Source organism: Hippocampus zosterae, chromosome 16 (genome assembly GCF_025434085.1).
Source record: "Hippocampus zosterae strain Florida chromosome 16, ASM2543408v3, whole genome shotgun sequence".
Taxonomy (NCBI): Eukaryota; Metazoa; Chordata; class Actinopteri; order Syngnathiformes; family Syngnathidae; genus Hippocampus; species Hippocampus zosterae.
The window spans coordinates 11,359,283-11,879,956 of record NC_067466.1 but is presented as its reverse complement, the minus strand read 5'-3'; the positions used below and the strand labels follow the sequence as shown (position 1 = coordinate 11,879,956).

Here is a 520,674-nt window from a genome sequence, read left to right as displayed (position 1 = left end):
CCAGAGCGAACAATGGGCCGTTGCTCCACGACCACATTCAAAGTTCCTCATCGGTCTTTTATTGTTGACATAGAGAATCTAAAATACCCCCCCCCCCCAAAAAAAAAACACTGACCCCAACATTTGCATACCGCGCCCCCAGTCCGGCCCCTCAACGGTGATTCGATTAACTTTTGTCAAGCTTTGAACCGCCGATACTTTCACACCGTCATGTCTGGTCTCCCATGAATAAACAAGTCGCAGACTTCGCAGATGACGAATGTTCACCTAGGCATGACCAGTACCAGACCATCTTTTAATGTTCTAAAACACTTCGTTCCTAAACATTTTGCTCCTATGCTGTAAGGCGACTCCCTGTGGTCTTCAAAGAGCGCTCGGGCCGACACCCTTGCACAGACATTTAGGGACACTAAATATACACTGTTCGTAGATTCCACTAATAACCGGCCGGTGATGGGTAAAGATTTTTGCACATCACAAATCAGAGAAAATATGAATGAAACAGTTTTATTCATCATCTATATATATATTGCGTCCCTCACGCGGTCTGTCCTTCCGTCTGTCCCTTTTCAAAACGTACCTACTTCACCGCGCCGCTGCGCGCCGCCCAGGCAGTGGCTCACTACGATCGCGCGGGCATCTTGGCGAAAAAATGTTATCTACCCACAAGCATTGCAATGAAGTTGTTAGTTATTTAGTAGAGCTAAACATCTCTTTATTTTCGCGATAAGCAATGAAGATGAACAAAAAGTTGAACCAAGCAACAACACTTTTGTGGGCCGAAGGCCCACCTTACCAGCCTTCCGCAGGAACTAGCTGATGAGCCGCCCGGAGGGCGGCGAACCACCACTTTACCAGCCTTCCGCAGGAACTAGCTGATGAGCCGCCCGAAGGGCGGCGAACCAGCTAGTTACCTATATAATATTCATCCTTCTCCTCTCAAAGAAAATCTCAACACACTTGTGCACAAAACTGAACGATTTTGGAAATATTATCTACGGTAATTGCTATCCCCCAGCCCCACCTCAATTGCTATTGCGATTCAGTATGCGATCTTTCAAGGTCATCTCCCTCCTTGACTTTGTTGAAAATGTTGATTTACTTCCAAATCGTTGCCCTTTTTCTGCATTCAACTTCAGAGCTTGCGCTTCATTTTTTTTTCCATCATGTGCTTTGGCACATTCAATAAAAACGTCTTGCCTTGAAAGTCCCCAGTACTCATACTGGGCCGACCTTCCCGGTCAATTAGCACCACAACCGGCAACACAAAACAGCTTTGATGTGCTGGCCTTGTCCTGAGAAATGAAAGTGGACACGTATGATGGGTACAGCTGTCCAAGGCAGAGATTAGGTCGTGTTTGGTTAGCGGTTCCAGCACTCTGCAATGACATTCGTGTTTGTAGAGACACCGATTGGGGGTTTAGCTTGATAAAGTGGAAATAAATCGAAAGAGCAGCGAGGGCGAGCAAAGACAAAAGGGGTGGTGCTCAACCAATGGCAGGGGGCGGGGGGGAATTTTTTTTTCATTTTGGAATCCGTTGGATGTCAAGTTAGCTCGTCCTGAAAGTCAATTGAATTAGTCTCATAAATGCCGCAAAACGAAACAAAAACAGTGTGAATGATCGGAGGTTGGCAAGGTCTACACCAAAAAATTACTCGCTATTCCTAACATCTGGGTGTGTACACGGTTGACTCATGCAATGAGACAGCGAGTGTCTCTTTCTATTGCACCATCACGCCATGTTTTGAAATATTTCAGAGCATCTTGAGACGGGTTTATGGCCCTGCTTACAAGACAATGAGAGTTTGCTCTCACTTTCAAAGGAGATTCATTATCTTATTTCAAAACACAAAAAAAAAACGACATGATTTTTGTTCACACAAGACCTCAAAACGTGCTTACTACTAATCTTATGTTGTCGATATCAATTCAATACATGCATTTGGACACAATCTTGCAAAATAAAATGGACGAAAGGAAGGTGAAGTCTAGATTTGCAAAAGAGGTATATATGCACTATAATACACTGCTCTTTAATTTTTTTAAATTTGCTTATTCATTCTTATTTTTCTCAAGTTGTCCCAATCCGATCATGTGATCGGAAATCAGGGCCGTCATCGGCTGTAAAAGATCAGATTTTTATTTTAATAAAATATTTTGTTTACTTGATTTGAACCACTGCTGACTTACACTCGTATAAAAAGTTATCATGTTGGTATATCTTTATTCGAAAAACATTTGAAAACATTTTTATAGATAATTAAGACCATTTAGTTGTGCTTCTTTGCAATGCATTCCCAAGATATAGGATTGAGACTCGGACTCAGACTTGGGTGCAAAAATATGTGATTGGGATATATCTATAGTTTTCGTTTTATCTTGTTTTAGCAGCAGTGGTTGTACTACCTCAGTGGCTGCAGGCTCCACCAAAGATAGCTTTCAAAGGCGGGCGGAGCCTATCGCTCATTTCCTAATATGGGCATATTACTACATTAAAGCGCGCGCACATTTCAAAGTGACTCATATCTGTCCTAAATCATACCGCTAACTTTTATCATGTTTGAAAACTTAGGCCCCAGTATATGGATGGGAAGGTGTACTTTGTGACGTCACTACGTTTACTAACACCCACTCACGCACACACATACAAACCCACACTCTCTCACACACACCTACACTGACATACTCTCCGCCTACGCCCTCCTTCCAAACAGATCAAAAGCACATGCACGGAGCTCGAGAGTGAGATATTTCATCAAGCACAACGCTCTGCTTTATCCTGATTTTGTACTCTCTTGGTTCAACCAGCGTTCAAGGTAAGAAACGTTTTCTTTGCGAAAACGTGGCTTCGACATTTTAAAAACACTACTGTACTTATTTTGGCGGTCACCCGAGTCGACTGACGCAATCATCCTCGTCGCTTTCCCACAACAACCGGCGCGCTTAATTGTTTGGAATAGGGCAACGTCACTATTATGATTATTAAAATACAACAATTTGTGTTTAGGTTTACTTTTTTCCAATTTTAGTACCCGTTATTGCGTTATGGTTCGCTGCTTTATTTACCATTTTTAGCGGGCGAACATCTGACGTCACAGCCCTGGGGCCGGGGGGCGTTTTTTTTTAGATATATTTATTGGAATAATTTTGTGGATGCGTGTTTTGTCTTTAAACGTACGGTTCATCTTTCAAACGATATTTTAGTCCCGTGATTTCATTCATTGTTTTGGTACGACAAGCACGGTTACTACTAAGGCGTGGAATTACGATGATGTACTTCAATGCCGCTCCGGGACTATAGGATTTCACACAGCTTCCACAAGTTTAACCAACTAAATCGCTCTGTTTTGTGGGAAAACAGCATCGTAGCAGCCCGTTAATTCTAGTAAAACTCAATATTGATGACAGTATAATAAATTTAAACTCAAACGATTGTTTTGTCACTAATTTTGAGACATATTCTGTATGATAAATTAGTGAATTACGACGCTTCGTGTAAACAGTGAAAGCATCAGCAGCAACCGGAGTCGGGGAGCCACGTAGCTAGCTGGTATTTGTGTGTCAGTGACAGTTGCTTCAAACAAGCCTAGTGTAGTGTTCAATAGCGTAAGTAAACCTTTTTTTCTTTTTAAACGCTCGAACAATTTAGTTTGATATCTCAACGTTTATTTGAATGATTTTCTTGCCGTAAAGGTGACTCATCTTTTCAGTTAATGTTGCCATGATGTCCGAGGAAGACACCATGCGTGTGTTGCATCAGCCTGTGTACAGTCACGATATTTGTACTCATGTGAACTACTTGTTGGGAAATATGAGTAAAATAGATCAAAATGGATTTTTATCGTCATTAACAATTGCCACTACTCGGTCAGGTGTCTTGATGTGGTGCAGTTATTTGGGATTTGCTCTCGTCGATGTTGTCGGCAATTGAGAATATACTTTGATGATTCACAGCCAAGAAGGAGCCAATAAATCGACCACAGTCAGTGAAGGTTTGACTGCGTAAGTTTCAAGATTTGAATTGAGACACTTACAACGTATAGTTTTTGGGAAATTAAGGTTATGTCTGAATGAGAATGATTCATTGTGTTGAAATGCGGGGTGTGGGCTTGGAGGAGGTGTGTTCTGTCCACCTAGTTCAAAGCTTTTTGACATGGCAACTACAAGTAATCGTAACCCGTTTTAAATTGGGAATAGTTTGTTGATTTAAGCATTTTAAAAATGTAAACTTTGTAATTGTGATCATTGATAAGCGGAACGCGTTTATACTTGCATGGAATGTTTGATGTAATGAAAGGTGAAGTTGTACAAACAACTGTTGTGTACAAACAACAACAGGTTTTGAAACGGGAAGAATGCGCACCACACCTCCTGGACTGTCAGGGAAATAATTTTGGATGATCAGCCGGCTGCCATTTTACGTTCTAACTGCGGGATATGTTTATATCCGTGTAATAGGTTGACTCTCAAGTGTCGATGACTCACCCACTTTCAACTTGAGTTGATGGTTAGTCAGTAAAGTTAAGATGTTATAATAGTATAGTATTTTGTGGCAGATTATTTTTTTTTGCTGCTTGATTTTGAACTACAAGTTTGTAACTTTTTGTTTCCTGCAAGAAAGGGCCAATTCAAGCATGCAAAAGCAGCAATGTGCTATTCCATCCAATTTCCTGCTCAACGTCCAGTCACACCCCCTGACATCATTCTGAAACGACTCAAAGCCATCACATTCATCTTCATTTCCGCATACGGTAAATGATGAGATGACGTCAAAGCATGTTACAATACTCTTGAACCTACAAACCACATTGCTCCCCTATAAGGTACAAGGTACCTTTGTGGCTCAACAGTGTTTCCTACATTTTAGCACAATGTTAACGTTCAAACTGCATCATGTTACATACAGTTGCTCAAATAGATTAAGGAATAATTTACGTTTTTTTTTCTTCAACTGTAAGGTCGGTTTTGTCGGTGTAAACAAGAATGTACGTGGAAATTAGACAATGGCTGTAGATTAAACAGTGAGAAAATGTAATAATGCAATTAATATGACCAAAATCACACTTTACATTTATATTTCTATGATGTTGCGTAAAGAAATTATCGATATGTGCCCCTATATTAGTGAACAAACGTCTTATTTTCAATGGCAAAAAATATCAAACAAACAATTCTTTGTACCCTTTAGAAATGATCAACAGCAGTGACCAAAATTCCGGTAGTTATCATCCATGATCCCAAAATGTGTCTCCAAAAATCCCAAAGAGAGAAGTTTGACAGAAAGGACTAACCAGTCTAAAAGTAGTGAATTTCGTTCCGCTTGCCAATTCTTTCTTTCTTGGTCATCGCTAGTGGGGCAAATGAACAGATTCTCGCTTTTGTCGCATTCCACCTCCCGGCGAGTGCACTATTTTCCTTTTTGGCAGCGGGGTTTACATCCAGCCAGGTGACTTTAAGGGTCGCTCGGTTCGGGCTCGGCGGTCAAGCAGTCCACACGCACATATGCAAGTTCAAAAGGCGAGTGCGCCCTTGTGCACATGCAGAGCCTTTATGATAAGTCATAGCGTTCCTTACATATATAAACATACATTGTGGCTCAAAGGGTGGGCTGGGGTAGTGTGCGTGTGCGTACACACACGCACACAGCCATGGTCTAATCCACCTTCCAGGGTTATGCAAGGTCACATTAGCGCTTTTCATTGGTTGTTTGGTCTTGTGGGCTACTGAACATGGTGTTCTTTTTGTGCCTGTGTTGAGATTAGACCAATGCCGTAGGAACAAAAAAGGCGTCATCCAATCATCGACTAGACGATTCTCCCAAATCTTTGAGCCAAGCCATTCATTTTACCATCGGGGGGAAAAAAATTCATAATGGAGCAAACTGAAATAATAAGATTGGTCTCAATGGACTGATAAATTTATTTCATGAGTGAAAATTGATGTCAGAATAATTGTGGCGATTTATTGTCGATGTTTTGTTCCGTCGTATCATTGTTATTTAAAAAATATTCTGTAAAGCGCGTTGTTAGAGCTGCTGTAACAGCGCAATGTAAATAAAAATGCATTGGTTTGCTAATATTGTAACGCGTGCATGTGTTGTGGTTGACGAGCGAGACATTGGCTATTTACAACGCAAATTGTTTGCGGAACTGTGTGCAGGTTGTAATCAGGTTAAGTTGTTTGTTGCTTTTCCAGCTTAATCCTCTTAGAGCCAACGGCGGCTATTGCGATATTGCATTGTTGAAGAGGTGTCGTTTATGAGGAAGAAAGTTTTGCTCACTCAAGGCCTTGATCTTAGTATGAGGAAAATGGCATTAAATTAATCGCAGGTCGTGCGTTTTGCCCTTTTCACCGCCGAAAGGCATGAGGCGTCGCTTCGCAGATGTTGCCAAATGATGCATTCCTAAAGCCACACCTCGGTACAACCTGCTCCACTCTACGCGAGGCCCACGCCAATTTACAAAAGCACAAGGAAAAGATTAGCAGCTCAGGTGGGGCCCAACCTTGCACAGCGAGGTTGTTGTAGGCAAATACTCACGTTTTTCTTTTTTCTTTGGACAGCCTGTTGTGTGGGAGAGTGTCTCTTGTTTATTATGTTGTAACTCTTTTGTGCTTTTATTTCATTGTTGGACAGCAAGAGCCTGTCCGCTCTTTGAATAGTCAGGTGTATTGTTTTAATACTTAAAATAGAACGTTGCCTTATGCACTGAAACATTTGTGATGAGTAGTGTCCAGTATGCTGCGGGGGCTAGACCAAAATTAGACTTCATATTATTTGTGGTGTGAATGTTGTTTATCCACTGTCAATTTTTGGACCAATATTTTGTCGCCTCTTTGTGGCTTTGTCCAAGTGCATTCATCTTGACATGAAATATAGCCACAAGTGAATGTGTTGCATAAGCCTTGAAAAGACAGAGTGTGATGATCAAATCGGTCATCCGAGTAACTAGCAGGTTGTCGGATAAGATTTTTTTAGAATTTCCTTACTTCACGTGCCCTCCGTTTTGCAGCGAGAGTTATCTGCAAAATACTACACTACTTTTACGACAGCGTCTCAAACGGTTTTGACTAACCATTAACTTTGTGGGTCAAAGTGATCCTTGAGTCTGTGTCATCTTCATTGAAGACACAGACCATCTTCATTCGACGGTGCGACTTATTTATTTTAAGGTCGACAAAGCTCTGCAAACGCGATACAAATATTTTGAACAAATGGGAAGAGATGACAATTTGTTCATTTCGGTCAGAGCTCTACTGAGCATACGTTATTGTGCCTCGTAGTGACATTTTCAAGCCATTGTGCAAACTACGGTTAGTTAATTGAGACAAAATGTAGTTCACTCGCTACAAGCAACACCAATCAAACAAAGGTAATGTCATTATTTATACCTTTTTTTGTTGATCTCTCCTATTTAATCAGCGTCGCCAGGAGTGACATGCAGGTGTTGATCGGCAGTTGTTGGGCATCTTGCCATGTCGTTTTTTTATTCAAAGTGCACGACTCTGAGGCAGTTTGGAATTTTATTTCATCCGTCACCTTCTTTTGAATGAGTAACTGTTGACACGCGTATCTGACAAACCTGTTTTAGAGCAGGGCTCCTAATTGTGAACTAAAATCGAAATCCTGAGCAAATACAGTGAAGGATCGAGGCGAGTGGCGGCCGGCTGACACTTTTATCTAGCATATCTTGGAAATTGTAACAACAAAACATCAGATTGACGACCATATAATGCAACATGTTTTCTTAAGTAGTGAGCAGATAATTTTCCGGTTCGTCAGCTCGTTAAGAAAAATACACACTTCCTCAAATAAAATCTTTTTTCTGGGGAGAGGGTGGCGGATTGCCATTAGGGGGAAAATGTGTAGTAATTAATTATCTCAGCTCATAAACTCTCATTGTTTGAATCGGGAACATTAGATCGTTGACTGAGGAGCCCTTCTGAACTCTGCTGTTAACTTCAAGATGGTGCCATAGTTGGCAGCCACTTGCAAGAGCTCTCTGCTTATTTTTGTTGTCTTTTGTTTTGTCACATGGTGTTTGTTGTCCTTCACGTGGACCCGTTGTAGACTGTTTTCAGCGTTTTGGCCACGACATTGATCACAGAAGGAAAATCTGTGTTAGCTGCTGTTGCGCTTTTTCGGCAGCACGTGTGGACCCACACTAATTTTGAAGTGTTTTACAAAACACTATTTTATTAACCAATTGTTGATGTTCACTTGGGGGCGTTTAATTGGTTAAGCAATATCACACGAGAGGAGTTGATGTGCTCAGCAACATTTTTGTAACGGATTCAGTTTGTGTTTCGGTAGTTGTTTTCCAAAGTAAAAGATGTTTACACAAATAATAATCCGTCTGCTTTCATGAAGGACAATATAAATCAGAATAATTATGGTTGACAGGCTGAAATCAGAGGATTTGGACACTTTTAAGTTAAAAAAATGGCCCATTAAAATAGCTGTCAATTTGTTAATTTATTAATTGTCAATTAATCGATTAATTCTGACATCTATGGCACTTTAAAAAATACATACTGTATATCAGGAATGTTTTGGAGGACTCTCCAAACCTGCTCTGAAAACGAAACATGCAGAAGTCAAAAGCCTAGATTTACAAACCGCTGCGAGCTTTTGGTTTTGCGCCGGTTGCCGGAACATAGCACAACCGTCATTAACTTGCCCTCTGCTCATTGGACGCATAAGTGGGCCGCATCCCCACGTCAGCCCACGTCAATAATGTGTTGGCACATCAGGTGACGGGCGAGCCCCCGTATTGTAAGCAGGGAGTGGGGGCGGGGGGGGGTTGTTATGAATTGCTCTGTTGGCCCTGCCTGTGTTTGGTTTATTTTTATGCAGGCGTCCTTTTGGTGTCCGTCACGCTGCCCTGACACATGATTATGGGGACACAATCCACTTTTTTTTTTTAAGTTTGACCTGGTTAGCCAAACTTGATACCCATCTGCAATACGATCACCTGTTCTAGGGGTTCATGCTAGGAGAACTGTTGTGTTTTAATGTACGGTTTATTTGTGTATTCATCCAAGTTCTCCCCGGGCTGCTACTTGGCCTCATCCTGTTGATGTTATTTTGTCCTCTGATGATGTTAGCTTGCAGATATTAAACCAAGTGCTCCTGCCTGTCTGCGGTTTTCCCAGACCTTGTCTTACGCGTCTCTATCAACTGAGACAACAAAAGTCCCACTAGAGGGCCTTTTCCTGCCCCCCCACACCCCACGCAATTCCTACGCAAAGTTTTTCTCATGTTGGAATTTAATTGAAAGACAAATGTGGGGTTGTCCCGAGCTCTTGCCATGTCATGTGCTGACAGAAGCAGCAGTGTAAATACCTGTAAGTTGTGCAGGTTTGTCCTGTAGGGAAACACATTCTGAATCCGCTCCGACATTCCCGAGCAGCCGAAGCACGAGATAATTTCCCCACAAAAAGTGCTTTGAGCACATATTTACTTTCTTTATTAACTTTGTTAAACTCCCTCGTCTATTTACTATTTATTTCAGTATTTTTTCATTTCTCTTATTTATTCATTTATTTCGTCTCTATTCATTTTATGCAGGCTGACTCTCCTCTTAATTTATCCACTATTTTTTTTAATCCTGTAGGATTTTTTATACCCTATTCTTTAGTTTTATTTTGTCTTACTGATTTTCAGTTATTTGATCCAGGCATTTTTCTTGTCCCATCTGTAATTGTGGCTTTCCTTGCCCACTCGTTAAGGGCATTAACACACTTAACATACAGACTCAAAGCAAACAATCGATCAAGTGACATTTCGTAACTAAAGAATAAGCTTGGGCGCACATGAATCAAAGTACCAGTGTAATTTGTGTGTGAAACTAGGCAAGTAGCTGGTGAGAGTGAATGCATTTGTGGGATGGAATGCCGTTAATAAAGTGCAAGTAGCTGACTATGTTACCGTGGCAACAGCTTTCAGCACGAATGGAACGGTTGCAATAATCTGTGCTGCCTGCTGCCAAGCACGGAGAAACTTTGGCAGTTCCTGAATAGTGAACTTTTTTCTTCTTGCCTCCTCACAGGCTGCCAAATCTGCCCGACCGAACACGCCCACAGGCCAATCATCGACAGCCTCACCGTCGCCATCTGTGCAAAGTTTCTTTGGTTCCACGCCTTGTGTCAATCACACCCACCTGTAACACTCGAGAAGGATCAAGTCGGATCGCGCTCCACACATCTTCACAGCAGACATGGCCGGGAAGCTGGCTCAGTTCGGCAACAAGTTGCTGCGTCGCCGTACGTTGGATTTCTCCAACGAGGAGACGCGCTTTGCCCGCTGTCTGTCCACCCTGGACCTCATCGCCTTGGGGGTGGGCTCCACGCTGGGCGCTGGCGTCTACGTGCTCGCCGGCGAGGTGGCCCGAGAGAAGGCCGGGCCCGCCATCGTCCTCTGCTTCCTCATAGCAGCGCTGTCCTCCATGTTGGCAGGCTTGTGCTATGCCGAGTTCGGAGCCCGCGTCCCCAAGACGGGCTCGGCGTACCTCTACAGCTATGTGACAGTGGGGGAGATCTGGGCCTTCATCACAGGCTGGACTCTCATCCTTTCCTATGTGATCGGTGAGTCTGCAACACAATTCCCTTTTATTAGTCAAACACAAATACTAAATGAGAACACTCAGAAGGACCCGCTGTAAGCCACAACTCTTGCCCAGACACTCACGTGTACCAACCGACTCAGCTGCTGACTTCATCCACTAGGCCCCGCCTCTTAAAGGCACACATCCTCCACACAAAGACTTAAAGACCAGTTTCTTTACATTAGCTTGTATTTTTACAATGCTGTGCTTCTGTTAATGACACACAACACTGTTGCACATTTCAGCTGCACTCAGGCAGAAAATGAGACTGACAGGATAATTAGGGTGCAGTGTACAACACAAAAAATATATATTACCAACACGGACAAAGACACCCAAAGACTGTTTTATTCTCCTCTACACCCCTCGCGATCGACTTGGGACCAGTCCGCGATTTACTGGTCGATCGCGATCGGCGTAATGGGTACCCTCGATTTCGTGTGTCTATATCAGATTTTCACCCATAACAAGTGTGCCTGCAACGTATCCCCAGCAACGAATGGGGTTCACGGTCAGAGCATTTTTTTTCCGCACCGACTCATTTTTTTTTTCCTCCATCCCAATTTGTAACAGGTACTGCAAGTGTGGCCCGTGCATGGAGCTCCACCTTTGACAACCTCGTGGAGCAGAAGATATCGGTCTTCTTCAAAGCTTCTATGACAATGAAGGTGCCCGGCAATGTGTTGGCGGAGTACCCAGACCTGTTTGCGCTCATTCTGGTACTTCTGCTCACCGGTGAGTCATCTCTGCCTTTAAGACCAAATTATCTGGGCCACCGATTACACTGGGAATGCCCTGCTTTGGTGGCCATTCGTCATAGACGATTCAAACTACACCTTTAGCAGCTCTTTGTAGGTACAGTGGTAGTAACCATAGGCTGACATCAGATGTTAAAATGATTCCCCAGTTTTAATTCTTCTTAGTAAGTCTTCTTAGTGTCCCATCACTAGTTACATTTTTTTAGAACAGACCTATGGGCTGTCCATGTAAAGTTGTCCTTGAGGCTAGCTAGTACCTGCTGGCACCATATTTGCGTTTTTTTTTTTAGGACAATGCACATTAACAGCAAAATAGCATCTGTTTACCATGTCTCTTTAGTGTCGCCGCCTCCTCCGTGTGAAACTTCATCGCGCTCCCCTCTGTTTGAAAAAGGGAAAAAAAAGGCAATTGAAAGGCTGTTAACTTCAAAGAATTGGCTTCTTTACTCAACTCTGGAAGCCGTCAATTGTAATGGGCCCTGCTTCAAAGTCCAGTCTAAAAAAGAAAAGAGCTCATTCCCGGAGACAAGCAAGTATTACCGGTTTTTGAAAGCTTTACTTTTTAACACCACGGTAAACGGTAATGGGGCCCATGTGGAAGTGAAAGGAAGAAGTATGCAAATGCATAAAATGTGGTCTGATCAGCGAAAACACAAGAATAAACTTGTCTCCTCAAAACTGAGACCACACAGTCAAGTTTGGGTGTTGAATTCATCGAACAAACGGTACACTTGTCACTGTACTCTTGCACTTTGTGTGGGATGTCATGCAGGAGCAAAGTAGTGAGAACATGGCTAAATGTTATCGCTTCCTGATGGTTTGATGTCATTCCCACACTTCGGCCCACACGTCACAAATGATCTATCGGAGGTGAGGCATGACCGGTTTCATCTGCTCTTGTGCCCTTAGGCCTGCTTGCATTTGGCGTAAGCGAGTCGGCGCTGGTCAACAAGATTTTCACCGGCATCAATCTGGTGGTGCTGGGCTTTGTCATTATCTCGGGATTCGTAAAGGGAGACACAACCAACTGGAACCTCACGCTGGAGAACTACACCAGTTTCCTGAACGAAAGCAATAGCAGCAAGTCAGTAGTTTACACACTCAAATTGTGCGTCTCGTTTTTCGTGTTTGATTGTGAATTCATTTGTGATTTTCTCTGAATGTCATCTAGTGTTGAGACAGAATTTGGGACCGGTGGTTTTGCTCCGTTTGGTCTTGCCGGCGTGCTGTCTGGTGCCGCAACCTGCTTCTACGCCTTTGTTGGCTTTGACTGCATTGCCACCACAAGTATGTCTGACTTCCTCAAATAGTGGCGAGCCATCTCGAAAGGGACGCCGCGTACCAGTTGTTGCCACATGTGTCATCCTGCCAAATGCCACCCTTTTCCACCTACTATAAGAAACGGGTAGTAACTGCTGAGCCCATTTGATCTCTGTTACTAACCAAAAACAGCAGCACCTAAGGGCTGAAATAAATCTCGTCATTGAGCAAAGACTTTTGCAAAAAAAGTCATTTTAACATGCTTGTGATAAATTAGTCAAGTTGTGAAATGGAGGTACCGTTTAGATGAATTAAAATAATAAATGGGAAAAAATGGTTGCATCATCAAAATTTACTAGTATTAAATACTAACGTGTAATAATACATTGCAAAGTAAAAACATTGTAAAATGAAAAAAAAATCCCTCAAGTAAATAAATGGAACAAAAAAAACAAAAGAGACGAAAAAGAAATAAATGTTTGGCACTTTTGTGAACACAATCGAGGCTTGAGCGTGAACCAAATGAAAGCTGAGCTTCATGTTAGCAGACAGTAAAATGTAGGTTTGATTTATTTATTTAGCCTGTCCGTAGTTCTGCTCATCGAGTGTCAGTCAAAAATGGGCGTTTTAAGTACTGCTCTTCTCATTGGATTATACTATGGGTGTACCAAGTGAGTTTACGTGCGTTTTGCTCCCGTCAACTGATCACATGTTTGACACGAGAGGCGAGTACAAGTAGGAATCAGCGGTACGGGCACCTGTTTCTGGAATTTCTTACGTAACCCCAGCTGGGTCCATGTGCATGCAACACATAGCATGGCAAAACTTGTTGTATGACAGAACACCACGGTGGGAATTCCAGACCTTGTGTTTTATTTACATTTTGTCAAGGACAATACTGTATAGCAGTTGTTGGAGTATATCAAGTAATAGAATAAAAAGAATTGCACAACATGATTCGTATGCTGTCAAAATAATAGATTCGTTTATTGTTGATAAATCAAAAGTTGCACCTCTAGAATCTGCCAAACAGCGTTAATCGCTGGGATCATTTTTAACTTTTTGTCACAGAAGCAGTAAAAATACCAAGATGCTTGCTAAAAAAAGGGTTGTTTTTTTTGTCGTTGCGTCACGGTGCAGCAATACTAAAAGGTTGATTTGAGGGGAACTGGGCTGCTCTGTTGAATGTTTTTTTCCCAAAATAACTCAGGCAATTATGCTATTAGGCTTGACATTATGCCGTTTAGTCACGCCTAATTCTCACCATTTTTATTTTGTCTTCCACAGGCGAGGAGGCCAAGAATCCCATGCGGTCCATCCCCATCGGCATTGTGGCCTCACTCCTCATCTGCTTCTTTGCCTACTTCGGCGTGTCCGCCGCGCTCACCCTGATGATGCCCTACTACCAGTTGAACATCCAGAGCCCTCTGCCCGAGGCCTTCACTTACGTGGGCTGGGCCCCGGCCCGCTACATTGTGGCTGTGGGCTCGCTCTGCGCCCTGTCCACCAGCCTGCTCGGATCCATGTTCCCCATGCCCCGCGTTATCTACGCCATGGCGGAAGATGGGCTGCTGTTCCGTGTGCTTTCCCGAATGAACGCTCGCACCAAGACACCTCTGCTGGCCACCATTGTTTCTGGCATTGTTGCAGGTAAAATGTTGTAATAGTTGTTGTTTTTTAATTGTCAAATAATTGGCCAATTTTTACAGATTTTAAATGAGCTGATTGTTGGCTGGGCTAACGAGTCTGTTGTCTCTCTCCGTAGCTCTCATGGCCTTCCTGTTCGACCTCGGTGCTCTGGTTGACCTTATGTCCATCGGAACATTGTTGGCCTATTCACTGGTAGCCATCTGTGTTCTCATCCTCAGGTAGGAAACACGGCTACAATTGTTAGAACCCCCGCAAAACACAACTATCTTGTGCAGTCTTTCCCAAAAGTGTGACGCTAATAACAGTCTTTTAACAGGCTCCCTCTAGTTAAAAAGCTAAACGTCTGCCTCAACAATGCAATTCAGTTATATTTGTCTACTGTACAATATATTTCAATGGAATCATTCCTTAAGTAGTAATTATGAAATTGTTGAATGAGGTCTCTCGATATAGTTTTTAGTTAGCTAGTTGTAAAGAATTAAAGAACCGAATCGGCTTTATGTGGCCTAGGGAACATACATTGCCACCCACCCGAAATAAATCCTCTTCCTTCATGTTAAAGGTACCAGCCAGGCACGTTGCCATCATCCAGCCAAACGGAGAAGCTGATGGAGCTGGTAGAAGGCGAGAAAGTGGCCGTGAGCGACGGGGACAGCGGCGACGAGTACACTGAGAGTGAGGAGAAGCCCCCAAGGGAGGCTTTCAGCTGCAAACTGCTCTTCTACCCCAGCTCAAATATCCCCACCCACGCCTCCGGCCAAATCGTCTATGTGACCACCGCCATCATCTGTGAGTACAGCGCAGTGCAATACGCAAGAACACCACAGTCCTTTATTTTCTTAACCGCGCCGTTGTGTGTGTGGGCGTGCAGCCGCCCTGATCACCATCCTGTGCATCATCCTGGCCAACTGTCTGCCTGCGCTGCTGGCCGGCCACAAAGCCGTGGTCGCGTCTTGCGTTATTTTGGCTCTGCTGTGCGCCGCCTGCCTTATCGTCATCTGCAGGCAGCCCGAGAGCAAAGAGGCTCTGACCTTCAAGGTAAAGTCAGCTGCTCTTCTCACAAAACACCCTCCACCCCCCTCTTGTTTTGTTGCACACCTCATTGAGCAAAACGTACAATTGTGTCACTGCAATGTGTCACATGACTTGTGGACACATCCACATCATGTGCTTGTATTTTCCAAAAACAGTTTTTCCAGGTCATGAAACTTTCCGTCCATAACAGCGGACTTAAAAACAATCTCCTTTGGGGGGGGGGGGGGGGGGGGGTAGTGTGTTTGAGTAGAATTCCACATTGTACCACTTCTACATAATGTTAAATGTATTATTGTGGTCACCTTTTTTTAGGTTCCTCTGCTTCCTTGGTTGCCCCTGTTCAGCGTCTTTGTCAACATCTACCTCATGATGCAGCTGGACAAGGGCACGTGGTGTCGCTTCACCGTCTGGATGGTCATTGGTACGTGTGAAGACATCTCTTCCTTGCTGCCGTCCTTGCTAGAGGTGGAAAAAGTATTAAGTGGAATTTATAGATACTTGTGTGGGAAAAGACGAGAGAAAATTGGGGGAGGAGGGGACAGAAAAACTCATCAGTTGCATCATTCGTATCTCATGGCACCACATTACCCGTCCAGTTCCTTCTTTCCTGACACCTTCTCTCCTCGCATTCCACCCCGCAGGTTTTGTCATCTACTTTTTCTACGGCATTAAGAACAGCAGCGCCAACCGCTCCTCCCAGCGCAAATACGAGCCGGCGCTGCAGTCCAAGAGCCCCATTTACAAGGGCGCCCCCAACGACAGTGACGTGGAAGGGGCCAACAGCCCCTGATAGCCGCTCACGCAGTCCCGAGAACGGAGGGAGATGTGGTGAGGCGGTTTGGTGGTGGGGATGCGGACTTTAGAAAGTAGCCCGAAAGGGAGGAGAGGCAACACATCTTTTGCCTCTTTTTATACAGAGGCCAATAATAACTGGATGCTACGGACAGTGTGACGCGTGCTCTTTATTTTATTTTATGTCGTCTGTGTATATAGTTAGCCAAGTCGCCTGCTCTCGCCACGTGAACGGTTGTCACATCGCTCTTTTGTCATCATGCGAGATCCTCCTCCTTCCTCATCTCCATTAGTGGAGATGACAACTAGCGCCTGTGACGCTACGCAGGGAAACGTCAACTTCCTGTCCGCGTCCACTTGATTGATTGCACCAGCCTGTTGCTTTGTGTCTGCTGTGTGTGTATAAACAGGGTAGTGCCGTAGCTAAACGGGCTTGATGTCCTGTTTTGGACTGAAATGCTCTAAGGTCAATAATGGCACACTATTCGTATTGATGTAATCTACATGACACCGCACAAGTTTTTCCTATTACTTTTGAATCGGCGACCTCCGCAATGGACGTTTTCCGTCGCACACTTGTCAAGTCCAAACTTGAGACGGCACCAGATGAATTTGATGCAAACTTGAACTTGTCGTTGACCTTCAGTGTACAGTGGACCATCCCAAAAAAGTTGCGATTCCAATTGAATTTCAAGTTCCAGCGTCAAAATACTGTAGATTTGTTACAGACAAAAGGAACCGCTCGTCAAATTTCAGTGGACAGTGGAACTGCTGAAGTTGTCAGGCCGGTTGACTTTTTGTGTTGTTTCAGTTTGTCAAACGAACCGAGGACAACATTGGAAGCTGACTTTTAGTATTTATACGCTGGTTGACTTTGAAATTGTTCTCATGTCAAATCAATCGTTACCCACATAAACTTGAACTTTTCATTGACATTCAGTGTACATTAGAGCCTCAAGTTCTCACTTCTGTCAACAAAACTTGAACTTCTAGTTGCCGTTCGGTGTACAGCGGAACCAATGAAATTGTGAAACCGGGTGGCTTTTTAACTGTTCTCACATCAAAACCAATAACTGTCAAATGAATCTGCGAGTCCAGTTGTAACTTCTTGTTGACTTTCAATGAAGAGAGGAACTTACGAAGTTATGACACTGGCTGATGTTACAAGTTTTTCAAACATGATGAAAAATTCAAGTCATACTAACCGTGTCAGTGACAACACTTGAGCTTCTTGTTGACTTTCAGTGTACTGTACAGTGGAACCTCCTAAGTGGTGATGCTGGTCAGCTTTCAATTTGTTCTAAAATCGAATAGAAGTCATGACAAATTAGCCTGTGGCACAGCAATACTTTTCATTGTTTTTCAGCGTACAGCATAACATAGAAAAGTTGTGATGACTGTTCATGCCTACTGCAATTAATTTATATATAACGACAGTCCACAGTTAACATTTCTGTCATGGAAGTGTAGAAATTAATTGTAAACTCAAGTATGACTCAGCCCAAGATGCCCAACTAGGCACGCAACGTGAGGACATGGGCATTTTATTGGTATCGTTTGAGCTACATATTGAATTGTAAATAGTTGATAATTTTATGAATTGTGATCATTCCCCTTTCCCCCTCTTTGCTATCATCAGTAGCCTTCTGTGGTGGCTTTTCAAAGCCAAAGAAAAAGCAAAGCCGCACTTGAAGCTGAAGTCTTGGTTGTTGGACTTTGGAGGTTCCACTCCAGTTTTTACCCCCCCCCCCCTTTTTTTTTTAAACAGTCTTTGGTCACACTAAATGAAGTAAGATATGAGGGGCACTCGATGAGCTCATTGACTAATCAATCATGTGTATCTGTGTGTGTAAGGAAAGATAGCGCTTCATGACTTCTTAATCATAGAAGACATTTTGATGTTCGCATTTTAGTTTCAGTTGAAACTTAGCAGCTTTGTTAAGATGTAGTATTCTTTCTGTTCTGCAGCTGTTTTTACTTAAATGTGTACATGGTCGTGTTTAGGATGACATGATTGAAATTCTTTGTCAATCAGTTGATAGTGATAAGGTTTTTACACTAGGGTGGGCAACCTGTAGATGTACATATAATTTGCCGGCCGCCATGCGTTTGTAAATCAAATAAAATTCTCGAAATTAAATGGACATAGGTATTTAACGGCACATGCATAGTTGTAATATTATATACCACTTTTTTCCCCCTAAAAAATATAATTTTATTTTCTTAAATTGAAGTTTTTTTGTGATGTTTGCATCATTTTTTTTGAATGTATATATAGAATGTAAAACTAAAAAAGCCCAATAGTGAAGGGTTTGCCCATCCCTGCTGTTAAAGGCAGTTGTGTATGTTAGCATGTAAAGAGTTTAGTGACTTCTTTATTTTGTCTTGCAATTGAGGTAATCGGCAGTTCTGACCAAAATGAACTACTTCTGCTCACCTTCTGAAACAAATGACCTCTTAAGAGTTGGTCTATAATGTTATGTGATTTTTTAAAAAGTGTCCCCGTGTGTAATATATGTGCTTTACTGTATATTGTACAGTACTTGTGTAAGTGTATTTGTAAAATTCTGTAAATTAGACCCCACAACCCTCCACAAATATACTTGATGCTGCTGAATTAATGTGGAGGGATTTTTTTGTTTGTTTTTGTTCATGTGAATTCGATGAGGAATGCCTCAAAAGAATCATCTCTTGGGTGGCGGAAAGTAAATCTAAGTTTGGGAATTTTTACGAAAAAAATCAGAAGGTGTAGGAGTCTGCTTATCATACCATTACATCCAACCCTTGTGCCTTTCAAAACAATCCCTCTTTAAATGATGCTTTGATATCAATAGCGATTTGTTCGGTCTTATTTTCTAAAGTGTACATATAGCTGTCATGTATAAATAAACCAGGCTGTACCTTTTTTAAATTAAAAAAAAAAAAGAATTAACTCACGTGAGGATTGTCTTTTTTGTCGTGTTTTCTAAAGTGTATTTATAGCGTCAGTATGTATAAAGAAACCAGGCTGTACTTTTATTTAATTAAAAAGAAATATATAAATTAGCTCACTTGAGGATTGTGTCATTGGTGTGTAGCGGGGTGTTAATATCCCAATAATCGGGCCTAATTTGAACAAGGCCGCTATCTTAATGCTAACACACAATGGGAAACATGATGGGGTCATTCCCTGCCAAATTTCGTTAGTCACGTGAAACCATATGGTAATTCCATGCCAAATTTTGTTAAGACCACGGTATCCACATGACAACAAGCTAATAGCTGTGTCTGTGGGTAGATATATAAGGCACAGGAAGTCATTTCTTAACGGTCTTAACATTAACAATTTTAGGTGATTTCTTCGACTACTTGCTGCGTCAGAATTGTCTACTGCGGTAGTGAACCGCACCACATTCCGTGAAAACTAAAATAAAGATATCCCATCTCTTTGAAACATTCAATAAATAAAGTAGAAATAACATACCATGTACGGCCAGAAAAAACGGTAGTAGAAAAATCCAAGACAAATAATGTTCTTCGCACGACCGAACGCTGCCGACTCGAATGCACCTTCCAGCACAGGTGTCTCAATCAGTAAGTAATTGTGTGACGCACGTCATAGTAATTGTTCACCAAGAGTTAATAGAAACCCACAACCTTGTTCTGTGCAAATAAATACACATACATAACATATTTGACTCGATTAAAAAGTGCCGATTACTGCTGTTATGCCAAATTAAAGTGGTGGGACGTCATCTTGGCTAAAACGGAGGGCCACTTCCCACTGCGCTGGTTCCGCCTTCTTAGCCAATCACAGCAGGTCTACGCAGATTCTCCAAATTCTCCTTCTGTTTTCCAAATCTTCAAGGACTTAAAAATTGTGTAACTATTCAAAGTTCCCCCGCCTACTGCCCGGAGACGGCTGGGATGGGCTCTGGCACCCCCCGCGACCCTAGTGAGGATCAAGCGGTACGGAAGATGAATGAATGAATGTATGGAACTTGACTGAGTTCGCCCCCTTTTGGCCACCCACGCTTAAGACAACTCCAGAGCATTTTTGATATGTCCACAGTCCACTTATTAATAATTGATGACGAACACGAAGCCAGCGTTCGAATTAATTAAAAAACACATTAAGCGTTTCAATCAAGGCCTGGATCAAACCTGGTTGCAAACAAACTCACCAACCTTGTCTTGACAATTTGTGACTTTCCATCCGTGCAAGTACCAGTTATGCCAGATCTCTTTCGCTCACTTGTCCTTGTAGCTTTTGCCAAGTGAGGTTTCATCAGTCATGGAGTTTTCATGCACCGATTTCAGGCCATGTCTGCCTTTCACCACAATATTTCTCTCTGTCATAAAGTCAAATATTAAAGAATAAAGTATTGTCAAACAGTGAAATGTTCTACCTGTGTTTCACATCTTTATTGTTGCAAGCGTTAATGAACAACGCGAAATGTTTTTCTATTCATGATACATTTTATAAATTAATCACCCTCAGCCATCGGAATTTTACTTTGTGGTATACCAGAATTGGCGTTGGCCTAAAGAAAAACAATAAAATAAACATTTTTAAATGGTCTGGCTCGAGTAACGATTGTTGGGTTGTGCAGTGAGTAAAAGTGTTGCGTCTTTCTGACTATATAGTATATGTATGCATCTGTATATCTACAGTATATGTGAAGAGTCTGTCTGATTTCTATTGAGTTGTGTATATTCACATTAGTGTCAATGGTCATCACTGTGTCGGTGTGCATGTCAAAAAAGCAGCACAGCTAACATGTTGAATGACACGAAGGGGGCATCTTGTGCTTTTAATTGAGAGAAAAGAAGTGTATTTTGCACCGAGCAAGTAGTCGACACAGGACAAGTAAAGCGTGTTACTGCAACATGGAAATTGTTTAGGAAAGAGCCGGGACCCGCTGTGAAGTCATAGATGAAGAGAAGGCCCATCTCCCAAAGATGGAGTCCAAAAGAAATTAGCTCAGCAGAGGCACTGGCGCCCCGCCTTGGTGACCTCCTCCGAGGAGTGCACCGTATTGGGGACCAGTCCGCTCTTGACTCCTTCCCAGCCGTCTTGGATCTTGATGTCACCACCGCGCACCAGCTCAAAGATTTGCCTCGTCAGGTCCATGAATGCCTTCAGGAGACCAAAAAAAACAACAACATATGTACAGTACATGCAATTGAGCCACTGAGAACGGGCTTACTCTATGGAGTTAAAGTGCAATGAATATTGGTCGACACTAGGGCTGACCAATTTATTGTTCATGTGTGTTTAAAAAAAATACACGTGAAGAGGACTTTGAAAAATAATCCCACCACATACTCCAGGGTTCAATACAAAACTCAGAAATGAAGCGTTTTTGCTTGCGTAAGAAATCATATTTCAAAACCAAATTCTCTCAAAAGACTTTTTCCTGGAAGTGTTGTCGGAGGTGAACAAACCGTCTCCACGTTTATGGCGTCTCGTGCCGACGTCTCCACGTAGTTCATCCCGAAGGCCGCCGCCAGTTTCTCGGCCTCCTGCCGGCTCACCTGCCGCTGGGCCTCCAGGTCGCACTTGTGGCCCACCAGCAGGAAAACGATGCTGTGCGGATGAACGTGACTCTGCGCCTCCTCCAGCCAGCTGTGCACATTCTGAAACGAGCGGCGGTTGGTGATGTCGAAGAGCAGGAGCCCGCCCACTGAGTTACGGTAGTAGGCTCTGGTGATGGACCTGAGGGGGGTGATAATCAGTATGAAGACTTATTCCAATAAGATGAATGCTACAACTGACTAAATGAAAAGTAAGCGAAAATTGACTTAGAATTTAAACATTTGGGACTACCATTTATTTACAGTCAATTGCTGTGGTGTAATTACAAGTTTAATTAATTGATTTAAATGTTGGGTTAATGAAAGGCTATTAAATTACATTATTATTGTATATTATTATGAAGTACTTCTAAGGGTACCTGAACCTCTCCTGGCCCGCAGTGTCCCAGATCTGGAGCTTGACCCGCTTGCCCGGCTCGATCTCCAACAGGCGTGAGAAGAAGTCAACGCCCACGGTGGGGTCCGACACGTGGGCGAAGTGGCCTTCGGTGAACCTACGGATCAAACACGACTTGCCCACCGTGGAGTCGCCGATCACGATCAGACGGAATTGATAAAGCCAGATTGTGTCCATGTCAAATCTGTCGGGAAAACACAACCTTTCAGTCACGAATGAGCCACTGAGAACTACAGTGGGCTAACTCCATTGTTATCCTTTTTAATAAAGTGTAGAAAACAGTCAATCAAGATTTTGGTTTGTTTGGGTTTTTCTTCCAAATTCTGTCATAATAAATAAAAAAAATCAGATTCAATATTTGTTATTGTAATTTATCAATTAATCTGTAACGTAAAATATATTTATTGCTTTGTTCATTTACCTCATGAAATAACTGGATTTAACAATATTTTACAAAAGCAAACTATTTACTTTATTCCACTTATTTTATTTTATTTCAATTAAATTTAAAATAAACATGAGAATTGTTTACCAATGTTATTTTATATCTATCTATATATATATATATATATATATATATATATATATATATATATATATATATATATAATGTATAGCATACACACACACGCACACATAATTATCAAGGTCCTCCAGTGCTGTCGATGGCCATATGTGGCCCGCGAGCCTCAAATTCCACACCACAAGCAGCATCGGGCCTTACCATCACAATCCCCGCGAGCATCCAGCTATTGCACTAACATCCATCATCAATCCAATCAATGCGAGTATCTGCTGATTTACCTGGAAGCTGAGGGCTCAATATGTGTCAAACCCGAGCCCCATTTCGACGGTAATGCCTTCAAAAACAAGCCTACGGGGAGGGGAGGAGGAAAGACCAAAAATAAAAAAGACACTGTTATTGTTTACCAGCCGTACATCGCGATGATTCACGCCTTAAAACAAGGTAATAAAATGGATCTTCCAATAGATTGGTAAGGACACAGACGGTCCAGCGCGTATTTGCGTTGCTATTTGGGAAGAAACGACAGTGAGGAGGAAGACAAACACGACGGCATCACGCACACATCCGCACACTCACACACCAGCATCCGCTCGCCCTCATCAGCACCGTTTGCGTTTGCATTTACCGTAAACGCGAGCACTGAGACGCAGCCAAAATCGGGGGAAGTGACGTTAGCTGTCGTCACAGATTTATAATGTCTCACCCCCCCCCTAAAAAAAAACATTCACACCGTTGGCGTTTTATTCACATTTGATGCCATTTAGACAATTTGCTAAACCACCATTTTGTGTTACTATAGAAAGTGCTTTTCAATTAAATACGTACCGTTACCATGACGAGCATTTACGACGCAGCATTATTTTTTGGATAAAAATTATTTTACGTTTCTCAAAAAATAATGACGTTGTAAATTCATGTTTGGTGGCAAAATTATGAATAATAAAATAGACGTACTCGTTGTTTGTTAATGTAAGTATTGTAAACAATGAAATAGTACAAGTTATTTTTTTTAAAGAAAGAATGAATTAAATTAGATTCAGGATGATTAAGGAAGTAATTAATCCGTGATTCATGATTAAAATAACATTTTGCAAGTGAAAATTTCATTAACTTCATTTATCGCACAACCCTACAATGCATGGTGAATCCATAGTGTGCAAAATTTTACAGGTTAAAAAAGAGAATATAATAGAAATATTTCAAAACTTTGATGTGGGGCGGCCCGGTAGTCCAGTGGTTAGCACGTCGGCTTCACAGTGCAGAGGTACGGGGTTCGATTCCAGCTCCGGCCTCCCTGTGTGGAGTTTGCATGTTCTCCCCGGGCCTGCGTGGGTTTTCTCCGGGTGCTCCGGTTTCCTCCCACATTCCAAAAATATGCATGGCAGGCTGATTGAACACTCTAAATTGTCCCTGGGTGTGAGTGTGAGCGTGGATGGTTGTTCGTCTATGTGTGCCCTGCGATTGGCTGGCAACCGATTCAGGGTGTCCCCCGCCTACTGCCCGGAGACGGCTGGGATGGGCTCCAGCACCCCCCGCGACCCTAGTGAGGATCAAGCGGTACGGAAGACGAACGAACGAACGAACTTTGATGTGATAGAAAAAAATACATTTTAAAAAAATCAGTCAATGATACGTTTAGGGACACTTAGAGCTGTCTGTGATTTTTTGCAATTAAAATAAAAGAGTTTCCATATATTGCAGTAACTAAATGGTGACTTCACTATAATACAACGACAAATAATAAGATTGTTTTTAAAGCAAAAATTGGATAGATGGATTCTTTTGTTATTAAAATTAAAAAGTACCAACTACAGTTCCTTTTCCATACAATTTGAACTTTTAAAAATCAAACACTGGATTTACTTTTGAATGAAACTGTTTTGGAAATATGTCACATAGCTCTATTGTTGTTTTGTTTCTAACCATCATTTAAATTGATCTCTCGTCATTTCAAGAAAGGTTTGACTGAATGAATCTGAGATTCGCTGTGATTTGGTGATGTTTTCGGATTTTCAAAATCCCACACCTCAGTCGAGCACTTGAACGCAGCGGGAATAGCTCCCAGCCAAGAGTCGCGTGGGAGTGGGAGGTCCACAGAGGTCAAAACTTCTCATGCTCCTCTCCAACAAGCGGTGGGAATCCACACATTTGGCTTAAATGATCCTCTTTTAAGCTGGAGTTTTTGGGCGACAGAGTTTCCTCTGGGTTAGAGCAATGCAGCGTGAGCTCCTGTTTAAAGTGTTGGTGATTGGCGACCTGGGCGTGGGCAAGACGTCCATCATCAAGCGCTACGTGCACCACATCTTCTCACAGCACTATCGTGCCACTATCGGTGTCGACTTCGCTCTCAAGGTGCTCCAGTGGGACCGGGACACTGTCATCCGACTGCAGCTCTGGGACATTGCCGGTGAGGACCCACTACAAATAAGTACATTAGCAAATTTAAGTCCATTTTCAGGGACCTGTACTCTCCTGGAGTATTTTCATTCCCTCGCTGACTTGACTTCTTGGGTTAAAGGATTTTGAGAAATAATCTAATTGTAACAATATTTTCCCCCATAATATTGGAATTTGCTATCTTATATTAGATTATTTTTTAACATCCTCTTTTCATGTGCTTTTTAACAAACAAATGCAATAAATGTATCTGTATTACATTGTATGTCTTGAGATGTGAGTTTAATGTGTGAACACACTGAAATGCATGGAAATGCCATTAATTCCCTTTGCGCGCGAGCTCTCCCCCCAAAAATCGAGATGCTTGTAATGTGCACTCTACTATTTAGTACTGCACCTTATTTTAAAAAAGCATGCAATACTGACATGAGTAGACACAATGCAAAGAAAGTCGTTTTTGTTTCAATACAATATGTTGGGCTACTCCTTCTGGTGTGTGCACCTTGGCCACCAGGGGGCACTATAATACAGGCATACGGATATATGGAGACAGACTCAGTTCCTATATAAGCCACAGTAATTGTGATTGTTCTTTGCAGAAGATAAAGAATAGTTGCCTGTTAGTATTGAAAGGCTTACTAATATAATTACATGAATTATAAAGATACATGTTTAAATGAGCATAAAAAATTACTTAAAGGGACTTTAAATTGAACATCTTAAACTATTTTAAGTTTGTCAAATATATTTGACCTGAAATTGCAAAAAGGACATGAAAAATTATTCAAATGTGTTATTTTGAAAACAACTCATTTACAAGTTAAATACTATTTGATAGCCCACAAATTTTAAAACCCTCTAAAAATATATTTTGAATGAATTTGGCAGAACAACACTGTCTTTTTTCTTTGTCAGATCAAGCAATTATATTCTCTCTCTTTTTTTCTTTTATAATTAACTATGTCCAACTGTATGCTTAGCATATGTTGACCTTTAAATAAAGTTGAGTGCAGAGTAACGAATTGTTCTTAGCATGTCTCCTAAACACAAGGACAACCCTTGGTGCACTGCAAGCACATTATTACCCATAAAAACAATGTTTATGTATTTTCTACAAATGTTATGACAACCTTATGGCAATGGAAATGTCCAGGTAACTTTCGAAAAGACCCTATGTGAGTTTGAGTGTGTGTGTTAGTGTCACGGCCCCTCCCAATGCCAGTCATTTGTTGCCTGCTTGTGGAATGTGGCCAGTGACTCCCATGCGGAAAGCGTCCATCACATGACAGAATCAAAACATGCAAAAGCTAACGAGCGCTTTTTCTCCCCCTCCCACTTGATATAATGCAAATTGGTCTGTTCCTGGGTTACACTGTTGCCATCCAAGAGGCTTTACCCGGCCACAATTTCAGTAAACATCCAAACAGTCATAGTCTAGATGGGATTGTTGAAAAACAAACCATTCCAAAAGATTAAATGTATTGTAGTAAAAAGATGAATACAACTGAACTTTACTTGGAGAGGGATTTGTATCTGCCACCATTTTAAGTGACTCTAATGAAGCCCAAATTAAGTTCAGATGTTCTAGTTGTCTTTTCCTGACACTTTAGCATTGCATAGCGACTAATCTAAACATGTCTGTGTCATAGGACAGGAGCGCTATGGCAACATGACGCGGGTCTACTACCGGGAGGCGGTGGGAGCGCTGGTGGTCTTTGACAGCACGCGGGCGTCCACATTTGACGCCGTGCTCAAGTGGAAGGACGACCTGGATTCCAAGGTCATAACTTTTCTCTTCAACTGACTTCTGTTCCTCAAGTCATGATCATTCTCAATGCTGGTTCACTATTTCACTGTTTCGAGATTTCCCCCGTCACCCAACAAACAGACATGAGGATATATTTGATACCTTTCAATCTTGTTTATGTCCAAAGGTGACACTGAACCACGGGAGACCCGTTCCCGCCGTCCTATTAGCCAACAAGGCTGACCAAGTAGCGTGCCCGCAGACCAGGCTGGATGCCTTCTGCAGAGACAACGGCTTCGTCGGCTGGTTCCAGACCTCTGCCAAGGTTTTCTGCATTGCGTGTTGTTTACCATCAAGTACCTCAGCTGGGCTAGGAAGGCCATAATCAAGCAGGAGGCACCACCTCCAAGACATACTATGGTTAATCCAAAGTAACTAAATGTCATCGTCTCTATGCCTTTCCATTAATGTGATACTAAGTTTATACCTCATATTGAAATTGTACATGGTTGCGGACCAACATCACAATGCACCACTCCAAAATCACATTCAATCGCTGAGTTGTTTTTTTTTATTAAGCTTTCACTGATTAAAATGGTAAGAACATGTCAAAATCTGTGCTCAGGCCAACCCACTAAACCACACAAATTCCCTCACACTTTTCAAAAGCAAATGAGTGTAAGTAAAACAATGAGCATTGTCATAGGCCAAAAAAACATATTCATATGAAATTGACCATATTTGGACAAATAGGGTTTCCACCCAACAGTGCTGAATACTCCCTAATAATAAAATGGCTGAGGAGTGTAATTTTTTGGAGCGCATGTTTTCCCCCTTAGACATAATCAATGGATGATGGCTTGCTATGTTTAAAGTCTACTTTACTTTTGCACTACATTCCATTTTATATTGTTATTTTCCAGTAGTGCAATTAGCTAGTGGTTAGCACGTCTGTCTAGCTGACAGTCAAGAGATCCGGGTTTGCACCTTAGTTGGTTATTCCGGCTTCCTCCCACATTCCAAAAACATGCACGGGAAAGATTATTGAATTGTTTGTCGGTGTGAATTATTTGTCTGTATGCGCCCCGGGATTGGCTGATGACAAGATGCACCACAATTCTCCCCCAAAGTCAACTCAGAGAGGCTCCAACTCACCTAATGAGGAAAAGCGCCTCAGGAAATGGACAGATGGCTTGATGATTTCCCCTCCCTTAGGAAAACAGCAACATCGAGGAGGCTGCTCACTGTCTGGTGGAGCACATCCTGAGCAACGAGGAGAGTCACCCAAACGAGCGAGAGCCCGCCACCCTGGTCCTCTCGGGGTATGCCAATGCCACCAAGGAGCACCTCGGCTGCTTGTCATGTCCCAAATGATGAGTCCTGGCCTGGCCAATCACAGATAAGCAGGAAGTGGACACAGAATGTGAACGATAACAGTTCGACAAATATTCAACTATAAATGATCATTCAAGTGAATGCTTTTGAATATGGAACATGTCTGCCTTTGTCTTAAGTTATATAAAAGACCTCTTTCATAATGAGAGGAATTGACTCTATTAAACTTGTATTAATGGCACGCTGACTCTATTCACTCACATTTAAGTCTTGTGATGCAACACACTGGTAACCGTTCACTCTATGTGCCACACTGCACATGCAACCCAGTCGACTTAATACTGCTCTACTTATGTTGCCACCATTCTTCTTTTTTCCACTCATGATGACTGTGAAAGCACACCCACTGCGTAGTTCATTCAGTACACTTGCCTCAATCTATTGAAATGGTGTCTCTCTTTTAGTCGCATAGCTGAGTGCATTTGGATCCTGTTGCTAACAAAAACAGCAGTGACGTAAACAGCCTATCATAAGGACACATGCACTGTTGTGTCTGATTTCAAACCACTCCTTTTTATAGGTGCTTTTATAAGACATCTGTGACATGCGTTCATGCAAAAAATACCCCAAGGTTAAGTATTATTTTAAAATTAATTTTACAAAGTATTTTTTAATTCAAAGAATATATGTTTGAATTCATTTTTAGGCTGCTTGGGTTCATGGGTGTATCTAATGAATGATCCAGTCAGTGTTGCTGTTACAATTAGAGCCTTTATGTTTTGATCTACATACATACATAAAAATGGGGATGCTTGTTGACTACAACCATACATTTTTGTGTCGTTGCATTTTTTTTATTGCAGAAATAAATAATAGAATAAATTATAAAGAAATGTTACACCATCGCGCGACCAAAAATGGTCATGAGACGCATCATGCACGATAAAGGCAAATTTGCTGCCCCTTGTGTCCCTATTTCATTGGTCTGATGCATCGAAATAATGACATAGCTGAAACCTTAAAAATAAATGATACTTTTTAAAATGCCTTCTGCTTTAAGATTAGCTCCCGTCTAGAGAAGTGGCCCAATCTCAGACTCCTTCTTTAGTCACCTGATTCATCGCACTGCCATTTTGCACATAAGTTTGACTGACACGTGCACGCACGCACGCACGCGCACCACCAGCCTATGGGGCGACCTCTACAGAGGAATTCAGGCTTTTGTAAGAAGACCGGCTGCAGAAAGCGAACGTTGTGCATTCGGGGAGACGTTGAGGGGACACGCGAAGAAGAAGGGGAAGTCTAAAAATTTCATCTCGTCGTCTTTGGACGGAGGACAGTTGAATCATGGACGATTTTGTGTTGATTTGGTGATTTTTTTTTCCCCGTGAGCCTTATTCGCACTCTCATCAGCATCGGCCGGGTTGCGTTCAGGGACACTCGGGACATTCCGGCGTATAGCTTTGTTTAATTTCCGCATCCGAATGCCTTACTATTACGGCAAATGTAGTTTTTTCCCTCTTGTTCATTTCTTTTTTTAACCGAACGTATGACTCGTCGCTGCTCACTGCCCTCTTCCTCCTCCTTCTCATCATCCTCCCGGAGCAGAGACGGCCGATCCTCGCAGAGGGCATTACCCACCTCCTCCCCTCCACTAAAGACATTTTGATCGTCCTCTACTACTACTCACCCCCCACCCCCCAATCCCCGTCACCTCCTCCAGGCTCCAGCCGAAGCCGCTCCTCCTCCACCATGTCCGGGCCGACTCTGACGGACCGGATCGTCGCCGCGCAGCACAGCATGAGCGGCTCGGCCATCAGCAAAGCCGTCTGCAAGGCCACGACGCACGAAGTGAGCGGACCCAAGAAGAAGCACCTTGACTGTAGGTGAAAACATACACACACGCGCGCGCACACACACAAAATGCCATCAGTGCACGCACGCTTCACACACAAAAAAAGACGCCTTTGGCCTTTCGTATTTCCCCTTTAATTAAGCACAATCCATCCACTAAATGTGATCTATGAAGCCTAAACGCAATATCATGAAGTCCCGCAACATTTCCCCTCCTTCACATTCAAGTTCACTGGCCACTGGTGCATTACTATCATTTATGCATGTGTGCGTGGTGTCCTTATCTGCACACTACTAATTGCCTATGCATGCATCTGTGCGTGTGTGTGTGTGTATTCCTGCTATATATTGGGATTATTAGGTATAAGGCGTTTTGGAAGGCGGGGGGCGCTACATGTGCTGGATGGAGTGCACAGGTATAATGGATCACACTCGAAAAAAAGAGGGCAAGGCATTGACATGAATTGAAATTTCATGAATTCTTTCCAAAAGACAAAAAAAAGATGGTACGTGAAATCAACACTGTATCATAAAAAACACAGGAGAATGTAAATGTAAAAAATGGTTTTAAACCATGAAATTAAAGCGCATGCAGTATTACTGTCTATGTGCCTTTAAGAGGCGTGGCTTGGTGCAGGTGATCAAATGGGCTTGAAGGTTCTCCTTGCTAGTACCGTATTATCATTTTGTATTTGTGCCTTTGAATGTTTGTCACGTTCAATAAACGGCTGGCAGCATGCATGGGCGACTGTGGCTCTCCTTGCCGACATGCGAGGGCATCTCACTTCCGCAATTGCTCCCCCCTACCCCCAAGAGGTGTCGTATTTGAAGCTAGCTAGCAACACAAAGCAAGAAGATGTAGATAAGCAACAGATATTTGAACATAAATTGTCAAGCTACACATAGACAGACAATATATTCTTTATCCTCTGCAAAATATTGACGAATAATATTGCAGCCGATTGAAACGTTACAGTAGCAGTGATTCTTATTTGTTTGGATACGTATGACTGCATTATACTGCTTCGCGCTGGCCAAGGCAGTTAGCAGTTAGTATAAATGGGCTCAAGAGTTAACTATTTTGTCTTACCAAAATGACAGTTACATGTCCCCCCTCCCCTTTATTTGTCAAAAAGACATGATTTGGTTTTGATTAATGATGGCGTTCAACCGGAACAAGTGCTTTGTGTATGAATTATAGCATCTATGAACAGAAATTGTTATGCCGAACTCATGTTTTTCATGAATTAATAAGGGAGGTGTTTATTTGTCTTAGAGATGCGCATTTGTGCTTCTGTTTTGCTCACTGAGGGAGTGGCAATAAGCTTAGCAGTTCACTGTTTTGAGTGTGAACAATAAAGTCGACTAAATGATATAGTACCTCAGATTTTTTTTCTCTCCTGGACTGGAGAAGTGAGGCTTCTGATGGAGGCATTGTGTTTGGATTAGTGCTGCTGTTTTGGTAAGCAACAATGGGGTCAGCAGTTACCTACATTGGATGCCAAAATACTGAGACACTGTCATTTAAGTTAGTTATTCCGCCTGAGGCGGGGAGGGGTCTATTTAAGGGAGGTGTTTATTTGTCTTTCGTGGATGGAATACCTGGCCACTAATTGAGACGCGGCGTCTATTTGAAGTACACTGTGCAATAATGATTAAAAATAGGGCAGCTAGACCTAAAGGTGGTGTCCAGTGGCCAGATAGAAAAATGGAGTAGGTCACAAATATTCCCAGTCCATCTGTAACGAGCTGAATTGCTAATGTGCTGCATGCTCATTGGATTCAGTCCTTTATTGTTGTTACCTCCGCTAGCTTAGTGGCCATGCAGTTACTAAACAACACAAGGCCATCCACCTTCAAACCAGTAAATGTCACCGCAGCAACAAGGAGCTTTTCAGAGGACGTTTCATCACCGGGGCGGCGTCCAAATGTTTGGAAACACAGCAATTTTCTGATTGAACGAGCAGGCAAGAGGCTACATGAGGTTTTGGCTTGTGATCTGACTAATTCGGACCTTTAGTGGGTTGAGAAGCTTTAAGTAGGGACTGCACACATGGCTCAAAACACTCTCTTGTTTTCTCGTTTACATTTGAGCCATTTAGATGGGCTTTTAAGGTCGGGCAAGGACACAGAGAAGAGGTGTGTTTGCGAAGAGCCGGCTGCGTGGGTTTGGGCTGCCGTAGATCACAGAGAATGTAAAGGAAGCACCCCCCCCGCCCCGGAATAGGCAGCCTTTGTGTCTTTGAGCAACAATTCACGAGACGAGTCTGCTCCGGCTCAGCTCGCCTCGTTAAATGGGATCATAAAGAGGAGACGCGTACTTGCTTCTGCTAAAGAATCGCTCTCGCCCGCAAATGGAACAGAATCAATGGGGATGAAAATAATGAGACGCTGGCTTCTTGTCGAGGGGGATTAAAAAACACATCCCTTTGCTGCAGACAAGTGCAAACAATGCAGCAGAACGTTTTAGTTTTTCATTAACTGTACAAGCAATGTTCTGAGTAACATTTTTATGTTCTTAATGGACGTACAAAGGTGTCCACTGTTATATTGAAAGAATAAAACACTATCCTAGGCAGGACGGTGGACTAGGTGTTAGCGACTCTGAATCTCAACTGTGACTTTGGGGGGATTCAAGTTTGATTTTAAGGAGAGACCCTCTGCTGAACATGGAGTGGAGAATCAAGGACGAAAGATTGCGATATTTGCAATGTAGAAAAAAAATTGCCGTGAGAACGTATTAAAAAATACATTCTTGAAACAAACTAGCAAACAAACTAGCACTTGAAGAGTTAGAAAATAAATTGACATTTTATCTTCATGAAAAGAATAAGAACTGTACAATAAATGTCCACAAATAAGCCAAACGGCGAGTAAAATGAACATGAACCGAGAGTTACGTCTCAATAATAGCCAAAGAAAAAGCAAGACACATTCAGAGTTAATCGTTTGCGACTTGAACTGTTTCCAAATCAAACAAATTGTGTTGTATTCAGATGTTAATTTAAAATTCAACTGTAATGTCCAAGGCCTTTTTTTTTTAACAATCCTTATGGACTTTCGATTCCACCCTCGCCAGCCTGGGTGACACATTGCACTAAAGCCATGATTCATTGTTGTCTCTCCATGCTTTACTCCTCATTAACCCGGTCGAAGCGAGCTCTCATCAGCACCGTCTTGGTGTCGTGACCTTGACAAAGAGAGATAGGGGCCGGCTGGGGCAGCATGAGCGACTATTTAAACGCTGACAACTATTTACAAAGCGTGGCAAATGATGAGCACGTCACGCCGCATAAATGGTATTTCATTAAGCCGCGTCCGCTTAAATGGGCGGCAGAAGCGGGATCCGATGCAACTTGTCATCAGGCCCGGAGTGACCGCTCACTGCACAGCGTGATATCGTACATACAGCTTGATGTTGCTTTTTGAATAGATAAATCTAACATAAATGCCTCCATTTTCATGTAAATGAAAAATTGACTTTTTATGGCTTTTACAGAAAGCGGAATACAGCGGTGAAAGTCTATCTTTAGGCAGTTGCTGGGTAGTTTTAAACACATGTAATTCTCTTAGTTTTATGTTTAGTTTGACAGTAAATAGATGAGCACTGCTTTTGGGTAGAAGTTCAAGATTTGGGTGTGAATCTCGGGTTGTCACGTATATATTATGAAGGAGAGGAATGCCAAATTTAGGCAAGTCACAGTTGAATGCAGTATGTGAATATTGGGCCTTTGTTGACTTTGTTCACAAAAGGGAGAAATGCTCAGATTTGCCAGTATGCACGTGCCCCATTTAAGTGTATTCACGAGTGTTTTTATGAGAGCTAGCATCAAAATAAGCATGATTAAGACACACATTCTGACATTTTGCTTTTTCGTACACACGCTGGATGGACATCTTGGGAGGGTGAGACGTGGGTAGTCAACTGCAGTTTTGATTCTTTTCATCTCCATGGGTGGAGGACGGGGGGAATGATGTCAATTATTCATAAGAGGCCGATTCATTTCCTCACATTATGAGTGGAGAGATTTCGATTGAGTGCCACCGCTGGATTGACTTTATAATGTAACTCTCCGTCTTCTGCCGGGATTTTCGATTGACGCGCTTAGTGGAAGAGAGCCTTGGAGTCGTCAGGGCCAATGAATTTGTCCATGCAGCGCCGATTCCTACGCCTGTACCTGGGCTATTGTTAAACAATAATTTGCTCATTGACCTGACCTCCTGTAGTGGACCCATATGGACGTATACATCACGACACTCCTCTCATAAATGTTGACTTTGGCTCGCGACCCATTTATTTCCTCCACAGCTGCTCACAGTAAGTAAAGAGGTGGCGCTTAAAGACTCATAAATGTCAGCTGTGCTCATTAATCGCTGCATGTCCATTTTTTTGTCCCTCTCACAATGTTTCTTTGTTGTTGTTGTTGTTGTTGTTGCAGACAACAACAACTTGATTATACTTGCTGCCATTCACATTCACATTTTTCTGTTGTACGCATCTACTGTATAGATAAGCGGGTACCTAGAAATAAACTAGTAATTGACACATGTATTTTCATGAGACATGCAATCCTGCTGACTAGTATTGCTGCTGTTCACACTCACATCACTATTTTTTTTTAGGTTACATACAGTAGAATGCTACTCATTTTACCATTCCAATATGAATATATAGTACTTGTGATTCCAGTACGGCACTACAGATATGTTTGCAGTTTCATTTTCCTTGTGTGCTTTTACTGCCCACGTTGCTGTTGCAAAATCGTAAATTCCCCATTGCGAGACTAATTAAGGCTTATTCTGTTGTTTGGAATTCTATACCGCAGACCTGATCCACTGCACCAACGAGCTGAACGTCAGCATCCCTCACCTGGCAGACACGCTGCTCGAGCGCACAGCCAGCAACAGCTGGATCGTGGTCTTCAAGGCGCTGATCGCCACGCATCACCTGATGATGTACGGCAACGAGGTGAGGACGCTGAAAGACACATGCATACACACCCATTAAAAGTTAATAAAATGGTTTTGTTTACTCTTTATTGAGTATGATGATTTTTTTTAATGTGAATGCTGAGACATACAATCACTGAATTATTTCTTCTTTGAACATTCACATGCAACTTTGCTGTAAGTTGAGCGACACATTTATCATTAATTACGTGGGGTCTTGGTTTATGACCCTTCGATATTATTTATATGACAGCTACGTCATTCCAAATAATGACAGTGTGGGGTTAATGAATACAGATATTGCATTTGCTGGTGCAATACTTTAGTGCAGTGGGGCTAGTTTTACATAGAGTCTTTTATTAGCCCCACATCCTTAAAAGTCATTCGGAAGAGTTGAGGTCTTTATGTGGACAAATGATACCTCTTGCTCATAAACTCCTGTCTGCGACAGAAGTAACGACGCGGAACACGAGCACATTGTCGACACTTCCCTCTCCTCTCTTTTCCCTCTCTTCTCCCAGAGACTGATGCAATACGTCGCCTCCAGAAACACGCTCTTCAACCTCAACAACTTTCTAGATAAGGCTGCGCTACAAGGTGATTTATGAGCCCTTTTGACTCAGCAGCGTCTTTTCCTGGCACTGTAACGCTGTCGACAAATCTGCAGAGCATAGGCAAAGTATTTGGGCACACCTCATTGATCAGTGGTATTTGGTAAAACTTAAGCGAGCTACGCTACACAGTAAACTGAGTGCTGTGCTTGGATGAGTTTGGCGTTAAATTGTAAAACTAACGCAACCTACTCCCCTCCGCTTTCGTCAGGATACAACATGTCCACCTTCATCAGACGATACAGTCGCTACCTGAACGAAAAAGCCATGTCGTTCCGATTAGCAGCTGTGGACTTCACCAAGATGAAACGAGGGTAATACACTTTCATACAACCACAATAAGCAACACATGCATTACCTCCACCAAGGACGCTATGTTCACAGCAGTGGAGATCAGTTTGTGTGCTATTTCCTGTCAAATATTTTTGATTAGTCGTCCCGTTTGTTATCATGAGCACAAATTGTCAATGTCATTCGGCGGCTTGATGATGAAGCACTGCCTCCACCAGTGAAAATACAATAATGAACATGTTATTCGGGGCGGCCCGGTAGTCCAGTGGTTAGCACGTCAGCTTCACAGTGCAGAGGTACCGGGTTCGATTCCAGCTCCGGCCTCCCTGTGTGGAGTTTGCATGTTCTCCCCGGGCCTGCGTGGGTTTTCTCCGGGTGCTCCGGTTTCCTCCCACATTCCAAAAAACATGCATGGCAGGCTCATTGAACACTCTAAATTGTCCCTAGGTGTGAGTGTGACCGTGGATGGTTGTTCATCTCTGTGTGCCCTGTGATTGGCTGGCGACCAATTCAGGGTGTCCCCCGCCTGCTGCCCGAAGGCAGCTGGGATAGGCTCCAGCACCCCCCGCGACCCTAGTGAGGATCAAGCGGCTCGGAAGATGAATGAATGAACATGTTATTCAACTTCCTTATTGGGTTTTTGTGATCCTATATTTTGTGATAATGGATAAGGTGTTCTTCTGCTGTATGTGCCACAGCACTGACTCTATAATACGGATTGACAAGACTAATTCATCGGCTTAGAGATGAAGTGCTGCCTCCATCAGTGAAAATACAATCCCTGATTTGACTCTTTATGGGAGTTGGCTTCCCCCCACCCCCCGCTCCTGCCCCCATTCTTGGCAAGTAGTTGGCTGGCTCGCCTAGTTGCAGCCTCGAGTTCCGCCCAACGGCTGCCGCGGTAACAAAAGCTTATACCTGGAATTGGCTGTGCAATACGGGAGGCAGAAGCTCATTTCCATAAGACCGCCCCGTCAAAATCTGTTATGTCACCTTAAGAACAAAATTACATCGAGTGCGTATTAAGCATGTAAACAGGATACAAGATAATAATGTGTGTTTGTGTGTGTTACCAGGGCCGACGGCGTGATGCGCACCATGAACACAGACAAGCTGATTAAGACGCTTCCGATCATTCAGAACCAGCTGGATGCGCTGCTGGATTTCCAGGTAAGCACTTGATACAAAACAGCGGCGTCACCGGGTGCAATGACGGCATCTGGTCTGAGTCCGTGTGCGTACACTACAACCCACAGCCCAACTCCAACGAGCTGAGCAACGGCGTCATCAACACCGCCTTCATGCTGCTCTTCAAAGATTCCATACGGTTGTTTGCTGCGTATAACGAGGGTGTCATCAATATGCTGGGTAAAAACTACTCGCAATGAACATGTAGTCATTGGCCACTTCATTAGATATCACCTGCACACCTGCTTGTGGCTGAGCCAAGGTGGAACCATCTTAAATGTCAGTATTATGTACTTGTACTTGATGATTGCCACGTCAATCCTTTTCCACGCCAGTCCGGAACATTACAACTTGGAGAGCTTACTGCCTCCATATCTTGGATCTGGTGGGTCACAGTGCCCATTCACGCCAAATGCAAGTGAACTGTAACAGCAGAAAATGGAAAATAAATTCTTCAAGCTACATTTTCCAAAGTTAGTTCAACCTGTGTTCTCTACCTGCTGCTTGTTGCAAAACTTGTAAGATGTTGAGCCTTGGTATTCCAAGGCTCAACATCTTATAAGTTTTTGATGAAAGTGTGTCATAATTGTGGAACTAAACAAACAATATGTCTAATTTCATGGCGACAACGTGACCGTGCGCGTATTGTGACTCTCTCTACGCAGAGAAGTACTTTGACATGAAGAAGAACCAGTGCAAAGAGGCACTGGAGCTCTACAAGACCTTCCTCAACAGGATGACGAAACTCTCGGAGTTTCTCAAAGTGGCCGAGGTAACGTTTGGGACGGGGAGGGATCCTCAGGGGTAGGAGATACGGAAGAAAGGGTGGGAATGTAGGCTGAAAGCCAGTCCAGAAAAAAGGGGAATGATTACATTAACAAGTGAATTGTAAGAACTTAAAGTTTAATACTGGTTACCATTTTACCGGCTTTGAACCTTTTTTTTTGGGGGGGGGCATCTGCTACCATTAATGTGATTCCTAGGAAGTGTTTGTTAGCTTGCCTGATGATTCTGCTCATTGGTTTCTTTAGGGAAAAAATGAAAATGAGAAAAAAAAAACTGAGTGGGTCTCAGTCGCTGGTGAGGCCGCTTAAAGCGCCTTGCACTCGGTTGTGGAAATCTCAGGGAGAGGATGCACTGGGTCAGCTATGTACAGCTGAGTCAGAGGGACACTGGCACAAAGCGTCCACTGGAGGAAGGCACCGAGTGCTCCCTATCTAAAAAGCCTGCACTGCATGCCCGAGCGAGCCTCTGTGCCCTTTCTATTCTTCTGTCTTCTTTCTCTTTCCTAACTTCCCGCTGAGTTAGTTCTCACACTTAAGAAGGCATCCTCACCGCTTGCTTTTTGCGCCCATTTCAGAAGACGGTTTGGGAAGTAGACTAACGTTGACTTGAAGGAGCCATTTCCATATTAACTTCAACGTGTATGCGTGTGTGTGTGTGTGTTCTATCCCTCCTCTTTTTGCGTTCAAAGTCAACACTAGTTGATGTCACGTGACCTGTTGTCTCGCCTTGCAGCATTCATTTGAAGTAGTGTGTATGTGTGCACATGTATTATTGTGTATGTGTGTGTATATCGATTTTTGTAGGCGTCTGCATGCGCCCCCTCCTTCCTCCCATGTCGTCTTTTATTTGTTTCAGCCTCTGCATGGAGTAATGAATGCTCGGGTTTGATACTTCTTTCTCCCCCCTCCTCCTCCTCTTCCTCCGCACACCTTTTTCCCTCCCCACCCTTCTTGAAAAAAAATGCAGTCTGTTTGTTTTACTCATTTTGTTACGACGTTTGGTTCATTTTTATTTTGCCTCCCTCCTTCCTCCCATTCCTCTCCCCCCTCCCCCTCCTTTTTTGTGACACAGCAAGTTGGGATAGATCAGGGCGACAGCCCCGATCTCACACAGGTCAGTCCACATCTCATCTCAAGCCGCCAATCGAGCAGCGTTGAAAAAGCCATCTAGTCAATCGCATAATGCTTCATTCTAAAAGCGCTCCCGTTCCCTACTCACCCTACAGACCTGCCCACTCTGCAGCTGGCCCTCTCTCTTCTTCACTTCTCCTACCACGTCTCCACTCCTCCCCCCTCTCCCGCTTTACATCTCAACTCACTTCTAAAGAGAAAGCACAAAAAAAGACAATTCACACAACAAGGGACAAATCATTTCCGAAAAATTACATTCACTTTGTGGTCTCGAGCAACATTTTTGAAGGTGATTTTTTTTTTTGGTCCCCAATCTGCCAGAGGGTCACCATATGGACAAAAGTATTTACAATTCCTGGTCATATAGGTGGTCAAAAAATAACCAAATAGAAGAACTAAAGAAAGAAAGAACAGAAAAAAGAACAGAAAAAAAGAAATTCTATTGTATACTGTGCTCAGTAAAGTTGTTGCCATTTGGGTTGAGTCAGATTTTTTTTCCCCGATGTACAGGCTCACGCTAATTCACAAGTGTAATTTCGGTGACTTCGACATGAAGCGATTCGGCCACGAGTGAAACTACAGAAAGTAGTTGTAGCTCGGCTGCTGGTCATCATGGAAATGAAAAGTGTACTCGGCATTAATTGTGCAGTAAAGGAGGCATGGTGAGCAGTGGCTCAATTGCATGAGACAGGACCTCAAAACAGAAATAGAATTAGCTGATTTTGCTGAATATAAAAAAGAAAAGAATAAACCCATCTTGCCTTGCCATGCGATGATGTTTCTGATTCATTCTTCTACAACGTCTATGATGAATTGTTGGAACAGGATTAAATGTACAATTTTGCAAGTATTTTCTAAAAGGAAAAACCAAAACCTCAATTGCAGTCATATCCAGGCTTCAATAAGTGTATATTTCAGTAGGTGTGTCAATACTTTTGGCCATATGGTTTATTTCTCCATAGGCAGAGTTGGTGATATGCCAGGATTTAAGACAACATGTTTATCGCTAAACAACACGCAACCAAAGGTCACAACTCAGTACATTAGAGAACAGGTCACTTTGCATTAGCTGTGGGGAGAGCAGCGAATGGTTTAATGACATAGGATTCTGCAAACATGCCTTGGACAGGCGCACATAATGTCCTCATCAGCACTACATATCGCAGCTCGAGCCTATTTGGATTTCTTTGTCAACAAATTGGGATGCAATCAGGTTTTGAAGCACACTGCTGTGTTTGTAGTGCTTATGAAGACCTTATACGCGCCTATTCAACGACACGCCTCGACTGAGCACAGGATACTGTATGTGTCTGTTTTTACTTTGAAACTTCCATAGCTGTATTCTCTGGAGAAGGACATCCAGAATTCACGTTACTGTCTTTTTTTCCCCCCTTCCCTTATAAAAATAAGTATCCAAGATATTTTTCTTTGTCTGTTGTGTGCGTATGTGTGTGCACTGTTTGAAAAAAAATTGTGATGAAATGAAAAAAAGTCTGGGGGTAAAGATCACAGGTATCACATATAGTCCAAACAAGCAGCCATCCTTGTTGTTTCGTGCAGGCCAGTTGCTCAGGGTGAATACCTATTTTCTCACCAGACATTTTCATTTCAGAGTTTATTTCCTTGGTTTCCGGTGCTCTCAAATTGTTGCACTTTCCCAAAGAAAGAGCAAACTATCTGTTGATTTGATTTGACAGTGGAATCCAAGGGGTAACTCAATGTTCTGGACTGTGATTTGTGTGGTTCTTGTGCCGATGATAGAGAAACTTGGTGCTATCAGTCTGCATGGATCAGAGGTATGATAGTTGTGGATCTGCATGCATGACGGTGCTGATCTGTGCATGCCAGACAACCCAATGAAACCAACAACAAAAATCAGCTTCCTGAGAGTAGATCCGTTTTCCGTTTGAGGGTGATCTGCTGCTTTGTGTGTGTGCGCGCGTGTGTGTGTGTGACGAGTAGAATAAAAATAAAAAGGAGTTCAAATGTTCCATTTTAAAACCGCTTTGCTCAGAAGTCTAATATGTCTGCTTCCCCACATTCAATCTCCCTCTTCCTCAGGCTCCCAACTCGCTTCTGGAGGCTCTGGAGCAACATTTAGCCTCCTTAGAGGGCCGGAAGCTCAAAGACCTCTCCATTGCCAGCAGGTACAGTCAAGAGTAAGAATGCAGAGCGTCAAGCGTGTGCACTGTGGTGGGGACTTGCGGTTAAAAGCCTGCGTGACAGTCGAGAAGTTCTGGATTCAAATACTATGCTTAATTTTCCAAAAAACATCCATGTTAGCACGTTAGCTTCATTGAGGCAGAGCAAATGGAAATCACCTTCAGATAAGTTATCGATATACCCTATCGCTCGCCTAAAATCTACTTAATCTAGTATCCTGTATTTACGGGTTCCCAACAATAACATTCGAGGTCTCGCTGACAATTTAAGATCGAAGTTAACTGAGTTAGAGTCATTGGACAAATTCAACTTGTAAGTCAAGGTCCCATTGTAAATCATACAAATATATGTGTGCGTGTCACCATACTGTAAGATCCAGCACTCTGTCCAGCACGGTGTCATCCCTCTCCAGCACCGGGATTTCCCTCAGTCAAATGGACGACAAGGCAGAGGACAACAGACTGCAGCAACACAAGGTGAGACATGTTAAACATTTGAAGTCTCTCTTTCTCTCAATTAGCATGCATACGATAGCCACCTGATCCCCAATTTCATACGTGCAGGATGACGGCCATAAGATGATCGATATCCAGACGCCCAACGTGTCGCCCAGCACGCAATCGGTGGGCAGTGCCAACAGCAGTGGAGGAGCCACGGACCTGTTCTCCAGCTCACCCCTTGTAGCCGTCAACAACCAGTGAGTCCCTAATAGAATATTTATGGTTCACGTGTGCTATGTTACACAATACGCTCCAAGACATAGGCCAACCTATCAGTTATTTGGGTTAAGAATTCACGCCTGGAACATGTCACAGGATAGGCTTACAGAAGGGATCTTACCCAGATGCCCGAGCCACTTCATAAGGTTCCTCTCGATGCAGAAGGGCAGCAGTTCTACTCTTAATCTATGCCGGAGGACCAAACTTGTCAAAGGGAGAACGCGGACATCCAATGTGACCACTTTTTCTCTGTTCCTTCCTGCAGTGTGCCAAACCTGACCAGTGAGCTGTTCACCCTGCAGCCCCACTTCACCCCCCTTCAGACCACACACACTGTGCCCAACAACAACGCCTGGGGAGGTACAGTACAGCACAGCTGTAGAGTATGACAACAATAACAACAGAATCCTCTTTTTTTTTTGGACAACCATGATGACTCCTTAGGCGACTTGCTCAAGCCGGTCCCACCTACTCAGATTCACAACTCGGGAGCCCCGCTGCACTCTGGAAAGATGCTCCCCAGCGATTTGGACTCGTCTTTAGCTAACCTCGTCGGGAGTGAGTATTAGCTTATAACTTTACACGGTAGTTATTCACTTGAAGCTAATTTGCTCGACTCTTAGATTTGCAGTTTGGGGCGACGCAAGCCAAAAGGTGAGTAGGGCATGAAAAACGGGGCCAACTGGCTGTTTTTAATCATTCGGAGGATTTTTAAGTGCATGCTTGTGTGCATCAGGCCTGAGCTGCAGTGGAGTCAGCTGGTAGAAAAGAAGCCGACGGCGGGGAGCGGCTGGCAGACAAAATCCGTGTGCACCAGCACAAACTGGACTCATTCGTCTCATCCCATGGCCCCAGCTCCCATGCCCGTCCCTCAGATGGTAACCCAGAAAGGACACATTAAGGCTTTACATGTGGTAGTTAGCCTACTGTGAGAGTCACTTTCATAGATCTTTTTTAATCTTCTCATCTCAAAAAAAAGGTCTTTCCTAATTGATACTTGTGGCTCAGCCCAACTTAACCCACACAGGGATTTACGATTGGAAATAGTGAATAGGTTTTTAGTTTTGATCGGGGCTACTTTTAACAAACTCCACAACACAGGATAATCGTTCGGGATGATCAGAGTACCACTGGGCTAAATGGTTGGTTTACAATAACTCTTGTCAATTAGAAGGGTTGACGAGGACTTAATATTGTAGTCCCAATAAAATTGTATTTTGTTTTCTCTCCAAAGAACGGGGTGATCTACACCGGCTATGTAAGTACCCAATGCACTTTACCATTCCATCCAGCTTTATTTTAAGCGAGGATTATTGTCTTTCCTAACAGGCTCCAGCTCCAGTAGCTTTTCCTATGACGACCCCCCAAGTGCCTGTCTATGGAATGGTAAAGGAAAGAATCAACTATTATCAGATGTGATTTACTTTTAAACTTCTCCCCCACCCCCCTTCTCACCCTGCACTTGCTATAAGCAGCTCCCCCCTCAGATGAGCCATCAGATGGGGGGTGTTCCCATGATGCCCCCGCAGCCTGTTATGTACAACCAGCCTGTCCTGAGACCCACCAATCCTTTCGGACCCATCCCGGGGACACAGGTAATGTGAACAGTGATACATCCAGTTGTGGTTATCAAATGTACCTCATAATTATGAAATTCTCGGCTCAAGACTCTTCATTGCACTTGCTGGGGTCTTTTGTCACTTTTTTTCTAAATTGCCTCGAAACAAAATTTCATGCTGGTAGGTTTAGTAGTTTTTGCTCATCATGCTGACAGCAGTGTAACCAGCATATTGATAAATAAGCTAAAGGCTGCTTTGTTCAGTCATTTAAAAAAAAAAATCATGGATGTCAACAAATTCCTCAACATTTGATGAGGTGTTGATGAACTGGCTCACCCTCAATCTGTCTCTCTCCTTTGTCTGTAGATGCACTTCATGTAGAGACAATACTGTAACCATGGCAGCAGAGCTAAGAGCGCCACAGAGGAAGAGTGAAAACAACAGAAGGATGGCAGAGGAAGAAAGAAGGGGACACAGAAGGAGGAGAAAGATTCAACACTCAGTCATCTTCGTTTTCCCAACCCTGTGCCAACCGGTCCCCTCCCCACCCCCTAAAAACTCCCATGAGGCGCCTGAAGCTCAGCGCCGATATTCCACTCACAGCTCACACCGTTTGATTTGGCGAAAACGACCTTTGATGATGTTACGACCACCGAAGCTGCTCCATTGCCACCTCCTGACCCTCGACCTCCAATTCAACCCTCCCTGTCCTGGAGTTCAAGAAACTGGATCGTTTGTTGGCACTTTACTCCATGTGAACTTTGCCAAGGGTGTGCGTGTGTACGCGTGTGTCCCATGCGGGAGATTTTTATCGTCTTGTATCCATTGGTCCAACCATCAACTTGATGTCGGATATCATCAGATTTTTGTAAGCGTTTTTACATGTCGATGTTCCGCATCATTAATGTTTTGTAGCCGAATTTGTTCTAGTTTGCCAACTACACATTAGACTAACTTGGTGTGGGGTTTTGGGGGGCGTAGTGCAGGGGGCATGCTTTTGTGTGTGTGTGCGTGTGTGTGTGCGCGTGTGTGTGTCTCTTTTGGTACCTAATGTCAGGACCGTGTTTGCAAACTGCACTGGAACTACTGACAAAACGCACTGAGCCACAAGCAGGAATTGCAAAATATGGATGTAATCAAAGCTCTTTTACAACTTGCGTTTCGTTTCCCCCTCGGCTGCAGTGCAATATTGTGCAAAAAAAAAAGTCTTTTAGGAGTTAGGTGGTGTCACAACAGTCATGTCGGCATCAGAATTATGTACAGTAACCCCGTTTGTATGTCGACAAAATGCACCAAGCGCCGGTTTAATGCTCTCCCATTACAAATGGTCACCGACCCCATAGGGTCCTTTCTGGTGCCGAGGAAGAAAAAGGATAACATTTATGCATAGGATGTCTAAAGGTCAGTGAGACATGTCTAATGATTGTCGATCGGGGCACTCACCAAAACAATGTCAGAAAAGTTCGAAGACTGGTGTCACAAGAATATTTAAACCGAATGAAGGTGATTCCCCGAATTTGGATGCTGTTGCCCTTGACGCAAATGAACCCCTGACTCTGGATCCTAATAAGTTTCTCGTCAATGTTGCGCCATGCGCCTGTGCAACGGCATCTTTGTCTCTACAAAAGTGAGACCACGGCACAGCACAAACAACATTGCTGAGTTTGTTCTTCAGGAAAGCCGGTTGATAACAAGGACAAAATCCTTGGAGTGGACCGTCTTTTGTCTGAGAGCGTTAGCGGGTTTGAAATATATTTGGAGAAAATCCTTCTAACATATATGACTCCTGTGACACCAGTCCTGGAACTTTCCAGACACGCGTCGTCTGTTTCTTGTTTGATACGTGATGTCAGGACCGCGTTTGCCAACTGTCCAGAAACTACTGACAAAACAAAAAGCACTGAGCCACAACCAGGAATTGCAAAATTTGGTTGTAATCTCAACTCTCTTACCATTTTTGTTTGTTTGTTTCATTTCTGCTCTGCGGCTGTGCAATATCATGCAAAAAAAGTCTTTCTTGTCATACCCATGTCCGCATCAGGATTATGTACAGTAATGCTCTTTTTATATAAATGAATGCCAGACCAATCCAAAAAGGTCAAAGCCGCCCCCCTCCCTCCAAGAGTATAAAATGATGTCCCTTCCGATACTGAGAAAGAAGAAATGTGTTTTAACACAAGAAGAAAAACTAGACAAGGGTAATTACCGCAGTGTCGAAGCATAGTGTGAACATTTATGCGCTGGACGTCTAAAGGTCAGTGAGATACGTCAAATGTCTGTTGATCAGGGCCATCGCTGATAGATGAGTTCGGACAGCCCGTGATGAGATGCTTTAATGAGACGACAAATGTGAATTGGGTCATGAGCGATCATCTTTATAGCACAAAAACCTTTTGACTGCACAAAAAACAAAACAAACAAAAAAACTCATTGCTGGGATGTACAGTACAGTCGAACTGGGCAATAATCGATCAGCGGTTGGTTTTCTACTCACGTACTTGGAACGCACCTTGGTGAGAGGCACCGAGGTCTAAAACGTGTGTGAAACACAGCAGTTTGAAGTGGCTCCAGGAGCTCTGCAACAAAAATAACAAAAAAAAAACGTAAGAGTCAACATCCTTTGTTGGCACAATTACGTTCTGGTGTCGAGTCTGTAACAGAGACTCCGGCCTGAAATTTGGACAAATCTTTATTTTCTCTCCATTTCAAAACTGCGTTCCAGGGGCCAATATTTCTTTCTCAGTCAAGCACCAACTGATTGTTACTGTGTCCTCTGTATATAGGCGATGCTATTCATGTGTGTTTTTAGACGTGTTTGGATGACGTACTGTATGTGAGACCAATTTTTTGCCGTGTCCGTGTTTGAGTGGTGGTGTTTTTTTCAAGGTGTCATAGTCCAGGGAGCTGGTGGGATTTAGGGGTCGATGTTAAGCCACGTTTGTTTGTGTCCGGAGGAAAGGGAATGAGGCGGGGGGGGGGGGGGGGGGGTGTCTATGTTCAACTATCACAACTGGTCTATACACCAAGAGTGTCTTCATCGAGGAAGAGGGCAGGACAGGGTCTGTCCTCTTCGAAACGGGAACATTTTTTTTTGCACCAAAGTCATCATCAAAAGCGCAGCTTCTACTAAGTCAACGGACGATCGGAACTCTTAACGTTTGTGTTATTTTTTGATTTGGAGGTGGAAGTTTTTGGGGTTGTTTTGCATGATTCAGTGTTGTCTTTTTATTGGCTCGTGTGCCCGGTGAAAGCATGACCATGGGTGTGAGCTTACACTTCCGTGTGTTTGAACCAGATTTTTTTTTTGAGGGGGGTGGGGGGGGCTTTCCATTCATCGACATTCATAAATCAACAGTTTTACAACATAAGGGGGGGTGTAACGGTTTGAAGGCCGCCTTCTATGTTGGAATGCAAACTGTGCTTTAAAAAAAACAACAAAAAACCCCACAAAGAACTTCAAACTCAGTTACCGTCTTTGTAAAACTCCATGAATGTCAATTTAACCCCCCGCCCCCCTCCTCACCCCTATTGTAGCTAGCCGGACATTGCAATCTTTATTAAAGCCTTGCTATTTTCCAATGTTTGTGTGTTTGAACGCTCGCTCCTTTTTCATACCAATGCCAGCAGCAGCACGTGGTGGTTTTGCGGATGAAAGTCAAAGTACTGTAATACGTGTCTTGAGTCTGGTCCACATTGTGCGGTGTATCTAACGTGTTTTTGCCCAGTCTCGTCCTGTCTGTTTGCCCATGAGCAGATATTAAAATGTTCCCTGTCTTTCTCGGCCCTGATTACATCAAACCAGGGCAATGTGCACGAGAAGCCTCAACTGTTACTTTCAGTTTAAAGCATAGGTCATACGAGCGTACAGGACCTTTGCACACAGGTCGATCACAGCAGGTCAGACAAGTGAACAGATCCTTTGCACACAGTTCAAAGACAGCAGGTCATGCAAGTGTACAGCTCTTAACGGGCCTCTATAAACTTTATTTTTGTAACACACAGATTACCTTGTCAGGTCACGCTCTTGTTCCTTTTCTCCGCCATTTCCTAAAAGAGACACAAGAGCTACAGTACATGTTTGTTAGTTGGAGCACAGTGCAAGTATTTGGAGTTTTAGTCCTTCGAAATCCCTCAAAAATGGGGAGCGAATGCAAAGATAGCGAGTACATGACTCCACATAACCCCAAAAACAAAGACACAGTGGCAATTTTCTCACCAGAGGTTTTCCAAAGCGTGATAAATGGAACGACACACTTTATACAAAGTACCAGCAACTTTGATCTTCACACACGAAATAGACAAAATTATGGCACTTGAAAAATGGTTAATAAAATTGGCACAGCATTCTCACGAGTCAAAGGATAAATGTAGCTAGTTTGAGCTCTAGAAAGGAGTTCTTTCAGGTTGAAACTTTTCATAATTTCTCAGTTGGTAATTGTTCGTTTTTGCATAATGGAAGTCTACCAAAACCAGCATGAAAGCAAGAAATGTCATGCCACACTGTACGCGCAGTATCATGCTGCTTTGTCTACTGAAGAACATTGATGTCTTAGAATTATTACCTCAGTATATATAACCATCTGTGTAGACTGCTTTGACTGTCACAATTGACATCTCCATCTGTTTGTGAGGGCATGAAACTCAATTTTACTCCTTTTTCATTTGCATAAAAAGTAATGGACATGGCAGGTTTGAAGCAAGAGCTGATGTATTTGGAAGGTAATGGAATAAAACGTCATCTAATGCTTTCGTTGTCAAGTTTTTTTTTTTTAATGACTGCGTGCGCACTAAAGAAAGCAGCATCCAGACAGTAAAGATAGACCATTGGTTGGATGTTTTTTTTTATTAATTTTTAAACATTTCAAAAGAACATTGGACAAAATATCATTTAAAACAAAATGAAAATTTGTCATACAGGTTGAGAGTGGCATTGAAAACTGTCACGGTGGGAGATTGAAAAGGGAACGTGGGGATGAGTTGAGCTTTGACCGAGCAACCGATCCTGCGCCAGCTTCGTGTCGGCCTCTGAATAGGAGCGCCTAGCGGTGTTACCGTCAAAGCAAGGCACTTGACCCTCAAGTGACCAGTGTAAGAAGGGCGGAAAAAAAAAAGAGACCATTCTAACGACGTGACCTACCCCTCAGCTCTGGATGTGCCTGCTTCGACGCCATCTTCAAAGATCACACATGTATGGTCTTCGGGGGCAGGAATGTATGAGAATGATTTTGGTGGATTTGGACAGGGGGGTTAAAAAAACAAAATAAAACATCCAAAAGGGTGAAAACTTAAATCAGGAGTTTCCTGAAAAGACCTTTGGACAATGATGTGTGTGCGTCAGCATCTGCAAACTGTGATATTGGAGGTGGGGTGGGTTTCGGGGCCGCCGGGGCAGGAGTGTGTGGTCTGAGTGTTTACCTTAGTGGGGAGGGCACCCCCCATCGTCCACAGCGGTTTTCGGGGGAGCCTAACGCTGCTGTTTTCCCCCATCCCGCGCTACAGCGGCGCACGTCCAGGGCAAGGGCTCAGAGTTTGGCTCCCTCCCACTCTAGCTGCAATAATCAGCAAGAGGAAGAAGGTGGCTGGAGCAGCAGCAACAACATGGCATGCAACTAACAAGTTTACATGGAGAAGCTGGAATAGTGTGGCGTGTGTACGCGTGAATGAGGCTATCGCTCAAGTAGTGAGCAACGACTGAAGCTGAAGATGTGTATTGTAATTACTGTACTCACATGTAAAGGGTCGAAAAGCCAAATATGAAAACACATCCAGGCGTTAGTGTGCTTTTCCAAGGGGCAAAAGTGACCAAAAAGCCATAGATTCTCACATGGTTCTGCTCAAATTTGAAAAGAAACAATTTAAAGGATCCTCAGCTTTCTTCACCACCGTTCTACAACTAAACATCGCATCCAAGCACAACCGTTCCAATTTCAAACTTTGGGAAACCTTGCACTAGTTTAATTGGTGTACCATCAATTTCCAGCTACAACCCTTCACCTGCTTCTAAACAAACTTGTTCAACTCAACATCTATCCCCCTCCAATCTCCAATTATTATTTCTGAACTGACAATATTGCAGTGAAACCGAATATTGGCTGACAATATGTTCAATTTATAAAAGGAAGGCTAGAAGTATTTACATAAGTCTCAAACAAAAAAAAGATCAGGTACGAAATGCAGCCGAGACGTCACACTTGGAAGAGTGATTTTAGATTGTTGGAACCCAAGTGAGCTTACTGGCTTTAAAAATTGTGTATACATACAATGAAGAAGAAGGGAAAAAACATATGTACTGCCTGAGAAAATATCCAAATGTCCAATATGTGGTGACTGAGAATAAACAAAGAATTTTGATGGGACTCATGCTGGGACTATGCAACAAAAGTGAGAATGGAAAGAAAGGTATGCCTGAGTAGCCTGAGCATGAGAGATCTCAAACTGACTTAGCCACATCAACATTTTGGTTAACGTCACAATGCTGGAGTTACTCCCGACAACAACTATAATAATGTCCTCCTCCTAGAACATCACCAAATCACAGCAGCAAAGTGCTTATTCGTAAATGCTGCTGTGATGATGCCAATTATACATTCTGAACAGAAGAGCAATATGGGGACTCACTTGGGTGGGGAAAAACAAAAACTGGGGGTTCAGTATGTCCTTTCAAAATGGACATTGAGCCAACATACTCACAAACTGGTTGGTTTGCTGTCAACATGGGTTCAAGCACGTAAAGAGTCCGTGCTTCACATGTCCACCCCCGAGATTACATAACAGCCAAGTCAAAACCCTGATTCAAGCAAACACACTTTCATCCGCATCAAACCAACTGTGACTCTTCAACGATTGTTTTTTCTAAAAAAAATTTGGATAACATTCATCGTTCAGTGGAATTGATTCCAGCCAGATGGAGACACAATTAGCCAAAATGCTTCATTCAAATTAGATCCTTGCTGCCTGCCTGCCTTCTCTCTTCAACTGCCCCTTAGCCAAGTACTCATGTACGTACGCACGCACACACACGGATCTATTGTGTGAAGGTCGTGTGTGTGTGTGTTTGTGTGTGTTGGGGTGAGTGTGGGGGAGCTGGTTTTATCGGTAAGGGGGTTCTGGCGTGTTGTAAGGGTAATCATTGCGCTGGGGCATGGGGTGCCCGTGTGCAGGTGTCTGCTCATACGGTGTGGATGCGGAGTAGCTTCCCGCCGGCACGTAAGCTCCGGATGTATCATACGCTCCCGCCGCCCCGTAGCCTCCCGATGCATCATAGGCGGCCGAGGCATCGTAGTTGCCGGAGTAGCTCTGCGATGATGCATTGTAACTGGCAGGGGGGTCGTAGGTGCCCGGGGGTCCGTAGTCTTGGGTGGCTGAGTAAGCTGGTGACGCTGTGTACGTCCCAGGGGGCGGCGGGACTGAGCTGGAGGAATCTGTGGTGGCCGGTGGAGGAGGGGGCGGAGGAGGGTTGGTGTAGGCATATTGGAGGTACTGATACTGCTGCTGGTACTGCTGCTGGTACTGTTGGTACTGATGCATCTGCTGGTAATATTCTGTGTAGGACCTGCAGATACAATTCCAAAAGGACGCATCAGTTTGAAGCAAGAAAACCAGCTAAATTTAACACTGGCTATAAAAACTAATTTTTTTCCCCTTATTTTTTTTTTGTTCTATCCAAAAAGACAGACGCAAATCAGTAAATACAGCTCAGGAAATGTTCCACCTTCTAAGGTAGTATGTGTGTATGAAAAAAGTGCTGCGTTGTTGTGTGAGAGCGCATGTGAGTGAAAGGCGGACAGATGTTTAGTCCTGTAGGTCTGATCTAACAATTTTATGGGAATCAACACATGAATGGTTCACTGGTTATTCACCTAGCAACAGGATCGGTCCCTTCAGCAGTTGCAGGGTCTTCAACTACCCCGGGCGGTGTTGGCAGAAGAGCTCGGCGTTTGGTGCGATTCTGAGTGAAGGAACCGGGAGATGGGTCCGGGAGCAAGGGCATCCGGTTCCCTCTGATCGGGCTGCGGTCTCGCTCAGTTTCTGATGTTCCCGAGGTTGTCGTCGTGTTTGTTGTTGTATTTGTTGCTGCGGTCGTTTTTCTCCCTGCCTGCTGCTCGGCCAGAACCTGACCCAAAGAAAAGAAAAAGTCACATACTAAAAACATCAAAATGGATGTGCTGTTCTGTAGTTACTAAATCTAAAGACCTTTTGTCCTTCCTGGAAGAACTTAGCTCTTGCAGCCTCGAAAAGCGTTGTTGGATCTGGTGTGCTATGAGTCTCATACTCCTCAGCCGCAGTGGGCGGAACGGTGTGATTGGCTATGTCCTGGTACACCTGGTCGGCGACGGATCCGTAAACTTGGCTCGCGAGAGCGCCGTATATGACGCCATCAGCGCCTTTTGAACTTGTAATTCCTTTCAGGGCAGCATAGGTAGGATCAAAGGAGGTGGTGTTGTAGAACGAGTTATGGACGCTTTGTTGAACCTGGAAAACCAGACGGGGAAAATGTAAAATCACTGGTACTTTCCCTCACACAATTATTCAGTTCTCTTGTTTTCTTAACTGTAAATTACATAAAATTGGCTCCCTGGAAAGTGAAAATACCAAGTTATTTAAGAAGCACTACTCTTGCTGTTGAGAAACCTTGGAAGATGAATGCAGTGTTAGCCTAGCCCGCCGTGCCTGTACTGCTCGAGCTGCTGGGAGTGTGAGAGAACACACAAGGAGAGCTAAAGCACACATTAGGCCACACCATTTTAAGCCACAACACACCAATGTACAAGGACGTGAGTGTGCATACAAGCAGATTCTATTTTATGCTCCTCTAAATTGACAGTATAGTACTAATTTCTTTATTTAAAAACCTATGACAAAAAATTCAATGCAAATATTTGACACAATAGCCAGTGTATTACAAGACAGATTTTGTTCAACAAACTGCTGAACATTTTCCATCAAGCCAGACCACACAAACAGATAGGGGTCAATTTTAACAAAATAAAATTATCTTAGCATTCATCAAAAGGCACTACATCCAAGATAGCTATATTAAAGCTGTCAAAAGATTTTTGTCATGTGTTGTTTGCCGATCCTGCTCATGGTTCCAAGACCGTAGCAGCAGCAGAAGCAGCGGTACTCAGTCTACTACTTCAGGGATGGAGTCAGGGAGACCAGTTGCACTTCAGGGCTAACATCCTGTTTCCCTACACTGCAGCAATGAGTGGACTCTCTGGTTGTGGTTTTCGTGGCTCTACCTTCTTTAAGCAGCCACAAAGCACATTACACTCATTCAGATGGTAACAGCAAAATTAAAATTTAAAATGCTAATAGTGAGTGTTTGAAATGTTATAATTTCTCAATAAATCATTTAATCTTTACTTGTATTGGAAGTCCAGCAGCAGCTGCTGCAGCCGCCGCCAGCACAGCAGCATGACTCTGGTGATGCTCCATGGAGCCAGCTGGCCGAGGAAGCAGACCCTCTCTACCACCTGCAAGGAAAAGAACCAGTCGTTTTTATTTTCAAAACCTACAACAACAACAACAACAACAAAAAAGAATAACACACCGACTGAATTTCCAGACGTCATAAGCTGGTTGACCAAAGGTTGAGCTTTGGAGAGCTCTACAGCCAGCTGCCGGCCCTTAAAAATGGTCCCGTTGAGTGCGTCGATTGCTGCCATGGCCTCCTCTTTCCTTTCCATGTGCACAAATGCATAGCCAACATTTGAACATAATCGGGCTGTAGGAGACAAAGAATGCTGTTCGTGATCAGAAGAAAACAAATCAAGCATTACACTGCAGGTCCAACTGCCCAATTCCAATATAAGCATATTCCGGCTTTTTAAAAAATATATAATTTCCTTCTTTTCCTTCAATCGTAATTGTGTCACTTGAACCATGCAGGTTCAAACCCAGACTAATATTTCCTTAAACATAAAAAGGTATATACTAATGGATACGCAACGTATTTACACAAGTATTCTTTGCAATTGGGTGAGTGTGGATGTCACCTTTGACTTTGTCACAATCTAAAACTCTTCCGAATGTCGAGAAGAGGCCGTGCAGGTCATCAGCAGAGCATGTCGCACTCAGATTCCCCACAAACACTTTGGTGGAGTTGGGGGGACGTGCGCGTGACTCCTCCACCACAAGGGGTCTGCCTCGGTACTCCTTGCCATCAAGATGCCGGATGGCCCTGTGGGGAAAAGGACAAATTTGAAAAAATGCATTCTAATACATTTCGATGTTGTTTAGAATTCTATTAAGTGTTCAAATGTACATGCAAGGTGCATGATTCTGCGTGTGGCCTGCGATTGACTGGAGACCAACTGACACGTAACCCTCATGACTGTCCTTGAAATATACAATGTTTGAGGGAAAACTTCACTGTGATAATACCTATCAGCAGCTCCTTCTCCCTTCAGGGTAACAAAGGCATACTGTCTGAGCAATGAGCAGGTGTTGATCTCCCCATAGGGCGCAAAGAGTTTGTTGATCTCGTCTTGGGTTGCATCTAGAGGAAGGTTTCCCACAAACAACTTGACGTTGTCGCCACTCATCTCTGGAACAACCAGGCATCTGCAAGTAAAACACACCATTGGGGGAATTGTGAATCAATAAATTCGATGAATAAAGATGACAATGACAACATTCAACTGTGACTCCATTCAGGGGAATTAAAGGAGTTATGTAATGACAAAATTATTAGATGTATTGTGCGACAAGGTATACAAACCTATGCTGTACATAGTACAAGTAAATATATTCATAAATGTATCTTTTGCTTTCGGGACTTCTGAGGAATACAAGCATGAAACCATCACAAATCAATGCCATATTACAAACAAACGGCACTAGAGGACAATTTAAGTGAATTCCCCCTCCCCCAATATATAATCCCAATGAGCAATGTCAGTGATCAAGGTGTTCATAAATTACTGTGCTTTACGATCATATTAAATATACTTAATAAGAGTACGCTACCAAAGTTTACGTTGGTCATGATGGCGTGAGTTTTGTTTATTTTTTTTAGCTAGTACTTCATTAGACTACAGGTAATGACTGCCGGGTTCATTCGGCGACTACGCCTATGCATCTCTGCGACGGAGGATTATTATCAAAAAGATTGCCAAAGTTGAATCGGAGCCAGTTGACGTGGGCTAATAGGTACATTAGCTAAGCAAATAAACCTGTTAGCTTCACGTCATAGACCTAAACGTGGGCCAAATATACAGTTTAATGTATGCGGATAAGGACAATCTTTACTTGTATAAAACTGGGGAACTATATAATAAAAGCAATAGCGTAAAGCAAGTAAGGCCGGCGACGCGACGGCTGCAAACGACATCTTGTAGAAGCTGGCTAACGTTAGCTAAAGTAGCTTATATCTGCCAGCGATATCACAACAACACCAAACTATTTCGTGCGTTTTCACCAAATTTGAAGCACAGAAGTAAAATACAACTCAGGTTTGCGCGAGCAAGCTTCGCTGTGCTACTTTCACGCGAACAAAATGGGAACAGCCACGATTTTCGTTTAGCATTTAGCTGACAGAGTCCTTACCCAACGCGGTCCTCGAAGCTGTATTTCAAATTGCACATCCGGCTCGGTTTTCTTTAGGGCAACAGGGGGCGCACTTTCGACACAAAACTGAACCGTCGTTACGTATTTCTCAATGCAAAGAAGGGGTTTAAAAATAAACATAAATAAAATAGATCATATTAATAATGTATCTTTAGTTTAATTTCCCGTGCGTACTCTTGACAAGTACTTTTTTTAAAGCAACGCTAAATTATGAGCTACCTAACTCAGAAACTGAATGCTGTGACGTCATAACCAAAGTACGACATGTTTTTAAGAAGCATTCCTTTAAATATCGTTTAAATCGTACTTAGTGCGATCGCTGTGCACTTTATTGTCGCAATTAGCTATTTAATACTAAATATGTTAATCCAGTTCACAAATGTTTACAGGTGATATCAGGTGAGAGGGGAGGAGCTCCCGAAGAAGAAAAAGGAAATGAAATGAAGAGGAAAAGGAAGACAAGAGTAGAGGAGGGAAAAGGAGAGAAAAGAAGACACCTCTGGACGTGGGAGCGCATGTTATGAGAGGCCTCAGTGTTACTTTCCATAGAAGTTTATATTAATAATTTATATTAATAATAATAGAAGCATGTTGTGTTATCCAAAGAAACTCAAAAGTGTGAAAGGGGCAACCAGGTAAAAGCATTCCTGTTGTAAGTTTGGGTAGCTTTCCTTAGATGATGATGAAATATAAACCGTATACATGTTTCACTCATGTTACATAATGCATTGTACTGTAATGCTGTTGTCAATTCTGTGTGTACACTGTATTTTCCGCATTTATTTCCACAGCTACCCATAAGCTGCGTCTGCCCGTGAACCAAGTCTGAACTTGCTGACACAGTCCAGGATTTATCACGCAGGTGTGTGCAGTACTTCCTGTTGTAAAAGCTTGGGTTGCAGCTTGTTGAGTTTGTATGAACCACACCTGCTGCAATGGATTGAATTTATTAAAATATTTGAACAGTTGGAGATACTTAAACTGCTCCAGTTTAAGTATCTCGAATGAGGGCAGGATGGAGTGGGAGATCGACAGGCCGATCGGTGCAGTGTCTGCTGTGATGCGGACTTTGTGTCAGTCTGTTGTGGTCAAAAAGGAGCTAGCCAAAAGGCGAAGCGTTCAATGTACTGAGCAATCGACATTCTCACCCTCACCTATGGTCACGAGCTGTGGGTCGTGACCAAAAGAACGAGATCCTGGATACAAGTGGCCCAAATGAGTTTCCTCTGCAGGGTGTCCGGGCTCTCCCTTAGAGATAAGGTGAGAAGCTCTGTCATCCCAGAGCAGCTCAGAGTTAAGCCGCTTCTCTTTCACGTTGAGAGGAGTCCGATGAGGTGGCTCGGGCATCTGATTAGGATGCCTCCTGGACACCTCCCCAGTGGAGTGTTAAGGGCACGTCCCACTGGCAGGAGGCCCGAGGGACGACCCAGGAGGCGCAGGAAAGATTATGTCTTCCGGCTGGCCTGGCAACACATTGGGATCCCTTGGGAAGAGCTGGAAGAAGTGGGTGGGGAGAGGGAAGTCTGGGCTTCCCTGCAAAAGCTGTTGCCCCCGCGACCTGACCCCGGATCAGTGGTAGAAAATGGATGGATGAATTTCACCTGACAGTCCAATACATGTTTGTGATTTCTTGATTTTATAGATGGCACAGCAAAATGAGCCTCTGTATGATTTTCCGGAGCCCAACCAGGGGTCAGAGCGCAAGTTCATTGGCCACCAACGTGGAGGCGGGTCTCTGAAGAACATCAGCATCCTGGACCGGCTCTTGTTGACAGTGCCCGTCTGGATGCAGTTGTCAATCAACCCTGCCACCGCCCTGCACATTCTGCAGAGGGAGCCTCCAGGGGTCAGACACGCTAAACAAGAAAAACCCCACTCGCCCATTTGGCTTTTTTAGCCTTTCTGAACTTGACAATCCAGTCATGTGTTGCCTTGCAGGCATTCCTGGTGCGAAGGTCTCGCACGTCCCAGAGAAATGTGTTGTGCGTGCGGCTGGTGGATGACAGTGTGCCGTCCTTTGTCCAACAGTTTGGCATCAGGGAGGAACATTCTAGTAAGTCTTGATCATTAAGAATTCATTCATTTGTCACAATACACCCCATGGCGCCAGTTGACTTTCAAGTTCTAATAAACATTTTTAAAAATATTGCAAATGATCAGCAGAATCAGTAAACTGCAGTATTTGTCACAACGCTTCACTTGTCAATCTCAGCACTGTCTCTGGATACGTCAGCCATCAGTTTTCCAGACCTTCCAAGACTCGTTTCATTCTATTGTGTCAGCAGGTAAAAATCATATTATACTAATTCTGCCATGCAATGCGCCCTGTTGTTATATGGTCAGAATAATATACTATGTACTGTATATTATATTAACGCATGATACTTTTGTACCAGAGATGTACTACCATTTCCCCTGGAGCTTCCTGAGGCCATTGCAAAAGCAACCTCCCACAAAGAGCTAGAGTCCATCTCTCACATGGGAATAGGTTGGTTTCTCCCAAAATCGGATAAATATATTTCTGAATTACATATTTAGGGTTTTTTTGGGAGCCCTCTGTGCATCAGTTTATTTTTGTTTCTTTGAAACCATTGCCTTCTAATTTATGTATTTTGGGGGTCTCCAACAGAACCCCGGAAAACCCATTCAGTAGCATCCCCTGTAAAGTTAGAGAAAAAGCCTACCATTTCAATGATTAGCATGATATTGGGTGGATATATCTATCATAACAGTATGCTTGGAAATATCAAGGACCCATACCCCATTACAAAGAGGAAATCAGCCATTTTGTTGTTAAGTTGTCATTTTTGTAGAAAAGTCTTTTTTTTTTTATTCCCTACTCATCCCCAGTTTTATGGATCAACATTCAAGTTAGTGGACATGATTTCAGTTAGGACGTTCTGTAATTACTGTTCACAAACACCCATCATTTTCTTCACTAGAATTCTGGAGTTCACACCTCAATGTCCGGGGGCCACGGGAGCCTCCGAAGACCCAGACGAACGAGGACAAGACACCAAACTCTTTAGTCTCACCCCCACAGGATACGACCCCACAACCACCCTCCTCAGCTCCGCCTGATTCCGGTACACAACCCGACGCGGTCAACCAGATGACTATTGACGATTGTCCCCAAAAATCGTGCCCAAACTCTGTCCTGTTCCGTGAATTTTGTCCCATCGAGACACGCAGCCCCAAGGAGCTGGACTGCGGCTCGGGCCTGGGCGCCCTCTGCTTCATCAACCCTCTTTTCCTGCAATCCGACAGTATCCCGTCCAAGCGGCGCCTGATGAAACGAAGCTTCAAGGTGCGGGTGTCCACAGAGACATCATCCCTTATGTTGCCTCCGCTCGCTCCACCGCCCCCACCCCCTCTTATGCCCAAAACTAGAGGAAAACGCAAAGTCCAAAACCTGACTACACCCGCCTCCCAGGATTGTCAATCATCACAAGCCGTTCACCCCTCATCTGCAGAGGACGAAATAATGGAAGTCAGACTCCCTACTTTAGTGGAGCATCCTCCTGTCAACACCGACTACATGCAACCATCCTCAGCCATCACATCCTCAGTTTCCCCCTCACTCTGTTCGTATCCCGCTGAATCAGTTCCGCCACTTCCTCCCAAAATGTCTCACACCCCTCGCGACCCTCCTGCCGCTCCTCAACCCAACCCCTCGAATTATCAATTCCCATCTCTTTCGCCCAGGGCTCCGCTGTCCCTCTCTGGTTCCCCCTATCAGTCTCCATCTTCTTCCCCCAATGTACCCTTCTCTCTGTCGCCCTTCTTTTCACCTTCCTTGGCTCAGCTGGTAGAGGCCGGGCAAACACCGGAGTCCCGAGCCAGGGTGGAAGACGGACATGAGGATAACCGAGTGGAGGAATTACACAAAGAAATGGTATTGGCCTCTCTGGCTGACACAGACAGCTGCAGTTCCTTCAGTAGTCTTGAGGGCGAGGTAGTGATACCAGAAGGTAACGATAATGTCCAGCAAACAGTATCTGAGTAAATTGGTTATTTGCGACACAAATTATAAATGGTGACAGTATTCAACATTCCACCTTTTGTTTTGTATTCATTCAAGTGTTTAAGGATGGACCACATTTTTTGCAGTATGTTGAACTGGTGTCTGCCTCGTGGTTGTGAGTTCCTGAATTTAATTACAGAATGTATATACCGGTATTAAAAAATATTGCCATCCAATTTTATTGTGTACAGTCTATCATGAGTTGTTTTGAAAATATGAAAATACAATGCTCTGTGAATGTTAGATGACAATAAATGCAACAATTGTTGAATCGTTTAAAAAAAGTTTTATCAAACACATTATTTATGCATGTCATATTTTCTGTCTCAGAAGCTTAGGACTGTAAATAGCATCACATGATAAGGACAAAATATGCATTTCATTCTTTTAACATCTGTCCAAGATTAGGAAGCTATGGCAGTGTTTTCATAGTCTTAGCATGTAAAAGCGAGACCAATGCATGTTCTTCACCTATTTCATGTTTTGCCGTATGACAGCAGATAAATACAGTATTTGTCAGCAATTTGAAATACAGGTTTCGTGTATAATGCAAATTAATTTGAAATTCAGGTTTTGTGGATAATGCCAACTCTGGACCAATGCTGAGGTTCTGGCTACAGTAGATCTGTTCTGTTTTTTTGACTCTACGACTTAGTCTTCATGACTGACTTAACCATTCACTATCGAAGGAGCCTCAAAACCAAAACTGAGGAGGAAACCCATCCACGCCATCAACACCAACAGGAAGAATCAATTCTGCTCATCTCCAACAGGTCGGCCTCGAGTTTGTCGTTGTCTTCGAAGCGCTCAACAAAGGACTGAATCAAGCCTGAAGCGCTGCTTTCGTACTCGACCAGCTCAACACTCTCCTCTGGAAAAATATGAAAATTAAGTTGGTGAGTGATTTATTATTATTATTTTTTTGTAAAAACAAATCACAACTCTTTCAACTAAACAGCTGAGGTTTACGGTTTTCACACAAAATCCAAGTGTGATACTTAAATATGGTCCTCTGCTGCGGGGTGAGAATATACCATTGATTCTGGTGTTGGCTTGGACAAATATCTTGCGATCTTCCTTCCGCAGCAGCACCGTCTGACGAAGGCGCATGAAGTTGTGGTCGCCGTTCTCGCTCACGGTGGAGTAGCCCTCATAGAAGGCCCGGCCTTTGTCCACATCCGCTGTTGACTTGAAGACCTGCAAGATGGAGGATGTGGGTTAAACAGTTTACAAGAACCAGACTTAAAAAAACAAAAAAACATTATGTCTACAGGCGTCACTGCAAATATCCCTTCTTAAATCACACTATTCAATACAAGTGAGGATGGACTTTGCTAAATGCCAAGATTCTCCAGTCATAGGCTGTGAAAAAATACCTGCAGTTTACACAGGAACTTGTGGATGGCGTCTTTGCCGACCGTGTTTATCTTGCTTCTGTCTAGTGTGATGAGAGCGTCGGGCTTGCCGTCGGCTCCCGTGACCTCCTTCAGGCCCACCAGACCTTCGCCGGCTTCCAGCAACACACGCAGGATCACGAAACGTGCCTGCATGTGAGCCTGAAACACGACAGCCACGTTTCAAGTGAATATACACAACACAGATAATCAGTCTTGATTGACAGAAACTTTTCTACTATACTGTAATTTGAGATGCCCCTACAGTATATGTTCAGTGTTATGACTGAAATTTGCAGCACTCTACAACTACACAGCAATGAAAGCGGTTTCCACAATGCAGCTGAACAGGGACACCAAAAGCTCTCATTAACGACAGTCAGTTTATAGGACAAGCTGTATGGACTGTTCACCTGTCTCCAGTTTTTGCTCTCGGGCGTGTAAAACTCCAGGCCCAGCAGTCCACCTCGCAGCATGCTTAACCAGTTCACATAGACCAGATCCTCAGCGTCCTGGCCCTCATGACCGAAAATACTGCGACAAAAAAAAAATTAATATTTTTTTTTTTAAATGGCAGTGGCTAATATAGCATGGCTTCTCTTTGTCTTAAAGAACATTGACAATCACAACACCCACCTAAGTACATCCTTGTTGAGTGACAGGTAAAGTCCCACACACTCGGCCCTGCATTCTTCATAAGAGGAGGCGAGGGTGGAGAATTTACTGTCCCAAGTCTCACTGTCCTGGTACCAACTGGAAACCTAGAAATACGTACACACGCACCATAAAGGAACTGAAGTGCTGCACCTAAAGTAAAGAGTTAATTTGTGTACAAATTGCAGAATGCATGTCACATAAAAGGCTGCATTTACATAGCAAGTCCAAGAGCCCAATTTCGAGTTACCGGTAATCCTTTTTTTGGAATGAGGGTAGGGGGATTTCCGTGGACACTTCAAATGGAACAGATCTCTAAACCATATTGGATTTTTAAACCACATTTAGAAGAGGCCCTTTTGCTGAAACTCACCAGCTCACCAGTTTCTGGGTTGATCACTGTACTCTGGTCAAAGTTGAACTTGCCCTTGTTGTCCTGGACAGGAAGCCACACATTCACACAGTCAAATGAACAATTGCCTAATTTACATACAGGTACATAAATACGCACACATAAAAAAATGGCATTATTAGTCAGTCCAACATGGTCTTATTTTTTTATGTATTATGAAAACAATTGTGTGTTGAAAAGAGCTTGAGAGCAAATCTCAACTCTACAACTGTGAGATGTCTTGTCACTCCACGTTATCCTCACTTTGAGAGAGCCTGCAGCATCATAGCTCAACAAGATTGAAAGCTGCAATGGAGTAAGAAATCATCAATCATGATTCGTTTTGCGATCTGACATGATTTTGGGGACGTGTTGTGCTGGTGGTGCAAAGCAGTATATGACCTCAGTACAAGAAAGATGCTGTTGTTTGATTTCCTGAACAGCATTGATTTTGGAGAGTGAGGATTCCACCCGAAAGCGACTATTTACAGGAATACAGATGAACATTTGGCTGACAGACCTGAACAAACAACTTTCCGCTTCCATGGCCCAACAGTTCATGGAGTCCGACTTGCACCTCAAATGACGGACTCTTCCACTTGACAAACAAATCCTGGCACAAACGGACATGTCAATGAAATTTGGAGGAACGGGTTGAGTGTGTGTGTGTCACACAGATGGTAGTGGATTGAGACCCAATGGCCATCTTGATGCGTCACCTTGTCATCTTCCTCTAAGAATGTCAGTTTTTCTTTGTCCGTAGAGTAAGCCACGGCCAGCACATTTCCGAGGGAGACATTTTTAAATCCCTCCGACTGCCTGATGTCATCATCTGTTTGAAGAAGCACACAGATGGCTTTGAATGGAATGATGTCAAAAAAACAATCAACCTTTATTTATATGTTAACGCACGCACAGTTGGGAATGTTGATTCCAGCTGGAATGCCGCTGCCAGCGAAGGTGAGGACGTCAAGGGAAGTGAAGTCCGGTTTAAGGAAAGTGTCTTTCTCAAATTCCCTTGGCCAGGGAAGCTCGGGGAGCAGCACTTCGGCCGAGCTTACAAGTTTGGCAAAGCGCTCACTCATTGCCTTGTTCACAACTGCCACGAAACCTAAAACAGATACCACAAGAAGGTTGCTAAGGAGAAGAATGGCAGCAAAAACACAGACAACACATCGGCAAGCTACCTTCAAACTCTCCTCTGGAGCCAAAGGGGTCCCTGTAGCTTTCAATAAAGCCGATGTAGCTGAGGGGGGGGAGACAGTTACACATATTATTACCAGAACATGAAGCAGTGACTGAGTCATTAAGTCCTACAGTGTATTAGAATAAGGCAAGGTTGGGGAATAAAGTATACAACCAGTCAGAACATTTTATCAGACCATCCATCGATTCATTCATTCATCCTCAAAACCACAACCACAAAAAGTACTTGGGGCATATTTGATCCTTGCATCATATATTTCTTCTTAAGTATGGCCCTTGGAGGACTAATAAAAATTGAAATGCCCTGATATACGGTAGCATGTTGTCTATCTGGTAGTCTTCGATCAACACACAAACAGCATTATGGTTCAGTAAAAATTGACTCAAGATAACAATGTTCATGAATTTTAGAGGAAAATGAGAATTGGTCTGAAGCTCCACAGTTTTATGTCATAAGATGATACCCCTCGACTCGTTGCCTACAAACTCACATTCACGCCTATGAACAAGTTTAACGTCCTTAGTGACGCTAAAATGTATATTTTGGAACCTCAGAGAAAGCCGTACTAAATGTAAGCCAATTTAAAGACCAAAATATATGCATCAACTTTTCCTGTTCACTTTGATGAATGTTCCCATGATTGTTTGCTCACCTCTCCACAATTGGGCCCTTGTCTTTGATCCAGTAGCGCGAGCCCTCCTTGTGGGCTTCTACCGAGCCCAAGGTGAAGCTCTGAATGTACTCCTCGAGCATCTTCTTCTGGTTATCGTTGGCAGCGTGGGCCTGTGTTTCGTTTGAAACGGCAACCAATTTCAAATCGGGATGAACAGGGGCAAAATGCCTGAAAAATGATCAATTCTCTCACTCACTTGAGCCTTCTGAAGATAAAAGCAGACCCTCTCCATGAGTGGAGCATAGTCCCCCCTTTTCACGGAGAACTCTTTTCCCTCAAAGTCAAAGCACCCGCAGCAGGATTCACACTCGCCATCCACCGTGCAGTCTGTTTACCAGTTGAATGTGTTAATACAATGTCCTGCATGCACCTTGTTAACATTACGGTGACCCGCACCGATGCTATCTGGGTTATTTCATTTGACAACTGACCTTTCTTCACAGCGGAGGCCAAGCGCACCTCGTAGCAGGTTTTCCCGCCATTTTCCTTTTTAAACAGTCGGGTGTTGTAAGCGGACAGTTTCTGAAGAACAGAAGTGAGAGTTGAGCACATCTGACAAAATGAGATTAGCTTGGACATGGTTTAAACCAGATGTGGGCAATGTATGAACATTTGACCACATACAGCCCACTTGTTTTTGTTTTAATGTGGCCCATCTAGTCTTTGTATATTTGTTGCATTCATTTATCCGTTCCCGTTCCATGAAAATCACAACTACAATGTAGAATGTGAGGCTCACGACAAAAATATCACCTCCATCCAACATGCGTGTTACTGCTCTTAAATGATGCAAAAACCCATTTTAACTTGATTAACTCATTCACTACCAGCCAATTCTGAACCAAGTCTGAAAAGATGTTTAAAAACCTCTTTAGGAGTGAATGTGTCAATTGATAAAATAATCGATAGAATACTAAATAAACAAAACACCCGCAGCCCTAATTACATCTCCATGTGAGTTAGGCTTGCCTTTGAGTCAAGGAACTTCTGCGCCAGCTCAGCATCTTCCAAACAGCAGTTTCCTGAAAAGTAGGTGGTAATTCCCTGAGGAAAAGCAGAGAGTGACACAACATGAGCTGAAGTATGACCACCAACATTTTTCTAGTAGTCTGCATTTTAAAGGTTCCAAGCTCCCACCTTGTCGCCAAGGCCCAGTTGTTTCTGTTTATCCTTCAGGGAGGAGATGAGACATGAGCAACTGTCCCACAGAGCACCCATCTCAGCAGGGTCCTCCTGAAAAGCCTGAGTCGCCCTCACTAGAGCATCCAGCTTGTCCTGCGTATGTAGAACCAAATATGATAATCAACACATTGAAATGGATAACAGTAAGAAAAGAATGCAGCATTAATGATCAGTACCAATGCATATGGCTTTTACATGCAAGTCAGTCATGTAATTTTACAAAGTTTAAATCAACAATTCACTCGGCTGCCATGGATTACTCCTCACGCTTTTCCATTGAAGCCCCACATTCCGGGACGGCATGACTGTCCCACCATGGGCTGGATTTTCAATCATTGTTGAAGTGTCATTTGTGTACATGTTAAGCATGTAACGCTTGACAAATAAAATCATTGTTTTCGTTTTTTCTTGAAGTTTCATATGTTCAATAAAACTGAATTAAGTAGCGGCAACTCTGGGCAAACATATCCGCAGGACATAAAGAGACTTTTAAGCAACCTTTTTTCAAACTGGTATTTGATTTAGTCAAAAATAATTAACAGGTAAGGATAATGAAGTGCATTAAGGTGATATACTTTTGTTTTTTGCAACCCGTTTTTGGTATTGTTGTAAATTGCCATTGACTAAGTAAAGTTCGGTATCATACTGTACATTAGAAGTCCACAGTTCTCGTGAAAGTAACAAAAATGTTTACAACACATTACAATTCAGAAACGGTAACACTGTAACATACTATACGAAACATAAAATGTCCAAAAACTACTCTTACCTTGGGCAAATTTGGGACAAACTTGGAGTCTCCAAAAGACTTGTAGTTTCCCATGTTGGCGTAGAGACCTGCTGCATACACCAAGAAGGCCTGAAAAAAAAAACAGGACAGAAAAAGCGGTGATTGAAACATTACCAAAATGTGCACAGAAATGGCAAAACAAATTAAATGAGGACATACTGTACCTGGTACTCCTCTGAGCTCAGGCCGGCTGCTGTCGCTACAGCTTCCAGCTGCCCAGGTGACTGCTTTCGGAAGATCCTCTGTAGAAGGACAAAGATGACGGGCGACTCTGGGGATGTTTGCAGGAGCACAGCGAGCCCTCCATACCTAAGACAGGAGCACTGGTTTGTTTTTTGACATTGAAATGAATTTGATTTATTGTATAGTGAACTCGCACCTAGTCACGATTCCCAATTTTTCTCATAACCCCCAGTTTTTCCACCAATTGTGTCAATCTAACCTCCACGAACAGTGTTAGCTCACTGTACAGTATAAACATGTTATCCTTCAAGCAACAATCAACACATCAGCAGCTCCTTCCGGCCCAAGAGGACAGTGAGGTCAATGACGTACCAAGACGCACGTGACAAGTAGTGGGCATACATCTTCTCCTGCGGGGAAAGCAAGCGAAAGGCCTCAGCGCAGTCGAGAGCAGAGATGCCGATGTCATTTGGTAGGAAGTACTGAGAGTCCACCATCTTCGAGTCTGAGGTTGTCAGCAATGAGAAGTAACTAAATTCTGGAATAAGGGCAATGGGGGCGGGGGGGGGGGGGGGGCACATGTAGATAGATTATTGTTTTTTCCCTTATTTTATTAAACGACAGCAATCAGTGTGTACGGCAATATCAAAGAATAGCAAGCAGGGTATATTCCGTAAACACAAATCATTATCTATTATAGAAATCAGCATGTATTGTATTATGATGCTTCTACACAGATGACAGACCATGAATGTTTTAGCCATTACAGCAGGAGCACTTTTTAAAAATTTAAAACTGAAAAAAACATTTCAATTAACATCTCCATTCATTAGCAACCGATATTCCATGGGTTTCCATTCATTCTAATGAAATGCATGGTGTTTACAGCCAAAAAAAACCAAGATAAACGGGTGGAAAATACCAGAGGGAGGTAAACCAAGATAAACGGGTGGAAAATACCAGAGGGAGGAATCGTTACTTTCTTTATTGTAACTGCGTCTCGAAACCGACAATATGCGTCTCGAAACCGAAAACATCTAATTTATTAAAATAATTCCACCGTCATCCGTCAACTATGTTCCACCGTATCCAAGAAATAAATACCATATTAAGTACTGTGCATTTGGTGCAACCGTCTGCTGAAAAGGTTTAATCTGCAACCGCTAGAACAAATATCGCAGAACTAGCATTCATTGCCGTTTGATATGCCGTGCAGTTACTCTCGAACATAGAACCACGACTTTTACAAGATGGAACTCGAATCACAACCTGTATTTATTAATTTTGTACACCTACGTTGGATGTTAAATTCTTTCCTGTGCAGAGCTAAGGATGAATTAACGACAGCACCGGCGTATTACCTTGTTTAGTCTCTATAGCTCCAGCTCATGTCAAAATGCAGTCTCACGCTGCACACTTCCGGGATATATCCTATATCCCGCCTCTTGGCCTATCACAGCTCGTATATTGCGGCCGGTAGAAATAAGACTGAATCACGGCATGTCAGTATCGTATTTAAACGTTTTGTAGCAATACTGAATTATTTACATTACACGTTATCATAACAACAATTCAAAAATAATCACAGCCATATTAAATTATCATGAATATTCGTAAAATAGCGCACTTGTAAGACTTTGATCAATGGTACGCCTGAAAACATAATAGTACCTCCCACCTCTCGTAGAATCTGGATCGACAGCAAAAAGGACCAATCACATGGCAAATTTTTTTGTCTCCGTCTGTACGTTTTATAGTAAATCTTATGGAAGTTGTTTACATTACCTATTGCTATTAACACATCGCATAAAAAAATAAAATCAAAGCCGTATTACATTATGATGATGATGATAATAATAATAATAATTTTATTATTATTATTATATTATAAATATTCATAAAGTAGTGCACATGGTAGTTCAACGCTTTGACAGAGAACAGTAAAGCGTTTATGCTTCTCCACCTATCACAGTTCCAACATTGTGATTGGCAGGACAAATGACCAATCACTGCGTGAGAGGCCTTTTTCCACACATTTCCCAAGATTTTCGGTCATGCGTTTATAAATACAACAAGTCAACAACCCTATTCAAAATTAAATATACAACCATATTAGATAATAATCCCAATATCGCTCATATATATAATAAATGCTATGACTGCCATTAATTCAGGTTCCGGATTAATACGCCATTCTCCATCAGTCACACTGTGTGTTCTGTTTCCATTGTTCTTTAAACCAAAGCCAATGAATGTAAATGTATTCAGTCGCTGGAGTCCACAGAGAACACAAGAATCGCCATTCTTTTGGTTCAGTTTAATACTGTATGTAATGCATTGCCTTTTGTTGTACAGCAGTGTCAGAAAAACAAATGTCATTTGTTCTTGAGTTCTTGGCAGTTTAAACACAAATGATCCAGTGGCACTTTGAATGGTGGCAAGTATGTCTCATTTACCTGAGGTGGAATGTAAGTGGTTGATTGAGAAGGCAGACAAGGCAACTTTATTTTTCATATTTCATATGCAAGGCAACTCGATGTGCTTCACACAACCAAAAGCACAATACTTAAAGCATTATAGTACTGAACAGAACAGTGGAATACATTTGCAAAGCAAATAGAACAAAAGCTTATTAAAATTACATCGACAACATATAAACGCATTTCCAAACAATGTATTTGCAGACATCTAAACGCATGAAAATAAATAAACTGAAAGAGAGTATAGTGGATTTGATTTTGAAAATGCTTAAATGCTGAACACAGCCTCAACCAAGGTTGAACTTAATAAGGGGAATGCCAGATTCTGCAATTACATTATTTCAGTTCCCATCTCGATCCACCACCCCCACTCCAAAAAAAAAAATCACTCGAGTTACAAGGTTACAGGTCACTTATATTTTGGAAAAGGTTTTGAAATGATTTGTCTTGATGTGATTTTTTTTCAATCACAAAAACCTGACATTTGAATAGGGGTGTGTAGACTTTTCATTGAGCTTTGACCACATCTTGTGGCATATTAGGGCAGTTCAGAAAGACCCAAAAATGTGCATTGAGTTGTTGTTTTTTTAAATCTGAGGATAGATTCCACTCAAAAAAATGTAAATAGGTAAATTTGTGAATAGTGCACAGGACCTCTGTACCTCGTGCAAGACGACTGAACCACACTTTATATCAAAAACTTGACTTCTTTATTTTTGGCTGAAAAGTTTCCACAGCATCTCTGCTGCTATTCTGCTTTGTCAGGGCGGGTCGAAAGAGAGGAAATGCTTCCACTTGTCTCTTTGTGTCTCTCCCTCCCTCCCCCTCCCTCCTTCTCCCTCTCTCTGTTTTTCTCTCTCTCTCTCCAGGCTGCGTGCAGTGAATTGAAGTGAAAGAAAGAAACATTAACAGCGGGAGGAGACTCTGCAGGAGGGGAAAAGGAGGTGGTGTGAAGGACGGTGTCTCGCATAGTATTTATAGCTGGCGGGATGAGGAGATAAGACGAGAGAAGGTAGGGAGGTAGCAGCCAGACACAATACGAGAAAAAGGAAGAGAAGAGGACAAAGAGATGATGCTGAGGAGGAAGAGGAGTGTGTCGTTTGGAGGCTTCGGCTGGTGAGTGAAGCATTTCGCGCCCCGTTTTGTTGATCATTTCTATCACTCATGTCTGGGTCTTTGAGTTCATTTCCAAGCTGAGTTGTGCTGCAGTGACATCACTGTGACATCACAACACCAGCATGGCAGCGGCTACTCTTGAGATGGGTATGCCTCACATCCATCCCAAGTGCATGTAGCTCATTTGTAGTGTTTCACAAACTTGGGCTCAGAACCCAAAATATGTCATAGATCTGATTTTGATTTCATCAATTTCTTGGATTAAGAGCGTTTTCTGTTCCATGTTTGTTTTGTTCCTTATCATTAATTCACACACATGGGGATTAACTCATTTATTAAGCCACCTGTCATAAAGACAGCATCCAGTGTCTTGAAGCGCTCCAATGAGGAATCTTTTTGATTTCAGTGAGTTGCCCACATTTTATTGGTGTGAATAGAAATGAGGAAATTAGAAATAAATTATATGGAAGCCCATATTGACCATTAAAAAACAAAAATAGGAAATCAAATAGGGCAATTTACATTATTTTACCATATTTTGGCATGTACATAGACAATGCCTTCATAATGCTTACTTTTTGATAACATTATAGCCCAAGCTTTGTTTTTAGTGGTTTAAATACAATAGGAAAACTTTCAAGGTATCTCATCATTATCATATACTATCTCATAAATACAGTATATTCATATTCATATATTTACACACGCACAGCTGGCATCGGGCGGAATACGCATATCTCCACATTCATCACTTTTCAAGAGACGCCAAATATCACGCTACAATAATTTATCATGACATTTAGGCAAGTAGGACATTTAAGTAGAAGGATGCACTGGTGACTTCCTCATCTCAGATAATTCATTGAAAAAAAATGGTGGTTACACCACAACAAAAAATGTCAACGTCTCAATAACTCATCATGTGCCCTTGAGCATCAATTACAGTTTGACAACGATGTCTCATGCTGTTCACAAGTCGCCTACACCAGTCTCCAACAGCCGTTCCATGATAATACGACCTCCATGAGCTGGAGCATTGTCGTCCGTGATGATGAAATTAGGTCAGTGTTGCTCATGTAGGAGCATAAGAACTGGATTAATAATGTTATTCTGGTAGTCTGTGTTTGTCACGAGCATTCACAAAGCGCAGGGCACGTAACGACTAGACACACCTGCGCACACTGTAAAACTACCACCACCAAAAGCTCATCTGGTGACAACAGTGTCTGATGCATAGCGATCTCCTTGACATCTCCAACATTGTTGGAAACCATCATTTCTGTTTAAATTTACACCTTCAAAGAACAATTTGTGTGTTTACTAAAGTGCTCTATTGACAGCTTTGCACATGGAAAAAAAACCAGCTGCGGTTAATCAGCAACTTCCAGTGTTCTTTTGTGATGAGAATGAAGGAATGTTGCTTCACATTTTTCCAATACAAAGTCCTCCTTTGGGATGGCTGAGAGAGGTTGTTTGAATGCTAACTGACGAATGTCACTCAAAAGAGAGCACATTTGGATTTGGATTATTTTACACTGTGTCAAAATTTAATTTGAATCCATGTCCAACTTTGACGAAATAGCAGTCCACATAATACTCAGATACCCTTCGCTCTGTAAACAAGCTGACGTTAGCCACGGCTTCTATATTGTTAATATGACTGACTTATTTGTAATGGAATGCTACTATACCACTAAATGTAAATGAGAGCAAACTATAATTACAATATAATGTCCTACATTTTAATCTTTGTCAATTACTTTTATACTCGAGCTGTTGGGGACAAATGATTTTTAATTTTTTTTAATCTAGGTACCACTGCGCATCTCTTTGCCAAAAGACGAAAGTTTGAACAGTCATCTGGGAGTTGTGGTTCTGTTCTGAAAATATATTTCATAATCCTCACTCTGGTCACAAGCTTTGCTTCTGTCCTCAAAGTGTCAGTAATAAATGTGAACCCACAGAGATATACCTTCTTCCACATATCGTATTTTACATAATTAAAACAGAACTCTTGCTTTCCATTAGACAGACTTTTTCGATAAATATTTTAAAATCGGATTTGAAAACACGTTTTTATTTCTTGGCTTTCATTTTTTTTAATCCTCGAATCTGTCCTTTTATATTTTACTTTATGTTAACTGTTTTGTAAAGCGCTTTATTACAGCTGCCGCTGTTGTGAAAGCGCTATATAAATCAGCATGTATTGTATTGTATTGCTTTGGCTGCTTCTGCTCGTCCCGTTTTATGTAGGAACCTTTTATTTTGCTGTACAGCACTTTGTTTGAGGGCCGTTGTTTTTAAAGTGCTTTGTAAATAAATGTGATCTAGTGCAATTGATAATTCCCCAAAAACTCCAGCAGCTCCTGAAACAAAGCAAAAATTCTGACATTAAGTGTACAGCTCCAATAGCAGCATAAAGTGCCATTGTCACTTGACTACATTTCGGAGAATAAACAGCAAAGTGCGGAAATTGTTATGCAAGCCTTCGAGCAGACCTCCTTCCCCTGTATTCCTCCTTCTGCCCATGCGACCCTACCAGTTTCTCCGCATATGCTCTTTTCCCTACACACTATGAAAATGCCAAGCTGTTTCCTCTCAGTGCACCTCGTCCCTTACACTTGGGCAGGGGTAATAGAGTTGCATTCTTGAATAATTCAGGAGAGGCTTCGGGGAAAATGCTCACATGAAATAGTCCATCTGCAACAACAGTCCAGCTCAATTTTAAAATATTCTACACTGCTTTATAAAGAATATGACTTTCTTCTTCTTCTTCTTGGTCCCCCCCCCCCCCATCCCCTCCGAGCTTTTAACCTCTACATCGTGATGTGATTTAACGGCGAGCAGCACTTTAATAAATAGTGCTTTTTTATTGCCATTCCCCTCCGCAATCACACCTCTGTGTGTCGACTCTGCTGCTAAGGTTAATCGAGTATGTGTGGATCTTAATATGTCCTTCACTCCTCGGACCTGCCTTAATGCACATCGCCCTCGCAGCTTTGTCCGAGTGTTTGAGTGCAATTCACCGTAACTACATGTCTGTTTCTCTCTGCAGGATTGACAAGTCTTCCGTCAGTGCCCTGAGAGCTCGGTGAGTTAATATTATCGAACAAGAAATACTGTAAACACAGCATACTGTACATTGAAGTGTTTTTGTCTTTTTCTTTTGCCTGTCATGCACCCATAAAAAGTCATTTGCAGCAATAAAACACATCTGCTTGCAGTCAGGTATCAATCTTTTTTTCCCTTTTTTTGAGGTATTTGCGATTCATCCTCCAAACACAGGGGTCTTTTCTTCTCCATTTAATTCACTGCATTTTTTAAATCTTAACTTTCTTAAAACTCATTCACTCCCAAATACTTTTTTAAATGTCTTTTCAGACTTGGTCTAGAATTGGCTGGTACTGAATGAGTTTTAATGGCAAACCTGGTGATTTATCGTGGTTTTGTAGTTGAAGCCGAGAAGTGTTTTTCATTCAAAAATATGTGGTAATGATGATAAAAGACGAATACTGTGGACCACCATGGGGGATCAGTATAAATAAACTCAGACATATAGATTGACAGTTATCTTACACATTTAAGATCGTGATGCAAGAGAGGGTGGGAAAAACCGGGCTTGTGGGCCATATCAGCCCCAAAAATATCTGCCATGTTTTTGTCCATTTTTGGGTGTAGGTTGAATGTCATATATTTTTGTCACATGTTGTGTTTTTTGTTTGTTTGTTCAAATGCTGACTTTTACTGGCATTTAAAGAGCTAAAACATACCTGATGAATCTGTGATACCCTAATAACAAACATTACTGCATTAAATTAAATTAAAATAATACATTAAAATTTCTCCTACATTTAGTATTACCCCTGCAGGTATCAAGATTTATTTGCTCTCCCGCAAGCACTTAGCATTTTTTTCAAACCGCTATCAGCTAGTAAATGATGGATGTGATGTCATAAATTGTCACCAGTCACTTAAAGGAAGCAACAGACAGAGTAGGAGTGAGAGCAGGCAAGTGAGAGAGAGAAAGAAAGAGCGAGAGAGCAAGAGAGAGAGCATTAAAGAGCGAGAGATGCTGCATCTCATCAGAGTGGGATGCTCAGTTACCGACGGCAACGGAACAATGCTGCATGACCACTGGTGAGTCTGGCATTTGTCCTTATCTCCCATCTGTGCGTGTGAGTGTTCTTTCTTAAATTTGACAGAAGCGCAACACAAACGAGTTCATGATTGAATGCTTTCAGTTTGTGCGTGTGTCTGCATTAGTGTGGTGTATTTACGTATGTGTATGAGTGTGTATTAAAAAAACATTAAAAGCACTCATCAGTCACATGCTGCATCATCTTAACGCCTCAGGGGCATAAAAATGACATTTCATCATCCTACAACGGCAATATATGAGACTGTTAAGATAAAACGTATAAACTTGAGCGTGTGCTCTGAGTGTGTGTATTGCTAAAGGGCAGACCGTCTGCTCAACTACAAAGCTGTGAGTTTTCTCCCTGCTGGTGTTGTTATTTTGGATTTTATGTATTTGATTTTTTTTTCCTATGATTATTGTTCATGTCGTTGTTGACCAAAATAAATCATTTTGCACCCAATGAGAACAAACAACATCCTGAAATATAAACATCAAAGGCATGTCTGCAGAGGACGCCCCTGCAGGTGGAGCAGATTTACTATGTGTTCGTGTACGTGCGTGCATGCATGTGTGTGTGTGTGTGTGTGTGTGTGTGTGTGCGTGTGGTGTGGCTGTGCTCCAAAAGTGACATAAGTCTGCGTGCACGTGTGCATGCACATGTGATGCTAGACTAATTTGAGGCGCAAAATGCATCTTAATGAGCAACAACATTGGACAAAAAGGTCTTTTTTATTTTCGCAGGTAAAATTTAATGTGATGGGGACGGGGGGTAGGGCATTTTAGCACTATATGCAACTATCCTTGGATGTATGGCATATTATATATATATCACAATGTCGTATAATGTAAAAATGCTAATAATTCATCCTGCTGTATTAGAACTAAAAATGTCAGGTTTGCACAGTTGGCTGGGAATCAATTGGCATGAGAGTGAGACATTCAGGTACAAAGAGACGCCTGATCCATTGGGTACACCTGGACAATGAGATCCAATACAAAGGTTGGATACGTAAATGGTCTTGTGGGTTCAGTTCTGGACATGTTGCTGTTTATGATATTGAAAGAAAGGTCATCATCTACGTGAAGTGGCCTACGGGACTATTTTGATATCACGTTCATGTGTTAACTCAGTAAGACATGACAGGATCAGCTGTGACACGCCGCTTTTCTCAGTGTTGATGAGAGATGACTTTAACATAAATCTATACGTCATATGTAGAAGCCACCTCTGAGGAGAGATTGGTCTACAATTCCTTCAAAAAAAGCAGTTCAGATATTTGACAGAGCAAAATTTCAATAACTGATTAATTAAAAAAACACACACACCCACACACGCAAAACCCAATAAAATAACTTATTTCCGGTGTGTTGACTCTTGCAGCAGTAAAGATATGAATCATAATCATAACTTTTGGCTGTTTTACAAATCTTGATCCTTTAATATTTGTTTAACTTTACAACAAAGAGGAAAAATGGCAAATATTAGCAGATTTTTTTTTGTTGCCAATTTCATTTGGGGGTGTCGAGATGAAATGTTTGTCTGTCATTATATTTTTCTTGCTGTAACGTGTTAGTATCTAAAAACAAAAACCATAAGCAAAAAATAATAATAATAAAATAAAAATCTGCCAATTTTCAAAGGGCTTATTTCGACGGATGAAACCGGGCCCTACTGATCACCCACATTCATTGCTGCGTTGATGACCACCATTATCTTTGTAACTGCGGAATTGCTAATGCAACGCTTATACTGGGTCTCAATAAATTGTGTCATGTCTAATGAAGAGTCTGGTGTTTGAATAGACCTTCCATAACTCAACTGTCACCTTAGCCAAGGCCATCCTGTCAAAATAACATTCTAGGGAAATATCAACCTGTCCGTCCTCTTTTTTTTATTACGCACGCACACGCACACGCACACGCACACACATAGCCCTTCACCATGTATGACCTTTTCTCTCTCAGCAGGCCTCATGTCTCCACTGTCGCATCCCGGTGACCTTTTTTGTTTCTTCATCTCCTCATTTCCACCTACATGATAAAAATTAATAGGTTTCTGTCTAACTGTGTTACATATTATAATTTATATTCCACAATCGATATACAACATTAGATTTTTGGGGAACATTGTCTTTTATCAGGTGCGCCGTTTCTTAATGTAGTGTCTTTTTTTTTTTTTAATCGTACTTCATATGCATTGTGTCCCTTGCCTGAACCCTCTCAAGGCGGTTGACCTCTCTCTGCCCGACTACCAGCTGCTCCACTTTTCCTTGAAAATCGCGGCAGCTTTTCAATGTAGTATCAGGATTTCAAAGAAGGGTCCCAATTTACAGTTTAACAGGCGTTATAAAATTTAGTCAAAAATTGTTCAACTGTCAGAAATTGTGACCTAGCAATTAGGATTTAAAAGGAGGGTTTTCAAGCAGAGTTTCAAAGGAGTGTTAGGGTTTTAAATGGCAGGGAATTATGAATAGTTCCAAAAGCCTTCTAGAACATCTGAACTTTGTTTGGAGTGAATTACAGACACTTTTAATGGTGGCGGGTGTGTGCTAACTCCCATTCAACATGAGTTTGAATGTGATTCGTTAATTATGAACACAGTCAGATACTCAGTTTTATAAGGGTGCGCACACAAGTGTTTATTATTATAGGAATAAAAATGGAAATGATTCTTCTTTTTTGGTGTTGACTGAGGGTGGGCAAAACTCAATGGGTGCAATACAGCAGCTAACTGATATTCCACTGTAAGCAAACTAAGGTTAATTTATGGAGGTGGGATGTTGTGAAGTTTTCTGGAGTAGTTTTCTGGTGTCGTTTGTTGTTGCGTAGAAAACATCAATCCATCCATATTCTAATCCGCTTATCCTCAAAAGCGGCGCAGGTGTACTGGAGCCGAACTCAGCTGTCTTTGGACCATTGGCGCGGGACACCCTGAACTGCTTGTCAGCCAATCGCAGGGCACACAAAGATGAACAACCATTCGCGGTCACACTTACACTTAAGAACAATTTAGAGTGTTCCATTAGTCTGCCATGCAAGTGTTTGGAATGTGGGAGTATCCGGAGAACATGCAAACTCCACACAGGAAAGCCTGAGCCGGAATTGAACCCTTCGCATCTACTGTGAGGCCGGCGTGGTAACCAGTCGACTACCGTGCCAGCCGCGTAGAAATCAATCACTGTTTAAATAAAATAAACTGTGATCAAAATTTGATTGGTCACATTCAGACGAATGACCCAAACAAATCGGTTTTAATCCCGGGGAAATGCAAGAAGGAGGGGGCTAACCTGACAGCCTGAGGAAATGGATGGTCCTTCTGGCTGGTTGGACTAGTTGATTATGCTTTGTGTGTGTGTGTGTGTGTGTTTGTGTGTGTGTGTGTGTGTGCTATGAAGTCATCCACGTTTGACTCTCTGGAGGCTTTGGGCAGATTGAAGCTCTATCTTTAGAGACACACTCATCGCTCCTTTGTGACCAGTGTAACGATGATGTGGAACTCTCGGCTAAATCAGAAGAAATCACAACGTACATGCGCACGCAATGGAAATATGGATTGTGTACCTCGTATACTGGCTCCCGTATTAAAGTCGACTTTTGCACTTGTTCGGATTACTTTGGCATGCTTAGACCATTTTTGATTCACTTGTGACTAGTGTTTACATCTAAATGCACCAATTTTTATTTTGTGCAAAGCTATATTTACATGTTTGTCTATCTCTCCTTTCTATATACAAATGCATTAATTCATGTATTTTTTGTTGGATTTTTAAATTCACTTTGTATATGTAATGTGTAGTATGTAATTAATAGGATAACCTAAACTAACTAAATTGCTGATGACTGTTCCAGCAAACAGGAGCTCCAGGCTAACTCCAATGCTGCTGACTCCGATTGTCCACCCTCACCTCCCCGCACGGCACCCCCCACTACCAAGGTAAAAGGTTCCCTCATGTCCCATAATTACAAATGTACACTAAATAAAACAAGGCGAGAGTTGAACAGCGTGAGGTTCATCTTTATCTGCAGTATAAGTTACCATGGTTACCGACCCAAAGATGACCATTTACATTAAAATAAAATAATGACACCAATATCGATTCCATTCTGTGTTTCCGCAGTCAGCTCATTTCTTTGACATGATGGACAAGATGGAGGTAAGTGCTGTAATCTTGGCCACGTGACACAATTGCCTGGCCCTTTATTGCTTAGCAGAATTTGCATTTTTCTGAAATCAAATATTCATGCCATTCGATTTCAAAGTTAAATGTATAACATGAAATTAACGTGCTGTCCAAGTTTTGGGAAGTACAGTTTGTGGTATATTCACAGATTAATGTATTATTATAGGCAACAGACAAGTTTTTTGCTATTATAGTGGCATCTAAGTGCTAAGGGACTATGTTGAAGTGAATTACCGGTAGTTTAATTTAAACAAAAGTAGTGCTCTGCCACCATCTTGTGGCATATACAGGCAATTCCAATCATTTGTTCAATTACTCGCCATTTTTCGCGTTTCGCAGGAGGGTTCAATTATTTCTTTTCTCCAATCCCATGACGGAAAAATCCACTGCACCATCTAGTGGTCTGGAATCCCCACTGCGCCACAAAAACTTAACAAAATAAAAGCCAACTGTGAGGATAAAGCGGTTCGGAAAATGGATGAATGTAAGTTTTAAGACCAAAACGCAGTCCTGTCATGGCATCACCTAAAGCACATACTAAAATATCCATCCAATCGCATTGCTCTTAATTTGAAGGTAGGCCTATTTGTATTTGTATATCTAATCGTAAGCCCCGACATATTAATTGCTTTTCGGCCTTTGGCTAAGGGACATCATCTTTAAACACCCTCCCCTCTTCTTTTGTTGTTCAGTTGTTAGAGTTGAACAAGGTCAAAAAAGGCTGTCCATTTTTATTGTTCAACCTTCATTTGCTCACCATTGTGATTGGAAAGCAATGGGCGGCAGTGAGGTTTGACTAAAAAAAAGCTGTCGTCTGTGATGCAGCAGGTTCCGGAAGCTGCTGAGATGAAGGCCGTCCATCCGAGGCAGAAGGCACGTCTGTCAGTCTCTCTGTCCTGAAGTCCAACGCCCTATTTTCATTTGCCCATTCCTCGCCATTTTTGTCGATAGTGTCATCAACAATACTATGTTTGTTTTTAGGACAAACACAGTGGATAGACGTGTTTCATTCTGTCTCATCTCATCACGTGACTTTTAAGAAGTCAGCTATTATTTGAGCCACTAAGAACTAGTGTGGACATTTTTTGTCATTTTTAAGTGAGCAACGAAGCATATCTTTCAGGGGCATACCAGTCAAAGTTTCTTTCCAATTTTGCCATATGATGGGAGGGTATTATTGCTCTGAGCACATTACCAAGATAGCTGAACACATGAAACCGGGCTTCACCCGATCCAAAAACATCACAGAAAATATGCTTCAGAGATTGCTACCAGACTTGGTGGCTGCCAAGGCATCCAAATGTTAGTATAAGTGCATGTTATTTTTATCATCTTTGAAGAAATATTGATGGATGTTTGGAATTAACTTAAATCTGTTGGAAAAACACAATTTCAGTAAAAACAAAAACAAACCAAAAAATGTATCCAGAACTAGTCAATGCCATATAAATCAAGACATAAATACCCCAGATTTTATGAGTGCCATATGACGTTCTCCTGCAAAATGACAAAAACTGAGTTTGTTACAGCTGCCGCTGTTGTGAAAGCGCTATATAAATCAGCATGTATTGTATTGTATTGTATTGTTTGTAGTTCTCAGGGACTCTTTTATGTGGATGATTAAATGTGACAATTCTCTCTTCAAACAGGCTGACTACATCCCTTATCCCAGGATAGAGGAGGTAAGAACAGGACAGACAGGCCAACAGTGTGCAAACTTCAGTATTTTAGGAGTCTTGATAATGTGATGGATGAAAGAATGTAGCGGCCCACGTGTGGCCCCTTGCCATACTTTACCCACCGCTGTTACAGTCAAATGCAAATTTAGCTGTAGCTCACTCACATGTGTGTGTGTGTGTGTGCGCGCGCGCAGGTGTTGGAGAAGGGAGGACCATACCCACAGATCATCCTCCCCCAGTTTGGAGGTTACTGGATCGAGGACCCTGAGGAACCTCCCCCACCTTTACCTCCCCCTGCCTCCCAAGTGGCCACCGCGGATGACGAGCAAGAAGGAGGAAGAAGAGGAAGAGTGGCCCAGGATAATGCAGACTGCAGATATCGCCTGGAGGAGACCAACGAGGCCGCAAGGGCGTACAGGAAGTACTTCTTGGGGAAGGTGAGCTGCAGCATGAGGTGTGTGCAGTGTGCAGTTCGAGCTGCAGGAAGTAATACATATTGTGTGTATACAGGATATAAGTATTTACAACGCTACAAATAGGTGAAAATACATCAGTTATAAGATAAAGATGTTTTAATTTACTCTAGAGTTAAAATGATATGAAACCACTTTCAACTACAATTTTTAAACCCTTTGAAGCCCCCAAAAATGGTCCCGTACTTTTTTTGACAATGAATGTCTCTCTGTCTCTCTTTTTAAGGAACATTTAAACTTCTCGTGTCCATCCAGCAGTGTAGGAAATGTGCTGTTGTCTGTCAGGCATGAAGAGGAGAATCAGCAGGAACACCTTCATGTCATCGTCAGGTACATTCAGCAATCAATCATCGGTCCTATCGTGGGTGTACTCAAAACTATGTATACAAATGTATGCACATGGCTTTTACACTGACTGGGGTCTCCAATATCCACTAAACTTCATCTCAGAGGTGTATGACGGGCCTGAGATGAAGTTGTTCACTTTTTGAGGGAAAACTAAAGAATCTAGCGCAGCCTTTGATTGATTAAAATTACTTTTATCCGGAGAATATATGGAACTTATCTTATGGCACTTAATGGTGACTAGTGAACGCATGATTGTGTTTTTATGCACCTTCAGATCCCGGGTGAAGACAATCTATCAGAGACTGTCAGTGACGGAGTTGCCTGATATTCCAAGCGTACAAGAGTTGGCTAAGGTTCACACACAGACACACACTCACACACACACACATGCGCACACACACAAGGATACAAACAGCCGTTCTGATGCTTTTGTTTTTTTGTCACTTATGTCTCCATGTGTTTTTGATTTATCCTGCAGCTGATGTGTGACGACGCAGCTGGTCTCCGTTTCAGTCCCGTCCTCTACCCGAAGGTGAAGATTGGTCAACACTATCGGTTATTGATTGACAGGGCTGAGGAGCTGATTCTTTTTGTATCGTGTGGGTCTCTCAAGGCGTCTCAGCTAATTGTCAACTATGACGAACATGAGGTCAACAGCACGTTCAAGTTTGGAGTCATTTTCCAATGCTTTGGACAGGTAAAAAAAAAATTGCAAGACTTAATGCATTACTTTCTGTTCACTCGGTTCGGACACATTATTCCCCTCGTTTTGACTAGAGTTTCTCATTAAGTCCTGTCTTCCTGCACAATCTGGCTGTTCGACCTTTGGCTGGATTTTCAGAGACTGCTTGACACAATAATCAATCATTATAGCAGCACTATTGATAGATAGCTAGAAAGTACTTTAATTGCTTGTGTGTATGTCGGTTAGGTTTCTGAGGAGGAGCTGTTCAGGAACAATGAGGAAACACCGGCGTTCCAAGAGTTCCTGCAGCTGCTTGGTGACACTGTGGAGCTGCAGGACTTTAAAGGGTCCGTTAACTTCATCTTTGACTGTTTAATACAGACTAAATATACCGTACATCATCATGATGTAGGCAATGGACTTTTCCGCCTTCTGACGGCACATCTCCAGACTTGATTTAAGAAAAGCTGAGCAAATTACACTTAACCAGACTTTTCGAAAAAGCAAGAAGAAAAGAGTTTTTTAAATCAAAAAGTACCAAAGATTTCAACCTTTTTAATAGTGACACTGATTTTGTGTAACGGACGGTTACGGCAGCAAGCGCCAGATGCTCGTGCCAGTCGTGGCAGCAATGCTCTCAGTGGCAGCCGAGGAGAAAAACTTGAGCAAAGCCACCACTGGCGAATGTAACCACACTCCTGTCAGCTAACTAATTTGTGATAACACTGTAACTTAGCCCAATTGTTACATAACAGTCCAAGCATTTCAAAAGGCACTTTATGTACCCTTTTAAGTCAGACTGCTCCTGTCACAGGTTTCGGGGGGGTCTGGATGTGTCTCATGGCCAGACCGGTTCTCAGTCCGTGTACACGGTCTATAGACAGCAGGAGGTCATGTTCCACGTCTCTACCAAGCTGCCCTTCACTGAGGGAGACACCCAGCAGGTAGACATCCTTTAACAACTGATTTACACTCACCTGGCAGAGTAACATGAGGTAATATCATCACAACTGAGTACCGTTAGCAATAAATCAAATCGGCTTAGTAGAGGTGGTGTTAGTCACATATTGTGTGTGCAAGTCTTGAGTAAGTCTTAAGTTTCCAACAAGTCAAATCAAATGCTCAAGACAAAGTTATTCTAGGTCAGTCACAACATATGATGACATATTAGCCACCTTGCCTTAAGTCTTAGAACGTGCGATAGTTAGCTATAGCAACGCATTCACAAGATCATTGTCCTTAACGATCGCAAACCAGTTTCTGTATTGTCTGTTTGAGCTGAGATAATTTTTGACTAGCTATCAACGAGCTAAACATTGAACGCTGCGTAGCAGTTTTTGTGAATTTTACTGTGACAGATGATGTTAGTTGTGGTAGTTGAGGTGTCACCTATCTTTGAATTGCAAACTTCGCATCTTTTTCACGATTTTATCCAAATTATAATCCTTGAAGTTAAATTGAATAATCTTTTGCTCCCCCACCCTGATTGTTATTTTATGGTGCTACTCATGGGTAGCCGGAAACGTTTTGCTTTTCTTTCAAAGACAAAATAAAGGGCTCACAGATTTTCAACTGTAAATGGGCAAGCCTTAAGTCATGCTTTTCAAGTCAAACTTAGGTTGTGTTTTTAATAAGTCTTAGCCAAGCAAGTCTCAAGTTCTAAAATTGGTGAATTTAATCTTAGTCCAGTCTAGTCATGTAACTCGAATCCCCCACTTCTGCAACCCGGTGCAGTAGTTAGTTGACTGTGTTTGATCGGCCTTCAGCTCCAGAGGAAACGTCACATAGGGAACGACATCGTCGCCGTGGTTTTCCAGGAGGAGGCGACCCCCTTCGTGCCGGACATGATCGCCTCCAACTTTTTACACGCCTTCGTCCTAGTGCAGGTGGAGGAGTCCTGTTCGGAGAACACCACCTACAAGGTACAGCCGAGTTCTGCATCATTGTGCTTGTGTACATTTTTTTTCCATGACGTAAAATTGAATTTAGTCTTTGATAATATGTGATTGACAGGTGTCTGTTACAGCACGAGAGGATGTACCGCCATTTGGCCCACCTCTTCCAAACCCATCTGTTTTTAAGAAGGTGAGGACATGATCATTTTGGTACTCGTTGGTAATTTTATGTGGGGCCGCATGTTTTCCTCAGAGTTCTGAGGAAATATGTGCACCGAATTTAAAAATGGTACACCGACACTCAGGTACTCCGGCTTCCTCCTACATTCCTCAAGCATGCATGCTGTTGCACGTATGGATAATGTTAGCTGCTATAACGTCGGCTGTCATTCAGGGTCCAGAGTTTCGGGAGTTTCTGCTCACAAAACTCATTAATGCCGAGCTGGCCTGTTACAAGAGCATCCGCTTTGCCCGACTGGAGGTAATTCCGTCTTTGTAATATGATAAAATCAATCATGAAAGCAGTCTGGTCAGTTTCTCACATCCGCTGTGTTCCGCTGGGATTATTTTCTAAACCCTCACTTGATTTCAATGTATTCAATGTTTTGTTGTCTTAGGAGCGGACCAGGGCTGCCCTGCTGGACACCCTCCACGACGAGCTACAGAGGCGCTCTCAGAGAATGCTGGGGTTGACGTCCACTCTTGATGAGGAGGCACGGGCTGAAAATGGACATACCCACGGAGGTTTGCTGGAATCCATCAAGGTAGCTCAAAATGTTGGAATTGTTACCTGTTCTCTTTTAACGTTACGCTAAATTTATAATGCGGTATATGCTCCAGTAGTAGCCTATACTCTCGTTACAGTTGCCAGCTTTATTGAGGCAAGGAACATTGTCATTGAAAAAAAAAAATCCTGCCGCATGCTATCAAATGTCAAACGCCGCAAAGCAAAGTTGCTTGTGAAGTCTATCTAGGTTACTGGTCTTTTAATGTTTAACTTCCACATCTGTCTGTTTCAGAGGGCAATGCGAGGGCGAAGCGTGTCAATGGAGACAATGTCAAGGGGTGGCGGGGGGCTCCCCACCAGTTTGAGTGGCGGGGGTTTGGCACACATCAGCGCTGAGGTGAGCACAGGTTGTATTTTCTTTCGTGTTGTGGTGGTTTCTTGAATTGCTGCTTGCTGTATTGAGAATAGCTATGTCATGATGTGTGTTTAATATATGTTTTCCCCAGTGTAATGTAAAATCTCCGGTGAAACGACGATCAGGTCTGTTCCCTCGGTTGTTGAGTATCGACAGTCAAACAGACAAGCACAGCCAGAGAGGGTAACTGCTGAGTTTGAAAGTGTTTCCATGCATAAGCCTACAAAAATATCACTAAAGTCTTTCCTGTGTATACTTTGGTTGAGTCAGTTTCCTCAGTGACCAGAAGAGCTTCGATGGGTGCCAGCCAATGTTGGAGGTGAAGTCAGAGCTGCCGTCCAATCCCAGCTCTCCAGAGGCGGGGCAACGAGACAGGTGTGTGTATGTTTCCCAACACCAATTAGCAGCATTTTCCCAAATTTCAAGGGTTCTGAAGTGTTTTATTAACATGCCCGTGACACGCTTTTCATGTAATTGCACAAAGGATCAAGAATTTATTTAGCAACTCTGACGTGGCGACCCTTGATGTGGATCAAATTCAAATTGGTGAAATCCAGTGAGGGACCAGCTTCTATCTGGGTCTCGCACTGTTCAAAACGAGTAAAGAAAAAAAAAACATTTTCATTTTTGGAGGCAGCACTACACACTCACAACAACCCATTAAGAAGGTGGTTTTCCATAATGTGCCAGCTGTCTGTTTCCTGTTTACGTGATTGTTTTTCGTGATGTTTTTTTTCACCTTAATTTGCAGAAATTGCATGAAAAAGGATAGCAGTAAAATTTCCAGATCCACTTCTAGCACGTGCAGCTTCAGCCTCCCCACAGATGATACTCACCTGGTAAGACACACAATTGCGCACACACACACACACACAGTTAAAAAGGACTATTATTCCCACTTTTTAAGCTGTTCCTTTTAAGATGTACTTTCTTCTAATGAATTTCACAGCGCAGTAGCCAGCATGACGAATAAATTGAGTGATTGACACAAAAACTATTGCCATTTCACTGTCTGGGCTTCTTAAATCTATTCCCATCTGCTACAGTTTGAAATGGAAGACCTAGCTTTTGAATGTACAAGGGCAGCACGCGATTCATGAATAACTTTTTTCTCCTCTTTGTATGCAGGTCGTCCATGCTGTGACAGTAGAGGGTCAAGGATCAAGTCCGCTCACCGTCTGTCGAAGCCCCACAGGTTGACAGCTTGACAAACTAACAAGATATTCAGCTTTCTCTCCCATTTATTGTGCATCCTTGCATTTGATCTCTTACAGCTACTTTATATTTCTTCCTGTTTACATGTGACTATGCTCTTGGTTTGTATCTTTGCCACCTTTCAGAGATGAAAAACAAAAACTCACCGCGATCCAACCTCAAGTTTCGTTTTGACAAGCTGAGCCACTCTGCTGCAGTAAGTCTAATTTATATGATCATTTGTTGCTTGCTTGAGTTTTATTTCATTAATGCTATCACCCACTAGTCTGTATCGTTAGCAGGGACACTAGACTGCAAAGACAAGGAAAAGGTACGGTATGTGTTGAATCAGCTACAACTGCAACCACCGTCACTGAAGAGGGCTACGAAATGGCATTGAGACGTTTGCTACGTGGCCTCAATCATTCCCAACTGCTCTCTTCATCACTTATGATTATGATGGGTTCGCACATTGTGATTCATCCCCATGAGAATGGCGAATGAATGTGTTGGATTCGTTGAAATAACCCTAATGATGTCACAGCACCACCACTGGCTTGGAGGTGAGTAACTGTTTACAAAAGGGTCAGGCTCACGCAAGGACACTATTCACCTGAGTCCAGGGAAATGTACGGGCATTAAATACCAAGATGAGCTAATTCCATCATTCTGCTCTTCTTTTAAAGTCTTTCCTGTTCGTTTTCCAGATGTATGGTACAATAATGCCCAAATACTGCAGTATCAGCACCTTAAAATCTGATTTGATCAGTTCAACTGAAAATCTGTTGGAACACTTTAGTCGACGGTAGTAGTAACGCCGCCATAGATGGTTTCAGTCAAGTGAAAAATCAGGGATAGGACCGAATGCGGGTGAATACTGAAAAATGTATTTTTGTGTGGAATAGAAGCAACTAAAATTGACATGCCGCACTTTCCCCTGCAATATAATTACACATTTTTGTTGCTCAGAAATTAAATGTACTTATACCTCCTGGAACAAGACTTGTAATCAGAATTTTGAACATTTCTACATCTCGCTACACTTGCATTAAACATGGACCCTTTATTTTAAATCAGCTTGTTTGACACTATGTTGTAACTTGTGCAAAAAAACCTACAAATGGAATTGCCATTTGAAGCAAAAAACTACCGTAATTGGTTTGGTGCAGTATGTTTGTTTTAAAGGAAAGCTGGTTCCCGTAGGCAGATATGTGCTTTTTAAAATGAAACGACATAACTAATTATTTATTACAAAATATTTTTTGTTACCCCGGTTCGATAACCGCTGGTCTAAACATCAAAAATGTACACAACTATGTCTTTGCACTGAAAGCACAATGTTCCTCATGTATTATGTTCCTGCATTCTCTCCCAAGCATTTCTGTGTACAAAGAGGATGAGCAAATGTAGCATGTTTGTTTGTCTCGTGTCCCTTCATCTGGCTTGAGATTGTTATAATTTGTGTTCCTTTCAATAAAAATGTTCATGTTTGTTTCCATGAACTCCTCTTGTTTTGTGTTGAGAGGGAAGAAATTTCATCTGTGCTGTATGTTTTACATACTGTACATTTGACAATAAAATGTATCCAATCCAATCAAATTAATCCAAAAATCACTGTAAAGACGTAAAATGTACAATAGCTACAGTTCAAGGAAACATACAGCATTTCAATAAAGTTCCATTGAAAATTGTTTTTTATTGTGACATTCAGTGCCAATTAATACAATGCAATATTAATTGTAAGATGCTCATATTCACACATTGAAGGTCATTTGATAAACATTATTTCATAACGGTTTATCTAACTGTTAGTTAGGGGATCCGTATGTTAGCCCTTGTGAATCAGTACCCAAAAAGTAACTCTCATTTCCAATAAAAGTTGGTGACTTCTGATCTAGAATTGTTCAATCGTCAAAAAACACTGAAAAACTAAATGTTTTTCCAAAAATGTGGGTAACAAAGCATACATCTTTGCGCGCATTAGGGAAAAAAAAATTAAGTATAATCGCGATTTACACTCCATACCTGACGGTGGCGGTAAAGCATCAATAATTTGTTTGCAAACCCTAAAACAACAAATAGAAGAAGAACAGCCAAGAGCAGCAAGTCGTTTGTTCGCAGCAGTGTCATGGCGGCGACGCGCAGCTTGCGGGTTTCGGTGAAATCAGACAGCGGCTCTGACCACTCCGAGTCCGAGTCGGACTCCGAGTCCGACAGAGGTGCCCGTGAGCCCGAACCTATGGAGGTGGAGGAAGGGGAGCTGGCGACTGAAGACATCTCCAGCAACCGGTCCCTGAATGATTTGCTGCCGGTAGGTTGTCCCGTTTTGGGCCTCACCAGACACGGCGCTGCCGTCTTCTGCGTTCTGGAGAACTGTGGAAGGATAGCCGCCGTGTGGTAACACCAACCCACTCTCGACCCGGGGAACACTTGGTGGCTGTGGTGAACATCATTTCACTGCATCCATAGTGGCTTTTTAAGACACTTTCAGACGCGACTGGCGGAATACAGGCACGCATTTCTGACACTTGTTGCCTGTTAGCATTATTCTGTGGCGTTGCCTCCAAACTCGTATCGGGAAAATGCACCTCAAACGTTCTTCGCATGTTGAAGAGCTCAACGTGTTAAATTTCCCAACATCGTTAGACAATTTCGTTGTGTCGTCTAACTTCGATTCATTCGGCTTATTCACAATCAGTATTTGGTTTCTTTTTCACGGGTTTTAAATTGTTCCTTTTGGGTCGTTGCTTTCCTCTTGTCGTTTGCCCTTTGGATTAAACAACTGAATGTATCTACATCAGCTGTGCAGTTAGTGACTGAAAATCTGTTTGATTTGTGTGTCGATGCATTTTCATTGGGACTCTTGAGTTGAGTGGTTTGTGCACCCTGGGCTGTCCACATGAGGATGAGTTGGATTTTTCTTTTTAATGACAGAAGTCTTTCAAAGATGCTCCCTCAAATTCACATGTCCACACTTTTGTGGTATCATACAATGTCAGTTTCACACCCTTTATAATGAGCCCAGGTGGCACTTTGGAAAAGTAGTAGTGGTATTTATTTTTATTCCTCTGATTAGACCTGCAATGTTACACTTTAGTTGTCCACTCATTCAGTCAGCTGCCGATTACAATCTAAGTCTTGGTGGAGGCCAGTCATTGTTTCTACTGCGCTGTTTGGGTTCACTATTCTCGCTCTTATTGATCTGAAGATGAATTTCTCATCCAGTTCACATCCATAAAGTTTCACTTTTTGAAACAAGTGATGATTTGCTTTGTTCGCAGGACACAAGCAGGCGCTACGAGAACAAAGCTGGAGCGTTCATCACCGGGATTGACGTCAATTCAAAGGTTGAGCGGGAAAAGAAAAAAAGCGGGCTCCACACGCTTTCTGTGCGGTTAAGCGTTGGTTGACACACTGATCGTGTTTCCACCAGGAGGCCATCGAGAGGAAAGAGAAGCGAGCGAGGCGTTTCCACTTCCACGGGGAGGTGAATGCCACTCAGCGCAACATATTCCTGGATAAAGATGCAGTAAAGAAAGGCAAGAGAAACATAGCCTGCAAAAAGGATAACTTTTGTGGTTGTAATGACTATTGCGTATACTGTACATCTCTTCAGCCATCCCCAAAGTGCGCATGGAGGCTGTCCACATCATGGGTGTCGATGACATGAGCACTCAGGACGTCTTTGGCTACTTTAAGGAATATCCCCCCGCGCACATTGAGTGGATTGACGACACTTCTTGTGAGCATGCTCCCCTTTCTTGACCACTGTTGTTCCTCCAGTCCATTTTTTCCCTTTAGAATAGTTTCCGAGTGTCTTAATAAAATCTCTCAGACGGGCTCTTGTCAAAATATCCAAAAGATTAAGAATTGTAACACACCCTATTTAATCTCACTCTTGATGGTGAATCGGGCACAACAGGAATCAAGTCTTTTTATGCAAATCATAAGAAAATCTTTTTTTTTCTTTGAATAAAAACCAGTTGTTTTCCCCAGGCAATGTGGTTTGGCTGGACGACAACACGGCCATCCGAGCCTTCATCAACACCAGCCGCATGCCAGACCCACACACTGCTGTTGTGACAGATTCGGAGAGCACCACCCAGCTGGGCAAGCACAGAAAAAGTCAGTCAAAGAAACAAATGAGTCCCCAACAGCGTCTGGGTAAATGTCTTGACGGGTGGTTTAATTGCAGGTCGTCTGAGTCAGGGGTCAGATGACGATGATGACGAAGAAGAGGGCGAGGTGGATGAGGAGGTGAAGAAGACCAGCGAGGAGAGCGCGAAACACAGTGATGGGGAAGAGGAGCACACGACAAAGGTGAAATTTAGACAGTTTTCATAAATTCTAAATGTTGTACAGCCCCTCAGTGATTGGTCAAGAAGTCAATGATGAATTAGTTTGCACAGCAAACAAGAATACTGTTCATCAAACTTAAAATGAGGAGCACTGACTAATGGTGCCCATTAATATTTTTGTTGATTTGATGTCAGGGGTACGACCTTTCGCGGGCCGAGAGAGAGTCTCTTCTGAGGAATGAGCCACGTCCTGCCATCAAAGCCTTCAAAGGAAACAAGCTCCTTCTTCGCTTTGCCACTGAAGGTCTCCCCTACAACTACATCGGCACTACCACATAAGCAAGAATGGTCGCCTAAACTTAAAATGATCTTTTTATGTTCTAATTCAGATGACAAGAAGGAGCTGGGTGTCGCCCGGCGCAGTCGGTACTACATGAAGTACGGAAACCCGAACTATGGAGGCATGAAGGGGATTCTCAGCAACTCCTGGTGGGTCAAAAGCTCTCATTCTCCCTTTGAAATAAATTCCACTAGTGCCTTGCAGCAATTGGCGAAAAGACTTGCTTAACTGACTGCTCGTCAAAAGTTTAAACTTGCCTGAATTAATGGTTCAAATGTACCACAGACTATCATCCCAAAACAATTTTGAGTGTAATTATCCCTAAAAGAACTTGAAAAAAATAATTCCAAAAACACTTGAAGTGCACGTGAACACATGGCGATGATTCTCATAACTTCCATCACCTTTGAAAATTATAGATTAGTCTCAATTCCCAACAAGAGTTTAAAAAAACAGTAGCTATAACAACAATAGGTGGAGGAACTGGATTATTAGAGATTTGTATTACTAATAGTGTGATTTCTGTGCTCTCTGTGTTGGTTTCCTCAGGAAGAGGAGGTTTCATAACCGACGGATGCACCGAGATGTCAAAAGCAAGAAGCCTCTGATTGGAGACAGCATGGGACACACGCCACCATACACACACCGACACTCTGGTAAAAAAAAAATAGTAATGAAAAAAAAACTTGCACACAAAGAGTACTTTTTGGTCAGAACTCATCTATATAAAGAACTACAACCCAGAAAGACATTATGACTGACAAACCTTTCACCACTCCAGCTGACCTGGTCAACCTGCCAGAGGAGCCCATCAAGGAGGAGGAGGAAGAAGACGAGGAGGACAACGGTGATGAAGACATGGACTCGGATGACCGGGTGGTGGAATTCAAAGAAAAAGGAGACAAGGGCGTTTCATCCTCACGGCCTCCACTGGCGGGGCCCCGAAGGAGGCTCGAACGCTCGCCATCTCCATGGTCTGAATCGGACGAGATGGACTACGACCTGGAGCTGAAGATGATCTCCACTCCCTCGCCAAAGAAGAGCAAGAAGATGACAATGTACGCGGATGAGCTGGAGGCGCAGCTGAAGAGCATCAGGTCTGAACTGCAGCATCATGTTTTGCCGTTAGGTGAATTACACTCAATGTTGCCACAGTTACTTTGACAAACTAATCTGATTACCGATTACTCATCTATAAGCAATTTAATTAGTGAATACTTGATTGTTAAATAGCTAAACACTGTTTGTGACCACTGAAACTATTGCTGAACGTCATTGTGACCGTTCGCGAACTTGAACAAACCCTGACGAGAAATCAACATTCGGACCATGCGCAAACACTTGCTGTGCTGATCCAGTGTCTCGCCCCAAGCAGAAACAGGGTGGGAGAGTCGGCATCACAAAGCCGGGCCAAGTCACCATCACCCAGCAAGGTGACTGACGTGCGGCAGCTACTCGAGGAGAAAAGACAGGGGCTATCTCATCACAGGCAACAATCCCATGTAGTCAACAGCGGGAAGACAGGTGAGCCCCATGCGTGGTTTACAGTCAAAAAGGGATCAAGCCATGCTTGCGAATCGCCAAAATCTGTGAGGATTGGCACATTGCAATTAGGTTTACAACTGCCTGCACATGCCGCAAGATAGCGGCTAAGCATTAGTTTTGTCTCAAAGAAACTCCTCCCATCAACTCAACATAGTTCCTTCGTGCCAAGATAACACTAAAATGATATTTTTCTTCACTACTTTTACAGGAATTAATGACAGATATGTTTTTTAAAAAAGCAAATAAATGAATTTGCCAATGTCAATGAATAAGAATTAATGTTACTGCTTTGATCAGCAAAGTGAGACAGTGGTTTTCTTTTCTCTCTGTGCTAAGATAGTAAATAGTCTGAAAGACATGTCTGTATTGGTTACTTTCTTCATCATTACACGGGCAAACTGAAATTGCCACAACCTTCTGGAACTTCTCCTTAGTGAGAAACAAGACACTCACAGACATTTGACTGTTGATGTTTTTACAGATGTCCGACAGCGGCTTGGGAAGAGGCGATACTCAGCCGAAAGGGGACGCTCTCAATCGCCTGTCTCACCAAGAGACACCCCTACCCCCGCCAGAGAACCAATCAGTGACGTGCATCGCCGACTCGGCGTTGTCAGTCGAGAAAGAGGCAGCTCTTCGAAGTCATCCAAAGACAGAAAGACAAGTGAGTGCGTCATATATTTCAATCCATTTTTCTGTAGCACTTGTCCTCATTCGGATCATGGGTGAGCTTTTGCCTGTTCCAGCTGACTTTGGGGACAAGAGATGGATAGGTTGAAATGGTTGCCAGCCAAGCGCAGGTCACACATAGACAAACACCCATCCGCGCTCATACTCGCACCTCGGGACAATTTAGATTGTTGCATGAATAGTTTTTGGAATGTGGGAGGAAACCAGAGTACCCAGAGGAAAGCCACGCTGGCACGGGCAGAACATGCAAACTCAAGTGACATTATTTTTAATTCTGACTCCTGTGTGCAGGCAGCCTCTGGAGTCGACTGGGCGACAAAGAGGAAAAGACGGGAAGTCGGGAGCGCGGGCCGACTGGCGGGTCATCAGGACTGTTCTCGTCCTCACGGCGCAGCGGGAGACGCAAAGGTAACACAGTGGAGGAGGAGGGTGAGGGTGAGGAAGAGGATGACTCTGCGCTGCAGAAGGTGTGGGGCGCCATGATTAAGCAGAAACAGGAGCGTCTCAGCCACAAGATGAAGAAGAGCCGGCTAGACAATCTGCCGTCGCTACAGATCGAGATCAGCCGAGACAGCAGCGAGGACTCGGATGTTTGAGACGAATATACTTTTTCCACAATCGTCGGAATTTCATTTTTGACACATAGTCAGTCGTGTTCATGGATGGATTATTGAGAGGATCTACTTGGCATATGCTTTGGACTCTGCGATTGCACTTGCAACTGCCCCCCTTTGGCTCAACTGTGTCACATCCTTTCTTTTAATACAAAACATCCAAAAGTTGGTCTGGGTGACATTCAACTTTACTTTTATATTTTGAATTCAATTTCGTTTTTGAAGAACTTGTACAGGTAACATGGAACAATGCCCCTTTTAAGACAGGACCATTCGCCCGCGATGTTTGATCAAAGGATGTTTACTCGACAAACCCTTAATCATTTTAAGTTGTGTGAAGCTTCTCAAATGGGACCTAATGTTTTATTTTATAATCTTTAAATTGTCATTTTGTGTGGGGAACAACAACAAGGTCAGTTGTCAACCTGTCTAATATACACACAAGGCCAGCCATGCAATTAAAAAAAACTTTTGAAAAAACTTGTAAAACCTCAGAGAAACTGTTACAAAAAGCCCCACATGCCTAACTCCTTAAGGACATTTTGGCATTCCTATACATCAACATAAACTTTTGTTTTTTTTCCTTCAATTTCTACACATTACAACGGCAATTGACGAAACATTTGTTAGTAATGGACTTATTGAAATGATGAAGACTCTTCTTTCAAAAATTCAAACATGATTAAGTAGCTCTCCAAAAGACTGAGGTGAAAGCCTTGACATCAACAACTCTGATTATAGTCTTCATAAACATGACTGGGTCAATAAAAACGACTATGCTTCCACTTGAAATTAAGAAAAAAAAACAACCGATCTTTTTTGTTTCCAAGACTAGTGTTTCTGGTTCATGAAATATGAGGCTCACTTACAGTTGAACTCATGGTAGGGATTAAAATAATTATTGTGCTGTTTTTATGACACGAGATTTCCCCCATAATCTTGGTAGATTATTCTTATTATTTGCTTATTCTTAATCATTTATGATGTGACAAGACATTACATGTCATTTTTAAGGCGGCAAAGTCACTTCATTTGTACAATAAAATGCATCGATAGGTCGTGTCTCGCGCGATAATGTGTTTCACTTTTCCCGTCAATAGGGGGCAATGTGTAAGAACAAAAAATGCAATTTAAGTGGTATCCAAGTAATTGTGGAAAGAAACTTAGAAGGATCAGTGTTAGAAAACAGTCGCTAGTGTTTATTGTAATATGGTAGTCATCATGCATTACCAAACTATGTATCTCAACGCGTGTGTTCCTCACTATGAATACTGAGAAAGACCAACAATTATGAGTACTTTTCTATCAAATGCTGAAACATTTGTTCTTTTTCATTTTGGAAAATATTTACTTCCATGTGGCGTCGACACTCGTTGCGTAACTATTAATCACGCACCACTTCTCGCCACTCTGATTGGTGAGTCTCGCGTGTCTTGTTCTCGAGGAGGAGCCAATGAGAATGAAATACTTGCTTCCGTTTGAATGAAACGAGCCAATCGAAACGCGCTGACACGTTTCGTGCTGGTGACGTAAAAAGGTCTTTGGTCACCAACGCCATTTTCTTGTCGCCGTCAGCGGGGAGAAAGGGCTGGTTAAGGCCGCTTGTAAACTACAAAAGAGTGGAGACTTGCTCTTTCGCCGTGATATTACGCGAGGAAACCAGCTCGCCGCATGAGTTAATGGACTGCCTGCTGCTCGATGCGTACCCTCGCGACAAAGTTGGTGTAGCTTTCCCCCGGTCGAAGATGGACGACAGTGCGGCGAGGGAAGATGCCTGCCAAGAGTATCAGTCCTCGCTGGAAGACCTCACGTTCAACAGCAAGCCGCACATCAACATGCTGACCATTCTGGCCGAGGAAAACGTCAACTTCGCCAAGGATATCGTCGCGATAATTGAAGCACAAATAAGCAAGGTTTTTATGATAAGAATATTCTTTTTGTTTAAAATGATTGCCGATTGTTTGTGCCGACGGTAGCCGCTTGCTAGCTTAAACATGGCGTCGGGCGTTAGTTACCGACAACATGTCGCCTCATCTCCGCATACCAGGTGACGTCCCTGTTAGCAACGCGTTAAAAATAGTATTCACTTAAAAGTGAAATTCTAGTTATGCGTTGTTACTTCAGTGAATCGAAGGTTGTTCACTCAGGATTACCTCGTGGTCCAAAAGTGCAGCAAAGTCCGCCATAAAAAGAAAAACAGATTGTGAGTTTTCGACGATAATTTTATCAACTAACGTCCTCGGTGACATTTAACGTCGTTCTCTTGGTTCACGTAACAATTTACACCAAGACTTAACCGTCGCTGTCTTGACGTTCACAGGCCTTCCACACTGCTCACCGTCGAGCAGGAAGTCGGTGTTATATTTCAGTCGGTGTAAGCAGAAATTAATGTTATAATTAATGTGATAAATATAATGTATTACCCGGAATGTGATAAATATAATGTATTACCCGGTTTTAGCCCTGGCTTGTGATTTTAGCCGATTTAAAGGGTAATTTATATTTAAGTCCTTCACTACATCGTCAAGTAGGAAGTAAACGGATTTCTTAAGAGACGTCCACCCAAAAATGGTCTTTACAATATGTGTTCTGTGCGCCTCCACGAGTCTAAACATTCCATTCTGATTAATACTGTGCTTGTGGAACATGAGTAAAGAAGTAAAATTAAAATCCAGCCCTTTTTGTCCATCTCAAGGGGTGGCCATTTTGCCACTTGTTGTCGACCGAAAATGACACCACAGTTGCTTGGGTAACAGCCAATCATGACTCGGCTTCAGACGACAGGTAAGTCGTGATTGGTTGTTTCTTCAAAACCTGAGCAACTTCATCGTCAGTTGACACAAAGTGTCAAAATGGCCGCCACGTCAGGTGACTTAAAACAGATTTTGCTGCTTAACTAATATTCCAAAAACACAGTATTCACCAGAATGCCATGTTTAGACTAGTGAAGGTGCATAAAACAAATTGCAAAGAACATTTTGGGGCTGACAGCCCCTTTAAAATGTAGGCATAGCTGAATTTTAAATTGCGCTCTGCGATATTCATATTGTAAAATATTGATGCTACTTTGCCAAAAGTATTTACTCACCTGCCTTGACTTGCATATAAACTTGAATGTCATCCCATTCCTGCCGTTTAATATATAGGTCCACCCTTTGCCGCTATAATAGCTTCAACTCTTCTGGGAAGGTGTTCCATGAGGTTTGGGAGTGAGTTTATGGGAATTTTCACCATTCTTCTGGGAACACATTTCTGAAGTCCTGACATTAACCTGATAGAACACCATTGAAACGACTTGGGGCTAGGTCTTTTCACGCCCAACATTAATGTTGGACTTCAAAAGTCCGCCTGTGGACAAATTCACATGAATACACTCCCGAACCTTGTAGTTCTTTTGGAGAAGAGTTGGAGCGTTGATCCCTGCATAGCGTGGACTGTCATTTAAAAAAAAACCCCATAGATTAAAAGGTCACAAATTTATGAAGCATCGGCCTGGATGCTTTTGGCAAGAAACAATTTTTGCAATCCAATTTTAGTCCTGGCATTTAATTTCATACGGCATTTCAAAGGTTAAAACGCCTCCATTAAGTTGTCAAACAACCTTTGACCTTGAGCACAGTACAGGTAATGATTACCTAATTCAGCAAAGTAAATAGAATCATTGTTTTTTATGGTGGATTTCTGCCTCTATAGTTGTGTATTTGAACGTTCACTGTGTTCTCGCAGTCCAGAAATAAAAACGTGCTCCTTGAGACCGCAGTGTTTTTTTACCCGTCCTCCTCCTCAGTCTTGTTAATGTAATAAATGGAGTTTAAAAAAGTTAGTTGGACAACAGTTTTGGGCTTTTAGTGAAGTAAATGTTAGTCAGCAGCTTGCCTTAGTTCTCATTCTTTGCATTTTGACGCATGACATAAAACAAGTCTGATTTCACTCACGTTTCGCCTGCTTTTATCTCGGAGTGAATTTTTGAAATTGTTCTTGACTGGCTAAAATGTTTAATAATAAAAAATGTGAAATGTGCTTTTTGTCATTTTTTATTTCCCAGTGTAATTTATTGCTATGAGTCTGGTTACTTTTTACTGTCGATGTTGAGCCTACTCTGGTTGGCTGTTAAACAACATTCCAAAGATGCAGCAGGGTTAAGTCATAGACTTGAGTTACAGCTGCTTTAAAACGCCTCCCAAAATAAGCTGAACTTTTTTTAAAGAGTAATTGTCGGGGTTTTAAATGTTTTGTTTTTTTAAATGACTGCAAAACAAAGTGACAAGTCATTGGGTGTGGAGCTGAAGACTGATGTCACCAGGGTAAAGTACAGAGAGTGCTTGGTTCATGGGGAAACACTCTCTGGAGGTAAACTGATTCAAGGATGCAACATACTTTTTTTCCCCCCCCATGTCCCCTTCAGACATTTTTCCTCATTGACTCTGGGGTGAATCAACTACTACTTGACTTGTTTGTCAGAGGATGATTTTTTCTTGTTGAGGATGATGCGACATGGATCTTCACCTTTTCCACACCCTGCCCTCCACAACATATGGACTTAATTTGTGCATTTTTCCCCCGTTGAGCATTTTGCGTTTGTTCTGAAATGTTATTTCTAACCCCTGTTGTGTTCTAAACTTGTTGAGTTTTCTATCGCTCTAGGCCCCAGCAGCTGAGAAGCTTCCAGTTTTGTACTTAGTGGATTCCATAGTGAAGAATGTTGGAGGAGAGTACCTCGCAGTGTTTGCTAAAAACCTAATCACTTCATTTATATGTGTCTTTGAAAAGGTACAGTTCTTCTTGATGCCTCTTTCCATTTATTGAAACCGAATCACCTGTAGCGGCCACAATTGTTGCTTACTTTAATTTTTAGTTTGCTATATTGTGCTTTATTGGCAGTAAGAGTTATTGATGGCTCAATATTAACAATTTTGTCGAGCAATTGCTGCATTGTTATTGACCTTATCAGTTAAGCTGCAAGTAGCTGTGTACAAAGCAGTGTACTGTGTTCATAGGTGGATGAGAACACAAGAAAGAGTTTGTTCAAGTTGCGATCAACATGGGACGAGATTTTCCCTCTGAAGAAACTGTATGCACTAGACGTACGTGTCAACTCTGTGGATCCGGCGTGGCCCATCAAGCCTCTGCCGCCTACAGTCAATGCCAGCATCCATGTCAACCCAAAGTTTTTAAAACAGGTGTGTAGACATACAAGTTTCACCCTTTTGGAAAATTACCTTTCGTCGTACCCGGATGGAGTGGACTCTGTTCTACAGCTAAACGTGTCATTTCTGTCCCTTATCCTGGACTCTAGTCCGAGGAGGCCCCTTCTCGGCCTACACCCTCACAACTGCCTCCGCCAGTAATTCAGTCCAGCTTGACTCAAGAGCAGATGATCAGACAGCAGCTATTGGCCAAGCAGAAGCAGCTTCTTGAGCTTCAGCAGAAGAAGATTGAGCTGGAACTGGAGCAGACCAAAGCACAGCTGGTAGGCAAACCAATAGGATTATTTTGATAGTTTTGTGCTTAATATTTTGTTAGTTGTTTGCTATGTTGACCTGAGTAGAAAATACATGTTATGGTAGACTGCTATGTCTCAAGCAAGCAAGCATTGCGAAAACTATTTGCTTATTTACATCAAAGTGGTTAATTGTGACCTATCAAGGGGGCAATTTTTATTTAGGCTTAAATTTATTAAAGGGCAAAAAGAACTGCTGGCTGGCTGTTGATATCCTTCCTACCCCAGAGTGGAAGGTTCAGTATTCGAAACACCATATTTGGGTCTTTGCCTTTAAAGGTCTTTGCCACCGGTTTGCTTTGGGTCAGTGTGAGGTAGATACAATAGAATGTTATCATGTTACAGGTGGGAGGATTTTCATTATTAACACCAACCCCAGTACCGCTCGTGACATCACCGAAGCCAGTTGGGCAGCCTACCCCTGTGGTTCGACCCATGATTGCGCCTCAGCCTCCAAGTGACCCTAAATTACCCACTAGAGACCCGCGTCTGAACCGCATAGGACCCCCAGGACCTTTGAAAAACAAAGCGCAGCCTGCTGAGCAAAAGGAAGTCCCTCCTACAATAGTAATGCCTGTTGTAACGCCAGAGAAACGAGCAGCTGAAAAAACACTTCATTCAGAAAAGGGATGCATCCCAAGAAAGGATGAGAAGCTCAACACAAAGTCTCCTCCAATCACTAAAAATGTTCAGATTAAAAACAAGCATCCTGAAGTTGAGAGCCACAAGTCGACAGACAGCACAAAGAAAGACCCCCGTTTGAAAAAACGTGTCCTGGACAAGGCCGGAGATGGCAAAGATGATGAGCAAAAGGAGAAGAAAAGATGCAGCGACAAGCGAGATGAGTCGGCACGGTTCACCGAGGTGCCAAAAGCCTATAGAGGAAGGCTGCAGAACGGCCTGGTGACCAAACGTGAGCACAGCGAGTCTGCAGAGAAGGTCGGCGGCAATGCCCGAACACATGCCAGAAAACGCACACGCTCTAGGTCCAAATCGCGCTCTCCGAACTCTCCAAAGAGAAAAGGCAGAAGGTCACCCAAGAGCAGAACCAGGAGTACCTCCTTATCACCGTCGCCATCGCACAAGGCAGGAAAACCCAGGAGGTTCAGGGGTGATGAACCAGCGCATGGAAAGAACACAAGAGATGATCGACCGGCGCCCAAGAAAAACCAGGTGGAGAGCAGGCGCTCCAAGACGCCGGTGGATGAGCGCAAGCCGCCAGTGGAGGAGCGCAAGCCGCCGGTGGAGGAGCGCAAGCCGCCGGTGGAGGAGCGCAAGACGCCGGTGGAGGAGCGCAAGACGCCGGTGGAGGAGCGCAAGACGCCGGTGGAGGAGCGCAAGCTGCCGGTGGAGGAGCGCAAGCTGCCGGTGGAGGAGCGCAAGCTGCCGGTGGAGGAGCGCAAGCTGCCGGTGGAGGAGCGCAAGACGCCGGTGGGGGAGCGCAAGAAGCCGGTGGAGGAGCGCCGTTCCAAGACCCCGGTGAACGAGCGGCGCTCATCCTCCAGGACGCCCGTGGATGAGCGCCGCTCGTCCTCCAAGACGCCCGTGGGTGAGCGCCGCTCGTCCTCCAAGACGCCCGTGGACGAGCGCCGCTCGTCTTCCAAGACGCTCGTGGACGAGCGCCGCTCCAAGTCCAGAGAGTCTCCACGGAGCCACGACGGAGGCAGTAACCAGGCCAAAGATCCTCTCCGCTGGAGGAGTGGCTGGGATGAGAACAAACAGTGAGTCTGTGATTGTTCTCAATGCTTCAAACTTCATCTTGACCATTGTCAGCTCTGCTATTAAATTAGTGGACAGCTGACCCTTAAAGCTGTACTTTTCTCAATAAAACTATGTCTTTGCACTTTCAGTCTTAAGCCTGGAGACTCGCACACAAAGCAGGGACCCCAGAGGCACAAAACCTACAACACTCCAACCCGACCCACCACCCCCCGTACCCCGAAACACCGTCTCAGTGTGGACGCCAACCTTCAGATACCTGAAGTCCTCAACTCTGCGTCCAAGAAAGACCTGCTCAGAAGAGTATGTCCACCTAACACATTTATATGGACAGTTGATTTCAAATTTATCTAAAAATATTGCCAACATACAAGGGTTTGTTGTAGTTGTTTGTTAACTTAAATAATGACTTGCATTTTATATCTGCAGGCAAGCAAGAGCTTGGAGAGTGGTGAGATTTCACAGGAGGACTTCCTGAATATGGCCCATAAGATCAAGAACTTCTTCCAGTATCAGGAGGAGAAGCAACAGCATCCAGAAAATTGGGACGCTGCCGCAAACTTTTCTGCCAGGAAGACATTGCTGGCCATACCTCCTGAGCCCCTGGACCAGGCTCAGTTGACTTACTTTGAGCACAAGTCCAAGCTGAGGAAGACGCAGGTGGCGCACCGCACCGCCGGGGAAGACTGGGATGGTTTGGAGGAATGTGAAGGACCAGGCAGGGCACCACGGGATCAAGGTGAAGAAATGATCTGACAAAGTCAGCCGCCAAAATATTTTGAATGTGTCGATCTAAAGTTTGTTTGTTTGTTGACAGAAGAGAGGAGAAGCATAGAACGCGAGGAATCCAGACCTCCGCTCGCCCCCATGATAGAGGAATACAACCATGGCAAAGAGTTCCCCGCGCTTAAATCTCTGCCAGGCCTTCGCTTCAGAAGGAGGGCTGACCCCAGAGAGTCCAGTAAGTGTACACCATACATTGGATCACATTGTGCTGGATTTCAGTGCTGTAATAATATAATAATACATTTTATTTTTAAGCGCCTTTCAAGACACCCATGGTAGTGATGGGTGTTCAAGTTGGAATGGTTTGAATCAGTCAAATTGGAAGCAGAGGAAGATTTTTGCACTAAGACAGTTGATGAGCTGATGTAACATCTTGCTCTTGCTTCATCTTTTTTCCAGGCGAAAGAGAGTGGAACTCCCCCTTGACTGAGCGTCAACGTGAGGAACAGAAGAGCGGCTATGACGCTCCCCGGCGGTACGCCCCGTCAGCCGAGTCCAGGCATCCTGACCCACGGCGTCTGGATGGACCATCCCACCCCAGCGGCCTGGTTGTCAGGAACTGTCCGAGCCCGTGTGCTCTGGAAACTCCGCTCACGGTGTTTGAGCGTGAACGCCTGTCACCGCTCCACCAGAAAGACATGGCGGACATGAGCCCTGTTCCACGCTTTGAGAGTCCCAACAGTGAACACTCAGATGACGGGCCGCTCCCTTCCGAACCACTCCTCGCCCCTCAATCCATCCTCCAGGGGCCTGTGCTTGGTGCGCTGTTGTCTAATATTCATCAGTCAAGTAATTCCCCAGGACACACCCCTCCGCACGAAGGTGGCCCCCCACTTCCCTGCTTTGACGCTCCTGGAAACATGGGCCCGTCGAGACCAAACCCTCCAGGCTGGTACAATGAGCAATCCCACTTTGAGAGTCTTCACACAGGCAGGCCCATTCATCACAACATGCCAGAGAGGTTTAACGGACCACACATTCCACAGGGACCATTGAGAAGTACGGACAATATGGGTCGCTTTGACGGTCATTTGGGCCCCCAAAGGTTTGATGTACCGGGCCCTGGGCACTTTGACAATGCAGTCCAATGCTTTGACAACAACCTGGGTCCCGGTCCTGTACCAATGGGCTTGCAGCAGCAGAGGCCAATACCCTTTGAGAACCCTGCATTGCGGTTGGAAGGCTCTGTCATTCCAATATGTTATGAGGCACCCGGCCAGCCGGGACCACGGTTTGACCTATCTCCTCAGGGCTCGCACTTTGACGGGCCAACCAGCCAGCAGGGCCCCCTAAGGTTCACGTCCATACCGATGGGGCCGATGCCTCCTCCCATGTACGATAACAATATCCCCCCTCATCAAAACTTCCCAATGGCCCAGCAGCCATTCCCGGACGCCATCAACCCTCAGTTCCACCCTGCCCCAATGGCGTTCTCCACACCGCCGAGCTTGCAGCCCACGGCTAACTTTAACATCCTGCCCGGGCCTGCGTTCAGCCAGCCGGGCGCTGACCCCTTCTTCAACCCCGCCGTAGCTTCAGTCAACATGCAGCCGACGGTGAGCACAATAATAGTATTACTTTGGCGGCACCCCCCCCCAAACTAATACCAGCCAGTAGATTTGGAAATTATTGCCATTTGTCACGCTCACGTTGCTGGTTTTTGCTCTTAGGTGAACGTGTTGAACATGAACCAACCTTTCCTGCCTCAGAACCCAGCGCCTTTTGCACAGCCAGGTGATATCACAAAGCTGCTTGTCACATTCATTGTACCGGGATGGTAAAGCATCATAAATGGTATCTCATAGTGCATCTAACAAAAGACAATGTTTTTGTGTCCCTGCAGTCCCCCAAATGCCCCCAACAGAGAACCACTTCGGTCAGGTTGACGTCAACGACTTGCTTTCCAAACTCGTCTCCACCGGCATCATCAAAGGGTCGCAGCCCGAAACGACAGCCCCCATGTGCGGTCAGTCCACTGTTCTCCGTTGCATTTTGATAACTATAACCAGTAAGGAAAGCCATTTTATTAATGTTAACTTTTTTTCTCGCTCTCCGTCCCCTTGCCCCCAGAGTTACCTTCAGCGGGACCAGAGGCGCCTCCTGTAGAGGAGGAAGAGGAGGACGAGGTGGAGGATGATTTCCCCGACCTCACCAACTTCAAGCTCGACGATATGAAACAGTGAGCTTTTTGACAATTATACTTAAACAACAGTATTTACTACTGTCCTAAAACCGTGTCTGCTCTGAGAAGTCCTGTTTTAAACTGAACAAAATGCACAACACATTTTGTTCCATTTAAAATGGTTTCCGGGTGTCTTCAATGCATTCATCATCTCTAGCAGGGCTTCAGCGGCTTAACCCAATCACTCCTTCATTGACAGACGTTACGAGAGCGTCGTGACCAAACTGTACTCGGGTAACCAGTGCTGCTTGTGCAGCATGAGGTTCACAGCCGCACAGACTGACCTGTACGCTGACCACCTGGACTGGCACTTCAGGCAGAACCATGCTGGCAAGGTGGCCGGCAAAAAGATCACGCACCGCCGCTGGTATTACGGCCTCACGGTAAGAAATCAACCACTTTATTTGGCTTTCAGTTGGAGAGAGTGAGGCTATTAGTGTGTTATTTATTTTATTTTTTTAATTTTTGCCAGGACTGGATTGAGTTTGAGGAGATAGCCGACCTGGAGGAGCGAGCCAAGAGCTTGTTCTTTGAGAAGGAGACTGAGGAGGAGGTACAGAAGAACCAGGCGGCGGCCAAAGAGAAGGAGTTTCAGAGTGTCAAGGCCGCTAAAGATCAGGTCGCAGAGGTGGGTCTCGTGAAGACATTTCTTGGCCATCGATATGGAACAAGCAAATACAAGTTTGCCAGTAACTGAGGGTGCTTTTAACAGATCCTTGCACAAACAAATGAATTGTACCCTCTTGGGGACAGTTCAAGAAACGTAATTTTTAAAACCTGTTAGTTTTGTGGTGTTTAGTCTTTTTGTCCTAACGCTTAAAAACACGGCTGTGTCGACAGTTGTGCGAAATCTGCCAGGAGCCTTTCGAGACATACTGGGTGGAGGAAGAGGAGGACTGGTTCCTCAAGAATGCCATTAGAGTCGACGATAAGGTGTGTTGGGAGTGGGAGGGCGGGCAGTTTTTAACACAAACCACCTACTGACTCCTCACTTTCTGCCACCTTTCCTTTCTCCCCAGAACTTCCATCCTTCCTGTTTCGAAGACTATAAAAACGTGAGTATTAAAAGCAAGGATTATATTGCCCTAAAAAATATATTATCTGACGCACTACCGTTCCCCGCAGACATCTTTGTACATGGATGTAACGCCATCGCCCAACAAGGTGCTGAGCGAACACCCACTGGGCATCTTCATAAAGGCCGAGAAAGATGACAATTCACAGTGTTGCACCTTTGAGGCCTCGATCAAGCAGGAAGCTGATCCTGAGGAGGGTGAAGGCGAGCAACCAGCGAAGAGGCAGAAAGTAGAGGAGCTGCTTTTAACAGATTTGCAATCAGAAGAGGACAGACTGTGATCAGCTTTTCAGCTGCTCTTTTTCTTTGTTTTGAAGGAAAAAGTCTTTGGTTGATCGGCGATTTAACTTGAATACATTTTGGTATTTGTGCCGAGCACTTCACACTGCTGCTGCTTCGATAAGTGGAATTTTTCATTTTCGGGCTCAACGTGTACATGATTTAATTTATACATTAAAGTATTTTTGGAATCTCTGGTGTACCAGTGATTTGAATGAAAACAACTGGTCTAAGTTGTAGTTTGGATAACTCCTCATTTGCATGAGTTGATGATGGGCAGTTGCACGGGTTCAGTTTATGGCCACGATGAAGGTAAGCATCAATCCATTGGTCCATGGAAGATCACTTGGTCAACAAAGTTGCAGGCCATTTTTTCGGTGTTCGGTTTCAATAAAGATTCAGAAACTTTTTGTGTGATTGTTCTTTGGTTTAATTGTTCTGATTTTGAAATTAAAAATAAAGGTGTGGTGAATTTAAACATTGTTTTTGTCTCATTATGAAAGTATGGTCTCAAATACCCCTTGTCCACCAAAAAATTGGTGCTGGATTAAATATTCAAAAATAGACACCCCAAGATGAACAGACCTTGGATAATCTGGGCATTATTTGACTAATCTCAACGGGTGGAAAAATACTATAATTCAACCCAACTGTGCTTTTTTTTAGGAAGAAAAACAATTTACTCAACAAAACTTGCTCATAGTTTTACTTCATCAAATCATGGCTAGCAACTCATGAATGTCATATTTCCAAAAAAAATTAGTCCGTAAACTAATGTTCCATGTCACTCAATGATCCTGATGTAAAATATCTGAAGCTTCCACTTTAAAAAAACGTTTAAAAGAAGTATTTTCAGCTGGAACTATTTTGTGAGGCAAATGAAGATGGCACACTTTTCACCTCCACAGCCGATAAACCCCCAGAGAAATCGCGAGGCAGGAAAACACTGTCGCTATAGAAACACCAAACACATAGCGCTTAATATACAGGCTTTCTAACAAATCCTAAACATGATACCAACGGCAATATTTAAGACAAATTTAAAAATTAAAATAGTAGGTATCAAAGACAACTGGTACCTGCAAGGTAGCGAATGGTCTCCAGCTTGAGTGACTCTAGGATCGTTTTGAGTGAAGCCACCCGTAGGTCCATCTTCTTGCTAGTCTCCATGTTGTCATGTTCTAGCTCGGCTCTCTAAAGCACGTTAACATAACAAGCAGATGTTAAACTACAAAAAAAAAAAATAATAATACCAAAAAGTAGGCAGCACTGCTGGGGTGCTCCACACATGAGAGGCCAGATTCAAACACCCAACTTCAAAAGCATGACGAAAAGACGTGCTCATCACTGGCCAACACCCATTTACCTTTTGATGGAACTCTGTGTTGGCCTCCATTAGTTTCCTATCCTGTTCTGTGAACTGAGAGCACACGAGGAGTTCAGCTTAGTGAAATCCGCGCACACTTTCACACACACATCCACGCAAACTCACCATGTCAGAAACGCGGCTTCTCTCCAGGTTGATGTCCAGCTTGGTTTCCGCTCTGACTTTTTCACTTTCCTCCTGAACCCACACACATATACGCACAAATACACTCTTATTCCCTGTATCACACACATACGTCACCCATCAGCTCACTCACTTTTAGTCGACTCTGCAGCTGCTCCAGTTCTCGCTTCATCTTCTGTGAGGCAAAAATAAAGAGAGGTTTACGCTCAACCACTCGTCTAACGTGTAATGCATCTGCTTCTAAGTCATACTATATTCTCAGAGCGCAGGTTGGCAAAGTCGCTCTTCTCCAGAATCACCATGTCCTTCCTGATGGCGTCCAGGTGGGCCATGATTTGCTGCAGCGCAATTTCCTGCAATGAGAGATATGATTTTACTCATTTGTCATCTAGGACAGTGAATGCAACACATTCTCAACGTCCGAGCCCAGGCCTCTTGCCCCACCTGATGGGACTTGGATACCATGTCTTTGTAGACGATGTCCATGTTGGCCGTCGTCAACGTCACCAGAGCGGATACGATGAGCTCGGCCTGACGTTTGTCCAAACCTGGAGTGTGAGGACATGCTATTCATTTGCAGTCTGGACACACGGGAACATTTGTGGAGGTGGCATCCAGAAGTCTCAAACAACACCATAAAAAGTTGGTGTCGCTTTTTTATTTCTAATTGCTTTTTGTCGGGCCGCTAGAGTGGGCAGAAAAGTATTTAAATGTTGTGAATATCGGCTTGTCCCATCAAGTAGTTCCCTCACCACTACTCGCCAGCTCCATCACCATGGCGTGGGAGTCGAAAGTGAGCTTTCGCTGCTCCAAGGGAGTTAATTCAACTTTTCTCACGTCAAAAGTCACCATCGGAGTGCCGACATGGAGCCCTGTCACACAGATACGAACTTATAGAATGCCATTTTATATACATTTGCACATCGATTTTCATTGTCCCTCATCGAGTTACCTCTCCACTTTTGGACCTGCCATAGCGTCCAGCGCCGCAACAAAGTGTTCATTGTTTTGAGTTTCAAAGAGAGATAAAAAAATAAAAATAAGTATGAAAATTAAAAGTTGACACTTCCTTGTTTGATAACGACCCGGATGTAAAGAGCGGAAGCGCTGCTTTTTTCGTGCAGACATTACGCTTACTTCACTGAAGACACAATTGGCCACCATTTAAAAAAAGACCCCGCTATCATATGTGGGACTCAATGTTATTGGATTTTATTTAAAATATAGCATATATTTAGCTGAATGCGTGTGAACAGGACCGCCTTGCATAGAACGTGGTCACTTACTCTTACTTTCAATAAAGTTTTCAATTCAAACCGCACGGAGCCGTCATGGCAGCCACCTCGGTGGAAAAAGGGAGCTGGTTTCCATTATTAGCTCTGGGGGTTTCCCTGCTCAAAGCTCTGTTTATGAACGCCTAGTGAGTCGGCTATCTTTTAACGGGGACATGTGGGCTTTTTCGTTCATTTGAGTCATACGGTGGTTTAAAACACCTCCAGGGTAGTCTGTTAGCATCTGGTTAACACAGTCTGACTGGCTCGATATTACATCGTAACACCAGTATGGTGTAGTTGTCGAAGATAAAAAATGCATGTTGAGTGTAAATTTTTCAAATTAAATATTGTCACATGTACACAGTAGTATTACTGCAAACTTAACATGGTGTGTATTTAAATGGTTGCTATGAGGGCCCAGACTCACAAGATGTCGCTGTTTCAGCTTTTGACGCTTCCTTTTAGTTATGAACGTGTACGTAAATCGGATTGCGTCGTAGATTTTCACTCAAATGAAATCTCAGTTCCGGTAAATATTTAAATGGAACCTTTAGGTCATGTTAAATCTGCATGTAACCTTCATACATCATATGTAGGTACCGTCGTAAGTTCCAAATCTATGTGTGTTATATCACAGCATTCTCTCATTGACGGGGTAATCATGATTGTCTATTTATTAACAATACCGTTCATAAATGTAACATTAGTGTACTTTTAGGTTATTTTATTTTTACCTTCATGGTATGAACAGCACTGTGGATGAATGCAAGGATATGCCCCCCCCCCGAAAAAAAGATTAATACGTAACAAACTCTGTTATATCTCATGTGTGATTTTATTTTGCTGACTGTTTATTTGTGTTTAGTCACTCCACTGACTTTGAGGTGCACAGGAATTGGTTGGCCATCACGCATAACTTACCATTGTCCAGGTGGTATCATGAGGTGAGTTTAAATCACCGTTTATTTTCTCTTTGTCCTTTTAAATGTTTGTCCTGGGAGTTGATTTGTACAATGTGTTGCATTTATTTTCCCGCCTCTTCCTTGCAGAACACATCAGAGTGGACGCTGGACTACCCGCCGCTTTTCGCCTGGTTTGAGTTCAGCCTTTCCTACGTTGCTCGGCACTTTGACAACAAGATGTTGGTTGTGAGCAATCTGAACTATGCCAGTCCGGCTACCGTCCTCTTCCAGAGACTTTCGGTCATCTTCACTGACTTGCTTTTTTTCTATGGCGCCAGGGAGTGAGTGTGGCTACCCCCAGTGTAAATCTCTATATATTTGTGCATTTAGTAGATGGTGAAACTGATTCGTGGTGTCTTTCGTGCAGGTGCTGCAGGTGTGTTCGTGACCGGAAAGGTACTCGGGACATCTTTACTCATCCGTCTTTTGTCCTGGCTGTGCTGCTACTCTGGAACTTTGGCCTTCTTATTGTTGATCGTATCCTTCAGCTAGGATTCCTGGTAGAGAATAGCACGGCCTTGAACTTGACACATTACTGCCCAGGAGAGGAGGGGCAGCAAAACAGGATGAAATCCGGTTATCAGAAGGTGAAACAAAGTGAGAGACTAGTTGCATACAAGGTGCGGTTTAATCAAGTACGAGAGCAAATGGAGGAAGTCGCTGACCTGATGTCTATGCTGCGGTTTCACCCGATTTCAAGCACGCGAGCAGTTTAGACACTCACATCATGTGTAAATTAATGATGGTCCTGCGGTTCCTTGATGTCCTTTCTCAGACATTCATTTTCAGTACAACGGTTTCCTCTTTGGTTTCCTGCTGCTGTCAATCTCCAAACACTTGCAGGTAAAAGACTCGAAAAAGCCTACTCGCTCTGTCAAGTCCACGGGTGAACCTGATCCTTCTGCCTTGAATAGTCTCAGCACCTGCAGGGGGCGCTGCTTTTTGCCATCCTCCTCAATCTGAAGCACATCTACCTGTACGTGGCTCCGGCATACGGCATCTTCCTGTTGAGGAGCTACTGCTTCACACAAGACAACCGCGGTCTGACACACAAAACATTCAACCCACACATGCTGTTTCATAAAAACTGAAATTGGCCCAGCTTCTGAAAAGATTTTCCACCCCCAAGGCTTAACAACAACCACTCTTTGTGTTTTTTGTCTGCAGACGGCTCCATAAGATGGAGGAGCTTCAGCCCGCTTCGCCTGCTCACCCTCGGCAGCATCGTGGCGGCTGTGTGCGCTCTTTCCTTTGGCCCGTTTATTGCCATGGTGAGTGGACCCGAATGAGGACAAGCGCTGCAGAAAATAGTTATCCAGACGAAAGAATTGCTATGTTTTGTGCATATTGAAGGGTCAGCTTCCTCAAGTGCTGTCGCGCCTCTTCCCCTTCAAGCGAGGCCTCTGTCATGCCTACTGGGCGCCAAACGTATGGGCCCTCTACAATGTCCTGGATAAAAGCCTGGCCACTCTGGGTACGAAAGTAAACACTGTGCATCCTCAAAAACAAAAACATCCAAGTTGTGAATGTACGTTTCCCTGACAGAGGCAATAAAATTGAATCTAATTCTGATTCCGCAACTGTTGTGTGAATGCACAATGTCCTGCTGAGGCGTGTTCTCTCCGTAAGCTCCCCCCCAAAACATCCCATCTGTTGCACCAGTTTATTGGGAATCTACGGTGAAGACTTGGAAATAATGAATGTTTTTTTTTTCAGGTGCTTGTTTCAAGCTTCTGAACGAGACGACGCTCCCTCGGGCCTCCATGACGGGTGGGTTGGTTCACGAGTTCCAGCACTCTGTCCTTCCCTCTGTGACTCCGTCCATCACAGTTGTCTGCACTCTGCTGTCCATCCTGGTCAGTCTTATTTTTATTTTTGTAATAATTAGGGCCAGAACCTTGTTTTCTTCAATTTCATATTCATTCTAATGCCTGGCCGATACCCCCCGCCCCGTTTTTTTCCCCCAAATACGCCTTACTATACATGGGGGCGGGGGGGCGGCCTAAAAACGCCTTACTATACTATGTCGTTTTTTTCGGCCAAAAACGCCTTACTATATATACATGGTCGTTTTTTTCCACCAAAAACGCCTTGCTATACGTGGTCGTTTTTTTCCGGCCAAAAACACCTTACTATATACTATGTCGTTTTTTTCGGCTTAAAAAACGCCTTACTAAACTATGTTGGTTTTTTTTCGGCTAAAAAACGCCTTGCTATACATGGTCGTTTCTTTCGGCTAAAAACACCTTACTATACATGGTGGGTTTTTTTTCGGCCAAAAACGCCTTACTATATATACATGGTCGTTTTTTTCTGGCAAAAACGCCTTACTATATATGGTCGTTTTTTGGGGGTCAAAAACGCCTTACTCTACATGGTCATTTTTTCGGCCAAAAACGCCTTGCTATACATGGTCAATTTTTTGGGGGGCTAAAAATGCCTTACTATACATGGTCGTTTCTTTCGGCCAAAAACGCCTTACTCTACATGGTCGTTTTTTTCGGCTAAAAACGCCTTACTATACATGGTCATTTTTTTCGGCTAATAACGCCATGGTCGTTTTTTTCGGCTAAAATCGCCTTACTAGAAAAAAACAACATAGTATAGTAAGGCGTTTTTAGGCCGAAAAAAACAACATAGTATAGTAAGGCGTTTTTAGGCCGAAAAAAACGACATAGTATATAGTAAGGCGTTTTTAAGCCGAAAAAAACGACATAGTATAGTAAGGCGTTTTTAGGCCGAAAAAAACAACATAGTATATAGTAAGGCGTTTTTAAGACGAAAAAAACGACATATTATAGTACGGCGTTTTTAGCCCGAAAAAAATGTATAGTAAGGCGTTTTTAGTCCGAAAAAAACTACGTAGTATCATAAGGCGTTTTTAGGCCGAAAAAAAACGACATAGTAAAAAAAAACGCCTTACTATATACTATGTCATTTTTTTCGGCCTAAAAACGCCTTACTATACTATGTCGTTTTTTTCGTCTTAAAAACTCCTTACTATACTAAGTCGTTTTTTTCGGCCTAAAAACGCCTTACTTTACTATGTCGGTTTTTTCGGCTTAAAACGCCTTACTATATTACTATGTTGTTTTTTTCGGCTTAAAAACGCCTTACTATACTATGTGGTTTTTTTCTTAGCCAGCGTTGACATCCATCTGGAGGCGTCCTCGCGGCGCTCGCGGGTTCCTGCGCTGTCTGCTGCTCTGTGCACTCGCCTCTTTCGCGTTTGGCTGGCACGTCCACGAGAAAGCCATCCTTATCGCCATCCTGCCGCTCAGGTGCTTCATTGACGCTTCCTTTTTATGTAGAATATAAGTTTACCATTTAGAGAATGTGTTTTTTTTTTTTTTGTCTGCCTCCGATGCAGTCTTTTGGCAGTCGAGAGCAGAGACGATGCTGGGATCTTCTTGATTCTGAGCACAACGGGTCATTACTCGCTGTTCCCACTGATATTCACCCCGGCAGGTACAGTGCAAGCCAAAATTACATGCAGATTAAGCCCAATTTTGTCGAGTTTTATTGTTCTTAAAATAAAGAAAAAAACTTAACTGCTGGAACAGATTCATTACAGTTGCATTTTTATTTTTTGCAGAGTTGCCCATCAAATGTGCACTGATGATGATGTTCACCATCTTTTCTTTCGCTGCTCTTGGAAGACTCCACAGGTGGGACAAAGAAAAAATAAATACAAAAATAAACTTTACTGACCATTTCATTTGGTTTCTCCGCTTAATACATTATTCTTGTAAACTAGAACTATTTTCTTACTTGGAAGATTACAAGGTTATTCTGAACCTTTTTTTATTATAGTATCCCAACTTTTTCCTTACAATATTCCACATGTTTGTCTTCATAAATAATGAGGACATTCTTAGTGAACTTTTTACTCCTCCACACAAGTAAAATTACAAACTGCACAAAAATACAATACATCCTATTGTAGAATATTGCTGACTCTGATCTGTTGTCTCATTTCAGCGGGCGGGGGTCTTTGCTTCACCCCCTGGAGGTAGTCTACCTGTCAGGTCTTGCTGTGGTGGCTGTCGCCTGCGAGTTTGTCTTTCCTCTGTCGCCGTGGCACCAAAGGCTTCCCTTCCTCCCATTGTTGGCCACGTCCGTGTACGCCGCGCTCGGCGTCTGCTACTCCTTCTTGCGTCTCTATGTCACGCTGCTGCGACAAGACAGCGGAAAGTCCAAACAGCTGTGAGAGTCTGGGGCTTGATTCCTGCGTTGAATTGTGAAGTTTGTTGGGTAACAAGCAGGACTGCCGGAACTGTTTCCCTCAAGGGAGCAATAAAGTTTCTGCTTTAATGCTAACAGTGCTTCAGTGTGTGTTAGCGTGTTTGTGTCCTATTGTTTATTGTCCTGAATAAATGTTTTTTTTAACTTCCTGTTTTTAATTAAAGACAATCAGACCCAAACTGACTGGAGAATGTTGCATGGTCGTTTCTTTCGGCTAAAAACGCCTTACATGGTCGTTTTTTTCATTTAAAAATGCCTTCCTATACATGGTCGTTTTTTTCGGTGGCTTTTTTCAGCTAAAAACGCCTTGCTATACATGGTCGTTTTTTTGGGCCAAATACGCCTTATTATACATGATCGTTTTTTTTACCAAAAACGCCTTACATGGTCGTTTTTTTTCATTTAAAAATGCTGTCCTATACATGGTCGTTTTTTTCGGTCACTTTTTTCGGCTAAAAACGCCTTACTATACATGGTCGTTTTTTTCGGCTAAAAACGCCTTGCTATACATGGTCTTTTTTGGGCGGGCTAAAAATGCCTTACTATACATGGTCGTTTCTTTCGGCAAAAAACGACTTACTATATATGGTCGTTTTTTCGGCAATAAATGCCTTACTATACATGGTCGTTTTTTTCGGCTAAAAAAGCCTTACTTTGCATGGTCGGTTTTTTTCGGCAAAAAAACGCCTTGCTATACATGGTCATTTTTTGGGGGCTAAAAATGCCTTACTATACATGGTCGTTTTTTTCGGCCAAAACGCTTTACTATACATGGTTGTTTTTTTTTAGCCAAAAACGCCTTGCTATACATGGTCGTTTTTTGGGGCCAAATACTCCTTATTATACATGGTCGTTTTTTTTCCGGCCAAAAACGCCTTACTATACATGGTCGTTTTTTTCGGCTAAAAATGCCTTGCTATACATGGTATTTTTTGGGGGGGCTAAAAATGCCTTACTATACATGGTCGTTTCTTTCGGCAAAAAACGACTTACTATATATGGTCGTTTTTTCGGCAATAAATGCCTTACTATACATGGTAGTTTTTTTCCCGGCCAAAAACGCCTCATTATAAATGGTCGTTTTTTTCGGCAATAAATGGATTGCTATACATGGTCGCTTTTTTCGGCTAAAAATGCCTTACTATACATGGTCGTTTTTTTTCCGGCCAAAAACGCCTCATTATAAATGGTCGTTTTTTTTCAGCCAAAAATGCCTTATTTTACATGGTCGTTTTTTCCGGCTAAAAATGCCTTGCTATACATGGTCGTTTTTTCGGCTAAAAATGCCTTACTATACATGGTCGTTTTTTTTCCGGCCAAAAACGCCTCATTATAAATGGTCGTTTTTTTCGGCAATAAATGGATTGCTATACATGGTCGTTTTTTTCGGCTAAAAATGCCTTACTATACATGGTCGTTTTTTTTCCGGCCAAAAACGCCTCATTATAAATGGTCGTTTTTTTTCAGCCAAAAATGCCTTATTTTACATGGTCGTTTTTTCCGGCTAAAAATGCCTTGCTATACATGGTCGTTTTTTCGGCTAAAAATGCCTTACTATACATGGTCGTTTTTTTTCCGGCCAAAAACGCCTCATTATAAATGGTCGTTTTTTTCGGCAATAAATGGATTGCTATACATGGTCGTTTTTTTCGGCTAAAAATGCCTTACTATACATGGTCGTTTTTTTTCCGGCCAAAAACGCCTCATTATAAATGGTCGTTTTTTTTCAGCCAAAAATGCCTTATTTTACATGGTCGTTTTTTCCGGCTAAAAATGCCTTGCTATACATGGTCGTTTTTTCGGCTAAAAATGCCTTACTATACATGGTCGTTTTTTTTCCGGCCAAAAACACCTCATTATAAATGGTCGTTTTTTTCGGCAATAAATGCCTTGCTATACATGGTCGTTTTTTTCGGCTAAAAATGCCTTACTATACATGGTCGTTTTTTTTCCGGCCAAAAACGCCTCATTATAAATGGTCGGTTTTTTTGGCCAAAAATGCCTTATTTTACATGGTCGTTTTTTTCGGCCAAAAACGTTTTTCTATACATGTTTGGGTTTTTTTTCAGCCAAAAACGCCTTACTATACGTGGCAGTTTTTTTCGGCCCAAAACGCCTTAGTATACGACATACATGGTCCTTTTTTTTCGGCCCAAAACGCCTTACTATATACATGGTCGTTTTTCTTCAGCCAAAAAAGCTTTACTATATACATGGTCGTGTTTTTTTCGGCTAAAAATGCCTTCCTATACATGGTTTGTTGGGGCTAGAAACGCCTTACTGTACATTGTCGTTTTTCGGCCAAAAACGCCTTCCTACATGGTCGTTTTTTAAAAATCAAAAACGCCTTATTATAAATTGTGGTTTTTTTTTCAGCCAAAAACATCTCATCAGTATATTTTAACCCAAAAATGTACCGGAGTTGTACCAAGTATTTAAAATTAACAACTGACAACACAATGGAGGTCTTTTTTTCCAGTACTGCAGCTTCATGAAATTTGTTCGGCTTGGGTGTCAAACCTGGGTCTCATTTGAGAGCTGGCAAAATGTAGAGTGTGAAACACATGAGAACCTCAACACCATTTTGTTTTTTTCTGGCAATGGGACACAAAGCTACCAGTAAATGATGCTGTAGAGTGGAATGCGACTGTGGCGGCAACTTCAGCTTCATGCAGTTTTAAGGACAGAGCTAGATAATGAAGCAACTTTCAGTAATTAAGAGGATAAAAACAACAACAGAAACATTGAAAAGTTTTGTTGTTTTTTTTGGTAAGGCAACACAACATTTAAGTAGTTACAATGACCTTCTTATCAGGACTTTCACTGCAAGAAATCAATTGCACAAATGAACATTAGTACAGGCGCTAGCCTGTTTACCATCAGTAACTAAGCAGGCCGCAGCTTAGGATGGTCTGTTCTCATTTTAAACTACTTCCACTGTGAGTGTGCCAGTTTGCACTAAACTCAACAAGTTTAGAGATTAGTTCACACGTTAGTACTTATTTCAAGCATTTCTACTCCGATAGCACATATTAACCAATTCTTATGATTCTTTAATAACAGCACTGATGCTCAAAGGACAGCACAGATTTTTCCTTCTTCGATATTAAGTGTACTTTTTTTTTTTTTACGAGTTCAGTTTGTCAGTTAGCAGTGAGTTGAGCAATGGGATGGATTCTAACTAATTTAAGTGACTATTAAACATGTTTGCGTCACCCAGATGAATTTGCAGTTTGCAGTGATTTTAACCAGTTCAACTATACTTCAACCAAGTCATTTCTACCCACTTTAAGCAATTAATTTGTAACTTGTTAGCTGGTGTTAACAAGGTGGGCTATCTATTTCTCCATTTGCACAGTTTTATAATCCCAATTACATAGTCGGTTAACGTTGATGACACTCAGTTCAGCCGTTTATTCACATCAAATGTCTTAGACATCTTTTTGAGTTTGTGTTCCTGAAAAATGAATCTAAAATCGATAGGACTACTTGTCGGAAGGAAACCTGAATGATCACTGTTACAAATCAAATGGATGATGCTTTTAAAGAGGATCAGAGCAAACGAGATCAGCCAGAGGAGACTCCCAGCATGCACTGCAGAATAGTGCCAACGACGATATTTGGAGATTGAGATTAAAACATTGCCCGTCAGCATAAATCTGCAGGTGAATTCTCCTTTTAAAGATTGTTGTTGATCTAAAGTATGTATAGACAATCAACAGTTTATGGTGTTAGGCACAATTTTTTAACACTATATAAAACAAAGTAATATATACATCGTCATCGATTTTTTTTACAGTGTTGATTCTTTTCAAAGATGCTTTGATTGTGGCTCTGAAGAACTAAAGCCATTAAGAAATTAAAATGCTCGTTTAGATTTTTTTTCCTGAATTTCAGTCAAGATAGAGGCACTAAATCACTGACGTGACTCTGTAAAGCCCCAGTTTTTGTTTTGCTTTTCGGGCAGCCTCACCGCTCACGACCTGATACCCTGCACAATGATGAGCAACACTGGCGTCAAGTCCATCAAGTTCTTCAGCATGTCCATAATGTCTTGGTGGTCTTTGGCACCTTCGATGAACTCCTCCAGGGTCAACTCACCTGCACGAAGGTGTTCGGTAGGTATAGTTTAGCATAGTAGCAGGAAAATAATCAATCAATCTCTTTTCTTTTTTTTTGCGTGCTTTACCTTCCCCCTTCACGTCGATTCTCTCGAATATGAGTGTGACGATCTCTTCGGGGTCAATGTCTCTGTTTCGCGTGATATCCTGGATGGCCTGTAGGGGGTGACAAAAACACAGTAGCTAACACTCGCCATCACAGATTATTTAATCATAATAATAATACTGACAACGATGATCATGATGATGATAATTATTATTACTATTCCCACGTTTCCTAATAAATACTTCTTTGTCAGTCTAAATGCTCTCGTTAACGCCAAACGTTTTCCAATTTATCGTCAAAAATAATCTTATAGGTTACTGTCCAAATTTATAATCAAGTGCTTAAATGTTCCACAGCCAACTAGAATCCTCATCGGAGGGTTGGGGGAGTTTAAACCGGACTGTCAAAACTAGGTCAGGGTCAGTGGACCCAGTTCACGCCACTTCCTGATGCATTGATCTGATTCAACAGATTAGCACGTGCCTTACTCACACTTTCAAAATAAGTTGGAATTTAGTTCTTTTGACAGTGTTAGTCTTTGTCTAGCCAAAACCGTGTGTTTTGAGACATTTCTAGTTACCGGAAAGTTGTGGTGAAATATGTTTTTTTTAATGAGGAAAAAAAGAAAAGAACCACAACATTGACATTTTTATGACTGAACATCAAATCTGCATCGGTGCAGTGTGTTCAACAAAAGGCATGTATTTCTTAATTTGGAGTTCTTTTCTAAAATACATAATAAAACCTTTGTTTCCACATCAAGGGTAAAGTTTCTGCATGGTATTGTGCACCTTAATTACCGAGAAGATAGTCTCCAACTCTTCCTTGTCAATTTTTCCGTTTCCATCCTGGTCAAAGAGTTTGAAGTACCACTTCAGCTTCTGGTTGATTTCCCCCTTCAGCATCAAACTGATGGCAGCGATGTATTCCACAAAGTTGATATAACCATCCTGTACGGTGAGAAAGTGTGATTTCCTGGTATCCCACCAAAAAAAAGACATCATCTGAACAAGAACTGGTCGTCCTTCTTTGTACTCACTGAACCCGGAAGGCCCTTAATCAGCCTCATTTGACCCTGAATCCAATCGGATCATTGCCAGGCTAATGGCTGTGCACGCTATCACTTTTTAAGCCAATTAGCCAGCGAGCTGACAACAATGTTTCGTTTGAAACACTTTGTGATTTGGGATGGCAAAAGTATTTGGTATTACTGCAAATGAAGACAGTACACTGCCCACGATATCTGCCTTCCAGATTTCGTGCGGCTAAACGGGATCTGTCAAAGTTAAAGTAGGATTGGCTCACCCCATCCATGTCAAAGGTGAAGAAAACCTGGTCCACGTAGCCGTTGGCGTTCTCGGTCATACCCTTCAGTCCCAGGATGGTCTTCAGTTCGAACAATGTGATGAGACCCGACGGCGAATCTCGCATGAACTTGTTGTACCAGTGGTGCATGTCCTCGGCGAGGATGTCCTCCAGGTTGGAGCCGTGATTGCCCATCATCCAACCCAAAAGGAGAAGAGTGTCCGAAAGTGTGGCGATCAAGATTGAAGATTTTAGCGGGCTCCAAACAGTCTAGCTCCAAATCTAGCCGCTGGGGTTCGATTTTTTTTTTTTTTTTAGGGGAAAATCCTAAAGAACTCCATGGCGGTGGGGCCAGGAAGATCCAAGATGCGCGAATGGCCCCACATGCGTGATGGTGCAGGCAGAGAGCAAACTTTAGGACGCTATAACCCTCTTAGGTCTTGGAACGAGACTAAAGAAAGCTCATGAAATAAAACCTCTAATGGGATCAGGCCGCCATGCTCCTGATCTTTTCTCTTGTTCCAGTCCTAGTTATATAACATTCTCAGCTAGGTCAGATGGAGAGGTCCCCCCCACCCGCCACTGGGCTGCCCCCACTGGATACTGGATGCCCTCGTGAGTTGGCAGCTTATCACAGCGCATTACGTCATGAAAGATTTATTTGGGTGGTGGACATCCACAAAGTTGATACAAGGTAACTAGATCTTGGTGTCAGCACCTTTTTCCACCTTTAATCCAAGAGGTGATGACATATTGTAGACTCCCCTAACCAGAAATCTCGGTAACTCTTTTCACCTTGCCAATTACTTTTGTTTTGCACCGCTCAACAGCTCTCCAAACAAGTCTAAACGCTGTCGTCGCCAGTGAAACGCAAATGTGAAACTGAGCGTAAACAGGAGGCATGAATTATTGAATAATCTATGCGGTAAAACACCGGTGAGATTATTTGTGATTGATCAGAGCGCTCATCAAAATGAGATTAAAGCCACGGTTGGTAGGACAGGGTTTCCCCCTTCTGGCCCTTTCCTTAAATTAACTTTCATGAGGATTAAGGGTGGCTGATGGGTGCCAACTTTGGGGAAATCCTCTTGTCACCGAAAGATGTTCAAGGCCATCAGAACTGCTGAATGACGATGACTTAAATGGGATGGGAGGGCGTTTCAGACTCTGGATTTTTTTTTTTGGTCAAATTGTTCGCCGCCTTCTACATTTGTTCCAGAGTGCATTGGGAAGCTGTTTGGTAGGAGATGGCTAGTTTGAGTCCCCGAGTGCGAAAACCGGCGCAACTAATGCTGTCTGATATCGGTGTTTCAAGAAGACAGTGAGCCGAGTCCATATGTTGTCAAATGTGTACTTTTATACGATAACAACTCTGGCAGAAGCAGGGACAAGGATCAGAATGGGGGGGAAAGTGGAATTGATTGTTAAAAGTGGAACGGGGTTAAATTCCGTGCGATTTTTTTTTTTTCCAAACTGAAAGTAAGAGTCTCTATCTCATTGTCTCAATGCCGTCTTTAAAAACTAAAGCGGGTCAATGCCAGTTCTTCTGTTCCAGCGAAAATGCGGCAAGGTTTCCGGTTCTCGATGGCAAAGTGTTTTGTCCGCTCTCTTTTGGAGGTCTCTGTTCCCACAACGCTTCCAAACCAAGAGGAGTGGCTCAGAAAACGGAAGCTTGTTCAACTTCTCATCAACTCTGCCATGTGGAACCCTGTAGGACGAACAACGTTTCCTTCATGAGCAAAAGAATGGAAAATATCCCAAAAAGCTTTCATGCAACTCACGTGACTTTTGTCTTCTTCTTCTTTGTTGTTTGGAGACTCTCCTGAGGTTGTCTCTTGGTTCTCTCCCTCCACCCTGACTCCATCTTGAGTGTCCTTCTCCTCACCAGCAACCTGCTTCTTATTTTCTTCTTCTTCCCTGAGATGAATGTCACAATTGATCTGGCCTTTTTTCGGGGTTTCTTCCGATTTGTCCTCCTTCAAATGATTTCTATTCTCATCACCGACGTCATCCCCGCCTGCTCCTTGTGTCGTTTTCTGATTCGGTTGGCTCGCGGGTGTGTCTGTCTCCTCACCGGCCGTGTCCACTTCCTCTCCGTTGCTGGACTTCCTGTGGCGGCGGGACGGAGGGCGTCGCCTGAGAGAGTGGCGAGCTCGGCTCTGGAGGACAACCCGTCAGAACCTCTTCAATCATCTCGATCATTCACGACGGGTGAATTATTGCAGTCAGCAGAATTCTTACTGATCAACTAACGGAGAAAAAACAGCGACTATCTGGCTGACCTTGTTCACGTTCATCAAGAGGGATCCCTCCGCCGCTGTGGGAGGGGCTTCGAATGACACCGGCCCCTCCTCCTCGGTCACCAAAGATGTAGAAATGGAGCTTGGAGACGTCAGCGTGGGCGAGGGGGTCCCCGCAGTGGGGCTGGGCGAAGACGGCGGACTGAAGGGCGGTAGCAGCCTGAAGCCGGGGCTTTTGGGCGAGGGCAGCAGATTGGCGGGGGACAGAGCCAGGTTGGCCTGGGAGAGGAAGTGTGATGATGTCATCGCCGTCATGATGGGATGAGCAGCGTGGACCCACCTGAAGCTTCTCAATCAGGGCGGAGTTCCTCTTGGCTTTGACAGGAGAAGTCACACCTGAAGGCCTCTGACAAACATAAACATTCATTTTATTATTCTAACGTATTATCGTCTGAGGTATAAAATATACCAATTGATAAACTCGCTCAAAATTGGCAAAAATCTACTACATTTTTTGGTTTTTTTTGTTTTTTGGTCACACACTTCCACAATACAGCATAACATGAATTTCAACTGCAAGAATTCAGATGTATGAAGGCTCTTCTCACCTCATGCTCGTCTCCGTGGGATTTGGGCAGTTGTAACGAGCGAGGAGGTCGGCGTCTGACCGGCTTTTCCTGTAGCTAAAATACAGAGCGCCCCAAGCACCACCATTATGACCAAGAGTAATATAGAGTAGCGACTGGGCCCAAGTGTTGATTAAAAAAACAAAACAAAAAAAAAAACACAACTTTTTCTTTTGGTATCATCTAAAATGTTATTGTTGGAAAAAGTGCTTAAATATAGGAAAAGGAAAAAAACGGCACTTCCATTAAAATACATTGCATATTACAGTTAAATGAAAATTGGAATTAAATATTTGAAATATTTGAGCGCAAATACAATTGTATTGTACTGTACTTAAAAGTTAAATACAACTGAACTGCTCTTTAAACAAAATGAGAAAAAAAGTACAGGAATGGATTTTTAAAAAGGGTAAAAAGGCTGTATTGCAAAGCAACGAACTGAATTCTGATTTCAGCGAATAATTACAAAGTGACAATTGTCGACGTTGCTCGGTGGAAATGCTCAATTGTGACCCGATTGTCGGCATGTGTGTACCCTGCGACAACCCCCTCGACTGCTGTATTTAATGAGAATGGTATTTCGAGGCACTGTGATTCTACGACGGACGTTTCTCAAACTCACCGTTTCGCTGGCAGGGGGAGGAGAGGAACCTTTGAACATTCCGGCAAGTTTAGCCACAGAGGGCCGCGACGCCGTCTGCTCCTGAAGGGGGCGTGAACGTAGGGAGGCAAGTTATGAGATGGCTCTTTTTCGCAACATTTTGGAAACGTGTTCACACACACACAAACACCCACACACCCACGCGCGCACAGCTGTTAACGTGCGGTTGATCCCAGTCGAAGGTCTCGCATTGCTCACATTCAACGGATAATGAAATCATCATACAGCCTGGAAATACATGCGCAGATACATGTTCTCTATTTTTGTGAGGTCACATTGACCAACCTGTACACATAGCACGCATTTAAATAACTACGTACTTGGCATAGAGTCAATCTGTAATCTGATCATAAAACAAAAAAAAAAAACCTTCAACCGTTAAACCACTTCCTCTTTCTGTGTGTAGTGCATGTTTGAGCGACTCGGAGTGATTCCTGGCATATAGTTCCAAAATTTGCTTAAGATAAAAAGATCAACTGTAAATATTTGTTTCCCGTGTTCTGATGCTGTCCTGAGTCCCATTTCAATCAATGCTCATTATTTCACACAGTGTTGGAGTCCAAAGTGCTCAGAAAGCGACTTTAGCCTTATTGGCGCCCCGTAGTGGCTGCCAGCGATATTACAGCAAGAAAGCCAGAGGAGGTTAGAGGTTAGTGTGACAACTAAAAACTGCACTTTTTTCAAGACACGACTTTTTCAATGTAAACAATCACGTGGTCCCAATATCAAAATGATCATCGCTAAAGGCAATTGCATACGATAGTTGAATAGCTTTGTCCTTTCACTCTGAAAACAGGCCATGAAGAAACAGATTTTGAAGAAAGTAGTCAAAATCTTTACCTCATTTTCTCGTCCATGTCCTTCCTGCATTTTGGCAAAACCTGCAACTTCAGCAGCCACTTCACCCAATCACTGAATCGTTTGCCGTCGTATGGTCTGTTTGGGGAAGGAAAAAAAATAAGTTGGAAAAAAATGGCACTATTTGAGCAACTACTTTAAAAGCATATCTTTTTCTATCGCTGTGGCCAACACGAGCTGTGTGTCCCACGTAGCGCTTGCAGGAAGTCAGTCAGCTCCGCAGCTCGCTATTTCATCACATCGCGGCGCAGAACGACTCACCGTAACATCAGTTCAATACACAAATTACTGACGAGCTTAGCAGAAATCTTCTGTTGCTCTGATTGATTCATTCAGTTCACTTTTGCTTCTCTCCTGTGCTACCAAACAACATAAGAATTAAAAGTCTGCGACTGCAACGGAAGCTGTTGATTACAACTGAGAACTAATCATCCTATTTCTGAGAGGATTGGAAAACAAAGTGCTTTCGAATTTCAGTAGACCACCGTCCAGTTTTAACATGCACGGAATTCAAAGGGTCTGTATTAAAGCGCTTCACGATGCTGCGTGGTCTCTTTTTGATCACTGCAATTGGAAATAATCCTTGATTTAACCACTTCAAAATACCGAATGGTCTCTTCCTAATCACTCAAATTGAAACAGTCCATTTTTATGCTTGCTAGAAGGGAAAGAGCCCGCATTAAAGCACTTCAGGACACTGGATGCTGTCTTTTCTATGATTGGAATAGAAAGAGTCGTCGCTGGAAGAGCTCTTCCAGAGGACAGGGATTGAAAGAGTTCACATTAAAGCACTCCGCTACAGTGGATGGTCTGATTTGGATCGCGCAAACGCAGAGCCCAAAGTTCTTCACAACGGAAAATTGTGTTTCTTCTCAATCAGCGAAATCGAAGTCGTCCGCATTAAAGCATGGAATGACGGTGGATGGTCTCGGCCCGATAACTGAAATTAAATGAGTCTATTGAAGTGCTGGGCCGTCCCGTTCCCGTCAATGAGATTGAAAGAGTCCACATTAAAGCGCTTTGCGATGCTGAATTGTCTTTCCTTGATTGTTTGGGAAGGGCAAGCCATCACATAAAGTATCAAAAGTCAATTTTATTTATCAACAGTTGTAGTCTGATGTTCATGTTAACATGTATGGCGCATGCCTTAAAAATGTTTGAAATGTGGAAGCATATGACTCTTCCAAACAACCGTGTTACTTCTTCTTTTGTAAGTTCATTTTGACTTAAAAAAAAAAACATGCTCAAAATGATCCCCCCAAAAAATCAAATAGGAGCCATGTCAGCCTTTCGCATATCGAATCCAAAGTAAGTCGGAGACAAGCGGGCATCCAAATGAAATCACTTGCAGCAGTTCATCTGAGCACGTCACTCTGACCGCTCGAATCCCAAACTTTGCCTCAACAAAAGCCCCGAAAGCAGACAGATGTAACATTAGAAGAGTTTTACCTCCATTCCGCTGGCGGCTCGTCGGCTGCTTTAAGTCGAGTATGTGTGAGAGAGACTGAGCAGGCCGGCGGGTTAAATATAGAACACTACAGATACACAGCAGCTCATGTTCAGTCACATGTTTATCATTTCTCGGATGCGGACCGAGCTCCTTCGGCATTCATTCATCAAAAATCACCAAGTTGAATCCTATAAATATCTTTACCCTTTTCAGGTACAGTACAGTACTTTGATTGTGTCCTATTGCAGAAAGTAAATACTATGGACGTAACCAAGTATAAAATGTATTATCTTACATTATTCTGTAGACCCAAAGTATTTTGAACCACTTGGAAATACTTTGCCTCACTTTAAGTGCGCCTTTTTGGTGAGTTTAACTACCAGTAGCTGCTTTGAAAAAGTTTGAACTCACTTTATTTACAAGCCGGCGCTTTACCGTATTTATCGTCTATTTTGTATCGGTAATCAATCTGAATTGCTTTAGGTACATTGCTTAAGCTTCTTTGTAGATTGAAGTAATTCGGTGCTTCGAGCTCAAAAACGGAAACGGAAACATCGCAGCTCTGAAAGATGTCTCCACCTTGAAAGGAAATTGAGTCACAACAGCCTAGCAAACGTCTTGTTTCAGTTCTCCTTTTGCGTTCCTTCACTTCCACCCATCAACGTACCGTCCTACTTGCATCATGTAACACGATTCTCAAAATGTGCCATGCGGCCCCCATAGTGGGACATGAAAGAATCATGAAATTAAATGCTCAAACTGTGCGCAATGTCGCAGGGGGTTTGTTCTTAATCCAGCGCAGCACATTTTGCTAAATGCAGCTCAGTTGTATTTAACTTTAACGGAATGGCTTGTTTTCCTATATTTCGTCGCTGTGTTAAATATCTAAAATTTCATATTGTCATGATAGTAGTACAGTACTTGGAGAGCATTTTTTTAAGGTGGGATATATAAAAGTGAGTTTGAGAACCACATAAAAAATTTAATTAATTAATTATAAAAACCCGACTGGAATTAACGAGACTCAAAAACCCGGAAGTTGTCATCATGAGTGCAGCTACATTATTTATTAATACATAACATTTTAAATAACACTATTTTTGAAAAAAGTCTACAATGTGAGTAATGAATAGTTTTCACATGCTGTTTTCTTAACATAAATACTTTTCACGTTGCTCAGAGTAAATAGAGTTGACTTCACATCCTATCCTGGTCATGACACGCACACGACTTGATTTATGACTTACTTTGTGTGTGTGCGTGTACCTCTGCATGCTGCCGTTGGGTGTCAACACACGTGTGAAAACTGGAGCCGGGCGATTTAGCTCACTTGTCTCCTTACGCTGCTGGCTAAACACATGTCCCTCTTTCAAGTTCTCATGTAAAGCATTCCCTAAAAACCAGAAAAGCAATTGTGTTGATGACATTTGTTCATTTTTTTGGGGGGGGGGAGGTTTTGTGAAGGTACTGTTTTGCCACCAACTAGTAGAGAGTGAGAGTTTGTGAACAGTCTGCCTTCAGTGATGTCATTTCTTCTTCTTGAAGATTTTATTGAAGGCGTTTCTGCGACGGCCGCCCCCCGACGCCTCGCCCTCCTCGCGACCGTCCTCCACGGGGCTCCACCTCGGGGGCGTGTGGACGGCCGAGAAGAGGACGGGGCTGTCGGCGGTGTCGGCCGAGATGCACAGCGATCGAGTGGAGCAGGAGGAGGCGAGGACGGCGGCGGAGGTGCCCCTCAGCTCCCCGAGGCTTGAGCTCTTCTCCAGGCCTCCTCCTATCCCTCCTCCTCCTCCTCTCATCCTGGGACTCTGACCTTGCAGGGGCTGAAGCCTATTGGGCAAGAAGAGGGTCTTGGAGCCGTACGGGCTTCGTGATTCGCTGTGAGAGTGTGGCAGGGGGGAGTCCGAGTCGGAGCGATCCATAATGTCCCTGAGGGAGAAAAGCAAAAGTTGGGAAGAGATCATTAACACCTCATTTTAAATCGTATTATATCATCGATATATTTACACTGCACGGTTCAAAAGATACAATTCCAATTTGCTTTGCTCTCAAGGGGGAAACCATTGGAATATGCGCCATCCCCCAAAATTGGATCCAAGTATTAAATCGGAATTGGGCCTTTGGGCCTGCACTGCAATGATGATCTGAACTACATGCTGAACAAATAATGACACGAAAGCACGTCGATGTTTAAACACAGACGGGATAAAACAAATCACTGAGCTCACTTAACACATGCTTAACAAGTTTGATATTAGAGATCATTAGCCTTTGAGTGCGAATAACGTGATCGGTCTTGAAGGTCGTCGTCACCTGGAGACAAAGTACGGTTCAAGTTGAGTCACTTCTCAAGTTGAACACAAGCCCTTTTGTGATGCTGGTTGATGTGCAAGTTTAACACTGTTCTCCAACATTTGTTTTTTTTTTTTAACCTGATGCATCCGAAGGGGGGAAAAAACAGGCGGATTCAGAAACAGCACTACACCTCTAGAAATGTTTTTGGGCTAAAAAATAAGCAATTTTTGACTTTATATAGGAAAAAAAAACCTGACTAATCATATCACTTTTGGGGCCTTCCGTTTCAGAGGTTCCACGATACTCTGATCTGACTGTGGCGGGTGATTATACAGTTAAGAAGCAATCGTTTACGTTGCAGGGAGATTACAGTTAAAGGAACAACATGGCAACGCTACTTTGGTATTACACAAAAACAGGACACCACAGTAAGTTTGGGGAAAAAGGGCCTTGCAGAGCGAGGTACCCCGAGCTGACGGAGCGACAGCGCCGCCTTCGGTTTGCCGTCGCCGTAGTCGAGTGGATGAGCAGAGAAGAAAAGCGAGCCGTTCCCTCAATGTAGGAAGTGGACCGTTTGGACAGTAGAGGAGGAAGAGTGTGGCGACAGAGTGAGAAAAGAGTGGGGTGAGGAAGCGAGACCGGGTAGACGGAAGGGTGAGAGAGCGAGGAGGAGAGAGGCGGTGCGGGCCCGTGGAGGAATTCCAGCTGGCCGATGGAGTGGCTGCGTGTCTGCCGCGCGTGGCCCCCGGGAGGGCTGTTAATTGCGCCGCACCCTTCCTGTTGACGGGGGACATTTCCGTCTACCAACCTCTGAGAGCTGAACATCATAGTGGGGTCTCCCATCCTTTGCTGCATGGGCATCAGACCCTGAGCTGGGAAATAAATACAAGAGTTATTTCTATATTACTCACAAAAAGGAGGGAAGATCAAATGAAATTCTCATTCTAGGTTCACCCTGAAAATTTCAACCTCAAAGTCCAATATCTCAAAGTTGTTCTGAACGGTGCATTTAAATGGCAAAATAGCCCCATTAAAATGCAGAGTGCGAAAAGGATGTGTTGATGGTGGAGAGGAAGGGCCCAACCGGAGAGCTTCCACGGTGATTGGTTGTCCGCTATGGTGCTCAGTGGCCAGAGGTCGCTCACTCGTCGGTCCATCTGCCAGGCTGCATCTGGAAGCAGCCAATCGGGAGAAAGATGTTAAGAGGAGACAGCCAATAGGAGAACGAGGGACAGGGAACTCTTGTGCTACTTTTCACTGCTCGGTACCGACTCAGCTTGGCACGGCTTCACTGGCACTAATCAAGAACAGACTGTCAGGTATCATCAAGTGTTGTTAATGCAGACTCTTTCAATTTCAGTATTTGGTTCAAGATTTTTGTGACCAAGAAGTGCCCATCCCGCATTATGAATGCTGTCATGTGTACCCCGCCTACGGCCGGAAGAGAGCTGGGATGAGGAGAGGCTAATAAGAAACTCAACAGCTGGATAGAAATAAGTCAATATTTACAGGGTGCACAGCTCATCAAGGTTCTGAAATCATTGTCGAGTGATTGCACACTTGAGAGATCAACGTGAAGACTCAACTCACATTTGAGCGTCCCCGGTGACAAGATGTCCTCGTCCATGTCATCCAGGTCGTCCGACAGGAGGAGGTGCTGCGGCGTTGCCGGTCGCAAGCCCAGGAAGGACGGGTCCAAATTAAGGGCGGCCGCCAGTGCCCCCAGACCCGGATTAGTGACCAGACAGAAACCCGTCAGGGACTCGATGTTCTGCCAGCGGTGCAGCTTCTCTCGCAGTGCAGCCGTCACATCGCCCAGGGCTTGTCTGGAGGATCCATCGGGATGTTGTTTTGAGGGAAGCGTGACTTGATAGGTGATTATTTTTGAACATTTTTACAGACACTTTTTCTTGTGACATCGGTCAAATGGCACTAACTTGGCAGAAAGGATTTTGTGGTCGACGTCATCTAACGAGGAGCTGTGAGCCACATGAAATGTCCCAAATAGAGAACTCCTCTTCTTCTTGATCTTCTCGGCCTGAAATAACCACAAAACCACCTTTATTATGGTCACGGTGGGGGTAATATCATACATTCCCATTTGGGACATATTCTATATGCAGTGCAACGATTTATTTACTTTTTAACTCATTCACTCCCAAAGACGTTTTTAAACGTCTTTTCAGACTTGGTCTAAAATTGGCTGGTACTGAAGAGTTTTAAATACATTTGTGAGGTCCAGTACCAACCAGTGGTTGGGCACCACTGACCTCGAGTGTGCATCTACTCACTCCGTCTCTGGCTTGCAGCAGCTGCCTCTCTGCACTCTGCTTCTTGATGTTGTAGTACTGAACTTCTATCTCGTGTGTCAGTTGCAGCCACGTCTGCAGTACGTCCGGCGGCGACCAGTGAGCCCGCGATTCCAGCTCGCTCTCCGCCTTTTTCAGCGCCGTCCTCACCTGCGGGCACGGGGGTTTCAGACTGAAAATGTTCCTCGCGTGGCTCGCACCTAAGTACCGAGCCGCGGTACGTTCGCTGTCCTCGACCTGCTCCAGCTCTTCCTCCGCATACTTCTGGCGACTTCTCTCGTTCTCGGTCCCCTGGCGGAGATCTCTGAGCCGCTGGGCTTCCTGCTTGGCCGTGTTGATCTCATTCCTCAGCTCCTCCTCCACCTTCACTTTCTCCACCTGAACACAGCGCTGATCCTCCTGGGCCTTTTGCAGCCTCACAACAAAAATCATCAGTTCTGTTAGTCACATTAACAAGGCATCGAAATACAGTAAAACTCACTATGATGCCTTTCCTCCAAATATAGATGTGCGGTATGTTGCAAAAAAATCTCACTCTGTCGAGTTTTGAAGAAAAAAAAAAGAGGAAACGGGCAGCAATAAATGTGGATATTTTGAGAGGCTGTCGGCAACAATCCCATTTTGTGACTGCACCTGTGCATTTCAGAGACAGAGACTCCTCACGCTTTACTTTCTAGCCACGGGTGCGGCACATATGAAATTATAAATACACGTATAGTGAAGTATGATTGTAAATTACAACATGAGCGATCAATCAAATGATGGTGAGGAATCAAAAAAAGAATAGGTGAGTCTTTAAATAGTGAACAAATACATACATAAAATACATATAAAAACATGTATATAAATGCATTTAAACAATATGTATCACGACACTGTAAAGCTTTGTATACATTATTTATACTGTATACATATACCTGTATACACAGCAGGTGGCGCTGTGACCTCACTGTGACATGAAGAAAATCAAATGTAGTGTATGCGTGTGCGTGTGAGAGAATACAACACCTATTTTCTTATTGTTTGTACAGTGTCCTTGGGTGGCATGAAAGGCGCTTTTAAATAAAATGCATTATTATTATTATTATTATATGCACACACTCACATGCACGGATTCACATACGCACGCATGCACGCACGCGAGAGGGAACTGTGTCATGGGCACATTACCACCTGTTTGAGTTTAAATGATTGACACTGGATCAGTCGAGCAGCTGAATATACGACAATAGAACGTCATTGTGACGGAACAATTAGAAGGAATCTGTAGCATTAATCCCATTGTGTGTGTTGTGTGTGTGTGTGTGTGTGGATGTGCGGGCATAGGGCAGACTGTAAAGCGAGCCCCTCATCTCTCTTTGTCCTTAAAAGGAGTTTAAACTGGAATCGTCTTCACCGCTCGTCTGCACACTCACACACACTCAGATTTGTGAGCACCCGTAAGTCAGTACCCATGGTCGATTTTTTTTTCAACTCACTTCTCCTGCATGTCCAACAGGCTCTGCTCTGCCCTCTGAAGACCCTCCAAGTCTTTCATCAACTTGCCCAGGTCGTCCCTGGACCGCCTCGTCTGGACATAAGCAAACCAGCAGCCGCCCAGCGCCGCGAGGATGGACACGCCCAGAACAAGGTCCTTCCACCGGTTCTGACGCCCTACTTTCACACAACCCCCCCCACAAAACAAAAACATGTACACACAGGGTTATATAAACAGACAGTAATAGAAGGGGGGAGTATGCCATGGAGTGATGGATTGTCTGCTACAAAGAGAATTTCTTTATTAGTGCTAACCCCGAATGCACCATAAACCTGTCGATGCGGAGTTCCAGTGCAACTTTTACCGTCTTTGCATGAATGGTCTACGGAATTGAGTGTTTTTATCAGCTGTGGTAGTAGCAGAAATAGACAAAAGAAAGTGTACAGCGACTTTCGCACCCCACCAAAAATCTATACTAGCAAGAACCGGTCCCTGGTTGAAGACCACTCTTGTAGACCACTTTTTACAACTTTGTACAGACTTTGTAAAGACTTCTACCCTCAGATTTGGAGTGTAAGAGTGTGCCCCCCCAAGGGCATCATGTTAATAATTGCCTGGCCTGGGCTGAGGTCTGCGCTGACCACGTGCCATTGTAATGTGATGTTTGGCTAAACAGGAAGTGTTAAGCATACCTGGCGGCGGTCCAAACAGCACAGTATCCAGTGCCTTTAGCTGGAGCTTCTGAGCGTGACTACGCTCAAAGATTTTCAACACCAACCCGGTCAGGGTCGTGTTCTTCACCGCCAGCCTGATGGAGAAAGGGATGAGGTCACGAAGGCAACGACGAGCCGTCAAGCTTGATCAACATGCCCTCACAGGCCGAGCGTGACACGTACAGGTGAGCGGTACCTTGGTAACGCCTTGCCGTCCAGTCCGTGTTTTCGGAATGTTTCGGCGTACTGGGGGAGCTCCACGCTGAGCTGCAGCCACTCCTCCACCTGCTCACCTGTCCAGTTATACACTGAACACATACAACAATACATTGCATGGCTACTCTGCATCAACAGCACTGCTGACATTTCTGAAATACTGTAGTATTGACCAAAATGCCAAAGTTTTTTTTTAATCCAAACAATGTTTTAAAGTTGAATTTCAACTTGCGGGGTAGTTGTGAACGTCTAATAAAAAACTTTTCCATTGCTGGAGTTTACTGAGTAGTTGTGAAAGTCCTCTTTGTTTTTGTCTCCATGTTATATTGTCCCTTGGTGGCCAAATTGCACCGCTGTACTGCAGACAATCATCAGAGTAAAAATGATCACACTTCCTTTTTGTGTGTCTACAACAGAGCTGTTAAAAGTATTGTAAACGTGTTCTTTCCAGTAAACCGCCTCCTTTCCCTCTCCCCTTTTAATGGACTCACCCTCTGAGTTCTTCCAGGCATCCCACATGTCCTCGACGCTAATGTGCAGGTCTGCACGGTGGAAGCTGCTGTGCTTGGCTTTTGGGTCGCGATACTTGAGATCCTCTCGCAGGAACTGAGAAAAACCCCAAATCAAAACAAGAGTCAGACTTAATCCAAGATGCCTCAAGTGGCTTTTTAGTTTTTTTTGTTGTTGTTTTTTTTGCGTGTGCATCACCCCGTCCGTTTCGGCCGCGTCCACCGTGCCATCGGCGTCATCGTCCATTTGTTTGTGGATGCTGCAGATGGCCTCGAAACTCAACAAGGCATTTTCGTCCTCGCACAGCTGCTGATCCATTGCGCACAGATCTACAGTACGGCACACCGTGTTTACAGAACACTATGAAACCAGCTCAAGTCTAAGGCCGGTTCAAATTTGAATCCTGCATATAGGAGTGTCCACACCCTCTTCGCAGTGGCAATGTCGCTGTGTTCAGAACTAAATTATCATGTTCAAACTCACTTTAAATGTGACTAAGCACACACCTACCACCTTTTTAAGTGCATCCGGATAGCCCCACTAGAGGTCAGAAGACCCAGTAGGCTTTTCCTGACATTTTTGGTGTCGCGTCATAAAGCACTGTTGGGGTCTTGACCTCGTTTGGTGCATTTCAAAGATTAAACTGTGATAAATAAATGACATTGTAATATTTAGTAAACACAATAATGACATCCAAAATAGAAGTGGTTATAAAAAAATCTAATTTGCAAGAACAATAACACTCAATTTTTTTCATTGAAACTATTTTTGATTTATGGCAGCACAACACACAAGTGGTTAATACATTTTGCCAAAGTTGGAAGGATAGATTCACAGAAAAATATGAGTCTGAATGGTTTTGTTTTGGCTATATGTTCCCTGGACCCATGAGAATCCCCTTACGTTAGCTCAGGGTACCTAAAAAAAGTTGCTGGCAAAGAAACAAAAAAAAAAGTTAGATTTTTGGTTGCGGATGTAACTGAACAAGTTAGCCATTAGCATCCAGACAACCTAACCTCATGCCTTCCATTGGCTTGGTCGCCACGACAACTAAGTTAAGTTAGACACATCGCAGCAGGAACTTTATGCCTACATTTGGTCATTTGAGCCTCTTGAGAGAGTATCTGGATGATCACTCGGCTGTGTGTGTGCGGTTGCATGAGCTCACAATCCATAATAGAAACTACAACGCAAACACACTTTGTCCAGATTTGAAGTCATTAGGATTCATCTGGGAAGCTGGGGACGACTAACTTAAACAGACTGTAAATCATCAGGTACCTTTTCCAAGTGAAGCGCAGACACGCACACCAGCCAATCTTGCGAGAGTCCATTTATTTATAAAGCGTATAAATTACTTGTGCTGCTCACTGGGGAAATACATGGATTCTTGTACAAGAGAGATGAATAAGTACACAGAGTCCCTGCCTTGGCATGGTTCTCTACACATGAATTCAGCTCTTTGTGTTGTTGTTGTTTTTGTGAAACCCATCCACAAGACGGCTCTTAAAGCCCCTGGTTAGTAGCATACCCGTGGTCAAAGAAGCACATTGGTGCTTTGACCTATGACTGCTCCAACTTACTTTAGATTTTTCTCGCTGAAGTAAATTTAGCTTAAAATTTGGTTTAGGCTGTATATGGTTATGTCTACGCAGAACTGTTCTTCTTTAATACTATGTAGGGAACACATTCATGACATTGTGTCAGATGACACACTTTAACCCAACCGAATGACTATTTATGTGCTGCTGTTTTGGTTAGCAACAGAGTTAATGTTAGTTTGTGAACAATAGAGTATGACTTGAAGTCGGGTGAAGAAAAGTGGGGTGTCTCTTTGAGGGAAGCATTTATTCATGTTATATACTTTATAGCTTTTTTTTGGGGCACTGGAAAAGCTCTCTGCGGCCATCAACACTGTCCATTAAATTGACCCTCAGTCAACTGGAACCCTTGTACAATAGAAGAATAAAAACCCAAAACAAAACAAAAAAGTGGGGGTGCCCTGAGATAAAGTGAGACACAGAGGTGAAGTGACACCGGCGCTGCGTTAGAGGATTAACGTCAACAGCTGGGAGGATAAAAATAAAGAAGCAGCAGGAAGGTCAAATCAAAGTCGGTCTCCGTCGAACATACTTTGATATTTTACTCGCAAAATTAAGACTTGGCTCAGCCTCAATTTTTGTTAAAAATTTTGCAAATTTCCAACCATTACATTCCATTTTCAATAGCACCCACCGAGTGCCGCGGCTGAAAGCCACAATTCCGAAAAAATAAAATAAAATAAACCGCACAACTGCAAATTATGAAACCAACATTGAACAATAAACAACTAGACGCGAATGTCAAGAAAGAAGCGGAGTGCCCCTGTAGTTATTTTATCATAACAAGAAACAAAATAGATGAGACATAAAGGAGACAATATGGGAATTTAAGGGGCTCTTGACAATGATCGCCCAATTCGTAGACTCCACATTGACTCTCCACACTTCACTTTTTAGCCAAAGGTACGGATGAAATTACAAACATAGATAAGTATTATTGTAAAACACCATATAGAATGAACACGCACACACACGATCCCGAAGCCCTAAACTTCAAAATTATGACGCAGACATGATAGGCTACTCTGCAACTACTGAATTGTACTGAATTCAAATTTATCAAGAATGAAACAAAAAGTATGATATAAGGCTTATTTTCTAAATGTAAAAATGTCACTTAGACCTGGCACCCATCGAATTACATTCTCTCAATCGCTTGCAATCATTGGGAAAGCCAATAAGTAAAGTTCATTTTAAATCTTAGTACAAATGTGCAAGAGCGATCAAAGACACAAATAACACAAAGACTTAAGGAAGAATCTATTTGTCACATTTGCTTCCTGTGACGCTGTACGGAAGCTGTGGTGAGCTGCGAACCGCTCGCTATCGCCTCTACACATCCATGTCACGCCGTCGTCATATGTAAATGATTTCCTTTAAGAGGCCATCTGAACTTTTATATGGCGCTCCTCCTCATGGCGTATGTGCAACACCGACTTTTTTTTTTTTTAAAGCAGAATAATGTTCAAAAGTGTACAAAGGACAGGTGTGCCAAAAGTTGTGGCACTACATTCAAAATGAGGCTTTAACTGCTGACAAAGGTGTGTCAACAAAGTATTGTGCAAGAATCGTGAGTGCTTAATCTCCTTGATCTAGTTACCAAGTGAGCACTCCATTTTTTAATGTGATTTGCGAGCAAAATTTTTAAATACGAAAAATGTATAGTGCAAGTGAACTCATCTCAACTCATAACAAAGCCGCAGTGTGGCAGGTAGCAAACATCAAAGGCTTGAGGCTCTTACTTGTCTCTCCCAGTTAAAGTTTACTGTCACCCTAAAAAAAATAATAATTACTTATTGTGTATTTAAAATAAGCACCTAACTTTGCTGTAAAGTCCACTGGCTTATTACTAATTAAAAATGGGAAACCTAATAACAATATTCAAGGGCATGTATTCTTTATCCTCTGATATGAATAACTAAGATTACTGCTGGTTATTGAGGAGTTTTGACCAGATCCTTCCTCCTCCATTCATCCATTATCCAAACCGCTTATGTTCACGAGGGTCGCAGGTGTGCTGGATGTCTGTATTAGACTGTCCCCAGGTGGTGAAGGCTCTCACACCAGAAGGAGCAGCACAATTTCCAATCGAAGTGAAGCAAATAAATGTGTAAAAAATGTTTCATTCTTTTTTTTTTTCTTAAATAATTTATGTTGTTACAGTATGTTACCATTATAGTACTCTAAATGTCAATGCTTAGGTGGGCAGGGTTAAAGGACTGAGCCATACTTTGCACACCATGGATCCTGGGGGAATAATAGTGGGATCCTATGTAAATGTGTAATGGGAATTTGACATATAACAGCGCTAAATGGAAGTAACTGTTCGTACTATTGAATGCTGGCCGTACCTTTGAATGCTGACCAGTTATTTTGCGGATAAGCAAAGTTGCACTAGTCTGTACTCAGTGTAGCTGCTCAAAATGCTGATTGTGCTGGCCTTCACCACCTCCCAACAAGATAAAATGAGAGCGCAGGACGCGGAGGGGGAGAAGGCTCCCTTGACAGATCTGGGGACAGTGTCCCTCCATGTTTTTTTCTTTTCCTTTCTTAAATAAATCTCATCATTTTTTTATAAATACTTTCGTTGTCCTGGTTTCTCTGGACAAGACAAATGCGCACACACACGCACACATACAGAGCTTTGTTCCCTACCTGAGGCTCTTCCTGAATGGTGATTTTGCTGGTCCAGGTGGGAATGGTCGCCCTTGCCCACCCGGACACTCAGGACACACAGCAGCCACAAACACACACGGGCCATGTCTGGGGATGACAGACAGGACAGGACATGGTTAGAACATATGCTTAAATGAATATCACACCACAAATACAATCGCACTGTGGTTCAAAAAGAACCAAAGTACTGTATACAAAAGAGAGCTATTTAAAAACTGGATGAATTAGCACTAAACCATAAGACATCACGAGACTTATATAAACTGATTTGGAGCAAGAGAACCCCTCCCCAAACATCAACATCTTCCATTTCCTCATAAAAAGAGTTTGCGCTGTAGGTCAGACATCAGTAAGCTGTTCAGCTTCATCTCAACATTCCTTATGAAATGTGCCCACAAATTCCTTCAAACTTAAGTCATCACTCACATGTGCACCGTGGCCTCCTCTCTAATCCATTGGGGGGGCCCGTCAGATCAGGTCCGAATGAGTGGAAAACAAGGGGAAATCATCAACAAAGAGGCACTGGTGATGATCACACTGGCTTCTTCGGCAATGTCAAACTGAAACAGCTGGTGAGGAGGAAAAAAAAAGCTGAGATCCGCCTGTGCTGCCTTCAGGCACCCTCTGCAAAAAATGCTTTGATGTGATTTTGTGTCATGCTCATTCCAATTTTGTTTGTAAGTTTCATCTTAATTCTTTAAACTGTGATGTGTGTGTGCACATTGTTAGAAATTTGCTATATTCTCACAAGGTTCTTCTATTAAAAAAAAGACAGTGTCCTCACAATATTCTGACTCATTAGCTATAAAATAATTATTGTGACTTTATTCTAATTAGAGTCTGACTTTTTAAAACTATGCACAACTTTTTCACAGTATTTAGATTTTTTTAAAATCTAAAACAATTATGGCACTGTTCTCACAGTATTTATATATTCATCTTAATAACAGAAATAATTTTGCTATCACAAGATTACAACTGTTTGTCATGAAAATATAACCGCTCCCCAACCTTCCCCATGAAAAGCACATGACTTAGTTTCTTCAAAATGTGCTTTTTTTGCTCCTCAAATATCTGCAACTTTCTTCCCTGAAATATACAATACTACTTTTTTCATATATGAATGGGAAATATATTTAGTTACTGTATTATATATTTAGATATTTAGTTGTTTTTCCTGGAACAAAAAGATAACTTTTTGTCCAGACTGCAAAAGCCATGCAAAACTCCTTAAATGTCGGTGTTTTTTAAATCCCCTTTCCCTGTTTATTACAGGGTTCTCTCATTTCCGACGGATACTGGGACAGGAAGGCATCATCCAAATAATTTAGCAGCGAAGGTTTGCCCCCTAATGGTCAAAGACGGGCTTGCAAATCAAGCCACAGAGGGAAACTGACAAGTAAACAGTAATGAATAAATAAACAATACTATTTTACATATAAATCACACCACAATGCCATTTTGAGCATCTATGTGTTTTGACAACCTGTGGGAAATTTGAGCTTGGTAGTGTTTACTTTTCAATGCTCTCTCTTTGATAGAGCATACACAACGCATGAAAAATGTACACAAAATGTAAATGCAGGCCACGGGGGTAAAGAGAAACAAGAACCTGAGAAAAATAGCCTTTTCGTTTTGAGATAATGTAACAGCAGTTCAGCTTATTCAAACAAATGTAAGTGCGCACGTATAAGGAGTCCCAGATGAGGACAATAACAACATGAGTTGATATACTGTAGTCCACTGATTGCTAGTGTAGTACATGTCCCACTAGTGACACACAAGCACTCTCTAGTGACACACAAAAGCATCACTGCCAAAGTACAGTTCAGTTGTATTTAACTTTTTCTTACAATACTTTTGCATTACTATCGAATTCTTTGTTTTCCAACACCAAGTGACAATGGACGAGAACCCTGAGGCTCGCACTGGACCACTGAAGTTCCTCACAAAAGATATGAATACCAGAACACACGCATGCATGCATACACGACACAGAGCGGAGGGTAGTAAACTTCCTCTTCCTCCTCCTGCTGCTGCTTTCATGCTCCACCCATCCACACTGACACAAACATGCAAAGAAATACTGAGCAGAACTGAACGCAGCGGGTATGATCGAACAGGACTGATGACCGGTGAGTGACTTTTTCATTCAAAGTGTGTGTGTGTGTGTCTGAATTATTTTTTTCAGAATAGCAACCAGGAAACCCCTAATTTGAGGAAAGCAATGACAGAGAAGTTGCTGTAACATTTCTGAACCTTACAACTATACTAACATACTAACATCAGTGGTAACAATAGAAATGTGGGTATTATGACAAAATATTGCAATACTGGTACATGATTGCATCGGTTGCCCTGGTAATTTAGGCCACAGAAGATAAAGAGGTAATAAAATAAAACAGGAAAATGTCAAAGTAAAGTCTAATTCAACCGTGTTATGACCAAAAAAATAAATAAAAAATATATATACCAATTTGTCTCCTTGGAACACAATGAGAATTAAGTACTGCAATAATACTGATGGTCAATATAGCACTTAAAACCCTTTAATTTGAAGATTCTATCTTGATTAGTATTATTTTATTCCATGATATGTTTCGACGGTCGACTGATTTTGGTAAGCTGATACTTGGTCAATTTATTTTCAATAATTGATCAACAAATACTTGGTCATATTTCATTCTAGATGCTTCTGCTACTGGTGGTGGATGAGAAGTAGCAGTGGACAAACCCTTCCTGCTTCACTTTCAACACACACATTCACACAGTACACGTTAGTTCCTCTATTGTCATTGGGTCTATGAGAGGCACGATTGTTAGTGAGATGACCTGCTGTAAACTTTGACGTGTTTGGCACACTTGCATGAACTTCAGTTGGAATGTGAAATCAGTTGAAAAACATGTTCCTCTGGATTATACTATATCCATCTATTTATATGGGTGTACTACTATACAATATGCTGCATAACTCATCACACCAACATAAGAACAAAATGGACATGCTTCACTTTGTCATTCATCAAGTGTAGCAGCCGATCTATCTTAATGAGCTGATTGGTCTAGCAAGCAAGTGTCCCTAGCTAGCTAGTTAGGCTTTTTCGAATCTAGCTATTCATCGATTTAAGCAAACTAGTTCACTCAGTTTATTTATTTGTCTTTGAGAGATGCGTATTAATCTTAACAAGATAGTTTTTTAATTACACAGAAGCACAGTATCAGAGACGGCTCTCTAGCTTATCAATAAGTTTAGTATCAATAAGCTAGTTTACTTACATTGATCAGCCTTCGCTACTACTTAGCTGATCGATTTGTGTAAACTAGTTTCAACATAATATATCTTGACTTGCTACTCGGTTCATTTATTTTAGCATGCTAGTTTTCTTATGCTTCAAAAGTGATCTTGTCTCGCTGCTTAGTTCTTCTATTTTAACAGGCTAGTTTTCTTACAGATTTGAAACAATGATTATTGCTATCTTGGCTCGTTACTTAACTGATCTCTTTCAGTAAACTGTTTTTTTTTTATCTGCCTCTGAATCTAAAATGGCAGTCAAAAGCTTGTTAGTGTACATACTTTAACGTAACAGTGTTTCTGCCATTTAAAATGTGTATATGTCAAAAAGACAAACTGTAAATGTTTGTTGTCTCAACACATTGCAACACACAATTGACACCAAAAGTTTGTGGCCATTTTGCCGAGTGGGAATTTCTCACTCGACAAAAATTGTGATTTCTGCTTTTTTTGCAAAACTCCCCAAAATTACATGACGTAGGTGCAAAAATGGCAATGTTGCGCTAATATTAGAATTTTCCCGTCAAATGTTGTTCCTCAACAGGTCAGCAGACTCAAAGACAGTGAGATTAGGTAAAAATAGAGAGCTCAGCTGACCAGAAGGAAGTGAAGCATTTCTTGTTACTTCCTCACAATGCTCATATAAACCCATTAACACTATGAAGGACATAATTTGTAATGGTCCCAAAACCCCATCAATAAATATCAATAGCTGAATATAATTACTTTGTTGAATAAAGATTTCTGTTGATTAATTCCACTGTCTTTAACAATAATAAACATTGTAAAAGCTGAGAGCTCACTTATCAGCGCTCTAATACATCACTATCATCATTTAACATGACTTTGCAGTTGCGTTTTGACACAATGAACTTGTTCATCAGTCACTTATTGCTGCTGGACTTGACTGATATTCATTCTTCTTCCTCTTTTCCCCCCGCTCACAATGCTTCCCTTATGCGCAATCATTTCTTCTGTCAGGCATTGACAGCTTGCCGTTTTTACAATTATCTACTACCATGTGCACAACTTGTAGGGTTAGAAAATAACGTTTTTTTTTCTGTAATAGTAATCGAAACCTTTTTTTCTATGAGAGGCAATTTCAGTCATTTGAAATGTGTCGTCTTGATTTCAACATGAGACCGCAAGAACTTTTTGCTTAAGAAAAGCTTCCTTTTTTTTGTTTAACGTTTAAGTTTCAACATTACACCATTTCAACACATTTCTTTCACAGTCATCTATGCGTCTTGACAGCAAGTTGTCCATAGGTGGGAATGTGCTCATGAATTGCTTTGTTTGTCTGAGTCTGACCTGTGATTGGCTGGTGACCAGTCCGAGGTGTGACCCGCATCTCACCCAAAGTCTGCTGGGATAGGCTCAACATCACACACACACCATAAGGGCTATAAAAAATACAGTAGAATCAAAAAAGGCAGAATTGGCCCCGCAGTTGATGGGGCAGGGTGAACAGCGGCTCATTCCAGCAAGACATTTTCCCTTGTGTACATCATTCTCTGGGGTGAGTAAGAGTATGACTTAGAGAGTGGATGGGAGGGCACCCTGGGACCTTCATGGATATGTTTTCTCCAGCTGCGTGGAGGCCAGTGGGAGCTTCCAGTATCTTCTCTCTCAACTGGCTGATGAGGCTGAGTTTTGTGTGGTTAATGGATTTTGGCAAGATGCGATCAGGCGAGATGAAAAATCATGTCAACTAATGACAGAAGAAAATGTTTATATTAAAAACAAAGTGCAAAAGGAGAGAGAGAAGTTTGTAGAAGGAGTGAGCTCAGCAGACCTCCACCCAAGGGTGGGGTCACATCCCAGGAGTCTGGGCTGAGCTGCATTCTCACAGTTTGCATTTCATTCTTTGGCACCACGTCCACTGGAATAACATGATCACTTTTTCTGCAAGGCAACTATGCGCATAACTAACGGCGGGGATCTTAATATTATTTCCGCAGCTGTGCAGGACTTGAATTGAGTTCATAGTCTAAGTGTGGGTTGAGTTTATGTATGGGAATATGAGGAATGTATGATTATCTTGTGAATCATTCGATGTTACTTAAACAGTCTGGATATTATTGAATCAAGTTGACTTGTCATATCAGCCAGATGTGATCATATGAGACTCATATATGAGTCATATGAGCACTTTGTATGCAGCGATGGCTGTTTGAAAGTGCTCTATAAATACTGTTGACTTGACTTGACTCTACAGCTATAATCCTCGCTTCCAGTTATTATACAGAGCACCCAAGGAATTGACAAATAAGTAGGATCAATTAGATTTCAAAATACCACTACATTAGCATTTTGCCATCATGTCTTAAAACATCAAGACTTTGTTTTGTAACGAGGAATTTACAGCATTAATAAAGTAAGATCCCAGGTGAGAGTGGAACTTTTAGCCTAATGCGAAGAATGTTAGCACTTTTAGATGTACCATAGAAATACAGGAGCTTTTTGACACAGACTCTCCTCTTTTCTCTTCTCAGGAGCCTGACGATGGGACATAAAGAGTCTCTGAACAACTAATTGGATCCAATCAGGCTGAAAGGTAAACATAGTGTTAACAGTTCTGAACTGTTCATATCAAAAACCATAAGTGGAGGTATCATTCACTTGTGCTTCTTTATTTATTCATGGCTGGGCTCGGTCCCTCCGGTCACCTGATTTTAAAATGTCCATACCCATATGGAAAGTAGAGGAATGGAAGGAATGGAATGGCGGCACACCTGTCTGAGCAGAAGTCTGGTTTGTGAATGTGTGTTTTGCAGGTTGGTGTGATCATGCAGACAATCAAGTGTGTGGTAGTGGGCGATGGCGCCGTAGGGAAGACCTGCCTCCTTATATCCTACACCACTGGAGCCTTTCCCAAAGAGTACATCCCCACAGTTTTTGACAACTACAGCAGCCAGGTGCTTAACTGTCACAGTCATGGACTAAACTTCTGTTATGTTGTGTATTTAAAACAACCAAACAACATTGCCTGAAGAATGGCCTGATAGCTTCATGCTAACATAATGGAAGACACAACAGACATGCTAACAGTTGCCATTGAGAGCCACAGTTTTAGAACACTTTAAGCATTTCAACACAAACATTGGGGCAACACATGCAGACAGGCGATGCAACAGTACTCACAGGCATATATTCTTTATCCTCTTCGATAAATTAATAACATTGCATCATCTACTATAACCGAGTGACTAACGGTAGAAGTAATATTTTTTTTCTTTGTGCCTGTATGACTGTATTACACTGCCTCTTGGTGACTAAGACCACATCAGATGGAACAGTGCAATAACAAACACACAGCCCTTATTGTTGTTCTAGACAAAAGTATTATAGTGGGGTTTTGTTTTTGTTTTTTTCCTGTGACGAATCAAACTTGTATTTCAAAGCATCACTGTACTTACTATGTGTCCATGGTGGACGCAGGTGACAGTGGACAGTAGGATCATCAGCCTTAACCTGTGGGACACAGCGGGCCAGGAGGAGTATGACCGCCTTAGGACGCTGTCCTACCCGCAGACCAATGTCTTCATCATCTGTTTCTCCATCTCAAGCCCGGCCTCCTATGAGAACGTCAAACACAAATGGCACCCTGAGGTGAGAAGTCTGAAGTCTTTGATTTCCAACTCTGGGTGAGTGTTGAGATTTTCTTACATTGTCTCACTGCTCAGGTGTTACACCACTGTCCCGGGGTCCCCATCCTCCTGGTGGGCACCAAGAGCGATCTGCGAAATGACAGCGAAACCCAGAGGAAGCTGAAGGAGCAGAACCAGGCGCCAGTCACTCATCACCAGGGCGCTGCGCTCGCCCGCCAGATCCAAGCTGTGCGCTACCTGGAGTGCTCTGCCCTCAACCAGGATGGCATCAAGGATGTGTTTACGGAGGCCGTCAGGGCTTTCCTCAACCCAGAGCCCGTCGTCGCCAAGAGGCCTTGCGTGCTGCTCTAAGAACCAAAACATCGACTGGAAAAAAACAGGGCTCATTTCTACTTGAGAGACTTGACTTTATATTTTAAAATGTGATTTGGATTTTTTTTAAGGATCTTATTCACCTTCAGTAATGGGATCAGAACGGTCAAAAAGCTTTTTTTTGGTATATGTTTGTGACCAGTGTTGCAAAGAAGGTTTAAAAAAACATGATATATATATATAGTATATGTGAATAATACTTGTAGAGAACAACCACATGAGTCTTTCAGTAGTGCCCCAAAACACATTAAATAAATATATTTTAAAGTTGGAATTAAATGTTTCAAGTGGCATATTTTCTCTGACTATCTGGACTGTGAAAAATGACAAACAACAACAGGATGATTTCCTGCAGAGGCCCTTGGGGAGGAAGAGTGAACTGGAGATGGTGTGCTCTATTTCCGGATGTCGCCTTTTCCTTCGCGGCGACTCCTTGGAGGAGGGAAACCGCTTCCTCTTCCTGACTACAGACTCTCTCTTCTCTTTCTCTCAAGCCGCCGTCAAGTTGTCTGCCAGTTTTAAATCTAATAAAGCTGTTGTCAAAAGACCAAACACTGCCAAAATATATCATAATAAATGTTTACTTCATCATCACACAGGGTGTTCACAAAGTCTCTTTCAAGTTTAAAATAAATTACAAATACAATTGATGAGATACGTTTAATTAACACCCAAAAAATTGGTTGACAAGCAGTTCAGGTGTCCCGCTTGCACGTCCAAGAGTCTGCGACCTTTACTCATTGTGCGGATGCATGTCTCAGCCAACAGATGGCAGTGTGAGCTAAATTCTGTGGTTTTGAAACAAAGCGAAGCAAGGGATAAAAAAACTGACATCTAAAATTCCTTTGACTCATGAAGGTAAGCAGTACAGAGAATGGACGTATGGATGAACATTCCTTTGGGTCATTTTCACTCAAAACTGTATTTTATTTCTTTCTTGTTTTTGCTTGAACACATTGATTTTCATTGTAAACGATGCATGATAAACGTGGAAAAATAATGCTAAAAATGTGAGGACAAATTTAAATGCATACTGCGCAATATTCTATCAACATACATTTCAATTAAAACCTACAATGCAGAAAAAGCGTTCCAAAACTGTGTACCTTTCTGGGCTGCTGATACCTTTCACCTTCAAAACTCTCCCTTGCTCTTCTCTTCTTCCTGAGCAACACCAACATCCATGAAATGCAGTGTAGACATAATGTGCTTTTTCTCCATAGTTTGCCCCTAAAACAAGCAATACCTTTTTCCTCACCAGCTTCTTCCAGGTCTTGCACCCTGCGTGTCCCTCGCCTCTCCATCCTGTTCTTGCCCTCGCCCTGCCTCCGTACGACTATCTCCCTCTTTAACATACATTCATATGTTTTGTCAGGAAGCAGTTCAAAACCTTCAAAACAATGCATAAAGCAAACAAGACCATTGGCCCAATTTCTGGACTGAATACATGAAATGTAGTCTTAGACTATAACCTGGCCATGTGCAGTGGGCCAAAGCAAATTTTAAAGTTTGAATGGTGCAGTCTTGGAGATGTCAATAAACGTGTTCCAAAAGATGCTTATTCATATGCCCTCCTTAATCACCTGATCATGTTCTCACCTGCTTCATCTTGCTTTCTCTCTTTTTCCTCTCTCTCTATCCTCATCTGCCCCTGTTTGTGCTGTCAGCCAAGAAAAATACAAAGTCTCATTAAATAACAAAGGAACAAAAGCAATTTCTACATCATGTAACAATCAGTGCTAGGATTACATTTTTTCACCTATACACAGGTGACTTTTTACTTTAAGAATTCTAACGCATACTTATGGAAAAGCACTCTTTTGCAAAGAGTGTTTTAGAAGGTGTACTGTCATTAAGCAGCATATCAGCAGGTTGGCTAATGTTAGCGCCAGATTTAGCTCATATTGTTGTGGTGATGAAAAACGACCTTGTCTAATTAAATACTGGCAGCGTTTTTAAAAATAAAAATGAATGCCCCTTTCACACCCAAAATACATCCTATCTTGGCATGACATACTTCATGGTGACATTTCATATCAGATTCATTGGGGAAACAACTCTTAGTTTATGAGCTACGCAGCCATTAAGACGCCCCGTGCCACAGGATAACCATTCAGACACATCCGATAATGGAGCTTTGCTGACTTTGACTGGAAAGGAGGGGAAAAGCTCAAATAAGGCATGATTGTTGCAATGTGTATCCTGCTTTTGCTGAGGTAAATTGACTGACGATTTAGGTCTCTACAGAGAGAAAGAGAGAGAGAGAGACCTAAATTGTCCATTTCAATACTTTAAAAAATTGGCTGAAAAAAAGCTAGAAAAATGGAACTAAACTAAACGAGGACATTCAGATGACGTTGGAATATTCCGGTTTGGTGGGTCATGTTGTTTTCAGTATTGTTTCTCTTCAGGCAGTACGGTCACCATCACAGATTCTTTACCGAAGTCGAAGACCGACGTGGAGTGGAAGGCCATGTTGGATAACACCACCAGGTACTCAAATAGAGCAAACAGCGTGTAGACTGAGGACAGCAGGGGACGTAAGGTCAATAAGTGGACTTGTGCTATTTGTCATGTTCCTCTTTGAAAACGGTCATTAAAAAAAACAAACATGGACCACGATGTACACTTGCCAAAATTCCATCTAATGTCACAACTGTGAGTCAACTATCATTACTTTACAGTTATGTTTCACTTTGGACGTTTTACTGTACTGTATCTATGCTATAGATATATATACTATATTGCGAGACAGATACATGTGAATGTGTAAAAAAAAAAAAAACAGCCATGAACTTCGCCCAAGCCCAAAAAAGCCATCAGTTCATAAAGGCTCACCTCCAGCCTCGCAGTGTGTGTTGTGGCGTTTGAAGAAGTATGCAGCAGCCCCACAGCAGCTCAGGTTGAACAGAAGCAATCGCAACTTCCACCTGCACGAAATCAGCTCCTAACAGGGAAACATGTCGGATAATAAAAGCATTGAAGTAACGCACTGCTTCCCAAACACAATCACTGGAAAGAGAAAATCAAAATACATCAACTGAAGTTGAATTTACCTCTTTGTGAACATTTTGCCTCTTGAGCACATACCACAACCTGCATGTAATCAGCATGTAGAGTTGCGAGCTCACAATGAACGTGAGGAAGCCGCCTTTGTGGACAGCTGCAGAGAGAAAAAAAAACAAAACGATATTATTCATATCTTCTACACTTCACCTAAATTTTTTAGCGGGGTTGGAAAAGTCGCCAAATAAGCTGAAACACTGACTGTGCTTTTGCAAACGAGATCCACTCTATTCACTGCCAGGTTGTCAGTTGAAAAAGTACAGAATGACAGTAATGTACTTTGAAGTATGGAAATTGGGGGGAGGGGGGGGGGATAATCCTGTTTATCGATTAATCATCTACAGGCCTTTTCACACTGCACTTAACCCATTCATTGTGTACGTGCTGAGGGAGTGGGGCTACGGAATGTCGTGTCATGTCAAAGTACAAAGGCAGTGCACCTCGAATTTAAAAACATTTTTAGTTGAGAGCAGCGTTGTGGTGATGTCAGAAAGCATCTCTAGTTGGCAAGGGGGTGGCAGAGTGATTTTAACGTAAAAGTCATGATTAAACTTTCTGAGTGATGCTTGTCTCCTCCTTAAAATAAGCAAAGGCAAGGTTTTCTTTTGCAACAATGACAGATACATCTTTCAGAGGGGTCGTCGACTGCTCGTCGAAACCAGCAGGAAAAGCCCCACTGACCAAGTTCAGTGTGAAAAGGCATTTTACTCACTGTAAATCTCTGTGGACGCCACAAAAGTGAGAAGCAGCAGGGCGCAGTTTTCGGCCAGATTGCATGCAAACGCGAGCCAACTCAGGAGCAGCTCCGGAAGCTTGGTGGCAAAGCGTCCGCGGTAGAAATTGAAATAGATGGTGGCCAACAGGAACCGTGGCGCCGAGTGCAATCCGATGCAGAAGCGCCAGATGTACAGCTCCGGCACGCGGCTGATGGCGGCACTGATTGATGGGAGGTAGTTGGACACCTGGTGGAGGAGACACACACTAATCAACTGCTTACAGTTCAATAAAACTCAACATCACAACAGGACCAGGGATGGGAAGCAGGGTTGGGAAATTTTGGAAAAAATAATCACATACAGGTACATGCTGCTGGAGTTCTAATGCTAATCCTTCCTTGCCCGTTGATATAACTTTACAAAAAAAGTTGCGGGTGTCCGTCCGTATGCCTACTCCTTCTTTGGTACAGAGTGCTTTTGCCACTCTGGTCAGGACTTACATGACAGTGCGTGTAGTTGGCTTCTTCAAAATGGTATACGATAGAAATGAAGAGGGACACAAAAAGTCCAGTCACTGGGAGAAGAACCAAGCCTGTGAGAAAGGTCGTGAAGGGAAGATGGACGAGGGGCCGATCGCGGTCCAGGGTGCTGTATGGCAAGTGGAGCATCCTGGGTAATGGCAGAAAACAGAAAGCCAGTCAACAATTTAAGGGGACACGTTATGGAGAATTGACATTTTGAATAGCTTGTATACAAATAGTTGGGTCTCTTATAAACTTCAGATGTTGACACTGCCTTAAAATCTCCTTTCTGCATGAAATCGAATCGCGTCGACAACGACACAAGAACAAACACAACATAACGTCAATGTTGAGCTGCGTCGTTCTTTACATTTGTAATCCGACTATGTGCGTAATGAAGTACAGGAATTAATTCGGGCATCATGTGGCTTAACCTATCTTCCCCTGACGTTACGAGACATCGCCGGGCACGAGTCCTGAGTGTAAAAAAAAAAACATTTAAATGTAAAATACGCACTTGTACTGCTCTGCGGCGTGTTTTCTCAAGTCATCCACAGCGTACTGTATATCCCCATCCGAAAACAAAAGTCCAGCTGGATCTGGTTAGCACGAAAGCTAACATAGCTTCAAACAAGAACTGGCTATTGTACTAAATTTAATAATAACTTCCAGTTAAAAAAAACTTTAACTACATTTTTGGACGTCTCCACCGCTGTTGTGTCTTGTTTACCACAAATTAAGCATTTAAACACTATGTTGGTCATCGTTCTGATTCCGAACCAGTGGCCATCTCCGCTAAGAACCACTCCAACTCTGGTTTAAAAATAAAAGCACTGTGGCAAAAAGACGGAAGCATTATATTCCTTTCACAATAAACTCTTTAGTTCAAAAAGGCTTTACAGATAAATACTGTACAGCACATTACACAGAATGGGAAAACACAGTTTTAAATCGACAGGGTTTGGAAAAAAAGAAGCATTATATCCCTCAAACCTGGAGGATGCAACCCAATGACATCCTGTAATAATTTCTAGAAGTGACCTATTGCAGGTTTGCTGTATGATACTAAAATACTAAATAGTATGATAATTGCAGTACATTACATTGACCTAAAACTTTTGTTATATAGGCCCAGTTTTAATTTCTTTCATTTTCTATTGTTTTAACCAAATAGAGGGCTTTATTTCGGCTGCTCCATGACCATTTTTCTAAAATCTTGCATTTCATGAAATCATCTGTAGTGGCCTTTGATTATGTCACATTGAAATGCCTCTCAGTATCATAAAAGAAAGAAAAGACATTAAGTGAACGGGGGATATTTGATACGCATAATGGAGTGGTTTGTCCATGTGTGACGTTGCCACACTTGACCATTCAGTGTGTGTGTGTGAGGGACAAACTCCTTTTGTACGCCAGATACTTCTTTCCATCACTTAATTCCTAAATTTTTTTGTTCTTTCTTACGCAGTAGAGTACACAAAAAGGTTGATTCTGACTGAAGGGAAAGAAAATGATAAGAATGCTGAATAGATTTTACAATTCCAGTCACATAATAATGGAATTGTCAATCATTTTACTAGAGCAAGATGATTTCAGATAACAGTGTTTTTGAGTCGTGGCTTAGGTTATGGAAAAAAATTAATTTTTTTCGCAAGGTACCACCGTATTAAAACCAATGAGAATCAATCAGCCCATCCTGATTTAACTTTTTTTTTCCATGATCTCGTTTTCAACCAATATTTTATGTAGAGTATTTTTCTTCAAGTGTATGAAGAAAATGTACTTAACAGCGATGAAGAAATTCCCAGATTTATGAAAGTTGCATTTCTTTGTCATACATTTTGTTTGAGTTTGCAAAAAAAAAAAACAACAATTGCCATTTTTATAATTACCATAAAGCTGTGAGGGTGCAATACACACAGCTAACATTCAGCACGAATCAATGAAGTCTTTATTATTTTCTGGAACACACTGCCACCCCCAACCCTCACCCACATTCTCACACACACACACACACACACACACACACACACACACACCATGATGGCCTCCGGATCGCCTCGCCACCGCCGCACGCCTCAGACTTTCGCTGCCGTGTTCCTCCTCCTGTCAGGTGAGATGCTGAATGATGACATCACGACAACATCTGCGACGACATCAACAAGATCAACAAACGTATCGAACTAGAAGACTGAAAGAAGCTCTTTGTCTCCTCCAGATCAGGATGTTGACTTGCTGGGGTAGAATTCTTTTTGCATGCATTGTACATGACAGTTCAGTGTGATCGTGATTTGCACGCCTGCTTCTCACTTCTGTGGTACTGGGTTTGAATCTCATTTTCTTGCTGTCTGAAGTTTGCATGTTTTTTCTTGAGGTATTCCACCAGCTTCCTTCCATATTCCCAAAAACATGCATGTCAGCTTCATTGAAGACTGTAAATTGTCTTGAAAGGCGCTTATAAATAAAATGTATTATTATTATTATTATTATTGTCCATTGTTGTGAATATAAGTGCGCTGGCAACCAGTCCAGAGTGTAGTCAGCCTCTTGCCCAAAGTCAGCTGGGATCCAGCCCACCTGCAAGCCTTGAAGGAGGCGGACAAGCACTTTTGAAAATCAATGGATGGATGTTTCTGTAAACCAATTATCCAATTTAGCCGTATTGTAAGTCATGTAAACAATTTTTACATCTCACCGCAGGTGGCGTTGCTCACGTTTCCTGTTTTAAAGTGACCGAAGGTGGCGTGGCCTCCCTCTCCTGTCAATACTCGGTGAAACGTTTCGGCTTGAGTCGGGTGTGCTGGGGCCGCGGCTGCGGGACCCTCTGGTGCAGCAACATCCTGATCCAGACTGATGAGAAAGGTGTTATCTCCAAGGTGAAGGCTTGATCGAAGGTCTGCTGTAAAAAGACACTTTTCTGTCATTGGTTTATCATCAGTTTGTAATAAAATCACGTAAAAAAAAAAATCAACAAAACGCAAACCAACTGTGATCCTGCTGCAGACGGACGATCGCTACCGGCTGACGGGAGACGTCCTCGAAGGACAAATGGACCTCGACATCGCAGACGTGAGGCGGAGTGACAGCGGGCCGTACTGCTGCAGGGTGGACATCGACGGGCTGTTCAATGACAAGAAGGTGATCATGAACCTGAGGGTGGTCAAAGGTGTGTTGCTTTGGGTAAAGGAAGACAAATGTGTTCAACTTGTTCATTTAGAGGTCTATCTGCAGGGCTGTATTGTTTTTGTTTTATTTGTCTCTGTCAGCTTCGATCAACAATCCTACAACGACATTGTCAACAACATCAACCACGACAACACAAGTGACGGAAGTGTCGACTTCTGCGGGTGAGACAATTCCCAACATGATGAAAGTCGGCAGGTTGGATTTGCTTTCGCAAGCCGCATAAAATGATATGGTGGGTCAGATCTGGCCCACGAACCTTGAGTTTGACAACATTGTTTTAAGTTGTTAACGATTAGAAAGTCACTTCAGCTTTGAATCTGTCATGGGTAAACGATTTCATGTATTTCCCAAATTTGTATTCTTCATTATTGATGGTTATATTTAAGGAAAAAATGTCCACGGGGGAGAACAACAATTGTTTTCAAAATTGTCCACTGTAGCGGCAGTGTATTATATATATATATATATATATATATATATATATATATATATATATATATTTGTATTATAATGTTTCACCTATCTAACTAACTAGCAGGCCAACTAGCGCGCTAGGTCACCGTCTACCCATGTGGTTTCCTTTGATTTACAATTGGAGCAAATAAAAATTTCTGTTCAATGTTTACCTAATGCATATCTTTATTCGTTTAAATACGTGTTTTTAATCTCTTCTCTCCCTCTCTGTCACTTTTTTTCCCCCCACTCTGCGTTTTAGCAGTTAACAGGCAAACGCTGCCGCGGTCACCTCAGCTGGACCTTGTCAAGAGGAACTCAACAATTCTGCACCCCACCACCATCACGGTGAGTAACATTATATTATGACTTGTCATTTGCAGTAGAAGGAGTTTTGAAAATGAAGCACACTTTCAGGTTATGTAAAGGAGACGCGTAGTAAGCAGTTAGTCTTGCAGAAACGTGTTTGTTAAAACTAGTTCAGGTACTTGCAAAGATCCAGGTATAGGTAACCTACAGATAAGTTATATAGGTCGTAACAAGAGAAGTTAAATAGCTAGCTAGGATAGCTGGATTGTTAGACCAGGAGCTAGTTACAAAAACTAGTTTACAAAAACAGACTAAGTAGCCAGCAAAGATACTTCGACAGGTATGAAAATTGATAAGCTAAGTAACTGAGAAGAATACTGTAGATAGCGAGACCAAGTAGCTAGTTATGAAAATTAGTTTGCGGAAGTACATAATCTATGTAGCAAGCTAAAATGGAATAAGCAGCTCGCTACAAAACTTTTTTGTTTCTCAGGTGGTGAACCCTTCCGCAACACTCTCCCTTCACGTCAACGTTCCTGTCCTGTCACTCTCTCTCACCGTGCTGATAACGTTGGCTGCCGTTTTCCTCTCTCTGGCCTTCAAGCGTACGTTTTCGTACTCATCATTGTCACCGTTATAGTCAGTGTGCTTCCTGAATGAAGAATGTGAACTGGAATGTTGAATGTTGTCTTTTCTCATGCAGGTGGGTTATACAGACGGAGCGGCTGGTGAGCACACCATTTTTTTTTCCAAACCCACTATATTCTGTTGGGTGTTCTAACTTTCGCCGACGTAAACGTTAGGAGGATTGATGGAGGAAGCAGGATTTGATGGTAGATTTCTCTCTTTCAGTTTTTCAAGTGAGGAACCTCCTCACATCATCTACGAGATCAGGATGAGAAGACCTGTTCAGGAGAACATCTATACTCTTGACTAGACTCAATCACAAAACATCACCCATTGTTTTGACTATCCGATTTGTTACAGAAGAGTCCTTGTTTTTTTTTTTTAAAACAGCGTCAACTGAATTATGTTTTCTTGTTGTTGAACTGTGAATAAACCTACCTTTGGTCATAGGCTGCTGGTTATAAATTAATCAGTTTGGATTTGAAAATTTGAGAGAACTCTAGCTGAATGTTTAAAGAGGATAATAAACTTGCACAAATGTTAGGGCTACGCTAACAAGAATTTCTCTTTAAATCGTAATTATGGGTGGAGGGGATTGTAATGTTACAAGATGAAAGTCACAAAGTTGTGATAATTAAGTTGAGAGGGGGGGAAAATAATTCTATAAATACATATTTTTAAAAATGCACGGTGTATGTGATCTGGATTCCTTTCAGTTATTTAAATTTAATATATTAAATATACTGTCGGGGCGGCCCGGTAGTCCAGTGGCTAGCACGTCGGCTTCACAGTGCAGAGGTACCGGGTTCGATTCCAGCTCCGGCCTCCCTGTGTGGAGTTTGCATGTTCTCCCCGGGCCTGTGTGGGTTTTCTCCGGGTGCTCCGGTTTCCTCCCACATTCCAAAAATATGCATGGCAGGCTGATTGAACACTCTAAATTGTCCCTAGATGTGAGTGTGAGTGCGAATGGTTGTTCGTCTCTGTGTGCCCTGCGATTGGCTGGCAACCGATTCAGGGTGTCCCCTGCCTACTGCCCGGAGACGGCTGGGATAGGCTCCAGCACCCCCCGCGACCCTAGTGAGGATCAAGCGGTTAGGAAGATGAATGAATGAATGAATGAATATACTGTCAACAGTCAAGCATCCACTATGACGAGGGTAGAAAGCCATCTTCTATATCCGCTTCAAAGCGTGCCCTCATTAGAAGCTTTTGTCATGTAACCGTACCTAGACACAAGGATGACTCATTTTCCGCCAGCGATTCATTTTCCCCAAAACTCAGAAGTGACTGTTGAGGGCAAACACCCACCGGGCACAAAAGTCGGGTGTCTAGAAATCGACGGGCTTTTAGCTGTAATTCAAATAGAATAATGACAGGTCAACAGATGAACGTCACAAAAGCTCTTTAAGTGAACTCCACCTTTGCGTCGAGTCATCATTCATGAGAGAATCTGCATCCCAACATGGCTTCAATCAAGTTGACGCTGGTGGCTTGTGAGTAGAGTCTTATTATAGTACTGTAAAAATGATGCAGCGTGTGTTCAATTTGTTAACGAAACCGTGTGTGTTTGTGTTTCAGTGCTGGCCTTCACACTCTTAATGTCAGGTAAATGCAACTCCTATAAAAATTTGTTTCGTTTTTTTTTCCCCGGGAAAAATGTCTGGCAAAATGTGAGAGGGTTATTGTTGCATTGATGCGTTTGACTTCATGTCAAATATATGTCCAAAGTAATAAAAATGAAAGAGCGAGAACTTCAGGATAGTCAGGCATTGGTTTAGTGTATTTTAAAAAAATGTTAGTACCTTTCTGTTTAAGAAAGAAAATCCTGCGATGGTCACTGAAATAACATGAAACTGGCAAAAGTAATAATCTATACAAATGTACTATGTACGATGTATTTGCTATGAAACACAGAGGAGGTCCATTTATGTTCTGGGGCTGCTTTGGTCTATCCGGCATATGATGCCGTGACGTCTTTGCAGCATGCAATGAAATCTCAAAAATATGAAGATTTTTTTTGAAGGAAAGGGTAACAATAATTTTGTCCCAGGCTTCAGATGTTAAAATTAAGTCTGTTTTTCAATTTCCATTGATGCATATCAACAGTCACTGAAAAGCAATCAGGTCGTGGAATAAGGCAGAACTTCATTAGCAACTCAAGTCACAGCATATGCAGAATTTAAAAATAAACGAATAGTTATTTGTGCGTTTTTATAATCCTGATTAGAAGCATATGCTAAACTGTTGCGTTTTGCCTTGTGCAGTCAGTCCTGACTCCTCGTCCTCCTCCTCGTCTTCCTCAGAAGAGGAATCAGATGCTTAGACAGTATCGTGCCTTTTTTTCTTGATTTTACTGCAGCATTCAAGGTCCTCATCAAGTCCCGCCTCCCCACTCAACCACAACCAGGTGTCATTAAACAAATTTGTTACCTCAAGTTATTTTGGGAGGATAAGACAGTCCATTCCGCCCTCTCATCAGGAACGGGTCCATACTGTCTTCTTTGTTTTGCCATTTCTGAAGGGAAAACAAACGCACATGAAATATAATGCCTCAGTCGACATGACGACATCTTGACGAAAGCTCACAAACTATTGGGGAGTGTCTGGTCAGTGACGTGTTTGTAGTGTGACATCGGTCCAAGAACGAACAAAACTACAAAAAGGTTGTGCAGTTTGACAGGCCAAGGCATCTCATATTATAATTTCTGCAGTTGGTGGTTTCTTTTCCAACCAGTTTGCCCGGTTTGTAGAGTCACAACACGCGCAAGCGCACACGCGTCACGTGTTCCGAAAACGTTGCACTGACATCGTAATTAATTTCCAATATATTGAAATCACGCCTTGTGAGGATAAAGCGGATCGGTAAATGAATGAACGAATGAATGAATTAAATCGCGCCAACGTCGGTATTCTTTGCACGGAATGAAGCCTCTGTAAATTTGGCGTGTTGCACGCATGCGCACTGCGTCGTCTCGGCCCAAAAGGAAGCTCCATATTTGGGCATGGTGATATCCGCCGCAGTCGGAGGAAACTCTATATTTGGGTTGAAGGTTTTTTTTTTTTTTTTTTTTTTGCAATAGACTGAAGGGCCAACGTGCGCGCGTAATCACACACACACACACACACGCACACACACACACACACACACACACACACGCACACTTATATAAATGCACTCTGATCATTTTATTTTACAGCGCTACTGCTTTCTGGATTTATCATGTCTGCTTTTGAGTTATCAAAGCTTTATATTTCTCAGCTGAAAGTAAGAAAAAATAAAATAAAATACCTCCTAAATGTTTATAATCTTGCAGCATTGCAGAGTGTCAATGAAGACCACATGGTGCATTGTTTTGGCACTCCACATTTTTATTCTTTGTTCTGTTCAGAGGAAAATACATCTGGTATCAAATGCATTTGAACATACAAACCTACACAGTAGGTAAACAAAATAAAAATCTGTACAAAAATATTCAAGTATGTATATCTATGTATATATAAAATATATATTTATTTACATTCAGTTCAGTTCACAAGGTGTTTGTTTGGGGCATTTGTTGAATGAACTGTTGCTGGTTTGAGTTCTTTGCATCTATTGGAATCGTTGTGATGATCATTGATCATATTAATCACAGTTCTTGAGGAATTCAACAAATAGGAAAACTCAACAAATTTTGCAATTTGTTGATAATTTATAGGTCCCAAACAGCCTGGTGAATTCCTGGGTTTTGTTTTGAAGTCCTGTTTTACTTGTCCTGTTTGTGCTCAGTGAACAAATTGACCAGGCTGATGTCCGACTTAGCATATGTTGTGAAGTGAAGCGATGCTGGGCGCATGCTCTGATTGGTAGCTCGGTAAGGAGGACGGGTTAAATATGGAAGGTGTGGGTGAAGAGGAGCTGTGAGCGGGCGAAGAGTAGGAAGAGGAGCAAGTCGAGGAGGAGATGGGAGGTGTGGCAGAGGCGGGGGGACCGGGGATGGTATTGCGGTCCCGGTGCCTTTGATGGATCTTGGTGTGCCGCTTGCGCTCGTCACTACGGGCGAATTTGCGCCCACACTCGGCGCAGGCGAAGGGTTTCTCCCCCGTGTGGGTGCGGATGTGAGTGGTCAGGTGGTCGCTGCGGCTGAAACTGCGCATGCAGATGCGACACTGGAAGGGTTTCTGTCCCGTGTGCACCCGCACATGGCGGGTCAGCTCGTCCGAGCGTGAGAAGCGGCGGTCGCAACCATCCGCCGGGCACATATATGGACGCTCCTGAGAGGACGCTTTACCCTGCAACTTCCTCCTGCATGGTCTACTGAGCTGGCAGGCGGGGGCGGTGAGAGGCTGGTTGGGCACGTGTGAAGAGGAGAAGGCCTTGATGGTAGAGAGCGGTGTGAGTGGCGGCTGTGGGAGATTCCCACCTTGTGACATCACAGGCTTCCGGTCCCGGTTTAGGAGCTCGGCATCCTGCGACTGAGGTAGGATGTAATCTGGGAGCATGGGCAGCCTAGAGGCCGGGTAGGCCGGAGGAGGCCCCTGCGATGGGTAAGGAGCCGGTTGATTGTCGAGGGTGTTGACGGCGGCGGTGGTGAATGTTGGTGCCACGGAGAAAATGGAGCCCACATCAGTGGAGACGCAGCTGAGAATCGGTTGGCTCAGTGTGGACGTCACCGAAGAAGAAGAGGAGGGAGCAGAAGGAGCAGCGACGCTGACCAAACCACTAAAGAGGCTGAGTAGAGGCTCCCGCCACAAGCTGGCGCTGGACGCAGAGGACGGCTCGAAGGTAAAGCGGCCGCTGTATGCTAGAGGGGGTATGCGGGGGGTCAGCGGCGGGAGGTTCTGCAGGTCGGCCAGTTCTGACAGAAGGTCTGAAACATGACAGGAGAGAACATCAGAACACTGGACGACTCTGCCAGGTGGCTCCAAGTGAGTCATAGAGGTGGAACTGTATATGCGCCTTTAAGAGGCAGGGCCTGGTGAGCTGGCGTGTGATGTTGGTGAGCCTGCTTGTGACTGTCTAGATGTGAGCTGTGGCTGACAGCAGCTCTAGCTTTTGTATGCTCATTGTGTTTTCTCAAGGTACAATAGATAGCTCAGAAAGAGCATTGCGATTGTGGCTCTGTTTTCCAACATGTGAGGGCATTACAGTTAGGATGCAACACCACGAACAGCAAAAAAAAAATATCTGCTTGTAACATTGACACCCACCTAGAAAGGTTTGTATATGCAAAAAGGTGCCATGAGATGGCAACAAAGCCCTTTTTTACTATTTGATACGTCATCATATTTGCTTGGCACCTAGATGGCGCCGGAGTAATGTATTTATATAATAATAATAATAATACATTTTATAGGCATGGTTTGCTGAATTTAACTCTTTTTTTGTGTGTTTTATGAATGGCAAAAGTTAACTGTGCTTTCTGCCATCTAATGTAAGAGCGTCACTATTGCTCTGTCTGTCAGGATACAGGTACAGTATGTCGCTGGCATACATAGATGTATTATGTAAATAATGTCTTGAACCAGTTGAATAATCATCCACACCGCAGTTTACAATCATTGCTCTAAGGAAATGCTGCATATGATCTATTTTTCACATTATGTAATATATTGTATGTGTGTTTTAGCTATTGCTGTAATTTGCAGGATTAATGAAGTCAATATAAATGTATGCCCTTAACTTTAATAAATGGTGTCGGGCATTAAGTGAAACGTCACGTATGGATTTAATGAGCAATTTGGACATTGTGTCAGACATTAACATACATTAAACAAATGCAGCCACCTACCTCCGTAGTCCCCGCTTTCCCCGCTCAGCATCCCTCCGCCCTCGGCGGCGTTCTGCAGAAGAAGCTGCAGCTCCTCCAGCTTCGGGTAGCCCTCCAGCGGGGACAAGACAGGTGGGAAGCTGGCCAAGGGCTCGGAGATCTGCAGAGCCGAGAGGAGCAGCTCCGCTTTAGTCGCGGCCATCTCTCTGGGGTTTGGCTGCTCCTGGTGCTCCGGGGCACCGGCACTCCGCTGTTGCCCAGGTACCGTGTGGGGGTACCGGACTTGCTTCTTATCGGGGCTCGGACCCTCGGAAGACGCCAACGCAGGTTTGGGTCTGGTCCGGGATCGCAAGGAGAGTCCCGGTGAACGGATAAGGTGACTATTTTTTGTAAATGAGGGGATGACAGTGCTTGTTTCCGGTTGGTGTTTTCACTTGTTGCGCACGGCGAATTTAACGTGAGATCCGACAGGAGTCCTCTTTGAGGCTGGCTTTATATAGACTCCTGTCATGACGTAGATTACCAAATAAGGCAAGACGGAAGCCCATGTATGGGCAGAGCCGGGACTTTCCTGTTAGTCTGCCAGTAAACTTCCGGGTATGAGCTTTTTCTTCGTAAATGCCGAATGACTTTCGCTACCAGATTTCCACCCATTTCGTAGACGGCTTGAGACAAACACTTATAGAAACCAAAACGGAACCATGCTATATGTCTGGTTGGCGACGCTGTAGCTGCTAAACTATTGCTAACCGCCATGACCGGAAGTGACGGGGCCACGTCAACAACTCGGATTTGGCCTACATCTCATGTGTTGCTCGCGTACGTCACTTTTTCCTTGGGCCATATATGGATGTCTTCCGTCTGGAAGCCTGACCCGGGAAGGAGACTCCTCCCTGCATACGTCAGCTCAGGAAAAAAACAACACAGTGACTGCAGTTTAACCCCGTAGATAAAATGAAAGCAACTGTCGCGTAAAAGTACTTAAGTACTGTGATTAGAAGGTGTTGTAAAAAATGTAAATTAACATTTAACAAAGAAAGAGTGCTTGGAGGGTGCAAGTATCGATGCCACAGACTGCCATGCAGCGTGCCTGTTGGGCAATCACGTCGTGAACCGGTTATGCTTGCACAAAAAAAAAACAACTTTAACAAGCGATACATTTGAACATACAGCATTCTGCAATAGCCAAATGTGTTAGATATTGACGGCATCTTCTTCTTAATATGACTTTCTTACTGTGGGGGAAAAAAACACACACACACCACTCGTAAATGCGTACCCGGTGCGTCATGTTAATTGGTCCTTGGCCGCCGGTGGCGTTTCTCGTTGTTTTTTTTTTTTTTTTTTTTTTTAAGTCCTCGGCAAAATGTTTTCAGAAGCGTTCTCTTATTTCATGGTTAAATCAAAAGTGTCAGTTTGCGTGTAGTACGACGACTCTTCCACCAGATGTTGTTGGAGAGTTAGTTTTAAACGACGAAAATTGTGTTCACCTTGAGTAGGCTGTGGGCAAAGTATATATAATATTTCTCCTCAAATCTGTTATCCACCCATTAACATTTTTTGAGCCAAGGCACCTATTTTACAAGGTGTGTCATAAAAGCGGCAGGACTCATGTTGCAAAAGATATTTCAACCCCAAACTACAAGTTTCTCTCTTCATCGTTGGCTTGACAATCAACCAGAATGTCATCATGAGATCCTCTGGTGTTTGCTTTGCTCAGTATGCGACAAGAGATGACCTTATGGTAGGACAACTTGTGCCTACTCCGCCATGACACCTCTCACAATGCCCTGAGCACCTGACAGTTCCCTGCCGCGAAGAACATGGCCATGCTGGATGGAGCAATCTGACACAGTGGTTGGGAATCATCTGCACATTAGATCAAGTTGAGCCGATGTAAATGTCAACAACACATAGGGCATCTTCATTGATCCTGCAAGAAAGTACTTGAATTTTTCAAAATTGTCCAAATGTAGATTTGCGTGGGCCACAGATGAGTAGGATCAACGTGATCAATATAGAAACAACCTACAGGGGGTAAGTGGAAAAATGGAGTAATAACTATGAGTGATAACGATGTGCAATGCAGATCCTCATCCACACTCACTTAGCACAGGGCATAGGACAGGCTGAACCAATTACTCTAGTCTTGACAATGTGTCCACAAATGCAAACCGCCAAGCTAAAAAATTCCAGCCGGGGAGGTCATTTCAAAATATCTTTGGCTGTGATGACTATAATTTCCAACAGTGGACTTTTCAACTGTGACAAAGCACAAATCTGGGTTGATACACGACAGTGTCTGCTTCACACATGCCTCGCTCAACTTGGACAGAATGTCGATTCAAACATGTTAGAAGTTCTTGTAGATGTGATAAAAGTCATGAAATCTAGGGGCCAAAACCGCATAAAGAGACCATGGGTTGGGATTTAACAATAGCATAGGAAATAATAGGTGAGGCGAGCGAGGGCTGGAAAGAGGGATGGGCCTGGCAGAAAGATGCATGTGGATGCACTGAGCGGAACCCAACATATTTTCCTCGTCTGGAAGAAAGGGGGACTTGTAAGGATTCGAGCGGCTGTCTCGTCTGGTTTGTCCATCATCTTTCATCTAAATCGCTTCGCAGGCAACAGGATGATGCTGCCAGCCAGATTGGGTAATGAGACGTTGAAATGTTTGTTTGCTGGTGTATGGCAGAGTTTGCATGTGGGAGAGAGATGAGATAAAAGGGGCTATTGTAGCAGCATGACATGATACTCATGGTTTTCATCTCATTATGACCCAGTTATGTCCTGTTTACTGTGTCATATTTCTGCGAGAACTTTATGCAAATATATATTGATAGAGAGAGATTTTTTCCCCCACATCTTGCAGGTGCTTTGCCAACCTAAAGTACACTTGAAGCAGGTGGAATCACCTCATTTCCGAGAAGTTGAGAACATGAGCTTGAAGCAACATGAATGGACTCTTTTGTTTTGAGTTGACATGCTATTCAGACTGCCTTTGGAACTCATGCATCCAGTAAGGCACTGTTGAGGAATTACGCCGGATGAAGAATTTGCTAACCAGGATTATGAGGTGCACACATGCCTGAGTGAGTACAGTATGATTTCTGGAATTTCTTTTTGAAATATTAATTCACATTCCACCATGACAGAGTGGACATGTTAAACCTGACAACATCCAACTACACACACGCACAAAAATCACAAAACATGAATGCACATACTGCACTTAGACAGCAATTTCAGGGACACGTGCAAATTATTCACCGTGATGATCAAAGTAGAAAGACACTGACGTGCACGGGTGCTGTCATAAAAGCCATCTGTTCAAGTCTCTGGTCCTACCTTTCTGCGGCCATTCAGGCAGACATCTTGCACACATATGGTCTCCTGCTCAATGAGGAGTATTCATTGTGGCACAGCAGATCGGCGATCTACAGTACATCTCCCACTGGAAACATCATTCCATAGAGACCTCAGAAACCGCTGTAACCAGTCGGTCCCAACAGCAGTCCAGCTTAAACTTTTAAGGCAATGTGAAGATGAACGTTTTCAAAATGTATCAAGATTATGTTGCAATCACTTTGTAAGACCCTGCACGAGGCTCATTCAAAATAAATATGAGTCTACCAGTATAGAATCACGTAAATAGTCCTCTAATATGATATGGAGTGAAATCATTTGATTAGAATTGATTATTCCTCTGTACATTTTATGTTATGTTAGCTACTTTGCTACCTATTCAGTGGTTCTTTGTCATGTTAATATTATTACATATGTGCCGGTAATGCAACAGACACATTAGAAAGCTCAGTGAAGATTTATAAGACTTCCATCCAAGCATTAATTGCGGTGATGATTACATTTGGAATCTTAATTGCCGTGCGTCTAAATACAATAGAGACACAACAGACGTGTCTTCGCCAATCGGTCTGCTTTCTTCAATGTTTTTGTTGGTGTAGTTTTCCTAAGTGACTCATCATCTGCTGCATTTCCTCCGTTTCCTCTTTGGCCCCGGCCATGGGAAAAGATGAGAAGGACCAATAGTGGGCTCTTTCTCCCACTCATCCTTGGGGATGCCTTGGAAGATAGAGCATGAGTTCGCTCCCTTCCTGTGGTATTTCTCTATTCCATCATTTATAATTACGGCACCAGGAATGATCAAATCACAATTTTCTGTGGAAATAACCACTTTTATTTCATCAAACTCAGACCCCTCCCCATCATTCCAACATCATGCCATGCTTTTGCCATCCTGGCTCTTTACACCTGCTTCACCATCGAACAATTCACAGGGAAGAACATGACTTGAGGCCTCTTTTAATCACCTTGGACAGTCGCCGAAGGTTCTCACATGGGATTTTCTGTCGTCAAATGGAGGACAAGTAAAAAAAAAAATAATCTACTGCAGGTCGGGCAAGTAACTCTGCACCAGGATGGGAGGAGAAGAGGCCGGGAGGAGGGAAAATAGTCAAGGAACTCAGTGGGAGAATAAAAGCAGCTTGAGGCAGGACAGTGACAACAATGTGGACACCGCCGTACGGAATACCGATTTATACCCTAATTCATGGATACTTATAACTCTTTTTGGGACTCTGTGAGAGGAGTAAGATGGTATGTGTGCTGCATGTGCAACATGATAGAATAAAACAAAGGATGTCGAATGTATTCGCCACAACTATTGCTTTTCTAACACATGGCATTATTCTCATAATTTCATCATTCAAAGCATATGTTTCTTGAATTTCTTTCATGTTTGGCCTCCCTTAGCAGATGTGATTTCTCTTTAAAAGTCACAGTCCAGACTGTGCGGCTGGCGGTGTCTATTTTCAGAAACTCATGGCCCGCTCTGAAGCACATAACCGGCCCAATAATGACAGGTTGCTGTGTGAGGCTGCGCATTTGCAAGCATTTAAAACTCCTCTCGGGCTTTGGGTGTGTTCCTTCAAATGAGTGAGGCTGGTGGGAGGTGGCGGGAGCATATGTGTGTGCATGTGTGAGTCACACAGACAAGACACACACCGGCCTCGGCCGCGCTCTCCCATCGTGTGTGACTGCGTGGCGTGCATGAGGCCGCGAGTGTTGACAGCCAAGTAGGGGGCTGGCAGGAGAGACGTGAAGGCTCCGGTGTCAGAGCACGGTCTGTTCTCTCTGTCACTGGGTCCGCTCAGACTTAGAACACACTGGACGGGATTGTCACATAAAGCGGTTTCGCCCGGCATTCTCATCTGGAGTGACATCAGATGCAGACACAACGCCCTGTTGTCTCAACCAGTCCAGGCTAAACTTAGAAGGCCAGCAGCTGTGAATGGTTTGGGGCTTTTTAATGCATTTCTGTCAGTCACTGATGCCAGCAACAAAGTGCTCGGGCATTTGGTTTGCTGCAGTAGTCATGTGATGTTGTGCCATGAAGCTGATGTGGTCGTTTGGTGAGTCTTGGAAGATCACTGTAAACGTCTTTCATGAAGAGAGCCATGCGCACTGATGCTACTGTGCATCAAAGCTAAAACAATCTTCTTGGTTGGCTCCACTTTAACCAAGGTCAGGAGCATAACATCTACTCTCAACAGTTCAAACTTCATGTATTGCTCACAAAAAGCAAACTGTAACTGTCCCAAAGACTTAGAACAGCCAATTCCAAGCCTATGAATCGCTTAAAACTTCAGACTTCTAACCGCTTTCATAACTGACATCCCACACATGTATATCATTCAAGGCCTCAGGGCTTAACTTATTTTTACACTTGTATGATAGCGAAGTGAGCAGTATTTTCAACGGCTTAGTGATAAAATCACATGCAAGCAAGTGATAAAGCTTGCATGTGCTTGGCAGGTTGTACTTTTTTTTTTAAACTGGGTGCTAAACATGAAGACAATTCTGCTTCACGAAATCCGTACCAGCCGTTGCTTCAGCACTCCGAGAGACAAGGCCTTTCCCTCAAAACCGGCACCTGGCTGATTAGGTGAATTACCAAAAGTCAAATAGATTTTCTGTACTGATTGTCGGAAAAATCAGCGAGTGAAAAATGCAGCTACTAGTTTTTAATATTATACTTTGGAGCAGGAACGTGGCTGTTTATGCATCCACATATGGCTGCTCGAGTCATGTCTGAATCTCGGCAATGATTGTTGCCCCCCCCCCCCTTCTGATGTGACCATGATGTGCAGACAGCCGGGTATAATCTTTAACATCTGTCTGCAGACATAGTTTGTATCTGTGTGAGTCATCTTGGTGAAGGTAGAAAATGTGATGTGGCCCTCATGTGTGAAGCACCTGCAAAGCAAGTCTGGGATTGCAAAAGAGCAATGCACCATTTATGTTGTCAAATCTGCATTCATCATCAAGAATTTTGCTTGGATTGAGGCGTAAAATGCCACCATTCTCCACAACAAGCCCTGGAAAAACAATCCCCCAGTATAATAGGCAGCGTCACGTGGGTTTATAACTGGGGCATGAGGCTCTCTATGGAAGGCACTGTTCCCATTGTAGTACAACTGTAGTGGCAGGATTCCCAGCTCTCCCGTTTATATCCACTCTCCTCTTTCCATGTGCATCTTTCAGCGCGTTGCCTTCAGGAGCATCAGGTGTCTGATAATTCGGACATCAGCCCAGCAAACATGGAACGGAGTGGCGGGGCTCGATCGGAGCGTGGCCGAGAGACACACCAAGTCCTGCAGGTGAGTCGTTTGTCATTTTAGGGACAATTAAATACAAGTGGGACGAAATGGGGATCATAGCTATATGCCACAACCGGCAAGCTTCGGTGGTGTTCTACTTTATTATGAATACTGTCGCTGTTGTGCTTCTCCTTAATTATAAAGACTTACTGGATTCATTCCAATTCATTTTGCTTTCACAGGGTACTCCTTTAGACCTGATTGAAACCGGCAAGTCTCTGAAAGTCCAGGCGGAGCGCCCTCACCTGGTCAGTTTGGGAAGTGGACGCTTGAGCACAGCAATCACCTTGCTCCCACTGCAGGAAGGTAATAAATGTGTGTCTCGAATGAGTGCTACTATGTTTGTTGTGATCACGAATCAGTGTCAATAATATTTATTGTGCACAACACCACAAGTTATCACTTTTCGGGCCCTTGGGTTGTTTTATTTAGTTGTGTGAAATATATCTAACTACTTCCATGGTTATGTCTGTTGCTCATCCGTCTCATACAAAACATATTATTTATTTGTACCCAACAGCATGCTAATGACATGTACTGTATGCCCAGATGGAAGTCGCAGTGCTCGGGAAACAAAATACAGTGGGTGTCTTTCCAGAAAAGAGACTCACTTCCGAGAGCTCCAACTTTCCAAAGCAGACTGAGTCAATCAAATGACATCAGACACTACCGTCCTTATCGCTCCAGCGTACCACCTGTCACGCCGCACTCAGCTACATGTTGACGATATTTGTAACCTGCCCGTGGGGTGTCGACCTCTGTTACGAGCGGGCTCTGGAGTTGGCTTTAAGCGGCACGCCTAAGAATACATCACAAAGGTATTCACGGGTGCATGCGGATCACCAGTACGTGACGTTGGGAAAATGTTGTTGTTGCAGGGAGAACCACACTGGGCAGCGGAGGCACAGACATCTCTTTACTGGGCCCCGGAATTAAAGCTCATCATTGCTACATTGAAAACAAGGAGGGGACTATTACCTTATACCCATGTGGGAACCAATGCGCCGTAGATGGACTCCCCGTCACCAAACCCTATCGTCTCTCACAAGGTAGAAACAGCCTTGCCAAAGTGACACGTGGAAACATAAACCAATTGTTCAATATAAATTGTCATCTCATGAGTGTGGCAGTTCGGGCACTTAACGTTTACAATAACATGCCTATGTACAGTAGAAAAGGCATCAGCACAGTCCCGCCCACACAGTCGAACCTTTCCTTGGGACCTGAGCCAGCAGCTACACCCAATGTCATTTAAAGCCAGCTATGAGTCGACGTGTGTCGAGGCAGCAGCTGCTCAACATAAACTATTTTTTTCATCCAGAGGACTAACATTTCAAGAAACGAGGATTTTTTTTGGAAATTTGAACACAAGGAAATAAGTTTCATTTATGTCACGTGGATATTCAAAGCCATTTTGTTCCCTTTGTGGAATATCCATTGGATGTAAACTATCATCTCAGGACTTTGGAAATGCTGAGCAAGGAGTCATATTCACTCACTGATTAATAACATGTGAGTTTAAAATGTTTTGATCATCAAAGACTTTGGCAAGACAGTTTAAAGAGAATAACAATTAAAATTAATCAGCATGGGATTTATTTATTTTTTTGCTCACTTACCTTAGCTCAGATCACAACATGAGGTACAAATATGTCCTAGAATGAGACCCAGAACCGTCTCAAATGTTATGCCATTTCCAAGAATATAATACTCACTGTGAGGTAGAAGATTGCGGCTCTTTATTACGTTGGATGAGAGGAGTGAAACAAGAAATGGGTAGAAATAATAATTGAACAGTCAACAATCTATTTTCCATCTATCTTATATATTTTTTTCTAAAGGATGTGTGATAAGGAACTATAAGTTTCACTGGCCATTTAATTTTTTTTTTCTTTAATGTAAATGAATAAGTTTGAATTGACCTATACATCAACTAGAACTAATGCTCATTCAAGTATCATAGTTGTATTTAAGGTGACATAAGCATACCTTTTTAAGATGACGTGATGCTTGCTTGCTGCTACCCTTGTGATCTTTTTCTTTATCGACAGGCTGCATGCTGTGTTTTGGTCAATCAACCTTTTTCCGCTTCAACCATCCAGAAGAGGCCCTGAGGATGAAGAACATGCTACCAGGAGGAAGCCCAGCACTATGCACATCAAGAACGCAACATTCTGGTAAAGGTTCCATATCCATATTAAAGCGAGATGGCCACGAACAATCATGTGACTGATTAGCCTCCCTTGGGCATTTAGGGCTAACTGACAGCAAATTAAAAGCCTAAGCATAAATTCTTGGGCAGGGTCATACTACACATTCATGTTTTTCAACTGTGTTGATTTACTGATTAAGAATAACGCTCAACAAAAATACACTCTTCAAAGCAAGGAATGGTTAAATTTCGAAAAATCGTAGCTCTGTGCTGTGAATATTTAACTTCCACATCCCGCTTAATTTGGTCTCCGAATTGGGAAGAACCTGTGGTCGTCATCCACGAGTTGATTCCGAAATAGCTTTTTGAGAACTCATTATCTGCGACCCAGATTCTTTTGGACCTGGTCCATTTAAATCGCCACTTTACACTTGAGGTGTGTCCCCATTGTCAAATACAATCATTCTTTCAGGATGGTCTTCAAACTCACAATTCATGTAGAAAATGTGGTGTTTTTCCTCTCATTATGCAATTACCAGACACTTACCACCTAATTTAATAATGAACCCAGTTACAACTTCTTTTTCTACTTTTACAAGGCCCAAGTGTGATTGACACTGCCAGAGTCATATCAACTTCGGTTTCTTTGACATTGTAAAAAAGGTATTCCTTCAACAATATACATATCGAGGTTGTAGTTGCCATTAGTGCGGAACGGCACTGCATCATGCCAATAATATGATAATATATTACCAGTAGTAGTAATAGATTAGTTACGATAATATATTAGTAATAATGTATTAGTAACACCTCCAAGTACGGTGCTGTGTTCTACACCACTAACCACATTGATCATTTATCAATACTTCTCACTTACAAATATATTTATATTCATCTTGGAGCAAATTAAAGTTGACGTTGAATTAATTGGTGAATGAGTATAACTTACTGTAAATCCAAATGTGTTCAACTTTTTATTTTTGTGGTCAGTGATTCGTTTCATTCTTCGCTGACCTTACTGGACATAAAGAACCGTAAAAGGCACACCCTACCCAATGTTAGGCCCACTCTTTCCTGACCAAGCCCTGATTTCATGCGAGGCACATGGCCGCAGCGTTTAAATTTAGTAACTCCAGATCCCTGCAGGATTACTACACAACTGAACAGCATAACATCCCGACCACACAACACAGGCCGCGAGACATTTATCACTATCTTAGCCAATGAAGAAACAATGTCTGTATGGGTGTGCAGTCACATTTCCAAGCAGGCGGATCCTTCCTTTTTAGGATCTGCCAAATGTAACGTAAAGTGCATTCCTCCACTGTTTGTTTGCTTTTGTTTGTGCAACTGTTCTCCAGTGTGCGCCTAGTTGTTTATTTAAGCGCATTCCTTCTACACAACTGTTTCTTGCTCCGCCCTCCTGCAGACTCCCATAGCATCTTGAATGGGACCCATCAATCTTTTTCCAGCAACGGCAGCTCAAAAATCAGCACCTCAGTGAAGGACATCCATTGGAGTCTCTCACAGAAGGTGCCGTCTTCCCCCCAAACAGCTAAAGCGTTACTTTCTCAGCCTTCTCAGAGTGTGTTGAATGGTAGAAGCAGCACCACGAGAGAAGAGAACTGCAGCTCTGTGGGAAACGCTCCACTTGTACCTCCCCGGTCCAGCATCCCTGTGCCTCAACCACGCACATCCCTCTCCATGACCTCAAGTTGCGCTAGCGATGGACAGCAAACACAGGACAGCCCAAAGCTTCTGAGGAATGTCAGGGCAGAGGTCACGTCAAGCCCCACACTGCTCAGCAGGGGGTCCGGACAGGGCATAAGTCACAACTCTTCACCGGTAGCTCCATCCAGCCCTCGAGTGAGAGGTTCCTTCCTCCAGAAGAGACACCCAAGTCCTAGGCGAGAACCGCTTCGGACTCCCGAGTCGACCGGATCCACGAGCCTTCCTCCTCTGAGTCCTTACATGTCCCGCAGAGGACCTCCAGGATCGCAGAGTCTGACCAACAAAACCATCCAGCAGAGCCCGAAGACCCATCGCAAACCCGCAGCCCCCTCTAAGGCTGAGGCCATGAGGGTGTTGTACTCCCAGAATCCATCCCCTGTAACCGCACTGGAGAGTGGAAGCCAACACCAGACTAACACCCTCATCCCAGGTCCTCTGTACGGCTCATCTCCTGCCACGAGCCCCCGCAGCCGAAGAAAGCCCTCTTGCGAGAATATCGGATCATCCGGCAACGACTCCGCGTTCATGAAACCGTATTCTCGGGAGCGCAAGAACAGCATATCTGCCATTAGCGACAATGAGGATGAACTGCTGGAGTACCACCGCTGGCAGAGAGAGGAGAGGCTACGTGAGCAGGAAACGGAGAAGCTGGTAAGTGACCAGTGACCAGACGGTCGACATTTCATTATAAATAGTTTGATCTAGATCAATTAAATGCAGATTGAAACTTTCATCGTTTAGATGACTCGTTATGTATTGTGATGTCTGTGAATGTATTACGGTACATCTGCCATTTTTTTTATCGCATTTTTTAAAATCCACTGACAAGTTGTATTAGTGCGTGTGACTGTGGTGACCTAATGCTGGCCTCTCTAGAGTTAAAAAAAAAACATGAAATGAAGAAAAAAAAAACAAAACAAAACATTATTTACACTATTGTCAGTCTTAGCGAAGCGGTTGACACTGACTGACACCCGCTCCCCAAAAGTCTTTCGAGCGGAGCGAGCATACTGTAGCCGGTTAATACTCAACACTATATTTACTTGCAAGGTGAAATGGCGTTTATGCTTTCCAAGCAAGCATATGTTTGCCATCTGAAACAGTCCCAGACTATGGATGACATACTTGCTCTTCGTCATCCATCTATGCATGCCCACCATAGCCCCCCCCCCCCCCCCCCCCACTCCAGCTGGATTTCAACAGCTGAGTTGACCACAGGGGCCAGGGGGCGGGTGATAGTTATTTCAGGAACTCCGGGGCCTCTGATGACAAATAAGACTTACCGGCAATACGCAATTGAATCGGGCAATTTACGGGCTAGGACGGACGGGCACGCAAAATCGCAAAGGCCATACGTCACACTCATCAGCCACAACATTAAGTAGTTGCTAAGTTTTGACGGGTACAGTCATGCATTCACGAGAAGCATTTGATTAAATTTTCAACTGTCATGTAGCTAAATAAGAAATTGGGGGGGGGGGGGGGGGCTTGTTTTATGGACTACATACAGTTAAATGATGATACTGTACTGTACCACGTTTGTGATCTACATTCAACATTTGCTTCGGATTGATTACTCAGCTGGATTTTCCCCATTCTGGCTGTACTGTCAGTCCAAATAAACATAGGAATGTCTATTTTTTTTAAAGCAGTAAACTTCCTCACTCTGCTTATTTTGAACCTTAAGAGCCGAATAGAGGGGAAACAATTTGCAGGAAATATTTTTGTTCCGTTGGGACTCGTTAATAATTTTACGATCAAATGTAGCATCTTGGAAGAAATACGGAAAATACATTTGTTTACTCACTTGGTATGGCGTTGCACACCATGGTGGCTCAAACTTGGGAATGCATTGGAAGCATGACACACGATACAATAAGTCAAACGGGACATTATAGTTTATCATGGTAAATATGACTGAATCGTGAGAAAGCAAATTTGTAAATATAAATGTCCAACATTGCTCACATCATTTCATTTCATCCACTGTTAACATCTTTAAGAGTAAAAAAAAAACACAAGGACGTATAGGAAAATGAGTGAAGTGAGGACAAAGAAAGGATTTCCTCTTAGTGTGCAAAGCATCTGGGCTGGATATGCACATTGCACTTTACCTTTTGATAAAAGCAAAGTTCAGCGCAAGGGAGAAAGTAACAGAATAGAAAAGTTAATTTTAGAAATAATCACAATAGGGAGGTTGCCAAACTTGTAACCAAGTCTGAATATTTCAGCTCACAAAAGGACTCACAATTCTTAAACAAAGGCTAAATGTGACAAGCCATTGAATCCAAAGAGGTCTCAATCTTCAAGACCTATTTATTTAACATTATGGTTCACCGTGTGTTCAGGATGCCATTTTATGACCACTTTTTAGAATAAAACAAGACCTCAGCACTTTGAATTGTTAATTTTCTTCTCAGTTTGATGGTTCTTTGAACAAACCATATCACCTAAAAGTCAGCTCCCTGAAACTGGACATTTGTTTTGCTGGTCCAGTTGCTCTTGCCTCAGTTCTAATTTGTGTGCGGCGGGAATGATAATGACATATTCTGGTCTCCTATTTTGGTAAATGAAGGCCTTTGCAATTGTTTGCAGTGATGAAGTTCACCTGACAGTCACATGAACGCTTCAAAGGGCACTTGGGACTTAAAAATATCAAGTTTGCACCTTTATTAGAGTACCCATGCGTCGTATAGTGCACGTAGGTGAATGCCAAAAATAAGGCCCGCGGGCCGGAACCGGCCCCCAAGGAGGTTCGATCCGGACCGCGGGATAATTTAAAAGTGAAAAAAAATGCATTAAAGACAGAATTAATATTTTAAATAAAATGCAATTCCTGGGTTATCCGCTAGGGGCACACCGTTTTGATCACAGTAGAAGACAACATTGTTTTGATCGGGGAAGAAAACAGCAGTCTCAGTCTGTCACCGAGATAGACCCAACGCAGCAAATGATATGAAAGCGCCAATCAATGCTTCTTGAGACCAAAACAAAGGAAAGAGATGAGATTTTGGTGATTCTTAGCACAGTATCGTATCATGTTAATGCTTCGGCCCACTTGACATCTACAGAGTCCGTACGTGGCCCACAATTTGAAATGAGTTTGACACCCCAGGTATAGTGTCTTTATGGCAAATTACAATCAAGCCTTATTTTTATTTTTTCTCATATATTTATAAACTGGTGGGTTAAAAAAAACAACACTTACTCTACTCATGTTAGAAATATAATAAATTCTCATTCGTCAAATAATCATCCAACAAATATTAGTCCTAACAAATTCAAACGGATTTCATTCTGCTCGCCCCCTCCCAAGAAAAAATACACCGTCTTAGGGCCTCCCGCGATTGCGTTACAGCCGTCTAGCCGCTGTGGCATTGCGACAGCTGCTCAAATGGGACAGTGTCTCTCAAGTGCAATAGGATCTACAGTATGAACCGAGTCTGAAGCCCTTTTGATGTCTCGCCCCTCTTGTGTAGGAGCGACAGAGGCTGGAGACCATCCTGAATTTGTGCGCAGGCTATAACCACGAGGACAGCGCGGCGGAGCTGGCGGAAGTCGTGAGGAGCGGGCTGCTAAGAGGGGGAAGAGGTGCAGGTGGTGACATGCAGACGGGGAAAGAGAACGATGAGGAGGCGCAGGCAGAGGAGTCGAGCAGCACCGAGAGCACACATCAAGAGGTGCCGAATGCACTCCCAAGTGTTATTTCCATTCAAGTCGATGGGATTCTTTGCGTGGTTTATACTCCCTCGCGGGATTTTCTGACAGCCTTTTAAATACAAATCTGACCTTAGTGCGAGGAGTTGTCAGCCGGTCAGGAGCAGATGTACCTGGAAGAGGAGAGGAGCAAGATGTTGTCCAGGGTGGATGACCTGAGGCACAGAGTCAGCGAGCTGGAGCAGCAGCTGAAAGAAACCAAACAAGAGGTCAACGCTCACCCGCGATTGATTCCTTCTGTGGCTAGGTTAGCCCCCTTCCTGCGCTCAGACCGTGACTCCTCACGCATCCCCTCAGGTGCAGATGGAACAGGCTCTGCTGCAGGCCGAGAGGCAGGCAGAGCAGGAACAGGCCAACGCCGAACGGGAGCTCATTTCTCAGCTGCAGCTCAAACTTAGCCAGTTGAACAAGGCCACGCAGAGCGAGAAGGAAAAGGTTTGGACTCTCAACCACAACACTCTGAAGCTGAATAAAAACCACACCACTATAAAAAATGGATGCATGCGATTGTTTGGTACTGTATGCGCTGAAAACCTACTCGAGTGCCACGGTCTCAAACTTCATCTGATTGATAACAAAGCAAAGCTTTGTTTTTTCGAATGACTGACAAGTTTCCTCGCGTGCTTCACTGTATTCCACTAACGCTTAACTGCTGATTCAGACCTTTGTGGGCTTTTTTTTCTTTCCATCAAATGGGCAACATTACTGTTACATTTCAACTTTTAACAATATGACAACGTGCTTCATTCTACTTACTTAAACTGCCTTGGCCAGCAATGCTTGGTTGCATGAATTTGAGTTGTCTTTTACAGTTTTTTTTTCCAAGATTACTGTGTGCACACCTGTGATGGGCATTTGTACATCATTTCTTGAGCGATTAAAACTGAAGATTTGGGTGTCAATATACATTATAATTTTTATTTCATCATTATTTTGGGATGGCGTAAAATTCTAATAAGTTTCCAGAATGAAGCTTTCCAAACAGAAATGACGTGATTGAATGATAGCTTTAAAAAAAAATCATTAAAAATCTCAAATGAATGGCAAATGACAAGCGTCATTATATTTGTTGACAATTACATTGTTTTTTTACTTCATTTAAGAATTTGTAGTTCAATGAGTTTTGCAGCACAGTGGAAGCGCTTTAAATGCGTGCGCCCTCTGCTGGTTACCTCTGGGCATTGCATTCCTCTCGGCTAAATTGCATCTGTCACGAAACCAAAATTTACAACTGATAAGCAGACTTATCATGCCCATTCCGAGTGTGTACACAATTTTTCTGTGTGTGTGTGTGTTTGTGTGTGTGTGTGTTTCCATGTGTTTTTAGGGGAGAGCTAATGTCTCGACTGAGCGGAAGGTCCTGGAAAAGCAGAGGAATGAGTACAATGAGCTGAAGAGGCAGTTTGATAGTTGCCCCTTGTCTCTAAGAGAACAGTTACAGGAGCAGCTCAGCAGGGTCAGTGTTCTCACCCAGCCCACTGGCTGGCAACAGTGAGTTACCATATACTGAACACCAAAAAAAATTAAAATAATAATAATAAAAGAGCCACCAGCAGACATAAATAATATTACAGATAATATAGTCAGAATAATAAATGTGCTCTGATTTCTTCTTCTGTTCTGCCTATCATTCTGTAAATATCATACTAGTCAATGCCTTTTGTAAGTATGATGATGCAGGCTATGCTTTGGCGACTCAAATCCGCTTTACATTTGCTGGTTCACTCTCGATCATAATGAAAATCAACATCGATCTGTAATTATTCATCTTACTAACACGTTTGCTCTAAAAGTGTGCGTGCACGATACTACAACAACCCCCTTTAATCATTCAATATTTACAGGCTCTACTAGGAGGTTAATGGATGTAATGTGGTCATACAACAATATGTAAATACTCGCCACCTGGTCTGGTTAAAGGATTCATCACATTTTCGTCACCTTGTAAACGCAACAATTTTGCACAGTGGCAGGGATTAACAGTTAGATGCCGCTTCTTGATCGCTAATAATAATTCTCTAAATATTTTATTCCTGTGTCTGTGGTTGAATAGAAAGCTGAAGCTTTGGAAGCCGGCACAAAGCAATTTGAGGAACTGGAGTTCTGCCAGCTGGAGGAGGAGAGCAGTCTAGAAGAGCGAAAGGAGACCCAGTCCTTGCAGTTTCTTCGGGAGCAAACCGAGTATCACTGCAGCGTGGCCAAGAGGAAGGTGAGAAGTGGAAGAAACATATTCTCACCGACCGCATGTTGAAAAAGAGAGCCGTTGTCGCAAATGCATGTTTCGGCAAAAACACAAGGAGCGCGCTGCGATCGGTCACGGCTCACATGCACCTGCCTAGGTTCCGCCCCATAAAGACATGCTTGTACCTTGCACAGACATTACAATACATACATTATTTTTCTGCAAGTTTTGTGCTTTTTTTTTTGGGAGGGTAGTATACCAATATTTTTACGTGGTTAAAAAAGTGTGTTTCAAAAATGTATTTGAGTTGTGTGGAAATGGATGGTCACTCTCTCTCCATCATGGATGCTGGACTTGCCATTGCACATGCTGCAACTACACAGCAATGCAATTAGATTGACTACAGTTCCGACCCGTCCAAGGGAAACAAAAACAAGACTGTGATACCAAAAACAGGGAGACAGGAACTGGGATCTGACAGGTGGACAGATGGTGCCTCAATTTCTTAGATAAACAGTGGAAAACACTCAGGAGGAAGGGGGGCGTTTCACCGCGCTACATTAGCAACTTTAGTATGCCTGACATGAGATCTCTTCTCAGGAGAAAATGGCTACTTTGGATGCTCAAGTGAAGCAACTGGGCGTACAAGCCACTCACGACTGTGACAGGATGGCGAAAGAAAGAGAGGCCACGCTGCAGATGCTTCACAAGGTTCCGATAGAGCCGCTCAAACTGCAAGTGAGGATTCTGTGGCAAATTATGCACGCTGTCATTTTCTTCTTCGTAGGAGCAGGATAGATTATGCGCCCTGGAGAACAGATACCACAGCATGACCGGTGGTAGGAATTTCCCAAAGAGCAACAACAAAATGAAAGAGGTGAGCGAGAACGAAAGAAAGTGTAAGTGATGGGAGGGCTACACTAAATGTTGATTGTTTTAACTCGGGAACCTTTTCGAACAGGATTTACTCCATATCAACGAACCCGAGCTTGTTTATGAGGACTACACCTCTCGTAGCCTTTGTCCTTCCTCTACCTTACACGTCCCTCCCTCTGAAGTCTACCCTGTTAGGCTGCAGGAGGTAAAAGCAAACGGGGGGGAAAAATTGTCAAAAAATTAACAGAATATGAAGTGACTTCCAAGCATGTTCATTTTAAAAGTAGAAGCCAAGTGTTTGCTTTCTGATTGGTGGCATGCCTTATCTACAAAGTACTACACAAGATGAGGTATAGCAGCACAGTGAAATGAGATTCAACACAAGAGCTGTGTGTGTGTATATATATATATATATATATATATATATATATATATATGTAAAATGGAAAACGTTTTGATCGACATTCTCATAGTTAGATTCAAACGTATGACAACAGTTTTTGTCACACCGAATTAATTGAATGAACCTCGTGCTGCGCTGTCTGGGGTGTCAATCTTAGCATTAAGATTGACAGACGAAGCTCCGTGGGTCTTTTAAATACACCAAACGTGTAATTTGCCGAGTTTGACGGCATACTTCACCTGAGAGTGGCAGTTCACAGCATGACGACTTTTGATTGAAGACTTGTTGACCATTTTGCTGAAGTGCTGCTGATTGTCAAGCGAGTTGGGTTCACTGCCACCCGACAATGCAAAACTGTCACGTGGCGTGACGGTAGAGGACCACAAAAAAAGTAGGCAGGCGAGAGAAGTAGGGTGGACTGAACAAAATGTATTCACAAAAAAACACTGGGAGGGGGGGGGGTAAATAAATCCAAAACAAACAAAATCCTGAAAACACCAAGAAACAAACAAACAACGATGTGACCCACGAGTAGTGGGCGTGGCCGTTCGGAAAGAACCAAATGACATGACGACGAACAGGTGCGATGTTGTCGTGCAGAAGCCCTCCACTGCCACCTGTTGGTCACAAGCAGAACAGAACAATCATACAATACAATACATGCTGATTTATATATCGCTTTCACAACAGCGGAAGCTGTAACAAAGCGCTTAACAAAACAGTTAACATAAAGTGAAATAATAAACACAACACATAACATAAATCATGACAAAAACATCCCAGAAAAATGTGCAGTTTTTTAAAAACCGTTTAGTCTATATTCGTCTCGGTGATATGCTATTTAATGTACATTAAAAAAAACAAGTTTGACACAGCTCTTGTATCGGATGTCATTATCTGTGCCTAAAGTAGTGGCGAGCTGGGTTGATCTCTGCTTCTTTCTGGCTGTCGATGCAGGAGTACCTCAGGATGTCTGATGTCTTTAAGATGTATGGAAACGCTTGCGTGCACCCTCCCTCTTCTTCCCCCGCTGCCCTTGACTCCCTTCCCCTTGCTGTCCCTGACGCTGTGCCATGTGAGGTAGAAAAGCCTGCCTGATCTCCGCCATAAGCTCGCGCTCTCTCCCACTTGATGAGGCCTTTCTAATGGAAGCCCCCTCCTTTTCCTCTACGTTCTGCTCTTCTTCCTTTTTCTTCTCTCCTTGGGCATCCGTGTGAAGGACTACATCACGGTCGGCCAGTTAAGCCGCATCATTGGCGTGCGGAGGTTCGATACTCCCTCGTCCTCATCTATTGCATTATTCCAACTTGCCTCCTCTGACTCCACATGCCACTCAAGTGGCCCTACCTCCCTTCTCTCTGCAAAGGTATGTTGCTTCCTCCAGCCCTTATGTGTCGTCATTATTTCTCAAAAGCCTGTTGATTTTCCCCGTCCTACTATTTCTGCCTAAATGACTGGCCCGCGTTGATGTCGGCACACCTGCCGCTTCACTGCATCTTTTCTATTTTGGCCGATCTGCTTTTCATGACTTCAGAGCCAGCCTGAGCTAAGCAGGAATGCAATGCCTCCTATTAACCTTGAGCGCTGGTACCAGGAGATCATGGCTGCAGGGGAACCTCGATCATGTCCTCCGCCGTTGCCCGCCAAATCTTTTTCTGCACGCAGGCACGGGCAGGTAAACTTCTGATTTGCACTCTTACTGCTTCTTGTACTGTAACCGGTGGTCATGTTAGAATTGGCACCAAAAGCAAGCTCGGCGAAAACAAACATGACCGCGGCACTCCGCATTTGTTGTTGAAGATTCGAGTGAGGTGCAAACGGCAACAGCAATGCCGACAAGGCCCTGACATCAAGGTGATTTGATTCTTTTGATGTTTCGTCTGTATAAGAGGAAAGGAAGAAATCAACTGAAAACGTCACAGTGCATTGACAATCATTATTTTAATCCTGCAAAAATGAGTTTCTGTTATTGTCAGCGATTGTTGTCGTGACTTTGTCCAATAAATTATTCGATTTTCGTGAGACTGTTGTTATAAGAGATTTTGGGTGGAATATTTTTGAACATGGGCGGCCCGGTAGTCCAGTGGTTAGCACGTCGGCTTCACAGTGCAGAGGTACCGGGTTCGATTCCAGCTCCGGCCTCCCTGTGTGGAGTTTGCATGTTCTCCCCGGGCCTGCGTGGGTTTTCTCCGGGTGCTCCGGTTTCCTCCCACATTCCAAAAACATGCGTGGCAGGCTGATTGAACGCTCTAAATTGTCCCTAGGTGTGAGTGTGAGCGTGGATGGTTGTTCGTCCATGAGTGCCCTGCGATTGGCTGGCAACCGATTCAGGGTGTCCCCCGCCTACTGCCCGGAGAATATTGTGTCCTGAAAAAAAAATGCAACCCTTCAAATGGGAAGCACGTGTTCCAAAAAAACAAACATACTAGAACAATTGACTCCTTCTGACCTTTGCTTAGGGCCAATTAAATTACCTGATATGATTGTGTATCCTCACATAAATCAGACATCACAGCATGGGAGAAGACATTTTTTTTACAACAAGAATAAAAGTATATCTATTTAAATATATAGGTGGTTCTTCTCCGCTGTAACGTATTTGTGAGCTCTTCCTCATTGTGTGACCAAAGCAGCTTTTGTCCTTTCAGTTGCTGAAGTCCAAATCGGACGGTGAAGTTGGTCACACGGCATCACGTCCTCCTGTCAGCTCTGTGCCCACTGCGCCTCAAGCCACTCTTACGCGTGATAAAACCTCCAAGGTGAGAGCGCAGCGTTCAAACCGAACCGCATGGCTATTCACACTGCAATGCTTCTCACCGTCTCTTAGGGATTACAGTTAATACTGAAAGAGGTGTCAAACCCATTGGACATGGACTCCAGGAAGCTGCATAAAGGTACTTTGACTCCCATCAGTCTTCAGGCAAAGGCGATTTTGACACTCGTCAGGAGAAATGGACAACTTTACTTTGTGTTGCAATAGTCTTGATATACTTTCTCTGCGCAGAGCCGTCTCCCACAGTCCATCACTCGATCCTGCATCATCAGTGTCCCCCTAGCGGCAACCAGGCATATGACACCTTGAGCCTGGAGAGCTCAGACAGCCTGGAGACCAGCATCTCCACCAGCAACTCAGCATGCACCCCGGAAAGGTGAGACTCTTGTCCCGTTTCTTGAATTGTAGTTCGGACAGCTGTGTTATCTGCTTTGGTACTTGCATCACAATGAATTGTCTGGGTTCTTTTTCCCCACCTAGTGCTTCCGGGTTGGAGACCCAGAGGTTAGAAGAGATGGAGAAGATGTTGAAGGAGGCACAGCAAGAGAAAGCCAGGCTCATTGAGAACCGAGTAAGCAATGAAACGTTTTCAATTCCAGATGGTTATTCACCTGTTAAGTGACACATCACATAACAACATGTGGTCGCTTAGTACTTGCGCCAGTGCAGGGATGGGCAACGGGCAGCATGCGGGCCCACAATCTCACTTTGAGTGACTCCTTTTAACTTTTTCGAAGGGGCGATTTATTTTTATTTTTTCAACATTCAATATATACTATACAGAATATGTTTTCAAGAAAAAGGTGAGGAGATGGGAGTTTTTGAGTGGGGGCCCCGGAAAACACCCACCAAAAAAAGAAAAAAAATCTGTGAATATGCAAATCCACGGGTGCTGAACTGCGAATATATAGAGGTCAACTATAGTTTTAAGTTGTACTATTGTATCACCAATCACCTCAAAATGGCAGACGTGTCTTAGTTGTGTGTCTCGTACTACCCGAATTGCAACATTGAGTCGGCTTCATCATTTTTGCAGATGTGGAATGGAATGCAAGACAAAGTACTCTGCAATCATATTAAACTTTGAGTGAGGTGATATTAGGGGGAAAAAAATGCACAAAATTTCTTCTCGTACTTAACACATTAGTAGACCCTTTATTTTGTTTTTTTTTACCCTAAGTCTTGGAAAAATTGGAAAAAAATAAGAATCTGGGTTAAATATGTCTTTGGGAGTGAATGAGTTCATGTTTGATTGGTTTCTTGTCCGGCAGTGTTGTGCCATCTTTGAATGGTAATTTTTATTCAAGAAATCCCTTTGCACTGGAAAAAGAAAGTACAGTACGTGGCTGTTTTTTGTTGACCTCAAACCCTTTGTTGTTGGATCACAATAGTGAAAAACGGTGGTCCTCTAGCAGCATTTAAATCGCCAATCCTCACTCTCGTGAATGTTCAAACCCAAAACCTCAGCGCTGTCAGTCACACGCGTTTAACACTCACCCATCGTGCTGCTCTTCCATCTTTGAAGTACCCGTGATAACTCTTCGCCATCGAGAGAGGCTGTCTCAAGGTGGCGAAACGCTGTTGTAAGTTTTATTTTGCGTCTTTGAATTGTTTCCACATGTTGACACAATGTACAATCACCCCCAAGTCTGTAAAAGCAGCAAAGGATTATTTTACATCAGCAAAGCATAAATCCTTTATACACAAGACTTCAGGGATGGATATGACAAAAGCCCGCCATTGGGATTTCAACTCTCATGTGGCTCCGATTCACTTTGTATCGCAATATTTGCCTACCATGAACATGTTCTTCCCCCACTTTTTCTCCCTCTCGCTCTGTTTCGCGTTCTCCTTTGCCCCCCGATCTGCTCCTCGACGCTCCCAGGAGAGGGAGGCGCAGACTCGGCGGCTTCTGCTGGAGGAGGAGCGGAAGAGGCGCGAGGAGGCCGAGAGGCGGCTTCTGGATGAGACGGCCCACAGGAGGAGGCTGGTGGAGGAAGAGGTGAAGATGAGGGAGAAACACTTTTCGCAGGTCAGTGGAGTCACGAGAAACGGGATGAGGGCGTGAAAGGTCAAAGCGCAAAGGCTGATTACCAGCACTGACAAATCTAGAACATCTACATTCAGATTCGGATTTCTTTTCAGTGTCTGGCTCTCTCGAATGATGAACAAATATTATTGTCCAAACAAGAAAAAGAAAGACTCTCATCCCAAATAAGCACAATAAAAAGACATGTAGAATCAAGACTATTCTAGCCAATGACATTTGAATGTTATTGCTAAAATAAAGTGCCACGGGGCCTTTTAGTCTCTGATGTCTTCACTTCATTAGATAAACATGGACAATTTAACGAGAGGGCGGACCGGTAGTCCAGTGGTTAGCACGTCGGCTTCACAGTGCAGAGGTACCGGGTTCGATTCCAGCTCCGGCCTCCTTGTGTGGAGTTTGCATGTTCTCCCCGGGCCTGCGTGGGTTTTCTCCGGGTGCTCCGGTTTCCTCCCACATTCCGAAAACATGCGTGGCAGGCTGATTGAACACTCTAAATTGTCCCTAGGTGTGAGTGTGAGTGCGAATGGTTGTTCGTTTCTGTGTGCCAAAAAAATACAACTTCAGTGCTGTGAATGAGTAAAAAAATTGATAGGAGTCCCTCCGTTAGTCATGGACCCTTAGAATCAACCCTGACCCATCAACCCTTCTCTCCCCCCCACAATCTGGTGCCCGCTGGCCAAGCGCAACAAAATATCAAATGCTTTCCTTTCGCAGGCCCGTCCGATGACGCGCTACCTGCCCAACCTGAAGGAGGAGTTTGATTTGCGCGCTCACGTGGAGTCGTCGGGCCACAGTATCGACACGTGCCCCTTTGTCATCCTCACGGAGAAGATGTGCAAGGGTCATCTGGTCAAGATGGGCGGCAAAATCAAATCGTGGAAGAAGCGCTGGTTCGTTTTCGACCGCCTCAAGAGGAATTTCTGTTACTACGTGGGTAAGCATCTCAATACGTCGTCACCTTATCTGGGGTTCTAAATTGTATCTAAATGTTTTCCAATCTTTATAAAACCGAGCCATTTGAGGGAAAAAAAATCCTTAAATGAAAAAAAAATAAAGGATGAAAAGAAGTTCTTTTCCTCTCAAAGATCCCAATAAACCCATGAGAGGGTTTCATTTAGAAAAGGACTCCGATTAAAGGGATCAAGTGGGATTGCGTTCTTCATTATAAGCTCTCAACTTTCTGGCTGAAAACTTTTAGTCCATACGTGACGAATGCACTTGAGCCTATAGCAACACCGAGGGTGGCCCGGAGCTAGATATGTTACTCAATGGTCATCTGGAAGCAGGCACTAATTAAAAATGGCACCACGTGGGCTTTTCTCGCACTCGCGATTCCAAACTGACGGCGTCAAAACAGCAGCCGCATTTGGAAATGAGAACGTAGAGTTTCTCAGACTGCGTTCGGACGCGTCGCTGCGTTCGGACGCGTTACTTGACAACCGAAATAATTAGCGCGCGGATCGAAATCACGTGGATCCATGTTTGTGTGCGCGTGAGCTCACTCGTCTGGCCCTTTTCACCCAGCTCACTCCTGACGATGGTGATGATGGTGATGAAATAAGATGCAATGGTTTCCTGAGAAGTGTTTTTCTTGGGTGAAGGCTAGCTCCTGGCTTGTTCGCGACTGATAAAGTGAAACTTGCGTTTGAAAAACATTTATCTCATTACGAAGCACTTTTGATTAGTGGATTGGGAGGCAGGGGGCGGAGGGGGGCATTTCAAAAAGTTTCCTCTCATTTTCAGTTTCTTCGTGCATTCAAATTTATTTTTATTTTTTTGCTTATTTGAACAGTAGTTTAATATCAAAACAGTTTTTGTTGACAAAAAGATGTCTAGCTTCCTCCTTGGAGCGTCTTTAGGTTTGACAATGGGTGTGCTTGGCTAAGGGAAAACAAGTCAGATTAATGGGATGTTTAAGACTCCAGGCAAAGCTTGAAATAGACTTGTGCTTGCAATTAACTTTCACCCCGACTCTGCTTGGATTATGTCTTTCGAAAAAAAAAAAAAAACTTTTGTCTCTCTCTGTCTCTCTCTCAGTCTATCTTTCTATCAAAAATATCTGCATTTACTTTTGTATTTACTTCCCTGTCTGGACTCCCAGAATACTGCACATTTTTTATTTTACATTTTTTTTTTGTATCTTGTTTTCTCGTCTCTCCCAGACAAGCATGAGACCAAGTTGAAAGGACTCATTTACTTCCAGGCCATTGAAGAGGTTTATTATGATCACTTACGAATTGCTACCAAGGTAACTGTCATTTCTTCATCTATTCCGGACGACTCACTATTGAAAACTATGAATGTTAAAAAAAAAAAATCAATCAATCAATAAATAAAAAAGGGGGGTTGAATTTCAAAATATTTTAAATAATTCAACCTCGAATCCCAAAAACGAATCTGTGCTTCATAAGGCCACTTCATTAGGTACACTTGCACAGTTGAATGAGGTCCAATAAAAGAGTTGATCGTATTTTACCCTCATTTTAAGGATCTATAATTACTGCATATCAAATGCATTTAAAGAAATTATAGAATTAAAACCAGTTTCTTGGCGTTTAAGAGCTCTTGTTGAATTTACATCTTTACATTGGATAAATCGTGACAGTATACTGGCTATCATGGATTTAGACTGTCCTCAAATTGAGCCACAAGATGCATCGACTATTTCATGAAACACATTTTTTGTCAATTTTTGTCAATTCAGGTCGGGACTTCTGACACTGTTTTAGCCCAACAGAGAAGGTCTTATGTCACTACTAAAAAAAAAAATCCAAAATCAAAATCGGCCCAATATGCTTTCATTTTTGTCATTGCTGTTGCCCGACATGTCTCAGAGGGTAAAGATGCAACAGGTGCATGTTGCTTTCTTGAAAGACACGGAACAAAGAATCTCACCCTCTCCATGAAATCTTCCAGAGCCCCAACCCATCTCTGACCTTCTGTGTGAAGACTCACGACCGCCTTTACTACATGGTGGCGCCATCCCCGGAGGCCATGCGGATCTGGATGGATGTCATAGTAACGGGCGCCGAGGGCTACACGCAATTCATGAGCTGAGGGACCTTGGTGGAAGGATGACAGAGGGGGCGCGAAACCTGAAAGCCAGCCGGCATGCCGCAGCGAGGACGGAAGGTGAAATGGACGTCACAAGGACATCGATGATGCCAAGGCCTGCCGGGCCGCTGAGGGCTTTAACTCCTGACAGAAGTACACGAAAAGAATTCATGAGGGGGATCAGCCGGCGTGGGGGAGCACTTTCCCCCCCCATCCGCGGCATTCTCTTTCGTCAAGAATCTGTGAGAATTTACAACAATGTTTTATGGAAACACTTTAAGAAAGCCGATCCTTTAGATAGAAGTGTTGTCACTCGAAAGTTCTTTTTGTTTGTTTTAATATCTATACAATTTTGTATTTCCGGTTGTGCTACTTTTAATCAAATTTTAAACACTACCATGTAAAGGGAAAGTACTATATAAATATAAATACAACTTTTTTTTATGTAGCTTAATCATTTGCAACTTGCTGCCAGGTAATTTGTATACTGCAGCTTTGACATCAGGAAGAAAATATTATAATTATAACATGTCTGTATTCTACACAAATATGTACAAAAGTAATGCAGATTACATTTTAAAGTCTTATAATATAACTTTGTAACTACATCTACCTATGTAAAAAAAAGAAAATAAAAATATACGGTTCTTCTTCTATGTAGTTTTTTTTATGGGGGGGTCCTGATAAAAAATGTATTTCTTAATTAGTGGGTTAATGATAACAGTTCTATTAATAACCTAAAGTCATCTCACGAGCTGCATGTGTTCCAATTTAAATAAACACACACACATAAATCTTTAGTTCACCGCAAATTGGCTATTTGCATAAGAACAATGAAGTTATTAAAATGAGTTAACTGGTTCATTACCTCCGCTGTTGTCGAGACCTTGTGAATCTAATTAAAACATCCACCTAATAATTCACTGATCATATTTAAAGAATGCTTCAAAACAAATGAAACTTCAAATAACCTGACGCGTATGATTCAATCGCAAGTAATTTCAACGATGTAAAAGAAATATCAAATGCAAAATAAAATGTCTTTTCCTTCCTTTCTTACAGCAAATTGCAAAAAAAATCAAAAATAAAATTGAGCAAATGCTACTCTTCCCGAGTGTGATTCTTCTTTTGATTCTGGTGCAAATCTGTCACTTGTATGTAACTGACAGATTTACACCACAACCAAAAGAAGAATCAGACACGTGTGGCCTAAGTGTGTAATGAACTCATCGCAGTGCAATATCTGAACAGACGCCAATCACAGAAATACATCTAACAGGTTCCGCACATGAACGGTTACATCCCCCGAATTAGAAGTGAAAATTATTTATTCATTGAACAAATCTGCCCTCCTTTGGGGCCTCAGCAGACCATTTCCACATCACTTGGCTTTCCTTTGACCTTGGGAGAGCTTTCACACAACTTTGAGCCTCACGGTGTAGCCGGCAGAATAACAAACAGATTTTTAAGAGGGACGTGTGAGCTTATTAGCCCGCTTGATAAGTAGGACTGACTCCCAGGCTTATGGCCGGTGAAATACACGCACCGGCCTCAACATTAGGTACGCCCACGTAATCTAATGAGTAATCTAATACGAGAGCTTTATCATGTTTATCATGTGATGTAAAGGCTTTTTTTGGGGGGCGTGGGGGGGACACAATCAAAACTGAGCCTGATTATCGCCGGCTTGCAGGATGAGTCTCACAGGATTTTTTTTTTTTTAAAAGAGGAAATTATTTGACTGAAAACACCTCGACACATTTACCGTCATCATCATCATCATCAGCTGTCAAAGATTTCCTCTCCGACATCCTCAGCTCAGACATTTTTTACATATAAAGCTCCACATCACGACATGAGATTGGACTCATTTGGGTCATTAGGGAGAAATATATCCTGACTTGCCCCAGACATAGACCCACCCCCCCCCCTCCACACACACACACACACGCCAGATGAAAGCATCTTCCACCAAACGCAGGCAGTACCGTTACCCTCTCCCTTCGTTTGAAGGCGTAGCTAAATAAATGTCATTAATTCAAAACGGGATACACAAATCATTAAATCACAATACAAGAGACCTGTTTTTGGATTTCATGGCAACAACGTTATTGTATCCGGAGGGGGAACAACACACGCCGAGCAACGCTGACCTAATGAGGCCAACCAAAAAACATCTCGACGAACAAGACGGCGGCACACAATGCCGTCGCTTTTGATTTCACTCACTGGCAATTATAAAAGTGAATAACTTGCTAAAATCAGAAATAAAGGAACTATGGCTTGAGGACATTTGGCTCAGCCATTTTCTTTTTGGTAAAATAAAAAAAAAATCTATCTGCAATGGAAAAATCCTAAACTATGATAACCCCGGCATGTATTAGTCATTGTTGCATGACAAATTATATCATCATTATCTTCTCTTATAATGACAGGTCAACAAAAGTAGTAAGGTTCACCACAAAAGTAAGATACATTAAAAAAAATTCTCATTTATGGGACTCTTCCATTTGTCGTAAATATACAGTCAATGTGCAAGTAACAGCTTAACTGATAAAATAGAAAGCGGGGTGGGGGGTATAACAAAGCAGCGGAAAGACTTTTCTACCATTACATGTTGTGTCGCGTGCATGAAGCGTATGCGATGAATGAATATTGTCGGTGTGAAATTTAAAAGTGACAGACGTTTAGTCTCTGGGGTTTCGTTGAGTGTTACATGAGACACAGCAAGACCCTACGGGACCTTTTTTTTGCTATCACATGTGGCAAGTTTTAAAATTGAGAACAGTGAAAAACCTTTTTGGCCACCGCAAGCTTTCTTGCTTGAGGAAACTGTCATGCAGTTCAATGAGCCATGTAAGTGTAATTATGTGACAAGTTAAAGTGAGGATAAGGGGACTTCACACTAAAAGCAAAATCTGTTTATCCTCAAGACTACTCTATGAAAATGCACATTGCGTTACTGACACCATCTCCAACTGCATTATGTCTTGAACATTTAACATTCAATATGTCTTGGCACTCGAAATAAAAAACAAAAAAAACAAATCTAACAGTGACAAGTTGCAACGGTGCTGCGTTTTCATGCTATGTTCAAAGTGTGGTAAAAGTTGAGGACAATAAATTGTGAAACGGCTGATGATGAAACGATGGTGTAACTCTCACTAACTTGCCATACGTGAGCTTGGCATGCAGCATCCACTCTTCTGACTTCTCCTGCCATCTTACACAACCATTAAAGCTTGTGTCTGGTAACCTTATCTTGGGCCTGATCTGCAGTTACTATATGTTATTATTACTCTCGCAGCAAAAAAAATGCTTTGGGGTAGTGGAATGAACCACATTACGATCTAATTTTCAATAGCCAACTTAGGGCCAGGTTTATTTTTTTAAGATGCTTAAGTGCTTCCATGAACAGCACCTCAGTTGTCTCTCAAGATGCACAAACAGGAAGCTCTCAGTGGACCAATTAATGCAGCGGGTGAGGCAGTCAGCGATTTCCTGAGAGATTCAGACCTACAACTCATATAAATCTAGTCTCCATTACCACTGCATTTATCTCAATTGCATCAGGTTTCTACAAATCTCTTAGTAGATACAACACAGTGGACACAACGCTTGAGCTGCTCATCTAAAAAAAAAATGGGGGCTTTGAGTGCAGATTAACATGGACATTGAGGATTACGTTTTTCAACATTTTGTCTACGATGTTATTCAAGAAGATCCTTTGTGAATAATTTAACCCCATCTGTATTCAAAAGGCATGTTGCTCCTGCCAAGCCACGGTGAATCATGTGACTGAGTGTGATCAATTCAAGTGAGACATCTCAATTTGCTTAACTGTAATCAATGCAAAAACATACCAGATTAACGACCCATATGCATCCAATGTGGCCAATATGCAAATTGCTGCAAAAATGCCGGGGAAAGGCCAATTAGTTTGGCAAAGTGATAATTGCACGGAGAAGAAACTCAGCAAATGAAATAGTTGGGAGGGGAAGAGCGGAAACAGAGGTAAGGTGGATGAAAAACAACGTGAAGGGAGAGGAATGCAAATCCCATGGCAACAGCAACCGGAAAACAAGTTTAAAATAGGGGCAGTGTCCACTATTACTATAGCAACAGAGTAAATGGGATTTGCAGAATGGAGGAAAACAAAAAGCTCTCACATAATTCTTGTGAATCACTATCACTTTATAACACTAATAATACACCAGTCTTGTTTATTAATACTCTAATGGTGTTTTTGAAACTATAAATTTAATATTGCAAATGAATCTGATGTTCTTAGTTCAAAGTATTGATTTAAAATGAGAATAAATATTCAAGCAAAACAATATAAGTGACAGTGTTATTCATTTTGCTCAGTCGGCCTAAACTTCGTGTTTACTGATTGGTTATTCATAACATCAACAAGTGAAAGCTTTCGACGGATTAAAAATCTCATCCGCCGGTTTGTTTACGAGAACCATGTGCACCCGCTGCACTCAGGAAGATGAAGACAACAGCGCGGTGCTTCTACTTGCCGACCAACGACCAATCAAAATTCACACACGGACCGATTGAACCAATCACGGTGCGGTAGCTTGTTCACGGGCGGCCAATAGACACCGAGCACGGACCACTGATGCAAGAGATATGCAACAGCTATCCCATTTCTTACACATCAGCTGTACGTAGTAGGAGTTTGTAACGATGATGGCTATTTTAAAACAATAACACCGGGCGTTAATAAGTAAAATGTGGTCTCGGACCGAGCCCGTGGTTATGTTCTCGCGAGGCTTTTTTCCCCGGAAGTGGAAGTGAATATAGGGTGACAATACGCAGAGCAACAATCGTCCGGTGTAAAAATGTGTGAAAATTATTACATTACAAACACGGTCAAATTAACATCACTAACATCGGTTCCCAATGATGACGTGTTTGCTGTCATTTTGGTTCCTTTGCCCGACTTTAACACGAATGACTCCCACTTCTCCAGTTTGCGCGTTTTACTGACGTAGTAAAATGGGAGAATACATTTGCAAATTATTTAATGAAATTCAGTGAGCTGCCAGTGTTATTTTGCCCAAAAGCAACGCGTATTGGACGGTTGAGCTTGTATAGGGACACGGAGGAGGCGGATACAGAGCCGGGTGCTGTGACGTCATTGGTTGCTAAGTGAACGTGACCCTGATGCCTTCACGAGACGCTCCTGCCCAGTTTACCCCTCGATCGCCACGCTGCAACAACCACTCTACGTCCTCGCCTGCGCCGAGTTGGCACAATGGCTTTTTGAATTTTACAAAAAGTCGTAACCGAGAAGACGCCGTGCTTTGCTTTGGCAACGCACCCCAAGCTCTCTATACTATTTCTCTGCAAGAATGGAGTAAGTAAAGCTTACTTTGCCTTCTTTGTTATTGTGCAAGTTTTTAATCGTACGCTCCCGTCTCGCACACGTCTATTTACGTTGCTGTTTATATAGATTACGGTGCTTTTAGATAAAGTTCCTATTTGGGCTGTTTAGATAACGCCATACAGTATCTGTTTTATAATGATATAACAAAAGATGGAAACATGAATATATGAATTTACCTTGGCTTTTTTGCCTTAAATGTTCCCGGTATAGCTAATATGCTGTCACATGGTTGTCATTTAAGCAGCTGAAATTCTTAAGTGATTAATTTGAAATGACACAAAAGGCTTTAATCCAATTTAAAGATCATCTCATTCTTTGTGCCGGGTGGCTCACTCACAGGGAGCTCCTTGACAACCGACAGACTCATGACAGCCTCGTATTTCCCAAGTGGCTTTAGGATGTTATGTGTCAAGTGCATGTTGGTAAAAGAATCCCACGGGGACAGAGCTCTCTCGCCGTCGAATTTTCATGATTTTTCTCATCCCCATTCACTTGCGTGATGCGTTTTGCATCCACACCCGTTTCTCAACACTTGCTTCCGATCCATCGCCCTCCTCTAGGTTTCACTATGCCCGCCCAGCTCCGCTCTCTGTGGCCCAGCTGTCAGACCCCGCCAGCTCCCAGCACATGCTCCGACTTGGCCTGAACCCAAGTGCCAATGGACAGAACGATGACGGCGACACCGGCTCCTGTTTGGAAGTCTCTTCGTGCGTGCCCGGCAGACCTCCTCGCTCTCTCTCACCCACAGGCTAACCACAGCCAATCACAGGGGTGCAGGGGGGAGGTGTCAGAGGGGAGTCAGCACTTAATTGGTGAGTTGCACTAAGTGGGCTTTTTTATATTTTGCCACATCTCAGGTGGGCTCGGCACTGCGGCGCATCCTTCCTTGCCAGACAGTAAGCAAACGTGGCTCAAATACAGCAAGACCCTCGCCAACTTTTCCGTTTTTTTTCTTTTTCAACGGAATAGTTGAATTGCTGTCTATTCGTGGAATATTCACATTGCAATCTGATCATTTGTCAACAGGTGATGTTCTCACCGACTGGATGACGGAAGAAGTCGACTTCTCCTCATACCTCCCGAATCCTCCCTCCCCTCCTTCCTCCACCAATGCCTCCCTTCCCCCGTCACCCCTTCAGAATGACATCCACGTGCCCTCCGACTTAGAGGTTATGACCTCTCTGCTGCAAGAGGAACTAGCCCAACTGGAAGACTACTTCCTGTCCGAGCCGCTGCCAGAGAAAGGTCCCAGGCTGGGAAGATGTGACCGGGCTTCGCTGCTGACGGGTCCTCAGCCGTACAGTCAGCTGCCCTGCGCGTCGTACTCCGCACCCAACCAGTCGGAATCCAGCCCGTTTCTGCTCACCCTGGCAAGCGGAGAAGTGGACTTGCTCGGTGTGTGTGCCGGGCCGGTAGGGCGGTCCAAAATTCCCAGATACACCCCGTACAGCTGCGGTCGCCCCAGTCCGTGCGCTCGGAAAAGAATCCCAGACGGCGTGAGGTTAGGCGAAGGTTACGACCACAGTTCAAGTTCCAAAGGAATCAACTCAGGTAACTCATCACTCAGTTATTGCTGCGTGGAAGAAGAGCAGTTAGCCGGCTACTGCCTGGGCGGTGCGGTCGAGCTCCGAAAATGCGGCGTTCTCGCAAAAGAAGACAAAAACTGCCGCTTCAATCACAACGCTGTCGGCAACGCAAAGGCGGCCACCGCCGCTGGCGGATTCCATTTTGCCGCATCCCTTCACGACCCGCCAAAGAAAGAAGATCTGTTGATGTACAGCATGAGAGAGGTGAGCAGCGGCGCCGCTAACAGCGAGGTGCTGTCCGGCGTCAAGACTGGCGCGGAGGTGCCAAAAGCGACAGTTTCTTGGAAAGCCCAGAGCAGTGACAGCTGCAGTTATCTTTCGGGTACACCGCAGTCCGAGACCTACCACGGCTTCTTCACCGAGCAGGTCAAAGCGGAGAATCTACAGATAGGCCAGCATGACTTGCACTGTAATTTCCTGGAGGATCCTGGTCCAGAGTGTCTTTTGATGGCGAGGGACAGTCTGAACTTGGAATCTTGCAGGTTGAAGGAAGACCACTGTGCCGTGAAATACGAATTTGATGTCATTCCCGCAGAAGGCGGAGGCGAGCGCAAACAGAAGAAGCGAGATCAGAACAAAACAGCCGCCCATAGGTAAAGTCCAGGTTCTTCTTGACTTTGTTCAATTTCGGGTGTGGACGTCTTCATGTAATCTTTCTTTTGCAGGTATCGCCAAAGAAAAAGGGCAGAGTTAGATTCGTTGGAAGAACAGCTTCACTGCCTGGAAGTGAGGAACCGCGAGCTGCGTGACAAGGCAGAGTCCGTCGAGCGTGAAATCCAGTACGTCAAAGACCTCCTGATCGAAGTTTACAAGGCCAGAAGCCAAAGGCTAAAGCAGGATGCAACAGGATAACCCCAAAGTCCCGCCAAGAAATCAGTACAGGGAAGTTGTGGAGCTCTTCATGTCATTTTGATTAGCCACGATTGAATGTTGCTTTATTTTTAATACTTATTGCATGTTTAAAGAAAAAAAAAACAACCCACACACACACAAATCATCAAACTAAGAGACGGAACATTGCTTTGACACTCTCCAACGCTTCAGGCCGGCAATGTCGTGATGACAATCAACGTGTCATGCTGTGTGAATCGCCGAATTCGAATAGGGTTACTTATTTCTATTTAAAAAAAAAAGGAACAATCACGCCAGTTAAGATTTTGTTGGCCTTACTTTCCCCTGCCCCTCTTCAATTTTTTTAAAAACAATTTCCGATAGAAAAGCTGAATGGTGTCAATTCACGTGGAACTAAATTAAAACATTTCGACTGCTCTGTTATAAATTATATTTAACATCAATTATTTTAATCTAGACAAAATGTGTCACGGATTATTAATTTACGGGAATGCCAATATGCATCACCTTAACAAAAATGTCCGATACTTTAAAAAAAAAAATTTAATATTACTTTGTCAACTTAATTTAATTGTGCCGTTTTATTGTAAATAGTCTATTTTTTAAATGTTAGAGGCCGTTGATTGACGTTAGCTTTGATGCAGCAACACCGAATGAGGTTTTCATATTTTGAATAGGTGCTTTTTCCTCTTTTGGTTACACGTTTGATTTTCCTGATTCTTGTTCCGATTCAATTTCATTGTGAAGACTTTTTGATAGATTTGGCATTTTCCCCCTCAATTATATACCAAATTATACAGTATATTAACACAGCTCAGGATATACAATTTGTTATCCGGTAAACTGTCTCGACCTTCGGAAATGCCCGAGGAGGAAATTATTCATGCGTCTTCCAGGTGAACTTAAAAATATTCCACTTATGCATTTTTCTTGTGGCTAGATACGGAAAGGACACTTTTGCTGCGTGTCTTTCTGCAAGGAAAAAAAAAATTTGATTTCGGGATGAATCAGGATTCTTATTAACGCAACTCGTCTCATGAGCCTCAGGCTAATTGCACTAATTTGTACAAACTTTTATATGTTGAGCGAATAGAGTGTAATGGTCCTCGCTTTGTAGCAAATTAACTGAGAAAAGCCTCATTAGATAGTTTGTTAACGATGCGCCGGAATGCGTAACTTTGGATTTCCACTGCTGGGAGAAATCCTACTGGGCATATTTTTTTTTCCTATGCATTTATTTGAAGACAATCTTGAATATAAGCCAAGATATTATTATTATTTATTCAATTTACAAGACACTAAGGAGACCCGTGGCTTTGCCTCATTGCGGTTGTACTGCCAAGTCGTAGTTATCGGCCGGCAGGACAATTCAAAGTCACGGGATCTCATACTCGAAATAAAATGTTCTGATTTAAATTCCACTTCATCATCAAACCAGCGTGTATGTCGATCGTTGACTTTTTGCCGTTAAAAATAAAAGTGTGGCATTATAAGTCCTGTGTGTGTATGCGTCTTTTTTTTTCTTTTTTTTTACAAGCTGAACCAAAGACTCGTTTACAGGAATCGCAAAGCGAAGAATGAGTCCATTTCAAAACATTTTTGCATGATTTGATGCCAGTATGGCTCTGTCTGAACTGAAATTATTCAGAAGTATAATCAGTACTTGGCTCTGTTTTTTCAACAAAAAAAAAACCGACAGTGGCTATTATTTTAGGAGGGCGATGAAAAAGATCAGACAGGCACTCAGACTCACCTTTACACTGTCACAAGTAGGAACTAAAGTCACTCCGCCTGCACTAAAATCAGGCGAGCGAACCACGACACAAATGGCCACATGAGTTCCCCAAATATAAAGTACAGTATATCATGAAACCTTTTTTTTCCTCTAAGATTTTGTACCCTGTGATCTATTTGAGAGAAGATTGATATTTTTCTACATTTTTTTTTTGTTGTTGTTGCTACTCTTACTACAAAAATGATTGCTTGAAATTGTACAAACATTGCAATATGCTTGACTCGGTCTTTTTCGGGCATTCACAACATCAGAACAAAAATTAGGAATCTGAATCCGTCTTATCTGTCTGGAGCTGTCTAAGAAGAGGAAGATAGTCACACTGGAGAGGCGCACGCTGGGCCTGAAGTAGTTGTCCTCTGGCATCCAGCGATATGAGGACCTTGGAATAAAGAAATACGATCAGACGAAATCTGCAAGGATGATATTAAAACGTGCCCTTCATTCATTACCTGTCGTAACGCCTCCTGCTGCGTGTACAAATTCAAAGTTGCAATGGCGGCTTCTCTAACGACATTGTGCGAATCTGCGCACGCCGCTCTCAGAAGTCGTCCGGACACGCTTTCTTCCAGCAGCTCGGGTACGGCGCCTGGAACATGTAGCAGGTTTCCCAGAGCGGCGCAGGCGTGGAGACGAGTGTGGGCATCGGGGTCAGAGGTCAGTGAGGCCAGTGTGGCCGCCGTCATCCTGGCTTCTTCTAGCCACTGTCTCATTTCATCGTCACCGAGCTTGTTCTTTATCGTCCCCCCGTTTGAGGCCTTGAGTGCTTCGTTGTGCTTCAGTTTTAGCCACTCTGGAGTGTCGCCTACATTTCCATTGCACTTTCCTCCCTTCTCCCCGGCCTTCACGGCGATATAACCCAACCATTTGCCAATTGACAAGCAGGCCGCCTGCCGCACGTGCACAGTAGAATCCTCAAGAAGGTCTATCATGCTTTTAAAAATATCAAGTTGTAAATTGCGCAATGTGGGAAACCCGAAGGGATACAAATTCCCCAAAACCTTGCATGTGGCGGCCCTGACCGGGTCGTAGGCATGAGTGAGTGCCCGCTGCAAAACGGACAGTTCAATGTGAAGACGGAGGCGACCAGAGTGAGGGCAAAAACGGGTGATGAGGTATAACAGAGAGAGGAGTTCTACGGCAGAGTCCCCGAGCTCATCCAGCTGCAGCAAATCGGAGAGCAAAGAACTGGCGGTTCTGGTTGTTGTCTGCTGACCCAATGGAGTGAGTGCCGGGGCGGAAAAAAAGACGGGAGCGGTTTGACCGAGGTGGAAAACAAAACGTTGACGGTCGCGCAGCAACAAGCAGCGCAGAAGTGACAGTGGCAGCTCCACTAATGAAACGGGGAGAGTTTGAATCACCTGCCAAAGAATGAAACACAAAAAAAAACCTGACATCAATATACCACAGATCAAAAACAAGACTACAAATAACAGGGGAAATACAGAAAAAAATATGATGCCTGATGTGAGTCATTTACAAATGTCATCCTTTGTTGCATCACTGGATAATGTTTGCTCCAAATGTCAGTGTGCTCCCAATTAGAACATCTCTGTATTGAGAACTTTAAATGTACGGAACAAAACTGTCCAAAACTTAAGATTCCAAATATCCAGGCATAATATCGTGTTATTTTTGTCATTCTTTATGTTTGAACATCGGGACGTACTAACCCGCAGAAGCCCTCGGACAACACCGCCGTTGTCATACAACTGCAATATCCTCGATCTGCTGTGTGAATTCAAGTCCAAAGCAAATGGAAGGCACAGGAAGTGGCAGCTCAACTCGATTAATCTCTGGCGATTCTCGAGTGGATCTGGATGGCCTTCGGTGAATATAGAACTGTGGGAAGTTAAAATATGTCACGTTTTACTTGAGGCGATGCTCTACGGTGGCAAAAATGACATTTTCACAAGAAATTGGAACAAAATCATCAACACCAACCATTCAGAGCTCAGTAGCCAGCCAAGAGTAGATACAAATGTCGATTTGCTCTCAGAAAACAGTGAAATATAGGAAGACGGATCCTTGGAGAAGACCAACAATGAGACGGACAGAAGTAAATGCAGTCCTGAAAGAAGAAGATCATGGAAAACCAATAGAGCATTTTTATGTACGGTATAACTTTTTGAGCTAATTTTCCCTTCACTTGATTTATGTTTGCTTACCGTTTGTTGAACAGAAGTCCATGTCTGGCTTTGTCTTTGTCAGTGCAGTGCCAATTCCTTCCCAAAGGTGATCAAACATGAGAGCATCGCAACATAAAGAGCCATCATCATGCTGTGAGGGAAACCAAACGTTTTTCAATGACTATTTCTCTCGTTGGCATCTTAGATAAGAGGATTTACTGACCTCGGAGAGACTGTGTCGTAGTAAAGCAAGGAGACCATCACAGAGTCCCCAGCCAGGCGGTCGTGGAAGTTGGGCCTGGCAAGGGGAAAAAAAAAAAACAACAACAACAACAAAAACCAGTATAGGTCAATACAAATCATAAATCCGACCCAATCAAAAAGTTGAAACAATTGTGTACCTGACATGAACCGGGGACAAGTTCCTTCAGCAAAGAAATGAGCCTATTCACATCAGCTTTAACAGCGATCTCATGCTGGCTAAACAGAGATAAAACACCTGCAGCCAGAGGCTAAAGAAGAAAAAGACGACTTCATCAGCAGTGCACAAAAAAAAAAAAATAGTCCACACAACAACTGTTTGTCTCTTGATTGTATTTCATTAAACACTTACGGCTAAGGCATTGAGTTCTGCTTGATTAAGAATTGTCATGAAGGGCTTGATGAGGTGTTCATGTCTACATGCACAAACAATAATTGAGCTTCGGTATAATCGGGTATAAAAAGTCCACACACCCCTGTTTAAATGTCAGGTTTTTTTTTTCTGCTCACCAGGATAATCATTTCATAATGTTTTACACAAAAGCTCCCGAAAACGTGTGGGGAAAATACGCAGTGATCCCGTGAAAGCAAGCCTGAATTTTTTTGGGCCACATCTAACATGAGTGTGATTGTAATTGGTTCATTTGGAGCACAGCACATCACAGTAATAAGAGGGTGTGCACACTTGTGCAACTATGTTATTTCGGATGTTTGTTTTTTTGGGGGTGTTTTGTAGAAAACATCCCCAAAAATATAGCACCTATTGATGTTGGAAAATGTTTTAAAATTATGTATCTTGATCTTATTTTTTAGATCACAAACACTGACATTAGAACAGGGGTGTGTAGACTTTCTATATCAACTGCGGAACAATCACTGTACTCGGTGGGAAGTGAAATGAACGATCAAACCTATTTTCTGTTTTTAACCCGTCATGGTTCTTCTCTATGTAGATCAGCAGTGCAACAATCATTTCTCCAAGTGTTGGAAGACTCCATGGCTGCTGCTCAAAAAAAAAAAAAAAGTTCAAAAGATGACATTTTTATCAGAATAAAAATTGAAGTCACAGAATATGTCTCTAATTCCCACCTCAATGAAATGTGAGTTTTCCACAGAGTCATCAACCAAGTCAATGAGGAGATATGGCAATCCAAGTTCGCGACCAATGTGGTTTCTCATGTCAAGGTCAGAGGTCAAAACCAGGTTTTGTAGGACCTTCAGCGGAAGGCGAATGGAACGCATTTCTTTCAGGACGCCATCGTCTAGCTTTCCAATGAAACAAGACGAAATGAATGCGATTAAAAGAGATGTGACGTTTCATTGTTTTCTTGAAAACCGCCCCAAGTTACCTCTTGCTTGCACACTAAAATGGTGGATTTCAGTTGAACAATAACGGTGCTGTAGTCGAGTTGGTCTCGCGTTCGTCGCCTTGGATCTGACTCCTCAACAAGCTTCTGCCAAAAATCCTCGCTGTCAGATGTCTGAAAGAATAATTTTTCATTGACAAATTAGTCCTTTCAAAAAGCTTTTTTTAAAAAAAATTAGCGGAGATGCAAATGGTCATTAATTAATTGGACTTACTATGGAACTAGACATTTTTGCAGTGACTTCAGGTTCGTGCTTGGATGCCCTTTGGTTTAGTCGTGGCACGATTTCTATTGAGGGGAACTCGCGTTCGTAGTCCTGAGTGATTGGACCCCTGCAAAAACAGTGAGTACAGTACACATAGTAAAGCTGGTATACCACAATCGAGGATAACATACAAACATTTCATAAGGACCTTTTTTGAAGAGTGGATCTCATGTCGCTCAGGTTCTTTGGATATTCACTTGGAGAGGCTTTCAATGGCTGAATTGAGGGTGCAGAAGTATCTCGAGGGGGCGCTCCTGTCAACGCAGAACCGGTTTCTTCACTTTTCAGTTCATCCATATCGCTTATTTTTGCACTGTCGGCTGGTTTCTTTGCATTACCTTTGCTTCTATGTTCTTTGACCTTTCTCAGAATTTTGCTCTCCCCAGAGTTTTGCGACATCTTTTCTGCCATTTGTTTCAGTTTCCGTGCCAGCATGTCTGGGTCAGGGGTGACCGTCAGAGGACTGAAAACACCCGTGTCTGGAATCACTGCCAACACATCACCAAGTTAGGTAACTTTACAGTATTAAGTACAAAATGGAGTATTAAAACATGTCCATGTTGTCACCTAGAACACCATCAGCAACAAAAGGATGATGCAGGAGGTCTGGCCATGACAGTCGCTTCTGAGGGTCTTTGGTCAACAAACCTTTCAGGAAACTCTGAAAATACACACACATATCGTGTATATATGAGCAATACATGGATAGGACAAATAAGGCTGTAGTTGCATTGTACCATGCATGTGCTGCTCATCGTGTCTGGCCATTTAATGGGGTCTTTCACAATGATCTGCACCAGGTGGAAGATGGAATTGGTGTAGAATGGGGGCATCCCTGTGTGGAGTTCATAAAGAATGCAGCCTAGCGCCCAGAGGTCAGCGGTGTGGTCATAAGGCTTCTCCGCCACCAACTCGGGGGACATATAAAGGGGCGTTCCCTTGATAGAAGTCAGCACCATTGTAGAGACGCTCATTGCACGAGCAAACCTAAGGAGGAATTGCATCAAATTCATTTTATGCAGATAGAATACATCTACATGTCATGCCGTCATGTTGATAAATGCACGTACCCAAAGTCACACAGTTTCACGACGCCGTTTTTATCAAAGAGGATATTTTGGGGTTTCATGTCTCGATGCAGGATACGACGGGAGTGCAAATAATACAGTGCTGAGACTAGCTGGCAGGCAATCTCACAAACCTCGAATAAAGAAGAGAATAAAAAAATGTTCAAAAATCTGCTGTTGCGCTATATACAGTACATGTAGCATACGAGTACCCGACTTTCTGGTAAACTCCCATCATCTTCAATAATCTGGAACAATTGTCCCTCTGCATACTCGGTCACAACAACAACCTATTAGAACAGGTAAATTATGGTCACATGATCAGTTGGAGTGTAGTTGAAAGCGGTCTTCTCTGCCAGCCGCGTGTAGTAATAGACTGTGCTCAGTAATTTGGGTGACATTTCTGTTTGGTGGTGTGCCCCAAGAGTATTCAAATGTAAAATACAGTATGCGCAATATGGCCCGAGAACACACCTCCGTTTCGGTTTCGAAGCTGTCAAAAAGTTTCACAATGTTCGGATGTCGAAGGTTGCTCATGATATCAATTTCCTTCTTTAAACTTTGCAGTTCTTTATTTGATCGTCCCATCTTTGGCATGAACTTCAGAGCCACCACCTGGACATGGACAAACAAATAAAACAATGCAGAAAACCCACATTGTTTTCGTGAGGGGAGCTCCACAGGTTTATCAATCAAAATTTCCTGAGCAACTTACCTGGCCCGTAAATTTCTTCATTCCTTTATGAACTCGGCCAAACGAGCCCTCTCCCACAAGTTCTAAAATGTGATAACAATTCATATTGGCTTCGCAGGTGGGCTTGGTGGCTTTGTGAACAAGCACTTCACCGAGAAGTCGTTGATCAAATGCAAACGTGAACGAAATTATTCAGTGTCTAATATTGCTCGGATGACGTTATTTTAGCGGGGGTGTAGTTTGCATGTTTGACACTGTTATTAAATTTGCACACGATAAATTAAAATATATATATGCTGGTGTGCAAATCCATCTGCCGTGTCACAAAAGCACCGATATAACATTTCAAATTGAACTTTATTTAATATGTTCTGATATAAAAACATGTTTCAAAATTTCAGTGTTTGATTTCATTTGAAATGACCTTTTATCTTATATTTATTTAGATTATTCAACGAGGAATCAAATCAGGCTTTTTTAGGGCAGCTGTTCTAAGCGGGCCTTCAGACTAGCAACCAAACACGCGTTCCTAGCAACAGACTCAAACTGCAAACAAATCCAGCGGCGAGTTTCCGGCAACCATTACCTGGATTAAAAAAAAAAAACCTTAAATAAGTAGCTACTTTGTATGCCCCCTGTTGTTAGAACAATGCATTTGTATTATGGGTCCCATTTGAAATATGTCATAACCAGGTGAAATATATTTATGCATTTACCAGTGATTTTTTAAAATTGACCCCGTATGACAAATTCAGCCACGCCAGTATGTCATGTTTTATTTGCACATATCTTTACAATGCCATTTGGTTAAAAGCAGGCATGCTTTTGCAGACGGCTCTAATCTAATACCTGTATATACATTCTTGGTTTTAACAGTAGTTCTCTCAATTGCCTTTTAGTTGTCTGATAAGAGGAAGATAGTCACACTCGGAAGGTGCATTTTGTGACGCCTGAAGTAGTTCCTTTTCAGCATTTAGGGACAGCAGAACCTTAACATGAACACAAAGGACATGCACAAAATGCACACATGATTAAAAGTTAGGAAGTGTTAACTTAGGGTGTCCCACCATGAAGAAAGATAAGCTGGAGCTCCCACGTGAAAACTTTTCATGAAAGGAAAATCTTAATTACTGGTTCATTTTCTTACCTGTAGCATTTCATCCTGCTGCGTATACAAACTTAAAGTTGCAATAGCGGCTTCTCTCACTGCCTTGTGGGAGTCTGTGCATGCAGCTCTCAGTAGTAGTCTGGACACGCTTTCTTCCAGCAACTCGGGTACGGCGCCTTGAACATGTAGCAGGTTTCCCAGAGCTGCACAAGCGTGGAGACGAGTGTGGGCATCGGGGTCAGAGGTCAGTGTTGCCAATGTAACTCCCGTCATCCTGGCTTCTTCTCGCCACCTTCTCATCTCGCCATGAGCCAATAAGCTCTCTGCTGTCATCTTGGCAATGCCCGTCTCCCTACTTGAACCCTTGTGTGCATTATTGTCCTCGGCTTTGAACCACTCCATCGTGTTGCTGACATTTCCATTGGGCCCGGCTGTGTGAAACCCTGCCTCTACCGCCAAATAACCCAACCATTTCCCAACTGACAAGCAAGCTGCCTGCCGCACAAACACATTAGAATCCTCAAGAAGGTCGATCATGCTTTTAAATATGTCAGGATGTAAACTGGGCATTTTGGGAGACTTGAATGGATGCAACTTTCCCAAAACCTTGCATGCGGCGGCCTTGATCGGTTCATAAGAGTGAGTGAGCGCCTGGTGCAGCGCGGATGATTCAAGGTAAAGCTGAAGGTGGTCAGAGTTAGAGCAAAAACAGGTGACGAGGTACAACAGAGAGAGGAGTTCTACGGCGGAGTCCCCTAGCTCATCCAGATTCAGCAAATCAGAGAGCAAAGAACTGGCAGTTCTGTTCGGGGTCTGCTGACGCGATGGAGTAAGTGCCGGTGTAGAGAAAAAGCCATGAGCAGCTTTACTGAGGCGGGAAACCGTGCGCTGGCGGTCACATAGCAACAAGCGGCGCAGGAGCGACAGTGGCAGCTCCACTAATGAAAGAGGAAGCGTTTGGATCACCTGCCAAAGAACAAAAAAGAAAATAGATGTCAAAATCATCACGTGTCAAACAGAAAACTGCAAATAGGATGTTGTTCGCAAATTACAAAGGAATGTCTATGCCTCATGCGATCCTTTTGCAAGAGTTATCCCTTTGTTGCGTGACAGAAGTCTAAATAAAGAGCATAGGTAGATCTTAACCTGCAGAAGCCCTCCAACAACACCACAGCTATCAAACAACTGCAATATCCTAGAAGTGTTGTGTGAAGTTAGGTCCAAAGCAAATGGAAGGCAAAGGAAGTGGCAGCTTAATTGGACGAAGCTCTCGTGCTTTAAATCCTCTTCTAGTTTCACTGGACTGTCTTCGGCAAACCAAGGAAGACTGGGACAATAAAAACAGACACATTGCAAAGATTGAAATGATCAACCTTTGGACTTCTCCGAAATGTAAAAATAAAATAACACGAACCATTCAGGGCTCAGTACCCAGCCAAGGGTATAAACAAATGTTGATTTGCTCTCACAGAAGAGTGAAATATACGAATATGGATCATTGCAGAAGACCAACAGGGTGGCAGACATGAGAAAGTACAATCCTGAAAAGGAAAATGCAAATCGGAAATTACAGTTACGGCGTGACATTTTTTTTTTTTTACATCATCACGGGTGTTTACCATTTGTCGAACAGAAGTCCATGTCTGGTGTTGTCCATACTAATGAGGCTCCAGTGCGTTTCCAAAGATGATAGAACGTATCGGGGTCCAAACATGAAAACCCGTGACCATGCTGCCGAGTGAATAAAGCTTAGTGGCACTAGGAAAAGTGTTGCGCTCATTATTTCGACATCACGAAACAGGCATCTTGATATAAACAGTGACCACAAATACTTTTAAGTTTCTCATGAATAAAAGTAAGCATCAACAATCACGTTACGATCGACTAATAAACGAGCGCTGCAACCTTTCAAAGTGTCACCCACTTAACTCATTCACTCCCAAAGACGTTTTTAAACGTCTTTTCAGACTTGGTCAAGAAGTGACCGGTACTGAATGAGTTAAGCACTTTTGTTTTGGCTGACCTCAGAGAGAGTGTGCAGAAGTAAACACAGCAGACCGTCGCAGAGTCCCCTGCCCGACGGGAGTGGGAGTTGGAGCTTTGGCGCGGAGAGCAGAGAAACATGCAACAAACAACAACAACAAAAATGTCAACAAACACCAAGCAGATGTCAGATCTGCCTCTCGGAAAGAGATCGCGTACCTGAGGTGAACCCGCCGCGTGCTCTTTCAGCAAGGAACTGAGCACGCCCGGGTCGACGGCGACAGCAACTTCACGCCGAGCGAAAAGGGACAAAACAGAGGCCGCCAGAGGCTAAAGGAGGACAGACAAAAGAATAATATAGCAAACTAACCGCTCGGCTTGAGTCGCCAAGAACCCGAGTGGGCAAATGCAATTTTTCGCAACATCCTTGAAACCAGTATTGACTTCCTGCAAAAAAAAGATCGTACTTTGAGACAGAATCTGCATCGGATACTTACCGCTAAAGAACGGAGGTTTGCTTGATGAAGAATTGTCACGAAGGTCTTGATGAGCTCTTCGGGTCTACATGCAGACGATTTAGAAGATTGACTGATGCGCGACTGTCAGCTATTATGTACACGGCGCTCAATGTAAAGAAAAATGAATCATCAAACCTATTTTCTTCTCTCAGCCATTCATCGTTCTTGTCCCAGTAGACCAACAGCGCAGCAATCATTTCTCCAAGTGTTTGTAGACTCCATGGCTGCTGCTCAGTCAAAAGGTGCAACCAAAGGTTTGATTCTCGCACTCTTGACATTGCGATCAGAAGTTACAGCCCGAATGTATAGAATCCCCCACCTCGATGAAACGCAAGTTTTCAACAGAGTCGCGAACCAAATCAAAGAGGAGACGTGGCAATCCGAGTTCCGCGCCGATGTGGTTCCTCATGGCGAGGTCAGAGGTCAGGATCAGGTTCCGCAGGACCTTCAGCGGCTGGCCGATGTGCCACGTGTCTTTTATGACACCGCCACTTAGCTTGCAAGAGGAACAAGACAAAATGAGTTGAGATTTGAGCGTCATGTGGCATTTCGTGCTCGTTGGAAAACCGCACCTGTTGCTTAAACACTAAAATGGCGCATTTCAGTTTCAAAATAATGGTACTGTGGTTTAACGGTTCTTCGTTTTGTGCGCTTGGATCTGACTCCACAACAAGTTTCTCCCAGAATTCCTCACTGTCAACTGTCTGAAAAAAAACAACGTATTTTTCAGACTGAGCATGCCGTTTTGAGCAGTGCAAGTGAACAATAATAATGCACCTTACTTTGGATCGTTTGGGGGTCCTTGGCCGTAGTCGTGGCCCAACCTCGACCGAGGGGAACTCCCGTTCATGGTCACGAGTGATCTGACCCCTGCGGAGGTCATGCACATGTGAATAGTGACCAGATTCATTGTTCTGCTTGAAAAAAATGGCATACAGTATGTGTGGATGTTGTCCTTGTGAAGTGATCAATGGTATTTGCACAAAACCTGTCTGGATGGCTTGATGTAGCCTCAGTATGTTTGTTTTTATCAAAACTTAGAGGTGGTAAGGTGGAATTTCCTGGGTCGAAATCATCTGGAGGGGACGTGTCCATAAGTGGCGTTACTGCCACTAAACAATCTCCTTCAGATTCCAGTTCATCCATCTTTTCCTGTCACATGGACCATCCTTTTTTTTAAATGAATGTACATGGCAATTAATTCATTGGAATTTGTTGATTCCAAATTTATACCTGGTTTACTTTAGCGCTGTCGATGACTTTCTTTGTGTTACTTTTGTTTCTTTGCTCCCGAATCTTTCGAAATATTCTGCTCTCTCCCGAGTCCGGTGATGTTTTTTCTGCCATTTGTTTCAGTTTCCGTGCCAGCATGTCTGGGTCAAGTGTGGCTGTCAGAGGACTGAAAATATCTTCGTCTGGAATCACTGCCAACACACCACCGTGTTAGTAAGTAACACACACATGCCACAAAAACATTTCCGTGTTGTCACCTTCGACACCATCAGCAACAAACGGATGATGCAGGAGTTCGGGCCATGACAGCCGCTTCTGAGGGTCTTTGATTAACAAACCTTTCAGGAAACTCTGAAATTAAAAAAAAAAAATAATACAATATCTCCATTTGCAGATTGTGCTGATAAAAATAAATACGATTATTGACGCTTTGTACTTTGCAGGTGCTGCTCATCGTGTTGGGCCACTGGATGGGGTCCGTAACGATCAGCTGCCCCAAGTGGAAGATGGAATCGGCACAAAACGGGGGCATCCCCGTATGGATTTCATAAAGAATGCAGCCTAGCGCCCAGAGGTCAGCGGTGTGGTCATAAGGCTTCTCCGCCACCAACTCGGGGGACATATAAAGGGGCGTTCCCTTGATAGAAGTCACCACCATGGTGGACACGCTCATCGCCCGAGCAAACCTAGTAAAAGAATTGAATCGCACGCGCGTCATATGAATTGCAACATCTCAGAAGAAAGAGTGGCGATGACGTCTGCGTACGTACCCAAAGTCGCACAGTTTCACCACGCCGTTTTTATCAAAGAGGATATTCTGCGGTTTCATGTCGCGATGAAGAATACGGCGAGAGTGCAAATAATACAGCGCGGATACCAGTTGGCAAGCAATCTCGCGCACCTCGGATCAAGCAAAATTGATGACTGAGGTCAGCAAACTGAAACGATGTGATGATTTTGCGTGGCATGCGATTACCTGACTTTCCGGTAAACTACCATCGGATTCAATGATCTGGAACAACTGACCCTCGGCGTACTCGGTCACAACAACAACCTGTAAAAAAGCAGGCGACACTTGTGTCATAAACGGTTGTGTCACAAACACAAAAAATGTTTCGGGTGTGTGAGAGGAACGTACCTCCGTTTCGGTTTCAAAGCTGTCAAAAAGTTTCACAATGTTCGGATGTCGAAGGTTACTCATGATATCAATTTCCTTCTTTAAACTTTGCAGCTCTTTATTTGAGCGTCCCATCTTTGGCATGAACTTCAGAGCCACCACCTGACGGGTACACAGACAAGCGGAGGACGCTGAGCCGTGGTGAAGAATTTCTACAAAGCCATGACAACATATCAACTTACTTGGCCTGTAAATTTTTTCATTCCTTTATGAACTCGACCAAAGGAGCCTTGCCCCACTTGAGCCAAAACATGGTAGGAATCCATTTGAATGTCAGCCTGTTTTCAACCCACAAGTTATGCTGGTCGATGATGATGGGAGACATGTGGTCAACAAGTAAGGCAACTGGAGTCAAAAGGGCTTCCATCACAAAGGTGACTCTCTTTTATGTTGTATCGATATATCGCTATAGGATTCAACTTCAAAGCCACGTATGTTTTATTTTTATTATTATTGTTATCAAGAGGTTTTCTGATGACATTGGAAAAATCACTTGCCAACATATGGAAAGTTATTGCTCATATTTGACACCTCTACTGTGTTCACAATAATAAACATACACTCTCAAAGGAAGACTTCTCTGATCATATCAGCCAAAAAGAAGGATTATTATGTTTATAAAGGAAGAATTTTTGCACACATTGGACCGCATTCGCTTTTCTACCAATTGTTTGGCCGATATGGATCGAATCTCATAAACTTTACAGCCACTATGTCTACAGTACTGTACAGTGTATTTGCTGCACAAGCCTCCTTCTTCATTTGACCACTAGAGGTCGGACGCGATTCACAGTTCTTACTTTTAAAAATCGTTCAACGACTCACCAAAGTTCCTTTTTTTTTTTTTTTGAACAGTGTGTCTTCCAGTCATGTTTTATAATGGGCGTTATAAAATAGATTTGAAATATTCTTGAGATAAACGTGTCAAAACACACAATAGTCACAACATTTATCATCTTGTCAGAGCTGTGTCCATGACTGTGCCTCTTCAACGACAACAAAATGTGTGTCAGGAAGGTCAAAGTAGGAGCCAATAAACTGCACTATTCGGTGTCACGTCGCGTGCTCGCCAGCAGGTGGCGGGTTCTCCCGCCGCCTGTTCGGCACACCTGCCCGTTATTTCGGGCTGATTACGTGCCTTTATTAGGCGACTCCGGCAGTCATCTCACTGCCGGAGAATTCCTCGCCGAGCCATTATTCGCTCTCGCTATCTATTTGCGCTATTGCTATTTGCCTCGTTGCATACTTGCCTTACGACCTATACTTGTTGCCCACTTAGTTCGACTTTCGATATTTCGTATTTTTATACTATTTCCACCAGCGCGATTATCTCCTCGCGTTTGCTCTAGCCGCGAGCGTTTTCTGTTTGTTTCCTGATCCTTATTTGATCAGCGTTTTCTGTTAATTTCCTGATCCTTATTTGATCAGCGTTTTCTGTTACCGTTTTTCCCTGTCGGGCTCTTTCTGTTGTTTTTTCGTTCTGTCATTAAAGACACCTTATTTTGTGACAATACTCTCTCTTGTCTGCTTTACCTGGGATCCAACTTATTTAATTCATTTGTTCTGCTCGGAGCGATTTTTTCCCCTCGAGCAGAACGTGACAGAATTCTCCGGCCACCATGGATCCCGCGGATGTAGAGAGAATATTGTCCGCTCTTACCCGAAAAGAGCAGCAAATGAGTCAGCAGGGCCAAGCCATTTCGGAACTCCGAGGCACGGTCTCCATGCTGGCTCATCGGTTCGATGAACTCGAACCTCGTTTGGTGCGGGTGGAGGAACGGAGACTCCCCCCCTCAGGGAGCTATCCAACCACTCCGGAGGCACCCCTCTCTCTGACCACTATGTCGAGGGAACCCTCGCTCCCACACCCACCTCGTTACGGGGGTGAGCATGGGCAGTGCGGTCACTTCCTCCACCAATGCTCGCTCATTTTTTGCCAGCAGCCGTCTGCCTACGCTAATGATGCCGCCAAGGTGGCCTACGTTATGAGTTTGTTGACAGGTCCGGCGGCGTCATGGGCGATTGCGACCAGCGAGGCCAAGCCAAATCTCCGATCATCGTACCCGGAGTTTGTGACAGCATTCCGCCGGGTGTTTCACCATCCCGTGCGGGGTCGAGAGGCAGAGGGTCGGCTACTCGCCCTCCACCAGGGGAGACGATCGGTCGCCGATTACTCCATCGAGTTCCGGATCCTGGCGGCGCAAAGCGGCTACGAGGATCGAGCGTTGTGTGGGCTGTTTCGCCGAGGATTAAACTCCCAACTCAAGGACGAGCTGGCGACCCGTGATCACAGCACCGACCTGGAAGAACTGATCGATCTCGCCCTACTCATGGACAATCGCCTGAGGGAGCGAAGCCGGGAACGTGGGGGAGTATTCCGGGAGACAGCACCAGCAGAGGAGCCTATGCAGCTGGGAAGCGAGAACATTGGTGGCGAGGAGAGAGATTCCTTTTCAACCATCACCAATCACCCGGGATCATCTGTTTCCTTCGAACATGAGTACTGTGAGTCACCGTCACGCGCGTTAAACCCCAAGTCTGATCGAGTCGACACGCGACCGAACAGACTAGTACTTGAGGGAACGATATCTGGGGAATCCCGGTCTAAGCGGGTTCGGGCCCTGGTGGACTCAGGAGCGGACGTATGCCTGATTGACACCGAGCTCGCTTCCGAGCTAGGTTGCGCGTTAGAGAGACTGATCGATAGGAAGCGGATTCGTGATCTCGATGGGCGTCTCCTGGCGGTCGTAACCCACAGAACGGAGCCACTGAAGCTCCAACTCTCGGGTAATCACATCGAGCTGCGGCGCTTTTTGGTCATGCGGTCTCGCAACGCTCCCCTCGTCCTCGGGTTACCATGGTTACGAGTACACAACCCCGTAATCTCCTGGGCGCGCCCAGCAATCAACAGCTGGAGCCCTTACTGCTATAGACACTGTCTACAGTCGGCCGTCGGGGGGTACGAACATGTCACCCCCTCCGTGGAAGTCTGCCTTGACGGAGTGCCGGATTGCTATCGGGACCTCGGGGAGGTATTTAGTGAGGATCGAGCGCGTTCTTTACCTCCACACCGCCCCTACGATTGCGCTATTGACCTGCAGGCGGGCGCTCCGTTACCGTCCTCGCGGCTGTACCAGGTGTCTCAACCTGAGCGCGAGGCGTTGACGGAATACATAAACAGCTCGCTCGCCGCAGGTCTCATCAGACCGTCGCGTTCACCGTTAGGGGCGGGTTTTTTCTTTGTGAGCAAAAAAGATAAGACTCTGCGCCCCTGCGTCGACTACCGTGGATTAAACGACATCACCATAAAGAATCGCTACCCACTACCATTGCTAGACTCCGCCTTTGCCCCATTGCAATCCGCCACTATATTCTCTAAATTGGATTTACGCAGCGCTTACCACCTGGTCCGTATCAGAGAGGGAGATGAGTGGAAGACCGCTTTTAAGACCCCTCTGGGCCATTTTGAGTATCTGGTCATGCCCTTCGGACTCACTAACGCCCCCGCGGTTTTTCAAAACCTCATTAATGACGTTTTAAGGGATATGATCAACATTTTTTGTTTCGTTTACTTGGATGATATTTTGATTTTCTCCCGGTCAGAAGAGGAACACCAGCAACATGTCAGGCGGGTGTTGCAGCGCTTATTAGAAAACCGGCTCTTCGTCAAGGCGGAGAAGTGTGAGTTTCATGTTCCCGTCATTTCCTTTCTGGGGTTTATAATCGAGCGGGGTAGAATACGAGCGGACCCCATCAAGACGCTGGCAGTCAGGGATTGGCCAGTCCCTTCTAACCGCAAGGAACTGCAGCGCTTTTTGGGGTTCGCAAACTTCTATAGACGATTCATCCGCGGCTATAGTCAGAAGGCGCTCCCCCTGACCCGCCTTACGTCAACTAAGACTCCCTTTAAGTGGGACTCTACCGCGGAGGCCGCATTCGTTAGCCTAAAGGCGGCGTTTACCAGTCCCCCCGTCCTTCAACATCCTGACCCTGATCTTCCCTTCGTTGTAGAAGTGGACGCCTCGGATTCAGGGGTGGGGGCGGTATTGTCCCAACGCTCTCCAGTCGACCAGAAGCTGCACCCCTGTGCCTTCTTCTCCCGTCGACTCTCTGCTGCCGAAGCCAATTATGACGTTGGCAACCGTGAACTGTTGGCGGTTGTCTCGGCTCTGCAGGAATGGAGACACTGGCTCGAAGGGGCAAAAGAACAATTCACGGTTTACACGGACCACAAGAACCTCGCTTACCTCCGTACCGCCAAGAGGCTCAACTCCCGTCAAGCCCGGTGGGCCTTGTTCCTGACCCGATTCAACTTCTTACTCACATACTCCCCAGCCTCCAAGAACACCAAGCCCGACGCTCTTTCCCGTCTCCACGACCCCCCGGAAGTGGACCTATCCCCAGAGACCATCCTCCCGGCTCAGTGCATCGTGGGGGCCGTTCAATGGGAGGTGGAGCAGCGGATCCAGACCGCCCTGGAGGGGGTGCAGGTACCGGCGGGGTGTCCGGCGGGGAGACTGTTCGTGCCTCCGTCCCTGCGGTCGGAGGTTCTTCAGTGGGGACACGGGTCCAAGGTGGCATGCCATCCAGGGGTGAACCGGACGGTACAACTTGTCGCCCAGCGATTCTGGTGGCCGGAACTCCGGAACGACGTGACGGAGTTCGTCAGGGCCTGCACCTCCTGCGCCTGCGGCAAGTCCTCCCATCGACCCCCGGCCGGATTGCTCCAGCCGTTGCCCATTCCACCTCGCCCCTGGTCACACATCGCGCTGGACTTCGTGACGGGTCTTCCCTCCTCCCGAGGTCACACAGTCGTGCTCACTATCGTGGACCGCTTCTCCAAAGCGGCCCACTTCGTGCCATTGTCCGGGTTGCCGTCGGCATTGGAGACCGCCGACCTCCTGGTTAAACACGTTTTTCGTCTCCACGGCCTCCCTACAGATATTGTGTCGGACCGGGGCCCCCAGTTTGTGTCACGCGTCTGGAAGCGGTTCTGCCGGTCCCTCGGAGCCACGGCCAGCCTGACGTCCGGCTACCACCCCCAGTCCAACGGACAGGCCGAGCGCGCCAACCAAGATCTGGGGTCGGCCCTCCGCTGTGTGTGCCTCCACCAGCCCGCGACATGGGTCGACCACTTGCCTTGGGTGGAGTACGCACACAACACCCTCGTCTCCTCCGCAACCGGCCGATCCCCGTTCATGACGGCGTACGGTTACCAGCCGCCGCTGTTCCCGTCGCAGGAGGGGCAGGTGGAGGTCCCTTCCGTTCAACACCACCTCAAGCGGGCCCATCGCGTGTGGAGGGAGGCCCGGGCGGCATTGTCCCGCACGGCGTCCCGAAATCGTCAAATCGCGGATCGTCGTCGGCGCCCGGCCCCCCCCTATGTGGTGGGGCAGAAGGTGTGGCTGGCTACTCGAGACCTTCGCCTGGCCGGCTCCTCGGCGAAACTGGGTCCTCGATTCACTGGTCCCTTCGAGGTCGAGGCCGTCATCAACCCGGCTGCTGTCAGGCTCCGTCTACCTCCTACCATGAAGGTGCACCCCGTCTTCCACGTCTCCCTTCTCAAACCCGTTTCTTCCAGTGACTTGGCTCCTCCTCCCACGCCGCCGCCCCCTCCGCGGGTCGTCGACGGTGACCCGGTGTACACGGTTCGTGCCATCCTGGACTCTCGGCGCAGGGGAAAGGGGTTCCAGTATCTGGTCGACTGGGAGGGCTACGGGCCTGAGGAGCGGCAGTGGGTGCCTCGCTCCTGGATCCTTGATCCGTCCCTTTTGCGCGACTTCCACGCTGCACACCCTTCCAAACCGGGTAGTCCGCCGGGAGGCGTCCGTTGAGGGGGGGGTACTGTCACGTCGCGTGCTCGCCAGCAGGTGGCGGGTTCTCCCGCCGCCTGTTCGGCACACCTGCCCGTTATTTCGGGCTGATTACGTGCCTTTATTAGGCGACTCCGGCAGTCATCTCACTGCCGGAGAATTCCTCGCCGAGCCATTATTCGCTCTCGCTATCTATTTGCGCTATTGCTATTTGCCTCGTTGCATACTTGCCTTACGACCTATACTTGTTGCCCACTTAGTTCGACTTTCGATATTTCGTATTTTTATACTATTTCCACCAGCGCGATTATCTCCTCGCGTTTGCTCTAGCCGCGAGCGTTTTCTGTTTGTTTCCTGATCCTTATTTGATCAGCGTTTTCTGTTAATTTCCTGATCCTTATTTGATCAGCGTTTTCTGTTACCGTTTTTCCCTGTCGGGCTCTTTCTGTTGTTTTTTCGTTCTGTCATTAAAGACACCTTATTTTGTGACAATACTCTCTCTTGTCTGCTTTACCTGGGATCCAACTTATTTAATTCATTTGTTCTGCTCGGAGCGATTTTTTCCCCTCGAGCAGAACGTGACATTCGGTGCTACGAACTATTTATACAGGTCATGTATTGGAACTGAAGATATTGTGCTGGTTCACCAAAATCAATGATTCAATAGCCTTGATAACGAACTTGAGGTCCGGTCAAATGTGCTCTTTGTCCTCACGAGTGAGACATTTCAGTGCAATAGTACAATGACTGTGTCGTTACAGTAATGCATTTTCCTCTACTCGTGCCATTTCTGGCCTACTTAAAGCTGTTTATCGGGAAAATTAAATGCTTCAACTGATTTACGGAAAGCCGCTATATGCAGGAAGAAATCTGCATACCCTCGCTAGACAACGACTGGTTACTAGTGCGGCAAACGTGTGCACTAGTGGACAACTATGCAACGAGCAGCACTTATTAAATTGTGATTGAACATGTAGCGCTTTTCTAAAAATGACAAATACAATGCCCAGTTTTGCCTCACTAGTAACACGCAGTCTTTCTACAGTATGCCAACGTTGTTTCACTAACGTACAGAAATGTCATGTAACCTAGTAGACAAAGCAGTAGTCACTACTTAATGAGACAGTCATTCTAAGAGTGCAACAGGACAAACGGCATATTTGGAACTTTAGTTGAACGCCCAGGATGAACAAATGCTCAAATGGGTCACCATATGTTAAGTGAACAGATAAGACGTGCCAGGAAAATGTTCTAAATTCAATTCAGCATTTGTCTTAAAGTGGTGTTTAAAGCCCTGGGTTTGGATCCTGCAGTGAGTCAGCCCCGTCCGCTGGGACTTGATCATGCATAGGCATGCGCCGCAATAGACTAGAGCACGTTGCGTCCAATGAGTGTCTCCTGCAACGGACTGCCCCCTTCCAGAAGTGAGATAGAGTTTCCATCATTTCACACGGGACGAAAATGCATAAAGTGCACTGAAGGCAGCAGTGGAGCGAGCACACAGGTGCAAGCCGGGAATGGGTCAGGACCAGGAGGATTTTGCACTCTTGTAGAATTGGATATGGTCTCCCTGAGCTTTTGGTCATTACGTTCCAATTTGAATGCAAACATCGTCATGTTTACCAGAACAACGTGTCTGCTCCACGTCGTGCTGTCGCTCTCCAAACTGGTTCGCTGCATGGAAAGTGAACTCTGCTTCCCGTTCATTCTGGACACCCAGCAGCAGTATAACGACAATGACGTGGATACTCTCCACGGCAAATGCGTGCTAAGAATTCAAGCTTTCCACCAGGAATTTGTGGTGGATTTACGGCAAGATTCCAACTTCATTGGCCCTTCCGTGTCCAGCCAAGACGCACCGTGGCTCTTCGGTCCGGACGTCACCATCGAGCTGAGTCGGTGTTTTTACTCCGGCTATGTGAACGGTGACCGCTTTTCATACGCGGCCTTAAGTTTGTGCAAAGGGGTGCAAGGTGCATTTGGCTACCAAGGTTGGGAGTATTTCATCAGCCCGGTGCGCAATGACACCGCGAGCGCGGGCGGCGCGCACGTCATACGGCGCAGAAGCAGCAGCAACCACAAGTCAAATTCCACCTCCAGGTGCGCAGTGAACAATGACATAAGCCATCACGTCGCGCAGATGTTGGGAAAATACAAAGATAACAGCGATGTGACCAAAAGTACGCTGAAGGGGACGGGGAGAAGCAAACGCTTTGCGTCGGTTCCCAGGTACGTGGAGACGCTGCTGGTGGCGGACCAGACCATGGCTGAGTTCCACGGAAACGACCTTAAACATTACCTCTTGACGCTTATGTCAGTGGCGGCGAGGCTCTACAAGCATCCCAGTATCCTCAACTCCATCCACATCGTCGTCGTGAAGATTTTGGTCATATCCGAGGTGGACAAAGGACCCAAAGTATCCGGGAACGCCGCTCTGACGCTCCTGAATTTTTGCACTTGGCAAAAAAAGATGAACAAGAACAGCGACAAGCATGCAGAGTATTGGGACACGGCAATCCTCTTCACGAGACAGGTAAAAACGATTTTACGAGGTACCCCTATTTTGCTGTTTAGATCAGGGGTGTCAAACTCATTTTTGCCGAGGGCCTGATTTTAGTTTCCGTTTCTCTTGGAGGGCCGTTATGACTAAAACCAGATAAAGAAGTCAAGAATAATGCTTTATTCACCTATTGTTTAAGTTACTGTAATGAGGGGTTTGGCAACAAGAAAATGCCTACAGTATCACATTTCTTTATTAGAAATGATCATTTGAAATTTTGGTACAGATTTTAGCAAGTCTCACTAAAGTTGACATATTTGATTTGCTTTCGCGGGCCACATAAAATGATGTGGTGGGCCACATTTGGCCCCTGGGCCTCGAGTTTGGTTAAAATCATAATCTCAGGACACCTATGAAAGACACACGTTACTGTCCAAATAGGGAAATTGACCCAAAAAAGACCACTGTATCTAATGGTTTGTCCTTCAAAGTTCGTGGGGTTTATTTGCGGTTCGCAAACCAGCTTTATGGTCCATTTGCGCCATCAAATCAACTCAACTTAATTTACTGGGCACTTTAAAAACAACTGTCAAATGATATTGTTTTTCCACTGTAAAGAAGCCAATGTGCCGCTGTTGTGAAAGCGCTATATAAATCAGCATGTATTGTATTGTATTGTAATGTGAATTGATCATGGCTAAATATTGTGAAGTTTGCTGCTGCCACCTAGTGGTGGGCGTTGCAGTGCACTCGTACGTCAAGCCCAAAAAAAAAAAAAAAAAAAAAAAAAAAGAAAAAGCCCAAGCTCCTGCTATGGTCAGGGCACTTGTATCTCAAGCTACCTCTAAAATTGAATCATCTGCCATCTAGTGGAAGCAAATGTAATTGTTCTAGTCGGCATCCCAATAGTGAAATGTAGCTTTGGTGCTGGTTTGGGATCAGAATATGAATCTATATATATATTGCGCGTCGTCCCGCACGCGGTCTGTCCTTCCGTCTGTCCCTTTTCAAAACGTACCTACTTCACCGCGCCGCTGCGCGCCGCCACTGCGCCGCCACTGCGCCGCTCGGGCAGTGGCTCACTACGATCGTGCGGGCATCTTAGCGAAAAAATGTTGTCTACCCACAAGCATTGCAATGAAATTGTTAGTTATTTAGTAGAGCTAAACATCTCTTTATTTTCGCGATAAGCAATGAAGATGAACAAAAAGTTGAACCAAGCAACAACACTTTTGTGGGCGGAAGGCCCACCTTACTAGCCTTCCGCAGGAACTAGCTAGTTCGCCGCCCGGAGGTATAGTATATATATAAAACAAGAGCTCGAAAGGCACCTGTAACTTTACCAAAGAGAAGGCGCATCAGAGTCCTCAGGGATGGCCAAGAGTCGGAAACTTTCTCACACCACATTTTCTTCCCATTCCTCCTGCTCCAGCTGTGGGTGTTTTTTTCCCCCCCTCAACCTGCCTGCTCCTCATTAAACAGAAACCTGAGGGAAAGCCAGAGGGAGGAGGTATAATTTAGGTTGTGCAGGTTTATTATGTCACATCGGGTTTATGCCCCACCTGCACGCTCCGAGTCAATAACATCCACAGTGTGGGACAAATAAAGGATATCTTATCTTATCTTATCTTCTCCACAGCTGTAGTCAGACTACATCAAGGAACCACATTCGTATTCCTTTCAGGTTCAAACGTCCTGTCTCCTCGAGGAGTAGGATCGTTGGTTGTGTGCTCTCACATATGGAAGAAGTATCGCCTTTTCCATCACATTCTTCAAGCGGTGATCACATGCTCATTGGGAAATAAACAATAAGACGTCATCAGCATGCACACCTCAGCCAAAAGTTTTTTCAGGGTAACTGCAGCGTACATCGGGATCAAACCCGACGTTTCTGACTTCTGCAAATGAGCAAAAGGCCATGTGGTTTTCGATGTGTAAATGCATGGAAACACTGACCTGTTTCCTCGTGAATGGAACTTGCAAATTGTATTTACGTTGCGGCAACACAGCAAATCGGGCAAAATGAGATGACAGATGTGGGAAGTAGGTCATTGCAGAGAACCAACTCTCAGCCCCATTCTGCTTTCTCGCCTCCCTCACGTTTGCCTCTATTTTCTTTTCTCACTAATGACCCAAACTATCTCATGAACACATCTGGAGTCGGTTCGCGCTGGCGATCAATTTTGGTTTTGTTCTTTATTCACTAAATTTGTCATAGCAGTGAAATGCCATTCATCACCAAGGTGTCGCGCATGTACTGTACACACACACACACACACATACATGTTGCAGAAAATTTCATCGGGCCTATGAAGCTGTGCTGTGTTTCGTAGCCAACAACTGCCCAGAGATTTTTTGCTTGCACTGTGTATGCAAAAGACAGAGGGAGTAGGCAGCCGGGCGGTTCTGTGTGGTTAACGATGTGTACATGTCCTGTGATTAGGAGGCTCAGTCAAGTGCTCCGAATGGATCCTCGCTAAGATTAGGTTTTGGAATTGTGTGGCGACCGAAAAAAAAAGGCCATTTGGAAACTGCTCTTGCATGAAAATGCAATGATTGGAGAAAAGTGCCATGACGTCACATGGGACCATGTGCTCCAAATACTAGTCTGTGAAAAGAATTATTTAACACTGGAGAGATGTTTGCTCGATTCTTGGTAAACTGTCCTTAGTGTATGAAAGTTAGCAAGGATTCTATTTTTTAAAAATTAATTGTCAAGCTTCATGATTGTTTCATATCGTGGTTATCCTCGAGTGCAGGGGTGTCAAACTCATTTTTGTCGCGCGCCACATTTTAGTTACCGTTTCCCTTGGAGGGCCGTTAGGACTGAAATATAAAAAAGTCAATAATAACGGTTTATTCACGTACTGTTTACGTTACTCTCATGGGGGATTTGGTAACAAGAAAATGCTGACAACATGTCTCTTAGTTATTACATGAAAATTTTACATCTTGGTAGCGATTTTAGCAAGCAGCATGGAAGTTGACATGTTTGATTTGCTTTTGTGGGCCACATAAAATAATATGACGGGCCACATCTGGCCCCCGGGCCTTGAGTTTAAAACCTGTGCTCTAGCGTCTAGCATAGTGGTGGAGGGGAAAAAAAAACGACGTGAAGAGAAGCCTGATGGGACAAGAAACAAATATTTAGGTAAACGGACAAGTTTTCAACAAAGCTCTTGAGTAGGAAAGTATACAATCTCTTGTAAATATCCACCTGCAAACCGTTGGTCCAGTTCACTTGTTGCGAGTGAGTTTTTCATCAAATCGCATGGCTTATTCTGTTGACAAAAGTCTCCTGACAGACTTTTTAATCAATAAATATCAATGCAAGGGGTTCTCTATGATCATTTTTGGAGTTTTTTTTTTTTTGTGGACTAATTTAAGAGCCCTGACCTTTGGAATGAAGTAGAACAGAGATTGTGAAGCCAGGCCCTCTCTCGGGTCCAACATTAGTCACCTTCTGACCTCACACATCTGGTTGAAGGCACAAAAATTTCCAGAGGCACATTCTAAAATCGTATAGAAAGTCTCCCCGGAAGAGTGGAAGCTGATATCATTTTCCTAGGGGTTCCAATGATTACGGTATGTCTATAGGGTGCATAAAATGGGACTTATACTGGGAAGAATTTGTTTTTTGTCTGACTTATTCAAACATTGACTTGATTGTCCAGGACTTGTGTGGGGCTTCAACATGCGACACCCTTGGAATGGCCGATGTTGGCACCATGTGCGACCCCAAGAGGAGCTGCTCTGTGATCGAAGACGACGGCTTGCCGTCTGCCTTCACCACAGCTCACGAGCTCGGTGAGCCATGCCAGCTCCATGAAGCACACACTCGCGGACGTGCCAACGGGTGAATTTGGGGCTTGATGGGGAAAATAAATACGATAAAAACCTCGATCAATTGTACCGTTTGACAGGAACCCTCATTCACACGTACGCAAGCACGATAAACCAAACGTTTGTAAAAAAAAAAACAGCCGTCATCCGCTCGTCTCTCGGCAGGACACGTCTTCAACATGCCGCACGACAACGTGAAGGCCTGCGAGGACGTGTTTGGCAAGCTGCAGGACAATCACATGATGTCTCCCACGCTCATTCAGATTAATCGCACCAGCCCGTGGTCGCCCTGCAGCGCTGCCGTCATCACCGAGTTCCTGGACAATGGCCACGGTGAGTCTCCGCGAGCTTATTCTCCGAGCCGTGTTGTGACCGATGTGAAACCCAAAGTGGAGATGAACACGAGCGCCACGCTGTTACTGGTTAAATATTTGACTGATGATCGCATTCATAAAACACATGTTCATTGCGAATGACAATTCTGTTCGCAGTAGCGTTGTCAGTGAAGGACATTTATAGTTTTTTTTTTTGGTCTTCCTCCTCCACAGCTTGATTACGGTACAATGATTTCACTTTAATGCATGGTTGAATGTTTTCATCCATGCATTCTTTGGAAGAGCAAAAATGGACTACGACTGTTTTCTAACAAGTCAGACCGCAGAGCTCGGCCTCGCAGCGATGCTAAACTTTAATTAAAAAAAAAACTGCTCCACATCTGTCCCAAATTAGTGGCTTTGTTTAGAGGAGCGTCACCGCAGTGGTCTGGAGAGCGCAGATTTAACCGGCTTGCGTTTCCCGTACAGGTTGAATCGACAGCCTTTATTCATGCTCCGACAACACGAGAACAAGAAGCAGTCGGCATTGCAATTGGGTCTCTTTTGAGTGACCTTTTCTCCACATTTTTGACAGCGAGTCACAAGATGTGGTAACACGGGTTCTTCATGCTATCGCTCATAAATCTTGATGGTGACAGAGCAGCCTGGGGAATAAAGACGTGCCGCGGCGCGTTTGAGGCAGTTTACACGCTGTGCTGCAGCCATGTTTATTTGTAACTTTGCGGACAACCCCAAAAAGCGTTTCGGGCAATTCTTCTCCGCAGCGGGAGGCGCTTCATCAAATGGTTTCTTCAATTATTTAAATTTGTGGTCTAATAGGAGGATGCAAATTAGCAGTCAGTTATGGTTGGTCTATTTGTGGGCTTTTGATCCTGTTTTAAAAGCCAATTTTTTTCCCCCCCAATTTTTTTCTGCTGTTGGTAAATTACTCCCATGGCTGAGAAGCTGAGAAGCTGAGAAGCAGCGAGAAAAACCTCCTACTGAACTCCTTTTCTATTTATGATGATCTTTCCTTTCTTCAAGCACCTGCTCATCAAACATCAAACGCTTCCTATTGTTAGCCAGCAACCTGGAAAGTTGCCGAAAAATATAATTCACTATAAGTGGAGGTCAGCTTAATTTGACTTGTATCAGTTCATTGGAACATTTAAAGTGATTAAAACTCAATTGGAAAGTATTCTTAAACTGTAATTCATTTAATTTCAACACGAAGGAAGACATTTTCGACAAGAGTTAACAGATGAGGGGTCAGGTTGGGGTTCCGTGCGCTATTGCTCACACATTTCTGCAAAATCAACCACCAGCGCTTCACGATTGTCTGTATTAAAATATTATTATTACTGTTATTGTTTTACAACCTCGCAAAACAAGAACTGATTATGGGGTGGGTGTGTTCCAGGCGAGTGTTTGCTGGACCAGCCTCAGAAACCATTAGGCCTCCCGAACGTGCTTCCCGGAGCATCTTACCTCCTGGAGCGACAGTGCGAGCTTGCATTTGGCGAAGGTTCCAAGCCTTGTCCCTTCATGCAGCCGCCGTGCATTCGCCTGTGGTGCACCGGCAAGTCCAATGGCCAGTTGGTGTGTATGACTCGCCACTTCCCCTGGGCGGACGGCACCTACTGCGGAGATGGCAAAGTTTGTGATCGAGGCATCTGCGCTTTCAAAGAGGACCACACTTTGAAGGTAAGGATAAGCTTCAGGGAAATGAGGAAGGAGGGGGGGGGGGGGGGGGGGGTGATTCAGAGAAAACACATTTTGAACCGCAGTTTATTGGCTACCTGCTTGCCACCCTGTTGCAGTTTGACGGCATTCTGTTTGTTATTTTTTTTTACATATTGGACAAAAACAATACCTCCCACGAGGTAAAAAAAAAAAATCCTCCTTATGTATTTTCTAGGTGGACGGTCGCTGGGGTAAGTGGGGTACATTTGGTTCGTGCTCACGCACATGTGGAGGTGGCGTCCAGCTGGCGAAAAGGGAGTGCAACAACCCAGTTCCCTCAAACGGGGGGAAATACTGCCAAGGGGTCCGGGTCAAATACCGCTCCTGTAACCTGAACCACTGCCCTGACACAGGTTGGAATTGCTCAAAAGAAGGGGGACGCACATTACGAGGGTTCCACTTCTTGACCTTAACCCTCCCCCATCCCTTCCCCCTTTTTATATGCAGGCAAGACTTACCGGGAAGAGCAATGTGAATCCAGCGGCCGCAGTTTCAGCAGTAATCATATTGCCCCCTCTGTGGTTTGGGTGCCCAAGTACTCTGGAGTGAGCGTCAACGACAGATGTAAACTCATCTGCAGGGCCAATGGAACGGGCTACTTCTACGTTATGGCACCTAAAGTAAGTAAGAGGCAACACATTCAATACAATCAATACGCAAAAGTCTTCCATCACACCGCTTCATAATTTAATCAGGCTTAATCCATTAGTCAATTTTCAATGAGTGATTTGTCCATCACATCCATTCCTGACCAATCAGATCAACGAGCGTGTCAGCTTGACGGGCAGCCAGTTTCTCCTCCTGAGACCAGTTTGGGGTGGGGGTGGGGGGGAATGAAGTGAAAAGCATAAGCCATAAGAATCTTAAACCAAGACATGCCACACAGCGCTCCAACACAGTAGTCGTAACCACATTATTGAATATTTCCACTTGCACGCCAAACCTAGACGTGAACAGCTGTGTTATTTCCCTTTTTATCTCGGCACTATTACATTTCAAATGCTACCCTTTTTGATTCTTTGAAACGTTAAGCACCTTTTTTAGTACTTGCTCTCTTTGCTTCCTTTTGAGCTGTGTTGATCGAAAAGCTTCTTTTACACTTCCATTTCCTGCCTTACAGTGATGTGTTTGAATGAAACGAACGCACTTCTTTGCACTTGAGCATACCTCATTTTTTTTCAAAGAGTTTCAGGATTGGCAACATTCCTGACTGTATATTTATTTTCATCGCTCCACATGCCTCGTGGCGGTGCGCCCGCAGTGTTACAATGTGACGATGAGACCCCCCCAAAAAATTATTTCATTTGTGAGCAATGTGAATTCGTGTGAGGCCCTGAGGGGAAAACAGCGATGCATGGGACGACGGAGAGAGGAGTGGAGGGCGTTTATCTCCCTGAGATAATACGGGCGTGGAGAGAATGCGAGCAGCCGTGAGAGAAAGTTCACGCTAGATCATATTGAGTGAAGCGAACGCGAACACTCAGGGGGGACTTGCAGCACTGACTCATAGAGCAGCTGCATGTTTGCTCCAAACATCATTTTGCACCACATCCTGTGTTCCACGGCTTTGTGGAAATCTCAGCGTTTAGAAATGATTGCAATATAATAATAACACCTAAAAATATAAGCACGCAACATACAAAAACGACTTAAATGAAGTTGCAGACTTTGGGTGCCGCGTTTAATGACCGGTCTAGTCTAAAACCTCATCTGTGTGTGTATACACCACAGGTTGTGGATGGAACGCCGTGCTCGCCGGACTCCACCGGAGTGTGCGTTCAAGGTAAATGCATCAAGGCCGGGTGTGATGGAAAAATTGGATCAACCAAGAAGTTTAACAAGTGCGGAGTCTGCGGCGGCGACAATAAGAACTGCAAGAAGGTCTCGGGACTCTTCACCAAGCCTTTGTGAGTACGCCGATCCGTCACGTTCACAACTTCACCGATCGGTGTGTTTTCTTTTTAATGAATCCTGGAGAACCCAAGAACATCTTTGGAAAATTATGAATTATACATGAAATGACTGCTATATTTTAACTGAACACCAAAATGTTTTTTTTCTCTCAAATATTTAATGCTTTAATCCTAATTTACGATTAGGGTAAAAATTGACCCCATGGGTTCTCCAGGGTTAAAAAAAAAAAAAATCAGATTTTTTTTTTTTTTGGCATTATTGTGGACTTGATCATTTTACCACGAACCCCCCCCCCCCCCCCTCCTCATCGGCTGGATGTGCTGTGCTACGTTCTGCAGGCACGGCTACAACTTTGTGGTGATGCTTCCAGTGGGCGCAACCAACATCGACATCCGTCAACGCGGCTACCAAGGAATGCTGGGGGACGACAACTACCTGGCGGTGAAGAACAGCGAGGGTCAGTACCTCCTTAACGGCGACTACGTGGTGTCGGCCGGCGAGAGGGACATCATCGTGAAGGGAAGTCTGCTGCGCTACAGCGGCACCACCGGCCTCTCGGAGACCCTCCAGTCTGTGAATCCCTTGGGGGAGACGCTCACCGTGGAAGTGCTGTGCGCGGGCAATTTGACGCCCCCCCGCATCCGCTACTCCTTCTACCTGGCCCGTCAGAACAACAAAGAGGACAAGACTCTGAAAAAGGAGGAGCGAGCGAAATCCCACAACAGCGTCCTGGCTGACGATAGCGTGAAGGAGAGGGGTGCGCCGACTTTGAAGAAACCGTACAGCAAAGAGGAGCCTCTTCTCGTGAAATGGACATCGGCGAACTGGGACGAGTGCTCCGTCAGCTGCGGCAACGGTTTCCAAAGGCGGATGGTGCAATGTCTGAGGACGGACGGCAAGCCGGGAATGAACTGCGATCCTTCCAAAAGACCGTCAGCCACCAGAGCTTGCGGAGACCCGTGCCCGGAGTGGCACGCCGGCCAGTGGGCGCCGTGCTCCACGACCTGCGGGAAAGGCTTTAAGAGACGACCGCTGCACTGCAAAGCCCAAACGGGACATTTGCTTCCCAGGGACCACTGCAGTGGCTTACGCAAACCACAGGAGCTGGACTTCTGTAACCGAAAGCCTTGCTAGAGACTTGAAAAGCTTTATTATGACGGAACTTAATCCAGCAGCTCAATTCTACACACTCTTTCTACCGCATCATGAGACACTTGCAGAGAACCCCCCACCTCACACCCCCAACCCCCAAATGGATGGTTGCAATGTATTTTCCCCACCATTGAAACTCAACCACCTAAATCCTCTGCAGACAGCAGAAGAACATTCTACAAAGTTACTATGAAGCCAAATAAAAGGTTCAATCACTCAAGGTTCAATTTGTCAACTTCACCAGCTCGGAGTTGACAAATATATTAGTGAAGCAATGTGTCCTATGAATCTGAAACCAATTTTATATCCTATTTTTTATCTATTATTTTTTTTTCATGGTCTTTTTAAGAGAGTTGTGTAGCATGCCGTGCGCATCCAAACAATGACAACATCAGGAACTTTTCCACTGTCCAAATTAATCCCGCAATAGATTTCAAACAAATCACAAATCCATTTTGTAATTAGTAAGGGTGTTGTTTAAGTTCAACGACGACAACTTTCACGACACGCCACATCGCTGATAGAAAGCCACAAACAAAATGAAATGCCCGCGCTGTCGAAATCAATTTTGGTGGGATTTTCTGCCCGACCTATTCGCCATTAGTCGTTGCCAAAGATACCACACCACTCTTTCTGTGCACTCAGTTAAATCTCGTCTTGCTTTTATATTCATGTTATATTTGTAAAAAAAAGAAAAAAAAAAAGGCCCACCTTGTCCAATACAACATCCCGCCACGGGATGGATCCTTTTAGCGTCAGACTTTGATTTCTATTTTTTAATCGTATCAACTTTTGCACTTTGTACAGCAAAAGAAACAAGATTATATGGGCTGCGCTGTATACTATGTATACATTTATTCAGCTCTGTGCAAAATTTCATGTAAATATTTTCAAATCTTTTTTTTTTAACACACAATTGAAATGTCTTTGAATATATTTATTCCAAATAAAGCTTTGAATGAAAAGTTGGACATTTTACATTTCCGTGATTAATGACCGGTACACTGCTTCTGCGCAGATCAACGAGAAAGCCTAAAAGTTGAAAAAAAAAGCGCCTCTTCTTACCGATGCTCTTAGACACCCTCTCGGTTGAGGTTTCTTGACTAAAATATCAAGCATATATGGATCAGGGGAGCTGCGTCTGCATGCAGACACCAACCGTGAGAAATGTCTGGAGTGCTGACATAAAACATTGTAGCTTTCATTTTTTTTTCCCTTATTTTTGAGTCACATTTTTGAGAGAAGTGTCGATATATCACCAAGGGCTGAGTCGTCTGACCTACATAAGAACAGATGAGGGAGAACTTGGAGGGCAGCCAATCGACACATTTGTTTGTTTCCCCCAATGGCCTGTTGCCCGAGTTCACAGTCAAATCTTGTTGCAGGTTCAATGGCATTAATTGGACAAGACAACTTAAAAAAAAGGGGTGGGGGGGGGGACATCTTCAAATGGTTCCAGAAAAGTTTTGGAATTTGGAATGGTGTAAGCCTCAAAGTCTTATTGTGGAACCTATTACAATGAGAACTAACAGTCTCCATCCAGTTTACAGAAAACACTCAACTGGAAACTTCCTGAGGTCCACGTTCTCATTGTAATGACATCTAATTCAAGAAAGCTGCCATGACATTCGGACAACATTTTGTCAAAAATAAAGTTTTACTGGACAGACTACATGGCTGCAGGAATTAAAATCTGGAAGTTGACTAAACATCCACTTCAAAAATGTATCTGGATCCAGATGACTTCATTTTGTGGAATCGCTTGTCAAAAGAAAATTGAGTAAATTTAACATGTCACCCCCCCCAGTGCCATTCTTTTATTGGAAATCATTAACCCTTTCAGGGACGGCTGTTACTACAGCGGCCGGCTTACCATGTTATCAGGTTACAGGGTGCATGAAGGGGTTAACGCGGAGGCCAAATGGATTGTGACAAACGTTACACATATTTGTAAACACTTGAATGATAATTCTTCCTTTAGGAAGAAAATCAAAGAACAATGACGCGGGCGCCTGGAAAACTTGCATTTTTAAAAATTCGCGTCAACGTGGTCCCTATAGCTTTTTTTTTCTTCCCTGAGCCGATTTATCCTTGTAAACATCAAACTCATTTAAAACATGTGAAGACATGACATAACCGATGCGGTGTCCGTCTGTGTGTTGTCTGCTTGCGTGATCAGCAGCAGATGTGCGTTCGCTGAAATGAACGGTCGGCTCACCGAGGTCACGATCTCAATGAGCTGCTTTGTAGCCCCTTGGTGTGACGGTGAATGGGTTCATGGAAATGTCCAACGAGTAGCCGCATCGGCGCGCATCGCTGCCGATCTGCTGACTTCAGCTGGAGCGGGATCGTACCGCAAACAATAGATGTGACACATTCACAGCTGAACGCCATGTCGCTGCTAACGAGACTGGTGATTCATTCACAGTTTAACCCCACAGTTGAACTCAGCTAGGTTGCCCTCCAAAATTAACAAGGCGCCCACATGTTGCCTCGACTGATCTCCTACTTTATCAAATTACGACATTCGTAATTCAATGGAACGCGAATAATGTTCACAACAAAAACATTTGCAGAAGCTACTGACTGTACAGAATAAGTGCGCTAAATCAAGCTAGGCTCACTGAATATCTGTTTCTTCTTTACCATGGGGGATTTTAGGCCATATTATCTGAAAGATTTGAAAAACTCTTTAAAAAGTCTGAGACATTTAATCCGTCCTTCCATAAAAGTGACAGGTTATCAAGGGTACATAGTAGCATGGTTTGATAATCGAACATAAAACCAACGTATGCTATGCTAACCTGGTCCCAGTTTTGGAAGAGCGAGTGTGGCCCAAAGCCCCATGAACTGTCCCGTATCTGTCCAGGGTTAAAAAATATATTGGTTTGTCAGAAATTTATCGGGTACTAAAAAACACATTTGGTAGCACTTTATGACTAAGCAGCCAATCAGGTAAAGACAACAGTCTTTGTTTTTTTTAATTCTTTATGCTGTTTGTAGAACTACTCCAGCAAAGCGTATGTCACATTCGGTCCTCCCTGTTGTTAAGAAAACAATATATACAGAGAACTTTTTAAATACTATGCGTCATGTGGTGTGGCGTGTCGTCTTTTGTATGTGTTTGAGTCTTTCATGTCAGAGAAGGCATGTCATCAGCATACGCCTAAAATTCTTGAAAATCCAAAAATTCTCCAGTTATAAGTCAACCCTTGCTGGGATTTACAAAAGAATGTGTGACTGTTGATGTGCAACTGAACTGACTTGGAAATGTTAGGCCATTTTGTCACAGTAAAGAACAAGGCTTGGTTTGTTGTGTGTCAAATCTTGTTGAGCCACAGGACTAAAAGAATCCCTGACCGGCTCTCCGTTTCAAAGGGTTAAAAAAAAAAACAACAACACCTCCAAATTCCCTGTCAAGTGACACAGCAGCAAAGTGTCAAAACCACAATACATTGAAGGTATCAGTCGATAAGAGACATGCTAAAAAAACAACAACATCAACAACAATGCTTTGCGAAAGTCTCTTGTGTTTACTGCTTGGCATGTGACCGACATTGTTAGCCATCAGATTTGGGAGGAGACAAAAGGGACCAAGAAAAACGACTATTGCAGCAGACTGCAGAGTGAGATTTTAGTGTCCAGTGTAAGCTAATGTTAGCATGTGTGTTTATCTTTTGTTGTTGTTTTTTGCTGGTTGTGCTCATAACTTGATGTTTGAGCACACAGTGATGGCTAAAAATGGCTTCAAAAAGGCAATGAATAATGAAGAGTTTGATGAATATGTCAGATAAAAACAACAAAACAAAACCCATCTGCCTCGTCATGCTTCTGCAATTTTGGCATTTCAAATCTACTTAAAAGTTAGCTCGTGCCACAAAACTCAGGCAGTGTCGACCTCAATATGACCTTCATGAGGTTGAAGATCTGTAAAGCAGCTCATTTCCCCCATCACAGCAAGCAATCCGAGACAGTGGTGACTTTGTACTTTTCTGAAATCAAAAGAACAATTCCAGATGTTTGCATTTGAGAAAATATTGACTGAATGTCGTCCAAGTCTTTTTTTATTTTTTTTTACAGAAACGCAACAATAAGTCACAACAAAAGGTTCTTAACAAAAACAGAATGTCAGAGGAATATGAAACCATTACATTTATCGGCTGATATATCGATCTGCTTGAGTGCATTTTACAGTGTTTATTCATAGCTCACATTAAAGCACATCGGATACCAGAAAAAAAAAAATCAATCTTGACCACCGATGTTACGATTTAAAAGCGCTTTTGAAGAATGACGTAGAGCCACGAGTAAGTAATAACTTCAGTATTATAAGTAAGGACACAATGTTCTATAGATGTTCTCCGCGGGTGGGCCTTTGAGGGCGGGGCCGGGCCTACATGCTAGCGTTCCCCAATTTGAGGCAAGGATCTCGAAAAAGAAACTTTTTCTTTCAAGTTAATTTTATTATCGTCACTATTTTTTTATATTCGAGTCTAAGGTCAAGGGACGTGTCTGTTTGAATATTTTCCATGTATGAATCACAATACAAGCCTTAAAAAAACAGCCAATTTATATTTGACACAAAGGATTTCCCTGTGATCATAATTATAATCAAAGGAAGAGAGTTTGAGATGAGCGCTTTCTCATAATCTCCCTCATTAATCTTTTGGGTGGTCCAGTGTCTAGAGATGATTTGTTTTCCTTTTTTTTTTATCCCATTTTGGCTCTTCCAAAAATGAGCCTGGGAATAGCCCGGTGCTAACTTTGTCCTTTTTTCCAGACTATTTAGTACAACGTCGTCCATAAAAATGCAACACAAATCAAAACAGGAAGTTATGCGTTGTCGTTGTCATTTATTTCCGTTGGTTAGTTAGTTAGTCCCCAGGAAGTTACAAATATGGGGATGATCATATTTTCATGTGGAAGGGTTTTGAGGCCCAGACTGATGTTGAAAGCGCCATTCTAGTTTAACCCTTTCAGGGACAGCGGTTACTACAGTGGACAATTTATGTTATCAGCAACATCTAGTCAGCATCTCCAGGAGCAAGATGCTCACTTCGCTAGCAAAACAGCACCGTTCAAACGTCATTCGAATACTTCAGTTATCCGTTGCCAGCTAAATTTTCACGAAAATATATTCCCGGGAGCACATCTGAAGAGGCAGATGTGCAAAACGTGCTCACGGCGGAGCAAACGTTTGAGCGCTGTCGTAAGATTGTGCCTGTGGGATACTCCTAATTTCCACAGCCGTTTCGAGGGCAAATACCGGTACATCTTTTTTCCTCCAACGTGACGTCAAAGTTCCTGGCGGAGGCAAATAATCTGCTCAATTTCAAAACACCACCAATGCCTTTAAAAGTTGGCGCGGGAGACGAGCAAAAGTCTCGCTGCTTGAGATTAGAACGATTTTTGGATTTTGGCCACATCAGTCTGTTTCTCAACAGTGAGCGAGTTCACGGCTTCTTGGCCAAACACCTTAAAAGGTAGCAAGGGGGACGATGAAGTCATTTGGTGTTGATAATTTGACTCGCACCTACGGTACAATCGCACTAAGGCCATTCGATTGGGCTCGATTAATTTATGGACAAAAGACAACGCGGCAGTACACGCACAACTTTTATAGTACCTACGTGAGCAGACCTGTAATTATAACTTGTGATTTATGAAGGGGAACAAAGGAAGGCATGATCCCACTAATCTAAACCTGCTGTAGGCTAAAAAAAAAAAAGCTTGGAAAATGCATCGAATCTGGTCTTGTTTCAAGGCTCACCGTCAGGTCACAGCTCTGCTTGACATCAGGCTCATTTCAAGGGATGCATCTCGGTCACATTCGACAGAAAGCACTGATGTCACATTTATCAAAGGCAGTCGTGGACTGTGCATTTGCTACCTTCATTGGCAACCGCCACGATGAGGCTGCCATGATAGAAATGTACACAATGCAAAAATGCAATCGAACGGCACGCAGCTGTGCCATGAAGATCATCTGAAGACACTTCAAAATCAATCATGACCTCATAATCCTGGAGTGTCAAACTCATTTCACATTGTGGGCCACATACGGACTCGGTAGATGTCAAGTGGGCGGAACCATTAACATTATACCATACTGTGCTATGAATCACCAAGATATCATCTTTTTCCTATTTTTTGGTCTCAAGAAGCATTGATTGGCGCTTTCATATCATTTGCTGCATTGGGTCTATCTCGGTGACAGACTGAGACTGCTGTTTTCTTCCCCGATCAAAACAAGTCAATAAGTCAACAAGTCAAGTCAACAGTATTTATAGAGCACTTTCAAACAGCCATCGCTGCATACAAAGTGCTGTACATGGAGGGATTTTAACATACACAATAAACAGTAAGACAAAATGGTAATAAAGGCGGTAGAAAGCACCAAGCAGTAAAAACAATGTTGTCTTCTACTGTGATCAAAACTGTGTGTTCCCTAACGGATAATCCACAAATTGCATTTTATTTAAAATATTCATTCTGTGTCTTGAATGCATTTTTTTTTCACTTTTCAATGACCCCTCGGGCCGGATCGAACCTCTTTGGGGTCCGGTTCCGGCCCGCGGGCCATATGTTTCACACATCTGTTATAACCTAAAAAAAAAAAAGATTGAGAAAAGCTCATGAAAATATATCGTACTCACAGGGATGGTGATTATTATGGGTACTTATGTGCGCGGATTGATACAGATGTCTTTGGCTCGTTGAACTTGTTCAGACGGACCGATCTGAGGACGGAAAAATATGCTGGTGTTATTGTTGGCCTTCTGAGGCTGATTCTGAAGGCCCTTGACAGATTAGATAGAAATGGCAGTACGCAGGGGCTGAAATCTGATTGGACCAAAAAAATAAAATAAAAATAACATCCAAAAATCAAACCTCCACACGCTGAAAGCAGTGCAGCCAAGAGAAACGAAAGATAATGAATAGAATAAACTGTTGGGAATAAATGAAGCCAATTTCATGTAAGCAATATTAGAAGGTACATTGTGGTCAGGGGAGGAGGTGGGGGGGGGGGGTGATTTGAAGGAAATATGGTTGTCCCCCCTTTTTGTCGCTATGAGCAGCTTCCACTCTTGCGGGAAAGACTCTGCAAGACGTCTGTGTTATTATATTGAGGACTCCATGGCTCACAGTCTCTGTTCCAGTACAACCCAAATGGGTTCACTGGGTCAGAGTAATGTTAAGATGCAAGTCCCCCCCCCCCAGCCCCCGCACCCCCAACAGCAAATGCATCCAGGCATGCCATCATGAACATTCCCCGCATAATTTCTTCGACAAATAAATCACCGTCTCCCAAGTTATTGCCACTTTAGGAATCCTACATTCGATCAATGATTCGGATTGACAGGGGAACTACAAGTCCTTGTCCGTCTCCTGATCGATGACTGCATTTATTAAGGCGTGTGCGTGGATCATTTTTGTCAATAGAGTGTGTTTTCCGAGTTTGGCCGATGTAGCCTCCAACACAAACACGGCATGCGAAGATGTTTTATCGGGTCGTCCTGCCAAGAAGCGAGAGGGAAGAGCGACATGGAGCAAAAGCAAAGGCAAAGTGGATGCAAAAAAAACAAAAAACAATCAAAACAATGTGAAACAAGAGCGGAGCTTGATGCTTCCCGTTGTGTCAGCATGGGGGAACTGGAATTCACATCAGAAAAGCAGCAGCGGTCATTAATCGTCCTCGTGGATAAAAATGTGAAAATATCCCTGCAGGTCTCTCTCAAGTTTTGCCAACGTGTCCGGCCAGTGTCTTCCTGTTTCTAATTTCTTGGTTCAATTTAGGCTATATGGAGCCTGAATGTTGTCACGGAGCATCACAACTATAGTTTCCTGTCTAACCGCTTCCAATAAAGATGAAAAGATTCCATTGAAGATCGCTGGATGCAATTATTCCAATTGGATATTAAAGAGATTTTTCCCCCGGTTGCTAATGTGGAATTACGTGTCGAGGAAAGCAAAGCAGATACCGAGAGCTTGCTAAATTATTCTCAGGTGGATTCCCGTCCGTGGGTGCTTTGAGGCAACCTCTCTCTTCCGTGGATATCGTTCCCGGGGAGTTCGGCCTCACTTTGTGAAACTCCGAGACTGACTTGAGTCATTATTGTGAGTATCAGATGAATAACCGACAACGGTGTCATGGCAAACGGCCAAAGGTGCTTGGGGGCAAAGCGCAAAAACAACAGATGCAGGCATATTTCTCCGCCAAGGAATTTACAAGGAGGAGATGTATTTCTGATGCATTTTAGGCGAGAGTTGAAGTTCCTGGAGAGGAGCGATGAGATTTCCACTTCTTTTTAGTATTCTAAAAAAGCGGGGATCCGTTTCAGAAAAGAATGAAAATAAGAGAACCGGAAATTCTGATGGCAGAGTCCTGACCAAGACTAACAGTAAATTATCATAACAAGGATGGGAATGCAGAATTTGAATCAATGACACAAATGTATGGTGTCAAAACCATACATATGGAATAAAACAATGGAAGCAGCAACTCTGCCTCGCAGTCAGGATGTCGGTCGAGGGGGTTGAATCTTCAATGGAACGTCGCCGTGTGGAGTTTGCCCATTTAGTTTCCTCGCACATCCTCAAAACATGCTTCTTCGGTTAACTGAAGACATTTGATTGCCCAGGTATAAAGTGGCTATTCAAAAAAATAGTGTTCCATTTTTAATGTATTAAAAAATAGATACTACTTCATAATTTTCGTATGACGACACGCGTGTACATGTTTGAGCCCCCCGGAGGCAGAATCCGATCCTGAGCGTCAACCTCATTCCTCTTTAGCTGCAGTAGAATGACACCCCCACGACACCCCCTTCTCTTGCACAATTAGCATTGCGTCCCGTTAGCCACTTTAAGCTCGGCTATCAATAAACACATCTCCACATTTCAGCATTGCATCATTCTTATTCTGTATTGTATATGCATTTACAAACAAATGTATGACATTTCTTTTCAGGGTCTTGAGGAATGTTCAAATGTAACTTTTAAAACATTGCCTGTACATTTAATTTAGTTAGTACTCTGATACAATGTGTTCCAAAATAATTGATCCTTCCATTTCTAATTTTTGAAATGGGCATAAGAGCGCGAGTTTTTTTTCGTTTTGTTGTTTCTATTGCTGAGGCTCGATTTAAATTTATTTGAATTTCTCCTCCGACCTGACTGCTCTTTTTATTTTTGTAGCTCACATGCATATTTGGGGGATAGAAGGATTGTGCTTAGCTTTGGAAGTTGCACCATGAAGAGAAAAAAAAAACCCAACATGCTTACAGTAAATGTTCTCAAGATGCTCGCATAACAACAATGGGCTGATTCACCACTCACCACTTTTAAAACCCCGCAACCGATTTTTGAGCCTCGCCCACACATTGATGAGGCTGCTGTGCGGTCGATGGATGCTACAAGAACGTAGCCTGCCGTCGCCAGGCCTTTTTCACGAAAAGCGCCTCAGCTGCCAAATGGTAAGCTAGCGCAGAAGAATGGGAGCGTAACTGATCTGCCCACTTTCAAGATGGCCGCACTCCAACCCGGACTGACCTGAGCGGAAACACAAACGTAACAAAAAAAAAGTGAGCGTGTTGCACTTCTACAAGACTGACAAAAGATGATAATCAAAATGTCAGTGAATCAAATAATGATTTTAGGGGGGTTGTTTTGTTATTAGCATGTTTTAGCCACACATTTGGAAAAAGAAAATGTTTCTAAAAGCAGGTCAGCATAATCCATAACAGAAGTTTTCAGTTCGACACTGAATCATCCGTTTGGTTGGCTGATGCTAACGTCCGACATGGAAGAAAAAAAAATTCAATGCCAGATGTCAATTGGCAACGATCAACCCTCGACATCCGAGGAATCACCCGTCCTCGCATCCTTTGTTGCAATTTATCTCTTTTTTGTTTTGTTATTTGCCTTAATGTTACCTTTATGGTCCTTAAAAGGAAGTGTTAAGTTTGCTAACATCTGCTCATTAGCACAAATGAGGCAATGGCGTGAGCGTTTCGGCGATGCGCTCATAAAGCGAAGTCTAGCACCGACTGAAACCGATAATTGCACAAAAATACACATCAGTGAAGTTTCTGAAATGCATTTTAGTAAAAACAGACGTGGCTTCTCTCAAGGAAAACATTCGTTTTGTTGTTGTTGTTGTTTTTTTTAAAACGGCCATTCTTATGGTTGTTATGCCGCAAGTATTTCCATTCGCCCGAGGCGACATTGTTTACTGATGAAAAGCTGCTGCTTTTCAACATACCAAGAAAAGTCCTCGCTCACAAATCACCTCTGGCGACTCACGGGGTGGGAGTGGAGGAGGGAGAGGGGAGTCTTTGCGTTCAAGCTTTGAACATTCGTCAAAAGATGTTAACTGTAGACATTCAAATGATACAGGACATCATTTTTCTGTTTTTTGTTTTTTTGATGTTGACATCACGGTGAGCGAAATAGCTCAAGTCGTTTTGAACCAAACGGTTTATTTTGATTTGCAGTCAGGAACGCAAAGTTACTCCGGTGGACTTCAATGTGATCTGAAATCACATTATGAAACTTTCTCTTGTTGCTTTTAACCATAATAAATGACATCTCTGTTTTGTTTTCAGTCCCAATCCAGGCAGAGCGATTAACGAGAGACAGCCTTTGTGCGCAAGGAGACAACTATGTAGCACATGCATGACTGACAGAAACAAGAGCGCCACATTGTTTTGGTTGAAGCTGAGGTGGTTGAAGACCAGAATTTTCTTTCTTTTTTTTTTTTTTTTTTGGAATCTGCACCACTTTTGAACCGAAGTCTGCTTTACATCCCCGAATACGTCTGCTTTGTACACACATTCTCTCTGTTTGCTGACCCTTTTCGCTCAAACCACACTCAAAGAAGCTCTGATTTCTGTCAATATTGATGAACCGAAGACGGATGAGACTAATCACTGTCGGTACACGTTTCTATTTTAAAAACCGCATCGCCTTTTTCACCCCTTTGAAAGACCACCTCGGAAAGGATTCCACTTCTGAGTTGGCTTTCAAAGCGCGCGTCAACGTTGTTACCTCTGGTAAAAACTGCCGAAATGATTTATTTGTTCAAGGGTGGGCTATGGAGCAAAGAGGAAACAATATATTTCACTCCAGGGTTTTTTTTTTTTTTTTTTGGTAACACTTTCCAAAATGTCTGCCTAATGCACAAATCATAAGAATAAAACCAATTTACAAGTGGCCTAATTAGTGTGAGTTTTTTTTTTTTCACGTACTTTGCAGTTTTTTCCTTTTACATGTAAAGAAGTGTTTGGTCGGCCATTATTGGGGGGCGGGGGGGATCTTTAAACTGCAGAAAAAACTTCGAGCGATTTTGTCAAGTAAATACAGTGGACACGCTAAAGTCCTTGAAGTCATATGAGACGTGTCCGCAAAGCTCCAGGACTGTTGTCACAAAAGAAATATTTCAAACCAAAACGACAAAACCACAATTTTTACCCTGCAGTGCGCACCAGAGGATGAACCGGCATGTGTACACAGATCCCTGCGGTGTTTGCTTCGTTCAGAGAGTGAGAAGCGACGAGCGTTTTGGACAATTCGTGGACGGCTTTGCAATGACAGAGGCCGCCAATGTGTGCCGGACTCCAAGGGGACTGCTGGGACTGCAATTTGTAGGTTTGGAGTTCAAATGTAGCTTTTGGTAGACCAGTCCTGGAACCTTTCTGACAACACCTTGTGGGTCTGCTGTTGACCATTAGATTATTCACTTGTATAGAATCGATTCCATGTGCTTTTTCGTTTGCGCAATTCATGCTTTGTCAAATATGAATTAAGATAAGAGGACGTCCTCGCTTTCTAATGGATGAATCGCCACGAGGATACAATGAGATTGCAAGGATAATCTTTGTATGTTTTTATGTTAGATGCTATTTTATCATGTATGTATGTATGTATGTTTTCCTCCAATGGAAAAATATATATGTATACTGTATATATAATAATAATAATAAAGAAAAGCTGCAAGTCTGTCCATGCGATCTGGCAATGAAGGCTGGAGTAACGACGCGCTTCAAGAACAAATTGTTTCGTCTCACAGGAGAAGGTATTCTTCAAAGGGGCCAAATTATGAAATGATTAGCACAATAAATCACTGTCTTTGCCTTATCAGCACTGTCAAGAATAATAATTTATTTTGATTCCCGGGGAATGAGAATCCCAAGCCAAATGCAGATTGCAAAAGCCTTCGCGAAGATTATTTATTGCCGTTACGAGATCATGTGAGACGGACTGTCACTGGAAATTCCTTACGGTTTGGAGCGTTGCCTGAGATGTTTTTCTCTGACGATTTTGTTCTTGATAAATGCCTCAGGGGGTGTGGAGGGGGGGGGACGAGAGGGGGGGGAACAAACAACCTTGGAGGTCTTTCGATACGTGCCGCTTTGTTTCAAAGTATGATTGATGTTGGTGTTGTAACTATTGTGGGAGTGGGAGCGGGAATGATCCCTGGAGTCAAGGCCTTGACACAGTCAGCTTTTTTGGGGGGGGAGGGGGGGGTGTATGCATTGGAATACTGAATTCTGACAACAACATTCCAGCTACAAGGTCTGGCTTGCCATAAACGACCAGCATGCAAACGAGGTCCAATGGTTTCAGGGCATAGGCAAGAAAAAAAAATGCTGATGATGTACGTTTATCATCATGCGGTGTAATAAAAAAAGTTGGCGGCGTTAGCGACATTACACAATAGTTGGTCTGGCACACATTTTTTTTGGGGTGGGCGTGGGGATGATAATTTGATTGACTGTAAAATTATAATGTATACATTTTAGCCAAATGAACAGAACGACATATAATTTTAACGTATGCATATCGTTTTAAAAATCAAATCAAAAGTTTGTCCACCCCTGCCCTAAAGGGACATGGGGTAAAAAAAATAAAAATAAATAAATAATAATAATTCTTTTTTTTTCCCTGTCCATAGCTAATGCTTCCGTCATTTTTATCTCCAGCGGTTTATTGTTGTTATCCTGTTTAATAAAATGTTGTTAAATCACTATTTAGAGACCGCGAATAAACAGCACTGACGCGCCTTCCCTGAGTTGACAACGCCGTCAATGTTTTTCGCAATTTAGGCACTCCGAACCGTTTCACCCCGCCGCCACAAAGATAAAACGAGGGCACGTGTACGTTTCATGTGAGCATGTGAAACAAATTTAAAGGCTAAGTATTAATTGAACACGTTTATTATTGTGGTGGTTGTCTGCAGCGGGGTGGAACTGGAAGCAGCTGTTCCTCATATTTTTTTTTGGGGGGACTCTCTCTCATGTCCTCGCTAACCGAGGTAACCCCAAGTATTGACACGGCAGGACTGCTTTACGCCACTGCAAACTATAACCACAAGAACAATAAAAATAAATAATTCGGCTACCTCGCTGCAAAGTTGATTTGTCTGTCTTAAAAAGTTGTAAAATAATAATCGCATTTCATATTGAACAAGTTTCCTGACAGCTATACTTTTACATTTGTTTTCGTGTCAAGGCGAGACTGCCATTCCATTGTTTTTCACACGGTCCCCTGTGCGCATTTCCTTGTGAGTCACATGTGCTTGACTGTACAACTGCTGTCAGATTTTTCTTGCGAGTCACAACATAAAGCAGATGGGTTCTTTGTAGGGAAACGGGGGGTGGGGGTGGTGGGGGGGGCAGTACCCGACAGGACCTTTAATTCATGTTGCTGAGCCATGGAAATATTGTCATGGTACGTTTAACATGATCAAATACGTCATCTTTTTTGGGGGGAAGTGATTCAAAACAAATGTACAGGTTTCAGTGCTGGACAAGAAGTTCCACTGCTCCATTGAATGTAAGAAAAATAAACCTACTGTGATGACACAAAGGTCGGACACAAAGGAAGATATTGTTGAAGCACTCGGGTTATTGCATATAGGTTGACGTTCATATTCTGCGATCTTTGCTGCTGCTGTTCACTTTCATAATGTCAAAACGGATTTTTTCCCCCTTCCGGTCCGTTTAGTTCTAAGAATAATAAGGAGAACACCTTTTATTCGTCTCACAATGGAGAGAAATTCCAAATTTATAACAGCAAAGTTATGAAAGGAAGAAAGTAGAAGAACAAAAAAAGTATAGGAGCTGCTGTCTCACGGCGCCATCTTGAAGTCATAATAACAGAATAAGAAAATAACATAACAAATCCTGTACGACACTTTAACTATGGAGCCGATGCTTTTTATCTGCAGGATTAGGAAGAAACTACTTAACCCAGTTGCGGATGGGTGGGGCGTGATTCCGATCTTTTTGTAGAATACAAATGGCTGCTGACGCAGTTTGGGCTATTTTGGCTGTTTTGGGGGTAGACGGAAGCCGAGACCGGACTCTTTTCCGCTTTAAGAATTGCACTGGAGACAGTAACCACAAGTGCACACATGTCTTGGGGGGGGATGTTCCATTTTTTTGTGTCCTTCATTCAACGCCCATTGACCCACAGGCTACGCGTGGCCGGCTGCCAGAGGCGTCACTCAGAGTTCAACCAAAAACGGATGCGGATGTCTTCATTAAGGCTGTCATGGCAGCTCAGAGGCCTTTCAGCGCACAGAGGTCTTCATCTGAGGCAAGGTGTGGTTTGGGTCTGAGCCAATCCGCCAGATGAGGAGATGACAAAAGTGCTTGAGTTCATGTCAACACAGGACAGAGCGCTTCATTCGAAGTCTTCACTGTTGTCAGTCCATAGACATAAAAAAGCCCTTTTACATCCTGGAATTACCCTGCAGGGATTCCACCCCCTGAGAGGAGTTTTTTTTTTTCTTTCCAAGACAATGATTTCTGCTTGTGGTCTTTGGTCACGAAATGAGGTCAAGTCAATTCATCTAAAATGACGAGATGAATATTAAGATCCATCCATTTTAGAAAAACACTTCCCCCTCAATAGGTCAGCTGGAATCTATCGCAGTTAACTTTGAGCGAGAGGCGGGGTATCAGCCCGTGCAGCCAGCCAAGGCAGAATTTCGCCTTCACAGAACCTAACATGCATGTTTTGGAATGTGGGAGGAAGTCGGAGTACCTTTAGCACCGACGCACTCCAAACACGTCGGCTGACGCGGACATATGTGGGTATATACGTGTATATGATCGGATTTTAAATATCTTCATCACTGTCGTGACTTTAGGTATAAGAAATCCCGCAGAGATTGTTTTTCTTTAGAAACTTTCTTGAATTCAAATGAGCTTATTGGTGACTCAAACTAGAGCTGGGCGATATGACGGTATACAGCAGAGGTGTCAAAGATACGGCCCGCGGGCCAGAACTGGCCCACAAGAAGGTTTGGTCAGGCCTGCGGGATAATTTAAAAGTGAAAAAAATACATAAATGACACGGAATTTATATTTTAATATGTTGCAATTCATGAATCATCCGCTAGAGGAACACTGTTTTGATCAGAGTAGAAGACAACATTGTTTTTATCAGTCGCTGATGAAAACTTGATACTCGGAACGCTGTGCTACACAGCCTACGAAACAGCAAACCAGGTGAAGTGATAAATGGCCACGCAACGCAAACCTTACGCCGCAGAATGAAATCTAACGAAAATGAACGAATAACAAGCAGATAACATGCAGAACTTGTTTTTCATAGAACCACTCCAAATATCTGCATTGTGTTAAATCATTACTGGGATATAAAACGGCCCATATCGTGATAGGACTTTTTTTTTCCCATATCACCCAGCACAAACACCGGCGTTTTCCCTCAGAGGTCTTTGCAGTAAAATTCGACAAATATTTGTTGAGGAAACAGAGAAAATTGGCTCTCGTATTCCTTCTCCGCCCTGCACATGAGGCTACAGTGAGCTTGTTACATTCCTCACTCAATCCCAGGGCACTGTAACTTTGTTGTGTTAGGAGCAAAACACTGTCACTGTTGCACTTCCACTCAGACATCCGCTTGGTGACTACATGGCAGACTGGCACTGTGCATTGTTGTCACACACACACACACCTACACACACACACACACACACACACACACACACACACCGTACAGAGAAATTCTATTTCTGATTTAATGAAAGCACCATTATGTGCTTTGCTATAATTGTTTGGAATGGTAGTTAGTTTTTTTTCAGAAATTCCAAAAATAAATTCAAATATTCCTTCAGTTAAAGCGCTTATACATACGGGTGCATTAAATATTACAAAAGGCTGAAAATGATTGGGAGTAAACCTAAAAGTACACGGGAAGAATGCATTGTGGGCGATGTTCGCAATGTTTAATATGCGATGATATCTTTTACACTTGTGTTGCAATCGGATTTAGAAAAAAAAGAGAGAAAGAAAATAAAAATCCATCCAAAGATTAAAATGTCATCAGGCGATCCTTTCAATGATGACAGGAGCATTTTGTCTAAAAGAGAGCCAACTGAAGTCATTAATGTGGGTAAAAAAAAAAATTAAATTAAAAAAAAATATATATCTATTTATTTATTTTTTGCTGGTTGAAACACAAACTCTTTTTTGGTTCATTTTACAAAAAATGTGGCTCATTTGGGAAGTGATTCATTGCGTGGGATGAGTCGTCGAAAAAATAAAATCCATTGAAACCGACAATAGCGGAGTGGGATTGGAATTTTTATAGCAGTGTTTTGTCCGCATGTTTACAACGCCTAATTAGCATCTTGGGGAATATCCTATTCTTTTTTTGGCATAGGCAATAGCGGTTGACAGTTTGAAAGGTAGCATGTGGAGAGGCACCAAACATGTTTAGACACCCGAGCAGGATGTTTGGGACATGTGTGGTTTTGCTTTTTACATGCACTAAAACACGTTCTTCATAAACAGATTGATTAGCGCTTCTTACGTTCGTCTTCGGTCCATTGAGATTAAATGGAGTCAGAGCTGGGCTGGATAAGAGCGATGATGTTTTTGTACTCTGTATCCTTCCTCACTGGCTCTCTGTCTGTTTTGGCGTCAAGCCTGGAAGCATCACCAACAACTCCGTGTCAACTATTTGTCAGAAAAAAAATAGTAGAAACCAATCAGGCTCAAACATTTCCATACGTTTGGTCAATTAGCTTGAATTGGAATTCTTTTTTTCCCCCCCAAAAAATAACTAAATGCATAGACAGTGTAATTTGTATAGCTTGAAGTCAGACTGCAGTAAATATATTGGGGAGTATATGGAAATCTGGACATTTTACATACAGTATGCTTCATACACAATACAATCTGCTACATCGATGCTTTTTTTTTTTTCGTCAGCAGTAAGACTGAGAACAAACCTACGCAAGCAACCATGAAAGTTCACATTCACACAAAGCGAGCCGGGATTCGAACCGGGAACCTCTGACTGTGAGGTAGACTGCTGACTTAATCTCGGTTGAAATGCAGGACTAAGGTATTATAATATAGCTTCATATAGGGCTACAAATGCACTTCAAACCAAGTATAAATGTTATGTAATGCCATGGTGCCTCCCGATAATTTTAAACAGATGTCATATCAAAATGCGTTTGTGTTTCCCAAAAAAAAAAAATATATATATATATATATATATATATATATATATATATATATATATATATGATTTTGACATGTGAGCTGATGCAACAAGTAGAGTTTATGTACTGAATTTCACAGGGAAATTTCAGGTAGTTGTTAAGGTCTTCCAGAATCCACAATTTGGCTTGACCAGGCAGAAAAGTACCTGGGTGGTCTTGCCCTGCATTATTTAATATGCAGCATATATTTCCATCGAGGCACAAAACTCGTGCAAATGATAATATAAGTTATAAATGATATGCCATTGTTTCTCCGAATCAAATATTTACTGCGGATACTTTCTCGGAACAGGTGGCTGATGTGAATCATTTGTTTCATAAGGTCAAGGCTCATAACAAACTAAACATTTATCAGCTCCGACTGCGCTAAGGACCATCGGTGCACTCGGTCCACTCGGCAGATGAGACATGTTTGTTCGAAAAGGGAAAATAAGTTTGAAGGCTGCGTGACTGCTGTTACTGTGAGAATAAATCCCCATTTTACTATGTGTGTGCTAATCAAATGAACCATTGTACAGTTGTGTGTGTGCGCGCTAGTCGGAGTTCTCAGCAACAGCTTGGGTCCAGAAGGCCCCAGTGACACTCACGGTGCCAACACACCAATAACGCACTCACACACACTCACTCAGCTGTGAGGAGGGAGGGGGGGGTTGACATCACCCCACCAATCACCCCGTGACTCATTCACAGAAAATCCTAATTTCCCTTCTCGTTCTCCAAGGTTCAAATGGTCTGCGATATCTTGCGGTGGGCCCTCAGTCAAGTGTCAAGTGCGACGCAACACGTCGTGTCACTTTGAATGAAATCGATCCAACCGAGCTCTTGTTGTGCTCGTTACGGATGTGTGGGAGCTGCAGGCGACTTTGGGCAAACCGCGGCGCACACCCTGGAGTGGTCGGCAGCCCACTCACATTCACACCGATGGACAATTCAAAGTCACGTTTGTGTTTTTTTGGGCAATGTGAGAGAATGCAAGTGGAGAAAGGACGAAAAGAAAATTCACGAGAGGAAGTTGAAGCCAAGATTGAAACCCCAAACGGTGAGGCGGATCTCACTGTCTTTCCCCAAGTGAAATCCATTTCGCAATATTTAGTTCATTGCAGCACTTTAGTTGGAATGAAAAGACATATTTTTTCACGATTGCAGGTGCAGCGCTGTTACTTGTCCTGTCATTTTTACTTTGGCACACTCCTCCAATTACCTCTAATAAAGTTACAACTGACTCGGACCTGTGATCTTCGCTTTCTTTATTCCACGGCTTCAATTACAGTTATGTACTCTTAAGTATTTGGGAAGTTTCACTCTCCAGGTGTGATGGTGCATGCCATAATGTCTTACTACACGGCGCGCGCACGGAGGCCGAGGGGCCCCCACATGGAGTGGATGCATTCATTTGGACTCAAAAGTTGGCCCAAACATTTGGAAATGTGGATGAGTGAACATGTTAGAGTTCGAATAGCTTTGGATTTGTCATCTCTTTGTTGTTTTTATTTGGACGTTTGTTTTTCTTTTTAGATTGAATTAATTTTGAGAGCAGGTTTGGGTCCCCCCCTAAAATGCGCCATTTATTTATTTATTTATTGAAATATATGGAGCATTTTTTAAGTGCAAAAATAACTCAAAGGACTTTTCCGGTATATAGTTACTTTGAAAATAACATAAAATGCAGTTTCAGTTTTACTCGTATTATTTTTAAAGCCTTTTAACTTTTACAGTATTTCATTCATGAAAAACGTTTCTAAAATTGTAGTTACTTTGTTCGTTTCTGTTAAGTGTCATAATCTTGGACCACATGAATCACATGAAGTGATTTGACACATAATTCCTTCATTTTATCTTTCATTTTTACATACGACACGGCCGCATATAAACTGACGGGTTCGCTCGTGTAATTTCCTTTCTCTCATCCGACCATCCGTCCAGTCATTTGGAATCAAGACCGTTTAATTGCGTCAAGTTATTTAGGAGACACAAAAAAACGATTCAAATATATTCCATCAAGAATATTTTTTCACTTTCATGGCATGTGTCCGTGCACCCGCTGACTTGGATTCTGCAACGCCGCAAAAGAAGAGAGTCGTAAATGTAAGCCACATGGAATTGGCAAAACTACAGAGGTGTTTCGTCTTCATCTGGCATGTAAAAAGATTTCAGTCCAGCATGCGGAGACGTTTTGTAAGTTATCAGCTTTACACAAAGTTGGAGTCGTCAGCTTTTGTTTCATCTCCGCGTTGGCAAGACGATCTCTAATCCTCGAGTATGTGGCGTTTGTTAAGTGTTTCATGCTGAAGAGAACGGCCGGGTCTTTGTCGCATGAAGCTTCAAACAATGGATTGAAAGCTGGTGTGAATTTTTGAGAGGCACTTCCCCCCCCCCCCCCACTCTACTCAAAATATCAATACAATACATCGTTATTTTAATAGCGCTTTCACAACAGCTGCAGTATACTACTACTACCACTACTACTACTGCTAATAAAGAATTAGATCACACTTAATATGCCCCCCACCCCCTCCGACCCATCCCCACCCCACATGCAACGAATGAGTTTCACACTGGCAGGCACTCTCGAGACCTGATTTAAAAAAGCCACTGTTTCTCGTTTTTCCCCCTCGAAAGTGGAAAAATGACACCGTTCACGGCACTAAATCTACTGTATATTGGAAGAATTTTTTTTTTAAACTTTTTAAAAACTTTTAAAACTTTTTCTTTTAAGTTAACACCACCAGAACAAATCTGGTGTCGTTAACTTAATAGAAAAAGTGCACTGCATTGAGTAAGCACACCCCTCCTATATTTCGATATACTTTTTATATTTCAATCCATCTTATTTTATCGACGTTGCTCTCTGTGCTGCTCGAGCTAAACGGCGGAGAAGGAAAAAAAAAAAGTGACGCGCATGATTGCAAACTGGCTCACTCGCCGACGATGACAGCAATAAATAGTAGTCATCTACTTTTCAGTCGCTTACATATTAAACTGACAAGTGAACTATTTTTTATTTGTGATGGGAGGGGGAAAAAAAAAACAAGCGTTGTACTCCACGACCTCAAGCGTCTATTCACAATGTTTTGGCCCAAACGGGGCCGTACGTGCAGATGGACCGATATTCACCTTCTAAATAATCCCACTAGATGACATAAACAACTTCCTGCACAGGCAGACCAGCAGCAGCTGCAATCAGTGTAGTTAAACTGGTTAGTTTACTTAAGATGGAGTGGGAGGAAATTCTGTCAGTAATGCAGAACCGAGCGTAAAGCAAACAGGAAGGAACGTCTCCCCGTTCAGATATTGCACATTGTCAGGGAGGAGACTGCCGGCGGTCAGTACAGAGACAATGCAACAGGGCGGGGGAAATGAATACACTTTCATAGTCAACTGGATATACTGAAACGCCGACTACACATCCAATCGGTAGTGTTGACGTCAAGAATAGTAATCCATCTAACCATCCGTCAATGCATTTTTTGATTCGCTTTATCCTCACAAGGGTCGCAGAGGGTGCTGGGGACTATCCCCGCCGTTTTCGGGCAGTAGGGGGGTGGGGGTACCCTGAACTGGTTGCCATCCAATGGCGGCATACACTCACACCAATTTAGAGTGTTCAATCGGCCTGCCATGCATGTTTTTGGAATGTGGGAGGAAAACGGAATACCCGGAGAAAAGCCAAGCAGGCACGAGGAGAACATGCAAATTCCACATAAGAAGCCCGGAGCTGGAATTGAATCAAGGAATCTCTGCATCTCTTGACCACCAGGCCTCCATAATCCACCGATTTCGTCCTATTTCATAGTAGAGACACTGAAAATGTAGTCAGACTCTGAGGCACTTGATTAGAAATCCAAGTCACCGCGAGTCGGTTATTAGGCAGATTCAGCATCAGGATTTTAAAGAACAAACTAGATTTTAAAAAAATGCAAGCAAAATTGTTTGACACCGCAGAGTAAAAAAATAACATCCGGCACCAGAGGATTAAAATGTCTTGTAATATACATTACTATTGTGACTGCTGTGCTTGTAGATGAAGTTTTTACCCCCCCCCCCCCCCCCCCCCCACTCCTCCATACTGACGATTACGTTAGCATAAAACGTTCCCTTGCTTTTTGTCTCGTGTGTGGTGACGTTAGCTCTTTGGGGCTACAGTTGGAGCCTTGTCAGTCTGTTTCAGGGTTCCTCTGACTCTTGCTCTTTATCTGTCAAGTGTTTTGCTTTAAATTTGGGTGTCTACCTGGCTCGTCTTAAAGTGAACTTTGGGTGACGACGGGGAAAACACAAGCCAAAGACCTGAAGAAATCCAAAGGTGAACTGAGAGCGCCAAGGAAATATGGAAACAATATGCGGCACGTGTTATGCGTCAGTCCGCACAAACGTCTCACTTTCATGTCATTTTGCTGAAAATAAATCAGCGGATCCTCCTATTTTTTATTTTTTTTGCAACGATATGCAGCTGTAGGAAACGGCAGCGACTGACGGACGCCGATGCCAGTCCCCTCCCCAACGCAGTCGCCGCCACACATGTCATTCCCCCGTGACCGTGCGTGAAATGTGTTGTCAATCTCTTGTTGGAGGGATGTCAGTAAGTTGACAGGAAGGCTCCGCAAAGCACACGGCTACGTGCAGGCCAGTCAATGACATCGCAAAAAAAAATCGACATTGTTAACTCATTCACTCCCAAAGACGTTTTTAAACGTCTTTTCAGACGTGGTTTTGAAGTGGCTGGTACTGAACGAGTTTTAAGAAGTACAGTTCATTTTATTTTGATTTTCCAACAAATATCTTTGGCTGAACGGTTGAATGGAGAATCTTGGCCGTGAGATTCAAACAAAACGGGCATCGTCCATCTTGCTTATAATTATATTCAACTATTTGTGCGTTCAATATGGGGATGTTATATCATCTGGCATGAGTTAGACTTGACTTGGAACCTCTTAACATTGTAAATGTAACATTTTCTGACTGAAAATAGATTTGTTTAATAGAAAGGTAAACCTCACATCGGACGCCAGCCTCGTAAAGTCTGCGCGTGTAAGGGAAGAGTTTATTTATTTCCGCGTATTCTCAGCTCAAAGTCTCGAGCTCCGAACGAATGACTGAAATCTGGAATGATGTGCTCATTAAACGCGCAAGCCTGTTTCCATTAACTCAGAACCCTGGTGATGAAGAGCGCTTTATTTTGCTATTTATGAAGAAATAAATGACACAATAGTAATCTTTGGACTCAAAAGAACTCCATGTAAGGACATTTGATCTCGCGGGGAAGCAGATTGAAAGCACCTGTTGGTAAGTGCGCCAGACAGACGCTCTCAAGGCAGTCGGCATAGATTTCCATTGCCGCTTATTGGAAAAAAAAATATATCAACGCCCTGTCATGACTTTGCACATTTTTAAATGTAGATAATGTATGGAAGTCCATCATCTCGGTCTCTTAAAAATAAAAAATTGTAGAAAGTCTCGAAAAACAAACGTGAGAATGCCGTTTGGCTTTTATTTCAGCATTAACCCTTTTATGCAGCGATAATGATAACCTGCAACCTGACAACACAATTGGCTGTCCACTGTCAGCAAATAAAGACAATTGCGCGCATACAGGAGTTATGAATCACGGCGATATTCAGTGTTTTGCATGCACGTGTCCCTCACACATGTCCAAAAGGTGTCCCCGGAGCAGTCCAGACAGGACGTCTGCTCCTTAACTGGAAAGCACTGCGAGTCCCAGCATTAAGTGTTCTGTCTTTGCAGTGACAGACGACCCATAAAACAGCATCCAGCGGCATGTGTTACTCAATTCCTTTTCATAAAGCGCCGCTTTCCGGCAGTGCACGCCCAATTCATGTGCCCGGCGACACCGGGCGCACGCCACCGGTGCGATACTTCCATTAATTTTTACAGACGGCAATAACAACTCGAAGCACTTATTTTTTTATCTTCTGCGTCGTAAAGACGGAGGGAGTTTCATCATAAAAAAGTCGGCATTTGGTAAACATGTCAGAAAGAGAGGTCAATCAAAAGAGTTTTTATGGTAGCGCAATAATCGCATGATATAGTGTGTCTATCGCAGCCGACGGAGCAATTTGTTCGCAAGGGGCGGCTGCTCGTCAAGCATGGATGGGCCTCGTTGAACTGATGGGAGCCTCTGGCAGTCAAAGAAGAATCACCAAAGCATTCCGTACGTGGAGGAACGCGAGCCAGATCCCCCCCCCCCCCGGATTGCATCATCACTGGCACAACAACGCATATGTTGTCATTCAAGTGATAAAAGTCAGAAGGCTGCCATGACGCATCACGCGGTCGTTTTGTTCATTTGGCCTCGGGGCTTTATCGACGATTTCACCACAACATCGCGATGGGCCCTTCCTTTCACACCTCCAGTAACTCAAGCAATGAAACCCACAGTCATACTTTGACCCGAGTATTCTCCGAAATTGAGATGCCTCAAGATTATGCTTTGGCAGTGATTCACTTCAGTCTGCTCTTTTTGCGCAATGGGTTTAAGTCTGGGGATGGACTGGGCCGTGAACTTGTTTGTTTTGGCCGTGCGCGTGGCGTCATTGGCTTGCTGCACACCTTGAAGGGTTCCGCCAAATAAGTTTGTTGCATTGTTCATTAAACTGGCAGACCAAATGTTTTCATCCCTGAAGACGCCGCGCTTGCTCGCTCGAACGTTGTTGGTTAAGCTTCAGTTTGATGTCATCAATCCTTAAAATCTTGTCCCAGAACCTTTCGGGCTTATCTCCGTCTTTTAAATTCCAGTGAGGTTTTCCAGTTCCTTTTGGTTATGAGTGATTTGCATCTCTTCTCGTGTTCACGGCCTTCACCTTTGGACGTTCTTGCTCATATCATGAACCGGTGTTTTTCACCGGTTCATGATATGACTTCTGTTGTCGGCTGTTCTCTTTGGTCTCCACGTTTGACGTCTGTTTGACTTACGACAAGCCGTGTCTTGATTGTCCGGGACATTCCGAATGATTCGATTAGTTATGGTTTTGACTGGTTTTCCATCTTCTCCGAGCCACACGATGGCTTGTTCTGCCTCACATAAGTCTCTTGTTTGAATGCCAGTGACACCTCTTGTCGAAATATCATCAAGTCCAAGCAAAATCCAAATCTGATCACCATCTCAAATGGTGTTCGGGGAGTTGCGTCTTCAACATTCGCACCGGTCCCCTTTCGGGGTCTTGCCAGTTAATCCCCTGACTCATGTTGTGCAGCTCAGCCATGTTTTTCAGGCCCCGTGTTCTTGGAGGCCGACTCGCAGGCCAGCTGTAATGGAGTCACATCACAGCGGCCCATTTCCAAAGCTTGGCAGTAAAAAAAGAGCCATCAAAGCACAAAACACACACATTGAGTTCCAGAAAGAGTTCCAGCATCTCCGATAAACCCCAACTGGCTCTTTGCCGTCCGCAGCTTTCACCCCTGGAAAGCAAAACCAAATGTTCTGCGGGGACAGAACATTTTGGACAGAAGACATCTTCTCGGGATGATTCATCTGCTCTTTACTTTTCAAACCTGGCTGCTCCAATCCGCCTTGCTACACGTCAATATCAGTAAGGAACGCTTCAATCTTCGAGGATCTATTTGTATGATACGAGTTGAGCAAGGATGAGGCGCAAGCAGCCTTTTGGATCAAAGTTGTTTCTTCTGAACATAACCATGATGATGAACAGTTTTGACTGGCACAATGCTGCAAACGACAAGCACAATAAGAATAACACGGCTCGATGAGTGCCTCTCGCAATGCGGAACCGAAATGAACATTTTCTTTGTGGAGGCAGAATCGAATTGTATCTCATCGCGTTCTGTACGTAGCATTTATGTGGCCGTGTGTCTAATTGCGTCGAATGACTTAGATGCAACGTGTTCATTCGCATCTGCAGCTGACGCAAGGGCAATACGTCGTTTTGGTCGGGATCCACAGAAAAACAGAGCCACCATTGTAAATGGAAATTGGTAATGGCCATAATGGATTTAAATGAGTCACTAGAGCTCATTCTAAACCAGGTGCTTTTTTTTTTATCAACATGGGCCAATTATGCGGCTTTACATCCGTCTTTAATGGTTGATTCTGTTTCGCGCTTTAATGGCTGCAAAATGTTATGCACAAGGTGTCTGCTCCTGGCTCCAGGGTGTACTTCCAGTTCTCGCAAAAGAACAGGTTCCAGCCCAGACCTTTATGAGGACAAGCGGTATAGAATATGGATATTTTCTTTTCTTTTTTTGTGCGCACGGTTTGTTAAGACAGAGATGAAAAAAAAAAAGTTCAAATTCTTCAAACCTAGCACGACACTTCTGACTGAGTGTTACAGCTTGACAACTATCGTCCTCATCTGCACCTTCAAAGTTCACCAGGTCACCCTCTGGCCCAAAACTCCACCTTCCTCACAAGCGAGAGAGGAAAATTCCCGCCGGTGTGAGATATTGCAGTGAGGAGGCCCACTGTGTGAAAGAGGAGCGCTTACGTTTCTCATACGGTACCCGGCAAACATTCACTCATCGAAGGATTACCGCTGATTCGTCAAAGTCAGACTTGGCCCAGCCTGAGAATCATCTGCTACCCCAAAGTATTCCATTTTCGTCATGACCAATACAAGATCGGACTGCAGAGTGCCAACCACGTAACCGCCAAGGGCGAACAAGACGTAACAGAAGGACTCGAGATGACAGCAAATGGATGAGCTTTATAAGTGAGGAATGTTGACGGACAGAAACCGACATGCAGGAATAATTTGTACCACAGCCCCGTCGGAGAGGCACGGTTCTCATGAAACAAAATGCTTCTTAAATCTTCCGTGACAAAGTCTGTGTGCCCAAAACTGGATGTCCTTATGGGAATCCAAAATATGGGAATCATTAAAATCATAGATTAAGAGTCTTGAATATGTTAATACCTCTCGTCCATGTCAGCGCCTCCCACCGAGAGATCCATTTGACGAATGAAGAAGCATACGTCCTTGGATCAGTCCTTTACAGAATGCCAGGCAAAAAAACTCTTCTGACAGAGAACATGAACTAAAGAGGGCAAAAAACAATGAGGATGCAGTTAAAAGTTAAATGACCATCGTTTTTATTCTTTACTCTCTTCTTTGTTTTTTACAGTATGCAAAACTGTCATTTATTGCGCAATAATCTAATAATAACATGTATTTGTTACAATTGTTTGATGCATTTTTATGCTTTAGAAAACATTTATGTCTGAATTCGGGGGTGGGGGACGGGCTTGGAACGAATTAGGGCATTTACATGGAAAACGCGTCTCGACTTACAACATTTTCTCGTTAAGAAATTTCTTCCGGAACAAATTCATTTCGTAAGCAGAGGTACCACTGTATATAATTTCTGAAGGTTAAATGACCAAGTTGCCCGAGTTCTTTCGAAACCGGAGCGGCTGAAAATGGAAGATATATTGGAAAGTAAAACCCATAAACATTTTGAGGAACTCGAGATACTGTTTAGTCGGTCACTTTTCTCTCAAGCACAACATGTCTGTCAAAATAGAGATTTAATACCATCAGTCTCTGACGCATGTTCCCATTGTGCATACTAACGATACAATATTTACAGCAGAACGTCAAGCCACCCGCCCTCATCTGTTCCAAGATTCTTCTCTCGACCGTGTGAAGTCGCGGGCCTGCCTGAGATGTCTGTCATCCCCTGACTGCAAGAGAACTGATCAAAGGCCAAACCGTCATTCACATAGCGCCCTTTCTACTTTGAGAAGCACTTGACTTTCACCAGATGCCAAGGATTTGCCAGGGATTTGCCCGCAACACGTAGGAGGGTTCCCACCATATGAGCGCATGCTTGGCCTTCTGTTCCCAGCTTTTGTTCCCGGGGAGCGCAAAAGTACTCACTGTAACTGCAACTCCAATACTATGAGTAAAATCAAAGAAAAGGAGACTGACGGACTCTAAAATGTACTTGAGTAAATAAGTAAAAGTGGCAAAAAGAGCAAGCGAGACCCAATTGCAAGATTTGAGACGCGGATCAGTTCATAAAAAAACTCTTCATGTTACCCGACACCTATTATAGTTTAAGACCTAGCTAGCATTGTCTTTTATGCAAACATGTACCCATAGCATTGCTAACAGTGCTAACAAAAACAAATGCTACATTTCCAAATCAAAAAATGAAAAATACCTATTACTTGTCAGTGTTTTTAAATTAAACAAACAAAAGCTAATTTAAATACATTTGCCATGAATCTCAACATGCAGATCTGTTTTCAAATGTAGGCCGTCGATGTAAATCGTCGTCAGAAAAACAATACGGATGCCAGAAGAATTGATTTAATTATAGTCATGAAGTCACCAAACCACCACACTTACTTTGAGACGAATATGTACTTATTTTGACATCCTGTTTTATGATGAATTAACTGCTCCTGGCAAATGCCCCCTTAAGTGTCACATTCTCAGTTCGGAACAATGAGATGGCGAAAGTCAGCCCCGTTCCAGGATGTGTTTTTCTTTTTTAAAAGATTGTATTCATCTGAAAGCTCTGTAATTGTCCGCACATTGATATTGTTCTTACAAAGTATTTCAACACTACGAGTCTTTTTCGAAGGTTGCGCTAATGAAATTTATAAACAGGAAAAGTGCAAAGCTTTTTGTCAAGCACACACGATGATATGTATAAAGGTTGCTCATATATTCCAAACTCCCTCTTAATTTCTGCGTTTGCAAGATGCGTACAAACTGCTCTTAAAAAACACTCTAAAAGTCGATGATCAAGTTCAAGATGTTTAGTCTTTTGGGCACGAAAGCAAAGCCCCCCCCCCACCCCCCCCCCCCCCCCACACACACACCCTCTGCTGACACGTGCCTCTATCCTGACCCGGCTTGTCAGCTAGCACGCTGCGAGCAGTGTTTTACGATGAAAACTCCAGCGCCAAGTTTCCCAACACCTGTAAATAAATCTTGCCTCTACACCAGGCATTACATAACCCCGCGGCGCTTTGCTGAAACCAAACACACAAACAAAAGCGGAGGCCTGAAACAGGGGTCAAGGGTCAACTCATCATTGCCACGCATAGGCACTGCCGTATATAACTCAAGGTAATGTCGATTAACCTCTGAAGACATCACAGATATTTTTTTTTCAGTATAATATGATGGTTTAAAAAAAACTGTACTAAATGACAAAGGAACGACTCACACACAACATTAATGTCGAATGACATGGGCTGGATATTTCCAGTGTTTGTCACTGGGACAGGCGACTTTTGGTCAATTTGGGAAACCTGATCTTGTTTTTGGCCCGCCGCAGCAGCCGGTTCTGCGTAGTGGGCATTTGTGGTGTTTGCAAGTAATTCCGGCCATCCTAGCGTGCGGCCAGATGATTGCCAACCCTCCTGCCACTTTGAAAGTTGTTCAAAATCCTGCGGAAGCCGGACTTTTTTTCACTTCACTTCCCAAAGTAGCGTATTCAGAAATAGAACATCAATTAAGTTCAACTTCATTCAGCTTCGTTGCTTCAGTGGCTCTTTCGGTGTGATCAAATTTGGCAGCGAAAATTGAAATCCTGCGCTAATAAATGAACAAAACAAATGAACACTTAGCTGAAAGTTTTATTGTATGTTTACATTAAATCATTTTTTTTAATTTTTTTTTTACCCAGAATCAAAAGTACATCGTTTTCACTTTGAGATCTAGACATAAATACTATGTGCCCTTCAAATGAAAAGGAGCGCCAAGCCCTTCGTTACCTCGCTTATTTTGCAGCGAAAAAGTTGATAAGAAAACATTAAGAAAAACAAAATGGCGTTGGTGACGTGAACCCATAAAATCATAACCTCATCCGAAGACTATGCGTTTCTAATCACCGGGAACATGGTATGATGTTTTTCTCCTTTTGTTTTTCTTTGGTTCAATTCTGCTGAGACGCCGAGCGAATTCCATAAAACGTGATGTTTTAGAAAATCCCCTTTTGTAAAGCCAAGGCTTGATGCAACCGTATTGCACAGAGAGATTCAGCGAAAGGATGACTTGGATGCAGCTCAGGAGCAGCACCCAAGATCTCCTCTTTCTTCATCATCCGTTCTTTTTGCTTGCAGTTATATGCTTGTAATGACACACATGATCTTGGAACACCTGCTCATTATGACCATCGGAGGTGGAAATCCCCTTGGCCGCCATAAAAGCTTCTATTTTCTTGGAAAGATGTCCTACGAACTTTTGGAGTGTGCCTGTGGGAATTTCTGTCCATACATCAAGCGGAACGTTTGTTACATCAAATAGTCAGTGATGAATATATTACAAAGCCAATTCCAATGAATTTGGAATGTTGTGTTAAACATAAAGAAAACCAAAAAAAGAATGCAAAGATTTGAAAAATCATTCGCGACCAAAATTTAATTCAATCGACTACAAATACAAAATTGTTCATGTGCAAACTGATTAACTTTATAGTTTTAAGCAAATAATGATTACTTCGAAATGTTGTGGCCGTGACACATCCCCAAAAAACCTGAGTCAGGGTCATGTTTACCACTGTCTTACATCATCTTGACGATATTCAAGAAACATTTTGGAACTGAGGAGGAAGCTTTTCTTTGCCATTCTTGTTTGATGTCAGCTGTTCAACAGTACCGAGGTCTCCATTGTTATGTCATGAGTCCACACGTTTTCAATGGGAAACTGGTCTGGACTGCAGACAGGCCAATCTGGTACCTGCACTCTTACCACGGAGCCTCGCAGTGCAGAATGTGGTGCAATCCAACAGATGCAATCCAATACAAATACAATACATCTTTATTGATACAGCGCTTTTGACAACAGCTGAGAACGGTCCGGATGGTTCTTTTCCTCTTTGGCCCGCAGGATGCGACACGTCTACAATTTCCCAAAACAATTTGAAAATGTGGATTCGTCAAACCACAGAACATTTTTCCACTTTGCATCAGTCCCATCTTCGATGAGCCCAAAGAAGCTGGCGGCGTTTCCCGGTGTGGTTGATAAATGGCTTTTGGAGTTTTAAGTTGCACATACGGGATGTAGCGCCGAACCGTATTGACTGACATTGGTTTTCTTAAGTGTTCCTGAACCTTTGTGGTCATATCCTTGACGTCGGTTTTTAGATGCGGTGCCGCCGGAGGGATTGAAGGTCACAGGCATTGAATGTTGGTTTTTCACCTTGCTGCTTATATTTCTCCCAGATTCTCTGAACCTCTTGATATTATGGATTGCAGATGATGGGATCCCCAAACTCCTTGCAATTGTATGCTGAGGCGCATTGTCCTTCAACTGTTTGACTATTTTCTCACGCAGTTGTTCACAAAGAGGTGAAGCTCTTTTTCTACCCACGTCCTCCCGTTTAGCCTGTCCACCTGTGGGAGGTTCCAAACAGGTGTTTGATGAGCATTCCACCCCCCCCCCCCCACCTCTCCCAGCTTTTTTTGGAACGTGTTGCAGCCATAAAATTGTAAGTTAAATAATATTTGCTAAAAACAACCCAGGTTGGACATGAAATATCTCGTCTTTGTAGTGACTAAATATAGGCTGAACATGATTTGCTGCTCGTAGTATTCTATTTGTATCCTGTCCCAACTTTCCTTGGAACAGGATTTGTAATAGTAAAACAACTTCTAATCATCAGTATCGTCACAGAAGAGGTCCAAACTAGACGCAGCATAACAAATAGACTGAAATATTTCCCCAAGTGGCTACGCCCATTTTATGAAAATGTACCTCCTACGAAAGAGTGAGAAATGTTTGAGATGCTCCGAGGGAATTTGTGAGCTCATTTCTATTTTACAGCCAACTGATTTATTTATTTATTGGGCTTTTTTGTTGCTGTGCAAACAGTATGCAGACCGTAATGGATTTTGTGTCCTGGATGCCCTCACGTGTGAATAGTGTGTAATGCTCTAACAATTACTGTCAATGTAAAAGGGGCATTGTTACACCGTCTCGTGGTTTGTATGAATCGCACGAGTGACAAAGAACAGTTTTGTGTTTTGTTTTTTTAATATGATGAAAACTTCATCAAAGTGGTCGTCTGGGGAAAAAGGTGACAAGATCACAAGAAGACGACAACGCCGCCTGGATCAGGCATTGATTTTGTTTGATCAAAACAACGCTTGACTCTTTCAACTCCTTTTCACACATGCGTTTTTACCCCGTTTGCCAAATCGTAATTTTTATAATCATATTCATGTATTTTCTTTTACACCACAAAAATCATTCATTCCAACCGGCTTGCACAACTTCAATGCTTTTGCTACGCAGCGGATTTTGCTTTCAAACCAACTGGTCAGTATTACAAAATGATTCACAACATTCAGCAGCTGTGAACAATATTTTGTGCTCAATAAAACTGCGCTTCATTCCAAATGCAAATTTGGCCGGGAATTGAAATGAATAACTGAATGGACCTCATCGTATTGAAAGAATAAATGACTGACCGCAAATTATTGCTCAACATTTGGGGGAATGAATGAAATTGTAGGCATTGACACAAATCGCACAAATCAACCAAGAACTCTTCTCGATCAGTGACAAGAGTGGGGCAGAATACGACATTCACAATAACTCTCAGTGCAGTTATCTCCCATTGCAAACCACAATAACAAACATCTTGCCCACCAAGATTACTTCACTCAACTCAAATTGGACAAAATCCAGCATAGCAGTAAACTCTCACCACATAATATTCACAATGTTTAGATATTCTAGTAAGCCTGAGATAACTGAGGTGCTTGTTTCATTCTGATTTGGTAATACACTATGGTGCGCCATCTTTGCTTATTTTTGACATCACGTTGTATTTTTATGGCTTTTATAGATGCAACAGTATCCAGGTAAGTGTTGATATTTATGTTTTTCTTTGAAATCTTTTCAAATTAGGGGGAATATTTTATGAAAGATCACTCCTGCTTTGGGGTCACGTATGCCGGATGGCACAAAGGGTTCAAACAGAGATTTTCACCAGTGTACCGAATGTTGGCCAATTAAAAAAAAAAAACATTAAAAACCCATAGCTGGTATCAAAAGCTGTTTTCTGTTGTCACATGAGTAACACAATTTATCTGAACTTGAAAATGAGATGAGAAGAGGTCTGTGTTGACCTAAAACGTACGATTCGCGGATACAAGAATCAAGTGAGTCCTTCTGTGCCGTTGCATCGCGTGGCTTAACTCACACAGTCGGGGTATGAATCCATCATGTCGGCGTGGACTTCCAGCCGTGAGACAGCTGCTGGTGAAAATATGGCCGTCAGGTGGGACTATCTTTGCAGAGACTCTGCAGAAGACGCCTCTGGAAAGAATCATCGCTCGACTCTGGTATCAGAAATCCCAGCAGCAAGTCGCAGATACAGTAAACTAGGTGCCTGGACACAGTCATACAAACATGAGAGACAATGAAGAAATACAACTTTTACTTTTAAATGCGACACCTGATGAGATGATGTTGTCCATGAAAATTGTTTTTTCCCCCCCTCATCATCGCCACTGATTAATTGACTATATCAAGTTTCCTATATTTGCTTTCATACAAGTCATCTTTATTCAGTTTATTTAGTCCTAAAATCGGAGGTTCCGCTGTATATGGAAAAAAAAGCATTTCACGGCACCATCGAGTCAGAAAGCAACGAAATGCTTGACGACTCACTTGTTAATGTGGTGGTCCTGTAAAGACTCCAGCACGGTTTCCAAGCTCAGTCTGTACTTATCGCTGCCTAACATGTCTGTGACGAGCTCTGCGGCCACACAAACGTCAACACAAACCAGACAGAATAGGTCAAACGAAACATGTCAGGAATTCGGTGAGCTGCAACGTGCATCTAGAAAGCCGCAGCAAACCCGGAAGTAGCTGCAGGAGACATTCCAGGCATCGCTCCTTGGTCTCCTCTCTCTCTGCGGCGCTGCGCTCCGGCTGCGGTTGGGCGGGCAGAGTGCCTCCGGGCCACACGGCCTCCTGCAGCACTTGGAGGTAAATGACCCAACAGGGGGCGCTGGTCAGGTGGGCCACTCCCACATCCATCCACCTGGGGTAAGAATCGGTAGGATACCGGAGTCACGTTTGCCCGATATCTGCTTAGAATACAGGTGCGACACCGTTAAGCCGTGCGTGCAAAGTGATGCAACACAAGCGAGCGTGTTTACGAAGGTTAAAAGACAACAGCAGCTTGAATTACTTAAGTGACCCACTCAGCAAGGCAGTGACGTTAATGACGGCAGAACACTGGAGCCGAAACAAAGGCGGTTCCCAGACACATTGTGGTAAAACAAGGCTAGTATTAATCATAGACATGCCTTGGTTGAAATCTGAATTTCCAATTTGGCATTCACATTGTATTTTGGAAAAAACTAACACACACACACAAAAAAAAACAATGCCTTGAAAGTTCTCTCTTTTAATCCTCCTTCCTACCAAAAAAGCCCAAAGGAGGTTCATCTGTGGAAAGAAAACATTCAAGTTTTTGCAATGTTCGTAGCAACAATGCACAGTTTATAAAAAAAGAAAAATAGCACTGCAGGGTTGGACGTTAACGGTGGCCCGATGGTCTGTGGCCAGTTTGCCACTCAATCCGACCAGTAAGAATGCCGAAGTCACAGCCAACAAAAATGGCCCAAAAGAACATTTTTTGTTGTTTTTTTTTGTTTCGGATTGATCAACCCAGGGGAACCAAGATATTGTCATGACGCAAGGCAAACAAAAAGAGGCATTTATGACGGGTGTGCAAAGGGAGGAGCCACTGGGGCAGGAGATGATCATAACAATAAATAGATCATCAAACATCAAATTGTGTTGATGCCTTTAGCTTTCATTCAATGAATTTAGCCATCCGTCCATTTTCTAATCATACAATTCATTGATGGAATAAAAATAAAACGCTTCGGGATGAATGCGGTCAGTGAAAGCTGCTATTCATGAGCAAATAAATAAATAAAAATGCATGTTGTTTAAATGGGAACAGAAGAGTTCTGGAACATTTAAGTCCAACCTCTCGATAAAAGTGCCAAAGATTAGTCTGATGGCCTTCTGGATGTTCTCGGTGCACAGCCAACTCCATTGGTCCTTCATCAACAAACACAAAATGTTCAGCGCCACATCGGCAACAGCTGTGTCTGAAAGTCAAATAAAAAACAATACAATTAAATATATACACAGCAAGACGCGGCGACACTTTTGAAAGTGGGACTTGGAAGCAAATGCAAAATGTGGGGTTGTGCTGCTCTCAAGTGACGCGACACTGCGGTACAAAAGACAAGCGTGGATGTTGGAAAATTGACTCGTGGGTGAGAGGAGGCACGCCGTACCTGCACCTTGAGTTTTCCCAGAAGACTTCTTGTCCGCGGCCAAGGACTCCCTAAGCTTGGCTTGCTCTTTGCTTTGGGGCTCACATAAAAGTCTTTCCTGCTCCAGGACAAAGCTCTCCAATCTGGATAAGGACATGCAATTGAGCACCTAGAACGAATTGGGAGAAATGAAGACGCGTGTGATTCCAGTACCAATGCATTTACAGAATGACCTCCGTGTGATTGGACCCCGATGGAGAACTTACGGGGCTGCCTTCACTAAAGCAGTACGTCACTTTGGGATGTAAGTCGGCTATATTGAAAGATGGAGACACTTTGCTTGGGAACATGAGCCTCCTTGATACAGAGGAAAAGAAAAGCAAACTTTTTTTTAAACCTGAGAGAAATGTGAAGATTATCGAACAAGAAACACACAGAAGTAGACTATTCTTTTGTTTGATCAGAAATGTTTTGCGAAGCACCCGAAGTAAGGCAAAGTCTCACCTGTACTTTCTGCTGTCCAGTGTCCTCCCATCAGAGTCTCCCTCGAGGTCCTCTGTCGGACTCATGGCTTCGGGGTGAGGGAAGGCCGTCTTCAGTGTGTCCAAAGCATTTTCCATCATCTGCAGCAGCAGTCGTGACGGACAAAACCCCATTTTAGAAATAAAGGAATACATGTGGCGACGATATGTACGCCACCGCAAACCAAAACCGTCACAAGAATCTGGTCCACAGTACACAAAACGCCATGTCACCTTATCAATTCTTGACTTGACAAAAGGCCTTTTTCCAAAATATGTGCAAACCCCCGAGTTCAGAGACAGGAACTCCTGCATGTCTTCGCTCTTCGCCGTCTCGGGTATGCTGTTCAGTTGCTACAAAACAAAGACAAGCAATTAGAACGGCACGGATATGCCGGATGCTGATCCTAAGCCGCTGCTGGTCCCAAACCTGGATAACATACATTATTTGTATTGATTATTTATTGGCAATAAAGTCGTATTCAATTCAATAATTTGTAGGTTGCGCCAGGAAAGGCCCAAATGGGAATTTGTGTCTTCTTAAAAAAAGGTTGGTGAGGAGGGTCTTATTTTTAATAAGATTGATGATGTCGTAAGCCAATTCTTGGTCGTTCGTACCGATCTGGAGAGGTCGTTTTCAACCGCTTGTTTGAGCTAAAATCTTGCTGGGTCAAATCCTCAACCCAAGGCACCGAGTATGGGCTCAATCCCTTTTGAACCCAGTGCCGGTTCACCCAATTTGCGTTACTTTTAACACAACGGTGTTAAGAGCGTACCTTAAGAAACGTGTCCAGCTGGCCTTTCCGAGCTTCCACCTTATCGCCATCCGTGTTCCCAAAGGGAAGGTCAGGAAACATTTTCTTTGGACCTTTTACATCTGTAACACCAGACAGTTGCCGGGAATAGTCTCGGAATGTGTCAAGCTATTCGAAAACAACAGCAATAAACCCAGCGTGGTTTCCCTTCATTGCTCACTCTTCACAAACTTCTTCACTTCCGGGTTCTCCTCTAAACGTGTCTGCAAGTTGAGGAACTCGCTGTATCTGCGGTTGACCGAGTGACAGGTCGCAGGTTGCAAAAGGTCACCGCTTTCGTGGCACGTTGCCGTCTCAAACTGCAAAAAGACAAAAATGCCGCCTTTGGTGGATGACAAAGAAATAAATATTCATATTATAAGGTAATTGGATCCGTATTACTACCGTGATGGTGTAGAGAGTATAAGGATGCGTCCCGGTGCCACGCAGCTCCCTTGCACTGACCGTTCCCGCAATTTGCACATTTTGGATGCCCACCGATGCTTTGTTTGGAGGCTCAAAGTTGAAGGGGTTCAGGCAAAGCCTGCTTGACGGACCTGCTGGGGTTCTTTCTTGAGCAATATCTGCAGGCCAGTGTGAATCGACAGGCACGACCGCCTTCGGCTGCCCGAGATTTTTCAACGGGCCAAAGCAGCCAAAATCATCAGCGTCGTCTTTTAAGTTCATCGTGTTGCAGAAGTTGGCCGAGGGGCCGCATTCACACAAGCGTCCGCTGTTGTCATCGTCCGTGTCGGACTGCGTCAGGGAGTCCAGCGACAGCATCTTGGACTCTGCGAGGTGCGAATAGCGGCCAGATGTGAGGGAACAACAGTTGACTTCGCACGGTGCGAGCAGACCGGCCCGGCAATTCGCGGCTTTCCCGGAACAAGTCTCGAGGCTCAGCGTGCTGCACTGAGACGAATCCTCCTCACTCATCGGGCTGAACAACTCAGAGCGGCTCTCGCTTCCGAGGCTGGCTTGATCCGAAGATGACAGGCACGTGATCCACGAATCATGGAGGGCGCACCTGTACAGCGCCCCGTCCTGCGGTTTTCGGGACCTGGTGAAGACGTCGACAATGGTTTGATTGAGCCAGTCGGAATCAGAAACCCTGCTGATGAGCGGCAGAAGCACGTTGCAGGTGATAAGTTCGGTGACCATGTACCCCCCGGTCCTGGTTTCCATCTGAGGGTACGGGACAAGCACGTGTAGGACGAGGTTAACCAGAGCTCTGGCGTAGCTTAGCTCGGTGGCCGCATCGCTCACAGCCGGATGAGGGCTGTCGACTTGCTGGTAAAACTGCCAAAGGCTAACGTTCTCTCCCCGCGTCTCCAGCTGCATGTGTCTGGCTGTCATGTAGCTCTGCAGGTGGCCGCCATACAGCTCTAAAAGTCGTTGGACCAGAACTTTTCTGTCGACTCGCCTCGCGCGTTCCTTCAGCTCCATCACAGACTCCAGCATGGAACTGCGCACCGCGCGCTCAAATTCACCTTCCACCTCCGGCAGAAAAGTGCGATACCAGGAAGACACAAAATCCCGCACCGCTTTGTGGACGGCGCTGTGGATCTCGTGATTGAGTCTCCACTCGTGTTCGGCTGAACACTGAGGCAGAGTCGCGGAGGCGAGGGGCAAAAAATGCTCCAAGTGGAGGAGACTGTTGGCATCCAGAATGGCGCGCGAGCCAAGCCAACCTCCCAAAACAACCAGGAGACTAGTAAAGATGCAGAGGAGCCAGACGTTCACCAAGAGATGGAAGAGGACCAACCAGGCCAGCAGAGCGCCAAGGCCTAACAGTCGTCTCCGCTGGCCCAGAACCTCTGACAGGCGCCACTTACTAGAACTCTGGAATGACGGCATTCTCGCCAGCAGATGAGATGTTGCCTGCTAAGAAAATACATTTTTGATTAGTTTTCGTAAAACTTCAACTGCAGGATTCACGAATGACTTTTACTCCAGGTCAGAAAGGTAACTAATGATGCTTTAAACAGTTTCAATCACATTAGCATGATAACGAGACCTACTGTTGCCGCGACAACATCAATTACGTCACGAAAGACAGCGCTTGCCTTGTTTACTATTTCTCCTCACACAAGATGGTCCATAACGCATCGCTTTTTAATTTATAAACCAACCATACAAACCTGAAGCTCAAGGTTAATGACGATGTGGTGAAGGCAGTTGTCGCTTTGTGAATATCTTTCCTTCTAACGAGACACACGTTGCCTTCAATTTGGTACCACTGCTGCAAACTGATAAACCTTCACAAAAGTAGGGGGGAGGATAGGCACCTGAATGGCTGGAGCTTCATGTCTGGAACTCAGGCAATCCTCCTTGTGTTTTAATCCTCCAACAAAGATTATGAGGATCAGCCTGCAACTCGGTTTAGGTGTCCACTTTACCTGCCAGAGTAGAATTCTTCTTCTTATTCATTCTTTATAAAACAAAACAAAAACAGCATGACTGTGCTTTTCCAGAATTTAATGATTGTGAGGCCAACCACAGCATACAAGATTTTTTTTTTCTCTTTCAGTTTTGGCTTCAAATTAGACAGCGATACTACAAATGCAGCACGTACCTGTTCTCTATTTTGACCATTTGGAAGAGGCCACAGATATATTTTCAAGAGTCCTGTAATATTTATTGCATTAATTTAGAGGTTTTCCTCTCAGATTATTTTTAACTGAAATGATAATGATAATTGGCCAATTTATATATTGGAAATAATGGCGGAACCCCGGAATATATTGTCAAATATCTTTTTTTAATGTCGTTTGCATATTGTTGACACATATGACTGAAATAGAGTCAACCGGGAGCTCCACAAGCGTATGCGCCTATCCCGTTGATCGTAGTTAATTCAACAGTACCCTCTAGTGGACACAATTGTAACTGCAGTCCCCGTGTCGTTTTTAAATAAAAGCAATTGTCAGAATGAACGACTTCGCCCCTTATATGGAGGCCAAACAGTTCCGAAAAGGTTCGGCAAATAAGAATCACGAAGCAAAATTGACAGGCGCTGAGCAGCTAAAAGTACACGTGTTTCAACAGAATCAACCGACCACTTTATTAGGTACATTTATAAACAAATACAGTACACAGTTAGGAAGGAAGGACTCCACTTTACCTGTCAACTGGACATGTAGAATATCCGGCAAAATAAACCGCATTAAAAGTAGATTTATTTTATTTATTTTACACATATTTTTGGTTAGTTCATGTTAACGGCTTTATTTTAATCATGAAATGATTAAACGATTTAAAAATATACATCTGACACTTGTTTTAGATGACGTTATAGTGAAAAATAAAAATAAACACAAAGAATGTGACAAAACGAGTCTATTTGGTCGCATACCAGGAATGTAATGTAATCATCAACTGGTGGTTGTCGTACCATGCCTGATAGGTAATGGTGATGACGTAAAAGAGGATAACATTATTTAACAACGCCGGAGCATGAAAAGTGGCACCACAGCACTCACGTCTGACTGGCACACATCAACCAGACCAAGGGCGACGGTGCATTCTTTGATCAGCCACTATGAACATATACCCAGTCAACAATACAGGTAAGACACTTCCATTGTGCGATATGATCAGAACCCCTCAGTCATCATGAAATTGTAGCAAAATAATAAATATTTGACGTTTTATGATAACATTTGCACATGTATCGGTACTGCTACAATGAAAAGTCTCCTAAAATTTAATACTGTATTTTCACTTTTGTTTCATAGTTTTATCATATGAGTACTTGCGTATTCTCAAGCGTAACATGTTCTACTGTATTCATGAATACACCTTTCAGAAATCTAGAATATATTTAGCCCATAGCTTGCAAAGTGAAAGTCCACCATTTGCTCATTCAATATGAGCAAAACGTGTCCACCTTGTCATTGTTTGTCAACAGGCTCACATTTTATAGGCACATTATTTGCTTCCAGTTCATCTATACAAAAAACTTGCTTGACCAATATGCATTTCTAATGAATATAGTGATTATGGAAAACCAACATTCTTTTATGTGTGAAATGGAAAGGTGTCAAAGTCACCTTATGACTTTTGAATTGTGTGACGGGCCGGTGATGATGGGCCATTCTCATCACGAGGAGACTCTAAATGGCCATTTGTGCAAAAATACAATATAAATCTTAGCACTCTGATTATCAGATTTTTTTCTCGCACTGGATCACAGCTGCGTCCTGATAACACAAAAACCGGTTTGGTTGCATTAAATCATGACTCCAAAAGAACTTTTCCCGATTGTGTATTGTTGACATTGGATGTCAGTTTCTCAGACATGGACATGTGATTTTGACTCCTCCCACATATTATACACACATTCATCCTTCATAAGACGGTGATGGTATTGACGTGCCATTTGTGTGTGCAGAAAACAAAAATGATATGAAGGCAGGTACCTATGCAGGACTTGGGAAGGGATTGGAGACCATCGCTCCTCTGGTCAGCTCTGTCGAGGAGACCCCTGATCCAATCCCTGCTGAGATACACGGTACGATTCCCCGCTGGATCAATGGCAGCCTGCTCCGAAACGGACCGGCAAAGTTTGAATTTGGAGACACCCAGTGAGTTCAATCCAAACTGCATGAAACATTTTTGAAATGGATTTAGACTGCAGGTCCAAGAGCACAATTCAGATTTAAACCGAAAGACGAAATTTTTGTGTGTGTGTCAAGTGACATTTTATCCCATATTACTGTCCTCACATTCATGAAACTACGGCACCCTTAAGGAGACATGAAAGAAAAAAAATCATTAGAATTAATATAATTTTTCTCCTAAACAAGCTGCAAAGACCAATTGTGCCATTTCAGAGGGAAAAAATCTAAATTGTGTTCCCTGCAATGTAAATCCAGCATTAAATTACATTTGAGTTCAAGGGCCCACACCTTCAATAAAGCTTTTCTTCCTTGACAGCTACAACCACTGGTTTGATGGGATGGCCATGCTCCACAAGTTCAAGATGGAGAAAGGCCAGGTGACGTACACCAGTCGCTTCCTGCGCAGTGACGCCTACAAGAAAAATAGCGAGAAGGACCGCATCATGGTGTCAGAAATTGGTACTGTCAGCATGTCCGACCCTTGTAAAAACATCTTCCAGCGATTCTTCTCTCACTTTGACATGATAAGTAAGTATTAATCGATCAATACAACATTGAACGAATCTTGATGAAAACTCAACATTGGGTGCATTCGGCAGCATTGACAAGCATTCGTCCGTCAGTGAGATACCGCTTGAATACGTGCCTCTGGCTTTTCGATTGTATTCATTGATTCAGTTAAAAGGTTGTAAGTCAGCACAGTTAAGCAGCAGACATGGCGACTCACCGCAAGGCATCAAACAGCAGACACATTTTTTTGCGTGAATATTTCCTTCTCCATGAGTGATAAAAAAGCTTTTTAAATGCAACCAAATTAAATCGACTTAACTGAAAAATATGTCATGTTTGTCAGGACTTAATATTTGTCATATATATTTATTTTATAATTATAATTATTAAAAATATAATTATATTTTGAATAGGTTTTTTCAATTAAAATATTCCTTAGAGTAGCCTTTCATTAACATTTTTCTACTGAAAATGTTGAGGTGACTGGATGTAAATTTTCCTCTTACATTATTTCAGTTTTTTCTTTTTTCAATGTAACCGGTTTACGAGTATTTTCCAAGTACTGTAAACTCAACTAATCCGGATTTACACTGTAGCGTGACTGCGACTCGGGTGCCAGAAAAGCGTGCTTGGATTAGTTTAGTCAAACATATTTATGACGTGGTTGGGGAACTAATCAGGGAACAGAGCAGGAAGATACCAATCCACACCACTGCACGAGATTTAACTGTAAGAAACGTGGTCGCATTGAGTATTTGTCTGTTGCAGAGCCAACAGACAACGGCAACGTCAACATTGTGAAATACAAGGGCGACTACTATCTCAGCACGGAAACCAACTTAATGCACAGAGTGAACCCAGAGAACCTAGAAACGCTGGAACAGGTACAAGTATACATGGTATAAGAAGAACAAAATCATGATGAAAAATGTAGATTGCGCAGAAAAAACAAATGCTGAAAGGACCAAGTTCAAGTCTTGTGAATAATGACCCTGCAAATTCTGCAGTCTCAAAATCTCAATCTGGGATGAGGCTGTGACTACAATGTGAGCAGGGTCACAAGATACACAAGTAGCTTGAGGTGGGCTTTGAGGTTTTTGGTGGACGTGGAGCCAACACTGCATCAGAAACAGTCGCAACAACAACTTGAGACCCCAAACTGAAATGTGCATTATGATGGCCTTGTAGGTTGACTGGAGCGCGTTTGTTGCCGTCAACGCAGCTTCTGCCCACCCTCACTACGATCCTGATGGTACCAGCTTCAATATGGGCAACTCCTATGGAAGAAAAGGTACATCCTTTGCATTCTGTTCGTTGCCAACTTACTGCTGACATCAAAAGTCTCCTCATTTTATGTCAAGTCAGCACTTACAGCAAGCCTTTCTGCAACTCTTGTCCTTTGACAAAACATGGAAAAGCTATTTTAACTCTAAACCGCTCCCTAGCCACAAGCTCAGAAGTAGCAAACTGCTTCGAGCCTCCACACTTGACTCTCCATTGCCCATCAAGACCACAACACTGTTTTTAGTACAGTTCTGACCTTTTCTGGGATTGTAACTAATTTGTCCCAAGGGACGGGTGGTGTGGGGTGGCCCAAGGATCGGTGGGGTCAGAGACTGCTCATTGGCGGTATCCCCCGCCCCATCACCTGATTTGTTATACACGTTGTGTTAATTTAGTAAAAAGAAAGGTCCTACATAAAGGACGGATAGCTCAGTAACTAGGTAGATAGATAGCTAGGTAGCTACCTAGCTAGGTAGCTAGCTAGCTAGATTGAACATCATGGCCTTTTTCAGGAGCAATATACAACATAATTTCCGTACCTCCTGAGAAGTTGCACGCCGACGACACCCTGCAAGGCGCCAAAATTCTGTGTTCCATCACTCCGGCAAACAAGGCCCATCCTTCCTACTACCATAGTTTCGGTAAGTCGGCACGTAGCGGCTGGTTACAGCGGATATTCATCTGAACAACCGTCCTCTCCTCAGCCATGTCGGAGAACTATTTAGTGTTTATTGAGCAGCCGGTTAAAATTGACCTGATGAAGATACTGACATGTGTGATGAGGGGTAAGGCACTGTGCGATGCCGTTTATTGGGACCCCAAGGTCAACACCATCATGCACCTCATCAACAAGCGTACGGGCAAGGTGAGAGATCGCAGTTAGGAATGAGGAATCACGCCATTGAGTTGACGTCGAACATGTTCATCTCTCCTCAGGTCAGCCCAATGAAGTACTATGCCAAAGCTTTCGCCAACTTCCATCAGATCAACGCCTTCGAAGAGGATGGATTCTTGATGATGGACCTGTGTTGCTTTGACGACGGCCAAGCACTTGACATCTACTTCCTTCAGAATCTGCGCAAATCGGGAGAAGCACTCGATGAGGTCAGAAGATATTTGCTCATTGTTCCTCTTGGCCCGTAACAGGAGAGTAAATGAGAGTGGAATGGATTCCAAATGAATGAACTTGACTAATATTTGGAGATAATCATGTTTACTGTTGACTGCCATTTTTAGAAGCACACCGATGGCATTCTTTTCATACAGGTGTACAACAGTATGAGCAGAGCTCTTCCTCGTCGTTTTGTTTTACCCCTTCATGTGACTGATGACACACCAACTGACCAAAACCTGAACACTCGTCCTTCCAGTTCGGCAAGTTGCTTCAAAACCAGCAGCACTATGGTAAATTGGGATTCATCTCGAAATACTGAACTCCCCTCTGAGTAGTCACTTCTTGCAAAGCAGCACTCTGGAACTCAAATCCTTCTCGACTCCTGGAATCGTAATTCCCCCACAGATCTCCTAAAAGAGATTTTGGATGGTTTCCGATAGTTTGTTGTGTTTTACCTTGTACATCAGTTGTGCTGTTTGAAATGATACAACATCCCCAAAAACTGCATGTGTTCATTTCCTTCAGACCGAAAGAAACAAATGACATCAGCTAAATTCACAGACTGAAACCGCTGACGACGCATGACAATGACGACCCGATCCCCCTCTTTGTCATCAGGTGTTCTGCCAACCCGAGGATCTCCATGGCGATGACCTCTACCAATACGGTGGCCTGGAATTCCCTCACATCAACTACGAGCGATACAACACGCGACCTTATCGGTATTTCTACGGCTGCGGCTTCAGACACCTGTTCGCCGATTCGCTTCTCAAGATGGACCTCAACGACAAGACGTTTAAGGTGAGGTACATGCTTTGTTTTTCTGTTATTATTAATATTTTTGTAGTTGTTCTTTTTTTTAGGTGTAGCCACCAAAATTATTGGAGTATCAGCATTTATTGAAGATATATTGGAGTTTACTGAAAAAAAAATCTGTTTTGTTCTTGGCACTATTCATGCTAACATGCCCTCAGGTGTGGCACCAGAAGGGTCTCTTTCCGTCAGAGCCGGTGTTTGTGCCGTCACCAGACGCCACGGAGGAGGACGACGGCGTCATCCTCTCTGTGGTTCTCTCGCCCTCACAGGTAAAGTGTTTAGAGAAGGACGAATATTGTTGAAATGTGTGGCCTTCTGTTTTTGTGAACTGAAAGTGAATCCACACATCACCAGTGTGGAAAAAAAATGCACTCTCCAAGCGCTCCCACCCCCCAAAAAAAAAAAATTAAAACCTTTGTGGGGTTTTCTCTCCAACATTAGAATAAAAGCACATTCCTCCTGGTTTTGAACGCCAAGACGTTTGAGGAGTTGGGAAGAGCCAACGTGCCGGTCAACATGCCCTACGACTTCCACGGTGTCTTCAGCGCATCCACTTGAATTAGTTGGTTGATGTTACTCATGATTTCAATACGGTAATCATATTAACGATAATGCAAAAGCACGAAGTAAGTACGATGACTTATAAATGTTATAATGACGATACTGAAATGATTTGCTACTGTAGGCTTTGAGAGATACTGCACTGTTGCCTACTGGAGGTAGATGAATACAAATGATAGAGTCCAGGTTTTTTTTTTTGTTCTTCTTGGATTAGTTGCCTGTACGCAACTTTTGTATAAGCATAACATTGATAAGCCTCACCCAGATAGTGCAATGAAAAGCTTCTTCATATAAATGTGCTTTGAAATCAATATCATTTGGGGTCTCCCCCCACCCCCCCTTTTTTTCCCCTCAATCTTTTCTATAAAATTCTGAATCCATTGAAAACTGTGTACTTGCACTTTATTTGCACACACAGAGGAAGTATTCTACGAATAAGCAAAAATATTGCTTATTCCAGCGCTCCATGCTATTTCATTGAATGATTCGATGTTGTATTTTGAACATGCAGCAAAAAAAAAAGAATAATTCAGTCAAAATTTCCATATTGAAACACCTTGTGCTACCACTTAATTTTCATTAACTCGGAATTTTAAGGGAAAGCAATCCAGTCACGTGAATGAAGTACACCATGTGACTAAACCAGTCGCAGTGGCGGCTGAGGCGGAATGCGTTTGAAAGCATCCGCTCGTGGTGTCTCATTTCGGTGCCATAGCAACCATGCCATGCCCCACTGGATTATGTAAGGTCATTGTGTTATGTAACCACGCCGCATCTTGCTGCGCCACTCCACTTGCGTCTGGCTACGAGTGACACGCTCTTCGTTTACCGACGCGGACATGGCCCCCGTCAGTAAGGCAGGTAAGACACTGCTCTTCGGGAGAAAATGTCACACGGACAATTTTCATTCCACCGTTCAAATAATGGTGCGGCTGTCAGGATGACTTGCTGTAATTTCTCATCACTTAAGGAAGAAAAAAAACGTATCGTGGTTCAGACCCGCTTTGCTTTCCATTATTGGACTTGCTCACGGAGAGGAAGGCAAACAAAGCATATTTAACTTGTGTATGTGAAATATTTTTTTGCCCCAGTGTCAATATGGGGACTTTTATAAGACAATACATCTTTATCTGTACAAATCGATGGAAATTATTGCAAAATGAGTAGCGCATTGAATTCTTCTTATTTTTTGCATCATTGAATAAACCTCCATACGGACAACTGTCAAATGGGGAGGAAATTGTAAACAGACTTTGCAGACACCCTGTAAATTATACTTTGTGTGTTATACAACGAATAATTATTGATCCACTTTGAGGCTGTGTGAGGAACAGTAACGTGCCATCGTCTTGGTGTTGATTAATAATGTTGAATTGAATGCTTTGAATTATTCTGGATTATATTTTTAAGTGATTTGGTAACCCCATGCGACATGTGCATGCAACACTTAAGAGGCTTTACATTCCAGTTTAAAAGTTATGTCATACGTGAACCTTTATGTATGCAAAGGCTCTGAACATGAATTCAAATCAGATGTTTCCTTTTTGCAAAATCACTTTGGGACTTGCCTTAAGCCAGGCAGCACATGTGTATCCCATACACGAGTGCACCGCAGCCTCAAAAAAAAAAATAATGAAACGCATTCTTATTTTTCATGACGCGTGCACAGAGCAGAAGAGCGTTTCCTGCTTGTGTCATTTGAAATCAGCTTATCAGATATGGAAGTGTCACTTTGACTCCTCCCATATATCATATTTTACAAGTCTATAATGTTCTTGAAAGTGTTGGCACAGTTACCTTGAAAAAGTAACCTAATACGTGCGTGAGAGAGCCAGCGAAGCTGAAATGTGGAACTTGGAGGCCGTTAACTGCATCTGGATTACATCGCGAAATTCAGATTTTCCTCTTCAAGGAGAAGGAAACGCGCAGATGAAGATTTCGTGATCTTATATAAGAAACCGTAGTCTGATTACTTGACTTAAATGTGTTGTCATGACTTGAAAATGTGCCCGTTTTGGAGTTCACGCGTTAGTTTCTAAGTAAGGTGTTACCAACATCACTGGTTATCGATGAGCCCTTTGTGTGTGCAGAAGATGCCCAAAATGAGGTGAAGAAAGGTGAGGAGGACAAAAAAGGTGAGGAGAAGAAGGGTGAGAAGAAGAAAGGTGAGGAAAAGAAAGTTGAGGAGAAGAAAGCTGAGGTGAAGAAGGGTGAGGAGAAGAAGGGTAAGGAGGAGAAGGGTGAGGAAAAGAAAGTTGAGGAGAAGAAAGCTGAGGAGAAGAAGGGTGAGGAGAAGAAGGTTGAGGAGAAGAAGGGTGAGAAGAAGAAGGGTGAGAAGAAGAAAGGTGAGGGAAAGAAAGTTGAGGAGAAGAAAGCTGAGGAGGAGAAGGGTGAGGTGAAGAAGGGTGAGGAGGAGAAGGGTGAGGAGGAGAAGGGTGAGGTGAAGAAGGGTGAGGAGAAGAAGGTTGAGGAGAAGAAGGGTGAGAAGAAGAAGGGTGAGAAGAAGAAAGGTGAGGGAAAGAAAGTTGAGGAGAAGAAAGCTGAGGAGAAGAAGGGTGAGGAGGAGAAGGGTGAGGTGAAGAAGGGTGAGGAGGAGAAGGGTGAGGTGAAGAAGGGTGAGAAGAAGAAGGGTGAGAAGAAGAAAGGTGAGGAGAAGAAAGGTGAGGAAAAGAAAGTTGAGGAGAAGAACGCTGAGGTGAAGAAAGGTGAGGAGAAGAAGGTTGAGGAGAAGAAGGGTGAGAAGAAGAAAGGTGAGGAGAAGAAAGTTGAGGAAAAGAAAGTTGAGGAGAAGAAAGCTGAGGCGAAGAAAGGTGAGGAGAAGAAAGGTAACACGACAGAATTGAAAGGTTTGGAGAGCCTCGCTCCCCTGGTCCGCTCTGTCGAGGAGACCCCCGATGCGATCCATGCTGAGGTACAAGGGACCATTCCCCACTGGATCAATGGCAGCCTGCTCCGAAACGGCCCGGCAAAGTTTGAGTTTGGAGACACTTCGTGAGTTCAAACATTCAACAATATTTAAATCCTCGAAACGTTTTTTTTTTTCAATGTCACAATATACAGTTTCTGTCCGAATTGGGTCACTTGAACCATGCAGTGGAAATCCAAACTTTTAGAGGATATTTCAGTTCAAAGGCCCACACTGCATCTGAAATAAAATCTTTCCTCCATGACAGCTTCAACCACTGGTTTGATGGGATGGCCATGCTCCACAAATTCAAGATGGAGAAAGGCCAGGTGACATACACCAGTCGCTTCCTGCGCAGCGAAGCCTACAAGAAGAATAGCGAGCGGGACCGTATCATGGTGTCAGAATTTGGTACCGTGGCGATGCCCGACCCTTGTCAAAACATCTTCCAGCGATTCTTCTCTCGCTTTGAGATGATAAGTGAGTATTAACGTGCGAATTGTATCACTGTCAGAACATATTGCTTTTGTGATCCTACACTGTAGTTTTGGATCTCTTCCGAAACGTGCAATCATGCTACCTAAAAATGTTTTGTGGCAATGCAGTAAGCGAAATGTCTTAAAATGTTCCATTCCTTTCATGTTTGTGGAAACTTTGATGTCCGACTCTGTCATTGGGGTTAACTATACACGGTGTTATGAAACAGGACAAGTTGCAGGAAGGTGAATTAGAGCGGCCAGCAGACATTTGTTGATACAATAGCCTTCTTAGAATAACGACCACCAGAATGTACAACGCACTCTGAGGATTTCCACAAAAGGAAAGACGCTCACATGTTCTCTCATATTTGTCCGTTCCAGAGCCCACAGACAACGCAAATGTCAACTTTATGAAATACAAAGGAGACTACTATGTCAGCACAGAGACCAACCTGATCCACAAGGTGAACCCAGAGAACCTGGAAACACTCCAACAGGTACACACGTACAGCCTATGCGGTAATTAGATGCAACTTAGCGTCTGGGGAAATGTTTTACATTTTCAGACCACTTGTCTTGACATAATACTCGATTGACAGATGCTCACTTTCTTGTCTTGTTGGTAATTATGTAAGGCGGGGAATTGCCGGCAGATTTGTAAGAAGTAGGGTTGTGCCACTGTGGGAGTGGTCATGACCACCCTTCAATTATGGGCCATCAAAGTAGCTAGATGCGGTGTGAGCAGGGACAAGGTTTACATCGACTTTCTGCCATCAAACAGTCACGCCGAAAGGTACAAGATACTCCGCCAAGCAATTTGGCAAACACGCAGCAAGACTTGCTCGGATATGTAAATCAGGATCGGCCGGCTTTTGCGTCACTCCGCAGATGCCTACAAAAATAGAGCTCACGGTGTTGTTTTTGTAACACAACTGAATGAACAATGTGGGAAAAACTAAGTTCAGCACAAGATCACGAGAGTATGCCCATGAGTAATTTTTTTTTGGCAGATCGTTTTCCTCATGTTTTGCTGTCAGGTCCTAAAGACTCTTTGATCAAAGTAATGACGCTGAACAACAAAATAAATGACAACTCGATGTCCACTCTTGAGGGCTTGCACACTGCAAGAATCAAGACAAGGGCACGGAAAATCCTCCTGGATCCCCCGCACCCTGCCCACCACCTTTTTCAGCCACTCCCCTCAGGCAGACGCTACAGATCCATGCGCACCAAATCCAGTAGACACTTAAACAGCTTCTTCCCTCTAGCCATTAACTCCTTAAACAGTCACTGACATAGTCACTCTTCTTGCACCACAAAATGGTACTACAAAACTACTGGTTACTCTAAAATGGTTCAATGATTTTGTTGTTTACGATGATACTAGTGCAGCGTGTTATAAAAGGAGACAAATTCCTTGTGTGTTCTACATACTTGGCCAATAAAGATTATTCTGATTCTGAAATGTGGATGCTAATAGCTACTGTGCTTTGCAGGTAGATTGGAGCACGTTTGTTGCCGTTAATGGAGCGACGGCCCACCCTCACTACGACCCTGATGGCACCTGCTTCAATATGGGCAACTCCTATGAGGGCAAAGGTAAATATGCCCTCTTTCTCGCCAAAATCATTTCTCGTCTCCGTACTCTGACAAATGAACATTGGGCTTTTTTCAGGAACCACGTACAACATCATCCGCGTACCTCCTGGGAAGTCGAACGACTACGACACCCTGCAAGGTGCCAGCATTCTCTGTTCCATCGCGCCTTCGAACAAGTCCCACCCCTCCTACTACCACAGCTTTGGTAAGTTAGCGCACCGCAGCTGGCAGCGCTGGTGCTTGCTCCTGAACACTCTTGTTTCCTCCAGCCATGTCGGAGAACTACGTGGTGTTCATTGAGCAGCCGATTAAAATAGACCTGGTGAAGATAGTCACATGTAAGTTGCGGGGAAAAGCGTTCAGCGACGCTGTTTACTGGGACCCCAAGCAAGACACCATCCTGCATCTTATCGACAAGAAAACGGGAGAGGTGAGAGGTCGCAAACCGACTTGAGGTGAAGGATCTCTCAATTGGATTGAAGTCTAATGCCGTCTCAATCCTGTCAGGCCAGCCCAGTGAAGTACTACGCCAAAGCTTTCTCCAACTTCCATCAAATCAACGCCTTTGAAGAGTCCGGATTCTTGATTTTGGACCTCTGTTGCGCTGACGACGGCAAAGCCCTTGACATTTACACCCTTCAAAATTTACGCAAGTCGGGAGAAGCACTGGATAAGGTTAGCTCGGCACAGAAAGCTCTGTGTCATTCAAATAATATTTTTACAGCCCAATGTTACACATTTTCACAATCGAAAATTACAGCTGAACATTTCAGGATGATATTCCACCTCTCATTTGTTCTGAGTTGGAACAATTTTGTGTCAAAAAAGAAAAAATGACAACGTCATTGGCATTGTTTTCCTCCAGCTGTACAACAACATGAGCAAGGTTTTCCCTCGCCGCTTTGTTTTGCCCCTCCAAGTGAGCGATGACACGCCGATCGATAAAAACCTGAACACTCGGCCTTCCAGTAAAGCAACATGTGTCAAAAAGAGCAAGACAAGGGTAAGTGGGGATTCATTTCAAGCTTCTTAACCGTTTTCCTCGAAGTTATTTTAAATATGAACCGTATGTTCCCCTCTGAAGCTATTGCAGTAAATCTAGTTCAAGACTAAGGAATATGCAAAACTTGGAGCAGCAGTCGAAATAAACAAAAGAACCTTAGCTCAAACAAAAACTAGATTTGTTTTTAGATGACAATGACAATTTGATCCCCTCTTTGTCATCAGGTGTTCTGCCAATCCGAGGATCTCCATGGCGATGACCTCTACCAATACGGTGGCCTGGAATTCCCTCACATCAACTACAAGCGATACAACACGAGGCCTTATCGGTATTTCTACGGCTGTGGTTTCAAACACTTGTTTGGAGACTCGCTTCTCAAGATGGACCTCAACGACAGGACGCTGAAGGTGTGTAGCCTTTCCCATGATGCACCGTAACACCGCCCACCAGGACACAATCCACAATTTGATTTTGGGACTGACCATGATGTAAAAATATGCAAAAGCTCAAGTCGCGACTTTTTAATGTTGTTCTGTTTGACCCTAATGCGTTCCCATGTGATCTCAGGTGTGGTACCAGAAGGGCCTCTTTCCATCGGAGCCGGTTTTTGTGCCCTCACCAAACGCCGTGGAGGAGGATGATGGCGTCATCCTCTCCGTGGTTCTGTGCCCTTCGCAGGTAAGATGTTTCAAGTCGGAATATTCTGTCAATGTACAGCTTGGGCTTTCTGTGAGCTAATCATGTCAAGAAAATGACATGGACCAATGTCTAAAAGTGACATGCAGCCCATCTGCAGAGGGAAATACTGACACCCTCATTTTTGGGCATTAAATTCCAAAGCACTTTCAATTTTTTTGAAAGTTGGACGACCCTTAGCTATTACGCTACCGATATTAGAATATATGCAGTGAACTGCTTTTTGACTAATATTTGCTTTGTTTTGTTGATTCCTCCAAAATCAGGATAAAGCCACATTCCTCCTGGTTTTGAACGCCAAGACGTTTGAGGAGTTGGGAAGAGCCAACGTGCCCGTCAACATGCCCTACGGCTTCCACGGTGTCTTCAACGCATCTGTTCAATGAATATGTTACAGCATGTTTTCTCACGCAGGATATTGTTCATGATCATATTCGAAAAATACCAAGCAGGCTGACTGATCACTTTTATATCATGGTACTGGACTGATTTCCTGCTTTCTGCCTTACAAAGCTGCACTGCACTGTTATCAACCGGATGCAAATGAAGACAATTCTTACAGTGTTGTTCTTATTTTTTTTATATTCGTTAATACATCTTTTCTACAAGCACTAAACTGCGACAGCGTACTCACGAAGTGCTGCAAACGCCTTCCTTCAATAAATGTGTTTAATCAATGTCCTTTGAATGTAGCACTTTTTTAAAAACTAGTTGTGTATCTTTTCTTGAACATTCTGATGCCATACAGTATGATGGACATAATTAGACACGGAGAAAGAAAACACAATTCAAATTAATGAACCAATTATTGACTAAGATTAAAACTGCCAATCCAGATGCACTCCCCCATGATGACCATGGGATGCTGTAGAGGCGTGTCAACCAGGACAGCCGCACAACATCCAGAGCCTTGAGGAACTCGGGGCGGATCCCATCCACTTCCGGCAGTTTTGTAACCGAGGTGCTTTTTAACCATTTTTTTTTGTAATTTAAATGTAATTTGATGGCCCTTGCCCATATATACTGTATCAGCTCAGTGCAAAAACTGCAACCCAAAACTTCGTGAAGCTCCACCGGCTAGCCCTGGATGCTGCAGCTACATTATAATACTGTATTACCAAGAGAAGATACGGACGGGATATAAGTATTGTTTCCATTGACTGCACACAGTGCAATTCGTTGGCAGACACTCTCCACAACTCGCTTTTGTTGACATGGTTATATATAAAATGATAAATATAACTAAGTATTATTTTACCACACTATTCTGCATGGAGTTAGCTGCTAAATGTTTTGAAACAGATGTATTCAAATTTTAATGGCATTTGTTTTCACTTTATTACAGCAAAACAAAACACAAAGGGAACACAATGCGACTAAACCAGTTTACTTGTCAGTTGCGTTTACTTGGGAGACGTTATGTCCACGTGAAGTCACCAAACTGGAATGAATAACGTAATCGAGATGTCATTGAGAAACTGTGAGGCGTGCTCAGCACTACTCATCACTTTGGCCAAGGGCAAGCGATTGTATTCATCCACCAATGCCAACAATGTCTCCAGTCAACAAGGCAGGTAAGACTACTCCATTCAGTCGATAATGTCATTTTAACACTGTCCGTCCGGTCATTACAATGAATCAGTAGTGTGACAGGACTGTACCGATGGGACTTTCTCATCAGTGACTGCTCAAGGATCATCCAGTATGTGGAAGTTGACATGCAATCTATGGAAGATCCACTTTGCTAAATTATTGTAACTGCTTGAGTGCTCTTCGAGAGAGAAGAAGGCAATGAAAGCATGCACAGTTGAGCAGCCACTTCTCCGAGGGCATTTTCCTGCCCTTCATCTTCATAAAGGGACTCACACTATTCTCGTTTAGATTCTATAGCATCACATTATGCGTTAAGTGCTACACAATTGGCATCCGTTGTAGTGAGGTCATCCCGGAAGGAGGCATTAGCTCCCCCGCTCCTCTATCTGCGGCCCCTTTTTAGTTTCTTACTTTTCCTCTTGCCCTCTTGTGGGCTGAAGATCAGAGGATGTTGTTAATATTTGTCAACTGTGGGATTGTGAGGCCCTTTGAGGCTCTTTTGTGATTAAGGGCTGTATAAATAAATGTGACTTGACGTTTGACTTGTCTTGAATAATAAATGGTATTCGGGGAAAAAAAATGCTCTAATGGCATTTCCGGGAATAACAGGGGATAGTTTCCAAAAAATAAAATCAGTGAAGATGTGAATCCGTAATTGCCAAACCGCGAATACGCGTGGGTCCACATCAACTTGAACGCATGTAAACAACTTGGAAGCAAGCGACGCTTTCATGTGCACTCGCTCTCCCTGCTGGCCAAAACCTTGATTGCCATTTGAACTACAATCCAGCATTTGTGATGGTCTTCTTGAAATCCTTCAAGCTGATATTCAATGACACAACCAGAAAAAAAAAACCCTCTTCTCTCCAGCTTGCGGAGTCATGAAAGAATGGGACAAACCACTTTTTTGCGTTGGTCGACATCCATCATTGGATGCACAAGAGCTATCTGGTAAGTTTGATACTGAGAAATGGATAAACTGTTTTTTTGGGAGCAGCGAATTTGCGCAACATTGGGGACCTACGTGGCTGTTGTCTGGCTTTGCTGCATGAAGACGCCACCGAAATGCAAAGTTTCCGGAAGTGATCGGAAATGCATTCATTTGAATAGATTTGACATGTTACTTCTCACTCCTGGCACATATGTTTGTATGTTCAGAAGATGCCCACAATGAGGTGAAGGAAGGTAACACTACAAAATTGAAGGGTTTGGAGACCATCGCTCCCCTGGTGCGCTCCATCGAGGAGACCCCTGACCCGATCGCCGCTGAGGTCCAAGGGACCATTCCCCACTGGATCAATGGCAGCCTGCTCCGAAACGGACCGGCAAAGTTTGAATTTGGAGACACTCAGTGAGTTCAATCCAACCGCCCTGAAAAGCGTCTGCGTGTCAGGCAGGATTTACAATGCAGGTCAGGACTGCCCGAGTCAGATCCTTGAGAACAGAAGCCACCGATAAAAATCCTGATCATTTGAATCAGGTGTGTTGGAGGAGGGAAACATCTAAAACAGGCTGGACAGGTGTTCTTGAGGATCTGAAGGTATCAAATCCCAGAATGCACGCAGAACCGTGTCTCAACCATGCAATGTAAACTAAATCCAACCGTTTGAGTATATTTCAGTTCAAGGGCCCACATCTTGAAAGCCTTTCAATCCATGACAGCTATAACCACTGGTTTGATGGGATGGCCATGCTCCACAAGTTCAAGATGGAGAAAGGTCAGGTGACGTACACCAGTCGCTTCCTGCGCAGTGACGCCTACAAGAAGAATAGCGAGCGGGACCGTATCATGGTGTCAGAATTTGGTACCGTGGCAATGCCCGACCCTTGTCAAAACATCTTCCAGAGATTCTTCTCCCACTTTGAGATCATAAGTGAGTATCAAAAATGTCATTGGTCTTCTCATCAGTACATACTGAAGTACAAAAGAACTGATGAGTAATTTTAGACCAGAGATGTATACAATGTACATTTTGACACACATCAGTCCAACTCCGAATTCTACGATGTCCGATAAGGCTTGCTACATTTTCTGTTGTTTGGTTTGAAACGATGGAGGCAACTCGACACCGTGTTAGCAAACTGAATGTCCTGCAACTAGAGGAGGGACGGAGCAGACTTTTGTTTTGAAGCGTGCTGCAGATTTCCACTAGAAGAAATGCGCTCACACTGACTGTTTATCTGTTCCAGAGCCCACAGACAATGGCAACGTCAACTTGATGAAATACAAAGGGGACTACTACGTCAGCACGGAGAGCAATTTCATGCACAGAGTGAACCCGGAGAGCTTAGAAACACTGGAACAGGTACATATATAAACTGCCTTCTATGCAGGAAGCAGTTGTCTTTCTTAAACACTTTATGCCATCTCACACTACATTTATTCAGGCTTCCTCCATTGTTGTTACCTAAAATAGCACAAAATCGAGCTTCTGTTGTCACCAAAGACAAAGATTGTTTACAGCTGGGTCCATATGGACGGTTAGGGACGGAGTTCAAGGAAGAGAGGCTGCGGCTCTGACAACAATAAGTGTTCTTTGATGGCGCTGTGCATTGCAGATTGACTGGAGAACGTTTGTTGCCGTGAATGGAACCACCGCGCACCCTCACTACGACCCCGACGGCACCTGCTTCAACATGGGCAACTCCTACGGAGGCAATGGTGGAGGCCTCTGCTTTCTGTCTCGTCTCTTAGCTTCGGACAGGCCAAAAGTGTCTCCATGGTTGTTACATGTCATGATTGTGCCCTTTCAGGAAGCATGTACAACATCATCCGTGTACCTCCTGAGAAGTCCAATGATGAAGACACCCTGGAAGGGGCTAAAATTCTCTGTTCCATTGCGCCCGCAAACTTTTCCCAACCCTCCTACTACCACAGCTTCGGTAAGTCAGCGCACAGGGCTGGTACTGCTGATAGCGCCGGTCCTTAAATCTGAGCACCGATCTCCATTTCAGCCATGTCAGAAAACTACGTGGTGTTCATTGAGCAGCCGAGTAAAATAGACCTGATCAAGTTAGTCACGTGTAAGATGACGGGTAAGGCGTTCTGCGAAGCCATTTATTGGGACCCCAATCTGGAAACTATCCTGCACCTCATCGACAAGCGTACGGGCGAGGTGAGAGGTCACAGTTAGGAATGACAAATGACTCAATGGGTTTGAGATCGAATGTGTTTTTTTCTCTCCTCAGGCCAGTCCAGTGAGGTACTACACCGAAGCTTTCTTCAACTTCCATCAGATCAACGCCTTTGAAGAGGATGGATTCTTCATGCTAGACCTGTGTTGCTATGGTGACGGCCAAGCCCTGGACATCTACTACCTTCAGAATTTACGCAAGTCGGGAGAAGCACTAGATGAGGTCAGCTCATTGTTACGTGCACATTGTGTTCATGCTTTGCAGATTAAACAGGCTGTGCACAGTTTGGCTACATAGGAGACCTTTCTCATCATTTTTTTTTCTTGGATCCAGGTGTATAACAGCACGAGCCGAGCTTTTCCTCGCCGCTTTGTTTTGCCCCTTCACGTGACCGATGACACGCCAACTGACCAAAACCTGAACACTCGTCTTTCCAGTACAGCAACGTGTGTTAAAAAGAGCAACACCAAGGTAAGCGGGCAATTTTATTTCGCTATTCTATGAGAAGACATTTTAAATATTAAGATGTTTATATGTTTGCGCATGAGAGTATTGGGTTAAATCTGATTCAAGATTCAGCAGAGCAATATAGTCTGAACAAAATGGTATGGGCCCGGTTTATTAATTTAGCATGGACATTGTGATTTATCAAATCCGAGATGAATTCTCATAGCTGATTTTGCATCTTTAAATTCTTCGGTTATTGTGGTGAGAAGTGGCGTAACAAAATGAGAGGAGACGATCGCTATTCTGCTGTTTTTGAAATGCCAGAAACAAAAATTATCGTGACACATCGTCGATTACAAAATACAATTTTGAGAGGCAAACTTGGAGCCGGTCACAGGAAGGAGACACCACCTATAACAAATGTCCTTTCAAATCAATATTAAAATCAATTGATGCCATGCAACACAACCACCAACAACGCATACATTCTGTTTGAGTGAAGACACAATTTAGCGCACGTTTTTGGGATCTTTGTAATTTAGGCCTTTTACTGTCTGTCTTCATTTTCTTCAGTCCTGAACCCCGCCCCTGTCACTGAGCTGCCTTTGCAGACTGCATCGAAAACGCATGACAATGGCTCACTGATCCCCTCTTTGTCATCAGGTGTTCTGCCAACACGAGGATCTCCATGGCGACGACCTTTTCAAGTACGGTGGCCTGGAGTTCCCCCACATCAACTACGAGCGATACAACACGAGACCTTATCGGTATTTTTACGGCTGCGGCTTCAGACACATTTTTGGAGACTCTCTTCTCAAGATGGACCTCAACGACAAAACGCTTAAGGTGGGCAGCCTCTCCCATGATGCAATGCAACATAATCAACAGGAACACACTCAATTGGTATGATGCGGTTTCTTAATTATTTTTTTTTTGGACAAATTTCCATGATTGTATTCTGGTTTGCTTTTCTGAACAGCGCTTTATGCAATCATGAGTGCGTGTATTCCGAACAAGACAAGACAAAACCGAATGACACACTTTTGTCACTAAAATGCAAAATAGACAACACACCTAACACTGTAACACAAACCACAACATACACAGAGGATGATATAAGGTAATTGCTGTTCTACAAAAGTACTGCTCTTGCTCATGTGGCCTCAGGTGTGGCATCAGAAGGGTCTCTTCCCATCGGAACCGGTGTTTGTACCCTCACCGGATGCCACGGTGGAGGACCATGGCGTCATCCTCTCCGTGGTTCTCTGCCCCTCGCAGGTAAAATATTTAAAGAAGGGTGAATTTTGTTGCCAAAACTCAAGATAGACTTTGGTGACGGATTGTACAAATTAGAGTCCAAGACAAATGCACCACTTAGTCAAAATGTAATTCAAAAAAATGATAGTTTGCCACTCAAAACAGCACACCAGGCAATGCATTGCGATGGAAAAAAAAACATGACCCTGAATCTGGTTTTGAGGCTCTGCACAACAGAAGACTGTATTTTCTTTTTTTTTTTTTTTACTTAACCACAAAAATATGGTGTGATTGTCAAGGAAGAAACAACAGATGTCAGATAAAGGAAAGGCCAATAATCAAACAGACGGCATAAATATTTTGAGAGACTTTTGGCCATGATCAATTCCCCTTATTCATTGAGTGTGTTTTCTAGCTACAGCTATTTTTTTCCTTGTCCATCGTTAGGATAAAGCCACATTCCTCCTGATTTTGAATGCCAAGACTTTTGAAGAGTTGGGAAGAGCCAAAGTACCTGTCAACATTCCCTACGGCCTCCATGGTGTCTTCAATGCATCTGCTTGAATGAATTTGTTACAGGTATCATAAAAAAAAAAAATCAAAATCCAAAAACATTAGTGTTAAGTACAATGATTTTTGCATCTTGGAATACGTGAGAAAGCAGTCACGATGTCCAAAGGGATGCCTGGTGGTCAATGTACAACCCTTTGTTGCAAGTTATTATGAATTTTAAATCAAATCAGGTGTCAAATTCATCTTCCCTCCCTCCCAAAAAGTTTTCCTTCGCCTCAGGCAAACATTTCTTGAATTAGCTGAAGGAATGCTGCTAACTTCAGACTCTTCAATTTGGTTTTTATTTAAAGCTCAGTTAGGTTTGACGTTGCGCAAGTGAACAACAGATGAATCCAACAAAAACACTCTCTTGCTCGACGAAACATGCAGAACAGCTGAAATGGTTCCAAAAACAGGCCACAAAAGCCTTTCCTCTGTTGAGAGTGCAAAGTTCATCTTCGCGATACCTGATACTTTTTACGTCAAACATGTAAAATTCATCCACTTGAGGTGTTAGGTTTTTTTTCACCCTAAATCCAGGCACATGTGACCAAATGTGATTTTTTTTTTAAAATAAGTCACTTTGTAGGAAAAAAAAATGTTAAATGGATGTTCAACGTAATGCAGCTCACAGTATAGGATATTTAGAATTGTAGATGTGCAATACATCTGCATATGTGTATAATTCTGTGCACCTTTGACTTGAAATGCTTTTTAACAGGCTGTATCGGTAGCTCTCATGTCAATTCATCGGGCATTTTGAGGACTGCAACTCATTTTTGACTGACTGTTACCAAATAATTTTTACATATCAATGTGTCCGGAAATATTTTGGCAACTATATTTTTTGGCTAATGACCTGGTTGTTACAATATACTTAATATGCGTTAGGATTATGAGAGGGTTCTTCAGCCCCAAAAATAAATACATAAATAAGCCTGTTTGGGTTCTTGGAGCCAAAAAGTTTGCGAACCGTTGAATTCATGTCACAAAATCAATTTTTAAAAATATCAGATGTGCTTGTTAACTAAACTTTTTTTTTAATCTGTGTAGATTCTCAGTGATGCCGTCATGGTAATCCACAAAAGTTCAATCGAATCTATTGGGCTCTTTTTATATGTTAAATGTGTTTATTTGTCGTTGAAAACCTTTCAAAAATGCCAAATTTATGAATGACAAGTATTAGCAAAAGACTGCAGTGAACTACTAATCAGTGGCAATTCCACACGTGACCGTTAGAGGGCAGCACGTGAACCCGCACTTGTCCTCCACCCGGGATGTGTGAGGAAAATCGTGGGAGGAAAGTTAAAAGGTGGTAAGAAGACGTATTTTGGTGCAAATTCGGTGAGATGAGTGTGGATTTGAAATGCAGTCGGTGTAAATAGATCTGGGAAGTGATGCTTAATGGCTCCACTGACATTCAACTGCTGAAGATAAAAAGGAAGCAGTTGCTAGGATGGCTAAACAGGGGGGTAGGGGGGAGATGATTCAAACCTGTGACTTTTTAATAACGGGACAATTTGTAACCCCCACTCACTTGAAAGAACACCAGAGATGCATGGAACTGGTTAATTGTTCCTTCACAACTCAAATCGGCCGGTGGAATTTTTTTAGTTAAAGCGATGTCACATTGAATTAATTTCAACAAATATCCCAGCAGGGGTGCAACGAGACTTTTTGGGCCCCGTGAAAACAGAATATATCACGCTCCATTAAACAATTACGATCTAGTGTGAGAGACCCTCTCAGCTGCAGGACAATATTTCCACTCTCGATGGAATTTTGCACCATGTACTTTGACAGAGTACATTCTATTTACGTCATACTTCTGTCACATTAAAAACAGAAAATGTTGATTCTTATGAACAGAAGCATGAAATAATTTCGTTTTATATCAAAGTACATTGTAATTAAGATTCAGCGCAGATTTGGAATGGCCTCAGCTCAGTGTCATTTGGAGGCCGTGTGCGCGGTTAGGGAACAGATGTGCACTTTCGAAGAAGCGGGGGTGGGGGGGGGGGGAATAAAGCAACAACGAGCCAAACATTGGAAATCCAACAGTCATTAGCATTGCCGCCATGCCAATATGATTGAGCTGCATGAATTTTCGCTCGCAACAAGTGGCCGGGCAAAGAACCGTGACCGCATCAAAGGGTATGAGTGACATTATCTAGCACATCGGTAAAGTTAAAAAAAACAAAAACACAAAACGGAATATTTTCTGAACTTGTTTTTGTACTTAACTGACAAACTCCTATAACCCCGTCGACATGAAAAGTCAACATTTCACTTAAAAAAAAAATATATATATATAATAATCGAATTTGCTCCAGCGTCCAGCGTGCACAATGTGTTTCCAATAGACGACTGTTAAAACAGAGACCAGGAAAAACACCCGTTTTTCATTGCGCTCTCCGTTCCCTTCTGATAATGCGACGAAGCTCATTTCCTATTTGCACTCGGCACCCGTCCGTCTGCTTTCACTTACGCCCAAGCTCGAGTGCACGTGTGTGCCCCCCTGACCTCCGAGTACTGTACACTGTGAGCCAGGCCCGCCGCACCCCGCGTTCCATATTGTCTCTGCCGCATCCAGTTGTATTCCCGTCAACCGTATCCGTTTTCTATATTGTTTATCCTGGGGAGCGGGGGCCTTTCCTGGCTGTGGGAAAGGCTGACGACACCCACGGAACGGGCGTCAGTTAGTCACAAGGTATTAGAGACACAGATGGAGTCAATCTGAGTGGGAGCTCAACAGAATGCTGCCTTGCACTGTAGTCAGGCAAATGTAGTAGTACTGGATCACAAATGACCCAGTCGGATTCCTGTTAACCCATAAAACATGTCTGACATATTAATCAGGACTGCATGGGGTTGGGGGGGGGGGGGGGGGGTTGGCGCGGCAGTTGCTCTCATTGGGCCGAGTTACGCTGCCTGCCGGCCAATAAGAGAAGATTGCTTTCTCTCCTTCTCCTAGCAACAACGCTCCTTTTCTCCGCAGCGAAGCGGAGGGCAAAGCGACAGCCCTAATTTGATATGATGAATAATTGCAATTTAATAGCTTTGCAGCAGAAGGCAGGAAGCGTCCGTTTAGACGTTTTAGCGCGGCGAGGTGATACGATTCCAGTCGCCCGCTTCCTCCATCACACTCCTCCTTCTGCTTTCAGGCAGCGCTAAACCATCTTAAAGGAACAGCCCTGCATATTTAAAGACCCCCCCCACCCTCCCCCGCTCTCCCCACTTGTCCAGAGGCATTGTGGGTGATCATCTGTACTTGTTGACCTCACAGTGCTTGAATAGTGCAGGGGCCTCTCTCAGGAGGGAGAAGGAGTACCTTGGCACGGACGCTATGCTGGCTTCTCGGACAGTTTTTCCCCAACAGTTACTGAGCCAAGACGCATATTTTACATTAGAAAAATATTGCGGCACGCCACCAAATAAAAAACACCACCAAAATATACACACTCAATTTAGGATGATCTCATCTTAACTTACAGAACGCACAAATGTACTTGGTGTAAAATGTGGGCCGGTTGAATTGAATTCTGACGTATTCAATAATAAAAAATGTTATTATTATATTATTATTATTATTCAAGGCAACGGGTTTAGTAGTACCTTGTTTTGCCTGTCAGTATATGTAGTTGGCCTGGATGAAGAAACATTCATCATCATTTTTAAAACAATTTGGTGACATTTTCGCCCGACACACGTGGTGTTCTGTTCAGCATTGTTTCAGGCAACACCACAAATGCATTTTTATCTCAGTAAAACAAATTTAGACACAGTGATTCTTCAATTTACTAGTGTCCCACTTGGCTGACTTCTTTCATAACGAATGAGCTTCTCCATCGCTCCAGAGAAGTGGGGAAAAAATGGAGCACTTAAGGAATCTTTACTCACAAAAGTTTACAAACAATTATTTTCACACAAATACCGCTTGAGTTCAGTGGCTTATGCTTTCTGACAGCCACACTCACTTGTGCTTTCTCACACAGTGTAAACATCATTGGCTGCACGCAGTGTTCCAGGTAGTTTATTTTTTTAGTATTCAGTTTGGTTCTCGCTGGTTAGGTAAGCCCTTGGTTGCCAAATCTGTTTGTGTGTCAATGTGTGAGTGTGTTTGAGAGAGAGAGAGAGAGAGACCGAATGCCACCGTTAGCAAAAGCTCATGAAAATGATTTGGCAACACTGCCTGATGATCTCTCACAACACACCAATGTGCTTCAGCACATTCGTTTGCTATCTTTGTACACACGCACGCAAGCACGCACGCACTATGTGAGCAAGGCTCACTTGTTGAAACAAATTCATCACAAAGCTGAGTCAAGAAAAGATTTCGAGATACAGTAAGACAGCAAAAACTATTTGGATTTGATTTGAGAGGGGCTCTTTCAACACCTGTTGCCACGCTGCAAGAGTGTACTTCACGTGGCTGTCTGACCCCCTGACCCCCATCACATTCCTGCAGTTGTCCTACTGGGACTCGCAGGGAGCGGCGCGCATATTGCAAAGTCCCCAAAAATGGCCTCAAGGACCAAGGAGTCGACAAATTGCCGTGGGCTTGAGTACTCCTTCTTCTCTGTGATTCCCAACCACATGAGTATAAGTAATCAGAAGGAGAGATCATCATAATGTCAGTTAATTGGTCAGAAAATGATTTCTTTCCAAATATACAGTGTGTATATATATATATATACACACACACACACACACACGGTTGGGCTCTATGAACTTCTACTGTACTTGCAAGACCTTGCAAATTCAGCATATTACCTCCCAGTGGGTCAAGGTCAATAAGGGTGGTATGCAGAAATTGTATGGCAGGCTGAGGAGCAGATAATTAACTGCACATATGACCCGCCGCCCTTTTCCGGCATCCCTCATCGTGCCTCTCAATTGTCTAACAGCAGGGGCGAACCCCCCCTCCCCAAAGCTCATTTAGGCTGCTTTCAATGAGGGAAAAAAAACGCTCTAGCCCCCTTTGAAGTTTGTTCAAGTGTGCCGTCCTGCACGGTCCCCGCCTTCTCTCCAGCCCAATGGACCGTTACTGTACTCGCGGCTCAGCGCGCAAGCCCCGTTCAACCTTATGTGACCCTTGCTCCGCACACTCGCCCTCCAGGAATGCAGCTGATGTGACTTTTTTTTTTTTTAATATTCGCCCGCGCGGCGAGCACTCAAATTTGGCAGTGCAGCGTTAACACAAGCTGACACCACAGATTAGCCACAGACATCAGGAATGCTAAAGCCTTTTGGTGCCACGTGGACTTTGGCCAAGAGTGCCATTGGCTGCGAAGGCCACAAAAGAAAAAAATGGACACTCAATTCTGTTCTTCGTGTCAACAATATGGGAAGGGCCCTATTCTGTTGCGGAAAGGTCTATAAAGGCCTGCTTGGATTGTGGACAACAAACACTGTGGACAAAATATTGCCAGAGACAATCTCGAAAATCTTGTTGAGAATCTTCAAGGAGCTGTTTGAGCGAAGGAGGTGGCACCAAGTCTGGATTTTCTTTCATTTATTTCCACTTCTAGGAGGTCTAATGGCTAATCCGAAATATACGTCCTAAAATATGTCAACCAAGCATGAGGAGAACAATATTCAAGATAACACAAACATGGACTTTGGTGCATATCCCAGTTTACCAAAAGAGCGTGCGTGAAATAACGTTTGGGATCATTTTTTTACAAAAGCGCAACTATGCAATCATTTTGGGAGTTGCCGTAGGACATCAAACACATTGAGAGGATTTGTACTGAGAGCAAAGCTTAAGCGGGCCCCTGAGTGTCGAATCCCTCCTCGTCTTCAGACACTTTAGTCATGTTACCTTTGCGTTGGCATTCAAAGCAGATCAGCCGCTGACCACCTCTGAGGATTCAGCGACTGGCCGCGCTCTCAGTGCTGCTGTGATGTGCAAATAAACACAGAGGATTGAAATTCTAACGGAGTCTTTTAACATTTATCCTATCATCAAACAGGAGAAGGTGGACGAAAGCCCCGAGGAAGGCACGACTGCTTCGTAAGGGGAAAATGGGTCAAAAGATACAAAGTACAGCCGGCCAACGGTGGCAGCTGAGAAATTGGTTTTCCTGCAGGTCCACAATCACATACGGGGGCCCTGTCTCATTTCTATGGCAACCTGGAGGCTATTATCATACTTAAACTTTATTAAGAAAGGGCTAAGGTTAGCGGGGGGTATGAAGAGAGGACGGGGGGAAGTGGTGGGGGGCTCATTGTGGTGGATTTTCTCTCTTTACAGCAGGAAAATGGAATGAGAAAGCGTGAATGAGTATGAAAGAGACTTTGCAATGGAGAAGAATAATGCATAAGAGCTTAAAACTGTACTTCCTGTTCTAATTATGCCAACCGCCCGCCAAAGAAATCTAACTTTTTTTTAATTGGGTAGTAAAGCACGTTCCCATTTGGGAGATTTTCATTGTGCTTTTACAACATTTTGAAACCAAGGCTGAATTTTTGGACCAAAGTTATGTTTGAGCACAAACGCTAAACTGCTCAACAGCATTCCTCCACTGAAGCAAGGTGGTGGCAACATTCATTTAGATGCTTTTTTTTTTTCTTCAGCCGGCACTGGGGCCCCAGGTCAGGTAGAAAGAATTATGAACACTTCCAAAATAGCAGTCATTGTTGCCACAAAACCTTAAGGCTTCTGCCTGAAAGCAAAAAGTTTTTTAAAAAGTCAGAAAAGCCTACTAGAACATCTGAACTTTATTTGCTGTTAATCAGAGGCATTTTAAACCGTGGCAGATGTTTGCTGACTCCCAGGTAACATGAATTTGAATGTGTTTGGTTAATTCTGAACTTAACCACGTCTCAATTAAAAAAGGGTGTTCACATTTGTGCAACTGCATTATCTCCGCTGTTTATTTTTACTTTGCCTCTCGAAAAATAAAAATAAAAATTGAGTTGTCCCGGTCCTAAGCCACAATAATGGAAAAAGTTTTGAAGTAAACGATCTTGGTCTCATTTGTATATCACAAAAAAAAAAAAACCTGACGTTTGAGCAGCGGTGTGTACACTTTTTTTTTTAAACAGAAAATGATCTTCCATAGACTGTTCCATACAAAGCTGGAGGCAAAAGTTTGTTCCAAATGTATTCGTAAAATGAATCATAAAAATTTGGGGCAATTATGTTCATTGTCACTGATCATATTTATCATTTACTACTGTCAAGTCTTCATGACACTTTTTTTTTCTTTTTGGGGGTGGCAGGTGGGGAGGGCTTGCAAACTACCCCTTTTAAATTCAAATAATTAGCCGGCAGCACCGAGGTCTGCTTGCTGCTGCTACTGCTAAAACGTGTGGATGTATGTGTGTGGGTGTGCACATGCTGGGTTAGTGTGACAGTGCATTAGCAGCCGGAGTCCATTCGCTCCATCCCCAGAGAGAGACCAGCACGGCCATATTAACATTCTTCTCAGAAAGGCCACAGGATCTCCTATCAATGCTGCCTGACTCCAAACAAAAGTCGTGTGTGTGTGTATGTGTGTGTGTGTGTGTGTGTGTGAGAGACTGTATGTGTGTCACAGAGACAGGCTGGCGGTGTATGTAAGTGTATGTAAGATGAGGAGGAAAAGACTAGAAGAGTGAAATGAGAGAAAGGGGCTACAGCAGGAGGAGAGCATGAGATTCATTGTATAGTATACGACAGTTTAGATTTGTCCATCACCTCTTCATAAAAAAAAGGAATATACAGCAATTTATGTTTGCGACAATTGCTGATAATCCCGACATCAGGATCTCTTCATGTGAAAAAAAACAAAAACAATTTAAGTGTTTGAGAATTCATGAGCAGCTCGCCTGCGCTGCTTCTATTTTTGCCCGCGCACTTCCATGAATGCGCTGTGCTGCTTTTAAACAAGCAGTAATATGAGAGAGGGTCTTCGTTGAATTTGATTATACAGTAACGAGCAGCGCCGGGGTCTGTGTGCATCACTGTCACAGGCGGTAGCAAGTGTAGACAATTGACTTCCTATGCATAACTGCACAACATCTGGTCTTCATTATTGAGAGGCTGAAATCCTTCTAACGTTTCATGTGAAAACTGCCCCTCGTAGTGCAATCTACCCGCTTGACTTGTTCTCGGGCTTGGTGATGACAATGATGAAGCGCATGTGTTGGAATACAGGAAAGCAAAAAAAAAAAATTTTTACACAGCTCAAATATTTTTTCTATTATTGTAATGTCCTTATGAGGATTTATAATAAATGCAATCATATCGGAACAACCCAATTTTTATTGGCCTCTGATTTCAAGTCTAGTTATTTATTAATTTGCTGAACAGAATAAGGGATGTTAAAAATGGACGGATCTGCAATATGAGGCGTGCATTTGGGTTCACCGCCATCATGGCCCTCTGAAGGAATACCAAACTACGATGTGGCCCATGACAAAAATGAGTTTGACACCCCTGAGTCCTAACTAATTAACAACGAATCTTATTTCACATGCCCAGATAAGCAACAGCCTCTTTTGTTGAAAGGCGCTCAGTAGAAAATACGGCAAAATATGAACATTCATTCATTTAATAGGCAAAATGACCCGGTATACAAAGACCAAAAAATATTTTCCACTGTAAATTATAAATTGCACAACAACTGAAGGTGAATTATGTATTTTCAATGGACAGCTGATTTTTTTTTTTGGGGGGTCGAACACGGTTGTTACAAATCTGTGTGGTTCTCCACCCTCAGATCCACTTTTCCGAAGAGAAAGTCTTAATTTTCTCTGCAATTTTACATCTATAGTGGCTAGATATAGGCAAATATATTACGATGAAGAAAACATTCGAATAATTTTAGCGTTTTGGTTAGGCATAAATCTGATGTAGGAAGCTGGTAAGACTTCAAAGTTAGGTGTGGGTGAAGCACATAAGGGCAATGAATTGAATAATGATTACAGCGAAGACAGGATTGGTTTAATAAATAAAACCGGCATGCTAGAAGTATCGACAAATGTTCAACGGCGGTTGGACGATTTCGCTGCAGAGGTGAGCACTAACAAGATGGTGGTGGTCTGCAGCGGAAAGACTAGTGAGCGCTGTCCAGCGAGGGCAGACAAAAAACAAAAACAAAAAAAACGCTAAGCTACTGATGGCACCCCAGATGCCAAGTATCACAGTGATTTGGAGCATGTCCATTCCACAAGGCGGGGTAGACCCAGTGCCCCCCCCCAATCCCCTTCAACTAAAAGATCCTTTTGCTCTAAACGATAGAATCTCTGCCTCCCAGACAGAGGTGCAATACTGTAGTGATAAGGGAAGAGGAAGGAGGGAAAGCTTTGGCACATAAGGTACATCTGCCTCGACTTTTGCTGCAGCAGCCAAAAGCGGGCGACACATGCAAAAAGAAAGGACCGAGCCATCTGAGGGTAATCCAGGATGCTGTACTAGAGTATATGTTTGGAGGGAAGGGTGTTGCCCTAATACAACACCTTTACTCATTTTGTCATGAATATTGACAACCTCCATGGGAGTGAAACTGTGAAAACAACATTTACGAGGGTTGGGCTTTGAAATGAAACTCTGTGATTTCGATTTTGCTTCTCATGATCATAAAACAATATAGTTGAAGAAAAATGATTCGTGTCCTTTAGAAAGATCAACAATGCTAATACGAGCAGACAATGTAAAATCCCATTAACAGGCTAATAGAACATTAGCATCCGGTTCCAGGAGTGAAATACGTATTCCTTCAAAAAAACGAATATTCACATCCAAACGGTGTACAGGAACACATTCAGATAATAAAAGTAAACAAAGGCGAATATTCTTCCAAATCTGTGAAAAACGAGTAACACTTCCAAAGCTGCATTCCAACTTTTTTCTTCTACTCTTATTAGTTCACTTTGTTACCACGTTATCTTATTTTTGATATTTCAAATTATAATTAAAGTTGAGTTTTGGTAGTTGATGAAGTATAGTAATAAATTATCATTTAATTGATTATGATTTCAATATCAATCAAAACATAATTTGAGTTTTTTCATATTTGCCCAGCCCTTAATGATCTATGTACAAAAGCTACATAGACATCAATTATTTACTGTCTTCCTAACGATAAATAAATAAATGGTGTGGCCGAGTGAGTGACGTCAGTGACTCAGATTGAAATATAATTTGAAATGACTTCCAAACATTTTAATCGTTTGTATTAAATGCCACTGTGTTATAATAATATTGTTGAAATTTATAATGGGTTGTTTTTGTTTATTTTTGTTTCTTTGCTGGTTGCAATAAATCCCAACCGCCTCAAAGGTAGGAATGCATGGGCCGCCGCGCTCACCAAGTGTCGTTACCAAATATGGTGCGTCCCCTGTAACTACTGATTGTTGAGCCATTTGTAGTTGTCAACCATGTGAACAAGTGTAGAGAAGTGAGCACAAATATGAACAAGCTATTTTTGGATGATTTCTCATCATGTTTTTTGTAGAAAGGTTTTCCTATTTTCGTCGAGGTTTGTATGGTTTGTTTGGATTGTCGGTCAGTGGTAGCACTCGATTTATGTAGCGGGGACATTTACACCGAACAGTGACATTGACCTACTAGTGCTTGTAGGAAAACTCTCAAAACATTCATTTATAGCACAGGTGACAAACTCAAGGCCCGGGGGGCCACATCTGGCCCGCCACATCATTTGATGTGGCCCGCAAAAGCAAATCAAACATGTTGACTTTTATGATGCTTGCTAAAATTTGTACCAACATTTCAAATTCTCCTATGTAATATATAAGAGAGCTATTGTATGTTTTCTTGTTACCAAAGCCCTCAATCCAGTAACTTAAACGATGAATGAATGAACCATTATTCTTGACTTCCTTATATGGTTTCACAGACATAACGGCCCACCAAGGGAACCGGTAACTATAATGTAGCCCGCGATAAAAATGACTTTGACAACCCTGATTTATAATGTCAATGATCATTTCTAGTATAGGAATCATTCAGAAAAAAGTTGTGTGACAATAAAATAACTTTCTGGCTCAGGCCAGGGTAACGCTTGTGACAAACTCACTCACCTTTTATGTTGTGACATTGCTGGATCAGTAATAATTTTAACATGTTTACCTTGTCTTGAAGGACATTCTTCGAATTGTTTTGAATATTTTCTGGGCATACACAAGACAGCTTGCAAACCAGTTTTCATGAGTCAAAATATAAATCTCTCCAATGAGAGCATGTCAAGGTTAATTGGCCACATCCAATCGTTTTATGACCAATACTCGATAAATTGTGTATTCATACAGTTTATGATATCATCTGAAGCCACCGTAGGCTAGTGTCCTGCGATTGTGTGATCACTTACTTGCTGAGGTCATTCTGGATCAAAGTTCCTTATGGCCACCATGCTCACAGTGAACTGAAAGGAGGCTGTCGAATTAAAAGTCAAGAAAAGGTTAAGTGGTGTGAGACAGTATGGCGCTACATATAAGTACATATAAGTACTCCTTTGCTACATAAGGAGTAGCAAAGTTAAACGCTACCAGAGCTACTGTCCGGCATCGTCATTATTGCATCGCAAAAAAACCAGTCTTGTTTAACGATCCCCACACCACCGGTGTTCAAGTGCTGGACATCACCGAATGATTGTGACTTAAACAAAGAGGAGTGAGAAACGAAAATACGCTTGGGCGAGAGGTGCTAATGGGGAGCAGGAAATGAAGATACTGAGAGATCACAGCCCAATTATAGAAACAGACATTTGTTTCCGGACACATTTCAACACATGCCAGGAGTTTAAGGAGAACTGAGCACTGAGGCAACGTTTCTGAATGTGGCATACTGGCTGGCTTCAGTTTAAAAAAAAAAAAAACAACAAATGTTGACATGGCCTGCTCTACCGTTCTGGGTATGCTTTGCACACGAGGCAAATTGTTGGAGGTGTGATCAATTAGAGGCGAGGAAAGACGGTGATTGTCATGAGGTCAAACACACATGTACCGAGCTTTAAGTGGCACGCTCTCAAAAGTACTCTGTGTTGCTCTCAAAAAGAAGCATAGCGCCAATGGACAACGTTTTACGGTATATTTCTGTTTCCACATGCAGTATAGTACAGTGTTTTTTGTTTTGTTCTTTTTCGGGCTGCTGTTGCACATGACAGTATGCACAGTGTATGGCTGTTTGTAAATTTGTGCCCACAAACGTGGCAGCATTTGCCATATCACCCCACCCCGTGTTGGACATGCCTCCATCTTAGTCACGTGTCCTTTATACCCACATTCCTCTATGCATCCCTCCGCCCCCTCTCCTCCACCCAGCACCCCACACGCTGTGCTTGCCTCTGGGTCCAAACCCCTCCGTAACCTGAATGAAACCCACATCTTTCATTTCGCCCGCTTCGATCTCCCACTGTGCGGCCGGCTCGAATTAACGTTCCCCCGTCCTCATCACGCCTCGCTTTATAAATGATGCCGCCGCGTCTTTGTTGCGCTTTGTGCCTTTCCGCCATCTTAGTGCATCTTTTTTTTCCCCCCTCGGGTTTGTTTTACGATCAAGAGATGTGTGAGTGCCCCTCGCAGCTCCCAAGAACCCAACCCGTGCACATCACAGCAAAACGTCACAAGTTAGGGTCTCAGGGAATGAGAGAGGTACAGACTGCTTGTGTCAGGCCTCGGTTATGCAATTTCAGTGTATGATCATCTGCTGGATGACTATGGCTTGGACTGGAGCAGACAATGGCACTCTCCTCTCTCTCTGGCTTTGTGCTCTGCTGCACAACCTTATGCCACTCGAGCCCAGTAAGTTTGGACCGACATAAGCCACAATCCATGCTTTCATTCATCGACAATGTCGACAATTAAATTTGATGCGGAAGCGACAAACCGACGCAGGCGGCGAGTCGCGAGCAGACAAAAAGAATGATTTGGAAAACTTACAGCAAATGACTGCAGTCATTTGAATGGCCATACACACCCAGAGAGACATCGCTTATCACATGACATTCATGAGAACGCCGCTGCTTCTGTATATTCGAGCTTCTGTGTGGCTGCAAAAGCTTGGATCGAGTGGAGCACGGGATGTTAATCAATGTAAAAACGTATTAAACCTGCAAGCATGCATGCTCGCAGGTGACAAGGGCGTTAGTAGCGTCGATAAAAATGACCATCGGGGTCTGCTTTGACAGAAAAAAAAGCCTCCTCTAACCGAGGAGAGATTGGGCTTCTCATAGTCAGTTCCTGCTTTTTGAGTAAAGTATCTCCAGAGATGCAAAGCTTGTCAGCCCACAGAGCCCGCACCTGCGCCATTGTGAGGCTTTCACTTTCTGAAGGGGGAAATTTGGTGCGTATAGCCGGCAAAATAGGATGGTCGCTCCACGAGGGGCGAGGAAGGATAGGAGGCAACTCACCCGGCTGACTGCCGTCTCGATGGCTGCCGCAGTCATCCCTGCGTGTCTCTCCATCCTAGCAGAGGGAGGAAGACGACGTGGCCCGACAAGATGGAACGAGAGGCATCTCTACGAGAAAAGAAGGCGAGAGAGAGAGAGAGAGAGAGAGAGAGAGAAAGACATTTTAGGACCGCTGGCCTGGGCGTTGATGGGAAAGGATGAGACTAGCACATGGAGCCGCTATAGCAGATTGCTGCCGTCTCGCCGTCTGCTGCTCAGACATGCAGGACTGCACTATGTGCAGCCAGCGAGAGAGACAGCGAGAGGGAGAGAGAGCGAGAGCGAGAGAGCGAGGGAGACAGAGGGGAATATGGATTAAAAGGGTTAAATTAGGTGAACAGGAAAGAAAGACATGTTGAGGTTTGAAGAAACCACCACAGAATTGCCGTCCAAACTATGTGAGAGAGATTCTGTTTGGATGAAGAAACAAGTACCAGCCACGTCATCGACAGACAACTAAATCTACTTTTAGCATCATTATTCAACTAAATCATTCTTACGTGATGCTTTGCGGCCGGCAAAAAAAAAAAAAAAACGCCCCAAGAAACAAGCAGAAGGGAACAAAGACTACCATCAATGAATCCATGCAGCCATTGCAAATGCATGACAACTAATGAATAAGAGCTGGGACAAATGAGGCGGCAAGGAGTCAAGAAATGGAAGTCTGCTAAGTTGACAGCCGAAGCAAATGCCCCCAGAAAGGCGCATCCTTCTACAAGCGATCCATTAAAATACACGTGGCCACACTTCCGAGATCGCAGCTTTACATCAGCCTCAAAAACAAACTGAATTCCTCAGCAGGAAATACACAAAGAAGGAAAAATAAACAAATAAAGTGGAGAATAATGGGAAAAACGTGTCGAACGCCTGTTGCTGTCCGTCGCTCCTCTCCTTTTCCCTCCATATGACACTCGCTCGGCTCGCACTGCCTCACACTTTCTGATGTCGGCCAGTGCTTCCGTCTTGCGACATCACACCTCTGCCGTTGGGTTCCCTTCCCCTACCTTCACGGATTACAAACTCGTGTCCCCGAGGTAGACAAAACGAGGAGAGCCTCGGCACGGAGCACCAAAGCAGCCAAAGTCGAGAAGGGAAAGAGAAATAAAGAACCTTTCATTTCCTCACAGCTGAAATCACTCAAGACTCAAAGGGCCTAATATATTCAGCAAAGGAGCGATAAAGAGGGGAAAAAGAGGGAGGGACAAAGAGAACGAGAGAACCGCATACCACGGCAGACAAAAGAAAAACAGGGAAGAATACATTAGTCTTACAACCCGCTCCTTTTTTCATTTCAAAATTGAAAAAAAAAAAGAAGAGGAATCTGAATCCTTCCACGGTCGGCAAGTCCGGTATTCTGTTCCTGTCTGTCGCTCCCTCTGTGTGTGTGAGAGTAAGTGCCTATTACAGCATGTGTGTAGAAAAGGAGGGCGGGAACATGACGGGGAACTAAGCGAACACGACTGGGAGATGAAAGGAGGGCGCAAAAGGAGAGAAAACGTGAAAATGCCAAGTGCGCTAGGGCGAACATATAGCCGCGACTTGGAGGCAATGGTCTTAAAACTGTAGCAGAATTTGATCATGCCGTAAATCAGCAGCGAGGGCTCACGAGGCAGACAACCAACATGGTTGGAGACTAAAACGAACGGGGAGAAGAGGGAATTCTTCTGTCGGGGGTTCCTCTGACGGGCAACGTTTAAGACTAACATCAATGACAGCAGAAATGTTGCACGTGTGGTCCCGCACCATTTGTAACGTAAAACCTTCAACGTACTGTACATCATGAGAGTGTAAATATACATTGAATATACTGTGTTTAAAAATAACAGTTTTCACTTTGGCGAGAGTGTAGGTGTCTTATAATACTTGGACTATGACTTTTTTTGGTCTGTTTGTGGACATTCTGACACATTTTGTCAGCCATCCAACCACCCCCAGCTCACCTCGGCACACCTAACTAACTATAGAATGACTAAAAATGTGTACATTTAAACTCCACAAAGGGTTGTGTGCAGTGTGGCTCTTTGGGCAATTATGGGTACATATTTCCCTGCGGCCACAATCACACAAACAGCACAAGTATGTGCAAGAATCGACACAAGAGTCACCTTGACTGTAAGTGACGGCTCACTGGCTAACACTGCAAAGAACTGCCCCGTACAGTGGGCCCCAGCTTCTTTCTGGCCCAAAGAACTCGACGACCCCCCCCCCTCCCGCCCTCCCCAACCCCTCCATTCATCCCTCCCCACCTTCATCGAACCCGGTGGCCTTGAGACAGAGAGCGAAGAGTTTAAGTGGAAACAGTCTTTCATCATCATACCACTCCCCGGACTGCACATCTGCACGCAGCAGCCCACCAGGCTATATCACGTCCTTCTAACTGTCCGGTACACAAGGGGCTTGTTTTATTCTTTAGATCTGTTTGGATAAAACCTCTTATGAGAGCAAAATGTCTGGATGTCAGATAGAATTAAAAACAACAACAACAAAAAAGCTGTCCACCAGGAAGATTCATGGTATTTATTTACAAGCCAAAATGTTCACCTGTCAGTTTGCAAAGCCGTTTGCTTCAGGTGATGTAACAGAGACATATATACTGCATAAGGTTGTGTGGGTTTCTTGGTTGGATTCAGCGAAAGGTTATGACTGGCTCTTTGGATCACAGCAGCGGAAATACATCATTTTGGTTAAGTGAAACTGACCATTTCACATAATTGGGCGCCCAAACAAAGTTCTTCCCCCTGCGGCTGTATGGTGGTTCCCCCTCAGTTACATCTCTTTCATTAGTCCGGCCCACAGAACTTGCTGGCAACAACGTGTTGCTGCTGCCGCCTCTCTAAAATCCGAGGCTTTCTCACCCTATTCGTTAACGAAATTTAATAAAGTGCCTAACCTGAATACACGATGATAATGTTTAAAAATGCATGTTAAAAGAATCTGTGTGAAGAGAAGCTGTTCCTCAGGGAAAGCTAGGAGGCTGTACAGTTATCTCCGGTGGTGTCACTCTGAACTATACAACCTACTACCTCACCCTGCGGACCACTGAAGCGAATCGCGGCAACGATACTTTGCAGCGGAGGAGGCAAATAGTCGACACAAAACAAGCATATATCGATTGTCAGCTCCGGGGAAGTGACACATATTTCTCGGTTCAATGATCTGTTGCCGTTTTATTGAAACTACAAGAAACAAATGTGTGCTAAAAATAAATGAAGAGCACTATATTGATACATCGACCCAGTGGCCTAATTTAATTTAATCTTCATAACATGATCATAAATTGGTGTCTGAACCCCAGAGCGGATAAAAAGGAACACGTGTGGTATCCGTCATAGAAATGATCCTGCTGGCCCAACTTTCAAGGTCATCAAGGCTGCAGTTTAACCTTGACTTGGCACCAGCAAACAGCGATTTTTCTTGAAAATAAAATTGGATTGTGTATAGTCCGGTAAGATTTGACATGATGTGCATTTTTAGTCCGTCGCTGGGCAGGTGTCGCTTCTGCCAAGGAGACACATACCTGTAGATACGAGCTTGTGCAGCCTGTCACCACAAGTTCGGATCTACGGGTTTGCGGCAGCTGGCGTTACCACTGCAGGGACACGTGAAAACATGGAAAAGCAATTCTTGACTCCATCAAGGTTTTTTTTTTTTTAAAACATATTAGTCACGTCATTCTCTGTAGCCTATTGAAACATTTCTATTTTTGTTCCCAAGCGGCATCTCGTAATGGCAAAAGAGAAAAACAATGCTGAATGGCTTATCCATTGCTGCAGACAAGAATCACATGTTGTTATATCAAATCCTGATACACTAAACAGGCCAGAGCTCCTGATTGTGGTTTGTTTAAAATCCTGTTCCGACTCTTTTGTGGTCAGCATCTAAATTGAAGAGGTAATATTATTGTATTCTGCAAAAATACTGATCGCATGAAAAGTCCCAATTATTAATCATGCGGAAATGTTGATTTAACAAAGTCTGTTAAAATGACCTTGAACGCTGTTAAATATTTTATCGCTGGATTTCACAACAAAACACACTCATTCACATGAGAGCAACAACAACAACAAAAAAAAGACTGGAAAAGTAACAAATAAACGAGCGGTGCATAATAAACCACAAAATAAATTCTAGAATTAAAATCAACTGATGCATATTGATCGCTGTATGAACAAATCCGTGGACAGAAAAAAGAGCCTCTGCGGTGCACACCAGGCAGAGCCGGACAGACGCAAGTATTGCAAATGGCCAACATACCAACAGGGGACAGGCTGGACACTGACGCTCAAACATCCTCTGGTGTCAAATGGACTCCGTCGGGCTTTGAGATCCACCGCAGGCCAGCGCTTCAGCGAAAAGCAACAAGCCTGTAAGCAGACGCAGAGTGTCACAATTTGACAGTAACACTCAGAAACGAAGAGTCTAACATTCACACGGAGCGCGCCACGGCGTTTAAAACTTTACAGGACCTGAAATTCAAACAATTACATCACCTCGCTGAAAACTACAAGCTCAAAAAAAACATTTCAGCATAAAAATATGCTGCCAAATAACACGCAAAAGTAAGATGGGAACATCCCCTCGTGTCTTTGTTACGCCCTCCTAAACAGTTCTTCGGTCTCCATTTTCCGGGCTCTAAAATCCTCGAATTGTTTTTTAAAAAATGGTACGGCAAGAGAGAAATGGCAAAAGGTTGTAAGCGGTAAGATATGGATGAGGAGGAGTCGCAGTGCTGGCCACAGAGAAAGTGGAATTTGTGACTCGGCAAAGGGTGGTGTTTTTTTTTTCTTTTTTTTTTTTTGGTGCCTCATTTTGCATGGCTCTTTGGGATCCCAGCAGGATTCTTGGCTGCAGCTCCGTCTCTCCTTAGTGCAGCAAAAATTGGATATATTCCTTTGTCTTTAAGACGGAAAATACTAATCATACTTAAATTGAGAGATGAGACAGCAAGGGCGAAAGTGCGCGGCATATACGCGCCGCAAAGCAGAAGCAACAGCAAAAAATGTAAATCAAATTAAAAATGAAGGTGGAAAATGTTTTTTCTTACTAACATCATCCCCCAAGTTCATGCTGTAAAATGAGCCTCCCGCACTACTACCAAAGCAGCAAACGCAGCAGCCAAAACCTTTCCCGAATCTACGCCACGTAGTGAGAGAAGGAGAAGCAAACACTTTTTTCCTCTCTCCAAAATGGCTGAGGGCCGGGCGAAAAGCAGCTCTGAGCATATGAGAGCAAGAGCGGTGATCCCCGTCCCACATCGGGGAGGGCTGGGCAATTCAGCGAGCATCTCTCGCTGGTTTCCCTCTACTCTCTCAAAGTCTTTGTCCCATTCACACGGGACCGAGGGTGTACAGCTGGGTCACCGGGCCATAAGAAATGCCGCAATGGTGCTCGAGGAGGATTCATCGAGAATTAATATTTGTCCCTCGCGGCGACACACCGGTCCTTCGAGTCTCTTTGAAAGCTCCGCACTTCACGTTTTATTGTCAAACGCCTGCTGAACGTCAACGCAGGACGTGACTATTTAAGGAAGGATATTCAACACGTCAATGAGCGAGTTCAATTTTCAAGGCTGCTCAAGCGATAGCGCGCACACCTTATGCTTGCATTTACGCGGTAAAAAAGAACATTGAGTGAAGCGGATTTTTCATATTCATATCACATTGGAGTCCTTTTTAGAGCGTGCGCCATTGGACACGCGTTATCCGTGATCATTTCACCACTGGAAAAGCATTTTAGTATGTACTCTCCTGTATTATCTCTGCAACTTGTTTTGTTTGATGACTTACAGTATTAGAATGCAAAACATTTTCTGTGCCTCCTGCGGACTGGTTGAAATTGTGCAGCACTCCAGTGCACATTTAACGGGCCCCTCCGTCCTATATATGAAGGCGATATCAGGTTTTGAAATGTTAAGAATCAAAGAATTGCACGGGACATTAAGTCTCCCGCGTACTAGCTTAGCCACAGCATGACAATGAGCTTGCTGTCTGCTCCGCGGTCACCACTTGAATCTAAATGAACAGATTTGACTTTCGGGATATTGCCCAAAACCCTGTCACGGTGCCGACACCGACAAGGGCCTCTCCAAAACACAAGGTTGAAGAGAACAGAAGCATTGACGTAGCCATAACCCCAATCCTTTAAAGCTACACACAGGGCCTGGGAAATGGGCAACAAGAATAACGGGTAAACAAAAGATGACATTTTAGAGCAATAATATTGGGGGGGGGGGTGATAAAAGAGTAAATGAATGTGCAGAAAGTTGCATCGATCATTACTTTACTACTCCTTGTACTTTGGATTACATCAAACAAGGAGTAAATCACATTTTTTTCCATACTATTGTATGAGCTGCAGTCACAGAGGTTCCAAGTTCAAAGCTCAACATCCCACTTGAAATCATCCTTCACTTTTCTTATCGAGACAACATTTCTGTTTAACATTGTTCCAATGAAAATCAGCTTTTCAAGGTGGCGTTTAATAAAGGCAAGCTTGGCGAATATCAGAGCGACACAGCGATGACAAGTGAAGCTTTTGAAATAGTCACGCAGTTCGAGCAACGTGAACTCGGGTGTCATCAGTGCGGTAAGGGATCGAAAAGTAACACCAGATGCCGAAGCTACAACAATTGCTGTAAAACATTGCTGAGCCTTCAATAACAGGCCCAGCAATGTTTTATAGCAATTGGCAAACGATGCAAACTATGTAAATGCGTGCCCTTATGTGGTCGGCAGTTATATTTTAGTCCAAGCACAACTCAGAGTCTACTGTACACTGGCAAGCCTAGAACCGTCTTGTGTGTCACCAGTTAATTTTGCGCTATGGAAATCTCCACGCAGGCATAAACCGGGAGTCTGAGGCGAGTCAGTACCCTAGGAAGAAATCATAGTCCGAAAATGTGTCCTTGTCCGACATGGTTGTCTCCTAATTGCCTCTGGTCCCGCAGGATTGATTAAAATAATATCAGAATACTTTTTGGAATACAGTAATTACCGGCAAAATTTAGCACTCCAGGGGGGCAGGCTGAGTCCAATTATTTGGATATATCAGTTCAAACATGAGATAACCGCCTACGGTCCAGGCTGTCATTGTTTGGTGCTGCTTGCACACAAGCGAAACTGGTTAAACCAGTGAAATCACATCAATAGCACTGCTGCACTGGAAATTATAGGCTGTGGGCAATTGCAATCAAAAATCAATGTGAAGAATCAAATCATAAGGATTGTGTTCATTCGCAATTCAACCTTGAGTGTTGACTCGGACTCCTCAATATTTTTAATCACAGCATTAAATATAGGTGATCTCAAGCTACATCAAGCAGGTTGAAGGGTTTGGGAAAAACAGGCGGAGGGTGTCAAGCTCATGCCAAAAGAACAGGCGGTGCCATTTTAGGCAATAAGCAACTGAAGGAAAGAGGGAATTAAGTGCAGACTGGAAGTCAAATGGATAGAGTCTTCGGCGTTACTTGAGCATTTGAACTGTACTGAACATGTTTAGATTTTTTGTCACCATCTGATGATGTAACGACAAAACGGCGCACATCGTGAAGCCATTAAAAGAGGAAGCTATGAGTTTGGAAAATGTCAGCCTTGTCCAAGGTTTGAGAAAAAGCTCTTTTTTGTTCCTTTCAAATGAGTTGACATTGAGTTTGCAATGGTGAAGAGCCAAACTTCTTTGGAAAGCTAGAAATGTGTGGTCATAAATGACCACATTTATGCCACGGGGCAATGCAGGCATCCTGTAATTGTTTATGACCCTCTACAGGCGCTTAAGAGTTTTGATTGGCAAAGCATGTTGCACTTGGAGTATACTGGAAGCAATATTTTCCAATGACTACCTTCAAGTGACCAGGGGAGTGCTTTTTAAAATACAGTATTTTAAACATGATTACAACAATCATTAGTTCAATTAATTGATTTCTACAATGATTCAATGACATTGTCCCTGGCTGCTGTCATATTTCTGAATGAAATTCAACGACCGCACAAGTCCATGGAGCTCAGGATCTGTCTGCCCGCATCAAGATGAAATCCACAAACAAAAAAACAAAACAAAACAAAAAAAACGTATTACGTGACCTGCACTGCAGTTTAGTCCTGCTTTTAATTGGTCTAAATTCGATTCTACTTTATGTCACCAAATTGTCAGGTGCGCTGAGGGCGCGTCATAGAAAAAGCGCAGCCGGGTCTGGTAAATTCCCAGACATGGAAAAACTAGACTTGCACCGGCACAAAAACGAAGATGCGGCAGTTTTTCAGCAGGGCACCCAAGTGTCTGTCTACATAAATGGGACCCATACAGTTTTGGGGATGCTTTCAGTGAACTTGACAGAAGACTCTGTTTGAACAGACTGTGTGGGAGGCCAGTGGGAAAATAATATTCTAATATCTAGTGCAACGCAGGGATTGCAAAAAGCCTGCAGTGAACTGGATAAAGTACCAGTGCGTGAGTAGTAGTTGATTACTGCACGTTCTAAATCACATATTTTTGGTTTGTGATGTTTCTTTCAAGTTGAATATCTTTCCTCGCTTTCATCTCACCCATCTTTTGCAGTTGCTTGTCCCATTCTGTTCCCTCCTCTCACTTCCCCTTTCAAATATTCTGCTCACGCACAACTGCGGCAGCCTTTCTCCAGTCCTCCCATTAATCCAAACCACAGACATCTTGGTCCACTGTCTTGTCTCTACAAGTCTGGACCTTTTCGACAGAGAGTGATCACTGCTGGTAATGCGACCAATACCTCATACGCTCGGTCCATCTAGTTAATGTAAATTTGGAAAAAAGTGTTTACAGTCCAAGCTTCTAATATCAATTGTATGAGAAAAAACAATTCAACCTGCCCCGGTTCAGTGATGCTCCGCAATTGTTTCCGATCAATTTAAGAACAGAAATAAAATTCATGAATTCCTGTAGCTGTTTTTCTGATAGGTCTGGTCGATTCAGTCGCCTTTCAGGTATTACTGGACAGTTTCTGATGGCTCAAAGCTCATTCCTCTGTGACTTTCTGCTTCGTGAATGAATGCGGTGAGTGAGGATTAAATAAAAATCCCTTATTTATATCCCTGCTGTTCTTTGTTGTTGTTTTTTATGTGCTAAGGGAGACGACTGCATTAAAGTGGCATTTTTGCCATCGGTATTTATCTGTAACTAAATGAAATATAATAAGCAGCCACGTCTTTCATTGTTTTCAACAAAGCACATTCTTTCCAGAGTGCGGCTGATTTCTGAGCAGATTTATTCTGTCAAAAATACCCCCCACGCCCCACACGTACAAGGCACCGAGAAAATCTTACACGATACACTCTTTAAGTCTAGTTTACAACCCAAAGTGTGTAATCACTTTCTAACGCTCTATCTTTACCAATTAACACCCAGCAGGATATCCCTATTAAATGTTCTTGCACTCCAGAAACAAGTGGACCATAAACTTTCACTGTGAGAGGACTTGTCTATAAAACTCCAGAATTTGGCTTTGGAAATATTACTTGACAATGTAGGCAAAAACGTTCTGTTCTGTGTACCCAAATGTCAAGGTGGAAGAAACTTTGAAGCTTTTAATACCCACAAGAGTGAAAGTGTGTTCGGGTTTCCTGTATGATGCATTTTAAACATGCCGTTTTTAATGTTAGCTCGCCTCTCTTGCAACGTTACAGTCGGCTGAAGTGTAAATGATCTCTGTTTTGACCGGAACTTGGGCCATGATACCCATATTACATCACTAGCCAATTAAGCAAAGTCAAAATTTAAATCACCCATAATGGGTGGCACATCGTTGCCTCTTTAAGATGCCTTGAGAGGGAATTGAGGGAAGAACCAGCACAATGACATCGCTGGGGGAATGCGGCAGGAAGAAAAAGCTGGAACTGTCCAAACTACTTTTAGATTACTGGCTTAGATAATTCAGTTTGAGAACGCAGCCAAATGATCAATATGAACACGCAATCACATACACAGGAAATTAAACTGACGAAGCCCATTAGGCAGAGGAAGCATGTCAACACACGGTAAACACAAAGTCATCTTGAAATGCTACTTGCACCAACGTTTCTCGACCAGACTCTGCGAAGTGCAGACACAACATACCGATAAACCAAAATTTTTTCAGAGTCGTCAAACTAAGGATTGGCTTCCATCTATTTCCTCACGACTTTGTTGTTTCTTCCCTGTAATAGCGATTAATGTAAAAAAAAAAAAAAAAAAAGGAATGTTCAACAGTGCTTAGAAATTGCTCAAGTCGTATCAGCCACCCACCGCATTTACAATGTCTTTCACCCTCCACTCCTGCCATTTCCACCCCTTATTTCCCTGCCATCCCTCCTACCCCACTCCCCCGTCCCCTTTTTCTCATTCATTCACTTAATTTTGAACTCTGCGATGGTAGACAGGCAAAGAGGGTAGCTCCATGGTTACCTGGCATCAGGCCATCTCATTACACTGCCAATTGATTCTGGCCTGCCGCCATGTCCGCTGCCTCACCCCCACTGCCCCACCCCATCCACCATCTCTGCATCCCAGACTGTCTGCAGCACGGGGGATTTCGACACACAGGAAGGGAAGAAGCAAAACCGCTTCACAAACATACAAAAAGCTCAGCTTACACTCATGTATGGCTAAACACAACACGCCGACTGACATACAAAGTGTTGAGAAAGCTTTGTTTGGAACACAAATTGTGTTATTTTGGACCCCATTCAGTCCAAGATTTCAACTGTTGCTCCAACACCAGCCGCTAACACCAAATCTCATAATTTAAGGGACAACAGGTATGTTTTAAACAATGAATACATCATCTCAATGTGTATAAATGATCTAGATCCGAATCAAAACACAAAACTTACTCATGGGTTCAACATCCCAAATTGAATAGGAGACAAGCGATCAACTTTGCAACATGTATTTGAAGCCATTTACATCTAGATCCGATACACAATTTAGAAAGACAGCATCTTTTGTTTGAATCCAACATATTTCCAGTTTTGGAGCATGTGACTGACAAAGTGTTTTGTTGCCCAGATGTGATCCCATGTAATTGGATCACATCTTATTCATCAAAAGCATTCATGCGATTTTTTTTTTTTGGTTTTGTTTGTTTATGAAGTCGATAGTTGCTCGAGGTGTAACCAATATTAAAACCAAAAAGCTGCCTAGGGTTGGAAAAACAAGCAACCATGAAGCAGAGAGGAGATGGAAAACCAATCAAAGTTATTGCACAAACTTTACAGATTGACAACATGATTTGGAATGTCCTGAAAAAAAAAAAACTCAAACAAACGTACAGACATGAAAGGGGTCAGCTAAAGACAACAACACTTGATGACAGAAAGCTTGCGAGAGCTGTAAAGAAATGTCTAGCCTCAAATTACACTTTGTGATATCAGAATCAGCATCCAGTGGGCAGGAGTGCCCAAAAAAATACTTTCTGATTAAAGTACAGAGGCCACACCCGAAGACGCAAACTACCTGACGAACCTTTCCGTCTTTTTCAAATGGTGCCTTGGTGTTTGACATCCAGTTGCAAATACCTCGAAAGAAAAACTGAAATGTTCATCCATACTTTCATGTTTTGATTTCAGACTAAAACACTTTTGGTCTAAAGAAAAAAATTAACGGGGTCAGTGAAAGACTCAACAAGGATGTGAGGTGTGAGCTGTTGCCTTCATGGAAAAAAAAATAAAAACCTCAAAGAAAGATTTTAAGAACACCTCCTCATTGTCAAAACTGGAACTGCCCGTTCCAGTTTCAGATCAATGTCATCTGTGGCAACGTTCACACAAGCTACTGTGGTGATTTCCCGGTACCTTATCAACTCATTCACTCCCAAAGTCATATTTATATGTCTTTTCACACTCCACACGGTCAACCGCAGAAACATTTTTTTTTCAATTCAATCAATTCAAAAATTAAAAAAAAAAAAAAAGGGGGGGGGGGTCTAGAATTGGCTGGTACTGAATGAGTTAATTAAGGTAGCCTTGAATACAAATGACCAAACATCTATTAGCTCACACCCCCACCCCTGCAAAATAAATACACACATTTAAAAAAGACATGTCATTCCTTGTAAGGATACAGTGAGCAAATACCATGCAATTTCTACATTCTAGTTGGGAGTCATATTTCCATTGAAAAAATACTGAGACACATTTCATAGCAGTTTTAAACCAAACTGAATCCTTATACGGTCTTCAATAATGTCTCCACTGTCCGCTACAAATAATCTTCAGCAACTTGGAGCCAAAGTCTCACTCAGATGTCTGGATCAATTTCTAATGAGTCATGTCGCCCATGGAGACTGAGGCAGTAAGTGCAGGGCAGCTTCACTACTCTTACAGAGCATCTGTCTAGGTGACTCACAGCGGTACAGTAGCTGCCTACTCCTGCCACAGCTGACAGATGCTGGGGTCGTGGCCTCCAGTTCACAGGGGATTTTGGAGGATCAGGAGTCAAAGAGACCGTAAAGCCATATGACAAGAATGTCTACGGGCCTCTCAATATCATCTCCATTTCTTCATATTTCAATGAGAAAGACAGCATAGCGGAGCTCCTTGGAAGACATCAACTTGAAGAAAGGCGTTGGCTTGTTATAATTGGTTTACCGGCCCATCGAAGCATGACGAATTTGATGTGCACGAAATATGGACAGTGGCCATGTGTCATATCAGTAATGAAGTATGACATAAGCTGCTTGTGCAAAACACAAATTCATTGCACCTCTATTAGCATGAGCAGGATGAATTTTAGTCTTCTGAGAACACTTCATTGGGAATGTTTATGGAGGGCACACACACACACGCACAAAAGACAAAGATTATATATTAAAAAAAAACTTTGGAAAATGTCTCAATCCGCCCTTAAATTCAACGGGTTTTCTTGTCATTAATATTTTGGCCTCTTTTTATGCCTTCAGGATGTACGCTAAGTTGTGCTGCGCATTTAAAATGAACATGAAACCGGAAAAAAAAAGGTGATCTCATATTTTTTTTCCATGGCTGCAAATGACCAAAAAAAAACAGTATGTGCTTGTGTGCTTCACTGGAAGGGTATATTTTACAAGGTGGATCAACATTTACATGGTGTATTCATATCAAGAAATAAAATCATCATCCTCATTTAATCGTAAGCTCACATTATGTTCAACGGCTATTTCACATCATATATGTTGTTGCTATACAATAAGCTGACGTCTGTACACATAACCAGTTGTAAAATTGTGTATGAAATGATGCTTCCCTAACCTTCAATGACTTACGAAATGCAATCAAGACATTTTCAAAAGCGAGTCTGGAAAGGCCAGAGATGTGACTCCCCATCTTTGGGCCCCTTTCCTGGACATGTGCATGGGTTGTTTAAGGACACAGCGAACCAGGCTACCCAATCGAGGGAAGGGGCCAGGCAGGGGAAGCAAAGACAGGATGGCCAAGTTTTTTCAAGAATTTTCATGGAATCCAAAGCGCTAAGGCAGTAATGCCAGGGAGGGTGGGGGAAGCGCTGTTAGAAAGAAAGCTGATTGGTTGATGCCAGCAGAGTGGGAGGGGCTTGTTACCCAGGAGGAGAAATGCATATGTTTGTAGTTGGTGGATGGCAGTGGCTTTGTGAGTGTCTACCAAAGTGACAAAATAGATGGTAAAGGTGAGAAGTGTTTTTTTTTTTTTTTTTTGGTTAGGGGACGGTGAGGGCACGACAAAATAGATGTTTGCCGTTATTTCTGGTTCTTTAAAACCAGAGGTTCGAGCTCGTCCAGATTTGAAATACATCCAATCACACCTTCACTTTTTCAGGGGATGAGAATTGCCACAAGGACACTCTACTGTTGCCCACCCTCCTACTCTCCAGCAGCCAGCCCACCCCTTGTTACCTTAGTCTCCCCCTCTCCAACGTCCCTCTCCTGTTGCTCCCCTTTCTGTGTGAGTGTGTCTGGGTCCTGCAGGAGAGGCTTTGTCTGTGAACACTGGAGCCCAGACCAGCTCACAGGGGCCAGATCCATGAATACCCACACTGTTAGAGCCGCTCTTTCACTTCACACCACTTTCTCTACTGGAATGCCTGGGCAGTGAGGTAAGAAACACACACACACACATACACACGCGCGCACACACACACACGCTAACCGAGAGTGAGTCATGCAGTGATGAAAAGCCAGTGTTTTGTGTGTGAACCCTCTCACCCTGGACACACATCCTGAGATCCTTTCTCCTCCATCAGTCCATGCCAAGTTCTCCCTCTAATTAAAGACTATTTGCTCCAATAGCAATGGCCCAATCTCCCCCAGACCATGCCTCATCTCCAGTGCGTAGGGGTCCCAATAAGAGTAGAGCCTCTATGGAATGTAGAGTGAGTGAGGTGATAAGGTTTTTTTCAGCTTTGCAGCTGAAACAAGATGGCTAACCTCAATAAATATCTAATAAATCATATGTGAAACAGGCGGCACAGTGGTTGACTGCCGAGCACGTATGCCTCACAGTGCAGAGGTGCAGTGTTCGATTCTGACCCCAGCCTCCCTGTGTGGCATTTGCATGTTCTCCCCGTGCCTGCTTGGGTTTTCTCCGGGTACTCCGGCTTCCTCCCACATTCCAAAAAAACACGTATGGCAGGTTCATCGAGCACTCTAAATTGTCCCTTTATTGTGGGTGATTTTATTTTTTTCCCCCATCTCTGTATGTCCTGTGATTGGCTGGCAACCAGTTCACAGTGTACCCGCCTATTGACAAAGACAGGATGAGATAGGGTCACCAATCTTTGTGAGGAAAAGCGACATAGAAAATGGATGGATCCTGTGTGAAACCTCATGAAGGCATTTCACAGTCCACAAAAGATCGCTGTGCAACGTAGGCACAACTGTCAAGAAATGTTTCGCAACAAGGAAGCATGTGGGGGCAAATCGTGACAGACCTCTCAACACTTGAGACTTTGATTTCTCTAAGCACCCATAGCCATGTCTGATGATCCTGAATATAAATGTTTCTCCCTATTTTGATTACACAAATTTGAACCAAAAAAAACAAACAAACAAACAAAAACTCCATAGTTTGTTTACAGACATGCACTATAAATTGTGGTCACCAACTCCGGTCCTTGAGGGCCCCTATCCCGCACGTCTTAGATCAGGATCATTATCAGACTTCTGCAGAGCTTGCTGATGAGCTGATCATTTGAATCAGCTATGTTGGAGAAGGGAAACATCTAAAACATAAAGAGAGTTGGTGACCGCTGCTCTATAGCTTTTCTCTGTCAAGAATTGTGATTAGAGTAATGTAGTAGTAGGCTGCATTCTCTCCTTGGATTGGAGGGAAAAAAAAATCACAGCAAGGTTGGAAAGTCTCCCTTCAGAAACCTGTGGGTGACGTAATAGACACTGGGCCTTTGTAGCATCTAGTCTGTGGTCATTAATTTAAATCTAAGCAAGCTACTTTGGACCTCACTCTCGAGAAGTTGCGTCACCGAGACATTTTCGTAAACAACTGACGAATTACTCCAGTTTGGAAAATACCAAATAGTACACAAACATGAGCAGACTGTTACTGTTGTCTGCTATGGAGACGGATTAGGCCAGCCAATGATCTGTATCCATGAGATGCCACTAATTAGAATGAAAGAATGAAACCCCGAATGAGTGCAGAGCAACAAACAAGTGCCAATTAACTTTCTCAACTTGCCCTTCTTGGGGCAATAATTGCTCAATGACCGCAAGTTAAATTCAAAGAAAAATGGTGGCACCCACATTGGACTGTAAGCGGAACCATTATTCATAGGTCAATAAAGGTTAAGTACTGGTTATTGGTATTTATGAATACGCGTTATATGTAACAGGAGTACGGATGAGATCTTGAAATTAAAGCTGATGTCCGTTCTCAAAGTGAGCGTTTGGATTGAGACGAAGTGCCACTCATGTTTCAACCACCTCAACAGTATTAAACTCGGGGTTGCATATTTCATTTATGCATAAGTATAAACAATATTTAACTCTCTTCAAGGTTCACAGTCTCATTAAGATAGCACTTCCGTGCATCATCTACCTGTCTCCATTCCTATTTTGCTCCATTTAGAGGCCAAAAATATTTTTTAAGGATTACTGTGTGAATATTTAATCAGTGAAGCGGTGAAAAAAAAAGTATTTGTCTGAAGGCTTCATGAATAACACATTTAAAGCTACACACTGTATGCAAATAACTGTCAAAGCTCCGAGTGCAGGCTCACTTTTATCAGTAGGTTGATGCTTCTCCCCTTTTCTAAGCAAGTGTGTCTAACTCCCATCTTTCAGAGACTAACCATATACGCATTTTTAAAAATATATCATAATGGTTTATTAGCCATCTTTAAAAGGTCAGTAGTAAAGCGACTGTATAGGAACCAGAGCTGCCTCTTCCTCCCTTCAATTCTCAGCATTGATTTGACACATTTCCTGTGCACTGTTTCAGAAATGATTCAAAACAGTGGTAAGCCATTAATTATGGCGGGGTGGGGAGAGAGAGAGAGAGAGAGAGAGAGAGAGAGAGAGAGAGAGAGAGAGAGAGAGAGAGAGAGAGAGAGAGAGAGAGGGCGTGTAGACACCACCACACCATTCTGGTTTCCTGTGCTATTGTGTCTGTGTTTATATGACTCAGGTGCACTTTTATTTGTGGTGAGGATAAGATTTAATCACACCACCCAGAATGATATGCACTTCACTCCATGTCGTGGAACAGTAAGGCCATGGGTGCACTGAGATGTGTCTGTGTGAGGGTCGGCTGATCGGAATTCAAAGGGCCCTAAAAAAAAAAAAAATAGTATGGCATCAAAGTAAGGAGACCCATTTTTTTTTATTTTTGTAAATCACTGGGCCCCAAATCTCTGGCAAATGATCTTTCTTTTTTGGTGTAGACTGAATACTTTTAGGTTTGACATCAAAACATGATCAACAGGTAAGCTTGCAGGTTACGTATTTAGTTTCTGCATCTGACAAACAACATTACTGTTATTTGTCACATGCGCAATAATTTCCCCTGCGTTTGTGAGTTTGGTTCTTAGTAGTTCTTTTTTTCAGCAGTATCCCGTTGTACAACATGGTTGGTTTGACATAAATGAAAGACCACCACCCTGTGAGATGCTATTTGGCTCATCGAACAGCTACAGTCCTTTAGCATTTAGCCAGGCCATCAATATACTGACACATCAACATTACAAGATTGTCCTTGAGTCAAATGGCTGTCCTACATTTTTATATTCATATTAGTCATTCCCGTTTTAGGTTGTTTGTTTGTTTGCATCATGAGACACCAATCTTGGGATAAACTTTGTCATTTCGGAATTCAACATACTTTCCTCTGTTGATCTCTTGTCTAACATTCATCTTTCGACGTCAAACTCAACTGCCTCCAATTTACAGTCTGAATAAAGGCGTCCACGCGCTCGCGCGCGCGCGCACACACACACACACACACACACACACACACAGAGTTAAATTGTGCACAGTACTTAATAATAATAATAGGTTGTGAACAGTAAGCTGATCATAAGCAATGGTATACGTAGCATGTCCATGCAAAACGTTTTGTAGTTTTTTTTAAACACTTTTTCTTGTGTGACATCATTAAGTGTCCACAAACTAAGGAAAACAACTTCAAAGAATGGTCAAATGACCAGTCTTAACTCACAAGCACTCGCGTGTGAATAAAAACAACACTGATGGAATAACAAGAGCCAAGTAAGTGTATGGCAATTGAGAAGCTCACTTCTAGCTGATGCCCACGCAAGGCAACAGGGTTTTTTTTTTTTTGCCTGTAAAACTACATGACATCGACTGATATGTGAGGGAGGTACGATCGCGCCACTGCATTACAGCAGAAAACCCCTCCCGTTTCCAAATGAAATTTCCGGAATACACGTATTGCTCTTCATGGTGTGAGCCAGAAACGCAGAGTTGTTTAGTGCCTAATGAAGGAGTTACAAATTTCTTCCTTGATGAGGTTTTGTGGCTGAGGATTTCCTGTTTTAGCACTGTTTAGTACAGTCCCCTGAGTTTTGGAACTACACTATGGTAGCTTTGTCGTTTTCGTACACACAAGACTTTTGCAAAAGCGTTAGAGGAGAGAATAATGATTTCACTAGACAAATTCTTACTATAAGCCGCTCATTTTCTACTCTGCTCTTTTTTTTTTTTTTTTTTTACAACTGCTGGTGTCTTTGCTGCAGTGCGGTGTGATTGGCTGAATATGTGAATCAAGTCGCTTCAGTGCTGGCAGGAAACAAAGTATTATTGGCTGGTGCTCCTAGTTCACCCCACCCCTGCCAGCTCCCCGCATCTACCATTTTTTTGGTGGAGATGAGCAGGCATGCAGATGAGTGCATCAGGTGGGGCCGCTTGCCTAAAGCCGAGGACGAGAAGGAGGGGGAGGAGAGAGGCGCTCAGCCCCCACCTCAAGTTATCGTATCCTCAGTTTGAGGACAGTGGAGCAAATTTATTAGCTTTTTAATCCCCGTGCTGTATTTTCACTCACAGAGGGGGCCAGAGAAAGGATGGCTGGGAGAGTCCAGCCACCTGTGCTTAGAGTGTGCAGAGTAGAAGCTACACCGCTAAACTAGGTCAAATGGGGATAAAAGACAATATGTGATAAAAGTAGGGATTGAGTTTTCTAAAATGCGGTTCATTTTAAGTGAATCTCATGTTACCAAGATTACTTCTGTGGTAGGACTAAAATACTGGATGTTTACCTGACAGTTTTTCGCAAAATCAGTGCTTCATATACAGTAAGTCCAAAACTCTTAATTCAGCACTCGTGGGCTAGTCACTCGTTCCGGGCTTGCATACTTCAGAGCTCATAGCAAAGCTCAGCAGTATTAGCAAAGCTTCCCGGCATCACACATAGACCTCACAATGACACCGTGATAAAAATATGTGGGTCGGGTCAACGCTGTGAGCCACTTCAAGTGATCTCCTGTCATACGCTCTGGATAAAAATAACACAAACGCTACACAGACAAAACAAATCAACGACAGGCTTGTGTTTGATGCAGAGAAGCAAAGCACCAAACTGGACAAACGTTAGATGACGGGGGTGGGGGGGGGGGTTAAAATAAATCAGAGCGAAGCCCTTTTCCAAAGGACTCTGTTGGAACTTGTTAGGATAATTTCCACCTACAGGACAAGCCAAGAAATGATGCCTGGTCTGAACTTACCAGTGTGAACGGCTGCTGTTGATCTACTCCAGAGGTTCAGACAGCCATCTAGGCAGAAGAGAAGAATCACAAGATAACTAGCTTGTAAACGGAGAAATATATTGCATGGCAATGTCATCAAACAATCGCAAAAGACCATTAACGCTCGGAATGTATGCCTTCCCCCGCACCGATATAGAGATTTTTAATCAGTGTCTGTTTCGCAGATTGAGGTCAACATTTGCCTGCAAGTGTTACATAACGCGCTATATGGCCCCCCGTATTATAGTATTACATCGGAGATTGCGGTTCAGCCAGGAGTCACGGTGCCGAAAGGCAGGCTGATGCAGACGGCTGCAGTGCTTTCTGGCATGCCCTCGAGTTTTCTAATTATGATTCACCCTTGAAACATCGGTCGGGCCTGTGACCAATACTCTGTTCCAATTCTCTTATTTCCTTTACCGCGACACTCAAAACAGTTTCAATTCCTCATTTAACTTAAATGTGACAAACGATCAGGCATTGGGCCAGATACACAGACAGATGGATACGATAATAGCTAGAACGATACATGTGCGCACAGATGGGCTTAGTCCATTCTCTGCTTTTTGAATTAAAATTTGGACTCATTGATTTGTGATTGACGCTTTTTTTTAAATCGTCCTTGCTCTGGAAGGGTGGGATGTCTGAAACGGTTGCTATGGCACCAGACAGCTCCTCATTTCCTCAGACAACAACTAGCTGTGATTGTTGTCTGTGTATTTGCAAGTGTGTGCAAGTGTTCACAAGAGCAATGCAGACACGCGTAAGGCCCCCTGAGGTTGGTATGATGAGGTGCAGAAAAGCGATGATGATCACTACCTAGGTCTGAATTACAGTGAAATCACCACAGATGATATCCGCTCAGTATCATATCATCACAGAGAGAAATTGGGCGTAGTGTTTGAAAAGAGCCCCTTATTCATTCTTTAACGAGACGTGTGTCAGCAAGAAGACAAGGATTTCGTTGTGACAGATCACTCCATAATGCTGTGGGGGGTTTTTTTCAAACTGGGTCTGAGTGCCTTGTAGTCACACTGGAATGAGTCCACAGGGTCTCACAAACCCAACGTGTGCTGCATTCATCTATTTTGACCTGATGTTTGCTCCATCTAAACTCCAGCAGAGGGCAGTGTCTGTTTTTTTTCCAGACATTTTAAAGTACTAAGTTTAAAAAAAAAATTCTATGAAGGCTTCTGTTCATAAAATCCATCCTATAAAATATTTTAAAGCAGATAGTCCACTTAGATGTTCAGACAAAAATCACAACTTAAAAAAAACTCAAAACAACTGAATAAAAAAAAAAGACAGTCCCTGGGGGAGAAAAAAAAATATTTCCGCCGATGTACTGTACTCGTCACGTTTTTTGGAAAACTCAATTGTCCAATCACAAAATATCAAATGTCGCAAATTACTGAAAGGCACTGTTCAGGAGTTTGCAAAATATTGAATGAATCACATTAAAGTGCAGACCATCACCCCTGAAAATACAGCAACTGGGCTTCTTGCAAAGCTGATGAAAAGACTGAACGAGGCAACGTTGAACGTTCAGCATTGAGCCTGTTAACTCACACAAAGTATAAATCATAAAGTTCTCACCTTTGTTTTGTTAGAAAATGTGACATTTTCCATTCAGGGTGAATCTAAAGAGATGAAATGATCAGGAAAATCCTTTGACTTACATGTGAATGTATTGCAATACAATTGTAGTCCTATTATTCTCTCCCTTGAAAGGTGAGATGCATCAGAGAGAAATTTGATATGACAAATGACGAACTCCATTCAATCGAAAGAGTGCGCATGTAGACACTGCTGAAACTAAGTCACTGCTCTGACAGCTTGGCGGGTAAAGAAAGGTGGCGCTTTAAGCACTTGTCTGTGTGGACGTGTTGAATTACTGTACAGTATATATGTGTGTGTGTGTGTGTGTATGTGAAGTTGCCAGCGTTGGGTGAAAGAGGTGATTTTTTTTTTCTTCTTCCACCCTTAGGGGCCTCAAGCTGGGGCAGGGTGGGGTGGAACTTCAGCGAGAAGCTGCACGGGGCGGGCCGTTTCGCCTGAACTCAGTGCACCATAAGAGCACTCGGGGAGTGAGGTCACAGAGTCCAGCATTCCTCTGGAGCGCTGTCTGTTTACACGACTGCTGCTAAGCCTGGGGGGAGGTGGCGGAACTGCATAGCTACTCAGGCAGATAGCAGCTCAGTCACTGACGTTCATCCACCGAGGAGATAAAGACCCTATCGGTTGTGTCCAATTTCAGATGCTATCGTTGGCATCGGTCATAATTTACCGGTGCACGCGTGTTTCAGTGCTTTGCTCGAAGTCAAGGTCCGTCAAGAGCAACGCCAAAGCAGCAGGACCGGGTGGTCTGTGTGAAAATATATCGGAGGAAAGGGGAATGAATATAACCTGCACAATAGGTTTTGCAGAACTGATTTAGGCAGACATTTGACTCGCGCCTCTGTGCCGCTGCTTTTTCAGAGCCTAGAAGCCAGATGGTCAGCTCTTGGGGAGCACAACAGAGATGGGGAGTGACACCCAAGCCCTGGAGAAACAGTGCTCTGACTGTACTGTGGACCGGGGAGTGGGGGTATGAGTGTCAAAGGCGCCATTGTTACGCATACCAGCGTGGTTTCACGTGCAGCGCATGATTCTCACTGCAGGTCTGAAGTAAAGCCCGGCCTGACCTTAACTGTCCGCAGGATGTAACGGTGGCCTCCTGCGCAGGTTAAAGTGTAACCGTGTCCGTGTTTTCTCAGGAAAGTGTGTTTATATAGAGGACCAACGTGGGGGCCCTTTTGTTTAACTAAGTAGCGAGGCTCGCCCTAAAAGTAAAGCTCTGTGAAAAGCAAAGGAACCAGGTGGCCCTCCTCCGTTAGGTACAATATAATTGAGCATATGTTTACTCAAATATTTGTTGACTTGTCCAAATGATATGTAGAGTCCATATTCCATGTCAAATCTAGAGTGTGAAGCAGCTAAGAAAGATAATGAGGCTGCGACATATTTTCTTATGTTCCACTTCAAAACCTTCCCTAGTTAGAGCTGAATTTACAGGAGGAGAGCCTCAAGGGTCAATTATTAGCCCCTGCTACTTTTATAACTCCTGATTCCTATTTACATGAGCATTCTATTGTGTTTATGTCTTGAATTTAACAGCGGTTAACTTATATCACTGTTTCAGAAGAATTTCAAAGCTCTATTTAAACATCTGTAGTTTTATCCAGCAGTTGCAATATTGTTGCTATATTGGCACAAATCAGAGGTTTGTCAAATATGTCACCACAGAAGGAGAGAAATACAAACATCTGGTAAAGAGGGTGTAATTTAAGATGATCTCTACGCAAGATACAGATTCTGGACGCACTCTCTAGTAAATCAACGCAACTGGAGTACTATCATTAGGGGGCCTGACCCTGAGAGAAGCTAAGCAAAGCAAAAACTATAAGTGATGCGTCTGCAACGACAGGACTATAAATAGGAAAAGTAGGCTGTCACTGCTGAAGTAACAATGACAAAGACCAGAAATCAAAGTATAAACAACATAAAAAGATACAGCAATAAAAACACAAAAAGCGATTTTCCAAGCTTCAGTTCTGATTATAGTCAAGGTCGAGTGGAGTTCAAGTTGGGCTGTAGTAATTGGACTAATCTTTGCTGCTTATCACACATTTGTGTATCTGCGAGATACCACGTGCTGTCACACCAAGAGGAAAGAGCAAAATGGCTCCAGGAAACCAAAAATGTTGACAAAAAAAAAAGCAGGGACAGAAATATAATCAGAGCTCGTGTCGATAAAGTGAACAAAGAAGGAGAGAAGAGGTCAAAGGGACAGGGAGGAAGGAGGAAAAGAGGAAGCTGCTTATTGTACAGCTGATGCCAAGCGTGAGCTCTGGCAGATGTAGCAAATTGTCGTTACTGTCCAGGACAAAGGCAAAAATATACACTGATCAGTTACCTTGTCAAAAGAAGAACCAATAAACCAGGGAAGTTGAGCGCAATATCTGACAACATAGAAACTACAGCCTAACACAACCTGATTTCACTGTCCACCAACATAAAACATTGTAGCTCCCACAGAATGTGACACAGAACACAAAGGAGTAGAATAGAAACATTTGCAACATACGGTTTAATCAATGACAACAAGAAGCCAGAGGTTTTGTCGTTTCATGTTTGAGAACACTTCAGCCGCGGTATCGTACTAGGGCAGAGGTTCACCTCCAACCATAATGACTTGTTGAAAACACATAACACAGCAGGAGTCGTGTTTGCGCTTTATTATGTACGACCACACCAGCGCTTTTACCTTTGAAGAGGTTCAAAAAGCTGCTGCTGACCTCAACTTGTCCAAAGCACCTGCTGTTGCAATCGCAAAAGATGGATGGATTCACTTCCTATTAATCCCTAAATTGGGATGTTTTTAAATAATGACAAAACCGAATAAGGGGGTGTGTCTAAACTCAGCAGGTACTGTGTGTGTGTGTGTGTGTGCGCGCATATGGAACTTCGTGGGCCTCAGGAGATAATTTGTTTTGAAGAACACTAATTAGATCCACTGCCTCGGCATCACCATCAATAGAAAATCGTCTACATTTTCCATCAAATTTGCTTATGAAAAATAAAGTTGAGTCATTTATGGGGATTTCACACTCAAAAGGCAATCAGCTGTTATCAAGCAAAGCCTGAAGAATGAAAGACTGCGTGATCTCTCCCAAGGCCCATCCTTGAGCATATGAAGCTTGTAAAAGCCCAAGAGGGATGAAACCTGGAGCAAAAACAAGACCCTCTGCCTTGACTGGATGAAGGGGAATGAGAGAAACGGCAAATAATTAGACGGGGAGCGAGGTGAGAGCATAATCAATGCTGCCAAAGGCACCTTATATGCTGCTTGCATAAGTCACAATTTTCCTTTTTTTCTGCGTTGCTGTTCTGATAAAATAGCACAGACATGAGGGAGAGGACAAAGACCCAGTAATTTTTCGCTTCCTGGTGTACCAATTACTGTCATCACAGAGGCGGGATGCAGCCTGTGTGTAAGGGTATTTCCGCAATGCTACGACTGGGGTGTGATGGTTGACATCTGACACCCACTTACATTTTCACGCCCTCCGTTGTATGTATGAAAGCAATTATTACTGTCCAGCAAGTAATGTCACACCACACGCAAGTGAGTGTGGGACATCCTGTTACTGCTTCAGACAACCGTAACACTAGAAATGGAACTTACTGTGACATTGGAACGTGGTGCACACATCTGGCCAATTCGACAGAATGAATCATAGGCTATTGGTGTCACAGGAATGTTTGGATGGCAATGCACGGGTAATGTACTAAGTATGTGGCGCGCTCTTTGAGACCCCACACCCGAAAATGTTTGCGGATGTGCGGGGATGTTTAGTCAGCTAATGAACGATATATTAAACTGTTCAAGTGTATCAACGCCTTTGTGACTTTGCTGTTGGCCTCTCATTCCGTGCTAGCACAAAGATAATGAGCTGGACCAGAGAGACGCATAGGTTAGCTTAGCTTAGTGTTAGCTAGCTGGCAAAACACTCTGGGTTCCGCCGTTGGCTAGTGAACGAAGAGGCATCTTGGAGGTAGTAAATTATGGCTTGGAGCCGTTTATTGCCACGCTCACCTGAAGTTTACTTACAGCTTGCGAACGTCACATGACCAAACTCAAAAAAACATTACCCTATCCCCGAGCACTTATGATGTCATATTTACTCGACAGCAAGTGGCAAAATGGCCACCCCCTGACACGGATACAAACAGATGGATTTTTCTGCTTAGTTCATAATCCACAAGCATGATATTAATTGTTGTGTATATGTGACAATTAGATGGCTCCCCATCATAACAGTTTTCCGAGGGACACCACAACTACGATGTGGCCCACGACAAAAATGACTTTGACGGCCCTGCTGTACATTTTTAAAAGTGAACTAAATACAGTATGTGAGCAAACACTCATATGCAATACATTTGCGGTCATAACATACTCAAGCGGCGAAACTGTCAAGTACGGCTGTTCTTATTTGCCAGGGGTCAGCTGCTAAGAATGTGAAGCATGCAGCTCATAGCCATGCGTTTCTTCCCTATTACCCAATTTGTTTTTGTAAATTGACAGAAAATGTGTACACAACAGTTCGCCTTGAAACTTGTAAAGGTTTATAATTAACCGGGTATAATGGGAATGTGGTTTCGTGCCTCGCTAGGGATATACTGTATACAGATGAACATCAATTCTGAGTATATAGGACCTTTCGAATCATCCCTCTGCTGCAAAAATGCAGACATAACGTCTGCATTTTGTCATAACGTCTTGTGGTGTACTTTCTTAAAATGAAACTCGCAATGAAGCCTGGAGAAATGTGCTTTGTTGACATGATGGCTATCAAGTGATCAAGATCATTTAGCTAACACAATAACTACAATGGCAGTCAGTAGCACACAACTTTATCAAGGCTAAACAATCTCAATTTGGAAATTGTCCACTTCCCATAGACCGTATATTTCTCCCTGACAAATAGATACTTCAAAAAGTGCATCTTGCTTTGTTGGTTGTTGTTTTTTTTTAAATACCATGACCAACTACTGTGAAACTATTGTGAAAAAATACATCCAACAGAAATCACTCCAAATGTCACTTAAAAAAAAATTCAAATGTTGTAGCCTCTTTTAATATTAAGTTGCCCAGAAGGCCAACTTTTTCAGTTAGCATGCTATTAGCCATTACCGAATCTCTGTATTGCAATCACATGTAAAAATAATAACGCATTCGTGCTTCTTCAGACTACAGCGAATGCCTTGAATTATTTTTATTTTGTACAAGAGATCCAGACGAACCACGGGACAACAACTTTTCAAACACCCAGCACCAGTTGGTTGGACTTTTGTAATCCGTGAACATGGATGAATAAGTGATTTGTACATCATATTTTTATGCATGGAGGTAGTTAAACAAATCCAGCAGCGATATAATGTTTTACAGAGTTGCTAGTTAGACTCACAGGAGTCTGTTATGAAGCAATGCACCACTCTTGTCTTTTTACTTCCTGTGTTTGCCAGCGCATGTGTGTGTGCGCGGGTGTTTATTTCTGTGCACAAGAGATGTAAATAAACCGAAGCAGCTGAGTTTAATCCAAAGGTGAACCCCAGCCCAGTCATCATAACATTCAACAAACACAACTCGCGTATCTGGGCGCACGCACACACACACACACACACGCACACGCACACTTTAAAGGCTCGTGCAAAGACCTGTGAGATCATGCTTAAGCATTAAATCAACTGAAAAGCTCCAAGCGTTCCCAAACTAAACGACCCACAATCATCCCAGCTGTTTGCAAGTAACTCACCATTCACTATACAAGTCATCTTGTTGTCAGACCGGCACTGCTGTGAGGAAAGTTAGTCCCCTCAGATGTCTTTCAACTCAAGATGGAGGCACAAACTTCCCAAATACATTCCTTTGTTCAGAGGTTTTGTTTTGCTCAGTCTGTCAAGTCCAGTTCTGCCTCTCTCCTGCAGATTGCTGCATGAGCTGCTCACATGACAGCATGGGTAAACAACCAGTTGGATTAGAAGACACACACACACACGCGCACACACACACACACACACACACACACACACACACAGGTGCACGCTGACTCCCAGCGAATACAAACAGAGATGTACGGACAGCCAAGGGCAGCAAGAGCCAAGAGCAGCACAGTATGAAGCAGCTCCTTTGCTAGTCCTCTCGCGTGGAACTCCGACCTTACTCCACCTCCCTTCTCCTCCTCCCCTCCCTCTCTCCCAACTTCTCCAAGACGGGACACAAATGAAAAGCACCCAGAAAGTTACAGGAGGGTTTTTTTGGTTTGTACTTTTGACCCAAATCGCAGCAAACCAAAGCTCTGTTTAGTTTTTGTATGCACAATTAAAACATTTGAGTCCAATTTGATCATTTAGGAATGTTTATGCCACTGGCACCCTAAATTAACAGTGACACAATGCTAAAATCTGTGTTTACATGATGTAATGGTTAATAAATGAATGCTCTTTAACGTGCTAAAATATAATTGTTATTGTTAACCAAGTATTTTCAAATGAACATTGACCTAAATAAATAAATACTAAAGACTTTTTACTTACACTGCTGAGCAAGTCAAAAATTGCAATTGAATGTTTTGTATGATTCATTTCTGACCTCACAGCTCAGTGTGATGCCTCAAATTGTAATCACAGAAGGCAAATAATGTTTGGAGTTCCCCATTTCTGTTTACAATTGTAAACATTACAATGTACAATTGTAAAAGAGTGCAATGAAAATGAAAATTAAAGACCCTGCATTATAGCACTTTATGGTGCTAGATGATCGCTCCCCCCCACCTTTTTTTTACCATAGTGGTCTAATAAATTGTCTTGAGGTCTGCATTTTTTATGTACCATTTTTTTAACGCTTGTACACAACTAGTAAGTAATGCTTTTTTAAACTTGTGTGTGCGTGGGGGGTCGGGGGGTACTTTAGGATGACACTAATAGGGAAAATCAATTTGTTGATAAATTGATGATTAATAATTTTTGAAGCAAGGCAAAATAGAGTGCACAATATTAGCAATCAGCAAGAACTAGTTTATATACATTGGTCTGATATGAACAGCTTAATTAAAAAATGTCTGAGCATGCCAGTCTCTCTTTTCATGCAGTGGTATGCCTTTGTTACCAGACTTTTTGTTTAATGGCTGTTTATAGCTAAAAAAAAAAAAGGGACTCATTACTGTCATTATTATTATTATTAGCAGCAGCATTATCGTCATCAGTTATTTACCTACATCAACCACAGATACTCAGCCGAATAACCATCCTTAGCCTTACAGATGCCAATTTTGTCTTTTGTTCATTGTTTTCTTGTCAATGGTAATATATATATATATATATATATATATATATATATATTGTCTAAAATGTCAAAAGGATAGATTTTTATTTATACTACAAAATGGAGTAAATAAGAATAAACTGTTGTGTTAATGACAATAAATAACAACATAGCTGCTCTGTGTAGGTTTAATGCAAACTAATTCAAATATTTGAAAAAAATCACCAGCTGAGCTTATTCAGAAATCAAAATTATGAATTTTATTAAATAAAGGTGTTGCAGTTATTAGGGATGACAAGATTGAGAGCTACACTTGAGTGTGTTTGTCCCATTACCTCTCGAGAGGTGGCCTCATAACCTCATGACAGCTGTGTCAAAGTCCATTAACAAAAATGACTGGCCCCGACATACAGCAAAGTACAGCACATCAAAAATAAATTGTTTCATTGTGAAAGGCATATACTGTAGACATGCCGCAACTTTTATCAACACAGGTGTGCCTATGAGAAAAAATAGTGTCCCTCGGATATTTTTTTTAAATCAATAATTGTGGTTTATTTCTCAAGGCCAAAATCATCTTAAAAAGCTCACATGACCCTCAAGTGTAATTTAAATTTAGTTGTTTTCCAGAAAATAACATCAGGCCTGGACACAGCAAATTCAGCCCTAACACTCCTTTGACACCATCTTGACAGAAACCAGACTTTCAGTTCCTCCGGCTGATGTCATTGGGTGCAAGAAGCTCAACCGATTTACAAGATGGTCACTGCACAAACTATGTCTCACCTGAAGCAAAAGGTTTTCAAGTACCATTCCCAGCCTTAACAAAAGGACCATAAAAACCACCAGTGAATTTAAAGATGGAGCTCCCAAAATATCAAAGTGTATAAAACTTTAGGAGAAGCATTTAAATTGAGTTGGGAAAACAAGTATGAAGCACATAACCAAGATCAACAACAATCAAATGTCTCTCTAATATATATCACAACCACAGGCTATTTATGTCCCTGTGAGTTATTTGTTTTAAGTGTCAGCCTATCACAGATGATGTTCTTTAAAAAAAATTAACTTTGAGTACAATTTAATAAGAATGAAAAGGCACATTATTGCGCAGAATAGCTTGATTTTTTTTGTTGCAGTACATCAGTACAGTAAAACATTTGATTGCAAAGTTACCCTTTTAGCTTCAAATTAAAATTCCTACCTTTTCCATTCAGAATGCAAGTGATGCTGCCACTGTCCTCGGTTGGTAAAAACCTGAACATCAAAACATAGTGCAGGTATAAGGAAATGTCAGACAAGCAACAAGAAATATACTGATTATTATATACATATATGTGTATATTTTTGTGTTTATACACATTTCACAACTGTATATGGCAATGATTCTCAAGGTGTGGTACAATCACTATGGCACATGCTGCTGGTAAGCAATGACCTAAATACTTCACAAATACGATCTACAAAATGTAAAACTTTTTTACATTTAGTAGTCAACACATTTTTTAAAGTACAGAACATTTTTATGTAAAGTTCAGTTGTATTTAACTTTTAAACAAAACATTTGCTGTTAATTTTAAAAATGTGTTCGTTTCTAGACAGTGAAGAACAACTTTTATTCAGTTTTACGTTCAATACATTTGTGTACACAGTTTTTATACCTACAGTAACAAAAAAATGTTTTTGTTAGTTTTTTGTGATTCATCTTTTACAGCATTTTCATTGATTTTCATTGAGATTGCCTAACAACATGCCGACATTATTGTATTCTGTTGTTTACCACGACACAGCACTCCAAAGAACATTCAATCACAGCAAAAAACTACTGGATTGTGAATGTTATCCTATCCCATCAAAACATTTAACAGAAAAAATGCAGAAGGCAAGCATGCAAATGCAGAATTTCGCCAAAAACCGGTTGATTGTAAAGTGGTGTGCAGTTACCTCGTCTACATCTCGAGAGCCATTTAGTCCACTTGGGAACACCAGAATCGAGCGCCATCTAGTGCCAAACTGCCCACTCTTCCTAAAGTAGCTTCCTAAATATAAATGATTTAATAATTTTAACAAACTGCTGCGCAAAGACAACTGATAAATTAATTCATGTTTGTCTTACCTGAGCTGGCCAACATTTTGAGGATGGTTGTCCATTTTCAAGTCCCACCTCCACTTGCGACCTTGTACTCTAATTACCCTCACAAGTTAGCTCCTTTAAAAATAAATCCTATCAAAAACTGTGTTGCAACTCTCGACGGTTGCAAAATAAACTTGGAATCGGCGCTGTTTGACAACAACGCGTCTCGACTTGTTAGTGTATCTGCTTGCCTAATTGCTAAATGCCAAAAAGCTAATTAGCCTAATTTTCCTTCCTTCAAACGTCAAAACTGTAAAAGTCAAAACAAACGAAGACAGTTGAACGTAACAGTACAAGATTGAAAGTTTTTCCATTTCCAGTTCCATTTAAAGTTTCAGAATTGAATGCTGTTTTTTTTCAGTGGCTGGCACAGCTGCAAGTGACTAGAAAACGAGCTGCGACATTCAAATGGCAGTAAGACAACACGTTCAGAAATCGTTACTCCATCATCTTTATTCATTTGCAAGCGCAATGGGATATTAGGATTTATAAAACTTTTTCTGACCTCTCGAAATGAACAATTAAGTGAAATGTGACAAAAGTGGATGAAAAAAACAAAATATTTTCTAAAAAAAGGATGACACTGCAGCAACAGCTGAACACTAAACACATTTGAAAGACGTTAATTTACACATTAAGTTCCAGTGGGGGTGGGCAAAACTGCTTTGGGTCCACATAATAATAATAATAATAATATTAACAATAATAATAAAAACAACAGGAAGAAGAAGTCGGCGGAACAGAAGGGCAAACGATAGTCTGACATTTACTGGAATAAAATCAGATACAAGAAACAACCCGTTTCCACCTTAAAAACAATGGTAATTTCCTCCCTGTCAGCATTCCTTTTGTGCTTCTTCCTCAGCAAAGTTGTAGCCACAAGTCAAATAATACTTTCTGAAATGTATTCATGTAGCCTCTCTCATATAAGTCTTGTCACAGTGTATACATGGGTGAGAGAATACAAAGACATGAGTCGAGCTACTGTTTGCTGTTATCATCACATTCCTGAGCTGTGCATATCAATACATTTGCCCCCCCCCCCCACCCCCACCCAAAAAAGATTTTGACAAGTTTTTGACAAGATGCAGTTCATGGAAGCCAAGCGTGTTTGTTCATTTTTGGTAGCATTGTGGGTAAAAAATAAATATAGATTCTGCACTTTGCGACGTTAAAGGAAATGTGTGGTATTCTTCAGTCTGGCATTAGCATTTCCCTCCAGTTGAAGCTGTGATTGGGTCCATGTGTCAAAGGCAGGATGGGGGGGTCAACCAGCTGCCACACCCCCGTCTCGCCCATTTCTTCACAAGCACAAAATCCCAAGTAGGGAATCTGTAGAAATGCACAGAGCAGATGCACCCCTGTGTTATTGAGGGAAAACAAGAAGACATTTTATACGATGTGATGTAACCAGCATCTGGCCGACCTTTCGCACTACTTGCACAAAGTCCTTGGAGTTTTGTGGGCTGAGTCCTTGGATCTGGCGAGTGCAGGCCTCCAGAGAGGAAGCATGGGCCACAATCAAGACCTTGTTTCCTGTGTGAAAGAGGTAGAAGAACCAAATTCCACTGACAACATCACTTTCTTTGCTGCAAAATGACACTCGGTAATTCATCATACAATTTTCAGCACTTGAAATCTTAATGACGACAAAGCACAGTCGCAAAGCTTATAGCGACTGTTGGAAAATTGACAATTTGGTAAAAGACTGGAACCAAGAGTCCACTAACCTAGATTTTTGCACTCTGACAGGATTTCTCGAGTCACTTGGAAGCTCCGGCTGATGTAGGTGTCATAAGACTCGGAAACGACTAGCTTGTTAACGGGAACGTGAGGTCTGAAGACGAAGGACATACAGAATACGTTAAGGGCATATGTCAATACGTTAAGGACAGAAATTCATGTATCATTCATTCATTTGTTTGTTTTTCGAAACAAAACAGAAACTAGAAAATTAAATAATGATTGGTTAACTACAATATTCGTCCCAAAGGAGAAAAACAACGGAATGAAAAAAGGAAAGGGATTTGTTTTCCAATTTCAGGCAATGAAAAATGAAATCTTACTGCAGCATATTTACAAACTAACGTCATTACAATTACAGTGCTTGACAAAAGATGAGTTAAATGGTGCCGTTTCAGGAAATTTGGGGCCATGTACAGTAACTCGCATTTGAAATGGGAAATTATGGAAATCAATCAAACTTCCTTATATACATGCCGATACGGACATGTTCGCAAAATTGGAAATTGGCAAAAGAGTAATTTTCCATTGTTTCTTATTGAGAAAACAAGTAATTACTTTTTTTTTTAAAGTTTCTGTTTGTTTTGAAAAACTAATGAGCAAATGATATAAAAATTGTCAGAATATAGGCTGCATACCTGTATGTTGTGTCCACACTCAAGTTAGCAGCAGCCAGCTCTGTTGGGGGGATCCAGGTGGGTAAACAGGTGCCTGAAACCCACTTCGTCCATTCAAAAAGTCCAGGCTCCACACGGATTTTGGTCTTTCCCTCCTGTTGGAGACCTGAAACATATAAACCAACATTTAAACTATCAGAGTAGACTTCCCTCAGGTTCTGCTTTGTATAGCCTGTGTACTATACAGTCTCTTCCATTTATTTATTTGGTCAAAATTCATTTAGGGTCACGTTCAAATTTAATATGAGTATTTGAGGGGTCCTACCCTGCAGAATGTGTTGAGCGGTCTGAACGCAGCGAAGCGAAGGAGAGCAATAAACAAAGTCTATTGTGGTGTGGCTTTCCAACAAGGCTTCACCTGGGACAGAGCAACAAAACAGTGATTATATTTGCAGGAAATATTATGGGAAACGTGTCACTTTGCGTGGAACAGTCCCTTTCTTTTTCTTTTTTTTCCTCAAAACAGAACCAACCTACAAGACGGGCTTGCGAGGAGCCAAACACGGTAATTGGACAATCTTTATCATAATCCCTGTGACCGCCACTCCTGGGTGGCAGGCTGGATGGCATGTTGAGATTTGAGCGAATGTATCTGCCTACACACAGAAGAATCTACGGTTAGTTAGTTGGAACGAGACAGAAGCGGAAGTGACAGAAGTGGTTGGCTCGCCCTGCATGCTCACCTTTGGCATCAAAGCACTGAGTTACCCAGTGTTTCCCAAACACAACATCCATCCTCTCCCCGTGTCGACACACAAACAATCTCATCTTGGACAAAGAGGACTGACCGGGTGTCCGCGTCACCTGGAACGAGGAAGGAAAGACAATGCAACGGGATGCCTCTCCATTTGACAGAAAGTGCTCAGGAACAGAAAAATACCTTGCCACAGTGTCTAAAAAGGACCGCGGAATTGTCAAAAAGAATTTAGTGACTAAGAGGTGCCCATGCAGCGTATGAGGTGAGAGGTTTGTACAACACAGACTATAAAGAAGTACCGGTACTGTACCTGCACGGGAGGACCGAGGCTACCGAGGTTGGGAGGATCCAACAGACTGTCAAGGAGACTCTCGGTGTGCTGTTCATCAAACAGTAACCCGCCTAGGGTGGTGCCAGCGGTGGACGAGGAGGGGTAGTTGAGAATAGAATGAGACCTGAGGATTGGACAAAAACACATTTGAGTATTTTGTCAAATGGGGTGATGGGCTAGCAGGGCTACAACTACGGACGGTGCTAGCTTGTCTGCTACCGGGCGATTGCAAATCGCTCTGCAACCTATGGTGACACACAGAACAATTAATTGCGCTTTCACGAGATGGAAGAAGGTAGAATTAACCCGCGTATCCACCCTTTTGGTGACATCTTTGTTTAGTGGTGTGCATACAGAATTAACGGATGCAAAATGTCTGTCTTTGCTCAATAAAGGTTGCGAATGGTCCGACTGAAACAGTCATGTACGCGCATGCTGGTGTCAAGTCAAGTGTATTTATCTGGCCCTTAATCACAAAACAGTCTCGAAAGGCATCATGAGGCATCAGTTTACAAGAATTTATGATATCCCTTGATCGGGATTCTCAATCTCAATCTTACCCATGAACAACCCAGGTGTCAGACTCATCGGCGCGGTTGACGTAGTTTTCAGGCAGCAGGCCGGACAGCCCCGTGCCCAGGGACGTGCCGTACACCCAGCCCTCACTGGCACTGCTTTGCTCCATAGGTGACATGAAGATGAAGTCTCCAGGCACCAGTTCGAGCTCGTCATCATTTTGAGGCGCATAGGGATACATGACTTGCAGTGTCTCGAAGAGAACAAAAGGGAATCATAACAATTCAGACAACATCTGAAAGGCCACAGCGAACCATCACGCGTATTTGAGAGGATGTATTGCTACCTCATGATTAGCAAAGCGAATATCCCGGGAGAAGAGCACAGCCAGCCAGTCGCAGCCTGATGACACGTCCACGTTTTTGGCCAACTTTTCCAAGACTGGAAGATGGCTGCCTTGGAAGTGGTATGCCAATGTGACATGCAGTTGCTTCTTATGATGCTCAACGTGCACATCTGGACATATAAAATGTGCGCACTGATGACACAAATGCAACGGTTGGACTTTTCATTTAGTGCGCTAATATGAACCTGCTTTAGTTTCCGCTTCTTTTGCAAAATCGGCCGCAAAACTCTTCAGCACCTCCGCCACCTGCTCCTCCACAAAGAGCCCAATAAAGGTGGAGGAAGTGTACAGCTCCAGTGGAAGGGGCATGGGTATATGACCTTTCCACTTTGCCACACAGGTTTGGAGGGCATCTGACAGTGCCTCCACCTTTGCATCGGCACACTGTTGTGGACAAAAACAAAACCCATCCAATCCAGGAAGTTGAATTAAAACTGGACTCAAATCAAATCTTAAATTAACACTGAATGCAAGCATGTGCATTTTCTTGATTAAGTGAATCGGTCACATGTTTTGTTATTACGCACTCTGTCAAAAAGCAGTATAATACAAAAACTTTTTTTTTTTTTTACAAAGTTGCAACTGCTCACCACAACACATACAAAAACATCTTATATCACGGTACTACCAAACCAAAATGTTGATGCTTACATAATCCTTCACCATTTGAGCACATCTAGAGGAGCGAGATTGACACTGACCATGAAAAACTGGCAGAGGGTGATGTGGGGAAAGATGTTGTGTGCCTTGTTTTTGCCACACGAGAGGCGAGATTGCTGCCAGAAAACCGAGAGCTGCTGCAGCAGTGGACCACTGGGTCGCAGATACAACACATATTCCCTGGGCAGAGGGTCGTCCAGGAAAGGGTCGTCCACATGGGAAAAGAGCCTGGAGACACACACACACACCAGTGGAGGTTCTGGATCAATTTCAGAGGGCCGGGCTGGGGCCAGGGGTTTTAATGGGGGTTTGAAATTGTAGTCATTACAGTGATGAGAAAAAAAACAGTATTAGGAGGGCTAATATGTCTGCAAGCGTAACAATACGCCATGTCCATCTGTTGAGAATATTAAAGCCAGGGGATGATATGGTACCAGTCTGCCAGGGACAAAAATTGCAAATACACTGAAGCTAGATGTTTTACATGCATATAATTATCCAAATTTTAAAAGGCAATGTCTTATATATTGATCCTGTTAAATAAAAATTAAAATAAAAAGGGAGACTAAAAAAGTTACACACCCACGCGCACACACGAACGCACGCACGAACAAGCGCACACACGCGGACACGTGGTAATTTCCTTCTCTGCGGACTGCTTCTCATTTTCCCGCTCATTTTTAAGTGGTGCAGCGCACTAAAGGGTCCGACGAGAATGTTAAATCACGCACTTTGGTTCCACCTTTCGCGTCGGCGACTCGGCGCGACTGCGTAATCTACGCTGGGGGGTTACAGGGGTGGCCAGAATCAGTGCTACAGGGGCACTGGCCCCCGTTGCCCAGATCCAAAATGCTTAAAAGAGAGGCTTTATAAATACAGGTACAATTACTATGACTATACTAGCTCATTGTCACTCGAGCCATTTGTTTACTATTGCTGAGCTTTATTCACATTCCAGTACTAAATTTGTAACTGGGGGCCGGGGGGGGGGGGGGCGTGTGTGTGTGCATGTGGTTCTCACCAGTCGCAAGCTGCCTGGACGTTTTTCCCTCCTGTCGAAACCAAAGCTTTCAAGCTGCAAAGACACAAAGATCAAGAGGAAAAACAGTCACATAATCAATACATCCTCTTCCGGCCCATGTTTATTAGAGGGAGATTGCTTCATGCCATGGGACAGAGAAAAGAGAACACACATCCTAAGAGAGTAGTAACATGACAAGACACACTCAATAATTCATACCAGGAGCTCCTGAAAGTGTACCGAAAGGGAAAGTCGAAAGTGATTGATTTGGACGGAACAGAGAAATTTTTCCTTCTGGTTTCCAATGTTAAAAATATTTTTGTAGCTCATAGCCAACCTGTCAAGATCATGAAGACTCATTCTTTAATCCTCATGAAGTATTTTGCATGCAATGTTTTAGATTATATTCAAAATATTTCAAATAACTACAGAATCCCTTCACTCTATTCGACGGCAATAAAATCGTCACTCTTATCAAGTGCTTAGTCACCCCAAGATACGGTTTGTAACACTTCTGAATAGACACAAACGGTCACTATCTTCTGTTGGGAAGGAAGTCAAATAAAGACAATGCGGTATTATGGTCCAATCAAGTCACTCATTTGCATTGTGCCAGTGCTGCATTCACATTCAATAAGCTATTTTTTATTTTTGTCCAACCCAGAAGGTCCTCGATTCATTCGGCTACAGACCCTGGGGCAGCATGCCCCCACTCAGTCCAATGTGCACAATGGGGCCTGCAGAGGCGAAAGTGTCACAAAAGATAGCTTGCGCAAAATCCATGCAACCATATCGCTTAGCGCATAGTTGATCAAAGAATAAACAAATGAGTTTCCCCTAGTTCTGTGCCAGAGGAATGGAAAAGTCTTTTTCTCAAGAGGGCATGGAGGGATTACAAGCGGCTGTGACTTGAGACATCGCACGATCCAATCCTAGATGAAACCCAGGGCGGCCTGCTTATCGGTTATTTTCAAGTGATGAGCCCTCTGTGACAGAGTGAGAAACCCGAGCTCGGATTCCCTTCAAATTGCATTACTAAAGACGGCCAGCAGAGGGAAGGCTCCATTAGAATGAAAGCGAATGACGTGGGAGAAGGTACAACAGAAGGCGAACTTGCCACAGAACCTGAGCACATTTTCCAAGTATGAATCACACCCCTCAAATCTGTATTTTTTTTCCCCCGAAGTTTTATGTATACGGCAAAGTAGAAGCAGCCATGGACCTATGGTCTCAATAGCTGCATACGTGATCACTGTCAACTCTGAGTTGGGATGGATGATAACTCGAATTTAAAATCGTGATTTCCATTTTGGCTTCCCTCGATTTTTAAAGAGTTATGATCGAAGTAAAACAGTTAACTTGCAGAATGGTGCGGTGCTTAAACAGAGGTTGCCTTTCAAATGCTAGCGCAAAATTAGCATCCGTTTCAGGAGATACAGTTCTTGAAATAACGAATATTCATACACATTTGTTGTTTTATTTTTCAATTCCTATTATTGTAGCATTTTCGTATTTGCCTTCTTACTCATTATTTTCACTTTCACTGATCAAGTTATATTTAAAGTTGAGTTTTGAAGGAGTCACGGAATTTTCCTTTTCTCAAAATTCAAGGATACAATGATCCAACGACTTGTTGTTGCATCAACGCTCATTTCCACATGACATAAATAGTAAGTCTTGAATTCCATGAATAATCATTTTAATCATCGTGATTTCAATCTCAATTCAAAATAAAAGTGATTATTGTTTTTGTCCATAATTTGTCCAGCTCTAACTTAGAGCGTGCATTTTTGCCTTTTTTTTCTAGTCACAACAATACGAAGGGTCATAAGAACTTGGACCAATGATCAAAATTTCTCAATCGTTTCACCACATGGGTACGAATGAGTTGAGCAACAACTCGATGCACCCAAGGGCAACCCCATGCCTCAGCTCTAAAGGGAAATGAACATTTACAAAACAAAGAGGAACACCATCACAAAGTGCTTAAATCACCCAAGCTGGGCAAAGAGGTTTCCGCATTTGACAAAAAAAATATATAATAATTTCACGTGTGGATGACAAAGGCCGGGAAACCCCTCGTCGTGTCACACTTTGAAGCAATCTGGACCGTAAAACATTTCCATACAATAGAACTTAATGAATCACAATGTTACAATGTGTATACACAGCCTACGTCGGTAAAATAGCATTTAAAAGAAAACGTGATGCATCGTCAGTTGCCTACTCACTCAAGGGATTCTCTGAACTTGACCACACATGATTTCACGTCAGACGTCAGCAAATCTATTGAGACCTCGGTTTGAGTTGCCTTTTTTTTTGTCTGCAGCAAGACTTGAACCGTGACCTTCTGTTTCCGAAGCTCTAGTCAATAAAGATGAGGTCTTGCCACCCCCCGTAAAAAGAAACGGTGTTGTGTGGGCTTTTTGTTTTTTGCCACGACAAATGTTTGAAACGCAGCATAAGTCAAAATCTGGAGACAAACAGTCATAACTGGTCAGCTTTAGCAACAGAAATGTTAATTGCAATCTTCACAGTGAATTGTGTTTGTAAAATATTTGCATAGACTTCAGAACGTACCCATATGGAAGAGCTGAGGAAAACATTCGATTTATGTTTCTTGCGGCGTTTAGCGACAGGGAAGTAAAACAACAAATACCATCTCTTTTCACGTGTCGCCGAAAAAGTCGAATTATCCCCGTATCGGTGGGAGAAGCTTGCTTGTAATTGAGTGTTTTGATACGATCGCTGTGTGAAATTAGATGTCAGAAACAACGGTGGCATCTTATTTTTGTCACATGTTTCCAAAAACCCCAATAGTGTATAGTCAGTGTCTGGAACTGATTCTGTTTTTCCTGCTTCATTATTTCTGGAACAAAGACGTTCAAAGTCACATGTTCTAACAAAGCGTGTCAGAGACTCCATAATAAAGGAAGTGAGTGGGCCAACTGTGTGGGTGAAGTATGTTGTTTTATGTTCCAACTTTCCTCGACATGAGTTGAAGCTTACACGGATGAGTATTTCGGAAGAAACGATGGAGTGTATCATCTAAATCTCGAAATAGAATCAAGAGGAAACAATTGGCGCCTCAACGATTGTCTTGTTTTGTTGCAAAAATGTATATTGGTTAGATTGTCAATCTTTCTTCAGTACCACACGACCGCTCAGTGTCGTGTTTTCTTGTATATGTGAGACATTGCGACCTCTGCATCAGCTGCCCTCAAACCACCATCTCAACAAAGAGCGCAGAAAAAGGTCACAAGCCATTTCAGGAAATGGGCGACTTCCGCTTAGCCGCCTTGAATCCGAGCTCAGTTTGTTCATGAAAAATGCCTGCACTGGAATGTGCTTCATGTATGCGCGACTTCTGTACCGTTACAGTTACGTTGAATGGACTGAAATTCCATTCATATGTTCCAACAACCAAAAAAAACACCATCAATATTATATGTAGGGCTGAACAATTTTGAAAATAACCCAACTGTGATTTTTTCCCCCCTCAATGTTGCAATTGCGAATTTAATATGCAATTTTTCCCCAACATCCTCTTTAAATTAACCGTAATTAATATGACAGTTTAATTATATGTTCCACTTACAATTGTTAACTTTGACTGTGGTCATATTGCAGATCAGTTACTTTTTTTTTTTATCTATTTGACCATCTGATTTTTTTTTCTTTTTCACACACTGGAAACAGTCCAAATCAGATTTCTTGAAATCCGACCTGGGCCTCTTTCATATGTGACTATAAATCAGATATGTAAACGTGGCAATGACATTTCTCTAAAATGAGGACATTGAGGATTTGCTAGAAAAAAAATATGTATAGCTTTTTTAAATTGCATAATATGATTGATGAGATTTAAATATGTGAAGACACTCATCACGTTAATAATAATTTCTCACAAAAATGAAAACCAAAGATTTAACGAGGTATGAAAAGAGACAAATACCACAATTCATCACCTTAATAAAGTTTTACATTTTAAAATGAGTGTTTCAACAATATTTCTAGGAAATGCCAATGCCCCATCACTGGTGAGAAATTTTCAGAGCAGGGTCTTTACACTGTTTAATCCCTGCCGAACAGAGGGAAATATTAAAAACTCATCTTCAGATCATCTTAATCTGATACAGATCAGAATATGTGATTTTTCTGGTAATCTCCTTATGCCTCAGTCAGTTTAGGTATACCTACTTTGTATTACTGTGGCGAGTGAACATATGATACAGTAACATGCTGTACTATTGTGGTTTCGTGAACTCTCTGACTGGAAGCACAAGAACCCGCACATCAATTTCCTGTGTGTGCATAAAAAAGGTTCAAGAAACGTGACGGCAATCCATATCGGCTAGCAGATCTGTCCAGCGGATGTCGTAAGAAAGCAGCCATTCTCATTTTATCTCTGGTCAGATGACAAAATCCATAATCGACTTGGAAACACTAATATGTCCATCTCTCTCTCTCTCTCTCTCTCTCTCTAGATATATATATTTTTTTTTATTACTGCAACTTTGACATGACGTTCTACTGTACGTCTTTTCATAAAATGTATGTGTTTATTTGCATGCGTGCACCACACTGCCCCCTATGAGGCCACAAGCGAAGCAGCACACTTAGGTAACGGGCAAGTGGAAGAGGATTATTCTGTGTGTTAAGAAGTACTACATGTGCAAGGGATACCGCTAGTACAGTATAAAATAACATTTTATGGAGTGTGACTTTATTTCCAGTTATACCACATTTTGTAGTGATCCAATCAAAACAAGCGATGTTGTCGTTTACTCATTTCTAATTAAAATGCTATTGAGACTCTTGAAGAGGGATAAGAAGCAAACGAGAGTGATTAAATGGAAACGGGATCAGTTTGCTTCCGGACATTGGACATGACCAGTGAGCGCAGGTGCCGCTGACTTGGCAGCACCTATCGGATTGCACCAGTAAATTCTCGAATGACTCAGCAACGATTGCTCTCAATTTAACAGAAGGGCCGATTGTTGTACACGCGTGTTCATGCGAGCCTGTGTGTGTATTTACGTTTCATACTCGCAACCCTACAACACTATGAAGGTCTTGTTCCCTAAAGCTAGCCTCCAATTACACATGTTTCCTCTTAAACTGGCATTTGGGAAATACCCTGATCACAAAATGAGAAAATGTACAACTTTTCTCTTGTACAGTACAATACATTCACAAATGTCTTAATAAATCATTTGAACTCAGCCGAGATGGTTTTTCGCTCTCTCGCAGTGAAACAAATAAATAAATAAAATGATCAAATTGAAGAGGAATACAGATTCGGTTAATGTTGGATGTTTCCGGACCTTTAACAATGGAAACACTTAAAAAAAAATATATATATATATATATATATATATATATATATATAAGCGTGTGGCGTTGTATATACTATCCCAACTCACTTTGAGCAAAAAGGTGGGGTACACCAGAAAATCTAAGTCTTCAATTGACCAAAAATGTGTGTTTTGGGGATGTGTTCGGAAGACAACATGCACAGAATGTGAGGCAGATGTGCAATGACTTAAAAAATAAACCGCGGCACAAAGTCCCCCTCAGTTTTCAATATCTAATAAACAAAACACAGTTCCCTGCGGGAAATAGTTTCATCATTTATGGGGCTTTTTAACATCATTATGTAACCTCCATATTTCATTCACACAGGGCTTGTTTCTTGGCAACGCATCCATCTCAAAGATGAATGTGGGGGGGGGGGGGGGGTTGAATATTTGAGCAGGATCCACTGAATCCTAAGAAGAGGCTGGCAAGTGTAACATCTGGGTCACACAACACAGCATCTTTGTGCAGGAGTGAAGCCAAAGTCTAAACGCCACAACAAACGAGGGAGTACAGAACAGTAATGTGTGTGCGTGTGTGTGCAGTGGGGCAGTGACTCACGCCCTGGTTTTAGGGAAGCCCATGGACAGCAGCACGTCCAAAGTTGACCCATGTTTGACGGTGCCTGCGCGGGTCTGGCGCTGTCTCCGCGGGGTCACTTTGGCGTAGAGTTCCTCTTTCGCTGCCATTATTCACTGCTCCATCGGTAAGGACATTCCTCTGACGTATTTCATTTCATTAAAAAAAAAGAAGACATGCATATTTTACACCTAAAAAAACAGGGAAACTAAAGTCTCATTAGGTGTAAATTAGTTGCAGCCAACATTGAGCTCGGAGCTCCGGTCAGCCATGACGAGTCACCTCGACTGTTTGGGCCAGCCGTGGTCGCAAGCTACCGGCCCCGGCCGGGGAGCGGAGCACGTCGGGGTCGAACTCGCTTCTCGCATCCGGTCCGCCGGATGAGAAATCAGATGCAACTCAAACGGTAGCTTCGTTCCTTCCACCGCGGGCTTGCCTCCCGGAGGGGGAGGGACAGAGAGAGGATCTATCTGCCTGGTAGACTAGAATCGGCGACACCTCAAGTTAAAGCGCCAGCGAGGCGTTAGAAAGCGGGTAGGACACCCGTGGATCTCTTGTGGAAATGACAGCAAAGTGATGAAGAACTACAGCGCTGACCAGTTTGAGGTGGTGTGATGCAGAGCCGATCTGGGGGCGGATGGTGGAAAGAGTGGTTCACACTTCCGGTCTCAGAAAAGTGGGCGTCAATACGCATGCGCAAACGAGCAAATACAAAAACATCTGTTGCCATGGTAAATGTAGGCAAACTTCCTTTTTTTAACTAGGTCGCTCTCATACATAGATATGTGACGTTACCCGAACGAACGGTAATAATAATTCCATTAATCCGTTTCTGATCGATACTTTTAGGACCAGAAATTACTTCATTGTCTTTACTGTTTTACATTGATTTTGCTCTCAGTATTTGATACAGAACGTGTTCAATTGTGTATGTATTGTTTTAAAAGTGCATTGAAAGACCCTCAAAATATGCTACTGTGTGTGGAGAGAGAGTTGTGTTGACATATCAGCAGACAAACACACATTTTAAAACATTTATTTACTGAAAAGCTACATCGATTAATTCATCAGCTTCAAATTCTCACCAACTCTGCCGAAACGTTACAAGGTTGCACAAATAGATATTCAAATCAGATATTGTATTAATTCATACTGCTGTGCCAACATCTGCCCATATCAACCCTGTAAGTGCAACATTGTTGGAGGATTAACTACCAGAAAGTTAAATTTATCTTCAAGAAGTCATAGCTGTGATGAGACTATACAAAATGGTGTTTAATATGTTAAAAAGTGTTACAATACACACCTCTCTCAAACTCTATTGCTGTGCTTTTCATATGAAGCTCAATCACTGTTCAGGAAAAATACAGTACAGCTACCCTGTTTGGATTATTTTAACCAATATAGTTCTCGAACTGAAGTCATAGACAAACAGAATTTGAGAACAAATGTAACAAGTTCGTTTCTGGAAGAAAATGTACAGTATTTTCAATGCAATGTTAATGTAAAATATTACAAAAAGTCAGTCACACCCAAAGCCAGTATTTTAACAACAGCACAAATGAAAATACGATATTTACAGCAGGCTTGTAAAAAAAAAAAACACGTTTGAGAGGAATCTTTGGATCATAAAATGTAAAAAAAAAAAAAAGCACAAGGATGACATGTACAAACAGTTAAGGCAAACATTAAAACCAGCCAAGACTGTTTCTTGTAGACTATACCACAAAGGATGACTTTTGCTTAAACTCGCTCTATGGGGGGAAAAAAACATGGATCAACATTTGCTGGCATTTATAGAACACATGAGGAGTAGTGGAAAAAGCCAGACAGTGTTACACTTACATCATCATCTTCACCACCATACACAGAAGGCGGCTGGTAGACCACATTGGTTTTTTGCTTGCTACAAGACATTTAAGAAACAAAACCATTTTAGCTCTTGTGGGGAAAACGTACACAGCAATGTAGATACTGTGGGAATGAATGACCAAATGTAATCTATTGTGCCTAATGTAAAATGGGAAAATACTCTTACCTTTCATTCATTCCTGTAATAATAAGAAAAGAAGGACATCAAGTCAGCCGTTGGTCAATTACAACATTTTGGTGACACAAACTACTCTTATTAATTATTCATTCATTCATTCATTCATTCATTCATTCATTCATTCATTCATCTTCCTAACCGCTTGATCCTCACTAGGGTCGCGGGGGGGTGCTGGAGCCTATCCCAGCTGTCTCCGGGCAGTAGGCGGGGGACACCCTGAATCGGTTGCCAACCAATCGCAGGGCACACAGAGACGAACAACCATCCACGCTCACATTCACACCTAGGGACAATTCAGAGTGTTCAATCAGCCTGCCATGCATATTTTTGGAATGTGGGAGGAAACCGGAGTACCCGGAGAAAACCCACGCAGGCCCGGGGAGAACATGCAAACTCCACACAGGGAGGCCGGAGCCGGAATCGAACCCGGTACCTCTGCACTGTGAAGCCGACGTGCTAACCACTGGACTACCGGGCCGCCCCTTATTAATTATAATTCAATTAATGTGAGTGTACATGGTGCTATGTTCTATTTGTGATTACACAATTATTGCAAACACGGAAGAAGACCGTGATGTGCTATACAGTCTAACAAGCAAAAGAATGTATGGGTGTATACTCACGGGGCAGGTATCCCTTCTTGTGAGCATACCAAATTCCCAGAGCGAGCAGGACGAGCAACAGCAGAGCCACGATTACCCCAGCAACAATGCCTCCGGTGTTAATGTCACCTTAAACAATAGGATTGGAGTCGAAAGTCATTTTGAGGTTCTCTCACTGAATTAACATAACAAATTATCGTATTCACCCAACAGCACATGAACGAATACAAAAGCAGTCCAGTGTGTGTGAAGTGATCCTACTTGCATCATAATTTATAACTTAATTTATACAAAAATAAGGCTTAACGAGCAGACGTGTACAAGGTCGGTTTTAATGGTATTATTATAGTTCACTTACGGACTTCCATTTTCACAGCTCGACAGCGCTGTGGAGGACCAGCAATGTTGAACGCCTCACAGGTGTACTGAGCTGTATCCGTCTTTCTGACATAGGAAAACTCCTGAGAAGACATATGGCTTGGTTGTAAAAAAGTTCTATCTGAAAATGAGGTGCTGGCAGTAAAGTTGGTCAAGAGCGCAGAGTGCTGTAGCTCACCAAGTTGCCATTTGCAGAGTTCAGCATGTAGGTACTATTCTGGAAGCCGGAAATCTTGCTGGGTTCAGGTGGCAGAAGTACGTTGTCTCGGTACCACTTGTATTGAGGTGGAGGGGAACCATCTTTATCGTGGCAGGACAGGATGACCTTCTTGCCAGTTGTCACTGAAGTGGGGATCCTGCACAAGGGTGGTGACGGAGGCACTGTGGGAAATAATGTTTTTTTTTAACTTCACTCACGCACTGCAACGTGGTGGTGTACCCCAAAAATATATGAAAAATAGGATATACATAGAGACAAAAATCAGAGGGAAACCTCCAAATCTATTTTTAAAATAGAGAAAAGGGGGAAGAATACATCTCAAATGTAAAAATATATAAATAAATAAATAACTGAATATGCACAACTGTAATTTTAAGTTGTAATATCATCCTTCACCACTAGTTGGCAAACACAAATTAGTTGTGCTTACCGGGTCTCATATTGCTCTAAACAAGTTTAGGGCAACATTTGGACAATTTTGTGGCAAAATATAATACAACTTCAAACAATGTCTTTTCACCAACTCTAAAACAGAGAGGGGAAAAATGCCCATGAAAATAATTACCAAGAACTGTGAGCTTCACTCTGGCCTCCCCAAACTGGCTATTGACACCAGACACCTCACAGTCATACACTCCGTTATCCACACGGGTCACTTTGCTGAATCTCAGATTGCTGCCAAACATCGTCACACGGTTGGAATACGGGGCTGTGAGAAAAGTTGCCCATTAACCACAACACACAATGTATACCACTGCCAGCTTGCCTTGTAGCATGCTTCTTTGTTACTTATTAACGGTGGTGGATTCCTGATGGCGTCAGAGGTGAGTGGGAAAGTTGAAGATACAGTACAACTGTGTTTTGGGGAAACTGACAGCTACAACAAAGCATAACTAATATGTACATGTATCAACTATATCCAGTACAGTGACCTTGGAGAGATTTTGTATCAAATAACTTACTTGTGAGTTTCCCGTTATAATAGATATACTTCTGTGACCCTGTGAGGTCTTTGAATTTCCACTCCACCCTGGCATTTGAACCAAAGTCCGCCGAGTAAGAGCATGTAAGGTCAACCCCTGCAATAGTAGAAAGCACAAGCAATTAAAATAAAAGATGTGAACAAACATGAATAATTCATAATAAAGTCTTTTATAGACAAAAACCTTGCAACTGAGTAAATATAACAACCTACAGATCTTTACCAAAAAAAAACAACAGAAGGCCAAAATGATGTCAGGTCATGTCACGTTTTAGATTGGAAAGCTTCACCGCTGTAGACAACAACAACAACAACAATAATATCTAAACGTGCAGCCACTTGTTGACTGGCAGAGCGCAATCACAACTTATCACCCCCCCCCCAAAAAAAATTTTTAAATCGCATAGCCAGCTACATCCCCAAAGAAGGAACAAGGAACAACAAGGAAGGGGCTGACTCTGTTGTGCACCTGGAGAGAGGGCCAACAGGAAACATAAATAAATCTAACATACACATAAAAGGGAATTGCTACCAAAATAGCAATACCCCAGAAGTGTTTATAAAGAACTAGTTGGTTCTCCGGGCGGCTCATCAGCTAGTTCCTGCGGAAGGCTGGTAAGGTGGGCCTTCGGCCCACAAAAGTGTTGTTGCTTGGTTCAACTTTTTGTTCATCTTCATTGCTTATCGCGAAAATAAAGAGATGCTCTACTAAATAACTAACAATTTTATTGCAATGCTTGTGGGTAGACAACATTTTTTCGCTAAGATGCCCGCGCGATCGTAGTGAGCCACTGCCTGAGCGGCGCAGTGGCGGCGCGCAGCGGCGCGGTGAAGTAGGTACGTTTTGAAAAGGGACAGATGGAAGGACAGACCGCGTGCGGGACGACGCGCAATATATATATATAGATACATCACGAAAACAAAAACCCAAAAAAATCATTACAATCAAGCAACACCATCTAAAGCACTGCCCGTTGTTCGAAAAACAGACGTCACTGGTATAAACACATAACACGGTCCATTCTTTATTTAGACTACTGTGTTAAAAAAATAAAATGGAAACAAAGACTCACCTTCATTTTCTTTTACTTGCACATTTGCATTAGAAGTGGTCACTGAAAAGCTACTTTCAACTGTTGAGAAAAATACAAAATATATGGGTTAATGATGTTAGTGATATTATGACTGAGATGAGAATAAACCTTATATACAAAGCAACAGAAATAGAGTGAACCCCGCTATCCGCTGGGATAGTAATTTACAGTAGACCCTCAAGCTATGTCTTTAAGGCATGGTAATGTGTGATGTCAAATTATAACCTTGTAAAAGCGACAATCTCACACACACACACACACACACACACACACACATAGCAGTGGAACAGTGGAAATTAGAAAAATCAGTGTGCATTGGAGAAAGGGAATGAGTTGTTAAATCAGAAACATGAAGCCATTAATTTAATACTTTAGGTATGAGTATAGTAGTGACTTAAAACTGCACTGCATCATACAGAGAGCAGTTTCTAATTGATTTTCTTTAGTTTATCTCGCTACAGGACAATTACTGGACTCAGCACTTCATCACAATACAGTAATACATTTTGTAAATTAATAACTACTTTATGGCTTACGGGATCGTTCAACGCTGTTCATGAATTCACGTAAAACTCTCTTTACTTGGCACAGACGTCCTTAATGTTGTGACGAAACTATTACTCACATTTTCGGAATTCACAGCCAATTTCAAGTTTGAGATGGTAAAATAATTTAATCCCACAAAGAATGAGTCCCATATGTAGACTACTACCAGTGGGTATTGTTAACTTCCTCAACACACCTGAGAAGAAATAGGCAGGCCTCCATTTTGTGAATTGCCTCAACGTTGAATACGTTGATGTTTTTAAAGAATTGTAATTAATTCGTGAAGATACTTCAGGATGACAATCACATAAATATTTCCACTATTAAAAGACGAAAGTCACGTTGACAAGTTACTTTTGTAACTCACCTGTAACTGCGAACGCGAACAAGAGCGCCGAAACCAACCATGCGAAAAACATATTTGCGCTGTTCTCTCCGCGGTGTGTTTCACTGCGTCTCCGTCGTCTGAAAACCCACCGAAATATGGCTCCAAAACGTTTATCCACTTGAACAAAAACAGCCAATACTTGCTAATTTGGTATCGTGTAGTTTGTCTGATAAGGACGACGGCTTGAATAACCTGCCCGGTCGTGGGTTCAGGTGACAAGTGCGTCCCACACTTCCGGTAAGAGATTTGATCAGGTGGGAAGCGACGACGGGGCGAGTTGAACAACAGGTTCGACAACAAGTCAGCACCAGGTGAATGCCTAGAATAAGCAAATGCGTGGGTTGTTGCAAGTTTTGGTCAACCTTAAGGGGAGCGAGGAGTTGGCTTTAGATACATTCTTCTGGATACTAGTTCAGCTTCAAGGCGTTCATCCTTAGGATGAGTCAGCAAGGACTCGTTTGTTTTTAGAGTTGGATACGTCATACTAGAGAGTGAAACTAACCGCGTTGAGGTGATTAATAATCATGGATCGTCCTCAGGTGTGCTGCAACTGTCGAAGTTCGCCTAATCAATAGTAAAATATATTTGCTACAAATTAGGGGGACTATCTATCTATCACTGGCGGAGCTAAAGGGGGACTGCGGGGGCACTCCCCCCCCTGGCCCCTTCAAAATGTCCTGGGTGCCAGGGCACATAATTAACTTTTATGTTTTCATTTTTATTGTTTGGCTTTTTTTATCCGTAGGGAACATATAATGATTTTTTTATCACAGATTTCTGGGAAAAAAATGGTGGGTGGGTGTGGTCACTAATGGTGTGCCCCAGCGGGCTGCAGCCAGTCACCCAACCTTTGTCTATATACTCCCACAATGTGTCAACTCGCTGAAAAGTTTGACTAATAAATTATGCATCTCCAAAGGTCTATTTCTCTGACATTTTTAGACTAAAAGTGGAGAACTTTTTCATCAGGCATGTAGAAAAATTTAATCTGGGAAAGACTATACATCAGTATTGTATGTAAGAGAAACAACATAAGTAAAACGACGGTACTAGAAAACACTTATGATTATGGAAGTGAGGACAATTAAGGTTACAATAACCTTTTAATATGGTACACAATGGACACAAATAAAATATTGTAATAGGCTGAAGGTGATGATTAAAAAAATAATAATCCATAAACACCGACACGCCTGATACTCACAATAACGCTTGAAACGTTCTGGATAAACAACTACCGGTAGCTTATTAACTGTCAGACAACCATCTGTGTTTTGCTTGACTGATGAACCACTGCTTTTGTCTCTAACTCCAGCTGTAATTGGCTTCGGTTCTTTTCACTTTCAGTATACCATAAATCCAAACAAGGCAGGTTTCATGCAATAGCACTTTCATCATTGTGCTTCACATAGCAGCTATACTGTCAGCCATTTAATTGTAAACATCCTTTGCTTTACCACAAATGTTTTATAAATAGAGTCATCTACAGCGTATATTGATTTATCTAGATAACCTCATGCATGCATTCAAAGCCAGTATTGCTTTATATTATTGGACTGATTATTATTTGGCAGAAATGGGCAGATGTCTTGCATCACCCAGCTGGGGAAAGCTAATTCTGTCACTCCTGAGCTACGAATCACTCATTGTATAGAACAGAATCACTATAATGATCCATCTAAGTGGCACTACTACAGAATATATCACATTTCACTTCTATATTCCTGAGATCGTGTTTGAACTCAGCTGAGGATACGGTAAATGCAGTTGTACTTTTGCACATTAAGCCTAGATATGCTGGAAACCGTGTGTGCATTCAGCTCAACACACAGCCTTGAGAGTCCACTAACAGCCACCGGATGATCAGGTGCAGCAGTTTGGGCGCCATGTTCACAGCCAGTGAAGAGCGAGCAGCATGGGAAGTGTCATCAAGGTCAACAGCAGGCCACTGCAGCTTTGTAACAGGACACTCAAGGCAGAACAGGGGAGGAGAAGCTCTGCAATAGGAACGAAGAAGAGTTTTTAGTGGCCGCCACTCACAATAGTTCAAACGGGATATTCACAATCGTGGTAATTTACTTTTCTCCACCACTGAGGTTTTGGATGCTGACACTGAGTCGCCCAGTTTGATATTGCAGGTGAAGTTGGACTTGCCATTTGGCAGGTTTTTAAACAGCAGCCGGCAGATGTTGCCGGGGAAGATGCGGGCTTTTGCTCGGTGCTTGTAGGGGGCATGCTGCTCCTCCTCTGGGTTGGTGGTGTCCAAGAGTCTTTCCCCTTGTGTGTACTTGCAAAATACTTGGGGTGACTCAGCGGGAAGCGAATATTTGCAATCGAGCCTGACGTGGTTCTCTTCTATCGAGCAGTAAGATAACTGAATCACCTTCTGAGCTGACGCAAAGCCTGGAAGGCAGAGACATATTCACAATGACAAATCACACATTTAGAAAAAGATTATTTGTGAATACAACCAGGAACACACTCAGTTTAGAAAATATGTCATGAATGACCTTACCAAACAAAAGAATTGTAGTAAGCAAGAACATTCTTGCAGCCTTCCTGGAAAAACAAACAAACACTGAAATTATTGTACACACACCCATATGTCGATTGTGTCATTTCCATGTTTTAACATACATATTGAGTACAGCAATGCTGACTGCACTCTGGGACGATGAGCTGAGCTTTGTTACAAAAACATGAATAATGCTACTTTGTCACAAAGGTCCTGACTCCGTTTGGCCAACTGTGCCACAATCAGGTGCAGTGTCGCCTTACTCTTCATGCTGTGCAGTGAAGAACTCGAAAGTTCACTGGATAAATGCCAACAGTGATGCATTCCTTTTCAAAACCACACCTACACATTTTGATCATTGGACAATTTTTAAATCATCAGTGGGGTTTACAAATATCTAATTAGTACATACATTAATTTGCCTGCAATGTAGTTGAAAATATTTACTTGAAAACATTAGAAACTCATTCAGATCATTATTTGCATGAAAAAAGTCCAATCCGGTACAATTTGTTATGTCATAAAAGTCAACATTTACTCCATGCGAGATTGTGCAAGCGATAGCGTATGAATCATCCTCACCTTGTATGATGCAGTTTTATTGCCCTCCTCAGCGCTCTGCAGTGATGCCAGGGGTTGTTACAGTAGAGGTCGGCTCCGTGAAGAAACACAGGCGAGAGTAAGGGAGGGGGGGGGGCCGTGAGGGAGGGGCAGAAAAGGCTGCTCCACTCCAGTTAAGGGACATTTATCAACATTACATAGGCTTTTTCGATTTATTTTTTTTTCACACCCCCTTTTAACAAGAGGGCAGAAGTTGATCGGCTGACATACTTCACTGGCTACACCGTCAGTCCTCATTCAGTGTTTGGAAATGTACAGCAGGTCCTTGAGGCCATTCAATCATAATTTAATGTGCAGTTTATCATTGTATGGAAGGTTTTCTCCCACAATCTGGCTCTACTTGTTCAACGTAAATATGAAATGACATGGCAAAAATGGAAGTCATATTTCCCCTCTTGTCGAAATGTGCTGTACCTCAGTAGTTTTATCGACGGTACAGTGAGTTTCTTTCTGATCCACTTGTTCTGCTGCGCTGTTATTGATCTCTTAGGCAATGACTTTTCAATGATTTTGAGAAACCGAAGTGTCATATTAACAAAAGAAAAGTGCAGTTACGAATTATTCACGCCCCACGCCCCAACATTCTATGAATGTTGTCACTTTTTTTTTTTTTTGGTGTAACATCTGCATTGAAGCAAGAGTCACTGTCAGCCTGGTTGTTGTTGAAACATCGATGCCGTTACCCTTAATGCTAAACGCATTGTATCCTCTGTGGTACACCCTGTACACACTGCTCATCCATCTTTTCAAGGACATTTGCTGAACACCTCCCTTGCCAAAGTAGTCTCTGAGGAATTTGGCAGCAGTGTTGCAGCCCTCTCAAAGACACAAATCCGAGCAGCTCATTAAAACAGCTCTGCGATGTACTGTGCAATTTTGCTCGTGTTAATTGATGTCACTCCTACCCACACCGCACAAAAAAACATGATTTATTGAATAAATAAAAGCCTGTCATTTAAACCAATAAAAAGTATTCCAAATCATATAATATGGTACCTACTACAATAGGTGAGTGGAAAAACGCAAACAAAAAGTGGAACAAATGTTAAAGTATTGCCACGAAGAGAACATGGTTAAAATTACAAAAAAAAAAATTAAAATGTCCTGTGTTAGGTCACTTCTTTTTTCCAGAGCTGTATAATGTATCTTAATGTCAATTGCACATGGTCCCGTCCGAAAAAACAAATATATATTTTTTGTGTTTTATGACGTTATCTTATCTGTTGTATTATTGTTATTTTATTTTAAATGTGTAAAGTGCAGCTGTTGTGAAAAGCGCTATATGAATAAAGATGGGGTTGTAAATGACTGCATTCTAACTCTTGACACTAGATGTCAGGATGACGACACTGTCGTCACTCTTTTGGACTCTATCCACTAGGGGAAGCTGGTGTCGAACTGCGGCACGGGTGTTCAGTTAACAGTATTTCTTTTAATTGCATTTTATTTTGGGGGGTGAGGGGCGGGGGATCTGGGGGACGTCATAAATTAATTCAAATGCATAGAAATAAAATCAATACAAACATAAGAGTTAGAAAATCATTGTCCGTTCGCCCACGCGAGTACAAGGAGGCCAACGCGTGTGCGTGTGCGCGTCTGCGGGTGCGTTGGATTGTTACCCTGCAGATCGGAAGCAGCGCCGGATTGTGTCCAACGAGCAGGTAGGACGCTTAAATCATGCAATTCGACATTTTGAGATCCTGCGAAATATCCCGACATTGGTTCGTTGGGTGGTTGCAGAAGTGCACGGGGGTGAAGCGGGGGTTTAAATCTGCACTGAAGATGACATGAGAGTATGCAGCTGGGCAGTTTGCTGCAGTGCAAAGTCACTGCATGGGCGTCGTCACATCTGCAGCCTACATTGACCCGTTATTTTTGAAGCTAGGGGATGTTTCCAAGGCCACGATGATGTTGCATGTTGTTTTTGTTTTTGCCTCTGCTGTATTCAGACATAGTGTACATGCAGAACTCTCATGAGGTCCCATATCTCACTCTGCAGGTGAAAATCTGCTGTGAAGGTTATTGATGTGAGCTGGACGGTATGGTTCACTGCAAACAAATGGCTCCTTATCTGGTCACCACAACATGCCTTCTCTTTTCCAGGATCATAATAACACAGCAAACCCACAGTAAGTCAATCTAAATTGTTAACCCAGCAAGATGCTCTTATTTAAAATTCCTGAAATCCAACATGTAGTGGCAGATGACTACAATCCGATAGAAGGATAGAATTTCAAATTTCAAAAAATTTACTTTTTCGAGTCATGACCTTACGACAGAGAAAGTTCAATATTGTGCGCCGCTCATGCTTCCTGGTAACCGAAAAATATAACAAGAACTGTCAATTCATTTTAAGGGTACAGAGTGCAAGAACATTCCCATCCCAGATTGCTACTTCTCGATTACTCCTCTTATTGTTTAGTTCTTCAAACTGCATTACATAGAGGGGCATTCACATAAACCAACCACTTGTTTGTACCCTTCCAATTCGCTAACAAAAAAGTACAGAGATGGTCCCGATGACCATCAGGTGCATTTTTGTACATTTGCTGACTGTAAACAGTACTTATTTATAGCCAGGGGTTCAATTGTGAGTCCTACGGGGTACATCTTTAAAAATGGTACCTTAGAGAACAAAAATGGAGCCCTACAGTACCCTTTTTTTCCTGAGAGTGGCCATACAAAAAATAATAATACAGTGCACTGTATTAAAATTGCCATTTTGTCTTTGAATAGCGACATGCAGGGCAAACACAAGTCAAAGAGAACAGAAGTGGTCACTTTCCCATTTTCACTACAGCACCATCAACAGCATGTATGAGGCCACCGCCCCATAAAATAGCCGCAGGGCAGGAGTACAGCACAGTGTATTTGCGCCATCTGACAAAGATCCCGCTGTGTGTGATGGATCTCAAAAAGAGAGTCAGTGTTTCAGTCGCTGCTAAATGACCGAAAGATCATTCGGGATCTTTGTCCTGCTGGGAAATTACTGTTACGTAAGACTGTAATTTTCAGCATGCAAGATTCCGCTCACATAAAACGATTTTTTTTTCTGTTTGTGTCTCTCCAGTGAGTTCCTTCCACACATTTCTTTTCCCTCCACATGGGCCTCAGATGTTTCCATGCCTGACTTACTTGGAGAGGAACGTCAGGGTGGACTGTGAGTTTCCAGACTCCAACGAGATCCCGGGCCCCTACTGCGAGTATCGTCAGGATAGCAGGCTGGTGGGCAGCACCTACCCCAACACTGTCATCTATGTGTCCATGGAGGACCGCAGGAGGAGCAACGTCAGCCTGTTTGCCCCAAACCTGTGCCGCCTCACCTGGGCGCCGATGGGCGATGAGAAGCCTTACACGTACACATGCAGAGTTTACCAAGGCACGAGCTGGAAAGAGAACAGCATGGCTGTGCATCACCGTGAGTCAGCTTTTGGTTTCACCCCCCCCCCCAAAATATATATATATATATATGTACTGTATATATACAGTATATATATACTGTATGTCAAGTTTCTACTCTCTTGGCAGGGAATCTACCAATCTGCTCAGCAATCAGCGTGATGTTTGAATCCGCACCGTGGTTTTTGTCAGCGGTGCTGTTGCAGTTCCTATGGCAGTGGGTCTTCTGAATCCATGAACTTCCCCTGATGGTACAATGGATCTGGTTTGGGGCTCACTTAAATGTTGAATCAATTTAAGATGGTCCTGATTGAGAATATTTCACAACAGGATAGAAAAATACATCTCCGGAGCCTTAGAGAAGCACTTTTTTTTTAAGTCAGACACATGTTTTAAATCTTACTTTTGCTTCAGATACATCAGTAATTTGTTTTGTTTTGGGTTTTGTTTTGCTCCAGGGAACATGATTATCCGATATGATATCTTAAGACCACATTCATTTTGTTTGTGGTCAGGATTTGGTTTGCTTTTATAAATGAGTCACATTCATCTTTGTGGATAGATACCATTCTTTATGTTTTGCATGTTTTATGTTGCTCTGGTATACAAATCGATTAACCTTCAGCATATACACTTACTGGTCACTTTATCTGGTATGCCCGTAATGCAAATCTATGAAATGTTACAAATACCTCTCAGAATGATGCAATTTGACACTGCTGCAAATTAAAACCAAAATAATAGACGTATAGTTAAATCAATAAATACGTCAATAGCTTTTGATCTAAATTATCTTTGTACCGTAAATTCAGAAATTGTGATACAGCACATTGGATTTTTAGCTGCACCCAATTAAGTGTCCATGCAGTAAATGTATCTCCACTTTTCAAGTGAGGGCGTGCTGCCTTTCAAAGTAAGGTATATTTCCTTTCATTTTAAATGTTGACTATTTTAGAAGTGTTCCTTTGCCAAGCTGTTATTTAATACTATACCAGACATTGTGGCTCTGTCATATACTCATATAGTACCACAACTAACTAACAACAAGTAGCGCTTAAATTGCATTACAACGCAAATATGATGTTTTTCCCAGTATTAATACAGTACATTTCGAGAAATGTATGGATGCTAATATGCCCAACAGCCTAAACGGAGTAAAGTATCCACTTGTCCAAGACAAAGGCAGTACAAGTAATTGTTGGATGGAATGTCTGAAATAAACTTTGACAATCTTGTGATGTTTAAAATCGGGAGTCCTCTCCCTGTTCTTATTCTTAAAAAATATGTAAAAGTACACAAGTTGAAAATTTAATTGAAAATGTATGTTTCAAATTCACTCGAAGATTCATCACATTATTCTTTTTAAACATGGTTGCTATTTTTTTGGGGAGGGGGGTTCTCTGCTATGAGTATTGTTTCACGTGAGCACTTTAAAGATAATAAATATTTTTTTTCATTTAACTACCTTATACTGTGTTGCCAAATACTGTATGAACTAACTGCTGTAACAAAGTTACAGCAATAAATATGTAAATCCACACGCGCACGTTGTTTTTGTCTTTATACATTTCGATATAACACACACTGCGTCAGAGGAAAGCTGGATCCGCAGTTTTGTTCGATCTGTGTTGCCACTATTTGCCCCAAAGAGGGCGCTCTTAGCTGACGGTTTAAATTCAGCCATTTTTATTGAGGTCATACCATACTGAAAATACTGAAAAGCGTTCATAGTCCTCGGTTCTGTTTTGACAGCAGCGTGAGCAGAAACAATCTGGATTTAATTGCAATATTTCAAAACTTACTTAGAAATTACTTGTGGATTTTAGGAGTGGCAAAACCACCACTAAGCTTGCTGGCGTCATGGCATTAAGATAAAAAAGTACTGCACTTACGTACTGGACTACGCTTTCGTTTACTGTGGGTGCGGTGAGAACACGTGATGTAACGCCGATAAAAATACACTATACAAATGTGCGTACAGTATGCCTTACTAAATGTGAAACACGCCGTGTATATCATTTTATGTTAGACACTGTACCTTTCCAAGTGTACTGATTGTACAAATTATATCACATCATGGTGAATTCATCTTACAATGGTGAATCGCCTCCCACCCATGACGCAAATAGCAAAAACTGTGACTAACTGACGCCCATCCCAAAAGGTTTGTAATTGTAATTTTACTATTGCACTAGGCTGCAGCATGACTAAATGAAGCCTCACCCCTCAGTTCGATATTGTGGCTGAGCACCAAATACCAGATGGTGCCAAAGCAAAATTGTTTTACAATACATTGGCTTTGTCCTGAATGCAACAACAGTGAGTAGGTGAATTTTTGGGGGGCAATTACCATAGGATAAGTTCACTGCCCCCAAAATCCACAAGCAGGTGAATTGGTGAATGAATTGTACACAAGCTGCTGCTGGGCCAGGCCTACATTGTGTGGCCTTCGTGGAAGTCAGGATGCAACAGATTGGCATTCAATTTTTTTAGGTGCTCTACAGTGAAAAGCCAATGACCGAATTTTCACCTTACTTGTTGTCACTTGGAACTATTAACCTTTTTTCCGGATAACCATTTGAGGTAATTGTACCAGCAATAAGAATTTATATTCCGTGCCAAGCAGAAACTGATCATGAGTTACATAAAAGACTACAGATAAAACCTTTATGTCTTCAAAGTTATTTAAGGACAGCTACTTGCATTATCTTATCAGTATGTCAGGTTTATGTGACCATAAAATGAGTCTTGACTGTGACTTGAGTCTGACCTGAATCTGTATCATACTTGGATTGGTTTTTGATGTTTTGAATCTTTAAAATAGGGTTGGAAAATTAGTACCATTCCTATAAATAATTTGATTGCATAGGTGTACTTAATTTTGTGGCCAGTGAGTGCACATAGACAGCAATTGATTTACACGATGCATATATCCAGGGATGCAATTAGAAATTTGAATAGACCTTATGAGCTATGCCCTAAAATATTTGATCAGCAGGTAGTCTGGGGGCAACTTGACGACTTCTTGGTTAACACCTCTACCTGCGGTTTTGAGGTTTTGTATTCAAATCTCGGGCCTGGCCTATTAAAGACTCAATAAGAATTTGCATGTTAATGTCATGCTTTTGTCATTTTGTTATAAATGATGTACATAGATATTGCTGTAGTATGATAAAGCAGTTTTAACGGCTTCTTCGATCAAGGTTTTACACTTTATTAGATTACAAGTACGTCTCTTTCAAAATTATGAAACATACAAATCAATGTCATATTACAAAACATTACATTTTAGTTTATTGCTTTTCTCGTGGCAGACAATATTTACTATAGAAACTAATGGCGAGAATCATCTTACAAAGAATATATGCAAAAGACAACTTCGGCGGACAAGATTCTGAACATATCCATAAGAAACCGCTTTCAGATATATTCAATTCAAACAAAAATATATGTACAACAAAGTAAATAACATGACAGCAGGGGCAATATATTCCCTTCAAAGTTTAAGAGGTAAAAATATTTTGAGGTATTTAAGTTTCAATGATTTACTGCTGTAGTTTGAATTGAGATATATGAAAACAAATGGTTACAATCACACATACAGTTCAACATTTGGGTATATACAGTGCCCTCCATAAGTATTGGCACCCCTGGTTGAGATGTGTTTTTTAGCTTCCAATTATTTTATTTTTTTTCTAAATAATATGGGACCTTAATGGAAAAAAAGAGAAAAATCCAACCTTCAATACAAGTGCATTTATTCAGTGGGGAAAAAATCCCACATAAAGAAATAATTATTTGACATCAAATAATGTGTGTCACAATTATTAGCACCCCTGGTGTTAATATTTTGTACAACCCCCTTTTGCCAACAAAACAGCACCTAATCTTCTCCTATAATGTTTCACAAGATGGGAAAAGACAGAAAGAGGGATCTTCAGCCATTCCTCTTTGCAGAATCTCTCTAAATCATCCAGAGACCTGGGTCCTCTCCTCTGTACTCTCCTCTTCAGCTCACCCCACAGGTTCTCAATGGGGTTGAGGTCAGGGGACTGAGATGGCCATGGGAGGAGCTTGATTTTGTGTCTGGTGAACCATTTCTGTGTAGATTTGGCCATATGTTTAGGGTCATTGTCTTGCTGAAAGACCCAGTGACGACCCAGCTTCAGCTTTCGGGCAGAGGGCAACAGATTTTGATTTAAAATGTCCTGGTATTTCAAAGCATTCATGATGCCATGCACCCTAACAAGGTTCCCAGGGCCTTTGGAAGCGAAACAGCCCCACAGCATCACTGACCCACCCCCATACTTCACAGTGGGTATGAGGTGCTTTTCAGCATGCGCATCTTTCGTGGTACGCCAGACCCACTTAGAGTGTTTGTTGCCAAAAAGCTCAATCTTGGTCTCATCTGACCAAAGCACACGGTCCCAGTTGAAGCCCCAATACCGCTTGGCGAACTCCAGACGCTTGCGTTTATGATTGTGAGTGAGGAAAGGTTTTCTCCGTGCATGCCTCCCAAACAGCTTGTTGGCGTGTAGACAGCGCCTGATGGTTGATTTGGAGACTTTGTGACCCCAGGATGCTACCATTTGTTGTAATTCTGTAACAGTGAGCTTTGGAGATCTTTTGATTTCTCTTACCATCCTCCTCACTGTGCGTGGTGGCAAAATAAACTTGGCTCCTCGTCCAGGCTTGTTTACCACTGTTCCAGTTGTTTTGAACTTCTTAATTATTCCTCTCACAGTGGATATGGGCAGCTGCAGTTGAGTGGCAATCTTCTTGTAGCCTCTGCCTGACCTGTGAAGGTCGACGCACATCTGCCTCACTTGTATGCTGTGTTCCTTTGTCTTTCCCATGTTTAAGAGTGGATAAGAGAAATGGCCTCGGTGTCACGTCATATTTATACCCCAGGGAGACAGGAAGTGATGAATTACTAATTAAATGTTCCTACATACTCTGGTAAACTTTGTAAACTACTGTAGAAATGACAGAAATGCTTCAATTATGTTTATTTCCTGGGAATTGTTAAGGGTGCCAATAATTGTGGAACAGGTGATTTGATGTCAAATAATTATTTCTTTATGTGGGATTTTTTCCCCACTGAATAAATGCACTTGTATTGAAGGTTGGATTTTTCTCTTTTTTTCCATTAAGGTCCCATATTATTTAGAAAAAAAATAAAATAATTGGAAGCTAAAAAACACATCTCAACCAGGGGTGCCAATAATTATGGAGGGCACTGTACATGACAAACGGATATGAACGACTTAAGAACCGAGTACGTACAACAGTCTGACAGCGCGAGTGCGTAGGCACAGTGAATTGGCATTTCGTTTGAATGAGATGAACAACAAATATTACAGACAGCAACAGCTCTCTCTGCTAAAATGTACAGCTAAAAAAATAAATAAAAATACAGTGCATGTTTGCTCTCAATTCGAATAAGAAGCATCCCTTTAATTTTGCATGAAAACACATTCCAGCAACAACAAAAAAAGATAAAATAAAAACAAACAAACAAAAAAAACAATGGCAGAAGAATTCCCGAAATGTATTTGCAATCATCTGCCTCATTACTGCATTTATGAACTCAAGGTATGCACTACAGTACAACGCAACACCTCCTATACGGCTCTCGTCTTGACACAAATACAAGCCACATTCAGAAAAAGCAAACACATTATTATTGTACTTTAGACAAGAAGGGTCAACAGTCACAACTACAGAAAATAATAATAAATAAATATCGCACAGTTTGAAAATGATGTGATAAGTTAACACAGAGGTCTCAAATTCACCATATGTAGGGGGGGCCGCTGGATATAGAGTCTGGGTGTGTCTGGGCTCAAGTATTCCACAGAAAGGGGTTCAAGTATTTTAAAAAGTTACAACAAATCCAATTTTCTCAGTCTTTACTAACAAATGGCAAAATGCTTTATAAATATGCCTAATCTAAATCTAAGTCTAAATCTTCAAACTTCATACATATCCACTATTCAAAATGCTCTAGAATATATTATGCAAGAATTGTAGTTGGGGGCAATTTTTCTTGAGAGAGTTTGATAAGATCATGGAACTGAATGATTTAAAATATATATAAAAGCAATCTAAAGTATAACATGTCTTCCTCATAACCCATTTCAAATTTGGAAATCCACTTCAACACAAGATGATTTGGGCCAGTCTAGGAATAATTTGCCACTTAACTGCACTTACATACTGCACACTGATATAAAAAATACAGTACGCCAGTATTTACTGAGGAGCAAAACAAAGACATTTAAATGGATTGCAATGATAGACCGAAAATGGCAACTAAAGACAACAACTTTAATGTAAGCTACTCTGTGGAGAATCACAAATCATATTTGCCTTAGCCTGACACCCAGCTGTGTGTGGTGGTCTACACCCTCTGGGGGAACACTTGAGACCCGGCTGCAGGATCAAAATTGAAGTCCAGCGCCCCGCCATCCATGAGAGTGTCATGCAGGACAGACTCCATGTCACATTCAAACCTTTCAATGGACATATTGTCCAGATCGCTGGGCAGCCGCTCCTGGTGATGAGCGTGTGGGTGAAGCTCCCTGTAGCCGCCGCTGCTGTTGCGGTAGGGAGACATAAACTCACGAGTGGTGTCCAGGTGACCACGTGATAGTTGCATGTGTGTCCTCAAGCTTGACATTTGACGAGGGCCCCCCGAAAGACTGCTCAGACTGGTCAAAGGGATCATGTTGCCGCTATTCAAATCCCGCGAGGATGGAGGAGCCTGATTATGTAAAGCTTGCGGATTTACGTGACGGGCGGCCAGGCTCTGAGCGGGATGGATCATTTTGCTGCCATTATGTACCCCCAATTGTCTCTGGCTGTCGTAGGTGGGCACTGGACAATGGCCCCTCCCAATGTGAGGAATTGGTGACTCCTTATAGGGAATCATGTTTCGACTTGTGACGGCTTCGGAGGACATCAGCTCTTTAAGGAGGCCAGTCTGACAGATATATTGGTTCTCAAAAGTGTCATAGTCCTGTTTGTTCTCTCGCAGCGGATGCAGAGGGACAGGGGACATTGAATTCATCCTGGCCTGAGGGTACATGCATTTTCGGAAGTCTTGTTGCGCCTGAGGGTTGTTATAGGGACCGCTCTGAAGCATGGCAACATTAGAGGAGTCAGAACACAGTTGGGTTTTTTTCGGGAACAGCAGATTCATGTTATCCGCCAAGTTCTCCATGACCATCTCTGAACCCCCCATGGATCCAGACACTTCAGACAGGCTGGGGAGGGGAGGGACAATCTTACTCCCCCCGGGGTACATAAGGTGACCCTCACCTTCCCCGAGGTCATCCTGCTCGGAGGAGAAAGGTGAACGACGGCCGCTTAGGGTGCTGGCGTCTGAGCTGGCGCGGGTTCTGAAAGAGCTCCAGGACTCAAAATCCTCGTTGCTGTGGGAGCTTGGACTTCCCAACCAATTGGAATACTGGGAACCAGGACTGCTCGCTCCTGCTTCAGCCCCGTCCAGGAGAGCCATCTGGATGTGTGAAAAACACAAACGACTCACAAATGCACACACTGTACTGTGTATTGGAGCTTCTCAAACATTTATATCCCTAACATGCGTATTTTTTGACAAAAAGCTCTGACATTATAAACCTTTTTTTTCAGAACAAATTATGTCATGTTGCAAGAATTAAGTTAAAATCATGTAATGCATGAGTGTCAAACTCATTTTAGTAGTGGGCCACATTGTAGCGTCCGTTTACTTTGGAGGGCCATTATGACTGTGAAAACATATAATAAAGTCAGCAATAATGGTTCATTCAACAATTGCTTAAATTCATGTAATGTGGGGATTGGTAACAAAGAAAATGCTTCCAATATCTCGCTTATTTATTACATGGGAGGAGTTGAAATTTTTGGTACATAATGTAGCAATCATCATGAAGTTGACATGTTTGATTTGCTTTCTAGGGCCACATAAAATTATGTGTTGGGCCAGATCTGGGCCCGGGGCCTTGAGTTTGGCACCAGTGGGGTCATGGTTACAAGAACAAAGTTGTACCGTATTTTGTCATGATGAAAAGTTGTCATTTAAGAACAAAGTCATATTTTTCCAAGACAAAGTACGTAGTGACATGCATCAATGAAATGGCAAAGTTGAACAAGAGAAGAAAAGTATCTCAACTATGATAATTGTGCTCTACCTTTTTCTTTGAGGCTCTTCCTCGGCTTTTGGCGAACTTGCTGTTGTTGTCCATTGAGGCAGCTCTGCGCCGAGGCGACTTGCCATTCTTCCCTCCCTCTGGGTTTAGCATCCACCATGAACTTTTTCCTGTTCCCTCATTTTGAATGCGCACAAAGCGGCTATGCAGCGAAAGGTTGTGTCTGATGGAGTTCTGGAAGGGTCGGAAGGTAAATCATTTGAATGTCACAGGTATATCCATTCGTGTGGTCATTTGTCTGTATTCAGCGTCGTACAAAATTGGGGCGGATAACAGATGCTGGCTGTCTTCTCCACTATAAAAACAAAATTTATCATTTTTGTCCAAAAACATTCATTAAGCTTGGGAAAAAAAAGACTTGAAACGATAAATTACAAAGCAAGCAAGTTGTGATACTTTTAGGTTGGGTTCCATTACCAGGATGACTGTTCTGTAAACTCTTTATTCATTGATGGGAAATGCAGGGAAAACAATTTTTACAACAGCAAAAACTGAAAACATATTGCACTTTGTCGCCTTGAAATTTGGACACAAAAAGCAATGAGAAGGCAATTGCTCCAATGTCATCTATGCTACTTGTTGGTAGCTGGAGATTTGCTCTCATGTGATGATTTGTATTAAGAGCAAGTCACGTTTTTAAATAATTTGTTTACTTGGCTTGGCAACACTGGACAGCATTCCCACCAAGTCTCTGAGGGACTTGCAATGTCTAGTTATTTATTATGGTTGTCACTATCCCTGTCCCCCGAACCCCTCGCCACACCTTCACAAGAGGTGCTAATCATATATTTCCCGTGATGTCAGAGCATTTTTATCAGGACATCTCAATCCCACCCATCTGCTGGTGGCAAAAGTACTCCACCAAAGTGGAAAAGCACACAGAGAAAAAAAAAAACAAATAAAAAAGGAGCAATTTACTCATGGGTCAACATGAGTAAGGGAATGAGTTGAAATCGCCACAGTGAGGGCAGTTTAAAAGCATTTTGCAAATGAGAGAGGTCTGCATTACTTTTGGTTGGCCCAAATTGCTCACTTTTTTTTGTATGCAGCCACTTTTAGTTACTCTTGTGTACACCTAAACCCTCATATAGTGACTGAACTGCTCTCTAATGATACCATATGGGTCTAAAAAGGGAGCCAGTGGCGCCTTCTGTCGTAATCTCAGAATGGGTAAGAAGAGTGCTAAAAAACACTACCATGCAGACGTATTGCACCGTTGAGGCCTCTCGGGACAAAATCTTCCAAATATGACAATACACGTCTGCCAGAGAACAACATGTTGAACGAAACATAAGTGTGGGGAAGTTCCCCTACATGGCCACAATGAGACAAAAGCAGCTCGTTGCAGTTACGCGTACGGTGGTGCCAGATGTGTCCTCAACCACAGAATTCGACAGGGCTGAACAAGCAGGGATGTTATGATGCTCACATTCAAAACAACGGATAGGCTATGTGTATTTTATTGATTTGTTTTTGAATAGCTGAATTAAAGCGTTTTGCTGTTTGATGAATAGCCGGTGAGTTTGAAGTAGATGTCTTTCTATTAGGAAACGCTAAAGTGAAATTGAAAAATTCCCGCATGCCTTCATGTGAAGAAGAAAAAACAAAACAACAAAAACAAAAAAAACAAAAAACTCTTGTAAAACTCGCCAGTGTATTCATTTGGATGACTGTCGCCACGCAACCACAGCTAGTTTGTCTACTTCGATCCGAGGATGAGAGAAAATTTTTGCAGAAAAATGAGAGCAGGGTTGAGGTTACAGGGTTTGCGTGTTGAGAGGGGAGGAGCATGCGAGAGTGAGATGTTGTTGCTATGTGGCCAGGGTCAATGAGTTCACTGCCCACTGAAAACGAGGCTCTTGACTGCGATGTGCAAACAGGTCGAATGGAGACTCGTTTGTAATGTACTCCTTTCTGACTCAACTTCCCTTCTCGGCCCAACTTTAATGCAATAAGGGGGCCAGTGAAGGATATCCTGCGAATGCAAACTGGAGAGAGTGAGGTGGCATGAAAACAATGTTCAATCTGTCTCTGTTTATTTAAATCAAGAGTTCTTTTTCTCCCTCAATATGGATGCAAACAGGAAATAAGCCATTCAACCTGAGTGGTGCAGGCTCACTTACAGACCTGAAACTATAAGAAAGCAACAAGTAGAAGCATGGCCAAGATCACCGTCGAGATGCAAACATCTACGCCCTCTGATTAGTTCTAACAATAGATGACGGACTGCCTGACTGGTCCCCGGGAAGATGCATTCCCTCCTCAGTCTGGGATTATCCTCGTCTGAGACAGACCTCACCTCAACCCGCAGAGAACAAAAGGCATCCCTAGCCTCGCTAATTCAGGAAGTGCCCCCGTCACTCACATTAGTGCCCTGAAAGCCCGACATAAGGTGGCCTGGATGTTTCATGGTCGCCTGACGTCTTTCGTCACATAGCTCCTGCCCCTCACCCTGAAACCACTTTATAGCATTTAAATATCCGACATGTTACCCGAATGTGGCCCATTCGCAAATTGATTAACTCCAACACATCAAGGGAGGTTAGAAAATGAGAAATGCTTAGCGACAAGCCCTACTGAGCAATTTGAGCTGTGACCCATACAATAGTAGTCACATAATATGAAAAAAGATCTCGGTTTGTTCTTACCTGCACCAAGCATGAAGACTAGAAGTATTGTTTGGAAGCGTATGTGTTGGCTTGTTAGCCATTTAATTGAAAAACTCGACTGATTTTGGACAGAAAATTGCTTTTCATTCCCCTGCCGCACACAATAAAATGCAGTCTACGCCCCACGTCACTCTCCATGAACCAGGAAGAATTGGGCCGATCCCTTCTGTCCATTTGGAACTTTTATCAACAGCTTGTTAACCACTGAGAGCTATTATTGCATTTCAAATGAATTGTCCCGCTTTGTTTGTTACCACAGGAAATCGCTAAATATATTGTCTCGTTCCTTTCAACCGCCACATGTCCGTAAAGGGTGAAAGGACAGCTTTAATTTGCATGTGAGTGCTTTCCACTTGTCCTAGCTCGGGTCAGCTGGTGCAAGGCCATCTGAAATGGGACACATTTCTTTGCTGCTGGCAGCCGCTATTTTCAGTTAGCATCCAAGAATGTTACATGTCGGGGCACAAAGTGTACATGCGATATGCGGCTGAATCCCTTTGCGGTACTGCGTTATGGCAAAATACTCGACTGTCATATCTCCTCTAATCACCCAAACCATTATCAGCAGACATGTCCTATCTATCTACCCATCTATCTGTCTATCTATCTCATGCCTCAGACTCCTCCCACTAGACCTGAAAACAATCTCATTGACACAGCTGCTGCTCCTTGCGCAGCCAAGCATGAGGCTTGCAGTAACGGCTCCAGGATGAGCAAACAAACAAGGCCCAGTCTGCGGGGGGTCAGGTGCAGCCAAAGTGAAATTAGACCCACATGCAGTCTTTACAGATGTTGTGCATACTGTATATAGCACCAGACCCAATTAGACATAGGACAGAGGAATCACCTAAGAGAGAAAGATTAGAATGATTAGTAGAGTCCAACCAATACAGATGCTTTGAGGCTGATGTCGATTCTGATTTACAACAGAGAGGAATTTACGCTCAAAGACAATGAAAAAAAAAAAAACCCAAAAAAACATTAACTGATGAATTTATTTTTAGATTCAATGTAGGTCTAAACTGTATGCATTATATCGAGCTCGGCATTTAGAGGGATAAACCACTTCCTGTCAGTGGCTGCAGGTCACTCCCTCCGCCATTTTCTGTCACTCAAAAAGTGGAGGTGAAAAAAAATAAAATAAAAACTTGGGTTGAGTTTTGAGTTGCACAGCAGATAAATATACTTTTTTTTTTTTAAGCACGCACTACCGGACAGATGAAAATGGAGGACTCCTCATCTCGTCTAGCCGTGTGCCTATGAATCATTAACACTGAGAATCACGCTGCAGGACGACCTACTTCAACCACCACATTAGAACGGCACTGAGAAGAAGAATGAGAGATATGTACGATAAGTAGGCCATATGCGGTCGAGTCAATTTACATGACAGCCCAGTAAAAAATGGATTTCTAAAATGTGTCTTTCACATTGTCACATTCGAAAGGGCTTACATAAAACTGTCCAAGAAGGCACACCAACTGTTCGTCCTCGCCAACAGACGTGTTTTCAGCGTTCGTCTCATTACACTTTTTTACAAATGTGTCAACCAATGGTTTCTTTAGAGCTTTTTAATTATTCAATATAAATAAATAAATAACAGGGAGATATTAAAAAAACAACATTTTTTTCATGTGTTTAAAGGTTGTGATTTGGGTTTTCGGCAAGGTTCTTTATGTGAACATATGATGCGGGTTGGGAGGGACATTATTGTTCCGAGCATGCAAGGGGACAATGCAGTCGCGTACATGCCAAGGATTCCACAGACTCACATGCTGTCGAACGACAGCAAAACTGTATGCAGGCGTCGGAGTCAGCTGAGTGCTTCCCACCTCCCCTCAAGCCAGAAAAAGGGCCCCTGCCCCGAGCCTCCCTTTCTTCATGAAGTTACTTTAAACTCTCGGCAGGTTTCTTAAGTTCCCAGGCAACCATCCCCTCTTTTAACCTTGTGATTCCCAAGACAATTGGCTGACAGTTATTCAACGTGCCACTTTCTATCTCATTTCCCATCAGCACCGTGCCCCAGAAAGTCAAAAATGTGCTCCAGAGATAAAAACTTCAACAACACCAAGACAAATATGTTTGATCTGAGGGTAAATCTTTTTTTTTTTAAACTCAAAAATGTCTAAACACCTTCAAGTAAAAATCATGGTTGCAACTCAGTTGAACGGCATTTACAATGTACGAACTTCAAAAATGGAATGCTTTGCCGTGTTACATACCCTTGTGGTTTGTGCTCATATTTTTACAAGCCGAGATGTCATGAAGAGTTTCCAAAATCTCTTTTAAATGTGCCATAAGTTCCTCCGTTGTCCACATGTGTCACAAGAAGTCGTCAGTTCAAACGACTGCACAGAAATGAAGGGACTAAGAACCGAGGGTGTTTTTCACCTTTTCTGATCTTCTTTTCACGTGATTAAAAAAATAATAATAATAATCAAAGTGACTCAAAACCCACAATCTCTCCTGGGTCTCTCCTTTTTTTTGGTCTAGGAAATATAAACAGGGAGAAGGTTTGGCCTGTAGACTACATATTGAGACTGGCTTTGGTTAATGGGTTCACCAAATAAATCGCAGAGCGTGAGCAAGTGATTCCCCTTCGCACGTAGTTCAACATGTTCCGGGACGTGTTGAATAAGTCGGGGTTATTTGGTAATTCTGTCACTTTTGCCAACTCAGGACTGTTCCCGCCCCCTTATTTGAGGAAACAATAGCTGTTTGCACGCAGCTTTTCTCTGATCCAGAGACATCCCAAGGGGGAAGAACTCCCCCTCAAGCGAAAGGCCTTCTCGGGTGGCAAAGACATCTTGAGGTAGCGCAACAGTTGGAGAGGGAAAGCAAAGAGCTGCCAAGTGAGACCAACGGGAAGCTTTAGAGGCAGCGGCATTGCCCTCGTCCTTCTCTCCACCCACCTCAGGTCGTTTATAGGCGGAGCTGTAGAATCAAACCCAAAGCTCTGCACGAACTGCCCTCTATCTGTCATTACTCTCAGGGACGCTCAAGCATGTGGATTCTTAAATCAAAATATCAGCAAATGAAATTATGGAAAGCATAACATTCAGAAATGTTTAAATGGAATAAAACGGCTGCAAGTCTAAATAAATTCACAAAACATGTATAGTCTGGGTTATAGGTTCCTCCTCCTCTTTTTCCAAACCGGAGCCTTGTGTTTTGCTGGGCGGGGATGTTAACACATGGCACTGTTTTCCATCCACTTGCCAGGAAATGCGTCATAGTTCATTGTGGGGGGGCTGCCGTGTTTTTTTAACAGGAAAGTGTAAAAATAACCATTAACAGCAGTTCCAAGGCCCGGTGAGCGTGCCAACAATAGGGTGGATAAGTGGAGAGCTGTTGAGTTGAAACTAATACTTAGCTTGAAATGTTTTTCCTTGACGAGGATGACATTAAATAATTGTTATACCTGTGTGTCTTCGGCCCATTATTTTCTATCTTTCAAGGTACTATTTTTTTTTCATTCCGAAAATTCTACATTCATTCCCGATAGGGAAATTCGACATATCAGATTCACATGGTCCCTAATTGAAATTCCAAACATTCAGCTCGTTCTGTTCATCTTACGAACAATTTTCAACTTGCCAATAATTGCAATCGACGAAAAAAACAGATTCACAACATCATTCCTATTTCAAATTCAAAATATCCACACATTTAATTAACCTTTCACGGTTTCCAACGTGTTCACAATAATTTCCCCATTTCACATTATTTTATGTAATTAAGTATCATGCAACATCATTTCACACGCATCCATATTTTTTTCATTCAGGCAGTTTCTCCACAAATTGGAAATATATTTTTTACAGTACAACTTTCATTTTTTTTTCTGCAGTTCATCTCCTTAAAGTGTTCAAAGAATGTCCTCAATGTCTTGGCAATAATCTGAAGGTGCTATTTGATAAATCCAATTTTGTATTCCACAAAACATATTTTGTGATGTTTGTGTGTGATATGTAAAATATTGACACCCCTATAAGACTGAAGGTGCAGCAACAGGGCCGCCAATACGAGACCACGACTTGAACTCGCCAAAGAACTTCACTGGGGCCGAATCATGCAAATGAATCCGCACTGAATGGTACAACTTAAAAACAAACACACTTTAGTGGAGTATTTGTTTGTTCTTTTGTGATCAAGTAAAACTTGGATAAAAAGTGAGGGCAAAAGGTGGAAGTGACGCAATAAAGAGTATCCCTCTCTTTCTTTCTGAGCTGTAGCATCCGCTGAGGAAACTCTAGAAGGCAGGCCTACGAGGATGTGAGCGCAGAGCTCAGGAATGGAGGATGTTTGACGTTCTTCCCGGCATCTCCTCCTGCCAGCCCCTTTTCCGTCCGACGCACGACTGACCAAAAGTGATTGAACTCTCGGTGTCAACTCCCGCATTGGTCAACGGGAGGCAATGAAGAGATCACGGCATTCTTTCTGCATTTCTACTTATTATTGCGTCGATATTTCATTGCGAATGTCTGCTTAAACAAATCGGGATCTTTTTCTTTCAGTGGGGTTAAACAATGGAAACTATATTTGATAGCAAAGGCATTTCCTGACATGAGATGGGTTCCAGGATGTGTGACAATGTTGAAATATAAAAAGGTTGACCACGGGGTTTCTCTCATTCGGGGGGGGTGGGGGGGGGGCATTTTAATCAGTTTATGGCAATAGATTCTTTATGGTGCTATAGGATAAAAATACATATGAGCATTACTATCAATAAACAAATGTAATTCAAGAATTACGTAAGGCGGGACGATGCCTATTCCCAATCTCTAAAAGTATGTTTTTATTTTATACTGGAAATCAGGAAAGGTGCAATAATATGAGATTTTAACCAAATAGTCACTCCTTATTTGAAGCATAAATATAATAATAGACCGTACCTGTATAGTGATTCCCAACAACTGTAAGATCACAGGGTCAATGACCATACTGCTTTTTAACTCTTCACAGGCAGGTCATAGGTGATGTTCGAACCTCAAAACCGTGAGGCAAATGCGCTAACCACTCTTTACCGTGCTGTCGGACAATTTGAGACACTGTGTGATATCCATGCTTTTCATATTGCGCTGGTCATTATGGTGAGCTGGAGCCTCTCCGGGCTGATTGTGAGTGGGGGCCACAATCATAGTCACACCGAACAATTTAGAGCAGAGGTCAAAATCATTGTGGTCACAAGCAACAGGTAGCCCCCACGAATCACATGAGTAGTCAGCAGCCCTGTTCTAAAAATAGCCTACGAGCGACGTTGTGGTATCCTAGGGATGTTGTAGAAGTTTGAAAATGGAAACGTAGATTTATAGAAACTTCTGTCAATCATTGTTGATATTTACTGAGAAATCATTCACATGGTCAGTGTCTTCACATAGATGAGTATATTAATTCAAAATAATATAATTAAATATTTCAGCATTTTTTCCCCCAGAAGTGTGTATGAAACTGGTTCGCTAATCGGATTTACAATAAGCAAGAAGCAGCTCACAGTTTCAAAAAGTTTGGTGACTCCTGCCCTAGAGTTTCGAGTGAACCCATCTTGTATTTTCCTGAGAGGAAGCAAGAGTACCCCTGGAAAACCCACACAGCCATGGGGAGAACACCCAAACTCTGAGATTGGAACCCTGACCGCAGATCTGTGAGGGAGATATGCTCGCCACTATTTCACTGTTCTGCCAATATATAAAGGATCTATTAATTTACTGTACTGTTTATTGTATATATGACCACTATCACATGCTAAATAAAAAGTAATAGTTGCATAATTAATTTCAAAAGTTGTTGGAGGGTTTGATGCCTTGCTCAAAGGTACACAAGCACTGCTCATGGTTTGGTAAAATGTACTGAACTGTACATCCTGTGAATATGCAAGTGCAGCGGGCAAGACCTTACTAATGCCTCTTATTATTTCCATCTCACTTTTGGACATGTTTGAAAGAGAAAAGATGAGTGTGATGCACCACCTCATATGAATTTAATAGATTCTTCCCTGCTTGGCAATCATGCACTCACCTTCCACCCGGCAGAGCTATTGCTGTCCCCTTTATCCTTGAAGTAAGGGACACTCTTCACCATCCAGTCGTAAATCTGAGACAGGGTAAGTCTCTTCTCGGGTGAGCTCTCGATGGCTCTGGTGATGAGATCGGCATACGACATGTTCCCCCAAGCGTTGCGACGGGACGAGTTGCTCTTCCTCTGGCTGGAGCTACCTAAGAGCGGCGCGCCAGGAGGACCCACTTGTTGCTGGGGTGCTAGCTGCGGGGGCGGCTGCTGCAGGTGTTGGTGGAGGTGCATCCCCGAAGAGTGGGGCACGTGCAATCCGTGCTCCGGGTCCTCCTCCAACAAGCACAGGTTGCGCGGGAACTCGCCGTTTCCCGACGGCTCTTGCTGCACTGATGGAGTCGGGGAAGATGTGGCGGAGCCGGCCGGGTCGATGAGCTCCGGTAGCGGCCAGGTGCAAGAACGCGGCCGGGTGAGAGGCTCAAAGTCCGGGTCTAGTTGGAGCGGTGGAGCCTCAGCCATGTCACTGTCAAAGCGGGTCTCCGACTCATGCACTCGAGCATAAACGTGAATGATAATAAATGTCAGATCTTTAAGGGATCCACACAAGGTAAACTGGGCCAAGATTGGTTGTTTTAAATCGAACGTGACGTCCACAGCATCCTCCCCTGACTGCTTTTCAACTTCTCAAGCGTGGCGCTCCGTGACAAGAACGGCCCACACGAAGAGTACGATGATGCCATCACGTCCTGTCACATGCTCGGTCATCTGGGTTCTTCGGCGAAATGAGGAAAGGACTCACGTTATGTTCTCCAGGAATGTAACTGATTGTGAATTATCCCATTAAAAGTGGCGCACTAATCTAACAAACAAACAATTTTAACGATAAAATGAAAGAGTGGAAGTTAAACGGAAAAATTTAAAGGAATGAAAAGCTAAAACTTTCATCACTACATTCCATAGAATTACAGGCTGGGGGGGGGGGGGCTATACATCACTTATGATTCATTCATTACTCTCATAACAGCGCTTACATTTATTGCCCACAGGACTTCATTTCCAATTTACTGCCAAGGATTGGCGTTATTAATTGCTGGTCAATATTGCTTGTGAAAGGTCAAATACTGTATAGGATACTTTGGTTGAAATACTTTGTCGTATCGTCCATATTGAATTCGTTTAAATTGTCACTTTTGCCAGTGACGCCCCCTAGTGATGCATGCGAATAACAACCAATGCACTGTACAGTATTGCACACGGTGTTTTTTAATTAACAGACGTGACTCTAAACATTATTGTCTGCATGTAGGCCCAGGTGTATAAACAGAGACGCTTATTTGCGCCGCAATTATCCACGTTGCCAACACATCACCATGCCACTCATGGACATGTTTAAGGAAAAGTGAACAAAATGTGGAAACGGGAGTGTTTTCAAATGTCAAGCTGTGCCTTAGGCAAGCTTTCTCACACGGTAAATAAAGCAGAGGGTTACCACTAAGAAACTGCATGCCTCATTGTTCATATGTTCAACACTTCCTCATAAAGGGCACATGGTTCAAGTTCTATTTAAACTTCTACTGTAAACGGCCCGAGGTCCTTGATGCTACATGCCAACATAAACCTATTTCACTGCAAGCCAAGCAAAACATCGTCAATCAAAATGACAGACGGTTCTCAACAGCCCCTAAAAACACAGAGCTTCGACCAATTTATCCCATCGACAAATAATTAGCAAACACCCATTAACAATGTTATTTTAATGATGTTACCACTGCAACTGAAAACATGACAGTCTTGCCTCTGTTGCACACTTTCAGACTGTCAGCCTTCATAAATATTACTTATACCTCTACTTTCCAATGAAAATAAATGAGGACAGTTTTTAGAATACAGTTCCTTTTTACAATTTATTACATCTAAGAGCTTTTACACGATTCGACTTTCTACACACAATTTTGTTCGCACTGCCAAAGAGAAAATGGTCCTTTCGTATAGTTTCAGAGATTGCATCAAACAGTCCAAGTTTAGTTTAGGTAGACCTCAGCCTCTTTGAGGACATCCTGTTTTTGATTAAAATAGTCTCTGAACCAGAAAATATGCTCCCTCTTCTCCTTGACGGTCAGATAGGGGTTTCTGGACAAACCGGTCACTACAAGCTCCATGAAGTGTCGTACTGGTCCCTGCCTGGGGAAGCCCTCCTCCAGGTGCTTGTCCAGGAAGACGTGCTCATGGAAAGGGACACTGGCCTCCTCCTCGAGGCCTGATGAAAGGAAAGGACACATCATTGTTTCCTCTACATCGTCACGGCAGCTATTGACTCACCTGCTTCATTGTCAATAGGATACTGCCAGAGTTTCCCCTCTTTTGTCCACTGGATCATTTCCTCAAAGGCATTTCGGGGCATTTGGTTTGCAGAAGAAGACAACTGGTTCGCAAAGTCGGCGTCCCACAGGGTTGGTCGGGCTAAAAAGCAGCATTATGTAAAGATGGGGAGGGGAAAAAAACTACATTTAATGGGTATCAGAGATACATATTGTGTGGTGTAGTATGCATATATCCATATATATTGGCCTTCCTGTGTAGGGTCTGTATGTTCTCTCCCAGCTTGCGTGGGTTTAAATAAATTATTACCAAATGTTGCATCCAATCTGTCTTCATCAGTCGTGAATGAGAAAATGTTCAGTCTTCTCCCTGTGAACAAGTTCCTCCTAAAATAACAAATAAACAAACATCAGCATCTTTTCTGCATCACCTGAAGACAGGATCGGTCCCAAATTAAAACGACTTACTTTCTGCGAACGCTGTCCAGCTCTGCAGTGATTCTTCGATCGTGCGAGTAGCCCTGGCCATCATCATCAAAACGTATCTGATTGGCTGGCCAAGCGTTCTGTCGACTGGAATTCCTCCCCACTTTCATATCAGCTATAATCACTCTAAGATATTATTGAGACATTCTTCGTTTTATGTCAGTCAACTGTAGCACAACATTAACAACCTAAACTTTAATATTTGTTTCATGAAATTATTTTTTTTCCTGACATTCCATTCTCTTCATTGTACAGCTTCTTTCTTGGCTGCACTGCTTCCAGTACGTGGACATGGATGTTAAATGTTTTCTGTTGTTTTTGTCCAATTTAGCCTTTATTTCAGGTATGGGCATATTTATCTTTTGCTCTTATATTAGATTTACTACACTGTGCACCTTGTCATAATGTTGTTGTCGGTGGGTTTAAAATTCTAACATAATGACATGATGGGAGAAATGTATGGTGGATTGACGCCAATGTACCCCAGGTTGTTCACGTCACCCTTCTTGTGAGCCTCGGTGATGGCCTCATGCTGCCTCAGTTGCTTGAGCAGCTCAGACTCTGCATTCACGTGCTTGGGAAGAGTGGCAGCAGCCGCGCTAGCGGCTGCAAGCAGTTCTGGATCCAGTGAGTGGCTAAAGAAAAAAAATCAAAAATAAAAGAGAGACACTGCAGTGTTGCTGCTGTGACTAGACAAATAAAAGTAAAAAGCAGTTTAGAAAATGAGGAAAAAAATTAAAATCTCCCCTCACGTCTTAGCTGAAGCCTCTTCTGACGCCTTTTGAAACATGCTGTTGGTGCTCTTCAAAGCTGGTGTGGATTGAGACTGGGAGAGACTTTGCTTGACTTTCTCGTTTTTCAACCTCCTCTTGCTGGTGACATCCACCTTCATGGCTCGCAGAAGATGAAGTAGATTCTCTTTCCCGCTCTTGGCTGCAACAGGCGGAACTTCTTTTCCCTTAACATCATGATTCTTTTTTACGTTGTCGCCATGATTTGGCTCATGAGGTTTATTGACTTCACTGGGTTCTTGGGTTGGTTGTTTATTCACTGTTTGGGTTTCTGTGGAATCAGGCCCTTCATCTGCATTATTGGAGTTGTGTGCATTTTCACCCAATTTGACTGAGCTTGTGCTTAGGTATTTTGTCGAACAATCACTGGACCCCCTAAGAGAAGAGCAAAAACATTGTGGTATCATCAGTAACAAGTCACAGGCTGCAATTCATCAGTAACCTTTAACAGTTTAGATGCATTCGCACCTAACATATGTATCTTATTACTGGTGAAAATTGTATTCATTTGGATGAATAGTGTCGTCAAAATGATAAAAAAGCAACTCACCTTAAAACTGAAAAGGTAGCCGTGTTACAATCTATTCGTGAAATACGCGACCCAGATATATTGAATGATGAATTATGAGCTACATGCAAGGTGCGGGATATGTAGCTGAACATGATTATTTCAAAATATGTCCTTCCACGCTCCGAACTTGTCTGTTGTAACCGCAAAACGGTTCCCCGTCAACTTGAATGGTGGAGAGTTCCACGAAAAACGTTGATTCTGTTCTAATGCACATACAAATCAACAAGAATAGTTGAGACAATCTATATACAGAGATGTATCAAATCCATAAACACTTTTTTGTAATATTTTAAAAACACGACTTGAGCATTGTTGTGTGCAGTGACGTACGGTAGTCTCGCGATAACACGACCGGAAGTTGTCTCAAAATGGCGACGGAACACAAGCGCTCCATCACGAATGGAGGTTCCTGTTGCTGTTCGCGGTCTGCCTTATTTGTATTGAGAGTGAAGTGTTATAGCTAAAGATTAGCTTTGTGAAAAATGTCTAGTTGCATATTTCAACAGTGAGTGCTCATATTCGTGTAAGTTACTGCTTACGCACCCGAAAGGAACACGTTTTATACAGGTAAATTGAAAACTCTCCACTTAAGCTAAGTCACTTCGCTTCCTGGCTAACACACAATTGCTTTCGCAAGCCTGCTAGAACCTCATAATGAACACATCATACGAATGAGATGTACTTTTTAAGGTTTGTTTTTTTTTAAGTTGTGCCGTTTGAGTTACAGCGTTGATGTACGTGAAGTAAATGGGTCGTTTCTTCTCTCCGTTAGAGCGATTTGCCCGCCTTCTTTTCCCTCACAACTTAACAATATCCCTGAACATAATGTAGCTTTTGTATGTTGAACATTGATCAGAACTTTGTGGTTTCATTTCTGAGTACGAACCAGTGAGGAGATATGTAAAAAAAGCTGTATAAGCTGTTTCAAGTGGTCAATGTTTGAATAAATTATCATAATTTGGCCTTTTCCCTCAATTATGATAAATCCATTGCACTTCATAATGAGAGGTTGAAGTCCAATCTTTTCCCATTCTCTTTGAACTTTGCGTTATGCATGAGTTGTTGCACATGAAATGTATGGAATTGACAAACTGTGCATTTTGTTAGTGATGGCAGAGGAAAGGCGTCAGAAGCAGTGCTCGGTAGTCCTCCCTACAGAGTCTATGAAGGCAATGGCAGAGTCGGTGGGAGTGGGCCAATTACAGGAGGAAAGCTGCACAGCCCTAAGTGAAGAAGTCAGTTACAGAATTAAAGAAATTACACAGGTACCCCACGGAGATGTCTGGCAAAACACTAAAATGTCTGTGGGAGTCCCCATTGTTAAGCGATATGCAATAATTTTATTATTATTATTTTTTTTTAAAGGATGCACTTAAATTCATGCATCATGGGAAGAGGCGTAAACTAACCACCAGTGACATTGATAATGCCCTCAAACTGAAAAACGTGGAGGTAAGGGGGAGACCATGCTTATTATATGAAACCACTAAATTTGATACATTTTTCTGTTTAAATTACGCATTTTAAGTAGATTTTGCTCTTCGTAGCCCCTTTATGGATTCCAGTCGCAAGAGTTTATCCCTTTTCGTTTTGCAAGTGGTGGTGGCAGAGAGCTTCATTTTTATGAGGAGAAGGAAGTGGACCTCAGTGATATTATTAACACACCTCTCCCCAGAGTTCCGCTGGATGTGTCTCTTAAAGGTATACCAAAATTGTTTTTCTGACTGTCTTACTCGAGTGAACGTTCCTCCGTCTTCTCATATTGCTGTACTTCTTTCAGCCCATTGGTTAAGTATTGAGGGGATTCAACCTTCTATTCCGGAAAATCCACCACCAGGTAAAACTGTCTTGAAACACAATGTATTTAAAAAAGATGGGGAAAGATGATGACTTACTTCCAATGCACTGCTTTGTAGCACCAAAAGAACAACAAAAAGCTGAATCCACTGAGCCGCTCAAAGTTGTCAAACCCGGTCAGGAGGAGGATGGTACCATTCAAGGCAAAGGTCAGGGGGCACCTGCTGCTGATGGCAAAGGTCACGATGTAGTTTTTATATTCAAATGTGACATTCATTGAATTCCTCCCATAAAAAGGTAATTTTCTTTGAAACTGTCTTTTATTCATTCTGAGTATATCGATTTCAGGAAAAGAGAAGGGTCCCATCAGGTTGAAACCTCGCAGCACGCATGAGCTTTCTGTGGAACAACAGCTCTACTATAAAGAGATCACTGAAGCATGTGTGGGATCCTGTGAAGCCAAGAGAGCTGTGTGTACATTAGTATTCATCTTCACCAAAACCTAGATAACAACTTGACATAAAATGTGAATTGTATGATAAACTCTCATTCAGCACGTTACATGCAGAGAAACAATTTACTTTTGTGAGACTTTGTGATAACTTTGTAACTTTTAAATAAATTAGGAATCATTTATTTGCTCAATGTTTTGCCATCCAGGAAGCCTTGCAAAGCATTGCCACAGACCCGGGACTGTATCAGATGCTACCAAGATTCAGCACCTTTATTTCAGAAGGAGTGAGCATCTTTTAAAACTCCTGTCACATCATTTTTCAATGTTATTAGCTTGTAAATGCTCTCGTTTTGCTCTTGCGGTAGGTTCGTGTTAATGTGGTGCAAAACAACTTGGCTCTGCTGATTTACCTCATGCGGATGGTCAAAGCACTGATGGATAACCCCACGTTATACCTGGAGAAATATGTAAGTAAAAGGAACCACGGTATTATTATTAGTTGGGAGGTACTATGTACTTGCGTTGTTTTGCTTCATGGACATTTGTTGTTGTTGTTATTTCCACTGTAGCTGCATGAGCTCATCCCGGCTGTGGTGACGTGTATCGTGAGCAAGCAGTTGTGTTTGAGACCAGACGTTGACAACCACTGGGCTTTACGGGACTTTGCCGCTCGCCTTATGGCACAGAGTTGCAAAACCTTTAGCACCACGACCAACAACATCCAGTCTCGCATCACCAAGACTTTTACTAAGGTGACTTTTTTTCCCCACTACGCTCGTTTTAAAAGAGCAGGTTTTGTCCGTTTTAAAAGTGGGATTTACTTTTTACTTGGACTTCCTCAAAATATGCTCAACACATGGCAGTCCTCAACTCGACATCGGTTTTCCCTCAAGAAACATTAGATAGCTATTTCATCCCACACACCAATATTGTCATAGCGACAATATTCACACACAAACTCGGGTTGTGCAAATAACAGAGTACTGTACAAACAAAAAACGGGAGCGGCATTGAAGTATTTACATGTAATTGTCATGAATAAACGTTGCCTATTATTCGACAGGGGGCAGGAAAAACACTTTGAGAACCAGAGAAATGAAATGAAAGGCAGTGAAAACCTGCATGCTGCTGCTAAGAAGAGAGACTGTTACTCCTAAAGTCGTATGCAGTTGCCATCTGCAACTGCAGATGGCAACTGCATTATTATTATTCAACTATACAGGCCTACTCCCCCAACTTAAAAAAAAAAAAATATATATATATATATATATATATATATATATATATAATATATATAATATATGTGTGTGTGTGTGTGTGAGGTGGTAATTGATTATTATTTGTGAGTGCAAATAAATTCTTATGCTTTTTTTTTTTTAAACTTGATTTGTGTTTTTCAGAGTTGGTTGGATGAGAAAACCCAGTGGACGACGCGATACGGCTGCATCGCTGGACTTGCTGAACTGGGACCTGATGTGAGTTTTCAGCCGGGTTCCTGGGTTTCTTGAACATTGTTTGTGTTACATCAGCACAGCTCTTCTACTTTTGTCCCTAAAGGTGATTAAAACGTTGATCCTTCCTCGGCTTGCTGTAGAGGGTGCTCGCATCAAAGCAGTGATGGAAGGACAAGTGATCTCCAACATTGATAAGATTGGAGCGGACCATGTTCAAAGTCTCCTACTGGTATTAACGTCATAGTCATAGGTTTTATGTGAATTACTGCTCATGTTTGTGTTTAAGTTCATAAAATGGAAAATGTTTGCGTTCCAAGAAACACTGTGCCAGTGTCATTGCCAAGATTCGACCTCCACCTGACAGCGTGGAACAATATCGGATTGACTATGGTTACCTCGCACCCATGCTATGCTCCCATGTAATGAAGGCTCGGACCCAAGCTGCAATGCAAGCTCAGCAAGTCAACAGAACCACGTTAACAATCACACAGGTACACTGACATTTGATGACACAGCGGCACCGTGTTTTGTGTTCTTACGAACTTTTGCTAGCTTAATGCTAACGCATGCTATAAAATGTTAGACTGGCTGACAATGGATGACTGTTTGCCTTGCAGCCACGTCCGACCCTCTCTGTCTCACAAAGTGGACTCAGTGCATCAACAGGCCCTCGCACTCCCAGCATCATTAAAGTTCCAAGCTCCCTCACCCTGATGTCGCCGAGACCAGGGACCCCATCACAGCCATCGCCCCCTGCCACCAAATATATCGTCGTGGGAACCAGCGCAGGAGCCGCCTCAACGCAGCAGGTACGTTTACCTTTTGTAGCAATCGCAGTTGCCTTTATAAAGACTGAAGTGGTCTCAAAAACGGTAGAAATTTGGTTTCAGTAACCACTAACGCACGCTTCATAAGGCCGGGATCTAAGTCCTGCTGCTATTCGCGCGAGTAAAAATGTTTTAGAATTGTCTCTACGGTTTAAAATCCAACTACAAACTATGCTCCCTCCCAAAACACAATTTAGTAGAATTTCAAACTCATTTTACAGCATTACAGTATACAAGCATTCATTTGTGTTTGTATCATTTCCCTAGCAGGTAATCACCATTAACTCTTCCCAGTCTGCTTCAACGGTTACAAGCACCGTACCCAGTGCCACGTCAACCTTGCAACCCTTGGTAAAAGTAGAACCGGGAAGTGGTCCCACACTCTCCGGTTCGCGACCCATGCAGAAGTACATAGTGGTATCACTTCCCTCGTCCAACTCTTCCATGGAGAATAAGAGTTCTGTAATCCCAACACCCATCTCAACCACACTAGAACCGATGGGGAAGACGGACCGTTCAGAGTCTCCCGGTGCGAGCACACAGTCGCCACACTGACACTTTTTACTGGAGATTTAACATGCATTCAAGGACTGTGTTTGGGGTTGACGTGAAAACTTCGAAATGGTGCAAAAGCAGGTGTTTAATTGTACACTGTAAATATATGAATGCCGCAAAAGAGGCAATCTGTCACAGTTTCTTCCTCAGCTCCAATTGATCTCATGCTTTTTTCCTTTTTTTCTACCTAAAAATAAAATTTCACTTTGTATTTGTGTTCCTACTTGTTGAGTGTGGATCTCTCAATTGCACAGTCATGTTTGCAATTTAGATTTCATGCCTCCTCACCCTTCCCCTAAGCAAAGCCAACGGTGATGAGGACAATTTCACAATTAACATTCAAAGAGTATATTGGAAGAGTCAAAGTAACCTATTTATTTGTCCTCATTAGCGCTGCTCTCATATCTTACTTTGTTTACACTGATACTTGCTGATTTAAATACTCTTAATCGTGCTGTTGACATTTTGTCGTATGACCAAGATGAGGGTACGTACGTAACAAATAATCAACAGCACTTCACTGTTGCAGGCTTCAAACAAGATGTTTTCAAAGGGAAGTGTCCCCTGAGCTTCGGGTGCCATCCGCAAGTTACAACAGCGATATTTGACTGGAATTTCTATTCGTGTGAATCTTTTTTTCTCTGTTCAGCTTCTTCGAGAACACCGAGTACTGCAAAATGTAGACATTGCACAGTCCGACTTGTGAATTTACAATGTTATTTGTCAAATTAAATTTACTTGGAGAGGTTATAGTTAATACAAGCTGTCTGGCTGTATTTGGAATTGCAGGATAAATAAAGAGGAATTTAAGGCAGGTTTTAAGTGTAAATCGATTTGACCTTGTTCTTGTAAACATACTGCATACAGTATGAAAATAAAATTTATTAGGCCCACGCGTGTCACATTACGGACCAGCTTGAGGGCGCTGTTTTGTAATGTGAACCAAAAAAAACATTCTCGCTTTAATATGTAAATGTTATATTCTGCACCTCCCCCTTGGTCACATGCACTTACTGACACCTCCCGATCGAGGGAAAGTGTATTTACCGGTAGTTCATTTCAGGACAATTAGTTGCCTGCTGCAGTCATGAACTTTGCTATTCGACTTGCAACAAAAGCAGATTTTAAAGACATATGGAGACTGCTCAAGGTGAGTCTGATGGATTCACAAACTATATGCAGCGAACATAAAAATATATCTACAGTGTAAACTATCACCGCTTATGTGGTCCTTTTTTCTAGGATTTGGCGAGCCATCTAAAAATGCTCGACCAAATGACACAGACATATGAAGGTATTATTTTCCAAATTCCATTCTACTTGACCTAACAGACTACTAATTGCCTTTAATTCCTCTTATTTATCCTGCAATTCCGAATACAGGCACACAGTACATTTATTCATTCATTCATCTTCCGAGCCGCTTTATCCTCACTAGGGCCGCGGGGGGTGCTGGGATAAAGCCTATCCCAGCTGTCTTCGGGCAGTAGGCGGGGGACACCCTGAATCGGTTGCCAGCCAATCGCAGGGCACACAAAAACTAACAACCATTCGCACTCACACTCACACCTAGGGACAATTTAGAGTGTTCAATCAGCCTGCCACGCATGTTTTTGGAATGTGGGCGGAAACCGGAGCACCTGGAGAAAACCCACGAAGGCCCGGGGAGAACATGCAAACTCCACACAGGGAGGCCGGAGCTGGAATCAAACCCGGTACCTCTGCACTGTGAAGCCGACGTGCTAACCACTGGCTACCGGGCCGCCTCCACACAGTACATTTACAGTTATATGTGCGTGCCTACAGCTCTGTTGGTTAACTAAGCCAGTACTTAACATAGCAATAATAATAATAATAAAACATCACATTGTGTACCATAAATCTAAGCCATGATGTCGTATTTGGCAAGATATTTGCACATTTGGATTATTTTGTAGGTTTTTGATCTTTAAAAGTTTAGAACGTTCAATCCCCGGCTCCCTCGTTGAGACGGACGGCTTTGCTTTCAGTGGTATTCCGAACAATGTACAATGTACTGTACATCCTTAATTTAATTTAATTTTTTTATTTTACATCCACCCGTGAAATGTTCTAAGTCTTTGCATCCAGGTGAGGGCCTCGCAAACAGCTCAAAAGACATATTTGAACCCTTTTTGTTTCGGTGCGATACACACCTGCTCGCCTCTTCTCGCTTGTCTTGCTTACCGACAATACAGTGATGATTTTTTTTATTCATTCATCTTCCAAGCCGCTTGATCCTCACTAGGGTCGCGGGGGGTGCTGGAGCCTATCCCAGCCGTCTCCGGGCAGTAGGCGGGGGACACCCTGAATCGGTTGCCAGCCAATCGCAGGGCACACAGAGACGAACAACCATCCACGCTCACACTCACACCTAGGGACAATTTAGAGCGTCCAATCAGCCTGCCACGCATGTTTTTGGAATGTGGGAGGAAACCGGAGCACCCGGAGAAAACCCACGCAGGCCCGGGGAGAACATGCAAACTCCACACAGGGAGGCCGGAGCTGGAATCGAACCCGGTACCTCTGCACTGTGAAGCCCACGTGCTAACCACTGGACTACCGGGCATTAATGTTTTTTAATTTATTTTTATTTAATTAACTTCAGAAGTGCAACGCCACGGTTTCAGCCAGAATCCCTGCTTTGAGTCTTTTGTTGCAGTGGTGCCAGATGAACATAAGTCTAAAGAAGGTAAAATGCTTTCATCCCTGAAACCTTCCTGTCGCCTCAAAAACGGCGCAGTTGTATTGTATATACTATATTTGTTGATATTGTTTTTGATGATGGTCTACACTTTAGGATTCACAATTGTTGGATGTGCCCTTTACTTTGACATCTACGACGTATGGAAGGGGCAGGCCGTGTGTTTGGATCAATTCTATGTGATGCCAGAATTCAGAGGTAAAACGTTTTTCAGCATTATCTATCCATCCATTGTCTGATCTGCTTATCCTCACGAGGGTCAATACATGTTTATTTGTCTAGCGCTTTCACAATAGCTGCAGCTGTAACAAAACGCTTTTCAGAACAATTACATAAAATAATAATATAACGGAAAACATGACAAAAACATTGAGAATCAACAGTAAGTATTGATTTTTATTGGTCTGAACCTCAGATATGCATCACCCCTGAACTTACATTCAATTTGTGCTTGTTCTTGATGAAAAGTCTGCACTGTTGTTGTTTTGTCAATAAATGTCAAACATATTTTCTGAAGTACATATACAAAGCCTATTTCTGACATGCAACGTAAAATCCACTTTCATGCATCCCTTAGGGCTCATTGTCAAACCCGTTTGTTTCCAGGTTGTGAAAGTCAGGAGTGTCAGCAAATACCTACAAGCCTTTGTCAGTACTAGATTTAGTCTTTTTTTTTTTGGAGGAGGTTTAAGTTTTGGATTGAAATGCAATATTCCCTGCCTCATCAGTTTATCGCTGTCTTCTCAGGATTTGGCATAGGAAAAGCTTTACTGAGCAATGTTGCTAAGGTAAGAAAGCTTCAAAGTTCTTTGTTGTTGACAAATTGAGGCAGTGGAAGAAAAGAACAAAAGCAACTTATTTCTGTGTTGCTCCATGTGCTTAGTGGAAAAAAGAATACTGGGTGGATGGTCACTATAAAGATTTGCCTTGTTTGTGCAGGTGGCGAAAGAGAAGGGGTGTTCATTGTTGCAGTTGAATGTGTTGGACTGGAACACTCCATCACTAGACTTCTTTGCTGCGAGAGGAGCTCAGGATATCACTGTTAAGGAAGGCTGGCACGTCATCAATTTTGATGGACAAAGTTTGGAACGTCTGGCAAATGAAACCCGACAAAATTAGAAGTGTACTTGGGGAAAAGTAATTGACACGGTGCACATGTAGTATGTTATTCATGCGCTGGCTAGCTTGCAGGAGCTGAATTTGTTGAAAATGTAGCTGTTTTTGCCATCTGTAATGCCACAAAGACAATGAGTTCCAATGAGTTTCTCTGCAAGTTTCCCCACTGCACACACAGAAAGCGGACATCTTTGTGCTTTCCCTTTCATTTCAACTTTGTCAATGCTTAGTGACGATGCATAAATATGGCATACAAAGCAAATAAAGCACCCAAGTGAACACACTAAACTTACCTCTGAACATGTTTTTCAATGAAAAGGAGCCACTAATGACATTAATGAAGATATTTGCATCTCACTTTGTGTGTGTCCGCGTGTGTGTGTGCACGTGTGTGTGCACGTGTATACGTGTGATAGTTGTGTATGGGGATTTTATGCGTAAAAGCAGTTATATAATGGTTCATGTTGGACAGTGCACCATCATCCTGAGCTGACTGTTGAGTATTTTGGTCAACTTAGTGTCCAAATATAAAGAGCTGTCAGTTTGATGCACCCCTCCAATAAAACTCCAACCACAATAATAAAGTTCTTGTCAATTTTTTTTTAAAACGTGTAATCCGGAAAGGCAAATTTACGCAATTTTTGATACACATAATAGATCTCCAAGGCTGTTTTTGCCAACCTTTGTCATACCAAGGGACACATTTCAAGTATCTCAAGGACACTATAAACAGTCAGACCTTGTGCCATCTTCTGAAAGATTGTTTTAATTGTTAGGGAGTGGTTAAGTGAGTAATAAGCAGAACAAGAAAATCCTCTTGCACTAGATGGCGGAAGGTACAATTAACCTGTGAGAGTTTTTAAGGAGTGCTGTGAGAGATTCTTTGTCATGTAAAATATTTGCCTTGGTTGGACAATGGATGGAAACTACATGTTGCAAAAATGGATCATATGTTTCCAATCAGGGCGAGATTCTTGCCTTTTCTATATATAACAGTTTTAAAAGAAACCCCATTCACAATAAATTTATTATTGTGCCTGAAGGAACTAACAAAAACCGGGGCTTTGCAGTGAGCAGTGGTTACATGAGCAAAAGAAATGCCTTGTTGACCACTATAATCAGATGAGTTCATGTTGAGAGAAATGGAATAAGAAAGCAGAAAAGCAAAAAATACATTTACTGTACCTCTTACTTTGAAGGTTACACTGGCTTGTTGTGGGCAGGTCCTTTTCCTGCAAAACCTTCTGTAACAGTATAAAAACATTTCAGGCAGGTGCATTTGATCCAGAAAACGAGCTGGCTGCTGCAATCATGAACTTTTCTATTCGACTTGCAACAAAAGCAGACTGTAAGGACATATGGAGAATGATCAGGGTGAGTCTGATGGGTTCACGGTCTATATGCAGCTAACAAAATACATACTGTATATGTACAGTGTCATCAAATGTATGGAAAAACTATCACCACTTTTATGTGCTGCTATTTCTAGGATTTGGCCATCCATCAAAAAATGCTGGACCAAATGATGATAACATATGAAGGTATTTGGTTTTTTTTTTCTTTTTTTCTTCCTATCTAATCACTTGACACTTCAATTTTGAATAAAGCCAGACTGTACGATTAGATCAGCAAATATTGTTCAATGAAAAGGCGCCAATATTTGATGTCAATGTGTGCCATACAATGGTTTATTTAACTCTGCATCTCACTGCGTTTGCATGTGAACATTGTGTGGTGGCATCATACTTTATCCAGGTGATTGTGAATGCACACATGCACGCACAACAGTCATATCAACGAGGAAGTGTCATACAGTCTCTAGACGCTACCTGATCTGTGTTCCTGTACTACATGCGACTCATGGGAGCATTCTGTCAAATGTTTATATGTGCTTTGATTGACAGCATGAAGGTGGAATTGTCACTCAAAGTGCTACAAGGCGTTGTAGGTATGAATCTTTCAGCAGCAGCCTTTGCAAAAACAAATTCACTAGGTGTAGAATGGATGCTTTATTCATGTTTGAGTCAACATTAAACCCCAGTCATGAGGAATGGCACAAATAGCCGACTTTACAAATGAAAAAAAAAAAAAATCTATGCATGGATGTAGGTACAGTTTGTATAGGGGTCACCAAAGTGGTGCTATGGACACCAGGTTTGCCTCTAAGGAGTACTCCATTGGCCTGTTCTAAAAATCAGTGATCAATTGAAAATGTAAACACAGGCTGAGACGAGTAGGGTTGCCTGGGACGTATACATGCCAAGAATTTTTGACTTGACTTCCCCTTTAATTGTTCTTGTGTAATGCCTGCACTTGGCAATCAAGTTTGTCATCTTTCAAGTTTGTCCTCTTGAATAAATGAATTACATTAACCAACGTTTTTGTTTTTCATGCTAATGGTTAGGTCGGTGTGCCTTGTGATGTGTTCAGTGAGTGTACAGTTGTACTCCTAAGTTTATATATCCTGTCAGAATTAGTGAATGTTTACCGTTTTATTTTTTATTTTTCAGTGATATGAATGATCATCGGAAAACCTTTGTCATATTTCGGGGTATTGATTAAGTGAAGCAATTTGTTATTTTATAACTCTGTGTCACCTTCTTAAATCATAATGACAACCAAACTCACTCAAATCACCCTAATAAAAAGTTTACATGCCCCTGTTGAATGTTTTGCCTGATACTATGCACACGTTGACACAAATTAAATGGCTGTTAAGGGTATGTTTCCAACGCAGCTATACTTATTTTGAGTTTGTAATAAATGCAATTACTGCAGCACTACTTTTCACTGTAGACCTGGAGCGGGATGCTTTCGGCCCGAATCCCTGGTGTGAAACCCTTATGGCAGAGGTACCTGAGGAGAACAAATCTAAAGAAGGTAAAATGTTTTCCTGGTGATCTTGCATGATACAGTGAATCCCTGCTATGCAATAGGACCCACCGCCCCAATTGTTGGTGCAAGATGGCAAGCACCATTTTTTCTAAATGAAAACCCTCATTCCACGTTAACATAGTTCCTTGGCATGCAGGTGCCACAAAATGGAGGCCAAGTATTACACTTGTTTCTTTTGTCCAAGCAGAAAAACAACAAATAGGTTTTTCAGTAAATAAGAGAGCCCCCCCCCCCAAAAAAAAAAAAAATTGCAAAAGTGTGGATTTGCAAATGCGGGGCTTCCCTTTAGATGGAGGCAAAGAAGAAACTTACCTTATTTTGTCATGATTTCTTCATGTCCCTGCAGGATTCAAAGCAGTTGGTTTCGCACTTTACTTTTACTCATATAGTACGTTCAAGGGACGCACGGTGTATTTGGAGGATTTCTTCGTGATGCCAGAATTCAGAGGTAAAACATGTTGAGTGCTATCATTCTTCAGTAAGTCAATACCAATCCTCAGAATATTTTTGTGTTCTGTAAGACGGTGTTAACCAACATTTATTGAGACATGGCATATATTATACATTACAAAACTCTCCGGCCACCCCATTGTCACAAAAAAAAAAAAAATACTGTATATGCTAGTGTACTTGACACTGGTGCACCCGGAGGAAAACGACATAAGTTTGGGGAGCTATTATTCGATCTGCAACTACTACTGAATGTACAGTATTTTTTTTTTTTTTAGGATTTGGCATTGGAAAGAATTTGCTGAGGACAGTTGCAAAGGTACCCATTTTCATTTATCTACATTTAAAAAACGGGTCTTATTAAATACTACTCTTGTGTGCGTGTGTGTGTGTGTGTGTGTGTGTGTGTGTAGGTGGCGACAGAAAAACAATGTGCGCATTTGGAGTTGAGTGTGTTAGGCCAAAACATTAATTCACGATCCTTCTACGCTGCACATGGAGCTGAGGACATCGCTGTCAGGGATGATTGGCATTACCTGCGTTTTAGTACACAAAGCCTGACCAATTTCATTTCTTGTCAAAAGTAAACAATTATTGAATGCCATTTTCCCCTTTTCTAAATATAAGGGAAAATAAAATAAATAAAGTTGAAATATTGTAGTCCAAGAGACATTTGTTGCATTGGCAAAAGTGGTTTGAGGGTTTAATTTCTCAAAATTTATGCTAAAGGTCGCCATCTTATTTTTATTCATTTTTCATTCATTCATCTTCCGAACCACTTCATCCTCACTAGGGTCACAGGGGGTGCTGGAGCCTATCCCAGCGTTCTTTGGGCAGTTGGCGGGGGACACCCTGAATCGGATGCCAGCCAATTGCACGGCACACAGAGACGAACAACCATGCACACCCACACTCACAGCTAGGGACAATTTAGAGTGTTCAATCAGCTTGCCATGCATGTTTTTGGAAAGTGGGAAGAAAACCCACGCAAGCCCGGGGAGAACATGCAAATTCCACACAGGGAGGCTGGAGCTGGAATCGAACCCAGTACCTCTGCACTGTGAAGCCGACGTGCTAACCACTGGCCTACCGGACCGCCCTACGGAAATATGTGTTTGAAAAAATATAGCACAGATATGAATCATAAGTGGGTCATGCGCAGCCAGAAGTGACCATTTGATTAGATGCGCGTTGCAAACATGGAGGTTAACATACGCGCCGCTACCAAAGTAGACTGCAAAAACATACAGTATTGAGATTGATAATGGCAAGTAACACACACACACACACGCGCGCGCGCGCGCACAAATATATATTCGTCCGTCAAATGTAAACGATTATTTTGTCTAACGTCATCAGAATACCTCGATTTAAAAAAAGTCGCTGCTATATCTTTTATTTTGAAGGGATACCATTAGCACGGATGCACAATTGCGGTGTCTTCTTTTAACACGGAAGTTAGGAAAGACTATTAATGAAGTGAGCACGAGCAGTTCAGAGCTGAATGCGCGAACTTCACTTAACGTGACTCCAGTTTTATTCTACTGTGGCAAACATGAACTTCACAATACGTGCTGCGACTAAAGTGGACTGCAAAGACATATCAAGAATGATAATGGTGAGTGTTTCACGTTCACCGCTGATGAGGTCTGACTTGACGTTTTAATGAGAAGCAAACAAAATAAATTAGCAGGTGCTAATGCTGCAAGGGCTTGTTTTTCAGGAACTGGCACTGTTTGAAAAGATGACTGATCAAGTGAAGATATCATCCGAGGGTAAAAATGGTTTCACGTCAATAAATTATTTCAATATAATCATTGTTAAATAAGTAATGTTAAAAAAAGTTTTAAGTGTTGATATTGTTGAGGTGTTAAGTTAGGGCAAGTGCCCCTAGACTGGACCTGGTATGTGTGTAGCCGGTTTTAAAATTGTCATTGCTATTCATCCACTAACCATGCATCGTCTCGATAGACCCACCATGTGAGGTTTGCTTTTTTTCCCCCATTTAGAATTGGAGCGTGATGGTTTCTGCCCAAATCCTTTATTTGAATGTCTTGTCGCAGAGGTACCAAAGGAGAACAAATCTAAACAAGGTAAAATGCTTGTATGTTAGTTCATGTCAGTTCCAAATTATAGTACTATTTGAATGAAGCATTGGATTCATTTTAATCCGTTTATCTTTTTATTAATTGTGTAACTGTGGCTGTGCTATGTCTTGAAACTCATAAAATCCTGCTATGTTTGCTCGGAATTGTCGACCGTTTTAAAAATATTATCCAAGATGTAACAATCACACTTTTTTAAACACTTGATGACTTACTAGTAAGTAGTTGGTCTGCCTCACAGTCATGAGGTGTTTGAACCTAATCTCAGGCCTTCCTGTGTGGAGTTTACACGTGAATATGAATTAAATAAAAATATTCCTAATGTATTTTTTTGTGCTGTCAACAATTACAGTGACAAGTGCAATTATTTTTGGATGTCACTCCCAGTCTTGCAATTGTAAGTGCAGTACTATTTTCTGTCTTACTGTTCTGACGATAGCAGTCTGTCTCTTCATGTGCCATTAGGATTCACCACTGTTGGGTACGGCCTTTACTTTTACACATACAGCACATGGAAGGGACGATCGATGCATTTGGAGGATTTGTATGTGATGCCTGAATTCCGAGGTAAGATGCGGTTTCATAGTGGTGTTAATGAATATTCAGCACACTGTCAGAAATGGAGTAGTAATCTATTTGTGTCCTTCAAGGTGGAATGTATCCATTGAGCTAATTATTCACACTGAGCCAGACTGTGGCATTCAAGGTGCTTTACTGGATATTTTTTTTGCTTTATAACAGATTTTTAAGATTTGTTTTGCAATACATGAAAACCATTTTCCCCACTTCATAATTATGCTGGTGTTGGCCTATCAGATGAAAGGTGTGGTTATTTTGACAAGCTCCCGTTTAATACAAAGCTGCTCTTTATGACATAAACATGCCCTAAACATTCAACAGTACCTTATCTAATTTGAAGCGAACATATTTTCAGCCTCATCAGTTTATTGATGTCTTTGTTAGGATTTGGCATCGGAAAAGGTTTACTGAGCACCGTTGCGAAGGTAAGACTTGTGTAGACTACTATAGCTGTACCTGCTCGCTTAGTGTGAAATACTGTTTGTGCAGGTGGCCAAAGAGAAGCATTGTGCTCGCTTGCAATTAAGCGTTTTGGACTGGAACGCCCCTTCACGAGACTTCTACGCTGCTCGAGGAGCTCAGGATCTCACCATCAAGGAAGGTTGGCACTTAATACGTTTTGATGGACAAAGTCTCGACAATTTGGGAAATGATGCACAGAAGAAATAAAAGGGATTCCGACACGGCCCCGGAAGTGGCCGAAGATGGATGGATGGATTTTCTGCTCATACCTTTCAATAAAACATACCATATGGTTCCTTTCCTACAGTTTTGTCATTCCTCGGATACCGTTCCTACTTTACAGAAATTCATAATTTGTTTTTACTTTTGTTTGATGTTTTTTTTAAATTCTGGAATACATTTTCTCTGTTTCAAATTCAGTTTTAAGCAAGTTTGTCTGTATTGTAACCGTTTATACAGTGCATACAAAACATTCACGTGACTATCATTCATAGAAATGAGAAAACAAATGGTATAATGAAGTGCTTTGATCGTAATTTTCAGGGAGTTCTTGATGCATTACGATTTTGAAGAATAAGGCATTTCAAATTAATTTAACTTGCTTGTTTTTATAAGAAAATTTTATCTGGCTTACTGGGCTTCTCTGAGAAGTCAGAAATTAATTAAGCATAACATTTGACCGCTAGGATTGTGTTTCTCAACAGTTATGTATCAAAATAACAAATTTGATATATTAAGAAGTAATGGGGTGCTTTAGGATTTTAAAATATAGATCAGTAAATTGGAAGAGTAATGCCTAATGATGTTTTTACATTAAATATATCATCTACAGAGCTTCTATGGACTGGTGTATTAACCACAACAGAAGCATTGTGATTTTCGTAGTTGGTAAGAAATAAATCTAATAAGATGGTCCAAGGCTGCTTGTTCACTGTAATACAGTTATTTAATGTTAAACGTACCCAGTTGTAATTTTACGTCTTTCCCACAGGTGGCATCATCACCAAATAGAACTTCAGGTGAGTCACACACTTGTTAGCATGTACTCACTGTACGTTCCCTGTTCCTCGTCAGAATCACTACCAACCTTTTTTTTACTTGTTTTTTTTAATATAAAACAATGAAAATTACAGGAACCAAATTGTCTACTCCCTCATATGACAGCTATATCATAATATAACTATTTTCCCTAAATACATCAAATTCACGATGTTCCTAACGTGTGTGTTTATACGCAACAGCTGATGAACTCACGTTTCTACTTTATACTTTGTAAAAAAAAAAAAACCCTAATAAATACAAATTTAATCAATGGTAATACGACCTTAATCATGTTTCGCAAAAATCACTTGCTTTCACTTCACAGCAGGTTCCCGAAGCACAGTAGCAATTCATATTTGCCCACTGTTGTCATTGCTCTGAAGATACTGTTATCTTTACTGCTCTACTACTGTCCTGCCCTATTTAGCATATGGGAAAGGGTGCATGAACATCACAGCGCATTAACGTTACAAGTTATAGTTCAAAACGAGTACCAAAAAACCCCCCCCAGATTCAGATTTGATTGCACATTTCAATATTTGATCATATCCTCCTCTTGAAAATGCTCTGTAATGAGTTCAACTCTCCTTTTGTCCCAGTAACGTGTCACACGTATGCATTTCTTCCATAGTTGCTGGGGGCAGACTGGGAAGTAGTGGACAGCACACGTCCCCTGGAGGACGGCTGGTATGGATAAGGCCTAAAAGAGTCAGAAGATGTGGTAAGACATGCTATCTGGCTATACTGAGAGAAATTGTTTGATACGTACACTTTTTCACCCGACTCCTTACAACTGCACGAGCACACCAGACAACCGCCTCCACACAGGGCAAGTACGGCCGAGGACCAGCCGATGTACAAACCTTCTCCGATCTCGTACCTGGGTAACAATGACATTGAACAAAATGATCCCATCTGTGTCATGTTATCCTTCAAAAGCAATCGCATATGCATGCTCACTTTGTCCCTGGGTAGAACTGGTCAAAGAACTCCTGCGTGATGTTGGCTGCATACCAAGACACAGCAATCATGGTGCACATACCTAGAAAAAGCACACAACATGACCACTCTCACATCATTGCTTTTCGTATTGTACACAGCTTGGCCTATTTTAACGCTGACATTTGATAAGAAGAGACTTTTGTGAATTAGAGTACCGATAACCCTTTGAACTGGCCATCCGCTTTTCAGATAGCTTGTCTCCTGTATACACAGATTAGAGTTCCTGAAATGTTAGCTTTTCTGGTGTATCCTGTATACACAGATTAGAATTCCTGAAATGTTAGCTTTTCTGGTGTTTGGGGTTAATCATAGTTAAATGATTATTTTGTGCTACGGGAAGAATTTGAATCTATATGACTTGTACCGCAAAACAATTTGTTGAGCTTGATATGGAAACCGGCCGGCGCTGTTGTCAGCCCCTGTAGGTATGTTTTTGAGCAAGCATGATTACACAAGAGCCACTTGACCTATTTGGAATAGGAAAATGTGTTTGTTTTGATTGGGACATTTTAAAAAATCTCTATTGGTAGTTTCACACTTTTTTCAAAGACTGACTTCAGGAAATGGAGGTGTTAATGTTTTGTTTCAAACTGGCATTTTTGGCATATGTAGACCCACTCCATGTTGTACCATTGAAATTATTCATCCGCCCGTCTTTGTTCTTACCCTGTAGTAAGAAGAACACCCCTCCGATTGCAGCAATTCTCCCCTTCAGAACGTAGTTTTCACCTCCGATTTTCGAGCACTGCATTCCAACCAGAGTTCCCACAAGCCCAAATGTTCCGAACACGATGGCGGCGATCATCAATGCTCGAGACGCTTGTATGTACCCTGCGCACAAACACAAAGGTACAATCACGTGTTTATTCATCATACATCACCGCAGCAACATCAGTTGCAATCCTTTCAGTAAGTGCCAAGATCAACAATTCAATAATTTCAGGACTTCTATATACTGCTGCTTGGTTACACAGAACTTCCCGGATTCCATCGAAATACCGTATGAACCGTTGGGACTGTGACTAGTATAGGCTTTAGGTTTAGGCATTTGAGAATTACAAATATTGTATTGTTGTGAGCCGATTGACAGATATTTGATTTCTAGCGTGTCTTAGTATTCCTAAAACAAATCTTAAATAAATGACTATGCTTTGCAAAGGCATGTGGGGAAAACATTGGTGAATGGAGATTCCGCCCCCAACAGGCCAACTTAATACCAACATGAAAGTTTGAAAACAAATCTGAAATACCACTAAACATTAGCCACAATACAATAACCAAAAAAAAGTATTATTTTTCTTGCCCCAACCATTGAGCAGTATCCATTGACTAAAACCACACAATCAGCATACATGAAGACATTATCTTGTCAGCACGTGGTTGTCGCATCTGGCGGTTATGAGGCCATGAACAAACTATTCAGAGTTGCATTATGGGTTTTTTTGTTTTACTGGGGTTATTCTCGTTTATCTCCTTTCATCTCATTGTATTTTTATACTGCCCGTCTTATATTACCTGCTGTTTACCAAAGAACTCCACCCGTAGAGAGATGGGATTGTACTCAGAGACGCACAGATGATGCTGTGGTCAGCGCTGACAAACAACTCGAGAAATCGCATCATCACCACTGAAAAGTTCAATTCAATGCTCTTTTTATCGTTCAGAGTTTCGAGCACATACCGCTTAGTGCGAGCAACGACGGAAAATCGCGGCAGTTGTGAACTCCCGTCGAGTCGGTGGCGCAGGACATCCAGAGATTCTCATAGATGGTGGACGTGGTGATAACGTTACCGTCCACTGTTGACACTCTCCAGTACCGATTGGGAAGGGCGATCCCGACCATCAGCCATCCCAGGAAGCCCAGGAAGAAGGCAAACGCTTCCACGACGGGATTCATAACTCCACGATTGCGCGTGATCCAGCCTGTCTTTTCCGAGCTTTCCCCGACAGACCTCTGACAAATGTCGCCTGGCTAAACTATCTTCAAGAAGAAACCTGTTGTTTTTCTTTAGCCCAGCGTTCTCAGTGTGCTTAGCCGATTTCCCAGCAACCCTAGAGCGAGGATGCTCGAGAAACCTCCAAATTAATGATTAATCCCCAAACAGCCCACTTCTGATTTCCTCTATTATTCTCACATCTCCCGAAGCTTTTTCAAAAGTCCACGTGTTTACCCAACTTAAGGGAAGTGAGGTTGAACCTCGACACCTGCTGACTAACGTCTATAGACTCAGAGCTATTTGTCACCTTCTGACAGTCGCTTTGAACACTGTCAATAATTCCCAGTCAGTCCTGATGGGATCTGAGTCCCAGTTGGGCTCTGCTGAAGGACGATGGTCCTTCCGTCGTTGGTCGCGAGGGGGTGAGGGCAAAAGCGACACATGCGCCCACCCACTGATTTAAAAAAAAAAAAGACTTGTCTGTCAGCAGGCATTTTTCATGCCTCCAGTTTTTACTAACGTCCTGCAGACATTTTCAAGATTTGGAAATTGTGTATTTATGGATTTGAAATGACATGAGATTTCATTTGTGAAATTTGATGATAAACTGGCATGATTTTTCTACGGGAGGATTGCAATAATATCACTGTCTTGGTCAAAAGAATCCAAAAGGTGGTTAAAAACGGTTTCAATACATTTTGCTTATGAACGCATAGTCGTATACTCCATACGGAAATTTCACAAAAATTGATTAACAGATTTTTTTTTAATGCCCCCCCCCCCCTCATAATAAATCAAATGGTTTTGATTGATTTTGACAAGAGTGGGGGGAAAAAGAGCTCTTTGGAGTACAATTTAAAATATATATAAAATGTTGAGGACCAAATGCGCATTACAGCAGTTTGTTTCATTTGAAAGTAAGTACAGTACGATAATGTCGGGGCCGGGGGAACATAAATTTTTTAAATACTGTACATTCAAAAATAATAACCCCTGTGCCGTGACAAATATTTTAAAACCTAAATCCTCTTCAATTAATTTTGGAAGAAAAATGAACTTAACCAAATGCTGTGTACGAAATGAAAATAAGTTATTTTTTCAAAATTACAACATTCATAGTCTTGTCTTTATACAAGTTAGCCTCATCATATAGATATTAAAAAAAAACATTCCCTCATTAGAAATATCAACCAGCACTCCCAATGATTAAAAAGAAAGAAAGTGCACAGTCAGCTATAACATGCAGCTGAATCATCAGCACTTCAATACTTTTACGTGCGAGAGTCGAAGGCTGTGAGCACTCAACCATAATTTTAACACCAGATTAAATTGTTAAGAGAGTTTGACTTACCCGGTAGGGCCAAAAGGGATGGAAAGTCTCTGCAGTTATAGATCCCAGTCGAATCACTAGCGCAAGACATCCACAAGTTCTCATATATTGTGGAGGTTGTAATGACGCTGCCATCATTGCTGGATTCTTTCCAATACTGGTCTTGCAATGATACAGAAACCATGATCCAGCCTAGGAAACCAAGAGAAAGTGCTAAAATTTCAAGAATGTCCCACATTTTGGAAAGAATGCTCTCTCTAAGTCTCTCTCAAATCAACCAAGATATCGCCTCCCTAAGGAGCTCTAACGGCAACTTCTGCATCTGATGTACATTAAAGAGTGCATGCAGGTTTTTTTTTCTTTTTTTCTTCTCATGCACTCAAACAAACCGAGGACTAATTTGAACATTGATTTGTTGACTGATATGTCTGCTATTCCCGCCCAAAATTGATTACATTTCACGTGCCTGGCAAGTTACCATCGAAATGTAAGCGTACAAGGAACTCCCACAACAGTTCCTTTTGATCTAGGCAGAGGTAACAGCTTGTAAAATATATTACGCTGCCTATGTTATGCAAATACTTGTAAAATGTACTGTGATTTTTTTTTTTTTTGTTGCCAGGGCGGGGGGGGGGCACTGTTTACATTTGCAGTCTTTTCGAGATTTGCCATTGGAACCACTTTGTTATATCCAGACATTTACATGAAACATAATTCAGAAATTCTTTGAGGGTAGTTTCATCTGACTTTAGGAAATATTTGAACAAAACGTTGCCTGTCGTGCAAGATAAATGAAGTCACCCCAAGTGAGATGTGAGGATTTGGGGAAATATTGTCGGTGAATTGAGTTGGAATGTCATCGTGAACGTGATCTTGTCTCCCTTTTTGAGAAATTGGTAGCTGGAGATTTTCAAGAGGTTATTTTAAGGTCGATGAGCAAATACTGATAAATTAAGTGCACTCAATAGAGGCCTGAGCATACATTGAAACCTTGGTAAAGAGCTTGCTCGGTGATTTATAGGAGGCAAATGTGCCTATTTTAGCACAGGTTAAGCATTAACAAGTAGAAAACACAAAAGATTCATTGAAATTGTTGGCCAGGTTAAATATCTTTTTTTTCTCTACTGGAGCGTATAGATTTAAAAATGATGTCTGTTCTTTTCAAATAGTTTGTTGACATAGTATAGTGCTGTCCATTAAAAGAAACTGGCCAATATCACTTTACCAAAAAAAAAGTATTAAATTTAATTGTTATTCATAACAAATCAGGAGAGTTGTGCAGAAAGAAGCAGATAGTATACAGAGGATGTTTTGGGGTGTCACATCCAATATTTTCTGTGATGCAAAATAACTGTAAGGCCTTAATGGTTTTAGTCTGTATCTTATCAAAAGTAAATTTTCTACTGTTGTCAAGTAATCAGCAGGAAAGTTCAAAGTTCTGTCATATACCTACAATATTGAGCAGACAGACATTCAGCCCTTTAAATCATAATCCTTTTTCTGTTAATATTTTATTTCCTTGCCCTTCCCTTCATCGTCCGAAATGCGTGTTCACATGTGTCCGCATTGACCCTTTCTGCTTAAAGGGAAAGTGGCCTTGAAACAAACCTGAAGGGCTTTTTGGGGGGAGTTTCAGATACAGGCAATGACTAAAGGTGGTGTCATTAGCACCTGAAATATGCAATAACTAAGATTCACATTTGCCGGCTTCAGTTTAACACATTCGAAGTCCAAAGAAATCTAATGAAAGAGCAATGTCAAAAATTCAACCTTTCTTATTATGGTCACAGTGGTTTAGAACCACACGGCACTAGATTGGACCCCTTGCGTATCACAAATTCATTTATTATTATTTTTTAAATTTCCCTCTGTTTCCCAGATCCCTGCCCTGTCGACTACAAGTCACGCATTTGTTTGGCTGGTCATGCGACTTCTTATATATATTAAAGTCTAAGCTTGGAATGGCACCAAAAATCCATGTTCCCTCATCGTGATGATGGCAGCGAATAAATTCAGGTTGGGTTCAAAACTTCAATTTCTAACTATCGAAATATTTATTCTTTTTGGTTTAAAATTTTGCTGCTGTAAACAGTAAATCCTTTTTGTGGCGCATGCTAAAATAGTGAGATGTCACACATTAGTTGCCATGACTGCCTTTACTAATGCCGCATGCATTAATGTGTATTTGCCAACCGCCAAAAGAAAGTAGAAGCAGAAATGGAAGAACTAATGGCAGTTATGGCAACTAATGTGTGACACATTATTAGTTTAGCATAAAGCTTCCGCCACAAGGATTTACTATTTACAGCAACAAAAGTCGGGTAGAAACCTTTTGCCACAATGCAATGTGGGACTCCACTTAAGGTAAGCCATTTTAAAGTAAAAAGAAAAACTTTTTCCATCGTTAGAAGTGGAAGTCTCTCATTCAACTGGAACATGGGAAATTTGAGGTGCCAGTCCGAGCTCTACTGTTCTGAGTCTCGAGTATGCAAAAGACGAACTTTGAGTTGAATTCAATTGAATGCAACTTTATTGTCAAATGTGCTGTATTCTGTACAGCACAGATGAAATTTCTTCCCTCTCATCACTCACAGCCAAGTGATATTTAAATAGTGTGTATGCCTTGGAACAGTCATTATTTGAGTATATAACAAGAGTTTCGGTGAGGTCACAGCTTCAATACAAGGCGTAATAAATCATTGTGATTCATCGCTATGACGGCAGCTTTTTATGCCTCCGTGAGGCGTGCATAAATGTGATTCGAAGACCACAAATGAGACATTTACTTGGTTGAAATAACGTAGCGGATAAATCTGGTGTCCAAAATAGGTCATGATAGAAGATATCTGACTGAACAAATTGAAAGTAAAAGGAATACTTGAATGTAGGGCTGGATTTGATTTCCATGTAACACGTGTCCTTGTGTGTGTGTGTGTGTGTGTGTGTGTGTGTGCTAAAGGTGCTAAATATTTAATAGTACGCACATACTGATTTGTAATCCTTCATATGTTAGACTCGTCATCTGAACAGTGTAGAGGAAGGCATATTTATGCTTAGCAAGATTTTAATTCATTGTGTTTCTGGCGATCACCATTACATTAGTTGTAACACATTAGACCAGAATACATACTGCTTATAAAGCTAACACAGTCCACACATGGAACTTATATTACACTAAAATACATAATTACAAGTTTATGAGCACTACGGTTTTTTTAACAATGTTAAATTAATGTGACCATTATATACAGTTTCAGAGAGTACCGTACTATAATACTACAATGATCTATTTCCTCGACATGTTATTGTGCACCTCCACACTTTAATGCCAGCCATTACAATGGTGGGGGGTGGGGGGAGAACATTCTACTTTAAAGAATCACACACCCTCCACCTTTGGCTTCCACGTAGTTTGGGTCAAGGTCATTAGGCAGCTTTCCGTTCTCAGGCCAGATGTTCAACTCTCCAAAAACGCCCGTCTCTATCATCTCCTCCTGCCAGGGGATTGGAACGTTGCCCGAAGCGAAGTCAGCGAAGAACTCTGTATCCTTGTTATCCATGACCACACCTTTGATGGTGCTAAAGGCTCCCACGTCGTCGATATCTTTGGCGTAGACCATTCTGGGATCAGGAACAAATGGTGGAGGCAGCATACCTTGGTAAAAATGAGCAAAAAAAAAAAAAACAGATTCCTTGTCTATTAAAAAAATATATCTTTAGTCATGAAAAATATATCTATGTTCATCTATCTAGTTCAGCAACCTATTGTGATGGACAGAGCAATTAAACATGGCAGCTGGTTAGTGGTGTTCTGTGATATACAAAGGTTAGGAAACACTAGCTTGCGTCAAAAGACCTTTTACACTCAAGTTTTGGTTAAAATGCACTCGTCCAAAATGTATTTGCGGGATATCAGAATAGCCTCCCGAAGCTGCCGTTTTGGATGTGAGCTGGGTTGAGACTCTGGTGTGTGGCCGCCATCCTGCCCTTGATGGTCAACACAATTGTGAGCAGTTTAAGCATCCTGAAGCAAAACATCAAGCTGTCCAAAAACTTCACGAGTTTAATGGGTGCAAGATTTGCAAAGTTGCAATCAAATAAGTGATAACCCTTTCATGCACCCTCTAACCTGAAAACACGATAAGCTGTCCACTGTAGTCAGGCAACTGATTTATCTCCGTAGATAAAGTGAACATGTGCCGACTTTAAGTATACTTTAGCGCGTTGATAAATTTGCGGAAGTAGTCACCAGCCTCAAGACGACCCCAGTTAATCTCCTTGAAGAACGGTTGACGCTTGAGATCAGCGCACTCGTTGTTTTTGAAGCCAAGGCGTTTCCCCGGATCCTTTTCCATCAACCCTTCACAGATTGCTTTGCAGTCCTTGCTAAAGTTGGGCGTGTACGGAACCGGATCGTTCAAAATTCTGCGGGCCACTTCGTCATTCTCCACCTGCAAAAAAAACCAAAAAAAAAACCAAAAACAACCTTCAATTAGCAAATTTGGAAACGTATTCATGTAAAAGACGCCTAGTGCATCTCTTTCCCGTGCCCTCAACCTTCTCTCCTCGTATTCTGAAGGGTCCTTTGGCTGCGATCATCTCAAACAGAGTCACTCCCAGAGTGAAATAATCCACTGTGTAGTCGTATTCCTTTTTCTGGAGCAGCTCAGGAGCCATGAAACCTTTTAAAGCATATTATAAAGTGAATATTCACACAGAAGTAACTATAGTTGGAGAAAGATATTTTTTTTCCCCTGACTTGCTAAGTTATTCCACTTACCGGGAGTTCCCGCATAGCCAGTAGTTTTGTCTTTTCCTGGAGGAAGTTCAACAGCCAGGCCCAGATCTGAGAGGCGGACGTGTCCTGAGTGACAAGTCACGTAATTACATTAATGCTGTTGAATAAATCAACGCTGCTGCAAAGGCCCCCAGCCAGGAAGAAAGAATAAATAGAAGACAAAGAAGGCACCAAAGTTTGGGATCGGTTCACTTTTTACCAAATTGAAGATCAAGTATACAATATATGTACTGCAAAACAAAATAAGCCGTTCAGAGAATGCACCGAATCAACATGAGTTCATTTATTATAGCCTACCACCAGTGCATTGGTTATTTGTGCTCCATGCAGAAGCACCAAAAATTTTTTGCTCCTCAGATCTAACCTGCATCATCCAGCAGGACATTCTCTGGCTTCAGGTCTCTGTAGATGATCCGGTGCTGATGAAGGTGCTCCAGGCCGCAGATGATCTGTGCTGTGTAGAAAGAAGCTCTCTTCTCGTTGAAACCGGGATTTTTTTCGTCCACGTTGTACATATGAAACCTGATGCAGGATGGAGAACATTATGCAGCTTTGGATTCAACTGTATCAATATTGGTCTAAAGACATCTTTAGCCTCTTAAGTACTTCTTACTGTCTGACTTAAAGTGTGACGCACCTGACGGCCTAGTGAGAATGTTTGCTTGAAGGTTTATCTATACTTGAACTAATTAGCAGACATGGGAGTGCATTAGGGGCAGCGCTGTGAGCTAGTGGTTAGTGTGTCTGCTTCCGAGTTCATCACTAGTACAGTACAATTTACCCTTACAAGTTTCCCCTTAGCTTGGATTGGTTTTCTCTGGGTGCTAAGGCTTATTCCGATATTCCCAAACATGCACGGTTCAGTGGCAATTTCTGATTGTGCAGTATGTGCTGTTGCACAGGTCAGAAATCCCCATATCCCCAAATTATCCATCCATCCATCCATCCATCCATCCATCCATCCATTTTTGAGGGTCACAGGCGTACTGGGGGCTATCCCAGCTGTTTTGGGGCAGTAGACAGGGGACACCCTGGACTGGTTGCCAGCCAATCGCAGGGCACACATAGATGAACAACCATTCACGCTCACACTCACACCTCGGGACAGTTTAGAGTGCTCCATGAACCTTCCATGCATGTCTTTGGAATGTCGGAGCAAACCGAAGTACCCGGAGAAAACCCACGCAGGCACGGAGAGAACATGCAAACTCCCCGAGACTGGAGCTGGAATCGAACTCTGCACATCTGCACTGTGAGGCGAATGTGATGAGCAGTCGGGCCCCCAGCCCCACCCAAAAAATAAAATATATGTGCCATGGTTTTCTCTTGACCTCATGACATGTAAATCATTGGGGTTCGCATGTATAGTACACTCCAACAAAAAAAAAGTGTTTTAAGTTTTTCCCCATGTCAATTCATTTGCCAGGTCTAATGCAAGGTTTCCATTGACATCTAACTCTTCTTTCAAATACAATTTACTTTGATTTTATTTTTTCATTAGGGCCAAGAATATATATTTTTATGTATAGAAGGAATGTGTGGTCATTCCTGGGTAATGATGGGAAATGTAGTTATTTATTGTAAGCAACTTCATCCTTAAGGGCCTTGCTCCGTTGATATCTAATGTTCTCTCTTGGCGTGTGTGTGTGTGTGTGTGTGTGTGTGTGTGTGTGTGTGTGTGTGTGTGTATGTGTATGTGTAAAGCTGTGGTGAGTTTTTGCATAAAGCACCTGAGATCCCCGCCATTCATGATAGTCATCACTAAACAGAGGTCAGTCTGGGTCTGAAAGGCGTAGGCCAGCGACACGATGAAGCGACTGTGGACTTTGGCAAGAATGCGCTTCTCCACAATCGCACCCTAAAAATGGGGAAGGAGGCCATTAGAATCGGAGAAATGACCAATGAGCATTTGTTACCCCGCACATCCGAAGAATTGTTTGCCTTGACAACTTTTAAAGAAGCCCATTCGTAGTACAGCGATTCGCGTCGCTGATTTTTCTTCCCTTGTGATTCATTTTCATCACTCTCTTGCTAACAGATAACATTTTCGCTGTTTTGAACAATCATATATCCAGCTGACTATCACAGTAAGTACAACTTTTTTTTTTTTTTGGCAGTGTCGATCTTAAGTGTCATAATCCTCCAATGGTTTTAGAAGCACCACACTCGGCTGAGCTTCTTTGCGGGTTCTCTAAAAGAGTCACAAGCTTCTTTGCGCTTAGCCATCATAGCAAAAAACTAAACCTCTGCACTCAGGCCAGCCTTCGAATGATCTTTTTTATTTCCTGTTTTGTTGCTAACTTTCTCTTGGCTGATTGTGTGCGTCGGTGCTTTACCTCATAGCCTTTGCGTTTCTTCAGCCTCTTTTTATCCAGCTTTTTATTGGCATACATTTTGCCCGTGGCCTTAGCCTGACAAGCGTACACTTCTCCGAAACCTCCCTTGCCAAGGACCCTGAAGTCCATGAACCACTCCTCGTCGACGGGCTGGCTCTCCAACCACTTGAACTGAACGTAACGCAGGAAGTACATGCTCTGCTTGAAGGCGTCCATGGACTTTGTCTCCAGGTGTTTGAGGAGTTGTTTCTCGCTCTCTTTAAATAAGTCACCTTGGACATTTTTGAAGTCCTCCTTCACTCGGGTGACAGCCTTCTCTTCCAGGAAACTGCAGAAGTTCTTTGACGCCGACTCGTAGTATTTATTGACCATCTTTTGAGCCTTCTGGACTCGGTCCTTTTCTTGGCAAACGAGGTAGTCTTCAATGTCCTTCCACAGCTCTCCGGCAGTCTTGTGGGCGATGTCACTCTCCAGAAACTGCTGGAAGAGCCGCTTGCCGACGGGCTCGTTGACGCACATGCTATCGAAGGTTTTGCCCACGGACGCTTTCATGTGTTGGCAATCCCGGATGTGTGGGAGTTTCAGCCTGGCCCGCATCTTTTTGTCTCGCAGGGTAGACGCCGCCGCGCCATCCACGCTTCCTCTTGCTGACACGTAGGCCGAGTTGGCCACCACTGTCTCCAAACCTCCGATGTCCATGTTCACTCAGCTTTTGTCTGCAACATATACCAAGGACGAAGGAGCCAACCCAATTTACAGTGTACGCGCGTGTATCACTGTCAAAATTTAGATGCAGTTTGGTTCAACCTACAATCAAGCTCTCGTCACACAGTCGTGCGGAACTGTATAACAACTATGTTATATGTCAACAACTAATTTTGATCAGAGATGGCTTTATGTGCCTAATTCAGTGCTTATTATTTTCTCATGCCCATCGCCGATGACTTAACGGTACTAAAATTAAAGAAAACAAACCAAAAAATATTGACCAACATATTACAGAGAAGCACTTAACTTTTTTTCTTCTTTTTTTGTCACACTAAAGCATTGAAGTGCATCAATTTGCCTGAAATGATTAAAAATTTTGAGCACTACTTCCACTTATCATAGTGGATGTGCAGTCACGCTTAATTCTTATACGATCAAACAAAACTGAAAAAAATTTAAAATCTAGAAAAAATTATTTGCATCTTGGATTTACAAAAACGGTTCAATAAAAAAAAATGTTGACCAGTGTAATCGTTGACTGAAGACTCCCATTGAAAACTGATCAATAAATTACTTTTGTAATGGCCTATTTTTTATATCTCGCATAGTGTCCCTTTCAATTGTGCAGCTGTACTAAATGTTGCCGCCACTGAGTGTGCCATGCACTCTGTCTTCTGCCAACTGTGTCTTTTTTAGAATGAGGTGGAGAGCAGAGGAAACATTTGACAGTGACTGTGCTGCACCCTGCTGTTGAAATATGAACCATCCAGAAAATATCGTTTTATACTGTACATGTAATGTAACTCAGATTGTGCACGCACTGATGGTTGAAACACGGTTCTATCTCGGTAAAAATCTCCCACACCGGCAACAGAATGGAACAGGAAAAGTGGATTGTTTAATTAAGACTTCCTGGATGTAAACGCCTTGACCTGGAACACTTGTGTGAAGTGATAGTGCAAGTGGCTCCTTTCTTCTGCTTGATCCAATTAACACTGACCGTTGATTCTTGCGATTTACAGATGATTGGCCTCGTGGTAATTAACCCACATTCTTGGATTTGCTTTATAAACAAATCTAATCCCATGATCCAGTCCGTATCAATGTCTGTGTATTTTAGGATGACACAAAAAAAAAATACATATGTATAGACTGTGCTGTATGTGCATTATCCAGCCGTCCTTTTCTTTTGCTCCTGCGATAAAGTGATGATGATTCTCAATACCCCGTGTTTGAGAGGCGCCGAATAAATCTGATATTCAATTTCCTGTCTTAAGAGCTAAAGTGAACTTTTGCATTCAAATCCCTGACAGTGCCTCTTCATACTTGCTCATCTAAATTGTCACTTTATTAATAATGCCCTACAAGTTTTAATGTTTCATTTAAAAACCTGTCATGATTGTATGATACATAATTATTTTTTAAAAATCACATCTATATTAATGGTGAGTAGCACTCACCTTAACTTTTTGCTGCAGAGGCACCCGCTGACCAATTTCTTGTTTGGGTTGCTCCTTGTTCCTCCATCAACCAAAGCAAGTAAAGGTGGTCTTGAGCAGCTCTACCACGTAGACCGTCTCTTCATCCCCTCACAGTGTAGTGGAGCCAAGACACATCAGGTGGAGCTTTACTATGCACCTACAATCCAGCTGGGTGCTTCATTTGGTGGCCAGGATTAGACGCGGGGCCACTTGACAGAAGCTATTAGTGTACCTAGTAGAATGCAGGCTTCCCTTTTCAGAGTCACTGAATAAACGTCCAAAATTCCCTAACATCCAAAGCAAACACTTCAAGGCAAGGCAGCTTTTTATTACGTCTTTCTTACTTATGGCAAGTGCCTAATAGCGGTCTACATTTACAAGTGAGTTTATATATTGGTGTTGCATGTGGAAAGATACAGGACCTAAAAGTGAAGTAGCACATATACAAATCTAATCCTGCTCAGTGACAAAGATCAAACCGACCCAATTTAGTGATTTTGTCTATTTCTATCCGTTTATGCAGGCTTGATTCACAGGGACAGCACCCGGGGTGGATCCCAAGACGTTACCAGACCAGCCACAAAACATCGCCTCTCCAGCATCTTATAGAAGTATGTGTTGGATTTCATTTGTTTCAACAAACAATTTATTTTGCAGACCTGAATTGACTGGCACGTGTTTTAATATTTAGCTTCACGAGCGTGGCACTATACACCGGCTAGCAGTATGATGCGTTGCAGTTCTTCGGTGCTTTTGTTTTAAATAAGACGGGAGGGGGGGGGGGGGGGGAATCCTATTATGCTGCCACAAGCACTGTTGACAAATTCCCAAGTCTCCACAACCAGCTGAGCTTTAAATCATCTTCAACAGATTAAATGCAAAGGTGTGCTGAAACTTGACGCATGTTGCCATATAGTCGTACAGTGGATATAAGACGTCTACACCCTTGTTCAAATGCCCATTTTTTGTGACATAAAAAGATGAGGCCAAAATAAATCATTTGTACACTGTTTCCACTCAGTAGTGTGTCTTACAGAATATGGAGAGATTTCCGAGAAAGAGAGTAAACAAACACCTGAAATCATGTGATTGCACAAGTCCGCATTTTATAACGGGGGATGTGATTTTTGTAGTGAATTAACCAATCAGATTCAAACTCATGTTAAATGGGAAATGCGTCAAACTATTTTTGTAATTAAGGACAAAAGTTCAATTTTGGTTTCAGTTAATCATGACGCATTTTGCCACACATTTGGGAGATTTTGTTCTGTGTTGATGAAATCAAGGTTAAACCTTTTGGACATCAGCATGTATTGTATTGTATTGTATTGTATTGTATTATATATGTATTTTGACCATCTTTTTTTAATTTCCGCAAATAAATGCTCTGAATGACTATACAGTATTTGTATACAGCGCTTGGAAGTTATGTTTTCAGTAGTTTGAGGAATAACAAAAAAATGCTAATTTTACTCTAACTTTGTCCAATAAATAGCAAAATCAGATATACTGATATTTTATTAACGGCCTCGCAACAAACCGAAGGTCGACCAATAGCAACTACGCTTACAGAAAACATAGTACACTGACTCTTTTCATTGGCCAACTGTAGGAAAAGCGTCACACCTGCGGATTGATGACATGCCGGGTGTTACGTTGATGGAGACATTTTTATTAATTGGAATGGATGGACGTTTCAGTGGATTAATTCGACTCGATTTTCAACTTTCTAATAAGGTTTTCTTTTAATATGTTTCACAACCTTTCGTAAGATTAAGGTCAGAATTCCAATCTAACTAGACGTCCGCGAAGCCATCTTGCTCCCGAGTGATGGCGATGGGTGCGTCCGACTGTGCGCATGCGCTTACATTTTGGTACGTTTCCCTTTACTGTGGAAGGGGAGGAGAGCTGGCTGCTACCACATGACATGAAGGGAAACCGGCTTCACTAAAGAATCTTCTCAAGCTTCGTCAGGTTCCACGCGGGTGTCCGATCATGGACTTTCTCCTGAGTGGAGTGGCGGCATGCGGGGCGTGTCTCGTGACGAACCCACTGGAAGTGGTCAAGACTCGTATGCAGCTGCAAGGAGAGCTTAAAAGTAGGGGGACCTATCAGATTTATTACCGTAATGTCTTCCACGCTTTTTATACCATCGCGAAAGTGGACGGACTGGCTGGTTTACAAAAAGGCCTCGTGCCCGGACTATGGTATCAGTTTTTTATGAACGGCATCCGACTCGGCTCGTACGCGATCATCGAGTCCTCTGGCTACATATACACGGATGGAAGAGTCAGTGCACCCAAGACCATCATAGCTGGAGCTATGGCCGGAGTGGTTGGAGCTGTGATGGGCAGCCCAGTGTATTTGGTCAGTAGCCCGTCTTGAACGAGTTTTTGTCACTTTCAGTTCAAATAAGCAGTGGCCACTCGCTTTCCGTCACATGGCATATTTTGATTTCAATCATAAAGTAGGCGTTGAAATATATTTCAAACTTTTTTTGTATGTCGGGCGATCTAAGTTTAGCCTTTTTTTGTTGCTATTGTGGAGGTTATCTGTATTCTTATCTGAGGTCTCAATGACAGGTCAAGACTCATTTGCAGAGTCAGTCGACTGTTTCCATTGCTGTGGGACATCAATACAAACATCAGGTAACACATATATTGTAATAATGATAATCTTGCTTCAGTTTAATTACAAGTGTACATTCTCTGTGTGAAATTGGAGCCCGTTTAGTGAACCACAATGCATTCATTCTGTTCTATGGATGGCAACCGGAGACAGATCTTAGTTGTAGTTCAGAAATCCTTACTTTGAGTTGTTTTGCATGTAACCAAATGTCATTATTTATCATAAATGAAAGAAATGGATGAACTCGTTTTTGTGCAAATTAAATTTAGCAATAGGGAAATTGTTCACCAGATGATCAATCATAGCACATTAATTTGCCACATTTAATAGCCAGGAAGCAAGGAAAGGTCTTGTTTACCTCAAGTTTCAGCAAATAACTGTTACCTTCCTTGGGGCTTGTACAAACAAACTCAAGTAATATTACTTCTCAGAACAAATATTGTTATTTATTAATTTTTTAAGCTAACACTGTCAGCGACAAACACCATAATTGAATGCTAGTCCACCATGCATCATTATTTCTGTATCCAATCTTTATTTCTGTGTCTTTTTGTGACATGTTCTGTTGGTGGTGTGCTGTAAAACTTTTGTCATGCTAAATATGTGCCTAGGCCCAATAAAAGTCGGGAATTACTGGATTAACTCAATTCGGAATATCTGAATGTGTCTTCATTTTCTTTCTTTATTTGTTTATTTTGTTCTTCCTCCGAAAGGGAATGTCTCATGCCCTGGCGGCCATTTATAAGGAACATGGCATTAAAGGACTGTGGCGGGGTTCGAGCGCTGCCATCCCGAGGGTCAGCGTGGGGTCAGCGTCTCAACTGTCCACCTTCTCCTCTGCCAAAGAACTGGTGGTTGATCTTCAGGTTAGAACACGTGATTGCTTTCTGCCAAGTGTGAATGTCTTGTACAGGCAACACGTGTGTTTATACATAAGTAAAAGCTACTCTGAGAGGCATTTTGCCAATTCAATTTTTAAAGACATAATGCAGTCTGTCGGTTCCCCAGTGCTCAATAGGCTATAACAAATCATTTACAGTCAGTCGATAGACAGTTCAATTGTAGCACAACCTTCTAGAACAGAAATATGACACCTTTCAGTTCCCTGCCACCCTCCCTGCTCAAAACAGAGCTTACATAACTGCCACCGCAAAGTTTCCAGGGTGTAAATTTAACTGCTGCTTTAAAATAACAAAGGCCCCAAAACACAAGCACCAAAGACGCCATAAATGTCGTTACACCAGTTCCCCTTTTCCCCTCTCATGGAGCTAGTTTAACTCGTCAGATATGTTTTCTCCTCACCGAAACACACTCTTTGTCTCTATTAATCAGAGTTCATTTGTTTTTTTTGTTTTTTTAAGAGCACAAATCATGTCTGTATATGGGGGTGAGCCAGCATAGATACTAACAATAGAACTACAGTAGATAATTACATTAATGGGTTGCATAGCAATGTCAAACTCAAGGCAGGTGAGCTTGATCCTTTTATGAAAACCTGTCACATTTTTTCTTTAAGTTGTGTTTGAAACGAGGCTGAAAAATGGGGCGATTATTGGGGTTCTCCCACACAGGTCATATTACCGCTATGTAAGAGACCCAGCCTTGCACTCTAAGCCACGTGCAGCTCAGCTTCTCTCTTACGGCCGGTTTTTGTTTTATTATCGCTATTGTGCCAGAAACCCAACTTCCAGTAGCATTTTAACCGTTTCTCCAGCGCTCTTCAGATAGCGCTTTAAAAAAAAAAATTTTGGTTTGTTTTCCTCCTAAGGTATTTCCAAGGGAGAGCTGGTTGGTGGGCTTGAGCGCTGGCATGATCAGCAGCGTGGTAGTGGTGCTGGCGATGACGCCTTTCGACGTGGTGAGCACGAGACTCTACAATCAGCCCGTGGATCATCAGGGCAAGGTGAGCTTGAGTACGCGAAGGGACAAACCGAATGCATTCATCACAGACTAGGAGCTTGTGTTTGTGTGTTGGTTGCCTTCCTATGTAAACAGCAGTGTTGGCAAAGCGCCGGAGCTTATAGGGGACGGTCTTAACTGTGGCTGAATCGATGCCAGATTTCTGGATTTTTTTTTTAAATCATGGAATGGGCACTTCATATGCTTCTAAAATCATCTACATCATCTGATATTTTGTAACTTGTCAACCAGTGAGAGAAGTAGCATTAGCAAGTAGCAGACAAAACAAAGTGTCAAGGAGATAGGTTGAGAAATACATAAATCAAGTCGTATATCCGCAATAATATTTTGTGGCCCCCAACTTGACATCAAAATTGAATGTTAGTGCAGCCCCCGTCTTTTCATTGCTCTGTGTGTTTTTGTTTTGCCCCTCCCCACCCCCAACCCCACTTCTGGCTCAGGCCCATGACAGTTTTTGGTCAAACTTACTTCTGAAGTGACACCTAGTGGAAGGAAATGTCCCAGTCTTGTCTTTTTCAGAGCTAAATATTCCTTTTTGTCCTTTCAGGGGCTGCTCTATAAAGGGTTCACTGACTGCTTTACAAAGACACTGAAAAAGGAGGGGATAACGGGACTCTACAAAGGTTTGGGAGCCTCTTATTTCCGGATTGGTCCTCACACCATTCTTTCTTTGTTCTTTTGGGAAGAGCTACGCAAATTGTACCAGCCGTTCAGATAACACAGGAGACTAAGAAGTTGAAAATGGTGAGTCATTAAGCGACGAGCTACCGGTTCCAAGGAATTGTCATTAAATGAGTTGATGTTCTGAGGTTAAACAAAAACCAGGTGCTCTTTTGCTTTTCTCATAACAAAGGAGCCGGGGGTAATATTAACGCAATAGCGAAAAAGAGGAAAGGGAAGTAAAAAAAAATGTTGCACACCACATGTACAATGCTCTAAACCTCACCGTATCAAATGTGGGCTCTTGACTGTTAAAATTCAGTGGATGGCAATATTATTGCCGTGCTACCTCCAACGTCACATCATTCCATGCCAACCTCTCGAGGCCTATTCAAAATCTGCCCGAGAGAGTCCTGCTCGTTCAAGCCATGCCACTGTCCAGTGCCGAGGCTAATCAATGAGCTTTTATTACATTAATTGATAGACATCCATTTTTGTTCATTTATTTATTTTTTTATCATTTCAGTGGTCCAAATAATGACCATTAACAAAAAAACACTCCACAATTTTTTCTTAATATCAACCATTTGAAAGTGGTGATTAGTTCGTCTCCACGGATAATCTATTAAAATCGCCTTAAACAGAATTTCTTGGAGGGGTGAAAAATGTCTTCTCATACATTTCCATTCTTAGGTGCCTATTGTCGAATGTGCACAGTGTTTTCGGATACATGAGCTCACCTCGGTCATACAAGCAATAAGTACCTCATCATTAAACCTGAAGGTCAATTTTGAGTTGTTTAGTTACATGCGTATTTGCTGCTCAACCTCATTTAAAAGAGCACCATATTTTATTAAATGCTTTGTCAAAATATGCATACAAATTGTTTCTTTTTGAATCTTCAGAGGTTTTATATTTATAAAATCCCCCGATATTGTATGGACAAAGTGCGATCATAAACTGCTTGATCATCAAAGTATCAAAAAAAGTTTTTTATTTTTACTGGAAAATATGCGACGAATGTCATCACAGCAACGGCTTTGGCCGATTTGGATTTTAGATTTTCTACTGTATACCTATCTAATACCAGTCAGTATTTTGATATATCAATAGTACTGTGTGTGTGTGCGTGTGTGTGCGTGTGCGTGTGTGTGTTGTGGAACTTTTTGTTTGGGAACTCATGAAATGTGCCCATGAGTCAGTAGAATTCGCACAGGTTGGTAAAAATACACCCTTCCAGACGTCACTGAAAAATGAAATGATAAGCAAAGTATGCCATGCAATTGCTTCGTCACCTGAATACATTTGTTTTAGATCAAATCAGATGTAAAGTTGATTTTGTGTCAATGTAGATTTGGATGATGTAAAATAGATTGTATGTAATTTACCAATATTTAGTGATAGTGACAGAAGCGACCATAGATCAGCTTTGATTACCAAAAAACAATATATGTACTGTATATATATATATATCCTTGTTTCAAAATACAACGGTACAATAATTATTAGCGATACTGATTTAACCTGATCAACCTATTTATAAAGTATTTGAATATGCCAGCGATGCATTGGAAATGATTTTGCCGACATGCGTGCTTGAACGGTGTGCTCAATATGACTAGTGTCGTGCTTTTACAAGAATTGTCTTTGGCCTGTTTTAATTGCCTGTTACCATGCGGTAACATGTCCAATGAATGTGATGCAAACTACTGTCTTGATTTGGGCAACTACTGTTTGTGTACAGGGGACAAGAAATGCCAATAAATCATCAATCATCTTTGGACTGTGAATTTCTTTTGTCCCCACCACCTTCCAATCTATAATTTCCCTATTCTGTGAATTCACCACTAGATGGCACCAGATTCAACGCAGTGTACCTTTAACGTTCATTTATTAGTAGCAGCTCAACATGGAAATCTGTAACTCACACATACATATTGTTCATTCAAGCTTCAAAACCCAGCCTGGTTTTGTCTGTCCTCTGTTTTTACTTAATTTTCTTTTTTTGCACCATCAATATTGTTCCCATAGCAAAGGACCTGAGCCAGCAAGATGCAGCTGAAGCAGGCAGACATGAGGTAGCTAGCTGTGGCAAGAGACTTCCCCGTGTCCTACAAAACAAAGGTTACAATCACTTAATTTGTGGTAGTCATTGCTGATGAGTGCAAAAAACGATTGCAATTTTTTTTTACATACCTGCAGTGAAACAAAGATGAGACCCAAGGAGGCTGCACAGGATAACAATACAGACGCAGATGACAGCTGACCCGTGTGGCCATTCCTATAGTTAGTTCCTGCCTGAAGAATCTTGAAACAGCCAATCCAGTAAGTCAGTCTTCATTATACATTGTACATTTTAACTTTACTTCGGCACTTGACACATCAATGTCTGACAGAACTTTTCATACTATTACCTTGCTTGCAATTATTCCTGCCAAACCGGAAGACTGCATTGCCGAGATAACTTGCGCAGGGGCATAAGATCCCATGAGGACTATTAAACCACCATAAGCCAACACAAACAAAATACCTGCCACATAAACATAGATGAGAGGATGTGATATCATTGTTTAAAAAAAAATCACTGGCAATATGGCAAGAATTAAGTACTGCCACCAGTTTTTTTTTTTGCTCAGCAACAATTACTTGGCTTTTAGGATGCTCACAGTTGTCCTAATTTGTCATGATGTTGGAATACGGACTGAAGTGGTTAGTTTCCATGCCTCTCTTACTTTGTAGAACACCGCAGACAGATTAACAAGTGCAGGTACGAAGAATTACTGCTCACCTCTCCAAGTGTCCCCCCGATAATGCAGAATGAGGAAGAGAATGATTGTGGTCTGGATGGTCAAGAAAAGCCTCTCACCCCAGGCACTGCAGTAAAAAGGTACGCAAAACAGGTCATGACGTTCGATCAAGAGACTGTCAAGCCAGGGCAGCAGATTTAGGAGCATGATCAAACCTGTGACCCCCCCTCCTTTTTTTTTGTAATTGCTATTAACACACTCTGTCTAGCTGCAGGCTATTGGCACATACAAGTTCTACACACTTCTTCAGCCCCAAAACAATCTCACAGCAAAAATATAAAGAAACTGCCACAATCACATGAGGGAAAAACAGGAGCTGTATCGACAATTTTGCATTTACAAGAACAACGTCGCCGCAGATGTGTTCATTAAACAATGTATATTATTGTGGAAGTTGTTTTGAGTAGTGCATCATACCAAGAACTGTTTTGAACTTTTTGATTACTTTTTCCAACGACACGGAAGTTAATTCCAGAAAATAAAAGTACCAGGTAAATGTATCACCTGGCATGAATATATTGTCAATATTCTTCACATGCTGGTTAAACACTAACAGAAGTGGGAAGTTGTGGGTCATGGCGAACAGGACAGGTCCAGACGAGGCGTAAAGTTGCAGCAGGATGGAAACTGAATTCACGCCCTCCGCATTCCGTCCCCATAGAATCTTGAGCAGCTGCAGAAGCTGAGCTACAAGCACAATGCGGATGGGTAGTGGGGACAAATACGTACCAAGCTTTGTCTAATTTGTGGCATGGTTAAACATTCTAAAGCAAAATTCCAATTCACAACTGGTTCGTCTGTATCATGAAAAAAATAAAACGTTCATAACTTGATATTTATTGTATGTTTATAACAGTATTCAGTACTAGGATGACGTTTAATTTTAGCTTTTATTTGACTCTTATGTGTTGAAGGTAATAAGCAATTGACATGTGGATAACTCCGTTAATAGTTCGTACCACTGTGCGGTACATCAATAGTAAATTAAAACTGTTATTTTAATAGAGTAGTTATGAACGCATTGGACAAGTGTGTTGATGCAGTGTTTATATTGAACTCTTAATATTGGACCTGGACCAGTACAGGGCGTGTAGATCTTTTTTTTTTTTAATGATTGTGTAATGATCACACCTTTAACCACCATCTATTGATATTCAGTCTTACCAAAAACTACGTCCAAAACAAGCCACAGTCCGATGATTTTGTTGAGGACTAACGTCAAACATGGCACTGCAAATAAAGAGAACACATTTAAAAAATTGAGACTTTGTAAAGCAATGCAATGCGCAGAGTGGGTTTCATCGCTGACGTTCCTCCTCCCTTCTCTTAAAAATCGAAACTATTTTCGCACACTTGGGAGGTGAACAAGCCCACCTCGGGCGAGCAAATGTGTTGACAGCAAGCCTCACCGTGCAAATTGAAGTTGACCAAAAGCTCCGCATAACATTTCTCCGGCATGAAATGGTTGACTAGGAAACTTTTGACGGGAGACGTGGACATGTTGAGCGTGTTGCACGCAACGCGAATGGACTGAACGCACGCAGCACTTCCGGGTTCGATGTCACTCGGCACCGAAGCTTCACGAGGACGACCCGAATTTTGAAACTACGAACAAAATCTTCTAGAGCCGTCATTTTTCCTTGACGGGACAGCCGAAAATGCTTGATGTGCTTGTAAAAAAAACAACAACAAAAAATAACGTTTACATAATGTTAGAAAACACCCAAATTCACGCCAGTATTTTGGATTTAAATGCTACCAAGGGACATTAATCTCCAGTGTAATTGCTCAGAATATTTCAGTTCCCGTCCAGATCACCGTTGAAACATTTTTATCTGCGAGCGCCACTCAATATAATCATAACAATTTAAGCCAAATTCACCGCTATCCTCTTCTCCCACGTGCAGCACATTCCTGGCTTTTTGTAAGTCTGCTTACTCCGTAGCAAACCTTTCCTGTGCCATGATTTCATCAATGTCAACAACGAGTTCTTTATGATCAGTGAGACCGGGCGTACCCCAGAGATTGGACGAATCTAATCTAATCATGACCTTTAGCTGACAAAAGTCTGGATCTCCATATACAAACAACAGAACTAAATGTGTGGTATGCTCTTATCCGGGTCAACTACAACTCGGATTGCAGTCTGGTAGTAAAAGGGGCTGAAAACAGGACGATGTGCTTAATTTAATTACACAAGTGAGAGCCTGGTGTAAATGCATAGTCTGTTTAATGGTACACGAACGGAATGCGATCTGCAGTGTTGTATCAACAATGACGGAAACAATGGCATGCATGGTCTTCTGTGAGACAAGCATCTCACCCAGGAATAATCTGATCACTTAGTTGTATAATGTTCGGGAATTTGAAGTAAAAGACAATTGCATTTTCCTCAAATCCAATTCTTTTATTAAACAGAAGGTGACCTGTCCCTTTCGCGCATGGATAATACAAATCTGTGTCAACATGAAGTTAATCTTTAACCGATTAACTACACCCGAAACCAAACGGTACAACGCATATTTACACATAGTCTCATTGAAAGAAGACGGTCTTCCTGATAAGATCGCGATCAACTTAACATTAATCTTTTATCGAACAGAATGCAAACAATTAGTGAACGTCGTTTAATTTAATTACAGGTACAATTACCTATTTCGTGTTCAGGGATTTGATGAAAACTTGCCTGTAAAATCAATACATAGACGTATTTGTTACTGATTCTCCACATTGAAAGGCCCCAGATGAAGTGTCTTGAAAATCAAACAATCCGACCTCCAGTAGCAAATGATCTGCATCATCGGACGTTGTTAGCGGTCAGCAGTCTGCAATTGCTGCTTGCGCCAGGAAAAGCATTTTATAACAGTACATGTCGGTTGTCGGTACAACCGCTTCTGTAAAAACAAAGAAACCCGGCTGCCCACACTGTAGGTTGCCAGGAAACCAAACATGTTTTGGTCTGTTTTCTCTGTCATTAGCTACCCATATAAATTTCCCCAACCCCGAATATGCTCAGACAAACACCGCTAACATCAAAGTAGCCTCTGTGATTCATATTTGACCACAGAAGCTGTTCATCAATGTTTCACCGGCAGTCGATGCCATTGACATTGTTCTTGCAACACTTCGCGGTGTCCAAAGTCCAAAACGTGCTGTAAATCTGGAATCGCAATATCCACGAGCACCTTGACAGAATTGGCTCACCAAAATTCATTCATGCCCCTTTATCATCGGATGAAAATGACATGATTTATGCGCCTGACGTTCCGCTTCACCTCTTGATGTGTTTTACGGGCCATTTCGAAATGTGCATGCGCGCGCACAACAAAAACGGGGATTGTCTCACCGAATGACTCACATTTACTTCTACCGCCTATCCCAGATTTTTGTTTGTCCATGGTATCTGCTTGTCATTCCGACCTCCCACACCCTCACACACAGAGTGAACGTACAAGTACACACACTTTCGCCCTACCAGTGTCAGTTCCTTCAACAGAAAAGGGGAAGAGGAAGGGAGCCGCTTCAACGTCCTGAACAAGAATTCTTCAAATTCCCCCCTCCCCTTCCACGCAACAGCAGCAATTTTACTCTGCCAACATGTGCACCGGGACATGTTCTCGTTGTATCGCTGTGACTTTGTACCCATTAGCACTCATATCCATCATTTGTAACATAGTTTTGTTCTTTCCTGATGGGGACGTCAAGTACGCTAAAGATGGACATATTACCGAGGAGGTGAAATATATGGGAGGACTCATTGGCGGGGGAGTCATGGTAAGTTGTCTACGACCACGCTCCTGAAGCGTGTGACTCACAGTTGTGGCGCATTCCTTTTGTTTTTGTGCACCTTTAGGGAAAAAAGCTTACCTATAACGCCAAGGCGGAAATCTGCACGTTTGATATTGCGCACTCAGAAAATCCAACACACGAGTTTGAGTAATTTCTATTTCCTCATAACTGAGCCTCGTTGACATTTGAACAGGAGAGGATTTTATATTTTTGAAATGCAGCTCCTGTATTTGTCCGACCTTGTGACATTGTGCGGCTGTATCAGATGCTGGAAGGATAAACGGAATAGAATTTTGATTCGCCTTCCAGATAGGATCTGTCACACCTCTTATTAGTCCGTCATGAAGTTCATGTGATGAAGTGCAATCTCAATCTGTTTCAGGTGTTGCTACCGGCACTTTATATCCACGTGACTGGAAAACAAGGATGCTGTGGAAATCGCTGTGGGGTAAGTGATTCGACTTATATTCAGCTCAACACTGTATTTTTACTGTTGATCTGTGTCATGAATGATAAAGTCAGGTTGAAAGACATTTTACCGCAATGTAAATGTCGGTGTGAATGTGTTGCGTAGTCGACAGGGTATTTACATCTGGATCTAATGCGCAACTTCTGATCGCACGATTTCATATATCAAGGTATTACTAGCATGCAACCCAGAGCGCTGTCCGGATGTTGTCCAGATAGGGGATCAATCAGAACCATTGCACAAATATAGTTAATCATAATATCATTTGGAGTCTGAAGAAGAAAGAAAGCGTTGGCGTACTCACGAACAGACACTAAAACAGGTTGATCAATGACGACAACAGGAGTCAAAGATCAAACGACCTGAGAGCTGGAAAGCCCCCAAAACAACTGTGGGTGACATCAACCTCCGGAAGGCAGGAGGAAAGATTTCACAATCAACCGTCTACAGACTTGGTGAACTAACACTTAAGATAGAAACCACTCCATAGCAAGAACAGAAAGGCCAAAAAGTACAGAGATGGCCCTCAAAGATTCATGGAGAATGTTTGAGGGGGGGTTGTTTTTTTAACATTCCAATATTTTTGGACCACCCTTTTCACTTTGAAAGGATGTGAGGAATGTGCGAAGACTAAACAGAAAGGGATGTTTTGCCACCCCGCGTCAAATTCCATTTGACATATTCCTTAACTTTGCGTATCTTTTCGCTTCCTCAGATGTTCTTATCAATTGCGTTTGCCGCAGTGGGCGTGGCCGGCGCGCTGTACAGTCTGAGTGTGGCCGCACTCGGTTTGAAGAATGGCCCCCTTTGTAAAGTCATCTTGATATGGACCACGCCTTTCAAAGACAGGTGACACCCCCATGAGGTTGATTTACGATTGGATGATTGGCAATTGTTTCAATCATCCCTTGTCATATTGACACGCGTATTGATACTCTCCTTTGTGCCCAGCGACCCGAGTTACCTGACCGACAACACATGGTGGGGGAAATGCACGGAGCCCAAGAACATTGTGCAGTTCAACACGGGATTGTTCGGCACCCTGTTGGCCTGTAGCTGCCTCCAAACGGTTCTGTGCGCCATCCAGATGATCAACGGCCTCTTCGGCTGCCTGTGCGGAACCTGCGGCAGCAAAACCGTCATCTGAATTCCGAGCAGACAGGTTGGAATGCAACACGGTCATGCTGAGATGGGTCCGAAGATAGCGCGTTTCATTTTTCTTTTGCTTCGTAGCTGCAGTGCGGCCCCTGTTGGCAAGGAGCTGCGTCACACGCTCTTGAAAATGCGTCTGGTTCACACGTTGTCCTTATGTCAATTTGAGTGTTTTGATGAATATACTCGGCTGACAAAATCCTTCAAGGCATATTTGGCTTTCGGCTGGAATTTCAGGTCGAACCTAAAATGCTCTACAATCTTTGTAAAAAGCTGAATCGCCCTTGATTTTTTTTTGGGAGGGTGGTGAAGAGTGAGTGAACTATATTATAACAAGAATAAGAATGTTATCTCCACACTCCACAGTATTGTTTACCGTTAACTGCAACAGAATTGATGCTTCTCAGTAAAAATCTGTCAAGGATGCTAAAAAGAAACACAGAAAAATAAGCTGTTTCAGTGGAACGTTTAATATGGATATTATAACTACAATATCAAGATAATTAAATATATCATGGATAGAGTTCAATTGTTGGCATTTTCTTAATAAAACATGTCTCAACAAGGGTGACTGGGATTATTTGTGTTTTGCAAAACACTGGAGCAAACCTGTATATGGAGTGCAAATAGCACATTAGTGGACTGCTAAAAAACAAAAAAAGGCAAAGTATGGAATTTTAAAAGGCAAATGCTGGGCTGTACCTTTTTGTAGGAATTTTGCAAAAGGAGTGATCATTAGGAAACAAAAATCGGAAGGCAGACACAGAATTTGTTTTGTGAATTTGGATGTGTCAAAAGTTATTGAAATCCAGCAGTCAGTTAGTTTGAAACCACTCTGTCAAAAAGCATGACATTGAAAAACTAGGAAATAAATATCTCACTTTCTAAAAACACGCGAATCATGAATACAATTTCCAAATACTAAAAGTTAGATAAACTCTTCGAGTGGCATTATTAGATCAGCGAAACCCATACGGTCTGTTTCAAGCCTTGAAAACGTTCAAGCATTAAAAAGGAGTGTTTTTTTTTCCTACTCGATGTGTGCACATACATTAAATGCTCCGAAAGGCTTCAAACACTTGCCTATTTTTGTGCATTTCACGACACTGAGGTAGGCGAGAATGTAGTGTGGACAAAGCCACCTAGAAAAGCTGTCTCTCAGAAATCAGAATTGGCAGTAGGACCTCTCGATGGCACAAACAATTGTTAGCACTAAACGTAAACACAATGTGTAAGTTCAGAAGAAACGGAGATGAACTCGAGCAAGTTCGATCCAACCCCAAAAAAAAAAGATTCCATCACCATCCACGACCTCTACTCCTTCTGAACTCATTTAAAAATGTGCAACTCAGCAATCAAACTGCTTCATCATGACCTTGCGGCTGACCTCATAACCCAGGAAAAGTGCGCCGTTAGCAGGGAAGGTGCGGACCAAGGTGGGCGTGAGACCCGAGTAGAGGGCTCGAATACCTTCGAGCGAGAAATAAAACAGAAGGACTCAAGTCATGATTTAAACTCATTAGGATGATAAAATACTTGATGAAATGATAAAGACTCACTACCTTCGGTGCGTGCGATAGCCATGAAGGTTTTGAAAAAACCGCCCTGCTTGCCCGTCATGGACATGACCTGGATTCGAGACTTGACACAGTCCATGGGGTAGACCACCAGCCAGAGGCACGCCCCTCCAAAACCTCCGCTGAACACAATTGGAGCCACGCCTTCGCCGCGGTAAGACACAAACGCGGTATTATGCATATGATGATGATTGCTCTCGTGGTCTGTCTCCCAGAATGCATTGCGGCGGCGGAACGCTCACCTATGTCGTCTTTTTCACACTTCATGTAGTCGGCAAAGGCACTGCGGCAGAGCTCGTAGGCGCCAAAGAAGCAGAAGTAGCCGGGGACCTCTCTGGCGATGGTGGTGGTCAGGCCCTGGAAGAAACCCTGCGGGCCTTCGTTCTTCATGATGGATTTCACCACAGACCACACCGAGCTGCAGGGAGAGGACGCAGAGGTAAGAATCAGAAAACCGAATTCATATGTAGCGTCGCTGATTCATTCAATCGCTGTTCTCGTTTGGGCCACGAAACCGAAATGTACCTACTGCGCACACTGAAAGCTGAAAACTAAAATGGACACTTTCCGTGCGTTTTCCACCTAAAAAAAGACAATGGTGTCTTGAAATACGAGCAATCCAATTTACGAGTTTTTTTGAGGGACAAGAAATCCTCCGGCAGTTTTTCTTTTTGCTTTATTCATTCATTCATTCATTCATTCATCTTCCGAGCCGCTTGATCCTCACTAGGGTCGCGGGGGGTGCTGGAGCCTATCCCAGCTGTCTCCGGGCAGTAGGCGGGAGACACCCTGAATCGGATGCCAGCCAATCGCAGGGACTTCACAAAAACCTCTGATCCGAGCACGCTTTGGTGGCTGTGAATTCTGCTCAGCTCATTTTACAGCTAGCAGCATTTACGGGTCAAAAACAATTCTTCAAAAACAGCCTTCAAAAGTTGGAAGTATACTGTCAAAATAAACTCCACGACAAACTAAAACAAGACCACCTCGTGTGTGAATCAGTGATTCTCAGTACGTGGGGTCAGACTGTCCTAGAGTGGACTGCTGGATGGATTGAAGCAATGTATCAGAACAAGACTTACTTTTGACTCCTTGCAATCTTGCCCGATGCCTCCATTTCGTACATGGCTTGCAGACGGCATTTAACAAGCTCTGTGGGGCAGAGGACCAGCGAAGAAAAGATGGACGCCACCGAGCCGGCGCACGCTTTTTGCACGTCACTAGCAGGCAAAGGGGGGCACACACGCACAGATCTTAACCCGTTCTCACGCCTACACACTGCGGCGTTTTATTGTTTGCATTTTTCTTACCTCAGCACGGCATCAGTGTGTAGGCCCGCCATGTAGCGGATGACCTGCTGGCAGAAGCCGTAGCTCATGAAGAGCACGGAGTTCTCAGCGATGTTGGCCATCAGAGCCGGCGAGGTTCCCTGGTAGAGACCGCGGATACCGACTTGTTTGTACGTAGACGTGATGCAGTGGATGAAGCCCCTGTAGAGTGTGGGAAAGGTCTGCATCTTGACCTTGGCTGTGTCAAGAGGTTGGCCGCTGAAAACGCACGCGGCTCCCCCTGGCATGAGACAAAGAGACACGGTTAACAAACACAAATTAAGGCATTTTAGCTGCTTTTCATGAGTGAAATAATTCTGAAATTTGGACGTTCTCTGTGTTTCTGGACGCCTGACTCACCGCCATCGGCCAATTTTTTTTTTTCTACGAGTGGTGTGTGCGACTGCAGGAACATTAGTCCGGATGGAAAAATTATCCCTGTGAAGCTTCTTGGCAGAGATTTAAAAAAAAAAAAGAGATGGATGCATCTTTTTCAAATGTATTAATCGGGTTATTGTCTCATGCAAGAGACAGGGCCACACCCTGAAAACATGCTGATGTCAGCAAGACAGGATGTGTGTGTACATTGTCACTCAGCCAGGTCACGCTACGCGCTACACTGCACATGTTCTTGTTTGTTGATGCTAAAAAGGCCCGGAGGAGAAGCATTTAGCCAAACAATGTCCCGGCATCTCTCCACCAAAAATTCCCGTTCCATAGAGGAGTGGCCAGTAACGAGCCGTTTTGCCCGCAGGCAGATGAATGACTGCTTGGTATGCGAGGCGAGCATTCGATGATGCGTCGTGAGGGCTCTCAAACTGTTTGCTGAGATAATATAAAATTTTCCGAAATGTCTTGGAAAAACAAACGATAAAAATACAGGAGATGAGGGGAGTATCTCATTACGTAGTTAAATAATTCATTCTTGAGTTTTGTACCTTTGTCCCTTGTATACTTTTAAGACTCAATAAGTAGCCGAATGCACAATAGAGGCAAATGAGCCAGAAAAAAAGGGGGCAAACATGTCTGAGGTCATTTGCGCGCATGCTAAAAAGGTGTCAATATTTGCTCACATTCACTTGTAAGTTCTTTAAAAAAAAAAGAACAGTCTGCCATCGAAGCACCAGGGACGCATGCTGTTTTGGGGGCGAGTCAGTTTACCTATAGCTCCAGCAGAGAGGTCGATGACGGCCTGGACCACAGCATGAGGTGCCATTCTGTCCAAAATTGACAGAAGAGGGGTCTCTTTCCGTCAGACACCTGGCAACCACATTAAAGATCGTGTGGAAGCATCTCACAAAAATGTGCAAAACAAATTATTTCACCCGTTCAATTCAAAAAGAGGTATATAATATCTTAAAATTTAAATGTCATATCAATTCATTGCACACTGTGAAATATTTCATCTTATTTTATATTTTGATGATAACTTACTGACTGCTGACAGAAACTGATAATTCTCCAACTGAAAAAATTACAATAATTCATCGAAATGATTTATTGAAAATATAAACTAGATAGGAATGTGACTTCTAATTTAATGCACACGCATAGATTTGTATTTATTAAAACTGTATTTTTAAATCTCTTCCCTCAACAGCCCCACTGACAGTCATTCAGTCCCAAGCATTTGTTATATGTGCAATATGTTTGAATGATTGTCAAACAGTCAGACAATTGCCAAATGCCTTTTTTATTCATTGTTTTATTAATTTAATTTTTGTACGAGGTGCTAAACGTTTCATAACTGGTTCCACAAAAAGATATATTTCATATAAAGATATATTTCAACCCGAAACTATATACTGTGTGTGTGTGTATATATATATATTTTTTCCCTTCAGACCTTCCTAACCTCAAGAATGAGGAATTGTTTTCAATGCTTGGACAAGAATCTGGCAAAGGAGCTTCAAGAGACCCGGAAGACTGCTTCCAGGAGTGCACGAAGAACTGGCGGACAAGGCTGGGAAAAGTCCGACTTCAGGGCGATTACTTCCAAAGGTAAAACCTGGCTTTTAAATGTATCCAGTGCGTCACGAGTCTTGGAACCTTTTTAACCCACCCCATATCAATCATCTTACTATAAAAGTTTGGGAAATACTGTATAAAACAGATATGTCCGAAATGTTCATTTTGTAGATATATGTATTTGCCATCCATCAAGTCCTACATAATGCAAATACTAAGTACTACACTAAGCAAGTATCGAATAACTTGAGCCACGTCGTTTTACAAACAAAAGCTAAATTGCACATGGTCATTAATTCGGCACAAGGCGTTCACGTCACCTACACGCCGGAAGTATTGGGGCTCATCTAAATTCTCTATTTTCAATTTGCAAGATCCTCGCGCCTCTGTTTACATGGTAGCTCCCACCCCTTCCACCCCTTCCCTCAAACCCCATCGAGGAGACGAGGAGATTGGCAGAAGAAGAAGAGGTTAAATATTTTGGGGAAATGAGACGATCCTTCGTCCGTTACGACATTGCGTGACGTGACGTCCGCAAAAGATGATATCTCGTCATTGACGTGTCACAGGTGTACCGTCTGCGTGGCCGAATTATTAATCGTTTATATGTATATTGTATAGTGTTGATATGTTGCTCATGTATTACGTTGACTGCAAATACAGTTTAGAACCAACACGTTTTTATTTCATGTGCCCAAATGCATTTGACAAATTGACGGGCTTATTACGACACACACCTTTTAAAATAAGTCGCAGGCTACTGATAACAATTTATTTTGGTATCAAATACCGCCCACAATTGGACATAGAGTAATAGTTCCACCCCAACACGAAACTCCATTTTTATTGCTTATTAAAAGTTTTGCTTCGGGTCCCTGGGATAAACCGGCAAAAAAAAAGCTCCTCAAAATGAGAACGTTGGCCCTGAAATGAATGTTATTGATAAGCAAAACTGATATTTCGAGCCTTGCTAAACAACCTTTATTGCAAGATTAGAAATACCTGATCTACTGTTGCCATGTTGAGGTTACTACTGTACTACTTGTGAAGGTTACCTGCAGATGGGGATGATGTCTCTACGCTGTGCATGTTTTAACTAATTTAAATAGGAATTATCAGTACATGTCGTACTTTGCATTTTATTGGTTTTAAATGTCGGAACACTGACTTTTTAAAAATGAACATTTCTATCGCATGCCTTTAGGAGATTCAAAACTATCCAAATAGGAGTACAGTAGACGTTTTCTGCCATTAGACTAACGAAATCACTATAACTAGCGATATGCTAACAAATAAAATGTGTCTAGTCAGTATTACTTGCCTTTGGGGAGAGAGAGTGATTTTACTCCGACTGACCTCAATGGTGAACTGCGGCGGCTTGCTAACTGGTGCTAACGTAGAGCATGCTATAGTACACTAGCAGAGCACGCATGATTATCTCAAATGTTATCTCTTTTGTGACATCTTCCCCCAACAGTGTAGCGTCAATGGATGACTGAATGAATGGGCAATGATAACGGCGCTGCGGATCAGAATAATAATAGACGATGTCGCAGCACATCTTTGTCGACAAGCTTTCAGGAGGTCTCTCTCTGCTCCATTTGCAGGTACCAAAGTCTTTCCACGTCCACTCTTGAGTCGTTCTTGAGGATATTTTTATTTGTGGGACGACTCTTTCTGATTTCTTGACACCGTGTTCGATTCAACAAAAATTCTGCTGGATATATTATTAATTTTGGTTACAAATTCACATTCAGAAGAATAATGCGAGTGATCCTCGATCTGGTTAATTCATGCATGTTACAACTTCCGGTGTAAAGTCTCGGTGGGTGGTACTCATTACTAGAGCGTCCTCTGCTGTTTATTTTGCGAAACTGGACAGTTACAGTTGGTGATCACTACTGTGATTATCAGAGCCGACAAGTAAAGATACTTGCCTAAAAACACTGCGGTAACTGTAGATGTAACAATCGAGTTCTGTACCTAAATAAAAATTTATAGTGTCTGAAATGTGGTTAGGTAAACAAGTTGAAAGTATCAATATCAATTAGGTTTTACTATGAATTTCAGTTTTTTCCATATCGCTGCCTTCTCTGTCCCCATGGGAACCCTCTCACTATTTATCTTGTGTCGTTATCTGCTGAGGTAGAAAAAAAATTACAAGCCAGAAATTACAAGGAGAACAAAGTACAGACATCTGTTGTCAAATGTAGCAAGTAAAATTATGAGGCCATGGGGGGGAATAATCAAGTAAAGAACATACTGCACGTCTTAAAAATCTACTGAAGTATATCAACAACGTATTGTTTTTACTTCCCACGAATGATAATGCAGTACAAAACGTCTTACAAATATATTTGTGTTTGTGACGATAAAGGTTAGTGTAACGATAAAGGTTAGTGTTGAGAACCAGGAAAACTGCTGAAAGGAAAGCCGTTAAATGTAGTGCAATTTGTTCAATCTGTCCAGTGTTGTGCTGTAGCATTGTCTGAGAATTGACAGCACACAACAGTCTATTACAGAGCAAAGTTCAACTCTACTCATTTCCCATAAAAATGTGCAAACACAGCATTCGGCTGCAATGATCAAGAGTACAACAAGGGCTACAATACAAACAAACCAAGCAGTGTTCCTGCCTTGGGTCAATGTGCAGGTGTCATGTCATCAAAAATATTGATGTGGCAGATGGATATGATAATGGTGTATACACAGCAGTTGTATTGATCTCTTTGTGGTTTCATCTCCTTGAAAGTTGGAAGGTGTGCTGCTAGTACCGTTTACTTTTACGACTTATAACAAACCATCTGAAATCAGAGTATAGCTGTACATGTGATAAAAATACTGAGTTTTACATTCATTATTCATTTAACAAAGCAGCCACGGTCATGATTTAGCAATTATTTAAAAAATCATGATGATTAATGTTGAAATCGCGATTAATAAACGCAATTAATAAGTGATGCCAAACCTAAGTATATTTTAATAGCAATAAAAAGTTTGACGTGTTAGTGGCTTTAAGTGCATACAGTACATTTACATATATAAAGAGTACAAGGAGAAAGCTGCAATTGAACTTTACAAATGTAACTTATTTTTCAGACATTAGGAAGAATATATACCTGTCACTATTGTTATTTTAAACCTGTCTGTTTGTGTGAAAATATCCATTATTTGAAGGAATATCACTGCCGGAACACCATGCTAATTTTCTGTTAGCCCTTTCAATAGGATATCCCATCCACAGCTAGCATTAGCATTGGCAAAAGTATGTGTTGTATTTATGTGTATCATTTTAAATTGTGCGTTTGGTTTAACAGTAAACCGGACAAGCCCTATGTGTGGCACATGCTACATAGAGTAAAAGGCACATTTGTCATACTATGATCTTGCCAAAATACCATCTGTTAGACCAGAGGAGTCTGGGATTACAAAACATAGTCTGGCTAATACCTTAAAAAGTCCAGCCAGCATTGTGTCTGCACTCGCTAAATGTAAATGTTGCAACCTTAACTTTGAACACATGGCCAATAAAAGAGTCACAAATATTTTTTCCTCACTTTGCCTTTTTATATTTAGAAAAAAAAAACATTGAAGTTGTCTACATCACAGACAAGTATCATGAATATTCTGTTTGGAAACAATTTGTCATGAATTGAATGAAGCCCACACACCCCAACTGTCCCCCACCACCTCCCACCAGCGAATTCCTCTATACACATAATTTTTTTTTTCACCGTTCAGTCTTTGTACATCAATATCAAAGTATAATCAATAACTTTAAAATACATAGAATGCTCTTTCAATTGTAATTACAGATGCTATCTTGATTGTACATACGGTATCGTTTCCCACATTTAGATTCTCGCCCTTCACTCAGAAGCAATTTTACACTGAAGAGATTTTGTTGATCATTTCCGCATATCTGTCGATGCCCTGCAGTGCTCTTAGACTGTAAGGGGTTTAACCTACCAATCTGTTTTGTCTCCATGGGCTCGAGATTACGAGGTACAAGAGTGGTTCCGTAATCCCTAATTAGGAGACTCGCACTGAAGGAATAACAAATAGATTATAAAGGACCATTTCAACCAAGTTAACTAGTTAGTTCAATTATGCTCTTAAATGTAAGGCAGTGAAGTTGCCATTTTGAAGCACAAATTTATCGGCAGTGGTGGGCTATTCTCATTTTGACGGCAGGTGAGTCAAAAGGTCAGGCAGGTCCCCTGTTGAAAAGATTTTCATTTTTTCAATCAAGTTTACTAGTTATAGGTCACATTATTGGTGGGAAAGGGTTTTGCTGTAGAGTATCATGGTTTCATTTTTTAAAATATGTATATACATAACAAAATCATAGCATGAATGTGTATAGACTTTTTATGTCTTTTTTTTTGGGAAGTGACAGGCGTCAAACTGTCATGTAAAGAGACAACAATGGTGAATATTTAGAAAAATAAATCTCGATAACACAACTTCTTAACATCATTTGGCATTTTTTTTTCCGGGTATGTAATTTCCAGTCAGCGTATACTCACTCAACAAATAAAAATGAACATTTGGCAATGGTTTAAATTATAAGCTTGAGGGGATATGTATATATATATATTTTTTTTCAATTGTGATTCTAAATGTGGGAAAAGCTACCAGTGTGAAAAATACACAGAGAAAGCCTTCTTCCTTTGTACCCTGTATACACACAACCAGAAACATGCTGACTTTGGTCATCATTATTTCTGGAGCCATCATTGTGGACTGACGTTTGTTTTCAACCATACAGATGCAATCTATTCCGATTTATAGTACATTGTGTTTAATGTTTCCCTTAAGCTGCAACAGGACCAAACCAGACTTGAGTGGCACTGGGAATGGTATGCAACCAGTCAGAAACACACGTGGAACTTTATTTAAAAAAAAAAAACAAACACTCTTTAGAAATGTTTCATTGAAAAATTAAAAACTTTTTTTTTGGCCCCGTAGCACTTTAATGAAAGAATTCTTCATTTGAAATCAGATTTAAAATTGTTTAGAAATCCTTTTGTTTACACTGCATTTTTGATTGTTTGGCAATTTGGCAATCCAACAGGCAGCATCGCAGAATAGAAATAATACAAATAGCGGGTTATGAGCAAGCCGGACTCGATCTTGGGTTTGAGTTGAGACAGATAGGAGCACGAGAGTGACACATTTGGGGACTGAATCCACAGCCAAACATAGAAAAATAACACATACAAGCGTGTTTGTCGTGTTTTAGCCCAGGTAAACAACTTAGCTGCTCTGAAGAGTTCAAATGACCTCCACTCAATATTTGCTTTGAGGTTCAAAATACACCACAAGCCTAAATCAATACATACATTTCATTTGCAGTCTAATATGAACCTGCCTTGTTAGTATTTTATATACAAGAGAAGAACAGCTGTCAGGTAAAAATAATGCAGAAAGTCATCAAAATAGGTTTCATGATTGAAATGTATACAATTTAGAATCCTCATGTTGTCCAGTAACTTATTTTTGGATGAAATAGCAGCCCAGGTTCTGGATTATTATGATTATTATTTTTTAATTTCTTTATTTTTTTGCTTCACTTTGTCGAGCCAAACCTCAACTTAACAAAGTCAAACAAGAGCAAGGGGATGCTTACATTGTGGCTTAAACTGTTAGGCACCCAAACAAAAATCTTTGCGCGTTTCAGATCAAAAGTAAGGCCATTTAAAAAAAAAACAAATAGTTACTGATATCATTGTGTTTGTTGACTATTTTTTTCTTTGTATTTTCACAACCCATTTTAAGATTACCTGTGTAAAACAGCTACAATCAAAAAAGAGGCACTTTATAAAAGAGTATATAGATATCTATAGGCTAAATAGTATTCATCAAAATACTGTATGTATCGTGTATATCTTTAAATAATATGTGTTGTCACATTATAGTTGTGTAAACTGTTTGGCGAATGAAGAAAAACAAGCTGTGGTGTTTTAAATGCTGTTTGCTTGTATACTGGCATGAACCGTCGTACAATATACACATATATTTAAAAAAAAAAAAAACAGTTATAATAATCGACACACTTCCAGTGGGAATTGTGCTACACGTGGGTTCGACCATAACATAATAATGTTCAAAAAGGAACCTAAAAAAGTTTTTTCTTGTAATGTATTTAACTGTACAGTATTATTCTTGTTTATCTTTTTTTTTTTTTTTTTTTGACCGAAGGCAACATTTTTGAACCACCGTAAAGTCCCGTTTGTGTGAGGTTCTTTACGTTATACTGAAGACACGCTGACCGACAATGCGGCTGCAGACGAATGTTATGCAAATTTGCCAATTGTTATGCACTGTTTGTACCAGGATGCACACAGCATTAAAAGCTTTGGCGACTGGCAATAATACATCTTGTGGTGAAGACTTGACAGGAGATGGTTAATTGAATCACATCAGAGGTTGTGTAAGAATCAGGTGGAATTGTGTGCCACAGTGCCAGTCGTGGGTTCTTACCACTGAAATACTACTAAATCTTTGCTTTCTACCGTCTTTATTACCAATTTGTTTTACTGTTTATTGTATATGTTAAATTGCTCCATGTACAGCACTTTGTATGCAGCGATGGCTGTTTGAAAGTGCTCTCTAAATACAGTTGAGTTGAGTTGAGTCCTGATAATATCGAGTACCAGTTCCTAATACAATACGAGCCATAAAACAACCACAAACCTTGAATGTGGTCTTATAATGCCTGTCGCCAGGTACACACAAAAGAAAAGTTGTAGGAGCGTTTATTTATCCCATATCCTACTAGTGCACCGAATTGTCTGTTTACTAGTGTGTGCTCTGCGTACCTGTAAGCTCTTTGTCCTCACTAGTAGACTGTGTAGGGTACACTAGTCAAATGAGTGGCTACAGTGAGGTCCCCCCACCCCTACTGAATGACATTTCAGGAGCATAGGAGCATGCTGTCGTCAGCTAGTGCAGATGTTGAATGCAGAAATGTAATACGGTGGGACCTCTACTTACGAAATGAATTGGTTCCAGAAGAAATTTCTGAACTGGAACATTTTGTAAGTAGAGACGCGTTTTCTATGTGAATGCCCGAATTCGTTCCACGCCCAACCAAAATTCAGACATTAATGTTTTCTAAAGCATAAAAATTCATCAAAATATGTAACAAATAAGTGTTACAATTAGATTATTGCACAATAAATGAGAGTTGTCTTTAATGTAAAAAACAAAGAATAAAGAATAAAAATGATGGTCATTTAACTGCATCCTCATCAGGGTTTTTTTTGCCCTCTTTAGTTCGTGTTCTCTCTCAGAAGTAGTTTTTGCCTAGGGTTTTGTTGAGTACTGATCCTAGGAAGCTTGCTTTTGTTGGGTTTTAACAATCCTTCGAAAGGCAAACATCGGCATAGTCAGGCATCGTCCAACTTGATGAACACTTTTTCTGGATGATTCACATTTACGTAAAACTATCGGAACGCCTCATGGCCGGAGGGGCGAATGACGAGGACGCTGCACAGACACAGATCTATCTACACAAATAGACTCATACCTTAGATCTCCCTCTTAGCCAATGGGATGCGAGGAAGATGATCGGTAACAGCCAATGGCAGAGCATCTATACGTATGTTGCGTTCAGGAAACTCGGAGCTGCGAGTAGCAGCCCTGACTGTATTTTTACCTTTCGTATTTGGACATTTCTTTCGTAACAAGAGGCAATATTTTCCTGTTGACGCGTTTCGTAATTTGAAAATTTTGTATGAAGGGACATTTGTAAGTAGAGGCACCACTGTACAGTAATGGGGGGTGGGAGGGCGGGGGGGTCACTCATCAGGCGTTTGTTCTATTAGTGCTCTGAATTGTCTAATCAGTGAGGACAAATGGCTGCGAGGGTTATAGCTCAATAAAGTTCCCAAAGAAGCATTCTGGCTTTCATGTTTCCTGCATGTATTAAAATTGACAAACATGACAAAGTGTGTTCTTGTGTGAAAACTATATTTCACGTTTTCAGAAAACGGTGCTGCACATTGGACACAAGCAAAGCCTTTTGTGACTTTAAGCCGCACTCAGACTCCATAAACTAAATGGATGCCACGCCTCAACCTTGAATGATCACATTTCATGACATTTGCTTAGCGACCAGTCACAATCATGTCAATCTTGGAGGCAATCGAACCGAACGTGTGACATTTTTACCGACTTTATGGCTTTGCCCGACTGTCATAGTGCTTTAATCGTGTCAAATGGACATAAAGCCGTCCGGTGAACCCACGTCATCACACTTAATCCTTGATCAAGTTCATGTTAGCTGATCAGAGAAAGCAATACAAACAGATAGTTTCCTTACCCTGTGTGCGTGTGTGTGTGAGTGTGTGTGTTTGGCACATGTTTGGTTGTTAGAACACGGCAGACGGATGAGGAATGGTTTCCCAGCGTTCCGGTGTTTTGGCCTCGGCGTACAGTTGTGTTGCGGCAACAGTTGGGCATGGCGCAGCTCTCATCGTAGACTTGAGCACAAATCAACAATCTGGAAGGAAAACAATCAAAAACGGGCAGGAATTTAAAGTGGGCCGTTTTTGGGGTTTTTTTTGCAAACAACAAATCATATTGCTTTTCACTTTATCGATTCTTAATCACGCTGTTTAAAGAGTTTGTTAAAATATTTGATCTGGTGGCTGCTTGTGTAAACATCAAGTGATGCGTGCTGATCATTTTATAATGATTTTAATGATAACGGCCGCAGCACAGTGACGCATGTGTTCATATTATGCAATTGCATCAGCTTCATACTATCAAGGAAACAAATGAGCGTGGCAATAATCAGCTTGCAGTGGCCATGAATGTGCCCCAAAGTGATCCACTGAGACGAAACGAGCCTCTCTTTATTAAAGAATAGCCTCATAAAGCAACTAGTTTGGACCTCGGGGGACACTTACGGATAAAAGTGCCTATACATCAACTTGACTCAGGCTGACCACTCGCTGCTCCTTTCCTCTCCTCAGAGGAAAATAAGGGTGTGGAACAAGAACAAGTTTCACAGAAGATATCTTTTCCTTGTTTTTTTTTCTTTTTCTCAATTGCTAATGAAGTAGATTTAATCTGTATGAATTATGACGATTATAGTGTTAAACTGTTTTTCTCGATCATAGTTTCGCAGATTCTTATTGGGGGTGTGGGGGGTTCGTGGCTGAAATGGCACCAAGTGACGCACTTGGGCATCCGGCATAAGTCGCCCCTCTCCCACCATGTTATCCCTGCCACTACGGTGTTCAGTTAGCAAGCTAGCTATGCCTATTCCACTAAAATGTATTTTCTTTGGACTAAGAGTAAAAGTAACACATGGTGGGTGAACAAACATCTGAATTCAATTATAATCTTCATTTAACGTTTCCCTTGGAAGTCATCCCAATGTCATTGTTGAGCAGAATTAGCATTGCGTGAACGATGAGGCGCTGATCATTGCGCGTGCCATATCCCGTACAAACAGGCTTATGGCACGCATACACAACACGTAGCATATCGTCAAAGCAACGCATGTCAAAATGTATAGGAGCAAATGACCGAATATTACAAGAAGCTTTTCTCGCGCCTCATGTTAAATGCATAAACGCGTCGTCCCCCAGTCACAATAAGTGGGCGATTACAGTATTATGATCACACATATGCATTACATGAATCAATTATGCAAATGGAAATCATCTGACTAAATAAGACGCACGTGTGTTCCGGATGAATATTTGATGTTGCCGGGTTTTCTCTAAAGTAATTAACACTCCATGGCCGCTTCAAATGATGCTCAAATGAGCAATGCTATTGTAAAATATGACACATGCCTACATAATATCTCATCATATTGTACAGGCTTACCTGATGATGATGTCATGTTACTGTAAATTCTTTTTTTCTTGACATGAGGGGAGCCACTCATCTCCAAAGCACTAGACGACGCATCAAAACCATTAACCATTGCCTGACTTTGAGCCATGCGTGGCATGGCGGGAGACCTCGAGGTTGCCGTGCGCTCGACAGCTCGCCCACATAGAAACACAAATACCTGGCCCGTGTTCCCCTCCGTCTATCACCATTTATGTGAAAGGCTCATTACCAGCAGCAGACGCATCAATTGGCCGCACTCTCACTCGACACCCACTTGTCATAATAAGAGACCTTGCAGGCAACCCACAGCTGAGTGCCGAGGCGCTCGGAGGTATGCAGCTGACTGAGAGCCGCGCATGTTTTGTCTGCAGTTGGCATCGAGCTGCGTGTTTTAGAAGCGAATAGCTTGCGATTTTTGAGATTGGAGGAGATTCAATGGAGAAAATGGCTTTGTCATCTGGTTCAAAGCGTATGTATTCTTGGTAAAGTCTGTGCTCCCTTGAGTGCCGTTCATATTTGAAAACGGTCTTTCTTGCAACGTACAAAAAACGAAAACGGAAGACGAGTGCGGCATGTTAAAACGCAAAAACTTGGTGCCAAGGCGGTGTGTTGAAATGAGTTGAGGGCTCTCATTTAGCTGCCATTTCATAGCATCATCTACAGGCAATATGGTGGCGGCGTCTATTACTCGCCGGCTTTCGTTATTTGCAGCAGGGCTTGTTCCCTATCGCCCGTGAGTGGTGGTGGTTTACTGTGCCTGGGATTAAAATTGTTCCTCAAACTACAAAATAAATACTATTCCACTCCCAATTAACCCCTGGCCCACTGAGCCCTTACCTTGATCATCCTGTCTGCCAATTTGGTGTGCTCTCAGTTCCTCTGACTTATAGAAGTCAATACTGGCGTACGTATTGAGGCTGGAGCCCGCGCCACTGCCCAGAGCGCCTGCGCCAATGTTGTAGGCGGCTGAGGAACGCTCAGCTCCCGCTTGAGAGCTCTCCTTAATGGCCAAGTCAAGGTCAATATAGTTAAGGCCTTGTTCAGCGGGGGCTTGCGGAGGCGGCGTGTCAGACAAACCAGCTGCCTGACCGCTTTTCCACTGCGAGCAGTCCAAAGTGTGCCGGTGGTCCGCCGGTTGACTGCCTTCTGGGAAGATGTTGGTAGCGGAGGCTGGGTGTCGGGGCGCGGATGGAGGCGAGTTGAAGGTTTCCGGGTGGTGGCCCCGCCGAGCCTGAGCATCGGCTCGGACTAGCCTGTTGCCATGCTCAGGAGACTGGAAGGTCTTGACAGGAGAAAACCCCAACCCTGATTCCCCCCCTATGGATACGGGCGGACCCGAGTGGGCGGCGGGTCTCGCCGAAAGGCCGGGATCCGAAATGTTGTCAATGAACGAACTGTGGGCGTCTCCTGCCGTCTTTCCTTTGGATCGATGGAGAGAGTTTCCTTCTGCTGCCAGAGGAGAACACGTGCCACGTTCAAGTCGGCCCTTGGGGGCGACAGCCGGTGGGGCCTGCGGGGGTCTGAATGTTGACCGTAGCGGTGTGGGTGACTTCCCGACATCCATGCTGACATACTCGGCAGAGGTGGACAACGGTGCCGAGAAGCTGCGAGGAAGGTTAGCAGCATTGTCGGGAGCGAGGAGGGGCTGGTTCGAGGGCCGGAGGGTTCCGTGAATGACGGGTTGCGCTCGATCCGACCCCGCGCATCTTCCGCCATTATACTTCTTGTCTTCCTTAAAAACAATACTGACATACTCGCCAACGTTGTGAGCCGCCATCGGGGGCAGATTCTCTTTCACCCGAGGCAACGTGTTTGCTTTCGTAATGTCTGAAGACATGCTGAGGGGGCGGCCCCTCCTTTGTTGCTTTGGACTCTTGCAGCTCGATCCGCGTTTTTGTAGGTGACGGCTATCCTTGGTGCATGTTCCTGCACTCTTGTACAAACTTAACCCTTTGCCGGCTGATACGGACTTGTCCTCCAGGCTTTCGCTGCTGGCTGAGCTCGAGGAGAAAGAAGACGAAGACATGGAGAGTTGGAAGCCTCCGGCAGGGCCCACTCCCATTTTGTTTCTCTTATTGTACCCGACTCCTCCACCGATTCCAGTGCTATCGTTACCGTCCTTTTTGCATTCCTCTTTGTTTAGATCCTCCTCAAAGCGACTGTAGAGGGTATGCTGATAAGCTCGCGGCAAAGAGAAGTAGGAATTCAACATTTTTGGTTGCAGTTGGTGCTGTTCGGGGTGGGAAGGTGGTGTGCTACAGGCAGAGTGGCTACTGACGGGGGAGAGGTTCATGTAGTCACTGGCAACCCGGCTCTCCATGCTCCCCCTGGTATCCCACATTCCCAGTCCGAGCAACTCTGTCGAGACGCTACTGTTTGGGGACATGACCATGTAACCCTCCGAGCTGGGCTGCCGCATGTGCTGAGGCGGTGACACGCTGTTGTTCGGCGTCATGGCCATGTACTCGTCGTCTGCAGCCGGAGACGTGACTCCGGGCAGCATCGACATGTAGCCGCTTGCATCCGCTTCCCTCTTTTTGTCCAATCGTTTTCGGTTCTCCCCCGCCACGTCACCTCGCCCGCACCCCGCCGCCAAGCCTCCGGAGCCTTCTCCCTTAGCACCCCGTGACATTACGGCATATTCTTCCGCGTCCTCCTCATCGTCTTTTCGATGTTGAGCCAGTCGTTCGTGGGTGGCCAAAGGCAGGGAAGCTCTCTTACTTAGTAATCTTCGTTCCGCCTCAGAATCCCGACTGGATGAGCGCCGAAGAACGCGCCTGCCTTTGGTGCGATGACGGGAACCAAGGAGGCCCTCTCGCTGACCCATGACTATGTAGCTTGAGGGCCCTTCTCCGTGCCCGTGATGGGCGGCCATACTGGGCATGAGCAGCGAGTGTTCGCCGGGACTGGAACCGTATTCGTCAGAGGAGCCATAGTCGCTCGGTGAACCTGAAACGGAAACTCTCTGAGACACTCGGGGGTAGGAGCACACCGTCATGCCTCCCACCGCTGCGCCCACTAGACCGCATTCGGAGCCGTGGCCGGAGCTGGAGGACAGACTCGGAGCGGGAGAGGGAGCAGGGTTAGGGGTGTAACGTGCCAGGCTGAGGGTAATCTTTGCCGGGGTGGGGGCCCTGGTGGGCTTGGGCCTGAGCGTTGGTGTAGTCGAGCAGGATCCATTAAGACTCGGGCTGGAGCTGGCCCATGTTGACCTGGTACTTGCTCCGCTCTCCTCCGACCTGGCCCCGATGCTTGCCGTTCGAGCCCGCGGAAATCCGTGGCGCAATGTGGGCGAGGTGCTGGTACTGCTCCCGCCCGGGGTCTCCGTGCGGGCTCTCCTGGTAAAGCCCACTTGACTGGGCGGCAGATTGGGATGATGTCGGCGACTCGGAACACTGATGGGGTTCGAAGCGGTCCCGCCGCCGCACGACGTCCCCACGGACTGAGATTTGCTGCGTTGACGGAACTCCTCGCTTAGCGCTTTCATGGCTTCCAGCAAGGTCTCGTGCATGTTCTGAGCCACCACAGAATCATCCACTTGCATCCAAAACTCTCCGGGTCCAGTTATGGCTGAACGACCCACCTCGATGAAGAAAAAGTTCTCGGAATGGCCACATCTGCGAACATTCATCAGCTGCAGCACGACGGCGGCTACGTCAGAATTGAGCTTGACAAAGTTGACCGTCTTGTCAGTTAGGCACAGGCGGTAGATGCCTACTAAGTTCCTGGCATGTCCAAGACCCTTTGGCCACACTTTAACCTGCCACACCTCCTTGAAAGTTGGAATTGGAGACGGGGAGCTACACTCTCCGCTACTTCCATAATCTTCAGGAGATTTACCTGTAAATGAAAAGAGAGCACATGAATGAACACGAAAGAGCCCTTTCCCGAAAGATGAATGGCAATAAATTTAGATAACACTAAAAATAGTGGCAGGATATTATCAAAGAAATGAGGTATTGATGCTACAAAGTCTTCCACTTCATGCTCGACGGCAGTGGTCCCCATCCAACGATCCGTGGCATGAGACCAGGCCACGCGCATCTAAACGCAAATATGCGGGGGTTCATTGTACCTTTGGGAAAAAAGATAGACCCTTGCAGAGAACATGCAAACGTCACAAATTGACCCATTCCCTCTCAAATGTGAGGCTGACCTGCGCTTGTCCGTTGTGTTCCCTATTTCACAAATCGTACTCGGTACAGCAAACATGAAAGGGCCAAATGATTAGAGACCTTAAGCGGTGCAGTTATACACCACTACAATCATGTCAATAAACATATTGTTAAATGAAAAAACTGAAATTAGTTCAATTATGCTACCTTGTCTGTAAATAGAGCCCCGTTATTTTTCCAGCCACACAACAGTCACTGTTCAATGTCTTTGTATAACTGCAATATGAAATCTATTAAATATGTGTGAAGAAACCACTACAAGCCACAGTATCGGTTCGTTCCAAGGAACATGTGCAGAATCCCATCAATTCAAGCAGATCAAACAGATTCGTTCAACAAAGGCGTTATCATAAAGCTCCGAGACATCATTTTGAACAAAATGGGACTCTGAGCATCCGTCAGTCATCTCCCAGTAATCCTGCATGGTGCATACGCAGCTGGGAAAGCCCGTCAGCGGGTGCACAGAGAGGGGAAAAGGAGGGGTTGTGGTACTGGGATTGCAGTTCTGCTCCCAGCATCGGCACATAAACGTAAACAACATGAGGAGGAGACCCGCGCAGAAAAATGTTTTTTTTTCCTTCTCCCTCCTTTTTAATTTTTTTTTCTTATTTTTAACATTTAGCTACGCGAAGAGCATGGATGCACGGTAATGCCGCCTCCTGCAAAAATGTAGGTTATTAGAGGCGGGCGGGCTCTCGGGGCTGTGCAGAAAAACAACAACACGGGCTTGGAGCGGGAGTGCTCCGCGATAGGCTAGCCGCTATATGATGCATCCCGTGGATGGTTGCTATATGCCCTTCTGCACCACGCAAAAAAAATGAGGCTGCACCTTACTTGGAATATGAGCACATGTTAGATTTAGCCGCGACGGAATCAGCTGCCCGTTTATATGTGAATCCCCAAATTGCACAAACGGCACACATACCGCCCTATAAACGCAGCAGCTCACTTGGATCCAGTTGATTGCGATTTTTAAAAAAATCTCAATAATTAGACGCGTTGAATTCGTCCACGGATTAGGAGCTCGATATGAATAACGTGGGTCATAAATGGAGCTCATCCAATGGCCCATGCGGGCAGATGGGGAGCAAAAACAGCCTAGGGCAGGATGGGGGGCCGATGCGGGGGAGACACAGACGGAGAAGCAAACATCAATCAAACGACTTTTGCCATCTTACAATTGCACTGGAGATCCAGCATGGCTTGGTACCACTCGTTTTGGACCTCCTCGCTTTCCGCGGCGATGGCAAAGCTCTCGCTGCGCGTGTAGAGCACGATCAGGTGCTTGTTCTTGGAATCCGCCCGCTTGTTGATGTTGAAGCACGTCTCCAGGTTCAGCACTTTCTTGGGCACGGGAGATTTGCTGCGGAATTTCTTCTCGTTCTCGTAATACTCCAAGCGAGCGGGACCACGCTCCGAGGCCGTCCTCAGCACGAAGAAGCGCCGGTGCATTGATTTGTGCTTGCGGAGGTAGCCGCTTCTCTGCACGTCTTCGAAATTCTGCAACTCGGCGCCTTGGTTCTCCATGGCCCACGCTTGACTTGGAAAGCACTCGCGATGTCAAAAAACGAACAAGTCCACGTGGTCCTTGTCAATTAATCTATTGCAACTACATGCCTCCACCTCCTCCTGCCCGAGTCCTCCCCGAAGTGTTCAAGCATGTGCGCGACGATTAGGATGGAGAACCGAGCCGGAGCGTGCTTTCCAAGCACCGTTCAGCGGCTGCAGGAGGAGCCGAATAGCGGCCTCCGCAGTCCGGCCCGGTCCTGCCCGATCCAAGTCCAAAATGCGATAGGTGCACCTCAGGCGAGCGGCGTCGGCGACGTCTCCTCTCCTCCACCTGTCTGACTGAGGTTGCCCACAGTCTGCAGACACATAGCTCAAGTTCGGCGGATTTAGATACGACATCCTGTCTTGGTTTTCCAAAATAAAAGTAGCATTGACTGGTTCGTTGACTTCATTATTGCGTCGTCGTATATTTTGTAGAACGGCTGGTTTGTTGCGACAGTTTAGTAAACTAAAATAAATATTTCGAAAGTGAATCATGAATTTCACTTAACCAAATTTAATTTGGAGGAACTTTTCAGGTGCAAGTAACATGCACTTTTACATATCCATTTAATTTAACCTTTGAAAATCTTTTGAATGCACTTGTCCATCTGTTATGCTTTTTTTCGCCTCGTTTTTTTGTACAACTTGCTCTGCTTTAACAAGATGCTCAAACAGTTAAATTCAGTTTGATCCAAGGATCAACCAGTAAATGTCCTGGTTCAATTGGAATTGGTATTTAAATAATCCACTTCATCATCCGCTCCATATTTTTTCTTATTCCATCAATACAAGGAGACATCATATTAAAAAACGTGGGGTAAAATTAATCTTCCTGCACGTTGATGTGTTGCTGTGGATAATCTGTAAATTTCGGAACCAGCGGGTCATGGTTCAAGTCACACAGGGGTAAGAAAAAAAAACGTTAAAATGGCGACGAGTTAGAGAGATGCTAGTCCACTCCTGGCTCCCGTCGAGTTGCCCTCAAGTATGACACACTCATACTCAACTGAAGGTGCAGAAAATTTTCATGCATTCCTGTATTTCTTAAATGTCAAGATAATCACGCTAATTTTCAGGTCCAATTTTAGTTGTTGTTGTTTTTTTTTTCAAGTTCAACACTTTTAAACCTAATGTAACGCCATCCACTTCAGGCAGTAGTTGAATGCTCTTGTTTTGAAAGTAATCCAGGTTTCCAAGTGTTATCTGGTTTGCTTTAGTTGACTTGACAAATCTCTGTCAGACTGGCACATTTAAGCCGGTGCCAGTCAAAATTTGGGGCTGCTTCAGGACACCGGGGGTGCGCTTGGAACACGATGTACATCTGACACGGTGGCGAAATGAGCACATATTTTTTTTCTTTGGCACTCGACGTTTCTGAGAAAGATGTCACCTAAATATGACAGACACGATCCTGATGGTGCTATAATGTATAATAATCGCAATGTACTTTTTTGGGATCGAGGTTTTTAATAGTTTGCATTTGTGCCTCGGTATAAATTGCACAAATGCAATCGATGTTATACGGTGTACCCTATAACAGAAGAACATATATGGAATTATTAGATGCCTAAACACAACTGAATTTTGCATTTTGGCCAAATTTACTTCAGAAGAATGTTATTTGTACACTGGTCCCCGTTTCAGTGTGTGTGTTTATCCCATAATTTTTCAGCCAGCAAAGTCAACAACCATTTTCACTGAAGCAATTATTTATTTCCATAAACATAAAGAAGTCCCTCTTCAAAATGATCGGCATAATCCACCTCATTTGGGTTGTGACAGGTGCATCTATTGTATTTGGCAGAGAGGATTCAAAGTCTATCAAAAGAAGGTCCTATTCTCTACATACTTCATCCTTTATTCCATCCGCGTCTGGAATGCTGCTTTTCCTCCTTTTTGTTTTGTGAACCAAGCAATATGCACCCATGTGTGCACATTAACAGTTCATAAGAGCCAACAATGACAAATAACCACGATCTGAAATTCAAGCTGCTATCTGAAGTTTCTTTTATGAGTTTGTCTTCTGTAAGAGTCGAAGATTATATGTTAAAAATCAATACACACATCAAAATAAATATTCCGATTGCAGTATAACATACAATGTGATTCTTGTTTTCCGGCTGGTGTTTTGGCCCCTTGGTACAAGTTACCTTTTTTTCTGGAATGTGCTGTGACCTAACTTAAAAAAAAATGATGCACTGAGCAGAGCTGAACATTATATCATCATGTTTGGTGAATTTAATGTCAAATGTTATTCTGTCCTTTTGTACGGAAAGCCCCGATGGAAATGATGCAACATATTGATGGCTGAATAGTCTCTAAACTTTTAGCATCTAGTGCAAAAAACACCCTCTATACCCGAGACCAGACATGTAATGAGTTTGTGCAGCGTTACTCTAAATGGAGGTTACACACCGGTAAAGCTGTTTTATGACATCACTCCCTCCCTCAAGCAGCCACGCGTTTTAGACCTCAAACAGGACATCTTTGAATGATTATGCCAAGTCTATTTAAAAATGGTGCGCACCTCTTTTCACAATCTCAACGGGTGTGCATTGTTGAAAACCAAACAAAGCGTTCCAGCACCAATCTAGCCCATCTTCTTCTGTCGATCCAGAAACTTTTGTCTTCTGTCAGGAGGAATCTCATCCAACCCGATGCCGTGATTTCTTCCCCTGGGAGAGGAAACGCAGACGGACACAAGATCAAGATTGCAAAAATGTATCGGACAACCAACTAATGTGTATTTTGTAAGTCGGCATCAGAATATTTTTGTTCATCTATTTTAAGCTTGAAAGGATATTATGGTAACAGAAACTGAGGCAAATAGGAACCAGGGATAGAATAAATGTCTTTGAAGGTCTTCACATCCAAAATGACGGCGACGTACTTACCCTTGGAGGTCTGGTGGAATAGGCAGGGGTTTCTTGAAGTCTTCCTTTCCCACTAACCAGTACGTGTTCTCAACACCTTTTCCCTATTGAACAAAAGATCACCGAGTTCAACGAGGTGCGTGCGTTTGTCGTTTTTGGAAGCGTTCGGTTCGTTTCCACCCCAGTTTACCTTCAATTCCGTCATTCCTCTAACTTGAATTTTGTATCCAAGCTTCAAGCTGTTCAGGATGTCTACTGTGGTCTGGTTGACATGTATTCTGTAAGCTGCACGATGCACACAAACCCACGGTTAACATTCGCGTCGGCACAAAACTTGAAATCCATTTGGTAAAAACAACGATTCCGCTTGATAGCTGAGATTCAACCACTTGGAGGCACTAGACTGCAGATGTATCGCTTGGCTGAGTTTCTTGACGTTTCTTACTTTTGAGAGGGTTTTTCATTCTAGACTTGCACAATAGTGCCTTGAGTTAATGTCTGGTGTGAATTGGCGCTATAAAAATGAAAGACTTCCATATGTGTGAAAGGTTTGTCGCTGTTTGCGGGCCTCTCAATCAAAGGTAGCTTACCTGCGACAGCTAAGTGCTGTAGAAAACGGTTAGAAAATTCATTTTTGAATGGACCTTTTAGGATCAAAACTAAAATGCAAATTTTTTAAGACAAATTCAGGTAGAACATCTTTCTTGTGAAAGGTACAGTCAACCCCCCGCCACTCAAATGATACCAAAACCTTTCAGATTCATCTTAAAATATTACCATTGAGAATAAATGGCTTTTTAATATTTAGAATTAGAAAAAAAAATAGACAGGAATTGCACATTCGCAAATGCAGCGATGACTCTCCGTAATCTCCACTCACTACCCAGGCTAAACTGGGCTCCTCCCCGACGTAATGTGAAATTGCAGGTGTATCACTTCAACGTAATTTCTTGACAGCGGTTTATCATTTCAGGGCTTTGGCCCCATCTTGTGACCCTTTAGAGCATTACAGAAAGTTTGTAAAAAAATTGTAAATAGGACTTTACTGTCCCTTTATAGTTTAAGGACTTTATGATGGAGTCATTGAGACAGATTCAGTCAAATTCTACAGGAAAACATTTTTCTTTAACTCAGTACAGATCGGAGGTCGATCTCCATCTTGGGACGGATCGCGCTCCACCTGAAACGTTCCGCCCATAAGCCGGTTCTGCACCCAGCATGATGTTAAATGTCACGGGATGATCTGTGCATGGGGCATTTCAGGTTCGTCTCCTTGGAAATGCCTTTTGTCCTTATTTTTGGAACATGCACCAGGCCATCAGGGCATAGCATCTTATTTACAGGAAAACTTTGAATTGACCTCTAATTCTGTTTATAGTCTTAAGAGATTAGAAAGGACTCGTCACTTAAAGCCCCGTTTAGCCTCAAGCAGCATGCACACACCTGTCCTCGGCCACGTTAGTCTTAGCGGGAAGAAAAAAAAACGCCTCCCGCACACAAAAACTTCCCGTCCTTCTAGAAAGTATGTGAATTCATACTCACGCAAACCGGTGGACTCCATTCGAGATGCTGTGTTGACTGTGTCTCCAAAGAGGCAGTAGCGAGGCATCGTGAGGCCCACGACTCCTGCTACGACTGGGCCTGAAAGGGCAGGCACCAAGCTTGTTAGATTAAAAAAAAAAAACTTGAAATGAAGCTGCATGTTCCGTTTCTCAGACTTGAAATGTCCTTTGTTTTCATCTTCGTCAATAAATAGCATACATGAGCTTTCGGGTTTCATTTTAAATGGATTAATTTCGGTATTGCTCTTTGTCCGTACAGAAGAAAGGTCAAGCAGTCGTTTGAGAATTGTAGTTTGGTTGCTTTTATTACACACTATTTGGTGTTTTTTTGTCATTTTTATTTATTTTATTAATATTGCACTCAAATCATTCTTCTTATATAAAATAAGAATAATTTAAAAAAATACTAAAAGGAATAAAAACGACACTAAAATGAGCCATTTTAGCAAAAGTACAATAATAATAATAATAATAATAATACATTTTATTTATAAGCGCCTTTCAAGACACCTAAATGAATAAATCGGCTGCGCTGAAAAGAAATTAAAACTGATTTGAAAACCAGCACAACCCTGGGACATACACACACGCAATAATGGCAAAAAGGTGGGTTCCTGTGTGTGTGTTGTGTGTGTGTGTGAGAGTTTACAGTGTTCGTTCAATACCAGTTCCACTTTCCAATTCATTTCCGATCAATATATGCTTCTTGAAAAATGAAAGCTTGACTCTTATGACTGGACGAGTTGCGGTGACTTGTGGTGGATGCTTTGTGTTAATTGGATGACAGCAGTCTAAGTGGATCGTGCCTCACTAGTCCAGGAATAAGTTCCAGACGGGGATCAAGGAGGTAAAAAAACCTCCTTTCCTTAGCAGCTTGTGTTACCGCATGCGTACCGATCTGCAACAAATGAACCTTTCATTGATTGCATTTTATTTCGCCATGCTTGTGCCACACTACAGGCAATAGTTTAGTGGCATATGTACGTGCGTGATTAAGTTTTGAAGTGTTACTGGATGTGGGAAGGATTTAGAGTGACTTCTTTCTGAAAGATTTAACGCGGTTGGACACAAGAGGAATAAATAAGCACTTGTCATGGCCTGTTTTAAGACCATCACTTATTTGTGAACATTTTCTCTAAGTTCTCGCCACGATTGCTAGGTTACATATTTATTCCCGTCACTTTTCATGCCACGGCTTACCGGAGTGCAAGCCGATCCGGATTCTAACTTTTAACTCAGGCATGTGTCTCATCTTGAAGGTGCCGATGCAGTGGAGGATGTCAAGCGACATGTTGGCCATCTCAGCGGCATGACGGTTGCCATTCCTATTGGGGACTCCCGAGGCCACCATGTAAGCATCTCCAATCGTTTCCACCTAAAGATCGGCAAGTTGAAAGCCAATAAACAGCTTTTCATGTGATACCTACCGCCCGCGGCACTCACCTTGTACACGTCATGCAGCCCGATGATGGCGTCGAATAGCGTGTAGAGGTCGTTCAGCAGGTCGACCACCTCGATGGGTTCGCTGAGAGCCGAGATGGTGGTAAAGCCCACGATGTCGCTGAAGTAGAGCGTGACCTCGCTGAAGTGCTCAGGTTTGACTGGCTTGCCTGTCTTCAGCGCCTGGGCCACAGACCTGCGGAGGGGGGACAAAACAAATTCCTATGACTACCAAACAGAGCATGGGGAACTCGGGCAGCTGAGTATTTAGACGCGGCGATGGATTATCAATATTTATGCTCGGCGGGCATGTTTATCAACTCTATCATTTTGAATTGATTGTACATTCCAAAATATGAAACGTTATCATGAGACACACTCCATTACCATTGAGTCACGTTCCCGACATCGCAGCTGTGGCCAATATCGGCTTGTTTACAGGACGAATACTAGCTTAGCACAGCTAGCGCTGCTATTTTGTGCCATCAAATCATGCACTCCCTGTGCCCATTTATCATGAGTATGGACTTTCATAAACGCACGCCGTTATTAAGGACCACGTTTGAGAATCGTTAACTGTTACGACCACGATACGTGATGGCAACTGGGGAAATGTGGGACTTGGGGAGGTGCGCTGTCATGGTTTGGACTACCTAGCGAGTACTATCACAGGGGGGAGGGCCAGGCGAGTACTATCACATGGGATACACACGACACAACAGGATAAGGTTGGAGTAAACACTCCCGAATTCCCACTGCCTTAGCGCAACTCGAATAAATACCGGAAATGAATGAAGCAAAACTGAATGATTAGTGGACACGAATGAACTGGACAGATGATGGCAAGCAATTAATGTGGCAGCACTAATTGAGAGGCAGTGGCACCTAAAACGCACGAAGGATTGGGGCTGGCACCGCAAACACCCCCCCGCTTTACAGATTAATTACACGTGTAATAAGGGCACCAGTCAAAATTTGGACATTTTACTTAGAGACGGGGCGGCCCGGTAGTCCAGTGGTTAGCACGTCGGCTTCACAGTGCAGAGGTACCGGGTTCGATTCCAGCTCCGGCCTCCCTGTGTGGAGTTTCATGTTCTCCCCGGGCCTGCGTGGGTTTTCTCCGGGTGCTCCGGTTTCCGCCCACATTCCAAAAACATGCGTGGCAGGCTGATTGAACACTCTAAATTGTCCCTAGGTGTGAGTGTGAGTGCGAATGGTTGTTCGTCTCTGTGTGCCCTGCGATTGGCTGGCAACCGATTCAGGGTGTACCCCGCCTACTGCCCGGAGACAGCTGGGATAGGCTCCAGCAACCCCCGCGACCCGAGTGAGGATCAAGCGGTTAGGAAGATGAATGAATGAATACTTAGAGACGTTTGTCTTAGAGCAGAACAAACTGTGGATCCGTCTCAACCGGTGGCTGAAACCTCATGTAAAATCATGTCATGTAAAATCCGTTTTGCGCACGCATTTGTACTGTAGAATAGAATTAAAAACAACAAAAAAGAAAATATCTTCAAAACTTGATATGCTAGAAAAATGAGTTATGATGTCGATAATACGTTTAAGGACACACATTTATTGTTGACCGGTGTTATTATTGAACATTCACTCGTTATCACAACTTCTCACTCACGATTCATTTCTAAGCCGAACTGATTGGGCCGAGTTTCCCTAAAGTCTGACTCCAAGTGCTTAAATGTCTCTCTAAAAAAAGATGATTGAAAAGGGCTTCTCCCACACGTTGGCGGAACTCACTTGGGCAACATCTGAGCCACCAGTTGGTCTGTCTTTTGTCTCTCCACCTCCAACTCTTCCGTCCTCTCGCGGATCAGATCCTCCAAGTTAGAGGAGTACTGCTCCAACATGCGTAACATTGAATCGATGATATTGGTCTTCTTGCCTTTGGTGACGCTTTTAAACTGTTCACGCAAAACGGAGACAGGAGTGACATCACGGCCGGCTATGGTGACCACCCTCTCCACCCGATGTGCATTTTGTGTCTTTTCACCTGTTTAAAAATATCGTGAAATGTGGGCCTCCTGTCAGGTTCTTCGCTCCAGGCCTGCTTGATGATCTGGATGACGTCCAGGGGGGCCTCGTCCACCGACAGGGTGGGCCGACACAAAGGAGGGGGTTCCTTGACCTGACTGATAATCTCTGCCAAAACACACAGACAACGATGCCTTAAACAATAACATCGAGACGCACACGCAGATTGAATGTCTTGCTTTTATCGTGTGCGCTGACTATTATTGTTATAGCGCTGCAAACAAGGTATTGTTTGGGGTTTTCGGCCACGGTTGTTATGCTTATTTCCCTCCCCTAATTGATGCGAGATAATGACGACAAGATTAAAAAAATTAAAAAGACAAACATTGTGGTCTGCGGATCTTGAGTGCCGTGTCACTCACCCTTGGCTGGCATGTCCAGCATACAAAAAGGGGCGGAGCGGGAAATCACTTCCTGCGCAACGATGGAAAAACTGTAGACGTCCGCCAGAAACGTCCCCCTTTTCCTCAGAGAAAGATTGCGGAGCAACTCGGGGGCGGTCCAGAACAGATCTTTTGGTTGAAGTCAAAGCCATGAAGATGAAGCAAAGTGGACAAAAGTGATGTATTGAATCGAGAAAAAGGAAATCGAGGACCTGATATAAACTCACCATCTGGCTTTTCTTCCTCCATGTTGATACTTTGGGCACTGAGAAGCTCATTGAAGCCGTAATCGGTCACTTTCAATACAAAGCGCCCGTCCACCACACAATTTCGCGATTTAAGGCGTCCATGTATGATTCCTCGATTGTGCAGGTACTTCATTCCCTGTTGAGACATGTCGAGCGAATCGTACAACACCCTTGGCAAAGAGCACTACAAAAGCACGAGTGTGTCTTTTTGTTTCTCCCGTACCCTGATAAGATCCATCAGCAGGGACGACTTGAACATCCAGTCCAGACGTACGTCCTCGTTGCTAAGCAGGTCCTCCAAACTGCCCCTGGAGCAGTGCTCCGTCACCACTCCAAAAATGCCAGAGTCGTAGAAGAGTCCCAGGAACAGATTGAGATTCTCGTGCCTCATGTCTCTGAGCTGCAAAAAAAATAATAAATCGGTGACGTAATGCAAAGCGTGGCACAACTTTCTTCCTTAAAACACTGACCTTGATGAAGACTGACTCGGTGCTGCTATTGATCCCAGATACAGCTCCGGGTGGGCCTTTCTTCAACCAAACCCAATCGCCCTGATGAGATTAACAAGGAACAACACAGACTGAAAATAAAAATAATCGTGGACAAAATCGCAGTTCCGAAAAGAACTCATGTGCCCAACTCACCTCAAAAACAGCAACGTTGGAGCTGTCCGGTGTGGAAGCCAAATAACTGCGACCGGACACCGAGTGGTGAGGCGTCTTCATGTCCAGCGCACTTTTCATGATGCTTTCATCGGTCAGCTTCTGCTTTCAGCATCATAGCAAAAGAGCAAATTGTGTTTATTACATCAACAAAAGTAGCGGTGCATCTAAAACCGTACACCGAGGAGAAAATGCCTGAGAAGATTTTGGAAGAAAAGAAAAGTATAGCACGAGTCTCAAAAGTCGCTACGTATGCTCTTTTAGAATTGAACGGCTTAGGCTTTGCAGTTTTTCTCTTCATGCCCAAATGGTCCAATGTCGATGGCCTCACGTCTGTCTTAACCCTACAATGCCATTTGTATCATATTTGATACATGCATTTTCATTATGTAACTCATTCTTTATATTACATGAAATCATCTGTATCAAATTTGATACTGCAGGTTTAAAATGTGATTTTTTTTCTCTCCAAATTTTCATTTACATAATGTTTATAAATGGAATGTGAACAATAGCGGGCGGCCCGGTAGTCCAGTGGTTAGCACGTCGGCTTCACAGTGCAGAGGTACCGGGTTCGATTCCAGCTCCGGCCTCCCTGTGTGGAGTTTGCATGTTCTCCCCGGGCCTACGTGGGTTTTCTCCGGGTGCTCCGGTTTCCTCCCACATTCCAAAAATATGCATGGCAGGCTGATTGAACACTCTAAATTGTCCCTAAGTGTGAGTGTGAGCGTGGATGGTTGTTCGTCTATGTGTGCCCTGCGATTGGCTGGCAACCGATTCAGGGTGTCCCCCGCCTACTGCCCGGAGACGGCTGGGATGGGCTCCAGCACCCCCCGCGACCCTAGTGAGGATCAAGCGGTACGGAAGATGAATGAATGAATGAAAAATAGCTAAAACAGCATGATATGGCAAAAATATTTTTGTGGATTTTGATATAAGGTTTAATGAACATCTCGGTTCCCAAAAATCAGATTTTTCTGGCTATTCCTTGACGGGTTAGGCATTAAAGGTTTTTTTAACAAGATCTGAAACAATGTATTAAAAAAAAGATGTATTGTGACTTACTAAAATCATTTTAAATTTAGAATCGGCCACCGTCCCTCCAAAGAAAACGACACAAAAAGCCCCTTGTCACGGCACAGTTTGGGGCAGTCGGCTTTCCACTTCAAAACTGAACCGATTTAAATTGAAAAAAATAAAATAAAAACCCAGCCCAATTAGGACTGACAAAAGAATCGAGACAACACTGTGAGCACTGACCCTTTTGCTGATTTGCGTATTAATGAAGACCAGGTCATCCAGAGTCAGGACCACTTTGGCGGATCCACCCCCGTCTCCAAAGGTGAAGCCCACTCTGCCGCTCCTCCTGGAACGAAAAGAACTACGAATGAAATTTTACCGCCGCACAATCATTAGATTGGTGAGAATTTCCCACTGTACCTACTTGAAATGAACAAAGACGTTTACAGCACCGGCAACCACCATAGCGAGGAGAAGGAAAAGGAAGACGGTGATAGAATCCATTCCTGTTGGAAGGACAAAGGGGGTTGACGATGCTGGAATGCGAGTTTCTTCCGCCGGCCCCGCGGCATCACTCACCTCCGCTGCAGGCAAAGTAAGGGCTAAACCAACAACTGGAGTCCGTGTACGGGGTGCTGCCAGCAAAATGGATTGATCTCCCCAGATATTTCAACCCTCCGATCCTGCCGTCCGTGTGCGCGGCCTCCAGCGCGTGAGTGGAGTACAGAGAGTTTCCCATCCCGCTGTAGTCCAGCACCACATAGCGAGCCTGCATGCCTTCGCCGTCCCGACCGGCCCTCAAGCGCTGATTGAAGCCCTCGAATTCAAAGCCGCCCTGACTGCCACCGAGGACCTCGCCGGTCACCCATCTGCCGCTATGGGCGCGAGCCTGCTCCGTCGCCATCGCAATGTAGTACATCATGTTGTAGATGGAGCCGAAGAACGGAGAAACCTAGAAAGGGAAGACGGATGGCGATCATGTGGTCACTTCCCTTGAAAGTCGCGCACGATCCGAGCAGATGTTCTCACGTGCTCCGCCGCGGCGCCGGTGCGGATTTCGTATCTGTCCTGAGCGTCTTTGAAGGCCTGATAAAAATTGCGTTCTCCCGAGTCCATGGTGATGGTGAGAACTCCGTCGTAGGCTTTCCTCAGCTTGGTGTCGTTGCCGAGGGCGTAGTAGAAAGCGTCTTTGTACGGAAGTGAGTAGAGCAGCGTGTCGTAGGGGATGAAAACGTAGCCGCGGTCGATCATTCGCATCGCCAGAGCGGCTAGCAAAAGGTCGTACTGGGATCGTCCGCCGATCAGGACAGAAGGCATGCACATAATGATCACTGTGAAGAGGAAAGGGATTCATTAGCAACTTATAAGTTGTTTTGCAAAGCAACGCGGCTCACCTCGAACCCGATCCGTTTCCCGGATTTTTGTCAAAGCCTTCCTCGGCCCGTCCTTGCCCTCCTCCATGGTCACCACGGGCTTGACAGGCAGGCCCAAAGCCCTCAGAGATGAAGCCAGCTCATATCCGGTGGCCTCCCAGATGTCACTCTCCTCCGAGATGATGGCCACATGGGCCCAGCGGAAGTAGCGCAGCACCGCGAAAAGGACGCGCGAAGACAACGGCTGTGGGCGCAGGAAAGTGGGATACATCCCTCCTTCGTCCATGTTTGGCTTCAGGCAACTCCAGGAGAGTATTCCGACATCCCAGTCCTTGGCGTACAGAGCGGCGGAAGAGCAGTACGCCGGGTTGGCCGGTCCCAGGAACGCCGCGCCGTATCCTTCGAGCTCGGCGAAGCGAGCTATGGCACGGGATGACTTGCAGTCCTCGTTGATCAGCGTATAGTCGTACCAATAGCCTTTGTTAAGGTGGGGGTCCTTGTTGATGCGTGCGGTGGCCAGGCGGGCCGCCGTGTCCGGCAGGGATTTGGAGTAAAAGGGGTCACAAGTCCAGGGTCCTACCAGGGCTACCTTGAATGTTGTTGCCCAGGCTTGGCAAGGTAGGCTTGACATGAGGAGGAAGGGCATTAGGAGCCATCTTGCCCAACGGCTCTTCAAACGCCGCACTGGGAAACATGGCAACTGTGGTTTTAACGACGGCGATGATGATGATGCGAACGAGGAAAGAGAGAGACTATGAGCTACATCGCTGTTTGTCCACATGTGTCTTTTCCTTCTCGGGTTGAATGAGTCGTGCTGCCATCGAGGGTGGTAGGAGAGGTTGTGCAGGAAGCGAGGGTCTCTGCGACTTGCCATTCCTTCGCGCGGCTTTTACGGCGTCCTCCCGGAGAGATGGCGAGCGTGGCTAACGGTGTGCGACAGCGGGCGGTGGGAGGCCGGCACTCGGCAGCCTTTGAGTCCTAAGATGGACAGATGTCGACAAAACTCCGAGCCATCACTGCCTCCGGGCAACGGGAACAAGATGCGGAGAGAGTTAAACATGGACATGTGTTATTACAAAGATGAAGAAATTCAACTCTGCGTTACCACAGTTCGCACGACCAGCCAATTCAATCAGGGAAAATTGGCATCTCCATTTTTTTCTTGGGTACTTTACATTTAGCCATTTGTTGTTCACGTGCCTCATACGAACTGCCCCTTGAACCTGTGAAAATTGGCATTTTCCAGCCCCGCCCACTAGGCCAGCTGTGGGCAAAGTACGGCAGCAAATATGTGGTGGTTTTCTTTTGAGAGTTTTGCTTCTATTTTATGCGCACAAATTTAGACGCTAGGAACAAGCGAGATCGCAAGCAAGATGTGCGACTTGTGTTCAGTGTTGCCAGCATAGTCTTAGACTTTTCCAACCCCCCCCCCCCCCCCCCCCCCCCCCAAGAGACGAGCAATAATGACAACAATTGTTAGTGGTCACAATATTCTGATTTCCTGCACGATGGTAGGAAGAGAGTTAAGAAGATTTGGCAAAATTAATTGCCCGCCCTTGCACGAGGTTGTTTGATTGGCAAATGGGCTGACGGGCTTGACGGGAACAGTCGAGAAGTCCGACAGACACATCAGCGACGAGGACGACATGTGTGGGGACTGTAGTGAAGCAAGAGAAAATCAGTTCAAGATTTGATCAAAGATGTGTTTGCGAGCGGCCCGGTAGTCCAGTGGTTAGCACGTCGACTTCACAGTGCAGAGGCACCTGGTTCAATTCCAGCTCCGGCCTCCCTGTGTGGAGTTTGCATGTTCTCCCCGGGCCTGCGTGGGTTTTCTCTGGGTACTCTGGTTTCCTCCCACATTCCAAAAACATGCATTGCAGGCTGATTATTTACTCTAAATTGTCCCTAGGTGTGAGTGGGGGCGTGGAAGGTTGTTCGTCTCTGTGTGCCCTGCGATTGGCTGGCAACCGATTCAGGGTGTCCCCCGCCTACTGCCCGAAGACAGCTGGGATAGGCTCCAGCACCCCCGCGACCCTAGTGAGGATAAAGCGGTTCGGAAAATGGATGGATGGATGGATGTGTTTGCGATTCAGCCCTGAGGTGGAAATGACCTCCTACAGAGAGCAATTCCACAAGGGGGTGCCAACTCCCCATATAAACATCTTTGACTGACAGGTCATGCCTTCACACATTACAAAACTATTTCATCTAGCATTTTTCGGTGAGGCTGCACGTTATGCGCGTTCCAGAAATAGCTACTGATGACATCATTTTAAGTGAGCAATTACTCATCCCTACTCTGTATTAAATATACACCGTAATGCTTTTACTTGGATACTATCTATCCCAAATGTGGAGTCGCCGCCGAGTTTGTGATCGATTTATTCATTCAGATTGAGGCAGAGAGTTGTGGGCAGTTGTTGAAGGTTTTGGCTACATTGGCTGAACTTTGCCCCGAACGGAAAACGATTTCAAACTAACATCCACCTCCCTGCGCAAGGGCGTACTGTCCCTGAAGTGATGTTCCTGATTCCGAATTACTTGCACTGTATGTGCTTAGCAAGCCTATTAGCGCTGCTGCGGCTATGCGGGTAAATCTGGCCTTAACGTCCATTTGGGATCGCATCACCTTTCCCATCCAAAGAATCAGTCAATCAATAAAAGACAAAAAACGAATGGGGATGATGTACAGGGCTAATAGGTTCATAGAAGCAATAGTAAAAAAAAAATTGACCTTGTTCTTAAGAGGATTTGGTCTTTCCAGTCATAGTGATAATGACATTGTTAAACTGGATAGTTCAATCGAATTGAAAACGTCTTACCTGGATTGGTTCGCTATGTAGAGGATCCATGTCAATGTCGCATGCCATCCAAATTCCAGAGTGGTTCCAAGTGTCGCGAAAAATGTCATCAGTCATCCAAGAGGAAAAAAAAAAAAGATACTCAACCTTCCTTCAGATTTAAGTTCCTATTTTAAAATGCGGTCACAATTCCATATCGAAGTTTAACGAATCTGCCGTCCCTTGTTGCTTCCCTGCCGGGGACCGGGGACGACTCCCCAAACCTCAGGTGATGCATGAGAACAAGAGCAAGTTAAAAAAAATGAATTCGTATTTTAAAAATTGAGGAGGGGGGGGGCGTGGGTAGACTGCTCGGACAATGTAACAGGTAAAGGAAAATGGAAAGGACCGGGGAGGACATTCAAGCTGTGACTTCTCAGCCTCCTTTAGCTTTTAATCCATACTAGTGTGGGGGAGAGTGAGGGTGGGGGAGGGCCCAAGGAGATGAGGTGAAAGTTGGGATGTCTACTCCTAATTCTGCTGTGGTGCTTCTCACCAGGTGACAGTAGCTGGAAATGACCCCCCCCCCCTCTCCGGTCCCCTCTGTTCTTTTAAGTGTAAACCAACCCCCTTAAATCAGCGTTTGAGTACATTTAACCTGGCTCCATTGTGGACCTTCACATCTCTGGCTCACCTCCATGCACACGCGATGATGTGTTTGTCCTGACTCGCACACCGATAGCTGCCTCGCTGCAGTAATCAGATTAGTCGAGCGGAGGCTGTGCTAAACTCATCTTGCCGCCTTCAAGCCTCTTAGTGACATGGCTAACGGCACTGATGGCGAGCCTCCCCGAGTCAAGTCGGCCACGCTCGACAAAAGAAGCAGCTTGTGTCAAAGATGAGGAGGCGGCAATGGCAACGTTCAAGCGCCGCTGAATTTAACATCACCTCTTAACTTTGGCAGAAATGGATGCCCTTCAGCGTATCGTATCCCGGACGTTTCCTGCACGTTGTCAATTTTTATAAGAACATCCCTCCGGGAATTCTTTTTTATTCTCTCTGAGGAAGCTTCTCGCCACCCGGAATTAATCAAACCCTGTAAGGAGGAGCCAACGAGTGGCTGAGACATTTGCCTCCTTATCGACCTCACTTAGTTGCTCAAGTCAATTAACACAGGCACCATGAAGGTAGCACCACACATGTCTTTCCAGAAATCACAGCATCATAAAATTCCCGTGGGTGTTCTTGAATCATCTGAAGACAAGGGAAATTGAGAATTTATCAGAAGATAAAAGCAAAAAGGCATAATCTGTTCAACTTGTACCCACACTCACAAAATGAGCGGTGAAATCAGTGTAGCATTTCTGTTGAACACAGGTCACAGGTTGTCACCACATGAAAGTAAAAGTAAAATTGTGCGTTTTCTTGTAATGTGTTTCAACTTCCATGCTTGCTTCTGTTTGTCATTTGAATTGGGACGAACCATAACTACAAACTTTTAATCATGTAAGTGTCATGAACATGAGGGGGTCTTCCCCATCATCTAATGTCCTGTCGAAATGCAGGGGTAACTGTGGCTCCCTCTAGTGGCTCACGGGATACCAGTTCAGCCCTTCTCTGGGAAACGTTTTTTTTTCAGCATTCCAGCCAATAAAATAAACACTCTACCTTAACATCCAAAAAAAGTGGAGCAAATCCGCACCTATCAAAAATGACAAATTTGTCATGTCTAAGGGTAAATTCCTTTTTTTTTTTAGCATTATCAGAACAAGGTTAACGTGCCAATGTAAAAACTTTCCAAAACCCCCCAAATCGACTTTTCTGGACGCTAGACTAAACATCTAAGCTTACTCAGTCAGGGACTTTCTCAACTTGTGGAAGACGCAACTTTTTGGGGCACCTATCACATTTAATCAGGAGCATTGTTAGCTTATCAATGTACGGATGTTGCTTCATTATGAATGGGGAGGACTGTCTCTGCTGATGTGAACTTTTGCAGATTGTGTTTCTATCACACACATTCACAACATTGCCCTGGAAACCTATTTTACAACACAGTGTATTGGATTTAAGGATAGAGATTGACTCAGTGCAGTATAATCTTCGTAATTTTGGTCAGAACTGCCAGCCAGTGTCGTGTAGTCTGCTTGTCTGATAAGCGGTATGCAAAAAGGAAGGATGTACGTATTGTAAATGGGGTAAACGAAACGTCTTCTTCAATCTGCTGTGATTAGATTGCCAGCGTGCCTTTTACTGGACGTGGGGCTCATCGGCTCAATTTGATGATGTCATTGTGATGTCGGCCCGGTTATCTCATACATGGACTTTTTCACAACAAATGTTCTACATGGCGATTACAAATTGCATCGCGGGAAGGAGGGACTGTTCTCAACATTGTCCGCTTGACAGCTTGTCAACAATGTAGATTGGCCAGACCCATTTAATGTGTTTTATTTGTATCTTATTTAGTTAAGATGTTCATATTTGCCTATACAGTATATTATATGAACCTATGCATCCATTAAAATTTTTCTTGTGCACCCCCCTCTCCTCCGATGTGTTTTCTTGAATGTTAAAATACATGACACACATGATAAGAGGCGGAGCAACAAGGGAGGAGCACAGGTTATTGTGTAACATAAATACATGTGATTTGCTCTTATGTAGACTTATAGTTGGACCACCTTGTGTCACGCTGCAAAAATGTCTTTGACTGATGCCCTGGTCATTATTGGTGGATTCACATTAGTTTTCTACTCCATGAAAGCGGCCAGGAAGTGTTACTGCGGATTCAGAGAGTTTATTTTATCGAAATTTTGGCAAGTGGATTTGAGGACTTATGGGCAATGGGCAGGTAAAGTTCAAAATTTGATTTCAATTTTGTTTATAGAATTGATTGAAACCTTTGGTTGATGAGTTCACCGAAAGTTGTACATTATAGTGGGTGATATGTAGTCTCACTATTTGTCTTTCTTGTCTTGTAAGGTAAGAGAAATACAGAATTAGACAAGGCAGTAGTTCCTGTCATGAAAATCCTCACCAGAAAGGACAATAAAGTTTTTCCGGCGATAAAGAAATCCTAAAACATCTCTCTTAATTTCTCCTGCAGTTGTCACAGGTGCCACATCTGGTATTGGAAAAGCATACGCCATGGAGGTGAGGCTTTGAAATATCCTGCTGAAATCTTGGTGGAAAAAAAATGGTTTGTATTTAATTTAATTGTGTGTGCATATGTTTTCTGTTTTTGCCTTCAGCTCGCTCAGAGAGGCCTGGATATTGTTTTAGTCAGCAGATGTGATGAGAAGCTTCGACAGGTGGCCAAAGAGATTGGTTAGCAAAATAACAGCCGACATCACTGAATTGTGTATTCAGGTCATCCTTCAAATCCTAATTATTATTCTCACAACAAATTGTTTTGTCTCTGTCAGAGGGTCAGTACGGTCGAAAGACTCACACCATACGAGTGGACTTCACGCACGGCCCTAATATCTACCCTTTAATAGCCAAGTGTCTCCAAGGTCTCGAAATTGGAATTCTGGGTGAGTGGAATTTGGATGACATGATCTGTAAAAATTCAATGATTCACATGAAACTTGAGTGGGTAAAATAAAGTCTTGCAGTCAGATAGCGTTAGCAGAGCATTAGCATTACCTGAGAGAAGTGGTTCTTAACGACCATGGACCGGTTATTAACCGGAAAAAACGACCACGTATACTAAGACATTTTTCGGCAAAAAAACCCCGACCATGTTATAGTAAGGCGTTTTTAGCCCAAAAAAGTGAACATTTATAGAGTAAGGCGTTTTTAGCCGAAACTGCCCCCCTGCCCCCAACCATATATAGTAAGGCATTTTTAGCCAAAAATTTTAGCCCCAAAAACGACCATGTATAGTCTGGGATTTTTAGCCGGGAAAAAAGACCATGTACGTACAATAAGGTGTTTTTAGCCGAGAAAAAAACGACAATGTATAGTAAGGCGTTTTTTAGCCGAAATTTTTAGCCCCAAAAACGACCATGTATACTAAGCTGTTTTTACCTGAAAATACCATTTATACGTTTTTAGCCAAAAAAAAAAGACAATGTATAGTTAGGTATTATAGCCGAATAAAACGACCATGTATAGTAAGGTGTTTTTGGCCCCCCCAAAAAACGACCATGTATAGTCAGGCGTTTTTAGCCGAAAAAACCGACCATGTATAGCAAGGCGTTTTTGGCCGAAAAAAACCCGACCATGTATAGTAAGGCGTTTTTAGCCCCCCAAAAAATGACCACGTATAGCAAGGCATTTTTGGCCGAAAAAAAACGACCATATACAGCAAGGCGTTTTTTTCCGAAAAAAAATGACCATGTATCGAAAGGCGTTTTTAGCCCCAAAAAGTGACCATGCATAGTAAAGTGTTTTTAGCCGAAAAAAAAAGACTATGTATAGTAAGGTGTTTTTCACTGGAAAAAAAATGACCATGTATCGAAAGGCGTTTTTAGCCCCAAAAAGTGACCATGTATAGCAAGGCGTTTTTGGCCGAAAAAAAAGACCATGTATAGTCAGGCGTTTTTAGCCGAAAAAAACGACCATGTATAGTAAGGCGATTTTAACCCAAAAAAATGACCATGTATAGCAAGGCGTTTTTGGCCGAATAAAATTACCGTGATATAGTAAGGCTTTTTTAGCCGAAAAAAACAACCATGTATAGTAAGGCGTTTTTCACCAAAAAAAAACGACCACGTTTAGTAAGGCGTTTTAACCCCCCAAAAAAGGCCATGTATAGCAAGGCGTTTTTGGCCGAAAAAAACGACCATGTATAGTCTGGCTTTTTTTAGCCGAAAAAAAATGACCATGTATCGAAAGGCGTTTTTAGCTGAAAAAAATGACCATGTATAGTAAGGCGTTTTGGCCGAAAAAAATGACCATGATATAGTAAGGCTTTTTTAGCCGAAAAAAACAACTATGTATAGTAAGGCGTTTTTCACCGAAAAAAACCGACCATATATATACTATGGCGTTTTTAGTTGAAAAAAACCGACCATATATATACTATGGCGTTTTTAGTTGAAAAAAACGACCATGTATAGTAAGGCGTTTTTAGCCCAAAAAAACGATCATGTACAGCAGGGCGTTTTTGGCCGAAAAAAACCTCGACCATGTACGGTATAGTAAGGCGTTTTTAGCCGAAAAAACGACCATGTATAGTAAGGCATTTTTACTCGAAAAAAAACGACCATGTATTATAGTAAGGCATTTTTAGCCCAAAAAAACAATCATGTACAGTAAGGCGTTTTGGGCCGAAAAAAACGACCATGTATAGTAAGGCGTTTTGGGACGAAAAAACGACCATGTATATAGTAAGGCGTTTTTAGCCGAGAAAAACGACCATGTATAGTCAGGCGTTTTTAGATTAAAAAAAACGACCATGTATTGTAAGCTGTTTTTGGACGAAAAAAAACGACCATGGTATAGTTAGGCGTTTTTAGACGAACAAAACGATATATAGTAAGGAATTTTTAGCCGTGAAAAATACTACAATGTATAGCAAGGCTTTTTTAGCCCAAAAAATGACCATGTATAGTAAGGTGTATTTAGCCGAAAAAAAACTACCATGTATCACAAGGGGATTTTGGCCGAAAAAAACGACCATTTAAAGTAAGGCTTTTTTAGACGAAAAAAACGACCATGTATAGTAAGATGTTTTTAGCCGAAAAAAACAACCATGTATTGGAAGGCGTTTTTGGACGAAAAAAACGACAGAGTATATTAAGGCGTTTTTAGCCCAAAAAACGAGATAGTACAGTAAGGCGTTTTTAAGCCGAAAAAAAAACGACATAGTATAGTAAGGCTTTTTTAAGCCGAAAAACGCCCCGACATAGTATAGTAAGGCGTTTTTAGCCCGAAAAAAATGACCATTTATAGTAAGGCGTTTTTAGGCTGAAAAAAAACGACATGGTATAGTAAGGCATTTTTAGCCCGAAAAAAACGACATAGTATAGTAAGGCGTTTTTAGGCCGAAAAAAAACAACATAGTATAGTAAGGCGTTTTTAAGCCGAAAAAAACGACACAGTATATTAAGGCGTTTTTAGCCCCAAAAAAAACACATAGTATAGTAAGGCTTTTTTAAGCCGAAAAACCCCCCCGACATAGTATAGTAAGGCGTTTTTAGGCCGAAAAAAGCGACATAGTATAGTAAGGCGTTTTTAAGCCGAAAAAAACGACATAGTATTGTAAGGGTTTTTAGGCCGAAAAAACCCCCGACATAGTAAGGCGTTTTTAGCCCGAAAAACCGACATAGTATAGTAAGGCGTTTTTAGCCCAAAAAAACGACATAGTAAGGCGTTTTTAGGCCGAAAAAAACCCACATAGTATGGTAAGGCGTTTTTAGCCCAAAAAAAACGACATAGTATAGTAAGGCGTTTTTAGCCCGAAAAAACGACATAGTAAGGCGTTTTTAGGCCGAAAAAACCCCACATAGTATAGTAAGGCGTTTTTAGGCCGAAAAAAACGACATAGTATTGTAAGGGGTTTTTAGGCCGAAAAAAATGACATAGTATAGTAAGGCTTTTTTAAGCCGAAAAAAACCCCGACATAGTTTGGTAAGGCGTTTTTAGCCCGAAAAAAATGACATAGTATAGTAAGGCGTTTTTAGCCCAAAAAAAACGACATAGTATATATAGTAAGGCGTTTTAGCCCAAAAAAAACGACATAGTATAGTAAGGCGTTTTTAGCCCGAAAAAAATGACATAGTGTAAGGCGTTTTTAGGCTGAAAAAAACGACATTGTAGTAAGGCGTTTTTAGGCCGAAAAACCCCCCGACATAGCATAGTAAGGCTTTTTTAGCCCCCAAAAAACGACATAGTATAGTAAGGCGTTTTTAAGCCGAAAAAAACGACATGGTATAGTAAGGTGTTTTTAGCCCCCCAAAAAACGACATAATATAGTAAGGCGTTTTTAGCCCGAAAAAAACGACATGGTATAGTAAGGTGTTTTTAGCCCCAAAAAAACGACATAATATAGTAAGGCGTTTTTAGCCCGTTAAAAATGACAAAGTATAGTAAGGCGTTTTTAGCCCGAAAAAAACGACATAGTATAGTAAGGCTATTTTAGCCCCCAAAAAACGACATAGTATAGTAAGGTGTTTTTAGCCCCCCAAAAACTACATAGTATAGTAAGGCGTTTTTAGCCCGAAAAAACGACATAGTATAGTAAGGCGTTTTTAGCCCAAAAAAACGACATAGTATAGTAAGGCGTTTTTAAGCCGAAAAAACGACAGCTTTTTTAAGCCGAAACCCCCCCCCCCCCGACATAGTATAGTAAGGTGTTTTTAGGCCAAAAAAAACGACATAGTATAGTAAGGCGTTTTTAGCCCGAAAAAAATGACATAGTATATACTAAGGCGTTTTTAGGCCGAAAAAAACGACAGACGTGTTTTTAGGCCGAAAAAAAAACAACATAATATATATAGTAAAAACGAGTCGTTTTTTTCTTGGCTAAAAATGCCTTACTATGTCGTTTTTTTCGGCCTATAACGCCTTACTATACATGGTCTTTTTTGGGGGGGCTAAAATCGCCTTACTGTACATGATCGTTTTTTTTGGCTAAAAATGCCTTACTATACATGGTCGGTTTTTTTTCGGCTAAAAACACCTTACTATACATGGTCATTTTTTTCAGCCAAAAACGCCTTACTATACATGGTCATTTTTTTTCAGCCAAAAACGCCTTACTATACATGGTCTTTTTTGGTGGGCTAAAAATGCCTTACTATACATGGTCGTTTTTTTCGGCTAAAAAAGCCTTATTATACATGGTCGTTTTTGGGGGGCTAAAATCGCCTCACTGTACATGTTTGGTTTTTTCTGGGTAAAAATGCCTTACTTTACATGGTCGTTTTTTTCGGCTTAAAAACGACTTACGATACATGGTCGTTTTTTTCGTACAAAAACACCTTACTATACATGGTCATTTTTTTCAGCCAAAAACGCCTTACTATACATGGTCGTTTTTTTTCGGCTAAAAACACCGCACTATACATGGTCATTTTTTTCAGCCAAAAACGCCTTACTATACATGGTCATTTTTTTCAGCCAAAAACACCTTACTGTACATGGTCTTTTTTGGGGGGCTAAAAATGCCTTACTATACATGGTCGTTTTTTGGGGGCTAAAATCGCCTTACTATACATGGTCTTTTTTTTTGGCCAAAAACGCCTTACTATACATGGTCTTTTTTTGGGGGCTAAAAATGCCTTACTATACATGGTCGGTTTTTTTGGGCTAAAAACACCGTACTATACATGGTCATTTTTTTCAGCCAAAAACGCCTTACTATACATGGTCATTTTTTTCAGCCAAAAACACCTTACTGTACATGGTCTTTTTTGGGGGGCTAAAAATGCCTTACTATACATGGTCTTTTTTTGGGGGGCTAAAATCGCCTTACTGTACATGATCGTTTTTTTTGGCTAAAAATGCCTTACTATACATGGTCGGTTTTTTTCGGCTAAAAACACCTTACTATACATGGTCATTTTTTTCAGCCAAAAACGCCTTACTATACATGGTCATTTTTTTCAGCCAAAAACACCTTACTGTAGATGGTCTTTTTTGGGGGGCTAAAAATGCCTTACTATACATGGTCGTTTTTTGGGGGCTAAAATCGCCTTACTATACATGGTCTTTTTTTTTTTGGCCAAAAACGCCTTACTATACATGGTCTTTTTTGGGGGGCTAAAAATGCCTTACTATACATGGTCGTTTTTTTCGGCTAAAAAAGCATTATTATACATGGTCGTTTTTTTGGTGCTAAAATCGCCTTACTATACATGGTCGTTTTTTTCGGCTAAAAACACTACTATACATGGTCTTTTTTGGGGGGCTAAAAATGCCTTACTATACATAGTCGTTTTTTTTTCGGCTTAAAAAGCCTTATTATACATGGTCGTTTTTTCGGGGCTAAAATTGCCTTACTGTACATGATCGTTTTTTTCGGGTAAAAATGCCTTACTATACATGGTCGATTTTTTCACGGCCAAAAACGCCTTAATATCCATGGTCATTTTTTTCAGCCAAAAATGCCTTACTATACATGGTCTTTTTTTGGGGGATAAAAATGCCTTACTATACACGGTCGTTTTTTTCGGCTAAAAAAGCCTTATTATACATGGTCCGTTTTTTTGGGGCTAAAATCGCCTTACTGTACATGATCGTTTTTTTGGGCTAAAAATGCCTTACTATACATGGTCATTTTTTTCAGCCAAAAACGCCTTATTATACATGGTCGTTTTTTTCAGCTAAAAAAGCCTTATCATACATGGTCGTTTTTTTGGGGCTAAAATCGCCTTACTATACATGGTCGTTTTTTTCACGGCCAAAAACGCCTTACAATACATGGTCGTTTATTTGGGATTAAATACGCCTTAATATACATGGTCGTTTTTTTCGGCTAAAAACACCTTACTATACATGGTCATTGTATTTCAGCCAAAAACGCCTTACTATAAAGGGTCGTTTTTTTTCACGGTCAAAAACGCCTTACTATCCATGGTCATTTTTTTCAGCCAAAAATGCCTTACTATACATGCTCGTTTTTTTCGTCCAAAAACGCCTTAATATACATGCTCGTTTTTTTCGGCTAAAAAAGCCTTACTATACATGGTCGTTTTTTTGGGGCTAAAATCTTCTTACTGTACATGGTCTTTTTCGGCTAAAAACGCCTTACTATATATATATATATACGTTTTTTTCAGCCAAAAACGCCTTACTATAAATGGTCATTTTTTTTCAGCCAAAAACGCCTTATTATACATGGTCGTTTTTTTGGGGCTAAAAATGCCTTACAACACATGGTTGTTTTTTGGCGGGGGGGCTAAAAACGCTTAAAAAAAAGCTTCATATGCAAACAATGGCCAAGATGTGGATTCGAACCAGCATCTTCTCACTGTTAAGTTGTTATCCTAACCAGTGGACCACGGTAGCGCAGCTATACCAAGTTCATCAGGAAGAGCCCAAAAAGGCCTTTCGGTAACTGGTCGCTCAAAAACAAATTGAGAAGCAAACACTGCAGATGTTGACCGAGACCTGGACTCGAACCGGTATCTTCCCACTGTTAAATTGATGACCTAACCAATGGACCACGGTGGCACCGATACACTGAGATCATCAGGAACAACACAACAAAGCTTTTACATGACTGGTTGTTCAAAAAAAGCTTCGTATGCAAACAACGGCCGAGACCTGGATTTGAACCTGTGTCTTCCCACTGTGTAACTGACACCCTAACCAGTGGACCACGACAGCACAGCTACAACAAATTAATCAGTATCAACCCAAAAAGGCTTTTACGGACCTGGTCACTCCAAAAAAGCTTGATAAGCAAACTCCGCAGTTGATGGCCGAGACCTGGATTTGAACACTGCATCTCTGCGCTAGTAAACCAACACAGTAACTGGTCGACCACACTGGCACTGTTTTACTGAGCTTGTATAAGTAACAAACCAAAAAGGTCTTCGAAAACTTGGTCTGTCAAAAAAGCTTTCCATGCAAGCTTCGCAGAGGAAGGCCAAGACATGGATTGAGCTCAAAACGCCTTTTTTTCCCGGCCAAAAACGCCTTACTATACATAGTCGTTTTAATCGGCTAAAAACGCCTTACTATACATGGTCGTTTTTTTCGGCCTAAAAACGCCTTACTATACATGGTCGTTTTTTTGGGGGCTAAAATCGCCTTACTGTACATGATTGTTTTTTTTGGCTAAAAATGCCTTACTATACATGGTCGTTTTTTTCGGCTTAAAAACGCCTTACTATACATGGTCATTTTTTTCAGCCAAAAATGCCTTACTATACATGGTCGGTTTTTTCGTCCAAAAACGCCTTACTATACATGGACTTTTTATTGGGCTAAAATCGCCTTACTGTACATGAACATTTTTTTCGTGTAAAAACGCCTTACTATACATGGTCGTTTTTTTGGTGCTAAAATCGCCTTACTATACATGGTCATTTATTTGGGATTAAAAACGCCTTAATACACATGGTCGTTTTTATCGGCTAAAAACGCCTTGCTATACATGGTCATTTTTTTCAGCCAAAAACGGCTTATTATACATGGTCGTTTTTTTCAGCCAAAAACACCTTACTATACATGGTCGTTTTTTTGGGGCTAAAAATGCCTTATAATACATGGTTGTTTTTTGGGGGCTAAAATCGCCTTACTGTACATGATCGTTTTTTTTTGGCTAAAAATGCCTTACTATATATGGTAATTTTTCTTCACAATTTTGACTCTTGGTAGTTTTTTAGTAGACAATGATAATTACTAAATACAGTATTGTTGTTAATATCTGTTCCACAGTGAACAATGTGGCGATGTCCTACTCTGACGATTTCGCCTCATTCCTCGAAATTGCAGATGCTGAACAGGTAGGTATCTTTATTAATGCGTTTCAATTATTTGGTCATACATCTCTTAGTTGTTGACTCAGTTTCTCTCCCCCATCTGTTTGTTGTCTCCAGAAAATCACGGAGGTTCTCGACTGTAATGCCCTCTCTGTTGCTCAAGTAAGACCACGCGAAGATTAAACAAGCCATGTTGGGTTTATCTGCACTTTATAATAGGTTTTACAGTTGTTTTTGTTTTGCTTTTTTCCTCCCATCTCTTCTCCTCAGACGACAAGATTAGTTTTGCCCGGCATGCTTGAACGGTATACTTATGATGGTGTCGCACATTGAGGAGAATTTCCTGCCGGATTACTAATCTTTTCATGGTTGCCTTGCTGCAGGAAAACAGGATTGATCATTAATATCTCCTCACAAGTGGGAATCCATCCGCAGCCTCTGCTGGCCCTTTACTCCGCCACCAAGGTACGATGCATTGTAGGGCTAGTCTGGCATCAACTTTCACTTTTGTGTGTTTGTTTCGCTCTTTCAAACTCATCTATGATTTTCTCTTCAATTTTTTTTTCTTTTTTGGCAGGCGTTTGTGATGTATTTCTCTCAGTGTCTGCATGCTGAGTACAAGGCAGAAGGGATTACAGTCCAGGTGAGCCCAGTGATATTCAGTTCTCAAAAAAAATAATCATAATCTTGCAGATGGGATTCACTTGCATAACAACGCTCTCTCGGCTTCCTAAACTTAACTAAACTAAACTTATCATCATAAGAGAAAAAAATGAGATCATTTCACTCAGAAATGGGTTTGTAGTGAAAGAAAAACAAGCATGCAGACATAACTCATCAAAATTGTGTTCTGTCATGGCATTGAACCATCAAGGCTGATGATTGCGTGTTTATAATAATTGATGCCACAAGATGATCCCAAAGCACAACTTTTGTGAAAAGGAAGCTCCTCATCATCAACATATTTGCTTACTTGACATCACAATGTCACAGGAGAGTGGCATGCCACTGCATTACTTATGTCCCAAAGGAGCTCTTCAACTGATCTCAACAAAGTTCCTTTGTTCTAAGATGCCAAGTTAATGAAAGCAAAACACTACTTTGGTCTGAAAGATGCTCAGCCCACTTCAACAATATGCCGGCAAAAGAAATACTCCTTGCCTCACAACAACATAGTTCTTTGGCACCGAGATGCCACAAGAACGCCAGAGCAGTGCTTGAGAACTACTATATTTAGCGCCTGATTGGAGCACTTGAGCTTCTTTAAGACCAAACGACAAAAGGCAAACTCGTCTCATTTCCACAGTGCGTTGTGCCCTTCCTGGTTTCCACCAACATGAACAAAATGAAAAGCGGCGGCCACGTGAAGAGCGCTGCAGCTTTCGCCCGAGAAGCCTTGAACACAGTGGGTTACACCAGCTACACCAGCGGCTGTCTGTTGCACGCGCTGCAGGTCAGCATCACCGTCATCATCATCATCACTAACACACAATGACCTCTGCAGCAACATTCTTTTTTTTGCGTTTCAGAGCTTTGCTATTGGCTTACTCATCCCAGACTGTCTGCGTATGTCCTCGTTCCTTGTGGCAAAGCTACATGACATGGCACACCGGAGAAAAATTCAAAAAGGACTGCGCAAGGGGGTTCATACGGATTCATAAAGGAACAAACAATGCACTCCTGCCTGCACTTTACAATGGATGGACGCTAAAATAGTTTTTTGTAGGGTCACTGACAAGCGAGTGTAATCAACATTTTATATATTCGAAATTCAAATCAGCTTTTTCAGATGATATTCCATCTCACATAAAAGTGGAGATGCATGTTCTTTTTTGGAAGGCAACATATTTATAACATTTGGATATTTGAAGAGTTGTCACAATTATTCTCGATATCGACAGATACTGTACGGTGACGATATTTTATTACACTTAAGCTTTCAGGAAGTTACAAAGATTACGATACACAGACGATGGCCACAGCATCAACTCATGAGATCCACTTTACGAACTGTCTCAAAAAGTCCATCTTATCAAAATGAAATCTCAGTCTTGATAGACAATGTTCATTGTCGTATCGTTGAAGTTTCGATACCCGATGATTTTTTCTTATCAACTACTACCAAAAAAAGAGAGCATGAGAGAGAAGCAAAGCTAAGTCACATTAGCTGTTGCTGCTTCTTTTTTTAGGCAGTTTTCTGTTTGTAATGAGGTAACATGCAGCATTAAACACAACTGAAAACACAAACACAAGAAATTGTTTTCGGGACTTTGTGGCGGTGGTACAAGAACCGAGTAACCTTTGTTTTACAATTTTGACCTAATTTGATCCATATCGTTGGTCCTGGTGTCTCATCTCGGGCTGAACTTGAATGTTTTGCACCTTCAAGCAAAAGAATGTAAACAAAATATCCACCAGAAGTCAAGACAGCCGGAGTTGTTCCCAATTCTTGCATAAATACTGAAAAAGCTCAACTTATTTGAGGTAACATTGATGAATCCAATCAATTCAGCGCCAAAAAAAAAAGACTTGCTATAACTGGGTCCTGCAAAAAAAATGACAAAAATTAATCCATTAAAACAGACAATACACCATTATCATTGTCTTTTAAATACCACAAAATTCGGAATGACATCCCTGAAAATGTGCCTCAATACTTGGGCATTTCTATATTTAAAGGACCTGAATTGGTCAAAATTGTTTTGTTGTTTTTGTTTTTAAGGCTCTGTAACACAGTCAACCCGAACGGTCAGCAGACGGTACGATAAGTTAGGCCGGTAAACATCGTTTTAATCAGCGAAGCAGTTCAAGTGCATGAAAGTAGGAACACATCCTACGAGAATGTGAGATCATCAAAAGTGCGCGTTTAACACTCGGCTGAGAGTAACACACTGTGTACAGTGAGTGTCATACGCTCACCAGACACTGCATTTGGTGGACACCATTTTCACTCCATCCACAATAAATATGTTAAGTGTGAAATAATCAACCGCTCTGAGAATTTTAACCCGATCGCATTTGGTCCATCAAATCAAGTGTCTGTCGAGTGTAAGCTTTGTTGAACCATTGCATCCACGTGGAATCGGTGCTTATATATAGAGTACATAAACAGTCAGGCAAGATTTAAAGATCCGTGTAGGTCACCGGGGTGACGCCATGGATGAGGAGCGTCGGACCCAAACCGTTGGTCACTGCTTCCAGCTGGGCCAAGTACGTCTGGGAATGGCTGTGATGAGCGGGGGGCCGCGGCAAATAGAGGAAGCGAACGGCAGCCTGAGAACTGTGTTCCATCAACATCGAGTTCACCGCAGACAGGAAGTGGTCAGAGAGGGCGTGGCCGTGCTCCTTCCCGGCCTCGGTATCCGTCTGAGCGTGGTGTTGCACCACCGAGTCCCACGGGACGATCTTGATGGACGCTCGGATGCGAAGCTTCTTGAGCAACTCTCGAAAGGTCTCCTCGTCCACCACCCATCCCTGGTCGCTGGACTCCGTCTCCACGTTGAGGAAGATCCTCATTCGGGCGTGGCGCCACTTGCTGGACATGTTGAGCACGCAGGCCATCTGAAGCAAAAAGAGGCTGCACACGTCCTGGTAATCTCGACAGCCCGGCTGCAGCAGGTTGAGAGGCCACACGTCGATGGTCCGCTCCGAGCCGTCCACTTTGCTCTGCTTCCCTTCGCCCTCCAGGTGGAAAAAATAGCGGCCGAGGCACACGTTCTTGTTCATTTTGACGGCGTCTGCGATGATCCCCACGTACTCTTCGGGGGAGAGCCAGCGAGGGCTCTCGACGTGTCGAACGGGAGGGAAATGGGCCTGTAAAGAAGGCAGGTCAACCCCGAAATTATACTCTCCTTCTGGGCCTTGTCCTACGGATGCGCCACAGAAGGCGGTATCTTGGAGGAAGAAGTCCTCGGGGGTGCAGCTGTCATAGAAACCCAAGATCAGAGTGTTGGGCTTCATGCCGCCTGAAAGAGACACCCCAAAAAAATAAAATCATCGCGGAGTCGATCCTAAAATCTACGACGCTCCTCCATCTTCTCTCACCGAGGCCCGTGATGCGTAGAAGATGCTGCGTTCCTTGTCGGACAGACGGCGAGAGCGTCAGGTCGACGAAGGCCTTCACCCCGAGCTTGTCCACTAAGCTTAGCCAGAAGTTGTATTGCTGCTGCACGGGGTCTGACGGCAGTGAATCTAAATCACAGACGAGGTAAGAATTCATCACCGCGGGGGGGATGATGAAAAATGTGGAAGACGGACAGATGTGGACGCGCATGACACTTTGGGGAAACTTCATACGATGTGCACACATCGCGATCACGAGACGTGATGGAACGACAGGAAATGGAAATATTGGAATCTCAATGTAATGCGCCTCATCTAAAATGATTATTGTTTGCATTTTGAAAAGTACATCACAGTATGATGTAAAAAAACCTCTCACAAAAGAATGAGCAACGGCAAATAAAAGCTTCTGGGCTCGGATGGGTTTTTTGGATTCATATTCAGTACTTCCTGTTTCGTGAAATCATCTGTTTCAATGATGTATCGCAAGGTATCGTTGGCTTCTTTCAAGAAGACTCGCAGAAATGCAGTCGGATAGTGAAGTAGCGGAGTATTTTTGCTGCGCGAGTACAGTTTGATCATGCCGAAACACACTCTGCATATAGGACGAGGTAGCCATTAAAAAAACAAAACAAAACAGGAAGTGAAGTCGTTGCGATTGAGAACTTGCATTTGCCGCGTACGTCTGTGCGTGGCGCATGGTAGGAGTGATTGCTCGAGGAAAAGATAAGAATCAGTTAATGCCGTTAGCTGCAGATGTCCTACGCACGCGCGGAATATTACCCAGATCTCCGAGCTGCACGTGGCCCAGCACGTAGAGTCCTCCCTTTTTTAGCTGGTTGACAAACAGGATGAGCTGGCAAGAAGAGCGCGGATTGGCCACCATCAACAACACCTGCGGCCTCCAGAACTTCACGTGGTCCTTCCTCACATCCAGCATCAGTAGATATTTGCGCACCTAAAACCACAACCGAGAGTGAGAAGCTTCCGAGAGGGAAGCGGGATGCGCATCACGTGGTACCTGATGGAAGATGAGGGCCTGGCTGATGTAGCCCCAACTGCTGGTGGGAGAGCGGTAGTGGAGGAAAAACAGCAGAACCAACAGGAGGACGATGCTGCCTGATGAGTAGACGGGGTTGATGACGAACATCATGACTAAGCAGCTCAGGATCCCGAGCAGACATGTGTGCCACGAGAAAAACTGGAAGGTTGGCCTGTAAAACACAGAAACAATCACCCCGCTAGGGTCTTTATTTATAGAATTTCAACTTCCCGATGATAGCATGGAAATGCCTCTTCTCCAGGGGGGGTCCATTTCTACTGTTATTTTCAGGTCCGCAGTCCTGCAAAATTGTGTTTCTGGCCACGGCCCCTTTCACGGAGGACGTGGAAACCTTCCAAAGGCATCACATTTACTGACCCAAAACGTCCCACTTTCGCCAGGTCTATTTATAGTCCTCAGCCATCAATTCAGCCGGGGGGGGCATCGCCAAAGGCCCTTTCCCAATTACATGGGTCAGAAAACCTCCTTAACCCACATCGCAGGCCTCTACGTCAGACCCCAAAATGGCATAAAACACGCCAGGGGGGCGGGGGGGGGTGCATTTTTACAGCCCTTAGCTTGATAACAACGTGCCACAAATTCACGTTTCCCTATTGATGCGGCCATGCCCCCAGTAGCCTATTATCCCAAAGGGTTAAGAAATCTTGCAAACCCACGCCACATGCCATTAAAGTTCACTTTTCGTCAGGGTCTATCACAATCTAATTTTTCCAGGTCAGCAGCTGTCACAAAATGGTGATACCGGCGCACAGCACCACTGCCGCGCGGAGCGCCTGGAAGCTTTGTTAAGTTACACCAGAGGATGAGGCAAACATGGTAAAAAAAAAAAAATACGGAAAAAATGCCAAGGTTCATTTACATTTTTGAGGGATATCAAATAAACGCACGCAGTTTTGTGTATTTTTGTGTGACACATTCATCCAGTAGAGTTTGAGTTGAATTTCTCCTCCTCTTCACAATAAATCAAAAATGAAAAGACAGCTGGGTCAGGAAACACATGTCAGACCGGAGCTTGATGTCTCGTCATTTAAAGCTTGGGAATATTCAAAAATATATACCATATTTTCCGCACTGAAAGCATTTTCTCAAAAAGCTGACAGTGCGCCTTATAATCCGATGCGCCTTATATATGGATCGATATTCGGATTTCTTGGACATTTGAACACTTGACATTTGACATTTGGACACTTGAACATTTAGCCTTTTAAATGTTCTGTGAAGCGCTTCGTTACAGCTGCGGCGGTTGTGAAAGTTTGATATAAATAAGGCTTGCATTGTATTCCTTTAGCATAGCTCCATCTAGTGGCTGCATAACACAACAGCAGGCACTATTGTAGCTTCTATTCATTCTATGCGCCCTAGTTCTGAAAACAGTTTGAAAATAGGCCCTTCGTGGAAGGTGCGCCTTATACTCCAAAGTGCCTTATAGTGCGGAAAATACAGCATCTTGTACAGTGTACAACACGAATACGGTATTGTGTTAAACGACAGACTGGTTAGAATCTTCCCTGTAGTCTACATTGAGTACCTGAAATTTGGGGCCGATGCCCACTCAAGCGCCAAACAAGCGAGGTCAACAGCTGCGTAGGCAAGCAGGTAGAAAACGGTCACCAAGCTGGCGACGGCATTGAGCTGGCCTGCAAACACCACACCCTGTAATGCAAATGCGAGTTATGACAATGTGTGAACACCCCTCCCAATCAATCAATCAATTAATCAATAACTCTACGGAGGGCCTGCTAACCTGTGCCAGCCCCCACGTATAAAGCACTGCCATCCACGGGTTTCCCGAGCTTGTAGTGATCGTCGCAGGTGCTAATGGCAAACCTGTGGTGGAAAAAAATGAATTTAAACTGCTTAGAAAAAAAGGAATTGGGTCAGAAATGACGATGTTGTCTTGGGAGATGAAACACAGGTAGTACCAAAGAGTTGGTCCACAGCAAGAGCGTGCAGGATACGGGATGCTCCTATCATGGAGCACATTGCGGCAAACAGAGCACCGCAGTATATGCCAATGGTCACAAACGGTGGCCAGATGTTAATTCGCTGGAGGAAACCATAATCCTGAATCAAAAGAGTTCTAGAGAGTGGGAGAAGTGCAAGAGAGAAAATCAAATGAGTTAACCTCAACGGTGCTTGATTGTCGCAAAGTAAAAATTGGGTTTCACGGCAATTACCCACCTGTCACAAGTGGCACTGACCAAGAGGAAGAATAGGATGTAGACGATGAAGGTGTAAATGACGGCCACGATGGTTCCTTTGGGGATGGACACACTTGGTGTTTCCAGGTCCCCTTCAGTCACAAGAACAATCATTAGTTGAGGACAGAGTTTTGTATTATATTTATATGTATAGATGATTAACCAATAATCCCTTTGTGGGACATTTGAAATCTTCAAACTGCTTCATATGACAGTAGAAGTTAGGGACGCACCGATACTGTACTTGTCTACATACACGTATGTGTACAAAAAAAAAAAAAAAAAATAACGCTCCAACATTAATGGCATTATGAAGTATCGGTAGACATGGTATCGGGGATCACGCAAATATATGTACAGTACTCGGCCTGGAATAAAAAAAAAGCAGCAATGGTGCATCCCTCGTAGCCGTAGTAGATCACTTATAACCTGACATGTTGGCTCCAGCCATGATTCCAGTGCAGCTGGTGAACATAACGGCAAACACGGTGGCAAATGACATGACTTTGTTGGTGCTGTAGTCCAGTGAGTAACCAGCTGCAAGTGGGGTGGGGGTGGGGGGTCAGGGGAGAGTGACATGTACATTAGATTATCAACATTTTCCAAGAGCACTGCACATTCAAACACTCACAGCCCAGGTTGTTCTTCAGTGTGGTCACGTTAAAGCCGGTGTAGCTGGCATTGTAACGCAGGGTCTGATTGCCAGGACCCGGGTGACTGATGATAAAATCCAAAGGTTTGACGGCCACAGAACTGATGAAGACGGACAGCAGCGAAACGGTGACCAACAGCAGGATGCCGAAGGCCATCCGGGAGTAGATGTGGGCGCCCACCAGACACACCACCAGACACAGCAGGAGGATCACCGACGAGTAGAGCACAGTGTACCAGTAACCTTGAGGGAGCACGCGCACGCCCTCGGACACAGATGTTTCTGAACGCAAAAAAAAAGAACATACAGAATCTTGAGAAAGATGCGCTCAGTTCTCGCAAAGGCTCAAGACAAAGCATTTAATCAGATTATATGAACAAGGTCCCGATATAATGATGAAAAGATCCCTGTAGAATAGGTCATTATTTTTAATGTGAAATGAGCACAGGTTTTGAGTTGAAGAAAATGACAAGCTGATAAATCCTCACTTGTTACGATGAGTTAATGTTTCAAATAAATGAAAATTAATAAACTGCATACTTGAATGTGAAACAAAACAAAAAACACTTGCCTGCATCCACGCCAAACACATCAAGAATAGCTTCCACAAGACCAAGAACGTATTCCCCACACGCAAACACCTTGGCTAAGAAGAACATTAAACCAATACTTCCTCCGAACTCAGGGCCCAGTGATCGACTGATCATGTCTGATGAACAGAGTTAGGGTTTAGTTTCTAACATGAGATCAGCACACAAAAAAACATTTCGAGGAGGAAGGATACAATAAGCGCCGCCTCCCTGTATGGCGCCGTTGGTAGAAATTGCGCAGATCGATAGGATGGTAAGCATTATGATGACATAGGCGACCACCACCATCAGAAGGCCTTGCAGGAGCCCCGCGTGGCCAACAACAAAACCTGCAAGATGAGCTCAAGTCAACTCGGGTTCATACAAATATCCGCTGAACCGCTGTCTTGGTGCATCACCTCACCCGTTCTCAGAAACAACACGATGCTGAACATGGAGAGAATGGTCGGCACCATCACACCGAAAAATGTGTCGAGCTTTCGGGGCTCTTTACTCGGCGTCCGAGAGTTGCAGTCAGGGGACGTGTCCACTACGGTGCCGCAGGTCGCCATGCTCAGACCGCACACCCCTGAAGTGATGAGGGGGCTGCGTTCGTTTGACATGGCCGCTTCCTCAGTTTGCCTTGTGGAACGCAAATCAGACAAGGGATTAATTCATTTGAACTCGAGTGCACTACTTGGTGGTGGCCAGCAGAGGCGCTGCAGTCAGTTTGAGGTCTAGACGAATAACATTGACAAGCCGAGGTGCATTCACATCTTAGCAATTTTATTTGTGTTTGGCGGTATTCTGCTCAGTGCACCACTAGAAAGAAAAAGCCCATTCAGTAAAAAAAACAAATTAATTTTGGTCAACGAAATTATAAGCCGATTTAGTTTATATTGACTGTGGCACACACCACTATACCATTACACTGGTCTAAATATATAATTTTTTTGCTCCATTTTTAAATCAGAGATGCAAAGGTCGAACACATTTCCCCTCTTTTCACAACACTGGATGATAGTTTTAAAAGGTAACAAAAATTCTCTCATGTTAACCACCCACAGCTTGTCACATGTTCAGAGCTTCATGAAAATGAGACTCGACGGTCACAGAGTAGCGCTACATTATAAGATTTCCATGACTTTTTACATTATTATTAGGGTCATCTGAGCATTTTTAAATGCAGAAAATGTCCTTTGAATAGCCTCACGAGTCATATGCAGTATTTTGTTGAAGGAAGTTGATGAACAGCCCGTCACAACAGTCACCTGATTCACAAATGTGGCCAGATGCATTTGACTGGTCATGTTACTTGTAGACAATCAATGTGATACACATTCTCTTCTTATTTTCCACCTCTGTGGACAGCATAAACAATTTCTTGACATAAGGCGCTGCAAAGTTCAAACAATTACACGCTCGCAGGAATCCCCAGAGTGTGACGTTTGTGATGCGTTGTGCTTAATGAAAGCTGCTCGACACCTCAGCTTGGTATTTGGAGCCAACTGGCTCACACCTACGTGTTTCATTTTACATTAAACCCGAACAAATAGAGCTGGGCAGCATGTCTTTCTATTCTTTATTTGGGGGGGGACCCACTGAACGTTTATCCTTTTCTAATTGCTCAAGCTGCAACTGGAACCACATGAGGCATGCCAGAAATGAAACTTTTCTTGTACTTGAGATTTTGACATCATTTAAATAGTAAAAACTTGTTTTAAGTCTGTCCTGGTTTGTTCCACATATTGTTGGGGGATAATATACTGTAAACTGTTTCCTCTTTGTAGCTTTCTGAGCCGGATGTTTAACGACATGGCTCAGCCCATTAACCCTTATAAAATAATATGAATCATTTGTAAAAGTGCCTTGTAAAGATTCAAATGCTTGAAAACAATAATCACTTGCTGGGACTTTTAGACATCAACTAAAAAGATAGAATAGTCCTTTTATGTGATAAAAGACTTACCGGTTTGTGATAAGTCACAATCATATTGGTGCTTTTAATTAACCCAAAGCAAGGCAATTGGTTTAGTATCTTTATTTTATTGGCACTTCGTTCCCTATATGGGTGTTCACTTTTTTATGATATGACATAATTTATTGCTTATTTTTTATGCACCCAGAATTGAGAACCACTAATGTGGATGTGTACTTAAGGTTGTGGCCAGTAAATTTAAACTGCTGTCACAATGGTTAGACATAGAACACATGCCATAGTGGGCTGCAACTGGTTTCGTGTACAGTAGGACCTGATATTGATCTGTAACGGTTTAAATTGCTCGTGTTGTTGCTGATGCTGAAAAGAAAGGACGCCTGCTATTACAGATGTTGATCCAAACCGCATGGAACCATCTAAAAGAGGGGCCATCTGGTGGCCCCTTGTCTTAGTTTGGAGCTACTCCAAGTAAACAGTCGGTTCTGTCACATTTACGATGAATGGAGGCGGATCTGGACACTGAAAAGTTTGCATTTTTAAGAGGCATTGAGAAAAGAGCTCCCTTGGCAGTGCTGTTTTAGAATCAGGAAGTGAAGCAGCGACGAATCGGCAGCACACGGCGTTAAAAATAATACGAATACTGCACCATCGAAATGGATAAACGCACTTTTGGGCTCATGCAAGCGAGTAGTGTCATGCTTTATTCTCCGGTCAGGAAGCTCAGACTTACCGCGACCGTCACTCGACAAACAGTGGCCCACTTCCTGCTTGAAAACACACTCGTCTTGAGTTTGATGTCCGCTTTACGTCCACTTGGTGCTGGCTGTTGTCGTCGCGGGACGGTGGTCGGCACCGAGCTGAGAGCTGAGGCCCGCGAAGGAATATGCCCAATAACAACACGGGGTCATGACACGCCTTGTGCTGCGATTATTTGCTCCAAACTGTCACGGGAGACCGGAAAAGAAACCATGTGACTGACTAAACGGGGACGCCCCCAATTTTTTGAAGCCTCTGAAACAAGGACGATGCTACTTTTCGACATTAGCCACGCCCATTACGTCACTACCCGGAACAAAAACACAAACTTCAGATCGACCGTTTATTTAATGAGTAAACTCTATGATTTAATTATTTTATTTATTGATTTATTTCCACATTCTAAAAGTCTATACTGTTTTCCGTGTCTGTAAAGTTGAACATTTTTTACTAGTCAGTGCTGTTTGTGCACACCAGGGGGTGGTGTTGTAAAGCTCAAATAGAAGATTGCTACGATCCACGTCATTAGGTACACTTGCATTCGCTAGAGCCGGTAGAAAACTATGGCCCGCGGGCCCGCCTGGAATTGGCTCTTGACCACCAGCCCAAGGTGCATCCCGTCTTTCCCTCAAAACACCAGCTCACCCATTCACCCAGTGAAAAAGTGGATGGCTTCAAACAAAAGGTGCTCTGTCCTGAATTGTTTAACACAACTAGATGTACACTAAATAACTTGAAATAAAAGGTGGACTTCTGAAATTTTGTCCAATATTCAATTTTTTTTACCTGAAACTCAAATGTCTCCTGTATAGAACAAAAAGAAAGGAATGCGGCATTGTGTAGAAATCTACTTTTTCCTCATTGTCTGTGTTATATTATTATTTTATTAAACAATAAACAATTCAAACAACCTTCAAAATATGACTGCTGCTCAGTAACCATAGGGGGAAATGCAAATAAGAACTTTGTTAGATCATCTTGTTTAGAAAAACGATCATGCTTGTGCGTTAATAAAAACTAGAACAGTTACAGTTACAGGCAATCCTCAATAGACCCTGTCAGCTGACGTGACCACAAATTGAAGTCTGACTGGGAGGCCTGCCATTACAAGTCTACATCATCATCCTGATTTTTCAAATGGGGATGTAGCGTTGAAAAGGTGTGTCAAACATGTAGTTGTTGGTTGAATATTTGCAGATCCCTTTGCTGTGCAAACTGACCCTCGTGATGTCTGCCTGCTTCCTTATCATGAGTGAGAGAGAAGGGAAAAAATTAACTCGAAAAATCGGCGGATTATTTCCATGTAAAAAAAATAAAACAACAAAAAACACTCTTTTGATATTTCATTAGGTGATGTTTTTCACGGGGTTGCCTTTCTATTGTATCTTTTAGGCGAGTGATGAGGAGGGAGAGAGGAGGAGGGAGGAGGACGACGACGACGAGAAGGAGGAGGAAACCACTGAGAGAGAGGAAGGAAATGAAGATCACGTCACGAAGAGCAAAATCGGAGTAAAAAAAAAACAGAGCGAGTGCTATTTGACGCTCCTTGGCTTGAGACGACCACGGACTGAACTGCAGCTTATCTTTCACCACCATGTCAACGTGGACTTGTTCGGCGTGAAGAAAAGAGGGGAAAGCCGCTACGCAACAGCCGTGGATGTGTGTGTGTGTTTTTTGTGCTCTTCTTTTTTTCTTGTGTGGAAATGTGTGAAGACCTCCCCCTCTTCCTCCTCCGTGTGCCTGCCCACTGACGCCTCTTCGTGTGCATCTTCTCTGCATATTTCATTTTTTTAAGATAAATATATAAAACCACATGAGAGAAAATACCTATTGTTAAAACCCACGGAAATTTTTACTCATTATTCATTCAAAGGAGTTGGCTTTTTTCACGACAATCAAAGAGGAGCATCGGTGGAATTAACAGGTAGCCACCCATTATCAAAGTGAATAGGCCAGTTTTCACTGTGTAAGATGGCTGGATGATGATGATGATGATTAAAACGATGATGATGATGATGATGATGTTGGTGCTCTAACCATCTGCAATGAAAAACATCATCTTGCTATGACTGCCTACATTCGCCTGTTGTCCATTTTGAAAGAAATGTGGAGCTTTCTCCCTCTTCCGTGGTGTAGCGTAGTGACATTCTGTTTAGTTGAGGCCTTCGTGTTTGACTGTGGCAGTGAGCCGGGCCTCACTATCTCTGACATTACACTCTTCATGTTAGCTGTGGGCTCTCTTCCAGCTGCAGATGTAACCATGGTGTGCAAGTCAAAGGGGTGGGGCAGCATGCTCTTAGCCCAAAAGGAAAAAAAAAAAAAGACCCAGGGGCTGATCGTGCATCCATACATCCATACAGAGAGATGTCAACAGTAAAAACGATGTAAAAAAAAAAAGGGAATGTTAAAATGTGACATTCTGTCCTCCAATGGCTGTTTACAGGCCTCATTTTGGACACTGTAAACCTTCTTAGCTCCTCAATGGTTACACAACCGTTGGTGTCAGGTGGTGACACCCCTTTTTGGCTTCTTGGTTTCAATAATTCAAGACACTTCATTGATTCAAAAACACACTTCTTACTGCGTTGCAGTGACCCCAGTAGGCCTCCAGCAAAAATTCCACTCCCACTCCAAGATATATTAACCTTCCGAGTTAATAATAGTGCGCTTCGGCTTGGTACACAAGTGTAACAGGTCCCCTCGGCTTTCGTGGGAGTGGTCCCTCAGCATCTTTTGCCTGCTAGCTATGCACGCTGGCTCTGTGGCATCTTAGTCTGTGCAGATTATTATTCCATAGTTCAACCGGGCACAGTGGCACTGTTGTAAACAGATTACAGGGTTTATTCTCACGAGTAGTTAGGGATTAAAATATTATGGTTTTCTTGATTTTTTTTTTTTAATCTAATGTCCAAAATCTGGGATGAAGAAAGATCATCATTAAAGGCACCAGACACATCCTAAATTACACATATTAAGACCCGGTACAGAGATCTGCATGACAAATTCTGCCTTTTAGAAATAAAAACACAGGTTTGAATGCAAATATCCAAGAGGTTTTAATGTAACTCCGCCATATATCACATTACTGCAGTTGCTTGCATCCTAGTGAGAGGTGCATCTAATATTTTCCTGACCACATTTAACTGCAGGTGTGAAAGTATAATATAGGACAGATTTGTCAAACTCAGGGTCACTTCATCTCATCGAATTATTACATATACACAACAAATTGATGGATTACTAGTTTTGAAATCAGATGGCAAGGGTAATGGTTCAATAATTGTTCAAGTTACTGACAAAAGGGTCACAAAAAGATAAATAAATCTATTCATTTGCTTTTCCGAGTGAGGATATGGAAGGATGGATCTGGCCCCCGGGCTTTGAATTTGAAACCTGTGGCATAGAGCTATCTTTGATACAGATCTCTCCAACTGGATCTCGTTTGACTGCATAGGTGTACCTAATGAGGTGTCTGGTGAGCATACTTGCGTATTTAAATAAAGAATTTTTTAGGCACAAAAGACGAGTTATTATACTGAGTTGTGTGCACCATGCACAATGTAAAAATTCCGATTGGCTCGTTCGCCTTTGACAAGAAACGGTCTACCGTTTCGATGTATGCCGTGTAACCTAGGGCTCGCATATTGAACGTTTGTGGGAAAATCAAATAAAACAATTTCTTGGATTTTTGTATTCAAATTTTAGCTGTATTTAGGCAAGTGACTCTTTCACATAGCACTATCTGGAGCCCGCGCTCGCTTTGAGAATCTCTGTTAGCAAATAGCGTTGGATACGATTCGATTGGGCAAGCGCACTCTATGTTGTTTCAAGTAATTGTACACGAGCAGACATCTCTTAGGTTTACTCTTCTCCAACTAACAGGCGGCATCTACACCAAATTCCAAAATGAGTGAGCTGGAGCAGCTTCGCCAGGAGGCCGAGCAGCTGAGGAACCAGATACGAGTATGTTGAGTATTTCTTGGAGTCCCAAATTGTTTCCCTTTACAACATCCTATTACGCTTTCTGACTTTTTCACTCTATTCTCCCGTTTCTTGGTGTTTTGCAGGATGCCAGGAAAGCATGTGGGGATTCCACCTTGACACAGGTGAGTGTCACAGAATGAATGATGATGAGAATATGGAGTTTATCAGTACGTGGTTTAAAAAAAAAGATCATATTGTCCTATTTTTGAAATCTACTTGTCATCATGTACTACCTAGATAACTGCTGGTCTGGATCCAGTGGGGCGGATACAGATGCGAACAAGACGCACCCTCCGAGGCCACCTTGCTAAGATCTATGCCATGCACTGGGGGTCAGACTCAAGGTGGGGCTTAACGGCTTTCTGTATATTCTATGGCGCTGTTTTACTTTCGGCCTGTGATGGCTTTCCTCAGGGACTGGTGGAGGACAAATACTTGCAAACTTTCAACATTTGGAAGATGCCCTCATTATTTCTTGATTTTAAAAAAGCTAAGCATTAGCCATGATTGTTATGGTATGTGGTTTGTATTAGCATACTGATGGGAGTGATTCCTAACCAGCTCTGGATTAGTAAATCAGCCCCAAAATGTGAATTTTACCAAATCGTAACATCAGAGGTTTCGGCCCGAGGCCAGCCAAATTGATCTTTGTTCAGCTCTCTATGCCAACTACTAATACGGCAGAAGATACAAGCAACTTCGAGTAGCAGCCGTTTATGTAACAGGAAGGCTTCCCATCTCGAAATCAAATTAAATCGGCCCAGACTTCAAAGTGAGTCAATTTGCAAGGTTATTCAAACGAGATCTTTCCATAATCGATTTCCACAAAATTTTCAAGGGGCCGAGGAATGATCCCTGACATTTTAGATTGGATCCGGATGAAGGTGCGGATCAAGGCTTTTATTTCACCTTCTCACTGCTTGAATTTCGGGTGAACATCCTGAAGCTCGAACTGCGGCGAAAGCGGCACGCCGTGTGTCGCAGTTGGCAGTCAGCATGTAATTCGCATTATTGCCTCTTACAGGATTGGAGTGGAACGACATCACCTGGCAAGTCCAGATAGTTCCGTGAGATGAATCAGATTGACTGCGACCTTGGTGAAAGTCTGAGTGCAGTTTTCATGATTATTGTTGCCTATGAGCATAAGCTGAAATCCTCCGATTAATCGAGCATCAGGAAAGTGTTCAAAACAGAGGGGGGGCGGGGGGCGAACGCAGTGAATTCTGCTAAGGCGGGTTTGTAAGTGAAAAATGCATTTACAGCGATCACATCAATTTGTGCCTTCCAAGAAGAGCGTCGGAAGCCCAAGTGAGTGCCGATCTCATGATGTAATGCGTGTCTCCACAGGCTTCTTGTTAGCGCCTCTCAAGATGGCAAACTGATCGTGTGGGACAGCTACACCACTAACAAGGTACACGCAGCACACTCACGCAGTCGTAACACTTATCCCGACATCGTATTTCAATTTCCAAAATTATGTTCTCACTAAGAGTATCTTCTTTGTTACCTGATACGCGTTACCTTTTTACCTTTTTCTTTTCTTTTTTTTTTTTAGATCCACGCTATCCCCTTGCGCTCCTCCTGGGTGATGACCTGTGCGTACGCCCCGTCTGGGAACTACGTGGCATGCGGAGGCCTTGATAACATCTGCTCCATCTACTGCCTGAAAACACGCGAAGGGAACGTCAGGATCAGTCGGGAACTACCTGGGCATACAGGTGAGAGAGCTTCATTTCAAACCGACGATACGAGTGCACCTTGATTGGCTGCCTCATGGGGAAGGCGACTTGATTAAGATGCTCAATTAATCACTGGCTGGTAATGAGGCCAGATGATACCTCATGTCATCTCAGATCCGAGTATTTGCAGCCAATACGTGTGGGCTACTTGGCAGGAATATCAGATTTCTTGAAATAGGATGCATTGCTTAATAAATCATGTGACCCAATTAATCGCCGGGTCATGAACTTGCATCAAAACTTCACAATAATCTTCAATAAATGCCCCCATTTTGTTCGCTTATGACTGTGGACGGGGGTGCTAAATTTGCCGGCGCCCCGCCCTGTTTGGCTGGCAACTGTCAATCATATAACTCTACTACAGCCTGGAAAAATGGATACTATTTCAGCCATGAAAATATATCGCCCTCAAAGCCTCCAGTGGCTTGAATGCCAGGTCGCCGCGGGACTTTTCCATGCCGCAACAATGAGTTGCTCCAAAAAAAAAATGTCCATGCCAGCCCCGAACCATAATCTTTTCTCCCTCCTCGCGGTAACATCTTTATCTGTGTAACGTACGCGCACTCGCAGCCAACAACAAGGCACTCTAAAGCTTCCAGGCTTCAAACATGCATTTAGAAACAAATCTCTCAATTCACTTTACACTGTCCAGTGGTTAGCACGTCGGCTTCACAGTGCAGAGGTACCGGGTTCGATTCCAGCTCCGGCCTCCCTGTGTGGAGTTTGCATGTTCTCCCCGGGCCTGCGTGGGTTTTCTCCGGGTGCTCCGGTTTCCTCCCACATTCCAAAAACATGCGTGGCAGGCTGATTGAACAAATTGTCCCTAAGTGTGAGTGTGAGTGTGAATGGTTGTTCGTCTGTGTGTGCCCTGCGATTGGCTGCAAACCGGTTCAGGGTGTACCCCGCCTACTGCCCAGAGACAGCTGGGATAGGCTCCAGCACCCCCCGCGACCCTAGTGAGGATCAAGCGGCTCGGAAGATGAATGAATGAATGAATGTATTTAAATACTTAAACTAAGTATTAGTTCTTTATGTTGAGCCTTAAAAGTACTAAGAGTAATAATAACATAAGAGGACACCAGTGACCATCAATCGAAAGTCTGTGTAATGTGCAAGTAAATAAAGATAAGATAAGATATCCTTTATTTGTCCCACACTGGGGACATTTACAGTCTACAGCAGCAAGAATTCGGGTAGAAAGAAAATATGCGCTGCTGGAGAGGCAGCCACTCAGGGGGCGCCATCATAAATGAAAATGACAATGAGACTATTGTTTTAAAATGTATTTGGACACTATTAAAATCATTTGCGCCTCAAATCAATCTTACCTCTAATCTCTGCACATGAGTAAATGCCACGATATGAGGAAGTAAAGTAAAAATAATGAGTGGTGAGCTGTCAGGGTCAGCAAGGCCTTCTCTGCTGGCCTTCACACTCTCAGAAGCGCTGACCTACATACACAACCTACATTCTAATATCGGCCCATGAATTTGTTTTCTTTTATTATCCCCAAGTCGTTTCTCATCATTTTCTAATGTTTCTCATGGCGGCACGGCTTCCGGTATGTGTATGTTACATTTTTCTTGTCCATTTAGATTTCAGCCTCTGTGTGCTGCCATGGCAGTCAAATTTAATCCGGGTCTTTACAATCTGCACTGCTGTCCGTTGGTACTATTTGAGCCATGTTTTTTTTTGGGATACAATACTTGGATTTCAAATTTGCGTTTGAAGCCCAGCGAGCGGCTACCCAGTGGTCAGCCCATCCGCTTCACAGTTCTGAGATTCGGTTTGAATCTTGGCACTGGCCTTCCAGCATGCCACATGTTCCAAACAATGAATCAGTAGAATTTCACGCAAGCTTGTAAATGTAGGTTCACGCTTCTGATAGTGTTTGGGGCACCTCTGATTTCTATGTTTCTATGATTCCAAGGTGCTAGTGGTGCTATAAGTGGAATAAATAGGGCAAGTCCCCACTTTTTGGATGTGTGTGAAAGTCTCTGTTATTGTGACCTACACGGCACTTCCTAGCTGTGCGTTTTCTGCGTGTTTTGTCTTAGGTTACCTTTCATGTTGCCGTTTCATCGACGACAATCAAATCATCACGAGCTCAGGAGACACCACCTGGTGAGCGGAATACATTGTAAACAGTCCCGCGATACACTTTTCGCAAATTTTAGTTGTCTGATCCCCCCTCCCCCCTCTCTTTGCGGCAAGTGCGTTGTGGGACATCGAGACGAGCCAGCAGACCACGGTGTTCTCGGGCCACACGGGGGACGTCATGAGTCTGTCCCTGGCGCCCGACCTGCGCACCTTTGTGTCGGGAGCGTGCGACGCCTCGGTCAAGCTGTGGGACATCAGAGACAGCATGTGTCGACAGACTTTCACGGGACACGAGTCGGACATCAACGCCATCTGTGTGAGTGTCCGACGACAGTCAGGTTATTAAAAAAACAAAAACATACAAAGACATACAACCGAAAACTTGAGGTGGCACAAGTAGTATGCAAATTTACATATTTCAATGAACAGGTGTCTAAATCATGTCATGAATTAAATGTGTAAATCAAGATACTGCTGTATATCACAAACTATAGTCGCCCAAAAATAATTTCAAACCAAATGCAAGGGCAATTGCGTAAGATCAATTACGCTTTGCATGCACTACATTTGGCCTTGCGACTTACTCACAGGACTATTGTGTAAACAAATGTAATGGAGCTTAGCTTCTGGCTAGCAACACGTCATGCTAGCCACACAAAATAACTAGTGCATAGCAAAATACTGTTGTGCTGCACTGCATCGTTTCTTCTTAAAAAAAACAACACACATACACACACAAAAAAAACTATTGACGGAGAACTTTCCTAAAAAGAAAATATTCAAGCTTTTGCTGTACCTCTGTACCAAAGTAGTATTTGGCGCGATTTGTTTTTTAATGGCACACTGACTAGTATGACTTGAAATGATTCCTGTATGTTTATTTTAAAAAGTTATCCACTGAACTCACCTCAGTCGTTGTCTCCCTAAGTTCTTCCCCAACGGCAGCGCCTTTGCCACGGGCTCTGACGACGCCACCTGCAGGCTGTTCGACCTGCGCGCGGACCAGGAACTCAGCCTCTATTGCCATGACAACATCATCTGCGGCATCACCTCGGTGGCTTTCTCCCGCTCGGGTCGCCTGTTGCTGGCAGGCTACGACGACTTTAACTGCAACATCTGGGACGCCATGAAGGGAGACAGAGCAGGTGGGTGCAGAAGAAATTTGGGAGATTCCACTCAAGTTGAAAATAGTGTATAGTGTTTCCATTTACTATATAAGGTTCTATCGGAGAATTTAGCGGATTTTAACAAATATATTAAAATAAGGTGTAACTGGGTGACAACACCAGGCATTCATGACATAGATCCGGACGTACATCAGCAATGTAACCAGAATTTGTATGATGTAAAGTTCTCTAGCTTCATTTGGCTAACCCAGGTAACACATTAGAAAATCATAATTACCGTAAATATTTTTATGGAAAAACACTACTAGATTATAAAGTAATCAAAATGAATACTAATAAGTATGGCGGGAACATTACTGGCACCGTTGGGTGATGGTTTTTTGCACCCCTATGGAAACTAGTTCCTTGCGCACTGTTTGTAACGCGATGCCACTGTGCTAGCTAGCTCAATGCACACAGTTCGTAACCTTCAATTGTACTAGGAGTAAATATTTGGATGAAAAACACATTTTGGCTGCATTACTGTAATGCACTTGACAATGGAGTCAGCCAATCCTCCATCAAGTGTTTCCAGCTGGTCCAGAATGCTGCTGCTCGCCCCATGACTGGTACTCGTAAGGGCTATCGGGGGTTCAAACCTTTTCCGCTGCTGGTCTCTCTCGTTGGAATGACCTCCAGCTGAACATCGGCCTCTTAGTGAAGAGGTGCAGGGTTCAATTCCGGCCACGGTCTTCCCTTGTGGAGTTTGCATGGTCTCCCCGTGCCTGCGTGGGTGTTCGCCGGGTACTCCGGTTTCCTCTCACATTTCAAAAACATGCATGGCAGGTTAATGAAGCACTCTAAATTGTCCCTAGGTGTGAGTGTGAGCGTGAATGGTTGTTCGTCTATGTGTGCCCTGCGATTGGCTGGCAACCGGTTCAGGGTGTACCCCGCCTATACTGCACGATGACAGTTGGGATAGGCTCCAGTACGCCCGCAACCCTCGTGAGGACACGCGGATCAGGTAGTGGATAGATGGATGGATGGATGGATGATGGATGAGTGAGAAATAGAATTTTAACCCACGGAATTGAAGTTGGAAATAAAGTCATACAAGCCTCATATGGAGTCAATTATTTAGGGCAAACGGCAGTTAATAATTCAAGTTCAAACACTAAAGTCTTTCATATTTACACATTCACAGAGTTATTTTGGTGTCAGATTATGAAGTATCATGAAACACAAGGCCCGTTGTCTTCTATGTGGGGTTAAGACGTCTCGGCTTAAGTCTGGAGAGCAAAACATTTCGATGTTAACAAGTCGTCTTTTGTCCATGCCGACCCTCCTCCAGGAGTCTTGGCCGGCCATGACAATCGTGTGAGCTGTCTGGGTGTGACTGATGATGGCATGGCCGTGTCCACCGGGTCCTGGGACAGCTTCCTCAAGATCTGGAACTAAAGAAAGACACACGTACACAGGCACACACTTCTTGGAACACATGTGTTCGCACTCTATGTAAGTGCAACAAGTGTACATAAGACATAGTATGAAGACTTAGTTACACCAATCACACGTGCTACCTTCGACTCAAGTGCAAAACTACAGCTGCAAGGTGACACAAACACACACTCTCTCTCACACACACACACACACACACAATATAAAAAAAACACACACACAATGTGACCAAATACATTTAAATCTTGTAAGCTCTCTTGTATTAAAACAAAAACACAAAACTATGACCTGAAGCCTTTTAAAATGTTCCACATACACTCACCCCTCCCAACCCCCCGAGACACACAGCTCAGAAGACGTCAGTGGACAATTCTGTCTTTGTTTACAATGAAGTCCAAAATGCACTTAAGACGAATACTACTGTAGTATGTACGTTCTGTCTCAGTGCCACTTGTGATGCTTTTCGGGGAGAACGTGGAAGAGAATCAGAGTCCATTAAAACCGAGTGGGAAAACAAATTTGATAGAGGTAAAAACATCATCATATCTTAATATTAAGCCATGTTTTAGAAGGGTTTTTTTGGATAGCTGTATGCCCATACTCAGTGCATTTTCTTTTACACTCAATTTCTTCATGTTCTCCCCTTGTGCCTCAGATACACGTTTAACGATTATTGCTAGAGAATATTGGATAAGTGGAGAAGAAACTGAACAATGTGACGAAAAAGCAAAAGCATTGTAGAGGAGTCTAAATCGAGCAGGAGCCAGTATTCAAACTTCAATCTGATGATCATGATGGTAAAATTGTACATAATATTAATAAATAGCCTCTCCTGCCAATGAATGGTCCTTTTTTTAAGCACTGTTGATGTGAATATATTTGTGTCACATTCAAGAGGAACAGTTGACTTGCACAATGGATTAACTCTCTTAAAGGTCATCATCGGATGTGAATGTGGGACAAACTGAAGTTTTTATAGGCACCTTTTGGAAGTCAGATGCTTATGAGTAAAATGATTAGAACTATGGAAGAATACAAAAAACGTAAGGCTTACAGTAGCATAACAGAATGCCAAGTGGCTGAAAATTATACAATTAAATTCTGTATTTACATTCTACAGAGATTGTTCATTTGTGGCACTGTCGTGGGCTCACTCAGCATCTGTCATTTCTCGACTTAAATGAATGGAATTTGCCTAGCTGTATTTTGAATATACACGAACTAGCTAGATGAGAAATAAATTGGAACCATTTGAAGCAGCACGAAGTAACATTGTGGCTTGTAGCGCCATTGTGTGGCAAACTGATAAAATGCTCTCGACTCTGCCACAAATGATCAATCGGGAGACGGTGTTTCTCAAGCTTTTACGAGACTACCGTCCCCGATACTAAATAAACAGATCTTCAAGTATCACCATGTGCCCATTAAAAACAAAAATGCGGTATTTTTGCAAACAGTATATTTAGTATTGTCTTGAAATGCAAAGCCATTCCATTGAAAACCAAATCCAATTTAACTGTAGTGATTCTTTTACATTACCACCAGATAAGAGTCCGCGGCAGAATCACTGCCGTGCATTATCATTTTAGAGCAATGTTTCCCCACCTTCTATCAGCAAAAGCACACATTTCCATTAGGAAAAAAATCTAAATTGTTTTGTCAGGCATGCCCGCCATTTCTGCCTGATCGTATAACGGCCACAAGAGGGCACAGTAACTAGTATCGGCAGCCTCCACAAAACCTTGAAACTTAGAAGTAAGCAATAAGTACCTGGTATCAGTACTTGGCTGCTCCTAATTATTGTTAGTAAAAGAATGACTTTTAGTCCAATTGCTGTAGGTGAAATTGGTGGCACGCTGCGGCACAAGGGAGGGAAATCTTAGTTTTAGAGCGAAGCAAAATCATGACATACCAAATACGGCCCAATAGAAAGTAGTGCTCAATAAAGAGACAAATGTGAGATGAAGAGATTTTTATTCTGTTTTAGACATGAACACAATATTTTTAAAGTTTTAAAGAGCTTATGAAATGCACTCTGAAATTAAGAAACACTTGCAAACTAAAACACTGCAATGTTTACCGCCATTAAAAAAACAAAACCAAGAAAAATGTAGCTTGATTTTCAAAAGTATCGAGTTCTTGGGTTGGCTCTATTATTGATTTGCTTCACGAGCTCCTGTAGATGGCGAGCTTTCTTCCACTTATCAATATGTATAACTCATAAAGGAAATTGTGGGATTCCGCAAAAGCGAAACGGGATCGATTGAGCATCACAGCTACTACAGAGAAAAAGCCAGAATCCCTTAGTTGCTAAAAAGAAAAAGAAAAAATATACTGTAAAGCAAACCAGGAGTAAAATCCAAAATGAATGACTCACCAACGAGCCAACATTTTGGCTGCCAAAGGCCGCTAAATACTTCCTGAAGCCACGCTGGGATGGATTGATCAAATGCTTATATTGCTTGGATTGCTTTTTCTCACACACTTTTTTTTGTGCATCCTGACTGTCCAGAAACAATCGATCTCATGGTCACACACTGATGTGAGATTTTGAAGGCTCTTGGCATGAAACTGAAGAGACATGATGAACCAATATCACTCAAGCGCTAAACTAAAACAATTAAGGGGTGTGGAGGGGAACAAATGTAGTGTAATATTTTCACTAGAATGATAAAAATGAAGCTAGATTTCTTCTTTGAGATGGGAACTGTAAACGGAAAATGAAAATTAAACTAGGAAGGCATGGCCACAGAAGAGCATATTGTCACTTGGCCTACTCATTTATGAAACGTGGCCAACTAATTCAGGTGTGAATTAAAACAATCAAATGAAACTGTAAACCAACTTCTGAATGACATCTGAAGATAATGGATGAAAAAAAAATAATAAAGAAAAACTCAAGAGACCACGTTCAGCTAGAGACGCACAAATTGTAACTGCGGTCCAACAAAAGTGCGACTTGAGTTCTGCCCACAAAAGTCCCTGTGCTCAGTGGGCCACTGATCCGATCTATCCTCCAAGCTCTCTTGGTAAAAACAAAAAACAACTAAAGAATTTTTGCAGAAAATAAAAGACCTGACACTGTGCTTTTTTTTTTTTTTCATCAGATAATATGGACTCGGTGGGTTTGGTATGGAAGAAGCCTGGATGTCTGTTGTGTGTATGGTACACCTCTTGTGTGCTTGATATGAAACTGTCACTTTCATTTGGGAATCAGGGGAATGGCGCTCAAGATAATTTCGATGTATTCTGGTCCCATTTCAATTTCAAAGCCAAAAGCCTTCAAGTGACCTGGCAAAGCGGAGTCAAGTCACTGCCTGAGCATCTTAGCAGACACCCCAGCCAACATTGACCCCAACCCGCCGACTTCACCTCATCGGACCCATCCACCATCCCGTGGGCCACACAACACAGGTGATGACTTGCTTGTCTCCTACCTGACGACCGACTGAGAAAATATACTGTTACACATTGTGCTTTGATTAATAGAACGGCACATTTTTTTTTTTACATAAATACAAATCTCTGTCTTAGATAGAAGTACATTCACTGTTATGTCTCAGAGCAATTTACATTTTTATTTCTTTCTTTATTTTTTTTACAAAATAGACTTCTCTAAATATAGTCCTTTCCCCATTACTACGTCACATTAGCAATACTGAAGAGAGTAAGCGCCGACTATCTTTGCTGCGACAATCTACGTGCGGATGTCACTCGACGATTCACAAATATGGCTTTGCTCTAATCCTGGCTCCCACTCGAGTCCGGACTTTTTTTCTTTTAAATCTTTCATGGGATTAACATTTATTTCTTCATTATTGCCAATTTCTGAATTACTAGTCATTGAATATTCCTGTTCGGGTGCAAAATTCTCCATTGTGGGACAAATAACGGTTTTCTCATCTTATGTCAATATGCATTTCAATGATTTAAGCGCACTTTAAGGGGCGAATGATCATCAAAATTACACCTCTTGTTACGGTTAATAAGAGACTGGGGGCGAGGCTTAAACCCATCCTATAATATCTTCTCACGTTGTCGTCCCAACTCCAAGGCACTGCTTAAACTGTAAACATGGCAAGTTGATAAAAATAATCGCAGGAAACGCACATGCCAACAGTCCTGTGTGAAATGTAGGCCATGGCACACAACGATAAGTAAGAAACAATAATTAACTAATCGCTAAAAAGGGGAAAACAACTTTGATACACGATTGTACTTCAATGGCTTACATGCACACTCGAGTGTCTGCTCGAGCTATTATACATTTATAGATTTTTATATCTAATCACTTTTGGCTTGACAATATATCAACATCTCTTCACCGTCATCACACAATGTGCCACAGCGCAACAACTCCATCCTTTTCAACACTCACAAATCCCCTGCTAATGTTTGTTGCAACTCCTTGCATGTATCAGACCCGAGAGCTTCATGTTGACCGAGCTAAAGCTGTCAAAAAACCTCCTGCAGTGTTTCTATTGCAAACCAGTGTCACGATACTGATACGATTCACCCCCCCCCCCCCCCCGCCCCCCACATTGCAGTGTGTACAGTACCATGACCTTCAGCCATGTATACATAAAGAAATCAAACGTCATGAGACACAGTCTCCGTTACGACTCTAAAAATACACATTTCTATCAGGTCAGAACAAAATTAGCCGCGGTGCACTACTTCTCATAAAAACAGATCCACGCGACGGTAGTTGACAGTCGAGGAGATTGACTGCCTCTGAAGTGAAATCATCACACGGGCTTAACATGTTCAGCCACATATACGAACACACCCTCCTCAAACAAAGACAGCACAACAACGGGATATATTGAAATCTAATTACAGTAGAGCAAAATCAAGAATACCAGTAATTCAGAATCACTACATATAAATATCAAATTTGTTGTAAATCTATGAAAAAAATGCTCGGTACAAGTTGGAGGGGACTGCTTGGTTTGCCTCAACTGAAAGGAGGGGGACGGGGGGGAGGAAAGTGGGATGTTTCACAGTACTGTCAGTCACAGAGTACTGCGCATTTATGACAAATTTCTAACTGAAGCATGAGCAAAAACACGTCTCCCAGATCCGCTCTAATTTTGGATGAGCTGGCCCAAAAATGTCCCTTTTTGCACGCAGGCCTTCAAGCCTGCGTGAAATTCTCGCAAGCCCCGAAACGACTGGGAGACATAAGCCACAGCAGATGGGTGTGCCAGCATTTTCTGTGCCTGCATCGCGTCGTGCGGCATCACAATGAAGGGAGGCGAGAGCAGAAGACACCTTGCGGGATGATTGGCGCTATTTACAGCCCGACTTTTAACAGACAGAGGTGGTAAATAATTTCTTCTGTCCCTAGAGAAACCATCTAGGAATGTACAGTACTTCACAATTATCAACTAAGCAGTTACGAATGTGCGTGGATCCACCAACTCAGGGAAAGCAGGACAGACGTATGGACAGCGCAAACAAATAAACGCTATCAACAATCAGAGAGCAACGCTGACTCTCTGTCAGAAATTATTATTAATCGGGGCCATGAGGCTGATCTGAAAACGTTTAAAGACTGCTTATTTGACTTTTTAAATCCGAGCGCGTGTGCATTTTTTAAATACATTTGTTTATCGGCGTTGATTAGTGTGTCTGCTAGTGTGTTTGTGTGTGTGTGTGTGTGTGTGTATACCACAGTGAAGCAGCATGCTCGCCCACGTGTTTGTGTGTGTGTGTATCAGAGAATGTTGGATGCACTTCCACTTCCAAATCCTTCTGGCTCCATCGAGAGCAGAGCAGCTGTCCCTTCACCAGTTCATGATGCAGTTCCTGTTCAAGGTCATGAAGTACACCTGGCTGCTGCCGCCTGAACGCACTGAGGCGAAGAACACCTGAGGATGAAAAGACAATCAAGTTATCTTCTTGGAAAGAGGCACACCCCTACTGGACATGCTATCATAACTACATTAGATCAAGATCAAGAGAAAAAAAATCCAACTGGTTAGAATGCATATTGTATTGTATTGTATATAGCTGATGAATCTTTTTCAGTGCGGTAACGAATATTTGTATCTTGTTCCATCCCGCCCCGCCGCCACAGATTTTCATTGTTCTTATTTCTTACCTTATCATTCCTCTCACAGAGGAACTTCAGCCTCTGAGCTCTCTTGTGCATGAAGACGCCGTCCAGGTGGCCCGTCTCCACAGAACGGATCTCAATGGCTTTTTCTCCCCATCCCATGATCTGATTGGAGCAGATGTGAGCTGCAAAAAAAAAAAAAAAAATGACGTCACATAATTAAGCCTTTCATGCACCAATAATGATAACCTGTAGCCTGATAACACGATAAGATGTCCACTGTGGTAACTTTTCGGTTCAAGCCGGTGAGTCCGTCCCCCCCCCCCCCTTAATCCCGTACCAACAGATGTGGGCATTTCTCCCCACTGCAGGACCACATCCTTGATGATGCGTCCGTAAGTGTTGACGTAGACGCCCTCATCCTCGTAGCACAGAAGCATCTCCATGCCGTCGGAACTGGGCAGGAACACGATCGCGTGCGGCGTCACGTGGCTCTGGATCTGTTTGGGAGCAAAGCGAATCCCCGAGTGGTTTTCAAATCTCCCGCGCCGGCGCTCCTCGAAAGCCGAACAACTCACATGAACCGGGATGTAAATGTCGTAGTTGTTTCCAGAGTCCACGTCGATGGCGTGGAAGCCGGCACAGGAACCGTAGATGACCTTTAACCTCTGACCCTCCTCCACAGTCAGGTCCACAAGGACAGGCCGGTGTGGCAGGTCTGCAAATGACTGGTTACGGGAAGGGAAGTCATTAAACGAGGAAAGGATAATCATCTTAAATATTCGGGTGATCCCGAGCGACTGCTCATGCTACCTTGAAGGCCATGAATTTGTGATAAGGCTTGGGCGCCCAAGCATACACTTCCACGGCATTCTTCAAAGCAATCACCAGGAACTTGATCCTCTCATATTTCACTAGAGGGAACAACCACGAGAACACGTGATAGCGCGTTCCCCCCTCAATCAATAATTCACCCTGCCATTTGCATCCCGGAGAATTTGTCACAAGCAATATGAAGTCCGTCACTCACCAACTTTGTAGTGTACGCAGCCCTCCATCTCACCCACGGTGGTCCAGCCTTGCTTCTTTTCCACTTCAGGGTCATTATGGAGGATCTTATTCCTCAGCCAGGCCAGGTAGTAGACGCGCACCTTGTTTTTCTTGCCTTCGGCGGAACCGAAGAATTGTCGATTGTCACATTTTGGGGAAATTGTAATAAACAGTGTTGCTTTTTAACCCTTGTAGTCCACCGCTTGCGATAAATGTAAAATTATGTCTTTGAATCAAAGGCAAAGGCATTCGGAAACACACGAGAGAGCTGAAACGTATGGGGGGGTTCTAAAATGGCCTAAATTTCATGACGTCACCGGCTGATAATTCTCAGGCATTGCAGCAATAATAAAAAAGGTTTTAATTCCGTAATCTTCACAATTTACATATTTTGCACCATAGAGACCCATTATAATTAATATTTTTGAATGCATCGTAAACCTAATGTGTAAACATGCATTTCACGCGATTTTTACGTCAATCACTTTGTTTTCGCTTGGACAGACGTATGCATGCCACATTGTTGGGTTGAGGTCATTCCAATTGTGCAACTTTTAGGTGGCGCCAGAGGATCGCAAATGAGTTTGCCTTTTTGCAGGAGGCTTCAAACCAATGCATTATACATGAACACGTCCGGTCAGGATTGTTAGTAGGGCTTGGTTGGGACCTCCAGACAAATTTTTTTTTTTCCTTTTGCAAAAAACAAAGAATAAAAAATCCCAAAGAACTAATAAAAACTATATGTATGGATAGCACGGATGCCTCTGAACATTTTGAATGTTTGAGAAAAAAAAAAAGAATGTATAACACAAAATACATCATTACAAAAATTGTAAAATGCGTAACTTAGGGTTTTTTTCATTTGAAGGACCCAAGGGTTAATCACATCAAGGCAACTGTTAACAATGAAAAAAATGGAGTTTACTGACCTGAAATGGTGATGAGCAGGTTAAGGCCCTCTAAAACATCCATCTGCTGGAACCTGCGCGAGTTGATGAGTGGATAAACTTTGCCCTGTCCACTGCGGTCGAGCAACTTCAAACCATTCTCCGTCCCCACCAACAAGTTCACCCCTAAAGCAACATAGTTGCCCAGTTGTCGTTAGCAACCATATGTCCTCTGGACGGTCAGAGTACAACACTAACCGAATGCACGAGGAGCACTAATTGCTTGGACGGGAATATTAAACACCACGTTTTACAGTTACAAGATGACACCACTAAAACCAGGATGAAAATATCTTCGAAATTGTTGTGGAACTCCTCAATTTCAGATTCTTATCATGTACAGATACTGTATTTATCAGAACATGATAACACTTCATCAGGCATCACCGGGAGAGATGCTCCTTATGCTAAACCGCTTTTGGAAAAAAAGTTCAAAGGAGCTTGAATAGATTTGAATAAAAATGCTTTGATAATGCAAGCAGATGCACGTTTGTTCTCTCATGGAGAGATATTTGTGTCACAGAACCAGCAACCAGAGATTTCCAATTCACGCGAGACGTTTTAGTTTTGGTCGTATTTGTTTGTTTCCGAGCTCCTAAATTAGTCCGCTGATTTACACAAAACGTGGTGGATGGCTAAGACGCAGAGAGCAAAGAAAGCGCTCATTTTGTGATTTGCCCCCCGACTTAGGTTTTTTAAATGGTGACCTTTTTTGACATTTTCTCTTCACCGTGAATAATTCATAACTGTACAAATGTCAATATTCAGGCATTTTCTGTCTTTGGGAATCCTCCCCTTACCCCAAAGCGCTGCACACAAGATCTCAGAGTTGAACCTCTTCTTGTACTTTCGGATCTCAGGTGTGTCAGTAGGGGGGCGTGTGTTGGTGGGATTCACATTCACCATGGAACCTTTCCTCACCTCCATCTTCAGCTGTTCAAATCTTGAGCCTAAACACGATGGGGCGAATGACGAGCGTTCGATGAGATAAGAGAAGACTATTTGGCAAACAATGCTTGATTCCTAAAATCATTGACATTGCACGACAATTGAAGGCATCCTGGATAAACACTGAAGAAACTTGTGACTCACTGGTAACAGAAATGTTATCCCCGGTACCTCCCGGTGTCTGGTACATTCCAAGATCCACAAAGGTGGTGAAGGAGGACTTGCCAGGTGCCTTTACTAAACATCTGGACTGATACTGGTGGAGAAGAGAGCAAAGATGATTGCTACAAAGTATTTGCACTTGCAATCTGTAAATTCAACGTCCAAGGATCAAAATGACGGCTTTCTTTGAGAAGCAAATTTGCGAGAACTGGGAAAGTGCCACTCGGTGATTCAAATCACATTTAGCAGCTCTGTATTTTGCCAATAAACCTCAGCCTGGTTGCATTTTTGCATTTCAAGGGGTTCGTTTGAAGGGCAAAATACACATTCGACGTTGCAAACAGCCATGCTTTCGAAACCACTTATTCCGATCCGAGCCTTGCACATCCGATAAGAGGCGGAACGACATGCGGCGCTGCGCATCCAGAAAGCTGAATAATAAATCGTCTTTATGTCTGATATACTTAGCATCACTCTTACATCATACACCGAGTCCTTCCCAGGCGAGGAGTGAGGAGCAGAGTCAGTGGGGGAGTGGGAGGGCTGCACCACATCTGGTAAGTTGGTGTAACCGTTGTGGCTGCGCTTCTCAGGGGTCTTTCAGATACAAAAATGACAATTTAAAATGACACTTATACCATTTATAGGAATAGCAGGACCCTTTCTCCTTTGCAAAGATAATCCAACCACCTCACAGGTTTGACATACACGATGCTACGATTAAAAAAAGGGGCGGCCTACACGAAAAGGCCACGCATGCCACAGATGTTCGAGTTTTGAGGGAGCGTGCAACTGTGCAGTGAAGCCCGTCGCCTGATTTGAATGTTCATTTCTCTGCCACAAACATTCTTTATGTGGTATTTGGATTTTTTTTTTTAATTCACATTGATTATTTGTATGCATGGTAGAAAGCAATTAGCACGGGCAGCGTTAACCTTTTTGGTGGTAGAAGCATATTGCTCTCTCCTTTGCAAAACAAATACGAGCCAGATTCACATAGCATACGGTACACTTGTATGTTTTTATGTGCTATGTTTCCCCCCTGATATTTGTTCCGGTATATTAATTTGGGCAACCTTCTCAGCTTTGAGGTAGCTCACATGGTGGATGCTGTGCAATACATTTTATTTTGTTACAAGCGGCCGTGGTTTCTGTTGACCTTATTCTATATTAACAGGTTTTATATTTACATCAAATGCGCAGGTGATCATACGTCTTTTGCTAGCTAGAATAGTATTTGATGTGAATTCCAATGAGCATTTCATTTAGCTGGCGGTACATTTTCAGCTTCATTCCACATACAAATGGCTCACCCTTTGCACCAACATGGTCTGATCTCCATAACCTCCAGCTTGCTCTCCTTCTGCCTCCTCGCCCTCGTCTTCATGAACCACCATGGTGTTGACTGAATCGGTGTCTGCGTCCCTGTGACTGGAATCAAATGTTTTGTTTTTCCCGCCGCCCCCTATTCAGCCCAAGTTGCCAGTGTGATGACAATATTACCGATCCGTGGGACTTTCCTCCTCTTCTACTCCCTCTCCGTTTTCGCTCTCCTCACTACTCTCACTACTCTCCGAAGAGGAGGAGTAATCGTTGGCTTTGACCGGGGGCCTCGGCTGTTCCTCAGCACGCTCTTTGGCAAAGAGGCCGTGATCCTGCCATGTACAACATCGTTAATTTGTATGATACAAAACATGAGTAATATACAAATGCTAACATAAAATGAAGACCACCTGATGATATTTTATGATGACGTGCACAGCCTTTATTTCATTTTTTTAAAACTGTTCAGAGTAAGAAGAGCCAAACGCATCAAAACTTCCTTTGTGTGTATGACCAAACATGCAACATAATCTTTGTAAATTTTCTCCAAGTGAATGCAGATGAATGAGCACAGGACACATCCATGCACACTCCGTACTGACCTCTCCTATTGCTCTCTTGTAACTCTACAATGGAGATAATGTCAACACGGATTTAGGAAGAGGGACCGCATGATGGGGGAACAAGTCAAAAAGGAACGTTTAGGTTAGGAGAAAATATCCATGTAAAGGTTAATAATATGCAGGGCAAAGGTGATCAAACCGAAGACATGCGTCATATTATTTTGCTGGCGACCATTCCGCTATTATAGCACCCGCGTTAAAGGTAGTGGATCACTTACAGCAGGGCGCCCCGGGCGAGAAGAGGTGCGAGACTCCCCCGGCTTCTGACGACTATCATGAGATAGAACGGGTGACTCCATTTTGGAGGAACCTGAAAATAATAGCGGGTCGTGTTAGTTATGACGAAATGACGTTTTGGATCAAACATCGAGCACAGATAATCTTTCAGAAACGAGGGACTCACTGAGGATGCGATGCCTCTCCAACGAGCCCGTCTGTGGCAGATTAGATATGATGCCAATGCTGTCGGCTCTCTCCCAGCGATCGTTTCGGCTTAGATCTGGATTACTGCACCAAAAATATTCAGTTGGACAATTTGAATGAGTTGGAATGTTTCATTCAAGTGTGAAAGGTACCTGGCTCTCACTGGATGCCTAATGCCGGAGGTCAGGTTGGTGTTGAGAGCTGTGGCGATGGATGCTGTTCTCTGGGGAATCTGAGAGTTGAGATTCCTTTAGTGCATTGCAAATTATATTACAGAGAAATAATTGACTTGACCGTCCCTTAACCAAAATACAACGCCGCATTACAGTCTTCTTTGTGATGTTGGGTCTTGGTAACTTTGCGAAATGGAGTCCACAGGGACTGGAGTCATTCATTCCATCTCACCTTGGGTGGGAGTTCCACATCTGGCAAGCGGATCCAGGGCCCACGGTCCTCTCTAATTTGGTGTGCCTGTGGTGCAGGGGTCTCAGACGTGGGGTCTGAGTTCTGACGCACAAGCTCTCTGGTGTGGATGGGTCGGGGAGTGGGGATGAGGGAGGGGTCCTGGGTAGGGAATGCGGACATGGTCTTAGTAGGCTGGTCGCAGAGAGACTGGGAGCGTGGGACAGGGGCAGCGTAAGGCTTTAGTGGAACCAAGTGAGCCATCTGGAACTTTAGGGTGGCAGGGGGGAGCACAGGATGATGGCGCAGACCCAGAAATGAGCGCAATCCCAGTTAAAAGGCCAAGGATTAGAAGAAAGAAGGAAAAGGTTGGCGTTAAAAGGCATCAGGTGAAGCGGTACGGTGTCAAGTAGTTCCAGAAAAGATGAAGAAAGATGTCTTCATGCCAGATTTGTAAGCGATTGCAATCACCAACCTTGCTCTGTCCTCCTTGAGGTTCAACAGGTCTCTGCATCGGGGGGGTCTGAGCAGACTGGGCCCCTGCGGACTGACTGATTGAGTCTGAGCGTGACTGGATGGCGGTGTCAGAGACAGTGGTACAAATCTTTGGAGAGCCCTGTCTGTTGAGCTTACTTCGCTCCTCCACCTGGTGCAAAAAATGAGAGCGAAGAGTGAGGTCAGCGTTATACGGCGGGTTTGGGGCATATGTCCTTTTGAGTGGTTCTACCTCACGGGCCCACGTGGGTTTGTTGTTGGGCTCCAGGTTCTTGTTATAGTGGTAGAGTTGGGGCTTCTTTTCCTGTTGCTGTTGCTGCAGAGACACCAAGTAAGCGTGCTCCTGTTGAAGCTGCCTCTGCAGCCGCTCGGACTGACGCTGCTCCTCCAGCTGCTTCCGCTTATACTCCTAAGCAAAGAAATTCACTGTTGGTCAGCACGCAGACGAGACCGCTAAGCAAAGAAGCAGCGGCAACTCATTTCACTGACTGGCAGAGGTTTCACGTTTTTAGCTAACCATACCCCGACTTTTATTTTAGCATCCTGTATGTATGCTGGTATCTTCTGGTAGGTGACGAAAAAAAAACAATATTTGGCTTCACATTTCAAGTGGTACTATAAACAGAGTGCAACTGCGAGTCAGTGAACTTTTTTTTTTTAATTATAAGTTATAAGCTCACGTGCGTCACTGAGATGTTTGATGCTCGTTTCTGCAAGACAAGAAATGCTGAAGGAATGAGAATAAATTCACCAAGGAGGCACTTGCCAAGTATCCTCACATTGATAGTCATCCTGAATGTATGAATACTTGGAGGACTGGTTAGAAGAATTTAAGTTTAGATATTTTAACAATCTGCGAAACGGCCTTCTTGGTATTTGATTGTGTGAGAACACAACATAAGATTAAAACTCGACTGCCTCATAGGGTCCTAGTTCATTGTGAGAAAGCAGTAATTTGACAGGCATGCACTTTTAATTCAATAGCTGAAGGAAAATTCAGCATTTACAACATTAATATTCAGACACTACACTAAGTGGTGCTTCTTTAACAATCTTTATAATTGTACGTAAGCAAGTGTAAGCTTTTATTTATGTGAACCTACCGAGGTTTCCAAGTGAGGGTGTCATCGATTTGTGACATTGAAAAGTATCAGTGGGTAGAGACCCAAACATGTTAACCCAATAGTGAGGGCTATTTACCATAAGCAGTGCCTGCTCCTGAAGCAGCTGCTGCTGAAGGATTTCTAGCTGCCGCTGCTCTTCTTCTAATTTATGTCTTATAAACTCCTGAGGAAAGGATGAGAGGCCGGGGGGGGGACAGGAATAAAGGTGGAGAAATCAAATATGTGAGAGGCGGGGGAGAGGACGCAATCATAGAAGAGTTATGTAATACAGTAAACTGCAGGAACCACAAGGTGCACTGGCAAAAGTCAACAATTTTAACAAATACAAAATGAGCACTATTACTGTTTGGGAATTCAATCGAGAAAAATCAAAGGAAACATTAAATATGTGATCAGCGTCGAGAGAACTTGATCAATGTCAGTCACACAATAACATAAAATAAGCGTGCCATGCTTGTGATTGTGATTTGATACCAGACAATTTCAGACAGGAAACGGAAAAAAAAAAGAAACAGACAGAGCTCACCCACAGAAAACTCATCTCTGAATAAACACACTAATTTGAACCCTTGCTGCTATGGCAACCTACTCATGGAATTTCACCACTTGCACAGTGTTGCTGTTGGACACGCCCACACTTGGCCCCGATTGGCCGACTGTGGCGGTCGTCCCCGTGGTTGGTTACCTGCTCTCTTTCAGCCAACCTTCTATCTTCCTCCCGTCTCATATCGTCGAGTCTCCGATGGGGACCTTTTTCTTGCTGCCTCACCATCTCTCTCTCCTTTCTCTGTTGCTGGGAGAGACAGGGGTGACAAGAGACAGGGGCAACGTTTGCACGGGAGAATTTATAACGGGTAGCTTGCTTATGAGTAAACCCGCCTACATTTTGGCGCAGAGTTGGGGAAGGCACTAAAGGGAACGTAAAACAGAATACAGTCAACTATTCCGATGCAGATAGAACAAGCGAGGACATTCACAGCATTCATCATCTTAGAAACCTGAAAAACGATTTCTTTTTGACTTGAGGGAAATTAAATGCAGCCAAATTTATTGCTGGCAATTGAATATGAACCCAGTAGCCAGAATCTTTAGAGGTTCATAGAATGAGTTTGCCCCTACAGAATTGCTTTTACCAGTCTTCATAATATGTTCATTTATAACGTGGTCAAATCCTGTTGGTGACAGTTACCAAATTTAAGAATGAGGAAGTCCCTTTCAAATTTCAGTAACTAAAAGTGTGATACCAATACCACTTGGTGTAAGCAGGCTCCCTCTCATGGTATGTGAAAGAATTACTGCCTAAGTACTGTTCAGTTGTATTGAACTTTGGAGTCAGTACATTTACATTTTCTCTTTAAGAGGTGTTTGTCTTTAAAAAAATGTTGGTCAAAAATGTTTATTTTTATGTATAATCAATTTTCATCGATTTAAGTACAGTGCTCATTATCAAACTGCATAATGATAGTGGCATAACATTTGCATCCTAGTTGTTAGCAAGGTTAGCATTTAGCTGGCAGACTTTCATTAGACACAGCAGCAAAAAGTCAGGCAACACTTGATGCTTTGTTATGAGGGCCGCGGTCCCAGACCTGCTCTACGATATGACAGTGTCTTCAAATAACCATTGCTGGGAATTGGCGCGATGTCAATCAAACAGACTTGACATTACCTCTTCCAGTCGTCGACGCTGCTCTTTTTGTTCCTCAATGCGTTTCTGTCTGTCATGCAGCAGTTGCCTTTTGTGCTCCTCGGGGTCTCTGCGCTGAGCGGCCAACTGGGCCTGCTGCCTCTTGTGAGCCTCCGACCGCTCCTTGTTCTCCTGTTGGAGACGCTGGAAGTCCCGACGCAGGGTGGACTCTCCCGGCACATTGAGGATTGAGCTGGTGATCGAGTACGAATGCGTGAATGAGACAATTTTAGGTTTTTTTTTTTGCACGGATGGAATAATATTGAACCAAGATGGATCGAAAGTTCTTATGCGAGTGATCTTGCATAAGAACAATGTTCAGCAATTCTTCAAATGCCCACACCAAAATCACACAGCATACCTTGACTCTCTGTCGTCGCTTCGATTTTCATCATCTTCATCACTACCGCTGTACTCGTACTCTGTCTCCTCTGTGATGAAAATGAGGAAAAGGCTCAATGAAGCAAGACTGTCACTATGACGGTCGGGTCACCTCTGCAGTTCCCCATTTTATTAACTGACCTTTCTCTCCCCGTTTTTTGCGCGTACGGTCAATGTGGTCCTTCAGTTGAATCCGGACCTGGCGCTCAGTAGGCTGGTCCCTGATAAAGGAGTGCTTGAGCAGCTGCTCCGTGGATGGTCGGCTGGGATACGTCTTCACAAGGCAGGCCTCAATAAAGTCGATAAATTTCTTGGACCTGGGAGAAAGGGGGAGTTTGTGAGAGCTAAGAGGTTTGGATCCATTGCCAGCTGCCTAGTTCATGCCCAGAGCACAAATGCACCAATCATCTAGCATAGTAAATCTTGTTAATGTGGTCCTTTTGGAGAGGGGCTTGGAATCAAAACAAGATTAAAATAAATAAATAAATAAAAAAGCTTAATAAAAATTTGTTAAATTTAGACCATGCAGGATGTTGTTTTTTTTAAGGCAGAAACATTCCACAGATTGATTAGCATGAAGCAACAAGGCATTTTACACTTACATACCTACCATTTTAAAAACCATGAAGCTCACCGAATTATTACATACCATACTAAGAATTTTGCTCTTAATAATCAATCAGTATTTTTTTTATGCATATTTTAAAAAATCTGAGAATAGTGTTTCCTTGATACCGATTTCTAGACAACTTTTTTTTTCATTTTCCCTGGTGTCTGGTCCAATATACTGACTTAAAAATGGAAACAAGAGCATTTCACTCACCACTTTTTTGATTTAAGTTTAGGAGGGGGATTCCTGGGAATCAGGAAGAGCGCTCTCATTGGATGCATGTCACACAGTGCTACAGGGAACAAACGACAACGTTTAGTTGGGATCTACTATTACATAACCCCCAAACCATCATCAATTATCCATAAATCAATTTGATTTGCCATGCTAGACAATGTCACATTTTCCAGCGTACAGCGACTTAAAAAAATAATACCAGCAATCAATGCAACGAGTCTTTGTATCCTCAAACATAGACACAGCTGGCGTTCTCCAATGTTTCCCAAAGCCTCGGGCTTATTGTTATACTGGAATCTAAGAGCAAGGGCCATGAGTCATGCTGTTCCCAGCGTAGGTAGGTTGCTAAACCTGACTGGTTAGCTTTAGAGTTTCACCGTACTGAATGTAGAAGCTATTGTGAGGCTGCCTATTGGAAAAACACTTGCTGCACGATGGCAAGAGCTCAACACGAAAGGAAGCATTCAATTACGTAATTAAATGGGCCACATCAAAGCTCAGGGATGTGGGCTGCTAATACTGTAGTACACAGGACTGGGTTTAAGCACAATAAGCGTTGATGTCAGATGACACGCCGTTTTTGTTATACTGTGCATTTAAATATTTGAGATTCCATACACCCAACAAAGTACTTGAAGGCAACCGTATGGACAGCGAGAGGCTGTACAAGATTCTTACATGATAAAATTCCCACAAACCAATTAAAAATTGGACAGTAGTTTGTGCAAGATACTGTAGATGCCTCCGTGCACAAAGAGACAGGCGACGTCTATTCGCCCTTCATCGCTGTGCCCTTGAAAGCTACGGCTTTCAACTCTTACCCTGAACACGGTTGGACGTGAACAAATTTGAAACGAATCTGTGATTAATTGTACAAGTAAGCACTCCCCGCAAAGCAGACCGGATAGATCCGTGCAATCAGCCTCCACAGGCGCCGTGCCAGCTCACGACTGCACTTGCTTGATTATGGTGAGTCAGCTGTCCAGCTGAAGACCAACAAAACTGCATATGCAAGACTCATTCATGGAGGGCTTCCAGAGTGAGCCGACGGATCTCCTCGTGATTCAACCACATAGGTGAAGTGTGAATGTGCGCCAATTAATCAATAACTTTGACTTACGTGGGGCTCCTTCGGCCATTTCAATGGCTGTGATTCCCAAGGACCAGATATCACTCTGGAAAAGAACCAGGATGACACTTCAGCCTGTGGCTTTCAAATCCTCATAAAAACACTACAGAGCTGTTGTTACCCTGTAGTCGTAAGTCGAGTCAGGGTTCTCATCGCAGGCAATGACTTCCGGCGCCATCCAGTAAGGCGTACCAATGAAGGTGTTTCGACGCCCCACAGTCCTGTCCAACTGAGCACTAACTCCAAAATCAACTGGACACAGGAGGTGAAACATATTGAGCATATACTCAGTTCAGTTGCAAATGATTAAGCAGTGCTGTTTTTCTTCATTTTCCGAATGAGCCAATACAATTTAGAGTCACTAAATATTTTTTAACATTCACAAATATGTTTATTGACTTCAAGAATATGGGGGCATTTTATTATGAATGATGAAATGGAGAAGATCATTTTGAAATATTTCCACGTTACAAGATTATGTATTGAAAAATGGATTACTGTCCTTGACAATGTTGATGGCTCAACAAACATGCTGGTTGTTAGGTTTTCTCGAAAGTGATGGTTTTGGAAATGCGAGGTTTGGACCCAAAGCTAGAAATATGCAAAAACTTTCACAGAAAAAAATATATGCCATTCTTTTTTAAACTGAAATGGTTATTTGGGAGATGCTGAATACATCGGCGAAGCACTTTCAAGCGTACCAAGTTTCACCTCTGCGTTCTCTGTGAGAAGAACATTCTGGCCCTTGATATCTCGGTGGATGACTTTATGGGCATGAAGGTGGGAAAGGCCCTGGACACAGAGAAATAAATAGGACAAAATATTGGTACAACAAAGTAATGCATTTAAACACTTCAAAATTCTACTGCTTTTTTTTATCCTTGTACTCCAAATGCAGTTTATTTGCATTTATAGTGATGGTAATTTTTTTTTCCCTGCAACTATAAGGACATTCATTCATTCTCCAAAATGCTTATCCTTAATTACCGTATTTTCCACACTATAAGGCGCACCCTCAGTGAATGGCCTATTTTAAAGCTATTTTCATATATACGGCGCATTATAAGGCATTCATTCAACCGCATATAAACTGTAGTTGCCTTATGCCTCCACTAAATGGACCTACGCTAAAGGGAATACAATACAATACAGCTTTATTTATATGGAGCTTTCACAACCGCTGGAGCTGTAAACAAAGTGCTTGAGAGAACATTTAAAATACTACGTCCAAGAAATCTAAATATTGATCCATACATAAAGCGCACCGGATTATAAGCCTCATCATCACCTTTTGAGAAAATTTAATGCTTTTAGATGTGCCTTATAGAGTAGAAAATACAGTATATTACAATGGTAAAATGTTGACAGCTCACTAAAAATGAAGTCTGCAAAACTATTTTTAAATTAAAAAAAAAAATCACTTCCTGATGCTGGATGGAAGACAAATAGTGACAGGTGGTCGAATAAAGTTGTTACGCCTTGGTATACGTGAGTGTGTGTATATTAAACAATATTTCACTGCAGGTCGGTCTGTGATTCCCACTCCAAGAGATAAAGCAGTCAAACGATGGTGCAGAGCGTAGCCACCTGTTTGCGGCGGCTCGACTGGCGTGATCGTTATTTCTCACCCTTAGGATTTCCCTGCAGATGTACGCTATCCAGTCCTCCTTCAGAGAGCTGCCCTTTGTGTTTTTCACCAAATCAGTCACCGAGCCGGCCCCGCAGAACTCCATCACCAACTGTTGATATACACAAACATTTTTTAGCGCGCGCCAATCACAACCTCGTGCAAATAATAAACAACAGACCCAAAGCTGGTCATCGTGTCCTGGTGGGCTCTTCTTGACGAAGGCACCGTAATATGTGGCAATGTTGCGGTGGTGACTGTATTTTTTCAGCATGTTGATTTCAGCTTTGATCTCCTCCTCTTCCTCTTCTGTAACATCCATCACCTTGATGGCCGCGAGCTGGCCTGTCTTAACATGGCGGCCCTGATTTGTACAACACAATGAGATATTACATTTCAAACATTGCATTTTTTTTGCAAGACATAGCCAATTAAGTGTAAATAATCACCGTGGAAATAATTCTGCTTTATCAGCAGCTGTGTCATCGCTCACTGCCAAAGCCAATTTTACATTTCACAATGAGGGGCTTACATTTTACAGACGCAGAATACAAGAAACTGAAACTCAAACATTCATGCATGCTGGGAGCCAGAATGGGAATTGATTTCTCAGGCGTTCACCATGTATGACACCCCCCCCCCCCCCCCCCAACACCATGAACTTGATTTATTGTGCTCGTCACCTCTCACAAAAAAATATTTCTACATGAGCCCTCACCTTGTATACCTGCCCATATGTCCCATTGCCGACCACCTCAACCAGCTCGAAAATTCCTGCAGGATCCTGTGGAATGCACAAAAACATTCACAGGTCACACAGCTTGCAGAAATATTAAGACACAGAGACATGTTTGGAGTGACATCAGCGTAAACAAATTCAAATTTGTTGCATGTAAGATTTGTCGACAATGTAGTGACATCATTATAGCATCAGATACAGGAGTCCCTGATTGGATGCGTCTCAATCATGACTGCGAAATATGGCTTCACTCTTGTGAGCACAAAGCAGCACCTGCACAAAAACATCACGGAACCATTACAGTCACAAATTCAAACCAGCTCTCCACAATTCTATTGATCAACGAGAATACATAATTCCTTTATTATTACTTTGCATTTAATTTTAGTGTGGCTGGTTCATTAAATGTGGCATCCTATGGAAAATTTGATTTATACTTGCTTGTATACATCGAGTTGAGTCTCCGGAGAGCTTTCCTTATCATTGACTGTGAAATTAAACAACCAAGAACATCTTTTGTCATCTGCCTATTTCCGTAAATGAGTCGGCGAGCAATATAGAATGTTTTGAATCGTCTGTATTATGTAAAAGGTTGGTGTTAAAACGGCCAATGGGAAAATAACTTTGCACAAGCTACATTCATTTAAATGGTGGATGCAGAAGCATGAAAGTCCCTTTCTCTGAAGAGAATCCGAGAGTCTCGAGATGTCCCCAATTATAAAAGGTTGCTAACATTTGTTGCTTGTCGCTTAAAGGGGTGATTCAAGTCAATACCAGAGTGGATATTAGATGCGATTAAACTTTTCATGGTTTGTTATGCTTGGTAGGTCAGACTAATTTTAAAACATTAAGCTAGACATTTGAAATTGTGAACAAACATGTAATTTGTCTTCTTCAAAATGATTCGTCCGCAGTATTGTAGAGCATACCGTGAGTTTTGTACCTTCCATGTGACAAAACAGCAACTTGTTTTGTGTATTTCTTTTTTCTTTTTTTTAAGAAAATGACCATTTCAAATAATCTATCACGGTCAGCCGTTGTAGAAACAATTCACCACCTGTGGAATATTTTTCGCTACTTTTAATCAGATGACCGTTTACATCACAACGTCTTAAGCCTAACAAGCTGAGATTCACTTCTAACCGTAAAACAAATGTTTCTCCCTTTGAACGCAAAAAAGCCTAAATCGGCATCAGCAACTGTTATTTTATACATCAGTAACGGTCTTGAAATTCACAGCGCATTTCATTTACATCGAAATCATTTGATTGCAATTTCCTTGCCAACCCACTGACAAACTTGATCGCTTCACACAAGCTTTAAATAGCGGGCAACAATGTGGATGCTGAGACGGACGTTGCCATTGGTGATTTTCTTGATTTGTTCATTTAAAGTTTCGATGCCGACAAATTTACGCGCCACAAATTAGTATCCCATTCCGATTTCAATGCGCAACTCTCTCCCGAGGGAGACGGAGGAGAAGTGACAAGCAGATTCGCTTTTATGTTATTTCAATATGGCGCGAAGATGTGTGGGTGGTGAGACTGCTGCTTTGGGTTTAGAACGTAATGCATGACCCTTCCGGCTTTCGTGCATTTCCAATGGCGGTGTTTCTGCTTCCAACAACACAGAGAGAAATTTCTCCTGAGAGAGGAAACAGTCCTGGGAAAAATAAGATGCATATTTGACAGATAGCAGGATGTATAACTCCAACAAACATTCCTGACTGATGAAAGTATGGTAGGTACAATGCCGACTGAAGAAGTGGAACCATACTAGGTAGAGGAGAGAGACACATAGAGGAAGGAGGAAAATAATGTAATGACTGTGTGGGTGGGCGAAGGCAGAGGCGCCAGTCACCCACGTCCAGCACAGAGAGTAGGATGAGAGGAATGGAGTGATAGAAGAGGAGGGGTACAGTTCTGCTCAAGGAGCAGCGCTGGAAGCACAGACACTGCCAAACAAATGGTAGGCAATGACTGCAAAAATGCAGAGAAGCGTTAAATCCGATGGCTCTCCGAAGGTGCGAGCTACAAGTCTGCTGACTCAAATCATGACAAACGACATCACTCGTTGCGATGTTGAACATATTCAGGGCCGGAGCCGGAATGGATTCAGGGGGGTGGCCGGGGTGATAACATCTCAATGAAAAGAGGCCAGTCATGTGTGCACACACATTCTTTGCCATAAGATCCACAGTCAAGGTTTCATGAAATAAAATGCACACATATCCAGAACAATGGTCATCACACTCATAATCAAGCAGGATGAAGTCTCAGTAAATAGTAACGTTTTGCTGAGCTTAATGTGCTCATAAGGACATTTTCGTGGCTTTTGTATACTCTCATTGTCTCTTTCAATTTCATGCAGCGATTCGCTAGCTAACAGCCAGAGCTCACTAACAGCTCGCACCATTTTGGATACTGCAATCAAAAAAGTTACACACAATTATGTCCGATTATTCATTTCCCCCTCGCATTTCCCACTTCAAGAAGTATTACGAACCTGAGTAGGTATTTCACATAGTCACATGTTTAACATACATGCTGGATGTTGTGGCAGCATATTTTGGCCAGCATGTGAAAAAGAACAAAATATTTTTTTAATTTAGGAGTCACTGTTGCTCCTTCTGTAGTGTGCTTCCCAAAAATATTGTGGCTGACCCAAATCACAAAAGTGCAGCTTCACACGAACTGTAACAGATGCAGCATATCCTTTGAGACAGCTGCCACCAACTAGTACAGAACTGAGGAAAACTGATTTAATACATGAACGCTTTGATTGGAGTACAAGGATCAGTGGTGACTGGAATAGAGACGCAAATGTGCTGTTAAAAACAAATGCTGAATCACAATGTTTTGATTCCAGTCAGCCAAAACAATAAGGCTAACTGGTGTGTAGTCTACATTGTTATTTGTCTCCGAGTTGCTACGATTGGCAGTGCATGTCATGTGTAAAAGTGCACTGGAGCATTAAATTCAACTGTTAAGCAGTCAGTCGATAAAGTTCAGCAAGTTAGTGTATCAACACTTTTGTTCACTCGCTGATGGCATCTGACCCTGTCCAAGCAAGGAAGACAAAATACGAATATACCCAAGTTAGATTAGTGCTCGCTCGTAGCTGGTAGAATGCAAGCGGATGGATTTGGTCCAAAAGAAGTCCCGCAGTTCTACCGTAGGCCTGTGTACAAAGGATCCTGGAGGCTGAAATAAGTTATTTTAAACTAAAAAGGAAAACATTTCCATGGGTTGATATGGCTGCGTTTGCGTGACAGTACACACTCTCATATATTATCAAAAAATTAATAAAGGGCTTTGGATATTGATAAAGGGCTTTGGATAGCACGGCTCAGATAAAGCCGATGTATTTATCAGCCACAGAAAAGTTGGAAACCCATTCAAGTTGAATTGGGACTCGCTGATTAAACAGTAAACAAATAGAGAAGGCGGATTTTGGGTGCGAGTCTGAGCTCTAATGCCGTTCATTTAATCATTTAAATTATGAGTTGTAATGGAAATTTAAGAAGACAGAGAACAAGACACTGTAGGTAATAGTGTGCACTGATAATTTGAATACTATGTGTGTGTCATGACTAATTTGCTGGTTATTACATTACAGTAAAGCACAATACTGAAATCCCCAGATACAATGCAAATATGCCCACTTGAGAATTACATCACAGCAACCTAATTGCATGTATAATAAACTCTCAAGTAATTGCTATCTTTGGCATGCAAATATGAGCATCAGCTACCATAATAAACTGCGAAATGGCTAAGTGATTGTGCATTTCAAAACAAAGCCTTTTTTTGCAGAATGACAGCGTGAAATGCAATGTGTGGCAATGCATGATTCTCTCAGCGTGGGACTGTTATAGTTCGTTTTGATGATACCAATGCTTGCAAGACTTCAGTTGTTGTTTTTTTAAGTTGACACTAATGTGATTCCAATCGATCTGAGGCTGACTAGTCGTTGATGTCTTTGGTATTTTATTCACTACAAGCAACAACAACCCTCCTGGAACACTCTGCAACATACCTATGCAAAAATTCCTTAAGTATGTATACTATTCTTGACATTTTTGTTTGCTGGTGCGCTGCGATATTTTTTTCGAATGTAAAATGTGAACTTTATCGCAATAAAAGTTGTAAACACTAGTCGACAGAGCATACGCAATCTGCATGCCCCGAGTCAATAGTTTTAGGCAACGCTGCAGTCGCCTGTTGCAACTAAAAAGCACCAGGCCAGACATAAGGTGATGCTAGCCTCAACTTTGATGCGTAGGTGTGTATGGGTCGCGCTTGTACCATAAATCAGCAGTTCCTTACACACTTGAACGTTGTGCTCTGCAATGACCTCGATCATGGATATAGTGCAGCAGGAGTCTATAAACGCTAACAGTCCAGTACTGGTGTACTCACCCTCAGAGCTGCCAGGTCGATGTCATCCAGGCTTCGCGTGGGGGCGTTTTCAGACATGGCTGGCCAAACTTGCAACGTTAGCTTGACAAGTTAGTCAGATTTTTCCCAAGGAGCACTTAGAGGGTGTGAAGATGGCACCTTTGGTGATGTTAATTGTCCGCAATTGGCAGTCCAGTTTGCTGAAATCGTTGCAGCGCTCAAAGGATCGAACACATCGCAGTTTAGAGCACGTAGCCGGCTAGCTCGAGGCAACTCTCGGCGACACCTCGGAACGTCGTCTTGTCAAATAAAATAATAGTTCACGTCGAGCTAAGCCACGGCCAACGTAACGACATATATAAACTTTTACTGTAAAACGGCCATAGGCGCTCTTCGAAGAACGACCACCTTTTCCAAGCAATGCACCCCCACTGTCGAACACCTTGCTGCGTTCATTTTATCAAAACGTCTTCGAATCTTACGGACATATCAGGAGCGTTGTCCTGGGAGGCATTTCGCCGGTAGAGGAAAAAAATGGCACCACTGTATTGTTCTTGATGACGAATTATAACGAAAAATAAAAAGGCAAAATACGCAGCGTTTTTATTTTACGAACGCAACGATGTGATGGCGCCCGAGTCTGTCAGCACCGCACCACAGCCGCTTATCAAATTGTCAGCATTACCCTTAAGTAAAAAATTCCCGAGGGTATTGTTGCAAATGTCTCTCAATGCGTTTGCGATTGTTAAACTTCCGAAATATCCAAAAATTGTCGCTCGGAGGAGACAGGTGGGTGCGATCAAATCTTTGACTTTAGCTAATGCGGCTAAGACAGTAGGCTAAACAGTCTTTTCTGTAATAAACTTTCCTTCTTTCATTTTCTGTGTTGACAGTCGCGCCCAGCGATGCCAACCTTTCCGGAAAAACACAGACTAGCAGGCGGGCGGTGTGTTCTGGACCAGCCCCCGCAACACTCAATCTAGACCGGGCCCTCGACTGTTTAAAGTTGGGCGTCGCCTTCGTCTCCACCATCCAGACTGGACCACTCGGTACTGCCAAATCCAACACTGCGGTATGTCGTACGCAACCTCAAAACACCGTCAGACGGGCAAACTTGTTATTATTTCGCCATGTTTCGCTTCCAAGCGCCTCCTCCCACGCCGAGTCTCGGTACGTACAGTTCTGCCTGGGCATTTGTGAGATTGTGTCGATGATTGGCTGAGGACGAAACTCTTCAAGTGTTTGCGTCTCTGTGGGTGGCTACGGTAAGCTACCAGGAACAAACGAGCGCAGTGCAACGTGACGTCACCATAACACATGGTCATATTTCTCTACGGTTGGATGACTTTTTCGATGTTTCTCAATCTTATCACGCTAAGGCCCATATTTAAAAATAATAAATCACAGCACATCACCAAAATAAAAGAAATACCCTTTTTTTTTACACGGATCACTGATGTACCTTCTGCCAACTGCAAAGCATTTACTTGATCTGTCTGTCACTACCTGTCGCTGGAAAAGATAGAGGAGCAAATATTAACAGCTTGATATGCATAAATCGTAAAATAGTTTGACCAATTAAATGAAATTGGACAATATCGCATGGTACAGCTGATGGCAGGCTAGCTTGTAACCACTAAGCTTATGATACTTCATGAAAACGAAACCTGCTCTCACATCCAATTAAACATGAGTCAAGTTAATAAACAAAACTAGAAAAAAAATAACGAGAATGAAAAATCCTAAACGACTGTAACCCTGGTAATCATTGCATTTGAGCAGTATTCCCAACTTTTATCGAGCGAAGACGCATTTATTATATTTAAAAAATATATGGCACACCACAAAACTAAAATGTCAACAACAAAAATAAGTAAATCCAATGCTGAAACAGTGATGGAAGTAGTGGAACCGTATTAAATTGCTCTGCCTGTCACTATACGTCACAGGCACGGATAGGATAGATCAGTCGATTTTTAAAAATAATTTTTTAACTGTAAATAAACAATTTTCACCTGATGAACTATCACGACGCACCTATCTTAACAGTGGCTGGGAATCACTGGGTAAAAAACACAATTAGTTTCAAACACAAGTACAGAGAAATTTTATTCAGCTTTCAAAGCATCACCCATTTTTCTGTTGCATTTGCTCAACTTTGCCTCCCTTGGTGTCACCAATTAAATCAGGCCTGTGTGTGTGTGTTGCTGTTTATTGTATATGTTAAATTGCTCCATGTACAGCACTTTGTATGCAGCGATGGCTGTTTGAAAGTGCTCTTAAATACTGTTGAGATGAGTTGAGTGTGTGTGTGTATTGTATACAGTATACTGGACCCTGAGCATGAGTGACACAAATCATTAGGCAGGAATAACCAACACCGAGATGTACAATCAAAAAAATATGATGAGAAAAGCACGATAATACATTTGTGAAATCTGGTAGTGAAAAGTTTTGGTTAGTGCAATAAAATAATCATTGTAGAAAACATTTGAGAAGGTCACTTGTCAATATATATATCAGCCATGTATGAGGAAGATGTACAGTAAGTAAACCCGTTGTACCCAATAAAAGCAGCACTTCTGAGGTGCTTCACAAAGAACGGTGTTGACTTGTGTTTGGTAATGATTCAGGCACTTCAAATTGTAGTCTGTCCAACGTTGCTGGTTTTGTTAGAGGCTTGTGCACATCAATTTCGTATAGCAAAAAGAGACATAGCCAGCTTTTTGCAGACACTTATTGTACAGTTAAATGAGGAAACAATGGTAATAGGCTACTTAATCTGCTTGACAATAACAGTGAGAAGTAGCCTAACACGAGGCTCAATGGAGTGGAGTATATAGGTGTGAATCATTGACTTCAGTGATTCCCAACCAGTGTGCCGTGAGAGCTCTCACGGTGTGCTGCGGGGAATTATCAGACTTAATTGGTGATAAAATTATTTATGAAAAATGAATAATGTATCTTTGTCTGTCTATCCAAGCTAACAACTTATAGTGGCAGAAAAAGCAAATAACTGATCTTATATGAGATGGCAAAAAGTATTAAATTGACAGATGTATCCTCTTTTTATGACAATTTTGTTTGGTGGGGTGCCGAGTGTGAAGCGGTTGGGATGAAAATCAGCACCTCCAAATCTGAAACCATGGTCCTCAGTCGGAAAAGGGTGGAGTGCCCCCTCCGGGTCGGGGAGGAGATCTTGCCCCAAGTGGAGGAGTTCAAGTATCTTGGGGTCTTGTTCACGAGTGGGGGCAGGAGGGAGCGGGAGATCGACAGGCGGATCGGTGCAGCGTCTGCTGTGATGCGGACGTTGTATCGGTCTGTCGTGGTGAAGAAGGAGCTCAGCCAAAGGGCGAAGCTCTCAATTTACCGGTCGATCTACGTCCCAACCCTCATCTATGGTCACGAGCTATGGGTCGTGACCGAAAGAACGAGATCCCGGATACAAGCGGCCGAAATGAGTTTTCTCCGCAGGGTGTCCGGGCTCTCCCTTAGAGATAAGGTGAGGAGCTCGGTCATCCGGGAGGGGCTCAGAGTCGAGCCGCTTCTCCTCCACATCGAGAGGAGCCAGATGAGGTGGCTTGGGCATCTGATTCGGATGCCTCCTGAGCGCCTCCCTGGTGAGGTGTTCCGGGCATGTCCCACCGGGAGGAGACCCCGAGGAAGACCCAGGACACGCTGGAGAGACTACGTCACCCAGCTGGCCTGGGAACGCCTCGGGATCCCCCGGGGAGAGCTGGAAGAAGTAGCTAGGGAGAGGGAAGTCTGGGCTTCCCTGCTAAAGCTGTTGCCCCCGCGACCCGGCCCCGGATAAGCGGTAGAAGATGGATGGATGGATGGATGGGTGCCGTGCAACTTAAAATATGTGCCATGACTCACTAAAGGTTGGGGATCACTGACATAGTGTATATTTTGTTTTAAAATAGGGACATACATTTTCATACAGTGGAGAAGATGAGACACATGTAATGATAAGAGCATTAAAATCCATCACAAGAAACACAATTTGTCTGCAAACAGGAAGCATCATTGAGTGCACCCTCTGGAAGTACTAGAGTGTTTCTAAATCAGCAACTGGAATGTTTTCTTGCTGCATTTGTTCAGCCGCAAGACTTTTCTAGATGGGTCAATGACATGGCTATAAGAAGCTGGAATTTCTCCATTGCGAGACTAATAAAGGTTTTCTTAATTTAACTGGCTAGACTTACATTTTTAGAGCACATTTCTGCTGCCCCACGCTTCACTACAGAAATCGAAAGGTTAAGTACATTACTTATAAAGACTATTTAGAGCAGTGTTATGGTAAATGTGACATACTATATTGCAACTATTTTGTGGTTATATAACGATACAATTGAAACTGTACGGCTACTCAGTAGTGTGCACAGATAACGTGGAAGGCAGATGGACACAGAATTGCAGTCCAAATGGGAATCAAGTGGCTCAAGAAATCAAACAACCATGACTTTTTTTTTTGTCAGTAAAGAAGATGGTGTAATGTCCAAGACGAATCCAACAATTTATGTAGTGGCTATGGTGCCGTAAAGGGAAATTAAGTCAAATTTTTCATGACAATACCCCGTAATGTTTTGTGTTTTTTGTTATTGTAAAGTGTCCTTGGGTGTCTTGAAAGGTGCTTATAAATAAAATGTATTATTATTATTATTATTATGTTCTATCCACCCCCACTAGTCTAAACAGACTAGAATTGTGTTTGTGGAATATGAAGAAAGCATTTTTTTCAACCGTGGGCTTGTGAAGCTCTTTGAGACTCTTTTGTGATGAAGGGCGAGATATTGTCCTGCAAATGTATTTGCAGGACAATTTTAATAAATCTCTCTTCATAGTCCTGTTCCATTTTTAAATGATCACTTGTAAACATTCCTAGAAAATCACAATGTCTTATTACTGGGCTATTTTTAAAACGGCCCCACGGGTGGATTTTTCCGCTTGCTTCATATTCCACAAATGCCATATTAATCAGAATACCATCTTTGGGCTAGTGGGACTGCATAGAACATATTATTAAAGAGAAAATTTTGGACTTGGATACCCCCATTAAAACAAGTACACTAACAGTAAATCTGCAAACATCTGAATGAAAACATTTAAAACACGAATTGCACTTGCATAAGTGGACACATCTTATTCCCACTTGTATCACCCAGTCTTTCTCTCAGCTAATAGCCTGCAATTTTTTTGTATCCATCTCCATGACAACCACCGATTTTCTGACAGATTTGCTGGCAATGTAGTAAGAGGTGAAGTCTCGGGAGGGAGAGTGAGACACAGAGAAAGAAACAGGGAAGACCCAACCATCTAAAAAAAAATGCTCCAATAAATGTACAGTACACTTTGTACTCAAATCATGTGAGATGAATTGTGAACATAGTAAAGCGGATGCTTTAAGAAAAAAAACAACAACTGGCTAATGTCAATCAAATAGTCTCACATCGTGACAGTGATCAAATCTACATTTCAGTGGTCAATGTGAACAAGGTGACAACGTTGGATTTTCCTCACCAGTAAATTGCCAGGGCCGCCGACATTTACTATGAGTCTATTGTACGTAAAGTTAGCTGTAACCGATTCCTCAACTGTTACCTTGAGATGTGAATGGGCTGTTCTTCAACTATGTCCACAGCCAGACAGGGGCCATGCCCTCTCTGGTGTTCAGTGGAGGCAGCAGGTTCTCTTCACACAAGAACTTCAGAGGGAAGTGAACCAGCAGTCCTTGGACTGCCTTGAGCTCTTCTCTGGCCTTTTCGGGGTCTGTGTCACTCAGGCGCTCCTTGCTGGTGTACTCCTTGAGCTCTTGCAGATTGTGGACAGAATTACAAGGTAGGCACCTGAAGACCTGTAACCCCGGCAGCATAGATTGTCAGAGAAGGTTAAAAGAGTGAGATGTGAGATACAATTAAATGATTATTATGATTGTAGAACATAGCACAGACGTCTCGTAGTCATCCACAGGACAGTTTTCATCATAAAAACATCTATGGATACCTTGTTGTAAATAGTGGCATTCATTTTGGCAGTAGAATTCCACACCAAGAAGAACAAGTCATCACTGATTGGATCATCAATATTGAGGCTTGGATTTGAAGCAGCTCCAACAAGAACACTAAAAAGAAAAGAAACAGTCAGTGAAGACAGTCAGTCGGTATTTTGGAGGATCACATTGTGTCCCCTGACCTGAAGCACTCTTTACGCAGAGCAAGTGTAAGGGGTCCTGCTTCGTACTCCTCCCCTCCCATGATGGACGGGATCCTCTCTTCATCTTCCACAAGCACTGCCAGCTCACTGTCCCGGCTGCCCAGCATGCTGCGATCATTGATGTTGGCTGATCCTGGAATCAAAATGGGGTGTACAAGCATTTCCTGAGAAATCAGTCAGCTCATTTTGAAATATGACTCATGAACAGATAGCGACCATAACCATATGCTGTATTTATTTTCTTCCTCTGAAAACACAGGGATTTAATCAAATTTAAAAATTAAAAAATAAGCATGGTTATCTAGACTGGAGTATTTAAGTTTTTTTATGGATTATTCAATATGATAGACCCTCATCCATTTCTTTGTCATTTTACTCTGTGACATCATCACTCGGCATTCATATGCAGTCAGGGGATCTCTGCCTATCCAATTAAGCTAATGACACAAAGGTCAAAATGAAGCTCTGACTTTGAACTTGAAGGTGGTGACTCACCAATTATATAGCAGCGGTCATCTGCGATGAGGGTCTTGCTGTGAACATAGATGAGCTCAGTGACAGGCGACTGGGAGAGCTCCGCTTTTGTCCTCAGGCCACAGACTGTGATGTACTCTGTCCACTTGTCCTCCACTGGGAAGCACAACAGAATCGCATTGACTTATTTGGCATCACGCTCGGACAACTTCCCGCTTGAATACATACTGTATTTAGAATGAATGTCAAGCAGGCGAAGAATGAAAATGGAGACAGACTGGGCAGATACCTAAGAGCAGTGCCTTCGTTTAAAGGGGCAACACAAAAGAAAGAGAGAAAGAGGTTACAAGCGGACAGGTGCAGCTTAATGATGAGATGGATTGAAGAAATTAGAACACAAGAAGATCAAATAAAAAAAACACTCACTTTCACTGAGTCTTGACAGGATGGATTGTTCCCCCCGACATATAGTCCTATGACACAAAGAATCATTTCAAACTGGATTTTTAATGTATATCAATCTTATTAAATTAGCTACTGCTACTTTAGTACAACTAAATATAGGTCACAAACTACTGGATAACTGGGCGTTTGATGTCTCAGCATTTGTTTGTTGTTGTTGTTGAAGCTTGTTGTTGTCGTGAATGACAAACTTCAATAAATATCAACCACGTAGGATAAAAATATCTCGGAAGGAATCAGAAATTCTGAAAACATACACGCCTCTGAACGGGCAGAGTGCAGAATAAGAGATAAAAGAAGAGATGAAAAAGGCTCTTACCTGTAGGTGAAGTGAAGAATGGCTTGGATCGCATTCCCCCCTCCGGTACTGATGTCTCCCTCAAATCCAGGCAAAAGTGGGATCACCACAAACACCCGATATTTCTTCTGCTCTCTGTAAGAAAAACAACAAGTTGGTGCTCTTATCTTTTATTCGATTAAAATTCATTGTATCCATTTTTTGGCGTGTTTTATGGAGTTGCTCCATAAAACATTGACAGAATAATTATTTAACATGCGTTCTTATATGATTTGTTTTCGATCAAAATACAAGGCGTTGTTGCGGCGGGCTGACCTGTAAGCGCGGAGGATTCGGTTCACAATGGCATCGCCGATTCCATTGTGGACCGTCTTGCCATCGGCGCAGCTGATGAAGAACTGGTTCTAATGGTAGCAAAAAGCAGATGGCAACTCAGTGTGAGGCAAAGACTTAAACCGGTAGCTTGCTGGCCGGCGCAGTTGCAATCGTACTTTCATACTCCATCAATATTCGACTCACACAGTCTGGCTTTGTGAGCCAACACCAAACACTCCCACTCCCACTTCCAAAGGCCACTTTACCTTTTGCATAGGCCGTACTGGTTTTTAACATGTCACGGGAATACTGCGATGCATGCTGCCGCGTTCAGTCACCGATTACAAGACATGCGTTTCTTACCTCGATGTAAATGTAGTGCTGGCTGTTCTCAATGGTATGGATGTAGGCACTGAGGATTGAGTTCTCACAAGTGCCAGTAGACCACCGATCCGCAGAACGTAACACCTGGAAAAAAAATGGTGCGCAAGCGTCATCATTTTGCAATAATTGAGTTAAGAGATCCAAATGCGATGCTCATTACGAGAAAACATATTTTCTTCCGGATGATTAGAACAGTTAAATAATTTCAGCTTCCCATGATCTAAACCAATGGAAACTGTGCTTTTATAATAAGATACATAACGTTGTTATTTCGTTTTGCCAGGTGTACAAACCAGGAAGCAAATAAATTGCAGCCCCAGCTCAAGGTTATTGACTCCTGAAAACAGTTGAAACATTATCCGAAACCTGGACTCTATAGTTGTAGGGAAGCTGGTTCAAGTTACAGGCAAATACCCACAGCACAATAAGTTACTGACACATGCTCAAAGGCCTCTTCTTTTCTTGCTACCTGCTTTACACGGACGGCTCTTGTACCGTCACTGTATAACGGGAGTGTTCCTGAAAAATGCTTGCCATGAACCACATGGCAAATCCCGTTGAACATGGAACAGATCAGTCTGCATTTTTTCCTTTCTTCCTTTTCGGCTTCCTTCAACGTTTAAGTTTTGTGAAAGGCTGAAGACTGTTCCCGAGTAACTGCTGTAAATGGTGTTCAGATAAAACTGACAAAGTGTGGGAACAAGCTTCACCACAAGGGGGGAAGAGAATGCATGCTTAGGATAAAGTATGGATTTGGCGGGGCTTAAGAACCACAATGCAAAAACAACTGAACCCGGGCAGTGACGGAAAGTTACCCGGTACATGCAAGAAAGGAGCGGCAGCAGAGCCCCTTCGATAAAAGTTCTACTCGCTTTGGCATTACAGTTCCGTGTGAATGCTTGAAAAATTACAGCATCAAATAAAACGTTGACTTACAAGATCTTGCTTGCTAAGATTTGTTTGCCAATTGACATTGACTAAAGGTATGGGAGAAAATACTATACCTGCACTTTGGCCTTCTTGGATCCAGGCACCGTGAAACACAGTTTGTCAGCAGAACAATGCGATTTGGGGAGCAGGTAGGGGTAAAAATCGTCCTTGTACTTGATTTTGAAGATCTGCCAAGACAGCAAATAAAAAAAGCCAGGTCATTTTGACCTTCCCCTTGAAAACAACATCCAAAAGCTTGGTGCACTGCATAATTAATAAAACAAACAATTATGCAAATGATGGACCCTGCTTTAGTTAACATTGTGAATCGCAGTCACAATCTCATAATGACCCTAAATACAAAATGACATTAACATGGGCCTAATTTACACCTAAACCAGACTGTTATTTCTATGTTTCCTGCAATTTTCTAATTTAAAAAAATTATAGGGATTTTAACATACTTAATAAACAAGTGTTACAAAACTTTCCGGAGCAAGTTTACCTAAATATAAAGTCTTCAGTTTAGCAAAACGTTTTACTTCCGAATTTATGGGAACATTTCTATTGCAGCATGACTGCGTCTCTTCCAACTTTACATCTTGTAGTTGTATGGCCAAAAGTATCCGCACATTTACAAAAAGTAACACTCCCTTAAGTAACTTTGCCCATATTTGACCTTCGTGAAGTTCCAGCGCTGGATGAAGTGACGAGCAACATCCCTGGCTGCTCTGCCATGAAGAGCTGCCGACAGGTCGCGCCACGGCATGCGAGGAACTCTTGTACGGTCAATGTTATCTGAAAATATAAGGGAAAAAAATGAATCATTTTAGCTCCAGAGACCTGTGTGTTGATTCCATGCGGAGCTTTACCTTCAAATGGTCTGTCCAACTGGACCCAGTCTTTCCTAATAAAGTTGCTGTAGTCTTTGCCTAACCACAGTTTAGTGTTGCCTGTCAGGTCCACAACCTCCTGTGTTTGATTCTCGGATGATTTTGGACCAGCCAAACCATTCTCCTGGTGAACATAGTCAGCAAGGGCCAACAGGATGGGTAACAGAATGCAACCATTATAAACAATAGGCTCGATTACTGCCAAACGGCACCAAAAAAAAAAAAAAAAAGACGACACAGTCTTACATCCGTCCCTCCTTGCGGCTCCGTCTCTTTCACTTTTCCAGCAGTGTCTGTTGAGTCAAGGTCAGTGAGCCGGTACTGGCTGTTGTCCCATCTCCCAAATGCCAGGTCGATTCCCCCGACAAAGGCTACAGTTTGATCAATGGCCACCATTTTTTCATGGTGAGCCCAAAGGATCACCGTAGATGACATATGGTCAGGATGTCTCATTACCTGTTGAATAGAATTTTTAAAAAAAAACATACATTAAAAAATAGCTTTATTCTCTTATTTATAAATTTGGGTCAAAAATTGGCGCACCTTGATGTTTGGATGCATATCCATCAAAGTCCTCTTACTGTGCTCGCTATTGATGCCAAGTGCAAGCTCCAGTTCTTTGTAAAGCAGAACACACACTTTGACTCCTAGTTCCTGCACAGGGAAAGTTTAAAAGTCGATGCACATATGAAATTGCAATTTCCTCAAAAAATGTGCAAATGCAAATAAGCCAGACAGAAATTAACTGAAGACTTGATACCATGTTAGCACCTGTACTTGATAGATGATGGACAGTGTTTAGTCATTTACTCTGAAATTTGTCACACTTCACTACTAACACATTTACACACTATTTGCTTTTGATTGAAGATGTTTAAAACATTTTTTTAGAGTTTACGAGAAAGAAAGACATAATACAATAAAATTAAGATAAACATAAGAAATAATACCCACAGCTTTGCGTTTGAGTACTTCATCCAAGCGCCAGACATTATCGGTCGCCGGTCTCTTCAGGAACACTTCGGGGCTAAGCCTGATATTAAAAATATCATATTTTAAGTCATGCAAGTATGATCACCTCGAAAAAAGAAATTCTCTTTATCAAAAAAATGAAAATAAAAAAATCCAAGCACTTACCACCAGTCTGTGATGAAAATTTCCTCTTTTGCTTGCTCGAGCGCATCGGCAAGGTCGGCAAAGTAGTCGCTCCCATTTACATACCTTCAACAATGACAATTCCTCACAAATGACATTCACGTTCAGATGAACGCTTAAAGACAAGACACTCTAGACAAAATACACAAGATACCATTTAGTTAGTGTGTTGTCCCGTGGAGGAGCAAATCCATCGAAGCGTTGAACTTTCAGGAAATGGCAAGTTGCAGCTAGACGGTTGATTTCATGACTCCACCAATGTGCTTGTCGATAGCTACCGCATTTGATGATTAGATTCCTGAAATCAGCAAGTGGGAATCATGCAGCACACTTTTACCAAGGAAAAAGGATGTGCATCCTTTCAGCAAACACAGAGCACATTTACCGAGTGAAGTTGTCGATGCATACTCCGTATTTAGTGCCGGTGTAAGCACGGCCCACTTTCACGTTGAACTCGGGGTCAAAGAGCAAAACAAAGTTGATGTGTCCGTTTTCTCGGTTCATGTACATCAAGAAAGAATCTTTCACCACCAGCCACCGCCGTGACCAGCGGTAGCAGATCTGATGATGGCCGATGCAATTCAAACCTTGAACACGGTGACCCCCTGACCTCTTGAAGATGGGCCCTTCCCTAAGCACAAGCGCAGCACAGTAAATGAATTACAGTCATTTCTCAGCATCCATGTCCATCGCTTATCACAAAAATACAATTGTGGAAGGCTTACAAGCCTTTGGGCCCAAGATCCGTGACGAAGGAGAGAGCACCGACCGAGAGAAACTCCAGCTGTGGGTGGGGCGCAGAAGAAAACATGCCGCCGAGTTAGTCAAGATCATTTGATTACAATGCATGTCTTTGTTTGTTTTTAAAAAAAAATATTTTACCATGCTGTGGTCATTCCTACAGAACGTGTTTTCCAGCAGATCATTCAGGTGCTCTTCAAGGTATTTCTGCATTAGAGAAATAAAGAGTGTAACGGTAAGTGCAATCAGAGAGCACAGATATCCAACATTTCCGTAAGAATAAAAATAACTATATCAGTCTGATCAAGGATTTAGCAACAATACAACAACAGAAGAAAGCTACTGTATGTGCTCTACTGTGCACGGGATGTAATATGACAGGTTTTTTTTTCTGATACCATTTTGCTGGAGGTCCTTCTAGTCCGTTGATGACCGCGTAGGCTGGGCATTTCCTCAGACATGGCCCTCAGCTGTTGCCTTTCCTTTGCAAATCTGGAACAGACATTTGAATACTCACACAAAAACTTTGGACATTTTCCACTTTAAAAAAAAAATGTCACTCTGACAAGGTTGATTTGCATAATCGGTTGCACCGACCTTCCCAAAGGCATTAAATGAATCATCATACGGTGGTTGTAAAGGTCTCGATGCAACTCCTGGAAGTGCTTGTGCTTCCTCTTGACCGTCCAGTGGAATTGACCATGGGTTAGCATCACTGTGTACAGGGTGCCGACATGGACCTACAAAAATGAAATAAATGTACACCTATCATTGCAATACCCAGATATCAAGCAGATATTCCCTCCAGGGATCATGAGCAGAATATAGATTGGTCGGATAAGCGACTCGTTAGATTTGAAGAAGAAAATGGATGGAGATGAGAAGAAAAACAAATCCTAGGTTAACTGTACTTCCTCATATACGTTTTATAAAATTATATTATAATACATCCATCCATTTAGTAACTTGCTGTGGCGACCTATGATGGGATAAAGTCGATTTTATTTGAAATTATGATCACATGACCACAGACTGCATCTGACCATTACATTTTAAAATGGCGTCTAAAAATAATAATATCCCAAAAGGAACTCCTTGCCTCTAATAAATGCACTGTCAACTCTGCAGTTGAGTAAATGAATGCCCCCAGTCACCTTTTGAGGAAATATTATCAATAATTTTAATGCACATTCCAATGCTTGTCATTCAGCATTCAGACAATCACATAAGCACTGTACCTTAGAGCGAGTCGTGTATCTCTCTGTGTTATCCACTCGACATGTGATCGGGACACCAGGAATCAAATAAGGTATACCCTCCTCCTTTAATTCTGGAAGATGATGTATCACACTAAATGGTCGGCCCTCTGTTTGGAAAAAATAGAAATACAATTTCTTCTGATGCAGAAGTTCATTTGCTCAATAGACACTCAGCGCCCCCTAAATAGCTCAGGTATTTCTTACCGGTGGTGGATAAGAGTTTGTCAACCTCGTCTCGTCCCAGAACGCGAAGGTCATGAGAGAAGCGTCTTTTATCAAGGATTTGGGCTGCAGAGGCCTGAGAGGGAGGCTCAATCTCATCCTCTGCAGTGGCCATTGTAGATGCAAGTACCAGCTACACTGCTGCAAAAGAAAAGCATGAAAAGAATTCATCAGCCAGTGCATGGGGTTCAGGCAAAATAGTGCACAATAGTTCCATAAAGGATCAGTCTGACAAGAGGCTTTTGTGAGAAACTGCAAAAGCTTTCAGAGGATGTAATCTGATTTCATCAAGACTTCTGGCAGTTTTCTTGGAGTCTATGTGATCTCCGATTTGCCGAACCAAAGATTAACAGTTGTCCATGTCACTTTCAACTTGAAAATGCTGGTGTGACAGGTTAACTGGTAGCCACCTAGAGTTTCAGACGGGTCAGCAAGAGCATCGCTGGCGCCGGAAGCAGTTATTTGCTGCTTGGGCCATCAGTGAGGAGGTGGGGGGGGGGGGGGGCAGGATGCAGCTACAGAGCGGTACGAATCTGTGTGAATTCTTTTGTATGGGGTGCGTGCATGTGGGTGGGTGTCTGCACGTTTCCTGGGAAACAGGCAAAGGAAATGGAGGGCCACTGTGCATATGTGAGTGAAAAGAGAGAAGGTGGGGGAGGGTAGTGAAAGTTTAGGCAGGAAATAAACAGATTTTTCCCGACACCGTTTCATTGGACTCAAACTTTACTGACTAGGACATTGTGAGTGCGCATTAAATAAGAGACCAGAATGCTACTTGGGTCAATTTGACACAACTTTCTAGGTCATTTTGTACAGAAGAACCCCATTTTTAGGCTATTTTGTGCAAAACAACCCAAAATGTTTGGTCAAATTCAGTATTGGTCAGTCAATAAGATGTCATAGTCAGGGGACAATGGATTCATTGTGATCACTTCCTGTATTGGTGAGGTTGCTGCTCGGTATAATTGAAGCAATTATTAATTAATCTCCTAAGCAGAAAAAAAGATTCATATGTTACAAGTGAAAAGAATATGGCATGTCAGCAGTTGCGCAAAAGTGTAAATGTATCCTTTCCTAAACCAGGAATACACTGAATGTTTCCATAAACTTGTTGACATGTGTCAAACCATCACAAAACTTGCTGACTCTCACATGGCCCAAGTATTCATTAAAAAAAGGACAAATGAATTAAATATCATTATAACTAGGGCTGAAGAAATAATCAAATCCAAACCGACATCACAATGTAATACAGCAACATTTTCAAATTGTAAAGCCTGTAGTTTTGTTAACAACACACATAGGAGGAGGACCTTAAAAATGATCGCATATTAAATATGGGAGCTGACGCAGTTCAATTACTTTTAAAAATCGTTCAGTCCTTCCTTAGTGCAACATTCCACTGTGCAGGTGTACCTCGTGAATTGGTCGGCAGATAATGACTTGGTAGAAGTTTCCCCGTGAATCATACCGCAACTCCACAATTCGCTACACTTTTCGTTTTTTAATCCCTCCTAATGTGTTGAGTCAAGGTTAGATATCGTTGCCAGTGAACGTGCAAATGCCAAAAATCTGAATGTCGTCTCCACCCACCTACATGTTTTGACAGCGACACATCCCCGAACAAAGTCAATGAACTTGGGAGGAGGGGGGTAGTAAGTGACTGAGGGTCACAGAATAATCGTTTTTTCTACACCGGTACCGACTGAATAGTCAAATGTGCATATTTCACTGGCAAGGATGCGACATATCGATGCAGTTAGCGTCGAGCTGAGGCCCGGCGGTGCCGTCGCCTTTTAATACTCACTCTCAACTCAAAAGGAACACCAGCAGCTCAGCATTCTCGGCTCCTAAACACCCACGACGACCTTAACTTAACCGTATAGTCACACGTAAAGCCATTTTATCACCGCGGCGCAGCGTTTCATTCAAGACTTTGTCTACACTCGGTCCTCGCGTACGTTTTGTACACTTTAGTCCCCTCCCATTTGGCGTCCCTGAGTACAGCACCGCGGGGAGAGGAGAGGAGCACAAAGGAGAAATAGGAGTTCCTCCCTTGTCACAAGCGGGAGACAAGACGGGACGTGTGTCAGGAGGACTGCACAATGATTTTGGTTTCGACCAGCTGTGTCACGCTCGCACAAACCAAAGCCACAATTTCACGATATTTTGGCGCAGCCCCCAGAATTTCATGTGTGTGTATGATGATCGACCGACAGGAAGAACTGTTTTGGCAGTTAGTTGCTCGAGGCCAGCCATGACTAGTTTTGTGGACCAAGCTGTCACGCGAAAACTGAAGAATGTGTGATTTATGACAGACGGTAACACGAAGGTGCGGCTTGAGGCGACGTGAGTCACGGGAAGTATCGCGAGATTTCTCAGGTGGTCAGCCCAGACTTGTAATCTTGAATAATATCCGTTCAAACTACGGCAGGGTGGGCATTTTATGGGCACATAA

General features: G+C 42.8%; 49 protein-coding genes and 8 long non-coding RNA genes across 175 annotated transcripts; 28 read left to right on the top strand and 29 right to left on the bottom strand.

Annotated features, from left to right (window-relative positions):
* Positions 1–2,648: 2,648 nt before the first annotated feature.
* On the top strand, positions 2,649–19,143 carry slc7a3a (solute carrier family 7 member 3a). Of its 2 annotated transcripts, none has more exons than XM_052048027.1 (11): positions 2,649–2,817; positions 10,051–10,585; positions 11,179–11,340; positions 12,273–12,447; positions 12,535–12,650; positions 13,911–14,273; positions 14,389–14,491; positions 14,836–15,062; positions 15,145–15,311; positions 15,621–15,729; positions 15,950–19,143. In XM_052048027.1, the coding sequence occupies exons 2-11, from the start codon at positions 10,219–10,221 to the stop codon at positions 16,096–16,098; spliced, it is 1,938 nt and encodes a 645-aa protein (XP_051903987.1). In that variant the 5' UTR covers positions 2,649–2,817; positions 10,051–10,218; the 3' UTR covers positions 16,099–19,143. The 2 variants fall into 2 exon arrangements, with proteins under 2 accessions (XP_051903987.1, XP_051903988.1); XM_052048028.1 differs by lacking the exon at positions 2,649–2,817 and adding an exon at positions 3,445–3,607.
* Positions 19,144–20,480: 1,337 nt separating this feature from the next.
* LOC127588992 (ras-related protein Rab-39B-like) lies at positions 20,481–23,279 on the bottom strand. Its single transcript, XM_052048029.1, has 4 exons — positions 22,879–23,279; positions 22,037–22,258; positions 21,528–21,798; positions 20,481–21,219 (listed from the first exon to the last, which is right to left on the bottom strand). Exons 2-4 carry the CDS (start codon positions 22,249–22,251, stop codon positions 21,064–21,066), a joined length of 642 nt encoding a protein of 213 aa, XP_051903989.1. The 5' UTR covers positions 22,252–22,258; positions 22,879–23,279; the 3' UTR covers positions 20,481–21,063.
* A 1,535-nt stretch (positions 23,280–24,814) lies between these two features.
* Positions 24,815–28,320, top strand: rab38c (RAB38c, member of RAS oncogene family). The gene is made up of 4 exons (XM_052047654.1): positions 24,815–25,007; positions 26,647–26,777; positions 26,932–27,069; positions 27,960–28,320. Exons 1-4 carry the CDS (start codon positions 24,815–24,817, stop codon positions 28,116–28,118), a joined length of 621 nt encoding a protein of 206 aa, XP_051903614.1. The 3' UTR covers positions 28,119–28,320.
* LOC127588786 (uncharacterized) lies at positions 24,872–37,152 on the bottom strand. Its single transcript, XR_007959193.1, has 7 exons — positions 36,859–37,152; positions 36,704–36,778; positions 34,804–34,911; positions 29,777–29,959; positions 27,900–28,129; positions 26,907–27,147; positions 24,872–25,018 (listed from the first exon to the last, which is right to left on the bottom strand). It is a non-coding gene; the product is annotated as an uncharacterized LOC127588786 (long non-coding RNA).
* On the top strand, positions 29,818–43,852 carry LOC127588780 (phosphatidylinositol-binding clathrin assembly protein-like). Of its 7 annotated transcripts, none has more exons than XM_052047648.1 (19): positions 29,818–29,961; positions 34,760–34,902; positions 35,405–35,480; positions 35,706–35,808; positions 36,862–36,955; positions 37,042–37,153; positions 37,639–37,745; positions 38,831–38,872; positions 40,951–41,036; positions 41,426–41,528; positions 41,616–41,749; positions 42,037–42,131; positions 42,216–42,329; positions 42,395–42,425; positions 42,508–42,649; positions 43,006–43,029; positions 43,101–43,157; positions 43,247–43,366; positions 43,697–43,852. In XM_052047648.1, exons 1-19 carry the CDS (start codon positions 29,832–29,834, stop codon positions 43,709–43,711), a joined length of 1,728 nt encoding a protein of 575 aa, XP_051903608.1. In that variant the 5' UTR covers positions 29,818–29,831; the 3' UTR covers positions 43,712–43,852. The 7 variants fall into 7 exon arrangements, with proteins under 7 accessions (XP_051903608.1, XP_051903607.1, XP_051903606.1 ...); XM_052047647.1 differs by having other exon boundaries at positions 43,244–43,366; XM_052047646.1 differs by having other exon boundaries at positions 38,726–38,872; positions 41,465–41,528; positions 43,244–43,366.
* Positions 39,038–54,974, bottom strand: LOC127588781 (RNA-binding protein 4-like). 7 transcript variants are annotated; one of them, XR_007959189.1, is made up of 13 exons: positions 54,881–54,974; positions 53,717–53,896; positions 53,329–53,513; positions 52,884–53,057; positions 52,697–52,806; positions 51,524–51,802; positions 51,190–51,443; positions 50,505–50,882; positions 47,338–48,879; positions 43,667–45,906; positions 41,591–41,757; positions 41,420–41,513; positions 39,038–39,079 (listed from the first exon to the last, which is right to left on the bottom strand). XR_007959189.1 is itself a non-coding variant. In XM_052047651.1 (8 exons), exons 1-8 carry the CDS (start codon positions 54,916–54,918, stop codon positions 50,420–50,422), a joined length of 1,683 nt encoding a protein of 560 aa, XP_051903611.1. In that variant the 5' UTR covers positions 54,919–54,974; the 3' UTR covers positions 50,188–50,419. The 7 variants fall into 7 exon arrangements, 1 of the variants encoding a protein (XP_051903611.1); XR_007959190.1 differs by having other exon boundaries at positions 45,840–45,906; XR_007959186.1 differs by having other exon boundaries at positions 43,667–48,879.
* A 206-nt stretch (positions 54,975–55,180) lies between these two features.
* On the top strand, positions 55,181–58,969 carry rin1a (Ras and Rab interactor 1a). Of its 2 annotated transcripts, XM_052047653.1 has the most exons (8): positions 55,181–55,536; positions 55,693–55,763; positions 56,544–56,747; positions 56,840–56,954; positions 57,114–57,186; positions 57,298–57,389; positions 57,844–57,987; positions 58,169–58,318. In XM_052047653.1, exons 3-8 carry the CDS (start codon positions 56,544–56,546, stop codon positions 58,189–58,191), a joined length of 651 nt encoding a protein of 216 aa, XP_051903613.1. In that variant the 5' UTR covers positions 55,181–55,536; positions 55,693–55,763; the 3' UTR covers positions 58,192–58,318. The 2 variants fall into 2 exon arrangements, with proteins under 2 accessions (XP_051903613.1, XP_051903612.1); XM_052047652.1 differs by having other exon boundaries at positions 55,183–55,536; positions 57,844–58,969.
* Positions 58,970–59,199: 230 nt separating this feature from the next.
* On the bottom strand, positions 59,200–66,888 carry dpp3 (dipeptidyl-peptidase 3). The gene is made up of 19 exons (XM_052047655.1): positions 66,761–66,888; positions 65,772–65,937; positions 65,381–65,525; positions 65,196–65,285; positions 64,382–64,519; positions 64,214–64,288; positions 63,676–63,766; positions 63,441–63,571; positions 63,224–63,354; positions 62,552–62,610; positions 62,281–62,475; positions 62,084–62,196; positions 61,885–61,977; positions 61,347–61,409; positions 60,956–61,080; positions 60,733–60,853; positions 60,302–60,481; positions 59,960–60,122; positions 59,200–59,796 (listed from the first exon to the last, which is right to left on the bottom strand). Exons 2-19 carry the CDS (start codon positions 65,894–65,896, stop codon positions 59,657–59,659), a joined length of 2,178 nt encoding a protein of 725 aa, XP_051903615.1. The 5' UTR covers positions 65,897–65,937; positions 66,761–66,888; the 3' UTR covers positions 59,200–59,656.
* Positions 66,889–68,741: 1,853 nt separating this feature from the next.
* LOC127587911 (rap1 GTPase-activating protein 2-like) lies at positions 68,742–86,232 on the top strand. 4 transcript variants are annotated; one of them, XM_052046383.1, is made up of 24 exons: positions 68,742–68,995; positions 72,051–72,086; positions 76,983–77,067; positions 77,252–77,287; positions 78,140–78,187; positions 78,964–78,996; positions 79,188–79,430; positions 79,693–79,796; positions 80,089–80,167; positions 80,293–80,346; positions 80,428–80,511; positions 80,746–80,846; positions 81,314–81,443; positions 82,266–82,421; positions 82,513–82,584; positions 82,789–82,875; positions 83,012–83,158; positions 83,414–83,518; positions 83,628–83,719; positions 83,807–83,911; positions 84,288–84,375; positions 84,665–84,731; positions 84,877–84,947; positions 85,033–86,232. In XM_052046383.1, the coding sequence occupies exons 1-24, from the start codon at positions 68,949–68,951 to the stop codon at positions 85,039–85,041; spliced, it is 2,079 nt and encodes a 692-aa protein (XP_051902343.1). In that variant the 5' UTR covers positions 68,742–68,948; the 3' UTR covers positions 85,042–86,232. The 4 variants fall into 4 exon arrangements, with proteins under 4 accessions (XP_051902343.1, XP_051902342.1, XP_051902344.1 ...); XM_052046382.1 differs by having other exon boundaries at positions 68,743–68,995; positions 85,030–86,232; XM_052046384.1 differs by lacking the exon at positions 78,140–78,187 and having other exon boundaries at positions 68,743–68,995; positions 85,030–86,232.
* Positions 86,233–86,816: 584 nt separating this feature from the next.
* On the top strand, positions 86,817–92,385 carry ncbp3 (nuclear cap binding subunit 3). Of its 2 annotated transcripts, none has more exons than XM_052047531.1 (13): positions 86,817–87,041; positions 88,012–88,077; positions 88,164–88,269; positions 88,347–88,472; positions 88,727–88,855; positions 88,926–89,050; positions 89,224–89,332; positions 89,418–89,517; positions 89,918–90,024; positions 90,150–90,465; positions 90,741–90,892; positions 91,395–91,577; positions 91,895–92,385. In XM_052047531.1, exons 1-13 carry the CDS (start codon positions 86,859–86,861, stop codon positions 92,197–92,199), a joined length of 2,007 nt encoding a protein of 668 aa, XP_051903491.1. In that variant the 5' UTR covers positions 86,817–86,858; the 3' UTR covers positions 92,200–92,385. The 2 variants fall into 2 exon arrangements, with proteins under 2 accessions (XP_051903491.1, XP_051903492.1); XM_052047532.1 differs by having other exon boundaries at positions 86,818–87,041; positions 90,744–90,892.
* A 1,343-nt stretch (positions 92,386–93,728) lies between these two features.
* pcf11 (PCF11 cleavage and polyadenylation factor subunit) lies at positions 93,729–104,236 on the top strand. Of its 2 annotated transcripts, none has more exons than XM_052046533.1 (17): positions 93,729–94,130; positions 96,862–96,987; positions 97,215–97,397; positions 97,514–97,687; positions 98,063–99,438; positions 99,568–99,739; positions 99,866–100,175; positions 100,257–100,397; positions 100,622–101,778; positions 101,893–101,956; positions 102,066–102,188; positions 102,293–102,401; positions 102,604–102,787; positions 102,877–103,032; positions 103,245–103,337; positions 103,424–103,459; positions 103,530–104,236. In XM_052046533.1, exons 1-17 carry the CDS (start codon positions 93,897–93,899, stop codon positions 103,758–103,760), a joined length of 4,869 nt encoding a protein of 1,622 aa, XP_051902493.1. In that variant the 5' UTR covers positions 93,729–93,896; the 3' UTR covers positions 103,761–104,236. The 2 variants fall into 2 exon arrangements, with proteins under 2 accessions (XP_051902493.1, XP_051902492.1); XM_052046532.1 differs by having other exon boundaries at positions 100,254–100,397.
* A 211-nt stretch (positions 104,237–104,447) lies between these two features.
* On the bottom strand, positions 104,448–106,376 carry ccdc90b (coiled-coil domain containing 90B). The gene is made up of 9 exons (XM_052047554.1): positions 106,221–106,376; positions 106,021–106,140; positions 105,713–105,816; positions 105,520–105,621; positions 105,402–105,443; positions 105,251–105,322; positions 105,125–105,178; positions 104,838–104,952; positions 104,448–104,710 (listed from the first exon to the last, which is right to left on the bottom strand). The coding sequence occupies exons 1-9, from the start codon at positions 106,270–106,272 to the stop codon at positions 104,655–104,657; spliced, it is 717 nt and encodes a 238-aa protein (XP_051903514.1). The 5' UTR covers positions 106,273–106,376; the 3' UTR covers positions 104,448–104,654.
* Positions 106,377–106,553: 177 nt separating this feature from the next.
* Positions 106,554–111,932, top strand: alg8 (ALG8 alpha-1,3-glucosyltransferase). Its single transcript, XM_052047540.1, has 13 exons — positions 106,554–106,688; positions 107,408–107,486; positions 107,592–107,785; positions 107,872–107,981; positions 108,280–108,347; positions 108,419–108,545; positions 108,672–108,775; positions 108,858–108,978; positions 109,221–109,360; positions 110,646–110,785; positions 110,875–110,972; positions 111,100–111,172; positions 111,486–111,932. Exons 1-13 carry the CDS (start codon positions 106,600–106,602, stop codon positions 111,712–111,714), a joined length of 1,572 nt encoding a protein of 523 aa, XP_051903500.1. The 5' UTR covers positions 106,554–106,599; the 3' UTR covers positions 111,715–111,932.
* Positions 111,528–117,787, bottom strand: guca1d (guanylate cyclase activator 1d). Its single transcript, XM_052047556.1, has 5 exons — positions 117,222–117,787; positions 116,717–116,866; positions 115,939–116,026; positions 115,723–115,850; positions 111,528–111,678 (listed from the first exon to the last, which is right to left on the bottom strand). The coding sequence occupies exons 1-4, from the start codon at positions 117,417–117,419 to the stop codon at positions 115,726–115,728; spliced, it is 561 nt and encodes a 186-aa protein (XP_051903516.1). The 5' UTR covers positions 117,420–117,787; the 3' UTR covers positions 111,528–111,678; positions 115,723–115,725.
* Positions 117,788–118,130: 343 nt separating this feature from the next.
* dub (duboraya) lies at positions 118,131–123,573 on the bottom strand. 3 transcript variants are annotated; one of them, XM_052047545.1, is made up of 8 exons: positions 123,056–123,573; positions 121,589–121,684; positions 120,710–120,790; positions 120,070–120,144; positions 119,802–119,867; positions 119,504–119,740; positions 119,003–119,380; positions 118,131–118,929 (listed from the first exon to the last, which is right to left on the bottom strand). In XM_052047545.1, exons 2-8 carry the CDS (start codon positions 121,616–121,618, stop codon positions 118,909–118,911), a joined length of 888 nt encoding a protein of 295 aa, XP_051903505.1. In that variant the 5' UTR covers positions 121,619–121,684; positions 123,056–123,573; the 3' UTR covers positions 118,131–118,908. The 3 variants fall into 3 exon arrangements, with proteins under 3 accessions (XP_051903505.1, XP_051903504.1, XP_051903506.1); XM_052047544.1 differs by lacking the exon at positions 123,056–123,573 and having other exon boundaries at positions 121,589–122,441; XM_052047546.1 differs by lacking the exons at positions 118,131–118,929; positions 123,056–123,573 and having other exon boundaries at positions 119,050–119,380; positions 119,463–119,740; positions 121,589–122,455.
* A 930-nt stretch (positions 123,574–124,503) lies between these two features.
* Positions 124,504–135,422, bottom strand: LOC127588705 (stromal interaction molecule 1-like). Of its 6 annotated transcripts, XM_052047534.1 has the most exons (14): positions 135,280–135,422; positions 134,833–134,940; positions 130,775–130,905; positions 130,558–130,672; positions 130,047–130,158; positions 129,830–129,945; positions 129,139–129,316; positions 127,898–128,075; positions 127,643–127,810; positions 127,289–127,389; positions 126,942–127,177; positions 126,436–126,522; positions 126,160–126,223; positions 124,504–124,985 (listed from the first exon to the last, which is right to left on the bottom strand). In XM_052047534.1, the coding sequence occupies exons 2-14, from the start codon at positions 134,936–134,938 to the stop codon at positions 124,583–124,585; spliced, it is 1,995 nt and encodes a 664-aa protein (XP_051903494.1). In that variant the 5' UTR covers positions 134,939–134,940; positions 135,280–135,422; the 3' UTR covers positions 124,504–124,582. The 6 variants fall into 6 exon arrangements, with proteins under 6 accessions (XP_051903494.1, XP_051903493.1, XP_051903495.1 ...); XM_052047533.1 differs by lacking the exon at positions 135,280–135,422 and having other exon boundaries at positions 134,833–134,974; XM_052047535.1 differs by lacking the exon at positions 135,280–135,422 and having other exon boundaries at positions 129,139–129,313; positions 134,833–134,974.
* A 1,411-nt stretch (positions 135,423–136,833) lies between these two features.
* On the top strand, positions 136,834–142,722 carry rhogb (ras homolog family member Gb). The gene is made up of 5 exons (XM_052047555.1): positions 136,834–136,988; positions 140,641–140,702; positions 140,923–141,063; positions 141,587–141,757; positions 141,832–142,722. The coding sequence occupies exons 3-5, from the start codon at positions 140,935–140,937 to the stop codon at positions 142,105–142,107; spliced, it is 576 nt and encodes a 191-aa protein (XP_051903515.1). The 5' UTR covers positions 136,834–136,988; positions 140,641–140,702; positions 140,923–140,934; the 3' UTR covers positions 142,108–142,722.
* A 309-nt stretch (positions 142,723–143,031) lies between these two features.
* Positions 143,032–147,273, bottom strand: pgap2 (post-GPI attachment to proteins 2). 5 transcript variants are annotated; one of them, XM_052047550.1, is made up of 8 exons: positions 146,949–147,273; positions 146,411–146,579; positions 145,907–146,156; positions 145,185–145,291; positions 144,967–145,075; positions 144,570–144,650; positions 143,728–143,788; positions 143,032–143,474 (listed from the first exon to the last, which is right to left on the bottom strand). In XM_052047550.1, exons 2-7 carry the CDS (start codon positions 146,576–146,578, stop codon positions 143,733–143,735), a joined length of 771 nt encoding a protein of 256 aa, XP_051903510.1. In that variant the 5' UTR covers position 146,579; positions 146,949–147,273; the 3' UTR covers positions 143,032–143,474; positions 143,728–143,732. The 5 variants fall into 5 exon arrangements, with proteins under 5 accessions (XP_051903510.1, XP_051903509.1, XP_051903513.1 ...); XM_052047549.1 differs by having other exon boundaries at positions 143,032–143,788; XM_052047553.1 differs by lacking the exon at positions 144,570–144,650.
* Positions 147,274–148,435: 1,162 nt separating this feature from the next.
* Positions 148,436–151,456, top strand: timd4 (T cell immunoglobulin and mucin domain containing 4). Of its 2 annotated transcripts, none has more exons than XM_052047548.1 (8): positions 148,436–148,544; positions 149,132–149,307; positions 149,435–149,597; positions 149,698–149,778; positions 150,336–150,418; positions 150,873–150,984; positions 151,083–151,107; positions 151,232–151,456. In XM_052047548.1, the coding sequence occupies exons 1-8, from the start codon at positions 148,472–148,474 to the stop codon at positions 151,314–151,316; spliced, it is 798 nt and encodes a 265-aa protein (XP_051903508.1). In that variant the 5' UTR covers positions 148,436–148,471; the 3' UTR covers positions 151,317–151,456. The 2 variants fall into 2 exon arrangements, with proteins under 2 accessions (XP_051903508.1, XP_051903507.1); XM_052047547.1 differs by having other exon boundaries at positions 148,543–148,671.
* On the bottom strand, positions 148,920–153,947 carry LOC127588719 (uncharacterized). Its single transcript, XR_007959168.1, has 4 exons — positions 153,437–153,947; positions 149,419–149,551; positions 149,127–149,330; positions 148,920–149,016 (listed from the first exon to the last, which is right to left on the bottom strand). It is a non-coding gene; the product is annotated as an uncharacterized LOC127588719 (long non-coding RNA).
* Positions 152,180–153,330, top strand: LOC127588720 (uncharacterized). Its single transcript, XR_007959169.1, has 3 exons — positions 152,180–152,499; positions 152,585–152,611; positions 153,271–153,330. It is a non-coding gene; the product is annotated as an uncharacterized LOC127588720 (long non-coding RNA).
* Positions 153,948–154,352: 405 nt separating the features above from the next.
* Positions 154,353–158,081, bottom strand: LOC127588710 (early growth response protein 1-A-like). Its single transcript, XM_052047543.1, has 2 exons — positions 156,778–158,081; positions 154,353–155,856 (listed from the first exon to the last, which is right to left on the bottom strand). Exons 1-2 carry the CDS (start codon positions 156,956–156,958, stop codon positions 154,805–154,807), a joined length of 1,233 nt encoding a protein of 410 aa, XP_051903503.1. The 5' UTR covers positions 156,959–158,081; the 3' UTR covers positions 154,353–154,804.
* Positions 158,082–158,976: 895 nt separating this feature from the next.
* On the top strand, positions 158,977–183,030 carry LOC127588043 (pleckstrin homology-like domain family B member 1). 12 transcript variants are annotated; one of them, XM_052046535.1, is made up of 27 exons: positions 158,977–159,413; positions 159,632–159,851; positions 163,338–163,439; positions 163,622–163,745; positions 164,318–164,488; positions 165,491–165,616; positions 167,021–167,973; positions 170,802–171,002; positions 171,117–171,248; positions 171,337–171,474; positions 172,367–172,495; positions 173,093–173,248; positions 173,822–173,932; positions 174,009–174,098; positions 174,183–174,302; positions 175,458–175,580; positions 175,720–175,866; positions 176,035–176,175; positions 176,301–176,354; positions 177,149–177,259; positions 177,328–177,394; positions 177,505–177,649; positions 177,754–177,844; positions 179,159–179,305; positions 180,038–180,257; positions 181,486–181,571; positions 182,240–183,030. In XM_052046535.1, the coding sequence occupies exons 3-27, from the start codon at positions 163,380–163,382 to the stop codon at positions 182,378–182,380; spliced, it is 3,984 nt and encodes a 1,327-aa protein (XP_051902495.1). In that variant the 5' UTR covers positions 158,977–159,413; positions 159,632–159,851; positions 163,338–163,379; the 3' UTR covers positions 182,381–183,030. The 12 variants fall into 12 exon arrangements, with proteins under 12 accessions (XP_051902495.1, XP_051902496.1, XP_051902494.1 ...); XM_052046536.1 differs by lacking the exon at positions 159,632–159,851; XM_052046534.1 differs by lacking the exons at positions 158,977–159,413; positions 159,632–159,851 and adding an exon at positions 161,006–161,376.
* LOC127588721 (uncharacterized) lies at positions 176,423–182,244 on the bottom strand. Its single transcript, XR_007959170.1, has 3 exons — positions 180,826–182,244; positions 178,771–179,260; positions 176,423–177,884 (listed from the first exon to the last, which is right to left on the bottom strand). It is a non-coding gene; the product is annotated as an uncharacterized LOC127588721 (long non-coding RNA).
* Positions 183,031–187,039: 4,009 nt separating the features above from the next.
* LOC127588709 (uncharacterized) lies at positions 187,040–191,706 on the top strand. 2 transcript variants are annotated; one of them, XM_052047542.1, is made up of 4 exons: positions 187,040–187,745; positions 188,336–188,671; positions 188,802–189,954; positions 190,027–191,706. In XM_052047542.1, exons 3-4 carry the CDS (start codon positions 188,822–188,824, stop codon positions 190,211–190,213), a joined length of 1,320 nt encoding a protein of 439 aa, XP_051903502.1. In that variant the 5' UTR covers positions 187,040–187,745; positions 188,336–188,671; positions 188,802–188,821; the 3' UTR covers positions 190,214–191,706. The 2 variants fall into 2 exon arrangements, with proteins under 2 accessions (XP_051903502.1, XP_051903501.1); XM_052047541.1 differs by having other exon boundaries at positions 187,042–187,745; positions 188,336–188,587.
* Positions 191,017–198,215, bottom strand: stk36 (serine/threonine kinase 36 (fused homolog, Drosophila)). 2 transcript variants are annotated; one of them, XM_052046551.1, is made up of 20 exons: positions 197,810–198,215; positions 197,569–197,709; positions 197,307–197,384; positions 197,098–197,228; positions 196,765–197,014; positions 196,595–196,688; positions 196,366–196,515; positions 196,176–196,281; positions 195,977–196,094; positions 195,745–195,876; positions 195,485–195,661; positions 195,307–195,398; positions 194,748–194,811; positions 194,536–194,646; positions 194,358–194,432; positions 194,174–194,285; positions 193,950–194,076; positions 193,679–193,847; positions 192,458–193,366; positions 191,017–192,387 (listed from the first exon to the last, which is right to left on the bottom strand). In XM_052046551.1, exons 1-20 carry the CDS (start codon positions 197,891–197,893, stop codon positions 192,268–192,270), a joined length of 3,240 nt encoding a protein of 1,079 aa, XP_051902511.1. In that variant the 5' UTR covers positions 197,894–198,215; the 3' UTR covers positions 191,017–192,267. The 2 variants fall into 2 exon arrangements, with proteins under 2 accessions (XP_051902511.1, XP_051902510.1); XM_052046550.1 differs by having other exon boundaries at positions 196,176–196,515; positions 197,810–197,902; positions 197,937–198,215.
* Positions 198,216–198,535: 320 nt separating this feature from the next.
* Positions 198,536–214,967, bottom strand: LOC127588046 (serine/threonine-protein kinase 36-like). Of its 5 annotated transcripts, XM_052046547.1 has the most exons (22): positions 213,683–214,967; positions 213,464–213,606; positions 203,990–204,108; positions 203,769–203,909; positions 203,607–203,684; positions 203,401–203,531; positions 203,067–203,316; positions 202,888–202,981; positions 202,631–202,821; positions 202,386–202,549; positions 202,180–202,267; positions 201,970–202,101; positions 201,717–201,893; positions 201,533–201,624; positions 201,377–201,440; positions 201,099–201,209; positions 200,920–200,994; positions 200,516–200,627; positions 200,311–200,437; positions 200,043–200,223; positions 198,936–199,862; positions 198,536–198,777 (listed from the first exon to the last, which is right to left on the bottom strand). In XM_052046547.1, exons 3-22 carry the CDS (start codon positions 204,071–204,073, stop codon positions 198,673–198,675), a joined length of 3,324 nt encoding a protein of 1,107 aa, XP_051902507.1. In that variant the 5' UTR covers positions 204,074–204,108; positions 213,464–213,606; positions 213,683–214,967; the 3' UTR covers positions 198,536–198,672. The 5 variants fall into 5 exon arrangements, 4 of the variants coding, with proteins under 4 accessions (XP_051902507.1, XP_051902508.1, XP_051902506.1 ...); XM_052046548.1 differs by having other exon boundaries at positions 213,464–214,967; XM_052046546.1 differs by lacking the exons at positions 213,464–213,606; positions 213,683–214,967 and adding an exon at positions 211,920–212,063.
* Positions 210,862–222,055, top strand: LOC127588048 (A disintegrin and metalloproteinase with thrombospondin motifs 15-like). The gene is made up of 8 exons (XM_052046552.1): positions 210,862–212,153; positions 215,795–215,927; positions 216,129–216,296; positions 217,698–217,981; positions 218,196–218,373; positions 218,468–218,640; positions 219,752–219,927; positions 220,273–222,055. Exons 1-8 carry the CDS (start codon positions 211,008–211,010, stop codon positions 221,066–221,068), a joined length of 3,054 nt encoding a protein of 1,017 aa, XP_051902512.1. The 5' UTR covers positions 210,862–211,007; the 3' UTR covers positions 221,069–222,055.
* On the bottom strand, positions 221,766–260,706 carry LOC127588050 (sorting nexin-19-like). Of its 12 annotated transcripts, XM_052046554.1 has the most exons (18): positions 260,577–260,706; positions 259,471–259,581; positions 259,324–259,386; positions 257,588–259,066; positions 257,364–257,502; positions 257,165–257,265; positions 256,623–256,742; positions 256,372–256,490; positions 256,134–256,224; positions 255,889–256,036; positions 255,573–255,696; positions 254,428–254,612; positions 254,237–254,324; positions 253,767–253,955; positions 247,517–247,637; positions 237,932–238,077; positions 227,743–227,826; positions 221,766–225,078 (listed from the first exon to the last, which is right to left on the bottom strand). In XM_052046554.1, exons 1-14 carry the CDS (start codon positions 260,577–260,579, stop codon positions 253,841–253,843), a joined length of 2,886 nt encoding a protein of 961 aa, XP_051902514.1. In that variant the 5' UTR covers positions 260,580–260,706; the 3' UTR covers positions 221,766–225,078; positions 227,743–227,826; positions 237,932–238,077; positions 247,517–247,637; positions 253,767–253,840. The 12 variants fall into 12 exon arrangements, with proteins under 12 accessions (XP_051902514.1, XP_051902513.1, XP_051902516.1 ...); XM_052046553.1 differs by lacking the exon at positions 227,743–227,826; XM_052046556.1 differs by lacking the exon at positions 237,932–238,077.
* On the top strand, positions 260,603–268,923 carry LOC127588707 (carotenoid-cleaving dioxygenase, mitochondrial-like). The gene is made up of 18 exons (XM_052047539.1): positions 260,603–260,751; positions 261,576–261,768; positions 262,121–262,332; positions 263,083–263,198; positions 263,503–263,605; positions 264,111–264,239; positions 264,303–264,463; positions 264,535–264,702; positions 264,865–265,002; positions 265,331–265,513; positions 265,687–265,797; positions 265,970–266,950; positions 268,180–268,206; positions 268,270–268,314; positions 268,360–268,388; positions 268,509–268,553; positions 268,659–268,763; positions 268,824–268,923. Exons 1-12 carry the CDS (start codon positions 260,724–260,726, stop codon positions 266,084–266,086), a joined length of 1,659 nt encoding a protein of 552 aa, XP_051903499.1. The 5' UTR covers positions 260,603–260,723; the 3' UTR covers positions 266,087–266,950; positions 268,180–268,206; positions 268,270–268,314; positions 268,360–268,388; positions 268,509–268,553; positions 268,659–268,763; positions 268,824–268,923.
* On the top strand, positions 266,801–279,807 carry LOC127588052 (carotenoid-cleaving dioxygenase, mitochondrial-like). Of its 39 annotated transcripts, none has more exons than XM_052046598.1 (15): positions 266,801–266,950; positions 268,180–268,314; positions 268,450–268,463; positions 268,719–268,749; positions 268,915–269,080; positions 269,263–269,474; positions 269,855–269,970; positions 270,970–271,072; positions 271,149–271,277; positions 271,342–271,502; positions 271,580–271,747; positions 271,938–272,075; positions 272,300–272,482; positions 272,643–272,753; positions 273,038–273,452. In XM_052046598.1, exons 1-15 carry the CDS (start codon positions 266,929–266,931, stop codon positions 273,155–273,157), a joined length of 1,809 nt encoding a protein of 602 aa, XP_051902558.1. In that variant the 5' UTR covers positions 266,801–266,928; the 3' UTR covers positions 273,158–273,452. The 39 variants fall into 39 exon arrangements, with proteins under 39 accessions (XP_051902558.1, XP_051902550.1, XP_051902553.1 ...); XM_052046590.1 differs by lacking the exons at positions 268,450–268,463; positions 268,719–268,749 and adding exons at positions 268,465–268,529; positions 268,815–268,839 and having other exon boundaries at positions 268,180–268,404; positions 268,900–269,080; XM_052046593.1 differs by having other exon boundaries at positions 268,180–268,404.
* Positions 279,808–284,485: 4,678 nt separating this feature from the next.
* Positions 284,486–320,554, bottom strand: LOC127588722 (uncharacterized). The gene is made up of 6 exons (XR_007959171.1): positions 319,684–320,554; positions 312,302–312,349; positions 297,407–297,516; positions 293,114–293,221; positions 291,074–291,138; positions 284,486–285,656 (listed from the first exon to the last, which is right to left on the bottom strand). It is a non-coding gene; the product is annotated as an uncharacterized LOC127588722 (long non-coding RNA).
* A 3,206-nt stretch (positions 320,555–323,760) lies between these two features.
* Positions 323,761–335,971, bottom strand: ubash3ba (ubiquitin associated and SH3 domain containing Ba). 2 transcript variants are annotated; one of them, XM_052047492.1, is made up of 15 exons: positions 335,596–335,971; positions 335,296–335,454; positions 329,377–329,430; positions 328,397–328,583; positions 327,881–328,079; positions 327,636–327,805; positions 327,334–327,542; positions 326,753–326,897; positions 326,429–326,549; positions 326,219–326,341; positions 326,011–326,103; positions 325,707–325,851; positions 325,056–325,162; positions 324,752–324,861; positions 323,761–324,657 (listed from the first exon to the last, which is right to left on the bottom strand). In XM_052047492.1, exons 2-15 carry the CDS (start codon positions 335,421–335,423, stop codon positions 324,520–324,522), a joined length of 1,929 nt encoding a protein of 642 aa, XP_051903452.1. In that variant the 5' UTR covers positions 335,424–335,454; positions 335,596–335,971; the 3' UTR covers positions 323,761–324,519. The 2 variants fall into 2 exon arrangements, with proteins under 2 accessions (XP_051903452.1, XP_051903451.1); XM_052047491.1 differs by having other exon boundaries at positions 335,296–335,971.
* A 362-nt stretch (positions 335,972–336,333) lies between these two features.
* On the bottom strand, positions 336,334–342,017 carry f11r.1 (F11 receptor, tandem duplicate 1). Its single transcript, XM_052047500.1, has 9 exons — positions 341,553–342,017; positions 340,619–340,678; positions 339,526–339,642; positions 339,129–339,272; positions 338,522–338,724; positions 338,324–338,426; positions 337,987–338,094; positions 337,159–337,364; positions 336,334–337,067 (listed from the first exon to the last, which is right to left on the bottom strand). Exons 1-8 carry the CDS (start codon positions 341,602–341,604, stop codon positions 337,348–337,350), a joined length of 804 nt encoding a protein of 267 aa, XP_051903460.1. The 5' UTR covers positions 341,605–342,017; the 3' UTR covers positions 336,334–337,067; positions 337,159–337,347.
* Positions 342,018–346,077: 4,060 nt separating this feature from the next.
* On the top strand, positions 346,078–349,648 carry si:ch211-215c18.3 (uncharacterized). The gene is made up of 4 exons (XM_052047503.1): positions 346,078–346,370; positions 346,709–346,838; positions 347,780–348,127; positions 348,238–349,648. Exons 2-4 carry the CDS (start codon positions 346,751–346,753, stop codon positions 348,336–348,338), a joined length of 537 nt encoding a protein of 178 aa, XP_051903463.1. The 5' UTR covers positions 346,078–346,370; positions 346,709–346,750; the 3' UTR covers positions 348,339–349,648.
* A 4,654-nt stretch (positions 349,649–354,302) lies between these two features.
* Positions 354,303–365,767, bottom strand: LOC127588680 (forkhead box protein O1-A-like). Its single transcript, XM_052047497.1, has 3 exons — positions 365,009–365,767; positions 356,304–356,495; positions 354,303–355,630 (listed from the first exon to the last, which is right to left on the bottom strand). The coding sequence occupies exons 1-3, from the start codon at positions 365,516–365,518 to the stop codon at positions 354,512–354,514; spliced, it is 1,821 nt and encodes a 606-aa protein (XP_051903457.1). The 5' UTR covers positions 365,519–365,767; the 3' UTR covers positions 354,303–354,511.
* A 971-nt stretch (positions 365,768–366,738) lies between these two features.
* Positions 366,739–369,502, bottom strand: mrps31 (mitochondrial ribosomal protein S31). Its single transcript, XM_052047499.1, has 7 exons — positions 369,145–369,502; positions 368,556–368,969; positions 368,286–368,438; positions 367,786–367,929; positions 367,628–367,704; positions 367,319–367,459; positions 366,739–367,256 (listed from the first exon to the last, which is right to left on the bottom strand). The coding sequence occupies exons 1-7, from the start codon at positions 369,255–369,257 to the stop codon at positions 367,021–367,023; spliced, it is 1,278 nt and encodes a 425-aa protein (XP_051903459.1). The 5' UTR covers positions 369,258–369,502; the 3' UTR covers positions 366,739–367,020.
* Position 369,503: 1 nt separating this feature from the next.
* On the top strand, positions 369,504–374,463 carry taf6 (TAF6 RNA polymerase II, TATA box binding protein (TBP)-associated factor). 3 transcript variants are annotated; one of them, XM_052047495.1, is made up of 15 exons: positions 369,504–369,732; positions 370,273–370,430; positions 370,531–370,617; positions 370,713–370,866; positions 370,946–371,002; positions 371,082–371,171; positions 371,311–371,432; positions 371,623–371,700; positions 371,782–371,883; positions 371,986–372,168; positions 372,817–372,891; positions 372,974–373,099; positions 373,188–373,361; positions 373,488–373,679; positions 373,965–374,463. In XM_052047495.1, exons 2-15 carry the CDS (start codon positions 370,275–370,277, stop codon positions 374,250–374,252), a joined length of 1,884 nt encoding a protein of 627 aa, XP_051903455.1. In that variant the 5' UTR covers positions 369,504–369,732; positions 370,273–370,274; the 3' UTR covers positions 374,253–374,463. The 3 variants fall into 3 exon arrangements, with proteins under 3 accessions (XP_051903455.1, XP_051903454.1, XP_051903453.1); XM_052047494.1 differs by having other exon boundaries at positions 371,082–371,201; positions 373,968–374,463; XM_052047493.1 differs by having other exon boundaries at positions 371,082–371,201.
* A 771-nt stretch (positions 374,464–375,234) lies between these two features.
* On the top strand, positions 375,235–378,217 carry LOC127588688 (diamine acetyltransferase 1-like). The gene is made up of 6 exons (XM_052047506.1): positions 375,235–375,402; positions 375,495–375,546; positions 376,879–376,962; positions 377,071–377,172; positions 377,722–377,762; positions 377,914–378,217. The coding sequence occupies exons 1-6, from the start codon at positions 375,340–375,342 to the stop codon at positions 378,091–378,093; spliced, it is 522 nt and encodes a 173-aa protein (XP_051903466.1). The 5' UTR covers positions 375,235–375,339; the 3' UTR covers positions 378,094–378,217.
* Positions 378,218–379,324: 1,107 nt separating this feature from the next.
* Positions 379,325–382,093, top strand: LOC127588689 (diamine acetyltransferase 1-like). The gene is made up of 6 exons (XM_052047507.1): positions 379,325–379,464; positions 379,580–379,631; positions 380,887–380,970; positions 381,332–381,433; positions 381,714–381,754; positions 381,849–382,093. Exons 1-6 carry the CDS (start codon positions 379,402–379,404, stop codon positions 382,020–382,022), a joined length of 516 nt encoding a protein of 171 aa, XP_051903467.1. The 5' UTR covers positions 379,325–379,401; the 3' UTR covers positions 382,023–382,093.
* A 323-nt stretch (positions 382,094–382,416) lies between these two features.
* On the top strand, positions 382,417–384,890 carry LOC127588687 (thialysine N-epsilon-acetyltransferase-like). Of its 2 annotated transcripts, XM_052047504.1 has the most exons (6): positions 382,420–383,053; positions 383,159–383,210; positions 383,445–383,528; positions 384,006–384,107; positions 384,504–384,544; positions 384,609–384,890. In XM_052047504.1, exons 1-6 carry the CDS (start codon positions 382,991–382,993, stop codon positions 384,786–384,788), a joined length of 522 nt encoding a protein of 173 aa, XP_051903464.1. In that variant the 5' UTR covers positions 382,420–382,990; the 3' UTR covers positions 384,789–384,890. The 2 variants fall into 2 exon arrangements, with proteins under 2 accessions (XP_051903465.1, XP_051903464.1); XM_052047505.1 differs by lacking the exon at positions 384,504–384,544 and having other exon boundaries at positions 382,417–383,053.
* A 438-nt stretch (positions 384,891–385,328) lies between these two features.
* LOC127588691 (uncharacterized) lies at positions 385,329–400,512 on the top strand. 2 transcript variants are annotated; one of them, XR_007959157.1, is made up of 6 exons: positions 385,329–385,469; positions 385,573–385,600; positions 386,254–386,343; positions 387,298–387,473; positions 397,464–397,638; positions 399,738–400,512. It is a non-coding gene; the product is annotated as an uncharacterized LOC127588691 (long non-coding RNA). The 2 variants fall into 2 exon arrangements; XR_007959158.1 differs by lacking the exon at positions 399,738–400,512 and having other exon boundaries at positions 387,298–387,446; positions 397,464–397,585.
* Positions 385,467–390,347, bottom strand: cldn15b (claudin 15b). Of its 2 annotated transcripts, none has more exons than XM_052047502.1 (5): positions 389,913–390,347; positions 387,291–387,455; positions 386,583–386,664; positions 386,392–386,502; positions 385,467–386,322 (listed from the first exon to the last, which is right to left on the bottom strand). In XM_052047502.1, the coding sequence occupies exons 1-5, from the start codon at positions 390,127–390,129 to the stop codon at positions 386,229–386,231; spliced, it is 669 nt and encodes a 222-aa protein (XP_051903462.1). In that variant the 5' UTR covers positions 390,130–390,347; the 3' UTR covers positions 385,467–386,228. The 2 variants fall into 2 exon arrangements, with proteins under 2 accessions (XP_051903462.1, XP_051903461.1); XM_052047501.1 differs by lacking the exon at positions 389,913–390,347 and adding an exon at positions 388,305–388,905.
* Positions 392,938–399,348, bottom strand: grk1b (G protein-coupled receptor kinase 1 b). Its single transcript, XM_052047498.1, has 8 exons — positions 399,194–399,348; positions 397,026–397,741; positions 396,420–396,547; positions 395,054–395,211; positions 394,672–394,755; positions 394,449–394,573; positions 394,141–394,342; positions 392,938–393,546 (listed from the first exon to the last, which is right to left on the bottom strand). Exons 2-8 carry the CDS (start codon positions 397,722–397,724, stop codon positions 393,263–393,265), a joined length of 1,680 nt encoding a protein of 559 aa, XP_051903458.1. The 5' UTR covers positions 397,725–397,741; positions 399,194–399,348; the 3' UTR covers positions 392,938–393,262.
* Positions 394,338–396,436, top strand: LOC127588692 (uncharacterized). The gene is made up of 2 exons (XR_007959159.1): positions 394,338–396,355; positions 396,394–396,436. It is a non-coding gene; the product is annotated as an uncharacterized LOC127588692 (long non-coding RNA).
* A 53-nt stretch (positions 400,513–400,565) lies between the features above and the next one.
* On the top strand, positions 400,566–406,199 carry slc25a35 (solute carrier family 25 member 35). Of its 2 annotated transcripts, XM_052047008.1 has the most exons (6): positions 400,566–401,581; positions 401,797–401,862; positions 402,556–402,708; positions 403,611–403,745; positions 404,310–404,506; positions 406,167–406,199. In XM_052047008.1, exons 1-5 carry the CDS (start codon positions 401,210–401,212, stop codon positions 404,478–404,480), a joined length of 897 nt encoding a protein of 298 aa, XP_051902968.1. In that variant the 5' UTR covers positions 400,566–401,209; the 3' UTR covers positions 404,481–404,506; positions 406,167–406,199. The 2 variants fall into 2 exon arrangements, with proteins under 2 accessions (XP_051902968.1, XP_051902969.1); XM_052047009.1 differs by lacking the exon at positions 406,167–406,199 and having other exon boundaries at positions 400,567–401,581; positions 404,310–406,049.
* A 33-nt stretch (positions 406,200–406,232) lies between these two features.
* Positions 406,233–410,723, bottom strand: LOC127588331 (mannose-P-dolichol utilization defect 1 protein-like). Of its 2 annotated transcripts, XM_052047014.1 has the most exons (8): positions 408,639–409,407; positions 408,394–408,459; positions 407,784–407,916; positions 407,211–407,296; positions 406,837–406,952; positions 406,619–406,729; positions 406,440–406,533; positions 406,233–406,341 (listed from the first exon to the last, which is right to left on the bottom strand). In XM_052047014.1, the coding sequence occupies exons 1-8, from the start codon at positions 408,727–408,729 to the stop codon at positions 406,316–406,318; spliced, it is 723 nt and encodes a 240-aa protein (XP_051902974.1). In that variant the 5' UTR covers positions 408,730–409,407; the 3' UTR covers positions 406,233–406,315. The 2 variants fall into 2 exon arrangements, with proteins under 2 accessions (XP_051902974.1, XP_051902975.1); XM_052047015.1 differs by lacking the exon at positions 408,639–409,407 and adding an exon at positions 410,588–410,723 and having other exon boundaries at positions 406,297–406,533.
* On the top strand, positions 410,672–413,204 carry tm4sf21a (transmembrane 4 L six family member 21a). Its single transcript, XM_052047019.1, has 4 exons — positions 410,672–411,003; positions 411,401–411,466; positions 412,203–412,336; positions 412,439–413,204. The coding sequence occupies exons 1-4, from the start codon at positions 410,827–410,829 to the stop codon at positions 412,632–412,634; spliced, it is 573 nt and encodes a 190-aa protein (XP_051902979.1). The 5' UTR covers positions 410,672–410,826; the 3' UTR covers positions 412,635–413,204.
* On the bottom strand, positions 413,087–419,067 carry slc25a15b (solute carrier family 25 member 15b). Of its 3 annotated transcripts, none has more exons than XM_052047006.1 (7): positions 418,568–419,067; positions 416,706–416,804; positions 415,527–415,785; positions 415,299–415,436; positions 414,459–414,634; positions 414,202–414,360; positions 413,087–414,109 (listed from the first exon to the last, which is right to left on the bottom strand). In XM_052047006.1, exons 2-7 carry the CDS (start codon positions 416,758–416,760, stop codon positions 413,988–413,990), a joined length of 909 nt encoding a protein of 302 aa, XP_051902966.1. In that variant the 5' UTR covers positions 416,761–416,804; positions 418,568–419,067; the 3' UTR covers positions 413,087–413,987. The 3 variants fall into 3 exon arrangements, with proteins under 3 accessions (XP_051902966.1, XP_051902965.1, XP_051902967.1); XM_052047005.1 differs by having other exon boundaries at positions 418,834–419,067; XM_052047007.1 differs by having other exon boundaries at positions 418,869–419,067.
* Positions 414,558–419,128, top strand: LOC127588340 (uncharacterized). Its single transcript, XR_007959051.1, has 3 exons — positions 414,558–414,655; positions 417,389–417,545; positions 418,990–419,128. It is a non-coding gene; the product is annotated as an uncharacterized LOC127588340 (long non-coding RNA).
* Positions 419,129–423,052: 3,924 nt separating this feature from the next.
* On the bottom strand, positions 423,053–433,410 carry si:ch211-284e13.4 (insulin receptor substrate 1-B). The gene is made up of 3 exons (XM_052046957.1): positions 432,724–433,410; positions 428,208–431,210; positions 423,053–426,021 (listed from the first exon to the last, which is right to left on the bottom strand). Exons 1-3 carry the CDS (start codon positions 433,070–433,072, stop codon positions 426,014–426,016), a joined length of 3,360 nt encoding a protein of 1,119 aa, XP_051902917.1. The 5' UTR covers positions 433,073–433,410; the 3' UTR covers positions 423,053–426,013.
* A 1,377-nt stretch (positions 433,411–434,787) lies between these two features.
* On the bottom strand, positions 434,788–448,023 carry gucy2d (guanylate cyclase 2D, retinal). The gene is made up of 19 exons (XM_052046956.1): positions 447,529–448,023; positions 444,728–445,722; positions 444,363–444,664; positions 443,913–444,285; positions 443,758–443,839; positions 443,574–443,679; positions 442,296–442,415; positions 442,122–442,202; positions 441,875–442,051; positions 441,631–441,787; positions 441,383–441,532; positions 440,980–441,128; positions 440,727–440,890; positions 438,975–439,167; positions 438,732–438,906; positions 437,512–437,610; positions 436,160–436,254; positions 435,991–436,073; positions 434,788–435,771 (listed from the first exon to the last, which is right to left on the bottom strand). Exons 2-19 carry the CDS (start codon positions 445,578–445,580, stop codon positions 435,687–435,689), a joined length of 3,444 nt encoding a protein of 1,147 aa, XP_051902916.1. The 5' UTR covers positions 445,581–445,722; positions 447,529–448,023; the 3' UTR covers positions 434,788–435,686.
* A 2,143-nt stretch (positions 448,024–450,166) lies between these two features.
* On the top strand, positions 450,167–460,844 carry hsd20b2 (hydroxysteroid (20-beta) dehydrogenase 2). The gene is made up of 11 exons (XM_052047003.1): positions 450,167–450,340; positions 450,596–450,642; positions 450,741–450,816; positions 450,915–451,025; positions 458,827–458,894; positions 458,988–459,032; positions 459,141–459,175; positions 459,254–459,335; positions 459,448–459,513; positions 460,177–460,323; positions 460,400–460,844. The coding sequence occupies exons 1-11, from the start codon at positions 450,190–450,192 to the stop codon at positions 460,529–460,531; spliced, it is 960 nt and encodes a 319-aa protein (XP_051902963.1). The 5' UTR covers positions 450,167–450,189; the 3' UTR covers positions 460,532–460,844.
* Positions 460,845–461,047: 203 nt separating this feature from the next.
* On the bottom strand, positions 461,048–470,341 carry slc12a9 (solute carrier family 12 member 9). Its single transcript, XM_052046972.1, has 14 exons — positions 470,087–470,341; positions 467,842–468,059; positions 467,633–467,767; positions 467,420–467,557; positions 466,828–467,130; positions 466,626–466,733; positions 466,177–466,288; positions 465,918–466,075; positions 465,740–465,822; positions 465,524–465,648; positions 463,954–464,146; positions 463,716–463,890; positions 462,915–463,061; positions 461,048–462,835 (listed from the first exon to the last, which is right to left on the bottom strand). The coding sequence occupies exons 2-14, from the start codon at positions 468,038–468,040 to the stop codon at positions 461,994–461,996; spliced, it is 2,718 nt and encodes a 905-aa protein (XP_051902932.1). The 5' UTR covers positions 468,041–468,059; positions 470,087–470,341; the 3' UTR covers positions 461,048–461,993.
* Positions 470,342–471,590: 1,249 nt separating this feature from the next.
* Positions 471,591–484,096, top strand: gnb2 (guanine nucleotide binding protein (G protein), beta polypeptide 2). Of its 2 annotated transcripts, none has more exons than XM_052046999.1 (10): positions 471,591–471,773; positions 473,995–474,075; positions 474,180–474,218; positions 474,334–474,440; positions 475,444–475,507; positions 475,652–475,814; positions 477,893–477,959; positions 478,050–478,251; positions 478,864–479,080; positions 480,393–484,096. In XM_052046999.1, exons 2-10 carry the CDS (start codon positions 474,019–474,021, stop codon positions 480,497–480,499), a joined length of 1,023 nt encoding a protein of 340 aa, XP_051902959.1. In that variant the 5' UTR covers positions 471,591–471,773; positions 473,995–474,018; the 3' UTR covers positions 480,500–484,096. The 2 variants fall into 2 exon arrangements, with proteins under 2 accessions (XP_051902959.1, XP_051902958.1); XM_052046998.1 differs by having other exon boundaries at positions 471,592–472,036.
* Positions 484,097–484,383: 287 nt separating this feature from the next.
* Positions 484,384–506,081, bottom strand: mink1 (misshapen-like kinase 1). Of its 9 annotated transcripts, none has more exons than XM_052046947.1 (32): positions 504,889–506,081; positions 500,447–500,512; positions 499,910–500,092; positions 499,730–499,840; positions 498,803–498,893; positions 498,223–498,353; positions 498,093–498,147; positions 496,949–497,027; positions 496,267–496,442; positions 496,106–496,175; positions 495,727–495,937; positions 494,743–494,850; positions 494,134–494,220; positions 493,614–493,643; positions 493,166–493,342; positions 492,914–493,084; positions 492,442–492,708; positions 492,189–492,268; positions 492,017–492,120; positions 491,832–491,923; positions 491,593–491,616; positions 491,171–491,322; positions 490,981–491,098; positions 490,148–490,264; positions 489,650–489,761; positions 489,358–489,507; positions 488,540–488,683; positions 487,591–487,725; positions 487,374–487,474; positions 486,901–487,288; positions 486,606–486,745; positions 484,384–486,372 (listed from the first exon to the last, which is right to left on the bottom strand). In XM_052046947.1, the coding sequence occupies exons 1-32, from the start codon at positions 504,943–504,945 to the stop codon at positions 486,289–486,291; spliced, it is 4,011 nt and encodes a 1,336-aa protein (XP_051902907.1). In that variant the 5' UTR covers positions 504,946–506,081; the 3' UTR covers positions 484,384–486,288. The 9 variants fall into 9 exon arrangements, with proteins under 9 accessions (XP_051902907.1, XP_051902911.1, XP_051902910.1 ...); XM_052046951.1 differs by having other exon boundaries at positions 492,442–492,600; XM_052046950.1 differs by lacking the exon at positions 493,614–493,643 and having other exon boundaries at positions 486,901–487,060; positions 487,139–487,288; positions 504,889–506,080.
* Positions 506,082–510,242: 4,161 nt separating this feature from the next.
* On the bottom strand, positions 510,243–520,248 carry pld2 (phospholipase D2). Of its 3 annotated transcripts, none has more exons than XM_052046968.1 (24): positions 520,024–520,244; positions 518,199–518,357; positions 517,974–518,101; positions 517,333–517,475; positions 517,134–517,227; positions 516,877–516,942; positions 516,720–516,778; positions 516,380–516,625; positions 516,149–516,292; positions 515,977–516,060; positions 515,794–515,872; positions 515,383–515,493; positions 515,086–515,295; positions 514,819–514,963; positions 514,626–514,744; positions 514,021–514,134; positions 512,996–513,100; positions 512,633–512,721; positions 512,339–512,452; positions 511,984–512,030; positions 511,579–511,713; positions 511,063–511,216; positions 510,874–510,991; positions 510,243–510,724 (listed from the first exon to the last, which is right to left on the bottom strand). In XM_052046968.1, the coding sequence occupies exons 2-24, from the start codon at positions 518,329–518,331 to the stop codon at positions 510,500–510,502; spliced, it is 2,862 nt and encodes a 953-aa protein (XP_051902928.1). In that variant the 5' UTR covers positions 518,332–518,357; positions 520,024–520,244; the 3' UTR covers positions 510,243–510,499. The 3 variants fall into 3 exon arrangements, 2 of the variants coding, with proteins under 2 accessions (XP_051902928.1, XP_051902930.1); XM_052046970.1 differs by lacking the exon at positions 520,024–520,244 and adding an exon at positions 519,633–519,788; XR_007959039.1 differs by lacking the exons at positions 510,243–510,724; positions 510,874–510,991 and adding an exon at positions 511,786–511,859 and having other exon boundaries at positions 511,132–511,216; positions 520,024–520,248.
* Between the last annotated feature and the right edge of the window lie 426 nt (positions 520,249–520,674).

Excerpts from the sequence above, each read along its gene's own strand:
- slc7a3a (XM_052048027.1), top strand. The coding sequence starts at position 10,219 with ATGGCCGGGAAGCTGGCTCAGTTCGGCAACAAGTTGCTGCGTCGCCGT. Across the intron at positions 10,586-11,178 it reads CATCCTTTCCTATGTGATCG|GTACTGCAAGTGTGGCCCGT; the intron begins GTGAGTCTGCAA and ends AATTTGTAACAG. Across the intron at positions 14,492-14,835 it reads ATCTGTGTTCTCATCCTCAG|GTACCAGCCAGGCACGTTGC; the intron begins GTAGGAAACACG and ends TTCATGTTAAAG.
- LOC127588992 (XM_052048029.1), bottom strand. The coding sequence starts at position 22,251 with ATGGACACAATCTGGCTTTATCAATTCCGTCTGATCGTGATCGGCGAC. Across the intron at positions 21,799-22,036 it reads GCGGGCCAGGAGAGGTTCAG|GTCCATCACCAGAGCCTACT; the intron begins GTACCCTTAGAA and ends CACCCCCCTCAG. Across the intron at positions 21,220-21,527 it reads ACGCCATAAACGTGGAGACG|GCATTCATGGACCTGACGAG; the intron begins GTTTGTTCACCT and ends GGTCTCCTGAAG.
- rab38c (XM_052047654.1), top strand. The coding sequence starts at position 24,815 with ATGCAGCGTGAGCTCCTGTTTAAAGTGTTGGTGATTGGCGACCTGGGC. Across the intron at positions 25,008-26,646 it reads GCAGCTCTGGGACATTGCCG|GACAGGAGCGCTATGGCAAC; the intron begins GTGAGGACCCAC and ends TCTGTGTCATAG. Across the intron at positions 27,070-27,959 it reads GGTTCCAGACCTCTGCCAAG|GAAAACAGCAACATCGAGGA; the intron begins GTTTTCTGCATT and ends CCCCTCCCTTAG.
- LOC127588780 (XM_052047644.1), top strand. The coding sequence starts at position 29,832 with ATGTCCGGGCCGACTCTGACGGACCGGATCGTCGCCGCGCAGCACAGC. Across the intron at positions 35,809-36,861 it reads TTCACCAAGATGAAACGAGG|GGCCGACGGCGTGATGCGCA; the intron begins GTAATACACTTT and ends GTGTGTTACCAG. Across the intron at positions 42,426-42,507 it reads GGGGCGACGCAAGCCAAAAG|GCCTGAGCTGCAGTGGAGTC; the intron begins GTGAGTAGGGCA and ends TGTGTGCATCAG.
- LOC127588781 (XM_052047651.1), bottom strand. The coding sequence starts at position 54,918 with ATGTGCAATTTGAAATACAGCTTCGAGGACCGCGTTGG. Across the intron at positions 53,514-53,716 it reads GGAGAAGGAGCTGCTGATAG|GGCCATCCGGCATCTTGATG; the intron begins GTATTATCACAG and ends TTTTCCCCACAG. Across the intron at positions 51,444-51,523 it reads TCTTCCAGGAAGGACAAAAG|GTTCTGGCCGAGCAGCAGGC; the intron begins GTCTTTAGATTT and ends TCTTTGGGTCAG.
- rin1a (XM_052047652.1), top strand. The coding sequence starts at position 56,544 with ATGGCACAGCAAAATGAGCCTCTGTATGATTTTCCGGAGCCCAACCAG. Across the intron at positions 56,955-57,113 it reads CATCAGGGAGGAACATTCTA|CACTGTCTCTGGATACGTCA; the intron begins GTAAGTCTTGAT and ends TGTCAATCTCAG. Across the intron at positions 57,187-57,297 it reads TCATTCTATTGTGTCAGCAG|AGATGTACTACCATTTCCCC; the intron begins GTAAAAATCATA and ends CTTTTGTACCAG.
- dpp3 (XM_052047655.1), bottom strand. The coding sequence starts at position 65,896 with ATGGTGGACTCTCAGTACTTCCTACCAAATGACATCGGCATCTCTGCT. Across the intron at positions 61,410-61,884 it reads GCGGAAAGTTGTTTGTTCAG|GACAACAAGGGCAAGTTCAA; the intron begins GTCTGTCAGCCA and ends CTTCCTGTCCAG. Across the intron at positions 60,123-60,301 it reads AGTTCCTGTGTAAACTGCAG|GTCTTCAAGTCAACAGCGGA; the intron begins GTATTTTTTCAC and ends TCCATCTTGCAG.
- LOC127587911 (XM_052046382.1), top strand. The coding sequence starts at position 68,949 with ATGATGCTGAGGAGGAAGAGGAGTGTGTCGTTTGGAGGCTTCGGCTG. Across the intron at positions 79,431-79,692 it reads GGAAGTACTTCTTGGGGAAG|GAACATTTAAACTTCTCGTG; the intron begins GTGAGCTGCAGC and ends TCTCTTTTTAAG. Across the intron at positions 84,376-84,664 it reads CCACAGATGATACTCACCTG|GTCGTCCATGCTGTGACAGT; the intron begins GTAAGACACACA and ends CTTTGTATGCAG.
- ncbp3 (XM_052047531.1), top strand. The coding sequence starts at position 86,859 with ATGGCGGCGACGCGCAGCTTGCGGGTTTCGGTGAAATCAGACAGCGGC. Across the intron at positions 88,473-88,726 it reads GTGGATTGACGACACTTCTT|GCAATGTGGTTTGGCTGGAC; the intron begins GTGAGCATGCTC and ends TGTTTTCCCCAG. Across the intron at positions 91,578-91,894 it reads ATCCAAAGACAGAAAGACAA|GCAGCCTCTGGAGTCGACTG; the intron begins GTGAGTGCGTCA and ends TCCTGTGTGCAG.
- pcf11 (XM_052046532.1), top strand. The coding sequence starts at position 93,897 with ATGGACTGCCTGCTGCTCGATGCGTACCCTCGCGACAAAGTTGGTGTA. Across the intron at positions 97,398-97,513 it reads ACCCAAAGTTTTTAAAACAG|TCCGAGGAGGCCCCTTCTCG; the intron begins GTGTGTAGACAT and ends CCTGGACTCTAG. Across the intron at positions 101,779-101,892 it reads CAGTCAACATGCAGCCGACG|GTGAACGTGTTGAACATGAA; the intron begins GTGAGCACAATA and ends TTTTGCTCTTAG.
- ccdc90b (XM_052047554.1), bottom strand. The coding sequence starts at position 106,272 with ATGAACACTTTGTTGCGGCGCTGGACGCTATGGCAGGTCCAAAAGTGG. Across the intron at positions 105,622-105,712 it reads TGGTATCCAAGTCCCATCAG|GAAATTGCGCTGCAGCAAAT; the intron begins GTGGGGCAAGAG and ends CTCTCATTGCAG. Across the intron at positions 104,711-104,837 it reads GACCATTCGCTACCTTGCAG|CGACAGTGTTTTCCTGCCTC; the intron begins GTACCAGTTGTC and ends GTGTTTCTATAG.
- alg8 (XM_052047540.1), top strand. The coding sequence starts at position 106,600 with ATGGCAGCCACCTCGGTGGAAAAAGGGAGCTGGTTTCCATTATTAGCT. Across the intron at positions 106,689-107,407 it reads GCTCTGTTTATGAACGCCTA|TCACTCCACTGACTTTGAGG; the intron begins GTGAGTCGGCTA and ends ATTTGTGTTTAG. Across the intron at positions 111,173-111,485 it reads GCTCTTGGAAGACTCCACAG|CGGGCGGGGGTCTTTGCTTC; the intron begins GTGGGACAAAGA and ends GTCTCATTTCAG.
- guca1d (XM_052047556.1), bottom strand. The coding sequence starts at position 117,419 with ATGATGGGCAATCACGGCTCCAACCTGGAGGACATCCTCGCCGAGGAC. Across the intron at positions 116,867-117,221 it reads TCACCTTTGACATGGATGGG|GATGGTTATATCAACTTTGT; the intron begins GTGAGCCAATCC and ends CTCACCGTACAG. Across the intron at positions 116,027-116,716 it reads AGTTGGAGACTATCTTCTCG|GCCATCCAGGATATCACGCG; the intron begins GTAATTAAGGTG and ends CACCCCCTACAG.
- dub (XM_052047545.1), bottom strand. The coding sequence starts at position 121,618 with ATGCAGGAAGGACATGGACGAGAAAATGAG. Across the intron at positions 120,145-120,709 it reads CTCCCCCTGCCAGCGAAACG|CTACAGGAAAAGCCGGTCAG; the intron begins GTGAGTTTGAGA and ends TCTGTATTTTAG. Across the intron at positions 119,381-119,503 it reads TCTTGATGAACGTGAACAAG|AGCCGAGCTCGCCACTCTCT; the intron begins GTCAGCCAGATA and ends GTTGTCCTCCAG.
- LOC127588705 (XM_052047534.1), bottom strand. The coding sequence starts at position 134,938 with ATGGCCCGTGTGTGTTTGTGGCTGCTGTGTGTCCTGAGTGTCCGGGTG. Across the intron at positions 130,906-134,832 it reads CCATTCAGGAAGAGCCTCAG|ATCTGTGCGCAATGGATCAG; the intron begins GTAGGGAACAAA and ends GCCGTACTGTAG. Across the intron at positions 126,523-126,941 it reads GTCACCGGGGACGCTCAAAT|ATGCAGCCTGGCAGATGGAC; the intron begins GTGAGTTGAGTC and ends GGCTGCTTCCAG.
- rhogb (XM_052047555.1), top strand. The coding sequence starts at position 140,935 with ATGCAGACAATCAAGTGTGTGGTAGTGGGCGATGGCGCCGTAGGGAAG. Across the intron at positions 141,064-141,586 it reads TTGACAACTACAGCAGCCAG|GTGACAGTGGACAGTAGGAT; the intron begins GTGCTTAACTGT and ends TGGTGGACGCAG. Across the intron at positions 141,758-141,831 it reads AACACAAATGGCACCCTGAG|GTGTTACACCACTGTCCCGG; the intron begins GTGAGAAGTCTG and ends CTCACTGCTCAG.
- pgap2 (XM_052047549.1), bottom strand. The coding sequence starts at position 146,578 with ATGCTCCACTTGCCATACAGCACCCTGGACCGCGATCGGCCCCTCGTC. Across the intron at positions 144,651-144,966 it reads CACACACTGCGAGGCTGGAG|TCTACACGCTGTTTGCTCTA; the intron begins GTGAGCCTTTAT and ends TGCTGTCCTCAG. Across the intron at positions 143,789-144,569 it reads CACGTCGGTCTTCGACTTCG|CACAAACAGGGGCAGATGAG; the intron begins GTAAAGAATCTG and ends CTTGGCTGACAG.
- timd4 (XM_052047547.1), top strand. The coding sequence starts at position 148,557 with ATGATGACATCACGACAACATCTGCGACGACATCAACAAGATCAACAA. Across the intron at positions 149,598-149,697 it reads GAACCTGAGGGTGGTCAAAG|CTTCGATCAACAATCCTACA; the intron begins GTGTGTTGCTTT and ends TGTCTCTGTCAG. Across the intron at positions 149,779-150,335 it reads GGAAGTGTCGACTTCTGCGG|TTAACAGGCAAACGCTGCCG; the intron begins GTGAGACAATTC and ends GCGTTTTAGCAG.
- LOC127588710 (XM_052047543.1), bottom strand. The coding sequence starts at position 156,958 with ATGGCCGCGACTAAAGCGGAGCTGCTCCTCTCGGCTCTGCAGATCTCC. Across the intron at positions 155,857-156,777 it reads GGAAAGCGGGGACTACGGAG|ACCTTCTGTCAGAACTGGCC; the intron begins GTAGGTGGCTGC and ends GTCATGTTTCAG.
- LOC127588043 (XM_052046534.1), top strand. Across the intron at positions 171,003-171,116 it reads CCGAGAGCACACATCAAGAG|TGCGAGGAGTTGTCAGCCGG; the intron begins GTGCCGAATGCA and ends ATCTGACCTTAG. Across the intron at positions 177,260-177,327 it reads CGCGTGATAAAACCTCCAAG|GGATTACAGTTAATACTGAA; the intron begins GTGAGAGCGCAG and ends ACCGTCTCTTAG.
- LOC127588709 (XM_052047541.1), top strand. The coding sequence starts at position 188,434 with ATGGACAGAACGATGACGGCGACACCGGCTCCTGTTTGGAAGTCTCTT. Across the intron at positions 188,588-188,801 it reads GGGGAGTCAGCACTTAATTG|GTGATGTTCTCACCGACTGG; the intron begins GTGAGTTGCACT and ends ATTTGTCAACAG. Across the intron at positions 189,955-190,026 it reads AACAAAACAGCCGCCCATAG|GTATCGCCAAAGAAAAAGGG; the intron begins GTAAAGTCCAGG and ends TTTCTTTTGCAG.
- stk36 (XM_052046550.1), bottom strand. The coding sequence starts at position 197,893 with ATGAATTGTTATCACATTTTAGAACTTGTGGGAGAGGGCTCGTTTGGC. Across the intron at positions 197,385-197,568 it reads GCTTCGAAACCGAAACGGAG|GTTGTTGTTGTGACCGAGTA; the intron begins GTGTGTTCTCGG and ends CTGTTCTAATAG. Across the intron at positions 196,689-196,764 it reads CGATGAGCAGCACATGCATG|AGTTTCCTGAAAGGTTTGTT; the intron begins GTACAATGCAAC and ends GTGTATTTTCAG.
- LOC127588046 (XM_052046548.1), bottom strand. The coding sequence starts at position 204,073 with ATGGATTCCTACCATGTTTTGGCTCAAGTGGGGCAAGGCTCCTTTGGT. Across the intron at positions 203,910-203,989 it reads TGAAAAAATTTACAGGCCAA|GTGGTGGCTCTGAAGTTCAT; the intron begins GTAAGTTGATAT and ends TGTACCCGTCAG. Across the intron at positions 198,778-198,935 it reads AGCAGGATGAAATGCTACAG|GTTCTGCTGTCCCTAAATGC; the intron begins GTAAGAAAATGA and ends GTTCATGTTAAG.
- LOC127588048 (XM_052046552.1), top strand. The coding sequence starts at position 211,008 with ATGAGTGTCTCCTGCAACGGACTGCCCCCTTCCAGAAGTGAGATAGAG. Across the intron at positions 215,928-216,128 it reads CACCACAGCTCACGAGCTCG|GACACGTCTTCAACATGCCG; the intron begins GTGAGCCATGCC and ends GTCTCTCGGCAG. Across the intron at positions 216,297-217,697 it reads GTTCCTGGACAATGGCCACG|GCGAGTGTTTGCTGGACCAG; the intron begins GTGAGTCTCCGC and ends GGTGTGTTCCAG.
- LOC127588050 (XM_052046554.1), bottom strand. Across the intron at positions 257,266-257,363 it reads AGTGAAGAAGTTTGTGAAGA|ATGTAAAAGGTCCAAAGAAA; the intron begins GTGAGCAATGAA and ends CTGGTGTTACAG. Across the intron at positions 256,225-256,371 it reads CTGGACAGCAGAAAGTACAG|GAGGCTCATGTTCCCAAGCA; the intron begins GTGAGACTTTGC and ends CTCTGTATCAAG.
- LOC127588707 (XM_052047539.1), top strand. The coding sequence starts at position 260,724 with ATGAACATATACCCAGTCAACAATACAG. Across the intron at positions 264,240-264,302 it reads TTCCTACTACCATAGTTTCG|CCATGTCGGAGAACTATTTA; the intron begins GTAAGTCGGCAC and ends TCCTCTCCTCAG. Across the intron at positions 264,464-264,534 it reads TCAACAAGCGTACGGGCAAG|GTCAGCCCAATGAAGTACTA; the intron begins GTGAGAGATCGC and ends ATCTCTCCTCAG.
- LOC127588052 (XM_052046565.1), top strand. The coding sequence starts at position 266,929 with ATGGCCCCCGTCAGTAAGGCAG. Across the intron at positions 271,503-271,579 it reads TCGACAAGAAAACGGGAGAG|GCCAGCCCAGTGAAGTACTA; the intron begins GTGAGAGGTCGC and ends CAATCCTGTCAG. Across the intron at positions 272,076-272,299 it reads TCAAAAAGAGCAAGACAAGG|GTGTTCTGCCAATCCGAGGA; the intron begins GTAAGTGGGGAT and ends CTTTGTCATCAG.
- ubash3ba (XM_052047491.1), bottom strand. The coding sequence starts at position 335,423 with ATGGCAGCGAAAGAGGAACTCTACGCCAAAGTGACCCCGCGGAGACAG. Across the intron at positions 328,584-329,376 it reads GTCCAGGCAGCTTGCGACTG|GCTCTTTTCCCATGTGGACG; the intron begins GTGAGAACCACA and ends GTGTGTCTCCAG. Across the intron at positions 324,862-325,055 it reads GTCAGAGTGCAAAAATCTAG|GAAACAAGGTCTTGATTGTG; the intron begins GTTAGTGGACTC and ends TCTTTCACACAG.
- f11r.1 (XM_052047500.1), bottom strand. The coding sequence starts at position 341,604 with ATGTTTTTCGCATGGTTGGTTTCGGCGCTCTTGTTCGCGTTCGCAGTT. Across the intron at positions 339,643-340,618 it reads GCAAGTAAAAGAAAATGAAG|GGGTTGACCTTACATGCTCT; the intron begins GTGAGTCTTTGT and ends CTACTATTGCAG. Across the intron at positions 338,095-338,323 it reads AGCTGTGAAAATGGAAGTCC|GTGACATTAACACCGGAGGC; the intron begins GTAAGTGAACTA and ends CTATTGTTTAAG.
- si:ch211-215c18.3 (XM_052047503.1), top strand. The coding sequence starts at position 346,751 with ATGGTTCACTGCAAACAAATGGCTCCTTATCTGGTCACCACAACATGC. Across the intron at positions 346,839-347,779 it reads AATAACACAGCAAACCCACA|TGAGTTCCTTCCACACATTT; the intron begins GTAAGTCAATCT and ends GTGTCTCTCCAG. Across the intron at positions 348,128-348,237 it reads CAGCATGGCTGTGCATCACC|GGAATCTACCAATCTGCTCA; the intron begins GTGAGTCAGCTT and ends CTCTCTTGGCAG.
- LOC127588680 (XM_052047497.1), bottom strand. The coding sequence starts at position 365,518 with ATGGCTGAGGCTCCACCGCTCCAACTAGACCCGGACTTTGAGCCTCTC. Across the intron at positions 356,496-365,008 it reads ATAGCTCTGCCGGGTGGAAG|AACTCCATCAGACACAACCT; the intron begins GTGAGTGCATGA and ends CGACCCTTCCAG. Across the intron at positions 355,631-356,303 it reads GAAGAGCCTCAAAGAAAAAG|ATGGCTCTCCTGGACGGGGC; the intron begins GTAGAGCACAAT and ends TCACACATCCAG.
- mrps31 (XM_052047499.1), bottom strand. The coding sequence starts at position 369,257 with ATGTTCAGCTACATATCCCGCACCTTGCATGTAGCTCATAATTCATCA. Across the intron at positions 368,439-368,555 it reads GAAGAGGCTTCAGCTAAGAC|CCACTCACTGGATCCAGAAC; the intron begins GTGAGGGGAGAT and ends TTTTTTCTTTAG. Across the intron at positions 367,460-367,627 it reads CAGATTGGATGCAACATTTG|CCCGACCAACCCTGTGGGAC; the intron begins GTAATAATTTAT and ends GCTGCTTTTTAG.
- taf6 (XM_052047493.1), top strand. The coding sequence starts at position 370,275 with ATGGCAGAGGAAAGGCGTCAGAAGCAGTGCTCGGTAGTCCTCCCTACA. Across the intron at positions 370,618-370,712 it reads TCAAACTGAAAAACGTGGAG|CCCCTTTATGGATTCCAGTC; the intron begins GTAAGGGGGAGA and ends TGCTCTTCGTAG. Across the intron at positions 372,169-372,816 it reads TCACCAAGACTTTTACTAAG|AGTTGGTTGGATGAGAAAAC; the intron begins GTGACTTTTTTT and ends TGTGTTTTTCAG.
- LOC127588688 (XM_052047506.1), top strand. The coding sequence starts at position 375,340 with ATGAACTTTGCTATTCGACTTGCAACAAAAGCAGATTTTAAAGACATA. Across the intron at positions 375,403-375,494 it reads ACATATGGAGACTGCTCAAG|GATTTGGCGAGCCATCTAAA; the intron begins GTGAGTCTGATG and ends CCTTTTTTCTAG. Across the intron at positions 375,547-376,878 it reads AATGACACAGACATATGAAG|AAGTGCAACGCCACGGTTTC; the intron begins GTATTATTTTCC and ends AATTAACTTCAG.
- LOC127588689 (XM_052047507.1), top strand. The coding sequence starts at position 379,402 with ATGAACTTTTCTATTCGACTTGCAACAAAAGCAGACTGTAAGGACATA. Across the intron at positions 379,465-379,579 it reads ACATATGGAGAATGATCAGG|GATTTGGCCATCCATCAAAA; the intron begins GTGAGTCTGATG and ends TGCTATTTCTAG. Across the intron at positions 380,971-381,331 it reads GGAGAACAAATCTAAAGAAG|GATTCAAAGCAGTTGGTTTC; the intron begins GTAAAATGTTTT and ends ATGTCCCTGCAG.
- LOC127588687 (XM_052047504.1), top strand. The coding sequence starts at position 382,991 with ATGAACTTCACAATACGTGCTGCGACTAAAGTGGACTGCAAAGACATA. Across the intron at positions 383,211-383,444 it reads AGTGAAGATATCATCCGAGG|AATTGGAGCGTGATGGTTTC; the intron begins GTAAAAATGGTT and ends TCCCCCATTTAG. Across the intron at positions 384,108-384,503 it reads TGTGATGCCTGAATTCCGAG|GATTTGGCATCGGAAAAGGT; the intron begins GTAAGATGCGGT and ends TGTCTTTGTTAG.
- cldn15b (XM_052047502.1), bottom strand. The coding sequence starts at position 390,129 with ATGTGGGACATTCTTGAAATTTTAGCACTTTCTCTTGGTTTCCTAGGC. Across the intron at positions 387,456-389,912 it reads ATCCCTTTTGGCCCTACCGG|GGTACATACAAGCGTCTCGA; the intron begins GTAAGTCAAACT and ends GTTTGTGCGCAG. Across the intron at positions 386,323-386,391 it reads AAGGAGTCGGGTGAAAAAGT|GCCTTATCCATACCAGCCGT; the intron begins GTACGTATCAAA and ends TGACTCTTTTAG.
- grk1b (XM_052047498.1), bottom strand. The coding sequence starts at position 397,724 with ATGGACATCGGAGGTTTGGAGACAGTGGTGGCCAACTCGGCCTACGTG. Across the intron at positions 395,212-396,419 it reads ATGAATGGCGGGGATCTCAG|GTTTCATATGTACAACGTGG; the intron begins GTGCTTTATGCA and ends ATCCTGCATCAG. Across the intron at positions 394,756-395,053 it reads TGTCCTGCTGGATGATGCAG|GACACGTCCGCCTCTCAGAT; the intron begins GTTAGATCTGAG and ends CTTGTCACTCAG.
- slc25a35 (XM_052047008.1), top strand. The coding sequence starts at position 401,210 with ATGGACTTTCTCCTGAGTGGAGTGGCGGCATGCGGGGCGTGTCTCGTG. Across the intron at positions 401,582-401,796 it reads TGGGCAGCCCAGTGTATTTG|GTCAAGACTCATTTGCAGAG; the intron begins GTCAGTAGCCCG and ends TCTCAATGACAG. Across the intron at positions 401,863-402,555 it reads GACATCAATACAAACATCAG|GGAATGTCTCATGCCCTGGC; the intron begins GTAACACATATA and ends TTCCTCCGAAAG.
- LOC127588331 (XM_052047014.1), bottom strand. The coding sequence starts at position 408,729 with ATGTCCACGTCTCCCGTCAAAAGTTTCCTAGTCAACCATTTCATGCCG. Across the intron at positions 407,917-408,393 it reads TGTTTTGGACGTAGTTTTTG|CTCAGCTTCTGCAGCTGCTC; the intron begins GTAAGACTGAAT and ends TTGTGCTTGTAG. Across the intron at positions 406,730-406,836 it reads CAGGAATAATTGCAAGCAAG|ATTCTTCAGGCAGGAACTAA; the intron begins GTAATAGTATGA and ends GGCTGTTTCAAG.
- tm4sf21a (XM_052047019.1), top strand. The coding sequence starts at position 410,827 with ATGTGCACCGGGACATGTTCTCGTTGTATCGCTGTGACTTTGTACCCA. Across the intron at positions 411,004-411,400 it reads TCATTGGCGGGGGAGTCATG|GTGTTGCTACCGGCACTTTA; the intron begins GTAAGTTGTCTA and ends AATCTGTTTCAG. Across the intron at positions 412,337-412,438 it reads ACCACGCCTTTCAAAGACAG|CGACCCGAGTTACCTGACCG; the intron begins GTGACACCCCCA and ends CTTTGTGCCCAG.
- slc25a15b (XM_052047006.1), bottom strand. The coding sequence starts at position 416,760 with ATGGCACCTCATGCTGTGGTCCAGGCCGTCATCGACCTCTCTGCTGGA. Across the intron at positions 415,437-415,526 it reads CACACTGATGCCGTGCTGAG|TGACGTGCAAAAAGCGTGCG; the intron begins GTAAGAAAAATG and ends TTTGCCTGCTAG. Across the intron at positions 414,110-414,201 it reads GGCTATCGCACGCACCGAAG|GTATTCGAGCCCTCTACTCG; the intron begins GTAGTGAGTCTT and ends TCTCGCTCGAAG.
- si:ch211-284e13.4 (XM_052046957.1), bottom strand. The coding sequence starts at position 433,072 with ATGGAGAACCAAGGCGCCGAGTTGCAGAATTTCGAAGACGTGCAGAGA. Across the intron at positions 431,211-432,723 it reads GCTGGATCTCCAGTGCAATT|GTAAATCTCCTGAAGATTAT; the intron begins GTAAGATGGCAA and ends TTTCATTTACAG.
- gucy2d (XM_052046956.1), bottom strand. The coding sequence starts at position 445,580 with ATGGCAAGTCGCAGAGACCCTCGCTTCCTGCACAACCTCTCCTACCAC. Across the intron at positions 443,840-443,912 it reads TTACTTTGCCTGCAGCGGAG|GAATGGATTCTATCACCGTC; the intron begins GTGAGTGATGCC and ends TCCTTCCAACAG. Across the intron at positions 443,680-443,757 it reads AACGTCTTTGTTCATTTCAA|GAGGAGCGGCAGAGTGGGCT; the intron begins GTAGGTACAGTG and ends TTTTCGTTCCAG.
- hsd20b2 (XM_052047003.1), top strand. The coding sequence starts at position 450,190 with ATGTCTTTGACTGATGCCCTGGTCATTATTGGTGGATTCACATTAGTT. Across the intron at positions 450,643-450,740 it reads GAAAAGCATACGCCATGGAG|CTCGCTCAGAGAGGCCTGGA; the intron begins GTGAGGCTTTGA and ends TTTTGCCTTCAG. Across the intron at positions 458,895-458,987 it reads AAATTGCAGATGCTGAACAG|AAAATCACGGAGGTTCTCGA; the intron begins GTAGGTATCTTT and ends TGTTGTCTCCAG.
- slc12a9 (XM_052046972.1), bottom strand. The coding sequence starts at position 468,040 with ATGTCAAACGAACGCAGCCCCCTCATCACTTCAGGGGTGTGCGGTCTG. Across the intron at positions 467,131-467,419 it reads TGTGTTTGGCGTGGATGCAG|AAACATCTGTGTCCGAGGGC; the intron begins GCAAGTGTTTTT and ends TTTTGCGTTCAG. Across the intron at positions 465,649-465,739 it reads ATACGTGGGGGCTGGCACAG|GGTGTGGTGTTTGCAGGCCA; the intron begins GTTAGCAGGCCC and ends TTTGCATTACAG.
- gnb2 (XM_052046999.1), top strand. The coding sequence starts at position 474,019 with ATGAGTGAGCTGGAGCAGCTTCGCCAGGAGGCCGAGCAGCTGAGGAAC. Across the intron at positions 475,508-475,651 it reads ACAGCTACACCACTAACAAG|ATCCACGCTATCCCCTTGCG; the intron begins GTACACGCAGCA and ends TTTTTTTTTTAG. Across the intron at positions 475,815-477,892 it reads GGAACTACCTGGGCATACAG|GTTACCTTTCATGTTGCCGT; the intron begins GTGAGAGAGCTT and ends GTTTTGTCTTAG.
- mink1 (XM_052046947.1), bottom strand. The coding sequence starts at position 504,945 with ATGTCTGAAAACGCCCCCACGCGAAGCCTGGATGACATCGACCTGGCA. Across the intron at positions 500,513-504,888 it reads TCGACCTGGCAGCTCTGAGG|GATCCTGCAGGAATTTTCGA; the intron begins GTGAGTACACCA and ends TGCATTCCACAG. Across the intron at positions 496,176-496,266 it reads CAAAAAACGGGGAGAGAAAG|AGGAGACAGAGTACGAGTAC; the intron begins GTCAGTTAATAA and ends TTTTCATCACAG.
- pld2 (XM_052046968.1), bottom strand. The coding sequence starts at position 518,331 with ATGGCCACTGCAGAGGATGAGATTGAGCCTCCCTCTCAGGCCTCTGCA. Across the intron at positions 516,943-517,133 it reads GAAGGACCTCCAGCAAAATG|AAATACCTTGAAGAGCACCT; the intron begins GTATCAGAAAAA and ends TCTCTAATGCAG. Across the intron at positions 515,296-515,382 it reads ATATGCATCCAAACATCAAG|GTAATGAGACATCCTGACCA; the intron begins GTGCGCCAATTT and ends TCTATTCAACAG.